Source organism: Arvicanthis niloticus, chromosome X, assembly GCF_011762505.2.
Source record: "Arvicanthis niloticus isolate mArvNil1 chromosome X, mArvNil1.pat.X, whole genome shotgun sequence".
Classification (NCBI taxonomy): Eukaryota; Metazoa; Chordata; class Mammalia; order Rodentia; family Muridae; genus Arvicanthis; species Arvicanthis niloticus.
The window spans coordinates 26242505-26760254 of NC_047679.1; the positions used below are offsets into that span (position 1 = coordinate 26242505).

Here is a 517750-nt window from a genome sequence, read left to right on the forward strand (position 1 = left end):
TGCTGACAAATTGCTAATTTAACTAGTCTAGCTAGCCAGTTGTCCCTGAGGATTCCTTGTATTTGTGTCCTGAGTGCCAGGATAAAATCAAGCTGCTATACCCATTCAACTTTTACTCAGATGCTAGGTATGCAAATTTGTGTCCTCATGCTCAAATATTGTACCCACTGAACTATTTCTCATTTTAGCCTTCGCCGCCTTCTCCTTCTCCTTCCCCTTCCCCTTCTCCTTCTCCTACCCCTTCTCCTTCCCCTTCTCCTACCCCTACCCCTTCCCCTTCCCCTTCTGCTTCCCCTTCCCCTTCTCCCTCTCTCTGTCTCTCCGTCTCTCCCTCTCTCTCCTTCTCCCCCCCTCTCCCTCTCTCCTTCTCTCTCTCCCTCTCTCCCTCTCTCTCCCTCTCTCCCTCTCTCTCTCCCCCTCCCCTCCCCCTCCCCTCCCCCTCCCCCTTTCCCTCTCCTTCTCCCTCTCCTTCCTCTTCCTCATCCTCTTCTTCTCCTCCTCTTCCTTTTCTTTTTTCCTCTTCTTTGTATAATAATGATGATGATGATGTTGATGATGATGATTATCATGTTGATTTAGAGGGACTTGCCTTCTTAGTATCTTCCATCTCCTCTGCTTCTTACACTCTTTCCAACTCCTCTTCTGTGACGTTCTGCTTCTTCAGTGTTGAGATTACAGGACTGTACCGCCATGTCTGGCTCAAATTAATTTATCATTAGAAACCTTGCCATGAAGTGTAAAGCTGTTGGATATTTTAAAATTTCGATTAATTTAAATAAGAAAATGTATAATGCATTCTGTCCATACCTAAGATTTTCAAACTACTTTTAGATTTAAAAAAAAAAATCAAGTCAATGGTGAGGATAATTTTCTGTAAGATCTATGGAAAGTAAATGCATACAGTTTATATATACAGTGTAACATTACAAGAAAAATAATATTGGCAGGGATGGTAAAGGAGAAGGCAAAGGAGTAAATTTTCAGAAGGCAAGTTCTTTGGTTTACATTACTTTGAAAATTTTCAGTTTCGGAGAGTGTGTGTGGCTATTTTGTACTCTAGACATACTTAAATAGCCTACCAATCACTTTCAGGGCAAGAAAAAAGACACAAGAGTGTTTTGAAACAAGTGAAGTTGTATGTGCAGTGTGTAAAAGCTAAAGGAATTCAAATTGTAACCCTCTACCCCCATCACTTGGCTCTATATGCAGAGCAGAACATTTGGGGCTCATTCAAACATGATACTCAAATCAAATTTGTTCCATATGACATGCTCTCGCAAGGAAATGAATGTTGAGTGTAATTGGTGAAGCTGCATCACTTCTTGTAGAATATTTGTTTGCTGTGTTTGGGGAATGAGAAAAAATCAATAGATTGGGCAGAAGAGGGAGTCAGTGCTGAGTGATACAATCTCTCCAGAGTCATTATGACAAAAAGTCACTAATTGAGCACTTGTTACATGGCATATATCTGTACCTGGAAGTGGGGAGCAGGGGACTGAATGCTCTTGATTGGGTTTTCATTAACCACAGTCACCCATTGAGGATAGTCACATTGTCAACCGTCAAATGAGTGTATTATCATAGAGAAGAGGAGATAGCTATCCTGTACGCTACTACATGTGTCTGCCATGAGATCTCTGTTCTCTTTCAAATTTCTTGGAAAAAATGCAAGTTGTTAATGTGTGTGTGTGTGGAAGGGGTGTTAACAAGATGTACATATAATTTTACTCAGAGAATTAATAAGTTATTGTGTTTCTTATAAATACTGTATTGAAAGTAATTGATGGTTAGCTGCTGAAGCAAAGATTCTTCAGTATCTAAGAGACAGATAACCCTCCACATCACAGAAAATGGAACAGATGCATTGAAGCTAAAGATGCGTTCATATAATTGTCCCTTTTAGTTATCCAAACTGGGATGCCTCATTTTTCTCAGCAACCTTGTAAACGCTCTTGTGACCATCTGTCTCTTGGTGCCATCCATCGGCTCCATCCATCATTAATATGAAACCTATCATGTTATTTTTTTAAACAGTTAAACTTAGTACTTAGCCCCATGAGTTATTGATCCATTGTCCTTTGTCAGGTACTTATTATATGTTAAATACTTTGCTTAATTTTGTAGAAAATTTTGAGTCAAGTCAAAAATGACATTTCCCTCAAGGAGCCCACAGCCTAACAGGTAATAGGACATATGAAATCATTTTGAAAGATAAAATTTAGTATTTGTACCATTAAAATGGGACAGATGACTATTTCAGAAAAATATGTGTTAATATCTATTAAATGCCCATCTCCTTTAAGTTAGCAATTTAAAATACTCATTCTAAGGATCCTTGAGCCTTTAGAAAATCCACATATTGATTTCAGGTGAACTCCATAAAGTATATGCAAAACTATGTTTATGTATTTGATTATTTCTAAGAGAGAATCCTTAATTTTTTGTGATTCTTAAATGAAAACATTGTTTAATTCACTACACTAATCTCATTTCAGAAAATGTATCTTTTTTTTTATATTTTGGAAACCTATCTTTAGCAAATGATTAGAAATGTAGACAAAGATTTATTAAGGATGTTTATTAAAGCATCATTCATAATAGTATAAACTAGAAAGAACTCAGATATCAAACAACTATTAGTTAATTGTCGTACATCTGCACAAAGGGATTTATACTCCTATTGAAATGAGACATCAAAAAGTTAGCGACATGAAAATATGCTCACGTTAAATGTGTATTACAACTGTATTCATGGTTTGCACTCAATTACAACATCATTGAAAAGTCCAAGGGAATAACACATGCAAAAAAAATGTTGACAATGATTATCTTGGTGTGTTGTGAAATTAAGAATGATCTTTTAATTTTTTTTCGATGCTTCTCAATGTTTCTTCAAAAAGCTTGGGGGTCACTTCAAAATTGGAAGAATGTTATGAGAACTAGTGAAAATATGATAACCTGTAGTGGGATATTTCATTTAAAATTGTGTTTTATTTGAGACAGGGCCTCACATTTCTCAGACTGCCCTAAAGTTCCTTGTGTAGATTATGATAGATAATGCCTCCTGCTTCCACCTCCTAAGGGCTGACACTATAACCACGTACCACCACACCTGGTTTGTATTGTACTGGTCCAGGGCCTTATGTGTGTTAGGCAAACACTCTTTGAACTGAACTACATCTGCAGGCCCATGCAATACATTTCTTTAAAAAATTAGAATAGCCTCTTAGAGGAGGTGGGTTTTTAGCATAGCCTCAAATTACAGCCAAAACTTTGACTTTCTGATGAGAGGACTAAGAAAAGGTAATGGGGGAAGATGTTAGAATTTAAGGGGAGAGCGTGATGTAGACGCTGAGATGGGATTTTACCTCCTGGGCATCTTGGTACAGAGAGATCTGGGCCTCTTTCATGGAAACAGCAATATATGAGTATAAGTCAACTCCCAAAGCCTCTTTGAAACTCCTATGTTGTGGCCTGCACAGTACAATGCCCTTTCCTTTTCTGTGATAGCGAGTTCAACATAGGGTTACACTGGGTAAGTTATGCAAAAATGGGAGCAATCACAGCTTACACAGGTGGACTTTTAGGGGACGAGATTAGCCAAAATTTGAGAGAGTAGGGTTATAAGACTTAGGAAAGAAGATGAGAAAGCAAAAAGTGGAAAAAAAATGTAAAATAAAATAAGAAGCACGTTATGTATTGCTTTGCGACTCTGGTTGTTTGGCAGCCAGATGTCTTGGTGTGAAACTGTAGATCTCAATCCCTTATTATATCTAGAGGAAAGCAAATGCTAGTAACAGATTGATTAATGCCACATGGTGTAAGATTACACTGCATAATGTTTATTAGAACATTTTACTATTCTGTATTAGTTTTAACAAGACAGTAATTTTTAAGGAACTAATTATGCATTTTGACCCATTAATTCATTTGGGAAATAACACTTAAGACATTCACTTAAAAAAGAAAAAGTAGCTATTTATACAAACTATTTTTATAACAGAAGAAAAATATTGGAAACCAACTTGCATGAGAACTCCGTTATATTTAAGTATACCAAAAGAAGGAAATACATTATTGCTATGAAAAGTGTTAATTTATAGGTTTAATAATTATATGGCTAAAACAATACATTTTTGTTAGGAGAAAAGAAAAGCACTAGTAATTTTTGTATTTCATTGAAGATTCATTTGTACAGTACTGGGTCAGTGTAAAGAACAGTGGATACTAGAGCATTAGAAGGACTTGGGAGTGGGGGTATTTGAGCTGAGCAATTTTATTTTGGAAACAACTGTTCAGCATCATTTCTTTATATGATGTCCCTACATCCAGGCGGATAGAGAGCAAAGAGCTATTTTTTCTTAGAAACCCTTGCTAATAAGCTTTCAGGAGGCTTGCTTTTAAGATTTAGAAGGTAGAAGAGAAGCTGAAACTGTTACAATAGCAACGAGAAGGGGGGTGGCTTTGTCAGACAGGAGATGTGGAAAATTTCACCCCTTTTTATTTAGCTACTTGCAAATCACCTATTTAAGTGCTGCAGACCAGTAATGGGAAAAGCTCGGCACAGCTTCCATTAACCTGTTATTGCTTCTAATAATGCTTCTAATGGCATTGTAAGCATTTCATTCTCTGAATTAAAATATTTTTCTTCATCTACCTGGAGCAATTTCTAAGTTTCTGACCAAACTGTGAATGCTATAGTATCTTCGCCATCATTATATTTACTTTACATTATAAACTGATTAAACAGGTTGAAACATTCACCTACTATCTTTGTATGTCTATGTGGATTAACTATATTCAAAAAATATATGCCCCATACAGCGTTCCTACCTAGAAACAATGTCTGATGCTTTACCAGCCATTACCAACTCTCTTTGCAACTCTAGCAAATGCTCCTTACACAAAAGGATCCATGGAGTAGATCGATGGTTTCTAAGTACTCATTTAGTTTGAATGTAATAGTATGTATTTGTTAAGAGGGAGGGGGAAGAGGGGGTAGCTTACAAATTGGTGTGAGAATGCTATTACATGAGTGAGCCAAAAGTGGGTCTATGCATTTGTTTAGACATAATCTACACTACTTTGGGAAAAAAGCCTAGGTTCTCTGCTAGCATGCCTAGTTACTAGAGGAACATTGTTATATACGCATCTACATATAATTTATAAGCACATATACATATATTGACAGGGCATACGTGTGTGATGTTTTTTTGTTCCTGTGGCAATATGGAAAAGTATCCTTCAGCAACTTGAAGCACTTCACACCTCCTCTTTTGTTTCCTCCAAAGCATTTCATTTATCGATGGAAAAGCAGGGACTATGAGTTCAATGACAGACTCTTTTCATGGGCTCTTTGCTTACTAATTAATGCATTTCCTTTATGTACAGTCCTTTGCAATGCCCCTTTACCACATTTCTCACCAAGATATGAATCTATTCTACAACTTCTTTGAGACTGGGCTTGGCTGTGTGACTTATTTTAACCAATGGAGATTAAATAAAAACATAGGCATGGAAATTTGAGAAGAGCTTTTTTGTACTGGCCTCACTCCTTCTTGTCATCTTTTGAGAAACCTTTCACATAAAAAATCTTGAACCTACCCAAGGAGACATGTGACCCAATTACCCAATTTTTTTCAAACACTGTCCAACATCACATGACAGCCAACACCAAACTCCAAGTATGTCAGCAAGGACAACCCAGACTAATTAAACATTTCTATTGGTTTGTACCTATACATGTAATTCCAGGTAAGACCACAAGAGGAGCCACCCAGCTCTTCCCAGACCATTATGGCCTAGTACTTAGTAGTCAGTTCTCAGCTGTCAGTAGTCTTTAGTCTGTAGTCAGTAGTCAGACCTAGTAGTTCTGTCATAGACTAGTAAGTAGTTGTTGTTTTAAGTCACTGAGCTTTACAGTGACAAAAATTAGACTGGCTATAAAGCTGTGAGAAATGGAGACTATGTTCTCTGCCTTTCAATTAAAAAAAAAGAAATACTCTGAAAATGATGACAAAGGTAGTTAATTACAATATATAATCTGTGCCTCAGAGAAATACAAACAAGAAAAGCAATGTCGAAGACTCCTTTTCTTTCTTTATTAATTAGAAAATTCTGTTAAATGAGTAGCTCATCACACAATTCCCATTAAAAACTCAGTGAAGTGAAAATGATTCTGATTCACTGAGAAATTTAAGAAAATTGAAATGGACTAGAGTCTGCATTCTCTCTTCCTTAAGACTGCCACAGCTTTGGCTACAGGTCTTGTCATGACCCTCCAGAGCTTGCTGCTCATTTCTAAGAAGTCTTCCCAAGCTTATCCATCTTGCTTTCCTCAAGGTTACCCAGTGTTAGCTTCATGTTCTGTTCATTAAATTGTGAGGGTGTTTGTTTGTTTGTGGTAAATTAAGCTATAGACAACATATAACAGACATATCCACCCCCTACCAATAATCTGTTTCTCGTCTTTCATATGGCTTTTCTACTCATGCATCTCTTTTTAAAGTATTTTAAATTAATTTTTAAAGTTAGCATACAGAGTGATGGGTTTCATTATTGTCTCTGACCTGGGCCTGATTCTGCCCTGCCTTTTCCAGTGGTTGTCAGTGTAAGATCTATTGTCAAAGGTAATATTCACGTTTCACTGTTTGTCTTTTTTCTGCCCATACATTTTCCTGGTCTCTGGGAAGACATGAATTTAAGGTTTAGTCTAAATTCGATAGAACTGTTTAGTACTGGTTCAACCCTGAGTATAAGAATTAGGATGATTTTAGACACTGCAAATTGGCTCAGAGACATATTTCAAAGCAGACCACTTCTTCATGGTGACTTCTAAATAATTAGACTTAATTTTTTTTTTCATTTCACCATACCAGTCCTTTGAGTACAGTTTGAAATGAAACTAAAATCAAATTTGCCCTTGGAAGGATGGGTTAAGGAATGAGTTAAATGGAGACAAATACCCTTACAAAGGCCTTCTTTACCCATGCAAAGGAACTTAGCAATGTGGTAAAAGGTTAGCAACAATGTTGGGAGTGATCTTGAACAGAGATAAGACAGGAACATGGAACTATGTTGCTTTGTGGTATTGCTTATTTTATCTTGCTTGGAATTCTGATGCAGGTCTTGTGTAAGTAATTAATTCTTACTATGCATATATTTTATCCTATTGTAGAAGCTGTGGTTTCTTGAAATTAGGAAACGCAAATATTTTGCTTTCCTGAATCTTCAATATTGCTTAGTACCACATAAACTAGACACCAAGCTGTGTAATGACACGTAATATGCCATCTTTCTTACTGGTACTCTCTCTAGTACCTTGGAGACTATCTGGCACATGATAAATACTCAATAAATATTGAATGAATGAGTGAATAAATGGCCCATCAGATACCTTCAAAGAGCACGCTGATGAATAAATGCATGAGGATGGATACAATCTTGAAATCTGGTGCTAGTTGGCTTGGAGAGCCTACAGCATGTGATTGGAATGTTTCATCTGTTTTCCAATTCATTTTAGGTTTTACTCAACTTCCCTACTTTTGGACTTCATTTACCAATAATGAGGTTTGCTGTCTCTCAGCTCAATGTGACACTACTCAGAAGACCTTGGAATGGTTTCCATGGTTACATCTTCTGGAGTTATCCCTTTGGAAAGCTTGTGTTCTTTCCTTTCCTTTAACTTCTATTTCAGATATTTAAATGCACACCTTAGGGGTCTTGAAGAGAAAGTGTGTTAGCATTCCCCAGAAGCACTTCAAACCATGGAGAAGAGAAATCAAGGACTTCATATTCATTTTCTTCTGATATGTGCAGAGTGGGAACAGATGATGTGATACTGAAACCCTCTGAGGGAGAATAAGAGCCAGAGAATCCCGCCTCCAGCAGTCTCTTCAGATTACCAAAAGTTGCTTTCCCTATTTCAGGTGCATTCATATGACAAAACTGGGCACTGAGACCAATTTAAAGCCTTTTCTTTATTCATATTTTATTTTCATCGAATCCTCATGCTAACCTTGCCTTGTCTTACCTTGAAGTCTCTTAAGTATGTGAGTAGCTAGGAGATCAGAAACTAGTAAAGCTAGAGAAAATTGGAAGGTGAAGAAGGCATTGTTTTTAGAGAAACTTCAAAACTGAACTGACTTGAGTCAGATGACCTTCTGAGATCCTCCACTCTTTCTCTTCTAGTGTTATTTTTTAATACCATTATCTATCTATCTATCTATCTATCTATCCATCCTTCTCTCATATATTACATCCTGACCATGGTTGTCCTTCCCTCTGCCTGTCCCTATGCCTCCCCCAGTTCCCCCTCCCTACCAGATCCACTGTTCCTCCTTTCCCTTCAGAAAAGGGCAGGCCTCCCAGGCATATCAACCAAACATGGCATATATCAAGTTACAATACAACTAGGATGGACAGGGCAACTCAGGGACCCAAGAGGAAAAGGGTCCCAAGAGCAGACAAAAGAGTCAGAGATACCCTCTTCTTCCACTGTTAGGAGTCACACAAAAGCACCAAGATACACAACCATAACATATGTGCAAAGGACCTAGGTCAGACCCATAAAAGCTCCCTGATTGTTGCTTCAATCTCTGTGAACACCTATGAGCCCAGGTTAGTTATTCTATTGGCCATGTTCTCCTGGCATCCTTGACCCCCCTGGTTCCTACAATCCTCTATCCCCTTCTTCTGCCAGATTCCCTGACATCCAATGTTTGCCTGTGACTCTCTGCATTTGCTCCTATCAGTTGCCTCTCTGATGAAGATTATGCTAGGCTCCCATCTACAAGGATAGCAGAACATCATTAGGAATCACTTCATTGGCTTTTTTGCCAGTCATGTTTTAGATGGGACTAAAAAAAAATCATCCTGAGTGAGTTAACCCAGACCCAGAAAGACAGACATGGCATATACTCACTTATAAGTGGATATTTGCTGTAAAGCTAACCATGCTATAATCCACAGACACAGAAAGTCTAAGTAACAAGAAAGGCTTAAGGCTGGATGCATGAATCTCTCTGGGATGGAAAAATAGAATAGATGTCATTGGTAGACTGGGGGCTGGTGGTGGCAAGAACAGAAGGGATCAAGTATGGGGGGGATGGAGGGAGAGAGTGCTGAAGTAGTGGGAGAGATGGCTAGAATTGGTGGGCATTTCAGGGGCAAGGTAGAAACCTAGTGCAATGGAAACTCTCCAGAATCTCTGAGGGTGATCCTAGTGAAGACTCAAGAATAATGGGGACTAGGGATCCTAAGCTACCCATCTCCTGGAACTAGACCAGGCTTCCAGTGGAGGGACATCAACTCAGTCACAAAACCTTCAACCTACAATTTGTCCTGCTTGCAAGATGTGCTGAGATAAAGAGGGCACAGAACTTATGAGAGTGGCCAACCAATGACTGGTCCAAGAACTTGTGGGAATGTCCAAGCAATGATTGGTCCAGCCTGACATCCACATCATCAGAGTGAACTCATGCCTGACACTGTCTGGAGGGTAGTGGACCCAGGACCCAGAGGCTAGTTAGCCCAGAGACTAGAATAGAACCTTTTGGTGTTATTAGATAATAGCTGCCAACACTGAGAAACTTCCAGAGAATTAAGAATCAACTCTCAGACTTAAGTTAGGTACCTCTCGGATACACCCAGGGCTCCCAATGGACTGAAAGCAGATTTTACAAGTCATGCATCCAGTAATACAAAAATGCCTCTAGGGTCATAAATTCCTTTATGACCCCACCCTGTCTGCATATCCAGTCTTTTCTCTGCACACTTATTTCTCTCTGTGAAACCCCTGGTTCTTTGTCTAACCAGGTTTTAGCAAAGTTCTTCCCTAACTTCTAAAAATTCCTTTAAAAAGCCATGCTTGGTTCATCCTCCCACAGAATTTAGGTTGTTCTTTAGACCCAGTGGACCAGAGATGTGCTTGACACCTCCTTAAGACACATAAGACAGACAGACCTTGCCACTGGATTCACTGCTTCTGCATAAAATCCCAGAGATTCCTTTAAATCTCTTTTGTGGATTTTCTTAATTCTTTTTTTTTAAACTGTGGTCATTCCTCATTGAAGTACTGGCCTGATAGCATGAGCCTATTCCTTGACCTCTTGGGAGCCCTCACAGAGGTGACAGCAGTGGTGGGCTTGACATCGACTTCCATATTGGATGAGATTATTATTATTATTATTATTATTATTATTATTATTATCACTATTATTATAGTGTAGATGCAGATGCTGGAGCCAGCCTTTAGAGCTCATGGGGTCATGTCCTTTCTTCTTAGCTAAGTTTTCTTGGGCAAGGTGTTTAGCCTCTTTCTGTTTTTGTTTCATCTCCATAAATTGGGAGTGATTATAGTAATCATACTTGGCTGTTATGAGTACAAAATTAATCACGTGAAGTGCTTAGACCAGTGTGTGGCAGTATCTCCAAAGGAGCCCCCAAATATTGTCTAATATTGTCAACATCAAAGCTTCTTCTCCTACTGGGACAAGTACAGCCTAAGTCATATACTCTTCAAGTAACCTACATATTACAGGTTCTCAGCTTGTCCCTACCTTGTATACACACAACTAAAGTCGGACATGAATCTCTAGGCTAGTGAAAAGGGGGTAAATGGGCCAGTGCACATGCTGGCTTAAAAATGAACAATGATATGGGTTTTTTGGGTTTTTTTTTTTTGTTGTTGTCGTTCTTCATGACCAAGTTTGGGTAATATTTATCACTTCATTTTTTTTATTCCTTCCTTGAGTCCCTTCTTCCTTTGAGGCTTAATTTAGTGTTTACTTAAGTTTTTTTTTTAATTTATTTATATTCCAGCCATTGCCCCTCCTGGTTCCCCTCCTTACAGTTCCTCATCCCATGCCTCCCCCCACCCCACACCAGGGCTCCCTACTCCCTGGGGCCTCAAGTCTCTCAAGGATTATGCACATCTTCTCCTACTGAGTCCACCAGGCAGATCTCTGCTATATATGTGTGAGTAGCCTCAGACCAGCTTGTGTATGCTGGCTGGCTTGTAGCTCAGTCTCTGGGAGCTTCCTGGGGTCTGCTTTAGTTGAGACTGCTGGTCTTCCTATGGGTTCCCTCTCCTTTAAGCTTCTTCAACCCTCCTAATTCAAACATAGGGATCCCTGACTTTAGTCCAATGGTTGGGTGTCTTATATCTGTGTCTGTCTCAGTCAGCTGCTGGTTGGGCCTTTCAGAGAAAAGTCATGCTAGGCTCCTGTCTGTGGGCACATCATAGCATCAGTAATAGTGGCAGGCCTTGGTGTATCCCCATGAGGTGGATTCCCAGTTGAGTGCTGGTCTAACTGGCAGTCTATATGTAGAAAAATGAAAATAGATCCGTATTTATCACCTTACACAAAGCTCAAGTCCAAGTTGGATCAAGGACCTCAACATAAAACCGGATACACTGAATTAAATAAAAGAGAAAGTGGGAAAGAGCCACAAACGCATTGGCACAGGGGGAAATTTCCTAAAGAGAACTCCAAATGGCTCAGGCTCTAAGATCAACAATTGATAAACGGGACCTCATGAAAATGAAAAGCTTTTGTAAGGCAAAAGACAAAGTCAATAGCATAAATTGACAACCTACAGAATGGGAAAAAAACTTTACTAACTCCACATCCAATAGAGGGTTAATATCCAAAATATATAAAGAACTCAAGAAGCTAACCTCCAAAAAACCAAATAACCCAATTAAAAAATGGGGTACAGAGCTAAACAAAAACTTTGCGATGAAAGAATCTCATATGGCCAAGAAGCACTTAAAAAAATGTTCAAAGTCCTTAGTGATAAGGAAAATGCAAATCAAAATGACCCTGAGATTCCCCTTACACCAATCAGAATGGCTATGATTAAAAACTCAGGTGACAGGACATGTTGGCATGGATGTGGAGAAAGAGGAACACTCCTCCATTGTTGGGGGATTGGAAACTGGTTCAGCCACTCTAGAAATTATTTTGGTGGTTCCTCAGAAAGTTAGAAATCATTCTATCTGAAGATCCAGCTATACCACTCCTGGACATATACTCAAAAGATGCTCCACCATACCAGAGGGACATGTGTTCTATGATGTTTATAGCAGCCTTATTTGTAATAACCAGCAACTGGAAGCAACCCAGATGTTCCTCAACTGAAGAATGGATACAGAAAATATGGTTCATTTACATAATGGAGTACTATTCAGCTATTAAAAATGAGGACATTCTGAATTTTGCAGGCAAATGGATGGAACTAGAAAATATCATGAATGAGACTCAAAAGGACAGGCATGACATGTACTAACTGATAAGTGTATATTAGCCAAAAGTACAGAATACCTGGGATGTAATCCACAGGCCATAAGATGTGTAACAAGCAGAAAGGCCAAATGTGGATGCTTCAATCCCATTTAGTAGGGGGAAGAAAATAATCACAGGAGGCAGAGAGGGGGAGGGATTTGGTTGGTGGAGGGAAGGAGGAGGGGAAAGGGGAAACAAGATCAGGTATGGGGTGAAGACAGTAGAGAAGCCCAAGAGGGCCAGGAGAATAAATGGAGTTATGCATCTTCAGAAGGTGGGAGATGGGGAGAGCCTCTAGAAAGTACCAGAGACTTGGGAGGTGAGAGATTCAAAGGGAGCAACTTTAGATGAAATGCCCAACATTGATGAAGAGAGAGTCCACCTCCAGTAGAAAGACAGGGCCTCAAGAGGAGGGATGGTGTTACCAACCCACAGTCAAAATTTCTGACCCAGAATTGTTCCTGTCTAAAAGAACTGAAAGGACAAAAATGGAGAAGAGACTGAGGGAAAGGCAGCCCAGTGACTGGCCCAACTTGGGATCCAGCTCGTGGAGAGACACCATGGCCTGACACTATTACTGATACTTAAATTCTTAAAGCTCTGATTTTTTTTTTTTACCAAATTACACTAAGCATGGGAAAAATAAAGTCTGAGTAACTCTTTCGACTTTCTTTAGCTTCTATTTTCCAGGCCCTCCCTCCTTTGGAAAGAGAGAGATGGTGGCTGTAAGGAGGAATCTTGAAGATTTTGTCTTTGAGGTGTCAACTAGGGCAGGGCCTGTGCAGACTTAGTGCATGCACTTTTTCTGTTCTATTTAATAGCCTCTAATCCTCTCACCCTGGTTTGCTGACTTTGTCACAGGGCTTCCCACAGAGTCTCCCCATGGTCCAGAGTTGTATGGCTAGGCTCTAGTATTATAGCTGTCCCACTATCCCCATTTTATTTAGCCATAGCTGACACTGGTTCTCTTGCCCCAGTTAACATTCATTGCACAAAAAACATTCCAAAACCCAGTAGCTTAAAACAGGCTAGTTCCTTTGCTTTCAGAGTTGGCAGTTTAGGATGGGTTCAGCTGAATGGTTTCATGTGCCCATAGTCTGCTGCCACCTAGATAATATAACTCTGTTGCTACAGATTGCCAGGCTGTAGGCTGGGATGGTGGAGGCAATTGGGTATTATGCTTCTTACTACTCATCAGGCTAGTCCAGGCTTCTATGGGGGGGTGAGGGGTGGGGAGTGGGGGCAAGCACTTCAGAAGCAGTAATTAAGGGAAAGCCACAAATAAATTCTTCTCGCTGTCTTGTTACAGGTGCTATTTGTTCCTTTGATTAGAGCAAACCATATGACCAAGATCAGGGTTAATAAAAGAGAAGGCTGTCCAGGGATGTATAAGGAGAGGCAAAACCAAAATCAAAACCAAAACCAAACCAAAAAACCTAAAACAAAACAACAAACAACAAAACAAAACCAAAAAACTAAAAAAATGACCCAAAACAAAAACCTCACTACCACCAAAAAAAAAAAAAAAAAAAAAAAAAACCACCTTAAAATTATTATACAAGGGCATCTGGTGTGACATTTCAGAATTCACAAACTAGATATGAACATTAGTTCCTCTATATTTTAATTTTGATATATCTGTTTGTATATGTGTGCTAGGTCATGAAACTAGAAAGGGGACTGTAAGAAGGGGAAAGGATTTGAAGGTGGGAGAAGAGAATAATAGAATCCATGTATCATGAAAGGTCAGGGGAACTATAGGGGAAGGGAAAGGTTCATTGGCAAGGCAGGAGGGAGGATGGGGGAAGTGGAGGAGGAAAATGAACAAGCACAAGCTATGGATGAAAATGTCACAGTGAAACTAGTTACTTCATACACTATTTTTTAAAAGCTTTTTAAACAAAGATACATTAGCCTTCTGTCAGGTTGCTTTAAGAAAATTCAGGCTCTAAATTACATTAGTAATGTTTGTTTTCTTCTTACACTTTATTCACACACACACACACACACACACACACACACACACACACACACACACACACACACGAGCATGTGCATGTCTACGGCACTATGGCCTGTGTGTGGAGGTCAAAGGACAACTAATGGAAGTTGGTTCTTTCCACCTTATGGGTCCTTGGGCTCAAACTCAGGCCATTAGACTTGGTGGCAGGTGTCTCCACCTATTTAGCCACCTCACCAGACAGAGTGGTGGTTCTTCACATCACTTTTGGAAATGGAAGGAGGGTCCCTAATTTCTTTCAGAATCTAAAGGAAGTTTAGTGACTTTTCATCAGAGAAATTCACAGTATGTTGCTTGAAACTGCCCGAGAGTCATAGATTACATGAAGGCAAATGCCAATTTAATGATTCTTCCATCAGAGCTATAATATATGCTTTAATAAAAGAATTCCTTTGAACCCAAATGTGTGTGCCATAGGCTTGCTCATTGAAAGGGAATCTTGTTTGAAGAGACATATAAACTACCACTTCTCCAGGCTTATCCGGAACAATTCCAAAAGCATTTAGTTTGGCCAGCTTGCTCTTCAAGATAGGAAAACTTCAGTTTCCACCCAGCTTTCCTGTATTTCATTACTCAGAGGCCAGATGGGCTCATTTAGGTGTAGGCCTGTGTCTCTTTAGGTGGATTCATACAAAATCATATATATAATGATGTGAACATTAGAGAATGTGGCCAAAGCCAGTGAAAATATATGACTGATTAAGAACATTTGTGTGCATTCAAAGCATTCTTTCAGGTGTTTAAATATACTAAGCCCCAAATTCTACAGACTTTGTTATATCATTTAAGGATGATTTTGGCTGTAAATAATGATGATCCCATTTAAGTGGGCTTTAAGTTTGGCATGGTGGTACATGACAGTAATTCCAAGGCCTAGAAGGCTGGGTAGGAGGATCACAAATTCGAGACTACCCTATGCTATATTGCAAGACCATGACTGAGAAATACGTATAAAATAAGGACTATATGTAGATGACAATATCTAGAGGCAGAAAGAAAAAACCCACCCTTTTCATGTGCAGATCTCAGAGATCTCTGTTGGACCTTTGTTTCCCAAGTTCCATTGGCCATAGTTACCTATGCTTAGCCTGACAACATTTAAACAAGACCTTTGAAAGGAAGAGGCTTGCATCCTCACTCAGTTTAGACACAAATCACACCCCTCTTCATTCTGGGAGAGAGATTCAGTCTCCTTTGAAGGCTCTGCCTTTTCCTCAAGGGGTTAAAAAAATTCAGTGTGGAAAAAACTTAAGTGCACACTTAGCAACAAGAAGGGAGAATTGCCTCAGCTGGGCCATCCAGTGTCTGTCAGTGTTCTTCGACCTTATACACACTTTGAATGGTTTGCTTGACCTGTTGTGGAGAAAGAGAGAAGGAAAGCTTTTGCAAACATAAGTCATGGGAGAATTGACTTCTGAAGTATCACAAAGCTGGCTTCCAACATCTGGCAGTGAAGCTGATGGTCAACACAAATAGAAAAGTAAAAAACAATGGCTATAAGGGGATGGAGCTGAGCAAAGGACAGTGTGTCAGAAGGGTAACAGTGTAGGCTGTGGATGAAGGACAATATGGTGTCAGGAGGAGTAGGGCCAAGGCAAGAGAACTGAATAAGAACATGATTACATAGGAGAATGGTGAGTGCCTCACACACTGTCCTAAGCAAAATGACAGAAGAGAGATGTTGAAGGGATGTGGGATGGGGTAGTCTTCAATTAAGGATGCTTAAAATCTGGTACATAAATGCATCTTGCTAGATGTGGTAGTAGTGCATGCCTGTAATTGCAACACTCAGAAGGCTAAGGCTGCATGATCATGTATCTGATGCCAGTTTGGGCTGCAGGGTAGTACTGCCTCAAAATAAGACAAAGCCAAGGAAAACCCCAAAGCAAACAAAAACAATGGAAGCTTCAGTTCTTGACTTTTGTTTGGGCTAATTCCAAAGTAGGCATTCCATACTGTTTCCCAGGGATTTTCCTGCAGGATGAAATCAGTTGCTCGCCATGGTAGCCAGCTGAACAATACCTGACCTTTGCTAGCCCACCAGTCTTGTCCGCATCTCCCAACTAAACTAGCTGAACACAAAGACCTTTTTCTTGGTGTGTTTTATGCACATCATTTTATCCCACCACCTAGTTAGGTAGGTCCCTAATATACTAGGTATTGAGAGGTCCAACTGATGCATAAAGCAACAGATGAAGGCAAAGTGCTATGGTTGTGCTATGTTGAGAGTGTCCTCCAATGTATTGGCAGCTTGGTCTTCCTTCTGACTCTGCTGAGTGGTTGTGGAACCTTAAGTGAGGTGTAATGGAATGTGGTTGGGTCATTGGGTGTACTCCCCACTGTGATTAGCATAGTTTTGTGGCACCCCAGTTACTTCTCATGAGAGTGGGTAGCTATAAAAGCATAATACTGGCTCTTGCCTCTCTCACATGCACTCTAATCATGATGCAACTTACCCCGATGGAAGAGCTAGGGCCACAGTGTTTAGAGTTTCAATCTTCAAAACTGTGAGTTAAATAAACATGTTTTAAAAATAAGTTACTTAGCTTCAGGTAGTTTGTTAGAGCAATGGGAAAAAAGACAATGATTCACAAATCAGGTGAACTCTCAAGCTCATTCATCTGGTGAATAGGAAAGCTTAAATTGACATCTGGGTCTCATCTATGCTCTCCCTCTAATAACACTTTGTATCTTAGTGATATTGAACAAGACACTAATACTAAGACTGGAGGACCTAAACAAAGCCAAGATCTATGGGATTACTATACCACATGCCCATAATTTATCTTAAGCATCATCTCATTTACCATAGGTGGCCATGTTTTTTGGTTCACTTCGTTTCACTATGTCCACAAACAGATATAGTGTATAAGTTTCTTGTGCTTTGGCAGCTAATGGGTGGAAATTCTGTAACAACCAGATGACTCTTAATTCAAATTCCACTTTGAACCAGAACTGCTATGAGAACTCAAGAGTCTGGCTGACCACTGTCTAGGATGCTCTCTACATGGATGAACTTCCTTGGCAAGAACTAAGCAAGCGATCTCTTTTGTACATGGCTGAGCTGCTGCGAGAGCGTGATGGATGGCTTTGGAGATGGATCTTAGAGTTAAATATAACAAGACCAGAAATGTATTCTGGTACTGTGCTTGTCATTTCCCTTTTCAGGAGCCTGAACACCTCTGTTTCTTTCCTGAGAGCATCTTATCATACCACTGGAGCCTGCTTAGTCACCACTGGGTAAAAATCCTTGTGTGAGCTAGCACCCCTGGGGAACCATCCATGCCGTTCGAGAATGGGAATGGGTAGATTAAATGCTGCAGCTTCTTCATTCAACAAGAGAATGATTCTGAAGCCTATCACACATGGTATCCCAAAGGGCACGGAGCCCAACAGAGCCTTGATTGCCCAGAGCTGTAATACACTGATTCACACACTCATTTATTGGTTATTGCCTCATCCCAGTGTCATTATTACCTAGTTTCCTAGTATCTGAAATTCAGATCATAATTTGAGCATAGAGCTTGGCATGACGGTTAAAAGAACCCCTGTGTATAGCGTGGTCTGCAAATAATGAGTGTTCATATGAGAATATGGTGGTTACTGCGGCAAGCCTTTTGTTTTTGACTTTAAACTTCATCCTGCAGTTCCAATTTTTCCACTAGGTGGCAGAGTATCAACAGTCAACATTTGTAGACCGCATGTCTCTGAGAGTAAGAAAAGTAAGTAAGTTAGAGATCCTGAGGGACTATGGTCAGTGAGACACGAGAAGGGCGAGCCTATGATTAAAAACTAACCCAAATGAAGAAAGCGGTGCCCTGAAATTTCAGCCTCAGTCAGATCGGTGCCTGATTCGAGGCTTTGAAAGGTAGAGATTGTTGGATGAATTCCCAAAGCAACACGGGAACCTATATGGGAGAAGCAGGAATCAGTCTGTTTGCAAGAAATTAGTGGGCGCCATTTTCCCATGGTGGTGTGAATACTAAGTCATAGGAGATGACTAGAGGGTAGAGAAATGGCAATGTGCCAGTGAAAATCTAAACTATCATCTGAACAAAGTAGAACTTGATAAGAGCCATGAGATCTGGCAGGCAGCTTTGGAAATCTTCCAGGATTGTTTGGTAGTTCTTGTTTGTATCATTGGACAAACAATACCAGCTAAGTATGTATCAGCTTCACTGTTAAAAGATGAGGAAAATGGGGGTATTTAGTGACTACTTCTATCATTAACTACTTGAGCATTTGCCTGGGGTATTAACCTTATAACATGTACAGAAGTGAGATGCAGATGTTTCAGGTAGAAATCTTTTGGCATGTTTGAGAAACTTTACACTCTTACTGATGAGCTCAGGTGGGTAGATGAAGTAAGGGATGGGAAAACACACAATGGTTGCTACAGAAGTGCTTTGGAGAATTCAGACTATATACATACTCTTGTGGCTCTGGTTAAAATACAGATAATCATTATGTAAGTCTCAAGTGGTGATTGAGATTGAGAATTTTGAATGAGTACTCTATGAGGTAGATGCTATGGATCCCTGGACCACATTTTAGGAAGTAAGGGCCATGCTACTCTTTGTATCTGCCTTGCTATTGTTTATTATCAGCCCACACCACTATCAACCTAAACAACACTGGAGGCACTGGGGGTCCCTGAATTTTGTTGTTCCTTTCTCTGGTCCTTGATGTCTTTATTTCTAAAATGAGGGGCTTGTGTTAGATGAGCTGTTACTAAGTGGTAGACGGGGAGAATATAGAAGGGACTTTTAAAAAATTAAGACTTACTTTGTCGTGTGTGTGTGTGTGTGTGTGTGTGTGTGTGTGTGTGTGTGTGTGTTCATGTATGCAGAGGTACCCCTAGAGTCCAGAAGAGCATGCCAGGTCCCTCTGAGCTGAAGTTACAGTGGTTGTGAACCTCTTGATGTGGGTTATGGAAGCAATACAATGGTCCACTAGAAAGGTGTTATGTCCACATAACTGTTGAGCTATATCCCTAGCCTCTATGGACAGATTTGTTTTTTTTTTTTCAATTTCAATGTTTGGAAAACACTGAGAATTCAATAAACCTATTATACTACCCAGCTATATCACTCCTTGGCCTGTGCCCAAAGGATTTGACATCTTACTGCACATACACTTGCTCAACTATGTTCGTTGTTGCTCTGTTCACAAAAACTAGGAAATGGAAAACTTAAATATCCTTCAACTGATGAATGTCTAGCAAAAATGTGGTACATTTACACTATGGAATACTATTCAGCTATAAGAAAAATGTAATCATGGTAGTATGTAATTTGGTGTATAAATGTACATACACAATTTTAAAGAACTTTTCTCATTTGAGCTGATGGTGTTCTCTTCGAGAGCCAAAGGCCATCTTTAAAACCCCACTACCAGATATGAGAAGCCCTCTTTGGAGTTGTTGTTCATAGAGAACAGAACATAGAGAAATGTGCTGGTCCCACAAGGTTGAGGAAAAGGTCTGTGTTTGACAATCTATAAGACTTTTATTATACTATTATATTAGAATACTCATGTACTTATCTTTCCTCCTGGCCTAGGAGATTCTTTAGAAGGTTAGAATTAGTCTTTGACTCTATTACTACAGTACCTTGCACACAGTATATGCTTAGTGACTCCTTGAATGTGTAATAAGCCTAGGGATATTTTTTTTGCAGCTCTAAAAATATTATGACATCATGAGCTTGAATTACATGCTGGATGTTTTGTGTTATACCAGTTTATTAGTGATAACCATTTTTAATATGCTGGCTCTTCAGAAAGACTCTTTCAAGGTTTTATTCTGCTTAGATGGCATAAGCACCTTTGAAGTTTTATTGTAACAGATTCTAGCCACTCACAAGTCCATGTCCAGCATTTAACAAGAAATGCTCCTGAGCAGATACCATTTACTCATGTTCCAGTGACAGCTGTTTGGCAAAGGAAATGGTTGAAAGTGGTGCTTTTGTGTAAGAAATATCTGCCTTGGTTTTCCATAGAAGGAGAATCTGTGGCATATTACACTTGGATGGGCTCTGTCTGATTGAGCTTGCAAGGGAAAGGCAGAAGCACTTCTAATTACATTTCTCCTATTATATAGGTTGGAAATTGATACACAGAGTAAATGGTCTGGCCCACAAAACCCCCAAATATAATGAAAGCAACATAGACAAAATTCCCAGTGTTGCAATGCAGATCTAGTTCTACGATTCAATTCTTTACCCCTTTTTCTCACATTGTAGGGTGGTAGGCTGTGAGAGGCAGCTGGGTACCTGGTCAAGCACAGGCCCCAAAGCCCAGATAATACCCTAATGGGACAGTAGGTGTTTGGCCTTGCTCCTGGGCCCTGGTTCCTTTCACTTATCCACAGCCCCTCCCAAAGAGAGGTTTGTGGCCTTAGGTCATGTAGCACAAGTAGCACAGGTAGAGGGCATGACTACAAGCCACAGAGCCTCAAGATATCTCCATATTCATGAGATACCTAAAGGCCAGAGGGTGTAGCCAATTAAGCATTTTTTCCCAGACCCTCTTCCTCCTTGCAAAAGGTATTTAACCTCAGGCCGGCCCTGAGGACGTGGGGGTACAGCTTCATTCACTTTCTGCCATGACAATAAACCTTTTAAAACCATGGACTCCCTTTTGTCTTTGGAGCCCACCATAAGGATCTGTGGAGGGGGGCTTTAACTAATGAGCTACTGCCTAATTTCCCAAGGAGGACTTCTCTATGTCCTAGCCATGGAGGCCACCAACCTTGACCAAGAGTCTTATTTTCTTGCGGGGTACCTCGGGAGATTTTCCCCACACCCCTTTTGGCTGCCAGCAGGTCCAGCCCGTATGTCCTCATCTCAGTCCTCCTGCAGTCTCCCAGCGGTGTCTGGGTGCCCAAGGGCTGAGACCCCAAATCTAAGAGCTCTAACCCCGTGAGGTGTCAGGCTGAGACCTCTCCATGACCGCGTGGAGTCCTGTGGAGTCCTGTGTGGAGTGAACTCAGTCAAATTCCCACACTTCCCTGAGTTGCAGTTCCAGAGAGACCTGGGGCATCAGACACATAAGACTCGAGACTCAGCCCAACAGGACCCATGCCTATGCACGGGTGCAACAGACCCACATCACATGGTACTTAAAACACAAAACCCAGAAATAAATGGAGTATCTGGAAGTCAACTTGCAAAAATCAGAGGGAAAAAACAGTGAGAAAATTTATAGAAAATGTCCATGTTAACACATATAATTTACTGGATGTATTAATTAGTAATTCCCTTGTTTTGTGGTATCCTTGTTACAGGTCACCACCGTTGCTTGACTGTGCACAAATTAGGTTGTCCTTAGTTAAAAATGTTCTTTTCTAGGTCCATGTCACTCAAAGATACTTTCCTAAAAGACAAGAAAGAGGTAGACTCAGCAGGGACAGTGAGAGGCCTAAATGTATAAGATCAAAGAGGAACCCTGCTCTGAGGTTCAAAAGATGAATTCTATAATTCATTATTCCATAATTACAGGAAGGGAAGGTCAGCTTAGCAGCACTCCATTAAGATTAAAATCTACTCAAATTCTGTCAGGCTCAAGAAATAGCAGCAGTGGGACGCAGGTGTCCAATGGCTAAACAGCACTGATAGAACACTTGGACTGCTTTTCCAGCCACCCTTGCCGTTTGGAAGGGCCACATGACTGAGTACTAGCCAACAGAATGTGAGCAGAAGTTGAAATGCTCTGTTTCTAGGTCTAGCCCTTACATGCCTTGTATACATTCATGATTATTCATAGTTCCCACTATTCTAGACTGACACAAAGAAGAGTGGCTTTGAGAGATTTGTATTATAAAGGCAGCAGAGCCATAAGATGGAAGAAAGCTGCGTCACTGACTGCTATCACAGAAGAGAGCCTTTTGCCAATCAGGATTTAATATGACTAAGAAATGAACCTTTCTTGTGTAAAACATTGGGGTCAATCTGTTATAGAAGATTTCATTACTTAGGTATATGGTCATTGGCTATAATAATAGAGGTATTGTAGGAAGAAACCACGTACTATTTTTCTGTTTGGGTAAAAAGGGTTCAAATTGCAACATGAATAAATGTGAAAGGTAAGAATGATAAAGAAGTAAGAAGCACTTCACGAGAGAAGCTATAAGTGAAGGAAATTAAGATACAGAGGGCGAACTTGGGGGTTAAAAGAAAAACACCTACTTGTAAAAGTATGTGTTTTAATTTTCTTTGTTTCTTCTGTGATGGAGTATCCTGACAAAAGCAAATTAAAGGCAAAAGGGGTTGATTTTGGCCCACAGTTCTAAGCAAGGAAGTCAAGACAGCGGGAGTTTGGAGCAGCTGGCTACATTACATCTATAACCAGGAAGTAGAGAACTATGAACGTATGCTGCTGCTCAGTTCCCATTCTACATTTATGTAGTCCAGGACTTTAGCCAAGGAATAGTGCTACCCACAGTGGGCAGTTCTTCACATCTCAGTTATTCAAGACAATCCCACCACAGTTATATTCACAGGCTAATCTCTGCTGATTATCGATATTGTCTAAGAGCTATGTAACACTACCCATCACAGTATATGACAAGGAATAAAGTTTATAACTTATGCTATAGCACTCAAGAGTACCGACTTGGGCATAAGATTTAGCCTTAGGATTAAAGAAAGTATGTTTTGTTCCTGAGATGGGGTCTTATGTATCACAAGATTGCCTTGAAATCACTATGTGGCTGACAATGACTTTGAACTTCTAACCATCTTGCTTCCTTCCCTCTGGGGCTAGGATTACAGCAGCTTCTATGGTACTAGAGATGGCCTTGTGACTTCTGGACAAGCATTCTACCAACTTAGTTCTATCCCCAGCCCAATAGTAACTAATAGCCTAATAGTAACTAACAGTTCTAATAGTAACTAGCACTTCCAAGAAATAGAAGGGGCTTTCTTAAAATCTCCATCTTCAGTGGGTGCTGTTGATTGGTCATTCAAGATTCATTTTCTCTTCTCCTCTCACTATAAGATCTCAAATTAACTGATATTTCATCCTCATGTGATTAGGGAAAAGAGAACCCCATGCTCAGCTCCAGGGTTGTATACTGATTACTCTGAACCATTTAGCACATGGAATTGAAGAAGGGATAGCTAAGTTCATTTCATTTAAAATATTGGCTTCATTACAAGTGTCTGGGAATGCATTTTGTAGTGAGCATATGTTACTTTTTGGCTGTCACACAGCTGACCTGTTCCCATTTCTGTTTGTAAGAAGTCTCCTGTAACAGAGACAATTCATTGTTCACTGAATATTTAGGTTCTTGCAGACTACAGGATTATTGATTGAAACAGCTGCCTTCTGGGAATTACATTTCCCTCCTTACAAATAGCAGTGTCTATGGTTTGTTACTGTCCATAGCACGGGAGCAATCATGATATAATGTCATGTCTGGGCCAAGGAGCTTAAGTAATAGGTGTACCTTTGACAGTTTTATTCGTCTTCCAGATGGATGCAAAGGAATACAACGCCCAAGGAGACAGTAAAGCTCCAACATAGAAGAAGTCTGGGATGCAAATTATCTTGAGGAAGATTGACCATCAACTGGGAATGCCTAGACTGAATCATTGTATGACTGACGAGCATACTTTTATTATGTTACTTCCTTAAACCCTGGACTTGGATGTTATTGTAGATAGCGTTGCACTAATATATAACCACTATGAATAGTCTTGGGAAGAGGGCAATAACCATCTCTGTTGCCTGCTAATGGTCCTCCCAAAGGGTCAAATTCCCTACTTCTATCTGCTCTCACATATAGCCAAGACATCTTTTATGTTGTTTATTTAGCACACTAAATAATGAGTTTTATCATGCCAACTTCTACATTATTGTGTTCATCATAGTATTTTGTTCATATTTGTTCCCTCACTTCCTTTTCCCACATTGGTCTCCTTCTTTCTCCCAAAATAGAACCCCATTCTGCTTCCGTATTATATATATCATATCATCTCTTATTCACATCTCCTACTTTTCCTCTCATCACACAGCCTTCTTTCTACTTTCATGTCTTTCACACACACACACACACACACACACACACACACACACACACACACACACACCTATATGGATTTTTATCTAGACTTTCACACCCGAACGTTGGTACAGCTGTGATTAGGATAAGCAGCTAGACACCCATGGTGGGATGCTGAATCTTAAATGAGGGATACAAAGACAGATAGAGTAGCAATAGTAACAGCAATGGGAGAAAATCTATGGTATAACTTGGCTTGTGATTTCTGCTGTTGTTAGGAGCAGCTGGGTCCTGCTGATGCCCAAGTCTTGTTCTCTAGCTTCTATTAAATATTATTAGCCTCTGGTAGCTTCATCATTCATTCTCCCTTTGCCTAAGACAGTCAGCACTATCCCCCTCTTACCTTTGATGGTGTTTTAATGTTTTTCACAAAACAAATTCTTTTCGAACTCATTTTGTTTAATAAGAGTAGACTTTCCCTTATGCAGTTCTGTATGTATTTATCTTTGATTCTATCTTATTATCTTAGTTTTATGATCTAACAGCATTTGAAGTGGGAACCACTCAATTTCCTCTTTGTATTGACTTCCTGTCCAGATAATCAAGTACTTATTTAGTTTTCTTTGTGTTGTCAGTCTGTTCTCTCTCTTGCCATTTTCATCTTGTGTTTTACTTACCAGTTGTCCTCACTCATGCTATTTTTGTGATATTTATACTTGCTAATCATTTCTATTATCGGTTTGTGCCATGTAATTATCAATCTGTAACTTCTGATTTGAGAAGAGCATGGGACTCATTGTCCCAGAGACCTACTGTTGTTATGTAACCTTGGACTTATTATTTAATTCTCCCAAGAATTGTTTTGCAAAGTGATTTGAATGAAAAAAAACAACAACAAAAAATTCAGGGTCAATCACAATGGGCAGCTGCTAACTACAGAACCACATGGCTGAACACCCCATTAACACTTATTTTTATTCTCTGCACTTTGATCATTTGTTGGTTTTTGCATTTACCACAGTTCACTGCACAGAGAAATTTCTCTGATAAGGTGTTAGAGCTATATTAACCAATGTGTATAGAAATGATCAGTTCAGGGAACAAGTTGATACTATGTCCATTTAGCAGAATAGTATAGTAGGTTCACCCCTAAACTCTATTGTATCTATCTATCTATCTATCTATCTATCTATCTATCTATCTATCTATAGCTTATAAAAGTTTCCATATGGCATTTTCAAACATCCTTGGTGTTAGTTATCTCTCTTCCCCATGTTCCTATACCATATTCTCCTGTCCCTTCATTGTTTCCATTCATATCACCAGTATCATACTATCCCTCTCCCTTAAAATCTTTCTCCTTCCTACCAATGGTCTCTTTCTAGTTTCTTAGATGATACAGATAATCCTAGTTAAACATACACACCTATATCACCACCCCACAAGGCCTAGGGAGCATTGCAGAAGAAGGGGTAAACCTCTAAGAACTAGAGGTTAGGGAGGACTGGAGTCAAACAGTATTTTTCTGGATATACCAAGACTGATGAAATCATGAAATCATAGCAACTTGTGACCCGAACAAGATCAAGCCAATCAATATGGAGGAGAGAGGGGTTTAGGAGCCCTCACTCCTAACAGAGGAGCTATTGACAGTTGATAGCTTCTGAGAGGGAGGGGAGGTTAGTTTTCATTACTGGTGTGGTCCCTGATAGGTCTACAATGCTCCAGTAGATGGCCACACACCCAAAAGTTTATGGGAAGCATAAATTGTACTTGGTCTGTTAATTTCTATTTTAAAAAGACTATATGAAGTCGGGAAGGAATGTGGAGGTGGGGATGGATTTGGGGGAGTTGGAGTAAATATGAGCAAACTACATTGCACAAGATTCTCAAATAAGTAATAAAAATATCAATTAAAATGCATGGCCTCTCCTGGAAATTGACCTGTGAGTACACAATCTTCTACTAGATGATGAGAACTATACAGTTCTATTTCCTTCTGGCTTATACTTAAAAAAGAAGAAGAAGAAGACATATTCTCGATATGTACATCAGGCTGACCTTGAACTGTGGCAATCTTCCTGCCTGCTTCTGCCTCAAGAGCTGGGATTATAGGCATGAGCCACCAGGTCCAGCCAAACAGCTATCTACTTCCTGTTTATTCTCAAATACCATCCTTGAAATAAATCCTAATAGTAATACTCGGCTTCAGTCTTTTATCCACCCTTCACATACTGTGTATACAAGACATTTGAGATTCCACAGTGGCCTTTTACATGACTCAGTTTCTAGAGAATTTCTAGAGAATTTCTAGAGATGACTTCTACAATGCTTCCTATTAGTCATTTGATTTTGGCTTTGCACTGATTTTAGGAACTCAATTCTACCTCTCAAGGTCTGTTCCGGTGGCTAGATTTGACAGCTTCCAACACTGGGTCTGTTTCCTTATTTAGAAAATAAGATGACTCAGCTGACTCCCTCAGAGTCCCCTCCCTGGTCTCAGCCTGCCATCATGTCCCAAAGTGTCTGCTTAGATTTTTGATGAAGATAGTGTCATCTCTTCTGCCTACTGTTTTTACTAATAAGCATTATATGGTGATTTTCAGTATCTTGGGTAAACTGTTTCAACAACTTGGCCACACCCAGAAGCTTCTTCGTGAGCTCCCAGGAAGTCATGCCTCTTTGTTATCACTGTCTAGACCATTTTTTTGTCTTCTCACAGCTCTTTCTCCTCAGCTTCCTCAGGTATATTTTTGTCCTTTCCTTTTCCTTCCCCCATACCACAGAAGAATACTTCTTTTTGGAGTTCTTTTGCTGAAAGCCTTCTCAGGCTCTCTCTGCTGGGGTGGAGCTTGTTGTCATAGTAACCTCCCATTAAAGACTCTGAGGTCAGCACTGAAGCCAGCCAAATCCACTCACATGGGTGGCCACAGAAGGTCAGAACAGAGTATCTCTCTAAACCTGGATATTTGCTAATAGGAAACAAAGTATTTTGTTGTTCTGATAGCTTGTCATAATGTTCCCTCTTTTTCTTATGAGCCACTCTAAGGAGTAAAGACGGAACTACTGGCAATTTTGTTCAATTTGCTAATCTTTTCTAATATTTTTACAGATAGACCCATTTATCTTAGGCTGTCTTTTGACTTTGAAAATATTATTTTCTCTTCTAAAACATGTTCTTTGAGTCCTGGAACTTGAGCCAAGACAGAAAAAAAGGCAAAGAACACAAGCTTAGATGGCTAATAATATTGAAACAATAATCATTGATATTCTTTGATGGCAATAAATAAATACCCAGAGCAGGAGTCTCTGCTCTGAGAGTGTATATGTTCCTACACACTCCCTCTTTATCGGAGTTTTCTAAGAGCCAAATGAAACTTGAAGAAAAACAGTAATGTTTTCTAAAAAGTTTAGAAAATTCTAGACTAAATTTGATTTTTTTAAATTTCTCCACAGAAGTCCAAGACCAAGTAGAGAAGCAATAGGTTAAGAGCAGTGTGGTATCATGAGGAAGGAGATCACTATTGAATATCTGAGCTGGGCCAAATCTTTTCAAGTGGGGCCTACAATAAGTGAAAATAAGAAGGCTTACAATGTGAAAATCCCAGGCCTTTAGGTCCTACCATGAACTATTAAGAGCAGCTTCCCCCTCCCTATACAGGCAAACTCTTCATGGGAGGCTTGGGAATAAAAGCTGTGTTGCCAACTGAGACAAAGAAAGAAGTATCTGCACACACAAGAGACTGGCTGGGCTGTCAGGCTGTATTTGTGTCTGCCTGAGCTGCTCTGAAAAGATCCTCTTCTCTGGAATCACTCCCACCCCAGACAATAGCGGGATGGAGAGGCAGCACTCCCTCTCTGTACTGAGCAACAGACTGCAGATGTGGGACTGGAAGCCTTCATCTCAGTTGTTACTAATAGCTAGAGCAGCATTGCTGTTTCCTCTGCTTCCTCTGTTACTAGGTGATTATGATGAAGAGTCTGGGCATCCCGTGGAGGATGGAGATGGCCCAAGACAATAAGTCACTGATGAAACCTCCTGCCACATACCTTTCAGGCTAGGTCTCTTTCTACTCTTTTAAAAAGCCTACTGCCTACCTACATCAAGGCCAGAGGGAGCTTTCCAAAATACAAGTCAAATTATTAAACACAGATCTCTTTCAAACCCTCTAATGATGTCCCAATAAGGTGCTAACCCATTTGCCTCATACCCCTTTACTTCTCTAACCTTATCAATGATCACTTCTGCTCCATCTTTACTTTGTTCTAGACATACTGTCTCTGTTGCTTAAACATGTCATTTCTATTCACATCTCAGTGCTCTCTGCATGTGCTGATCACTACCCGGAACAACTTTTTACCAGCTACCTATACTACCTCCTGTGTTACCTCTTCCATGTCTTTTCTCAAATACCATCTTTTCAATGATCCCTCCCTAAACAACTTATTCCAAATTACAACTAATTATTGTTGCTTAGCATGCTGGACACACACCTGTAATCTCAGCCCTCAGGAATCTCAGTAATCTCAGCCCTAAGTCAGAAAGGTGGTGAATTTTGAGACCAACCTAGGCTACTTTATGAGTTCCAGGCTAGTCTAGACTATAGATAATGAGACTGTTCCCAAAAATCACTCACTCATTCACTCACCCATGCGTTTGTTAACTATAACCAGAACCTGGCTGTGTAACAAACCACCTCCTCAAAGCGACTGAAGATAAGCATTAATTTCCAGATGTGTGAGTTTAGCTGAGACTTTATTGACCTAAGGTAACCTTAGCTTGGGTTTAGTGGCTATTTAGGCTGTGAGCTGGGGAGCAGTCTTCAGTGGGTGTTTGTATGGAGGCCTGGAATAAAGGGTAGTAGTTATTCAAAGTGTCTTCTAGTGGTATATCATCAGCATACTAAAGGAAAGTAAAGGAATACAGCAATTTAAGATCTCTGCTCCCTTCTTATCCCACTGTCATTCTATTTGTTAGAAGAAACTGTGGGGGACCAGAGGAAGCCCTGACTGAGTGAAATCCTGAGCAAGTGGGTGTTGTTGACATGGCAATGCTCAGAGCCTATCTCCAGTGACATATCTACTTTAACAAAGCCACATGTTTTAAGCCTTTCAAAACAGTGAGTGTCATCAACCAGGAACCAAGTATTTAAAATTTCAATGGGGGGGGGGCTACTCATTAAAGGAAGTTCAGAAATGGGTTTTATGACTTAATGGCAAGAGACAATTGTCGAAGACCCCAAATACTTAAGTCATAGGATAGGGAGAGATGAATATAGTACTAACCTGGAAGCTTCACTTTTACTGACTAGATTCATGGTGCTGAAAGGTGCTATGCATACTTCCACAGGACAAAAGTAATCATGAACCTTACCCATGTGAAGTCTGCAAGCTATGATAATGACTGGCCTGGCAAGATATGCCCACTGATAAAACAATGGCATGAATGTTATAGAAATTATCAATCACATACTGATTGGGTTTAAAGCCCTGTACTGATAGCTGGGTCCCAGCTGGAGGTTGTCTAGGTTATAAGCCCTATGGAAGCATTCAATACTATTATTTTTAATGAAAATGATGATAAACTGAATCTTAATTTCTAATGTTTATACTCATAGATTAGTGTATCTCTCAACTCTCATCAGAGAAGCTTTTTTTGGCAGTAGATGGATATTAATACTGAGACCCAGAGCTAGTCAATATGAAGAGAATAAGAGGCTGTGGAATTCTCAGCTTTAGATGGCATATCTATACCGCAAACGACTCTCTCCTCATAAGGCTTAGGGCTAATCATGAAAGGATGAAAGAAGATTTAAAGAGCCAGTTGTAATGGATGCCTGCAATGAAACTTGTTTTCTGGCCATGACCAGGCTGATGCACACAGTGACTGTGAATACATGTACAAGACCTGCACAAGATCAAACCAGACAAAAATCTAAGCATAGTTGGGGAGATAGTTACTAAGTCCCATGCCTACCTGTGGAGCTATTGGCAATTTATGGCTGCTGGGAGAGAGACAAGCAGAGATGTCATCCCTGAGAGGCCATACATCACATGCTCAAATAGGTGTGTCTAGCCCCATGCAGATACTGGAAGTACTAAGTGGACTCCTCAGGGTTTTTAAAAAGAACTCATGAAGTTGGGAGGGAAAAGTAGTGGAGTGGGGAGATAGAGACGGTGTTTGAAGGGATAGAATAGGGAGTGGATTTGATCAAAATATGTTATGTGCATTAGATTCTTAGACAAAATATGAGTTCTAGCATCTTGCAAACTTATGAATAGGAGTACTAGTTCTTCAAAATACTGATCTGATATATTACAACCATCATCAACACTACCATCACTATGTTCATCACTATTACCATGATCACAGCATTATCACCAATTTTTCTATCTACACCATCTCTACCACCACTACCATGTTATGATCATCATAACATCAACACCGTCTCCTCCTCATCATCATCATAGTTACTATCATCATATTTTTGTAGTTGTCATGATCTTCATCATCATCATCATCATCATCACCACTGCCACTACTGTCAGCATTATCAACATCAATACCACCACATCACCACCAGTATCACCACAGCCACTGCCATGGTCATGTCTACTAACTACATCATCATCATCCATACAACCATTGGTATGCTTCTACCACCACCACTGCCAATGCTATTATTAGAATATCTAGCTCTGCCACAACACCATGTCCATGACCATTGCCATCCCACGCCTCCCGCTGTCACCCTCATTGCTCTCACATTGCTACAACAATCACTATTTTCAGTGTCTCCACGAGATGATTGTCATGACTGGCAGAGGAACAGATTTCACACAGCTTTCATGGCAGCACAGGAAGCAAAAGGAAGGAAATTTCTGTCCCAGCAGAATGTAAAAAAAGTCTCAATCCAATAAAATGATTTCTCTTAAACTCTCCAGAGTAAATCTGTAACAATTATACAGAAATTGTCAGACCCCCAATTCCAGGTGGCACTGAAATTGTCTCCTCCTCATTTATCCTTTTGGAAGGAAAAGTGAAGTTTTTTTTTTACTGAGTCATTTCTTCACCATTGAAGATCCATTTCTTATTGAATAATGATGAACCATATCCTTGATCCTTCTGCATCCTGAAACAAAAGCTTTTCCTGAATTGCTGCTTCTTCTCCAGTTCTTTGTAAACACTGGCTGTCAAAAATATATGGGTGCTCCACCAAATCTGCACTCCAGATCAATTACTCTCCTTGCTTATACAGAGAAGCAATAAAGTCTTCCCCTAGCTCTACTTTGTGTGTGGAGGTGGGGGTGGCACAGGGAGTTAAGAAATCTTTATTCTTTAAGGTCAGATTTCACCTTCATTTTGTCTGGCCTATGACTCATTTCACATTTGATGAAACTTTTACTTCCCTTAGTTTTGCTGAAGGCATTAAATAAATTGCTTTGAAGCATGTAAGTATTCCAAATATTCTACAAAAAGATCTTCCTCAAAATAGTGTACCGTAGATCTCAGAAAGGTTTGTTGGGGCTAGTGAAAGGAGGGAGGATTTTATTTAATTCTGAAAAGTGAGTTTTCTTTGAAGGGAAGAAATTGCCACTGTTTGGCTTTGGTCCCAAGCCTACTGTTATGATAACACACAGGGAGTGCAGTGTAGACTATATTCTTGATGACAACACATCTGATTTTGATTCTATCAAACACAAAGAAAAACCTGTCTCACTGGGGAGGGGGTGGTGGAAAGGAATGCTAGGGCTTCCTGAGAAGCTTTCTTTTTTGTGGGCATGAGAGAATGTCCCACAGGCAGATAGAGAAGGAGATGAAAAAGCCTATCTTGCAAGGAACTGAATGATGCCCAGAAAATTATGTGGCTGAAGTCTGGTGTCTACTGTGGACATCTGACACACAAAAGAGTTACACAAAAATTATAACATTTTAAATAAGTCTAAAGATATTTTGAGGGGGACCCATTCATAGCTATCCTGGGGGTACATATGGCGTGTGGTCTGTGGGTTGGACATATCTGCATGCTTGTTCACTTCTGGTTGACTGCAAGACTCCAACTTGTGCTTCACTGAGGGACAGGGTGAGGCAGCTACGCAGGAGCACAGAAGCCACCACCAGGCCAAAAGCAGCTTAACCCATAAAGCTCTCATGAGAAACTATCCTGTGAGGGTCTACAAGATCTTTGCTGAGCTGAGGGGACTTCTGTGTAAAGCAGGACAATTTCTCAGCAGGGAGTGTGGGATTTGAACTTGGAATGTAGGTGATGTATGTGCTCAGCTGTTAAAAAGGCACTGGAAGTGGGTACTTCCTGTGGAGGGATTCAGTTTTAATAAAATGGTGTTCAGTTTACAGTTCCTTTGGACCCAAAGCAAGAGTTCTTGTTAACCTGGACCATAACAGGATCTGAGTAGGGATGCATAAGCATTTGGAGAGGTGTGGAAAGAAAGGACAGCAGTAGAAACATGTCCTGTGAATGAGATTGTGGTCTTACCTCCTCATCCTGTGAGCTTCATTAGTAAAACCTCAGCTCCACAGTGGATCTGGGCTCTGGCAGATACTGATGTTTGATGGCTCAAGCCTGAGAAGGGCACAAAAGAAATGGAGGTAAGAGAGTGTTATGTACCAGGTTGCCCAGAAAGCACACGCTGGTAGAGAGATTCTTGAGCAGACTTTATTAGGATCTTGGGATCAACACTTGTGGAAGAAGATAGGGTTCAGTGCATAGGGTTAGGTACATGCAGGTATTGGTTGGGTGGAGGATGGGGTTGACTGCAGTGCCTTGGCAACAAAGGCTTTTGTTGTTCCTATTGAGGATTCTGGAGCAGCCACTTGTCATTATTCCTGTGCACCCCCAGGAAAGGGCCTGCACTTTGGGAGGCAGAGCTCTTCCCCTATCAGGAAGATGCTCAGCTGCCAACATTCCAGGCAGCTGAACGAAGGAATACTTTAGTCCTGATGAGAGGAGCAGAGTGCCATGTTACAGCATCCTTTCAGGGCCATCCAGCCTGTTAACTTCAGAATATGACATTATCAGTTACAGATGCATTGGTCCACACTTGTAGGTATTCTAGGATGCATTTGGCCTGTGGCTTGCCAGTTGAAAATGCCTTGTTGAGCTTGAAAGAAAGACACGTAATTTTCTGTAGAAGATACCCATTGACAGATAACACACTAATATTCTCCTTTGTAATATCAATTCTAGCCAATTCAAAAACAGTTGAATGCTTACTGGTATCTTGGCATTGGAGATACACAGATAATTAAAACAAGAGAAAGACAGGTACTTCAGGAACCAATGTGATTACAGGAGCATTGAACAGTAGAATGGGATACAGGGGAGCCTGCCAGCTTAATGTGTGAGGTTCCCAGTTTTATGCAGCATTAATCTATTGATTCTCTGTCTTATAGAATTCCATTTATTGAAATATGCCTTTTAAAACCATTTGTTATGGAGAAGAAGTTTTCTGTCTCATTTTAAAATTGTTTTTATTTTCTTGACTGACAGTGTAATTGTTTATAATATCCCATAACTAAATTATTTTTAAAAATATTTCTTACACTTTAGGAACTGGGGAGATAGTTTGTCAGTTAATACCATTTGTTGTTCTTGCAAAGGCCCTGGGTTCATTTTCCAGCACCCACATGGCAGCTCACAACCATCTGTAACTCCAGTTCTAGAAGATCCAGTGCCCCCTATTGGCCTCCAGAAGCATTGCATGCATATGGTGCACATACATGCAGGCAAAACATTCATACACATAAACATGAATACATTTTTTAAAATATACTTGGATTCCCTTTTGGATAAATAAATATTGATTGCAATATGAAAAATGGGAGGAGGAAAGAGGGAAATTGGCTAATAGGGAAGGAATAAAGCTAAAACACATAATTGCCACTTCTGTAGAGGATGGGAACAGGATTTATATTTTTCATGTTCTATCCAGTTTCCCTAGTACTGCATATATCCCTTCCCTAATCCCACAGACATGCACACATCAAACATGTTTCCTTAGTTTAACTGGAATTCTTTTATTGAAATATCTTCTCAGGGCTGGAGAGATGGCTTAGAGGTTAAGCGCACTGACTGCTCTTCCAGAGGTCCTGAGATCAATTCCCAGCAACCACATGGTGGCTCACAACCATCTGTAATGGATCTGATGCCCTCTTCTGATGCATGAAGAGAGCAACAGTGTACTCACATACATAAAATAAATAAGTTAATTAAAAATAAAGAAATATCTTCTCTGTAGTGGATTCAATGAAGCCCCCTGATAACCATGGCAATGGTTGTGTGTATTTGAATGTGTCTCCAAAAAGCTCATGTGCTGTAAATTTGGTTCCCAACAATGTTAATATGTGATGGAATGTTTATGAGGTAGAGTTTAGTCATTTGGGGCTGCTACTTTTGGAAGGGATTAATATAGTTCTCTTGGAACCCCAGTTAGTTAGCATCTCATTCACATACCACAATCCTATAAATGCATGATTGTGGCTAAAACTGCCCTGATTTTATTTATGCAGGATCAATTTAGAAATTAATTTGGGAACAAATTGTTTTCTAGACTCAAGTGATTTATCATTGTAAAAGACTTGAGAACTCAACCTCCACAGCATCTCCCTCTTTTCAAAATAAAACTAAGCTTTCTCCCCTTAGTGGAAAAAGCTTTTCATAACAAAAACCATACCTGTCTCTCCTTTGTCCTGCCTGCCTCTCTCTGCCTCCTTCCTCCTCCAGCATCTTGCACTGCCTCCTAAGGAACTTATGATGTGTCTTCCCTGATTGTCTTGGTCTGTGCCTCCAGGCCCTCATTTGTGCTTTTGCATCTGCAGTTCTCAGAATACTATTCAAATCTTATACCACTTTCTCTAGGAAGCCTTGACCCATGCTTCTATCCAAGTCAGAACATCTTCTTCTTGGTTTTTGCAGTACATAAGTGCACTAAAATCGTGGGCTTATTGTACCATATTATAACTGTAGATATATTTATCCATTTCATAAAAATCATCTAAGCAAAAATGATTAAGCCAAGAACTCTGTCTTCATCTTATTATTTGTCTCTGTAGGTACAAAAAGATCTTGGTAAATACACAAAAGTATATCCAGGCTTGGCTTAAATTCTTCAAATAGTCTTGACTCTCTCAAAAGTAGCCTATTTCAGTTCCTCCATTTTCAAACATTCTTTCTCCTAGCAGGGCTGATTTCTGCCTTTTTATAATTTCTGTCCACTTGTTCTTGTTCCATCCTCAGGAAAGAAGTCCATTAGGAGAGAGCAGTGCTCTGCTTGCTGAGCTGGACTTTGGCAAAGGATGCAGCTTGTCTTGAAACAATTCAGTGATTTTTGGAGGGTTGGTATGGACTCTTTCTCTGAATACGTGGAAATAGAAAAAAAGTAAAGAGGCAAGAAAGCAAGAACAGCCGGAGCACCCCCTGAAGTGTCTCAGTCTAGTCTGCTGTTGTGTTCTCACAATCTGTTTCCCTGAAAACAGTCTGCTACCATAATGCAAGCAAACTACTAGTCACATTCGGCACATTTGTCGCATGGCGATGCCAGTTAACCTTTTCATGCAGACTCAGTGGGTTTAACTGCATCTTCTGATGTCTGTGCTGGATGCTCTACAGGACTCACTTGCTAGCCACTCAGAGTGCAGGTGCGCACGACTCCCAGCCCTAGCCTCAGACTTGGAAGCCATCTGCCCTGGAGTTCTGAGTTCTGGCACCATTTATATACATAGTTCTCTGGAAATGTTACATTTCACTATAGACTGGACTTTCTTTTTTTTTTTTTTTTTTTTTTTTTTTTTAATTATGGGCACGAGAATTTCCCAGGGAGCTTATTGAAAACATATAGCCTTGGACTTCTATACCTGATTGTTCAGAATTGAACATTTGAGGATGAGAACCCTGTTCAATGTATTTATTTATTTTTAAAGGCTTTTAAAATGTGAAATGCTTTAAGACAGCTTGCATAGTAGTGGCTCTACTTATGCCATTGTCATATATCTATGCGATTAGTATTTGTACTTAGTTACCCCCTTCCCCACTGTCTCCCCCTCCCTCTGTAGCTGCTCTCCTTCCATCCCTCAAGTAGCCCATCTTCTGATTTTTCAGTCCACCAAGCTACACACTATGCATTTCAAATGGCCTCTTTAGATGATTCTTTTACAAGATAAAGTGTACGAACCTAGACATTGGCAAGATAATAACCAAATACATCATTATTATCCTGTTCTGGATATTCCTATGCATCTAAATACACACTAGCTTATATCAATGTCAATCTATGCTCTAAGTTGTAAATGGGGATAATTCATACAATTCCTGTGTGCTGGTAAAGGTAATACCAACTACCATAACAAAGACATCATCAAATGTTGGTGGCTGATGGCAGGTGAAGTTTATTACTAGGTTACATAAAGTTCTAAGAAACTGTGTTTGGGGAGTGATTCTCTTCCACATGGTGATTCAGGAATCTGAGTTTTTCCATACTGGAGAAACTTCTTCTAGAACCTCTACATCCAAGGAAGAGGAAGTGAGACAGAATACCAATTGCTGAAGCACTGTAGCGTATAATCGACACTTTCCACTCACACTGCTGTTTGTTCACATGCAAGAGAACATATGCATTACTCATTATATTATTAAAAGCCAACACAAAAGTTGTTGGTTGATTTCAAACAATTGCCATTTGTTTCGCTCATAGTTCTGTGGGGAAGAGTTTGGGGCTAGGCTCAGCTCGGCAGTTATACTCTTCTGAGTCGGATTTATCTAGGCTCAGCTGAGCTCCCTCTTTCGTATGTGGACATTGCCACATTGGCTGATGAGTGCAAGGTGTAGGATAGTCTGAGCTGAGAAGGCATGCCTCTTTTGTATCTGTGCCTCATTCCTCAATGGATCAAGGCAGGTTCCACGTATGGTAGCCACTGTCACATAGCTGACCAATATACAGAAATGGGAATGAAACAGTGTGGATAAATAGAAGATGCAGAGTTATAGGTATTTTTATAACCCACCTCAGGAAGGAAAACGTTCTCTCTCTCTCTCTCTCTCTCTCTCTCTCTCTCTCTCTCTCTCTCTCTCTCTCTTTCTCCCTCCCTCCTTCCCCTTTCTCTCTCTCCTACTCTCCCACCCTCCCTACTTCCTCACCTCCCTCTCCCCTTCTCTCAGTCTCTAATGTACATGTCTTGTTTTGATAAATTATACTTTGTTGAGCATTTGTTATGTAACAGACTCCATATCAGATAATTTATCTTATTTAACCACTACAACTTACCTACTGAACAGATAAAAGAAGCAAGGGTCAAGGAGCTGAAGAGAGGTACACAAAGTCATTTAACCAGTAAGCAATAGTGTCAAGGCACCTTCTAGGATGTAGGTTAAGCTTGAACTGCCTAAATTCTAGGACAGTACTAAGAATATAGAAATGTCTGAGAAATGATTTGGAAAGTGACTCTAGCCTTCTGACCTGAAAGATGAGGATGAAGCCTGCAGTCAGTTTTGGCAGATGACCATCATTGGCCCAGACCATCTCAAAGACAAAGCTGTCATGAACAGTGACCCAGCTCAAGGAATGTGCTGCTTTGCTTCTTGCCCTCTTCACAGGGGCTGGGGGTGGGGAGCTGGGGAAATTCCTGTTTTTGATCAAAAAGTCCTTGTTAGTGTTAGAGAATCTTTGGTTAGAGGAAGGAGGTAGAAGGAAAGTGAGCAGAGGATAGAAACATGCAGCCCAGCAGTAGAAAATACCAGATCAGAAAAGGCTTTTGAAATTCCCTAGCCAGATATTTCCAGCCTTTCTCAGGAATGAGGGCCCAGATAAGATAGCACTTTACTGAGCCTCACAGATAACACTTGTCAAGCGTATAACTCAACCAACATTTCCCAGTAATCACACAAGCTCTAAGCAGTATCTGACCCACAGGTTGGAAACCAGTAGCAGAAGCATAGATAGGTTTAATTTTGAAAGGAAATTCTAGTAATTTGGCATCAGTGGGCATGCTAGAAGCCTGTGTTCATATAGATTCTCAGAATATGACTAGCTGTTGCAGCAAAGATTATTGATGTTAATAGCACACACTGGTTTGGAAAGACTATTTGAGCATTTTTCAGACATCTGAGTTGAGTTTCTGCATACTTATATGCAGACCCCACCACCTGCAAACCCATGAGACTTGTGGTTCATAAAACAACCTCTGTTCTAAGAGTATAGGTGGGGCAGGGGAAAGGAGAGAGAAAGGAGAAGCAAGAATATATGCTACGGAATGTGTTCACCATACAAGATATACTTGTATGAAAATGTCCTTATGTATATATAATTAATATATGTAAGGAAAATTAAATAATATTTTAAGATGAAAATTTATTATATTTTGTATATGAAGTTGTCAGGAAAATAAATTTAATTAATTAAAAAAAAAATCCCACCAGCCAAAGAGCATATACTGTCTGGTCCAAAGCCCCCAGCACATATGTAGCAGAGGACTGCCTTGTTTGTCCTTAGTGGGAGAGAATGCATCAAATCCTGTAAAGACTTGATGTCCCATGAAGGACAGGTTCTGAGGGGGCCACCCTCTGAGAGTCAAAGGGGAGGAGAATGGGGTGAAGAACTCTGTGAGAAAGGATCAGAGGGGCAACATTTAGGATCTAAATAAATAAATAATAATAGTAATATTAAAACAAACAAAAACTGTGTTTACTAGAGGTAGCCTGGACTTACTCCTTACTCCATCTATCTTCTGATGAGGTTAAAGTTTAGAAAGGCAGAGTTAGACTTTCTAGAGTTTTAGAGTATGTGTGCTGTCTGCTATCTCCGACCTAGTGACATGTTTTTAAGGGTATGTGAAACATCATATGCATTCTCTCTGCTCCACTCTTAGCTAATGGCAAGAATGGAGCTCCATCCCTGAGCTCCTGAAATGTGCTTTCCACGACACTAACCCAGTTATGGAAATTTATCCTACCATTTATATCCAAGCACTCTTCAATTCTCTTTCACATTTGCTCCTGCTTTTTTTTCCTTTTGGAAATCTGCTTCTGTGTTTGTCCAACGCACTTTGGTTTCCTTCTTTAATTTAAGAAACCAAAATTAAGCAAAGCTTATTTTTGGATTTTCCTGCCAAATTTAATTAGCTATCGAGATAAGCATCTCAATTTTACTCTATTTCTATGTCCACTCTCTTATTACAGAACAACCGTGCCCAAAGACCAGACTTTGAAATTAGAGGACTACTTCCCTGTTGAAGTAAAGCCCTGGTGCAATTCAAAACCAGTTGAAAGCCTTCTTTTCTTATTCTTTCTTTCCTTGACCTCCAAGGCTCCTTGGTTCTTTTATTCATTAATTCTATTTGCATATATATATTGCATTATACAAAATAGTAGATTATACTTTTTCTTTTTTATTGGATATTTTATTTACATTTCAGATGTGATGCTTTTTCCCCCACTTCCCTCCCACCCAGGAACCCCCTATCCCATCCCTTCTCCTCCTGTTTTTATGAGGATGTGCCCCCACATCCAGCCTTAACTAGACTAAGGACTACCTCTCCCACCTATGCCCGACAAGGCCATCCTCCCCTACATATACAGATGGGTCCATCCCTATGTGCTCCCAGGCTGGTGGTTTAGACCCTGGGAGCTCTGGTTGGTTGGTATTGTTACTCTCCCCATGGGGCTGCAAACCCTTTCAGCTCCTTCAGTCTTCTCTCTAAATCCTCCATTGGGAACCCCATGATCAGTTCAATGGTTAGCTGTGACCATCCGCCTCAGTCTACATCAGGCTCTGGCACACCTTTAACGGGACAGCTATATCAGGCTCCTGTCAGCATGCACTTCTTGACATCCACATCAGTGTCTACCTTTGGCAACTGCACATGGGATGGATACCCAGGTGGAATGGTCTCCAGATGCCCCCTCCTTCAGTTTCTGTCCCACACTTTGTCTGATATTTTCTCCCATGAGTATTTTGTTACTCCTTCTAAGAAGGACCAAAGCACCCACACTTGGTCTTCCTTCTTCATGAGCTTCATGTGGTCTGTGAGTTGAATCTTGGCTATTTCAAGCTTTTGGGCTAATATCCAATTATCAGTGAGTGCATACCATGTGTGTTCTTTTGTGATTGGGTTACCTCATTCAGGATGATATTTTCTAGTTCCATCCATTTACCTAAGAATTTCTCGAATTCATTGTTTTTAATAGCTGAGTAATAACCTATTGTGTAAATGTACCACATTTTCTGTATCCTCTGATGAAGGACATCTGTGTTCTTTCCAGCTTCTGGCTACTATAAATAAGGCTGCTATGAACATAGTGGAGCATATGTCCTTGTTATATGTTGGGGCATTTTCTGGGTATATGCCCAGGAGTGGTATAGCTGGGTCCTCAGGTAGTGCTATGTCTAATTTTCTGAGGAACCGCCAGACTGACTTCCAGAGTGGTTGTACCAGCTTGCAACCCCACCAACAATGAAGGAGTGTTCCTCTTTCTTCACATCCTCGCCAGCATCTACTATCACCTGAGTTTTTGATCTTAGCCATTCTGACTGGTGTGAGGTGGTATCTCAGGGTTGTTTTTATTTGCATTTCCCTGATGACTAAGGATGTTGAGCATTTCTTAAGGTGCTTCTCAGCCATTCGAGTTTCCTCAGTAGAGAATTCTTTGTTTAGCTCTGTACCCCATTTTTAAAATAGGGTTATTTGTTTGTCTGGAGTCTAATTTCTTGAATTCTTTGTATATATTGGATATTAGCCCTCTATCGGATATAAAATTGGTAAAGATCTTTTCCCAATCTGTTATTTAATATTCTTGGTCCTTTTCTATTTTAATGTTTTTGAGAAATTCAAAATTTATTAAGTTTTGCTTACTTATGTAATCAACCCAGACTTTAAAATTCATAAAACTTGTAATTCCTATAAATACTGTTTACCACAGCTAGAGTGGACTTAGGCTACCCCACATCTGATTTTTGAGGGGGACTAAGTTTCAGAGAGGCAGGGTTAGAATATTTCAGAGTTTACAGAACTGCAAAGCAATTTTCCAGTATCCAATATGCAAAATGGTCAATTTGCTGAATGACTAAAATGACTACCGCATGGCACAATTTCGCCTTTGTGAATTCTTTTGTTGGCTTGATGGGTTTTATTTTTAAGGAATATTGAATTTGCCTTTGCCCTAGTTCCTTGTCACTACAGTTGAGTCTGGAGAGAATACAGAACATGAAAAGATTATATAAATATGAATAACTTTTATTAACAATGTGTCTATTATAATATAACAAAATGATGTGTGGATATTCAGAATGTAGTTTTGAATAGGACCACATTAACGAAGGATACTAAGAGAGGGCATGTGCTAAAACCCCGTTCCTCTTATGATTTGAGAGTATAAAAATATTTTGCTTACAGCTTTCAATTTCTCTTTCTTTCATTTTTCCCTCTGTTCTAGCAACATTTCTTCTTTAGCATATCTCAAATCCTTCCAAACATCAAAACCTTTCCATTCTCCTTTACTCTTCTGTTATGCTTTAGATGTCCTCCACTTTTGGTATCGGCCTTTGGTGTTGCTGGTGAGAACAACTTCAGGAAGGACAGGTTTACTCTGTCTTACTCTTTTAGAGGGTTCCTGTTCATGCTTGCTGTGAAAACTGGCAGAGTAGCTCAGTCTGTGGTGGTGGGAGCATGTGGTAAAGGCTTTTCACATGGTGGTGGACCAGGAAGTTGACAGTGAGGCTGAAAGCAATGGCCAATCTAGAACCTTCAAAGGTCCTTTCTGCTAGCTAGTCCTTACACCTAAAGGTTCTAAAGCTTCCCCAAATGTTACTGCCCACTGAGAATAAGTATTTAAAATGTGAGCCTCAAACATGTCAGATCTAAGCCATGGTAGTCTCTCTGGCATTTAAAAAAATGATTTTTACATTTGGTTATACGCTATATTGATTACATTTTCCCTTGTCCCAATGGCTTCTAAATCCTCTCCATCTCCATACACATCCAAATTCATGTCATTTCTTCCTCTCTAAAAAAGTTGAAAATCGAAATAAACTGTCTTTAAAAAAAGAAAACTCAACAAGACAAAAAAAAGTTATCAAAATAAAAACTGCACAAAACCCATGGAGTCTATTTTGTATTGGCCAACTACTCCTGGTCATGGGGTCTTCTCCAGAGTGTGGTAAATATACCCAGCAATTATTCAGCAATTGACGGTTGTGAGTAGCTTCTTGGCTAGGGGAAGGACTTTGTGTCTATTTCCCCTGTCAGTCCTCAGATTTTATCTACCTTAAACCTGTGAAGATCTTGTGTGTGCTGTCACAATCTCTATGAGTTCATATGTTTGTCAGTTCTGTTATGTCTGGAAGACTCTGTTTTTTTGGAGTCATCCACCACCTCTGGCTCCTACAACTTTTCTGCATAGGTTCCTGAGCCTTGAGGGGGTTTGAGAAAGACATTCCATTTAAGGATAAATACTTCTTGGTAAACAACTCAAAAATATATAACCCATTTTTGGTATTTAGAATTTTATTTGGTAGCATAAAATTTCTAATTGGGGCATTGTCTCCCCTATTATATGGCAAGTCCATTTAAACTCTTTTTTATACTTGTATATATATTTTAGGAAGTTTTTATACTAGCTTTCCATATGGCATATCAAATGGCCTTTAGTCTTAGTTATCTTTCTCCAGAGTCCCTTCTCTACTCTTCCCTCCCACCTCTTTAATCCCCCTGTTCTAATTTTCCTTTTTTCCTTTTATAATACTATATTCTATATCTCCTTTCTTGGACTGTCCCCTCCTCCTCCTCTGTGAATGTTTCAAATGAAACACACATATAAAAAGCATAAAAGCTCTAACATTTACAAATAAGACAGCATTGATCTTTCTGGATCTTGGTTATCTCATTCAGGATGATTGTTTCTAGTTCCACTCATTTACCTGCAAATTTCATTTTTCTTAGCAGCTGAATAATATATATTACATTTTCATTATCCATTCATCAGTTGGTAGACACCTAGTCTGTTTCTAATTTCTGATTATTATGAATAGAGCATCAATGACCATGGATGAGCAAGTATCTCTCTAGTAAGATATAGTCTTTTGAGTATATGCCTAAGAGTGATACAGATGGATCTTGAAGTAGATTAATATTCAGCATTTTGAGACAATTCCACAATGATTTCCATACTGGCTGTACCAGTTTGTACTCACACTAGCATTGAATAAGTGTTCCCATCCACAAACCCTGTCCATCATCTTCAGCATCTTCAGTCATTTGTCTTATTACTCTTGGGCACTCTGACTGGGGTAAGATGAAATCCTATGAGCACACAAAAATAGTAACCTTTCTACATAAAAAAATAAAACAAACATACTGAGAAAGAAATCAGGGAAACTACCTTTCACAACAGTCTCAAAAATATCTTGGGTTAATTCTAACCAAGCAAGTGAAATATTTGTGTAGTACATACTTTAAGATCTTGAAGAAAGAAAATGAAAAAGAAGGTAGAAAGATCTCCCATGCTCATGGCTGACTCAGGAAGATTATTATAGTAAAGATAGCCATCCTACCAAAAGCAATCTACAGAGTCAATGAAATCCCCATCAAAATTACAATGCAGTCCATCACAGAAGCTGAAAAAACAATTTTCAACTTCATATGAAAACACACACCAAAACAAAAACAAACACAAACAAACAACCTAGAATGGCTAGAGCAATCCTGAATGATAAAAGAACCGTTAGAGATATCACTACCCCAGATTTCACATTGTATAACAGAGTTTAGAAGTAAAAAACAGCATGGTATTGGCATAAAAACAGACATATTAATCAATGGAATCAAATTAAAGATCCAGACATAAGTCCACACACCCATAGACACCTGATTTTTGACAAAGAAGCCAAAAATACACATTGGAGAAAAGATACCATCTTTAACAAATGGTTCATTCAAACTAGATGGTTGCTTGTAGTAGAACGTAAATAGATCCGTATTTATCTCTCTTCACAACACTCAACTTCAAATGAATCAAGGATCTCAACATGAGGTCTGACATCCTGAATCTTTTAAATGAGATAATAAGGAATAACCTTGAGCTCTTCGGCACAGGAAAGAACTTTATATGCAGGACCCTGATAGCACAAGTATTAAGATCAATAATTAATAAACAGAAACACATGAAGCTAAAAAGCATCTTTAAGGCAAAGGACATCATCATTTGAGCAAATAGGCACCCTACAAATCGAAAAAAATCTTTATCAATTATACATCTGACAGAGGGTTAGTATCTGAAATATATAAAGAACTAAAGAAACAAACAAAGAAAAAACAATAAACCCTGAACAAACAAGAACCCTGAACCCAATTGAAAACGTGGTATAGAACTAAGCATAATTTTTTAAAACAATGAAACACTAATGGCTGAGAAACACTTAAAACATGTTCAGCATTCTTAGTCATCAGGAAAACTCCATTTAAAATTCTTGTCTCTCCTGTCTGCTCCCTGAGGGAGACACATAGCTCAGGGAAGAATCTAGACCTCTTATTCAGTCTTTGTCACAGGACATTTGCATCTGAAGATATGGCAGAAAAAAATGTGGATAGGGACAGAAGAATGCCTTTGCTGTAGTCACCAGAGATGGAATGAAGGTCAAGGATGAGATGGAGGTGAGAGACAAGAGAAAGGTACAACAAGAAATGAGGCAACAAGAAAATGAGAGCTTTGAGTTAATGTGTTTATTTTCTCACAACAGTAGCAGTAGATTATTTCTTCAAATTACTGTATTTTAGGTATGTATGCATGTATTTATTTTTTAATGTTAATCAAAGGCTTTATAAGTTTGGTAATGCTCAATAACAAGATGCCCATACAATCAGAAGTGTAATCTAATACCCAACCTAGATATATCAACTATCTTTGACTGGCAGAGACAAATGAACATCCACCTCCGTGTTCCCCCTCCCCTTGTCACCTAGCTCCTTTTCTTCTTCTCCTCCTCCTCCTCTCCTTACTCTTCCTTTCCTTATTCCTCCCACCTTAGCTCCTCCTACATATCACCCTTCCTGTTAAACTTTTCTCTCAAAATACAATTAGAGCATAACTATACCAATTTGTGTCAGTAAGGTACAAGATAGACCTAATACCCAGTCCATCATATTGTTGACTAACCAGAACCTCTGTCATATTTCCTAACTAAAAGATTTAGTTCTGAACCTGTTTTTTTCTTGGCTTTAGAATAAATGTCAGCTGAAAATCATCCTCTTAAATCTTTTCTCTCAAAGTAAATAGCCAGGATTGGCTATGAGACTATAAGTCTTCAACCCCGTCAGAACGACTCAATCCAGAATGACTGAGTTAACTGAAATTATGGGAAGCATAAAGCATAGCTTCTAAAATTAGCCAATTTATAGAGACTGCCGAACACCTGGACACTCCCTATATTACAAAACATTGGAGCATCTGATTTTCAGCCTTCTGGCCCAGGATCATCTGACAGACCTAGTGATGCAGAATTATTAAGGGCTGATCACTCTGTCTTGGCAGATATAATCAGTCAACTATTCTGAAAGTGTGTCTTTTTCTGGACAGTAATTTGTCTGTAGATGACAAGAGGCAATTCTTGCCTAGTGGCTGTCCCACCACAACTGGAGTAACTCCAAAGATGCTCAATTCTTCTTAGAATCCAAGACAGGAAACAGACAGGTCTCTAATCAAAATGAACATTAATACAGAAATGTTTGTAATGTCAATTCTGTGGACTTCTGATGTTTTGAAATCCAACTATCCATGTAAGGTAATCTGGACGGTCATCTGTTAACTCCTCTCAGCTATTTCTAAATAAAATATAGAAAACACTCTAACAATAAACTCAGAGACATAAATTTGATACAGGCCCTTAACTCACAGGCTAACCATCTCAAATCAGTTATAAAAGTTAAAGAAGGACTGGGTCTAAGCCTTGTATTCCTAAATGTGTTATATAGGTGCAATGCCTATGAGAGTAACAATATTCATCTCAGTTTTATATCAATAAGAAGCTCATACCAATGAAAACCTTAAATTTGAAATCAAAGTAAATTTTGTACCATTTAAGAAATTATAACTTCATCTTAATATCAATTATACATATTTCTACCAATAGGTTATGGTTATATAATAAATTCTAGCTAATCCTCCCTGTTCTAACAAAACCACTACTTTTCCCTAGAAAGACAGCCCAATATTAACCACCTCAGTCCCCAAGCCCAGGGAATAGGGGCGCCAACTCTTCGTTAACTTCTTCAAGCTGATTATGGGCATTGAGATATTAGAAAATGAGCAGGGGGAAGAGTAAATTGATAAGACTCTGATGCTGTGTCTTCACTGCATCCAGCTGGAATTGCAGGACATTAGAGGTTTGAGCAGGTCTGCTCAGTTTGCTTGATGAGTAGATACACCAAGGCTGTGTATTCTGCAATATACAATTCTCAAAACAAATTTTAGTATCAAGATAATTTTTTGTTTGAATTCTGGAATCTAGTCTTCTGGCAGCCTGCCTCTGTCATGTTTAATCCATATAATTCTGGGAGTTTCTATGAGGGTGTGCTCCCACCATCCTCCCATTTTCGCCTCCCTGCTCTCGAATTCCCCAACACTAGGAAATCCAAACTTTCAGGCACCAAGGCCCTCCACTTCCACTGATGCCTGGCAAGGCCACCCTCAACTACCTATACAGATGGAGCCATGAGTCCCTCCCTTTGTGTCCTTGGAGATTTTAGAATGGCTACTCCAGCTTGTATCTTAGGACCATTGGCTTGAAAAATTGTTTTCCAGCCTTTTACTCTAAGGTAAAATATGTCTTTGTCACTGAAGTGGGTTTCCTGTATGCAGCAAAATTCTGGGTCCTGTTTACGTATCCAGTCAATTAGCCTATGTCTTTTAATTGGGGGAATTGAGTCCATTGATGTTAAGAGATATAAAGGAACAGTGTAATTGTTGCTTCCTGTTAGTTTTGTTATTAGAGGATTATTTTTTGTTATTAAAGGATTATTTTTTGTTATTTTTTGTTATTAGAGGATTTTTTAAGAGGATTACTTTCTTGCTCTTTCTAGGGTATAATTTCTCTCCTTGTATTGGAGCTTTCCCGCTATTATCCTTTGTAACGCTGGGTTTGTGGAAAGATATTGTGTAAATTTGGTTTTGTCATGGAATATCTTGGTTTCTCCATCTATGGTAATTGAGAATTTTGCTGGGTATAGTAGCCTGGGCTGGCATTTGTGTTCTCTTAGGGACTGTATGACATTTGTTCAGGATCTTCTAGCTTTTATAGTCTCTGGTGAGAAGTCTGGTGTAATTCTTATAGGTCTGCCTTTATATGTTACTTTACCTTTTTCCCTTACTGCTTTTAGTATTCTTTCTTTGTTTTGTGCACTTGGTGTTTTGATTGTTATGTGATGAGAGGTATTTCTTTTCTGGTATAGTCTATTTGGCATTCTATAGGCTTCTTGTATGTTTATGGGCATCACGTTCTTTAGATTAGGGAAGTTTTCTTCTTTAATTTTGGTGAAGATATTTACTGGCCCTTTGAGTTGGGAATCTTCACTCTTATCTATACCTATTATCCTTAGTTTTGGTCTTCTCATTGTGTCCTGGATTTCCTGGATGTTTTGTGTTAAGAACTTTCTGCATTTTGTGTTTTCTTTGACAGTTGTGTCAATATTTTCTATGGTATCCTCTGTACCTGAGATTCTCTCTTACATCTCTTGTATTCTGCTGGTGATGCTTGTGTCTGACTCCTGATTTCTTTCCTAGGTTTTCTATCTCCAGCGTAGTCTCCCTTTGTGATTTCTTGATTGTTTCTACTTCCATTTTTATGTCCTGGATGGTTTTGTTCAATTCCTTCACCTGTTTGGTTGTGTTCTCTTCTAATTCTTTAAGGGATTTTTGTGCTTCCTCTTTAAGGGCTTCTACCTGTTTACCTGTGTTCTCAAATTCTTTGAGAGTGTTATTTATGTCCTTCTTAAAGTTCTCTATCATCAACATTAGAAGTGATTTTAACTCTAAATCTTACTTTCTTAACAATATGGGGAATTCAGGACTTTCTTGTGTGGGAGAACTAGGTTCTAATGATTCCCTGTACCCTGGGCTGCTGATGCTTATGTTCTTGCACTTGCCTTTTGCCATCTGGATCTCCTTAGTGCTACCTGCCTTGTCTCTGACTGGAGCCTGTCTGTCCTATTATCTTGGTTGTATCAGAACTTTATGGAGTGGGTGTTACTACTGGGGTTAGAGCTGGGGCCCAAGATCTGCTCAGTGCTCAGGCGCAGACAGGAAGGAACCAGTGCTTCAGGCCAGGAGTGACTTCTTGGGTCCTAGAGGCTCCCAGTTACCCCCTGTTTGAGGCCAGTGTTGCTATCTGCTTACCTAAGATATTGCCCGGGTTAGAGCTCCTGGGAGGCCCACTTTCTCTGGGTTCTGTGAGATTAGGGGCAGAGCTGTTGCCCGGGATCTGCTCAGTGCTCGGGCCCAGATCAGAAGGAACCAGTGAAAAGTATGTATTTATTGAAGATACAATTTACATGTGATAAAATAAAATTTCCACAAATCACAAATTTTCTTGGACCCCTCTGAAGTCAACTGTCACCTCCCTTGAGGCAATCACTGCTATGATTTCTGTCATCATATATCAGACTTGGACGCCCTAGAATTTCGTGAGAATGAAAACGTACAACATGTACTCTTGCTTCTTCACCCAACAGAAGGGTTTTCAAGATTATGTTGTGTATGTCAGAAGCTCACTTCAGTTTACTGTTGTATTGTATTCTATTATATAGCTATAACACATTCTATAAGTTGTCATAAAGTTAAATATTTACGTCATTTCCTGTTTTTGTTTATTCTGGAGAAAGTCACTGTAAACATTCATGTATACATCTTCTGTATGGACGTATGTTTTCATTTCTGTCCAGTACATATGAGTGAACTTATGGGATCACAGAACAGTTGGGAACATTGCCTCTGGATTATTCGGTCCCCCCAGCCCTTTGCCTGACTACCTCCCTGCTGAATCTAAGAGTTAGAGAGTAAATTGAAGGAACCTTAAGGGCTGGTGGCCCCATGAGGAGAGCAACAATACCAACCAGCCAGAGCTCCCCAGGGTCTAAACCACCAGCCTAGGAGCACATATGGAGAGACACATGACTCCAGCTGTATATGTAGGGGAGGATGGCCTTGTTGGGCATAGGTGGGAGACAAGGTCATTGGTACCCTGAAGGCTGAGCACTGGGGGGGTGAATCTTAGGGTGGGGAGGGGGGCTGGGGGTAGGTGGGTAAACACCTTCATAGAAGCAGGAGGAGGGGGATGGGATAAGGGGTTCCTGGGTGGTGGGGGAAATATGGTAAGGGGATAAAATTTGAAATATAAATATTATACCCAATAAAAGAGGGGAAAAATAGAAAAGCGGTTAGAACCAACATTCTTAACAAAATATCAGCCCTCTTAAAAAAAAAACTATCTTGATACTAAAATTTGTTTTGAGAGTTGTATATTGCAGAATGATCAGCCTTGGTGTATCTACTCAACAAGCAAGCTGGGCAGACCTGCTCAAACCTCTGAGGTCTGGGAATTCCATCTGGAGGCAGCAAAGACACAGCATCAGAGGATTGTCAATTTGCTCTCCCCCCAACTCCTCTTCTAATATCTCAACGCCCATAATCAGCTTGAAGAAGCTAATGAAGAGTCAGCGCCCCTATTCCCTGGGCTTGGGGACTAAGGTGGTAAATGTTGGGCTGTCTCTCTAGGGAAAAGTAGTGGTTTTGTCAGAATAAAGAGGATTAGCTAGGGTTTATTGCATAGCCATAACCTATTAGTAGAAATCTGTATAATTAATATCAAGATGAAGATATAAATTCTTAAATGGCACCAATTTACTTTGTTTACAAATTTTAAGGTTTTCATTGGCATGAGATTTCAGAAGGAATTGTATAGATGGTCCTCGATTATTTTCCTGGAAGTTTTAGAGCAGGGAGTGGGAATAGGGTCTGAGAAGAACTTGAGGCACCAAGTTGGGTGTCCATGACTTAGGCCCAGGCAAGGTGGTACACACCTTTCATGCCAAGAAAAAGAGGCAAGCAGATCTCTGAGTTCAAGACCAGCCTTGGACAAAGCAAGCTCCAAGTAAAGAACAGCTTAGATCCAGGTGTGATTTTACACACCTTTAATCTGGGCCATAGTTCTGCTGGAGGCCTATATAAGAACAATGGCAGAAGAAAGGCTTTCTTCTTCTCTGCCTGCTTGCACTTACTTGCCAGCACATCTGTTGGAACCTACTTCAAGATTCCCGCTTATACAGAAGACCAGCTGAAACACCTAACCTTGTGGGACTGAGCAACTACTAGATTCTTGGACTTCCTATTCACAGTTGCTCACTGTGGGGTTAGTTGGACTGCAGACTGTAAGTCATTCCAATAATTTCTTTTAATATATAGAGACAGTCCATAAGTTCTGTGACTGTAGAGAACACTGAGTAGTACAATGAGTAAATGAACAGAGTGTAGTCTTAGTTTTTCTTTTAATAATTCTGAAGTAGATAATTTTATGAACTTTTTCCATTTTTTTTTTTTTTTGTTTTCCAAGGTTTCTTTAGATGTTCTGTGTCTGTCTTGTGGGTTCATAATAGACACTAAATTAAAAATTGTTTCTCAGAGTAAATTATCTGCATTTCTCCTGGCTTCAAAAATGTTATAAAGTGGTTGCTATCTCACACTTTTCCTGCTTTTTAATGAGGGTAGCTGCTAAGGATGTTTTGTTTTGGTGACCTGAATAAGGATAACAGTAAAAGAAGGAAGAGATTGCAGGATTAGAGTGTGTGTACGTGTGTGTGTGTATGTGTGTGTGTGTGTGTAAGGGAGAGAGAGAGAGAGAGAGAGAGAGAGAGAGAGAGAGAGAGAGAGAGAGAGAGAGAGGGAGAGGGAGAGAGAGAGAGAGATACAGACAGAAGGATATATGTGTATATGTATATGTGTATGTATACGTATAGAAAGGGAGACAGAGAGACAGAGAGAAACAGAGACAGAGAGTAGAGGAGAGTAGTGGAGAAAACATAAAAGAAAAATGGAATATAAAATGAGGATGATAATTGCCACAGGGAATAAACTTTGGAGAGAGACGAGATACTTTGAAGCAGCATTGCTGAGCCATGTGTTATGTTAATAGTTCTGTTCTCTCACCAAGGAATTACAGAAAAAATACCCATCATGCCCCAGCAATTTCAGGACTGAATATATAGGTTATACTGATTTCAATGCCAGAGGACATTCTCCCAAAGCAACCCTGTAACCTTTAGGTTGAATGGATGAATGAATTAATGAATTAATGAAAACATTAGACAGGTAGACAACAACAACAAAAACAAGTTACTTTAGCAAAGACATCGAACAGTACAGTGCTCTATGAAATGAGGATATTTGTTTTCTTGGGAATGTAGTCCAGATTGGAGAAGCAGCTCTGCTCCATAGTTAATTATAAACGCAAGGTCCTTCTGTCGTGTGGCTCTGCCCATCTCTAGGTAGGTTGCTTGGGTTCTGCCCATATGAAGCATGTCTACTGTTCTAAATGTTGGTTCTAGTAGTGGCCTAGCCATTTTCTTTTGCATTCCATTGGTTAGAACTCTACTATCTGACCAAGCCTCATCTCAAAGGGGACTATGAAAAAGTAGTTCAGTTGTGTTCCCAGGAAGAAATAGAAAGTGGGTCACTATAGTGAGATTTTGGGTTTCTTTAAAAACCCAGTTATGATATTATGAGTATGTTTTGTTTTAGTCCAAGTTGTGGGATATGGGGATGCTTCAGTTTGCACATAGCCATTGTCTTGTGTTTGCTGGGGGTGATTTTTGCCAGCTGCAGATAATTTAATTCTAAGGACCCTGGAGAGGGAATAAAGGGCAGATCCCCAAGAGAGCTTGTAGTGCCTGTTGCTTTTCTGCCTCCCACCCCACTGCAGTTGCATTTGCTATTGCTGGGTTGCTGGATTGCTGGATTGCTGGATTGCTGGATTGCTGGATTGCTGGATTGCTGGATTGCTGGATTGCTGGATTGCTGGATTGCTGGATTGCTGGATTGCTGGATTGCTGGATTGCTGGATTGCTGGATTGCTGGATTGCTGGATTGCTGGATTGCTGGATTGCTGGATTGCTGGATGATTGCTGGATTGCTGGATGATTGCTGGATTGCTGGATGATTGCTGGATTGCTGGATTGCTGGATTGCTGGATTGCTGGATGATTGCTGGATTGCTGGATTGCTGGATGATAGCTGGATTGCTGGATTGCTGGATGCTTGCTGGATTGCTGGATGACTGCTGGACTGCTGGACTGCTGGATTGCTGAACTGTTAGATATTCTGACAACGAAGATTAGACTTGCCCCCCCCCCCCAACAGGACAACTCTAATCAGCACAAAGTAGTCTATTTTGTTGGCTGAAAGAGGTCTATGCCCTTTTTCCTCTAACCCTCTTTCTCTCCTACCTGTTGTTGGTGGTGGGGGGGGGGTTGGAAGGGATTAGGGTGGAATAAGTGTGGGAAGGGAGGTAGACATAAGAACCCAATAAAATAATAAAAACAAATACGTCAAGAGATCACAGTGAGTATGTGATGATATTTGCCCTGATGAGCAAGCCTTTAAATTGCCCAAGAGGTTGCTTGTGCACCACCGCTTTCTCCATACTGTCAGAGATGCACAGTGTCTTCACATGTCACTGATGTTTGCTTCTCCACTGACATGTATACGTGTTCTCATACAGTGATTTTATTGGATTTGGGCAAGAAGATTATTTACTATTTCTGAATTCTTGCCTGATATTATTATAATAAGCAAGGGCTGAATGTGTTTCAGAAGCAGGGCATGGCAAGAGGGGAGAGAGCTGAGGGATGTTGTTCCTTCCCCCATGTATTTACCTCCCAGTGGGGAGCTGAGATTAAAGTCTCTAGTCTCTGTCCTTTCCTGGAAAATTCTCTCAAACCAGATGTGCCCTTTCCACTATTATCCAACAATTTACTCCTCCTCTCTGCCTTCACAGATCCCAGTAGTGTTGACTGTCTATGACAGTATGTAATTGGATGCAGGATCTTCCCTCCACTGTGATTAGTCAAACTTCATCCATATGCAGTTGAAGCATCTTGAAGATGAAGCTAACGTCTGCAGGCTACAAATTCCTCCAGAGGTGCTGAGTGGCAAGTGCTTGGGTGCTCCTCTATGATGACAATAATGCCAATTCTGTTAGCCGAGTGCTTTCTCTACTCTGCTTTTACTCCCTCTTCTTTCATGACCTTAGCACTGCCATTTTCTTTACTTCAGGCCTATCACAGTCTGTGAGCTAAGCTTATGCTGTCAACAGGTCCCTTGAAATGGCATCCTATATTTGGTTTGTAACCAGATTCTGGGACTATCTCCATGGCAATCATAGCCGATTAGAGCAAGAAAAAAAATTCCTTTCAAGAGAAAGAGCTAGAATGTAATGAATCTCAGAGCAAAATTATTTCATCTGAAAATAAATGATATTCTCTAGTCGCTAAAACAGCTGCTGAACAAAACACGTTCTCTGGCAAGTGAGAAGCGTGATGACCTGCAGATCTCAAATTAAAATACAAAACCAAACAGGTGTGCTAGGTTTTATGAATGACAGAGCTCACACACTTATGCTTCTAGTGACATAGCAGATGTTTTCTCTACTTCTTGAATCTATGCTGGTCATGTGACTTGCTTTGGTCAAAGAGATATTAGCGAATATGAAGAAAACAGAGGCTTCAAATGTACTTATGCATTTGGAGTTTTCTTTCTTGTGGCATTGGAACCATGAGATCCAAACTAGCCCTTTAGATGGTAGCAAATAATTCCACCCATTAACCTAGATAATAGCTTGACAATGAGGCCTCCCTAGGTCTCCCAGCATCTTGATTACTCATGCACTGTCTTACAGACAAACAAGAAATCTTAACCCATACTAAGAGAGCTCCATGGAAAGACTTCAGACTATGATCTAAATACAAGGTAGATTTGTTTTAAGTTGCTATGTTTTGAAGTGATCTGTTATGTAGCTCAAGCTAATGGAACTCAGCAGCTAGTGCAAGTGTGTGGTATATGTTCATATGTAAATGTGCCTCTTACATCTTTATCTGTATCCATAAAAATTATTCCCAATATGCCCTATAATCAGTGTTCTTAGGTGAGCTCTTTATGTGAACACACTGTAGGAAATCAAACACCAATATAAACATAAGCACATAAAAACATAGACATAGGTAAGGGATTTAGTCTCTTCTTCCCTCCACCATTCCTCTGCTGCTCCAAGGCCCTGAACTGGAATCCCAGCCAGGCAGAAACCTGGCTAATTTGAAGGAAGGCAGTACCTAGAACATGCCACAGCACCCAGTTCCTTGAGCACATTACCTCTTTTTGGCAGCCCCAGCATAAGGGATGACAGAAGATATCCATGAGTCCCTTCATCCCTCCAAATGCAGGGAGATGAATAAATATTGGTATATTTTCCTTCTTATCATGAAATTTGCCTTATCATATTTATTTTAGTTTTTACCAGCATGTGGGTTATGTGCTAGTGCAGTACAACATACTCAACTGCACTTCAGGACCCTATAAGCACTTGCTGTTGGTGATAACGTTCTTAAGACAAATTCCCTAAAAGTGTTATTAAATATCAGATGTGATTATTGATTCATAAAACCACAGAGGTGGCATTTCCAGGCAGGGGAAGTAGGGTTAGAGAGAGCTAGGCACCTTTGGTCAGATAAAACTTACGTGGGAATCAGCTTTTAGTACTAGTTTGCCACATTTGATAGATACGTACGCCTTATTTCTTGGCTTCTGTCAAATATGGAAACTTAAATTTTAGGAGAATAGCAGATCTAGTTTTTTTTTTTTAATCAAAAGTGCCTGGCAACAGAAATCTTTCCCTTTACCATTTTCTACATCCCACTTCTTTTTCTCTCATTGTTATGTATTTTAGCTGTAAAAATCAGTCTTTTTTTCCTTTAAAACAGCTTCATTAAGCATTATTGATACACTGCAATCTATATGCTATAAAAGTCAACTGGCTAGTGTAGTATCGTTACCTGGCAATTATATAGAATTGCACAACCCTCACTATAAACCAGTTTTAGGATATCCAAAGATCCTCTCTGCCCCATTTTAATCAGTCCTTATTCCAATTATCACTCCGAGGCAATCACAAATCTATTTCTTACCTCTCTAAGTTTGTCTGTTCAAGATATTTCATATAAGTATGTAGGTGTAAAGTTGCAGCATCGATCTTGGGTGGGGCTACATCATTGGAAGGCTTGATTGGCCACAAGGATCTGCTTCCAGAATGATGCACTGGCTTGGCTGACAGTTTAGTGCTAGCCTGATGCCAGGGGGACCTCAGTTCCTTACCACAGAACTCTCTTTTAAGACCTCTTGTGTGTGCTTACAACATGACAATAGCCAAGATCAGGTGTCCCAGAAGAGAGCAAGGTAAAAGCAACAATACTCCTGTTATAGCTTTCAAAGAGTTAACCACTGTTATTTCTAGTTCATACAGGTTTAGCCCAATTCAAGGGTTTGAATACCACTAGGCGTGCATAACCATGTACGCTTGGAGAATGGATACCATATCTTTTGTCTTTTATCCCTCAGTGGCTAAGGTGCCCTATGTAGTTTGAGCAAGCTTCAGGAGGGGCAGATGAAAGCCTTTAGGTGGAGGGGTTTATCCTTGCTTGAGGTGAGAGCAGCCAATGCACTGGGAATTAACCACTGTTGACTTCAGGTGAATCCTGAAGTAGTCTGGAGGCTTTGAGATGGAGCCTCATCAGCATTTGCTCTGCGCTTCAAGTCTATCATTAAGGAAGCAGTTTTCCAGGTTCACAGGTGATAATGAAAAAGAAAAATCTGTGACATTAGTGTGGTTACAGGTGGAACAACATGACAGGTTTCTGACCAAGTATTTATGCTTTGGGGAAGCCCTCTGGTGACATCTATACTAGGCTGAAGTTTGGGTTTTAGAAGCCCCTCATCCCTGTTGAGCACCCACAACACCAGAGACAGCCTGCTCCTCACGTTGCTAGAGTATAGAATACACAAACCAGCCCTGGGCAATGGCCCAGCTACATTCCTGAAACATGGGAAGGGAGCTGGAATCAAAGACAGGATTCAAGATTTAGAGCCTTGGTATGGTAAGGTTCTCCTCAAGGTAACCCCAAGGAGGAGGAAATGATGATAGATGTCTGTTGGCAGCATTGCCTAGCCCTGGATTTAAAGCTTTAATGACATCAATGGGCTCGATCACTCATGTGACCTAATTCTGCTGCCAGACAAAGGAGCAAAAGCAGGAGGAGAGGGGCGGGCAGGAGGAGCAGAGTGACCAAGGAGGAAAAGAAATTAGCCTTTACTGAGGAGCTGAAGCTGGAGGGACCATACATACATCCTGGGTGGCCCATGGAAATTCTGATATAACCTATTGTTGATCTACAATAGTTATTAAGAGTGTTTTCTAACTCTCACCAGCATCCAGATTTGGCTAGGAAATTATATGTCCATCCCTCCCACAGCATTGAGACCTGTACTGTCTCAATCATAACGTTTCCTTAGAATCAATTGCAAAACATTTAATGCTTGTCTTGTTTGCTCAGCTGCAATTTGTGGGAGACTAGAGACCACCCCTATTTTTTGCCCTACTCTGCCTGAAGTATTGGCACTTGTGATATGTTCCATATAGATTTTATTGTTGAGTGAATGGTGATTGAATTGATGAATAAGTACAGTCACTATTTTAAAAGATGTAGCAGGATCTAAATGGAAGGGAATAAGGAAGGAGGTCATTAGGGCTAAGATTCCAAGAAGAGTCACTGGAGGCCTGTTTTATTTATTTGTTTTTGGTGGCTTTAGCGCTTATTCTTTGACAGTTTCAAACACACACACACACACACACACACACACACACACACACACAAATACAAATGCACAGTGCATCAGTCCTATTACTCTCACACTACCTCTTCTTACCCATGTGTCACTCTTCAAGACCTCTTCTTCCTACAGATTCCCAAGAGGCAGGTTTGAAAGCCCCAGGTTCAATTGAGTGCTTTATTTAAATCTGCTCCTTCATTGAGTACCAGTTGGCTCTGGGACTATAGGTTATGAACTTAGAAGCAGAGCTGCTGCTCGTGAAAAGTTCAAAGTTGGGAGATGTGCAGCAAAGCCTTAAGTATGAAGCAAGAAGCATTGCATTTCTGCTCTCCAGGCATTTGCTCTGTCTGCCAGTGATTCTGAAAGCCAGGAAACAGTGTTATCAGTAGCAGGGTAACTGTTAATGCACTTTTTTTTGGTATTATTTCCTTTTTAGGGAGAGAAAGCCAAGCACTTTTGCCATCAAACAAGGGCTATTTATGGTCCACTCACATTTGTTGAGAGCTGATGGTGCTGTCACATGATTCTCAGCATAAACCATAGAGCATCATACAAAGCCAAGAACATGGAGATCATATATGGGAAACCGGGGGTGGGAGCTGGAGGATAAAAGGTGTAGCCAAAGCTCTGCTGAAAGTGCTAAATAGTGGCTAATTTGGGAGGGAAACGTCAGCACCTCCAGGGGTGGAATTTCATTTGTCACCCCTAACTTGTCCGAAAAACACCAAGAAAAAAATATCATCTGCACTTGGGTCTTAATTCCTCAATAAAACTCACTATTCATCTCTTTCTTGGGGCTTTTAGAAAGGAAAGGGACATTGCATCATAGTGCCTGGCTGTTCTTTCTTGTAGTGCCAGAAGGTTGTTGTTGAACAAGTTCTGTTCCTTTTTGTTGTCTTTATGCCTTTTTCTTTTTCTTGTGAGATGGGATCACTGTGATGCCCATATCATCACAAGATGAATGCCCTGCACACTGTTAGGATAATATTTACTGTTTACATTGTCTTGTGCCAGGCCTTTCCAAGCATAACTCCAAAGCATATCCTTTTAAAATGTCTTCAGGAAAGTAGCAAACTTCTCAGATGACTCCCTGAGATTTACCCAGCATCCATTAGAATATGTGTCATAGAACAGAGTAGTAGCATTATAGTTGAAAGGTGAAGAATGGGTATCCAGGCTGGAGAAAGGTGGAGCTGCACAAAGGTGAAGAGATAGATGAGGGAATGGAAAACTAGAGCACAGGCTCCAAATCACCCTGGCATGATTTTGCAATAAATTTCATTGGTACATAATTATTGATATTCATTCATTTATGTACTTTTTTTGTTCTGAGATGTGGTCTCACTCTGTGTCTTAGGCTGTCCTGGAATTTACTATATAGCCCAGGCTGACTTTGAACTCATGGTGATCCTCCTGCCTCAGCCTGCCAAGTGCTGGGATAACGGATATGGACCAACATGCCTGGCTTCCATGTATGTATTCTCTATGACTGCTTTCCTGATACAACATTATAGTGTCAGAGATTTTTATGGTCCTTTTGCTGGTTAGTTTTACTGTCAACTGGATACAAGCTAAGGTCATCTAGCAAGGGAGCACCTCAGTTGAAAAAAAAAATGCTTCCATTAGATTAGCCTACAGGCAAGTCTGTAAAACAGTTTAATGATTAATGATTGATATGGGAGGATCGCCAACCAGAGCTAGCCGTCTTTGGTTGAGCAGGCCATGAGGAGTGGGCAAGGAGGCAGCATCCCTCCATAGTCTGTGCTTTCAGCTCCCACTTTCAGGTTGCTGCCCTCCTGGAGTTGCTGCCCTGAGCTCCTTTCATGATGGTCTATAAGTTGTCAGCTGAAATAAACCCTCTCCTCCCCCAAGTTGCTTTTGGTCTTGGTAGCTTTATCACAGCAATAGAAAGTAAACGGAAACAGTCTCCAAACACTGAAATATTTATGAATACCTATAAGATTTGCCAAACCTTGCCAGAGGCCATGGTAGAGGTGGGAATGATTTTCCTTTACTGCAATAGTTTTCGGAGACTGTGAATTGGAACAGAAGCTATGGGCCATTTGTTAGGAGAGAAGGAGCAAGCTTGTTTGGAGAGAATATAGCTTTTCTCCCCTTGCAGCACACATAGGTTCAGATCCAGAGACTGAGATTCTTATGGAATGAAAGGTACTTGAATAGTTTGGATGTCTCTGTCCTGCTATCTGTACGTGTATACACTTACTCACAACGAGACTCACTCACTTAGCCTCTCGTCCAAGGACTAACCAGGCCTAGTCCTGCTTAACTTCCCAGATTGGACAAGATTGAGTGGTATGGTCTGGGAGGTATATCTGTGTATTCACATATTCTTATAAACCCCTGTTGGGAGTCCAACTCCAAATGTGGCCTTTACAAGAAAAGTTTATTTATTTATTTATTTTTTTGAGTACAGATGAATTCCCCTAAAAAAGAAAACTACTCACAAGCCAGGAAACACCAGTGTGGGATTTCTGTGTTTTCTTTTTTCCTACACAGGAAAGAAAGATTTTGTTGTTGGTTTTTGTTTTGTTGTTTGTTGAGTGCCAGTCATGCAATCAGCACAGAGGACACAAAATAGTAGAATCTTGGGTTCTAGCTCAAAAATGGAGAGCAGTGACTACATTATTAGTGTTTGGGCATGAGAAGGGCAATGATAGCTGTCTGAAGAGATACAGGGAAAGCACTGAAGAGGACTGGTCACCTTTTCCCTGGCTTCTTATATTCAAAGTGAGCCATAGTAGGTAAGGAGAGTCAGCCAGGTACATTATAGATACATGGAAAACTACTGATGTTTTCCAGGTTTCAATGAGGTGCTTGGTACTTTTAGTCTCATGTAATCATTAAAACAACTCTAGGATGTGTTGTGGGGGAGGAGTAGTTGGGGGACAAAGTCTGTGTGTATCAACAGCACTATTTTGACTTTATATGAAACTTAAAATTGATCTAGACCCTTCCTCCTTGCTTATAAGATTCTTGGTTTCCCTGTCCCCCTTGGAGGATGTGGATCAATCCTGGTGCAGTGTTTGTCCCCTAATCAGATGACACTGATCTTCCAATATGAAAGTTGTCATTATTCATTGAGTCAGTTTACAATGGGACTGGATTATGTGTAAAGAGTGACAAAGAAAGCAGCAATGCCACTTTCAACATCTAGATGTGGGTAGTACGTATAGGTCATTCACTGACTAGTGAGTGAAGTGGCCTCTCTAGGGAAGGTAACTCACAGTGACCTGAAGGGACTGGGAGATGCTTTCCAGAACCAGTGGCATCTCCAATATCTCTTGTCATGGTCAGGGATGCAGCAAACATGAACACCAGGAAAGGTTAAAGTTCTGCCTCAAAACAAAACAAAACAAAACAAGCAAACAAACAAAACCCCAGAAGGTGCTATAACTGCTAAATTCCACTGGGAGGAAGGAATTGTAAAAGTTGAAGGGGATGGTGCATCTCGCTTTCCCTTTCTCTACAACATATAAGGAGCCACCCACAACATTAGTGAGCTGTACCATAAAATACAGCATAGCCATAAATGAAATCAGAGACTTCACCTTGAAACTTTAACTCCTCCATGGGGAGCATGATGTTTATTACCACTGCTGCTGGGAAAGGGAGCAAGTATAATGCAGAGCAGACAACATCTAAGGAGTAGAAAATGATAAGATTTATGGTGGGAATAAAACCCTGAGTAAATTGCCTCTTGTTAAATGTGGGTGTTGGGTCCATTGTTAGAGAAGTTGACTCCAGGAAGGCACAATGGTCTTTCGGGAAAATTCCTTTCACTGTTTGTACTTTTATTTCTGTCTTTGTAGGACAACACATTAAATGGATCAGTTAAGAAAAGATCAGTGCAAAGAATGCAGCTTCATGCTCCTTTAGGCTCTTTGGTTTCACCGTCCTTTTGACTAGTTATTTAGGACTTTTTCATTTGAGTGACTGCTCCACCCACCCACCCCCCGCCTGCCCCAAGGTGGTAATGGTATTTATGACTCCATCACATCTGCTCTGTAACTCTCACTTGCTTCTCATCAATATCAAACAGTACTTTGTTGGGGGGGGGTTGTGAATATTCACTTTACATCCCAACCACTGCCCTGCTTCCTGATTACCCCCTCTCACAATGCTTCCCCCAATCCTCTTCTCCTCCTTTGAGAGATGGAGCCCCACCCCCACCCTGGGTATCTCCCCACATCAAGACTCTGCAAGGCTATGTGCATCTTCTCCCACTGAGGCCAGACAAGGCAGCCCAGCTAGTAGAACATATCCCATGTACAGGCGACTGCTTTTGGGATAGCCCTCATTCCAGTTCTTCAGGACCCACATGAAGACCTAGCTGCACATATGCTATATATGTGCACAGGGGGTGGAGGTGGCTAGGTCCAGACCTTGTATGTTCTTTGCTTGGTGGTTAGGTCTCTGAGAGCCCCCAGAGGTCCAGGTTAGTTAACTCTGTTCCTGCACAGTTCCTGTCTCTTTCATGACCCTCAATTTTTCCTCTTATGTAAGAGTCCCCAAGCGCCATCCACTGTTTGACTGTGGGTCTCTGCATCTGTCTGAGTCAGCTTCTGGGTGGAGCCTCTCAGAGGACAGCCATGCTAAACTCCTGTCTACAAGTATAACAGAGTATCATTAATAGTGTTGTGGATTGGTGCTTGCCCATGGGATGGGTCTCTAGATGGGCTGGTTATTGGTTGGCCATCCCCCCGTCCATTTAGAGTCAAAAGTTTTGTGGATGAGTTGGTGTCCCTATTGCTCCACTGAGGTTCCTGCCTGGCTGCAGGAGGTGGCCTCTTCAAATTCTATGTCCATACTTTGAGTCTCAGCTAAGGTCACTCCCATTTTGGGAGCCTCCCCATCTCAGGTCTCTGGGATACTCTCAAAATGCCTCCCCAAGGAGCCAAGGCAGCTGCAGATTTCCATTCATTCTCATGGCCATCTGGCCATTTCCCCTGTTTCTTTCCACACCTGATCCTGAAACCATCCCCATTCCCCTTCTTAGCCCCTCTCTTATCCAGTTTCCTCCCTCCATCTGCCTCCTATGACTATTTTTATTTCTCCTTCTAAGATTCAAGCATCCTCTCTTAGTTAGGCTTTCTCTTCTTGTTTAGCTTGTTTGGGTCTATGGAGTGTAGCATGGGTATCCTGTATTTTATGGCTAATATTCACTTGTAAGTAAGTATATACTATGCGTGTCCTTTTGGGTCTAGGTTACCTCACTCAGGATGATATTCTAAAGTTCCATCCATTTACCTGCAAAATTCATGATGTCTTGATTTTTAATAACTGAATAGTATTCCTTTGTGTAGATGTTCCATACTTTCTGTATCCATTCTTCAATTGAGGGACATCTAGATTGTTTCCAGTTTCTGGCTATTATTAATAAGGCTGCTATGAATATAGTTGAGCAAGTGACCTTGTGGGATGGTAGAGCATCTTTTGAGTATATGCCCAGGAGTGGTATAGCTGGGTCTTGAGGTAGAACTATTCACAGTTTTCTGAGAAACTACCAAATTGATTCCCAAAGCGGTTGTACAAGTTTTCACTCCCACCAGCAATAAAGAAGTATTCTCCTTGCAGCACCACATCCTCACCAGCATCTGCTGTCACTTGAGGTTTTGATCTTGGACATTCTGATGGGTATAAGATGGAGTCTGAGGGTTCTTTTGATTTGCATTTCCCCGATGACCTAAGGACTTTGAACATTTATTTAGATGCTTCTCAGCCATTTGAGATTCCTCTATTGAGAATTCTCTGTTTAGCTCTATACCCCATTCTGAACTGAGTTATTTGGGGTTTTGGGGGGGGGGAAGATATTAGTGTAAGCTGACCGTGTTTTAGGGAACTGCCCTAGGAGTGTTTGAATGGCTTCTGTTCTCACCTGGATCTGCTATATTAACCATTATGGAGATACTTTATTATTTTTGAACTTGTGCGGTACAAAACTGCACATTTAAGCACTTGGTATTCTCTCCTTGCCCTCCCAAACACACTATGTCACATGAATTGGCACTTCCACTAATGCATTTTGGTATGCATTCGTGTTTCTATTTTAGTACTAGTGTCCAATCCCAGTTTTCATCCAGCTGAACTTCTGGTTTCATTTTCTGCTAATTATAAAAAGATGCCCTAAGACATTTTAAGCATGATGAGTCCTGGGTAGGTGTAAATTGTTTGCTGTTGTTGAAGACACTCTGGGAGGGAACTTTCTAGACTCTGACAGGATGTTGTTCCAGATGTCAGAAATCTAGCGCCAAAAAATAAAAATAAACTCCAGTTACTACATTGATCATGGTCTGGAATTTCATATCAAGAGAAAAGCTTCAGGCAGAAAAAAAATGTGTGAAATATTTAGAAATGGTCCAGTGGTTTAGCAAATGCATGGTTTAGCAATGTTCTGTAAGGTAGAAGATGGATGACTATAATTGGCAAAAATCATTTTTTAGTGTTATATGAAGGATGAGAATGGTAGTGAGATCTGAAGGTTCTTAGGAATTTCCTTATCCACTCTCTATACTCTGATTATGAATAAGAAAACCTGAAACCCATAGGGGTAAAATAAGAAGTTCACAGACACACAGATGGTTAACTGAATGCAAAATCAAGTACTCTTCTGTTTTCCTTTCCCCATAAGCCTAAAGCATTACTCCCAGGGGTGTTGTTGTTGTTGTTGTTGTTGTTGTTGTTCATAAGAGCCAATGTAACAACCATCACTTCCAGACCCATCACCAAAGAGAGTCAAGATAAACAGGCAAACTATGGGTAGACACCCTCGGAGATAGTTCTTGACTGTGCTAAAATGACGGCAACCCACATTTGGTAGGTTTCAGGCAGCTTACCCAGTCACGAGCTCAAGGGCTGACATGCAATATACACCACATTAAAAATTAAACCAATTGCTGAAACAACATGAGAAACAGAAGAATATATTTTGGCTGTGTACTGAGTTCCCAAAGATATAAATCAGTTGTGGCCCTGAAGCTGTTTCTAACTGAAATAGTAAAGACAGGAAAGGCTACTGACTCAAAGAATGTAAAAATAATTATCAACTTTCACCAAATACTTAGTAGAGATCTAGCACATACCTAACACCATGACCCATCTCTGGAATTCTCTAATAATTCTATTAGTGTGAATTGTGTTTCATGCCAACCCCATGTGTTCTCTGGAGTTAGAGAGCATTCTTTTCTTTATTCACTCATTCATATACTTAAGACTTTTACTGAATGTCTACCATGAGTCACTAGATACAGAAGGGGTACCAAGTGGAGTACAAGGTAAGATAAATGCTGCTTCAAACTGTAGTAAATTCTTTTCTCATTCACAAGAGAAGCTAAGTCCTTAAAACCATTAAAAAGAACTGTTATGATTACAAAATCTACCTAGAAAGTAAACTGTACATTGAGGCCTTAAAGAAAGGGATTAGTTGACCAGGGGAGGAGGTGAGGGAGGAGTTTTCAGACAAATGGGACAGACCTATATCAAGGTTCAGAAGCTGGTACTTTATCCTTGAGTTTCAGACATAGCTTGAATCAGACATCCTTTTAAGCTACACATGCAGCCAGCCAAGGCATTCATATGGAAAGAGGCAGGGGCTTAAAATATAAGGAAGGCCTCTAAAGGTATAAAACCATAAAAAGAATTCTGGGAGAGGCTCTATAGAATAAGCACATGAAGCTATTTTCCCTAGAGACAGACCCTGCCCCCAATACATTCTCATGACCGCCCTCATAACAGCCATCAACACCACCATCACCGTTATCATCCACTATTGCCTGTCTGTGGGTTCCAAATCTTCCAACACAGTTCAACCTTACCAGGTTCCTGGCATGGCCCACTGCCACCCACACTATCTTAACCATCCCCATCTCCTTCAGCACAGGTTTGCAATGGTTTCCAATTGGTCTCTTTAACATCCCTTGATGGTTCCTTTAATCTGTTTAAAAAGTCACTTTAACTAGGGCCTCTTAATCTGAACTTTCTGGGCTAACTTTTATTTTCTGTTGGAATATTGGTTCTCATGGGCAAACCAGTAGCAACTACAAAAACTCAACAAGTTAGCTGAGTGTGCACAATGGGCCAAGTGCTATGCCAATCTCTCTTTTTTATTGGATATTATATTTACGTTTCAGATTTTATCTCCTTACACCATTCCCCCCCACCTAGAAACACCCTATCCCACCCCATCCTCCTGTTTATATGCTGATGTGCCTCACCTACCCTCTTTCACTCCTACCTCCCCACCCTCGAATTCCCTCCCCACACACTTGGTGTCCAGCCTTCATGGGACCATTGACCTCCTCTCCCACCTATGCCCAACAAGGCCATCCTCCCCTACATATACAGCTGGAGCCATGGGTCCCTCCCTATGTGTTCCCAGGCTGGTGATTTAGACCCTGGGGAGCTCTGGTTGGTTGGTATTGTTTCTCTCTTCATGGGGCCACAAACTCTTTCAGCTCCTTCAGTCTTCTCTCTAACTCCTCCATTGGGAACCCCATGATCAGATCAATGGTTAGCTGTGAGCATCCACCTCTGAATATGTCAGACTCTGGCAGACCTCTAAGGAGACAGCTATATCAGGCTCCTGTCAGCATGCACTTCCTGACATCCACATCAGTGTCTACCTTTGATGACTGCACATGGGATGGATACCCAGGTGGAATGGTCTCCAGACAGTCCCTCCTTCAGTTTCTGTCTCACATTTTTTTCCTCCATATTTGCTCCCTTGAGTATTTTGTTACCCCTTCTAAGTAGGACCAAGGCATCCACACTTGGTCTTCCTCCTTCATGAGCTTCATGTGGTATGTGTGTTGAGTCTTGGCTATTTCAAGCGTTTGGGCTAATATCCAATTATCAGTGAGTGCATACCATGTGTGTTCTTTTGTGATTGGGTTACCTCACTCAGGATGATATTTTCTAGTTCCATTGATTTATCTAAGAATTTCTCGAATTCATTATTTTTAATAGCTGAGTAATATCCACATTGTTTGTATCCATTCTTCTGTTGAAGTACATCTGTGTTCTTTCCAGCTTCTGGCTATTATAAATAAGGCTGCTATGAACATAGTGGAGCACATGTCTTTGTTATATGTTGAAGCATCTTCTGGTATATGTCCAGGAGTGGTATAGCTGGGGTCCTCAGGTAATGCTATGTCCAATTTTCTGAGGAACCACAAGATTGATTTTCAGAGTGGTTGTACCAACTTGCAATTCCACCAGCAATGGAGGAGTGTTCCTCTTTCTCCACATCCTCACCAGCATCTACTATCACCTGAGTTTTTGATCTTAGCCATTCTAACTGGTGTGAGGTGGTATCTCAGGATTGTTTTGATTTGCATTTCCCTGATGACTAAGGATGTTGAGCATTTCTTAAGGTGCTTCTTGGCCATTCGAGTTTCCTCAGTTGAGAATTCCTTGTTTAGCTCTGTACCCCATTTTTATAGGGTTATTTGGTTGTCTGGAGTCTAACTTCTTGAATTCTTTGTATATATTGGATATTAGCCCTCTATCAGATGTAGGAGTGGTAATAATCTTTTCCCAATCTGTTGGTTGCCTTTTTGTCCTATTGACAATATCCTTTGCCTTACAGAAGCTTTGCAATTTTATGAGGTCCCATTTGTCAATTCTTGATCTTAGAGCATAAGCCATTGGTGTTCTGTTCAGGAACCTTTCCCCTGTGCCTAGTATTTGAGGGTCTTCCCCACCTTTTCTTCTATTAGTTTCAGTGTATCTGGTTTTATGTGAAGGTCCTTTATCCATTTGGACTTGAGCTTTGTACAAGGGGATAAGAATGGATTGATTTGCATTCTTCTACATGCTGACCTCCAGTTGAACCAGCACCATTTGTTGAAAATGCTGTCCTTTTTCCACTGGATGGTTTTAGCTCCTTTGTCAAAGATCAAGTGACCATAGGTGTGTGGGTTCATTTCTGGATCTTCAATTCTATTCCATTGATCTTCCTGCCTGTCTCTGTACCAATACCATGCAGTTTTTATCACTACTGCTCTGTAGTACAGCTTGAGTTCAGGGATGGTGATTCCCCAAGAAGTTCTTTTATTGTTGAAAATAGTTCTCACTATCATGGGTTTTTTGTTATTCCAAATGATTTGCAAATTGCTCTTTCTATCGCTATGAAGAATTGATTTGGAATTTTGATGGGGATTGCATTGAATCTGTAGATTGCTTTTGGCAAGATGGCCATTTTTACTAAATTAATCCTGCCAATCCATGAGCATGGAAGATCTTTCCAACTTTTGAGACTGTCTTCGATTTCTTTTTTCAGAGACTTGAAGTTCTTGTCATACAGATCTTTCACTTGCTTGGTTAGATTCACTCCAAGACATTTTATATTATTTGTGACTATTGTGAAGGGTGTTGTTTCCCTAATTTCTTCCTCAGCCTTCTTATCCTTTGAGTAGAGGAAGGCTACTGATTTGTTTGAGTTGATTTTATATCAAGCCACTTTACTGAAGTTGTTTATCAGGTTTAGGAGCTCTCTGGTGGAAGTTTTAGGGTCACTTAAGTATACTATCATATCATCTGCTAATAGTGAAATTTTGACTTCTTCCTTTCCTATTTGTAGCCCTTTGACTTCCTTTTGTTGTCTAATTGCTCTAGCTAGGACTTCCAGTACTATATTGAATAGGTAGGGTGAGAGTGGGTAGCCTTGTCTAGTCCCTGATCTTAGTGGGACTGCTTCAAGTTTCTCTCCATTTAGTTTGGTGTTGGCTACTGGCTTGCTGTATATTGCTTTTAGTATGTTTAGGTATGGGCCTTGAATTCTTGATCTTTCCAAGAATTTTGACATTAAGGGATGTTGAATTTTGTCAAATGCTTCCTCAACATCTAGTGAGATGATCATGTGTTTTTTTCTTTGAGTTTGTTTATATAGTGGATTATTAATGGATTTCTGAATATTGAACAATCCCTGCATTCCTGGGATAGTCTTCTTGATCATTATGGATAATTGTTTTGATGTGTTCTTGGATTCGGTTTGCGAGAATTTTATTGAGTATTTTTGCATCAATATTCATAAGAGAGATTGGTCTGAAGTTTTCTTTCTTTGTTGGGTCTTTGTGAGGTTTAGGTATGAGCGTGATTGTAGCTTCATAGAACAAATTGGGTATTGTTTTTTCTGTTTCTATTCTGTGGAATAGTTTGAAGAGAATTGGTATTAGGTCTTCCTTGAAGGTCTTATAGAATTCTGCACTAAAACCATCTGGTCCTGGACTTTTTATGGTGGGGAGACTTAATGACTACTTCTATTTCTTTAGGGGTTATGGGACTGTTTAGATGGTTTATCTGCTCCTGATTTAATTTTGGTACTTGGTATCTGTCTAGAAAATTGTCCATTTCATCCAGATTTTCCAATTTTGTTGAGTATAGAACTTTGTAGTAGGATCTGATGATTTTTTAAATTTCTTCAGTTTCTGTTGTTATGTCTCCCTTTTCAGTTCTGATTTTATGAATTTGGATACTGTCTCTGTGCCCTTCGGTTAGTCTGGCTAAGGGTTTATCTATCTTGTTGATTTTCTCAAAAAAAAAAAAAAAAACCAGCTGCTGGTTTTGTTGATATTTTGTATAGTTCTTTCTGTTTCTACTTGGTTGATTTCAGCCCTGAGTTTGATTATTTCCTGAAGTCTACTCCTCTTGGGTGTATTTGCTTCTTTTTGTTCTAAAGCTTTCAGGTATGCTGTCAGGTTGTTACTGTATGCTCTTTCCAGTTTCTTTTTGTGGGCACTTAGAGCTATGAGTTTTCCTCTTAGCACTGTTTTCATGGAGTCTTACAAGTTTTCGTATGATGTGTCCTCATTTTCATTAAATTTTAAAAAGTCTTTAATTTCTTTCATTATTTCTTCCTTGACCAACTCATCATTGAGTAGAGCGTTGTTCAGTTTTCATGTGGGCTTTCCATTGTTTTTGTCATTATTAAAAACCAGCCTTAGTCCATGGTGACCTGATAGAGTACAAGAAATTATTTCAATTTTTTTTTATCTGTTGAGGCCTGGTTTGTGACCAATTATATGGTCTATTTTGGAGAAGGTAGCATGAGGTGCTGAGCAAAAGGTATATTCTTTTGTTTTAGGATGAAATGTTCTATAGGTATCAGTTAAATCCATTTGGTTCATAACTTTTTATTGGAGAATTGTGTCCATTGATATGAAGAGATATTAAGGAGAAATGATTGTTGTTTCCTACTATTTTTGTTATTAGAGGTGGAATTATGTTTGTGTAACTATCTTCTTTTGGGGTTGTTAGAAGATTACTTCCTTGCTTTTTCTAGGTTGTTGTTTCCCTCCTTGTGTTGGAGTTTTCCATCAATTATCCTTTGAAGTGCTGGATTTGTGGTAAGATATTGTGTAAATTTGGTTTTGTCATAGAATATCTTGGTTTCTCCATCAATAGTGATTGAGAGATGTGCTGAGTATAGTAATCTGGGCTGGCATTTGTGTTTTCTTAGGGTCTGTATGATATCAGTCCAGGATCTTCTGGCTTTTATGGTCTCTGTTGAGAAGTCTAGTGTAATTCTGATAGGTCTGCCTTTATATGTTACTTTACCTTTTTCCCTTACTGCTTTTAGTATTTTTTCTTTGTTTTGTACATTTGATGTTTTGAGTATTATGTGATGAGAGGTATTTCTTTTCTGGTCTAGTCTATTTGGAGGTCTGTAGGCTTCTTGTATATTCATGGACATCTCTTTCTTTAGGTTAGGGAAGTTTTCCTCTATAATTTTGTTGACGATATTTACTGGCTCTTTAAGTTGGGTATCTTCACCCTCATCTATACCTATTATTCTTAGGTTTGGTCTTCTCATTGTGTCCTGGATTTCCTAGATGTTTTCGGGTAGGAGCTTTTTGCATTTTGCATTGTCTTTGACAGTTGTGTCAATGTTTTGCATGGTATCTTCTGTACCTGAGATTCTCTATTCTATCTCTTGTATTCTGTTGGTGATGCTTTCGTCTATGACTCCTGATTTCTTTTCTAGGTTTTCTATCTCCAGGGTAGTCTCCCTTTGAGATTTCTTTATTGTTTCTTCTTCCATTTTTAGATCCTGGATGGTTTTGTTTAATTCCTTCACCTGTTTGGTTGTGTTTTCTTGCAATTCTTTAAGGGATTTTTGTACTTTTAAAAGGGAGTTATTTATGTACTTTTTAATTGGAGTTATTTATGTCCTTAAAGTCCTCTATCATCATCATGAGAAGTGATTTTAATTCTGAATCCTGCTTTTCTGGTGTGATGGGGTGTGTCCAGGGCTTGCTATGGTGGGAGAACTGGGTTCTAATGATGCCAAGTAACTTTGGTTTCTGTTGCTTATGTTCTTGTACTTGCCTTTTACCATCTGGTTAACTTTAGTGCTACCTGCACTCACTGTCTCTGACTGGAGCCTGTCTTTCCAGTTATCTTGCATGTGTCAGAACTCCTCAGGGTCCAGATATCTCTGTGATCCTGTGATCCTGAGCTCCAACTGCTTTGAGTGCAGTGGCTCCTCTAGGATGTCTTGGGATATGGTGTCTCCATGGTAGGAGACCAGCTAGGTGTCTGCTGCTCCAGGTGCAGTTTCTTTTAGAATGTCTCAGGATATGGTGTCTTCAAGGGATCAGACTAGCTAGTTGTCTACCCCAGCCACAAGGACCAAGCAAGGGGCAGAATGAGAGTACTCTTCTGCAGGGGTGGGGTTTGGGTGCCTGGTGGATCCTTAGTGACCCCTTCTCCCATTTGTAGCTCTGGGGCATAGGGTAGTGGAAGAGTATTTTAACCCGCTGCTCTGAGTTCAGTGGCTCCTCTAGGATGTCTCAGGATATGGTGTCTTCATGGGAGCAGACCAGCTAGGTGTCTGCCCCAGCCACAAGGACCAAGCAAGGGGCAGAAGATGCCAATCTCTTTAAAAGCATTGACTTGATTAAAGGATATTTTTCAATGAAGGTGCAAAATTGCAGCTTTCATACAGATGTCAACATGAACACATGTATGTTGACAGAGTCTGTTTTTGACCAAGCTTTAGACGGGTTTTTCTGATGCCTATTTTTGACTAAAGCTTGTTTTCAACTCACTGAACCAAACTTTAGCAATAATCTGGTGAAGTCAGTTTAGTGAAGCCTTTCTCACCCCTCATACCTGATCACCCTCCATATATAATCAGATTCCTTATCCTTTACCAATGATATCTGACCATTCTGGCTTATGTGTGGCAAAGTCCTGTTAACTCTCAATGTCTCTGAGTAATTTTCTAATCACTGTGCTCATTGGCTACAAGTCCTCAACTGTCCTTGTCATATTGAGAATTGAGCCTGATCTCTCTTCCCCATGATGATAGTAGTATCACTTCACACAAGACACTTGGGTAATATCCTCTTGCTGTTTTAATAATTGTCAGAATGATTTTTCTTCTGTAATTATGTTGCCTTGGTTTGGACATGATTAAGTTCATCATTAGATCCCTAGACACATCAGGACCTTGAGTGAGCACCTTAAGCCTTTTCCTTCACTCCTGATTGATGAGAATCCATTGGCAAATCTGACTCTTCAGCCACTGCTCTGGATGACAGGGTGTTGAATCTTGGCAAGGACAAATTTTGATTTTTAAGATTCCAAATATAATGTCAAGGCTACCTCAGATTTTTTTTTATTTGAAAGATACCTCTTAGCTGGAAGTTTTCCCTGACTTTTTGTTTCTGGTGAGGATTCATTCCTTGACTTTGTTTCAAATACAGATGTGTTTCCTAATTCTTGTTCTGGAAGTTTTTGTCCTGCACATGCATACACTTGTATGTGTGCATGTGTGTATGCGCATGTGTATGTGTGTGTGTGGGGGGGAGAGAGTAAGTGTGTGTGTGTGTGTCCTCTCGATGTCTTTGTTGAATCCTGTGTCTTCTGTAGGAACTTATCAATGGCCTGAAATCCCTTTTCCCGGATCACTGCTGACTATATGCTCCACTTCTATGGGACTAACTCTGTAGGCTTGTTGGCATACTACTAAGGATAATTTGGCCCTACAATGTTTCCTCAAACTAGCTCTTCAAAGGCCTCACCTGTTCTAGAACCTCAAAACCTTTGACCTTTAATTCACTTCCCTTGAGTCTTCTAATGCGGCCCTCTTCCAATCCTTATCTCTTCTATGCCTTTATTCAGCTCCTGTCAGACATTTCCTCTCTCATTCCAGCCCCTCAACTTCTTGTTATCATTGAGCTTAAGGCCTCTTGCCCCATAAGGAAATTGGTGCTCTCAAAGGACTCAGAACAGCCTCCCAATGGTAACTATTTGAGGCTAAAAAGGGAAACGAGCTAATTGAAGACAGACTACATCCTTTATCTATCCAAATTATACTGAAACAGCTAGATACTTGCTTGATATTTACAAAAGGTCCTTCAAAATTTAGTTCACAGCCTCTACAATATTACATATCAGGACAAAAGAAAATTTGAAAAATCTCTTTGTGCAAATATTGGCTAAAAGCATTAGCCTTCATGTTCAGCAGATAACCTTAACGTTTTCCATCTGCCACAAATAAAATTCAGATAAGAGTATAAAGCAGAGCAAAGACAAGAACCAACTATTTTCTTCAAACCAGTGAATTTTTAGTTTGAACATTTACCTGACATGCAATAAAAATTTGAGACCAGAAGGTATACATTCTTCTACAAGGAAGCTATGTTGTTTTTGTTTGTATATTTATATGTGTATGCAAATGTACTATGCTTCTACAGCCATATTTTACCTCTAGATGACATTTTCAAATTATTCCCTAAAATATCATGAGGAAGTGCTATTTAAATTGGTTTGGTATAAATAAATGCTCATATAAATTAGATATTTCTAAAAGTCCATGAAACGCCAAGACTCACTTAAATATTTTTAAGTTCATAATTTAGGTGTCTGGTAAATATGACAAGGGTGGCATTATTTATTATTATTATTGTCATTATTATTATCTGCCAGCCTATGTATGAACTTGCAGCTGAGGAAAAGAAGAGAAAGAAAGAAAGAAAGAAAGAAAGAAAGAAAGGAAGAAAGGAAGGAAGGAAAAGGGATAGGAGACATTTTTTAAAAATAATGGACATAATCTGTCTAAAATTTGGGGACATGGACTACCAGATTCATGAAGCTTAAACAGTCAACAATATTGAACTTGAAAAGTTCTACACTATAGCTCATTCTGGCTAAATAGTTAAAGGCCAAAGGCAAAGAGTGAGCTTTTAAACCAGTAATGGGGTCAGGGCAGGGAGGTCACTTAGAAGTGATTCTCCATGCGGTGGCTTGAATAAAAATGGTCCCATTAGGCTCATAGATTTGAATTCTTGGTCATCAGGGAGTGTCACCACTTGAGAGGGGTTAGGAGGTGTGGCTTTGTTGTCATTGGGTGTGTTTTGCAATTTCTTTTTTTGTTTTTTTGTTTTTTTTTTCTCCGAGACAGGGTTTCTCTGTGTAGCCCTAGCTGTCCTGGAACCCACTCTGTAGACCAGGCTGGCCTCGAACTCAGAAATCTGCCTGCCTCTGCCTCCCAAGTGCTGGGATTAAAAAGCCTGCACCACCACTGCCCGGCTTGCTTTGCAATTTCTAAAACCCAACCTAGTCCCAATGTCTTTTCTTTCACTGCCTGCAGATCTGGATGTAGAATTCTCAACCGCTTCTTCAGTACCTTGTTTGCTTGTGTGCCACCATACTTCCCACCATGACCATAATGGACTAAACATTTGAAACTGTGAGAAAGCCGCAATTCAATGCTTTAAAATAAGAGTTGCCATGCTCAGAGCGTCTCTTCACAGCAATAGAACACTGACTAAGATACTCCATATGACCGTTGTCCTAATTAGCTTTGACTGTCAATGTGCCCTAGATTTCTTTAAGAGGAAATACTTGATTAATGAATTGTCTAGATCAAATTGGCCTGAGGGCATGTGTGTGAGGAATTGTCTTAACTGTTAATTGTAGGAGGGCCCAGCCCACTCATGGCAGCATCATTCCCTGAGCAACTGGTCCTAGAATGTTTAAGAAAGACAGCTAACAATGAGCTAAGATGAACCTGAGTTTCTTTGTTTCTGCTGCAAGTTCCTGCTTGAATTACTGCCCTGACTTACCTTCAGTGATGGACTATGACCTGGACATGTAAGCTGACCTTTTTTCTCCCTAAGATACTTTTGGTCATGGTATTTGTGACAGTAACAGAGTGAAACTAGAACAACTTTCATAATTTCCAACAGTAGCCCTATGAACCAAGAGAAAGTGAAATTATATGATCAAAATGTTGAAAGAAAACAACTGAATGTACCACTCAGAAAAAGTAGCCCCAAATATAAAAAAGTGACAGAAATGCTATCAAAAACAATGAAGAGCTGAAAACTTGTCACCAATAGACCTCTGTGTGTGTGCATGTGTGTATTGCATGTAGGCATGTGCTTGCATGTGTGTATGTGTAGAGAAAGAGAACAGATATTGATTCTTATGATAACCTTTTTTGGTTTATGGTTAAGAGAAATGTGAGTCATTTCACTGTTTACAACTTTAGGTTTTTCATATTTTATACAGTGATTTTTTTACAGTAATTTTTGAAATTGTCAGTGTTACTTGTGTTAAATAGGTATTTTATAGTGACCTAGGATGTTATTTAGTCAAATACTCCAAACCTTATGACATTTCTAACACCTTTTTCTTTGTCAAATCTAATTACAGATGAAATTTCATGATCTCAAATAAAGCTTAAAATACATGTGTGATGGGATTTTTTTTTCTTTGTGAAAAACTTAAGATACAATTAGGGTTACTTGATATGTTTAATTAAATGAAAATAATTATCAGTTTAAAAAGTGCGGAATCATCCATAGGTTGCATATAGGTTTTCTAGAAATCTGTCAACATTCTGGCCATCTTTGATCTGCCCTGGTATAATGTTAGCAGTTGTGATTCTCGGGTTTTGTCTGTCTATTTGTTTGTTTGTTTGTTTTTGTTTTTTGTCTTTTTCTTATACTTTCTATCCCTGTATTTTAAAAATTACTATAATTTGATTCTTTTTCTTTGAATCGAGATGCTGTGTCCCAGGCTTGCCTTTAGTTTACTGTGTAGCTGAGCTTGACCTTGAACTCCTGATCACTTCGACTGCGCTGCTGAGATTACAGATTACCACCACGGAATCCAATTCATGAGGTGCTGGAGATGTAATCCAGGACTTTGTGCATGCCAGAGAAGCAACATGCCAACCAAATTACATATGCAACCCATATAAGATCTTTTTGTGTTATTTTTTTTTCAGTGTTAATGTTAAAACTCAAGGCAAGTATCTTGTCACTGAGTTAGTCACACCCAGCATGGTTCTTATTTTTTAAATGGATACCATAGAATCAACTTTGCTTGGCAAATAAACTCCTTGGGAACTTTTAATCTCTGATAGTTTAATTCATTTGTCACTCATAGTGTTTGCCTTACTCTTTTTCATCTTTAAAGCATTTGCAATTAGCTAGAAGCTTAAGTACTTCCTCTTTAACAAAAAGTGATTGAAAACAGAGGCCTATGGCAATGAAGTATGACAGGTATATTAGTGTACTGACTTCTGGGGTAATTACTTAAATAACTTTGAAGCTACACTAGACTTAGGCATCCCAGAACTCTACTAGAGGCTGGCTGGTTCATAAAACTAACCTGAGATCAAGTAGTGTAGGAAGTAACTACATGAGACTAACTGAACTGATGATGGATGCTTATAATCTTAATGTACTTCGTGTAGAATTTTGCTAGTTTGATAATGTCCTATTTTCTAAATGTAAGGAACACCTACGTTTTTCTTAAGATACCTAAAACTCAGGTTATATTCTAATATGCTTTTGTAACTTAAAATTAGACATCTCTCTTTTCTGCCTAGATGCTCTAGAATCTTGAAACCCTCATTAAGTATTCTCATTTCCACAGCAATATAATTATCTACATGAATGCAATAAGAAGTGTCCTTATAACATAACACAATTCAAAGATTAGTTATCTTGTTAAGGCTTTTGGTGGAATGTCATATTTGAAAATGTTGCATAAAATCAGATGTGACCAGTCAGTTTGAAGGGGCAAAGGCTGACTTTATGGAACTAATACTTCCTAAGCCTTTCAGAAAAAGCCAGCCTGGTACCTTGAGCACAAGTTTCCTGGACTTACACATAAGAAAGGCCATTTTCATTCTGGATGACCCAGAACATTGATACAGTTTAGGGACCATAGAAGAGAAGAATTGGCTCAAATTTAGAGGCAGTATCAGTCAAGTGTGATGGCAAATGCTTGGCTTGACTTCCTAGCCTCATAGGATATTTAGAATATTACCAGAGATACCCTATGAAAATTTCTAGTACAGCAGACTTCCATAGGATCATGTATCTGTTTTCTTTCCTGCTGCTCTTATATAAGCAAGAAGTCCAAATGTAAAGGACTTGAAACAAGAATAACCTTATTTGGTTAGCAAAGATCAAGGAGGGTAATGATAGAAATTTTGTTCCAAAGAAACCTGTAGCACACTCTTTACATTGTTAGCCCTTACCAAATTCTCAACTCTTCTAATTTCCTCTAATGATCTTGTTGCAATTCTCCAGCTTAATATTTCTGATTTTCTCCCATTGTTCCGAATGGCAGCACTAAGAATCAAAATCTTACTGTTTACCTCCTTCCTGGGACTTCAGATTCCCTGTAGCTGATCTCCCCAATCCCTCATCTAAGATCTAAAGAAATCTAGCAAACTGAAGCTGGCCAATGGGTGACCTTTCTACCGGGAACTGATACTGGGAGGGCTGTTCAGACTTCTCTGTGTTCAAGCATGTAGGCAACTTTTCAACTGGCTGCCCTACTAATAAAGTTAACAGATGGGTCCACTGCTTAACAAAAGGCAAGCAAGTGAGAAATGGGCTCTGATGCTTCAACAGAAGGAAGATGAGACATTGATAAAGCTTTCTGTCCTGATAACTTTAGACAGGCCCCTTTGAGCATTCTTTCTGACTAAGCCTCACTCTTGGGCCTTGTCAGCCTGACTATTTCAATTTGAGTAAGAACCTTGCTTAGTTAATCTAGAATTCCCCCATCTTAGATATCTGATCATTCTTGCCTGCCTTTAGGAAAAATCATGATAATCATCATCATCAACAACAGCAGCAAAACAAAACAGCCTGATAAGTAGATTTAGGAAAAATTTAGTAATGTTCCAGGCACTACACTCATCACTTGTAAGTCCATAGCTGTCTTTGATTAGTTTGGAATTGAGTCTAACCCTCTTTCTTATTATGTTAAGTCTTGACATCTGTCATGATACTCCTGAGTTGTCTTTACAATTTTATTAACATGGTTAAGTTTTTAATAACCAATTAGAGGGAGAATTCAAGGAGCAGACACATGTATAGATTGGGAATGTTGAGATAAATAGAAAATTAGAAACAAAAATGGCCTGCTCTTACATGGTAGGAAAAGGAAGTCAACTGGTCAGAATTCCCATGTCTTCATTATTAATCAGATTTATTTGCAAATCCACTTGTAATAACCAATTGCAATGAAAAAGCTAGAATTATATAATCCAGAGAGATGGGTTGTAAACTGCTACTGATTTTGTAAAGGTTTAATTGGAACCCATTCATTTATGAATCGTTTGTGTCTATTTTCCTTGAGTTAAGTTGAACAACACTGAACATAAAGGTCATGGAGCCTAAAATATTTCCTGTCTGGTCCTTCACAGAAAATGTTTCTCGACTTTCATGCTCTAGGCAGTGCATAGTTTTCCACTGAATAACATCTTTCCTGCTTCTAATGAGGAGCATACTGCTATTACAAGTAAAAGAAGGAAACCAATAAGTGGCAGGGCTAAAAGTCTAACACAGGCTAATCTTATCCAATTATTAGTGTGGTGATCAGGATGCAGTTTAGCTTCTCCTAGTAACAACAACAACAACAATAACAATGATGACGAAGAAACAAAAACAAAACTCTGGGGCTACAGTCCACAGTGAGCATGGCAACTCTTTCAAAATGATCTCCATCTTTAAAGAAGAAAGTGTTGTAGCTCAATAGGTGGCCTCTGGGTTCATGCATGCAGGTTTGGGGTTAGGAAAGACAATTGCTTTGATAACTCAGGAGGCCAATTTTACCTGTATTGCTTGATCTCAGACTAACTTTATAAAAGGAACTGAGTTAAATTATAGTACATTTGTACAAGACAGGACTTTAGTTGTACATCCTCAAACAAGGAACCCAGGCAGAAAGAGAAAATGATTTCCTTGTTGTAGCACTTTTCTTGTGAATATTTGTTCTTTGGTACCGAATCAATAATTAAGTGCAAGCTGACTTCAGTTGTTGCTTTCTCAAATACACAACACTTCCCTTCTCCCTATCAATTATATTTTTCATATTAAGGCAATTAAACGAGTCTCTGAAAGGAATTATATGAGTTAATAGGCATTAAAAAGCCCCTTCTTTCAATCAGTATTTAAAATTTCTAAATAAAATCCTTTTCTTCCTTTTCCCCATTTTTTTGAATGGAAACATGTGAAGAAACAGTCCAGTGGTAAGTGAATTTCTGAGATCAAGCCCAGGCCAGCCATTTAAGCAGCCAGATTTGGAAATCATATCTTTAGTATCAGGTTGCATGGGAAATCTGTCAAATCTTTTTTTGAACATGTTCATAAATAATAGTTCCCTGAGTATCACTAATAGTCACAAGGCACAGTGGGTGAATTTCAATGACTGAACTGCTGTGGAGAAAATGAATGGACTGTTAATAGAATCACTGTTGAATAATAGCTAAATTATTAAAGTGTAGTGGGGGGTGTCACTTCCTTAGTGTGGCAATGTCTCAGGAATATTACATTGCACAGCCATTTGTGGGGATTTTAGACCTTTCTATAGCCTTCTCTCCTTTAACAAAGCTCATGTTTATTTCTGTTTTCATGGGCTTTCATTAGTAGAGGGTGTAGCAGAGGGTATCGGTTTTCTGTCATAGCCCCTCAGTGTCCACCTCTGTGCCGAAAGCTTTTTATTGCAAACACCTGCCATGCTCTGCCAGCAGAACTTCTATAACCCTAGGAGCATCTAGCCCTGTTTGTAATCAAACCCAGAGTGCTAAAATACTAATCCCTGCAAAAGCCATCCTCATCTAATGATGGATGTGAGTTGGCAAATAAATTCTCTGCTTCTCCTCTCTTTGATTGGAGTAGCTGGGAGTAAAGAAACTAGGCTATGAACAAACAAAGAGCTCTAGGAATCCCCAGCAGGACTGGTCTCCAGTTGTCTTCAGTGTTTGATAATGTTTCAGATATTGGCTGCCTGCCCTTCCGGTCTCTCCTTTTTTACTGTTGTTTCCTGGAATCACCACCTAACTCCCACTCAACTCCTTCTCTTGAATTTGGCTTCTAGGGCAACTCACATCAAGACAGAGGGGAGACTGTAAAGGTTTTTCACTAATGTTTATTCAGCAAGGGAAACCCTCTAGATCATTTTTTTTTATAGAACAACCTTGCTATCTCATTCAGTTTGGGATGCTGTAACAGAATACTATAACTGAATGATGTAAACAATGAATATTTATTTCTCACAATCTTGGAGCCTGGAAGGTCCAAGATTAAGGTTCAGTAGTAGGGTGCATGCTTAGCTTTGCATGAGGGCATGGCTTTAATCCCTGGCATTAAATAAGAAAGGTGCTGGCTTATTGGGTGTCTGGTGAAGGGCTTGCTTCTTGGTTAGTAAATAGCTTATTTTCATGAGTCCTTATATGGTCAAAAATAATGAGGGAGCTTTCTGGGTTACCCATCACATCTGTCTATACATAACCTAATCTATTATCCAACTCACTTTTTTAATACTATCATCTCAGAAGTGAAGACTACAACATATGAATTTTAGGTGATACAAACATTCAATTCATAACATATACCATATCTCTTACTACTACAACAAGAAAGATCCATGTTACATTGGGAAAGCCATAGATTTTTGTGGGGTTAGATTCAACCTTAAGTTCAAATCTTGTTTTTGCTATTGACTGGCTGTCTGGCCTGTGGGACCTTACTCAAGTTATATTGCCTCAGCAAGCTTCAGTTTATCCCAGGTGAAGAATAGTTCCCTTCAGAATTGTTAAGAGAATTAACTACATAATATATGTCGACAGCTTAATATATGGTAATGTCCCAATAAGTATCAGTTCCTTGACCCTCAGGAAGTTATCTTTGGTTGGTCCATATCAATAGAATGTAATGTTTTTGTTCTTACAGCATTTCTAATGGAAGGATAAAGCAGACAGATATTCAGAATATCATCACACGGCTGCAAAACAACAGTAAAGATGACAGTGAAGAAAATCTGTGCAGCTAAAAGAATTTCCAAGCACCTTTAACTTAGTAAGAATAAGCTCTAAAGTCACAAAGCTAAACTTAGTTGTATTGATAGTCTGCTTTTGATGTTCTATAATAAAAAAAAAATCATGACTCCAAACTCTCAAAATGCAATAGGGAGAAGAAGCTTATAAAACTAAACATGGAGTTCAACACTAACAACGGAATGAAGAAAAGAATGAAAGTCATTTAAAAATCATGAGTGGACGATCAAGTGGATAGAAACTAAAATTTACAGACTATTTAAAACCTGGAATTTCTGACTGTTTAAAACCTGCCGCTGGATCAAGGGTGCTGGACAGCCAAAAGAATTCCGGATAATCTAACTGTTGTAGTTGCTCCTCATGCTCCTTGTCTCCGATAAAAGCTTAATGGACATTGCAACAATGTCTCAAGCTGACAGCAGATCCTAGGTCTGTAGCCTACCTCCCAGCAGTTTTTTTTTTTTTTTTCACTAGGTTTTTGGTTTTCATCTGCTCTCTGAAATCTAGTGGACCTTGATGATTTGGGCACCCTGCTGGCACATTATGCAACCTTTTAAAATGAATAAAATGATAAGCCCACTAGTTGGCCTAAAGGATGCATGCAAATCCACTAATTAGCCTGGGGACTGGATGCAATGCCATGGAACTAGATGTTGCCATGCATATAGGAAAGCAAGACTTGTATAGGAACCTCCTGGAGCAGCTTGGTCAACAGAGGCCATTGAATAGTATGTTATCCTTGAATTGCATGGGAGTTTCTAAAAGGGGTGGCTAATCTTAGTTGTCAAACTTGACACACTTAAGAACAGGAAAACTCATTTAAGGAATTGCCTCCATCAAAATTGTTGTAGGCATGTCTATGGGGGTATTTTCTTAATTGCTAATTGGTGCCCATTGTGGGCAGTGCCAGTTTTGGTCATGTGGGCTTGGGACTGGCTAAGAAAGGTAGATGGTAGCAAGTTACTAGGTAGTGTTTCTCCATGGTTTCTGCTTGAAGCTCCTACGTTGACTTTCCTGCCTTGGCTTCCTCCTGGTGATGAACTATAACTTGTAAGCTGAAATAAACCTTGGCCTCCCCAACTTTTTTGTTTAGTCATGGTGTTTGTCACGGCAACGGAAAGCAAACTAGGACAGGATCCCTTCAGGTCATCGATGGGACTCATGGATAAGGGAGTGAGAAAAGCTTGCGAAGTAGCTTCCTGATCATTTTCAGTGATAACTGGAGAGCTGAATAGCCTCTGGGTTGGAAAACCTCCAGCATTACCACACAGAGGCCTACTTGACACCCTAAATTATGTCTTGTGAAATGCTAGCCCTTGTGACAAACTTCTTACTGGAGTTGGATACATTAGTCCCTGCTACTGTGCTAGAACCTGTCTGTTTTCTCGTCATATTTCCTTGGGTTCACAACCACAATTCCCAATAAGGGAGTCACATTGACCAGCAGAGACCACCTGGTCCAGGGTGGTCAGGGTCACCAGTTGTACTAATGTCAGTTTATTAATAACCACAGCAAAGTCTTTCAAGATGAAATTAGTGGATCTACCAAAGTTGTGATTCTCTCAGTACAGTTATCTTCTGAGATACTGATACAGGTACCACTCTTCATGTAGCTTAACTGACTTGCTTTCTGGTAATAGTAGCAATTTCCTTTTTTATACATAGACAATGGATGGTAGCTGGGGCCCTTGTTACCTCCCTGCGGGTGTGTAACATTCCTGCTCTCACTTTCCCAGCATTCCTCTCTCTCCACCCTACTTCCCGTCTCCTCCATCGTTCTGAGCTTCCAGTTTGCAGTGGAATCAGTAGTGATGCCTAAAGATTTGAGTACTCAAAGCTAAACTTCCCAGAACACCACTGCACATGGTAACCATGAGACTGAAAGACATCCAGGGCACTAAATGAGAAAAGAAATTGACTGATATATTTGAAGACACTTGAACAAGGAAGCTAAGTTATCGAAATCATTAAAACAGGAAAACATATGAGCTATAGAGAGGAGGAAAGCATTTTCTACAACTCTCCCAACAAAGGGTATTTATGTAGAAAATAGTTTAAAAACTCCTGTAAATTAAGGGGGAAAACTCAGAAAAAGGAGCAAATGATTTGAGTATGAATCATACAGAAAAGTGTAGCCAAAGGACTGATAAACACAGGCTCCACATCATTACCAATAAGAAAAGGTACAAGTTAAAAATCTCTGCTGCGTTCTGAACACATTAACAAAAATTAAAACATCAGACAATTCCAATTAGAACTAAGGATGTGGGACAACTGGATAATAGGAATATCAGCTGGTAGTATTGTTGGGAATGAATCTGATGTTATGGGTTAAAGGTGCAGATACATCCTATGCTCCTGTGATACATAGTATAAGATTCCATCTGTGTAGTTTTTTTTAAACAGGGACAAAGGCAGTGTTACAATTTGAATGTGAAATGTCACCCATCAGCTTATGTTGTTGAATACCTATTTCTCAGTTGGTGACACTGCCTTGAGAGGTTTATATGACTTTTACGAGGTTGGGTCTTTCTGTAGAAAGTGGGTTACTGGGAAAAAGGTCTTATGTGGCCTGGGGTTTATTTGACTCCACTGCTTTCTGGTCAGCTGAGATGGAAATGAGCAGCTTCATGCTACTTTTGACACCATAACTTCCTCACCACAATGGACTGTACCCTCTCAAGCAGTGAGCCAAAATAAGGCATCTACCTTAGTTGTTTCTTTCAAGTATTTTATCCCAGTGATGATAAAAATAACTAAATCATGCCTAAACCTATAGCTTAGGGATGCATACATACATGGGGGAAAAAAACACTTTCTATTATTATTGTAATTATCTTAATAAAATCAAGGACAGAGTTAATTATTGGAAGGAGAGAGGCAACTGTGATACATAATCATTCATAGTCTTTTATGTTTGTACTTTTGGTGCCTTTCTATATGTGTGTGCACACACATGTTATATTTAGCTATAATAAAGTTCTAAGATTTCTCAAAGTCTTTTTCAAGAAACATTGAAATTGTACTATGCACTGCTTGCAATAAAAGGATTCTATGGTCAAACACATTTTGAAATGAGTAGAATAAGTGAAAATGAAGGGTCTTTAATATGGCTGAGAGAGGAATATTATGACATTCTAAGAGAGGACAAAAGGAAACAGTGACTTGTGTGATATCTTACAGAGGACACCCTTAGGAAAAGTAGATGGGGACATATTAGAAAGCAAGTAGCATTTTCATAAGTTTGTTGATTTTGTCAAACCAAAAACTTCACAATCTGAATATAAAATATAAAATGAAAAGTAGCAAATGAAGCGCTGGGTAGTGTTGAGCCAGAAGCCCTCACTATTCTTAAAAATCCTCATCATTTCAAGCGTCTCTGCAATTGGCTTCAATTGAGGAGCAAGGGGTCAGCCTACTCCCACACCTCTGGAGAATAAGGCTACATCCTAAGATTGATCTTTCTGGCTATGTTTGCTCTGTTTTTTATATGGACCTTGGCAATAACTTCCTATAGATAGATGGGTCTCATATTCACTCATTTTCTATTTGATTGTTTGTAAACAAAATCATCCTGATGGAATCCAACGTTTGCTTTGGTGTTGCTGTTATACTATTCCTTTCACTAGGACACTGTTTTGCTTAGCTGTTCTGTAACAAATCACCTAAATCTAGTGGCTTAAAACAAGAAGCACGGTCCTGTGGTCTGGCAATTGAGGCTGGGCTCAGATAGTCTTCTGTTTGTCTCTGTTGTGTGATACTCGTATACTTTCAAGCAGCTGTTGTGGCTGCTAGGATATTGGCTGAAGTAGCCATTAGAGTTCTTGCCCTGGATCTCTCTCATTATTCACCAGACATATCTGGATAAAAGTTTTCATGTGAAAACTTTTCAAAATGAAAATTCCAAGCATAGCAGGACAATGAGGTAAATTCAGTGTGCAAATACTTTGCAAAGTGTTGTTTACATCACACCGATTGCTCTATTGACAAAAATAAATCATAAAGCCAAGGCTAGAGTTCTTCTAGACAGAGACTATGCAAAGTCATAAATACAAGGAGACTTGAATAAAACTGGTAGCCATTACTTCTGCAGTCTGCCAGAGGTATTTATGACATCATAACCATTTATTACTGAAATTTTCTCTAAAACTGAGCTAACATCATGGTGGTGTAAGACCAGTCAAAGTCACTGCCAAGTTAGATTAAAAAAAAATCTAGAGACAGATGCAGATACCCAAAGACAAACAATGGACGGAGGTTGGGAGCCCCTATGGAAGAGTTGGGGGAAGGACTGAAGGAACTGAAGGGGATGGCAACCCCATAGGAAGACCAATAGTGCCAACTAACCTGGACCCCTGGCAGCTCCCAGAGACTGAGCCACCAATCAAAGAGCATACTCAGGCTGGTCCAAGGCCTCCAGCACATATATAGCAGGACCAGTCATGTCTGGTCTCAGTGGGAGAAGATGTACCAAATCCTGTAGAGACTTGATGCATTCGGGTGGGGAGATTAGGGGGAGTACCCACTCAGAGGTGAAGGCGAGGGGGAGAAGGGAAAAACTCTGCAAGAGGGACTAGGAGGCTGGGACAACATTTGGAATGGAAAGAAATAAAGAAGCAAAGAAAGAAACAAAGAGAAAATATTTTTTTAAAATCTGTCAGTCTTTTAATAGAATGGTATGAATAGGAATAGCTGATTAAAATAGAGGTCTAGTAAACAGTTTCTCTCAAAAGTGTAGAAGATGGTTAGTCACGGAAGTTTTTGTTTATAATATATATAAAAAAAAACAGAAGGATTCTTGCAGACACGGATTGTTAGATTTCATGTGTTTCGGAAATACGGATGTTACAACCTCTCTGTTAGTTTCATTTCTTCCTTAGCAAAAATACGCTCCCTGTTTTTTGTTTTGTTTTGTTTTGTTTAAACATGACTCTGTCCTGTTTACAATTTAATTTATTGCAGACTTCAAATTATTATCCAGGACTGGACATATTAACTCTGTCTGTTAGAAGAGAAGCCTGTTCTGCTGGGTAATTATGATCATGGGAGGCAGTAATGAAAGGCAGAACAGGCCCAGGCCTGCTTTCTATTGTCCTCAGGCGTTGACAGTCAGTGACTGTGGCCATGTTGGGTTGGAAGGGGACTTAGAGTATTTGGGGGTAATTTCCCTCAGGAAATTTTAAGGATCCTCCATTGACTTCAGATGAGGTCACCCGTCTTGAGTCTATTGACTCCCTAGGGGCACTATCTTGTGCTGTGTTTATACTAAAGTAGACACAAGAAAGGATTTTCACCAACAGTTTTATATCCCCAGCCCCATTTCCCATGAAAAACATCTCATATTCCTTTGTCATTGGCCATAGATAATTTAGTACTTGGTGAGGTCATAGCTTCTAAACTTTTTAAAAAGGAAGATGGAGAGCAGCCTTTCCTAACAAGTTCTTGACAAGAGAAGTATCATTTCATCTTCACATTAAAGCTGGGTGTGGTAGCACTTGGGAAGCAAGAGGATTACTTTGATTTCAAGACCAATCTGGGATATATAGTGAGACCATATCTAAAACAGAACGAACAAAACCTTCCTAAGAAACCTCTTCCCTCTATTTGACACAGACAAAACTAGCTTACTAAAAAAATTAGCTTATTCAAGAAGTCATGACTTATGACTAGTGATCTCAGGATTTCAAACAAGGTCAAATCTAATTCTAAAGTTTTGCCTTTACCTTCTCAGCTATATTATTTCTGTTGAGAGATCTGGGGGTATAATTAAAGAATACCACTGTCATCATCACTTACAGACTTTAGTTGTACATGGCTATAAAGTGTGCAGGACTGTGCTGTGAATACGGTCTAAAAATGTCTCTTGCACAATGGAATGTGAGACAATGAATATTATAAATAGCTCTCTCTAGTTGGTGGTCTTGGAGAGGAAAATCATACATTATAAATCCCTTGTCAATTGGCAAACCTGCTTTTAGTTAGATGTTTAACACACGCCATCCTCCTCAATGAATGTCTGTAAGGCAGTGTGTAAGAAACAAAAAAATGGGATCATGGGAGTTCTTCCCAGCCACACACATGCCAACATCTTATTGTGCAGTGCAATTGTGTAAAGTTAAGAAACTCAGGACAGACCAGAGAGCACCCTGGGTATCTGAGTTATAACTTTTAGGTGTCGGATCATTGAGAGATGATATTTCCCATTTACACAGTGAAATCAACCACAAGTCTGCCTGCAACTAGATGTGTGACTTTTTTTTTTACAAGTAACTAAATTCTCAAGGCCTCACTTTCCTCAAGCAGAAAATGGAGATAACAACACAAGCACTGTGTGCAGTTATCTCAGCATGAGGATTGAAATAACATGTAAACTTGGAGCACTTGGTGCATGCATGGTGAGTACTCCTTAAAACAGATGCAAAGTGTGATGATTTGTATATGCTTGGCCCAGGGAGTGGCACTATTAGAAGGTATGGCCTTGTTGAAGTAGGTGTGTCACTGTGGTTGTGGGCTATAAGACTCTCACTCTAGCTGCCTGGAAGTCAGTATTGTGCTAGCAGCCTTCAGATGCAGATGCGGAACTCTCAGCTCAGTCTGCATCATGCATGCCTGGATGGTTGTCATGCTCCCACCTTGATGATAATAGATTGAATCTCTGAACTTGTAAGCCAGCCCCAATTACATGTTGTCCTTTATAAGACTTGCATTGGTCATGGTGTCTGTTCACAACAGTAAAACCCTAAGACACAAAGAGATTGATTCTTCATTATCTGGATCAAGCAGTAAAATCTATGCAAATATTTTAAAAAACATGAAAAAATGCCTGAATCTGAAGCATTTCTGGTTTCAAATATTTTGGAGATTAAAAGTATCCTTATAATATAATTAGCTATTTGGTTACAGGGCTAAACAAAAGTCAAAGAGGTCAAGATAATTCACCTTTGGATTGGAGGAGTGCTAAAGTCACAGTTGGAAGCCATGTACATTAGGAATAATCTGGGGCCATTTTTTTTTCCTATTCACTACAGGTGAATACTCTTAAAATTATGCATATTTTTGTCTATTTATTTTATATACAAATACATAAAAACCCTTACATTCAGACAAAAGCTATCACACAACTTTTTCCAATAAGAAAAATGTAAGACACATTATAATAAAAAAGTCTAGAAACATTAGAACAATCCCATGATAGGGACTTAGCATGACAAATTTAGCCAGTGTCTCATGGCGTGTGTGGTGCTAAGGACTGAATTTCGGGCCTTATGACTACTAAGTAGAGACTCTGCCAATGAGCTACATTCCCAGCTCTAACCAATATCCCTTGTATGATTTTATCTGTTGTTGCTAATTTTGCAATACGTGCTCTTCTACATGCCTCTCTATATACAATTCTTTTCAAGTTTCTCATTGGTTCCTTGCTGTACATATTTTAACCTCTGACATGTCTCTAAAATACCAAAAGACTATAATCCATGAATGATATTCAAAATGTTTGTCCTGAACATTGAGCAAAGTGTCTCTCTCTCTCTCTCTCTCTCTCTCTCTCTCTCTCTCTCTCTCTCTCTTCTTGCTAGGTTGCAAAGGAGTTCAGGTCCTAGGTGAGAGACTCTGCAGCTAGAATAGTAAGTAGTTGTAGATTAACAGTCATTGACCTTTACAACCTAGAGTAATGCGTGGGAATATATTTCCCATTGACTTCTCCAAGCACAAGTATGGCCTAGCTTCCTTTTTCCTCTTTGCCAATATGAACTGTAATGACACCATCCTTTTACCTCGTAATTTCTTTCTTTTTTTTTTTTTTTTTTTTGTAATTTATTAATCCTCTATGAGGCACTTTTTCATCTTCCATCACCATATTTTTTATAGTACTTTCTAGTACTGGAGATTGAACCTAGCTAGGGCCTTTCATATATGGACCAAAGGTCTTATTTGTTTGTACAATTACATTTTGAGTTAGAGTCTTGCTAAATTCCTTAGGCTAGCCTTGAACTCAACACATAAACCAGACAGGCCTTGACCTTGAAATTCTTGAGCCTTTTCCTTTTGAGTAATTGGGATTACAGGCTTGTGCCAGTATAACTGACTCTGTCATTTATATTGGGTTTCTATTATTATTGTTAACATATTTCCTGCTTCTACCCTCTGTCCACCTTTTCTGTGATAGTAATAATTTAATTAAAATGTTAATATGTATTAGTGCCTTACAGGATGCCTAAGCCTTTATTAGCCATTACCTATTATAATATTCTCTATGACTATATAAAGTTATTAATATTTCCATTTTAGAAGTGACATAAATAGGCAAAGTACTTAATTATATGCCCATCAAGATGTCTTTCCCTTTCAGCATATATTCATTGCATAAATGGTAGATTTAATTATGTTATTTTCATATATGTATATATCTACTTTGCTTGTATTTATCCCCTGACAGCCTTTCCTTTTTCCTATCTCCATTGTTTCCTTTTTTAATTTTAGGAACATTCCCTCTTCTTTCATATCATTTATATAACACAAGACATATGACAGTAACTGTGTGATACTTAAGAGACTCGTGCTTCATTTAACATGCTAATTTCTAGTTCTACCCATTTTCCTGCAGATGATCCAATTTTGTTCTTGTTTATAATGGAATAAAACTCCATTGTGTGAGGCTGGGGAGATGCTCAGTGGTTAAGAACAGCTTGCATCACAATCTAGAGGCCCAGCATTGTTGGGCCTAACACGAGGTCTAATCTCCATTCCACCTTCACCCTTCAGTCAGGTACACAGGTGGAGGGCACGAACAGGCCCTAGAGAGATTTACTTACTAATGAGGTACCTGAAGGCCAGAGGTGGAGCCGATTAAACATTCCTCCCCAGCCCCTCCCCCTTCTCCCCTCCCCTTTTTAACTCAGGTCGATCCTGGGTTTTAGGGGGTATGCATCAGATCCATCCACCGTCTGCCATGTGAATAAACTGGTTTTGGAAACCCAAGGACTTCCTTGTGTTGGGGCCACGCCGCCATAAGGAACGGTGAGGAGCCGGGGAGAGGCCTTTAATTAAAGAGCAGCCGGGCCCAACTTCCAGCTGGAGGAACCCAGAGCGTTCCCAGCCCACAGCATGGCGGGAGGAACCCTGGGATCCCCAGCCTTATTTTTTCCCTACACAGCATGAGGATCCCAGTACCCACAAAACAAACTGGCCACCCTGCACACACTTGTATTGCCAGCTCTAAAGAGTCAAAGACGGGATGATTGCTGGGGTCTGCTGGATTCCAGCCTACTTGAGAAAGCATAAGCCCCAAGTTCTGAGGGTGATCGTGGTGCAAAGGAATATGATGAGAGTGACAGAAAACAGTATCTGATGTTTGCTTCTGGATAGGACATGTGTACAGGCAAGCACACCTACACACACAATTCATGAGTGAATCTAAAAATATTTTATTAATATTCTAATAAATACTTTATTCAGTCATTTGTTGATGACATGTAGACTGAGTCCATCATGGCTATTGTGAAGAATGCCAAAATAAACATAGATATTCAGTTATTTCTGAAATATACCACCAGGGCCTTGTTTGTAAGTCCTGGGGACAGAGGTCCAACTGGGTCACTGAAGTTTTGTAGTTCAAGTTCATCATCCAATTCTCCTGCTTCTGCAATTCTTATTAGAATATTTTTGACATGTAGATAGTCCTCCTTTGTTATATATGTTATTCCTTATACTTTTAACTTTCCTTATGGTGTTGTTCTATTATAGGAATTTCAATTTTTATAGATATATTTTAAATTTGAGTTTTTAAATGTTAGTATGTGAAATTTACAAAACAATTTAACATTATAAATACCTTAAGCCTTTTCCTGAGTAGATTCTGTCTTCAATATCATTCTAAGGTAGTTCTTATATAAAACATACAAAAATATTCACATATATTCTTTGAAGATAGTGAATTCAAAATTTATAACAAAACACTTGGTTTTAGTTCCAACATATTCAGAGTCAGAGTCCTTACAGTGAGGACTATATGCATATGTTTTAGAAAAATACTCCAACTCTCAGTCCAGGAGGTCTGGTAAATACACACACTCACCTCTTATTATTCCCAAGACACATGGAAGTATATTGTAGAATAATAAATTAAGAATACAACTACAAAATAAATTCCAGGTGGATTTAAAACATAGTTGTAAAAGTCTGAAACTTAACTTTCAGAAGAATTTAAAGGAGAATATTTGTATTGGTCAACATTCTCTAGAAAAATGGGACTGGTTGTTAGGGGGAGAGAGATAAGAGATAGGAAGGGAGGGAGGGAGGGGGGGGAGAGAGAGAGAGAGAGAGAGAGAGAGAGAGAGAGAGAGAGAGAGAGAGAGAGAGATAGTATTTTAAGATTTTAAGGAATTGGCAAATTGGCTCATAAAATTGTAGGGGCTGGCAACTGCGAAATCCGCAGATCCTCCAGACAGACTGGGAATTCTGGCAAGAGCTGATGTTGCAGTTTTGAGTAGGAAGGCAGTCTGGAGGCAGAACTGATTTCTTTTTGAGGAATCAGCCTTTTTCCTCTTAAAGCTGTTAACTTCTTGTGTGAGACCTACTCCCATTGTGGAGAATAATCATTACTAATGCAGCTTCCCCAGCATACAAAGGCCCTGAAATGGAACCCCAGCACTGAGCAAGTCTGTAATATGAACATCAATTGTAACCCCAAAATATTTTTATAGCAATATCTAAACTCAAGTGTGATCACACAACTGAACGCCATGGGCCAGACAAATTTACACATGAAATTCACATTTGAAATATGCTTTGACCCTGGAAGGATTCGTTAAGCAAGAACACATACCTACACAGAGACACAGACACAAAATGACTTAGTTCAAAATCTGAGCAAGAGTCTTGCTGGGTGGTGGTGGCGCATGCCTTTAATCCCAGCACTTGAGAGGCAGAGGCAGGTGGATTTCTGAGTTCGAGGCCAGCCTGGTCTACAGAGTGAGTATCAGGACAGCCAGGGCTACACAGAGAAACCCCGTCTCGAAAACAAACAAAAAAAAATTCTGAGCAAGAAACAAGTGCATGTTTTCTTATCATGAATGCTTTTCCTCATCTGGAATATTCCTGGGGACATCAGAACCCATACTGGACAGTATACTCCATAGGAAGCATTAAATCTTGTTTCCTTGCTAGAGACTTATATCCCTTCTTTAACTTCTGTGATTCATGATAAACACTAAGAAACATAGTACAGAACATAAAAGACACAAATGTATTTTAATTTAGGTCTCCCTCAACCTAGATATTAGCTGTGGTACAACAGTATACTAAGCCAAAATGCTGAACAAGGATGGATTTATTGTTGCGCTAATTTAAAACAAGCCCAATTTAGCTTTTTGTTTAATGTAACCACAAAGCACAACTTGCCAAGCATGATATGGAACGCATTATGCACTTAACCATAAAACAAAACTCAACTCAGTATAACAGACTTGAAAACGATCTTGCTATTAATAGCTCTTTCCAATGGCTTGATATCTTAGACTAAATACCTTTAGGTTTTGGAGGCTTCCAAGGACTGAAAGCAAGGAGTTTCGTAGGTTTTGATGTAATAAAGCAATGAGGTCATGAAATACTCATTGATGTGTGTGTGTTTGTGTCTATGTGTGCATGTGTGTGAATGTCAGTGCAAGGTGTGTGTGTGTGCATGTGTGTGTGTGTATGTGTGTATATGAATGCAATGTGTATGTGTACACCTGAGCACTTGCAGAGAGGCCACAGGACAACATGGGGTATTCTGCTCTGTCACTCTGTGTTTCACTCCCTTGAGATGTGGTCTCCCTCTGAACCTGGAGATAGGCTGACAGTCAGCAAGGCCCAGAAATCCTCCTGTCCCTTCCAGTATTACAGTTATAGGAATGAGAGACCATGAGCAGCTTTTTGTGTGGTTCCAGGGGATTTGAATTCAGATCCTTATGCTTGGATAACAAGCACTGTTACACACGGAGCTCTCTCATCTCTGGTAAAAATTTAAACATTTTTTTTGAAGAGCCCAGTTCCATCTTTAGTGTTTTCTTGTGGGTTTTTGAGCCAGGGGCTCATGTAGCCAAGACTGTCTGTGCACTCCTAATCTTTCTGCATACACTTCTCAAGGTTGAAATTACAGGTCTCATTTACAATGCCTGGCTCCTGGGCTTTTGGTAAAAAGTCCCTGTTTTCAAGAAAGCAAGGTAAAGGAGTCATGTGACTAACAGATTCTTTTTCTGAAATTGTGCTAAGTTGAGAGCAACTTGGAGCATGTACGCTGTTACCTTTACTCTATCATTTGGCACAAATAGAATAGAGAGAATATGGATGCCGAGAAAGCTTCCCTTTCTATCCCTTTCTATCCCTTTACATTTGGATGGTCTCAGATTATGCCAATTATTTAAATGTTTGGATAGAACCCATTAGAACCATACCCATTGAACAGATAAAACTGTTTTTGTGAATATAAGGCAAATTTGATCTGTTCAGCTAGTCTCGAAATATTTTTAAAATGTTTCATTGCAAAAGGTTTCCACCCACTAGTTCCTTTAAAAGCAAACATGAAAAAAGATATTTTTCTCCTTTTCCCCCCAGTGTATTACAGGAATTAAAAAAAAATGATTTAAAAAATGCTTGTTTTTAGTTAGACTTTTCTAGCAATGGACTCTGAGATAAGAATTAAAAACAAAAAGAACAGTAAAGGAATGAGGTCAGAAACGGAAGAATTCCCAGAATGGAGAGACTGGTAAACATAGTTTTGAACTGAGTAACGTGATCTGAATCCTGCTCTGGGCATAGCCAGGATCCTCGTTAGGAGAAAAGAAGATGGGCTACGGATAAATCTCTTTCTACCACCATGGTGATTATTAGATAGACTTATTGTGCAACAGGTTTCCAGGTGCTCTGGCTCCCATTGTGCAGCTGAAGTCTGTGCAAGCAGCCCCAGGACTTTCATCCAGTGAAAAGAGGCAGGTGTTTACTGTAAATGGTGACGTGGGAAAGAGATAAGGAAGACGGTGGTAAAACCCTCAGGCAATCTGTGCAAATGGCAGCACCTGCCTATCTGCTCTACAATGGCTAATTTTTCAGTCTTCACAGAAAAGAGTAAGCCCTGATCGGAGGGACTATGTTGGTCATGTAAGAAAGATGACACAAGCCAACACATTTTTTTTTTTTTTTAAACGTTCCTGTCCCTTGGTTGAGTTAAGAGCAAAGGAGTCACACTGGACTTTGGTGTGATCAGGTACGGAGAGAAACCACAGGAAATCATTCTTAAAGGGATCCTGGACCAGTGGATTTATTGAGGAGAAGAAATGGAAAAACAGAACCAGGGACTTCAATGGCTATTATTATAATAAAGTTAGGAAGTAAATAATATTGGACAACACACTTATTGATACAGAATGTGAATTATTTGAAAGACCGTAGAACATATTCTGGGCACTGCCTGGATGCCACATATTCAATAGTCACGTGAAGCTAATGTACAGTGCCACTCCAGAAGACTAAACATTACAGAAGCTCTGGGAGCTTTGGTGCAGGGCATGCTGAGATCAAGGATTAAGATGCAGTGGGCTTCACTTTCTGTTCAAAACTCTTGTTTCCTTCCTCTTTGTATTCAAACTTACAACAAGTTCCATTTTACCACTGGGATTTTCCTGAAACTCTTGGAGCAGTGAATTAACAGCACAACAGTACATATTTTAAACTGTCAGTGGCTACGTTTCATAAATAACTTTTGACTCATTCGATCTAACTTGAGTTTGGGGAAATTAAATGTTAATTCGGAATTGGTAAACATGGGCCTTGAGTTGTTCTGTTATGGTAATCAGAGTCATCGTCACTTTTTTATTACTGCTTTTCATTAGCTATTTTCATCTACAATTAATCTTTATTTTAAAAACAGAACAAAATACGATCTTAATAAGCAGGGGACAACAAACTATACAGTAACAGAAAACAATGACAACATCCAGCTTCCTCACCCTCTGAAATGTGCACCATGAACATTTCTATATCACTGGCCACAGGATATTGCTGCTGGGACAAATTTTTACCAGACCAAGCATAAGCAAGTAGAATTGGGGTGTGGCATTTCCAACATCTTGAGATCTGCTGCTGCTTTGGTTGGCATGTAGTAAAACTTTTAAATTGTAAAAATTAACTATTGTCCATTAAATTACAGATTATCATAATGTGGATAGCCAAAGACCCTGACACATGGTTTCAAGGTCAAATTGATGGGTAAATTTCAGGAAACACTGTCCGAGAGAAACGGAAAAGCAAGAGGAAGGGGTAAATAGTCAATATTAAGAATAGACTACCATGTTTGCGAATGAGTACTCTACATTCTTGTGACCCAAATTATCCGACCGAGAGGCAAGAGAGCTAGGACACTTACTCGTCATCTTCCTACAGTCATCCTCCGAGGGATGCTGGAGGAGGATTAAGGAGCTTCTTAGGCCTATTGAACCCATCAGCAGAGAAAGCCCACAAACACAAAAAGAAAGCATATTTGAACAATTAGGCCAGAATTCAGGGAGGTGGCAAGTGATGAGATGGGTGGGGCCCTTATAGTCTGCTACCTCAATTTACTTTAACTTCTAGGCAGTCAATTAGACCTAAGTCTCCTAAAGTGTGGCCCATCTATGTCTCAGTAGGACTGATCCACTCACTGGCTCAGAGGAGTTAGTGAGTCACTGCCAAATGGAAAAACAAAAAATTCTTTAATAGGCAACTTGACCTCTGGTCAGAACATCCCAAATAGTGGAGAGTAAGGAAGGAGTTTTTGGTATTAAATGCCTCTGTATTGGAAGGGTGGTGAATCAACAAAATTCTGGCTTTGGCACAAAGGAAGACATGGAACAATTTATTCTAACCACTCATCAAAGGAGGGTGCATGGGCTGCTTGTGCATTCTGGAATTTTTTATTGAGAATTATGAAATGTTTCTGCTTAGGCTGATGAAGCCAAGCTGGGGCATCTGTGGGCTGAGAATATACAGTTGCATATGTGCCACTGTTTAACTGTTTGCAAAACATGCCATATGTTGACAGACTGACATATGTTGAGCTATGCTGAAGATCACAGAGAAAGATGAGCTGAGTAACAAGAAAGGGAATCAAAGGGAAAGAATCCAGAGAGAAAAGAAACCCTGTGACTTTGGTAAGATGATGCTACTTAAGCACGGGTCTGTCTTACTCACCTTTAATCTCCAGTGCCTACACTTGCACAGGGGACATGAATGTTTGGTATGTCCTGAGTTTGAAAAGAGCACATGCGCGGTGCTTAGAATCTTGTCTCCTATACACATTTGTGTGGTACTTGCAGACTGAATTAATGCTTTAGGAGGAGCTGTTTAAAGCTAAGAGACTCTTGGTTTTCTTTGAATCACTCTCTATGACAGGTTGTGGACAATTCTTGTCAGAAAGAAGCTGAGGAGCTGAGGAAGTCATAAGAATGCAGCAGACCAGATAGGATCACTTAGATAGGATCACCAGATAGGGGCACAGATCTTGAGCTGCCTGAGGCTTCCAGAGGGGAAGATTTTGCCCTTTCAGGATCCTTGCTACTTCATATGCATATTCAAATCCACCTGCTGAATTTTACAAAACAAGCAACCAAGAGACATTCTGACTTTTCCTGAGGCTGCACAGGATCTGTAGGCTTGGGAGAGAGGTATCTTCATAATGGTAAGTTTTCTAATTTTTTTTTGTTATCTACTTTAAAGAATATATTTTTATTTTTAAGGAATGTGTAGGTGTGTGTGTCTGTGTGTCAGTATGTGAATGTTTGTAAAGGCACCTGCTGAAGCCAGGAGCAGCAAAAGCCCTAGAACTGGAGTCACTGGTGGTATAAGCTGTCTGATGTAGGTGCTGGGAATTGAATCCAGGTCTTCCAGAAGAACAGCAAGTGCTCTCAACAACTGAGCCATCTCTTCAGCTCTGTTGTTTACATTTTTAGACAGGATCTCCCTCTGTAGCTCAGATTGACCTAGGACTATCAATGTCCCCACTTCAGCCTCTCGAATTTTGGAATTAAAAAACACATGCAACCATGTTTACTTCTGATTTGCTATCATAAATAACATCTGCATTTATATAACCCTTTGTTCTGGGCAGTTTTGTTTTGTTTTGTTTTTGTCAACTTGATACAAGCTGGAGGTATCTCGAAAGAGAAAGCCTCAATTGAGGATTTACCTCCATGGGATAGGCCTGTGTACAGACTATGAGGGTATTTTCTTAATAGATTTATGTGGGAGGGTCCAGCCCACTGTGGGTGGTGCCACCCTTGGACTGGTGGTCCTGGGTTGTATATAAAAGCAAGCTGAGAAAGCCAGGGGGAGCAAACTAGTAAACGGTGATCTTTCATAATCTATGCCTCAGTTTCTGCCTCCAGGCTCCTACTTGTAATTCCCTCCTTGTCTTCCCTCAGTGATAGATTATGACATGTAATATGCAAGTCAAAGAAACCCTTTCCTGCCATGTTGCTTTTGGTTATAGTATTTCATTCCTGCAGCTGAGAGCAAACTAAGATAACCTTCCTTTATTTCCTCAAGGGTATTTTGTGGATCTTCTAATGGAGATCTTAGACATATTTTGTTAAGAATTGCCGGGAAGTTAGTATTTTCTGATGCTATTAAAAACTGTGTATTAAAAACAATTTCATTTTGTTTGTTGTTAGCATATAGAAATGTAGTTGATTTTTTTTTTATTTTGTTTTCCTCCACTGTCAATATATTTTGAAACAGGTCTCAGGTTGCCATTCAACTCCCTATACAGCTGACGTGGATCTTGAGCTCCAGGTTCTCCTGCTTCTACCATCCAAGTGCTGGGATTATAGGTGCACTCCAGTATGTTAAATTTATTTTGACCTTTTTGCGCATACAATGACATAATCTGAAAATAGTCTGCTTTTCTCATGTTTTTCTTTCATTTAAAAGCTTTCTGCTATTCTTGGCTTGTGCATTAGCCAATGTCTCTCTCCAGAACAACATTGAGCAGAAAATAGTCTAAAAAGCACTCATCTTAGTACTTTTTAAATATTAAATTTTTGTTGTTATCATCATCATTATTAGTGTGTATGTGTGTGTGTGTTTGTGTGTGTGTGTGTGTGTGAGAGAGAGAGAGAGACAGAGAGAGACAGAGAGAGACAGAGAGAGACAGAGAGAGAGAGATGTTTCAGGCTTGAAAAGGAAGTACTTTTACCTGCCTATGTATTTCCTGATCCCACATGTCTTCTTTATAATATAATACTGGAGGGAATGTTTTGAAGGTGACAGGTACATGAGTATTCATTAGAGCAATTTCTATGCTTTGTGTGTGCTTGAGAACTTCCATAATAGCAAAAAAAAAAAAAAAAATGTTAGGCTACAGTAAAGCTTTCAACACTTCATCATTACAGATGCTGTTTGCTGTAGGGTTTGGGGAGACACTTTGTATTGGATTAAGAAAGTTTTCATCTCCTTTTAATTTGCTAAAAGTCTCAAATTATCATTAAAACCTATACAAATAATGCTCTTATCTATATGTATTGAAATGCTAAAAATCTTAAATCATGACCACTAATTGTACAAATAAATTCCTTTCCTTTGTCTATTGAAACGAAAGCATCATTTCCTCCTTGAATCTGTTATTGTAGCAAACTAATCAATCTATTTGTTTGTTAATAATAAACCAGCCTTGCGTTCCTAGGAAAATGCCAACTCCATTATGCAGTACTAGGGGTTGTTTGCTAACATCACATCAAGGCCTTCTAGCCTTGTATAGGATCGGATCACATGTTGGGTTTCAACTCTGTTTTCTTCACTCTGGAAACATTTAAGAGTAAAAGCAATTTCTTCCTTAATTGTTTGGTTATGGTAATCAGGAAATACACCCAAATTCTATATTTTCTTTTGTTAATTTTATTTTAAACATAACTATAAAGAACTTGCAGATGAAAAAAAAATCACATATGGAAATTAACCAGACCCAAAGACTATACAACTCAATGAAGTCCTATACTTTTTTTTTGGATTGGAAGACTTTCATTTATCATTAAATTCCTTCTATATTTTCTGGCTACTAATTTAACTCCTCATCATATCAGTTTTGGTTTATTATCTTTATATAGGTTTTGTCCATTTCTCTTAAATTATCAACTTCATGTCTACAGTCTTTTTCAGTCCTGACTTAATTTAACAAAGCAAAACAAAATAAGAAAAAAGCTTATGTTTATGAGTGTGTATCTCTCTGTGGGTTTGTACACCTGAGTGAAGGTGTCCATGGAGGCCAGAAGAGGCTGTCAGGTCCCCTGGAGCTGGAGACATGGCAGTTATGAGCTGCTATGTGAGGGTTGGAGAGTAAACCTGAGTTCTTAGCAAGCACAATTGTGCACACTCTTACCATATTCTCCTGCCCTTAGTCCTGGATCTCCAAGACTGAACCACCAACCAAAGAACATACACAAGCTGGACCTAGGCCTCCCTGGACATATATAGCAGACATGAAGCTTGGTCTTCATGTGGACCCCAAACAACTGGAGTGCAGGTTATTCCAAAAGCTGTTGTCTGTGTATGGAGTATGTTATTCTAGCTGGGCTGCCTTGTCTGGCCTCAGTGGGAGGGGAAGTACCAGCCTTATAGACACCTGAAATGCCAGTGTGTGTGGGGTGGATACCCAGGGGTCTCCCACCTGTGCAGAAGAGAAGGGGAGAGGAGATAGAAGAAGAATTGTGGGAGGAAGTGACTGGGAGGGGGGAAGTGGGTGGAATATAAAGTGAATAAGTAAAAAAAAAGTCAAAAAAGAGAAAAAATGAGTCTTTTAACTTTCAATTATAACATAGTTTTAATAATCATGCTGTTATTGACTTTACATTATTTTCCCTTTAATTAGAAAACATGATTTCAAGTCTTGACTCTTTTCAAATTTGCTAAGCATTCATTGTTTTATAACTCAGCATAATTAGCATTTTTAAAACATTTTAATTTTTGAAAGTATAATTACATAGTTACATACATGTATACTATCAATTTTTTTGTATTAACAAATAAAAGTGTATTCTGGAGGTGCTAGAAATAATAGTGCTGTATTTGTTAGCTGTTTTGGCAAATTCTTTTATATTCATGTTGATTTTTTTTTGACTAGTGGTTCTATTAATCATTAAGAGTGATTTAATCTTCTCATATGATTACTGAATTATCAATTTCTTTTTTTGTAGTGTTATTTTTCTTAATATATTTGAGATCATGCTATTTGCACATCAGCTTAAGATTGTTATGTCGTCCTGGTAAATTTCCACATTACTATTCTGGAGATGTGTTCCTTTGAAGTTTGATACAAACATAACTTTCATAGATTTTGCTTATATTTGGGCAGTGCATATCTTATTTTACTTTTATTTGCTTGGCATTCTTATGTTTTCAGTGTGTTTCTTGTAAACAGATTTTACTTGGATTTTATGTTTTATCAGTGTATATTAACTTTACAGTCTAGTAGATTTGTTATGGCATTTTAACATCTAAGTATAGGGTTCTTTGGTTATACTTATTTACCAATTACCCACACTTACCATCCTTTTTCCTGATTACCGGTCCTTATCCTATTTCCTCACAGTGTTTATTTTACTTTCATATCCTTTTTCTCATAGATTCCACATAGGTGAGGAGACATTCAATAGTTATCTTTCTGAGTCCAGCTTAGTTTGCTTAACATGATGATTTCATTTTCCTGCAGATGACATGATTTTATTCTTAGTGGTTGAATAGTCCTTGTACATAGATGCCACATTTTTTATAGCCATTTATTTACCTGTTGATGGGCACAGAGGTTGATTTTAAAACTCTACTTTTTTCCCCTAACTTGGCTATTGTGAATAGTGCAAGGATAAGTATGGTCATTTTGATTTACTTATATATATTTTAGGAAGGTTAATAGATGGCTCATATGGCAGCTCTATATTTTGTTTTCTGAGGAACTTCCATACTGATTTTCATAGTGCATTTCCCTGAAGGATAAAGAGGTTGAACAGTTATTTTCATGTATGTATTGGCCATCTGTGTTTATTCATTTGAAAAATGATCAGTTCATTTGTCTGTATATTGATCATCTCTTCCTGACTTAGTTTGAATATGTTCATGTGATCTTATTTTCCATCTACCAATTCTCTCTTCAGCTGCTGACAAAACAACTAATTGCATGTTTAATATTGATCGTTTCATTGTTCAGTTCCAGAATTTTATTTTTTTTCCATTCAGTTTGCCATATTTTGCAGTTCTGTGTCTTGTTTTAACAACCTTTTGTACAACAAACAGTACTTTCACATTTTTCTTTACAATTCTACATTTATTGTCGATCTGTGACTTTTTCCCTATTGCCTGCTATATAACTGTCCTCAGCTGTATTATCTTGCTTCCTTGTGTCCTTGGTTATATCTAGTAGTATACTGTGACTGTACTTAGAAAATTATTTGCATTCATTATTTGTTACTTGGTATGCTGCTGATTTCTTTTAGAGAAAGTTGGCTGTTGCATTTTTTTTTTCTGGGCCCAAGAGGACCTATACACTGTAGGACCACTTTTATCCGAAGTCAGTGCTTGGGATTTTCAGTACTCTCAGATGATGGAGAAACCAGGTTGGAGACCTTGCTAAGGGCTCTTTTACATTCCTCATGGCATTCCTAAGAGGACAACTGTCAAAAACATAGGACAAAAATTGTTGCTTTATCTGGGACCCCACATTTAGCTTTTTACTTTCTTGTCTCATGAATCTATTAAAGATACATCTTGGTGCGTACTCCCAAGTAAGGACTATTTGACAGGACAAAAACTACAGCCAGAGCTCTTCGAGTTTCTTTGGTAAACTTGTAAGGTATCTGTTTTATTCTAGATCTCAACCTGATAGCTACTGCCCAGTTTCTTGATAATTTTTAAGATGTTTCATCTGTTTTCTGCAAGTTAGCAATCTACCTCTTTTCTAAAACCCATCTCTTATGAACTGAACTGTGTCTTCCTCAAATTCATGTACAGAAGCTCTAACTCCCCCATATGATTGGATTAGGAGATAGGTCCTGTAAAAATGAGTTGAAATTAAATGAGGTCAGAAGGGTGGAGGCTATAATTCAGTAGAAGAAGAATATATATATGCACAGACAAAAAACAAACAAACACCATCCAGGGATACAGTAAGGAAACATCTAGCCACAAGCCAAAAGGAGGGCCCTCATTAAACCTTGACTTCTTTTCCTTTATTTTGTGTGTGTCTGTGGATGTACATGAGTGGGCTTACATGAGCCAAAGCATACCTGTGGAGATCAGAGAACAACCTGTGAGAGTTAGTTTTCATCTTTACACATGTAGTAGGGGGATGGAACTCACGTTGCTGGGATTCAAGGCAAGCATTTTTATCCACTAAACCATCTCACCAGCCCAAAAAATCCAATCTTGTCAACACTTTTGATCTTGGGCTTTAGCCTTCAGGACTGTTAGACATATATTTGTGTTATTCAAGCTATCCTGTGTTATGGTAGGTCTGGTTCACCAACTAGACTACTAATACTAAATTCTCTCTTGCCTGGGCTAAGACTATACCAACTCAGTTCTATATTTCAAGCTGGCTACCTAGTAGACTCTAGCAATAGGGGCCACTAGAATTGATTAGAAAGCAAGAAAAAGAAGGAAGGATGCTCTCTTTTCTGTTCCTGGAAACATTATACCAGAAAATGGCTGCCTGGTGTGTTAGTTCTTTTCTACAGTTGTTAAAATCTAATTTTCACTTTTGCCAACACTTCAGAATAACCCTTCCCCTACAGCCCTCATCCTCTTCCCAACCAAACACCCACACCACTGATGCTGCTTCCTAAGAGGTTTGGATTCTAGCTCAATGGGACGCTTCCCCAAACTAAGTTTTAATAATTCTAGCCTGTTTCCTTTGGTCTGTAGCCCATTACTCTTTAGCAGATGCTATTACCAATACATTAGAACTGTCTCTTTTTTTTACTCTTTTAATTACCTTTTAAAACTATCTTATACCTAGTTAATAATTTTTCACATTAATTATCTTACTTAAGTTAATGATTTTTGTTTTCTGATTGGATTTCAGTTGATTTCATATTTCATCCCATTTTTTTTAAAAAAAAAAACTGTCTTCTGTGTGAATGTTGGTCTAAATTACTATTTTCCTGTTACCCAAATTGGAAGCTCCCCAAAATGTTTTTATTGTTATGCAAACAATGGATTCATGAATCCATTGCATCATTGCAAATGCTAAACTTGCAGTCTTTGCTTTTGCTCCAAGGCGAATAATGAGGAGGTCTTCTTTTTGTAATGTATCATAATTGGGTGGGGGATGGGATATTTCCATTCTGTTAAGAAAATCATACACTTCTGGCTTCACAAGAGGGTGCACCCCTTCCAAACTAGATAAGAACAAAAGCAGCATAGCCTACAGTTTGAGAATTCATGGAAGGCATCTAACACGATGGCCAACCCCCCAGACATCATTAGCACTAGTGTCGCTATCTCTGCTACCTCATTATGGATTTTGACTGAGGCTGCAGATGGCCCACTAAAATTCTGCCAACTCATGGTGAAATCTACAAAGAGGGTCTTGGTCATTGTCCAGTGCAATCATTTCTAAGTGAAGAAAATGAATTCTGGGGTTCTGTATCCTAATTAAGAGAAACTTAGGAGTAGGGCACAGACTTTCTGACTCCACTGCAGTTCTTCATTCATCCCAGGCTTTCATGTCTTATGCAATGATGTGTCTACCTATCTCAAGCCTATTTTCTGATTTGTCTCCTCATGTCAACTCTTCTACTCCCTTCCCTTCCTTCACCCTAAATACATATTTTGTTCCATCTAAGTTCCATCTATTCTTCTAGCACAACATTGACTCTGTTTCCCTGGCTCTTTGTTGCTACTGTTTCTTCTATCCAGGGTTCTTCTCTCCCAGATTTACCAAATCCTACCTCATCTTCAAGACGAACTTGGTGGGACTGCTGTTATGCTACATTTCCCAGAACATGGACTTGGAAATAATCTCTTCATCTACTGTGTTGCTCTTCATCTTCTGTACTTCCAATAGAGCATCCATCCACTACTTATAGCATAGGGTTTATGCTCACTATTCTGTAACATCATCGCACTTGATTCAAGGATTGTTTCTCTATCCTCCTCATTGCCTATTATAGAAATTTGAACACAACAACAATAATTACAAACTATTGCATGTTTACTGTCCATTATACTGAATTTTAAAGTTTTTACAGGGGTTGGCTCATTCATTTCTCTCAATAGCCCTATGAAGGACTTACTACTACTACTAGTATGACAATTTTCATTCCTGTTTTCTACATGAGAAAGCCAGTTTGTTTGCTAAAGAGAGACAGAAAAGGGGTTGATTTCGATGGCATGAGGAAGTAGAAAGGATTGTGGAGGAATTGGGGAAGGGAAAACCATAATCAGAATTTATTTGGAAAAAAATCTATTTTCAATAAAAAGCAAGCAAAAGAACCTTTTCTAAGATGACACGGTTGATGAGTCATTAATGAGGCTCTGATATCTCCGATGTGAAAGTTCTACTTCTCATCCATAACAGGGCACATTCTAGGGGCCATCCAAGGACTTGAACTCATTACAATGCTGTTAAATATTTTTTTAATTATCTTTAATCTTTTTTTGCAGTCCAGTCATTATCCCCCTCCTGGTCTGTCTTTCAACATTTCGTCATCCCATTACTCCTCCCCCACACCCCATCTCCAAGAGAATGTCTCCACCCCACCCCTACCCCACCAGGCCTCTCCACTCCCTGGGGTCTTAAATATCTCCAGCATTAGGTGCATGTTCTCTCATTGAAGCCAGACCAGGCAGTCCTCTGCTGTATATGCGTGAGGCCTCATATCAGCTGGTGTATGCTGCCTGGTTGGTGGCTAGGGGTCTAAGAGATTTCCAAGGTCCAGGTTAGTTGAGGTTGCTAGTCTTCCTATGGGGTCACCTTCCTCTTCAGCTTCTTCCAGCCTTTCCCTAATTCAACCATAGGGGGTCCCCTGCTTCTGTCTCTTGTTTGGGAGTATCTGTGTCTGACTGTCTGACTCTTTCAGCTGCTAGTTGGACCTCTTGGAGGGCAGCCTTGCTAGGCTCCTGTCTGTAAGCACACCATAGCGTAAGGAATAGTGTCAGGCCTTGGAATCTTCCCTTGAGATGGATCCCAATTTAGGTTGATCACTGGACCTCTTTTCCCTCAGTCTCTTCTCCAATTTTGTCCCTGCAGTTCTTTTAGACAGAAACAATTCTGGGTCAGAGTTTTTGGCTATGGGATGGCAACCCCATTCCTCTACTTGATGGCCTGTCTTTCTACTGGAGGTGGACTCAACAAGTTCCCTCTCCCCACTGTAGAGCATTTCATCTAAGGTCCCTCTCTTTGAGTCCTGAGAGTCTCTCACCTCCCAGGTCTCTGGTGCATTCTAGAGCGTCCCCCACCTCCTACCTCCCGAGGTTGTCTGTTACCTTTCTTTCCGTTGGCCCTCAGGGTTTCACTCCTGTTCCCCTCAATACCTAATCATGTTCCCCTTTTCCCCTCCCTGTCCCCTCTCCCACCCAGATCCTTCCCTTCCTCTGCCCCCTCATGATTGTTTTCTTCCCCCTCCCTAGTGGGATTGAAGGGCTCCTCACTTGGGCCCTTCAGCTTGTTAACCTTCTTGAGCTCTGTGGACTGTATCCTGGGTATTCTGTACTTACGTTTTGGCTAATATCCTCTTATTAGTGAGTACATACCCCACCATGCCACAGGGACACATGCTCCACTATGTTCATAGCGGTCTTATTTGTGACAACCAGAAGCTGGAAACAGCCCAGATGTCCCACAAGGGAAGAATGAATACAGAAAACATGGTTCATCTACACAATGGAATACTATACAGCTATTAAGAATGAGGACATCATGAATTTTGCAAGAAAATAGATGGAACTGTTAAATATTTTTTAAAGTTTTTATTTAAATAGCAGTTAAAGATTTGACTTTGTGAAATCAGCTGGCCTCCCAGAAAGAAAAATGTCAAATAAAAAGTTGAATGCTGAGATATTCCTCAGTAAAAATTTAAATGAGCTTCATCAAATTATTTAAACCCTTTTATCTCCTCTCTTTATATAAGGAGTCAAGTATAAATTTCCCCCAGACAGATGACTGTATAAAGTATAAAGTATGTCATATGAGACTTTTGAAATACATGGAAGGAAAGAGAAAAGCACGAGTCATTGCTAATTGGCTGAAATGTTGTGAGAACCCTTGTGGGTTCCTAAGAGTTGGAATCACCTCAGAGTCTGTCATTTTGGGTCAGTGTGGACTCCTTATGCTTTGGAATTATTCCCACAAAGAGGATGTGACTATCATTGGAGATATTGATTCTGTAGGATCCTAAAGATTAGGATAGGGTACGGTTACTTTCCCGGGTCCTCAAGACATTAGATACCTGGGAATATTTTTAAGTGTAAGGGTGTATAACAAATCACTCAGATTATTTGGCCCAAAGAAAAGAAACCTATGGAGTTAGGTCACAGTTGGCCAGAGGTACTACTGTATTTGACTTGGAGCAATGACAAATCCATGATGGATAGCAACAAGGTCAGACATAGCTTCCAGTGTACCCTTGGAGCACTGTAGTGATGTACTATGCCTAAGAAAGCTACAGCCTCAAATCGAAACCAGATAGTCCGTCCAGCCCACCTTGTATTAGATAGGTGACATTAGCTAAGTCACCTAGATAGACTCTACGTTGTGTTTTCCTCCTTTGTCAACCAGAGATAATGATACTCTTCTGAAAAGATTATTATGATGGCTTAATAGCATACCGCAGCTTCCCAAACCTGAGTCATGCACATTATCACTGTATCATTCAGGGTAATTCTGATGAAAGCTTAGAAAAGGGATCTGTTACACAAGTGTGGGCAGGGTTCAAGAAAGCCAGCTAAGGGAAATCACAGGACCCACGTCTAGCAGTGGTGAGCAACTGTTATCCGGTTATGCCTGAAGGGAGTATAAGGAGAAAGCATGTACAGAACTGGAGGTACAGTTTAGTAAAACAGTTGGGTCTGTGACCATCAGTAAAGGGACCAGACAGCCTGTGAAGCCACTGCTAGAGACGATGAACAAATTGAAGAAATGCCCCAGTTTCCTGTTGGTGCTCCCCAGTAGCTGAGAAGAGTCAGAAGCAAGAGATGCCTATGGTATGGTCCACGTGGTCAGTGTCTTTCTCAGCACTTGAGGAAGATGAGGGGCTGACTGGAGCCAGAAAGAACTCTCAACCACATCATTGACTAATGTTAGCCAACTTCCTCCTTAAAACAAAACTTTTGTACTAACCAAATAAATTTACTTTCAAAAGGAGACTTCTTTTTTATGTGTGGGAAGTAGGGAAGTAGGGAAGTAGGGAGGGTCTATGTGTGTTTGACTCTGTGGTGTGTGTGTGTGTGTGTGTGTGTGTGTGTGTGTTTACAGGTCAAAATTCAATCTCAAGTGTCATTCCTCAAGAGCCATCTACTTTGGCTTTTTTCTTTTTTGTATTTTTGAAATTCTTTAAATTTAAATTAATTTTATATAATTAAATTATTTTAAATTTTAAAAGAATTTAAAATTCTAATAAATTTTAAATTCTTTAAATTAATTTTATATAATTTAAAATAAGATATTTAAATTTAAATTTAAATATCTTATTATTTTAAATTATATAAACCCATAGTGGCCAAAGACATTAGATCCCCTTGAGCTGGAGTTACAGACTATTGTTACTCATCTGACTGTGAGTGCTGGAAACTGACCTCAGGTTCTTTGCAAGAGCAATACAAGCTCTTAACCTCTGAGCCATTTCTTCAGTCCCATGTTGTTTTTTTTGAAGCAGGCTCTCTTCCTGTCTTAGGGCTCATTTATCAAGTATGCTAGGATGATTGAGCAGTGAGTCTAGAGATCTGTCTGTCTCTGATTCTCCAACACTAGGATTACAAGCATATGCAAATAATCATACTCAGCTTTCTATATAGGGGGTGCTGGAGATTGAACTCAAGTCCTCATGCTTGAGGACCTACATGGCAAGTACTTTAACATCTGAGACATCAGCAGAATCCCTCAAAAGAAGACTTTTTAAACCTCATCCCAAGAGATGACATCTATGTAATCACAGATTGAATATACTAGTTTTTCATACACACACACACACATACACCATACATATACATACACACACTAGGGCTTGGATCATAGTAAATACTCAATAAAAGGGTCAGTTCTGTTGCTGGACATTGCAGATGAATGTACAGTATAATTATTATTATTTTCATATTCAAAGGCATACTTGAAATATATTCCACTGTCATAAATATGATCATTTCCCCCATGTGTTTTTAAACTAGGCATTTCTAGCTTATGAGAAAGATTATATAAACAAATGTATTTTTTCATAACTGGCCCATTTTAATGAATTTGATTATTTGGCCCATTGATTTTTCATTAGATTCTTTTAGTTTCTCCAGGCGAACAAGCAAATCATCTGGGAATGTTGATGAGGTTTTCTCTACATTGCTGTTTAACAAGTTAGATTGGGCAGAACCTAAAGAGCAGTGTTGAACAGCAATGACATTAGGAATCTTTCAATCCTCCATTTTGTTTTAATAGAAGTGCTTCTAGATTGTTGTTGTTTTCATTTTGTAAAAGAATTATTTACTGATTTTTAGTGTATGTTTGAGTGCCCATGTTTGTGTCTGTGCACCATATGCATGCTTCTGGGGGTCAGAAGAAAGTGTTGCGTTCTCCAGAACTGGAGATGCAGATAATTGTCATTTGTCAGTTAACTGCTGAGTCATCTCTCCATGCCATAGTTTGCTCTGTCTCTCTCTGCTCTCTGTCTCTCCCTGTCTCTCTTTGTCTCTCTGTCTCTTTCTCCCTCTCTCTCTTCACATCTCTCTCTCTCTTTTCCTCCCTCCCTCCCTCCCTCCCTCCCTCCCTTCCTCCCTCCCTCCCTCCCCTGTTTATGAGAGATATTCTTTATCAGGATGGGCATTAACTCTTGTCAAATGCCTTTTAAACACCTATTGAAGCCTTACATTCCTGGAATAAATACAGCTCACTTATGATGGATTTTTAAGCATAGTTTTCTTCTAGAAGAGTGTCATCTTGGTTGAATAAAACGATAGAATGTATGACAGAAATTCATGTTAAGGATTTTGAGGGACTAGTAAAGTACATAAAGTCAAAGTACATGTTATTTAATTTGAAGAAGAGCAAATATGTAAGAGCCCATCAGTGGAAAAGTGTGTAGTACATACAATTCTGTTTCAAGTACCTAGACTTCAAGGTTCTTAATTAAAATGGAAACATATTTCAATAGTCTGCAGGCTACTGTGCCTGACTTTTACCTTCAGAAGAACAGAAGGAATCAAGGGTGGAACATTCTGCTCTTGTTTGACCCAGTGTTCTCTGAGAATAGAATTCCAGGAAAGGATTAGTTCTGGCCTTGCAGATCTCACTTTTCTGAAAGTTAGTCTACCATCGGACTTCTCATTTTTGTCTCCACTTAGAGCTGAGTAAGTTTACCTCAGTATGAGTAAGAGCAGCTGACTAAGCAAGTGACAAACCCAAAGATAACCCCAAAGATAACCTAAGAGTTATTTGTGTGCCTGAGAGTTCGGAGAAGGGCATTTGCACAAATGGGATGTGCACTATAATGTGTTTGTGATCTCCATAAATCTAGGCCACTTTCTTGTCTACCTCCGTTCAGTGCACGTTCAGAAAAAAAGCCACCATGTCAGTCATCTAAAATCATTGAAAAGCTGTTTAGATTTTCACTGTAGTTTCTATAAAATATAAAGATGGCATGCCAGTCATATTGCCCATCCATCTTTCTCTTCGATTTTTCTCCTTAAAGCCCTATTAGATCACAACTTTATAGTAGCCCCTCTCTCTAAAAGTTCCTAGGCTTTCAGTCTAGCCAGGTTGGCCTTTGCTTCATTTCAATTCTATATCCTTTCTTCCTTGGCATTGCTGGCTCACCATCCTTCTAATGACAGAAGAATCAAGGGTTGTGTACTTCACTCTCTCACCCATTTCCCAGATGTGTACAATGAAGTTCAAGATCAGGAAAAGGACAGCATCCTTATTATAGATTTTTTAAAATTTCAATCTTGTTTTTGCTTGCCTATGACACACGCAGAAGAAGAAAACCTTTCAAGCTTCTGCAAGCAGGACTTTAATTTCTCTTCTGGTACACTTTCCACCATTTTCCTCTCCCCCTCCGCTGGCCATTATAGAACAGGCAATAAACAACCAAGAGGTCAAAAGCATGGAGACCCAGGCAATCCAGACCTGGAAAGAAATTCTGTGTGTAATAGAGTGTGGGGCCTTTAGGCAAAATTACCATCAAAAAGAGTGCCAGATTTTTTTCTACTTGGCTGGATTCCCTTGAAGATGAAACTTCCCCTAAAAGTATTATTAAGGTCTCAAGAAAAAGGGTACAGGAAGAAGGAGACACATTAAGCTGTCCTTCTGCCTCTCAAAGCTTGAGGGATTTCAAGGACCAGGCAGGATGCATCAAGGAGGTGGAGCGTCCTTGCCATAGGCAGTTTTTGTCCTGGCCCTTAACCTCTGCACACATCCTCATTCTCTAAATCCCAGAAGCCCCCATCCAGTAGAGTGATGAGTCTATTTTTAAAGATCAGGCATACTCCAGAGGAATAATGACTGCTCTTTTTCTCTACCCTGTGCCAATCAGTGACTCATCAACCATTTTCTAAATGACTATGTTTTTATTCTCCAGTTTCCTTCACAGTGCAATATTAGAGAAGATTAAATGCAGTCCCTCGCTGCCTCCCTCTGCTTGTCTGCGCCTTGTTTTAGAGATGGTAATGTCCCCAAAATAGAAGTATTTCATTGAATACTGATTATGTCGTGACAGTGAAATGCATGCTTGTGCACACACACACACACACACACACACAGAGAGAGAGAGAGAGAGAGAGACAGAGACAGAGACAGAGACAGAGACAGAGACAGAGACACAGAGACAGAGACAGAGACAGAGACAGAGACAGAGAGACAGAGATTGTGTTGCAGAAACATCTATAGCAATTCCAGGAGGAGAACCAGTGAAAAGAAGGTAGAACCTTGGAGTAGGAAAAGTATGATACCTTGGCTGGGCCCCATTATCTCCCATCACCCCTGGATTTTTAGGATTAAAACCCCTTATTAAGGACCCTGCTGACACTTTCTATAGTCACTTTCTAACGTATGCTATTATTTTTCTGCTAAATATTCCATTTCCTTTATAAGTGTTTTTAGTTTTCCCCACTCCTATGCCAGGGACCCCTTTTTGCCCCCTTTGCAATAAGATTCCTCGTTCCCTATGGTCCTAGTGACAACCTGGAAGAAAACTCATTCTTTATTAGGTTCCACCTTTCCTATTCATTCTCCTGGACATAGTTGTTTCCTGAATCAAGCTTGCCTTTTGCCCCAAGGGCAGAGAGTTGGAATGAGAAACTCAGCCATTTCTGGAACACCACCACACCTATTCTGTGGCTGTCGAGTCTATCTTGACAAAAATCCCAATATCAGCCTTTAGCTTGTCCCTGTGAGACTGTTTCATAGATGTCTTGCTTGTCTGTCTTTACCATCTTTTCCCTTATCTTGTGACCTAGAAGCTTCATCTTTGTGGGGTATAGCACCACGACTACTGATCCAGAGGCTTCTTCCATTAACACTTCAATCTTAGGAGGAGATGGAAGGCTCCCGTGAGGGCTGGGAGGACACCTAGGTCCAGACTGTTGAGCATTTACTATGCTCAACTCCTTTTCCTGGCTGAGTCTGTCCTTCATCTCAAAGTCATGGATTCTTTCCAGGAAGCCTTTTCTTCCTATTCTGTACCCTGACAGTCTCTTACTTCCTTTGGCTATGGGGTGATAATAGCGTTCTCCTGCCTTTGTCCTGTCCTGCATTGTCTCCATTTGCTAGCACTGTGTAATCACTTTCTTTAAAACATACATTTATTTATTTATTTATTTATTTACTCAGAGAATAGCTTTGAAGGAGTCTGTCCTTTCCTTCCACCATGTATGTTCTAGGGATTGAACTCAGCACATTAGACTTGGCAGCAAGCACCCTTACCCATCTCCTGAGCCACGGGAGTTATTAGTCTCAATAAAAATGACTCTTCAAACATCCTTATTTAAATATGCCATCAATTTCTTGTTCAGATCCTAACTAGCCCTGTCCCCTCTAGCTTACCCTCACCCATGGGCTCTACCTCTTTTTATGTTTTTTTCTTCTTAACTTCTGCACATCTTCTGCCCCATCAGACCTCCAAGACGATGTACAATGGTCTTCAGATTTATGGTCTAAATGTGCTGTCCATGAGCTTCAGCTGGGTAGCACATACTTGATAGAAAGGATGACTAATTTGGACTTAGACCAGTAACTGTGGCCCAAGGCATCTATGTTCTGTGTGTAAATCCTAAGCCTACATGACTTCTTTGTAAACCATCCCCAGATCATCTAAGGCCACAGTCATCTCAACAGCAGCAGAATCTCAATAATCACAATGATCATAATTATAATCGCTATAATGGCTATCAATTCTCGAGTGCCAACTCTGAGCCAGGCACTGTGCCTAGTGTTTTGCCTCCCTAAACCAAATGGAAGTTTCTATCTCTTTCTTAATAATTGCCACTCCACAATAGTGGAGAAAAGAACATATCAAATCCTAATTCATTCCAAAGTTGTCACCAGCATGACTCCACTTCTGACTCATGCGTTACTTCCCACTTTACACAAAAAACCATGGCCTTCATTTGTGTGGAGGTCTGGACCTCCTGGAGGGGCTTCTCATCAGCAAATTGCTGCTCTCTCCTCAAGGATCTCTGGGAGATTGGGCAATGATTTGGGACAGTGATTGAGTATCACAACTGTTACTTTTACCCATAACATATCCAGACAATATTGAAGGCTTAAGGTACATCAAAAGAAAAAAAAAAACACCCCACATATTGAAAGGAAAGATGTCAAGCCACTGAAACACCTGAGGACTTGTATTTAGTTGTGGGGCATTCTTAGTTCCGTTCTGGTTCCCTTTCTTCTTCAACTTTGCTTCTCTCTTTGGAAATCCTGCCATAGTCAATTTTCTTTACCCCATTCCCCCCTGCTTTGGAAGTATCACCCACTTAGGGGTTATTCTCAGTCCAAGAAGTTTCTCTCTTTCCCTAGCAGAACAGAGTATATCCAGAAACTAGAGCACCTCTACACATCTTCCTGGGTGCTATTCTGTCCACTTTCTCTAAAGACCTACATTCTAGAAAAGGGAAGATACTTATTTTCAGCATGCCCAGCAATACCTGAGGAACATTTCATCTCACCTCCGCCCCGCCCCCACACACATCCTTCTAAGGAGAAGACAGACAATAAAGCCTCCCTTCCCTAAGGGCTGTGATATTTTCCTGAGTCCTACTTCACCTCATGTCACATGCCATTTCACAGAAGTTGCTCATTCTTCCCTTCAGGTTGTTCAGCCTAAGGTCTATAGGAACAGGCTCTTTGGTGACCTATACAAAGTCCTACTTAGGTATAGAAATGGCTCTTATAGGTGGCTTTGGATTGCTTATCTAGAGTTATCTACCAAACTTCTGACTTCTGACTTCTGGGGAGGGGTGATTTCATTTCTTCTGTTCTATATATCTTAATGCTAGGCTTTCTAGTCTCTGGGGGGGTGGGGTGGGCTAAAAGTCTCTCCCCACAGTCTTTATCTTACCAGACCATCAATTGTATTAAATCCAAGAGACTGGCCACACCCCCGTCACATTTATCATTAAGTTCTAGCGATACTATCACTTTATTTCTAGAACTGTATTTTTTTTTTCCTTTTCTACCAGCTGCACCATTGCCTCCAGAGTGGCTGCCATCCATCCCATTAACCTTCTTAGCTACTTTCTGCCACTGGTATTTACTTTTTTTTCATTACTTGTAAGTGATCATGCCTCCTCCAACAAAACTACAAGATTCAGGAGGGCAGGAATTTTGTTTATCTGTTTCATTGTTCTATCCCTTGCATACAGCACACTGCTCAAAGGGTGATGGACTCTCAAGGCTTATTTTCTGAAAGAATGATTCAGTGGTTGACCCTAATTCATATACATTGGAGGCTGGGAGATAATGTCTCTAACACTGTCTTTCACATAGCAAAGTTATCAGGGAATACTAGTTGGAGAGATGAATATTTCTTTTGCTCAAGGCCATACAGCTAATTAGTGCCCATACTTAAGTTTGCTTGCTTCAGTTGATTTTGTATCTTTTAAGTCCAGGCTGCACCCTAGACCAATTAAAGTAGAACTTATAGGAATGACATAGGGTCCAGATAACATTGTTTTTTAAGTCTCCTAAGTGATTCTGATATGTAGCCAAGCTTGAGAACCATATTAAATCATGCAATAGGGTCAAGGTAACAGCAAACTCCTTTCATTGTACATCTAATAGACAAAAGACATTTGGGAAAAATTAAAGACATGTTTGGAAACATAGATGAATGAAAAGGAACATGCCATGGGTGGGAACCACACTACTGTAAGAACTAGCATGTGTTCATCTCCAAAAGTGGGCTCTGAAGTCAGAGAAAGGGGTTTATAAGGTGGGTGTAGGCATTAGAATAAAATAAATAATGGGAATATATTTGAAGCTAGTTACTAAGAAGCTATTGCCCAACAATCTGCTTAGACCTCAGGAAAGTGATTCCTGAGATTTAAGAAGGGTTCTTTGTGAGCATCATTTATAATGGGCAAAATTCCAGCTGTGTTTATGAAAGGAGACTTTTTGGACATTGAAGGATAAAAAGCTGTAGGAGTCCCTTTTCTCTATAAAAAACAACATGGCACAGAGCAGCCATATTTTGTGGTTCATTTCATTAGAATCACCAAGCCCTTTGGTCAAGGCCTTTTTTTTTTTTTTTTTTTTTTTTTTTTTTTTTTTTTTTTTTTTTGTAACTGATGATTGTGAAGCTGGGGAATAGGGCTTACAAGACAAGTGAGAAAAGAAAGGATGGCTGGCTTGGCCAAAGAATACTTTAAGTCAAGAGAAATCTCTAGAACAAATGTTCTGCTTAGGGTTCCCAATTTTGAGTCTCAGGCTCCACACTTTGGATAGTACTCTAACCACAGGGCACTAATTTCATACAATTAGAACCCTTTACAGTGTTAACTTCTTACATACAATGGAGGATTTCTTAGCCTATAAGGAAACATCAAAGTAAACCGCCTCCTAGTAGTCCAGAATTAGATTTTCTTTAGTCTGTTTGCAGTCCATATAGTAAATAGACATTGGTATTACAATGTAAAATATTTAGGTGTTATAAATGAATGCAGTGCCTAACTGAAGTTACGTGCTATTTTTATGTGGTCATACTTCTTTTTACAGAGAAAGGTCCAGAGGAACTTGGCAGAGGGATGAAAATGTGTAGACTAATCTGCCAAGCACATCTAGGCTTTGATTACTTGGTTAGTTAGCATATATGGAAGAACAAAACTGAAGGGTCCCACTGATTTCAGAACTTCACTAGGGATGGAAGGCTATGTTTTACAGGAAGAAAAAAAGTCAAATATTAAAAAGCTCCTGGAGTTGGTCCAAATGGGAACAACTTGGGCAGCTTTCTAAGCACATAGTTCTCTCTGGCTACCTTCCTTTTGTACATGGCTTTGTCCATGCAGCATAGACCTAATCTTCAGTATGCATTTCACGAATTTTAACATTAAAAACAAAGGAACATAGAGAAATTTAGCTTGGATTAATATTCAGTAGCATTAGCTATGAACGTACTTTTAGAAGTCAAAGGGTTATTTAGTTCAATTTCTTCTTTCTAAGGTTTTGAAGATTTAAATATCAAGGTGTTAAGTTTGGAGATAGATTATTATAATTCATTTTTGATTAGAGAGTCTATAAATAAAGCTCAGAGTTTTTATAGGTAAGAGACTTGTATGGTTTGTTTATTTCAACACCTGCTTTAGACATTTTTTTCTATAACTATAAATGAAATATCTGAGGTGGGAACTTTATAAAGAAAAATTTATTTACTTATTTAGCAGTACTTGAGATTAAACCTAGGACCTTGCTAGGAAAGGACTCTGTCACTGAAAAATAATTTAAATGAAAATAGTAGAAGAAACATTTGATGCAATTTTAGTCCATGTGTCTAACAAATCATACCATAGTCTTTGCTGATAATAAATGCAAATATGAAATAGATAAAATCACAATGACATGTTCTAAATTTCATATTCTTCTTAAGATACCAAAAGCAGGTATAACTCCTGATATGGATATAAGGCCCAGTGGAGAGTGTCATTATTACTCATTTTTATGTGGCACCTTAAGTTGTAGTGCAATATTAAAATCTTTCTGTATCTTTCCTAAGCCAAAGCTTGAGGGTCAAGCAAAATGCTTTAGGATTAGCAACTAGAACTATTAGAACCCTATGGTTGTCAGACCAACATTCCTACACTTATTAATAATTGAGTTATGGCTGTGAAAATCTCTCAAATTTCTGTTAACTTTAACCTGAGCAAGGAGGCTTTCTGATAGTTTGTTCAAATGTGGAAATGGAAGTTACATTTTTTTTTTTTATTCAGAATGAAAAGTGGTGGTGGGTAATATCTTGGAAGAGGCTCCCACTAGTAGAATGTAATATGTGGGGGAGGTTTGGGAGTGGGATACAAATCATATCCTGAGGGATTTCTCTCAAAGCAATTAAGGAGATGTGAAGGAAGCAAGGGTAGAAGGAGGACGAGCTAAGCAAAGGTAGAGATTCTGAACAAACAATGTTTTTTTTTTTTTTTTTCAAGACAGGGTCTCTCTCTGTGTAGCCCTGGCCGTGTAGCCCTAGAACTCACTCTCGACCAGGCTGGCCTTGAACTTACAGAGATCCACCTGCCTCTGCTTTTTGAGTGCTTGGATTAAAGGTGTGAGCCAACATGCCTGTACCAAACCAAAAAACTTTATTTTTGCTCCCTAGTTGGAAGAGAAGCTTTACAAGGTTAAGTCCTTGCCCAATTTAGTTCACAGACCTAAAGGGAGGGTCATTTTTTTTTGGCACTCAGGTGTATATACCCACACACAGACACAGGCAGGCAGACAGACAGACAGACAGACAGGCACACACACACACACACACACACACACACACACACACACACACACACACACACAAACACATACACACACAATTAAAAAGTAATTTTTAAAGAAACTTTTAAAAAGAGACAGAGTTGGGTTTTGCACCACACAAGAAATGTAGACAGAGGAGCCTGGATACAGGCAGATAACTTGCTTTATAATTTATAGATCAGGAATCATCTCTCCTCTCTTTTGATCCTACTTTGCTGATGCTGTTCACCCTCAGGTGTGGTCATCGACTGGCCTTTCCACCTCGGTCTGAAGTCTATTCTCCAAGGTCAAAAAAAGAGTGAAGCAGCAGAAAGAATAACACTTGTGTTGAGAAAACAAAATTAGTTCCAGAGGCCTCTAGTGAAATTCCATGTAGATGTCAGTGTCCAGAATTATGTCATCTGCATGGAGAACAGGGTGGCTGGTGCCACTGTCACATGTAACAAACTTGGGATTCTACTGGGAAAAAAGATGGAGGCAGTGTGGATAGGTATCTCTCACTGTAGCAAAATTGCATGAAGCCTGTAGGTGTTGAAAAATAAAATCAATATTTCTTCTTTCCACAGTAACTAACGCCAAACTAAGAGAATGATAAAAGAATATTTTTTAAAACTCAGGTCCATTCTTTATCTTTCTCTGCTTCCCTATCCTTCCTTCCTTCCTTCCTTCTTTCCTTCCTTCCTTCCTTTTTTCTTTCTTTTTTCCTTGTTTTGAATTTCGGCTTTCAGAGGTGTGTTATTCTTCCCAATATCAACAGGAAGAGAATACTTTCAACACAGTTCAGAACAGATCAGGGTGAGGTTGTGATGGAGGTATGTGCTTACCATTTCTGTTTTTCAACAAAATTCCTGGACGATGGAATAATAATAATTTCATCCTGGCTGCCTGGTACTAGTATACATCTGTGTACTGGGCTTCAGATAATCAGTCTTAACTTCTTTTTCTCTTGCAGTGTTTTTCTCAGTGTCATTGTTACTATAACAGACTCCTAGGTGCTGTTGTGCCTCATGGAGAATCTTATGTTTCTTTATAGAGAAACTGTCATTATTTTCAGACTCTTATTGAACCCATTATGAGCCCATTGAGACTGGATGGGAAATAAAAGTGACTAGTTTTTGCACTGGCTGTTATTCCTGAAACTTTATAATTTCAGAAAGAGAAAAAGATAATTTAACAACATTCAACAAAAATAATTTAAGAAGCATGACTGGTGTATTGTCTCACATTTGATCCCAGGAGTCTTGGAGTTCAGACAAAAATATAAAAAGGACCACATAAAATTCAGTGACAGTTTTAGTTAAAAATCTCCTGCTGATAGAATTCCCTTTTCCATCAACAGTGATCTTGGTGTACAATTGAAAAGCTGGCCCTCTGGGAAAGCACCTCTTTGCCACCTGAATTTCCATTTACAGCATTCTTTCTCGGAGTGGTTGCTCATGCTGGCTTTGAATTGATGTGTTGACCTTTTTGTGTTTTTGTGTCCTCCATTCATAAAATTGGCTGAACATTTTGGTTGTATTCACACCAACTCAAATATCCTGACCCAAAAATCCAAAAATGTTTACCTAACACCAGTGATATTAGCTTTCAAGGACAAGACGTCATTTCTGCAATTATATTGTAAATTTTGTATTCTCTCTCTCTCTCTCTCTCTCTCTCTCTCTCTCTCTCTCTCTCTCTCTCTCTCTGTGTGTGTGTGTGTGTCTGTGTGTGTATACAAAAATAGTGGCCAGAGGACAACTCTCTTTTTACCATCAGTTATCTCTTTCTGTCATGTTGGTCTTGGAGAGGAAACTCAGAATGTCATGCTTGGCAGCAAGTACCTTTACCAGCTGGGCGATTTGGACATTGCAAGTAGTTTTTTAATCACATTAATTAATAGGTCATAGTAATTTCCCCACAAATATTAAGACTCCTTCATTGCTGATGATTGGCTAGCTATTCTTTTGTTGTTATTTGTTTGTTTGTTAGAACCCATTGAATGGAATATCATATAATATCATGTGACTTTCCTGTGGTGATGTTAACTTCTTTTACACCCACATAACATACTTTATCCTCTGGTTTTCTTATTAGATTTATTAACAGTCCATTGTTGTACCATTAACATTTAATGGCCCAGGAAGAAGAACACATTATTATACAACTCTTGGCAAAACCAGCCCTGGTGTAGAAAAGTCATTATGTTTCAGGAAGTTTTAGCTTTCTTACATCCTATTTCTTATCCTTAATACAAGCTTTCTATTCTTCCCAGACATCCTGATGTTGTAAAAGGAATAGGAGGAAAAGAAAGGCAAGTGGACCAGAAAGACATACAAATCAAGCAAAGTCATTTCCAGTGCCTGCACTTACATCAGTGATTAATCAAACTAATGGGGAGTTCTAATTTGGTGCTTTGCTACCCTTATGCCCTGTAATTGTGGTGTCTCTGAATCCAAAGGAGACACGTTGGGCTCTGCATGCCCAGGCGCATAGCTTTTAAATCTTCATAACTCTATAATTACTACAGTGCTTTCCTTCAAATCTGGCTCAATTTCACTTCCTTAATGAGTACCACAATCTTGATAAAGTTTGAAGTTTGCTGCCTCTGCTGTTCACAAGGACACTCTATCCCAGACTGATAATGTGAGTGGCAGATTTTACACTTTCAAGTTCTCCAAAAGAGCTGATTGATTTAAGGACCACCATTGTCATAAGCACTTCTGGGTTAAGGCCAGAGCTGAGTGTTTTCATCAGAGAAGGGTGCTTGCAGAGCAAGTTCTAAACAGTTAAAAGGGAGGGGCACAGGAGGCTTATGAACCCCTGGAGAACGGTTGTTTAGTTTTATTAGTGCCATGTGCCCTAGAGACTGTGGTTCATCTTACCCAACTGAAGACTTTCCTTATAGCAAATGTATTAAAAAAAAATCTCCCACTTCCTCCTCATAAACTCAGCCCTCCAAAGAGTCGAACTTACAAGTCAGCTTTCAAAACAAAGCAGCCCATTTTCCCACATTCTTTCTGTACTGCCTGGTTTCCAGATTTTTTTTAAAGACACGCTAGAATGCCATTTAATAATTCTGTCAGCAGTGTATCTTCTCTTGCAGCTGCTTTGAGGTTCTCCTCATTTCACCACGTGGTGATGCTTGCACTCTGATTTTGTCTTTGGGCGTCTAAATTGGGAGAGCCAGCACTCCAGTCCTGGTGGCTTTTAGACTCCCTGCTCCAGTCTGTATCCCAGACAATGCTAATTGCTCTGGGATTCTGGATACTACTTAATTTCTATCTCTATCATAGCTTGTCTAGCCTGGCTCTACAATTCTTAGTTTACATGTCTGCCTACACTACTAGACTGCACCTTTTCAAGCGATGTTTGTGCTTTTTTTTTTCCTTTTATATCCCTAGAACCTCACAGAGGTTCCCAACCACAAGGAATGTTTGCGTTCAGTCGATGGAAGCATCTGGCTCAAGTCTGATACAAGCAGAAGGAAGAATATGTGAATGAAACTCCATTGTTGCTCACTATCACCATTTGCTTTAACTCTCTCTGTTAGTTTGAATTATGGATTCACAGTTCTGACTAACTCCAGACTTGGCATGTTTAAAATTATATTTAGTTGTAAAATGTGAGGCTAGGATTTCTGGAGATAAGAACTACTAGTGGAAACAGTGAGTAATCGGTGGTTCTGCATGGGAAGATAAAAAGGCTGCTTGGAAGAGCAGATTCACAGTCTTTGGCGTTTAGGGGGAAAACCATTTAATGTCATTCTTTTTTTTTCCCCTCTGACATTGTTCTCCTGTCAGTAAAATGCTGAGAGAAACTCCTATATTATAAATTTGATAGACTAAATAGAAGCTCTTTGAGGAAGAAAAACATCAATTAAAATAAAGGAAACTTTCAATAGCAGTATATTGTCTTTATCTCCCCTCCAACTTACTGTCTGTCTGTCTATACATCTGTAGATTTACTTATGCTTACAGGAGATTAATATCTTGATGTATTAATGACACTTCTTTCCTTTGATTCATGATGAATGGTATACAAAGTTGAACTCAAGGTTGCTGAACTAGAAGAACAATGCTGTAGACATAATGTTTATGCTATAACCTCACCTATGGAAGCGTGCAGGCTTCCTCAGTCAAGATGGCTTATAACTTGACCTTCTGGCTTTCTTCTACCACGCAGTAATGCTAAGGGGGAAAGGAGTTGGTAGATCTCAAAATCAACAGCTAACTGACATTTTATGTGGGGAAATATCTTAGGGAGTCCGTGGTGGTGCCTCCTCATGCACAGAGAGAAGTAAGGACCATCTTCCACATCTCCTATGCCCACTTTGTGGATGATCCCTTTCCATATGCTTGGTGGCTCTCCCATCTTTTGCTTTTATTTCCACTTATAGTGTCTTTTGTACTGAAGGTTTATTTGTGAGAGTAGTATAAGTATGGGTTAACTGTGAACTTTTGGAACTCTGTTTCAATAAAAACAACATGACTTTCTAACCATTTTTTTTTCTGAAAATGGCCGCCTCTCCTACTTTTCCCCACACCATTGTCAAATTTGTTTTTCTCCTTCCCCCTGAATGCTGCCAGCATCACATTTTATGTACGAAGACTGTCCTTCCAAATTGTGATATCCTTACGTAACCAGTATATATATTTCCTATTCATGAAATAGCTTAGGTAACATAGGTTAGAATGGAATGTTTATAATTTTTAAAATAAAGTTAATGGAATTTTAAAATATTTATCAGCTTTTTATTTAGTGGCATGGTTTTTAGAAGTAAGTTACAGTGACTAAGCTAGGAATAGGCTCAATTGGATAGATAAAGGGAGACTTCAGTGATTATACTAATATGGTCCATGCATCTCCTAACATGCCTTAGATAAAAGAAATATTTTCATCAATAATAATGCTGATGTGGCATAGATGATGGGGTAGTGAATCAGGAAATTTTGGTAAAGAAGCTTTAGGCATCTCTATTTTTGTGCTTTCTCCAGAGGGAACTTGGTGCTTTAGAAAGCCTCACTTCCTATTGGGCTGTAGAGGGCCGAGTGAAGTGGTGGGACATGCTGATGCAGACAGGATGTTTCAATTCCTTTGCAAAGACATAAGGTTTATACTGATCACACATTTAAGTGTATGGGGAAATTGTGCTAGTTTTTGAGTTGTGTGACTGCCTAGGATTAGGATTTTCTTTTTTAAATGCTTTTCTTTTCATTTTGGCAATAACTCATAGGAAAGGGTGTATGTGCATATGTCGATAGGGTGTGTGTGTGTGTGTGTGAGAGAGAGAGAGAGAGAGAGAGAGAGAGAGAGAGAGAGAGAGAGAGGCAGAGACAAAGACAGAGATGGAGAGACAGAAAGACAGAGTCAGAGAGACAGAGACAGAGAGACAGACAGAAACAGTGAGACAGACAGAGATAGAAAGAGAGACAGCAGGCAAGACTCTAACTAGGCATAAGAGTCTACATTCATATAGCCACCTTCACTTGGATTAAAAACCCTTTTAAACTTTATTTATTTTGTTTGTGTATGTACTCACTCTGGTGAGTGGATAGAGGGCAGAGGACAACTCTGTGGCGTCAGCTCTTGCCTTCTATCATGTGGGATCAAATTCAGCTCTTTAGACTTGGTGGTATCTTTACCCAATGAACCACTTCAGCAGCTCTAACAGCCTTGATATTGTTAGAGGAAAACTTTTGGGGGAAAGCTGAGGATAAATGCAATCCAGGATCGAATAATATACAGTCTGGCTATGTTGAGAATGGAGTCATTGACTATATACCCCATCAGGATTACATGTGCTTGCTACATTTTGAATTTTTCAATATTCTTATTCCATTAAATAGGAACAAGCCTGGTGGTGGTACATGCTTTAGTCCCAGAACTTGGGGACTTGGGGGGGGGGGGGAAGAGGCAGGCAGATATGAGTTTGAAGCCAGGCTGGAGTTCATTCTAGAAAAGTCAACTTTCAGACAGAGAAACCTTGTCTTGAAAAACAAAACAAACAAAACAAACAAAAAACCAAAACCAAATCAAACAAAAACAAAACAAAAAACCCAAACAAACAAACAAACAAAAAAAACAGGAGCTGAAACCCAAATTATATATGTGTATGTGTTGAAGTTGTGGAAAGCATGAACCACACAGGAGGGGCTTGAGGTGGGATGGGAAGGAAAGGTTGGTACTAAGACACTCTCTTGAAGTTGCTCTTTGATAGATAACATATTAATAAGCACGGATAATTTGTGTTGGTTTTATCTTTGTTGACACTGAAAGAAGCTTTCTTGGAAAGGTCGCTGGGAAAAGAAAAAGGAAAAAGAGAAACACTAAGAATCAAGGAGATCAAAAACCAACACTGAAGTCTTTTATTTTTTAACTCAATGGCATCGTTAGCTCATGAGTAGGAGTCCAGGAGAGGAGAAAGTCTTTTCTGTTGTATAGTTGAATGGTGCTTTGATTCATTTCACCTGTGCTAGTCACTTTAGGCTAGATACTCAGATAACTAGCCAAAGTTCAGCTTAAATAGCCCTTAGAATCCTCTTTCTCCTCTACCTTGTCCACCAGCCCCTTAAGATCACCTCTCCTGATCTATGAAAGGAACTCACCAATAATCTCAAACTTTAGTCAGGAGTGGAAGCCACACAGTACTCACTCACAGAACACATAGGTAGGTGGCTCCCCTGGTTCCCAGGTCAACAGGAGTTCTAGGTGTGGGGAACTAGCTGAAGGCAGGGGCAAACTGCTGCCATCAGCCTTGGTAAGTGGATGCCTTCCATACTCCTCTAGTATTCTTTACTCTTCACTGTGGTCAGAGGAGTGGGGAGTGGGTTCTGCTTTGCCCACCTAGCAGTCTCTGTTCAAGATTTTGAACATGTTAAAAAGTGTCCAGCTACATTTGAAATTAACCAGCTCTCTGGATTTGTGATGTAAAGCACACATGCTGAGAAACAGTTCCAAAGCATTCTTCTTCTTTTACTTTGTATTAGGAAACAAAACCCAAATTTAAAGTTAAGTTATAGGAATGATGCAGTGAGCTGCAATCTGCCCTTTGCTTGGACACATTGTTTTGGTTATTTTTTCTATTTGTTTATCATACTCATTTCATTATTACTGTCATTGTCACCATTGCCATTACCATCATTCTTGTTACTGTTTATGAGGCCCTTACATACATCATGAATCTTTACCCCTCAAACCCCAGCCTGGATCTTCCTTTTTGAACAGGGATATTCCTTCACCAAACCAGTTTGTGTTTGTTTGTTTTATTTGTTTGTTTGTTTTCAGGTAGAATAAGAGGGGCTCTGTCTGTTGAAGTCTTTGGGACCAGTCTTTAGGCTGATTCAAAGTACATCTTGTATGGATTCCTTTTCCAGGCAGGGAGCACAGAGGACATTGCATGTCTAGAGGACTTTATTATAAACCATGTTTTTCCATGTTCGTTTTTATGAAGACATGAAATGAAGACAACATTCCCAAGATTTGCTTGTGACCTTGAATTTTATTTATTTTATATATTTATTTCACAGTATACATTGGAGAAGGATGAAAGCTTGTATTTTATTAACAGTTCCCAAAGTCTTTTTAGGTTTTCGGCTGCAACGCTCTAAGCCTGCACACTTCTGCAATTGAAAAACATGTATGCCTTTTAAGAAATTATACCTTTTAGTTAACCAAGGGGAAAACTTTCCATTCTTCTGTGCGTCATCATCTCTCCCATGGGAAACTTAAAAAACATAGTGTTGGATTAACACAGTAGGGCGACAAGGAGGTAATCCGATTCATTTCACTTAATGTGCAATGAATTTTGCAAGTGACTTTCTGGGGGGTTTGCTCACTAGTAATTTGGGTCTCAGTCATGATGTTCTGTAGAAGGCGGCTCTCAAAGCAGACCAGAACAGGATACCAGAAAAATGGTATAAACAACTGTCTGGCCACTCTGGCCATGTGGGAATGCACCCATGCTGCGTCACCCTTCCCAGCTGTCTCTGTGAACGCGGCGCCTGGGGGCACTTTAAGGAGCAGCCCAGATTTCCCCTCTAAGAACCCAAAGACTTGACAGAGCTAGAAACGACTTGCTCCAACACGAATCAACAGCATCCCCAATACTTTCCTCCCTCTGAGCTGGCTACCAGCACCTCCACTCCAACTTGAGGACTCCCCGCCCCCACCACGTTCATAGTCTCAATTCTAACCTCTGAGACGTGTTTGAGAAAGTGCCGGAGGTGGAACGCACCAGGCGCGGTCCGGCCACCAGTGACTCCCAGCGGCCGCACAGGGCGCTGCGCCCCTCTCGCCCTGGCCTCCCCCGCCCAGCGTCCGCCCTGCCGCCCCCGCGCCGCCTCCTGAGCCAGGGCTGGAGGCGGATTCCTCTGTCCGGGTTTTCAGAGCGCCTTTCCGAAATCTCCTCCCCGCCCAGAAAGGGAGAGAGATCCCAGGCGCAATCGCTCCCCGGAGCGGCCGAGGGGCGCGCGGGGAGAGGCCTGCGCCGGGGTACTTTCAAACTGAGGCGCGCGCACACACTCACACCCACCCACCCACCCACCTATACGCACACACACACGCGGACACACATATACACACGCACGATCACACACACATTCACACACACACACACACACACACACACACACACACACACACACGCACACACGCCCATTTATACCGGCGGCGGCAGTGACCAGGGCGGCGGCAACGGGCTCAAGAGCGATGGAGCTGAGCCGGTTGACCCCGGTTGGGAGGAAGTGAGGAGGACCCAAGCACACCTCGAGATTTCTGTGCCCAGCGCTTGTCATCTTTCCTAGACAGCCGTGCTCCCCGGAGGAGGACAGGTCAGACTAAGCTGTGAAGGAGAGGGTGGGCAAGAGGAGGAGCCCAGGTGAGCAGAGGAGCCCTCAGCGTCTCTGGACTGCCCGGATCGCTCCTTGCCGGACTCCTGCCCTCTCCTTGCTCAGGTGGGCGCGCCAGGTCCCTAGCTCACAAGGGACGCTCAGAGGAGAACGGAAAGTCGCGGCCCGGCTGCGCGGGATGCCTTTCGCCAAGCGGATCGTGGAGCCGCAGTGGCTTTGCCGGCAGCGGCGCCCGGCGCCTGGCCCAGATGAGGACACGAGTGGAGGCAGCGTTGAGCCGCCGCCGCCTCTGCAGCCGCCTGGCCGGCGGGAAGAGGCCGAGGCACCGGAGCCAGATGAGCCTCCCCGTGTGCCCCCTGCGCCTCTCCCATTGCCGCCACCTCTGCCGCCGTCTTTGCCGGCGCCGGCCGAGCAGGATCAACAGACACCCGGTGAAGCGCGCGAGGCCGGGGAGGAGCGCGTGGCTGGGGTCCCGGAGGCAGCATCGGCCACAGGCGAGGCGTCCGAGGCTGCAACCGAGGCTGTGCTGCTCATGCTAGACCTGTGCGCGGTCAGCAACGCTGCGCTGGCCAGGGTCCTCCGGCAGCTCTCAGACGTGGCCCGGCACGCGTGCAGCCTCTTCCAGGAGCTCGAGAGCGACATCCAGCTTACTCACCGCCGTGTCTGGGCGCTGCAGGGCAAGCTTGGTAGCGTGCAGCGCGTCCTCAGCACCTTGGACCCGAAACAGGAGGCAGTGCGTGAGTACCAGCGCCGTCCATCCTCTAGGGTGCTAGGCTCCAGCGCCTCACCCTCTTTACTGTCCCCACTCGCCACAATCCCAGCCCCGAGGCGCCGTGCCTGCTGCAACTTGCACCTTACTCTTGCCTTCCCTCTCCTCTTCTGCCCCGAGATCCACCCCAGTCCTCCCGGGTTGAATAGCTGGGGTGGCCCCCTGACCGATGCAGGGATGTAGGCATGTAGGGCAGAAAGTTAAAAGGGCAGCTTCTGAACTCATAGACACCCCTGGCGTTGAGAACGGGCAGGTAGGAAACATTTACGGGGGGGGGGGGCAGGAGATAGAGAGAAGGTCTGTCATTTACCACTGGGATAAACATGCCTTTAATGTCCTTGGAAAGAAGGAGAGGGTGCAACTCCTGTAGCTTCCAGGAGCCCACCACCAGTTTGTACCTTTGGGGGTTTCAAAGTAGTGGGTGTCCTTTTAAGGTGTCTGTGGGAGACAAGGTGCTTTGTCACACTTGCTGTGGCCTCGGGTGCCCAGGACTGGTGCCTTTGGAAGGTGTGTGACCTAGTCCAGCATCATTGGCTGGCTGCCTAGAATGAACTCCACTGTGCTCTACTGAGAACCCTGGGACCAGGAAAGGCCTTGGTGAGGGACTGGAAGGAAGGAATTGCCTGGACCTTGGGGAGATAAAGGGGATCCCTGAGTGTTTTTTCTGTCCTGGGTTAGTTACCTAGGGCTCTTAATGAATGCCTCTTTGGACTGTCTTCTGAGCACCCCGCAGGCTCTTCTTCCTCCGTCTTAGTGCCTTGTTGCACAAATCCAGACTTAGGTGTGAGCCAGTCCAGCCAGTCAGGTTGCAGTGGGAGAGCAAGGAAGGAGATCTAGGAGACCTCTGGACATCTTTGCTGCACATTGACTTTACTCTTGCAACACCGTAGGCCTCCTGATAAGTAGTCTTGGTTAACTACTCTCTAAGGGGCATGCAGTCCTCCCACCTGGTGCATGGCCTCCCAAACCTGACACCCCAAATCTGGCAGCGACAGACACACTTAGAAAATGACCCAGGCTGTGGACAAGTGTGTGGGTCCTTTGGTTCCTAGTTCAGCTGAGATACTCTGAGGGAAGGTGATGTCAGCGGTTCTGACTTACATAAGAAGCCTTTTCTGTTGCTGCAGCAGCTGCTTTGGTGTGAGGTGGTCACTGAGTGAGCCAGACAGAGGAGCTTCAACAGCATGCTTCTCAGGGAGATTTCCCTGTACCTCTGTTGGGCAGCTTCTTGGCCTGTCCTGCAGGCCTGGGCATTCCATTCCCTCAACTCCTTCCTCCCTAGAAGAACCGTTTGAACCCCGCCCCAGGAATTCACTGCTTTTCTACAATAACAATAATAATAAGCATAATGAATAAATGATGTGCCCGATCAGTTTTCGCAGCTATAAAAGACCTGGAGTTGGGTTAATGAGTAGTTGTTTAAAAGGGCAATTCCGGGGATGAGTTCTGGAAAGAATTAGGATTGCCCTAGGCCAAATCGTATTTTACTTTTGGGACTGGAAATGAGTGCTTTAATTCTGCCTCCTTTTTACCCCAAACCACGCAGCAGGGACAGGCCCTTCACTTTCAACATCGCTGATATTTGGGTAGTTCTGTTGGAGTGGTGACTTCAAAAGAACTGGAGGGAAGTTCTGCAGACAGTTGAATGGTGCATACATTTTCCACGTGCACATGTGACACAGACAGACTTCTTAAACAAAATTTACACTGCCAAAGTAGAATGTATTCTCCTCAGCATCCTTCCTGTTAGTGGTGCCAGTGGGTAGTTACAAATCTTGACTTTAATAGCCTCTTCAAGTCATTTTCATCATTGGAGTATAAATGAATGGAAGATGGAGATAGGTGGGTCATTAGTGTGTTGGTGAATTTGGTGAATATATACTCTATTAATGTATATTTGTATGTGAATAAGTAAATAAAGATGGGACCACAGGAAAGGTCTTATAAAATAGATTGTCTAAAATACTTTTCTTTCTTCTAATTTGTTTTATTAATTATTATTGTGGATGTGCATGGTGATGGGTAAGGCACATGGAAGTCAGAGGACAACTTTGTGGAGTCATCTCTCTCCTAACACTATGTAGGTTCTAGGGATGAAACTCAGGTCACCCAGGCTTGCTCCTCAAGTGCCTTCATCCACTGAACCAAATGTCTTAATGTTTGGTATCCTGATTTCTCTCTCCTCTCATCCATTTAAAAGTAGGATGGTATTGTCCTTGCTTGGCTCATAACCTTCAGGAGTAAAGGCACACTAGTTTGCATCTTAGTTTGACTTTCCCAGAATTCAGAGCCCCAGACAAAGATTTCCATGCTAGTATTTTGAGGGTGGATCCCAGGAGTCACATGGAGTGAGTAGGAAAGTCAAACAGGAGGGATAGAAGCTGATAGTCATGAGACAGTGATTACCACAGACCCTTTTGAGTTAAACTAGCTGAAGACCTTTGACTCACATATCATCTCAGATGTGCTTTGCTTGGGGGAGGGGAGGGTGAAGAGATTGGAATCTCTGTACTGGTTCTCTCTTGCTAGAAGGAAAGTAGCACCTGAGCAAGAATTATCTGGCTTCTAGAGCCAGCCCCAGTTTACGATTAGCGTGCACCTGGGAGTCACATAGATAGGAGAAGCCTGAGGCGTACACATGAGCGTCTGCAGGGGTTCTCTTGAGAGGGCAGAAGGGCTGATTAGACCCTACTGGTATCAACTACATTATGAATCTCCCTTTAAGCCTGCTCCAGCCTGGGAGTATTTTCAAAGGGAGAAGATTTCCTCCCCTTGGTTGTCTGTGCCTCTATACCCCCATTTAGTTTTCCTACCCAGATCACCATGCCTCACACTCTTCCTGTTCTCTCCTGAGAGAACTGCTTCCTGTTGCCCTGACTCATGGTAGGGAACATTTTGATGAATGGCCTGATCTGATATACATTTCACGGAAGTCACCTTTGAGGCAAGTTTGTGCTGGTAAGATAGTGCAACTAGTCCTGAGGACTAGAAATAAAGAAGTGGTCAGATCTAAATTCATTTTGGAAATATAACTGATAGGACTTACCAAGTAGATTGGGCACAGGGTATGAGAGAAAGTCATTTAGATGTCAGACTTGTAGTTTCCTTTGCTTAGATAATTCATAGAGGGTGATGACATTTACAGAAACACAGAAGGCTACTACTGGGAGAGTGGACATTTTATTCTGAAGTGAATGCAATCTATAGTTTTCTATTTGAAGCCTATTAAGTTTGAGGTGTCTGGTGAGTGTTGAAAGTGCTGAGTTAGATGTGTGAGTTGAGATCGTAAGAGAAAGGCCCAAGCTGGAGATGAAGATGTGAGACAGAAAGATAAAAGAAGGCATGTGAAGCCCTGAGACTAGGGACAAAGGAGACACTAGGGAAAAGGAGAGTGGTACTTGCAGAAAGGTACTAATTGTTAGGGATGCTTGAATTTCACAGAAGGGAGGAAATTAGTACTAGAGCCCAAGGGAGCCAAACTTTGAGTTTCATAGGAAAAAAGGAAGAATTAAAATGAACAATTAGTCTAGAAAAATTGGATATGGTGGTTCTCAGAGGTGTAAATTGTAGCCCTTGGGAAGCAGAGGCAGGAAATCTTGAGTATGGACTACACACACACACACACACACACACACACACACACAGAGAGAGAGAGAGAGAGAGAGAGAGAGAGAGAGAGAGAGAGACAGAGAGAGACAGAGACAGAGACAGAGACAGAGACAAAGAGAGACAGAGAGACGCACAGATCCTGCTTCAAAAAAGCAAGCAAAACATCAGTAAGTGCTACATCTAAATCAGTGGTAGAACATATGTTTAGCGTGTGCAAAGCCCTGGGTTTGGTGTCAGTGCTGAGGAATAAAAATCTAGACTACAAATCAGGCCAAGGTGATACGGTGGTAGCAAGAAGAAGGTATTAAAACAGTGTGTGTGTTGCGGGGGAGCAAAATACATGCTTAGCATGTGTATAAGTGGGTAGAGATAGAACCGGATGAGTGGAAGAGGAAACGGCAGTGACTGATGACTCTTGTAAGGAGTTCTGCTTTGAAGGGAAATATAGACCTGGAGCAGAGGGCAGTATCGAAGGAAAACTTCTAAGGGATCAACATATTGTGCATGCTTGGTTTTCCAAGAACAGGAGGAAATTGGTGCAGGGAAGGAACTCTGAACAGTTATGAAGTCTGAGATGCAGTGATGGGGTAAGATTAAAAATACCATTTGAAGGGAAAGTGACAGATCCAGGCAGAGGCAGGTGAGCTGGTGGACTGACAGAGGTGGAGGTGGAGCTGGGTGTTTCCCCTCGCCATTTAAAAAAATGACATCTATTTTCTCCATGAGGTAAGTGGTGAGCTCATCAGCTGAGAGGGTGTTGGCAACCCAAGGAGAGGAGGTAAGGTGTTAATAAGCTGTCTCAGGGGACCATGGATGCAGTAAGAAAGTGTAGTGGGATTAGTTGGCTGTGTGGAGAGCCTTCTGAGATTTATGGTCATAAACTTGAAGCAAGTCCAGCTTTTCAGTCACTAACACCTGAGGCTTTGGAATTACTTCATGGGACTCCATGCCAAACTGTTCAGCCTTAGACATTTCTGGTTGTTGGCCTTTTTGGATACTGCTATTAACATTTAGTTACTACTGAGTTTTTAGGTAAAATTTGCACTGCTGCGTGACATACCTGTGTTTTAAAAGAGGCATGCAGCTTCTAAGTGTGCGTGTTGGTGAATTTTCACGAAATAGGTAACTCAAGGAAAAACTACTCAGCTCGAGAGACAAAAACATTGCTGTGCTCTCTACCGGTCACTGACCATCTCCCCAGGGACTCTCTGTAGGTGTGCACACATACACCTTTTACTGTCTACATTATTCATCCAGCGTTACACTGGTAAGGGTCTTCCATGTTGTTTGCATATATAATAGATTGTTCATTGTCATTGCCGAGTGAAATTGTGGATATCTACCATAATTTGATGATTCATTCTCTTGATGATGGACATTTGTCTTAATTTTAACACTATCATGAATGGTTTTTGTTTGTTTGTTTGTTTTTTGGGGTTTTTTTGTTGTCTTTTTGCTATATGCCTTCTGTATTTTTAGTTTTTGAAACAAGGAATCATATACCCTAGGCTAGCCTGGAACTCTGTGCAGCTGAGGATGACTTGAATTTCCTGAACCTTCTCTCACTCCACCTCTGCAGCTGGGATTAAAGCTACTACTACACCTGGCTTTATGCAATGCCAGGATCAATCCCAGGGTTTAGTTCCTGCTAGGCAAGCACTCTACCAACTGAGTTATTTCTCCAGCCACTTTACATGCCCTTTGGTGAACATATTTATATCCCACTGGTTGGTATGCATTTAAAAGTGGAATTGCTGGTTCAAGGAGTGATACACTTGCCTTTTAATATGTGCCACCTGACAGTTTTTCTAGCTGCTTGTATCACTTTACACTCCCAGGAGTTCCAGTTGCTCTGCATCCTCAGGAGCACTGATTTTTTTTTTTTTTTTAAATAACAGCTACACTGACAATAAGTGTGATAAAACTGAATAGTAATTCTACGTTGCATTTTGAATAGCTTGGGAAATGAACTTTGCTTGTGTTTAAAATCCAATTTGGACCTCCCTTTTTCTGAATTGCCAGTTCAAGACCTTTCCTCGCCCTCCACTCATTTTATTTTCTTTTACTCCATTTTAAATAAAGTTGTTTGGTTCCTCTTTCTTACTGTCTTTTGTGAATATTTTTAAGTGTATTTTGTGAACGAGTCACTGATCATTTCTACGTACTACAAAACGTCATCTCTTCTAGGGGCTTGCATTTGATGTTCTTAGTGTTATAATTTGATGAGCAGAAGTTTGTGGGTTTTTTTTGTTGTCCAGTTTATCAAGGTTTTTTTCCTTTGTAGCAAGCTTCTTGTTTCTCTTTTGTTTATTCTTAAACTAATTCTTCATGGACCCTTGGACCATGAAGAAATTCTCCTGAATTCTAAAGTTTATTTTGCCTTGGCGGTTTAGACATATTATTCATATAGTATGGATTTTTGTTTGTTTGTTTGTTTGATACATAGTCTCTCTATATAGGTAGTCCTTGCTGTCCTGGAACTTGCTATGTAGAATAGGCTGGCCTCTAACTCACAGAGAGTTCTCCCTGCTTCACCCTCCAGAGTGCTGAGATTAAAGGCACATGCCACCACACCTGTCTTGGAATGTATTTTTATAAACGGTGTGAGGCAGGAGACAAGATTGTTTTCTGCATATAGATGCATAGTTATTATTCTAAACTTACCATTATTTGTTTGTGACCATGTGTGCATGGGTGCCTCAGAGTACACATGAAGCTCAGAGGACAATTTGCAGTCCTCTTCTTCCACCATGTGAGGATCTTGCATGAAACTCAGGCCATCAGGCTTGGCAGCAAGCACCTTTACCTTCTGAGCTATATCACTGGCTCTCAGTCTATTTTTTAGCTATCAGTTCTGAGTCTTGCTATTCGTCAGCCTCTGCTCTAAGTACTCTGCATGCATTATCTTATTTAATCTCCATACCTCTCCTACAAAAGGCGTCTTACTGCATACTCTGCCTGAGACATTCTTGGTTTAGCAAGTGGAACAGGTTTTCCCTTCCATATAGGGAAAGAAAGCCAGAAGGGCCATCCAGTTAATGTCCCAGAGGCATCAATTAAAAAAAAAAAAGACTCCAGGTGTAGCTTCCTTGCTCGTTGAATGGGAGAAGCCTCCAGCATGTTCCATACTGTTCCCAAGTAGAACTGAGCAATAGTTACCCATAGTTATTATTGGCTACTCTTTCTCTCCATTATCACTTTCTCACTTCTGTATCTTCAATTAAAACTACTTGGTTGAGAAGTATCTCAGGAAGCCTAGACCAGGACAATCTGCTGGATCCTTTTCTCTTTGTAGTGTGAGAGACTGAACTCAAAGCCTCACCCATGTATCACTGTGCATCATTCTGGGCTAAATCTGTTGGATCTTTAAATGACAAGGGCAAACTTTAGGGCTGGTGCATTTCATCTTTTTACCTTTAAATATTATATACAGAATTATAGATTAGATACATCTCTGGTCCTTGCTAGAATGTTCTGCAATGGGTCTGGAAATAGCTACTATTACTAGTGACTGTACCACAGTTGGAAGCTATTGGGATGGGAGTTCTGTAGTGCTTTGGCAGTGAGAAGGAGCAGAGAAGAAACTCAAGTCTATGTGGACAAAGCATATTCCAATGGTTCCTCAACCAGCCAGCCTCTGAATATGCTGGTTATGGCCATGTGGAATGGGTCAATGATGTTCCTAGGACAGTGGTTCTCAACCTGCAGCTCAACACTCCATTGAGGATCACATATCAGATATCCTGAATATCAAATCTTTACATTAAGATTCATAACAGTAGCAAAATTATAGTTATGAAGTAGCAAAATAAATTATGGTTGGGAGTCACCACAACATCAGGGGCTGCATTAAAAGGTCTCAGCATTAGGGAGGTTGAGAACCACTGTCCTAGGATATCTAGACTCCCTATTTAAGAAGCATGGTTTCAGTCAGAGAAGATATGGAAATTGCTAAATCCTGAAAGAGCTAGAGAAGTTAATACAATTTGGGGGAGGAATTATTCGGGATTGGTGTGGTAGCACTAATCATGAGTTTGTTATGATAATGTTTTTCTTCTCATTCTGTCTATCCTACCTCATTCTAATCCTCTTTAGCTGGTCTACTGTGTCTTCTTGTGTCTTCTTATTAGCTGTGGTTAAGTTTCCTTTCTTCCTGTCTCTGCTAAGTAAGTTTCTCTGAGGCAATGAGAGTTCCCAACTGCTCCATTCAAAGCTGCTTTTAAACCTGTCACAGAATGATGGAGAAGATGACAATTTCTCAAAGGTTAAAAAGTTCATGGCTGTAATTTCCTAATAACCACTAAACAACACAACAACACATTTTCCATTGTACTGGGTTGGACATTTTTGGTTTGCTTTGGAGACAATGTCTGTCTACATAGCCCTGGCTGTTCTAGAATTAATTCACTTAAGTAGACAAGGCTGGCCTTGAACTCAGAATTCTGCCTGCTTTTATATCCTTTGCTAGCTTATATTGTTTACTGGGATAGAGTTTTATGTAGTTTAGTTTGGTTTCAAACTCTCCATGATTCAGAGGAGAATGACCTTGAATTCCTAATCGTCTTGAATCTGTTGCTGGGGTGCTAGTGTGACAGGTGTGTACCACCATACCAGACCCTGGGCTCAGTTTTTAAATAAAAATTGCTGAACTATTTTATTTAGGAAATATTTGGGATTCTGATGGACTGATAGGTAGAAAAAAATTGAAGAGGCCTTTTCTGAGTATGTCAGAAGTGAAGTGAAACAACCATGCAGGCTGTCTAAAATGTCTTCAATCTTAGAGCTTTTAATTTACCTTAATCACTGGTGACATATGAAGTCACCCTGTTGTCTTACATTATCCCATCAGTCATGAGGACTGACCTTTTGAAGTTCTAGAATCAGTGAGAATTTTAAACAAGAGTTAGAATTTTGGGTTGCTGCTTAATTTTGCTTTAATTTCCTTTAATACCAGTAAAAAAAAATCATGGGGCAAGGCTGGAAAGAGATCTCAGTGGGTTGAGTGCTCACCATGCAAGCCAGAGGACCCAAATTCAATCCCTAGAACCCATATAAAAGGCTGAGTATGACGGCATATGATTATGAGCTTAGCATTAGGATGGTATAGATAGGAGCCAACCAGCCTACCTTATTATGTGAGTTTCAGTCCTATGAGAGAAACCGTCTCAATAGAACAAAATGATGCCTCTTGAAGAACCACACCTGAGCTTGACCTCTGGCCTCCACACACATGCTGATACTTGTATTTACACATACACACATATGCATACATGCACACATACCTCAGTACCCACACAAATACACACACACATGATAAACACACAAAAAATCATGGAACTCAACGTTTTGTCTACCATTCTACTTATTATAACAAGGGTGTGACTAGCACAAAGTAAAAACCAGGAAACTTATTGAACATGATTTTTGCATCAATAATTCTTTATGAACTATATCAAAATAAAATTAATGAGGTTGGCATGAGTTTTGAATGTAAGAACTTCATGCTAGGTTTGAAATTTTTTGAAACAACATTTCAATTAGTACTCCACTGGACTGTAAGTCCAAAGTGCAGAGACCCTGTGTAGTACATCTTTATGAACAACTAAGACAGACATGGTCAGTTTCTGTCTCTCCTTTAATGTTCATCTCTCAGTCATTAATGAGAATGTGGAGGTTTAAGTTTACTAAGCAAATTATCTGTAGATGTGGGCATCTAAATTCTGAAAAATTACTTAATTGCTAAGTGTCTAAGGTCCTCAAAGAGAAATAAGCCAAGAGTAAACAACTTGCCAGACATGGTGGAACATGTCTGTAATCCAGCTTTCAGGAGGCTGAGGCTGGAAGATCACATTTTTTTTTTTTTTGTAATGATAGCTTTTTGTCCTAGTTTTGGTACTGAAGCTGTGTAGCATCTACTTTTAATCTATTTTCCAGTCTCTTGAAGTAGCTGTAGGTTCATTGCTATGGTTTGTCCTAAACGTTCTTCATCTCAGGTTAGATAACTTCAGTTACTTACTTAGATCTCCCAGTGAAGTTTTCTAGTCCTGTTTCCTGGTTGCCATCTGTCACAGGCACAAAATGTGATGAAACAAATTTCTTCTATTTCTATGACTGTCATACAAGGACTAAGATGGCCTTTATTTTAGCCATCACATGGTGCTGTTGATTAATTATTGCTCTTATGCCCCAGTAAATTCCCTTCTTTATGGTGGTAGATTTTTAAACGAGATTTCCTTGGTTTTATATATATATATATATATATATATATATATATATATATATATATTTGATATTTTGAACTTAAATTTTGTGATACTGTTCTGTTGTCGTTGTTAAACTGAATCTTGCTTGCTTTGCTCTTTCATTTCCAATCAGTGGTGATGGTTTAATATCTTGATTCAATGCGTCAGCTACTGCCCACAGCAGTTTATTCTTTGCAGACACTATAAACATAGTTCTATGACATCACCCACATCTCTGATAAAATTATTGCTCAGATAGACTCATGACCAGAGCTCACTGGCAGGCAGTACTAGCAATGTCCTTCTAAGTTGACATCTATTAATCAACATTCCTCGGGTACCATTGTTACAGAAGCCACAAATGTACCCCCTGCCCCTGCTTTCCATTCTGACCACATTTCTCCACCCTGCCCATGAGATCTATCATTATCAGCAACTGTCAAATGGTTTGCTGAAATCAAGATACCATATGTCTATAGTATTCCTTTGATCTCCTGGTCTAATAGCCCTATTCAAAAAGGAAATAAGGTTAATATGGCTGAAATTGGACCTATTAATAGCAATCAGAAGGGCCATTTTCATTTTTTGTGTATAGTAGATAAATAGTTTGTTTTGACAAACCAGCGTTGTCATCTTGGCTATGAAATGACAGCATTGTAAGACTGCAAGGGGACTAATGAGGAACTGCAGCTTATTTCTCAGGCTCAAGAGTACCTTGTTTGTGAAAAGCCGAGCATTACAATTTGGTCTCTTCCTTTCTTTCAGGGTGCTTGATGAGGGCCTTATGTCCTTGTTCTTTGTTTCCTAAGACAATGTTGAGAATTCAGGACCCTTGGAGTATCCTTAAGCTCAGTTTGAGGGAGGCTGGTGAGTGTCTGGTGAGCCAGGAAAGTGGGAACCTTTGTGGTGAGGAGTATGGATGGATTCTGAAGTGGGACTATGCAGGTTCTGACACTGTTCCTACTGTCTCAGTATAGAAGGACTTTCCATCTGCTGTGGAGTGGAGATAACAGTGGAGACTGCATCGTTTTATTGAGAGATGTTAAAACGAGTATTGAGAACTGTGCCTGGTGGATCAGCTCTTTTGTTGATGATAGTACAACTGCATCAGACAGAGTAGAAAGTATATATCACTCTTCCCAAGTAGGCAGAAGCCTTTGAATATGTGAAATACAAGGTCAGGAGAAGGATGTCGCTGGCTGATCAGGTGATTCTGATTCTCGGTGTGGCCAGATAGAAATTCAGTTTTTTTTTTTTAAGTGGCCTTTTTTTTTTTTTGTTATTTGTATAGACATGCTAAAAATCATGATTATCTTATCATCCACTTTCATTCATTTGCTATACATCAGACACTATTTTAGACACTTATGTCTGATAAGCAAACAAAAAGCAACTATAAGCCTGTGTTCCAAAGGAGAGAGATAAATGCAAACGAGCAGTGTATATGAGGGAATTTTAAAGCCTGTTAGAGGGCGTTGAAGGAGAACAATCAACTGTGTGGGGCTAGGACGATCAGTCATGTTCAGTAGGGTATTCTGGTGGGCCTCACTGAAGAAGCTTCATCTGAGCAAATATTGGAAAAGAGGTACAGGAGTTAATTATGCACATTGATGGAGAAAGATTCTGTTGGCAAAGAAAAACCATAGCGTGCACAAAGCCCTGAGGTAAACACAAGTCATGCATGATTCAATGATGACAGGGAGGCAAGGAAGTCAGAGAGGTGGATTTAGAAGAGATGGGGAGGGGAGTGAGAGGAGACTGGCCTGGTGAGATGGAGAGAGATAGCATAGAGTCTGGTAGGCCTTTGCAATGACAGAGACATTTTTGTTCATAAGCCTTTTGTTCTGAGTGTAGTGGCAATCCTTAAAGGCTTTTAAGGCAGGAGCAATGTGACTAACTTAGACTTGAAAAGAATCATGTGGGTTATTGTATGGAGAGACTTTTAAGAGACAGGGAGAGTAGCATCAGGGAAACTAAATAGGTGGGTGACAGCAGTAATCTGGGTAAGAGCAGGGAGTGGTTTCATGAAAGCACTGAAAAGCGTTTGGATCCACTGTAGAGCTATTGGCACTTTTGCTTCATGGGTAGGACTGGGCAATCCAACCCATACAGAAAGGCAGAAATAGAAAAGGAGAGGAAGGCCCTCTTCTCTTCCTTTATGAGACTCACTCTCCAGGAACCCATGTTCTTTCAAGGAGAGTAGATTCTCACATAGAGGTCCAATGTGGTTCATAAAGTCAGTGCTCTGGGGAAGTAGGCACTTCTCCTAGAGTTCTGTTGAATAATATTAGTAGTTGTCTTGAAAAAAAAAAGGAAGTTGTTTTAATGAATATGTCCTATAAAAGATGCTTTTTGTTAAAATAGAATTCCATTACTTCCACCCCTCCTTTTCCTTCCTCCAGCCCCTCCAAACTACCCTTCCTCAAACTCTTTCCATGCCTTCCACTCCCATGTTGATAGCCTTTGTCTTTAATTATTATTGTTATGTATGTATATATAAATGTATTTATAGACATATATGTATAGAAGTATATATGCACATATGCTCTGCTGAGTCTATTTTTGTTGTTTATGTGTATATGGTTTCAAGCCGACCTTCTGCACTGGACAACCAATATGGGGGCTCATTGCTGGGAGAGGCTAATCCTCCTCCAAATTGTCATTAGTTGCCTGTAGTTATTTGTCTAGGGTGAGACCACTTGGTATAAGTTATAAGCAGTAATATGTACCTATCTCAAATGTGAAATGATGACTTTTAACTGCTATTAATAAATCTAATTTTGTATCACAATTAGACAAAGACCATTCTCCTCATACAGGTTCTTAATATTTCTTTGATATAGAAAAGAAGGGTTGGAAGTTAGCTGGCCTGGCATATAATTCTAACTGTGGATGCCATGTGAATTTGGCCACAGGGGGAAAAATCACTCCATAGAATCTTCTGCGGTCTCAAGAAGGTTCAGACTTCCAAGATGAAATGCAGCAGTGGTCTTTCCTTGCTTTTGGTCTGAGGCTTTTTATATGATATCTTGCCGCTGGATTTTATGAAGAAGCAGAACTTGCTTCAAACACGGGTAAGAACCTGGCTTCAGAGGCCTGAAGAATAACTTAGAACTGAGATTGTTTTTAAGATAAAGCTAAAAAAAATTTTTCAAAAAACGTTAAAAAGATCTCTTGCTTTTGACCCATTTTTCAAGCTGCAAAAATTTACTGGTTTGTAACTGCACTTTTAAGCTTATTCCAATGTTCTCAACTCTTACCGAGGGCGAGAAAAGGCGTTTAGAATCTGATGACTCTATTTAAACACATTTGGATTTATTCTATAGATCAGTTACTCTTTTTTGCTGCTGCTGCTGCTGCTGCTGCTGTTGCTGCTGTTGTTGTTCATGCCAGACATCTGAGAGAGGAGAGCTAATAACTATGAGAGCAGATGACAGCCACTGAAACATACTGTTCCTAAGAATACAGTCTCAATATTTACATTTTTCTCCAGCCTGCATGTGGACTCTGTTCCTCGAGCCTGTATTTATAGTTTAGTAATGGAACTAAAGCTGTATTTCCACTTTTAATCTGGCACCTGAATTCTGCCATTTCAGCCCACCCCTTGGCCACCCCTTTGCAAGATGGTGCATGTTTATTGAGCATTTGAGTCTAGAGATTAAGTGAGAGGAGGAAGAGCTGTGGGAGTAAATAACACAGAAAACCCTTTGAGATGACGTCAAGGGAATTTTTTTGGTTGTTGTTTTACCAACATGAGAAAATGAGTTTTGAAGTTTGTGATAATGTGTTTGTGGGTTGAGGGGGACAGGTGGCAAACTAAGATGGGATTTGGAGAGAGGGGGACCTGGAGTGTTTCCAAAGAATACTATTTGAGTTAAATACCTTTGGTGTGAGAGCAGAGAAATGTTGGGGCCCTATCAGGTATCAGATATCACCTAGTGCTCATCTGGCAAAATTTTAGATTTTGCTAATTAAAACTAATCCAACTGTATAAAGAAAAAAATGTATTGCATAATTTTGTCTCTTGTGTGGCTTTAATTTAACCCTTTGTTTTATGTTCTCTAACATCTCTCTTAAGCTGTTTATACAGTGGAAAGTGATAATGAGAGGAGGGTTCACCTACACAGACATTTCAGGAGAAACAATGAAGGGAGCAGGTTATTTATATTATTGTCCTGTAAATGTAAGTTTAAAGTACTTTTTAGGTTTTCTTAATTAATCTAGTAAGGCAGTGGTTTAATGAACGTTTAATATGAGTGGAAAATTTAAAAACAAAACAAAAATCTATATGAAGTACCTTTATTTACTTCTCAACATAGGCTTGTTTTTCTTTCCAAGTTGCTCTGTGTGTGTGTATGTGTATGTGTGTGTGTGTGTGAGAGAGAGAGAGAGGTGGGTGGAGAGAGGGAGAGAGAGAGAGAGAGAGAGAGAGAGAGAGAGAGAGAGAGAGAGAGAGGAGGAAGATGTGGTGTGTCCTGATCAGCCTCAGTGAATCAAACCTTACAATATGTGAAACTTAGGTTTAATATTGGTTCGCAGGAGCTGTAGAATTTGTTTGCTGCTCTAAGCTAAGTATTCAGGTTGGATGCCCAGCACAATTTCTTGTAGCTCCAGAGGATCTGACACCCTCTTTTGACTTCTATGGACTCTTACAAGCACATGGTGCTCCTACATATACTCAGGTATAAACACACACACACACACACACACACACACACACACACACAATTACACATGTATAGGTTTCCTGAGGGACTGGGATTTTTTATCAGGATTACATGCTTGTATCCTATTCTGGATTATCTTTGATTCTTGTAGTGTCAGCACTTACCAGCTGAGTGGTCTTGGACTTAATCTGTGTGCTTCAATTTCCTAACTGGTGAAATGGGGACAGTAATAATATTGATCTCATAGAGTGTGAAAATGTAGTGAATTAACCCATGGGTGGTGCTAGCAGTTGTGGTATACACATTATATACATGGAAAGGGTTAATGTGTTTATGCTACAGGTGGCATGATTTTTATAGATTTATTATTATTATTATTATCAAGGAACTTGGGAAAAGGAAGTAGACATAGAAATTGATAAAACCTAGCTCCTCTGTGTCTCCTCAGCTAGTATACATATTCTGATTCTGGTCAACTGGATATGTGGAGAAAATGGGGATTAAAAATGCTATGCCCTTGTTTGGCTTGGCTAGTGAAACTCTTGTCTTGCCTTTTGTGTGGCACTTAGAAGAACAATTTATCTGGCTGCCATTATGCACTCATTCTCAGCAAATGTGTTTTTGGTCATGGCCACAAGGAGGTTAGGGTGTGGATGTGTAACATTTTTGATACAGTACAGGGTGCAGATATCCATGTTTTCTGTCTGAATCTTCTCCCATAATGCCCTGTCCTTTCTCCTCTATAATCCAGTTTCAGGCATGAGAGGTTGTAGAGATGGGAGAACATAGGTCTGGTATGTTAGGGAAAGGCTAGGTGTTCACTTTTTCTATTTTCTTCTTGGGTACACAAGTAGGTGTGATTATGTAACAGATCCAATAAAATGTAGGAAAACCACCGCTTCACATCTGAAAGGATCATATAAAAAGCCTATAAACAATACCTGGACTTCCATTATTGCTTTGACTGGCTTTGGAATCACATAGCATTCTATTTTCATATCTAGATTTTTCTCTTATGATTATATTTGACAATCCATTTATATTGTTGCATGTAGTTGTAGTTTATTTATTATCTTCACTATATTTCTTTATGTGACTAGAACATGATTTATTTGCCCATTTGCAGGAGAATTATCAGAGAATGCTGAGGCCTTAAGATATGCTGGATCTACCACTCAGAAAGACCTTGGTCTCTCTACCACTGCATAAAAAGCTGTCAGCCCTGATTAGATTTGGGGGGAGAGAGAAGTAAACTTTCATTTCGAGATTTAAGAGACATTTGTCACAATAGTTAGCTGACCCTAACCAACATAAGAAACCATTTATCAGTTTTCTTGAAAAGACACAAATGGCAAAATTGCAGCTATGTATCTGGTGGGTTTTGTCCCCCTTGAATAAAACAAGCACTAAACAGTTGGGCATTCTTTTTTTTTTCCTCACAGACATAAAGAGAGCTTGCATGTGACAAGAAGCTATGTGAAAGCTTTCCTTGAGCAAGCATGTGGAAATAAAGATCTTTAGCAGAGTTCCTGTTTCTAGAGAAAAGTTGCTAGAGAATTCTTTGGATTGCGATAAAAAACAAGAGACTTTCTTTTATTCCCTCCCCCTCTCTTTCTCTTTCTTCTTTCCTCCCCTCTCCCATCCCTATATAAACATACCTATAAAAATGTATACAAATTGCAAGTATAGGGTTCCATGAGTTTTTGTAAAGTGGATGTACCTCTGAAACTATCATCTAGAAGAAGAAGGGGTGCATCTGCAGCTCTCTAGAAATCTTGCCAATTTTCCTTTCTAGTCATAGGTAGCCATTATCCTGACTTTCGATAGAAATCATTGCTTTGACCTGGTTTGGAATCATGTAGTATGCTATTTGCACTTCTGGATTTCTCCCTCATGATTATATTTGATGATCTATTTATATTGTTGCCTGTAGTTGTAGTCCACTTATTATCTTCACTATAACCTTCTATGTGAATATTATATGATTTATCTACTCATTCTACCTTTTGGATATTATCTATCTTGGGCTATTTAGAATAATGGTGCTGTGAACATATTAATTCTCATCTTTTAATGAATATACATGCACATTTTTTGTTGGGTTAAAAACTTTCCAATCTGCATTTTATAGAGTGTTCTCCTTGTCTCAGATAGATATTTCAAGGTTGTGACAGTGACTATTCTTGCTGTCTCTCCACTTTCTGATCTGGGTCCAGCAAAAACCTTTTATGTAATATAAAAAATATTTATATGTAATATAAAAATATATCTAGTTTTATGTAATATAAAATATTATCACCGATCATTAATGGGAAATTTGGGTGTCTAAAATGGAGGAAACCCAATTGACTTGAAAGCCTCTCCCATTCTTCTTCTAGGCTCTTTGCTTCACAGATGGGGGGCTTCTTGCACACTGCACATAATTGGACCTTGACACAAATCTTTATGACACTGTTCAGCTCTTCTGTGAGAAGGAGAATCTTCTGGATTTTCAGAATGCTTCACTTCCTTGGGGAGGAGTGGAGGAAGCAGAATGATGAGCTCTGTGATTACTGGGCTGGGTTTGGATCTGACATTGCCTTCTCTAAAGCCCTGGGGACCAAGACAGTCAAGGTGTGATATAAAATCCAGGCAAATAGTACCTTTCCTCAGAAGGGCAAGAGGCAAAGTAGAGTGCTGGGGATGGAACATGGCTTGTGCCCACCAATGGAGAGTTTATTCCTTTGGCTCTGCCTTCAGAATCTTGAGTTTCTGATCCAAAGGTAGCAATCCCACCTTAGATGTGGCTTTATGGGTTGGGGGGGGGGACTTAGAAAGTCTCAAGGAAATTCTCAGATCTCCCCTACTGGACTCTTTTTCTAACTTCCAAATATATGCTGAGTTACTGAAGTTCTTGGCTCACTGAGTGCTGTAGCATTCCTACTCCTCCAGGCCTGATCCCACAGGCTCCCTTGCTGTTTGCTTTAGAATGTCCCACATTAGAAAATTAAAGGGTGAGATTTTTAGTCCGAGCTTTCTCCTCCAATCATATCAGCAATACTTGAAACAAGGGGCCAACAGCACACCCATAGCTGCCTTGTGTTTAGAGTGGATGTTTAGTTCACATCAGGTGTAAGAAGGGTGAAGCCTTCACAGTAGAGCCTGAAAAAGGGTTGTGAGAGGCCACCAGGGGACCTTGTTGCTGAATGTTGCACAGCTTTGAAAGTGGGCTTTTGTGATAAACTTGAACATAGTGTTAAACTTTCCTGTAAGTGTTTCATTCCTTTTCCTAACTAGAGGGTAGGTAAGCTGATTTTTTTTCCATGAGAGAACTGCTTTGAATCCTTAACCCAAATTTTCTTCAAATCTTGAGGTGACTATGCAATTGGCCTTTGCCTTTTGCAAACTGTTGGGACCTAGTGAGAGTGCCTGTGAAGTCAAAAGTTAGACAGAGGATACTGGGTGCTTTTCTTCATTTGTCAGGTGTGCAATTCTTCAGGTGTGCAATGCAAAAGAGTTTTATACAGAGTTAGAGACCTTTGAAAGTCTGGATATACCATGGGGGCCTGGGAAACTCTTAAACCCAGTACTTCTCTCAGATTGTCTTTCTTGACTGTAAAATACAAGTATGACCTGCACTATGTTCTTCAACCTCCTGACTTTCCCCTATAGCTAATGCTGTCTGTAATTTTTCTGGAAGATCACTAAATTCTTGCTTTGGATGGATGAATGTTATTAAGGGGATTCTAAACACATTTAGGAAGATTCATGGGTGCGCACACACACACACAACACACAACACACACACACACACCCCACACACCAGTAATGCATATTAGATGACTGCTTTCTGCTAGTACAAGCTCATTATGTTACAAGCCTCACAAATATCCAAGAAGAAAGTGCAATATTATTATAGTATATGAGGAAATGGAAGTTCTGCTAAATGGCTTAAAAACATATTGCTAAAAAGTACCCAATTCAAATGTGGCTCTTTCCTATTTATGTACCCCCCTAATCAGCCAGCTCCTTATACATCTATGCAAAGCACTCTTGTTTCCATATTTCCAAGGTATGGTCACTGAAATAGCATTCTACTTCCTGATTTATGATAGGGGAAGCAGTAACAAGCACAAAAGAAAAAAATTCAAAACGTCCAATCAAACACGAGGGCAATATCCAGGCTTGACTTTGCATGCTAGGAAAGGCTGATGCTCGGATGTCTTCTTAGGAAAAAGACCCTTGAGTCACATACAAATGTGTGCACAAGGCTATGGTTAAGGTTAAGACATGTTGCAGAGAATGTAGTGATAGCTATGTCTAGCTATAGCTAGTTAGCTTTTATTCACTTCACTAAAAATCCTAATTGTTTCTAGGAATACCTAAACTAAATGCTTATAAGAAGTCATTTCCCATAGCATAAATATCCATCCATCTGTCTATCTATCTACCTAACTGTTGATCTATCTAAACCCAAAGATTCACCTTATGGATACATGGATTTCTTTTTTAGCTCAGTGTTTTTTTAGCTCTTTCTGAATTCTGTGATTTTGGTTGAAGTTTGGTATAAATGAACTGTGGGAGACCTTGAGCCAGAAACAAATCAATACAATTTACAACAAATTACTCTTTTTTTGTGGTTTTTCGAGACAGGGTTTCTCTGTGTAGCCCTGGCTGTCCTCGAACTCAGAAATCTGCCTGCCTCTGCCTCCCAAGTGCTGGGATTAAAGGCATGCGCCACCACTGCCCAGCACAAATTACTCTTCTTAAAAATATTTCAACTAACCAAGGTTAAAATTTTACATTGCTAAGATTTGTCATGGAAATATGAGTGGAGTTCCCATAAGGTGATTTCATACACCACTCATGGACATATAAATTTGGAATATTTTTTCTAGTAAATAGACTTCATGAAAATAATACATAAAAATTATATGCTCAAGTTTTAACTTTAGAACTTAAACTAAGAAAATATTTGGAAAAGAAAAAGAAAAGTACTTGTTGTACCTCAGTGTTGCTTATAAGAAATATTAGAAATATACTTAATGATCAGCAAGAGAAAATTGATTGAACAAACAATATTACTACAGACAACACTAATATACACTGATACATGGAAGTCAACCACCAGCACAAAAATGATGCTATAAATAGACGTAAACACATTCATCAGCCTGGGATATGTCTGTAATAAATGACTTTTCCCATGATTGGCATGGTAGCTTGCACTTGTAATTTCAGCTGTCATGAGGTTGAGTTGAGGCAACGGGGTCATGAGTTCCAGACCAGCTTGGACTACTTAGGAGGCTTCCATGCCAAAGAAACAAAACAAAATAAAAATAGACTTGCTATGAAATTATATGCAAATTATTTTATGACTATTCATATATTCATCATGAAATGTTAACCTAAGAGAGCCTTAGGAAAACTGAATGGCACAATGTTTGCCAGATTTTATTTATAAGTCCCAGAGGTGCCATTTGGGAGTGGAAGTAGAAACAGGAGTCAAAAAAGGGTGGAGGAAAGTTGAGCAGATGGGGCTCACTTTTCCTTAGAACTTCAGAAGATTTCTTTGTCATCTCTTTCCTATATTGAGATTCCTTATATGTTATTATTATTTGAGGAAGCAGCTTGACTATGTAATGAAATTTGTAAAATACTGGGCCACTCTACTATCTTTCCTTGTTTCTCCGCTTTATGAAGTCCTAGAAAACAAAGTAATTAACCCAACGTTGTAAATTTGGTAGACAAAAGAACTCAGGAGTAAGGTATGTTCTCCTAACTTGTGTCAGTTAGCTTTGCTGTGTAACAAACAACCTCAAAACTCGGTGGCTTAAGAGAGCTATCACTTATTTAGCCTATAATTCTATGAGTTGTAAGTTTGGGCTGGACTCAGATTGGCTCACTCATATCTATAAATATTTGCTGATCAATGGGAAGTTACCCTGGCACTAACAGGTCTGAAATGATCTTTCATATAAGTAGTGATTGGATATTGGCTAGGGTAAATGGATTAAAGAATCTACAATCTCTCCCCACTGCAGTATTCCAAGAACATGGAATCATGTAAAGCCTTTTGAGGCTCATACTTGCCACTGCTCATAGCAACCACATGACAAGTTCACAGTCAGTGGATGAAACGATACGTTGCTTCTAGATTAGAAAATATCAGGTTATATAGGTAAAAAAGGGAAAGCTGTCATTTTGCTATCGACAAGAATATTGACTTATTGATTTATCTTCTGTTCTTAATTTTGATACATGAGAAATATATATTTTAGACTGCTTAATTCCAGAGCCACCTTTATGAAGAAACGATAGAGTCATGATTTTTTTTATACACCATGAAGCCTTTTGCCTCCTTGGGTTTTCAAGTTGTTTGTGTTTGAGACAGATGATACTTACTGTTTGTGGTAAAGGCCACTGTACCTTAAAAATATTTTGGGAGAGAGGAGAAGATAATCAGAGGTGTGAATATAAGCAAAGTACATAATATGTGGGAGTGCCCATGTTTCACTAAAACCCATTATTTTGTATTCTAATTATTAAAGAAAATATTCTTGCTTTACCTTCCACAGGGGTTCCATCAACAGCTCTTTCCTGGAAAAAGTCTCTTCAGATGTTAGTCACCCTGATGCAATGCTTCTCAGCCTTCCTAACACTGTGACCCTTTAATACAGTTCCTCATGTTGTGGTGACCCCAACCAAAAAATTATTTTCATTGCTACTTCATAACTCTAATTTTGCTACTGTTATAAATTGTAATGTAAAATATCAGATCTACAGAATATCTGATATGTGACCCTGTGGAGGTCACGACCCACAGGTTGAGAACTGATGCCTTAAAAGGGATAAGTTTATCCCCAACGTTTCCATAAGCATTTGTACATCTCAGGCATTTGTGTAGATATTGAAGATATAAATAAGTCTAAAATAGGCACCTATCTTTAGGCAATTTATAGTCTGGAAGGGAAGGAAGAAAAGATATATAGGTTACTACGATGAAATCTGGTAGGGAAAGTGACTGGAACTTGCACTTTTTTCAATGATGATTATTTTCTTTGAAATAAGAATATATGGATACATGATTACCCAAATGGGTCAGGAAAAAACACAAAATTTATACTCTTTTATGACAAAAACACTTAACAACTAGGGATAGGAGGGGATCTATCCAACTAGACAGTGGACATCAGTAAGAAACTCACAGATGATATCCTACTTCCCAGCAAAAGAGGGAATGCTTTCCCTCTGAGATAAAAAAAAAAATACAAGATAGACTGCCCATTCTGGTCATTTATATTCAGTGTTGTACTAGAGAGTTTAGCTAGAGCAATTAGGCAAGAAAAAGAAATAATTACATCCAGGCTGGAAAAATAGAAGTAAATGTATTTCTATTCACAGTTGATATTTATTATACTGAAAATCCAAAGGAAGTCTCAATTAAATTATTAAACTAACAAATGAGTTTAGTTGAGCATCTAGAAAACAAGATTAATATAAAGAGCACAAGTCATAATCTATGTGGACTACCAGGTAAAAAAATTAAGGAAATTATTAAGAAAACAATTCTATTGATAGTAGCATCAAAAAGCAGAAGACACCAGTACATTTAACAAAATAAATATAAAATTTATTTTAAAATGTATAAATGTAAACAATTGGAAGGAAATTCCTATGCCTGCATTGAAAGACTTTATATTAGTAAGAGGTGGTACTTCCTAAATTAACACAGAAAATTAATATAATCCATAACTATATGTTTTGCATAAATTGACAAAAATTGAAAAACTGATGTTATGTGTTGGGTCCTAGCATCTTCTGCATTCTGCTTCTCGATGGTTAGGGGAAGGGAGTGGAAGGATGATCATGGAAGAGTTTTATTATACTGGCCTAGATGTGACTCACTGTACTTTCAGTCACATTCCATTGGCCAGAATTCAATCGTTCAGCCACATCTAGCTAGCTTCAAGGCAGACAAAGAGAAACAAGTTTGCTGAACAAGTAGCCAGTCTCTGTTATCAGGGCTGACCAAGCATAAGGAGGAGATTGCAGACTGCAAGCGCAGCTTAAGGGAGTATGTATTTGTGGTCAGTCTGGGAGCAAGACTGGGTTGTTTTCTTCCATTGTTCTTGGTAAAACATTACCAGGTTGAAAGCACTACAACGAGTCACATTTCTGCTGGTGAATGTAGCCCAGTCTCCATCAGTAACTCCTGGGGGATGGAAATAAAGATGAGGGTTAAGTGTAACACATTAGCTTCTTGCCTGTAGAAATGCAGCCCTCCTGTCCATATTGGCATTCAAAGGGGAACGAGCGATGCATATGAAAAATAAACTGCTCTTTCTTTTCACTTAGACACAGATTGAATGAAATAAGTAACTGCTCCCCCTTTAAGGTTGTGCTTTAAATAGAAATCTGCCCCTGGCCCTTGATGTTTTGCTCCTTTGCTTATTCTCTCCAAGTATCTTTTACTCTTGGCCGCATGTGCTCTTCTGTGGCCAGAGCAGGTCAAGTTCAGTTCAGGAACCAGATAGCTTGGTAGATCACTCAGAAAGAAGCTTCTCTCCTTTCCCCCACTTATCTTTTTCGTAAGTTTTCAGAGCTGCTTCGACAGGTGTGGCTATTTTGTGACATTTCTGTAGTGGTTGTGCCTGCCCTTCCAGACAACAGCTCCTTGTCTTTCTGACAGACTGTTTGTATCTGACTGCTAATGTCATAGTAAAACTCACCTCCCTGGCTTGTTCTGATTTTTAGAGGCACTTGTCTCTTGCTATAATGCTGGATGTTTAACGGGCTTTGTTTATGGAGAATGTGAGATGAATAGTGCAGCCTCTTTCTTTGTATCATAATTCCCTGTAGGCATGCTGAAAGGCTCTCATTGAAACCTCAAAGGACAGGCTGGAAGGGGGACAGAAAAGTATAAATGAGGAAGAAACGAGCATGGGGACCAGGGAGAATGAATTCTGTTGAACGCCAGCCTTCAGTAAAGACAGCTAGCAGTCCAAGTACCAATCCACCGTGTCAGGAAAAGGTGGATAGGATCTGATTGGTGTCAATAGCCAAGAGTCTAAGGCATTATCTTGGTACGTAGAAGTGGTTTTCGCTGGGTAATTCTGTTGGCCTCATCTTGCTATCCCTTAATCTACTCTTTTTACTCCAGTTGACTGAATCTTGGAAGGCACAAATTCTAGTTTATATTCTTTCGTGGATCCCTATTACTCTTCTGGCAACTAAACAGACTGGTTTTCAAGGCATAAGAGCCTGGTCCTAGACTCTATGGGACCTTCTTCCTAAACTCACTGTACTGGCACCAGTTTTAGGATTCCTCTTCTTTTGCTTATAATGTCGATCTTGCTAGTTCTTCCTCCAGTTCTGTTCTTGATTTCCTCGTTTCCTTTCTGTGATGCTAGCTGCTAACAGTTTGCTTTCTCTCTTTCTCCCTCTCCATAGCCAGTACCTCACAGTACTGTAACTACTTGTTAACTTATGTGTTTCTCCACTAAGGGGGACAAGGCCAGGTCTTAACCCCGTACGTGCTCCCAACTGTGGGTCAAGGTATGTTTATTTCTATAATAAGAACTACTAACATGTCTGTGGATCAATGCAATAGTTTTCCTTCTTTCCCACATTGGAATTCAGTGTTCAGTGGATAACCTTTCACATAGTTATTTTAAAATGCAGATCATTTTCATTACGCACTTTTGCCATCCACCAGGGATGTTTTCTTTTTCCAGGGCTGCATCTGAAAGGCATGTAGAGTAGGGGAGAAAGAAGACTTATATAACTAGTTTTGAATAAACTATGTCTAGAAGTTGAGTAGTTAGTTTCCATCCATAATCCATTGACCAGAACTCAATTGTTTGACAACATATAATTACAGGGGATGCTAGGAAGTCTCATTCAGCAGCAAGCAGGCTTGATGGGCAAGTAGGTAATCTCTATACTAATGCTTACCTGGCACAAGGTAGGACTGAGTAAATATTTGTTAAATGAATGACCACTGGATTTTAGGCTCCATCTTGATTTTAAGATAAAAAAGTGTAATCACCAGAAGGAACGTATGATTCCAGATCTCAGAGAGAAAGTTCAGTGGACTCCAGGAACCTGGGGGACCATGTGAAGATTACAGACAGTGGGAGTGAGAAGAGTGGTGCCATCCTGTACTTTGATAACCAGGTGATGCATTGCCTCTAGGTTCTCTGGAAAAGAGAGTTATGTTAATACATATATTTCTTTTCTTTGTGGGTAGAAAAGAATGATGTAAGAGAGAAGAGGAAGTGGGAATTACTGCTTTGGTTCTATAGAATGAGATGGTATCAGCGTTTCTTCATAGATTGCTTCTAGGTCGATGATTGTAGGGTAGCAGGCTGGTGCATGCATGCACCTGGCTGCCTGTCACTCTCCTGCCCCAGAGGGAGCAGGTGTGTGTAGTGTCCATGACATTGCCACTCCATTTCACTGTTAGAGCATCCTTGAGGTCATTGTCCCTCCATTTGAAGTATCCCCTCAACCACCAGCCAAGACTTCTTCTACTATCCATCCCCTGTAGGTGGTAGAAAACTCATTTCTTACGTGGGTAGGCAGAAGCAAGAGAACCACACAAGTGAGAGCTACCACTGACAAGCAATTTAGTCTGAAACTAGGTCTCCGGGGACTGGATGAGCCACGGCATAATAACACCTTACCCGTGGGTGGCTCTTTAGAATTTTCAGAGGCACTTTCCCACACCTTATCTCAGTTCATTCTCATAAGAAGATGGTGAGGTAAGAAAGCCAGGGCTTATTATGTCAGCTTTACAGATGAGCAAACCAAGGCTCAAAGTAGCGCAGACAACTTTCCCAAGACCATGTGGCTGATTCCTCCCTCTTGCCAGTTTCACCTCTCATCCTCTGGCATCAGAAAACTCTTTCCCAAAGCATTCCTTCTTGGCTTATGATCAGAAATGCTGGAGAATGTGTCTCTTGAGTGACCTTGCTTTTTAAAGCTGGCCATTTCTCTTCCTAGCTAAACAAGCGGGTCTGTAAGAAGCCACCACAAAATCCTTCCCAGTGTTTATGTCTCTGCACACTGTGGTCCTGTGTCCTTCCAGTGTCCCCTCTGAGTGTCGGTAGAGAAAACTAAAGGTAGCTAAAATGTTCTCCAAGTTGTAGAATCTTACATGCCAGTTAATTATAGTAGTGTCTAGGTGGGGGTATACCATAGGGCTCCTTTTCATTAAAACCAAGCAAAACAAAAAAACCCACAGGGCTAGGATATCCTAACAGATGTCTCTGTGTGCTCACTGTCACTACCAAACACTATTGTTGCTTTCTCAGGAATCCTTTACACTCTGTCCTGACCTCACTCAGCTAGAGAGCTGACACTACCTTACCGTATCCTGCCTAATTAAAATCCCAAGCTATAAGTTTCTAAGTCTATCATACTCTGCTGACTGGGATGTTACTGGTGGGGCGGGGAGGATGCAGCAAGAGCCAAAGAGGTGCAGGAGGAATTTCTTACTCTGTAGAACCTGAAACAGGATTTCTAACATCAAACTCTTCTAGGACAAAGAAAGAAGCATTGTAGAGGAAAGACGCCTAATCCTTCCTCCCCATCTCCCTCTTAGCAGCTCAGATATCTGAGGAAACCTACCTCTGCTGGCAGCATCTCTCATGCATTGTTCCTGCAGCAGCAGAGCATGACTGACACACAGTAGTATCTGTGCTTGCATCTGCCTCAGCAAATCCCTTTTTGTGTTAAAAGATTAATATAGTAAATCCCAAAGTATGGGGAGAATGTGGTATTTCCTCTTTTGGGTGTCAAGAGTGTTGTTTGGTTCATATTGTTTTCTGTTTTCCTTTTTTGCTTTCTCCTCTTATCCCTATAAACTGCATTCTAGAGCGTTTGTCCGATTTCTCACTTTCCCTAATCATTACAAAAAGCTCAGACAATTGGGATAGAATCTGTGCTAGTTAGTGTCTTGGAGAAGATAACCCAGTTTTTCTTCAACAGAGCTGTTGTTGCTCTTTTCTGCTCTGGCTTGAGGTTCCTTGAGTGACATTGACATGAGGAAATGATGCTTGCCTATAAAAGTATTGTGAAGTGTATTGATGTTTCTCTTGGACAGATTCTTTTCCCAATGCTCAGGTAAGACAGAAACTGAAGGAGGGGCCGTCTGGAGACCATTCCACCTGGGTATCCATCCCATGTACAGTCACCAAAGGTAGACACTGATATGGATATCAGGAAGTGCATGCTGACAAGAGCCTGATATAGCTGTCTCCTTAGAGGTCTGCCTCTAAGAGCCTGACATATTCAGAAGCAGATGCTCACAGCTAACCATTGATCTGGTCAAGGGGTTCCCAATGGAGAAGTTAGAGAGAAGACTGAGGGAGCTGAAAGGGTTTGTGGCCCTATGAGGAGAACAACAATATCAACCAACCAGAGCTCCCCAGGGTCTAAGCCACCAGCCTGGGAGCACATAGGGAGGGACCCATGACTCTATCTGTATATGTAGGGGAGGATGGCCTTGTCAGGCATAGGTGGGAGAGGAGATCCTTGGTCCCATGAAGGCTGAACACCGAGTGGGGGGGAATTTGAGGGTGGGGAGGTGGGAGTCAGGGGGTAGGTGGGGGCACATCCTCATAGAAGCATGAGGAGGGAGGATGGGATAGGAGGTTTCTGGGTGGTGGGGGAATGGGGTAAGGGGATAAAACCTGAAATGTAAATATAATATCCAATAAAAAAGCATTCAATCCTGTTTCAGTTACTATTTATGATAGCTAAATTGGATATGAATTCTAGTCCCGGGCTGTGCAATGACCAAATGCTTTGAGCTGTATATTGAAATGTGACCATATAAGTTTTTATACAAGCCAAAGACATTTATGTAGAGGAGCTGCAGACATTGCAGTTATCGGGTTCTATTTAATGCATACTTGCTGCTTACAAGTCTCCATAGCTGTCAGACTCCTCTCAAGGTCTTCCAGGGTAAATTAGCCAGTCTGAGAGGAGCTTAGTGGAGTGGTGATGAGGAGATGACTATAATCTGAATCCAGTAGTGCTGTCATGTGGCAAAGAGACCATGGGACATTTGTCTCCCCAGGCTAACCCTGGTTACTGATTCTACTCACACCTGAGTAGAATATGCACCTCTATGAAGAAGACTCAGGTAATCAATAAAAATGTAACTCCTGGTCCAGCTCTCAGCAATATGCTTAATTGCATGGTGGGTGCACAGCAAATGTGGCGGCAGCGAAGCAATGTGTATAAGGTCATAAGCTTGTAGGAGACAGAACCCTTATATCCCTTGGCTTTATGTCAGTAACCTCATGCTCCGTGCCTGCTATACAATGCATATTTGCTGAGCTCTCACAGAACAACTACCCACTTGGCAAAGGTTATTCATATCCCTTACTCCAAGCTGTCTTCATTACTCCCTATTCCTAGTCTTAGTTGTGAGAGTTTCTTTCACGTAATCATCAACTCATGCTCATTTGACTTAGTCTCAGCTAGCTAGGCAGTTTAGGCTACCGTAATGAAATAGCATAGAATGGGTGGCTTAAAGAACAGAAATTTATTTCTCACAGTTCTGGAGGCTAGGAAGTCCAATATTGAGGTTCTGACCAGTTTGGTGTCTGGATAGGGTTCTTTGTTTGTTTTGTACATGTTTGCATTGATTGTTCATCCTCACATGGAGGAGAAAGAGCAATAATAACATGCAGGGAGACTTTCCTGATATACCTTCTTATAAGCTTAGTAAAACAATTGGACCAGGAGTCTACCTTCCTGACTTCATTTACATATCATTACTTTCTTAGACACTCTGTCTTCAAATATAGCCACAATAGTGGGTGTTAAGGTGAAACCATTTGAAGTTTGGGGAAATAGAACCATTCAGTCTCCAGAACAGTGTATTTGGTGTTTACCATAACATGTCCTGTTCCCCAAACAAGGGACGGGTAAGCACAGTACTACATGTGAGTGACAAGTCATCAAGGTATCAGCATTACTTGAGAAACCCGTGGTTGACTAAACTGTGACCTTGTCCTTTCCTTCTATTGTTTTTATGAAGATGATCAAGATTATGTAGATATTCTCTTGAGTGTGTCTACTCAAGAATAGTGCTCACATTTTGAAGAGAGGGTAGGAACAATACATGAAGACGGGATAGGAAAGCATGGATAACGAGGCTTTTGCTGTGGTAATAAGTATTTGCACGATCCAGTGGTTTCATACTACAAATGTTCCTTTCTCCCTCTTCCATGCTGCATGTGTAAGGGCTGTAAATGGAAAAACTGCCGATTGTATTTCTTCTGAAGTACACACTGCTTGTAGCTTGACATATGGGAAACCGCTGTAAAGCAGAGTGTAGTAAGTAGTGTGATGGTTCTTAAAGCTTTTACCTGTCGCATATCACTATAGCTATGGAACAGTTTTCTGCTCATCCTTCATGGGATAAAGCGACTCACATGGCCACACCTAGTTTCAAAGCGGTAGGTGACACAATCCAGCTCAACAGCACTGATTATTATTATAATGAGGTGATAATGAGGTCTAGGCAAACACAGATAGAACCTGAGCAAAAGTTGTGGCCCCAATGAGTTTTATTTACTTAATGCTTACTTTCAAAATGTTGTTTTCGAAACAGCTGGGACATCCAGGTTGTGTTTACTTGAACCATGCTGCTCCTAGAGTAATCTTCAGAACAAAGCCATTTTCAACTGACGTTCTGGGATTTGCTTTTCAGTTGTCCACACAGTACAAATAACAATAGCCTCAAAGAAATAATTAAAAGCTTTCCAAATGGCTTATCTCAGAGCCACCATGAAATGAAACCCCCTAAACATGCCTCAACATTTTACAAATGGCTGTGTCTGAGGGTGGTCTCCCTGTAATGATAAAGGTCTCTCCCCATCCTTCCTGAAAGTGATACTAGTGTGATGTTAGCAACAGTATCTTTGTCAGGGCCAAATGGCTGAATCTGGTGGGATTACATCTGAGCTACATAAACACAGATTGAATTAAGCATGGTGAGTTGATGATGGGGCTGAACCTTACGTTGTGATAATAACTACTTCATTATCTGCCCAGATAAAGGCCGTGTAGGCTTTTAGCAACATCGTGGAAGGGAGACTAGCCTGACCTTTCTGCCAGCCACTCTTGGCTCCCTTCTTAAAACAGATTCTAAAACATCAGTGAGCAAGGGGATGTGTGCACCTCTTGACACCAATCCATCCCTGCCCCAGCTTTCCCTGATACATAGGCTGTTACAAGCAGTGGTTTGGAAAAAGCAGTTTTCAGTTAAATAATTCTAATGGAATTTTCCTGAGTTACTAACATGTTCCCGCTCCAACTTTACACATCATTTCACATCCTTCTTGTTCTTAAATTTTTCTTTTGCATTGAAAGGCAGAAATGCTACCATTTAGGCAAAGGAAATTTCTGCTTCTTGGGCTGTGTCTTGCAATTTTTCTTAAAGAGCCCACGATAAAAAGAGCCAGCTCACAACATTGTTTTGGTGTAAAACGTAAAAAGCAATGTGATGTAACTGGGACTATATTCATCTATAAAGGAAAATAAGACTTACAAGTGACTTTCTTTAGAATTAAGAACTAGCTTCAACTGCTAACTTAAACAATGATAAGTTAAACTTTTCCCAGGACGTGGTGATTTTTGTTAAGTACCACTAAAGTGTTATCCCAATGCTCAAGTTTCAAATGAGATTTCATGAGAAATGTTTTTCCCCCTGTTCATTTTTTGTTACCATTTAAATATGGAAACTGGTTCCCTTGTGGGTTGGCAAAACTTCAGCAATAAATTTTCTTTCTGCTGTATTAAAAATCTCATCAATAAAATGAGTAGTTTTGTGCCTTTCTTATATGGCTATCATTTTTATTTGTGAGGAAATGCATTGGATGCGAGATCATAATGAGGCCTCCTGGCTCTAATAAATTACATTTGCTCTAGGTTGACTAGCCAGGAATGAGGTCATGTACCCCTTGATCCAAATCATGAATGTGACAGCCCTCATCTACATACAATATAGTAGAATCGTTGCCAGCCTACAGCATTTCATCATCATCTGTGTCACCTTCAGGGCATGGGTTTTGGCAGCAAATGACAGTAATGATATGTATAATGCTCAGTCCTTAGCCTCAAACAGTAAAAGGCCTTAGATTTGGATTTCTTTTTAAAGAAAGCAATTTCATCTCACATAGGGGGTAATTAACAAGTTCTGAATGAAAAATAAAATTGGAATTATTGAACTTAGAAATACAGAAGCAGGAGGATGAAATGGTTTTTTGAAATAAATCCGGGTTAGAACCAGATATGACTGGCAAAAAAAAAAAAAAATCAATGAGATGATTTCTAATGCTATTCTGCTATCCTTGTAGATGGGAGCCTAGCATAATCATCATGAGAGAGGCTTCATCCAGCAACTGATGGGAGCAGATGCAGAGACCCACAGTCAATCATTAGGTAGAGCCAGGGGTACCCTTCAGAACAGGGGAGGAAGGATTGCAGGAGAGAGAAGGTTGAGGAAACCAACCTCATGACCCACAGAATCACCTGAGTGGGAAGCATAGGGGTGAGACTTGTCTAACAGTGGGAGTAGAGGGTGTCTCTGACTCTAGCCTGTATTTGGGACCCTTTTCTTCCTACTGGGTCGCCTCATCCAGCCTTGATATGAGGGTTTGTGCCTAGTCTTATTCTAATTTGTTATGCCATGTTTGGTTGATATCCCTGGGAGGTCTAATCTTTTTTTTTTTTAAAGGGAAATGTGAGACCTGTGGATCTCGGAGAGTGGGGAGGTGTGTGTGTGAGGAACTGGGAGGAGTGGAGGTAGGGGAAACTAAAGTTGGGATGTAATGTATGGAAAGAATAAAAATTTAAATTATAAAAAAAGATAGAAAAAGAAAAATATCTAGAAACCTGGTGACCATATTCTGTGACATTTTTCTTTCCCTGGCATTCTACCCTGTGTTTTGCATTTGACTCAAATACTCTTTGAAGTGTACTTTTTTTTCTCTATATCAGAAATGAGAACAAGTAATTGTTTTGGAGGTAGGCGAAGGTAATTTGTAAGGGGCATGGTAGCTATACTTAGGAAAGACACTTTCCACAGTGATATGAGAATTACAGATAGCTTCATACTTCTGGAATAGGAAAATTTGGGTAGATGTTCAGCTACCCCTCACTGTTACTCATTTTCCTGTAGTTTGCAGTGACATAGATTGAAATCACTGTGATGGGAAATGTAATGATAGTGTCAAGTGTACCTGTTCATATTGAACAAGTAAGAAAAATACTGTGTATATATGAAACCCTTCAAATGTGGGTAACATTTCTGTGGCTCTATTTCAGTGGCATTTTAATACAGAAATTACTTGTTTTGATATGCATATATTAAAATAATACGTTATATCAAGATCAAAGTTCAAAAATGTTTCCAGAGAAACTATGATCTAAAACAAAGGTAGCAATTATACTAAGTCTTCAAGGTTCTTAGTGTTTATAATATTTAACAATACTTTCCAATAGTTGGAGAAAGTTCAGAACTTGTTGAGTCAAACCCCATAGTACATTTGTGCTGACTTATGTGTTAGTTATATGACATCCATTATCTTAATCAGAAAATGGTAACATTTTTGTTCCATAAAGACCCAGATAAAAAACTTTTTTTAGGCTTTGCAAGTCACATATTCCCTGGCACTTTTATTTAGACCTGTCCTTAATTGAGAAAGCAGCCAATTAACAGTGTGTAGATGGGTTAGTTTGGCTATGTCCTAATAAAAATTTATTTACACAAATAGGTAACGAACTAGTTAGTCTTATGAGATGAAGTTTATCAACCTACGGCCTAATAAGAAGCCAATTTCCATATGACAGCTACTTGAACATCTATTCATGGACATGCACAGATGAACACATATGCTATTATGCACGTGCTCAAGTGTAAAAACTGAGTGTTTATATATTGTTTTCAGATCATTCTGGAAAAAATCCTGCATATATAATTTTGTCCTATAGCAATAAGTATGCTCTATTTCTGAAATAAATATTTTGTTTGTTTCAGATTGGAACTACCTTATTCAACTAAAGTCTCTGCAGTGTTGTCGTTGTTGACTTTTTCTCCTCTCAAGTTCATTGCCTCAGCATCAGCATCAGCATCAGCATCAGCAGCATCTGGGTTGCTTAATTAATATTCTTTCATGATAATAATGCTTATCACATGGACCCTTTTTTAATGTGGACTGTGCAAGTTGCTTTTGTTATGAATCATTCTCTCTTGATGTCGTTAGACAATTTGAAACTAAGCATTAATTGAAATGAAACCACGGGCTTTGTCAGATTGATTAATCTTTTTCAATTCTGTTCTTTTCTTTCTTCCCAGAAGAAAAATGGTCAGTGTTTGCTCAGAAATGGGAGAGACTCATGCTTTGAAAAGTGGGTTTATGGGGTGATAGATCTGGCATGTACTATCTGTTCACCTGTTTGTCCTGAGGGGAGCTCTCACCTAGTTAATCCTTTTACACTGGAAAGATAGATTGAATAATAGACCGTTTCAAAAGCTCGAACAACAAAAGCTGATAAGCATAGGACAAATTTTACTTTTACACATTGGATATATGCTAAACTAATTATATTGGGGCACTTCCTTATAAGAGAAAGACAAGATCTCTGGTTATTTTATAGTTGGGCTCTGGTTAATATTCAGAACACCACCTTGTTATCATTTAAGCTGCTGCTGTGCCTTTGGAATCTTAAGATCAGTAGACCTCAACTTTCCATATTTTCAAAGAAATAGTAGATCAGACTTTGAATCAAAAACTTTAATAGTAAAGTATCTAAACCATAGCAGACCATATGAGTTTAGAAAGTCAAATGGAAAAATGAGGAAAACTTGTTTACATTTCATTTCTAGAAAATAATACCATTATTAACTATTTGTGGGGTCTTGTTTTGAGACAAAATTTCATTGTATAGCCCAAGGCTTGCCTCAAACTTATGATCTTCCTGCCTCAGTCTCCCCAGTTCTGGAATTACACCTGCCTTCCATTTTCTTGAATTCGTCTATTTATAAGAAGAGGTATTCTGCCTCTCCTTCCCCTTAAGCCAGTGGTTCTCAACCTGTGTGTCATGATGTCTTTGGAGATCACATATTTGATATCCTGTATATCATATATTTACATTATGATTCATAACAATAGCAAAAGCATTAGGAAGGTTAAGAACCTCTACCTTAAGAGTAGGATATACCATCTTAGCTTTGCAAGATAAGAGAAGGCTTACCAAACTTGTCAACAAAATGTCATTCCTGATCCTTCTTAGGTCTCTCTCTGAAACCCTCCAGAACCACGCAGAAGTAGAAAAATCACTTTACTGTGTGAGAGAGCTCATCTTAGTGGACTTTTAATAAATAGCATAATTTGACACAATGTAGCAGGAGAAATCTTGAGCAAAGATTTTCTTGAAAAAAAAAATTTTAAGGGGCTGGAGAGATGGCTTAGCAACTAAGAGCACTGATTGCTCTTCCAGGCTTCCCAAGTTCAATCCCCAGCAACCACATGGGGGCTCATAAACATTTGTCATGGGATCCGATGCCCTCTTTTGGTGTGTCTGAAGACAGTATGCTCACATATATAAAATAAATAAATCTTTAAAAATTTTTAAAAAGCAATGTACTTATTTCTTTGTATACACCCCATAATCTAACTACGGGTACAGAAAGGCAGAGCAAGTGTTAGTAGACCTTGACCCAAGATGCTCATTCCTTGCAGTTCATTGATGAGAATGAATGGCTTAGGCACTGTTGAGAATTTTTTTCTTACTGCCTTCTGTGCAGTTGGTTAACACACAACTACCTCTCTTCTCCTCCACTTCTTTGTGAAATGATTGAATATCTGGGTGAGGCAGGGTGGAGCAAAGGCATGCCCCACCGGAGCAGGGATAACATCAGGACTCTCCATGGCTTCACGTACAGTTTATTCATGAAGCCCTTTAGCTTGTACCTTTGAGGATGGGAGTTTGACATTTCAATCCTCATCTACTATAAACCTTCCTGTGCAATTTGCTTTCAAGGTTTTTATTTCAGAGTATTTTTCCCTCTCAGTGAAATCACTAGATGATGTGTTTTTCATAATGCTTTTTCTTAGCTGGAAGCTGTTTTCTCGATGAGATTACTAGCAGTTTCCTTATTGACAGTAGCAAAAAAAAGGCATCTAAGCAGGTCTCCAGGGAGATGAGCTACTCACTGGGTGGTGGGGACTTTCACAGTTCTAGAGAACTTTGTTTGACTTTATGATGTTTTTATGCATCTGCTCTGGAAGTGATGAGGATGATGATTTTTTTTTTTAGGGATAAGCAATGAAATCAGACAGAACCACTCTCTCCAGCACACACAAGCAAGCACACAGACATGCGCACATAAGGACACAGACGTGGAAGATAGATTAGGGGCCTTATGGCAAGGTTTCCCACCATGGGTCTTTGGAGCCATCCTTCCTTGCAGCTCCAGGAAGAGGAAACAAAAAGACAGGAGGCAAAATGGTGAAGCAGCAGTGCCTTGTTGCCCTTGGCAAGGCCGTGAGGTGGGTGCATCATGAGATTGGATCTACTCTGCTTTGCTGTGCCCTGGGGAAATCATGAGACATCGTATAGAGTTAGGGACCCCCCCCCCCCGTAAATGACCAAGTAACATGTTGGCCACAACACTGCACCCAATGACAAGTAAATATTTCCTGTCAAGGCATTGTGAGTCTACTTGGCTTCTTCCAGAACCTTCTAAATATGTTGCCAGAGGCATGCTAGGGCCCACATAATGTCCTTATAGGTATTTTCTTTCTGAGTACATCAATTCAACAGGGTCAAATCTAGCTAAAAATAAAATTGAGGAATGAATCAACCCCCAGACTCCATCTTTTCCTTTGCTTCCTAGTCTTCATGCTATCAGATGGCCAGTTGCAACCATTTGCTTCTGATTGAGTGCCTTGATTTCTTTAGTCTCCTATCCTCTTCCCTGCCTGGATTCCTTACCCCTCTCTCTCCTCTGCATTAATCTCCTTACAGCTTTGCTAAGAGCCAGCCTTGAAATTCAAGCATAATTGCTCAGCAGGGGGAACTCTCCTTGAAAAAAAAACCCTCAAATTTTTGGGCTGTAACAGTGGAAATCTGTTTGAACCCTTGAACTTCCTTTATTGTTGAAATGACCACCTACAGAAACATGCTAGTCAAAGGAACAGAAAAACAGTGGTCCCTTTTATGGGAAAAACAGTAGCTGGGATTATTTCACTTTTGCAAGAATTCTGTAATGGAGAGGCATTTCTGAAGAGAGAGTAAGGAACAAACATTCCACAAGTTGGAGATGTTTGGGTTATGATCAGGGTATTGTAATAATCAGTTTTCTGGACTTTTAAACAGAGTCTTCGTTCTTTTCTCTTCCTACCACAAGTACAAAAGCTGATAAGTGTAGCATTTCTGTCTTTTGTTGCCATTTGCATGAGCTTGCTCTTGGCACAAGAGGGTTTCAGGCACATAAGCAACAATAGAAAGGATTTTTACCTCTTATGAAGTAAAATTGGCATGTAACAACTGTTCTGTGTTTTCTAACCAATAGATTCCTTGAAATCCTTCCTTAGTTCACTCAGGCACTGAGATGTCTTCCGTTTATGAATGACCATTTATGGATGTCTCTCAGGGTGCCAGGAGGTCTCATGTGTGGGTGTGCAGACATATTCTAGTAAACTGGGAAGTTGTTGCTTTCAGTCTGCCTGTGCCCTGGTCACTCATCACTCCTCCCCTCACATTACAGTCTTAAAGCAGAAATTTGGGTGTGTTGTTTCTATATTTAAGAAATACCCAACTTCCATGTTTAAAATATAAAACCCAAACTCCTAGACTGGGTGCCAGCCTGGGCTATATAATGAGTTCAAGGTCCACCTAAGCTATATAGTTAGATCCTATCCCAACAAGCAAATGAACTCTCTCTCTGTCTGTCTGTCTGTCTGTCCTTAGTAAGGCATAAGTTTGTAGGTAGCCTGCTTTTCATACCCATCTTTTTATATTGCCCCACTCCCCTAGACTAAGCTCAGGCATGAACAAGTCTCTGAACTTGATAATTATTTGCATGATTGTCTGTGTTGTTCCTGCAGCTTCTAATGACTTTTCTACTATTATCTGTAAACATCTCCTACACAGATGTTAAAGGCCCATCCCAGTGTAACCTTCTCAAGGCCCATCCTCATTGAAGCCTTCTCAAGCTGTTTGCTACCGCACTGTTTCACATTTGACAGATAATTCTCTTCTTAGTACTTACTATGTGTACTATGTGTCTGTCAAAGTCCACTGCAAACCTATGAAGGAATATGCTATGTATTAGTCTGTTTCAGATTCTCAGGACACAGAATGGTGCCTGGCATCTAGTGGACAGTCAATAATCATTTTCTGAATGAATGGGTCTATCAAAAACCATAGAATTTCAATTTGTGTGTGTGTGTGTGTGTGTGTGTGTGTGTGTGTGTGTGTGTGTAAAAGAGAGAGAGAGAGGGAGGGAGAGAGAGGGAAAGAGACAGAGAGAGACAGAGAGTGACTCTTCAATAGAATGCCCCCAGTTACTTCGTGTAGTCCCCACTTCCTAGTGACTCATTTAGCTATGCAGTCACTGATGAAGTTAGGGGTTCCATGATCCAGCCACCTCTTAATAGTGACATCAACTAGGGATGAAGCCTTTAATATGTGATCACTTTTGGGGACATTTCATATCCAAATCATACTAGAGTCTACCTGAGTTTGGGAACATAGAATACTCATACACACACATACAGAAACTCCAAGTATCAAGAGCATGCAACATTTTAAAGCTAATCTATGACATAGGAGGAGTCAGCAAATGTTTTCTATAGAGGGCCAGACTGCAAATATTTTAGTCTTCAAGGGACATGTAATTTATGTTACAACTACTCAAGTTACAATTGTAGAATAGACGATAGGCAATTTATAAGAGCACAAAAGTTTTCAAAAATGCTTATCGATAAAAATGTTTTTGCTGGGTGTGGTAGCACAAGCCTTTAATCCTAATACTTGTGAGGTAGAGGCAGTTGGATCTCTGTAAGATCAAGGCCAGCCTGGTCTACAAATAGAGAGTTCAGGACAACCAGAGCTACATAGTAAAACCCTGTCTCAAAAGAAAAAGTGTTTTCATCAAATATATTTTGATCGTGCTTTCTCCTCCCCCAATTTCTCTCAGATGCTCCCCACCTCCCTACTCACTCAGTACTATGTTCTTTCTTCCTCTCTCTTTCAAAAAACAACAAAATACAAGAAACACATTCCACAGAAAAACAGAAATTAAAAGATACAAGCCAAAGACCAATAAGAAAAAAAATGCCCAAATAAAACAATATGACACAAAAAGTCTACAAAAATATTGGGTTCCTTTTTTGTTGGCCAACTATTCCTGGGCATGGGGCCTGCCTTGAAGTATGGTTAATATGCCCAGTGAGGTTCCACTGGAGAAAGCTGATTTTTCTTTTGCCAGCTGGTATCAATTACAGATAGCTTCTTGATTAGGAGAAGGAGCCCATGTGCACTACCCTCTCGAAGTGCTGGGATTCCCATCTGGTTTGAACCTGTACAGACAACGTGTCTGCTGTTACATTCTCTGAGAATTCATTCGTGCATCAGTCCTATTGTGTCTGAAAGACACAGTTTCCTTGGAATCATCCATCAGCTGTGGTAGAGCATAAAACTTTTAAGTAGTGAATATTCAACAATAATTTTAGTTAAAAATATTTTCCTACATTTTGGAATTGCATTCACAATATCAAGAGATAAGGGTACAACAGCAAGAACAAATGTGGCAAGATTAGGCAATTGTATTGGAAACATTTGGTTTCACACCAACCACAAATATTTATGGTGAAACTCTTTGAGCTGCCTCAAACGAAATTAAGCTGCAATACGAATATCCAAGATTTCAGCACTAAATTTACTACCTTCTTATCTTCATGGTGCATTTTGTCAACTTCAGTGAATAAACTAATTAGGTTAGAATCATTGTTCTCTTTTGACATTCTGTTTATCAAACCAGTTATAATTGGGCATATTTGTAGAAGCTACAGCATGGTCAAGCTATTTGCATATCTTGTGGTAGGACTGAAAAATATTCTGCAAAACCATTGTAGTGATTTACATTGGGATGAAGAATAATAGAATATAGGTTTTATGTGTCAATCTCACACCTTTGATTAATTTTGCAATTTTCTATTTTGTCAACAATAGCTTCTATTTGCAGCCATTTGCAAAGGCCTCTTTTTAAGTCGCATAGGTCATAGTAGTCACTGGAAAGCATATTTATAAACTCAGTTTGAAAAGTACAGAATTCTACAAAAGCAAAGGCTTTTCTTATAGAGCTCCTCACATCGCCTCCTAAGCACAATGTTTGGAACATTGCACCCTGTCTTTGCCTGACAAAAACTCCTAGCAAAAATAAACCATAAGAAATCAATGCAAAAAGAAAACAGAAACTGTGAGCTGAATTTTAAATGTATATGTGAATGCCTCAGTATTACCAGAGAGCATCATTTTGATGCATTCAGAGAAGTCATGCATTCTCTGAATGCTAGAGTCTTTTTTTCATTCTTCTTCTTCACTAAACAACTGAAAATGGTTAGTTAGCCCTGTATACATGACTTCAGCATCAAATGTCCAGGCAATGTCTTTCTTGTTCCCAGAAGAGACTTCAGAACCATAGTTTCTCCAATGAGGCCTTCAAACCCTCAAATCCAGTCTATGGGGATGGTATGGCTTCTCTCTCTTCACTCTGCTACCTCCAATCAAGGAGTAAGGAGACTGTCCATTTTCTCAACTTTTTCCAGGTTCAGGCTGACACCAATCTCTACATGGCATTGGGAATCTATTAACTTTTCATGACAGTCTAGCCAGGCTTCTCTCTGGTGCATTTCCTCAAGGCATGAATTCACAATGATGTTCCTTCAACTCATCTGATGTTGAAGAGAAGTCGAGAGGAGAAATGGAAACAGACACATATCTCTTTATATAAAGATTAAATAAGGAAAGCTAAGAATAAGAAGAGTGAAGGGAAGAGGAAAAAGATGAGGTGGAGAAGGAGCAAGAGGGAACTGGAAGATCAAGTTGATACTCTTGTGAGGCCTAAGAACTCTTTTCTACAGCCAAGGTTCCCAGAACAGAGACATCTCCCAGTTCTTGTATATGTATTCGTAGATAAGACCAAAATCAAATGGGATTATTCTGCTGTAACTGTTTGCATTGCAGTTTTATTATAGCATTTTTATGGCTTAGTATATATCATTTCCTTTGATTAAATGTGTCTCAAACCAGCAAGCTATGCCATAGACTTTTGAAAACAAATTTTAGCGTGGAGTCTGGAAATCTAAAAGATTCTTATGGAGAGATATTTCCTTTAAAATCTTCAGTGGTTTGCCATCAGGACCAGGGATACTTTTAGGTTGGACTCTCAACTATTGTCATGTTTGGCATTAATTACTTTTTATTGAAACTTTTCTTTTCAAGTGTGCCTTCTAATCTTGGGTATAAACTTCCATGATGTGGTGTGTTTCTCAGAATAATAAAATGCAATGTTTTAGGCAACTGTCATTTTGGCTTAAAGCAAAAATGAAAATGTATGCAAATGCACATGTAGAAAACATGAAAAAGAAAGTAACTGTTGTTGCTAATGGTCGGGAAAGTGTGGGTGGTATTTTCTGTGATGTGCTTACATTTACATAATGTTTCGACTGCTGCTTTAAGAAGGGGATAATATATCTAGATTTAGAATATAAAAAAAGTAGTAGGTTAGACATTCTAAGATGGTAAGAAGCCATTACTTCTGTCCATAAACCACACACTTCAAGATTCTGCTGCCACCCAACTATATTGTCCTGCTCATAAATAATTTTGAAGTAATTAATTTTATAACTCTTCCCACATATTTGTACATGTTGGGAGCAAATTTATTAAATATGTGAGCCACTATGCCTGAATTATACCTTTGCTTTTAAAGATAGTATCAGTAGTATTACAGCAAATACTATTTAATGGAAACAATTAAGAAAAATTACTTCCCCCAAACAATTCATTTGCTAATACAATGATCATTCATTTATTTATCCATCCACTTATATCTCCTTACCAATCCTTATAATTAGACCTCTGTTCATCCATCCATCCACTCTTCTACTCAACTATTTAATCTATCTATCCATTCATCTACCCACTTACCCATATCCATCCACATATGCAGTCATTCACTTATTCACCCATTCATCAGTTTATCTGTCCATCCATTCATGCATGTGATCACACATCCATTCATCTGTAAACCTATCTACTCTTCTATCTGCCGATCAGTTCATCCATCCATCCATCCATCATCCATCCATTCATTATCCATCCATCAATCCATTACTTAGGCGTTCTTTTATATATTCATCCATTCATCTACCCAAACCACCTACTATTCACCAGACAGATGGTGAAGGCATATGATAGTCTTGGACTCATCTCGGTATTACAAAGCTGTGAAAATAATTTATGTCTTCTTGAAGCACAATCTCTAAGTAGGGAAACAGGCTAAATAGAATCTTTTAAAAATGCTGTAGACTTCTTGATAGAAATACATTTTCACCCTCCTGGTAGTGTAATCATAATGAATGTGTATTTTTGTATTTAAATACTTACTCTTAATGACAATGCCAATTTCTCCTTTGGCAACAGAATATCTTCTTCCTGTATTCTTCTAACTAATAATGTCTTAAAATGATATGCTTTAGACATGGAAGTGAGAAATGTAGAGGCAGATTTTAACATAAAGTTAAGGAGCTACTGGAATGTAAGAATTCAGTTGGGGCACATATGTGAGAATATACTGGTTTTAGAAATACATGCTATCTTTTTGTTAGTAGTAGGACACCAAATGACTTGTTTCTTGAGAGTGGATGGTTAGGTGTGGTTTCTTAACTAGGAAGTGCAATTGTTTATATTTTTGAATAGTATTAATTCTGTTAGGAGCTGCTTTAGCAGCAACATCAAAGGAAGCTTTCTGTCTGTCTGTCTGTCTCTCTCTCAGTTGTGAGTATGTGTGTGTGTGTGTGTGTGTGTGTGTGTGTGTGTGTGTGTATACCACATATGTTTGTGTAGGGTAGTCTGGATTGTCTAGTCAGATCTGACCTCTCAGGTCTAAATTTAATTTCATTGTCTGAATGAGAAATAAGTTAATGTGTTCTTTCTTTCTGGCTGAATGAGTCATTTTTCCCCTGCTTTGTTTATTAAACATCAAGTCTTTATTTGCATTTTAATTGAGAAAGAAGACAAGTGTTGGCGATGAAATTTGAATGTAAACTGTAACTATTTGCTGTTTGAAAGAATAGCGTCAATGTGAGCCTACCTACTGATTATAATTTTAAGCTTTTATTTCAGTACTTTCTGTTTTTTCAAAAGATTTATTTTTATGTAAATGAATGTTTGCTTGCATGTGTGTCTGTGTACCCTGAGTATGCCTGGTTCCTGTGGAGGCCAGAAGAGGACACCAAATCTTCTGGAACTGGAGTTACAGGCAGTTGTGAACGGTCATGTTTGGGCTGGGAACCAAACCTGGGTCCTCTGTAAGACCAGCAAGTGCTTTTAACTGTTGAGCCATCTCTCTCACCCCTGTACATATTTTTTCTTGTTGAAAAAGTAAGGCATAACTGACTTACATTAATATAAAAAATAGTGTAATGCTGGATAAACTCATGCTTGTATCCACCTACCTAATTACCAATCAGCTCCAGATATAGAACATTGGCAATGTTTCAGAAAGTTCATGTTCCTTCTTAGTCAATGTTCATACCATGCTTGTGCCTTCAGCAACAATAACTACTGCTTTGTTTTAACTTTTACCTGTGAGATTCACTAATGTTTTTCTCATTTTTAACTTACATACAAAATTTGTATTATGCGTGTTAATTAGGTACTTTAGAATGCTCGATACATATACTCATTGTATTAATGTTAAGCACGTATTCATTTATTCAAATATTTACCATTTCTTTGTGGTTTAAGTTTTCTAAAGCCTTTCTTCTAGCATATAACAGTTACCTGTAATCATAATAGTGTGCAGTACTGGTTTATCTGACCCTAACTTAGTGGTTCATGCCCATGATTGTAACTTAGTTTCTATTGATCAGTCTTTTCCTGTACTTCTCTCTGCTGTCTCTAGCCTAATAACTACCATTTTACTGTCAATTTCTGAGATTAACTTTTTCAGATCCCATAAATCACATCTAAATTATTAATCTTTTTAGAATTGCAGTGTTGTGTTTTATACAATGACTGAGTTTAACTACTTTCCTGATGTATTATCTTAAACCATAATGAAAATTAACTGAATCTTAAACCATAATGAAAGTTAACTAAAAAGTTCTATTTCTTTTCATTTACATCTAATAGTTTGTTTCTGTCTCCCATGATTTAATAGGTGCTCTTGTTAACAAATCAAGTTAACATTTTTAAAACCTTTATGTGCTCAGCAAAACTGGGGATAAAAGATGTATAAGACAGTTGCAACCAATAAATATCTATAAACTGTATGCAGTTATTCATAGTCTTATCTGACAAAATTCTCAGGATCTTTCTTAAGTTCTATGAAAATAAAATAGCCTACCCCAGTTCTTAGTTATGCCTGTCTACTTTGTTTTGTATTGGCAACAGAAATTGGTTCCAGTGATAGAGCCAGTTAATGATTCAGTCTGTCAATTTAAAAGTTTTCATTCAAAACCTATTGGTTCTGATGCTAACAACCATATTCAACATGTGCCTCCTCTCAAAGGTTTTGTTCTAAAGTCAGGGGTTTTTCACTCTTGGCACTACTGATACCTGGACCTGGACCATTCCTTTCTCACTGTGGGGGCTGTTGTGTGCACTATAGGATATTTAGTAGCATCCCAGGCTCCACTTGCTTAGTACCAATAACATACTCATAACCTTTCTCCTCAGTTGTGACAAAAATGCCTTTAGGTGTTGCCAGGTGTTCTGTGAAGAGCCAAATCAAATCATCGCCAGCTGAGAATTACCATTCTAAAGCCACTACTATTTCCTGTGGTATAGTCTATAAACCTTTGGGTGCAACTTCTTGTGTACTCTTCATAGGCAGAATCTACAAGATATTTGAAGGGGTGAGGAAAATACAGTCCAAACTGATGTATGGCCTTCTTATCTACTTGGCTTCATGGAACACACAGACTTCACTTCTAGGAGTGGAGAGTAGTATGAAAAACCACGAAGATAGAAATTGGCAAGGTTTAGTGGTAGGTCTTGATAAGACAGATGAGTCGGCCTTAACAATTCTAGCCAGAGACACTGACATTTGTTTGCCTTTTGTCTTGGTTGCTTGGAAGACTGAGACAGAGGAAGATCCCTGGAGTCTGAAAGTTTAAAGACTAGCCTTGGTAGCATGGTGAGCCCCAGTCTTAACAATAAAATTAAAATAGAATGTCCCAGCTTTGAAGACCTTATAGTGGTTTTTCAATCGCTTGAAAATTCAAGAACTGAGACCACCAGAGTTTGGAATTATGCCTTGAGTAATAGGCCTGCAGACATACAAAATCCATATGCTCCATTTAATTATGAGGTTTCCATCAGGGCTCCAACTGCCATTTGCAGCTGGGGTTTGATCAGAGAAGATTCTGCCTCCAAAATACAGGGGGAGCCAACCCTCAAAACCCCAAAACCCCAACCCCCCCTACAAGATCCCCCCAAACCTTCAATAATGAAAACACAGTGTCCATGACTCTTCATTGTTTTGTTTAGAATTTGCCTTGGTTCCAGGAAGGATTTAAGGTAGATTTCTATCACAACATGTAGTATCTTCAGCACTGGTTTAAAATTCTGACCAGAGTGGAAATGTGGAGAAGGGAAACCATAATCAGAAGACTTCTCAAAAGAACTCTTCCTCCTCCACCTAAGCTTCCAAAAGAACCACCCCTAGCCAGGTAGTCCAGTGAACTCATGAGTTAATTAAAGACTTGGCAGTGTTAGCATGAGAGCCATGTCTGTCTTGCCTCTGGCCCTCTGTCTGCCTGGCTACCTCCTGGTTAGGAGCTCTTGGCAGTTCCCAAGTTGGGGATGAGATACCTTGGCAGGCTTGTGTGGGCATCAAAGACACAGAGAAGGATCCCATCCCAGTTTCTGGTAATTCTGTCTGTCACTGGGTTTAATGCTTGTGTTCAAAACAGTCCATTTCTCCATCTGTAAAATGGAGATAATCCATCCTCACCTTGCAGTGCTGTTGGGAGGATTAATTAGCTAATGTTCCTCAAGTGCTTTGAAGATGAAAGGCTTGTGGACATGCTAAATAGTATTAAGGGCAGGCAGTGAGTACCTGCTAGAGGTGCTTTGATTCTCCTCTTGTTCTTGTCAGCAGATGTGCGACTCTTCACTTTAATATGTGTGTGTCATGGAACAAAGTGAGCAGGACAATGTCATGGCCAGCAGAAAACAAAGACAGTGCCTCCTCATTTTATGCCTTGGCAGTATTTTAGCTTCCCAGTTGGCACGACTTCTGAAAGTCTTCGGTTCACAATGTTTTAATCACCAAGTTTGGGTGATTGTCTAAGGTGAGTTTCATCTACTTTGGGAGAAAGAAGTGGGGTTAGGAGCAAGCATGTCAGGTGGTCTTGAATTGGAAGTTCCCAAGGAGAAGGATTTCTTACAATGGTGGTAAATTGTGCATGTATATGTACATGCCTGTGTGTGTGTGTGTGTGTGTGTGTGTGTGTTGTCAGACAGGTCATAAGCAGACCCAATTGAAAGAGGTACCAAGAGAACAACTTTGGGTATCATTCCCCAGGCCTGTCCACCTCTTTTTTCCAAGACAGGATTTTTCATTGACCTAGAACTTACCAACCTGGCTGGATTGGCTTGTCAGTGAGCCCCAGAAATCTTCCTGTCTCTGCCTCTGCAATGTTAGGGTTATAAGAACACATCACTATACCTGGCTTTTTAAAATGTGGGTTCTGGGAGTTGAACTCATGCCCTTTCACTTGCAAGGGAAGCAAGTTGGCAATAGAGCTGTTGATTTTTTTCTCAACGTTCTTTTTCCCTAACCAGCCATTCAGTCCATCCTTTGTGGCCCTAACACTTTATATTAGGCTGGAGCTCTGAGTAAGGAGCTGTATGCAGGGCTGGATTGAGAAGCATGTCTACCACTCTTGACCCACTAGCATTTTTAATCTTATAATGTTCTTAGAATTCTTTAAAGGCTTGTTGTTTGTAATAACCACCTTGACCCTGGATGAAAAAAAATCTAATGCTATCAGGTATGCTCAATAGTTTGTTGGTCAGTTTATGGTTTTTGAAATTCTTTTTAATTTTCTTATCTAATTTTTTAAAAACATGGAATGCTTCATGAATCTGCGTAGCATCCTTGTGCTGAGGCCATGCTAATCTTCTCTATCATTCCAATTTTAGTATATATGCTGCTGAAGTGAGCACTTGTGTAAATTTTTAAATTTTTAATTAAAAATTTAGTATGAAAAATAATGAATTTTATTATGACATTTCAGTACATTATGTATTATTCTGTTATTTTTGACCCCTACCATTTTTTCCATCCCTCCTTTTCCCCTCTCAATGGCTTCTTTCCCTCCCTTAGATAGTCTTCCTTATGTTTTCATGTCACATATATATGTACAGTTAAGTCTAGATTCCAAATATGAGAGAAAATAAGGTACAATTGTTTTCTGAGTCTGGCTTTTTTCACTTAACAAGATGACCTCTGATTCCATCTGTTTTGAGAACTTTCTCTGGTGATTCATTTTTGAAATCTTGCCCTAGAGAATAGATGAATTCCTGAATTACATGTACCAAACCATATTTTGGTAAATCAAGTCACACAGCTTTTCTTTTTTCATGATCTTAAAGAGAATCCTTATATAAAGCCAAGTATTTCATATGATCTCACAGAAACTTTATCTGTTGATTTTTGTCAAGTGTATATGTGAGGTAGAGATGAGGCTAAATCCAAATAGGTGACCCTCTGGAAAGCATTGTGTTTGTACATTTTTGTAGAGCTTATCAGAGGGTCAGGAAACCAGCGAGAAAGCTGAGATACTAGTATTTGCAGGTTTTCCTCTTTAAATTGGTTCTGCTTATGATCTGTCTGGCATCCATTCCTCTCAGTTTCTGAAACACACTTCTCTGGATTCCTTTCTCTCCAAAGTCCTCTTGGCAACCTTCCGAGGAATGGCAGAGTTCATTCTGATTGATGTCCAGTGAGTGGAGCTCAACCAGGATGGAGCTCAACCTGTCAAAATCACAGAGAAATGTCTGTTGCATATTCCAGCTGTTCTTTAAATATGCTCCCCAAGAGCTAGCTCCATTTGTTAGCTGTCAGAACGATGTAGAAGAATTGCTCCAGACCCTCAGTTGTCATCAGCCACCTTTGTTTATATGCCAAGTTCTCCCTCCGTTATCCAATCAATGCTTAGTAAAAAGAAGGACCAAGTTAAGAACTTTTCCCAGTGAGTTGGGGCTCCCAGTTTGGGAGCTCTTTTCTGCTCCAAAATGGAGGGCATTGCTGGTGGGAAAGAAATGTTTGGTTGTCTCTGGCACTAATAGAAGGTGAAGATTCTGCCTCTCAATAATACTGCTTGTAATCAATCAGGAAGGACTCTATTAAGAGCTCTAGGTAAGATGGATATTAGACCAAAAGATTGCTTCTAAACTTGATTCCTTTTGGATCTCATGGACACAGTTACTAGGAGCATTTTGTGATTCTGTGTGTGAAGATGTGTGCAGCCAAGATTTTCCTTACAGACTTGGATGGTTTTATGAGTGAGGGGGGAAGCTATTTCATCCTCCAATCCAAGAGATTTGAACTTCTCAGAAATTTTCGTGGTCTCTGGAGCTAAGAATCAGCTCACAAGAATTGTCTGTGTATTATCTCATCTCAAGGCAAGTTCAGTGACATCAGTTAGTAAGTTAGAAATCTTCTGTGACAGTATTTACACCATGGAAATGGGCAAATGCTACAATTGGGCTGATCCAGTTGTTAAACATCTACTGATTTGCACATAAAATTCTCTCCCAACACCCCTATACTCCCCGAGGGAAGCTGTTTAGCTTAAAGGAAAGAAAGCTCTTTTGCATTGCTTGCAAGGTGAACCTGTGCAGTAGTACATAAGCAGACTGCTTTCTGTTATCTCATCTATTGAACTCAACCCAAGGGAGAGCATCATGAGGTAGACTGACTGGCAAGGTGAGGGTACTTCTCTCTTTGCTTCTCAGCTATATGACAGGTCATTTTTACCTCTCCAGCACTCAGCTTCCTCTTCACTATAATAAAAGTAATTTAGGTCATTAGGTAATTGCTAAGTTTCCTTCTAGCTCTGACATTTCTGCAATTTGATGAGTGTTTAGCTGCTGAGAAATATCATGCATTTCAAAAACTTGGGACCCTTCAAAGTGTCCAAGCACTTTGAAGTTACAGTGACCAACTCATCTCTCCCAATATCCTTACTAGATCTTGGGCTCTTAGTAATTTTCCATCTCTCTAGGCTTATACCTCCAACATAGATGAGTGGGGCATCTCCAAGTGGCAAGCATAATTAATTAGATCCTTTCATCTGGAGGTGCCAACACACTTAAAAGGCAACAATCAGTATACATCAGGGCTATTCTCCAAGGAAGGCTGCCTGAGTGTACATGTTTTACAAGCGACCTATCATAGTAATGGGCTGAGGATCCAGCATTATTGACTTAGTGAAGTATCTTGATCAGAAAAGAATCTACCTCCTCATCTTAAAGGAACCCCAGCTCTGAGATGAATCTGTGTTATTTTCTGAATCCCAGATTGCATGGTGTGTTCTTCTTAGCTATCCCACTGACATAGCTTTGTATATTTTTCATCTATCCGAAGCAGAAACTAACCCAAATGAATTTTTTGATAGTTCCAATGATTTGGTGATATATGTCCAAACAACAAACGTTTTGTCTTTAAATTTTCTGTAAAAGATGGATAGCATTAGTTTGTACTGAGGGTTGAGTGTAGATTTCGTGGGATGTAGAAGGAGCTAAATCCACCTTCATAAGGTACCTGAAAGAGAAGAGGATGCTGATAGGGAGTGGGACTGATTATAGAAGTGAACAAATTTCTTGTGGTGCTTAGAGTTTTGCCAAGATACATAGTCCCATATTTTAGTACCTGCAGAAATATGGGTCCATGGGACAGCCCCCCTTCCAAAAATATGCACATTCACATGTGAAAAATCATGCAAATTGTTATTACAATTGTGTTTATGAGGCCATTTAACTCTTGAATCAAAAACCCAAGTACTTTACTGACTGCAGGGTTGATCACCCACCCCTGCCAGCCATCTGGGCTGTGTGCATTCGGTGGCTACAAGCTATAAGGTTGAAGCTGTTGAGTCTACCACCAAAAGCACAAGCTATGTGAATGACTAGAAAATAAGTCAATAATTATTCTGGAATTCAGATTCAAAGTGCAAATATATTTCTTTCTGTCTTACATGGACAACAGGCATGGACTGAAAAACCTCTTGGCTTCAGACTGTCAATAAGAAATTCAATCATCTCCACCATTTATTTTTTTTCTTAGAATATTCAAAAATATTTTTAATCTAAATACTTGATTATATCCTTTTCATTTGACATCTACATTTTAAAGATTTTAAAATATTTTATTTTATTTAATGTATGATAGTGTTTGTCTACTTGCATGTATGTGTACCATGTGCATACTCTGGTGCTCACAGAGGCTAGAAGAGGACAGAATCCCTGGGAGTTGGAGTTGTCTGGTTGTGAGCCACCATGTTTGTGGGTGCTAAAAATTGAACCTCAGTCCTATGGCAGAGCAGCACGTGCTCTTTACTGCTGATCTATCTATTCAGCCCCTTGATATCTGAATTTTTAAGCCACAAGTTTAATTTATTACAGGCATATATTTTCCAGCTCACTGTGTATTGTCCTTAGTCTAAATATGATGTATGGACCAGCAGCATCACCAGCATCACTTTGGGGGCTTGCTAACATTGGAGAATCTTGGATCCCTTTTAGTCCATACTAAATCAATCAGAATTGATATTTTAATAAGCCCTCCGGTGATTTATATGTACATTACAGCCCAAGGAGCACTAATGTATATTGTATATATGTGCTTTGAGTCTATCTCAATTAAACTCTTTAAATTTATGAAACAATTACTAAGGAGCGGCAGGTGACCTAAGTGAAGGAGCCATTTCTTGTTGTCAAGTCATCAAACAACACAGACTTGTTTTTAGTTAGTATGAGGAGCCAACTTTCTGTGTTGGTTCAAGTGAATGGGTTGATGTCTATTCCTGGCCAATCTTCTTTATGCATTCTTAGTCTAAAAATGGTAAGTAGCTGGCTGAAAAAACACACAGATAAGGCACAAAGCTGTGCTATGAATTTGTTACCTGAACAAAATATAATACAATAGACTTAAATATTTCATATTGAAATGTTCTTTGCTTTACCATTGAGACTCTTGGAACTGATGCTGTCCCAAATGATCCCTTTTTTGGAGGGGATCCAGGAGATTTTGCTCATTAGAGAAGACCACATTGGTAAGAATAAGGATAGTTGAATGAATGATACTCCTTTGTTTACCAAAGTGGAAGGTAGGTTGAAGTGGTACAAAGAAGCAGAACCCGAAACCAGCAGCTCAGCTCCCCTCCTCTGAACATGGAAGCATTATCTTTAGAAATTTAATCTCCTAAAGTGACCTATATGCTCACATAGTGTTAGAAGTCTTTGGGGACCCCAGTGATAGATGAGCCACAGTTAAAGAATGCTGAATTAGAGAATAGTTAATGCCATTTGGGGACTTCCTGGATTTAGATCTTTTTTTATCTCCCATATGCCCTTTGAATTTGTGTGTGTGTGTGTTGTTGTTGTTGTGTAGAAAAAATGCTTTAAACCTCTAATTAATTCATTATAACCAATACTTCTGAGTGATTTGTTATTTAATCTTTAATTCTAACTTTAATTGAATTTACCAATTATTTATTTAACACCTGCAACACATCAGGCCCTAAACCAGACACTGGGTATATAGAGGTGACCATTGTAGACACAGGGCAATAGATACTATTCCCAAATGGATATATTTGTAGAATGCTATAGAGAATTTCAAGTGTAGCAGGCAACTCCGAAAGTTATCAGTTGATCATTCCCTTAGAGAGAAAGTTCTTATGGAAAAGACGATGAAATCTGCTAAAAATAGATCTACTTGTATGTATGGTGTGTGTGTGTGTGTGTGTGTGTGTACAATTTATATATCAAACCACTGTAAACCTGTAGTGTGCTTTAATGTTGACCTCCCTTTGAATGAGCCCATAGTAACATATCAAGTACTTCTGCAGGAAACTCCAAGGCATGTGAAGATCTTTGCCAAGAATCAAACTCTAGCAAGACTTTCAGAAAGGTTGGATAAGGGGAAATTTACTGGTTTTGAAGCCAGTCTTACAATCAGTCTCTCTCTCTCTCTCTCTCTCTCTCTCTCTCTCTCTCTCTCTCTCTCTCTCTCTCTGTTTATGTGTTTCTGTCTCTTTTCCCCTCCCTCTCTCTTTCTTTTTGTTCAAGTCACATGGACATATACTATTTTTTTATTGCCCATTAAGCATATATCCTGATATAAAGGAGAAAAATAAGCAAAGGCTTGCTGGAAGAGAAATCAGAGCTATTGGAACACCATGGCTATCCTGTACTGAGGAACAAGCACCACTATATGTTAGGAAAAGGTACAGCGCAATTCTGTTGTCATCTTTGCACTATGGCCCTGGCTAAACTGTTGACACTGATCCTGAGGTTAAGCTTTTGCTGAGTTACTACTATTGTAGTAATTGTATAGCGGTCTCTCCCATTTCCTGCCTGAGGTGCTCTTTTGAGTGTTTGATGTAAGAATGTTCTTCAGGTGTCATCAGAGAACTCACCATTGTTGTCCGAGGGACCTTCATACCAATTCCTCTCTCCCTTCCTATCCCTGCAGCTTGGCCTACACCACATTTGTCTTCTTATTCCCTCTTTCCTAATTTGCTTAACTTGACTGAAGGATTCAAGGCTATGAGGGTGGGAATTTAGATGCCATTGAATACCCAGAGAACTTTGCTCTTCTTATGTAGCTTAGGCTGTCCTTGACTTTATTATGCTCATTCTGCCTTAGCCTCTCCAGTGCTAGTATGACAGGCATGAGCCATTATGCTTAGCTAAATTTGCTAATTTTTAATTGTGCTATCATTTCAAACTTTCAATAAAGTCACAGAAATAATACAGAGTCCTTTCACGACACTGACATTACCATTTATATTGCTGGCAAATTTGAAGGGGTCAAATCTCTTTTTTATAGAATTCTTTTTCTTTCGAATATGCCTAATGCTTTCTCATGATTAGATATATTATATATATATATATATACATATATATTTATTTTATTTCTCTTCCATTTATTTACTGAGTGTGAAACATTTATTGAATTAAGAGTTTACCTCTTTAACCACTGAAATATGACAGCTCTATTGAGACATAGATCACCCACTTAAAGTATGCAATTCAGCAGCTTTTAATATATATTCACAGAGGCATGTAGCCATCAGTGTAATCGACTCAGAAAATTTCCATTGTCCCCCTCCCAAAAGAACTCTCATGCTCATTGGCAGTCTTATTTTTTTCCTTTCTCCAAAGGCTCTGGCATAGCAACCACTGATATATTCTATTTATCTACTGTATATAAATGAGGTCACAATATGCAATTTTTTGTAGGTACCTGAGTTTATTTTCCTTATTGTTATCTGACAGGTTCATTCATGTTGTAACATGGATGAATACATCATGAGAATAGTAGACTAATATTTTACTACAAGAATAGGTTCTACTTTATTCATCTGAGAGTTGAGCTGCCCCTTCAACCTTTTGGTTATTTTAAATAACAGTGCCATAAATATTTGTATGCAGATTTGGGGGCTATATACCTCTGGTTTGCTATTGTCATGTATGTCTTGAAAGTAGAAAGAGCAGAAAGAAGAGTAGAAAGAAGAGTCCATTCTAATGGGGGTGTTGGTGGATCTCAGCAATACCCAGCTTTGTCGGTGTCATTTTTTAAGTGTAATAAGTTTATCTTCTGTAGCTCCTTGTGGCCTTATTTCCCAGACTAGTGGCCCTCCTGGTTATGGCACAACCAGAATTTTTTTTAAAAGATTTTATTTATTTTATGTAGGTGAGTACACTGTAGCTGTCTTCAGACACACACCAGAAGAGGGGGTCAGATCCCATTACAGATGGTTGTGAGCCACCATGTGGTTGCTGGGAATTGAACTCAGGACCTTTGGAAGAGCAGTCAGTGCTCTTAGCCACTGAGCCATCTCTCCAGCCCCACAACCAGAATTTTTAATATTTGCCCTCTCTTAGGGGATTACTATGAAACATGACCTCCTAGGAGGCTTGTATCAGTCCTGTATCTGTAGGGAACACAAACCAGCTGTTCAGCTCAGTTAGCAGCTGGCTCATCTAGAACTCTCTTATAAGTTTTCTTTCCCTTCAAACAATGGCCCAAGTTATAGACTTGTGGTTGCCAGCTCCTTTTAATTGGGTCCTTCATTTTATAGTCTGTTATTAGCAGGATGTCTGGCCATCATTGGAGAGCCATGGGGTTTTTTTTTTCTCCCAAAAACTCAACAATTTAGTCAAATGTTTTATAGAATTCATCTGTCCCAGGAATAATCAGAGGGGTGTGTGTGTGTGTGTGTGTGTGTGTGTGTGTGTGTGTGTGTGTGTGTTGTCATGGAGAGGCATGGCACACTGAGAGGAAATTGCCTTTAAAATAGAACCCTAAGTTGATCAGGCTAAAAACAAAAACAAACAAACAAAACCCCCAACAAAACAAAACCGAAAAACCCCTCTACTTTCTACACAGAACCTCTACTTTTCATGGCTCTCCACTATAAAAATGACCAAAGGCTCTTGAGGTACAACGGCACTGATAAATGGCCCGTTGATGGCTTTCCATGAACTTGCCATGCAGAGTGTCTGTTCTGACTTATATCATAAGCAATCTTAGGCTGCTCCGAGTTTGCTTTCAGCATTTTCATCTTGCTCCCTAAGCCTCCTAGGCAGGTTTGTGTAATATTGTGGCAAACCCTGGGCTTGGAATTCTTTTTCTCTGGAATTAAAGCCCATTTCTGATTTTAGGATATTATAGATAAAGATGGGGGGCCAGGGAGATATCCTACCCAGGGTATAATTATGGCTTTCCCATCTGTAAAATGGGAATAAGAATAGTACCTGCTGTGTGTGGCTGTTGGAAGGACTCAGAAAGTAGGCAGATATAATACACTGCAAATTCTCTTTGTCAGTGCCTTGCTGTATTTGTTATTACTATTCTGCCATGGCTATTGGCCCAATTCAGATACTAACTCCTCTGTGAAGTTGAGCCTGTGTGTTTTGACCACTACTGTGTGCATAGCACTAAACATAGTGTTTCTCTACAATGTATGCTCAATAAATACTTGTTGAATGAGTAAGCAAAGGAGTGCATTTTCCCATTTAGGAGCAATCCACTGTTCCTCTACGCTTTTAGATCACTTGGCCTCTAACTTCCTTTATGGCATTTCCCACATTTAACCTTCATTGGACCTAATTGTGCTTTAAGCACAGTTCTCTTATCCAGATGGTCAAACCTTGATGAGTAGCTCCTGGGCCTATTGTGTTGTGTTTCCTGTGAAACCTTGCATGGAGGGCAATAAATATTTGGTAAATAATTAATCCCCTTTGGAAACTATGGTCTTAAACCATTAAATTACTGTTATATTTTTAAGCAGATATAAACACAGTCCAAGAATCTTCCAGAAAGAATTGGCATATGTGTTGAGACTCTAAGAAGAAACTTATAGAGTTGGCCAGTTGAAGGGATGCAGACCAGTGTGTGCCACACAACTAGGCAAAGCTCAGTGGTTCTCAGCCTTGATTCTACTTTGGAGAAATCTACAGTCAACTTGGTCAGTTATAACCTGGATGGGGTGGGGACAGTGGAGCAGGCCCAGACATTGGTTTGTCTTAATTTTTGAACAAGCATCCTTGGTGATTCTGTTATGCAGCCGGATCAAAAGTCATTAGAATTCAAACCTAGACCAAGGGGAGGAGAGTGTCCACCTGGGGTATGTGAAAGACTGAAGGCCTCTCAGAAGCATGGGTACCAAGGAAATCCCACAGAGAGATGAAGGACTCATTTCTACCCAGAGCTTTTAGCCTGGTGGAGGTTCCCCAACAGTGAGACTTTTCTCACAGGGCATAACTGTCCTCTGTACCTATCTTTGGTTATTTGGGGAAAATCATAGATGAGTGCAAGGCTAGACACCTGTGAAAACTTGTCTCTTCCTCTGACTTTCTGAGCAGAGAAGGACCACAATTCAGGCCCTGCTTGAAGCCAGTTGGAGTTTAAATTTACTGTAAACTGGAACTCTTCTTTCTGTTTACATCATACACAGCAAACCTGAAAGATGGGACATACAAGTAGGGACAGACTTGCGGGGGGGGGGGGACGTGCAGGGGAGGACTTGTGTATCTTCACTTTTTATAGCTAAATAGTTCTTCCAAACTCACACTTTATGAGAAGCAACATAGAAAATTCCAAGAAAAATATACCTCCTGGACAGAAGGAAGCTAGAGATCAGGTAGGAAAAGCAAAAGCTTAAGATTGTCACCATCCTGTTGCATGCCTTTTAACCCTATGTAAACACTGTGGATTTTCTTGACCTTCTAAATTGGCTTTTAAGATTAAAAAAATTAAAAAAAAAAAGGTTTAGAAGGAAGTTCCTTGTCCTCCTGTCTGTGTCACCTCAGTTCCGGAGGGGTGATCTGGAAGGAGGTGATAAATGAGCAACCCCTTTCTTTTTTGGAATCCATTAATTACCAGTCTGAGAAAAGCTGTGTCTAACCTTTGCTCTCTAGCTGCTGGGAGCAGTTTTTCAGAGTTGGACAAAGATCTTCCAGGATCAAAGTCAATGAGTCCATTGCAGATATTTGTTTAGAAAAGGCAGCAAAGATTTGGAGGCCTTAAATAACTAGCCTGGCTAGGCCATCTGTGTGAGTGCTGGGTTGGTTCTGGTTCTGGTTCTGGTTCTGGTTCTGTTCCTGAGTCCCTCTAAGAAGGCCATGGCTTCCGTTGTTCCCTACGCAGCCACTTTCAGCTGTGAACTGTTTGTTCTCTGACTCATACCCTGTTCTCCTGGAAATGTGTCTTCTCTCTGGTATTGCACAAGAAGAGTAGGAGATATAAAGCAGGCAGACTTAGGAAGGCACTGAGCTCCTAAACCTGTGGGTTCTCAACCTGTGGGTTACAATCTCCTTGAAGGTTGCATATCCAATATCCTGTATAGCAGATACATTGCATTATAATTTATAACAGTAGGAAAATTACAGTTATTTAGTAGCAACAAAGTACTTTTAGGAGAATTTTGTTGAGAGGTTGGGGGGGGGGCGGTTACCAGAAGAGGAACTGTACTAAAGCATCACAACATTAGGAAGGATGAGAGACACAGTCTGGAAACCCTTGATTTGATCCCTCCTCTATGATGTACCTTATGCTTAGTATTGTCTACTTGTCATCTGTACTCATCCTTGAAGACATTCTTTCTACAGATGAGGAAACAGGGTTAAGAGACTTTGGCAACTTCTCCAGGTCAGCCATCCAGTAGGACATGAATTCCTCATCTTCGTGGAGCACTTGCTGCATGCCAGGGATTATCCGAAGCATCTGACACAAAGATCTTTTCAATACTTCATCACATGCTAATGGTAATATATATCCATCATCATCTCAATGTAGTAGATAAGGAAACTAAGACATGGGGAAGGTGTGGGTCTTTCTTAAGTTAAAGCCTAAGCAGTTACCTCACCTTTTGACACGTAACGGTCTCCCACCTCCTAAATGCAGGTAACCAGTGGCCTGGCTGCTTTTTCTTGTGTTGTGTGTGCCCCTCCCTCCCTCCCTCTTTTCCATCTTTCTTTCCTTCCACCATTCTCCAGTAGGTATGGAAGATGGTCCCATGAAAATTTGAGGCAAGCATATACAGCACAGGGAGAAGAACATGCCACAATGCTAATGGACATGTGCATTTGGGTGCCAAAGTGAATGGCACTAAGAGGTCAGTCAAGAAGGAGCTGGATGAGTCTTGGAGAATGCATTATAGATTTTTTTCAATGACTTTCAGGTTACTGAATCCAGTGGATGTCCACCTTGAATGTGTTTCACCCAGAGGTAGATGAACTCTTCTTGCCTAGCATGATGCAAGATCTTTAGTTTAATTTCTAGCACCGAGCTAAAAGAGAAGTCATCTAGAGAACTGTTTCTAGCACAGATTTCTTGACTCTGCACGGGAGTTTGAGATTCCAGTGGGTCTGGAATGAGATCTGAGACTCAGTTTTACTGATAAAGCTCCCACTGTAAAGGTTTGAGGAGCCAAACCTTGAAAATCACTGACCTAAAACACTGACAAAAATCACTGACCTAAACATTAGGTAAGAGTTTTAAAAAAACCTAATACCAAGAACAAACAGAAATGAATGATCTGTGTTAACTGCCAGGTTGATGACAGTTAACAGACAAATGCTAATGTTTTAGTGACACAGCACAACACATTTCTTCCCTGCTCACAATACAGTTCATTGTTTGTTGATAGGAGAGTGTTGATAGAAGAGTACTCCAACATCATTCTAGAGCCAGGAACTTCTTCCACCCTGTAGCTCTTCCCCAGGCCTTAAATTTACATTTTCACACTGGGGACATCTTAATCTAGCAACAGATAAGGGAAGATTGTGCTGTTGTTATAATTTAGGCTTAATGGAGAAACATAATTTCTGTATACTTGCCATTGGCCAGAACTCTGTTATATAGATGGGTTTAGCTGCAAATAAATCTGGGCAATGTGTTCTAGATATGTGCTTGGGGGAGAAAAGGAAACCAAGTGAATATGTCTCAAGTCTTATCATAGGCCATTTGGAGATTCACTTAGGATATGGTTTGGTTGAACAAGAATATTTCTGTTGAGAAAATAAATGTTTCATGCTCTCCCAAGAAAATTGTCTTGCATTGCCCGAGTCTCTGAACCCTGTTTCCTCATCTGTAGAAAGGATGAGTGCAGATGACAAGTAGACTATACTGATCATATTCTTCAGACCATCAATTAATGTCATTATAGAGTAGTTGTAGAGTTGGGGGGAATTAAGGCTTAGACATTCTTCATCCAAAAACAGGATATTGGCTGTAATGTTATAACTCCCGGTATCTATTTTTCCTGCATAAAAATTGGGTAAAGTTACAGAAAAATTACTGGTCTAGTGACAAACATATGACAACAGTCACTTCTGTATTCTCTGCACATATGTGGACAGACAAAAACCAAACTGTTTTGGCACAGTGAACCTCTACGTGTAGATGGCTATGAGGTTCAGTTTTCAAAGAATGAGAGCACAACGTTGTTTTCAATGGTTCTGAAGCCTGTGTGTTGCCTCAGATTGACCATAGGAAACCAGACTAAGCCAGCAAGGCCATGTCTAGGATGGACATGGTACTTAAACCATAAGATCCGTTAAGTACTTGGTTTGTGTTCTACCTGCAATCAATATTGCACTGAGTATTATGACAATTAAATTATAAAGTTAGGGGCTATTTGAGAGTTTTCCTTGTCATATGTGACATCATCTTCTTCCTCTTAGTGCTATTACTTGATATCAACATGAATAGGAGAGTTTTGAGCATATAGAACTATTTTATTTGGTGTTACGATGGCCATCCTGGGCCTGCCAGAACTCTGACCTCTCTCCATGGTCCTATGGTCCACTAATGATGCTAGGGCCCCAAACTGTTGATGGGTACAATAGTATGAAGGAAGAGGTGGCAAGGAGTCCTCTGAACTTGTTTTCAAGGCTTTGCCTTCATGTTTGGTGAGCTACCGCTGACTGAATCCAGCAGTAGAGGTGCAAGTCTCCCTAGCTTTATCATGGCAGTAACAATGCTACATCTTATCCATGCACAAATTCCCTTTATTCTACCTTGTTGCTTGTGTCCCCATGTCTAGGCCCCTCAAAAGCCTTTTCTTCTCCCTCATTCAAATGGTGTAATTGTGAATGATTGAAATCACATTTTAATATGTGTCAAAATCAGTTCAACTCTTAGAAAGAAATCATAACATAAATTGGATCATATATCCTGAGTGGATGCCCCAGCTAATTCATTTGTTAGACTGTTAAGTTCCATAGGATTATGTGAGTGTTTACTCATAAGCAGTTACATGTGGGTCTCATTAATGCACATACTCTGACATAGCTTATGCCTAATATTTTGTCAAATAAGAGAGCTCATAGAAAGCTCATGGAAACCACCAAGCTGCAGGGAGCCATTACTCCCTGCCTCCAAGTGAAATAAGCAGTTAATGGGGTGGGACTGGAGAGCTGGTTGGCTTTCTATGACTTGATGTTCCTGAAACTTGGTGTCATACACTTCCATTGGCATGTCTCTACAGCAAAGGAGGGAAAAGAAACATCAGAGCCTTTAGATCTGCTTTAGTATAAAAAAGACACAGATTTGAAATCCCATTGTGTGTCTAAGTGGGCATAAGAGGCTAGAGAAATCATATATTTTGGAACATCCCTTTCCATTATCAAAATGCACTCATTAAGTTTCTTGCAGCCTTAGGTACTAGTCTAAGCAGGTCAAGGGCCAAGAGCACTAGCAGGTCCCACCCTAGCCCTACTGTTTCCAAATTGACTTTTCTGTGAAATTTATGCATGTTACAGTTTATCAAATACTGGCCTAAACCATTTGTTGTCAACATTATCATCACATTGGATATAGCTGGGAGTTTAGGTTTTGCTTTATGTTTACTGCTGGGGATTGAATGCTGGGCTTTTCACATGCTAAATATACACTCTACTCTTGAGCTGCATTTCTAGTTCCCAAGCTGGAGGGATGAAAAATGCTGATGCCTGCCCTTCCACTCCTAAAAATTCAGAAGGAAATGGTATAAAGAGAGTGCCTAGGTATAACAACAGGTTTTTAAATAGTTCCCAAGTTGATCTTAATTTGCAGCCAATGCTGAAAAGCACTGCTAGTTGTGACCTCAGTTTCTCCAAGTTTTAGTAGATTGCAATGCTTGATCTATAAGTGATTGTGAGAATCTAAAGAAACGGCTTTCAGAGCCACAGACACCCAGACATTCTTTTTCATTGACCTTGCCTACATTTCTTTCTGCTTTTCTTGACTTCCTAGTTTTCAGCCTTCGTGAGGATGAGAATGGGGGGCTGTGGTGCTGAGAAGGGTTGGAAGTGCTTATTCATTGTTTGCATGAAGAACTCCCTTGCTGGTGGCCCTCATGCTTTTGTCTCATCACAGCCAAGAACATCATGTGGTCCCCATTTAATACTATTAATTATTTTGGGGTACTGCCTGCCAGTAGGAGCTTATATGTGAGGAAGAATGAGTTCCTGGTAAATGCTTCCTCTGTCTTGTGCTGATTTTCAGGCTTGTATTGTGTCTATGAAATTTCAGCTGTGTGTCATTGGCAGAACCCCAAGAGCACATCAAACGTTTCCCTTGGCCATGGTGATTATCTTTTATAACAGGAAGTAAAGTGTTTTCAGACTGGACCCGTAGGCCAGGCAGCCCACACTAGATGGCAGAGACTCATTTCTCACATGGCTTTCCCACTAAGTATAGATAGGAACCCCGGAAATAGCATAGAAGGCAAAAGTAATGCTTAGTATCTACTTAGCCCAAGAGAGCAGCCAGATCGTCTGGCATCACAGTGTTATTTTGTCTCTTTTTGTATTTTAATTAAATATAACCACTTGTTTTCATTCTTCTTCAGAAGTGCCTGACTTCTGCTCAGTCTTGGGCTTTCAAGCTTCACATTATTGAGTATGGTGGCAGTCATTTCTGTAGTTGACTGCCTCAAGCTTCTAGGGACCAGTTTGTGTGTGCCAGGTGGGAGAGGTGAAGTAGGGATTGTTGCTATGATGGAAGGCCTCCATGCATTTCTGAAATGTTAAACGTTAATATTAATCATCTTCAGCCTATCCACTGCTTATTTTCAGCAAGGGATTTTTCTTCAAATTAAAATGTGTTTTACATTTAGTGTACGTACATATGTGTGTGTGTGTGTGTGTGTGTGTGTGTGTGTCTGTGTGTGTGTGTGTCTGTGTGTATATGTTTGTATGCATTCATGCCTTGGTACTAGTGTGTAAGGCAGAGGACAACTTGTGAAAGTTGTTTCTCTCCTTATGCCATTTGGGCTCTTGGGGATCCAACTCAAGTAGTTTGGCTTTGTGGCATGTGCCTTTCTTTACATCTCACTGACCTGAAGGGGTGATTTTGTCGACAATTCACCTTTAAGTTGGCATTGTTTTCTCTGGCCTGCAATCCCCAAAGTCAAACTATATTAGTTAATCATTGGGGCCAAAGGATTATGAGATCATATTTCACTTTGACTAACTGGTAAAATTCTTTATTTTTCCCCCAAAAGGGACTAGATGGTATTCACGTTCCTGACTCTAGCATTTGATTCTACTGTCTTTATAACAGAATCAGCATTGGCTCTTTCTTTTCTTACCACTCCCCTGTTCATGTGCCTACATACATTACACACACAAATGCACACACATAGAGAGAGTACTGGTCATAACCTCAGGGCTCATTTAGCTTCATGACTGGTCCATTCCCAGGTCCATGTCACTAGAGTTGAACTGAGCTTTAAGAACAGAGTTTGAGTTATCTCCTGAGTCTCTAGTGTAGAAAAGTAAAATTTCATCCCATGGTAACCATGTGGATAAGATGGTGGAGATAAATATATCAGATGATATTTGCAATTATGCTAAAATCTACTTTAGTAGGAATATTATTTCCTACTCATAGTCCTAGCATCCCTAACAATTTTCATTGCTGTCTGAAAAAAAAAAAAAAAACCCTTTAACAGACATATTCCTTTTAGAGGCAAGGATACCTTGAAACTTCCCAGTACCACATCCCCATCTCTATCTAGTCTTACAAACTTGGACAGAAATGCCATGAAATTCGAGAAATGGACAGAGTGTCTAAGGTGATATTCTGAATGACTTGATTTTGGTAGCACTATGCTTTAACTAACTGAGCTAACCGACCAGCCATGACTTGATTTATTCCTGGCATTTTTTTTTTTTGTCATGGGATAGAGGCTAATTGAATTCCCTTTCTTCTTTCATGAAGACCCACTGGTTTGGGGGCATGTGAGTCAAATCTCCAAATAGTATTTTATGGCCATTCAGCTTGAACAATATTATTTCACAATAAATGAACCCAGAATGCATGTGTGAGTGAGTGTGTGTGTGTGTGTGTGTGTGTGTGTGTGTGTGTGAGAGAGAGAGAGAGAGAGAGAGAGAGAGAGAGAGAGAGAGAGAGAGAGAAAATGAATTTGTTTTCTCCAGACCTATTCATGGCAAATGTGTTTCTTATGAATGAGGTTCCCTGCTTTGCACTTCCTTTACTTTGATCATTCCACTGGTTTTTAATGAGCGGGAGCTTTCTAGGAGGTAGAGTCATTTCTACCTATATCCTGAGAAGAGGGGAGCCACAGGCACATAGGTGTTTGTGTGCATGGTTGTATAAAAGTACACTTATGTGTAATATGTATACACCTATATATGTAATGATATGACATGTGTATGTTTATGTTTGTATTGGGTTTGCACATGCTCACTGTGCAGTTTTGTTCTATGTTGTATTCTTCAGATAATTCTAAAGATTCTAAGAATGCTGTCTAGATAGTAATGATGATAATGATAACAATAAAAGCTAATTTTAGGAGGTGGTGTTTTTCAGGTGTTGTACTAAGCATTTAATTCTTACAACACCTAATGAAGAAGGTACTTGAAATCCTTCTTAGTCCTTGCACATATGCCCTAAAGAAGTCTGTTTTTCCTTAGAAAGGTCTTTTCTTATTCCATAAAAGGAGTTGTTGCCAGGGGCTGGAGAGATGGCTTAGTGTGTAAAGTGCTTGCTGTGTAAGCATGAAGACCTGAGTCTGAAACCCCAGCCCCAGCTTGTGTAAAAGCCAACCAAGCTCAGTGTTGTGTATCTATAACCCCCACTATCCTCATTTTTCAAACAAAGATACTGAGACAAAGGGATTTTCTGAAGTTTCTTCCCCAGGGAGGAGCAGAGATAGATTTAGCTGTAGGCTTGCTGTTTATCACCTCTTAACTTGAATTGAAAAGGCATAATCTACAGGAAATAAACCTCATTTTGCATTAGATAAAGCTGACTCTTGGTGAGGCAGGTCATCTGTCAGCGGTGGCGGCCTGATAGAGTATATACAGAGGACTGTCACATGTGGCTTTAGATCATTGGGAACCTAGGGCAATAGTGCTCATACATTGTATCAGAGGAGTCAAGTGTGGCATGTTGGCATCTTTGGAGACCTGTCATCTCATCTAGGGCCTTTTCCCCCCTACTGTCTATTGTTTTGTATTAAGCTACATATATATGAGAAAGATCTGGTATCCTTTGTCATTTCCCATCTTCCCCTTTTATTTCCTGAGTCTTTGCTATAACATACATGCCTGGTCAAGAGAGAAAAAGGAGGTGTGTCCGTTACATAAAATTTAAAACTGCCAAAACTCATCTTTGGCCATACAGGTCAGAAGAATAGTTATTTTGGGACAGGCTAGTCTTCTGAGTGTGAACCCAAGAAATCTCTGGGATTCTTAATTCCATATGATATTTATGGAGTCTTGTCTAATAGTATCATCCTGAGTGTAGATATGTGTAAAAATTCCTCAAGCTGCCTACTTCATATTTACACTTTACTGTGTGGAGATGATGCAAAATACAATAATATAATATAAATGATAAAAATTGCAATCATCTAAATTGATCTATAACTGTGTTGTAGAAGCTGTCCCAAGGATACCAGGGGAGAGGAATAGAAACACTCAGGTCAGATTTAAAAGGAAACTCAATTGGGAATTTAGAGATCTAGATAGCTTTTAATCTGTAAGAATCAGATGTACTTCAAGGAGAAAATAATTGCTTGTATTGGGTGGACATTAATTTTATCTCTCCTACTTTGTATTTTGGCCTCTAATATCTTTGAAGTATTTGTGTGTTTGCTTTGCCTTCATCTGATCCTGGCTCTGCCTTTAAAACCGATGCTGCTGCTGCTGCTGCTGCTGCCGCTGCTGCCGCTGCTGCCGCTGCTGCCGCCGCTGCCGCCGCTGCCGCTGCTGCCGCTGCTGCCACAGCCACTCCCAAGTTCAGAATGATTTACAAATGTTTGAACTGAGAAACAAAGACAGAAAATGGGGGATATGGTCTGGTTTGTTGCAAACATTTTTTCCTGCCAAGCTGCAGGGAATGGTATTTGGGCCAGCTTTGCTTTCATAATTGGAACCATAGCTCCTTGGATTGCCTTTGGATTGTGAACTTCAGGGTCTGCCACCCTGCAAGAGCCATTTTACACTGGGACGTGGTGTACCAGGACTCTTACTTTCTGTAAGGGAGAATAGCAGAGCTCCAGAATCAGTTTGGATAACACTAAAAGGGTAGTAGTAGCAGACCTCAAATCTTTTATAAGTTTTACACTTTCCACTATTTTCTCTCTGCTTCCTCCCAGCTGTGGCTAACACTGATTGACACTTTACTGTGTCTGATGCCACTCTAAGCATTTTTCATGCATTAGTTCATTTAATCCTTACTAACTCTGAAAGCTGGCATTGCTATTGCCTTTTATAGACAAATTATCTGGCACAGGGACAAAGAAGTCAGTTGGCCAGCATCAAAAAGCTGATTCTAGAGTCTGAGCTCTTATCTATCCACTATCTAAATAAAATTGATTTTCCAGTGAAGTGATTGTCTAAAGTTCCTTATCTAATTCCTATTTTCTACCACCACTACCTCCACCTTTCTGGGCATGCACAATTAAAACATTCTTGTTGTTTTTGAGATGAGACTGTCTAATGGAACCCAGGCTGTTCTTGAATTCTATATAGCTAAAGTTGGTCTTGAACCTACTATACAGCCAAGGATGACCTTGAACTTCTTCTTCCTGAATTTTTTTTTGCCTGCCTTCTTAGTGCTAGGATGATAAGTGGGTGCCACAATGCATGGCAACCAGTGCATACTTGGAAAACAGTACATGCTAGGCAAGCACACAATTCACTGAGCTACATCCCCAGACCCTAAAAACACTCATGTATGAGTTGTAAAAATCCAAACCTTTAATGGATATCTGTTATATACCAGTTATAATTCTGGGTCCCTTCATATGGATGTTCATTCCAACTTTGGAATTCTCTGTAAAATTCATAGCATTACCCTCATATTATAAGACACAGAAATTGAGGCCTGACCTAGCAACTTGTCTAGATTTCTATTATTAATAAGAGATGGCACTAGTATTTGGGTATAAGAAATCTAACTCTACTTCTATGGCACATCCCAGATGATCTGTCTCATATAGTATGCATCACATTCTTTGTTGTCTTTGAATGTTCTACCTGTTCTGCTTCCCATGTTAGTTTAATCCTCATGAGAAGATACTATGACCCACAGTACTTCACAGTAAGTAGTCAGTGAACTGAATGACTTTTTAACCATTGTTGTATGAAAAGCTTTAATTTAATCATTTCCTATGAGGTTTTGAATCTGCTTCATTATTTTCCTCTTAACGGCTATGACTAGATCATTAAACTGCATCATTAAATTGCTATTTTATGCCCCATGGCTTCTTGTAGAAGTTTCATTCCTTGATTGATTCAACAAATATTTGTTAAGTATATATTATGGAACATTTACCATGGCAAGCCCTTGGAAAAGAGGGGAGAGCAGGGGAGGCCTGTAGAGCAGAGGCTATTGGTTTAAGAAACTTATCCTGTAAGTTGTGGTAAAGCCACATACACGGATGATTCCTGGGATTGTGGATCCTGTGTTATGAGAAGTGGGTGAAAAGGTTTGTGGGGAACCCTTTATCTAACTTTCCCCAATCTTTCAGGATAGTGAAAGGCTTCCCTAATGGAGAGGAATCAAATGAAGAACTTCCAAGTTCAAATTACTGAAAATAAAAATATGATTTCCTTAGTCTAAATTTCATTCACAAAATTTTACTATAGTAACAGGTACTAGAAACTTCATAGACGTTAAAAGTGGAGGCTCCATAGTGAAGGAGACTGGGGACTTTGTGTGGGCAGAAAGTGGAGGCTCTAAAGAGAAAAGAAGTAAAGGTTTTTTGAGGATAAGAAGAAAAAGGCTTTGTGGGGAATAAATGGAATCTTGATAGAAATTTAAGACTTTTTAGGGAGAAGCCTCAATCTGAAGGCAGCCTAGGGACCTTGTAGTGGAGCCTAAGGTCTTTAGTGGATCATTGGTACTCTAATTCAGCATTAGGTTTTTGTTCATATGAGTCAAATTCTGAGTTAAATTCTGGAATTTCACCTGTAGTTTTTTCAGCCTTGATTTCTACCTGTAACTGCCTTCTTCTTGCAGTGTACCCCATTTTACACTCCCCAAGAAAGTGTAAAAGGGAGGCCATACAATTCTGCTGGAGATTAGTCTAGAAAGGGAAAAGCTTGCAGATGAAATTGTATAGTGCTTCTGGAGTGGGTAGATTAGGTGATTCCTAGTCTAAGTAGATAGCTGTTCAAGAAGAAGAGAAGGAGGAGCTTAAAGAAAGAGTTAGGGGGCTTTTAATTAAAGCCACCCTTTTATGTATCCCCCATGGTATGTTTAGGAATGTGCTCCACACAGAACAGATCTTGTCTGGTATTAGTAAGCTACACATGTTTTACATTATGGAATAATATGTGACCTTAGTTTGATGCTTCTCTTTCCTTGCCTAAAAGGAAGTAGAGTGGGCAAATTGTATGTAGGAGCCAAGTCTGTATGTAGGAGCCAAATCCGAGTGAATCTTGTTGATTTATAGGGCATTTGATATCACTGGAGTGTATTTATGTTGAGTTAGCAAGAAACATTCCCTACTGGACACCCAAGGAAAGGAAGCTTCTGGATAGTTGAGATGAAGGAATAAAGTTAGGGTGAAAGTGGTCACAGAGATCATGGGCTAGAATAAGTTGGGAAGCCCTCATGGATATCATTTTGTCAGGGTCTCCAGTCACTTCCAATTTCAGATGGATATTCATGAGGCTTTCTCAGTACCTGTAATTAGGACAACTGATTTCTTCCTATTATAATCACAAACACCTATTCTGCTGCTTTGGAGTTTACCAACAGTTCAGAAGATGGAAGTTGGTTTGAAGGCTATTGAATGGAGAACACATATTTGGAGCAAGGAGACTGTGGCTCCAATTTGTACCATTCTAATGACAGCTAGGTTATCTTGGATGAACCATATTGCCACTGAGCACATCACTTTCATCATCTATTATATAAATCTGATGTAAAGTTTCCTGTTTAGAATGCTCATGAATATGAATGAACATGGAAACACTTGGAGATGAGCAAAAGTTTATGAAAGCAACAAGAGAATCTCATAAGGTACCCATGGGCTCCATCACTCGAGCTTCACAGTAATTTCAGCTTGCTACCATTCTATTGGATGTTCATAAAAGAGAAGAATCAGAGGGGCTGAAGTTGTTTCCATGTCTGGAATAATGATAGTGATTATCTGCCAAGGTGCAATGGAAAGACTTTAAACACAAAATTAGTGTTTATAGAACAGGCTCTGTGTTGGTTTCCATCCATGCCAAGCTCCAGGCATTGAGATGAGGAAGATTGGTAGGTTTCCTTCTATTCATGGGAAGGAATAATAAATTAGAATTCTATTCTAATTTAGCCTTCTCAGTGTATCTTGTGTGCAACAGGAAGAACATCCATAAAAATGAAGAACAAAACAAAATTTCCCTATTTGAGTCTTCTCTCAACTATTTCTTAGTTTGGGTTTTATTGCTGTGAAGAAACACCATGACCAAGGTGACTCTTAAAAAAGAAAACATTTAATTGGGGCTGGCTTACAGTTTCAGATATTTAGTCCATTATTGTCATGGTGGGAAGCATGGCAGCATCCAGGCAGGCATGGTGCTGGAGAAGGAGCTAAGAGTTCTACATCTTAATTCAAAGGCAGTGAGGAGGAGCTGTCTTCTGCAGGCAGCCAAGAGAAGACTATCATCCAAACTGGGTAGAGCCTGAGCATAGGAGGAGACCTCAAAGCCCACCCCCACAGTGACACACTTCCTCCAACAGGGCCACACCTCCTAATAGAGCCATTCTCTGTGGCCAAGCATTCAAACACATACATTCAAACTGGGTCCATAGCTATTCAAATCACCACAGCTGGCTTCCAGTGTATTAGCTATTTTTTTTCCTCATTGTGTGACAAAAATACCTAACAAAAACAGCTGAAAGAAGAGATGGGTTTTTTGGCTCACAATTTGAGGGTACAGTCCTTTGTGATGGGAACGACACTGTGGCAGGAAGCATATGATCACATTGTGAATATAGGCACCACCTATATTCAGGGGAGCTAATTCCTATCTCATTACCTCCTTTTGAAAATGCCCTCATGTGCATACCCAGTGATGATTCTAGTCAAGTTGGAAATGAAGAGTAACCATATCTTGCAGCTACCATGAGCTGGGAACCAAAGGTTTTGGAAGGCTTGAATATAATTTTCTTTTGTGTGTAGAAAAGGTTTGGAATACTGAAGCCAGGAAGGAGTTTCTAAAGACTAATTGCCAGAGCAACAGCTCTCCAAACCTACCATCGTAATCTCTACAGCCACGTGTCTCACAGCTCATCCTGTGTTGGAGACCTTCAGTCACACTTAGACAACTGGCACTCAGACAAAGCAAGGGACTTGTCCTGAGATGCATCAGGCCAAGGGGTCCCAAAGCTCATCCCCATAACCAAGATGCCATATGTGATAGCTTTACTATTTGATAAGTGTGTGATATACATATTAGCAAATAAATTAAAGAAATAGATGTCACAGTGTGACAGAAAAAGATTAGAGGTCACAGTGATAGATTATCTGAGGTATAATTTATTCTTCTGTCTTTCACTGCCCTTCACAAATCATTTAAAGCACTGTTGCTGTGTTTTTGTAAAGCATAGACTGGGAATTTAGCTGCTTTCTGTGCTGCCGAAAAGGAACCCTTCCCTAAGTGCTACCATGTTTCTACAAAGGGGTTCTTTGTTTGTTTGTTTACTTTTCGACCTTTTGAGACAGTCTGTCTATGTAACGCTGTTGACCTAGATTTCTCTATGTAGAACAAGCTGACCTTGAACTCACAATGATCCTTTTGCTTCCGCCTCCCAAGGGCTGGAACTGTACACATGTACACAAACCCAGTATAATTCCGGGGTTCTTGTATCACAGACTATACAGCCATGTTCATCTGGTGGCTAGGACAGACAAATCTGAGCGTCACAGAATTTCTGAGAGAGGCAAATAGAGAGCTACTTCCTGAGAAGTTAAGAATGTAGCACTTGTAGAGAAGATGTGAGTTACATTTTGTTACTTCTAGTCTCAGCCTGCCAGAGACGGAAGTTTTTTAGTTTTGGGTTGGGCAGGCTGAGGATATCTCCATTTGTATAGAAGATGGGCTCCTGGCCTTGGAAAGATCTTCAGTTAATGTAAAAATGAAGTCCATGTGTGGACCCATGGGGATTTGGACTATGGGTGTGTGGAGATATGACTATCCTGAGTAGTCTGAACCTGCTTAGATAAACAAAGATGGCCAATAACTCTGCAAACCTGAAATCTCACATGGAACAGGGTAGAGAGGAAGCAGAACTGAACTCCTCCAGTGCTCCTCGGCTCCATATTGAGGATCTGTTGACTGAAACAAGAAGTGAATGCCCCAGAGAACTAAAGCAGTTGCAGCTGGCAGAAGCAACCTGCTATTGAAACTGATAATGCCGTTTTAATTAGGCTAAAGCATGAATCAGAGCTCCATTAAGACTTCTTCTCCTTGGCACTCTGGGTCACTGGGCGAGAGAATGTGTTCCTTTTATGTGCTTTGCCAAAGCCCACCAGCTGCTACCTTGCAGGAGAGTTACATCTGAGTCACTGGTTTCCAAAAGGGTGACAAGTAGGCTGTGTATGGCTGAATGAGAGGGGCCTGTCTTTCCTCGGTTCTGCCAGCTCTGGCCTGGACTACAGCCATCACAGCAATGGCCTTGATTTGTAAATGGGTTGGAAGTTTCAAGAAGTTATTATGGGAACAGACTGGGGGAGAAAGGAAAAACCAAACAGAGTAGAGGAGGAAGGCAAGAAGGCCCGACTGGGCCTGTGGAGAGAGGCCCAAGGGGCCTGGTTTCCTGATCTCACTTACCAGCTCGATACTTTATAAGCTGATGCATCTCATGCCTGGGGGTCAGTTGTGAATGAAGACAGTGATGACAATGATAATGACAATAAAAAGAATGAAAACTTCTAGTCCATTTTTCCCCAGAAAATGTGCAGCTGGAAGTGTATCACATAGGTGGTCACTTAGCCTTCCCTCTAACCTTCTAATATGGACTGTTCTATTAGCCTCATATTAGAGGTAAAGAAACAGTAGCACAGAAAAGTAACTTACCTCTAATGGGTCAGGAAACTAGAATTCAGAGCCAAAGGCTGGGGCATTCAAGACAATGACTTTCTGCCAAGTTACTCACTGAACATTGGGAGACCATCCTGCATTGAGAAGCCTCAGACTTTGTACTTTCTAAGGGCAGGAGATGCACATATCATATCCATTGTAGGATCTGGCACAAATCCATTTTTGGCCTGGACTGGTCTTTTTTTCAGTACTTGTTGACTCACTGAGAAATTCTGTTGTTTTGAGACAGGGTCTCATGTAGACGGAGCTGGCATTGAACTCACTACTTAGTTAAGGCTGGCTTTGAATTCACGATCCTTCTGCCTCTGCCACTTGAGATTCTGGGATTATAGACATATGCCACCACACCCAGCTAGCTCATTTGAGCTTTCAAGAGGCAGATAAATGTGTAAACTAGATATGAAGCTTTGTTATATATGATTTAATAGACAAATGCTTATACTTGTATTCATTCATTCATTCATTCATTCATTCATTCGGTGAATGATCATCTACTGTATCAAGCACTGAATTAGATCTTAAAAATAAATGAGTGTGATTCCTCCTCCCTCACTTCTGTAAATGCCAGAATGTCTAGAACATGGTGGCTACAGATAGATATGTATACATATATCTACACAGATCACTTTAGTCCAGCATTTCCTCCCAGTTCCCCTACTTACTGTCTGGGTACCTCCTGGAGCTAGGACTTAACACATTTCACAAGATTTCCTCTTGGTTCTCTGTATGTTTGCGTAGGTCCAGTAATTGATTATCTACCTGAGGCTGTCTCCACCGGGATTTTGCATTTTAGTGTTTCTCCAGGTGAACCTCATGCATGTTTAAGACTGAAAAGCACTGCTAAGGTATGGAACCCAGGCTCTGTCATGTGTGAGTGCTCAACAAATAATCTTCAAATGATTGCATGCATAAATTACTGACACTGAATGGGGGAAGTGGGATGCTTTTACTAGGGCTGGGCAGGACTCCAGATCTTCATTTTGCCAAGTCTGAGGAGACTACGAGGAGGTGGAGTCATGTTTCTTTCCCTTGCAAAGAAAAAAAAAAAACCTACTTGGTGGGACGCATTTAAATGTCTGGAAGGATAGACTCCAACACATTAATGTGGGAAATGGTGAGCAACTGAGCACATGACCTGATGGGAACTGAATGGATGAGCCAGATCTTAATGAAGGCCAGGAGATAAAACAGGGCGGGGTGATGAGTTCACAGAAGGTCTGAGAACTCCTTGCAGATGGCTTGGGGCAAGATGTGAAAGCCACAAGTTTACAAGCCTGGGTGCTTGTGCTTGACACTCTGGTTCCAGGGACTTCTTGCAATTTAAATCCTCCCTCCCTCTTCCTGTACCATAGATCATAGGTGCCGCAGCCTTGGTATCTGTCTATTTCAAACTAATTGCTTTGCTTTCCCATCTTACTTTCCTTTCTCTTTCTCCCCTCTCCAGTCTTTCCCTTCTTTCTTGCCAAGAGTGTTGGTGTCCAGACTTTGATGAGAGCCGGAGCTACCCTGTAGCATGACATTTGTCAAGGACAAGGGTGTGTGGGCCTTTATGAGTAATCACAGCTGTTTTTTGGAGTCAAGGTTTGAAGGAATCTCCCTCCCTCAGTAGTGTGATCTTCTCCTCCTCCGAACATCCCCTTCCCACCCCTCCTCCCCCCCAAAAAAAAACTTGCATAAGAGCAGTCGGCTTCATATAATAAAATACAGATTGGCATCATGAGCTACATAAACAAGAGGCATTTAATAGACTGTGGAGAGTTCTGGCAGTGGGAGGAACAGTAGCAGCCAAGGAGACACATATGGCTGGCTTAGCAGCATCCTGGACTCATAGGAAGAAGATTCCTGCTTTTAATCCCTGGGGTAGGAGAGGAGGTGGAATAAAGGGAGGGGTTAGAAATGAGGGTGGCTCAGCATCCCAAGACCACTGCTGTGCCCAGATATTTCAAGAAAAATTGCTTAGATATTTTTAATAAACATTGGCATAGTGCTGATTCTGTGCTAGACACCATTCTCTAAGCCCTTTGCAGATTTAAAAAACAGTTGTATTAATAAGGTATAACAATTTGCATTCCGTGGCGCTTATCTGCTGCAAGCATTCAATGATTTTGAAAGCAAATTTCCAAAGCTGTTACACCATCGCTTACAACCATCACCAATCTCCACTCCTACTACCAGCCCCAGGCAGTCGTTCGTTTCCTTTTTGTCCCTCTGAGTATGCCCTTTTTGGATACCTCATACAAGTGATAGAAGATATGTATACATTCTTTTGTGAGTGGCTTCTTTCACTGAGCACAGTGAGTTCGTTTCTTCTTATTGCCAACTTGTGTTTTAGTCTATGGTCCTAGTGAGCTACATCTCTTGTATTAGTTCATACTCACATCCCCTGAGGAAGCTGCTTCCATGATTGGGAACTATAGATGAGGAAGCTGAGACACAATTCATAGTTTGAGAGGTACTGATTTAAACCTAGGAGTATGACCTCAGAATCTATGCTCTCTGGAGCTTTTGCTCTGCTGCCTCTCAATGAGCACAAAATATGTATTTATGTCCATTTGGGGGATTTTGATATGTATTCACCCCCCACCTGGGTGGGGGTTCTTTCATAACTGCATTTCTAAAGAACGTATGACTTAATTTGTGTAATTTGATAATGTTCTCCCCCCACCTCGGTGTGTATGTGTGTTGTGTATGTGTTAATGTGTTAATGTGTGCAAATGAAGGCACACATGTACCATGGCATGCAGTTGGAGGTCAAAGTCCTTGACTTCTATCTTGTTTGGGACAGCCTGTTGTTGTTTGCTGCTGAATACACCAGACTAAATGGTCTGAGAGCTTCCAGGTCTCTGGCTCCCATCTTGATATAGGAGTGCTGAGATTGCAAATCTATACTACTGCATCTGGCTTTATGTCAATATTGGAGATCTGAACTCAGGCCATCATGCTTCTGCCATTGCTCTAGCTCCGGACAGTGTTTCTCATCAATGCCTATGTACTGAACACTTAGGTAGGCACTGAGAGGGACTGAGAGACTTTCTTACCTTCCAGGAATGTAGTGGTTTTGTTTGGCAGAGAAGATTCACATGCATATGATAATGGGGATGTGTTAGATCATAATAGCCCAATGCCTAAACACACAATACTGCTATCAAAACTCAAATGGATGATGTCAGTGAGAATAGGGGAGAACTTTTGATGGGAAGTGGCTTTGAGGTAGTTCCGGCTCCTTGTCCTAATCAACAAATTCTAGGAGTGGAAGCTTGCAATTATTTCACATCCCTTCTCCCTCTCTCCCCTCTCCCTCCCTTCTTTGTCTGTGTGTGTGGTGTGTGTGTGTGTGTGTGTGTGTGTGTGTGCGTGCAGTAGTGGCTCATATGTGGAGGTCAAAGTACAACATTCACAAGTAGAGTCTCATCTCTCTACCATAGATTCTTGTGATTACAGTCAGATCATCAGGCTTGTGAGATAATTGCTGTTCTTCACTGAGCCACCTCGACAGCTTTCTCTTTCATACTGTGGGTCCCTTCCACCCACAAACTTTTCTCTGTAGTAAGTTCCAACTTTTAGGTTCCATCTGTTTGGCTATAATCATACCAATTAGCTTTTTCTGTTAAGCTGTTTTCAATACAATTTGCTTAAGGATGGATTGCTCTCTTTGAAAACTTGTCATCCAGAGCAAGGGAGATGGAGGGAGAGGAGTGGAGAGGAGAAGGAAGGAGAGGGGAGGACAATACAGGGGTTAATTTTAAATGACTCACAACATTCATTTTTGGCCACATATACCTGGCAGATAGGTTCAGATATAAAAATGGTGTTAGGAATTACTTAGACTTCAGAAGATTACCCCAAACTAATGGCTTAAAACAATAACTAAGGACTTGGATCATAATTCTGTAGTCACCTGGGAAGCTTTTCTTTGCATTGGTTCATTGATTTATCAAATTTCTGTTTGGCTCATGATTCTGGTCAGTGGAGATTTTGGCTTGTGCCTGGATCATGTACTAACTGTTGGTGAAATTTTTGTCAGGTTAGGACTGTTGACTTATTATGTGCCTTAATTTTCTTCCATGTGACCTGTTAGCCTATAACAGGATAGCATGGGGACACCTACAATGTAGACATATTCCCGAGAACAGTAACACAAGACAACTCCAGTTTCCAAGCATTTTCCATACCTTGTGTCATGTTTGCTATTTATTCCCAACAAGGCACACGTCCAGCTCAGATTCAAGGAGTGGAGGGATAGACTCCACCTCTTGATTGTAGATCTGCAGTTTATCTAAGTATGTGACAACAGAGAGAACAAATTTGTGGTCATTGAATCATCATCATGCACAAACTCAGTCCATACCAAAATAGTCAGAGCCAACATGTATCACATGCTTACAATCTTCATGTATGGCTCTGAGTTCTGAGTTCTACATGTATGTTTCCTATAACAGTGCTGAGACCTGAAGAATTCATCTAACACAGTCATAAAGCTAGTCATAGAGCCAGGGGAACTCAGGGTTCTCATCTAGGAGTGTGGCTCCAGACCTTGGGGGTTTGTAAGCACTCTGTTGTCCTGTCCATTATGAGCTTGGTGAAACTTGCTTGATATGCCACCATATGGCTAACAGCTAATGTGTACTTAATATCAACTGAAGACTTAGGGAAATACCTGGCTGGCACTGTTTCAGACACTTGAGTATATAGTGGCCTTTCATTCTCACCACAGTCCAATCCATTAGAGACCTACATTTTATCGCCAGCTTCTGGATGAGGAATCCAAGGCTCTCAGAAGTAAGTTATATGTGCAGTCTCATGGCTAGTAGATGAGTAAGCACTTGTGTAATTCACAGCATCCTTTCATTTGTTTAGACTTTGTTTCAGTCTCGATTTATAGGCGTGGGGGAAGGAGCTTTTAGATCTTTCCAGAGCTTAAAGATGAATAAACATAAATGAAGAAGAAAAAGTGCTAGATGTGGTGCTCATGCCAGTAATTCCAGCCCTGGGAGGCTGAGGCAGGGGGATCACCATGTGTTATGAGCAACCTGGGCTGCTGCACTGTCTCTATACTGTGGAGCAGGAAGCACATGGACTGCCCAATACAAATGCTTTAGTGGAGTTTGCAATTTGGTAACTTTACTTAACAAATTAGACTGGCGGAGATAAAACATTAGACAGCAGATTATAAAGTCATCACCACTGGATGATGACCATTTACACCAGTGAGTCTCAACTTGCCTAATGCTGCCACCCTTTAATACAGTTCCTCATGTTGTGGTGACCCCCCCAACCATAAAATTATTTTTCTTGCTACTTCATAACTGTAAATTTGCTACTGCCATGAATCATGATGTAAATATCTGATATGCAACCCCCATGAAAAGGTCCCTTGACCCCTCCCCACATCCATGGGTTTGTGACCTACAGAATGAAGAATGTTGGTATAAGGACACAGAGCCTGTAAAAAGCTCCAGAACTGCCAAGTAATTTATTATCTTAATACTTCTACAAAAGTTGATATTTATTTATTTATTTATTTAGTTAGTTAGTTAGTTAGTTTTTCGAGACAGGGTTTCTCTGTGTAGCTCTGGCTGTCCTGGAACTCACTCTGTAGACCAGGCTGGCCTCAAACTCAGAAATCCACCTGCCTCTGCCTCCCAAGTGCTAGGATTAAATGCATGCGCCACCACTGCCCCGCTTAATAGTTGATTTTTAATTGAATGTTTTTTTTGTTTATTGTGTACACATGTAGGTACATGCAGGCATGTAGACATGGCATGCATGTGGGAGTCAGAGGACAACTTGCAGGAACTGACTCTCTCTTTCCATCATGTGGATGTTGGGAATCGAACTCAGGATATCAGACTTGATGACAAGTAATTTGGTGATATAATTAGAAATAGTACCATAGATGATGAGGACATTGATATTTTTTAGGTGGCTCACACTTGAGAAAGGACAGATAAATAAGATGCTATTGAAACTGACACTCTAGAGTTACAGTGAACTTTTGAGGTCCCTGACTTTTAAAAAATTTACCTCTTGGTTTCCTGAAGAAATAATGTAGTTCCAAAGAAGAAAACTGAGAGCTCTCAGAAATCAAGATGATGGTCCAGTGGCCACTTAAGACCTGTGCATGAGCACAGTAAAAGCTGCCTTTTGATTTAAGAGAGTTGCTAGTACACAAGATTTACATGTGGTGTTCAGGGTGGTTTAGGGGAGGAGCCAGTGCAGGTCATGAGAAGCCACCACGAGTGAGCCTGTCCCAGAATGGCAGGCCCTACAAAGAGTCTCCATCTAACACAACCTTGCATCTATAACTAAGTGAAGGCAAAGACTCCTATTTCTGAAGCACTCTTGCATTGAGGCCAAAGAAGGAAAATGAAGATGATGAGAAGAGATGTTTCTGTTGATTTCTAGGGTTAGTGCCAGCAGCCGCAGGCAAAGAATACCTTGGAAGATGCCAGCTGAGTGTTTCACAGGAAATAGTGCACTGTTGTGCTCAGCTAGAACCATCATCTTGCCTGTCTCTTCCTATTGTCATCCTTTACTTTATGAGAAATTATAGAAAAAAAAAATGCTAGAGCACCATGTCTCTGGCTCCCATATAGAGCAGGGTCTGCTTTGAGATAAGAGCAAGCCAGGTTATGGTAGTAGTGTTCTGTGGCAAATGCTACAAAGGGGAAGAGCCCTCAGCAGGAAAATGCCAAGTCTCTGGTGCTACAGCTAGCAATACATGAACATTTGTTGTTGGGGTTTTTGTTTGTTTTGTTTGAGACAGAGTTTCTTTGTGTGTAGCACTAACTAGCCTGGAACTCAATTTGCAGACCAGACTGGCCTTAAACTCGCAGAGGTTTGCCTGCCTCTGCCTCTGCCTCTGCCTCTGCCTCTGCCTCTGCCTCTGCCTCTGCCTCTGCCTCTGCCTCTGCCTCTGCCTCTGCCTCTGCCTCTGCCTCTGCCTCTGCCTCTGCCTCTGCCTCTGCCTCTGCCTCTGCCTCTGCCTCTGCCTCTGCCTCTGCCTCTGCCTCTGCCTCTGCCTCTGCCTCTGCCTCTGCCTCTGCCTCTGCCTCTGCCTCTGCCTCTGCCTCTGCCTCTGCCTCTGCCTCTGCCTCTGCCTCTGCCTCTGCCTCTGCCTCTGCCTCTGCCTCTGCCTCTGCCTCTGCCTCTGCCTCTGCCTCTGCCTCTGCCTCTGCCTCTGCCTCTGCCTCTGCCTCTGCCTCTGCCTCTGCCTCTGCCTCTGCCTCCCAAGTGCTGGGATTAAAGGCATGCACCATTGCTGCTTAGCTGAACACTTATATTTGCAAAATGCCTTCAATTCCTGGGAGAAAAGATGTAGAACAGAAAATGAGAGTTCTCAAGAAGAATGTCAGTGATACACATGCGCATTTTCCTTGGGACAGGGAGAACAGTTGAGGGGTCAAAAGAGCCCCCTGTGTCATTTGCATGACTGCAGTTCATTGACTCCATTCATTAAATGACTCTACTTGTAGACTGTAGTCCTCTGAGGTTACTGAGCTTGACTGGAGATGAGAAACTTTCAGATGGCTTGAGAGAAAGTATGGTTGGTACTGTGGGGGTAAATGCATGATGACTTTGACTGCTTGGCTCATAAAAGTCCTTACAAATGTTCCCAAGCAACATACATGGAAGGAATTAAAGGCACATTTTGGAGGTCTGGGTTGTGATTTCTTTTCTGTGTGTCATATATATGGGCAAGACTACAGCAGACTATACAAAGGGAAAGGACTGTCTCTTTGTGGCCTTGGAGCAGGGCTGAGATAGGAGTGGGGTTGGTCTTTGTTAATACTTGCAATGTTATTTGTAGAGAGAAAGAAAACATAAAATTGCACTTGGCTAATTTTTCAGATCGCTGGAGTAGAAGGTGAAAGAGCAGGAGGTTGCATGCACCTCAGCAGAAGCTGCTCTGCTGGGAAAACACAAATTCCCCATGCTCCAAACGGAGAGTGTTTTCTTTCTCTTGAAACAGACTGGGGTTGGTTTTCTGTGTTTTTACATTTTTTTTTATGTGCAGCAACTGCTGTTTGCCTTGTCTAATTTTTAAATCATCAGATTCATTACTGTGTGAGTTTCCTTTATCATGTGTAATACTCAACATGTCCAGGCTGCTTCATATAGGTTTCCTGGGAGAGTTTCACCTCTACTATATGCTTCCCTGGCTGCACCCTTCCGGCCCTCTGGAAAATGACATTCTGCAGGTCTCTTCTCTCCTCTATGGACTGCCCTCATTATCTGAGTACATTTGAATGTCTAGCATATGGTGATTAGCTCCAACACTGGGTGTTTAAGCTTGCCCTGCAGATTGATATACATCCATGTGCATGTGCCTCCCTCCAAATGCAAACAGAGCACAGATGTGGTTATTGTGTGGGTAATCATACATTTGCTATGAAACTAAATAAAGTTTTATCCTCCTGCCTTAGCAGGCATAATATTTACCTCATTGACCTGGGTGGAGGGGAAAGAAGAGAAAAAGGAGGGGGGGCAGGTGTGGGGCAGGCAGAAGGGAGAAAGTAGAGAGCAGGAGATAGAGATGCCATATGGAAATGGTTGGAAAACAGATGGGGGAAGTCTGGAAAAATCCAATTTGTTGTTCTCAGGTGTTTTAAGGAATGTCTCCATATGAGGGTGTTAGAAAGGATTTTGGTGCACGCAGTACGAATGAGATGATGAACGAGGCAACTTCCCAGGTAAGCTTTAAGTAATGAAATTGCATTAGTGCCTGATCATTTGATGTAAAAGCTAGATATCTATGTGTATTAGGCAGGGTCTGAGTAGAAGGAGTTGGCCAGAATTGGGGCAGTCAAGTACCTCTTAGTGGAAATAAAAAGTCTGAAAATAATCTTACTGTAATCTTGTCAACAAGGAAATGGAAAGGAGGAACAGAAAGTTCCTTGCTGGATGGTTGACTAGCCCATTTTCATCATGGAGCACCATGCATTGGCAGCAGGTCTTTTCCCTATTGTCAGATGGTAACCTCTCTTTCTTTGTTATTACCTCAAGGTTTTTGTGTCTGTTTTGTTTTCTGTTTTCTTTTGTTTGTTTTTGTTTTAAATTTTGACACAGGGTCTCATGGTTTTGCTCTGGTTGGCCTGGAGCTCACCATGTAAACTAGGCTACCCTCTAAACCTCAGAAATCTGCCTGTCTCTCTCTGCCTCTCAACCTCAGAGCTGGGATTAAAGGCATAGGCCACCATGCCCAGCTTCAAAGTGAGATCTTGCTACAGTCCAGAAACAGACCTTCCTGCCCTGTCCAACACATATATCCAACCTTTATGCTAATGGCTATACCTTTAGAGGTGATGGAAGCCTGTTTCATGTGTTTGATCTTTTGATAAAAAAAAAAATCTATATGTCTTTCCTCTTGATTCCTTTCATGGGTATCTATTGAAAATCAGATTTGTGCTAGGGCATAGGTTCCAGATGTCCCTGTTAGCTCCTGTTAGTGTACTATGGCCAGGGGTTCCCCAAGGAGAAAAGGATCTCTTTCTGTCAACTCTTGTGTTCAGGTATTTATCACAGGATATTAGCACTTAGCAGGCCCATTGAGAGCTTCAGGTTCCTGATCCTCAGATGTAGCAAGAAGAATGATCCCGCATCTTCAACTGGACTCCTACTTCATTATGCTCTCTGCTTACCATTTGTTTTCCTAATTTGTCTTGTCTTTCATGTTCCTAATTAGTGAAGAGGACTGCACTGAGATGGTCTTTTCTTTCCTTTACATTTCAAAAGAAGATGGGGAAATGCATATTTTGCTTAATGTGTGGAGGAGATGGCTTCTCCAAAGTGCTGTCCCCCTTTCTACATCAAGGAACTATCTTTTCTCCTGGTTTTCTTCCAAGCTAAACAACTGAATGTCATGTGATCTCAGGGTTGTTATGTTCCATATTATCTCAGGAGTTTTTATTGTGGGTAGGGAGCCATTGATGGGTGTCATCAGCCTTTATAGTGCTCAAAATTGGATTTTTAATAGCAGTTTAGTTTTCCAATCTTCCAAATTATAATCTCATCAGTTATAATCAAACATGTTTTAGAACCTAAATTTTCTCACTTAAAGATATTTCCCTAGGTATAAGTTTTAAAAACTAAATTAATTACCATTTCACTATTTTTTTTAAATCAGCCCTTAACCCGATAATAGAATAGCCTAGGAAAAAAAAAAAAAAAGGAACAAAAAGTCAAATGGGGGTTTCTTTCCTTAATCAGAAAGAATCAGATAATCAGATTTGTGATATATAGGTGAAATGGGGTGATTTGGAAAAAGAAATATTATATAATTAGTAGGAGCCAAAGTTTGTGACTTGATTAATGTGCTATTTAAAAATGTATTCAATTCAATGCAAGTACAATATACTTACAGACTTTTGGTGGAAAAGAACCAATTTGTGGATCTGAATATATTAATACATCATTGTGTTGATTTAGATCCCTCTGCCTACCCCCTGCCACCCTAGTAGATTTGAAGAAGGTCTATTTCTGCTTATGTTAGGAATGTTTGAAGTATACTCAGTGACCTCCTATAATAAGGAGAAAGAAATCACAGTGGTGAGCTCTGTAGGCACAGTATGGAATTCTTATACTCTCCTTGTCTGCCATACACACTGTTGCTTTTCTCCCTAAGACTGTTAGTGGTTTTTGGAAAAAGACAAGAAATGAACTTACCATGTCATTCAAACTAAAAAGCCTCTTGCTATCAGTAACAGATGCAGTCAAGCTTTTCTTTTGAAGTTTGAGGTGTCTCTAGCAGTTTTAGCCATAGATGGGAAGGCCTGAAAGAAGGAAATTTCACTCAGAGAAAAAGGCTTTCTTTTTCCACCCAGTCTTAGCTGGTCCCAGAAATGTGTTTGGAAAGAGTAACATCCTCATTGAGGATACTGTTTACCAAAAGCTCTCAAATCAAGGATTGCCACCTGAAGACCCAGTCACTGTCATAGTCATGCCTCACCACGAATTCTTTTGTAATGCACTTTAAAAATGCAAGCTTAATGGCTGGAGAGATGGCTCAGCTCACAACCTAAAAATTCAAGCTTAAGATCCATGCGAAAAGTGCAGCAAAATGAACAGGACAAGTTGGTGGATTTTGAGAAGCTCAGGACGAAATAAGTAACAAACAGCACATTACCAGCAAGCTCCCTTGGTACCTTTCCTACCTCCGCTTACATCCAGCATATCACAAAGATCATTCTCTTAACTTTTAAGCCTCTGGATTCATTTTCTTGATTTTGAACAGATCACACAACAAAACAGCATGTGTCCTTTTTTGGATTAGGATACTTTAGTTCAGAGTTCTGTTTGTCATAGAGTCATTAGTGTTGTGGTGCATAAGAATACCACTAGGCCATCATGTCTGCTGTCCTTGGGCATTTGGAAATTTTCTGGTTTGGAGTTATTCTAATGTTGGTAGTGCTTCTGTGGACATTTGTTTGTGTGATGGTGGTGGTGATGCTTCTCCTCCTCCTCCTCCTCCTCCTCCTCCTCCTCCTCCTCCTCCTTCTTCTTCTTCCTCTTCCTTCTTTCCCTCTTCCTCCTCCTCTTCCTCCTTCTCCTCTTCTTCCCCCCTCCTTCTTCTCCCCCTTCTCTTCTTCTCCAACACAGAATCTCATGTGCTAGCCTGAATATTTCTACCCAACCAAGGATAGCCTTAAAGTTTCTGAACTTCTGAACTTTTTGTCTCTACCTTCCAAGCATTGCCTGATTTAAGCAGTGCTAGAAATATGAACCTGGGCATTGGACATGCTAGCCAGACCCTCTGTCAAATGAGCTACATGTTCAGTCTTCTGTGAGTTTTCTCATAGATGACATTTCTTTGTAGAACTATAGGTGGTTTGTATTTCTCTTGAAGATACATGTACATGATTCTGAGAGGCAACTTTGGATCATTTTAGAGGGGTTGGATGAAAGTAGTTAGTATCAGGATTTTTGGAACAGGGGAGCAGTGACAGAATATGCATCTGGCAGGCCTTTTTCTAATTTGGCCTCACCGTGTTCTAGGCATTCTGGCATCTTCATTGAAGTGAGGGAGGAGCTTGGAGGAAGCTCTTCCTTTAACCAGAAAACTACCCCTTTCATCTGGTCCCTTGCCAGTGCTAGAGTCACACCCAAGATTTTTGTATTAAGAATGAGTTCTGTGGATTTTTAAAAAGAATTTGCAAACAGATGATCTGAAGTTCCTTGTGCTCACTTGAGAGATGCGAAAACCTGGTCTACACTGCAGCACTTGGGAGGGCTTATGGGCACAGATGGAATTGGCAATTTATGGGTGTTATTTCATTCAGTCCTCACATCAACTCATGAGGTAGCCATCTTCTTATTCCTATGTTTGAGCTAGAGATACTGAAAAGTAAGACAGTTGAGTGACACTCCTTGGGACATACATCTAAAATGCAGAGTGGAATCTAAACAGTCTGTGTTGGGGCTTCCCTTTCACCTTTTCCTCCCTAATTATCCAAGTTAGAACACCCTGATCCCATACTTCCTATTTCACAATCTTTCAGATTGCCAAGGGCCCATATAAGCCACTATGGAGATAGTGGTTTACCTTTTTGGGCCCAAGTCTTTGCTTCTCTGGAAAATCTATTGTCCAAGAAGCCAAGGTGTAATATGGAGTCAGCCTCTCTTGTACTTCCATTTCAGAGCACAATTTGGCCATTTGTAGTTTCCCTTCTACATGCTCAATCTTATGGCAACCTGCAAGATACAAGCTGAGGGTGAGAGCCAGTTAGGAGCGTGTATGTCTATCACTCAGAAGGTTCAGGTTCAATTGTCTAGCACTCAATGAACTGGTCATGGTAGTGCATCCCTGTAATCCAACACTCAGGGGCCAGAAGCTGGAGGATCAAGAGCTTAAGGCCATTCTCAGATACATAGATAGTTTGAGAGCAACATGGGCCCAATGAAAACCCTATCTCAAAAAAGGGTAAGGGGAGAAAGAAGGGAAGGAAGGAAGGAAGGAAGGAAGGAAGGAAGGAAGGAAGGAAGGAATAACAGAAAGAACAAAGACAGACTTGTGAAATACACTTATTTTGCCAGATCCCTACCTTCCTAGATATACAGATATCCCTGGCCTCCTCAGTATGCCACAGGACCTTTGCACTTTCTGGCATATCCTTTCCTCTAGAGCTTGCCTTGGTTCTACAACAGCATCCATCAGTGTTTAGTAATGAAAAACCCAAGGACAATGCTGCAGCCCACATTGAATGGATGAAACTCTGAGGCACTGAATTTCTTTACATTTTCAATGTAGTTTAGTCTTTCCCTCCCTCCCTCCCTCCCTCCCTCCCTCCCTCCCTCCCTCCTTCCCTCCTTTTTCTTCCTTTCTCCCTTCTTTCTTCCCTCCCTCCCTTTCTTCCTCCCTCTCTCCTCTGATGACTCTCCTAGATGTTTATCTTTTCTTGAGGTTTTTTGGCTGACTTTTGGTTTGGTTGAGCATTTTTATTTCCTGCCTTTTTTCTTGTTCAACTCTGCATTTGTTTACTTTTGTTTGTATATGTCTATTGTATGTCTGTGCATTGGAGACTATGCAGAGACCGTAGTCAACCACAGCTCTGAGGAGACCAGCTGACTAGGTTAGACCTTAGAGCCACCATGTCTGGGAGCAGGGGTGTCTGTGGGTTGGACCTCTCTTCATCAAACCTTCTTGTTTATTTCGGCTCTTTTTTGTGGTACCTGGAATTGAATCCAGGGCCTCATGAATGTTGTTCAAGTGTTCTGCTTCTGAACTTTATCCCCAGTTCAAGCTTTCCCATTCTGAATGAGCCAATAGGGTGGAAGAAGGCAACAAAAGACTTCTTAAATTGACATTATTCTTAGCATACAAAGCCATAGGCTTCCTTGTGAAAGCTATATTTTCGTAATTATACATACTTATCATTGTACTTTGTTTTTATTTGTCCCTTCCACTGCCTTCCTCCTCCCCCTTCCCCCCTCCTCCTCCTCCTCCTCCTCCTCTTCTCCTCCTCCTCTTTCCTCTTCCTCCTTCTTCTCCCCCTCCTCCTCCTCTTCCTCCTCTTCCCCACGTTTCACTGGTCCTTTTCCTTCCCCTAAATAGTCCCTCTTTCTACTTTCTATCACATATATTTTCTTACCTTTGTTTGTTCTCCCTCCTCATCTGTTCCTCCCTCTCATGATCTCTCTTCCACTTTCTTGTAGTAAATATTCTAGAGTTTTCACATGAGAGAAAACATCTCATATTTGTCATTTTGAGGCTGACTTGTTTCACTTAACATGATCTCTAGTCTCATCTATTTGCCTACAAAAGTCATAATTTCATTTTTCCGTATGGCTAAATGAAATTCCATTGTGGGTCTGTACTACATGTTCCTTTACCCATTCATCCTTAGTGTCATCTATGCTGGTTCCATATCTTAGCTATGATGAAAACTGCAGCAATAACCATGGATGTTCAGGTACTTATCTCTGTGGTATGTTGTAAAATCCCATGAGTATATATCTATGGGTGGTACAGCTACATCATATGGTACTTCTATTTTTAGCTTTTTTTTTTCTTCAAAAATTTCATACTCACTTCCATAGTGCAGTCAAGTTTACTTTCCCAACAGAAGTGAATAACGGTTCTTCTTTCCCTACATCCTTAGTGCCATCTGTTGTCTGTCTTCTGACTAGGCTGAGATGGAGATTCCATGCAGTTTTAAATCACACTTCCCTGATGGCTACAGATGTTGAATTCTTTTCCAAATATTAATTTGCCATTTTTATTTCTTCTTTTTGAAAACTGTCTATTCGATTTATTAGCTATTTATTGATTGAATGACTTATTCTTCTTAGTTTTTAATTTGGGAGGAGTTCTTCATAGAACATCCACCTAATGTAGAGTTGACAAGATATTCTCCCCTCCCCCTTGTCTTTTAGCTATTCTCTTCACTGTGCTGATTATTTTCATTTCTGTGCAGAAGCTTTTAATTTCCTGTAATCCCATTTGTCTACTCTTGGGATTATTCCTTGTACAGTTAGAGTCCTTTATAGAAAGTCTTTGCGTATACCTACATATTGAAATGTGTTTCCTGTTTTTTTTCTAGTCTTATACTGTTGTCTTTGATCTATTTTAAATCAGTTTTTATGTAGAGTGAGAGGTGTGTTAAAGACTTTTTCCCCCCAATATTGGTTTTTAATATGTTTGGTGCCATAAGGTGGATATACTGTGTAGGTTTGTTTCAGGGTCCTCTCCTTAATTCTGTTGGTCTCTGTGTCTATTATGTGCTGGTTGCATGCTGGTTTTGTTACTATGTTATGACTCCGTAGTGTAATTTGGAATCAAATATTTTGAGTACCTCCATTGCTCTTTCTTCCTAGGATTGCTTTGACTTAGAATAGTTACTCATGCTTCCATAGGAATTTTAGAATTGTTTTTTTCTGGCACTGTAAAGCATGTCATTGGAATTTTGGTTGGGTTCCATTGAATCTGTAGATTGTTTTTTGTAGTTAACAATATCTACCATATTCATTCTACCAATCCAGTAGCATAGGAGACATTTTACCTTCTAGTATCTTCTTTAGTTTCCTTCTCTGTGTCTTAAACATTTTATTAGAGAGCCTTTTACTGTTTAGGTTTATTACGGGGAGTTTACTGTTTCTTTTATCCTGGGAATTAAATCCCCCACCCTCTTGATTTTTCTTCCCTTCCTTTCCTTTCCTTCCTTCCTTTCTTTTCTTTTTCTTTTTGTTAACCAAGTTCATTATTAGTAAGCAGAAACGTTATGGAGGTTTTTTTTTTTATATATATATAAATTTGTATCCTGAGACTTTCCTCAAAGTGTTTAGTAGGTCTAAGAACTTTCTGGTGTAGTCCTTGGGGTTCTTATAAGTATAGGTTCATGGCATCAGCAAATTAGGATAATTTGACTACCTTTCATGTTTTCATCCCTTTTTTTATTTCTTTTATGCTCTAGCTAAGACTTTAAGTACTATTTTGAATAAAAACATTCAGAGTGGACACTCTTAAGTTTTAAAAATAAAGGTTTTTGAAAAGTGATTAGTTAAAACAAAGCTATTTAAAAATAATATTTCAATTGCTGAAGGTCAGCCTTTGTCTTATGATTACAATTGCCATTATACTTCCATTATATTACCCTTATAACAAATGCCATCATTTGTTCATGATTTCACTTGTATGATTTTTCTGCTATATTTAAAGTCATGGGGAGATGGGGGTTACACTAGAATGAAGACGTTCAGATCACATATTTGGCTCCTTTTCTCCAATCTCAATGAAAATTGTGTTAAAATTTACACAATGGGGCCAAGGCCAAGAGCATAGTTGTGTGGTTGAGTGCTTGCAAACATAGCATGTAAGAGCCTGGGTTTGATTCCCAGAAAGTCTCTCTCTCTCTCTCTCTCTCTCTCTCTCTCTCTCTCTCTCTCACACACACACACACACACACACACACATACACGTGTGCCATATCCATTGCCATCATTATGGAATTACTTGAATCAGAATCAAACTGTAAAATAAGAAGGTTCATTGCTGAGGGGTGCATATCATATTTGCATATTTAAGCCAGTGGGAAATAAGTCTAATGTGAACAAGGAAAATCCCTTTGTGGACCTTAGAGATGGGTATGCTTGGGAGCTTAATGTCTAGGTGAAACATTTAACCTCTGGGGTGAAATCTTAGTTCAGGGAACACAGAGAGGTTTCACAACAAAATGTCATCTGATGAACTCTGCTGTATAAAATGGCAGACAAGTGGTCATAAATCTGTTTGGTGATTTTTGTGTCTCATTTTGGCTCTGTTTTGCAGTATGATAGGCTTGATTTCCTAGTGAATCTCCTGACACCATGTCCACTTGTGTTAAGATCAAGACATTTAGTTAGTATGTAAAGTATAATCAGGGTAAATAGCAAGAAATTGGCATGTTAAGGTATCATCTCTGATCTTAGGGGAAATTAAAGCCTGAGAAAAGAAAAGGGAGAAAGAGTTAAAGAGGAAGATAGTGAGAGATGGATAGTGTAAGGTGGTTTAGAATTATTTTAAACCTGATCTATAGTATCTATACTCTTAAATATAAGAATTTACCTCCAACCTAGATGTTTTAGGCCTCTATCATTGACGTCCATTGTTAGAAATGATCTGATTCTTCATAGTCCTTCCAACTTGATCTCCCTTTGATTGTAAACAACAGGCACAAAGACAGTCACATTTCCCACATACCTTGGTGACTCAAAGGTCAGTAGTTATCCCAGAGTGCTGTTATCTAACCCTGAGCCCAGAAAGTTTTTCCTAAAGATCCCATGGTCAGATGCATTTGGCTCCATCATCTAGGTCATCATAGACCCAGATAGAGCACTTTAGAGTCTAACAGGAATCAATCTGGATCTTCAAACTGAAAAGACCCTCATCTACAGGAATGCTGCAGCCACATGCAGAACAGTTAGTACTGCTGATTGTTTCCACCTCTGATCTCCAAAGCAGAGATTCTTTCAGCCAGCAGAAGTTCAAAGGCAAAACCACAGTGGCAGCAGGAGGAAAAGGTTCTATCCTTCTTTTTCAAAGATGCCAGAGGAGCAGCAACCATGCATTTAAGCATGAGTTTGAGTTGGGTACATTATGTTCATGTTTGAATAGAGAAGAGTCACATTTTCCAGTGATATGCAGAAAGTGAAAAAAGTTTCAACATAAACACACATGATTTATTTACCACATAATATTATGAGTGTTGAGCCAAGCCAGGAAGCATGGATGTGCCAGTAAACTCTTGACAGATACCAGAAGAAAAATGAGAACCCAGCTTATTAAGTAGTGGAAAAGAATAAGTGGTGGGATTATGGAATTCTTTCTGAAGACCCCTTATAGAAATGAGCACAGTGTTCTTGAGCTTTGGCCGATTTATACAGCAGGCATTGTTTCTCATTTGTATGAGCTTTCCAGATCATCAAAAGCCAGGATGTTTCCTCCGATAGGAAGAACATTTTTTCTTCAACTAGATAACCAGTTTATTGTCAACCTATAATACATAGCTGTCAAGAACTCTTAAGGCTGTGCTGTCCAATATAGCTATCTCTAGCTACAATACTATGACTAAGGAAACACAGTGACTATGATTGAGCATCTGGCTTTAAATTTTTACTCTATCTTAAATTAATTTAAAATTTAAAAGTGGTACTTGATTAGTAGAAACATGTTAGTATCTTTGAAACAATGTCCATATGTGAACCTAGTGGGTTTTTCTTAAATTCAGTTGTTTATTTCCTAAGGCCTGAGTACAGATCAAGTACTCCTGATGGAAATTTCCTACCTGCACTTGAGAGGTACTGTAACAAAGACATGTAAATTCAAAGACAAAGTAAAACTAAGAGAATGTGAAATGCTTCATTAGTAATTGTGTGCCATGATCACATATTTTAAGAAGATATTTTAGAAAAATTAAATATATTACTTCATTTCACCCCTTTCTCCTTTTTCTTTTAAAAACATGGCTACTTCAAAAATTCAGTTTTATGCATGTGTTGCATTGTATTTCAGGAGAGAGTAATTTGGGTCTGCCTTTGGTTGTTAAGGCTCACTTTGCAAGTTCATATCGAAATGAATGGGATGTTAGACAATTGGTGAGAACCTCTAGTTGCATATGGATGGAAAGCCCTTCCTGTTCTTCCCTGCTGTTCCAAGAACTCAGTCATCAATGGATGTGCATAATGCAAATTTCTGAATGCTGGGCAAGGCAGGGATCACTTCCTATTTTTATTTAATTTGCTTTTAATCATGCTGTTGAAGCCTTAGGTTAATGAAGAATGTAGTTGGAAAACAAGTCCAAGACAGTGTGTTTTCCTGCTTACCTGTCTGTCTTAGGTTGAGCTCCAGGAACACACTCTGATCCAGGGTTTTTTGTTTTTTGGTTTTTTTGTTTTTTTTTTTTTTAATACAGATAGGCTCCTGGAGAGTGCCTGCAGGATCTACAGATGGAAGGAAGAGGTTAGGAGCAGGGTTACCCATGCAGATGAGCTGAAGAACCATTTATTTCAACAGAGACATCAAAATTGAGTTGGCCTCTGACAGTTGTCCAAAGTTAAGGAAGATGTTCTGGCTTTTGTACTCTCCAATTGACCACTGGGTGTAGGTAGTCTCTAGATAGAAGGCAGAACCTTGACTGTAATAACGTTCTTCTAACCAAAGCAATTCCAGAGCCATAAACAGATGTAAGCTCTTACAAGCCAACAGTTCCAGCAGCTGGAGGTGGGGGGCAGATCATTACAGAATGTCAGGGAAAGTGATGTTGGTGACACACTACATCATCTACCATGTGTGTAACAAAAAACATTTCCTGGGATGATGCAACATACATGTCTACTCATCTCAGGTAGGGAACTCATGGCAGACCAAAAATACAGACATACTCCAAATCCAATTTGATGAACCAATGAGTTTCTACAGGAATATGGATGAGAGGTTACAGGAGCAGAAATGACTCAAGGAGAACTGCATCACCAAAGCCCATCCCAGCACAGGTGACAGCTTACAAAGCTGGGAACCTGGAGCATACTGCATAGCCTGCAGGCAGCTCAGCCAGTTGGACATTGGACGGTGTCCTTTTCAGGAGTCTCAGGTGGTCTAAATCTCTTCTAGGCAGCTCAGCTGGTTTCTGCTTCTTTCTGGCAGCCAGGCTGGTCTCAGAGTTGTCTTTGCCGCTTTTCTCTTCTGAGAGTCTGAGTTTAGGCAGTCTGAGGGCCACTCTCAACTTTAATTGCTTATTCTGACAGGGAGGGGCCTAGTGAATCTGCTCAGTTTTTAGGGACTTCCTGAAACTATTTTAAATTGTTTACCTTCCTATTTAAGGATCTTCCCCAAAGGGTGGAATGTTTTAATCTTGGAGGAAACTATTACATAGCATGCTATATCAATCTTGCTATAATTACCATTTAGCTGAACCCAGAGATGCAAAGCCTTCCAAAGAGTTTCATCCTAGATGGCAGAACACAGAAAAAATAAGAGATGCACATAAAAATAAGCGAATTGCAGGTGGTGAAGTAGAAGTGAACAGAGGCAGAATGAAAGGGGAGACAAGATATGACGTGATTATTAATGAATTCTTCAGTGCCATACTCAGAGAATTATTTAACTTTTCTCTACCTTCTGAGAAAGGATGAGAGGGAAGATTGATCCTAAACTACACTCCTGTGTAGATTAGGTTATATAATATGTATATATGTGTGTGTGTGTGTATATATGTGTATATATATATATATATATATATATATGTATACATGTCAAGGCTGTCTTCTTAGGCTGGCATTGTACTGACTTTTCATACATGCTGAGAAGCTAAGGAAGATAGCAGAGAGCAGAAAGGTCCCCGGTTCCTTCAAGGTTGATTTGCAATTAGTTGCTGCAGAGCTCTGTAGCCACTTAGTCTGAAAACTGATTGTAATTCTTCCCAGTGTGCCTTCCTGCCAATCTACCTGGCTGTTTTATTTCCTACTTTCTTTTTTTCCGAGTTTTAAAAATGTAATTCAATTTTATTTTTTTACTTATTCACTTTGCATCCCACTCACTGCGCCCCCTCATCGCCCCCTCCCACGATTTCCTGCTTTCTATTTGCTCTTTCAGCCAGTTTTGGTACCGTCTCTTCTCAAGGATCTTGCAATCTGCTTGCAAACAATGATTAATAAGAGATGCACAATAACCTATGATCATTGGATAGGACAACATCCCCAAAGCCTCTTCTGCTTCTCCTGCCTGTTATCTGCACTTTAATAGCCATGCCTATTGCACATGTACGTGCTCATACAGGGATGCACACGCTCCATTACTCAGATGTCTCTAAAACTACATTAGTGCAAACAAGGTTAAAGCTGCCCCAAGCTACTTCATTTCCCTACCAGGCGCCTTCGTTTAGTCCTTTCCTATCTCCAGCCACCTAGTCTTTGCCTCTCATTTCATGCTGCCTCTGAGAGAAAAAAAATCTCATTATTTCTGATTTAGGGGCTCTTAATGCCCTCCCCTACTACATGTCATGCCCGTTGCCAGCTTGTTACAGCATCACAAGAGAATTTGGAGCCTGGTTTATCTGCCAGAGGTAATGGCTCTCTAGAGGAATGAGGCTTGGAGAGAATAGAGACCAAGAAAGGGAGTGAAAGGAGGGAGGGGTTAGGAGAGGATTGTAGTTTTCAGAGTTGTGAGCCTTGGGACATTTAGATTAGTTGGGCTCAGTCACATGATAAATACAGTGTGTTTTTATCAGACGTCTAAAAAACTAGCAGAGCCAAAGACACGTCACTGAGGCCTGGGAGCAGCTATAGAGGAAAGCTACAATGGGCTTGTTAAACCCACCCTCCTCCTTTCCTCCTGGAATGTAGCAAATGTTCAGATCGTGGTCATAAAGCTTATAACTGAACAACTTTCATAGATAACCTTTCTTGTATTCATTGGTTCAAAGGGCAGAAATTAAGTACCCTTTGTTTCCCTTAACATGTAGGTTTGGCAAATAGTAGGGGCTCAGACAATGCTTACAAATGTGTGATGCAAACATCAGTGAAGTTTCCTGGCTCTCTTGGATTTGGCTCTCAAAGAAACAGACCCAGACAAAATTATCAAACTGTAGACAGATTCTGGGAAGGGGTTTATACAAGAACCACTGTTAGATAGTGAGACTATGGTGTAAGGAAGAAGGGCAGTCAACTAAGGGTGGTCCCTAAGCTTAACCTTACAGAACGATAATCTTAGCCAGAGGCAGGGGACTGGATGTTTATACACAGCTTCCAAATAGACATTGGTAGGGTTGTACTCCTAGGAATGGTGTTTTGCTGGCATTTTCAGCTGACTTTGTGTATGGGCCAAGTTAGTCTTCCACAATCCTGGCTAGGAAAAAATAGCTCTCGGGCTCAGAGGCACAGGCATCAGCCAATGGCAATCTCCTAGAACTCACTAGGTAAGTTTGAGGGCTACATATTGGCTACTGACAGGATCTCTCTTATTTTTAAATTATTTTTATGTTTATATTTTTTAAAAATTATGTCTGTGCTTGGCAGGGAGGAATGCATATGCATGGAGGTGCCCAAGGAGGCCAGAAGCTGGTATGGTACCTGATGGAGGTGCTGGGAACTGAGCTCAGGTCCTCCTGTGTTCTCAACCACTGAGACATTTCTCTAGTCCTGATAGGCTTTCTTATGGTAGTAAAGTTTCTTATACTCGTGTATTCATTGAACAGATAGTTTTTCAGCTGTCTCTATGTTCCTGGCATTGTTCTGTTGCAGTAATGAACAAAACATGCTAATCTCTGCTCTCAGAGAAACTTCTGCTTAATGAAAACTAAGACGTATATCATACAGCTCACTGGCTGGTGATGCCGTAATACAACAAAGATGGAGGGTAATTATGCCTTGCTGAGAGAGACTTATTGACAGGATCAATCCAGGAAAGCCATATTGAGAAGTAGAGAGCTGAGTCAAAAGCCAGAGAGGAACATTGTCACATGGCTATCTGAGAAAGGGATTTCTAACCAGAAGAAACACTACCCACTCAAAAGCTCCATGGCAGAAATATGCGTCTACCATATATCCAAGGAAGAACAAAGAGATTGGTATGAATAGTGCGAGATATGGACTCTAGGGGTTGATCTCAGAAAAATCCTAAGGCAGGAACAGCAGTGTAGGTCAGGCAGGACTTTGAGGGTGATGCATAGGCCTTTGCCTCTTATTATCAATGGGATGTGAGGAGAGACTTTACAAAAAAAGGATGCGGCTCATCTTGCAATGTTGAGAATGAGGTCTGGCAGAGGTGAGTGGAAGCCTATAGACCTGTTAAAGCTTTTCTTCCAGAGTGTTCCAGTTTACTCCATAATAAAAGTAAATAAATATGAATGGGAGGAGATATATCAAAGCCTATATGGGGCATGGCCATGGCACTGTTTCTGCTATATTCTGTTGGGCTGAATCAAATGGTAAAGCAAGCACAGATATGAGGGAAAGGAAACCATACTTACCTTGTGATAGGAGGAGATGAGAACTCTCTTTGTGAAGGGGTACAAATATAGAAAGGAAAATTAGTGCAGCCACTTTTTCAAAGTCTACCATGACAAATGACCTCAAATTGAATTTCTAACATCCTTGTTCTTATGATATCTGTGAGGCACCTTTTTCTATGGTGTACAGTGAAGTAGAGAGTCCAAGATGATGTACCATTTACACTTCAGATCACAAGCATCATATGTTCCACTGTGTATATATATGCAATATCCCTTATTCCCCAGTAGACTTCTGGGTAGCTCAGTTTTTTCTCTGAAGTGTTTCTCATAACATATGAAAGAAAAAGAATGTTTTGATAGTTTAGGGGTATGATTTTTCCAGGTCCAAAATGACTTTGAAGTCTTAGCTCTAAAATGAAGGATAATTGTGCATGTTTTTCTCTGTGCATACCGTACTGTGGAACAAACAAAACGAATGGTCCAGAAAGCTGAACCCACGACTTTCTGAGCACATGAATGCTGTGTACTTCCTTGGGGTTATGGGTGACAGTTGCAGGTAGTAGAGTGCATCACAAGCAAGGTGGCTTGGAGTTCAAACTTTACAATCTTCTTTTTTTAGTGCAGCCTAAGAATGAAAACATCTAATCAAACACTCATTCAGTGACATGAACCATCTCTTGGATGAAGTGGGTGATAATCCTCTCCCTGCACCACTAAATGCCTATTTGATTTGAAAGAAAATTCTCCCTGAAAAAGGTCTTCGAGTGCATGTAATGAATGAGGCAGTGTCCATAACTTTCTATGACATTTACTTTAATAAGTTGTGGAGTGATTTAGTGATCAGTGGGCACTGACATTTGAGGAGGGAAAGACAAAGTTCATTGCTGCTGATATGACTTTTCTCTTCACCTCTTGACTCTGGCCTTGTAAGCCACAGAAACTTTAAAAGATGGGGTATCCTCTGGATTTTGGAAGCAATAAAATTCTTTTTTTTAAATACATAGGCCCAGATGAGGTTCTCCTTTAGATATCTGATGTTGCAAATGTTTCTACTGAGGAGAAGATATTTTCCATTGTATTTGAATTTTCTCTCATGTTCTGTTTGTGGCAATGAGTGAGAGCTGAGTTTGGAATACCTGGAGTAGATCTCCTGCAAAGAAGTTTTCTGTTACCAACTTTTTGATGCCCACTTCTTCCCAATGAGAAGAACAAAGGACTATATATGGGACTATATAAGGAACTCTTGAAATGTCTCAGCTATGTGACAATGTATTAATGGTTATGAATCAATTAATTCACAGTCCTTTACAAAGTAAGCTTATTTTCTCTATAATACTTGACACTAACCAACATAGCTGTTTACTTTCAAGTATTTTTTCAGTGCTCCAAACATATCACAAGGGCAGATGCTCTGGGTTCAAGGATGTTTGATCCGCCTCTCATGAAATCTTGTAGGGATGAAGGGATCATCAAGTTTTCTGAACCATAGAAACTGGCAGAATATTAACATTTGGTATTGTTGATATCTGGTAGCCATTTTGCCAGCATGCCAGAGGCAACTGTGTCAGGTTTCTGTAGAGTTGGAACCTGCAATTAATTCAGCTGGTGGGCATGGGACAACTGAGACCTCTTACCTGGTGCCATTGTGGATTGCAGAAGTAGTCTAGGATTGGAGAAAATTATAGCTATAGTTTCTAAGGAGTAAGTGACCAAAGACCCTTATACTCAATGGTTTTCTTTTTTATTAATTTTTTTCTTTTTTCTTTTTTCTTGGATATTTTCTTTGTTTTTATTAAATGTTTTTAAGTCATACTTTATTTTTACTTTAGAATAGCAATTGCATATATAACTCTTTGAAATGGAGAGTAGAATGGTAATTTTCAGAGTCTGGGATGGGATGGAGAAGATAGTAGTCAGTGGTTTTTTCAGTGTTCTGAGGGATCACAGGGGCTGGAACTATGAAGACCACTGACACACTGGCTTTGTCTCAAGCAAGGCTGTTCATACCTACCCCAGAGGCTCTGAGAACAATAAACTAGCTACCATTTAAAAATCCAGAGTACCAGGGGATTACAAAGGAAACCAAGTACATAAAAGTATGGTTATCAGAATATTTTAAACATTGTCATCATAAACATAGGAATCTTTATTATGGCATTAAATAACATTAATTAATAGGGAAGTTCATCAACTATCATCATTGGAGGTAAGGATTAGATAAATAAGATTTGAAGGTATCAATTGTGACATGTTAAGAAAATATCTAATTTTATTCGTAACAAATTCACAAATACTCCTAATGCCACTGTGCTCTTTTTTTTATATAATCAAAGCAAACATCAAGTTTCAGTCATAAATTAATGAATACAATCTACCCAAGGTTCTTTCAACTAGGTTAAGAACTGCTGTGTGTGTGTCACCTGTTCTGCTGAACTCTGACCACCCATTATTTCTATCCTTTACCACAGCCCATAAATACAGACACATTAGCCCCAGTTTTTAGATGAGGAGTCAGCAGTTTGGACATAATTAATCCAACATCATGGCAGTGGAACTGTAGATCTAAACCAGAACTTTGTGACACAAAAGAGTCAGTTCTCTTTCCCATTGCACATTCCTGGGTTGTATTTTCCCTTAAAGGATGCTGGCATGAAGGATGCTCAAAGACTTTTATGGACCTTAGCAACAGTGGTGTTACCTGGACCTTGCATAGTTTTCTAAAGCCAAAGGAAACTTCATTTTTCTTCTGAAAGCTTAACCTAGGAGAATATTAAATAGCTTTTTAAAAATACAGCCTCTTTAGCTGGATGTGATTATGTACAACTGTAACTTCAACACTCAGGAGGCCAAAGGCAAGAATATCAGTAGTTCAAGGTCACCTTCCAATTCATAATGAATTTGAGGCCACCCTGGGATAAGTGAGATCTTTCTTCAAAAAACCCAAATCAACCAAACAAACAAAAAAAAAGGCTATTGAACTTCCAGGGCCACATTTTTGGGATTCCCTTGATTCCCTCTCCTCTGGTAGGAGCTCCTGTTCCTTTGATGTGTCAGAGCCAACACACACAGGCTTGTAAGAGCAGATCATGCACATTTCTTCTCTTACTTTTAGCATGGAATCATCTGTGGTAGGACATTTGACATCATGAAATCTCTAAACATGACATAATTTTGGACATTTTAATTTAGAGAGCCAAGTGTTCCACATTTATCCTTATATGTGTTCCATTGTCCCTCATACATCCCCAGTCTTCACTCCTCTAAAATAAAGGATTTGAATAAGCACCACACAACTGGAACCAGCTTGCTTGTAACACAGCTTGTAACACAGGCTTACTACTTTACTGTATCACTCTTGGATGCTGATGTTGTTTTAAAATATGAGTATAAGCTGCCTTATGGTCCAGATTTGCTGAGGCCAACAGGTTAAGAGATAGTTTCATTGAAAAGATGATTTGTTATTCACAGGTCTTAAGATAAGCTAGGCAAGGAACTCCACAGAGAAGTACCAGGACAATGAAAAGGAGACTGGTAGATTGGGAATAAGAACCTTGAGTATGGTTTTCTTGGTGAGGTAGAGTAAGCACCTTAGGATTAGTTTGTGTGAAGTTTCTGCATGATCTGGGGCATAGGGGACATCCTCAGTCTAGTATATGGCTCTTGGTGGTGAGTGCAGTGGAGGTGAGAGTGATCTGAAATGCAAAAGCTCCATAAACAGGGTGCATATGGTATGGACTCTGGACTGGTTCATTACAAATGGAAGGCATGCTGCTAGATGAGTTTGCTATCTCTAGGAATTAACTAGCCATGGAAAGTGTATACAGGATTTCAAGATGTCAAAGCAGCAGACACCATTAAGATAGAAGCTAATACTGTCATAAAGAGTAAGGAGGAAGAGGAGGAAGAAGAGAAGGAGGAAGAGGAAGAAGAAGAAGAAGAAGAAGAAGAAGAAGAAGAGGAGGAGGAGGAGGAGGAGGAGGAGGAGGAGGAGGAGGAGGAGGAGGAGGAGGAGGAGGAGGAGGAGGAGGAGGATTGTCCAGATGGCTTAGTGGATAAAAGTCTTACAACAAAAGCTTTAGGATCTGAGTTTGAATCCTGAAAAACCTATTGTAGAAGGAGAGAACAGACTCTCAAAAGTGGTACTCTAATCTCCACACATGCAACATATATGCCACATACATATCACATACACATACACACACACACAAACACACACACATACACACACACTAATAACAAAAAATACAATAGAAATGAAAAGGACGGAAGAGGAAAAGGAGAAGGAGATGATTATTGGAGTGTATTGTATGATTTTTTTCTGGGGAGACCTGAACAAATGTCTACTCATCCCAGTTAGAACACCATCAACAGACAAAATTAATAATTCCACCCAAGTCTAGCTTGATAAACCAATGCAATTATTGGTTTTACTTACAAGAACATGAGTGAGGAGTTGGTTACTTAACAGGAGTATGAATGCTAGCCAAACAGGCACAAAAATCTCTTATACCAGCATGCCAGCATATATGATGGCATCTCCATAGTCCTATAGATGGACCCCTTTCCAGTTAATTTTCCTTCTATATAGTTTATCTTTTATATAGTAGTTTAGCTTCTCCAAAGACCATGAGTAGTTGGACAGAATTACAGAAAGCTGGAACGAGACATAAGGAGTGGCTGAAACATGGGTGATGACCCCTCTCCTTTTTTGGGGAAATGGCCAAAAGTCTCTGACTATGTGTCTTTTGTTGATGATCAGCTTTTCTGATTATGATGATAATGGCTGTTGTGTATAGGGGACAGTGATTCACAACAGTAGTTTCCTCATCAGTGGTATGAGGTGCTTCTCCTATTCCCTGGCTACATTTTAGCTATAACTGTGAGAATGTCTCACCTCACACTTACTAGTAGCCGCTGACTATAGAAGCACAACAGAAATAAAAGTTGAGATTTATGAACAACTTAAAGCTGGAGACAGCTCTGTGGTGGTAAATCCACAGTAAGCCAGGTCATTGCTGTAGAACTCTATGTGTTTTCATTCAAACTTCAGGGGACACACATTTCACACTTTCAGAAACCAGGTGAACACTTAGAAGAAATAAACCCTCAACAGCATTTTTATGTCACCAGTGTGTCCTGTATAAGAAAAGAAATGTCTTCCAGGGACTTGGGCAAATTCTGCACTCAAGATCTATTATTTCGGAACTTACAGTGGTAGCTAGATGAAATAATCTGCAGACTAAAGTCTTTCATTATCTTTAGAGCTGAAGCTGAGGTCAGGGAGGGCAGTGGAGGTAAAACAGCTTCTGAGATGCCCTCCAATGCTGAAATATGCTGTCCTGGAGTTTTGCTGGTTGGCCAAGGTTAGATAATAGACTCTTACATGACCCACATAGAAGAGATGATAAAATAGATAAAATAGTAGCCTGGCCCTTGATCCCTGTTCCTGCCAAGTTCTGAACAGCATCAGGTACCAAAGAGGTTTCCAGGTAGACTGCTTTTCAGTTTTTTCAGGACCCCAGAAAAGCAATCCTCTGCTGAAGACCAGGACTGCTTTAGCCAGGAGAGGCTACCTACTTTTTCAATCCTAGCTGTCTACAGAGTTATAGCCAGGAAAAAGATGGCAGTGCTTTTGATTCTGAACTCTGTGGTAATTCAGAGGCTGTAGAGCCTTCTGTGGGCCTGAACAGATCCAGGACACTGACAACATTCCTGCTGTACAGACAAATGTCTACCTAAAGACTTTGATGGATTCTGATGGTGATCATGGCATGCAAGCCTTCCATTCCCGGCTGGGATTAATGCATCATAGGGCATGACTCAACCTTTTAAGAATCAGCTCATTGGGCAGCAGAATGAGTTCGCCACAGGAATTAAATACAGATGCTTTGGAAAAACATGTTGTTACCAGTACCTACTGTGCTATCTGCATATAGCGGTTGCTCAATAAGTGAAGACTATAGAATAGATGAACCCATGCTTGAAGGGTCATGAAATGACAACTCATCTCCCATGTTTCTTTGCTTAATAATGGAGTTTGTCTGAAGCCAGAATGAAGAATATTTTAAAGTTAAACATCAATCCCTAAGGTATAAAAGCTAAAACTGATTGATAACAATAACTGCCAGTTAGGCATTGCTTCATTACAAACACTTCCAAACTCAGTGGCATCCATCCACTATTATGCTATCCATTTTGCAGGTCAGCATGATGTGGTTGCTTTAAGCCATAGCTATTTTCATGCCAGACAGTCTAGTGAGGGTTTGGCTCCCATCTTTGGGGTTACATCTAGTCTGCTCTGTATGGGTCAGTGGCCTCCCCAGAGTGTGTCCTTCTCCTTGCAATGGTAGAAGCCCAAGAAGGCAAGCCCTGTAACATAAGCACCTTCTAAGATTTGGCTCACATGAGATATTTGGCCCGGCATTTTGCCAACTTCCCAGTGCTCCGAAGCTATTCAGCATGTGTCCTGCTATCTGAAGAGTAGAAACAGAGAAAGTTCCGTAGTTTTGTGCCTCATTTTTTTTTTAATCTGTAAAATGAAGCTTAGGCCTGGGAAATGGCTCAGTTGGTAGAGTGCTTGCCTAGCCTACCCTAGGTCCTAGGTTTAATCCTCAGCATCACATAAACCAGGTATGTCATTTAATTTTTCTGGAAGCCTAGGTAAGCTCAGTTATGCATTTCCCATTTATTATATGTGAAGATACTGAGGCTCAGAGAGGTTAAGAGAATGTTCAGAGTCACACAGCTGAGAAGTGGTTGAACCAGCCTGGAGTCCTGGGTCTTACTCCTAGTATGAATGCCTAGTCATTAAAGGAGGAGCCGAGTCAAAAATTACCAAGTTGGTATTTTCCCTTACATTTTTTTTTATAATTCTGCTTCCAGGCTTTGGGAGGAAGAATTCTAATTTAGGGCCCCAAGCCTCCAGGGCAGCTCTTACTATACGTATTTTCTGGCTAGACCAATCTATGTCCTGGTTCTTGGGTACTGGACTGATGCCATGATCAGAGAACTGCATTCTCGTTCTCACGATCTCTGAGTCCCTAGTTTCTCATAAAATGGCATGTCCCTGAGTGTCCCTTTCCTTCTCTAGCACACTAGCTGCCCTGGCTTTCTTTCTCTGCTGAAGGCTGAAACAATCTTGGCTGTCCCATGGTGTTTGGTTACAAGCTCAGAAGGGTGAGGCCGGCTCAGAAGCTGTAATTTTAGTCCTTGCTGAAAGGCAAGAGGAAGTGAATCAGGCACTTTAGGCCATGTTAACAGGTGTCCCCAAGCCACAAGTCTGTCTCTTGAACCCTGGAAGAAAGCATGGGCTCAGGACTTTGAGGTTGTAGGCAGACAGAAGACTTGAGCTAGAAACCCTGATTATAACAGTGCCTGTGTATAGGAAACCCTCAGGAAGACTCCAAGCCATCAGTTTACGGAGCTTCAGGAAACCAAAAGGTCTCAATCCCCCCAAAATGTGCACATCCACAGCTCTGAACTTGACCTCATACTTGCTTCCTGCTGCTTTCAAGTGGGGGTGTTTGACCAATAGAAACTGCTGTCCTTGCAACCTGTTTGACGAAATTTCCAAGCCAGCACAAATTCAGTTCATATATGTCTCTCCTCACCTGTCTTGTGCCAGCACCCCACCTGCCATTCCTACATCCTTCCCCAGTCTGAGCTGCTCTTCTGTCAGCATCTCTTGCCTACACAACTGTCATTCAAGAGTTTCCACTACAGGCAAAGATACCCCGGTAGATAAAACCCGAATGATCCAGAAAGGACAGGCTGAGCAGAATGTTACATTTTATTTGGCCTACTGCCCAACATTTCTTAACCCATTTTGTGACTTTTCCTTCACACCAGAGCCAGGGCTTATCTCCAAGAGTCTGCAAACTTACAAATGCTTACCTCTTTTGCCCTCTGCCAAGTCGGAGTGTTTCGACCAGAATGACATTTGGGCCTGGGGACTGAAAAGATGTCCATTTTTGAAGGGGGAAGGGACAGATGGTTTTCTGCCACTCTAGGCAGGGCAGTCCCTGTGGAGTGTGTGGGGCCAGGTGTGCTATCAGTTAGAGTTTAGGAGTTAGAATTTGCATTCCTAACCCTTTTCCTGCTGTGAACCTTGCTGGGATAGCCTGGTGAAATCTAACCTCTGCACATTCAGGGGTGAAAATACACACAATGCATATACAATTGCAGAGGGCATACAGTTGTGGAAAAGCGAATTTGCAGTATAGTAAAGTATATGCTTCAAAATAACCCAGTAATCACCAAGAAGATCTGGTTGAAGGGTTAAAGTTATATTTCCGAAAGCTTGTGACAACTTCGTATAGATAAAAATATCGATGGTTTCTGTTGGGCTGATGACAGTGGAATGGGTTCTGTTAACCATGAATGTGCTTTATTGCCATCATTCCAAGGTGAAGAAAATGCAGCAGTGTGTTTCAAAGGGGAGTCCTCCTGGCATCTCCTGGAACTTGGTTAGAAATGCAATTTCAGGTTCCGTCCTGGATAGCTGCAGCAGAACATGCATTTAAGAGAATTTTCAGGCAATTCTCTAGGTGTGTCGCAGTTTTGGGAGAACTGATCGGGTATTTTAACTTGGATGCAGACAAATACTAAATTGGAAGAGCTTTCTGATGGTCTCAAAGACCTCACCAATCAAGAGGGCTGGGTGTGGCAGAGTAGCACAGTCATTCCTGAGTTAGGTGCCTTGGAGCATGGTTTGCTCCTTTATTGGTAATGTGGGTTTCTGCATCCTTATCTGAAAAGTGGGATAAATGAGACCTTTGCAAGAGTCATAGTGAGGCCAGAGACTAGGGTACAGAAGGAGGCCAGGAAATCCTGGAAAACTTTACAAAATTAGCATATGAAAAAGACAAGTTGGCAGAGAGGAAGGTTGGAAACTCCTCTCCCACCCCACCACTGACAGCCACAAGGATAAGGCTGCTGTAAGTGCAGAGGCATACCAGGATGTCTGAAGGTGGCCAATGGTTCTCAGTAATGCTACAAGGCATACCTGTAGAGTGTGCACTTAAGAGGTTGATGATACACACGGCACATAAATTTATATAGAGAATCATATGTAATAGAATAGGCAGAAAATGCCTATGCTATGTACCCCTCTTAGCTATATGACACAAAATCCTGACTCTGTACAGCTGTGCTGTTTGAGTTAGTGAACTCTGTTCCTCTAGTTTGGTTACCCACCCTAGAAGTATTCTCCCTCCCTCCCTCCCTCCCTCCCTCCCTTCCTCCCCTCCCCTCCTCCTCCTCCTTCTTCTCCTTCTTCTTCTCCTTCTCTCTCTCTCTCTCTCTCTCTCTCTCTCTCATTCTCTCTCTCTCTCTCTCTCTCTCTCTCTCTCTCTCTCTCTCTGTGTGTATGTGTGTATTTGTGTGTATGTGTGGTGACTGCATGTATATGTGCCAGTACACATGCCTGCATGTGCCCATGAGGGGGCCAAAAGAAGGATAACAGGTACTTTTTTCTATCATTTTCCATCTTATTCCCTTCAGACAAAGTCTGTCTCTGAACTTAGAACTTAGGCCTTGCCATTTTAACTATGGTGATGGCCAGTGAGATTCTGGGATCTACCTATCTCTGTCCCCTTCAGCACTGTGGTAACAGGTATACACACCCACAGCTAGATTTTTACATGGGTACTAGGGATCTGAACTCGGGCTCTTAAGTTTATGCTGCAACTGAAGCCTCCATCTCCAGGCCCCAGTATCTCTGCTTCTTCTATAACTATGTATCTCTGATCAGTTTCTTGTTCAGGGACACAAGAGCCTGGAACTCCTTTGAAGGTGTCCTCTGAACAGCAGTACCAGCCATTTTGTATAGGAAGATGAAATGAGATGTTGGTTCATATTTAAAGTACAGAATTGCTCACAGGTTTCTGCAGTTAATTCCATAATATATGATGATAAAATGTAACCATCTTTCAGGAGCTCTAATTGCCCCTGTTGTTTAATGAAAACTTCGGAGAGCTCTTGGCACCACTGTGAGGCATGGCCTTAGCTTTGGTATACCTACTCTCTTGTTTTGGCATCCTTGCCTCTTGCCTAGAGTACCCCCTTTCTCACTTAGAACGCAGATTTTGTTGCTAAGGTCTTTCTCAGGTAAAGCAACCAGTATCAGCAATCACAAGGCAGTCTATTTCTGAGAAATTGGAGTCCTTGCTTATAGAATAATAATTCTACACAACTGGTTGAGACAGGAAAGTAAAAATTAAGATTCTTAAAAGAAAACTAACAATCAACCCTGCAGGAAATATTGGTAGCCCAGCTGGAATGCTCCTCATCCCAGTGGCTACTTCCAAGCATTTCAATTTTGCCTCACACATCTATTACATGTGTGTTTACCTGGGGCTTGGTCCAACAGAATTTGGCAACCCCATCTTAGTCTAGTTGTACATTTACATGGTAAACAGTCTATAAAAGAAAGGGAAATAGTCACCTAAAATAATATCATCAAAATGCCCTTTCCAAATAAGTGAATAGACAAGAGTAAACATTATGTAGTTATCAAATGGATCGTTTTATTTAAAAACTTATCCATGGGGTCAAAAGTTGAGACTGGGACCGATGATACAGTAAAAGTTGATGTGATTTATTCAGCATTCTGAGTTTTAGGTACTTTTGCATTCAAAACTTGATCAAAATTTCTTAGCATTCTGATATACCTCAGTAATTCCACTTAAAATTGAGAAAATGGGCATTTAGAAAAGTTATATAGGTAGTATTAGGAGAAAGATATGAGCCTAAATCTTCAGACTCAAATCCAAATGTTTATTGTCATTCAATAGTCTAAACTATTATATAAGCCAGTTGTAAACCCAGGGGCACATGGTTACCTCAGCGTGTCTGTACCATTCAGCATCTAAGAAAATGGAAACACCCAAGGTATCTCTCATAGAAAGTAGCTCAAACAGAGAATTATTCACAGAGGATGCATGAGCCAATTGGTCAAACAGAAAGATGTGGAAAAGTAGAGTTTAGTGATGACAAGGAACTGCTACCACTCTTGAGCTGGAGGGACAGAGGAAAAGAGCAGTGGTTTTATAACCTGGTAGCTAGAGATGCTCTGCAAAGGATGGGGCAGTGGTGAGCCAGCCTGGTGGAAAGTGGTACCCTGGAGGAAACATGGTCATAGGCTTAGTGAAAGGATGAGGTATCCAAACACTACCTCCAATCTTTCACTCATTCTTCTCTTAGTAGCCTCCATCAGCTGATCCCAAGTGGAAGCTAGTGAACTTTAGAGATGTAGCCTGCAGGAGTGAAAGAGACAAAAAGTACAGTAAGGAATGCATGGAAGCAATGGCACAGGACCAGCCAGCATCATTTACTTCTGTGCATGGCTACACTCCCAGGACTATATTTTTACCCTCCAAGTTTTATCCTCAAGGGATACCTGGTTTGATTTGGTTATGACACCCCAGTCTCATTTTGCCTCCCTCCCTTCCAAGCATGTTTGTGAGTAATCAACTTTAAATCAGTTTTCAGGCCAAAAGGGAGCAGCCTAAAAGTTTGCAAAAGTGAGAGAAAGTCATTCAGATTTGTCCCATTACACATTTGAGACCCAGACAGAAACTGCAGTTGCTTTGGGAATGGAGGGACCAAAGTTAAAGTGACTCAACAAAAGACAGTGTCAATGAATATCTTGGCAAGCCAGTGTCAGAAAGTGCAGCCAAATGCTTTGCCAGAAGAACTGGTTTGGCAACAATCTGATAGACCCAAAGGCCTGGCATCCACCACCTGTTGTTCTTCTTCTGGATATTAGTTAATCAGCACTGATTTAAAAAAAAAACAACCCAAAACAAAAACTCTGTTCAATCACTGTGGCTTTGTGAACCTTTCTCCTTATTTGCAGGATTCTTATCTTTTGTCCTTTTCAAGGATTTCATATTCTGTATATATTTCTCTCAAAGATAAATTTGTTTGGCTGACTTTTTTTTCCTGTTTTTTTTTCCAGCCTGTGTGCAGATAATTGGAGCCATCTGATGCCCTTCCTCCGAAGTAAGGAAAGGCTGGCATTAAAAAAAAAAAAAAAAAAAAAACCCTCATTTCTGTGGTTCATAGCACAGTTTTGCAGTCTTGTACCAATGTAAAAGAACACTCATGGTCATTTGGGTTCATGATTGGGAAGAGATAAAAGGGAAATTCTACACCTCATTCAGGGATGGGCGAACAATAGGTTCTCAAAGAAAGACGTGCTTGCTGAGTGGCTGGGAACATAAAAATTGTACAGTACCTTGGTCATTTCCCGTGACAGGTGCTTTTTTGTTTTAAATACACACAGCAGTATTTGATAGGATGCAGCTGATGCTTTGGAGTTTTTCTTGGAACTTAGTAAAGCCTAAATAGTAAAAAAAAGGTCTTCAAGGTTTTGTTTAGTTTTTTTCAGGGGGAGGGTTTTTTGTTTATTTGTTTTTGCTAATGCCTCCCTCTGATCCATATTTCTGAGGTAGTGACGACTCAGGGGCTTTTGCCCATTTACAGTCATTTTATCTGCTTGATCACTTTAATGTCCTATAGACCTAACTATTTAGTGTATAAGTCTTCTAACAGAAAATATCACAACAGTCACATATTCACCCTGCAATTCTGTCAACGTTAACTTTTCTCTAATGCTTGCTTTATGTCTATTTAAAGAAATGAAATGTTACAGTTAGCATTTAAAAAAAAAACCCTGTTTCTTATATAATCTGGTTATGCTCGGTTTCCCCAAGGTTAACTATCATCCTGTTTTTTTTTTTTTTTTTTGTATTTATCAGTTTTCACCTCAATATGTCTTAGTATCATTACTGAATGTATTAAAAACAAATGCCTCATGTTTAAAAACTTTTCATAAATCACCTACTACTGTAACTCACTTTGTGTCTTAAAGATATTGATACGCATGGCTCTACTGCATTCATCTTTAACTGCCCCGAGGAATGCTGTTAAAAGAACACAGCACAATTTATTTATGCACTCTCCTATTTATGAGTATTTAGGTTACTTTGGTTCTTTTGCTCCTGCAAACAATGCTGCCACAAACAATTATGTCAAGTGCCTTTATGGCACATGGGGGAAAGGTCTCTAAGGCAGTAGATCTCAATCTCTTCTACACATCAGAATTGCCTTGAGGCCTTTCAAAACTCTTACTGCTAGGCTGCCTCCAGCCCAATTAAAGAAAACTCACTGGGGGCGGGGGGAATGGGACCCAGGCACTTGTATTTTTTTTAAAGCTCCACAGATAATTTCAATGTGCAGTCATGTTTGATAACCATTGTTCCAGGACATAAAATTAGAAAGGAGGTTTCTGGGTTGCTTTTCAGCTTTGAAGATCTTGTTGAATTATTCTCCAAAGTGGCATTTCTTGTGGGCACTCAACCAGCAGGGTATAAGAAGATGTCCTGTACCTAGGGCATTGTCTTTTCATAGATCTTTATTGAGTTTGTTCCTAGAGCAGTGGGTCTCAACCTTCCTAATGCCGTGACCCTTTACTACAGTTCCTCTTGTTGTAACCCTAAATGGGTACATTATTTTTGTTGCTACTTCATAACTGTAATTTTGCTACTGTTATGAATTATAACATAAATATCTGTGTTTTCTGATGGTCTTAGGCAACCTGTGTGGAAGGGTCGTTGACCACAGGTTGAGCACCACTGCCCTAGAGAGGCTACAAAGGAGGCAGAGATAGCCTTTTGATGGCCTCCTACACATACTTCCATATGATTTATTCCCTGAGAAAATCTTGCCTCTCCCCAAGGTGGTGGAGTTGTAGCAACTGTTCTCACAGAGTATAGTTTAAAGCTTGGGGCCACCCAATACCACAGTATTTTGCAACTCAGTATTTGCAGTCATGAGATCCTTGCCACACACTCTACTTAGTATCATCTAATGTGGCATGATTCAGTGTTTATCTGTGAAGTGTAGTTTTGGAGGTACCAAAGGACAAAAGCTATATTGCTGTGATGTGGCTATACTTTCCTTTGAACCACGGGTCCAATGTGATGGTCTCCTGAAAAGCCAAAACAACAAGATGTTCAGCCAAACCCAGACCTCCATGATAGATCAGCATGACTGTGGAGAAACATCAGCTATCCCAGCCTTAACTTGCTCTAACTACAGCTGTATAGAAGCATCTTTTAGCTGTGATGTGATGTCTGCTTTCTTTGGACATTCTGGCCTCACTAGCCTAATCTCACACTTAATTCTCTTATAGTAGCTTTCTTTCCACATATTTGCATAGATTTAGAAAACTTTCTGGATTAAAACTGGTGAGGTAGTCATTATTGTTCACTTTGGATTTTTAAAATTGCATCTAGAACATTTTAAACCCCTTTCAAAGCCCCCATTAGGAAATATTGGACAAAGTTTACATAGGTACTTGGCCAAGAGTTCCTGGAAATAATACAATCCAAATATGTCTTAATACTGGCTACAGGTTTTTTTTTTCTTGTTTTAATGGAAGTAGCCATCTGTGACTTCAATATTTATGATGTGATTCCAGGTCCCATGGCTGGCTATATAACACTTCAGATAACTACTGATGAGTTGCCACCTTTGAAATAGCTTTTTGGGACATCCTGTACTCAAAGAATCCTGGGGAGTCAGGAATCCACCTACCTCCTACTTTCTGCATTGCTTGCTAATGCAGGCTTGCCTGCTATCTCCATGTCAAACATCACTTCATTACTTCCATCTTCCGTCCCTCAAATAAAGATGCCATTTTTACTGGCTGAAGGCAAAATTAACAATTGCATTACATACAAAATCTCTTATCATGGGGTCCCTTGTGGGAGGGTTTTATTCTCCTATATATTTTTGTTTCTAATTTTGCATCTTGGATCTAGTTCCCCAGAGACAGCATCAGAACCAGGGATTCTAGTACACCTGATTTATTTTATTGAGAGTGCTCAAAAGGGTTGAAAGAAGCTGAGTAGGGAAGAAGCCATGGTGAGCTGAAGTGTAGTCTCAAAGATAGCCTAACTTTGCTCTGTTGTATATAGAGAGGGCATTTTAGCTGCATCATTCAAAGGCCAGAAGCTCTCTTAAGGAACTGAGCAACTGGCCTTCCAGAAAAAAAATGGCTCTCATCAGCCAAGGGTAACTCTTCTGAAAAAGAGGGAAGTTGAGAGCCATCTCTCAGATCCTAGAGAGTTGATACACAGACAGAGTATCTGGGAGGGGTATCCTGTCCCTACTATCTTGTTTGATTCCCAATGGATTGGAAATAGATAATGTTATTGACTGTCACACGGTGCCATCCAGGGTTTAGAAAGAGCCAGGCTTCTGTGGGTACATGCTCAGTGTGATCAGAGTGCAGTGAAAGGGCTGTTTAACACTGCATCCTTCTTTTGACTACAAGCTGTCTATATTTTACTCTTGTGGGCATAATAATGGAATTGAGTCTATAATTTCTGCAATGCCTGGAAGCCACATTGACTTTATATTGAGATAATTCTTTTTTTAAAAAAAAAATGTTTCTCTCTCTCTCTCTCTCTCTCTCTCTCTCTCTCTCTCTCTCTCTGTGTGTGTGTGTGTTCATGTACTTGTGTGTGCATGACAAGTATGTGCAAGTGTGTGTAGGCTCATGTGCCACAACATATGTATAGAGGTCAGAGGAAAACATTGTGAGACTAGTTCTCTCCCTCTACCTTTCTGTGGATTCCAGGAACTGAACCTGTGCTGACCAAGCTTACATGGCAAGTTCTTTTGCCCAATGTTTAGCCATCTCTCTGGCCTAATGTTGAGAATTCCAAAGCCTGTCTGTGAACTGATAACCTGGAAAAGTGGCATGGTGGAATTTCTTCACTAGTAGATGGGAAAGAGAGGCCAGCACCTTTCCCAGTCTGGCCTTTCAGAGATGATTCACAAGCTGAGGCTCTGAGGCATGGAAAGCAAACAGTAGACATAAGAACATTGGATGCAATTGCTTCCTTGAAGTCATAATAAACCCGGGGCACTCAGATGACTGAATTGCATGTTTACTAAGCTGAGGTCAGGTTTTGTTTTGGGAGCTTTCCTTGATTATGATTGCATCTTATTATATGCTAGATGTCTAGGGCTTGTAGAAGAGAAGGAGGAGGAGCAGGAGCAGGAGGAGGAGAAGGAGGAGGAGGGGAGAAGGAGGAGGAGGACAAGGAGGAGGAGGAGGAAGAGGAGGAGGAGGAGGAGGAGGAGGAGGAGGAGGAGGAGGAGGAGGAGGAGGGGAGGAGGAATAACAAATTAATAAAACAGTCCCAGCCATGAGACCATTGCTGCTTGCTGAAATACCTCTCCATGTTTCCTCCAGAGGTGTCTGGTCTGAACATTCACACTGAAGATGCAGCAGTAGCTTTAAACAGGACTGCAGTGCCTTTGTGTGGGAAAAGGAGTCCATTGGGACTTTGTCTCTGCAAATATTGTAAACTCCTCCCTCAGCCTTCAGCAGGGAATAACAAAGGTTGGATGAAGTGTACACACAGACAGGCCTATGGGGCCTTTGTGTTAGGCAGACTGGGGTTTGAATCTTGGTTCCACCACTTTAGCAGTTGGGAGAGCTTCCTTAGTGGGTGCTCCTAAATGCTCTCATGGTACTGTCTCAAAGTGGGGATAGTATTTCCTGCCCTGAAGTATTATTTTAAAAAGACCATGAGGTAAAATGATAAAATTTAATGTTGTATTATAAATAACCATTACCTAGAAGCTGTTGTCACTTTCTAAGAAAGTTCTGTTGCACATTTGGCTTATGGAGATGCAGAAATATACAAGAGCCCCTTTGAAGATACCAAAACTGGAGAAAGGTGCTATTTGGTGGAACTCATTTTTCTAAGACACAACCAAGGTGGGAAAGGGAGCATCAAAATGAATGGGTGTGATAAAAACTGGTCTTGAATGTTCCATCTCATCTTGGTGAGCAACCAAGTGTACAGGTTTGGGGTTTGTAAACTGTAACCTCTGTCCTTACTAGAAAATGCAGCTCTGGAGTGACCTGCTTGGGAATACTGGGAGTCTTTGGCACACCTTCAAAGAAAACAGTTCCCCTATGGAGCTGCTTCTGGTATTTACAACACCACTCTCAACTGTTTGGTGGTGAGTTCATTGAACTATATTCATTCTTTTTTTTTTTTAACCGCCCTGTTCAATATTTCACACCAACCTTTTAAACACCATTTTTTAAATTGATGTTTGTGTCAAGCTGAAAAAGAAGGAAACTAATTCATCTTTTAGGGTCCCTTCCTCCTCTTCCTCCTCTTCATCTTCATCTTCTTCTTCTTCTTCCTCCTCCTCCTCCTCCTCCTCCTCCTCCTCCTCCTCCTCCTCCTCCTCCTCCTCCTCCTCCTCCTCCTCCTCCTCCTCCTCCTCCTCCTCCTCCTCCTCCTCCTCCTCCTCTTCTTCTTCTTCTTCTTCTTCTTCTTCTTCTTCTTCTTCTTCTTCTTCTTCTTCTTCTTCTTCTTCTTCTTCTTCTTCTTCTTCCTTCCTATACTGGTTAATGCCTCATTCTCCTTACCAAATATTTTAACAGTTTAGTTGCACAGCTTGGAAGGGGCAGGTTCCCAAGGAAAGTGGACAGACTCTCACTGAGCCTACACAGCTTTGCCCCTTGCTGCTAGGGAGGGAGAGTGGGGGATAGAGGACTACTGATTGCTTTTCAACCTTCTTTTTGACTGCTCCTCCTTCCCTGCCCCTTCTCCGTCTGGAACCTTCTCTATGCTCCAGTTAGCAAATGTGCATTTTAGCAGTCAGGCTGAAACTCAAGTGCCAGCAATAGACTAATGACATCTGACTTAAGAACAGCCTGTGTTTAAGAAGTCAGAGCTCTCCAGCCTGTCCAATGTACCTGGTTTATAGCAAATTAAAAGGGGCATTCAGCCCACTTCTACATACTAACATTATCTACTGACCTTCCATAAAGATACCCCACTTACCTTTGTGCCCCAAGACACCCCACTTTTGACTCTTTCCTCTCTATTCCTCTATGATTCTGAGTTTACAGTCTTTGCCCCCTTGCTTCTAACACAGGTTATAAAAAAAAAACTTCTTTTTTTAATGACCTAATCTTTCTAGAACCTTAATGCTGTAAAGAAAAAAAATCAATGTATTTCTTGCCTCTGTAGCCCATATATTTAAAAAGTAGACACAGCACTCTGTGTTTCTGGAAGGGAAAGTGCCATTTAAATTCTTGGGATTTGCACTCACAATGGTAGGCCTATTAACCTCCCATTAATATTGGCTTTTTAAAGGTAGTCAAGTCATTATGCCTTTGGTTTCATTTGTTAAATCACTATTTGATTGGAGTGAAAATGTTGTATAAGAGTGGTGATGTTGGAGAGAGCATACTTTAGTTTAGAACATTGTTTGTAGTCACAGTGCCTTTATTTTGCTTAAAGTGTTACATACTAGGCACTATCCTGCACGTCTTAACAAATATGAACCCACTTGATCTGTCTTACAGCCTCAGGAAGTAGAGACAACTATTTTTTAAATGTACATTTATATAGTTATTTACTATACATGGGAGGAGGTGTGTGTGTGTGCGTGTGTGTGTGTGTGTGTGTGTGTGTGTGTGTGGACTAGAAGACAGCTTTCAAAGACTGGTTCCCTTCTTCCATCATGTGGGCTTCAGGGATCCAACTAGGATTGTCAGGCTTGGTGGCACCTTTACCTGCTCAGCCATTTGCCAGCTTAGAAGAGACAACTGTTACCTTCATGTCATAGCTGAGGAGATAAGAGACCTAGAAAGGTCCAATGACTTGCCTAAGATCTTGCTAAATGCTGAGATTTGATGATCCCAGACATTCTGGCTCCCAAGCCCCAACTTCGGATTTTTGTATATTCCTTTCCTGTGGAAAAATGACCTTAGGCTCCACTTCCCTCTTTATACAATGAAGATGTAAAGAATTTCCACATTATACACAATGGTGTGCAGTCATAATTTCAGGGTTATCTTTTTCAGCCATAACCCCTGAGTTTTCTCATTTTCCCATGATTGTGTATGTTGAAGAAGTTCTTTTGAGTACTCTGTTCTGTGGTGTGGTTTCTAATTCAATGCCCTTCCTTTGGTCTCAACATAGAGAGGTAGTAAAGGTACTCACTTCCCAAAACACATTCTGAAACCCAGTAAGCCAGCATAGCACTTTATTTTTTAATTAGCTTACAGAATCAGAGGTTTCCGTATGGCATTTTTATATACGTCTTGTTCTTGTTGTTGCTACTCTTGTCCCTACCTCCCTGTGTACCTCCTCCTGGTCCCCTTCCTCCCCTCAATAGCTCCCTTTCTCCTTTTATGTCATATGTGTTCTATTACTGTCTTTTCCCCTTAAGATCTCATTTTTCTTCTCATGAGTCACTTTCTTATTTCATGGCCTACATTTACCCTCATGTGTCTGTGCATACATAAAAATGAAAATCTAGGATCTGCATATGAGAGAAAATATGAGATATTTGTCTTTTCTAATCTAGATCTCCTTGTTTAATATAACTTCCAATTCTCATTCATTGTCCTGTATAGCACACAATTTCATTTTTGGGCTGAATAAAACTTCATTGTGCATATACACACTTTATGTATACACCCATCTGTTGAAGGATACCTAGGATGGCTCCATTTATAAGCTATAATGACTAACCAGCATTCTTTAAAGGCAGGAGTCCCCAGACCAGAAGCATGGGAGGTATGGTATTTGATGCTGCATACTGAATATGTTAGAGGGTCCTAGATGTTCTATAGTTGGGAAACCCACTCAATGCTGACATTCAAATGTCTGCAATCCTTGTGTTACTGTGGAATCAACTCTTTAGGTAACATTTTCTTAGCATCCCTTAGAATTTAGGTTCTAAAGTTTTACTTTAACAGGAAGAGTGATATGTAGGAGGAGCTAAGTGGGAAGGAGTACTGAGAGGAAGAGATGGAGTAAGGAGAGAAGATGAAGAAGAGGAGAAGCTAGGTGATGAGAGAGAGAAAGAGAGAGGGGGCATGGAGGCAGATGTTCACATGTCTCCACCAGTCAAAGATAGTTTTTATATCTAGGTTGGGTATTGGGTTACACTTCTGATTGAGCATTACCAAACTTATAAATCCTTTGATTAACATCTTAAAAAATCGTATAAAAGTAAAAAGGAAAGGGGGGGCATGGGACAGGGGTTTTCTAGGGAGGGGAAATGTGGAAAGGGGATGGCATCTTAAATGTAAATAAAATATAAAATAAAATAATTATAATTATAATAATAATAAACCAAAAAAAAAAAGAATTAGGTTCTAGAGTTTAGGTTCTTCAAGACATTAGAGATAACCGGCTGACCACAAGTTTTAATGATATCTATATAGCTTGGAATCTGCAGAGATTTGAAAGTTTTGTTCTTTTGTGCTTGTCCCATTTGTATATAGAGAGCTGTATACATATTAGGAACAGGAGGGCTCACCTGTCAGAAAGACTGTGTATCTGCTGCATTTACTCTTTGGACTCTTTTGCTAAGGATGCATAGGGTGTATGCATTTCCAGCAGCCATCTTTCTCAGAAATATATTCACTCCACTACAAACTGCATATGAAGAGCAAAGACACTGACCCTTCATGTATCTCTTTCACAGCCCAATGGCAATGTAAGCATGTGGATTAATTTCCCTTCTTCCCATACTCTTCTTATATCATGATTCTCCACACTTGCTCATGGAAGTTTTCATATGTCTTTCTGTTGCTTTCCCCATTCATATTTTCCTCTTTTTATGCCCCTTCCTCTATTTTTCATAATCCCCATAGACAGCAGGGTTCAGGGAGAAAGGGGGTCATCAGAACAATATACAAGGTGGCAATGTTGGTAGCAGAAAATGGGGAAAAATGTGTTCCTGTTATGAACTTGTTCATTACATTGTATCATTTTAAATACTCTGTGTCTGGTAAAAAACAAAACAAAACAAAACAAAAAAAAACAAAAAAAACAAAGGGTAGCTCATTTGGAACTACAAATGTTTCAAACACTTGTTATCAAATCAAATAAATGAGCATTGTGTGTAGTCTGAGGCAGAGGGAGAAACATTCACACACACACACAACAGAACAAGGCCAACAGAACAATGATTTCTACACATGAAGCTGGGCCAAGTCACGTGGTGCTGCAGTGTTTGCACTTGCTGATTTTGTAAAAGTTTTCCTCAATCCACTTGCTAGTTGTTGTTGTTTTTGTTTTTAATGGTGTATGATTCCTAGTATATAAAAATACCTGTGGTTGGTTAAAAATAAAGCCTCCAACTCTAAAGAAAGGAATCAAATGAAGTGAAATGTGAAAGCCTGCCTGTCTTCTCTCCAAAGATAAATGCTGATGACAAGTTCAACTTATATAATTGTTGCAAGGTTTTATTCATCTCTCTCTCTCTCTCTCTCTCTCTCTCTCTCTCTCTCTCTCTCTCTCTCTCTCGTTTGTGTGTGTTTGTGTGTGTGTGTGTGAATGTTTCTCCCTCTGCCTCAGACTACACACAATGCTCATTTATTTGATTTGATAACAAGTGTTTGAAACATTTGTAGTTCCAAATGAGCTACCCTTTGTTTTTTTGTTTTTTGTTTTTTTGTTTGTTTGTTTGTTTTTTACCAGACACAGAGTATTTAAAATGATACAATGTAATGAACAAGTTCATAACAGGAACACATTTTTCCCCATTTTCTGCTACCAACATTGCCACCTTGTATATTCTTTTACCTATAATTTGACTCCCCTTTGCAAGTATATCTAAGGAGAAAATGCCATCCAGTAGAGTTGCTAGTTCAAAGAGCCTTGGGTTTTCTAGAGGGAAAGAAGCACACACATTGCCCTTATGGTGAGGTTGTACCATTTGTATTTCTATCCCATTTTTGTATGAGAGCCTATTCTTTCAACTTACAGTGATGTCTAGACATTACCACACTTTTAAGTTTTGCTCCTCTGAAATATAGTTCACACAGGGCATAGCTACTGATTTGAAATGACAGCTATCATTTTCATCATAGTTTATTGTACAGAGCATAGATTTCATTCTCTTGCTTAATCTGCCTGACAAACAGTGACATTAGAGAATCCGAGTTCTTCACATGAGAAAACTAAAGCCCAGAGAAGGAGTGTTCTTCTAACCAGTCTCCTGTACTACTCAACTGGGGGTGGGGGAGGCTGGGAAAGTATACATTCATGCCTCAGGTACTTTCTTCTGTGTTATCCATTTTAATCCTCATATCTAACATTATTATTCTTCACTTAACTTAGAGAAAAATCATTTTATGGATCCTACTGAAATACTACTGAAGAGTATGGAAATGACAGCATTTTGTATTAGTAGTTATTGACAAATGGTTGCTTGGTACCTGGTATATAATCTTTCTTTCTTTTAGAAAACCTTTCTATACTAGAGAGACTGAAAAGCTAGAAAAACTATCTCCAAGGCTTCCTTGCAGCTATATCCTAGTTGACAAAATAGACTTTGTCAAATAAGTGTAGCTGTGTTTCCTTGAATCAGCTTTTGGGGATTTTCAGATTCATTGATTTCTAGGTCAAAGAATGGTGACATACCTTCCCAAGGCCATACTTAAGGCTGGAAAATATGTTAGTTGGATTAGATGAACAAGCTTATTATGCTGGAGTATAGTTTAAATTGTCCAATTTTAAGATTTCTCGTGATCTTTTATAACTTTTCCCCCAAACCTGTATATGGTTTTAAAAATCCATTTGTCCGTTTTTATTAGATTCTTTGGTAAAAATAAATAACCCTAAAATAACTAAGAGACAAAAAACAGGGCAAAAACTTCTACCCTCTCTATTATCAAAAGGTGAGATCTTCATATGACATATTTCCTGGGCTTCACAAGTTGATCATTTGCAAGTGAATAAGAGACAATATTGTTGCTATTTTGACATGTCGAGTATTTAAGCAATGAATTCTTTTCTACTGTGACTTGTGTGCTCCTGTAAACTTACCTATCATTATTTTCCAGCCATCACTAGTGCCAAATTTTTGCTTTGAGCTAGAAAGACACAAATACCTGAAACCACACCTCACCACAGAGTGATAAAGATCAAAGTTTTAAAAATAATGAAGAATGACAAGACATCCCAGGTGTGTTTTTAAATCCCAGAAAAATTTTGCCTCTGGGAATTCTCTATGCTTCTTGTTAAAAAGGATTCTCCCCTTTAAACTATAAAACATGGTAACATTTTTTTTTTCTTTTTCAGCTGTATATGGGCTTCTAGTAGAGACCTGACTTGATCTCACTGTATTTTTTACAGGGAGTCTGGTCACTTTTGTTATTGTCACATTACCCAAGATATAGAGAAAAAAAAACCTGGAGATTTGGTGGAGTTTATTAGGTGATGGGAAACAATGTGTTCCTTTGACTTAGGGCATAAAATAGATCAGCCCTTTTTTGTTAGAAGCCACGAAAGACATCTAGAATCAATCTATCTCATCTCTCAAAGTATGAATTTGATATTTCACCTCCTTACTCTGAAAAAAAAAGGCCAAGAATAATAAGGGCTTAACTATGAGTATTTACTCTATGCCAGCTATATTGCTATCTGTTCTGTACATATTATCTCTTTTACACCTCCTCCTGAGTGTGAGATGTTGGCACTGATCCTATTTTAAAGCAGTAGCTTAAATTTGCAAACAAAATTGGAACACTTTGTTGACATATGTTCGTTGTACATAGTATTGGGTTTCATGAGGCCATTTCCATACAACTATACAGTGTGTTTTTACCAGATTCCAGTCATGCCCATTATCCTCCCCTTTCTCTTTCCTTCCTATTAGCTTCCTTAGTTGCCTCTAGAATGAAACAGTAGCAAAACGAGCAAATCAATGGCATTTAGTACATTTACAAGAGTGTACAGCTATCACTTATAATTCCAGAACATTGACATCACCCTCAACACACGCACACACAGACACACACACACACACACACACACACACACACACACACTACCCTTTAAATGATCACTCTTATTCCATCTCATTCTGTAACCACCAACCTGCTTTTTGTTTCTATGTAGTTTCCTCTTCTAGATTTGACTCATAACTAGAATCATACAATGTTAATTCTATTTGGCTTCATTCACCTAGCATGTTTTTATGGTTCTCCTATATTACAATATGTAGTAGTACTTTATTCTTTTTTATGACTTGATAAGATTCCAATATAAGGCTGAAGAGAAACTCAGTAGTTAAGAGTAGATACTGAACTTACAGAAGACTGGGGTTTGGTTCCCAGTACTTATAACAAGTGGCTCACAACTACCTTTAACTCTAGACTCAAGGAATCTGAACAGATACCGGCACACATGAGAGCACACACACACACATAAAATATATATATCTTAAAAACAATTCTGATATATGGATATACCACTTTTTCTTTAAATATTGAGGTAATTCTGGGCTTCCTTTGACTATTGTGTGTGGTGTTGCACTTAACTAACAAATGTACAGGAATCTGTGCACCAGCTTTTATTTCCTTTTGGCATATGCAATAAAACTTGGAATGTAGAAATTTGCATAATTGAGGTTAAATATAGTTTATTAATAAGAGCTGGAGATAAAATTAAAACCCATAGTCTTCATGTAACTAATACATGATGTGGCTTCTTGTATCCACACTATAGTGCTTCCCTGGATTCTGTCTTGAAAAACTAGTTTATAACAGACTGTCTTTAGCATGTCTCTTATGGTCCTGACAGGATTCAGGTAGAATGCCTTTCATCATTCAACTGTAGTCTAGGAAATGGTGTCATCAGGATGTATTTTTCTTTAATCCTGATTTTTTTTTTTTAAAAAAAAATAGGTATAACTGATTTGAGTCACTATAAAATATTTTTAATTAATTAATTAACATCCTAAATGTTGCCCACCTCCCAGTCTCTCCTCCCAGAGTTCTTCACTCCCTCCCCCTTCCCAAAGATTTTTACACAACGTTTTGTTTTTAGAAAAATCTTTTGAGCTTAATATAATTACAACATCTCTCCCTTCCCTTTCCTCCCTCCAAACCCTCCCATTTACCCCTCCCCATTCTCCTTCAAATTGATGCTTCCTTTTGTGCATATATATTTTTCCTAAATATAATATTATTTGTATGTATGTTTTCAGGTCTGACCATTTGGCACTCTACAATCAATTGGTTGTTGGACAATCAATCAGGGCTGTTCCCTGGGGCATACCTTTCCTGATCCTAGATTTCCTCAGTTGCCTATAGTTCTTTTACACAAGGTTTATATTTGACCTTCCTCACAGTCATCTGAATTGAAAGGGGTCAGTTTAAGAATTTACATTTTTGCTTCAGAATTGAAGACACTAGGACTCAGGTAAAGAAACTTGTTCATGTCATCAAAGGTCCATAAGCCCAGGTTTTCTATGATCTTCCATGCTATCATGCTACATTTCCAATAAATAATGAAAATTCCTTAGAAAACAGATACACACAAACTGCCTTCTTTAAAGCAAAGGTCAATTGTAGTGTAGGAGTGTGAGTTTAACACAGCCTTGCCATAAGAATTATAACTGTAGAAATTACAGTAATAGCTGACAATTTCAGTATTTCTGTATAATCCAGCACACAGTAGCATTTTACCAACACCTCTAAATCAGCATGCTTTAGTACCTAGATGGAACATTATGAAAGCTTTCAACACTAATGGATGGCCTCCTGTACCACAGAGCCTACCTCAATGTTTGTCTTCAGTAACTGTACGCCCTTGGTTACATGTTCTTGACTATATTTAGGAAGTGTCACTTCTTTCTCTTTGTAGATTCTTCTCCCAAACTTCCCATCATTCTGAGTAATATGAACGATCTATTGTTTTTTAGTTGAGGATGCTGAAACTGAGAGACACTACATCATCAGTAGGAGCAGATTCAAAATTCTGAATGCCTTTCTAGAATTTACCAGGGCAGATGCCAGTACATTTCTCTCTGAGTGTTGCATAGCCTCCTGACCTGAGTCTCATTACTCATCCTAGTTTTCTGATCTGCAGATACCTGCCCCTTTCTTGGTGGACTATTTGCTCAGAGGTGATTATTTGCCTCTATGGAGGTGGCTTCAATATAAACCACCATTGACAAATGATGGAAAAAAACCATTGCTTTCCCAGATGGCTGATCTAAACCCTTGTCGAAGGTTAGCACTGTTTCTATAGCAGCAGCTGAGGTGGTACTTAAGTAGTGAGATTATAAATTGAGTGCTGAAGCTGTTTAGATTTTCCCAGAGGAGCTTGAATGGCTAGGCTCTCCATTTCCCCTTTTACCATGAGAGATGAGTCTGTCTTCTGATTCAGATATTACGGCATGTAAAAAGCAACTCCAGCCTCATCTCTCTGACACTGTATTTTCAGACTTCTTGATGCAGCCACAAGGCTTTAATGGCTCATTTAACTGTAGATATGGGGTTTGTTTAGCCATCGACTTCAGAGCAACATTCTGCATTAAGTTATTTCATTCTATTTTGTAGATAAGCAGTTTATTTCATTGACCAGGCTTAGAAATAGGCCATTATTTGAGGCCAAGGAAAAAATAAGGAATTGAGGCTATTGCACTTAGAGAGCCAACCTGCTGTCAATAAGACTACTCTCCGCAGAATTCCACTTGTGTTCAGCCATGGGCAGTGAGGTAGGTTTCCTTGGCTTTAAACTCTATGAGATTAAATGCACAGCAATTTCCTAAAGCTTAGTTATCTCTAAGGGAAGAGAAGTTATTCCGGGGCCTTAAGTAGCCTTACTTATAGATGGGCTGGATGTGACCTTGGATGAGAGTCCTTCACTCCTGGTCCCTTGATCTCTCCATAAGCCACTTAGGTTGAAGATTAAGCAAAGAGACAAATAGCCACAGCTTGGCTACTGCCTCTTCTTTCTCTGAGAGTAGGTACACTTGCAGGGTAGAATGTCGGAGATCCTGCCACAGTGATTTCTGGTCATTTTTCTGACCCTGGGGATCAGTATAGGAGCTTTTCCCAAGGCCAGTTAGAATCTTGCAGAACCGGCAGATTGTGCATTTTTCCAGGTTTGTAGGCTGAGATGCCCTTGGACAATGGCAGCAGAGTTCAGGGAGTTTTCTTCACCACACAGTTGTTTCTCTGGTTCTTCCCCTGCTCAGTTTGATTCAGCAGATGTGGAGTGTGTGCCAAGAATTTTTATTGAAGCAAACCTTGGTGATTTCTATTCCCAGGCAAGCTCTGGAAGCACTGGTTTATAGTAAGAGACTCTGTAATGATCATCCCACACTCTTCTTTGCTTACTGCAATATTTTTCCCCTTTGCCTTCATAGCAGATGCTTGTAGGGCTATGGCTCGCAGCTCCCAGACCTACCACTTTAGTATACTCCAGTAGGATTCCTAGCTATCAATAATGTTATCTCCTTGCCTTCCTCGAGATGTAGTGTTCAGAAATTAACACTCCCAGAAGCAGCCTGCAACTGGGGCCCAAGAGGCCCTGGTGTCTAAATGTCCCAGCTGCATTGCCTCTCTGCAGAGATAAATCTCCATCATGTCTTGCCCTATTTCTCAGAACTTCCTGGTGATATTAAACACCCACCACTCACAATAGGGATGTACTTAGGATCGTAATCCTTATTGGCTACTTTTCTTCCCTGTGTCATTTCTTTATACCAGCATTTCCTCACCTCTCAATAAACGACAGCCAGTTTTGCTATAGCATGACAAATGAGTTCCTAGAAAATCACCTCACTATGCAAAAAAAAAAAGTATGCAATAAAAAGCACAGGGCTTGTGGGACAGATGGGATTAGGGGCACAATTTCTTAAAATTTAGTAAGATGTAAAAAATAGGAGACTAATAAAATGTTACTACAAATTTACATATGTTATAAAGCGAAATTACACAAATATGACACCAAATATGGTACTTTGCCTAGAAAAGAAAGCCCCAGAGAGAGCTTGTTCCTGAAAGAGGGCATTGAAAAGAGACATAGCTTGGGACTTACCATGCATGAGTGGAACGGTCATCAGAATACAGGCAGAGCATTGGAACCCCAGATATAGATGCCTGTGGCTCCTAAGGTAGACTGTGGTAACTAAGAATTGTTTGAAGTGTGTATGCTCAAGTGTGTGTGTGTGTGTGTGTGTGTGTGTGTGTGTACACACTCCTGCATTTTACAAATGAAACTTTAATTAGCAGGGTGCACCTTTCTTCATTCACCTACCATTTCTTGCAGACAAAACTGCACCGAAGGAAAAAAAGTGAGCGTTGTGTGATGCCCAATTGTTTCCTAATGTATTGATCACACTGGGACAAATTTATGTTTTTAAAATAGATGTTAACAGCAGAACTGTCAGTACTTTCACTAGCCTTCTTGTTACAGGACTTCCTTCTAAACATTAATTGGGAAGCTAAACAGTGGTAGCTTGACAGAGATTTCAGTTCTTATTGGAACATTCTCCTGGTGAACAAGGCTAACATTACAAAACACAAGCTACTTCATACCCAAGTGAATTCAGCAGAGACTTTGACTGGCTGTAGGAAGTAATATTTTTAGCTGAAAGTCTCTCTGCAGGAGGCTCTACAGCCCTAAGCTGCCTGGTCCCGCTCACTACTCATGCATTCTCTTAAACCTGAACTCATTTAGGCCTTGTGAATGTGAATCTGTCCATCAAGTTTCTAGAATCTTAGTTGCCTATTTGCAATTTCTTGCAACTGGTTTTAAAGCTAAAATCAAATGTCAGATTATTACAAGCTGAAGCAGAGTTCTGTAAAAGCTCAGCACCTTCATTAGAAGGAAAAGGATGAACATGGAACTTTGATAGATTATTATTCATTTGTATTCAGTGCTTCCCAGGAGGTAAAATTACAGCCGGGGCTCAGCTCATTCTTAATTTCCCATGGTAGATTGCAGATGGGTTCTTTTTTGTTCTGTAGCTTCTTTAGTCTTAGTACCTGCTTTCTCCCATGTGCAACTCCGCACACTTAAGCACCGTATTCACAACATGGCTCATTTGTTTTACTGGTTGTGCTTTGATTTCAAGTTTATGTTATTCTGCAGCCTTGATTTTGACCTGGCTGTGCATGCAGGCTACACGATCCATGTTTTTCAGACTGTGGACTTCAGACCACTCACATCAGAATCCCTCCCCCCCCCCCCGGGAGTTTGCTGTATGCATTGCTGCTTGGGCTCCACCCTGAATACCTCCTGAATCAAATATCCTGAGAGTTACACTCAGGGATCTACTTCTACAAGTGACCAACTGATGCTTATGTATACTTAGTGTAGACACTCGCTGGTTTCAACTAGTAGGTCTCGGTCAGGCTCTGGCAATGTCTGGAGATATTTTGGATGGTCAAACAGCTGTTACTGGCATCTAATGATTAGAGGGCAGTGGTAGCACTAAACATCCTATAGTGCATAGGACAGCACCATGCAACAAAGAATGGTACTGCTCCAGTTGTCAAGGAGGGCCGAGGAAGAGGAAACCTGAGTTCAACCCGAAGGGATTTCCTTGAGGTCTGCTGTGCTTACAGAGCTGTATTTTCTCATTATCTTTCTTGCTATCTCTACATCTGGCTCATTTTCGAGGGGCAAAGTTTTCAGAATAGACAGATACACACATGTGGGACACACTGCCAGCTTCACATAGGTGGAATAAATGTGGGTGGGGCAATATCTGGCTCTCTGAAGAATGCTTTCTCCAGCATCCCTGAGCTGAACTGTAAATCAGGTCTACACAAGTCATCCAAGAGATTAGAGGCTCTTGCAGAGTTAGAGCAAATCATACAAATTTGGAGTTGGATAAATGAGTCCTCCTGTCAGTGTGCATAAATTCTTTGTCAAACATCCTCCGGTTTTATTACATAACTGACCTGTACACGATATAGTAAAAGCAAATCTCATTCATCACCTAGGACAGGGCCTCAACTGGTATTTCCATGCTTCATTTCTTACTGACCCTTGCTTACTGAGAAGTCTGAACTTATCCCCTAAATCATGAAAGAGGGGTTAGAGTATTTAGTATCACTTCAAACTTGGGAGCATTCCACTGTGCCATGAATCTTTGAAAACTGCTAATTCATAAGTAGCATAAGTGGTGATTCAATTTTCAGTTCTGAGAATGCTTTGAGTCTATATTATATCACAAGGAATATGTATCTGCATCATAAGTACTATTCAATGATAACTTCTGACCAGATAATGCACAAAGAAAGATCTTTTGAGTCCTGTCTGGAGATATTTTTCAAATTCATGTATATTTTAAAACATGGTTTTGTGTATATTATAGCTTTAATGCTGAATCTCTTTGATCTGTATGTAGCCTGCCGATGTTTTGAAAACCCTCCCAGACCTTTTAAAATTATTGAAATATGAGCAGTATTCAAATACATAATAGCTATTATAGACATACTGCCTGATACTATTCAAAACATTACGTACTTACTTTGTTCAATGAATCCTCACAGAAACCTATTAGGATAGCATTATCATTTTACAGGTGAGGTTCAATTCCAAGCACACAGAATGTCGATGGCCATTCTACCCCTGGGACTCAGGAAGTCTAGATTCTTAACAAGGGTATTATTATTGGGTCTGCAAGATGACTCTGTGCCTAAAGACAGTTGCTACCAAGGCTGACTACCTGATTTCCAGCCCTGAACACTCAGGGTAGAAAGAAAAGAACCTACTCTTGTCTTCTGACCACTGTATGGCCTTCTTTACTCCCCTAACTAAACAAATAAAATGGAAAAAGTGTTATTTCGACTCAGTTTTTAAAAAGTAGTCAGCTATTTTTACTTTTAATTTGAATCAAATGAAATAAGCATTAAGATAATTTCCTTTGAAGGGCTAGGCTGTAGCTGAAAAGCATCTGAAAAGTACTAGGTTCAATCCCCAGTACTACAGAAGAGTATAGTTGATATACAATATGAAATTTTCTTAGCTTAGCATTATCCAGTAGAAATAGAATGAAAGTTACAACATATGTAATATTCATTTTTGAAGGAGACAATTTTTAAAGGTGCAGAAAAACAGATGAAATGGTTTTAATAGTATTTTTTGTTACCTCAAACAAATAAAATTACTAAAGTATAATTTCTACAGATAAAATTAATTTTAATATTATATTTTGTTAACCTAACATATCCAAAATAGAATTTCTACATGAGATCATTATAAAACTGTATTAATGAGAGATTTTACACTTTTTGTTTTATACCTTTGAAATCTAGTGTGTATTTTTGGGTGGGGGAGGACTTTTCAGGACAAGGTTTCTCTGTGTAGCCCTGGCTATACTGGAATTTTCTCTGTAGACCAAGCTGGCTTTAGACTCAACAGATCTGCCTGCTTCTGCCTCCTGGGTACATGTGCCGCCACCACCTGGCTGAAATCTTGTGTGTATCTTATATTTACAGAACATTGCAATTCAGTTTGGTCACATTTCAAGATCTGTATGTAGCAATTGGACACCATATTGAGACTTAGTGAGAACTCTCAGGCTCTGAGAACTGAGTCTGGGTGGATTTTGAAAGGGAAAATGATATTTTTCAAGTCCTTCTTAGCTGATATCAGAGAGAAGCCTCAAGTGGTTCTCTATTTTGACAGCACAATGCCTGTTCAGATGTACGCTTATGAAAATGGACACAAGAATTTATGTCCCCATTTTCATTTACATCTGCATCAGTTGCTTTCTTTTTGTTGCTGTAACGACATAACTCATCAAAACAACTTTAGAAAGATTTCTTTTGTCAAATTTCTTATGGACTACTGCAGAGAAAACATGGCAGAAGGACTGTGAAGCCCCTGATTGTTTTCAGCCATAGACAGAAATCAGAAAAAGTGTGGATTCTCACTTTCTTTTACTTCCTCTCCTTTCACTTTTAATTCAGTCCAGGCTCAAAGGGGGATCTGTTGATACCAGCTCCCTCTCTGTGGGGTGTGTGTGTGTGTGTGTGTGTGTGTGTGTGTGTGTGTGAGAGAGAGAGAGAGAGAGAGAGAGAGAGAGAGAGAGAGAGAGAGAGACTCGTTCCATTGGATTGAGAATGTGAAATGGGTACCCAGAAAAAAAGTAGCAGCATACTCCACAGAGAAGATCATAGTTGAAAAAGATTTTGAGTCCCAGCCTCTACCACAAATTAACAGTGTGGGTTCCTTCTTTCTGGGTCTTTGAGGTATAGAAGGGAAGTGAGCCTAGATTTCAAGCCAGAATGACCAGGAGAATTACTGGAGGTTGTTTTTGAGTTTTTAGATGCCGATGTCCAGGCCAAATTCCAGTCAAATTAAAAGAATTTATAGGGTAGGGCTGAGTTGAGACCACATGACTACATGGCCTGTAATTTGTCTCTAAATCTTCAATGCCACTGTGGATTATCTAGTATTGAGGCAGATACAGCCCTGTGTGTGTGTGTGTGTGTGTGTGTGTGTGTGTGTGTGTGTGGTGGAGTGGTCTCTGTCTCCAAACACTGGGAAAGGAAATGCCAGTTGCAGTGTATCTTTCCTAATCCGTTTGCATTGATCAGGGTCCTGGGTTCAGCATTGAAAGTACAAGCAAAATGCTATGCTCTTCAAAAATCTTCATTTACACGGAGCTAGTATAGTTAAGTGAATGTCAGGGATGGTGTTATAAATGAGCACTCCTTATTTGGTGGAGAATTAGAGGACCAGGGAGAGAGAAATGGACCATTTAGGTGTCTAATTTCAAATGCCATTTGCTTATAATGCACTTGTAAGAGAAAAAGGGAAACCCCATTTATTTTAATTTAATTTCAATTACTTAGGCTCTCTCTAGACTTAGAAAGGATGTAAAGTATGAAGGCAAGGAAACTAATATTGTGTGTCTCCCACACTCTCTTCTAAGAATTCAATTCTGGTATGTCTCACCCTTAGACTTTAGAGTACAGATTGAATAAAAGTATTTTTGAAAGGAGGTGACAGTGTCACTTAGGGCCGACTTGGTAACAAATGAATCTCAAATCTCAGTAATGTACAGCAGCAGCATGAAAAGTAGAATTGACATTTGGTTTCTTGCTCATGAAAAATGTCTTTCATAGGTCAGCTTTAACTCTAGCTTTGCTCATCCTCCACCTATAACTGAGGTTGGTGAGATGTCTCTACTTAGAACATCAGCAGTCCAAGTGGTAGGGAGGAGAAGAGAAATTGATGAATCATGGTCTTGATCTTCATGCTTATTTGCAGAAATAGACTTAGTTGCCCAAAGGAAATGGTGAGGCTAAGACCACATTGAATTGAACACAGCAAAAATAGGCCTGTGCCAGCTTTTTGCTGTGATAAGGGTGGGAATAATAATATAATACAATCTAAATGAAAAACACTTCAAAAATACAGTCGACTCTAGCAACAAGGGATGCTATAATAAAGTTACAAACTCCTATCCTCCTAACAATGTGGCTACATGGTTATCACATCATTGTCATGACCTGCCCCACCCCACCCCTCCAGTTGTGTACTGAAGTTCACTTTCATTGTGAACACACCAAGCAAGAGTTCCTGTCCAGCTGGCCTTAGTTGAACTTTGACCTTTCTAAGTCCTTCCATCTGTTAAAAGATGCTTATTTGCTCACCTCATGGATTTACTGATGACTTCAACGAAAAACTAGGAGGGACTTGCTTCTTCATCCGATAAAGAGTCAACAAGGAATACTGGTTGAAAATACTGGCTCTCAAATTTGTCTGTACACAAGACTCACTTGGGAGCAACTCGTGTTGCAGTCCTACCTTCATGCTGGGAGTTCTGACTTTAGCCTTGCGGGTAGTTAGAATTAGCTGGTCCTAATGCAAACTGAGAACCCTTATTAAAAGCAGTAGCTTCCAAACCAAGTGAGATGTGCATTTGGAACTTGGCTTTTTGATTCCAGGGTGGTGGTGCACACTTCTTTATCCCAATAACTGGGAATCGGGATAGGAGGATCAGAAGTTTAAAGCCAGCCTCAGCTATATAACAAATTTGTGATCAGCCTGGGCTGCATGAGAAGTATGTAGGGGTCTTCAGGCTGTCTATCTAATGAAATTCTAGAGAAACGGGAACAACAACTACTACCACTACCACTACCACCATTACTACTGTCATTACTGCTACTTATACTATTACTGCTACTATGGGCTGGGGGGCTAGCTCAGTCAGTAAAGTGTCTCACAAGCAGAATGACTTGAGATAGAGCCCCTGAACCCATGTAAAGAAGTCATGCAGAGACAGACAGATGGACCGCTGAAACTCACTAACCAGCAAGCTTACCTTACTTAGTAAGTTATGGACTAATGAGATTGCCCTATCTTAAACATAGAGACATGGGGAAAGGGTGAAGGAGAGATGGGAGTGGATGGGAGTGGGAGAGAGGTATAAGTCCCTGTACTTGAGATTGTCCTCTGACTTCTACTTGGCATGTGCACAAACCTGCATGCCCCTGCCTTGTGTGTATGTGGTATGTGCTCACACACACACACACACACACACACACAAACACACACTCAGAGAAAGAGAGAGAGAGAGAGAGAGAGAGAGAGAGAGAGAGAGAGAGAGAGACAGAGAGAGAGAGTGACCTCTCTATTTTTCAGGTTCATGGTTTTTGCCTAAGTCACTTTATATCTCCATTGCTTAGTTTTTCCACTTTTGTTGTGATGGTTACAGGAAAGGTAGATAAAGCACCAAGAATTGTACCTTGGTCCCAGTAAGTGCTCAGTAAGTGGAAGTGTTCCCATTATTGTTATGGTTGCTGTGCTGCAGCTTCCTAATTTGCAGCAATGCTGCCTAGAAAGACATACTGCTCTAATAGGTTATCTGTGCTCTTAGACATGATTGCACTTAGCAATGGTCTGGGGTATGGAACTAAAAGATGTTCTTTGCTTTTCATTTTTTTTCCCAGGGACTCACAGCAGGAAAGCCTTCTCTATCCCTTGAGCCCCACTTCTCCCTCTCTTGTAGCTAGCATAGGGGGATTGCTTTGGGGGAAGCTTTGATTTTATTATCATGCAACAAAGATCAGAAAGGGGAAAGGTAGAAAGCAAGCAACAAGTGATCATTTCAAAATATTTCCTTTTTAATATGAATGAGCAGGCTGTTTGGAAGCAAAAATACAGAGTTTGTCTATCTTCCCAGCTGGACTGAGACCAAGAACCATTCACACATGTACCTCTACTCCGACTCCAACATGTGCCTAAGTGTATGTAGGTTTCATTTTGATGTCAAACAAAACATCACTTGTAAAATGCCAGGAAGAGGTAGGGCAGCTACCATCTTGAAAGAACTCTAACCTTTTCTACTTATTAATCGTGTCCCTCTGTGGTTTAGGGTAACCCACTGGGATCCCTTATCCTGCAAGGATGAACACTGGAGCATCTTTCATTATCCTCACTCACTTCTCTGCAAAGAAGTGCACAGGGCTGCTCAGCTGTTTAAGACTCATTTGGCAGGTGCTCTGCTCTGCCTCTCAAATCCCGAGATGCAGCTTTCCATAGCCCTACCCCCATTTCTGTTATGGAGTTTTTAAAAATGAGATTAATGAGAAAAATGTCAAAACTTACATTTCTGCTTCCTAATTCCTTGCATATGACACAGACATCAGTGTTCGTTCCGTTTGACATTTGTGAATTTATGGGAAACCTCATTTCTGCCGACATTAAAACTTGGCTGCACCCAGTGAATTCACCCTAGGGAACAATTTTGCAAGAGTCCCCAAAGGATGAGGCCAGATGACCAGTCGGATGCCATTTGTGTGCATTCTGACTTCTGTGGGATTTGCACAAGAAAAGTATTTTTTTTTTCGTTTCTGTTTTCTTTCTTCCAAAAACATGTAAAGTAGGAATGTCTCCATGTAATGAAGATCTCAGAGCGGATAATAAGAGCACGCACAGCGATAGTCCTGCTGATTGCTGGGAAAGCAGACTCTGTGGGGATTTGGGGCTAGCGCTTAGGATAGCATGTTTTGTTCACATTCTGTTTTGACAGAGAGGAAAATTGCTGCATCTGATATATTTCACCCCTTTTAGGAATTGCTTCTAGAAGTGTGGCCCTCCCTCTGGGCACCATGTTTATTGTCACAGGAGAGGAATCGTAGGGGAAGAGACAGAGAGGGTAGAAAGAATGAAATTAGCAATTTGTAAATGAAATTTTCCTGAAAATGACTGCAAAGTAAAAGCATATTTTCATCGATCCTCAATATTACCATCACAAATGGACAAGCTGTTTGAGTCCTAACCCCTTTTACTTAATTAGAAATATGATTTCAAGCCTGTCTTGGTGGTAAACACTTGTAATCCCAGTCCTAGAAAGATGGAGGCTGGAGAATTAGGACTTCAAGGCCATCCTAGGCTATATTACAAGTTCCAGATCCATTTGGCCTAGATGAGACCATGTCTTAAAACAAACAAATGAAAAGAACAACAACACAAAAGAAAATATTATTTCAAGATAAAGGAGCCTGGAAATACGGGTGCTTTGACATCTTTTAACTGAGATATGTAACTTGTTCCATGGTCTTTGTGTGCCTTGTATTTTAGAGCCTGGTTTCTGAATATGGAGGCCAAGAGCACTGACATCCTCAGGGAGCTATTTAGATGCAGGGATTCTTATTTCAATCCCAGAGAAACTGATTCAGAATCTGCATTTCCCCCAGAACCCAGAAAAAGCATTACTCTTAGGAAGCATATGAAGCTGCAGATATTTTCCTTGTCCCATTGACTCTTTGTAACTTTGGCTGAACACATACTAAAGCCCAATTTGGCCTTCTCTGAGGAACACAAAGCTAGGGGTTGGCTGTGTAATGAAATCTCACATTCAAGACCAAAACAGAAGTGCTGAGTTCCAGAGAGGTTTGTTAGAGGGACAATAGAGGCCCAGGCAAAGATTCTCCTCTTCCTGTCACAAGCAAGTCCATGACTGTCCTAAGCCAGGCCTGAATACAAGTCTAATCCTGGTACCTGGTAGCTGCCCTTGTCATAGCAATAAAATAAATTTTCAAGAACTGAGTATTCTTTTTGTCACCTTGTAGATTTAAACCAGGCTCTCTTGTTTTTCTGGTTTTGCCACTGAGAAAATATCGAGGATATTCCACTTTGGTCCCCTGCCCACTGGAGGATTGGAGGGTGAATATGATTAAAATAAATTAATAAGATTCTCAATGAATTAATACAAGTATTTTGGAAAATCTCTGTGCAATTGTTTTGTTATGAATAACTGAATATGAATATTCAGCTATTAAATATTTGTTTTTTATTTTAATATTTAATCATATACATATTGATACATGGTCTTACTGTGTAGCCCTGACTGTCCTGGAACTCGTTATGTAGACTAGGCTGACCTCAAACTCACAGAGATCCTCCTGTGTTAGTTTCCTAGTGCTACCATGCCTGGCTTAATCACACTTTTAATATTTTAATAAAGTCTTATGTATTCCAGACTGGCTTCAGATTTGCTTGGTATGGAAGCATGATCTTTAACTTCTGATCCTCCTACATTCACCTTTGGTAGGTGTACCACCATGCCTGGTTTTGTAATCCTAAGAATTGAACCTAGGTCTTTGTGCATACTAGCAAACACTCCAACAACTGAGCTATATCCTTTGCCTTATCCAATGATAGTTAAAATGTCAAGACACATTTACAATGGAAAATAAATTTTATGCCATCCTAAATTTATCTCATTAGATTACATTGATTTTTTAATTCAAAATAAGAATCCTCTAATTCCTGTTCTGCAAATATTTATTATGTCTGATTCGTATTATATTTCTAAAAGTGTTTCTTTGGAAGAGATGGTATTTTGTTGAGTATATTTCCTAATTATGTTCATCTATTCACTTGTTCATGTATTTTACAAAACAAAATATATTTTTGTTAGTGTTTCACTTTAATTATTAAATGGCCCAAGGCCAGGTTGCCATAGCTAAAGCAAGGTGGAAAATCATAACCTTGACAAATCAGGGGTTGGCTCCAATTCTCTGGATAATTCCCCATCACTGCATTTTGGTTTGGCAGAGGAAGCAACATGCACACTCACTCCATAACTAGGTTTTATCAAGGTCAGGACACCTCCATCTCTGCTCTCCTGATGGCTGCTCAGTGAAGCTCAGGATTGGAGTCCTGGATCACAACAGGACTCTTGAGAGATGGAGCCCACTGTTCTCTGTGGCATTTTAAAGCCGTTCTTTTTATCCTGGCTTTGTACTACCTCTGTGTCACATTTAGAGTCCCCCTGCCACACCCCTTTGATATTATGGATGGAACTCAGGGCCTCCTGCATACTAGGTGAATGCCCCCAACCCAAGCTATCACATTTATCTATAAATCCTGGCCTCTCATAGAATACAGTTGTTGAGAGCCAACCACTTATCAGAGTAGACAGGTGAGCAGCAGGAAACCTGACTTGGATTTATTGTGGCCTTCATTGGAACACAGTGGCTTGGCCTCGTAGGTGCCATGGCCTCTGAAAGAAACCTGTTTTCAAGGTGAGGTTATGTCTGGCTGACTGTTTCTTCCTGCACCAGCTCAGACACATTTGCTCAGATAGTAGCCGGAAGCCTCTAAGAAACAGCCTAAAGCCAGCCCTCTGTGGTCCAGGTTTCTGCCTCTGCAGCTGCCTGGGTGTGGCAGCTCTTCTGTAGTTGCCGGTGCTGCCATCTGCAAAACCTGGACTGGATTTCTACCTTAGACTTGGCTTAGGAAAAATTGGGCTTGCCTATAGCAGGAACTCATTTTGAGGGATTGATACAGGGACTCACAATGTTAACTTCTGAAGTTAGTGATTGATCTATGAAAAAAAAAAAAAAAACATTCTGTGATGTTGTCCTCAAATCTTAAAGTCCTTTTAAAAAGGTAATTCTTTCAAACTTACCCAAGAATTCACTTAGGGAAGTATGGATCAGTCATCCAGTTCTGATTCTATCAAGAATATTCTACCCATAGAGGTAGAATCTAGAACATAGAGGTGGCAGCAAGGAGTCATAACTCTGAGAGAACAGGGTAGTGCTGGACAGGAAACTCATTGTCGTTCAGCCAGGCCAAAGATTTGTACTTTGGGAAGATACAGAAACAACTGAAAGACTTAGCAGTATATGCCACTTGAGAGATAAGAGATCCAGTTTCTCAGTCAAGAATAGCTTTCCAGGGCTCACTCCAGAAGGTGATGTCTGCTGCTTTCTAAGCATGACAGAGCTCGTAGAGAAGGACTGCTTGTCTCCAGTGAGCAGATGAGCAAGCCAAGGCTCCTAGTAGCTATGAAACACCTCCCAAAGCCCTTGAGAAGCCTGAGATAGAACTAGTAACCAGGACAGTTTCTCTAGAGCAGCAGTTCTCAGCCTGTGGACTGTGACCCCTCTTGGGGATAGAAAGACCATTTCACAGGCATCACCTAAAACCATCTGAAGACGGCTAGGAAGGGAGACTTCTTCCTTCTGTGAATTGACTTTCTTATGGGCCCAGACTTACCCTTATCCACCTAAAGCAAACCTTCATGTCCTGTGATGTCATTGTTTATCTGTTTTACTTTTTATTTTGAAATAATCCATTTTGTAGGGGAAGTGTGAGAATAATGCAAGTTTCACTTTATACTTTTATGTAAGCCACTGGTTGTTAATTACTTTGCTTCTTCTTTGACCACCTCTCTTCCCTATCTTTCCATCTTCTCTTCCGTTATACCGTACCTTCCCCATTTTCTCCCCCCTCCTACTTCCTTCCCCCACTTTCTCCACACATTGTCTTTCGCACAGGTGTATTTACAAGATATCCTTATATATGTATAAAAGTGTTTTGGTTTTAGACTAGTCTGTGTGTTCAAATCTTCTTTACTCTTTACACAGCTACATGCAGCTATTAACTATAGAGAATATAATACTGGCTTAATATGTTTCTCTGATCCATAGCCTCTAGTTGTGTCCCAATAATGTCCTTACTAACAAGATTTGCTCAATTCACAAGCTAGTTCTGGATTCCACACTTCCTTTAGTCTTCGTGTCTCTTTAGTCTCTTTAAATCCAGAGCATTACACAAGACTATACTTTTCTTGTGGGGCTGCCATTTTTGTAAAATGCTGATGAATTGTTTTATAGAATATCTCTTAATTTTAATTTCTCTCATGTGTCCTTATGGTTTCCTTAAAATCTACACTTTTTTTTAACTGAACGACTATGTAAACGATGCAACTTGTAGCTCTTCAGAAACCTTATCAGCACAAAATACGGGAGTATTTGTCTGTCTTGTTGAGACCGAGTTTGAGCACTTAGTTGATGTATTGACTGTGTAGTCATTTATCCCATTGTAACTAATACATATTATTCATAATGAACTCATATACTTTTGACATTATGTAAATATTTGATTCCTCATCCAATTCTCTCTGCCTAATTTGAGCATTCATTAATGATTCTCATCTGAACAATGATTTGTTATAATGGCTTCATCTTCATCCCTGATATATTTGTTAGTCCAAGATAATCTTTGCCAAGGGTAGTAGATAAGCTCTCAGGGGAGGGAAGGGCTTGATTTCATCCTTTAATTCCAACTGCTATTTGTTGAAAGAAGTCCTGATTTGTTAGGGGATGTATATTTGAACACAGGCAACTTATTCTGGAAATACTTTTTGTTTACCAGATGATTTTTGACCAACCTTTTAAAGGTTCAACAACAAAGGGGGAATTTAGGTCGCATATGTTATAATTTACTTTTGTGGCATCTTCTGGAAAATTGCACCTGGATCTTTTACACGGTGTTGCTCAACAGAAACTTGCTCATAATGATAATCATAATGATAATAATCACACCTTCCTACCACCTCAGCCCTGCTACAAGGAAGGGGAAGCAGTTGGAGAGAGGGAAGAGACTCTGAGGATGGTTGGACCAAAAGGAACAGCTAACTGTGGGAAGCAGCCAAGTTAAGGAAAATGTGAATTTCCAGGAATGTTCCAAAATGCTTGTGTGGGAGTTCATTTTGGAAAGTTGAAGTAGTAAATTCATTGGAATTTTAAAAAAAACTGATTTTAACTCAAAATGAATGCTTCCACAGGCAAGATGGTTGGGTGGGGTAAAAGTTCTTGCCCAGCAAGCCTGGTGATCTAAGCTCAATCTTTCTACTACCTCAAAGTAGTAGAAGAGAAATGACTCCTGGACATGGTCATCTGACCTCCACAAGTACACTGTGGCATGTATGCACCCCGAAAATGTGTGCAGGCACAGGCATATGCACACACACACACACACACACACACACACACGCACTGCACACCCCTCAGCACATGGACATGCACACATATCCCCAGCATACATGCACACATGAATACATGCATACACCCTCTGACAGACAGACAGACAGACAGACAGACAGACACACACACACACACACACACACACACACACTTGAGAGAGAGAAAGAAAGAGATGTTTAAAAGGAAGTGAAAACATGGACCCCTAACCTAGCTTGTTCCTTCTTGTCTATTTCTTATAGATTTACTGCCATTTGTTTCTTCTGGAAAGGGTTTTTTCAGGGGTGGGGGTGGGATTTATGATTATTGTTTGGAATTTCTTACAGCCTACAGTAGGAATAAAGGAGTGACGGGGAATGTTTGGAGATTTCTCAGCTGTTATACATTGTCCTTTCCCTGGTTGATAAGGTTCTCATTAAGGTAACCGTTTTGATCAAAGTTGGTTTTTAGCAAAAGCTGCAAGTGGTCGTGAAGGGGGTGGGGAGCCTTTTTTTCCCATGAAGCCTGCAAATAGACAAATGCTGGTCCTTCTGTGATAAGTGAGTTAGAACAATGAGCCACTCCCTTCCTTGGATGTGTCTGTGTCTATGGCACAGAAAAGGGAAAGAGCGATGAAATATGGGGTTGAAGACTTTCAGGAAGTAACACAGTGGAACTCTTAGAAAATCCAAAGATATGCAAAATAAAAGGCAGAATTCATGCTCTGGATGTTACATCTTTTCTGGGAAACAAAGTAGCACAAAACTGAGAGCCTGAAAGCAATACAGATATATCTAATCTCTGGTTGAACTGGGTGGCCGAGGGAGTCTGGTTGAGGCCAGGCCCCTCTTGACCTCTTGCTCATAGGTCCAGAGTCAGCCAGCCAGAACAGTCAGAGATTAACTAATCTAGTGGTATGTTGCTCCTGGGGATGTCTTCTTATTTTCCAGCAGGCTAGTCTGACCTATGTCCTATGGTGGTCACAGGATTCTAAGCATGTGATGAGAGCGTGCAAGATTGTTGGACCGCTCAGTGCCCTACACATGATATCCAGGCACTCGGGGTTAAAAATCTGGCAGGCATAACTTCTGCTGCATAAAGGTGGCCAAAGCAAGTCACAGGAGCAAGCCCAAGTTAAAGGACTTGGTGAACAGAGTCTGTTTTCATATGAGGACTTACATGGTCTCATTTCAGAGGCATAGAAATACCAAGAGAGAAATTTTGATTGGGATCATTTTTATAACTTAGCATAGAAACTAATTCAACATGTATCTGGCTATTGTCTTTACCCACATTTTGAGTATAGAGGAATGAGTAGAGAAGAAAATTGGCACAGATAATTTATAATTGCAATAAGAAGTTCCAACATGAGTCCAGCCTGGATTCAGTGAGCTGATCTATGAGCCTGCACACAATACATGCCCTATGAAGTTGATGTTGTTCATATCACATTCGAGTATGTCACATGAGGTCTCCAACCTTACTTAGAAGTGAAGGGAAAAAATGCTGGAGAGATAGATCAGTGGTTAAGAGCACTGACTGCTCGTCCAGAGGACCTGGGTTCATCCCTAACACCTACATGGCAACTCACAACTGTGTGTCATTCCAATGTCTTACACCCTCACACAGACATATATGCAGGCAAAACACCAATGCACATAAAATAAAATAAAATGAAAAACATAAAGTGAAGCTGAGGGTGAATGTGACAGGAAAATGAAGAAAGCTTTGCAGAAAACACCTCATGGAGCAAAGCATTTTTCATAAGCTATCCTGGATAAAAACCCATCTGGGCACAGTGATCAGCCATTTTCCTTTTAGGAGCCAAAAGTTGGAAGATGTTTCCAACTTGGCCTTCTCTGACCAGTTCACCCTGTTGAGCTTGTTTCTGAGGTTAGATCAGAGCTTGGTGGGTTATTGCTAAGGTGGAGTCTGTAATAAAGAGGGTACAGAGGTGTGAAGATTTTTATTTTCTCAAGACATCTTTGTTTATTTACTTAGGCTTTATTAAGTACATTAGAGGAGGAGGTTCTGCTGCATCTTTTGTTGTGTGATGAACACAGCACTTATCTTTTCTGAGGCTGACTGGGCTCTTCCAGGATAAATGAAGAGGGGGCCTTGCCAGTGTCCGTCCCTAGATCAGTCCTTCAAGGCACCTTAAGGGAACTGGTCGGGACCTAGTACCATAAAAACTGTGCCAAACTTGCTGGCTGGAAACTTTCTTAGCCTCTTTTTGTCTATACTTCTGGGTCTCCTTTCATTTTAAGTTGTCATCTGTATGACCCCCCCCCTTTCCCTTTTTGTGCAAAACCACTCTTGGGTTGGCATGAATTGATGCCAAGGTGCTTGTATGTTGACAGGAAGTTTTGCTAGTCTTTAAGTTTAAGGAAAAGAGGACTGAGGCATTTTCTCCCCCTGCTTTGACTTTTAAAAGTCAGTTTGATAAGATATCTGAGAAACCACAAGACGCTCCCTTTTTAATAGGCTTTACTGCCCCTTTGGCCTGCTTATAAATGCCCTGAGTCCTTCAAAGAGACCCATAATTATGAGACATTATTGGTGTGGACCACTCCACCCACTGAGCTTATCTGCAAGCTGAGCTTAATATTGCTGGTAGGGGCTTGGGACTTGGTCCTCCTCTCTGAGCTTCTGTTCTTGAGTCTCTAGAATTCTTCCTTTTTTTCCTTTCCACTCTCGATTTCAACTGCTGATTAAGTGGAGCTTGGTGACTTGTTCTGTTTCCTCTTGTTTCTGGTGGCTTTGTCTATGGCAGGCATGGGAAGGCTTGGCTCTGCTTCCACCTGCAGTGGACATGCAATACTGTCTAGAGACATTTTTGATTGACACCATTGCAGACAGAGGCCATCTAGGAGAGAGAAACCAGGGGTGCTGCTAAACAGCCTACAATGTCCAGGACAATACTAAATGTGACCAGCCAGTGCCACTGTGACAAGCCTTTGGATTCACAAACTGCCTTCTGGTGAGGTGCTCTAGCTTCCCACATGGCTCCTCCCTTCATCTTTCTTCAAGACAACTGTTCTTGGCTAGCATTGTTACATAACCGTGCCTTTAAGCAACTGAAGTCACCAGAAGGAGGGAGGTTTTTTTCTAAGCATGCTTCTGATCCTCAGATACACAAGTATACATGAAGAAGTGAGCTGTGTCCACATGAAAAACAGTCATAGACCTACCTAGTCTGGTTTGTTTTTGGTGACAGCCATTCAGGGCTTACTCTTGGAGAGACTTCCTGGTAGCTCATAACGCTTCTCTAAGAAACCAACTATCTCTGAGAGTGTTTATTCTTCTGCATAGATTTTGATTATGTGGTTTCTAGGTAGGTCTTCTGGGTTCAAAGGAAGTGAAAAAAATTAAAACATGCACACTTCAAATAAACCCCAATAAATACTTATTCCTCTGAGAATGCTTCATCTTTCAGATATTTATAAATACATAGTCTCCTTAGAATGTTCCAGCTTTGTCATTTCCCATTATCGTTCTTTATAATCAGAGTACTTTGTCACTAACACCAGAGTGCTAGCTAGGCAACATCCAGGGAATGGTGACTGCTTGCTTTCTATATAACTGGGAAGTACCAGGCCTGAGACTCAGAGTTGCAGGAATGTCACTTACAAGATGCCCATTTTAAGGCATCTCCTTGTGGTCTTACTAGGCTTCCTCTCTGGATCGTTTGACTCAACATGAGCAATGTCTGCTGAGTACTTTTTTGTGTACCTACCATTGTTCTAGGTGTTAAAGAAGTGTCAGGGGGCACAGCAGACAGAGGCTCAGTCCTTCTGAACTTGACATGCCAGACTGGGAGCCAGACAATGCAAAATAAAGCTATGAAAGATTTAGGAAAGCTAAGAGAAGGACGGGTGTTTGGAAGATAAAACTACAATGTCATGGAGAGGCTCTAAATAAGGCCTATGTAAGTGACATTTTCTAAGTGACAGAGACTAAATGACTCAGAGAAGCCAGCCTTGTGAGACTGTCTGGGGGAGAGCATTCCAGACATACAGAAGAGCAGGGGCAAAGGTCTTGAGGCATAAAGTGCTTGGTGAGTTATAGGAACAGCAAAGGAGGATGAGCAGCGATAAACCAGGGGCAAGCTGCCGGAGGCAATGGAGGAGAGGTGAGGAGCTGGGGAGTACTCATCACATCATGACAGGAACCTGGGTGTTGACTGTAAAACTGACCTGTGGTAGAAGAAGAAGACAAACAAGTGCCTTGCACTCATCTTTACTAGACCACTCTGGAACCATGGAAAGACTGTAGGAAGCAAGGGCTGATGCAGGAGTCAGCTAGATCATCTATAGCCCATGAGGTGATGCTGGTAGCTTGGACTTGCTCACCTTCCCACCCTTGCAGTCTATCTCAAGTGTAATCACTTACTGGTGACTCCCTCCAAGGAAAAGAAATGAGGGGGATAAAAGCTTCCCTTTTACTATCTTCATCTTCAGTTCTGTCCCTCTGCAAAATGTCATCATGGGTAGAGTGACAAAATCTTCAGTCAACCTAGCTGCGTTCTAGAGGCAGAAGAGCAAGAACTTCAGAAGTGTCTCTGTCCTCCGAGGAAGGGTTAGGGCTAAATGAAGGTGCTGAAAGGGCTCCTGCATCCTGCTCCCTGTCCTCCTCTCTCTCTCTCCCTGCTTCTTTGGCCACCCCTTGAGCGTCACACCACGGCTTCACCCATTGCCACTTCCAGAGTGACAACTTTGCTACCCAACATATGGCCTCACCTCACCCCTGATCAACTTTCATCTGGAAATCACACTTCAGTGGTTGGGACTTCCTTTTTTTCCTTCCTTCCTTCCTTCCTTCCTTCCTTCCTTCCTTCCTTCCTTCCTTCTTTCCTTCCTCCCTCCCTCCCTCCCTCCCTCCCTCCCTCCCTCCCTTTGTTCCTTCCTTCCTTCCTTCCTTCCTTCCTTCCTTCTTTTTTTCCTTCCTCTCTCCCTCCTTCCTTCCCCTCGTCCATCTCTCCACCCAGGCTTCTTTCCTTCCCTTTCTTCCCAAGCACATCAGCAGTGGGAAAGTATCACTTGATTTTCTGAAGTCCGTCAGCTACTGCAGGCTGTTTGTCAGAAAGGGCGCTATGGAAGCTGAAATGCTACTCCAATTTTCACATCATCTTTTCCTGCTGCTGGTTGAGTTATTTAATTAGAAGCCGTCGTAGTTTCTAGGGAAAACACTTTGAACAGCAGGCCTGATTTATCTGGGAACAGATGCCTTTATTATGTGTCAAAGAGCTAAAAAAAATTGCTAGTAAGATGTCAGTGTGTGCACATGTATATGAAAAGAGGAAAGCACATGCACGTATACAAAGAGTGATCAAACAAGAAACAAGGGGATGGCAGATGCAGCAAATGATTTGGTTCCTGCTCAGGAGTATGCACGCTTCAGTTGGCTCCCGTTTGGCTCACGCTGCAATGCCTTTAGTGTCACTGAAACTGGCAGAGAGAGCTGACATGTTGTTTTTCTAGGGGGAGAAATTGCTCTCCCTCTACACTTGCAGTACAGACAACAGCACAAAAAAAAAAAAAAGAACGAGAAGGAGGCGCCGAGTCTACAGAGAATTATTTATTCAACTCTCGCCATTTTGCACATTTTCAAAACATAAAGACAAAACAAAACAAAACAAAAAGCCAGGGAAATCAGTTTTCTGTAGCTCTTAAAAAGCATGAAGGGACATTCAGGGTTCAGTTGATCCCTGGAGAGGGATTTGAAGTTTTGTTCTTAGGAGGCCTCATGTTTAGGATGACGCTGTGGAGTCCCTTGGCAGGGATGTCAACTAAAACCCTGCTGCAGCCTGTTCTCTTTCATTGGCTGTTTGTTTTTTCCGCTTTGGTGCCTGTGTTGATGTATGTCTTTCACTTTGCTTTGACTCTGTTTGCATGGACGTGTTGCTGCCTGGTGTTTGGCTCTTCTGTGGCAGCCAAGGGGGATTTTGAGCCTTCCTCTGCTTTTGAGCCACAGAGAGCAAAAAACTAAGATACTTCACTTGCAGTGACTCTCCACCCAAGCTCGTAAGCTCTGAATGGAGCTAATTATTTTATTAATAGACTAGCTTGCAGGTAACTGCAAGGCTAGCACCTGCAGTGCTGTCTGGATTCAAGTCTCTTCCTCCGCTTTTCCAGCCAGGGACTTCAGGTGAACCGAGTTCACTCCTGCAGTCCTGGTGCCGTGTGGGTCAATGGTCACACAGTGAAAACAAATTGCCTTAGAAGATCCCTCTTCCTGCTAGCAGTGCTCACTCCCTTTCTCTGTGTACAGCTTCCACACAGACAGAGTAAGCTCCTTTAACCCCTTTGCTCCCATATGCTCATCATTTGCACCTTTTCCCCTTAGGGAGACCAGTTCCCCTCCCTTAAGAGTTTCTCCACTCCCCTCACTGTGATTTCAAACCCATACTTACCTTCTTTGACATTCCTATCTTGTTCAGCAGCTTAGCAGTTTCTGCAACCACTGCTCCTGGCATTCACAGGCAGATCATAGGAACCTCTCCTCAGACCTCTCTCTCTCTCCCTCACACCCACATCTAACCTAGTGCTTGTATTCTTCAATCTTCTTCTTCCCTGTGCCCTGACTATGATCTCTGCGGTCCAAGCCTCCATCTTCTTCTATAGGTATTCTCAAAATGGCTTCCTTTCCTCTCTTGATTTGGTTATTTTGGAATTATTGTTGTTGTGTGTTTGTTTTATATATTTTGTGTGCATATGGGTGTGCATATACCATGGTGTAGGTGCAGAGGCCAGACAGAAGATTACTTTGTGGAATGGACTCTCTCCTTCCACCTTTCTGTGGGTTCTGAGGATTATTAGGCTTGTTAGGCACAGTCATTTATATGCTGAGCTGTCTCGATGCCCCCTCTCTTGACAGTGTTCAGACTCAAAAACCTTCCAGGCTGAGTGACCTTTTAAAACTACTTCCTCATTCCTTCCTTCTCTCTCATTCACAGAGAATCTTGAGCTTGGTTCTGAAGGCATCTTGGCTATCCTGTCTATGCCTCTAGTAGCCTTTCTACTACCCTCCCATAGTTTTGGGTCCCAGCTACTCCTGTCCCCTTTCAAGTATCTGCTTGAGCTCAGACACTTCCAGGACCATCTCCACTTTCTTAGTACCTCAGCATCTTTCCCAATCGCTCACTGAGCTTCCCTAGAGACCATTGCCCTGACCCTCCCCAGGCAGTGAAATTTCTTTGTTGTTGATCTGCTTTCTTTTTCTCACAGTCCACTAGCCCTTTGTCCTTACACATTCAAACTGTGACACCTGCATCAGTGTCTCTCCATCTTCTTTAATTGTACATTTTCAGGGACCTGATTCATTTAACATTTTAATAGTGTGTGTGTGTGTGTGTGTGTGTGTGTGTGTGTGTGTGTGTCTGCATGTGGCAGGGGCAATAATGTGCACTTAAGTGCAGCTGCCAAAGGAGGCCAAAAGAGGACTTCATACCTCCTGGGACTAGATACAGGTAGTTGTGAGTGACCTGACATGGACATGGATTCTGGGTACTGAACTCTGCTTCTCTGGCAGAGCACCAAGTCTTCTTAGCAATTGAGCCATCTCTTCAGCCCCTGATTCATTTCTAAATGTCTCTGTATCCCCAGGAGCTGGAATCTATAATTTACATAATACATATTTGTTGATGAAACCAGTGGGTTCCCTTGAACATCTGTGCCGTGATGCACAAACCAGTGAGACCCAGGCAGGAAAAGTGGAGAACTACAAGTCTCTTAAAATATGATGCCAGAAAATGACTGCCTTCTAAAGCTTTAGCAACTACTTTTTTTTTAAGTCCTAAATATATAAGAATTTGACTCCAAGTGTCTTGATAATTGGTAGCATGGATGGGCCCTGGAATTTGGGAAAGCTGCTTTGCTCTGAGTTCAATTAGGAGAGGAGAAAGAAGCCATTTCTATGTAAATGAATTAAATCAGTCCACTGACCACACTTTTTCAGCCTTGAAAATATGGCAGGCATCAGATCTAAGCCTAGGAAGCATAGAAGGCATGATATAGCACTTGCCCTTGAAAGGAAGTGAAGTAGGAAGCAGGTGGCAGACCCCCAGAAAGTTTAATAAATTCAGTAGCAGTGAAGGCAATGGCACCAAAAGTGTGCTCTGGGTACAACAGAAACAGAAAACTGTGTATTTTGAAGCCTTCCTCCTTTTCGAAGACAGCATGGGTTCTGAACTTGAGACAGCACCTTGATACTTCCTATACAAAAGATCTTTGGAATGAGGGTGAAACCTTGGGTTTTCCATGAGATGCCAGCATTGTGGTAGAACTTAGGCCAGAGAATGGGTCTGGGGAAAATGAATTGCTAACCTGAGTTCAAATCCTAACTCTGTTTCTCACTGAACAGCAACTTGGGCCCTGTAAGTTCCCTGAGCCTCTGTTTCTTCATCCATGAAATGATCACAACAACACTCACCTAGACTGCATGAGGAAGGATAACACAAATGGCACACAGTACACTCCATATGGTGCCTTTAATATAGAAATACTAGATTCATCATTATGGTGTGCATTGAGCCTGCAGAGTGGTACCTGCCAATGACATACATGTAATGTTCCATAATGAACAACTATCATTTTTAAATGTTGTATTATTGTTGTTATTTTTTATTTACTCACTTTACATGCCTCCTCCCAGTCACCTTCTCCCACAGTCTTTCTCCCATCTCCTTCCCCTGAGCGGGTAGGGGTCCCTCTGTGTATCCCCAACCCTGGCACATCAGGTCTCTGCGAGGCTAGGTACATCCTCTCCCACTGAGGTCAGGCAAGGCCTCCCAGTTAGGAGAACATATCCTACAGACAGCCAACAGCATTTGGGATAGCCCCTGCTCCAGCTGTCCAGGACTCACTCAAGGACCAAGCTGCACATCTGCTACATATGTGCGGGAAAGCCTAGGTCCAGCCCATGTATAATAACTATCATTTAATTCAAAAAAAAGCTTATGAAGTTTCTGTCAGGTTACTCATGCCCAGAAGCAGAATGCAAGGGTTCCCAGAGACAGGGGAAGGTAGGAGCTCATTGGAAAATGAAGGTCATTTACATCAGTTTCATGCAGAATCATTTCCAGCGTATACAGTACTTGACATAATTTTCAGCAATTACATTTTTTGTAAGGTAGCTTGCTATCATTTAAAGGCATGGGTCCTCACACTCAAATACTGAGCACATGGTACAGATTTACTGCTTTAGTAGATGGACCAGCTTGGCGGTTGCAGACACTACCTTGGGTCTAGTGAACTGCGTTTTCATCTTGGTGCAACCCCTTGAGTGCCATGGCCTTCAGCAGTCTCCATTGCTTCTATAGTCTCATTATTGTGACCTATACTATAGAGTTATGTCCATGCTGAAGGCTGTTTCAAAGAGAACATGACATAAATACAAAACATCCAATAGTATAGACAATACAGCGCCTTTCTCCTTTCCCCCCTTTTTTTTCCAGTAACTTGCATTTTTCTAGCAAAAGTCTTGTCAGCATTTATCAGAATTAATTACAAAACCAATTAAGAGTCTGTGAGTAATATTTTACTGTTTTCTCCCTTTGATGGTGAGTTCTTGTACCTACTGAAGGACGTAAGGGCCTTCTTCACACTGTATAATCTAAAAGCTCTCTCTCTCTCTCTCTCTCTCTCTCTCTCTCTCTCTCTGTGTCTGTATGTGTGTGCCTACCCTTACATTGATACACTTTTCCCAGAGTGCATTAATAATACCTTAGCACAATGGTTCTCAATCTTCTTAATGCTATGACCCTTTAATATAGTTCCTCATGTTGTGGTGCCCCCTCCCCAACAATACAAGTGTTTCTTTGCTAGTTCAGAGCTGTAACTTTGCTACTGTTATAGATCATAATGTAAATATCTGATATGCGACCCCTGCCTTAGCAGCTGGTGGGGCTTTGGAAGGCATTTCCAGAACTGGGACCATCAGTTGATTTCCTGAGCACAAAATTGTCTGTTTTTATGACAGAACATGAAAGAATGCCTCTCCATGACATTTTCTAGCCAATGAGGCCAGAATACTTAGTAGCTCTTAAGATATTGACTTCTAGGAGGTGACACTGTCTTTCTCTTCTGGGGATCCCATGGTAATTATTATTCACTCTGCACCTCAGTATCCAGCATAAGTAAAGGCCTTTGGTAGATTTTTTGAGATGTTCCATCTGTCCTTTTTGGAGAAGGACCAGATCTGGTAAATCAGCAATCACTTCAATAGGAGAAATACTAAGCATAGATATGGTGCTAGCAGCTCTATAACTGGCAACTCTCCAGGCTGGTGGCTTCATGAGAGACAGTTGGCCAAAGCTGTGTGGGGGCCCAGAATTCAGTTGAATAAACATTATAAACATAAAGGCAACTGTTTAGAAAATGATTTCCAACAATTTCCACAAGCTCCAGTTTTGTTTTGTTTTGGTTTTTTTTTTTTTTTGATTTATGAACTAAATTACTGACTAGACACTGTTCACTTTGGGAGCTTTGCAGCTTGAGCAGAAATAAAAGCAAGGGGTTGCCTGTCTACCTTGTCTTGACTTTCCAGTACATACCTGGAGACAGTGCTCTGCACTTCAAGTAGCCACAGTTTTCTGCCTGAAGGCTTTATCCTAGCTGCAAGTAGAGTAGGCTAAAAGCATCTGGGAATTGGTTAGTGTTTTTAGGAACCACTTTCACTCAGTGAAAAACCTAAGTTGCAACGATACCTTAGATCCCTTGGTCCTCAGGTGGAATGGCTCTATCTTGAGTGATTGTCTCACTGGATTCCCTGATAGGATTGAACCTCAGCTGCCCATGATAGAAACTTGTCTGATAACCTACTTTATGGCTCCCTTCTCTATCTTACCTCTCCACTGCCTCCTGCCATGCTTCCTGGAATCATACACCAAACAATGTATACACCAAACACTGACTCTTTACACCAGGATTAGCTCTGAAGGAAATCCATCCTAAGACAACATTTCAGTGTCCCTTAAAGAATCAACAATGTGGTTCATAGAAGTACAATAGAAAAGCTCAGTTACCATTGTCTCTGATCTTGTGAAATTCTGTTGATTTCTTGTGATCTCTTTTTTCCTCTCAAAATGAGGCCCATTGGGCTCCCTCTAGTAGAAATATTATGAATACTATGGCTTGGGCAGTGATTTGGTTCATAAGATAAAATGGACATTCTAGGCCATGTGGCACTTCTAGATATACCCACTAAAACAGTTGAAGATGCCCTTCCTTTATAATGATAACGACCAGAAAATCTCCATAGAAGTAAATATATTCAGGTGGCAACCCTCCTTGATTGATAATTGCTAGCAAGTTGCTTGTGAAGTCCATTCTAATCTTGACATTTCAAGATTAGCTTATTGATCGAGCGCTTCAGATGTGGAGCAACGCTTACTTATTTAGTTTTAGGGACACTGTTGAGTGGTGACTCTTGATTGCATAATGTCAGAAACAACCACTGACTTCTTTCTTTTTTCTAGAATGGGAAAAAAAGTACATTTAACTTTGTCCTTCTACTTTACTTGGTCAAGTTTGCCCTTCATTCCTTTGGTGGGGCTCCTCTGCCTCTAACGATGAGGTTTAGAAATTTGCATTCAGACATATAGATGCTTTGAAAGTATCTGTTCTTTCCTAGAGCAAGCTTATCCCTCAGTAGTAATGTTCCTGGTTATCTTCACTATATCATCATTGTGTATAAAGTGAAAGGAAAGGTTCTGGAAGATTTGCTTTGTCTTAAGCAGAGTTAGTCAGATTTGTGATTTATTTCTGAGCTCTTTATTGTTCTGATAATGGGGTCACTTGGGGCAACCACCATTTTCCTTTCATTTCTTGTAGTAAGGTTCAAAAAAAATTTGATAATTTGCTTCTTTTTTTCTTGAAAAAGGAAAAGAGACTCGGAAGTATGTTTCCATGTGAGAAAGGTTTGTCTCATTCGTGTCACACACCAAATGGCTGTCTTGCAAGTAGCAAACTTCCTGTGAGTGTGTGTTGCAATAATGAAGCAACACACTCAATGCAGAAAACCTTTCAGAATGTTCCTTTGCAAACTTTTTCTTATCAGTACCAAAAGATATTCGGAGATCATGATGGCATGTTTCTTTGGTGTTTGATGAGCCTCCTTTTTCCAGGAAGGAAAGTTTAAGTGACCTTTGAGCCTGATTTTCCAGAGGGTGGTCAAATGAAGAAGGCAAACCTAAATGTGAATGATAAATTTCTTGAAATAGCAGCGAAGACTTGCCAGATAGAAAGCAAAGCCAAGACTTTTGTCCTGTCCAAGCAAGACCCACAACAAGAAGAAATGGGACGTGTTTGTCTCTTCTTTCAAGCGTGCTTGTGGCATTGGCATTGACTTTGAAGTGGAGTTTCCATTAGACATTTGCCTGTTCTGTTTGAGCTTTGGAACCAGAAAACTGACTAGCTTAGTGCCATGAGATACAGCATAAGGAGAGGGGACCTTTATTTTTAAATTTGATTCTATGAATGAAGAACAGGAAAATGGCTGTGATTACAGGTTTTAAGTAGAGCAAGTCTACACCTAGAAGAAGAAGAAGGATCTCCTTGCATGAAGAAAAAAACAAAGTGAATTAGAAATAATACAGCTGACGAATATTCAATAATACCCTTTCTAGTCTATTTCAGGCAGAAATAACAAAAAGAGCCTTGTCTGGTGCTCCCCTTGATGAAATTCACTTAGTAAAAGCCAGACCCCTTTGAAGCTTAATTTCTTTCAAAGGATGAAGATGAACTTCAAGAAAGAAAGGTTACAGGGACCTTGGAAATGGAGGTAGCTTCAGCCACTCTGCTGAGCCAACTAGGTCTGTGTGGTGATGAAGATGGGGGTTGGGAGGGGGTGCTGCATAGGAGAGTTCAACAAAGGCCAGCAAAAGCAAAGGGTTTAAAAGAGGCGGCTTGGGGACTGTCCTGCTCAGCTTCCTGACCTGCCAGGCTGATGTCAGAGGGTTTATTCAGATCGGAGAGCCTTTGTTTTGGGGGATTGGAGTGATTCCTAAGAGACAATGCCTGACAAGAGGCTGGGGGCACCCAACGCCTGAATTGAATTTGGGCAGTTGCTGAGCAGATGGGGATCAGAGGGAAAAACAAAAGGGAAGCTGTTCCCAGCACATCCACAGGAAGGGAGAAGTGCAGAGCCAGCTGCAGTCGGGAGAGCTTCTTGCTCAGCCTGGCTCCAGAGGCCTCTGGTGCCTGACTTCTATAGAAGACCAGCCATCCCTGGGCAGTCTGGGCCTTAGCTCATTTCCCAAGAAGGGGAGAAAGACAGAGCTGGAGGCAGGTTAAGATTATGAACTTTTTCCCTGAGCTCTGATTTCAGGAAATTTGTGTTATTACCTCATTTGCAGGCCAGTAAAGCTTCCTAGAGCCATTTACTCTGACACCCTCCTTTCAAGGTGTGACAAAACTGAGTACATTCCCAGCATGGGCACCCAGGCCTCAGTCTTGCTGAGGTCCCTGCACAGCTGGGTAGAACACGCATTTGTGATTTCTTTCCCAGAGAGTCTGGAAGATGGGTGTTCATTCACCAGCTGTGTCTTGCTGGTTGAGGGATGCCTTTAGAATTGTGAAGTTTGCAGTGTCTGTGCCCCAGTAGGCCAGAGAATCCCTGCAGGCAGAGCCTCACAGGTGCATGAAGCAGGAAGTCAAGGGCAAGTGCAGAGTAGGAAGGACTTAGCCAGATGAATTTCAATTTAAGAGGGTTAAACTCATGTCAACCCTCTCTGTTAATGGGAAAGCTGATGGTTCAGAGACCAGGTAAGTATTTCTCCCAGTGCTCAATAACACAGACACAGGTTAACACACACACACACACACACACACACACACACACACACACACCGCCCACCCTCCACTTTCTTGCCTCTACAGCAAGGGTACACACTTCTCTCTTTCCAGAGAGCATGAGATATCCAAATTGTATGTACATTGACCTTCCCTTTATTTACCCTGTTCACCCTGTCCAGCCAGCTACAGTCCTTCTTTCAATCAAGATTTGTACCTTCACACTTTATTCCAAGTAAAACCCAGCACGTAAAACAGCTTCCAGGGACCTATAATTGGGCACATACCCTCTAACTGAAAGCCCCTCTTTCTTATCACACCCTTGCTGACCCCTCTCTTTCTCATCGTGCCCCATCTCCACTGTCTTCTTGTTCTCTAAGCATACTGATCTCAGGTCATGCTGTAAGAACTCTTTGCCTTTGCTCTTCTTATTTAGACCACTTGCAATGCTTCTCCCAGGTATTCAAAGGGCTCTGATTTTCTATGCTTTAGGCCTCTACTCCTATTTTGACGTATTTGTCAACTAGACCCCTTCTGCCACTCCATTTAAAACATCACAATCCCTACCTTCTCTGTCCCCTTTCCCTGTCTGGTGATTCTCTGTAATCCTAAATGATCTGGGGAATATCACACAATTGATTTGTTTGCTTTAATGCCACACATCTGCATGTCTACTTGGCTTCTCTAGAATGTAAGCTTCATGAGGGTAGGAACCTGTGTCTCTTTCAATCACTGTTATACCCCCAGTGCCTAGAACTCCACCTGGCATATGCTAGACACTGTACATAATTGTTGAATGAACAACTCAATTAACTAGTTAATGGAGATCATCTGCATTTAGGCTGTTTATTTTTTTCTCCCTTCTCTAGTTCCTGGCACAACCTCTGGAAGATTAGTAAAACCTTTCTGCTATAAAAGTGAGACATCCCAGGAAGGTTTCTTCTTGTTCTATACATAGTACAGAGGCCTTAGATAGCAGCAGAATTTTCGTAGAAGCTCACCCATATCCAACTCTCCTGTCCTTCTGGGCATACAGAATATTACAGTCCTCTTCATAGAGGCGCAGCCCTGGGAATATCTGGTTAATGGATATTAAGTACAGAACAACAGGTGAGTCTTTCATTTGTTCCTACCACTAGCCTTGGTCAACACTCAAACAATGTGTGTAAATTTTAGAGCCTTTGCTATCTTGGGTCTCTAAGTAATCATGTGATATAGAGTACCCCACCCTGACTTTGCTTCTGTTCTACTTTGGACACATGATAAGCTTCTGATTTAAGGACTTTTGTTACTGCAGCAGAACTGCCTATCCTAACTAATATGATTAAGGACTAGAGATACTGATATGCACAACCCCTTCCTTGAGCCCATTGTTCTCTCATTCATTAACAATATTTGTATCATAGGGCATATGTTCAATGTAGGGTATACATGTACTCACATGTACATGACTATTCTCACTTCTGACTTCCTTAGTAGCCTCATGGAAGAGTCACTCCTAACTCAGTCTCTCTCAGATGTAATACTTCAGCCAGCTAGACACAGAATGCTGCTGTTACAGTCAGGGTAGGGAGGTAAATTCTGCCACAAGGACTCTCAAGGGATTCTTGGCAAGTTCAGGCTTTAGCTCCATGCTTTTTGAATGAAGACGTTTACCACTCGGAAAGGGCACACAGGATTGTGAGTGATCATGGAAGTAAAGCTAAATAGGTGGGGTCAGGAAAATTAGATGTGAACTCTGAGTCTAAACAGCAGGTGACTTTAGTACTTCAGAAGGTGGCATGCCAGGCTGGAGGAGAAGAAAACCCAATCCGACCAAGGCTGCCAGGCCCCAGATTTTCAGGTGGCAAGAGAGTTGGCACAGGAAAATGGCAATGTTGAAATCCAGATCCTTGCCCTTGGCTTTCTGAAGAGCTTTGGAAAATTAGTGTCATTTCTCTGAACCCAGGTTAGGCATTTCCCAAAAAGCCATAGGTAATGATCATCACCCCTGTCCTAAGAGCTTACACTGATTAATGTTGACTTTGTGCCCTTAGGATCCAGATGACCTTCTCCACACTGCTGCATGTGAGATGGCAACTGCTATTATTCCTACTTCATAGATGAGGGAATGGAGGCACAGAGATGTTAACTGACTTATGTGGAGTCAAGTGGCAGCACTGGGATTCATAGCCAGACAGTCTGACTTCAGAACTAGATTTGAAAATAACTAGTTCCTCTTGTAAGATTTTCTAGAAGTACAAAATGATTTAGTGACATGATCCCAGTTCTCCTTCTGTAGGAGGGTTAATTGCATCTTTCACAATCCTCAGAGATATTCTGTGAAGATGCCCAGTTTAGTGGGAATAGGGGGAGTGGCATATTGTCCACTACACAGTGCAGCACTCATGGCCAGAGATACTGATAATGGCAATAATGACCCAAGTCACGGGTAGCATTCATTGCAAATTAATAGACTATAAGGGAGGGGCTGTGTGGCAAAGAAAGTAAGTGTTCTGTTCAGAGCCCTTAGAATTCTTTTATGATCTTTCCCCTTATCTTTATGGATGTTCAGTGACCAGAGCTTGAAGCTCATCTTTTCAGAACTGGCTTTGTGCTATTGGAATTGCTTTGCCATACTCTGCAGGAGCCCCCCAAACAGCTGAATTGCATATACAAGAATGACTCTTTCCTTCCCTCCTTCTCTCCCTCTTTCCCTATCTCCCTCTCCTCCCTCTCCCCTTCCCTTCCTCCATCCTTCTTTCCCTCCCCGTCTCTCCTTAGTCAAAGATTAATAAGTAGATAGGAGAGCCAACCCCCTTACTTCAAACTGAGGCAACTCTGAGATTGTCACTCACAGTGGAGAGTTCCCCTGTAACCAACCACAGTTTAATCTCCCTGAGATCTCATCCCAAGGCTTGCCTAGCTTTGCTTACTCTCTTCAGATAGATCTCTTTTTCATAAATCTCTTCATTAAATAGCAAGGGTTGCAAAACTTCTACCTTCTAATCCCAACTTCATTTGGAAAGGTGGAGAAGAGGAAGCATTTCAAAGCAAACATGTAGGGGCACCTAAAGCTTTTAAAGAGGCCTAGCAAGGAGGACTTGGTCTTATTGGCTGGGACAGCCATTATCTGAGATTCTTGATGTCAGTTATGAAGTTGAGCCTTCTGGAAGTTGCCAGTACCACAACTTCTGCCAATATTATTTTCCAAAGCATCCTGCAGAAAGACTGACAGGATTCTATGTGTTTACATAACCTGATCCTAGGTCATGTGAAGTGGTTTTAAATTTTTCTTTTCTATTCCTCTGCTCTACTGTGGCAAAGCAGCCCACTAACATAGATGGGCAGCATTGTCAGACTCTGGTGTTCACTCCTCCCTGGCAATGGCCCCTGTCAGCAGGGACAAGGAGAGTTCTAAGCATGCTTCTGTGGCTGTGCCAACTAGTTCCACTGCAGCGGTGGCTGGGGGATGTTTGAGCCTGCCTGTGTATCATTACTGGTAATGCCTAAGATGCTGGGGGGTGGGTGGCCATTTCTTTGCAGTTTTCTTCCTCCAAGCAGTTGTGGCTTGGTGGATCTGCCTCAGAAGTGCTCATTATTCACATGCTTGAATCTAGAGAGGAAGAGGGGTGGTGTGGGGGTAAGACAAGTATATATTTTGCTTTAAACCTGTGTTCAAAGTCAGGTTTCATCATTTCCAGGCTAGGTGATCTTGGATAAGTTCTATAATTATTCTAAACCTCCATTTCCTTGCTATGAAATATAGCACAATTATGTGATGGCTATGAATAAAGGACACAGGAATATAAGTATTTTCAGACATGTAATACATATCCAATTAGTGTTAGATGTTCTTGTGGCATTTTGAACAACATCATCATGTGTCCTTGAACACTAAACAAGTGGTATAAACCAGTGTTTCCCAAACTTTAGTGTATATAACAATTATCAGGGAGCTGGTCAAACTAGTTTTCTAAGTTTCACCCTTAGCATTTCTGATTCAGAAGGTCTACCTTTCTTTCTTCTTTTGAGACAGAATCTCAATAGTTTCCTGGGAACTCACTAGTCCAGGCTGTCCTTGAACTCACAGAGATTTTCCTGCTTCTGTCTAGGATTACAGATATGCACCCACCTACATGACACAACCAGTTCAGAAGGTCTACATCTCTAATAAACACCCTGATGATGTTGGTCCAAGGCTCTCTCTTTTGGTAGTAGTGCTCTAAGTTAACAATGTTTTTTTGCAGCAGCTCTTCGGGTGTATTTTGAGGGATGAGTACATGGCACTTCACTTTAGCCTATGCCACAAGCTCCATATTAAAGTCATGTGACTTTTACCTGCCTGCAACACCAGCTCCATTCATTTCAGAATTACTGGTCAATATCAGCCTAAACATGGATAATACGAGAAGGCAGAAGCTATTGTCTAGAAATATAAACATGCCAAAGACATGCATAGGGCTTGAAGGTTGATTGCCCTGTGCACTCCTTAGGAGTCAGAGCATATTCCAGACATAGAAAAGTGGAGGTTCCCCTTTTCCAGGAAGCAGCTGGAGCTGATGGAAGAAAACTATACTGACTCTGTTTCTCTTCCATAGAATGAAGCTCCTACAAAGAAGAAAATAAGGGCACTTCAGAAAGACTCCCTAGGCAGTCCTTGATAGTTTCATAGGTATAAGACATGAAATCAAATGTGATTGCTATCAAAATAAGGAGCTTTATTGTGTTCTGTGAGCCTGTGAGTTTCCCTTCTTCCTTCATATGTCAGTGCCTTTTGTCAGAGTTCCAGATTTTGCTCCCTTTTCCTTGTCCCCCCCCCCTTTTTTGGTTCTTCTAGACAGGGTTTCTCTGTGTAGCCCTGGCTGTCCTGGAACTCACTCTGTAGACCAGGCTGGCCTCCAACTCAGAAATCTGCCTGCCTCTGCCTCCCAAGTGCTGGGATTAAAGGTGTGTGCCACCACTGCCCGGCTCCTTCCCCATTTTTTTAAGACCAGAAACTCCTTTAGTCCAAATTGCACAGACTCTGGGAGTTCCTGGATTCAAAACTCCTTGAAACCAAAATGTAATAGAAAACTTAGAGGTGCACAATATCAAAGAAATCATGGTTTCTTGTTAACACTCTTACATCTCCTAACGTTTATAAACCTAAATATTATTTTCTTTCAATCATATTTTATCTTGGCCAAGTGCACATAGTGCTAAATGGTTTTGTGTATATTTAATTCTTGCTATAAACTGAGGGAGAGTATAGAATTGTCCCAGTTTTATACATGAAATGAATGTATACACAAAGATATGAAGTAAGCTGTTCAAAGTTGTAGAACTAAGAAGGAACAGACATAGGATTCACATATACTATTTGGGAATAATTTTCAGCCATGTTCTGAAGCATGTGAAAAATTATAAACACACAAACTTTCTGAAGGGGAATGGATGAACATTTTGACTTATTTGTCTGGCTAGTGTTACATTACAAACATGGATATTTTATTCTGCCAGGCATAGTGGTACACACTCTTAATACCACCAGTTGGAAGGCAGAGACAGGTGGACCTCTGTGAGGCTGTCCTGCTCTAGATAGTGAGTTCCAGGTCAACCACAGGGCTATGTAGAGAGACCCTGTCTCAAATAGCAAAGAGCAAACAGAACAAACAAAAAACTTGGATATGTTACTCTGTTCTAATTACATACCTAAGAACTATATGTCAATTTTACAATAAGATACTTTGGGGTTGGAAAGATAACTCAGTCAGTAAAGTACTTGTCTGGCAAGCATGTGGACACAAACTTCCTTTAGGAAATCCAAGTATTGTGACTCACACTTGTGATCCTAGTTCTGATGAGGAAGAGACAGGCAAATTCCTGATGCTGGCCTGCTTGGAGAGTTGTGGGCCAATGAGAGACTCTACTTCAAAAATAAATAAAAATCAAGTCTGCCTTAGGAGTGACATTTGAAGTTATCCTTGGCACCAGCATATACATGAATATTCACATTCACTAATGTACACACACACACACACACACACACACATATACACACACAAACACACACACAGGAACACACACACATATGTACACTCACACAAAATACTTTGTTGACTACAAAAATCACTTGGCTCAGGATCTTTCTTCCAAGTACAATGTCTAAAGTCATCCTAGGCAGATGATCTTTTGTTGTTTGTTTTTCTGTGAATCGTTCCATGGGCGTAAAATCTGCATGAGCTTGTCAGTTTTGTTAATCATCATTGTATGTTTACCTGCAGGAGGCCCTCTAAAATGACTGATTCCATTATTTGGACCAAAGGACTCCTTGTAGTCATGTGCTCTCACTGGACAGAGACTTGTTGTCAAGATCAGGAGGCTTTGCCCTTTGAACTATTTCTCTAGTTAGAATGAGCTTGTGCTGATCACCCACATTCCTGCATAACCACATCCATGACTCAAAGACTACCTTGGAGAATTTGACTGGGTGGACTAGAGATAGAATTCTTGCCCTTGGCCTCTTTGTTGATCAGTGGTGGATAACTTCTAAAGCAAGTAATCCTCAAATCTCAGCAGAGTAATACAATAGGCATTATTTGTTTGCTCAGCTAACAGTTTCTGTTTCAACATTTTGTATTTTACCATTTGGCAGGAAGTCTTCTACTTAGTTTATTCAAAAACCAAGTTCCCCTACCTTTTGGTCCTGCCATAACATTGCAGCTTATCTTCTAAATCTACCCACCCTACAGAGGAGTGTTGGCCTTGGAAAATGTCTATGGGCTAAGCTTGGAGGTTGTACACATCCCGGTAGAACATTTCATTGACTAGAATGCAATCTCATGGTGAAATTTACCTGCAAAGCAGACTGGGCAATGTGTTCAACTATGGTTTGCAACAGAAAATAAAGAGGTCCTGCCTGGGAAACTGCTAGCTGTCCTTGCCACAGGTTCATTCATTCACTCAATGCATATTTTTGGATTATTTTTTGTGTGCTAGGCCCATAGACATTGTTTATATCCTATTTGCTATAAGCAAGAGGCATTTGTCTTTTCTCTAAGCCAAACTATATTTAGAAGGGTCTTTATCAAAGACTAAATAGAGGTTGATTCATAACCCTTGGGAGTATTACTAGGAGTCTCTATCTGCATTGGGTATTTTTCAGTTCTTGGCATCTGTGCTGGATAGTTTTATGTCAACTTGATACACGCTAAAGTCACTTAAGAGCAGGGAACCCCAATTAAGAAAATGCTCTCATAAGGTGGGGCTGTAGGCAAGCCTGTAGGGCATTTTCTTAATTAGTGATTTATGGGGGAGGGCCCAGCCCATTGTGGGTGATGCCACCCCTGAGCTGGCAGTCCTATGTTCTATAGGAAAGCAGGCTGAGCAAGCCATGAGGAATAACCCAGTAAGCAGCACTCTTCCATGGCATCTGAATCAGCCCCTGCCTCCAGGTTCCTGCCCTGCTCAAGTTTCTGTCCTGACTTCCTTCAATGATGAACTATGGCATGGAAGTATAAGCCAAATAAACACTTTTCTCCCTAATTGGCTTTTTCATCATAGTCTTTCATGGCACTTTTAGAAAAAAAAAACATTGACTAAGACAGCATCTTATACAAATAATTAAAGAAGCACAAACAAATAGCAAAGTAGCAAAGAATTCCAACCAAAAGTAAAATGAGAGTGCAGAGCAGATACACTGGAAGAGAGTAGTGGGGCCAAGGAAAATGTTCTGGGGTTTCTTTTTGTGGGTCCAGGAAAAGGAGGGGGAGTTGGTTGTTAGAGGTGGAGTGTGGGTGGTTTTTTGTTTTGATTGATAGGCTTGGGTTATGTAAGGCTTGGTTCACTGCACTTGTCATTTCCCACAATACCTCTGATTTTAATTATATGCATGCTCTATCAAGCATTTGCATAGAGTGGTAAATAGGGACTTCTTCCTAAAAGTTCACTTAGAGGACACAGTTTGCCTGACTATGCATGAACCCAAAACTAGTCCAGGCTGGATTGGCCACTTGCGTTAGCTTCAGGATGTGCTTCAAGATGTGTTTAGCTACAAAAGTGGAGGAAATGAGAGTTGGCTGGTGTGCTACAGGTTGGAGTGATGAACTGATTTGTTTGAAGAGGAGTGTGTTTGTAACTGCTGGTGAAGGTCCTACTTTACTAAATGCTTTGTTGAGGAAAGCATTTTTTGTATAAGTCAAGCTAAATGGGGTCCAGAGTTGTTAAGTTGTCCCTATGCTTGCCTGACCAAGAGAGAGCAGACAAAGCCCTGCTGTCTCTCCAAATGCCACAGTTTCTCTACCAGTCAGAGTTCAGTCAGGAGAAGAGAAATAGGCCAACCATTTTCACAGAGCATTTAACAGAAGACACTGGCTAAGCAGAGAGTAGAAGACTAAAAAGGCAGAAAGGGAGAAGAGACAGGAATTGCAGAAGGAGGTGACCACTGTTAAGACTGAAGGAGCAAAGGGAAGAGGTGGGGTTCTGAAGCATTACCTATTTGGCTATAATAAGCCATAGAACCTGTATCTTTGAAGGGAGAGGAGTGTATCGGGGGAGGCAGGGCTAAAATCAAGGTCGGATTATGACTACTATCACGGCTAGAGTGAAGGGCTATTACTAAGGGGATTCTCAGAAGAACAGGAAGCAGCCTTTTTCTATCATCCTGTTATTCTCAATCCAACTTCCTCTACTGGCAGAAGTGACCAGGTATCGCTTATAAAGTAGAAATGAGATGTTTATAGAGTTTTGGTTACTTGGCACAGCTACACTGAAGTCCCAAGGCAAGAAGTTGATCAGAGGCCTCTGAATAAGATATGTTCATTGTTGGTTCACTGAGCACATCTTGGATACCTGGACATGTGCTTTGTATATTGGAGGCAGAACTGTGAAGAAAGTAGTTCTTGTTTACAAAGGGTTTGCACCATTCACATGCACAGACAACATGCAGATATGCACATGAACGTTAGGACAAAAGGAATAGAGACACATGGCATAGCATCTGTGTGTAAGGACAGGAAGCTGTTTCTTTATGGATAGAAATGATTTTAGTTCTTCTTGTTGGACAAAATGAAAGAAGTAGACACTAACATTCAGCATGTCCTTGGCATGGCATGGTAATCATTGATTGTTTTGCTATCTGGATTTGCTCTGCCAGCAAGCAGCCTTCTCCACTGGGATCAAGGAGAGGTTCACCTTGACTGAATGAGATGAGAAAAGTATAAAGTAAATAAATAAAGTAAATGAGAGTGGTCCCTGTCCAGTGGTTTCTTGAAGAGTCCCAAATTTCTCCCCTAAGTCTTGCGTGTGTGTGCGTGTGCATGAGAGAGAGAGAGAGAAAGAGAGAGAGAGAGAGAGAGAGAGAGAGAGAGAGAGAGAGAGAGAGAGACATCTGTTCCTTTTATCTGCACACTTCAAGAATTTTCTATGGGGCACTTAACTCTGACCATTTTTGAATGTTGGAAGGCAGTGATTTTCTGTGAGTAGAGAGAAAGGACTTTTCAGTATGGACTGCGTGGACTGCATTGTTTTGTTTTCTCTTGGTCTGCCAAATTTTTCAGAGGTATGTCCTTACAGCATATTAACTGAGCATCTACTGTGTGGTATTCCCAAATGAGACAGGCTCCATGGATTTGAACCAGGGGACAGCGTGTGCAGAATGGAAGAACACTCTGATGCAGGAGGTCATGAGTCATCCTGACACCCTCATTTTTACACAGTGAGAAATCATGTTGCAGGATAGACCTGCAACTAGTTATATGCTTGAGGGAAGCTACATACCTTCCATGGGACTCTGTTTTCTTATATGTAAAATGGAAAGTCAGATTCTATTAGGTTAGCAATCTAGCCAATGTTTCCCAAGAGCTCTCTTGGGAAAATTCTACGTCTCAAAGATTCTAAAAGGACACAATGGTTGACCTTTTAACCTAGCTTCCTGGTCATTCCTGGTTTTATATGCATTTACGGTTGAGATAACCTACCCAGCATCCTTGCTTGACAAACTGCTTACTGGTAGTTTCCCCTTGTGATCACATGGCTGACTATGAGTTGTCCAGTCTCATGAGAGAATATTATACTACATAGCCTTAGCCTGGGAAAAGATCCAAATTCACAATTCAAAGGGAAGTTCCTATTGAATGCATTTTGCTTTCCCACCATCGTAAAGTTGAAAACTTAAGTCAAACCATTGTTGAGGACTGCCTGCAGTTTGATCCGTCTCAATTATATAACCAAGTATAATTCAACGTCTTCTTTCTTTAGGCTTTTTATCTGAGTCAGGAAAATGAGGTCAAGTGTTAAAGGTAGCGGCTGTGGGAATGTAATGGAGGTGTATCCGTTATCTTTTGTGGTAATTTAGTGGCTTACAGCCGCATACAATTATTCTTTGTCGTAATCTTGTTGGTCAGTTGGGCAGACCATCTGGTCTGATTGAAATCAATCAGGGTGAAAGGTCTAGGTTGCCTCACTTTCATGGCTGGGGGGTCTCAGCTCCAGCAGCTGTGTTGTTTGTATTCTCTTCTTGTGAGGCCTCTCATTGTCCAGGAGGCTAGCCTGGGCTTGTATATGAGGAGATGGGCAGTCCCCAGCAGCATGAAAGATGAAGCAGGGAAATGTTGATGCTTGTCTCTGCTTGAGTTAAACTTAACTGTCGGGGTGAAGGGGGGCAATCTTTCCCCAACAACGTCAAGGGTCACATATGAGACCCCCCACAACAAAAGATGGGTCAACGAGGAAAAAAATTTATTTCACCAGTTTTACATGTACAGGAGCCTTCAGAATAGAGGTAGAGCAGAAGGGGAAATTAACCTATTTTCATATTTGCATTCAACAAAACATACAAAGCCGTGTGGGAAGATGACCAGGCAGAAAGAGTCTGAACTGCTAAAACCAGGCTGAGGGAGGAAACCCTGTAGGTCTGTCTGTTCAGATTCTTCTGTCCTTTGTCTTTTCTGTGCTCCATTCTTTCTTCCTGGGGCCTGGAATGGGATCCTTTTTCCAATGGACAGGGTCTTATGATCTACTATCAGACAAGAAAGGTCAGATACTTTCTCAAAGGCTGGCTCCAAGACAGAAAGGAGATTAGAGTAATATTTTTAGGCTTGATGGTTTGCTTTGGGGAAGGGGTTCTGGTTGCTGTGGCCTTGGGGACCAGGGAAGAAACTAACATTTCTATCATTTACCTGGGACAAGAAACTAGAGTGCAAAACAGAAGGAAAGGTCAGGGAGGAATTTTGTTTTAATGTCTGAGGCCTTCATTATGGGTGTTATTTTCCAAGCTCTGGAAGGCCAAAGAGAGTTACAAAGTTCAGCCAGAACCAGCATAGGTGGGGATGACCCAAGGTTACATTGCCAGAAATGTCTTCCTTACTTGTAGAGCAGCTGGAGGGAGGCCAGCTGTGAGGTTGGAGGGTAGGGGCTGGTGAGAGGAATGGAAAGGCCACTGAGAACCAGAAAGCATGAAGGAAGACCAGATTTGATGATTAAGATTTTTATTCCTTGCATATTCCAGTAGAGACTTGATGTACCAGAGTGGGGAGATACGGGGGGGGGGGGGGGGGGGGAGTGGCAGTGGAGGTTGGGCACCCTCTCAGCAGAGAAGGGGAGGAGAGACAGGGGAAAGGTTATCTGTGTGGGGGGGGGGGGGAGGGCGACTGAGAGTGAGGGCATAGTTTGGGATGAAAGTAAATATATAAATATAAATAAATATTTTTATCCCTGTGTGGATTTGGGTGCTGAGATGTCACACCTCAGTGCTGTCTTATAAAACCTGCTGGAAGTCATTTAACTTCTTTTTCTGAACTCCATCTACTGGCCAAGTCTGCAAGTCCCTAGAGGACACAGAAGCTAGGGTGAGGGCGCAGTAAAAGCGTAAGAAAAATGTAAGCGTTCTTGACATGGACATGGTCAGAGAGAAGATGAGTCTCCTTCAGGGCAGAATTGAAAGACCCCCTATGAATGAAGATTTCCTCCATGCACATAGATCTTACATACACCTACGTTTGTAGGTACATGCAGTGTTATCCTTGTGTGTGCATGTTTGCATCCACTCATGCTGACACCCGTGCTCATACAGCCACATGCTTGCATATCACTGCATGTGTAATCTGACAAACAACCTCCGTGGACTCCAAGAAGCCTGTTTTGAGGGCTGAGGATTACAGAATGTAAACCAGTCTGGACAAAGAGCAAGAGTAAAAAGCTGACCATTGACTCAAGATGCCACTGTGCTGTTCTAACACAATTTCTGTAATGTAAGTTCAGGCATCATTATTTGTCCTGTTTTTTTTTTTTTTTTGTTTTTGTTTTTTTTTTTTTTTTTTTTTTTTTTTTTTTTTTTTTTAAAAACAAGGTTGTCACATGTCTGTTTAAATTAATTTTTCCATCCCTGTGGATGCATTTGAGGAAATCTGTTTTCCTGCTAAAAACAGAATTGAGTGTGGAGTAGGAAAGCTGGAAAAAAGGGGAGATCTATTTTTGAAAATTGTAAGATGAGTAGGCCCCTCATTAAAATAAATAAAATAAAAAAGGAGAGGCTGTACATTAGCATCAGAAAAGTAGCCCATTTCAGCAAGGGTTGGGGCCTGCCATATTAGAGGCCAGTTCCTGTAGTGGCAGTGAATAAGTAGCCTTTATTGGATAACATGGAACCGAACAAGCACTGTCCTTACCTTGCTGTTTGTGGAGGTTGCGGGGGGGGGGGGGGGGGGGAGGTTGGGGAGTTGTTGTTGAATTTTTCCTGTAAGTCCTGTTTTGGGTCTGGCCACCCATTGTTACCAGCTTTCTCTCTAGCCCTGGCACTCAGCTTTAGCAAAAATGTGGGCCTCTTCCTAGTGAATGAGAAAGAAACCCAGGCTGGCAGCCCCTCCCCACAGCTCAGCTTTCCTCTTGTTTATGTTTAGAGGTTTTCAGTTGATGGGAGTGGCAGCTTCCACCCCAGCTCTCAATGGCATTACAGGCAGCTTTTTTTTAAAGCATTGAGTGTGAGAATGTGTAAGGCAGGGAAAAAAAAACCTTCATGTTGGGCAGAAGCCGGAGGGGGAAGGGTGGCAGCTGCTTCCCTGGCCTTCCCAGAAGCAGGCATTGCTTTTTATTCTACAAGAAGAAGCTGGGGTGATTTCTCTCTAAGGGGAAAGGACAACTGATAGTAGCTCCAAGAAAACAGCTAGGGGATGGGGAAGCCAGAAAACAGGAGGAGGAATAGGGAAAGTCCTTACAAGGTCTCTAATCCCTGCAAAAGAACAAACACCTTTGAATGCATCCACGGTTGGTCTAGAGAAGCAGACTTGAACAGGATCCCTGGGTCAGAAAGGGATGTCTTTTTGAGAACCACAAAAGATTAGGAGGAAAGACTGAATTCATTATTTCTAACAGGGGACTTAAGTTCAAATGTAAATTATTTGCACTGCTAACCAACCGTAGTGATGGCTATTAATTTTATTTCTTTTGCTTTCTTTCTTTTTTCCCTTCTTTCCTTTCTTCCAGTCTTCCTCCCTTTCTTTGTTTCTTTCTTGAAAAGGTCTCATGTAGCCCAGGCCATGACCCCTGCAAGCTACAGTAATAATATCAAGCCTGGCAAGATATGCTCATAACGTGGATATGATAGAGAGAACTGGTTAACAGGACTTACAGGAAAAATTCTGCCCCACAAACAACAAAGCAAGGACAGTGCTTGCTTACTTCCACGTTATTAAATAGTGAAATAGTGGCATAATTTGAATGTTATGGAAGCAACCAACCACTTTCTGATTGGATTTAAAGCCTGTTTCACAAGACAAAACTAATTTGTGATACTATCACTTGATCTCCAAACCCATGACTGACCAAATCATAGGCCACAGGAGAGAACCTAGTCCTATTATTCTGCTAAACGGATATAGTATTAGACTATCCCCTAAGTCCTTATCTTTATACCCATAGATTAGTGCATCTCCTAACCCTCATCAGTGAGATTTCTTTTTGCAGTAGATGGTGATTAATATCACAACACACAACTGATCAACATGTAGAGACCAAGAGACTGGAGAGCCCATCTTTAAATGTGATATCTATACCTCATCTCCTCATACTAAGTGTCAGTGACCACTGCAGAAGAAGAGGTGGGGAACATTGTAAGAGCAAGAAGTAGCGGATGGCTACATCAAAATAGTAATTTGCTGGACATGACAGGACAATGGCACATATAACCTCACAGTGATTGTGACTGCACACACAAGTTCAAGCCAGACAAAATTCCAGTATGGATAGTGGGGTGGCTCATGGCAATTATGGCTGCTGGAGGAGAGAGGATAATTTTTCTTCAGGGATGTTTGGAAAGACTACCCATGCTCTAATAGATGGTCTCCTACCCATGCCCATACTAGTAGCATTAAGTGGACCCAATGGGTTTAAAACACAGGAAATTGGGAGGTGGAAGTGATAGGAGAATAGGGGATAAATAGGAAGGGGAGAGTGGGAAATGGATTTGGTCAAAACATTGTATACATGAAATTCTCAAACAGCAACAACAAAAGGTTTTTAAGAAGAAAAAAATAATGAAAAAGATAGGGTACTAATTTCTTGGTACTCCAAACATCTAAAGACATAACCATTTTCTGTAGTTCTCCTACCATTGTGCATTATACCACACACATACATGTGTCTGTATGTTCACATACACAGGCGCGCGCGCGCACACACACACATCACAGGAAAGTTTGAGATTATTCCTGACCACACACTTAACTCTTCCTTTTGAACATTTTCTGTCCTCATGGACATTGCCTGTCAGAGACACATCCTGGGGAAACGAATGAGGCGTTGTTTGGGTACTGATCAGAATTGAAGAGTTAAAGATAAGGGAGGAAGATACCCATCTTGGGTAGCACCATTCTGAATAGTCGGGAAAGATGTGCTAGCCAACACAGATTCTGTCACCACGTAGCTGTCAGGCAACCTTTGAACGCTGAAGTCTGGGTCTGGTGTCCTTCTGGCCTGGGTCTGAATCACATAGATGCACCCTAAAGGTATGGAGGTGCTCTGGCTGGCTGCCCCCAAGGTTTCATTTATTTTCCAGACTCACTCTGAGTATCTGGTTATTAGAGAAGAGAAATCACTCAGGGCCGCAATCATCTATCCACTCTCACTGCCCCTTCATGGTCTCCCTGCTTCTACTAAAATCCTTTTCTGGTCTATTCCACATGCAACTGTTAGGCGAGGCTTTTGAAAAGAGGCCAATTTATGTCCCTGTTCTGCTTAAAGCCACCTAAAGGTCACCTCCATTACCCTGGGTAAAAGGCAAAGCCCTCATCTTAGAGTACTCCTAAGTGCCTGTGTGACCTGACCCATCCCACTCCTTTGCTCCAGGCACAGCGCAGCACTCATCTGGCTGACTCTGTTTTGTACTCCCACCTTTCATCTGCTTGGAGCACTCCCTCCAGATACATACCTGACTCTCTCCCCATCACCTTTAAAACTCATTGTTCTTGAATAGCCCCATCTAAAATGGCTACCCTGTAGGGGTCTTGGAATCCTCCTTCTCTACTTTCTACTTCTGTGTCACCATCTACTGCTCTATGCTGTTTTTCTCTGTTTTGTTTATTATATGCCCTCCTCAACCCCTCAGGAGAACATAGCTTTTTTTAAAGGACACAGATGCTTATTGTTCTTCAACAGTGTACCCAGAACAGTCAGCCACTGGTACACAGTAGGCACTCAATAATTATCCATGAAAAGAACAAATGGATCCTGACTATAGAATGCTTTTCAGTGTGGCACCCAAACTGTCATTCAAATCCTAGTGCCTCACAATTGATCTATAATGAGCCACACCCTTTTTCTGCCTTGACAAACAAGAGTGTGCTAAGGTCTCTGGAGACTGCCACTTCCCTAGACCGCTCAATGTCAACTCTTGTACCTAGTCCGATGTTCCTTCAGGGACACACGACTTGAGACAAAGAGAGTAGTAACCTGTTTCCATGGAATGTGAGACCTCTGGTCTAGCAATGCCTGTATTTGTAGTTTCACCATGGTGGAGTTCATGCTGAAAGCACTTATCCCGTAATAGTAACATAGGGCAGATACACAGAAGCAAGTCCCAAATGGAGTGAGGGTGAATCTTCAGGATTATCATTGCTCTTTCATGCTGCTCCTCTTTTTGTTGTTCCTCCACTCCGAGATTCCATGCAGCTGTGGGAGAAGAGGACTCTCAAGATCGCTTCCATGTAGGATGCTCCAAACAGCTGCCAGCCCAATTCACAGAATGGTTTCCATTATAGCATTTGGCCACTATTTATAGATTATCTGCTGTGTGCCAGATGTTTTATATGTATCTTTAAACTTTATGAGAATCTCACCAGAGAAGTATTGTTATTTCTCTGTGAAATTGAGACTCAGAGAGGTCACCTAACTGATCCAGGGCCAAGGTTAGCAATAGAACTAGGTATTACCAAGGTCAGTGTCCAATGATCATATACCATACTACTGTCATGGATACTGTGCCTGGAAATGCAGGTTTTGTACTGCACACATCCAAACATATCATGACTGATGCCTCTGATCTGCATGGCAACCCATAGCCACTCTGGCCATCTGTTGTGATAGTATTTTCCTTTGGGAGAGGAATTGTCTCAGGGATGAATAATCTGAACTCCAAGTCAGGAAATTAAATGAAATGAGGTTCCAGTTTCCTTTTAGGACAAAAGAAAAGTCTGCAAGTAGGTGATTTACAGGGACTGGTGCAGGTCCACCATGCTGAGTTTGGTGTGTCAGAAACTCTTGTGGCCTTTCCTCATGGCTCCAAGGTGGCTGCCATAGCTCAAAATATTTATGTCTGTGTTTCAGAAGGAAAAAAAAAAAAACAGGTGAAGAAAGGAGGCATGTATCCTATCAGCTTTTCCCCACCTCCTTTTTTAAATAAAAAAGAAGCTAAAACTTGCCAGAATTTTATCATAGACCTTTTAAATGTTATATTTTAAAAGCTTTAAACTGGAAGATAACAAGGCATAGAGTGTGGGAAGAGAACTCTAGGTCTGGAGTGTCTTCAATACTACTACTGCTACTGCTACTGCTACTGCTACTGCTACTGCTACTGCTATCCACAGAACCAGGCACATTAACAGACTATTTTCCCAGAGATACAGTATCCAAGATACAAGAGCTGAGCCAGGGCTCACCAAATAAGAACATGGCCAGCTCCGCCCTGCTCCCAGTGGGAGGTGTAGAAAGTGAGTAAGGAGATCCTTAAAAGGCCCTGTGGGCTTTTTGTCCAGGTGCCTCTGAAGTATCATTCTTGGCCTTAATAATATATTAACAGGCAACATGAATGGGCTTTGGATTAGGAATTTGATAACAAAGCAGATTAACTCTTCTCTCATTTCTTTCTTCTATGCCTTCATGTTGCTTTCTTCTTTGTGCCAAGAGGAGAAAATGCCCAAATCCCACACAGGAAGCACTTGCCTTGAGTAGCATTGATGACTCAGAGCTATGTTTTAGCCCTGCCAGCCTGAAGCAGGAAAGAGCTGGAGCGATCTGATTTATTAGTGAAAACAACAATAATGAGAAGATACTCTTTTGCTAACCTGTAATCTGCTCCCAGACTGACTATCCCCCAGCCTCCTTTTTTTCTTCTTCATGTTCTGGACCGCCCACATGGCTGTCCTGAAATCTTTGTATGCAGAGACTGGGAGACAATTGAATTCTTAGGCCTCATGTTCCAGTAACAAATGCTTGTTATGAACTCCCTGGAGTGGGAAAGAAAAGACAGACCCCCGGCCACTCAAGCCTGGGCATCTGGAAGCCACGTGACCAACAGAAAAGTCCAGCAGGCTGAAATTGCTTTATGCTCCCTATAAGCAAGGGAGGAAGATATTGAGCAGCTGGAGCAAATATTACACTGAGAACTTTCATTTAGTCTTTCAATTTGGCTGCTTTGAATTGTGAGTCAGGTAGCTCTTGCATGTTTCCATAAACTTGCCCATGGAGAGATAGGACCTTTCCCCAGGGCCTTTTGGCAACTCTTTGCAGCCCAGTGTATCCACATTGTTCCCCTTAGCCACTGCACTTTTGTATGAGAGATGTTTTGTGTTTGGAAAAATGGTCAACCTAGGAACCTTGAACTAGGTTTTTTCTGAGCTGCTTTAGACATTTCTGTAATCCATAAGGAGAGCCTCATCTCCATCTTTTGTTATTTGGGGTTTTCCACTGCCTTTCCACAGAGCCCTTTTTAAAGAATCCACATAAGAAAAGGTGTCTGGGGGGCATAGGTGGTGAGGAAGACATGACAGGGATGACATGGTAAATGGAAACTGACCTGTTGGGATCATCTTGAGTAGTCCTAATGGAACCATCACTATCTACCCTGAACAGAAAAATCAAAGCAGTGCCTTCCTGTTCTCATCTCTGCACAATGAAAGCTCTCTGGGCCAAGTATATTAGAGACAACCCCTTCCACAGCTGTGGCTTTCAACAAAACCATGTGGATATTGATGAACCATAACATGGTTGACCCAACAAAACCATTCTTGCAGAAGCCACTGCTTGCAGACCCATGTATGCTGAGATGCACAGCTGTCTAGACCAAATGTCTTCCTTGTATTTGTAGCCAAGAATTTGAGACCCAACTGAAAGAGTCATGTTTATATTTGTGGTACTCTAGTGAATGTCTTTTTGCCTAAGGGACAGTGGTTATGTTAACAACTGTGGTGATACTTAATCTTTTTATAATCAGAAGATTCTTTCTCTTAGGGACTTTTTTTTGAGATGATGTTTCATGGAGCTAGAAGATAACTGAAGGAACTTGGAGAGATTTTAACAGTGGATGATAATTTTCCAAACCTTAGTTTATATATGTATCATATTGAATATGACATCTGTTCCCTAAATAGACTACCATGATACTTGAAGTTCCAAGACTATGGGAATGTACACACACACACACACACACACACACACACACACACACACACACACACATTTATATATAAAGCAATCATCTAAATTAAGCCGGACTTCTTACACTAGGACATGCCTAAAATCACACTGAAAGCATAGCTAAGTTACTCCATGCCTTCCCTAAACATTCAAATCCAACAGGAGCCCAATAATTGGAATTTCTTTTTTTTCCCATTTTTTTTTCTTCAAGACAGGGTTTCTCTGTGTAGCCCTGGCTGTCCTGGAACTCACTCTATAGACCAGGCTGGCCACGAACTCAGAAATCCGCCTGCCTCTGCCTCCCAAGTGCTGGGATTAAAGGCGTGTGCCACCACTGCCCTGCTGGAATTTCTAAAAAGTACACAAGTGATGGTGTGACTGCTGGTCTGGGGGCCTTGCTTTGAGTAACAGGGGTTCAGAAGAAGTATATAATACTATTACTGTTTAGCACAGATTGAATACATCCAGATAAGAGGAACTCGATGTGATTCACATTTTCCCCTTTGAATTTAGCTCCTAACATCCACTCCCTTAATTCTAGTTCATGGAGAGTGTGAAGATACCATCTTGGAGTGTGAAGCAAGAATCCTAGGTGCTACATGATTACCTTGGCCACCCCCACACTCTTTTCTCCACCCAAGCCCAGAAGGCATGGAGGGCTTGAGAAATCCTCAGCTAGCTTTGCAGTAGCAGGCAGTTTGCATTTGGAGTTACACCCTTCAGTGGTCTCTGGAGGAGCAGAAACAAACAGGAGGAGAAAATTACATTTGAAATAATTTATTTTCACATGCAGGGGAGAAATCACATTTGGTCTAGATTCATGTAAAGAAAACAGAGATTAGATTTTTAAAAAATGTATTGCTGGCAAGAGAGAAGAGCAGACAAATTTGGAGAAAATACATATTGTGTTGAACCTGGCCTTCAATTCCAGACTTGCATTTAAAGGGGTTTTGGGTTAACCCATGGAAAAGAATCAAGTCTGGGTTTTATTTTTAATTTTTCCTTGCTTTTGAAAATACTTTCTAGATTTGGACTGGGAGTGATAAAAACATCTGGATTCCAGGAAAGGCTAGTCCTAGAATGTTGAGGTTTTTTCTGTCTAATCTATAGCAGGATGATTGAGGAGTCTTATCTGAGGCCAGAGTGTTTCTCTTGGGATTGAAGGCCAGAGCAGCCTGTGGGAGGAAATCAGGGGAGGCTGGATCAGGAAGTCTCCATGTGGACAGCATGCCAGATCACCCATTTAGGAGGTTCTGTCTCCACTTCATTGTGTAAGAAGGAGACTAGGATGCATACAAGTATCCAATTTGTAGAGAAACAAATGTCCCTTCTGTAAGAACTCAGAGGGAAGAATGGAAAGAACCATTTTCTTTCCTGTGTTTCCAGCTCTGACTTCTCAAGTTAGTGGGCAAAGTCACTCTGAAGACTACAGGTATGCAAATGGGAGTGCAAGTGTGTGAGCAAATACTCACATGCGCGCACATACACACACACACAACAGACACACACACAGGAACACACACAAACTACATTGTGCCAAAGGCACTAGATTGTCTTGGCAGGGCTACTGGATTGGGTTTGGAGAGCTGCCCACTGCCTAGTGACCACTTTTAGAAAAAACAACTATCTAGGCTGGCGCATGGGCAAAGTTCTAATAGTTAAGAGTCACTGGAGCAGTTCAGGGAAGATATTCTTTCTCTGGGAACAGAAAGCATGATGCTAATCTCCCCAAATAGGGCAATAAAATAGGGAAAGGTCTTAAAGGGTTGTGAGAAAGAAGATTAAGGAATCGGGGCATGTTTGTCTCATCTTAGATGATATGAGTGCTCTAAATGTGTGACAGGTTCTTAGTCTGGATGAGCTAGAGTTTGGAGTTTCTGGCTTCTGTTTTTTTCCTTATACATGATTTTAACCTTCACATGTATACATGGTTGAGTAGCAAAACCCCCACAGCCATCTAAAGGTGAAAGATTCCACAGGGACAGTATTGGCCATTTTTAGCTTGACTTTCTAAGAAGCAAACCCTTAGGCAGGCCCAAGTACAAGCAGTTCATAAAGTGAAAGCAAGACTGGTAAAAAAAAAAAAAAAGTAGAGAACAGAGCTGGAAAAGGTAATGAAGGCATGAAAAAGCTATTATACAACTGCTGGGAGCAGCTGGAGCTGTGCACCAAGGGAAGAGTCTTGAACACGGTGTACATAGAGTGCTCAGTGTCCCACCAGAGGTGGGAGAGTGCTGAGGTACTTGCACTCCAACTTCCAAGAGCTGTTTGTGGACAGAGGCACCTAGAGAGTTCTAACTCCTGAGCATGGTTAGCCAAGCCTGTAGGCGGAGTAGGCTTCCTCTGTTATGGGGGAAAGTCAGACAGAAAGATGCAGCTGGTGGCCTTTGGAAAGAATGTGCCATCATTCAAGACTATGAGGCAACAGGACTATCAACAGGGAATATGATCATGGTAGATCCTCAAAAAGGTAACAAAATGAGTATATATGTGTATAGATTGCTGCAACAGGGAATTGTTCTAGTCCCTAAATATTTTAACCTGTTAATAAAACCAAATGGGATATTTAAAAGAATGGTGACGTTTTGTAAATAGTTTCACAAACCCCAGAAGTTAGTGGTAGGAGCCCCATGGTACATACATTTATCAAACTTAATTGTTGTTATACATGTTTAAAAAACTGTTTATTTTACAGAATGAAAGTCTCAGTTAAAATTTTAGAACAAGCAGGTATGACATTTCAGATCATAGTAGTTTTTTGGTAGACTCCGACATTCCAATATATTTGAGATGTACTTGGCTGTAATTCTAGCTGAATCGTGAACCTACAATTGAAACTTTTCTTGTAGATCTTTAGATGAAACCTGTTGACATATTCCACTGACAGGTCAAGCCATTGTCTATCTAGTGACTTCCCAGCGGGAAATTGAGCTCTCTCACCTTGAGTGCCATAACTTGTTTGTGCTCTTTCCAGGTTCTCCTTATGACTGTGGCATGCACTTTGTTTTCTGTGGGAAATGACTAGGGATTTTAGGTCTGCTACCATAAGATAAGCATTTGTGATCCAGAAGGGACTGAGAGAGAAAAAGTTTCCCTCTCATGGCCTCTGGTCAAACTAGCTAGATTCACCTGCCACAGCCGACTAGGGAAAGGAGAATAAGGTGGTGTGTTAAGGTAGATGTCAGGTCAGGATTGACCTTAGTGCCTGACATATAGTGAACATTTGCTAAAAGTGGGATGAGCTGAGCAGGTTTCCCTCAGTGCACTGATATCTCTGCTAAGAACAGAAAAATGAAAGCATGCATGAAGAGGAAGGCATTGGGCCTTTATTTCTTCCCTGAAGGACTCAGGTCTGACATTTATGAACTGGACCATTGTAGCAGAAAGACTTTCTAATGACTCTTGATTGTCTTGACACTGCTGGAGAGAGTGCCAGAGCTTGAAAACAGATGAAAGGCATTGAGAATAAAAAGGGTTGGTATCACTTTGTTCCTGTTCAAATTTTGGAGGGAACTTTATATCATAACCACAAAAGCCACAGGGGGCCAAGCAGTCACGAAAGGGGATTTTTTTGTCATTCTATGGGATTGGTGTATGATGAGAGGCTGAAAGGAAAGCCAAGAAGAAAGCGCTATGTGTGGTTTCTGTGGGTGGCAAGCATGTATGATGGGGCGGGGAAGGAAACAAAAGAGGAAATCTATACATGCAGGGGTGGTGGTATAAAGATGGGAGTCAGAATTCACTCTTGAGTGATATGCTTAATCTGCAAAGTTTGGCATGACTGCGTGTTCTCCCAAAAGGTTATGCTCTTCCAGTCTCAGTGCATTTCTATACTCTAATTTATGTACATCACCCAGTACTATTTGGCCAATTAGATGCATATTCAAATAGAGGTTAAATAATCAGAAAACTCAGAGAAGTCATACCAGAGCTCCATAGAGCTATGAAAAGCAATAGTGCTACTTCCTGCTGAAGACGCCACAGTGCAGGCTTGGGTGTAGAATGATCTCTTGTCCACCTAGACCTGTTTACAGAGCCTTTGCATGCATTACACTTAGGACGGGGCACTTTGAGAATGTCCTGTACATTGTAGGATGTTTAGTAATGTGTAACTTCATCATATTGTCTTAGTAGATTCCAGCTATGTCCACCTCCAATTGTGGCCACCAAAAACATTTTCAGATGTTGCCAAGTATCCAGAAGAGGCACAATCATGTCTGTTTGGGAACCATTGGCTCAGATAGAGGACTGTTGGTCCCCAGAATCCTGAACTTGCTACACCGTCCTGTGCCATTCGAAGGTTTCAAATGAAAACCTTCTATGGCTTCAGAATTTTATACAAACATTTAAATGTGTGTGGTATGTGTGGTAAAACTGGCAACCATCAGCCAGCATATTTGTCTTCCTGGGACCCTCCTTCCTCTAACAGCTGTAAGCCAGAGGTTGCTTTTTCAGCATGGGTCACAGTAGAATCTGTGAAATTACTTCTCTTTTTAGCTCAAATGGTTCAATATCAGCAATTTCATAGGTTTAACCTAAACACACAGACTTTAAGAGATAGATCCCGTGCACCTTCCAACACCTCCCCCTCCCTCAGATTCTTGAGTGTGGAAATGTTTATTTAGGCTCATAACTCTTCTCAGCCACAACGCTAGGGCAAGGCCAATGTTTTCCATGCAGAGCCTTGTGCCTCAAGCTAACCGAATTGCAAATTCCCCTTAAGGTTTCTTTCTCATCCCTGTGGCAAATTAAAATGCAGCCATGAATTTTTCACAGTAACTCCCACTAAGAGATGGAATCTGTATCTTTACCACGTTGAATGTGAACTAACCTTTTGACTTGTTTTGAGCAACAGAAGGTGACAGATGGGGTTCTCCTCATGTTCCACAACTTGTTCTTTAAGAGGCCTTGCAGTGTCTTCTTAGTGTGCCCTAAACACTATCCAGATACTGCCTTGGAAGGAAGCTGCTATGGCTTACTGACAGATGAGTGGCTGTGTAGAAGAGAGTCCAAGCAGCCTATTCACAGCCAACACCACCAACTAAAACTTAAGTAGGGCCATCTTAGGCCTTCATGTCTGCTGACCCTACAGCTATAGCCAGTTAGAGTGATCCAGGCAACACTAATAGAGGAGACACCCAGCAGCAAGTCCACATCATCTCGAGAAATAATGTCAGTATTGCTTAAAGTCCCTGGATTTGAAAGCTGTTTGGTATCCGTAGTAGATAGTGGTACACACACCCTGTGGCAGCTTTCCAGGTTATCAGTTATTTACTATATGGTATAGCTTCAAATAAAGTACAGTGAAGCTACACTGTCTTGTGCTGCTGAACTGTGGGTTAACATCTCTCACTATTCCTGTCTCTCATATTCCTTATATCAGCCTTGAAGTGAGTGCTAGCAAGTCATAATCTTTGGGAAAACTGCCCATTTCTACATTTGGAGGCCATGAAAAAATGAAGACAACCTAGGAGTAAAAGTTACAAAGGTCAAGGTGGCCGCATAACATTTTCATTACCTATAGAGCAGTTGTATGTAGTAGGTACCTCCTATGTTCTCCTCATGTACATAGACATGTGCATCCATTTTACACATGGAGCAACTGTACATCATTCCTAGGCATCCTTACCCTACTTTTCCTACAGTAATAGTTTGGAAGAAAGTATTTCAAGCCAAGAATCTCCTTAAAAACAATTAATTGACTTTCTACCTTAGTTTTCACTGATCACTTCTTCTGATCTACCACAGATGCCCCAGGGGTCCTTTGGGGAAGAGGCATGAAGGTTGAACTGTAGATCACATTCTCACACTTATTTGTGACTTATTTCTTTAATGTTCTACATTCCAGTCTTCACTTGACTTTACCTACCTGAGAAGAGAAATTGTATCTGTTTCTTTGCCCACAACTGCTCCAGCATAAAGCTCTGGGTTTAGTTCTGTTGTGGGAGATATTTAAATCTCCAACCCAAATATGACTAGTCAATGAAAACACAACTCAGTAATTATGAATATAATCTGTAAATCTAGATTGGGCAGATACCCCTACACTACTCTGTTCCCCAGCTATGAGACCCTTATAACTTGAAGGTTTTCCAGACCCTGCATCTGTCCTTCTACCTCCTGCTTCCCAGTCATCCTCCTTTGTAGTCCTCTGTCATCTTCTCTCTCCTCTCTTCTCCCCAGTCATCCTGTCTCTCTTTTCTCCCCAGTCGTGTCATCTCTATTGTCTCTGTCATCTCCATCCTCCATTGTCTTCCTCCAGTCATCCTCCCCTCTGCTCTCTTCCCGCCAAACTTTATTTCTCCACCTCCCCTTCCTCTGCCCAATCATTGGCTCCAGCCTTTATTTTACAAATTAAGATGGGCAGAAGGTTCACTAGAATTCACCTGTGTAATGATTCACACCTCCTCTGCAGTCCTTCACAGGAAAGGGGAATTAGTATCAAAATACAAGGCCAGGGCTATCCACAACATAGTTCCTCAACAAATCTGTTGTAGAATGAATTACAGCGTCAATGAATGAATCATAGAAGCAACAAATTAAAAGAGACCTTAAAAATTCTTTATCTTCCATCTTCTGCCCTACTCGATGACATTGAGATTCTAAGTGTATTAGCATTTTTTTATTTATATAAGTTTTATTTTAAAAAAAAGCTACTAGACATACCTCATCATTTGATCTGTTATAGCTTGTGACTATGAGAGAGGAAACATCAAGAATTTTTTTTTCTGTCTCAGTGTCTATGGAATACTCTGGACATTGGGCTCATGTTATTGAGATCAGGCTTCTGCCCACCCTGCTTGACTCTGTGGGCTTCTAAACCAACGTGGCACTGAGTGGATACCAAGCTTCTGTCTGAGTTACATCATCATCATTTATTATTATGTATGTGAAACTGAGCCCTTTTCTGTGCTCCAGAATGTGAAAGCAAAATGTAAACCATCCTTTTCCCATGCAAAGCTAATAATAGTTCTCATCTTGATTCTACTTAACACTGAACTGACAATTTGGCCTCTAGGGTGAGGCTCATAGTTAATTCATTTATTTAAAAAATAATTACAGAACCGTAAATGATTCATCTCAACCAGGGCCCAAAGTGGTCCGATCTTGTGTTTCTCAGTAACCAGCTGTGTGCTTGAAAGAATGAGTGTCTGAAAAATGCATTTGGAGCCTTAGACAGGAGGGGAAGCTGGGATGGGCACACACTCAACAGTCACTGTGGTTAAGAGTAGTTATGCCCACTCCCTGCTACCCGCTCACTTTATTTTCTATGATGACCTAAATGAAAATGACAGTTGGTTTCCTTCCCCCTCAGTCCAGTCCCCCATGCAGACACACAGGCTGCATCCCTGCTAGATTGTACAGGGTTTATGTGCTGTCTCATTTACTGGAGAATGATCTATAGCTTGGAAGGAAAAAAATAAATAAACAAGCAATGTCAACCCCTGCTGCTCTTTGTCTAGAAGAAAATGGATGGTTTCCTGGGGCTTTTACCCCCAGTACACATTACCCATGCCCCATAGTCCTGGAGAAAAACATCCAGAAGTGAAGAAAAGAAGCTGTTTTATTGGAAGGAGAGTGAGAGGAAGGATCCGGGGAGGGAAGGAGGGAAGGAGGGAGATAGAAATAAAGGATGAAAGAAAATCAAGGAGAAAAAAAGAGAAGAAATTGAATGGAGAAAGGAAGAAGAGGGAGGAAAGGTGATAGAAAGATAAGAAAAAAGAGAAAATAGAAGGTACTAGATTTAAAAAAAAAAAAGAGTAATGAGAATAAAGCTATGCAGAATATACTTTCCTTGGCAAATTTCCTGTCTCTTTCCAAATACAGGGGTACCTTACTCCACAGTTTGTGGTAATGGATCCTCAGCATCGTCATTTAAGCTTGCTGATATGAACAACACAAAGACTGATCCTTACCTTCCTAAATGTCTTGCTTCAGTTCCCATGAAATCCTTGGATATGCCAGTGCGAACAGTGCATAGCTCAGTTCCATCAACTCCATAGTAGCATCTAGGTGAGCTGTCCCACTTAGAAAGCAGCCCTAGAGAGGCCTTTCATCTTCTATGAGAACTGGATGGTGTGTTCACATTAGCATGTGACAGAGAAACCGCATGGTTTGACAATAAGTTTTACCTTAGTTTTAACATAAAAACTGAATGATATCCAGCATATGAAGCATGGTAAACTATCAGAAAAATGTAAGTTGCTATCGCATGATGTAACATTAACATACCACAATTGCTTTTGTTAGCACTTTTAGCATGCAATTCTAAGCAAATCTCAAATAGTTTTATGAGTTAGGTACCATTTTTATTCACCATTCACAGTTGGGAGAACTGACACATAGACTGGCCCTGGTACCCAGACAAATTATTAGAAAGTCTGTTTTAACATGGTGTCCATCTTTCTGAGAGTGAGCGTGGAACAGGGAAGGGATGGGGATATACGTATATGTGACATATACGGAGTCCGACCAGTCTCCAGTATCACTACTTCCTCTCGCCTGAAGCACTGCATTTTTTCTCCTTCCTGTTAGCCCTGTTTCTTACAGTCCATTCTCCAGATAGTCACAGAGGTAATCTTTTTCACCTCATGGGTAAGACTTCATTCATTTCTCATTAAATTAAGGATGAAATTCAGGGCCCTGAACACCTGGATAGGTCTCCCCATCTCTCCAGGTTCATGCTGTGGCAATATGTTCCACTCCCCAACACACACACATTAGCTCGACACTCCGTCACCATAGTGGCCTGCCACAGAGTTTTGTTGTTGTTTTGTCTCTGTAAACATGATCTTTTCTTTCCTCACAGAGTGCATACATGCTGTTTCCTCTTGCTCTTTTCTCCATTTCTTTGGCCCTCTGAACTTAACATTGCCTTTTACATAGTTGAGTACTCCCTCTCATTGTATTGTATCCCGAATGCTGTTCGTGACCTATCTACTCAGCACTTGAGAAACATTTTCAGTTCTTTGACTGGACTATTTCTCTTTACCCCACCCCCACCCCAATCTCTAAGCCCTGTGAGCACAATGACCCTATGTTTTTCTAACACTGGCACATGGATGCCAAATATTTGTTGGTACACGAGGTTGTTGTATCTGTAACATCTGGGATATATATTTGGAAGCATGGCAACATATGACTGTAGGTCAGATCATATAATGTTTCTCACTCCCAAAGTCTTTTCTATCTTTTATCCTTCCTTTCTTTCTTTCTCTTTCTTCCTTCCTTTCTTCCTTCCTTCCTTTCTTTCTTTCTTTCTTTCTTTCTTTCTTTCTTTCTTTCTTTCTTTCTTTTTCTATTTTTTTTGGCAGGCTCTCACTATGTAGCTCTGGTTGTCCTGGAACTCACTATTTAGATCAGGCTGGTCTTGAACTCACAGAGGTCTGCCTGGCTCTACCTCCTGAGTGCTGGGATTGAAGACATGTGCCACCATGCCCAGCTCAAAGTCTTACACTTTGTTGCCTGACATCTCATGATTTAAGTAGGGTTTGTCTCATTCTCGAGTCAAATCTTCATTAAACTCTCAACACAACACACTATGGCTATACATCCATTGTATAAGAGAGAAGACGGTATCTATTACAATCTGTTCTCTATGCCTTGTGTCAGGGCACAAAATTAAAGGTGGAGGGCAATTAGTTCAGTAGTTCAATTGTAATCCAGAGTATCTAGGAAATGGTATTCCTTAAATAGCATTTGAAAATACCTAGCATGTAATTCCTTTGCTATCCTCAGCTACCCAAGATAGTTGAATCTGTGACTCACAGCATAATCAATGTACATGTTCACCTTTAAATAATTTAATATTATGGATGTGAACCAATAAGCCAATTCAGTGTGTATTTAAGAATGTGCCTTTGGACCATTGAAAGTTGCTTCTTCTTTATGTTACTAGAAACATTTTCCAACAAAGGTAAAGAGGTGGCTACCTTTCTCAGATTCCTTGAATTTTTCTCAGAAAGGTTGCTATAAAGCAAACTCTCTTTTCCTCATTCCTTTACCTTTGTCTCAGCCAGAGGATGAGCTACGGGAAGATCTTCCCCTTGTTCAACAACTTTCCCTTGATTAAATAACCCTTTATTTATTTTTCCCATGGGCTACTTGTGTGGTTTAGATTACTTAAAAAACAAAACAAACAACCAGAGTCATAGAATTAGTTTAAAAAAACAAAAGGTTACCATCAGTCTTGCCCCGTGCAGTTGGGAATGATGGGAAAAGCTCTGGTTCCAAACACCAAAGGAAAAAACCAAACGTGTTGCAAGTGCCATTAAGAAAACACATCTGCACACTGTCAGTGAGGAAGATAAACAGATGACTGTTTTTCCTTCTCTTTCCCAAAGAACAGTGATGGGGAGAGGCAACTTTTCATGGACCTTGTCCAGGTCTGTTCCACTGAGAGCATCTTAAAGTTGAGGGATGGGCACTCAGCCAGCCTTGATACAGTCCCCAAATCTCTCATCAGACGCAATCTTCAAAGAAAACAAACAGCAGATTCGTTCTCATCTCTGCAAACAGAAAGGAGAGTGAACAAGGAAAGAGAACAGATGCCTTAAATGTTACCTGGTGGACCCCGGTCCTCAAGGTTGGGTCTTGGAGCTTGACATCTTGCTTGAGTTTGCCTCCTTTTTAAGAAAATTCCTCAGGCAATTAGGAGGTCAAATTGAACTGACATGAATCTTCTAGCTGTTAATTCGAGGCCAGTGTTTCAGCCTCTCCTACCATATCCCAAGTTCCTAGAGCTTATCAACTTCCTCAGTGTTCAATGAGTAACTGTTTAAGATCTATAAGCCACAATTAAAATTCACCAAAGATAAGCAGGAACCTGGGGAATTGCTGAAATCCTGGTAAACTTAATTTGAGGAAAGGTTCAGATATACAAGAAAATAAAGATGATTTTTAAGGAGATGGCAAGCATTTGCAACCTCCATACATATTCTTGAGGTTGCCAGTAAATGACTGTTTAAACCTCATATCTCCATTTTCATTAGACCAAATGTTCCCGACATTATTGTCTAAACCAAAGAACGAAATATAGTGAATATATTAAACTAGATTGAAATTTGAGCATCTACACACCCCCAGGCACCTGAATTTCATAACTTGTTCTTTGTTAAATTAAATATAAATCTCAAGCTCATCTTTTTTTCTTGCTAGTAAAATGTACACCCCTCCCCCCCCCCAGTTATTAGCAACTTAGAAATCATTCACAGTTGACTTTGGAACATGTTCCTGGTTTATTAGTTAACATGTTAAAAATTAGTTTTAAATTATAGTTAAAATACAGTAGCAGAGAAAGACAAAAACAGACTCAAGTAGAGCTAGAAGCCTGCCTGTTTTCCGCATTTCGTCTCCCCCTCTTGACCCACTTCCTGCATGATATCCTCATCTCCAGAAAGGAGTAGGAGAATACAGTAGTCCTAGGGACTCTCCCAGTACTCTAGCTCTGCAATGTAAAGGATGGTACATTCCCATATAAAACTTTTGACCATTTATTCATTCAACAAATTTTCTGTGCCAGCTAGGTGCTATTGTGCCAACCACAAAAGATATATAACCTAAAATGATATAAAATATCTCTGCTAACTTAGGCAATAGGTACTTTCTAAAATGCTGTCAAAGGATATACAAACTGATGGCTAGAGTAACTTTCCTGAACAGTTCTGTAGTGAATGATTTATTTAATTATGCCAACGTTTAATATCTCATGCTAAAGACTCAGCATTTTTCAGCTGTCAGAAAGGATCAGAAAAAGTATATGCACCCCATAACGAGGAAGAATACTGTGGGATTTTAGTTGAGGTCACTAAGTCCCTGAAGGGTATAAAGTTTGTTAAGTTTCCATGTGGGCAAAGGTAGAGCTTGTGGGCATTTTGCATGCCAGGTTTGGATTAGTTAATAGTTAAGAGAGTATGCTCAGAGCCCAAGTTGTCTGGGTTCAAAGTCAGTCTCTAATATTAACAAGTTAAATGACCTTGAGCAAGCCATTAATTCTGTCTTGGTTTTCTGCCTCTGAAAAAAAAAAAAAAAAAAACCAGACTGGAACAATAACGGGTTGTATGGAGTGTCTGGATTAGATGAGTTTCCACACATCAACATATGCAGAACATAAACAAGATAGCCTCATATATAATAACAGTCAATAACATCTGCAATGTTTTCTCACTTACACCAGAAAATCCATTAACACTCTGATATAATCAACAATGGATCTGGCTGCTTAAGATATTTCTTAAATAGATTGTATCTTCATGAATTAAAAAAAAAAACTATTTACAGTTGTTCCTGGCATATAGTAAGGGTTCAGTAAATGTAGGCTATTATTTTCCTGAACTTCCTCCATTTCCTACAACATTGGAGATCTTGTTTTAGCAGCACTTTTTGGTGGAGGGATGGGACCCAAGGCTCTGCAAATGCTCTGCGCACACACCCAGAGGCTATAATAGCTTTGTTATAACCTGGAGATGAAGTTTTTCTCCCTTACTCTGTGTATATATTTTTGTGCACTTGTGTATACACGCATGTGCACACGTGCCAGTGGACATGGTGTGTTTTGGAGGAAAAGCAAATAACTCACTCAGTATGTTATCTCAGCAAAAAGTTCAGTTGCAGGAAGTTAATTCAGACATGGAAGCAGGGTGAACTTCAAATCCCCTTTATAAACATGAATTGCCATTTCTGGGTAAGAAACACTTCCCCAGATCAGATTGTTTGGGCCTGGAACTCTTGCATTTTAAAAGCAAGCAACAAGTGACAAAAAAAAAAAATAACCCTTACTATGTGACACCAGTTACAGTTAGCTCCTAAGAAATGTGTGTCATGTTTTAAACTTGAGTAGGTTGATGTTTGGAGAACATCACAGTGTCTTGTATTTCTCCAGTGCTTTATTTTAGACTGTTAACAATGAATGAGAACTTTCCTGTAGGCATTTTCTTGTTGTTTTTTTTTCCCTCAATGCTGTTTTGATTTGAAAGCAGTTCTTGCTTCTGTCTTTTTAAAAATACTATAGGATTTTATTCAAAAGTCCCCCCTCTCTCTTTCTCCTTCTTCCTCTCCCACTCCTGCTCCCGCTCCCTCTTTCTCCCAGGGGAAGCAGTTCTTGCTTTTATTGCTGGAGAGAGGGGGAAAAATAATCTAAATACTAGGCAACCAGACTAATGAGAGACAGGCCGATGTGACAACTAACGAAGAGCAAATCCAATTACTGCTCCTAACACAAGTGTAGAGGTCTAAAGGAAACAGCGGAGATCTGTAGCAGGTGCTCTCAGTTTCCTGTCCATAGCCCAACAGGTCACCCGTAGGTCACTTAGCAATTGGTCAAGCACTTCCAGCTTCATGCCTCAAGCTCTGCAATCTTTGAGTCTTTCTCTCAACCCTCTCCCCATCCCTGTAACCCTCAACTGAGGGTGGAGATTTGGAACAAGGATAAACTAGATTTCCCTCCCTTGGAGACATGTGTTCTGTGCACTCCCTCAAAGGGTATCCAGCAGCACTGAGCCCGCCCGTTGCCACAGAAATTGCTGTTATTTTAAACCTACTCTGTCTCACCTCCCTTTTACTGGCTTTTCAAAGAAAAAGCTCTTACATCCAAATTAGCCTTTCAGATTTTGATATTTGAAAGGACCTCAAATAAGACAGGTACCTCAAAACATTTCCTGAATTTTGGTCATTATCCCTGCCTCTGCCTTATTCTCTGTTGATGTCAGCACCCAGAAGAGAAAAAATGATTTGTACAGCTATGATGAAAACCTTCAGTTGAGCATTTTTAATGCCAAATCCAAACTTGATGTGTCCAGTTTTTGTTTTTAGGTTCTTGATGACAAGATTTCTTCAGTTGCTAGCATTTATTAGATGATTCAACAACAATTAAAAATTCTTTTGAGAGGGAGACACAATTTTTCCATGTAGCCTCGGCTGGTCTTGAACCCATGAGCCTATTGCCTTTGACTACATAAGTGCTGATGCAGAATTATAAGCATGTACCACCTAGCTGTGTTTTTAGTGTTGTTTTATTCTGCTTATGACAGGCTTTTACTCTGGAGCCCAGCTTGGCTTTGAATACTATCTCAGCCTCAAAAATGCTGTGATTGCAGGGAAGTTCCCATGCCCCAGATACTTATTGAGGTGCCTATGCATAATATTCTAGGTGGTGGAATTGTGTGATTGAACAAAGCAGACAAACCCATGGGTCATGACAGTCTAGTGGGAGCAGACAGACATCAAACAATAAGTGTAATGAATATATATGTAGATAGTGGCTCTGAAGTTGCTCAGTGGTGAGAACTGAGGAAATCCACCTGAGCCAGAGAGCTCCATGGTGGGTGGTGTGGGATGCCAGCTGCCATTTTAGCTAAAGTTGTCACCAGCTTTTTTTTGTAGGGGACAGAGTGTAGATATACTGCTCCTGCCAGAGAGCTGTCTGCCTCATCGCCCCAGTTGGTCTCCTGGGAGAAGCCATTGCTATAAATAGTCATCAGGGCAGGAAACAAATGTCTGTCTTTTCTCCAGACAGAATTCTTTGTTCCCACTGACTTCTTTACTCATGACTGGGGCTTGGTTCACAATGGACTTTGAGAAGGAAATGTTCAATGAATGAAGCACACATGGCAGGACTATCTCTCTGTTAGAGATTCAGTTGAACTTTAATGGGCCAGGACCACTGGAGTGGAGAAAGCAATGAGGAAATTGGAAGGCATGTCTTGTTCAAATTCTCCAATAATTAAAATTGAGGCTAGTAGTTTCAAGGGCATAGGAAATTTGAGCTTCACTTTCTCTTGCCTCTTGGGGGCTGTGCAGATGTGATACTGGAACAAAGGGTTGGTCCCTAGGGTGCAACTGTGGATGAAGTTACCAGGGAGATTGGAAGCAGGGTGCAATTTTGATTTCTCGATTCATACAAGCTCTTCAGAGTATTTAAGGGTATAGTTCAGGTTATCCTTGACAATGCTGGCTCCTGGTATTGTTCCTGAGGAAGAGTGGAAGCATAGAAAGAGACCTGGATCTAGTTAACTGTCAGTGAGGAAGGTAGGGAACTGGTTATTAGAGAAGGAATTAAACCAGCACTAAATGATCACAGGCATTCCTGGAGGCCAGAAGAGAGACTTGGTGTGGGAGAGAGGATGGGGAGCCGCTTTGAAAAGTTTTCTGGGCATTGGGGCAACCAACCATGAAACAAACCATATAAAGGTATACAACTCAAAGCTATATGCAACATCTTATTGGAATTGGTGAATACTTCTAACATGTTGAAATGAGATCCCTGTAGGTGGTTTATTCTTTGCTCTGTGCTTTCTGTGGACTTGTTTAGGAAAACACAGGCTGATTCAGGCCTTGGGGATTCACAGATTAATTGGGAAGTTGAGATTTCTGCTGTCTAGGGTTGCCTCTCACTTTCCCCTCATAAGCGATAAAGGCAGGACCCCCTGTGAATGCTGGGAATGAAACACTTTGTCACGACAACAACCAAATACATTTGACAGCTGCTTGATGTGGGACAGTCATTAAATTTTCAAGAATGTAGACCTTCTATTATTTAGTGGCATTAATCTTTTTTCCAAAAAAGACAAGGAAAGATTCCAAAACTGCAGAGTGAGGAGGCTGAATTGCATTCACTGCTGGAAGCTGTCAAGGGCCCTGCCTTCCCAGTCCCTTTCTTGATGTGGCTACTGAGCTGGCTCAGTGAGGCCCACACATGTGAAGGTCAATAATTCAGTTGGGTTTTCAGGAGCTGCAGTAAGAAACTAGTTTTAAAAAATAAGCTTTCATTTCTCATCCTCCTTCAGGCTGGGAAGTCCAAATCAAGATGGTAGCAGATCCAGTGCCTGCTCAGGTCTCACTTTCTGGTTTGTGAGCACTGGATTGCTTATGATAGAAAGCAGATAGGATCTGACAGGCCTCTCTTTCATTCTGTTCTCACCTTCACCCCTCCCCCTTTCCTTCCATTGCTTGCTCTTTAAGCCATTCACTACTTCTCAAACCTACTACGGGGGGGGGAGGGGGGGGAAATGAAGTAAAGAAATGAAATTATCCACTGAGTATGGTGGCACATGCTTAATACCAACACTCAGGAGGCAGAAGCAGGCAGATTTCTGTGAGTCGAAGGCCAGCCTGGTCTATGTAGTGAGTTTCAGGACAGCCAGGGCATATTCTCTCTCTCTCTCTCTCTCTCTCTCTCTCTCTCTCTCTCTCTCTCTCTCTCTCTCTCTCTCACACACACACACACACACACACACACACACACACGAAGGGAAAAAAGAAAGAAACTTGTATCTTCTACTTCTTTGGTTGCTTGGGAGCTGTTTCCAGGAGAACCATTTGGTGCAGAGGGAAGTTGAGATGCCTAAAGGGAGGTTTCTGAAAAGTTTGAGCCTGTTCTTGTGTGTTTTCTGTTAGAAGAGAGAGAAAAGAATTGATAAATTTCTTTTTTTAAAAGAAAGGCCAAAATACTATAGGGAATGAAAAAGTGGTTGTGTGGTGGTCATGTTCATTCAGGACTCTATTCAAGCCTGGTGGGGTGTCCAGCTGAGGGGTAGGGGAAAGGCTGATGGTGACTTGAAGAATGGAGTGACCTTTGCCCACTTCCTAGATGTGCCAGGGCTGTTTAGACATGGATCACAAAATATTCTTTGGCTTTTGAGTACATAATGTAGCTCTGCACTAAGGCCACCTGGGAACACTGTGCATTTTGCCTCTGTCCAGATGGCTAAGTGCTCAGAGGCAAATCAGGACTCTAGTTTTCAGTGTGGCCCAGGTCAAATCAGTTAGTTTCCATGTGCTTCAGTTTCTTCCTCAGTAAATGAAAATATTAAAAGCTGGGCTATAAAAGTATGTGCCTATGGATAGACATGCATGCCTATACATGGCTGCATATGTGATGACTACCAGGTTAGGAGAGACTATAGCCAAGCATGGCATGATCAAGATCTTATGGATTTGGGGCCAGTAACTTGGCTCTCATTGGTATCGCATGGCAATGTACTGATTGAGACAAACCTGACTGGGCTATAAAGAATCTCAACGTTCTTGAACTAGAGTATTTCACCAGGTTCTTTCTACATGTTATTTGAAGTGCCTCCAATGATAGCTCTTAAATAAGTCATTCATAATTAATAGACAGTAAATATTTATTCGGTACCTACTATACAATTCTGGGTGCTAGAAACAGGAGTAACATGCAGATCTGATAAAATCCCTGGCCTTGTAGATCTTATATTCTAGGAAGCAAGAGAGGCAGTGAGAGGTGTTGAAAGTGCTATGGAAAAGAAATCGCAAACCTGTCTCTCAATAGGTAATGCCTCCAAATCTGTTCATTTATTTGACAGTCAGTGATGGAGCTTGTGATGTTGTAAAGAGCTTTCTGACCTCCCGGTGTTTATATGAATTAATCCTTTCCCCTTCCCAAAAGAACAAGGCACTTTGTGTGTAAGGAACATTTTGAGCTTGTTCATTTTGTGCTCCAAATCATACAGTGTTGCCATGTCTGCTAGGGAAGTTCACCCAAACAATTTCTAGCAAAGATTTACACAGATAAATTTTATGGGAGCTAATCTGATGATTAGGGGAAGAATTTCTAGCAAATAAAGGATTTCTAAAGGAAATGAGGGGTCCATAGTATTCACATGGCCCTATTTTGTCCTACCATGTTCCATTTCAAGCCCGAAAGGGCCACAAATTATTGTAGGATTTTCCTGAATACTTTCCTTTGTTGTATTTGTTTGAGGTTAATAGGTCTCTAATGATGATTTTCTGCTATTTGATGGACTATAAATTGAATCCTAATAAGTTTTCAGAACAATATTTATGTAAAAATATATTCAGGTATGGTAGTGTATGCCTTTAATCCCTTGAACTCAGTGAGTTCAAGATCAACCTGGTCTGCGGAGTCAGACAGTGTCTCAAAACAAAAGTATATTAAGGTCATCTCCAAAATAGTAATCATTGATGCAACTACACAGCTCTAGGCATGTATGTGATAACAAGATATCCCAATGCATATCTCCCTCTCCCTCTCCCCTCCCCCTCCCCCTCCATCTCCCCCCCCCAGTGTTTACCCCTCCTACTCTGTTTCCCCACCCCCACCAACCCCGATGGTTGGAAGTTAGCATACAGGAAGCCTTGATAAAACAGATAAGTTTGTTGCTGAGACAGGCAGCACTGTGTCTCTGTAAGAGGACAGGAAGCTTTCCTTTGGGGGTCCGATGGGCACTGAGGAGGGGTGGAGCTGCTGACTTTTCTAGATTCTCTGATTGGAAAAGGACAGACTCAAAGGAAGTCTATCCTTCCTGAGTAATTGCATCCTGACACCCTTGAACTTCCTCTGGGTTTCGACTTTCACCCCTCAGAGGCTCAGAGGAGGGGAGACAAAGGCTAAAGCCATCCCTCCCCTGGGGAGGGAGGAAGCAAATGTGCAGCCTGGGGCAGCCGCCCCAGCCTGCAGAGCACTCTGCTCAGGGCCTGTGACTCTGGCTTCCTGGCCAGAGCAGCCAGGTATCTTGTTTCTCCTTTTCCTCTTGCCAGATGCTTCTGTGGGCCCCTCACTAGTCTTGGTTCCCCATCAATTTCTTCAAGGCAGCTGCCACACAACGTTCTGTTTAGCAAAGGAGGTGGTACCAGCCGCAAATGTTAGGTTTGGCAGGCAGTCCTTCGTGAATTTTATTCACCCACTCTGTCCTTGTAATATGAACAAAACTTTTTAGACCAGAGGCCACTAGTGGGGAATTGGAGATGTTGATTCATCAAAAATAAGAAAAAGAGTAACGTTGGGAATGCTAAGGGAAGGCTTGACTTGTCCTTCACTTGCAGAGTGGGTTTTCTACATACTTCTCATAAACAACCCTCAGCCCCAAGGCCCTTGGGAGACTTCCTCCTGGTGGTTCTTGGTTGCCTTGGCTCAAAGGTTTAAAGATGGGAAGATATACCTAAAAAATAATCTTGGATACTATGCATTTGTCACTAATACAGGAATTTATTATTTATTTTTAATTTCATCTCAGGTTTATTTGGTAGTTTGTCTATAATCTTTGTAATTATAAAAGTAGTACAATTATTTACTTGTAACAAGATACAGTTTAGATCACCAATAACTTACGCAACTTTTAAGAACTAGAAACCAGCCTCTCTTCCTTTCTTTCCCCAAAGTAAATCAGATACATGCACTAAATGCTAAGATTACCACCACCCCCATCCCATAAATGAGGAACCAGAGACAGAGAGAAGTTAGGAGACTTGCCTATGGGCATACAGCTCCGGCAATGATAAATAATCACTCATTCTTATTGTCAGTAACACATACATCTTTCTTAGATATATGAGTGTGTAGGCACACATTTTCCTGTGGTTGTTTTTACACTAAGCAGGAAAGAAATAAGAATCTTCAAGTCACCTGGCAAAAAGAGACACAAGATTGGAGCTCCTGGAGCTCTTTTAAAAACTAAGGGCATTTCTTATCAGATAAATTTAAATAGCTCATTGAAGGAGTCAGAGCACTTGTCTGCCTGCTGTGCTTTTGCAACCAAACAATGTGTGGCTTACAACCAGTTACTTAAACTCTCTGGAACCAAGACATACCTCATCTGCTTAGAAAATGAACTGAGACGTTTCCACCCTCCAAATCCATTTCAGGGAGGTGAGACCTGTGACAACAGGGTGCTGTTGGTTCAGTGAGTGTGGGCAAATTTTTATGCCATAGGCTCCTTTTTTTGTGAAGGCACTAAGAGCAGCTATAAAGAGCATCAGAACACCGCTAGCCTTATGATTCTTAGAACCCCAGAGAACCCAACACATGCATCCAAGGAGTGCTTGACTATGTATAGAGAAAGAATAAAATGAGCAAGTTCACCAACAGCATTTAATGCTAAGGTACCAGAGAAGAATGCACTTGGAGCTTACAATATTACAATATGATAGGACACCTAGTAATGTTCTTTTTCAGTAAAAATATCAGGTTCTCCAGTTTAGCTACGCCCTCCACACACCTTGCACTGTTTACCATTTGTGAGTGAGCAAAACCTGATATTTGGGGCTCCTCTGGGTTGATAGTACTACTAAACACTCTCAGAAATCTGTGACTGCTTTAACCTGGGTCTACCAGGCCTCATCAATGCAATTGGGAGGTAGAGGCAGAAGCATCAGAAGTTAAAGATTATTGGCTATATAGTAAGTTCAAGACCAGTCTAGGATACATGAGATGCTACATAAATAAATAAAAACAACTAAATAATTCTCTTCTCAGATAACCTGCCTATAGTCACCTCATTGGTTGTTAGTAGAGTCTAGGGACAGACAAGGGACCTAAACACTGGATTTTCCAATATTCCAAATATTGTTGATTTCATAAGTTGAGGTTTCTAGAAAATACAAGTATATTGATGCATATTAACTTATTTATGAATCAGTGAGGCAACTAGAATGCAGTTTGGAGGTTGGAGGTATAGTTCAATGGCAGAGCATGCATCTAGCATATGCAAGATCCTCCAATTCCCAATCTCTCAAATATATGAAACTCCCAGCCCTATAAACATATAAAAGATGTTTAAGAATATAGTTGTTTAATAATGATGAAATGCCTCTCATATGCTTCTTTAGCTTTAAACCCAGGGTGAGGGTTAATTAATTGGACTTGAAGCAAACTGAACAGTGCCTTCAGTTCATTGTTGAACTGAGTAGTCTAAACCCACACCATATGTGACCCAGCACAGCACAGTGCAGTCCTTTCCCTTCCATCCAGGGAGGATTGCTGCCCTACAGGGAGGGCTCCCAGGGAGGGTTCAGCAAAGATCAGTTTTCTGAGCACACGCTATGATGCACTAGAAGCAACTCCTGTACGCAAGGCTTTTCAGGCTGAAGCCAAGAGTCCACCAAGCGTGCTTGGGAACTGATTTGTGAATTATTCGTTTCCTTTTGTGACATTTTTCAAGATAAACTTACTTGAGCCAGTCTCCTAGAAAATCTTTTAAAATGCTAATTGTGCGATTGTGCGAATAATGTCAAAATGAATCCTGTGATGTGCTCAGCACTTGACTAATTAACAAGCAGTAAATGAATCCTTGCTTAGTAAGTTCTGTACCAGGCTGTGTGAATAGCAGGTTGAATGCTTCCTGGAGCCACAGTTGGAAGAGTTTGGTTTTAAATAAACAGGTGCCTTACTTATAGGAACTGGTCAAAGAAAATCAAGCATTATTTGGTCATAGCACTATCTTGTACCAAAATTGCTGACTATTAGTAGACTGGATTAAGCAGACACTGTTTGAAATCTCGAGTGGCCCCATGGCAGGCCTGAGGATACAAGGGATACAAGGATATATTTAGACTAAAGGATAGTTTTGAATATCAATCTATATTTTATGCATATGAATGTTTTGCCTGCATGTATGTTTGTGTGCCTTGTGCATGCAGTACCAGCAGAGGCCAGAAGAGAGTGTCAGATCCTTTGGAACGGGAATCACTGGCAACCTGTGAGCTGCTGTGTGGGTGCTAGGAATGAAACACCTGTCTTCTGCAAGTACAAGTGTTCTCAACTGCTGAGCTATCTATCCAGCCCAAGGGATAGTGTTGAAAGTTAATAATGTCACAAAAGTCCATGCCAGGTAATCAAAGTCAACGAGTGCCTTTTGACTACAAGGGCAGATGTCCTAGTCATAGTAGCTTAAATAGTAAATATATCTGATTGTCTTACCAAATAACATGCCTAAAGGCAGACAATTCTAAGATCTACTCTTCCTGTTCTTCTTTGTTGTCATTCTTCGAGTCTTGGCTTTTTGTCCTTAGTCTTCTTGCCTCAGATTACAATATAACTGCTTTGTTTCCTGATTGTATCGTAGGCCAGCTCCATGAGATGGAACTCATACCTGCCATTGTTAATGGGTCCATGAACCTATGACTAGATAGGTAATGGGCTCTAGAGGAGAACCTACTATGCTGTTAAGTGGGCATAGTATTAAAATGACTTCAATGATTTACTGCTATATCCATAGTTTAGTGGATCTCACAACCTTAATCAGAGAAGCTTCTCCTTGCAGTAGGACTGCAATTAACATAGAGACATTCTGATGTTCAACATATAGAGAACAGACTGGGAAGCACTCAACCCTAAATGAGACATCCACATCACATCCTTCCCAAGGCTCAAGGATCTTTTTGGAAGAGAAGATGAAAAGATTGTTAGAATCAGAGGTGATAGATGACTCCAAGAAAACTGTTTTTCTAGTCACAACAACGAAATAGTCTTGTGTGTACAATTGTGTATATCAAATAGGCAAACTGATGTTTTAAATTAATGAGTCACAATGTGTGTGTGCTGAAACTGGGATTCTCACAGGCTGTTAATGAGAGTATAAACTGATACAATGTTCTTTGTGAACAATGTAACAATTTCTTCTTTAAAAACGTTAAAACCCTTAACTCAGTTATTCAAAATCCAAGAATGCAGATTTTGTGCTAGGTGTGCTAGGTTGTTAATGGTTGATGATAACATAGAGTATAGTTATTATAAGGCTGTTTATTGTGATGCCTTTAGGAAAATAATTGTTGGAATCAGCACCAGTGGCCAATAATAGACTATTTATTAAGTCCATGTGTTTTAACATGAAAAAGTGTTTGAAATATGTTCACTGATGTGGAAGAAATGGTTGTTGTATGACAGTATATAGTCTATAAGGCAATATGCACAGCATAGGTCTAGTTTTGTGCAAAAATAAATACCATACTCGGAAAAGAGCCTGGCAAGAAAAACACCAAAATTAGACAGTTATTATCTCTAGTATTACCATACTAGAAGAAAGAGTTTTTACTTTCTCCTGTGCTGCTCTGAATTCTCCCAACTGTCTGTGATGCACATGTAATGACATGGAAAATGCTTATAAAATTAAGAGACAATATCAGGTGAGAAAAATTACCAAAACAGAATACAGATTGGCTTCAATTGTGTAAGAATACACATGCATCCCAAGAGGAAAAAAAAGAGGCTGAAAGGAATTATTTCCAATTTTTTTTTTTTTTTTACAAAATATTCTTTTTTTGCAGAGCTTGGGATGTAACCCAGCATATTATGCATGCTAGGCAAGTGCTCTACCACTAAGCCAATTCTTCAGCTCTTCCAAATCTTGTCGGTAATTTTCTCTGGATGGCGACATGATAGATTACTGTCATTTTCTTCTTTATACTACGTTGTATTTTTCAACTTTGCTATGACTAGCTTATATTATTTTTATGAGCACAAAAAGAAAATGACCATCAACTAAAACCCATAGAAAGAAATTTTCTTGAATATGTGCCACACGTGATCCCTGGCTCTCATAGCTGTCAACAAAACATTAAGTCTGAGGGCCTCAGATTTTTGTGCCTTAGCTGGGGAATCATTTGACCTATATGGATATTGATACTCGGAGTTGTTCATTGCTTCCCTGAAAGACATAGGAACACGGTCAGAGTTGCTGTTAATGGGGCAAATGAGTGAATTTCAGTGGTATAGAAAATCTGCAATGGAACCTGTGCTCTGGGTTGCAGGAGGGCAGACTGTCTTTTTGTAAACTGCTGATCCAATAGGCTCCTCTGGTTGGATGCATGGAGCTCTCTGGTGGCCAAGAGATGTCAACGCAGTAATTTCTGCACTTCCCAAACCAAACCCAAGATCCAGGAGCCAAACCAGCACATTCAAAGACAACTACCTACTTATAGATTAAATTTATACTTCATCACTGGTAGGTAAACATCTGTCTCCATTATCCTTATAAGTATTTTGTATGAAGATAGAATCCTCCACTCTACCGTTTAAATTACAGATAGAATAGAAGCTCTCTCAGACATCATGTCATGTCAAAGTCACTAGTCTCTACTTGGTTTTGTAATAACACTGCAGTAAATTGCCTGACATCTGCCAACTAACATATAACTCCCAATCACATAACTGCTCCACAAGTCCACCGTGGATGCAAGATGTCTTTAGGTTTATACCCAGTGGGTTGTCATAGCTTCATAGAATTAAAAATAAAATAAAATAAAATAAAATAGCCCTAGTAACAAAAAAAATAAGCTCCAGGGATGCTTTCAGCAAAGCAGCTTGCTGAAAGAAATGATTATTTGTTGAACCAACAGTGAAATAAATCCCAGTCTTCAGAATTTAGTACAGAAGCCCCTTCCCATTTCCCTCCTGCTATCTTTTTCTGGGATAGGCAACTTGAAATCAAAACCAATTTTCAGACTCTCATTGCCTCTGAGTAATCTCCTGTGTCTCTATATTTGCATCACACCGTGGCTTTAGCACATCTGATAAGGTGGTCAGCCGGTATGTGCACTGGGGGACATATATGTCATGTGTTTGTAGTAGTATGCAATCACCCACCAGGCTATACAAGAATCTCTAACTTTGAATTTAGGTATGGTCCACACCCACAGCCATATTCTAAATTCCCTGAAAATAATCTTGCATGGGTTTTGAAGTCTAACATAATGTAACCTACCTAGAGGTGTTGCAAACATAGGCACAATTCAAATGACCTTTTTGTTAGTTTGTTGTTTTTGTTGGTCATCCACAAAAGCAAATAATACCAGAATTATTTTGGCTGGGGAGACTCAGGGCTTTGCTTATAGAATATTGTTCTACTTTTAACCTTTGTGGAGGCACTGACATTTGAAGAGACCCGATGATTAGTGGAAATTTACCCTGTGGATATTGTAGAGTGTCTCATTTAGAGGTAATTATGGGGGGAAAAAAAGAACTAAACTGTGCTCCCCAGAAGAAAAGTCAGTGGTTTGGTTATATTTGTTTTTGTTGGAACCAATGTACTTAGAAATATATTCTTGCTGCCATGTCTCACCAGTCACAAAGGTAGTTTATGGCATCAGAGAACTAGTAAATGTGGTTCTGAGGCTAAATGTTCTCTAAAATATTCTCTAAAGTCAATTTGAATAGTCTATCAAATTTATTATGTTGACAATGTTTTAAAATTTCTTTCTTAAATGTATTTTTTCTGTGTATGAGTGTTTTTTTGCCTGCACATATGTATGTGCACCATATGGGTACCAACCAGATGCCCAAGAAGACCAGAAGAAGACATAGGATCCCTAAAACTGGAGTTACAGATGCTTGTCATCCACCTTACAGGTACTGGGAACCAAACCTGGGTCTTCTACAGGAGCAGTCAGTGGTCTTGATTGCTGACCCATCCTTACAGCCCTGACGATAAGCTTTTAAAAAGAAAGTATTCACAAGATATAGTTAAAGTGGTCTCAGGAAGTTCATACTCACATAAGTATTCAAAATTAAGTGACTTCTTTAAATTCTTTTGTTTTCTTGAAAGAGGGTATCATCTATTTTAGGGCTGGCCTTGAACTCACTGTATAGCCAAGGATGACATCAAACTCCTAACCCTACTGTTTCTACTTCCCAAGTGCTGAGATCACAAGTGTATATCACCACATCTAGCAAAATGACTTTTTTAAAAAATGGTTTAGGTTATTAATTATTTATGCCTGCTGTATATATGTGGATGTCAAGAAGACAAGGGGAGAGTTATACCCTATGAAGCTGCAGTTATAGGCAGTTTTGAGTCACCAGTCCTCTGAAAAAGTAGCAAGCACTCTTAAGTGTGCTGAGCCATTTCTCCAGCTCCCTAAATAATTTTATAAATATAGAACTAAATCCCAAGTTCTCTGCTTTCTTCTCTATCCAAGTGCCCCTGGATTCCCAGTGGAAAATGCAACTTCTATTAGCAATGAGCTGTAACCCTCTTACATGGAGACTCTATCTAATTTGCTTCTGCATATACAACGCATGGTTCACAAGGGAGACAGGAGTTTTGTTTAAATAGATTCATGGTTGGACACACTGATGGAGGGAGGAAATTAACTTAAGAAAGAATGCATATGTGTCTCTGTATGCCAAATAGAGTTTTCTTTTTCATTTTCTATTTGTATACTCATTTATTGTTTTAGAAAAAACCTGCCAGGCCCTTTTTTTTTGGTGGTGGTGGGGTGGTGTACACCTTTAATCCTAGTACCTGGGAGGCAGAGACATGTAGATCTCTGTGAGTTCAAGGCCTGCCTGGTCTACATAGTGACTTCCAGGACAGCAAGGTTTACACAGAAAAACCCTATTTCAGGAAGTGTCCCCACCCCACCCCACCCCCCCAAAAAAAAGAAAAGAAAAAAAGAGGAAAACCTACTAAAATCAGTTTACTGTTTCACAGTTAATATACCACTGAGAACCTATTGTGTACCAGGTAGGGTAACAATGGCATCAAGTTTATGCCATTCAATCTTCTCAACACCTCTATGTGGCAGGACTTATTTACCACTACACAGATGAAGACATCCAAGCTTAGAAAGGTTGAAGAACTAGTCCACATTCAGACATTTTGTAAATCTACACTTCTTTTGTACCATGCTGGGTGGAAACACCCATAGCAAAGATGCTCATTCCAGTGTAGAAATGAGGAAAAGGCTTACTACCTCAAAGACATTTCTAAGAGATGTGTGGTTACTAGAAAGATATATATATATATATATATATATATATATATATATATATATATATATATATATATATCCAATGGAATAAAGGGGAGTTTGCTAAGTGTTACAAGGGATCACAACAAGTGAAAGGAAGCCATGGACCAATGACTGGAGTAGAGAGATGCCTGGTGCTCCTAAGCTTCCTTCAGGAGGAATTCAGACACTGGCTGAAGAGTAATGAAAAGGCTGTGAGTGCTGAGGGGCTGAAAACTGGTGTCTGACTCGAGACATTACTAAGGTGGGTTACTCTTTTCTTTGCCTACTTGGAATACCTCCAGGATCAGGTTGCTCTACCTGCCAGAAGGAAGGAGCAAGGTCCATCAGCAAAGACTCAGGTAACCTAGGAAACAGCAGGGGTTGGGGTTGGGAGTGGGGCAAAGTCAAGCATGTAACACTGGCTTGTTCAGGGTCTGGAAGAGGAAGCAAAGCAGGACATGGATTCTTTCTTGTATGCTTTATTAACAGAAAGCGCTCAGGGCAATCAGACAAAAAGGAAGTCGACTGGGGCAAGAAAAGATCTAGGCAAGTTCATACTCTCAGCTAGAAATTAGTTTTGGCTTAATCTCGCTGGAGCAGGAACTACCTCAGAGGTGTTTCCACATTGAGGAAAGGTAACTGGCCTTTTGGGCAGTCATTAGCTATGGGGCTGCCTGTGAAGAAAGAGGCATGTCTTTTGGGTTAGGTGACTCTCATTGACAGGGTCATTTATTCTGAGACAAGTTTAGCTGTGAGCTGCCATTAGCAACCAACAGTCATAGCTGTTGAAGAAAAGGATGCCAGCTCAGTTTATAAAGGATTTGGGTTGGAGCATCAGACATTTTGACTTTTCAGATGTAGAGCACATTGCCAAGTAGAGATAGTTAACACAGAAGCTCATTCTTTGGGCCTAAAAGAGAAGGGTACTAGGCATATTTGTGATAAAATCTAGCTTCAATGGCATTTAGCATTCCCTTTAATGTAGCATAGCCTCTTTCATGACATCTAGGCCATGTCTGTCCCCAGTTTTTATTTCTCCTCTTAATTTAGATGTCCCTCGCCATGTCCCCTCTAAGCTTCTATCCAACCCTTCCTTTTCAAATCCTGTTACTATTTAACTGGGGGAGAGGGGCTCAGGATTTATTTGGGTAAAGAATAATGAAAAGGCCATTAACTAGCTAGCTGTGAGTAGAGAGGGAGTGAGGACTGATTAGCTGTCTAATTTGAGAAATTCTTAAGCGTACACCTTTCCGGTATGGTGAGGACAAAAGTAAACCAATGGATGTGTAGGCTTCTTTTTTTCCTTTAGACCTGAAAGATTAGTCATAGGATCGTGTTCAAATTATTCAATCCTAAAAACAAAGTGATTAACATTTAACTTTTTAATGGACAATTACTCAACCAGCCATGCCAGTGGGTAAATATTTATTCATCTATTACAAAGAGTAAATGTCAGCTTGAGTCAAATAACTATTTGGGTTCATTCTTTAATAATAGAAAAGTGAATATATATATATATATATATATATATATATATATATATATATGTGTGTGTGTGTGTGTGTGTGTGTGTGTGTGTGTGTGTATAATATTTCCAATTTTGATCCAAAGAATATGTAGATGAGCTTTTCAGAGCCATAAATTAGGCTCAAATTAAAGATAATTTATTCACCTACTCCTTCCTTGAAAAAAAAGCTAATATTTGTTGTATCCACTTCTCCAGATTTGGAATTTGGTAACCCGAACACTCATAAAGTCAATAGTAACAAACAACTCTGTTTCTCAGCCTGCCATCTTGTGCCAGATGCTATTTACCATTATTTCATTATGGATTCAAGTCAGGGCAGGAGCAAGGCCATGATGTTGACCAACTTGTCCTTTGTAATGTGCTTATAGTTATTCTTCCTTACTGTTGGAGGATAACTTGGGTGAACTTGTCTAGCCTGGAAGGAATTAGCAGCTTCCAATCTCATTTCTTGTTTGCCTACACTGAGTTTAAATATCCCTGATGTGTCCATATGGACGCACTGAACAAATGGCTTGGGAAGTCAGGGGACTATTGGGTACCATTTCCCAGACTTTCAGTTTACTTTCAAGAAGTCAATTTTAATCAACAGGTAGGAAACAAATTTAAACATTAAAACATGTACCAAGGTCAGAAGCTAAGGGCTGAGACTTGAAAGTTTAGTGCTAATACTCCAGGTGTGGCCTCCCCTGAAGAGGTCAAAGATGCCTGAATAAGCCACTAGTGAAAGAAAGGCCAGGGTGGCCTTGGCTTGTAGAAATAAGTTGGAGAATTTAAACTAGACTAATCAAAGCAGGCTAACTGTCTGACCTCCAGGTGCTTCATACAAAGTAAACTGTTTGTTGTGATTTGTTTTGTTTGGTTTTTCCCTCATGTGGAAAATGTAAACATTCAGGAACCCAAACCCCTTCCTTCACTTTTGTGGCTAGCTCCTTGTCGTTTCCCACTTGAGCCACCACATTTAGACAACAGATGAGAAAAAGTAAAGGGAGGAATGGGGGTTTTATGGGCCCGAGTATCTGCTAGCTCCACTGTCAGAATGTCAGATATGAGAGAGGCTGGATGAGTAGTGTCATCACTGTGTCCCAGACAGAAAAATAAATGGTTGGGCGTAGAACTAGCCAGTTCCTGCCATGTGTGGCTTCAAGAACATGAGACTATTTTTCCAAGGAACAGAAGACCAGAGAGATGGGCAAAGCTGGTGGCAGGGGAGGGGGATGGAGGGGAGATGGAGTTTCTTCCCCAGTGTTTGGGAAAGAAAAGAGGAAAGGAAGAGGTCAGGGAAGCACTGGCCTCAAAAGTTAGCCGACTGCCCCTGGAGCACTGCCAAGGTACAGTAGATTCACTTGCACGCCTAACAGGAGAGCAAAATTGTTCTCATTTGGCTTTATTCCCCCCCCCCCCCCCCCCCGGGCAAAGGCTTTAGAGGGTGACTGAAAGTTGCTAAAGCAAAAGACTAGATAAGAGGGTACTCTGCTTTGACTCAGAAGCCAGCTGTGTCCAAAAGGAACAGCGAGAAGTGGAAGAGGTCAGGCTCCACCACAGGTGCCTGATTGTGGTGGCCTCTGGAGGTTGGCTGTGAACTGAACATCTCCTCAGACTCTTCCTTCACTAGGGGTGTGCTGAAAATAACAAAGCTACCTAACAAAGGGTGCCAGGATGCTCCCAGGCTGCATTCTGAGAGGAGAGAGGAGGCTACTACCACGTAAATCTCTGTCTTTTATTACCTCTTTTATTCTCCCTTCTACTTATGAACACAATCATGTCTAGCTGTCTTTGGAAGAGATCAGAGATGGAAGGAAAGGTTCTGGCAGGGAACTGGAGGAAGGCAGAGCTTTGGGGCCTGCCTTACCCAGCAGGTAGCATCAGGGGCATCTGGCCTGGCCAGAATCCTGCTGGATCGCACTCTCCTGCCCCAGTGATTCTGACAGGCCCTTTGGGGCAGACTCTTTTGTGGCAATTTCTGGCAGTCCCAAATGTGGCTCGTTGTCAAGCCTCTGGATCAGTGCCCAGGAGTCTGTTGGAAGTCCAGACTCCAAGTCAAGAAGAGCAGAATTAACTGGCCAGTTGCCAAGATAATATTTTTCTTCCCAAGTGAGAATGCTGCCTAGGAAATAAGTGTAAGTCCCTTACTCTCTCATCATCAGGCTCCTTAAAAATAGTAATTGTTAAAAGACACTTTAAGTGGATCCTCCCCTCCATAGAAAATGGTTTTATTTCTTTAACAAATATGTGTATGCTGCCTATACACCATTGTCTTTATAATAGTCTGTGTTGAGCAAATATTAGCTCATTCACTCCTTGCCCCCCCAAAAATGAGACATAGGTACAGCTTTTACCCATACTTTAGAGATAAGGGCATAGAGGTGAGACAGGCTTAGGGGTTTATGTAACCCAGGGCCATAGAGCTAAGGACTAAAGCTGGGGTTTGAACCAAAGCCACCCAACTTCAGTCTCTTTGCTCTGCTGACTCTGTGCTCTTTACCCTAAGAAAAATTGGATTTTTATTCTTTCCCTAAACCAAGAGTGGATATTTTTGTAAACTGGTAGAAATACAAATAGAGAACTGCACAACTCCTAAATGTATATAGTCTGGTGGATTTTTCACAAATTGAACAGTTTGGGTACCTGATATTATGCTTCTGAAAGAAGTAGGAACGTCAGGGGAGCATCTTCACCTCCACATTTAAGTTAAAGTCCTTATTCTGACTTTTCCGTCATGGGTTAGTTTGAACTAGTTAAAAAATATCTATCTATCTATCTATCTATCTATCTATCTATCTATCTATCTATCTAAAATACCTTCTTTTGTATCTACTTTCTTTCCTTTCTTCTTATCATTGTTTTGGGTAGAGTTCAAATTGATTGCAGTTTGTTACTGGATAGTATTTAATTTTGGATTATATAATAATTGGTTTATCTATTCTAGTAGTGATAGACATTTTGCTAATTTTCTAGTTTGAGACTATATGAATAGTGCTAGTTTATATGTATTGTGGTGTCTGCATTGGTATATTTCAATTGCCTATATACTGTGGAGTATTCAAATATTCATCTTTAGTTGATACTATTGTACAGTTTTCCAATGTGGGTATAGCAGTGAACAACCACACCTGCGGTGTCTAGAGTTTCTAGTTGTTCCATACTCGTGCTAACACTTGGAATTTCTTGTCTTTATTTTCATCCATTCTGGTGGGCATGTTTTATAGTTCTAAAGTTTTCAGAAGCGTCTTAGATTTACAGAATCATTGAACAGATACTACAAAGAACTCCAAGTACCCTGATCTATCTCTCTTATTACAGCGTTGTGGTAGTTTGAATATATTTGGCTCAGGGAGTGGCACTATTTGGAGGTGTGGCCTTATTGGAGGAAGTGTGTCACTGTCAGGGTGGGCTTTGAGACTCTTTCCCTAGCTGTCTCTAAGACAGTCTTCTCCTGTTTGCCTTCTAATCAAGATGTAGAACTCTCAGCTCCTTCTCCAGTACCATGCCTGCCTGGATGCTGCCATGCTCCTGCCTTGATAATAATAAACATTGCCTCTGAACCTGTAAGCCAGACCCAATTAAATGTTGTCCTTGTAAGAGTTGCCTTGGTCATGGTGTCTGTTCACAGCAGTAAAACCCTAAGACAGGCATTTTACATTAGAATGGTATGTCCTGTACGATCCATGAACCAATATTAATACACTATCATTCATATTTTTAATTGTCAAAGACAAGAAGTGAATGATAGTGTTAATGTCTTCTACCTTTGTCAAGTGGAAGACTGTTAGGGAACAGTTTCCCTTTCGTTATTCACGTGGACCAAGGTAGATTGATACTTCTAATACAATTATATGCTTAAAGAACTCAGAACCATTAGCTGGTGTAAGCAAATGACTGCAGCATAAACTTTATGGTGATCATTGTGGGTCAGAGAGTCTCCAAAGGTAAATCTTAGAATAATGTGAGGCTCCTGTTAAATGTCAATGTTTGGATTCCCTCTAGGGATGCAGGGGCTCCTGTTAAAATGTCAGTGTTTGGATTCCCTCTAGGGATGCAGGCTATGAATGTACCCTTTGGAGGAAAAAAATAACCTCGGGTGAATCCAATATACCCCTCAAACCGATAACCTGTATTCTCTTAGACATTAAAAGCCCAGATCAGGAAACAATATATATCTATGACATATAAAGTCCAGTGTATGTGTCATTTGGGAGGTGGGGGGTGTAGGTTAATACAAACACACTCCTTTCTTCCTTCCTTTCTTTCTTTCTTTCTTTCTTTCTTTCTTTCTTTCTTTCTTTCCTTTTTTGGAATGAGACCAATGTATTGTGAGCTAACAAAGTACCTTGGTTCTTGTTTTAATAATGAAAAGATATGTGCATAAAAAGGAGCCTGTCAAAACCATACTTCTAAGGACTCTTGCGTTAGCTTTCCCAAGACTTTGAGGGGAAAAGATTACAATGGAAATCTTCAGTGATGCAGCTGGTCCTCAGTGAGTGAGGAAGCAGAAACAGGGAGTTGGGGGTCTTTAGCTACTTTGAGATCTCCATAGGAACTCTAATGTTAAATAGGGCATGGAGGACAGCAGGAAGAAATTAGTGAGTAAAATATTCCAAAGGCAAATTCCAGAGACACGGCAGCCAGGGCTAAATGGGACAATAGACAATACACATTAATTTAAGACCGTCAATTTAGCTGCATGTTTGTTGAAATAACCCTTTCCATTCTAAAAAAAGCATGGGGGTGCAGACTTCTGAATCCCTGCAGGAAACTACAGACTCCTGGGAGGGAATAATGGCAGCCCCAAATGGGACTTTAATAACAAAAGGTAATTATTTTTAGTATTTTCCAGTAGATCTCAGCTGTCTGGAATTGTCAGGTTCTATTCACGGAGAGGGGGAATTTAGAGTGAGTTAATTCAATGGATGGGGAGGGGAGCTGGGATTAATGGAAGGAAAGGGGATGGGGGGAGGAAGAAGGGAGGAAGGAGGCAGATAAGGGGAGTGCAAATGGGATGTGAGTAGGAAGTTACAAGTTTTTTTTCACTCTGGTACTATTAACCGGCAAGATGGACCCCAAGGCAAGGTGTCAGTGCTATAGTAATAAATATCAAGATCAAATTTCCAGGAACAAATATAAGAGGACTCTAAAACAAGCAATTTGTCAAACTGTGTTCGGGGTACAAGGAAGCATAAAGAAATCAGGGAGAAAGTAGGTCACTGACAAATTCTCATGGAAACAGCTGGGAAGCCATTATGGGTGCTAGTGTTGAGACTAATTAAAACATGGTAAAGCCATAGATGAAGGTGGCACTGGAAAGGGATGGTAGAGTCAGGTCACCAAAGAGAAGACAAGTATGGAATTCATTTTTATTTTTGCGGCTGTTTGGAAAACCCAAACATGTGAATTTAACAGATCTATAGGTGAGTTTCTTGGTGAGGTAGATCATATTCTAAAATGTCACAGAGTAGCAGCATGGCTTTCCAGTGGAACGATAATTGAAAAAGTGTCCGTTTTGTACAGGGAGGAAAGCACTGTCTAGCCAATCCTGGAACAGACATTTGATAACGAGTATTATTTCATTATCAAAGTAGAGAAGTAAACACAGAAGAAAAGTGCTCAAAGATTTGGGCCTGGGAGAATTGTTTTTGATGGGCAGCTTCCACATCTTAAATCAAGCTAAATGCACTTGATGGAAAGGAGCAGTTGTCCTACAAGATTACATAATTACTAGATGATGAAGAAGAACACTATGTCCAAAGCTTAAAAAAACTGTTTTTCTGGTATCTTAGGAAATTTTGCTTGAAAATTTACTCAGATTGTGTTGAATACCAGCAGTCTCAGAAAAAAAAAATCAAGTGGCTTAAAGAACATAGTCCCCAAACAATGCTGATTTATACAAATCTTTTGGTCAGGGAGGAACTGAACTAGTAGTTATTTTTTAAGCATTTTCTCTTAGCTGCCACTTCCTTTGATCTCACTGTCAGTATTCTGGGAAGCACCATGAGAAAGATCAGCCTCTTTTACATAAAAGGATATTTAAACTCGGAGGTGTTGAGTCACCCTCTAAAGTCACAAAGCTTATTAAAAACCTAGATCAAGCTTGCAACTACTGTTTTTTGACTCCGAGAGTGGCCTTCCACCATGTTCTCTTATCAACTGGACTTGGACACATAATTATGATGTGTGAGCACATGCTAGGAAGAAGAGAGAATCAGAAGCAAAGGGATCCTACACGGGCTCCCATAGAACTATTAGGTAGAACAGCAAGCAGTTCCTCCCAAGCAATGTAAGCCAGAATTCCTGAAGAACAGCATCAGTGAGGCTGGGGTTGAGAACTTAACTTGCCTGTGAGTGTATTCGCATGCCTGGGGCAGGGGTAAAGAAGAGGGGGGAGGGGAAGGGAGGAGAGGGGAGGGAGGGGAAGGGAGAGGAGAGAATGCCAATGTATATGACTTTAAGACATTCCTTAGAGGGATACTTAGTATTTGTTAAGAGGAAGGGATGTAGGGTCAGACTTTCCTTTCACATGGGGCTCTGGTCTATGGCAGATCATGGAGGTGCCTCCTCTGCGGTCTCAAAATAGAGTAGGACAGAGGTTTCTGAGGAAGACAGGGGGAGATTGCTCAACCTGAGATAGCCCAGTACACTCATAAGAATAGAGCATGAGGCAGGTGCCACTGAGACAGTGGTGGAGAAAGGTAGTGGTTTGCTGCCCATTTCAGAGGACACATCTTTCTGGCATATAGATTATCCTATATGGCAACCAATGTGGAGCAGCCTAGAATGGCTATGTCTGTCTATACCAAGAAGTTTCCTACTTCTATACCAAGTACGTGAACTTTGACCTTTCTCTCTCTCTGAGAACAGTGTTTCAGAAAGATAAAGAGTTCAAGGACAGCACCATATCTTTTTCATTTCTTCAAATGGGGTCTCTTCTCCTGGTGCGGTGGGGGAAGCCTTAGGACATGAGGCTACCTGGCAACAACCCAGCTGCAGTTAGCATGATAAATCTGTAAAGCTTTTCATTTCCATTTTCATATACATTTACACAGACGTTTGCATTTCTTCCCTTTGGAATTTACAAACAGTGATTGCAGGGTTGGACATTTAAATGAAGATAAACTGCTTTCTTTCCTTCGAAAGAGTAAAATTCAAGAAATCTACAGGCCAAGAGCCAGAGCAGTCTTGGACAAAACATACTGATTTCATTTGGGGACAGTGAATTGATACTTGTAACCAAATCAAACGTCTCTCTACGATATCTCAGAGCCTGAAAAAAACACAAAAGGAACTTACATTCTTCTCTATCTTTCCAGAGTCTACAGTTTCTCATCCACTCCTGCCTACTATACAGTTCGACATTTATCTACTCTTTCTCATTCCTAACACTAATAATCCAACAAACAGCATGATAAAACCTAAGTACTAAAAGATGTGCCTGCCACTTCATACCATAGTACAACACAAGCCCAGTGTCACTCTTTCGTAGGCCAAAGTCACGAAACCTCTTTAGCTTTAACTCTGATTGGCACTCCAAACCAGAGGGACAAGGAGAGAACAACATTTATTTCAATAAGCACCTGAGCATGGTCTCTGACATATGCAGACCAAAAGAAACTGGCTTGAGTCTAGTGATCTCTCGGAGTCGTTGAATGCAAGGCTCTGCTCGAGAATCTCAAATGACCTCTTTACTGCACATGGTTTTACTTCAGAAACTTAATTCTTGTTGCTGAAACAATAGAATGAAATGAACATTATTTATTTATTTATTTATTTATTTATTTATTTCGTGTGTGTTGGTGTGGGTGTTGGTGTGGGTGTGGGTGTTGGCGCGTGAGCGCGTGAACAAGCATCTGCCAAGGACAGGGGATAGCTTTGTGAACCTTTTCCAAGTTTCTGGGGGGTCAAATTCATATTGTCATGCTTGGGCAGCAAGTACATTACCTACTGAGCACCTCTCTGACCCTTATTGGTCTTATTTTTAATAGTAGTCATAAAATAGTCAATAGTTCATGAATATGTTTATACAGTATAAATAGCATTCTGTCAAGTGGGAGATCAGCTAAAGGATGTGCAGTTTTAATAAAATGTGCCAAGTGTGTGCATTCCTTAGGATATTATTAGGTTGAATAGTATCCACACACACATTTCTATAGTCCAGAGTGATAAAATTGGATGGGTTAAGAGTTTTCAAGGTTTGTCCTATCCTGAAGTACATAAACACCTCCCTAAAAGTGAGGGGTATCCTACACTTATTGAATCAGAGCTCTCTATGGACACATTTAGGACCTGGGTTCCACACAGCTAGATTTCTTAAAATTTCCAGCCCCAATCCCTTTTTGCCTGATGAGTTTTTAATGCAACTTTGGGTGTATAAGCATATAAAGGTGGCACAAAAATTAAAATTTTAGTGATAATAAATTATAGGAAAATATATTTTAAAACCATTGTTTGGTATACTTATCATTTTCTAAAAATGAAAATAAATTTACATATTAATGGATGGGCTTACTTATTTTACATAAAGAATTAAATCATGGCTGAATGGTTGATAGAGTGTTATCAGCATCTTTCAGAATTGACTAATATTTTGATTTAAAAATCAATCATCAATGCTGAGAATGCAGATTTGCAAAAATACATAGTACAAAATGGCAGAAGTATGTTTTGAGACCATTTCAAAAATTGTTAGAAATTCTGTCCTGAAGCCAAATGTTTTTTTTAAATGACACTCAAATCAGTAACTTAGAAGAATTTTAAATCAAATATCCAAACTGAATACATTGCGAGATAGAGCAATGCAATATTTCCATGAATGACAGTAGGAAAACCCTGAAGGTCTTCTCTTGCTGTAATTAATCAACTACATTTCTATGAGAGCAAAAAAATTTGTATGTATAGTAAACATAGCAGTTGGTAACATAGAATAGTCTCAAATCTGAGCCAAGGTGTTTTAGGTAGTGTCCTTTGGTGTTGCCTGTTATGTTGACATGTGCAGTGCAAAGTGCACATTGTTGTGTATGCAGAACTAAGGCCGTGCTGCAACTGTGTGATGCAGCAAGGGCAGGTACCGCCAAGAATACATTAGATCCATTATGCTTTGAAGTAATAATTGTTTGGTGGTTGTGCACTCAGAAACCTTTCATTATTTCAAAACATTTCACAGCCTCTTTTGTTTAGTTACCATGTACGGGGGTTTGAGATCCACAGTGTGAGAAGCTGGATCATAGAGCACATTTTGAGAGATGCTGGTTTTAGACAACGATCCTTCAAGGATGATCTTTTACCTGGTGGGCAAGCCATGTTTCAAGGAAGAAAGGACTTCTGGGAAGGTTCAGTGGGAGGAAGGAAGAAAAGAGCTGATGACAGAGGACAACCATGACCTGAATAATCAAGGTTTTGAGTCCAGCAACTCCTAGGCAACTCTTTAAGACCACTGTCGTCTGTGTGTGACAGTATTTGATAGTTGATTGCTGAGTGGGTAAATGAATGAATGGATGAATAAATGAAAAAATAAATGCCTTCTGTAAGCTTGAGTGATCCAGTACCAGTTGATCCTAATTGTCTTTTGACCCGTGGTTTTTCAATAATGTAAAATACATTTTCCTGATGATTTCAGGTCCCTAGTAGTAAATAAATAATCAAATCAGTGAAGAAGTGTCTGATGTATTCCCTGTCCCAGAAAAAAATAATACTCCAGAACATGCAGCTTAGGATATGAGGTGCCTGGTAACTTCCCTGTTTGATGTGAAAAGAAGTGAAGACACATCTGGCTATGTCCTGATGTGGGCTTTCCCTCCAGCACATGGGATAAACTATACTCTTGTACTGCTACAAAGGGCCATCGTATTCAGGCACGTTTTGATATAGTGGCGTGTCACCTGGAAGCTGTGCCTCAAGGACTGTGTTATTAATGGCAGACACTTGGGAATGTTTTACTTCCAAATATAAATAAGAGCACATTTAAAACTACAGCTAACTTCACTTTGACTCCCAGTTTGATAGGCTTTCATAAGTGAGAGAGAAAACAGCTTGCTTGCCAGGAATCACACATGCTTGCACCATCAGACATATGTATCTTATTGGAACAGAAATGATGAGGGTGCTGTAAGGAAAGCTAAGGAAGCGCAATTTCTATGCAAAGGCTAAGCCAGAAACTAGGTAAAACAAAACATAACAAAACAAGTCCTATGAGCCTTCATTGGAGGTCAGTGAGTCTGTAGCTAACTTACATTCCCCTCTCCTTTGGAGCAAAGAATGTTTTCCTTGGTGGTGGAATCATGATGTTTCCACATCATAGGTCAGCCCCCTCAGGCCATTAAGTATGGGACCCCTAAAGACCCATTTCTTGTAGTCTTTATTTCACAGGAATAGCCAGTCCTATGGCCAAACCCATGCATCCTTTATCAGGGAAACAGCATTCTGCCTAGGAGTTTCCGTGACTCCTCTCTGCCCCCAGGTCTAGATTAAGGTCCAGTTTCTCTGCATTCCAATCTATTCCCATTAGCAGGAACCAACAAGCTTCCTTCAACGGAAGAGTTTATCACTGTGGGCAAAGGGTTAACACAGCCTTTTTCCCTTCTCTGTGGAAATCTGTCCTTGTGTTAACTTACCAGCTCTGTTGCCCTGGAAACGTGGTGAAGGTGGAATGTCAGCTGTGTTACCAGGCAATATTGCTTATAGTAAAAATGACCCAATTGTTAAATTGCTTCTGGTGCTGCTGGATTGTAAATGAATCTAAATACCTGGCAGGGAGCCATAGCTTTGGACTTCCCTGACTGTGGGACACTCACATGACCCTGGGAAACTACAGTTGTTTACAAAATATACCATCCGGAGGGATCTGGGGATTCTAAGGCAAGATACACCTTATACTTTCTCTACATCATTTTTGTTCCCTTCGGAGCTGCTACTGGGGATCCAGAGACGAACCCATGGATGGATGTAGTCTCCTAGAAAGACCCTCTTAGAGGACACACACCTGGAGCTGCACTGCTGATCAGGATAGTTTCTGGTTCCTTTTCTGCAGGGTAGAGTCACACAAATGGTGGCCTATGGTGGGCTGTGAGTTGCAAAATTTTGCTGAATCCAAGGAATCCCAGTGGACAAGAGTCACGAGAGAATGACTATGTTCTCAGTACTCACTGAGGTTGGCATGGGGTGTGGTCTTCCTATCCTGCTTTCTAGCTCATGCTGATCTAATCCTTTCAACACAGTTTGCTGGGAGATGTTTCTCTGTCATTTTAAGATTTTTCAGAGCCCATTTTCATTAGAAATCACCTTGTTGATTTATCATTGAACAGGAGTGGACAGTTGGAAGGGCTAAAAAGCGTTCCCACTCAAAGATTTTGTTTAAAAAAGTTCTACATCTCCTATTTATGGGGGTGGTTCAGACTTTTTAAATTTCTCATATAGCTGGTTCTCCAAGCATATTTTGGATGACTGGAGCATGTTTTCAGTGTTGTATTTTATTAAGCATACTAAGTTCTGTTGCTGTTTGTGCGCTTATTAGTAATAATTATATCGAGACTCCCTTCACAGGCCGATCTGGGCAGGGTGGTGGTGGTTAGAGTTTCAAGATCTATCACTTAGGAAGTACTTTCTATGCACCCAAAACTGTACTAAGGACTCTGTGTGTTAAGATGTAAATAACCATACAAGGTAGAAACTACTACATACTATTCTCATCCAAAGCATGAGATGACCGAGATACACAGCAAGTCATGACTTACCCAAGGCCACAGTGCTTTGCAAGTAACATTTATATCCATAGAGTTCCCTCTCAGAATTCAAATGTAGCTGGTAGGGTATCTTAGCCCTCTGAGTCTCATAATGAAAGCACGATTTTGTTCAGTTTTAGGGACTAAACCTAACCCAGGTGATATTAACTACATTGCTCAATTTCATTGGAGAAAACCCTTGAGTAGGTGAACAGAGATGCAGCTTTCACATTGACATCACTGGAGTAAAACTCCTTCAGATCTGCAAACCTGAGCTGTATCTAGTCCTCCTTGTCAGAGTTGAATTTCTTCTCATTGCTACCCACTTGAAAAAAACACATCTCCAAGTAGCTAAGTAAAACCAGGAGCTACTTAAAGATCACTTCTGAAAAGGCAAGTAGGAGGTAAGAGAAAAGGCAGGATGGGAGGGGTGGTGAATGAAAGGGGGATATTGTAGCATCCTACCAATCTATGTTTCTGATTCTTAGCAACCTTGAAAGAGAACATTAAGATATCCTTTACTCTCAGGTCTGGCTTCCCAGAGAGAGGGAGCCATAAATGAAAGCCTGCTTTGTGTAGCTATATAACTGCAGAGATAATGGCCTAGAGTTTATTCTTTTAAGCATGCGCATGCTCGCGTGCGTGCGTGCGTGCGTGCGTGCGTGTGTGTGTGTGTGTGTGTGTGTATTAAAGCCCTTGTTGCTACAAAACAACCTCACAAATAGCTACTGTTCACCTTGGCTTCAGTCTTTTAAAGAATAATTACGATAATGACTTAAAAAAGAAACACCCACCTGCTATGTATACTCAGAGCAATTTCTTAGATCCTGAAGGATTTAACAAACAACCCCCAAAGCCCCAGACCCTGGCTGACTTTATCAACTTGAAACCTGAGCAGTCTTTAGACTGAATCAGATGTGGAACACAACTCTCCACTGAAACCCTGACTGTTGAGCTAAGGCCAAAATTGAATTTTAGTTGGGACTTCTAAGTGCAGACATGTATCCATTTGATAATCAATGCCCATGCCAAACGACTGTCAAATATTTTGAATGTCACTTCTGAATATTATGACTGCACTAAACTTCCAAGGTATAAACTTATTTCAGTGAGAAGAAACATGGTCACCCTCTCAGTGATGTATTTCATAACAAGTTGAGAAAGACACTGAAGGAGACAGGTATGCAAATAAATAAATAACCACCTTATGGTAAAACTTGAGGCAAGGTTAAAGAGAAAGTAAGTGTTTTTTAAAAGCCATGAAAGGCCAAAAGAGGAAGACAGTACTTTGACAATGGGATGCCAGGGAGGTTTGAAGAGAAAAGTGACACTTGATCTGGGTCTTAATGGTCTTGAAGTAGGAGCTCACCAGGACATGAAGCAGAGGGAACAAGTACCGTGTGCTTTGGAAAATAGAATTTGAGTGATAATAGTCATTGTGAGGACAGGAGCTAAAGTCGGGGAATCTCTGTTACTGCCCTATTCTGAAGTGCTTCAAATTCCATGGTAGAAAATGTATTTAATTCTGTAAAGGACTGGGAGTTGATACATTTGTTTCAGAGACAATGGTGCTTGATTTGGAGAAAGATGACTATTGCAGGCATGTGGTGTTGTGACCAGAAGGGAGAAAGGGACTACTGTCAGTGGAACTGTCAAGAAAATGGCAGTTTGCACGAGAGTTCAGGAGACTATTGGCTGACGACAGTAACTGAAGGGCTGGAAGAGTGAAACGTATAGAATTAAAAGCTACGGAGACAAAATCAACAGCACTTGATTATTGTTAGATTTGGAAGATAGAGAAGAGATAATTTTAAAGGTTGAAGCCCATAGGCCTGGTAAAATATTTACTTTTAAAAATATGTATGTATGTATGTATGTATGTATGTATGTATGTATGTATTTTTATGTGTATGTTTGGTTTTTCAGTGCAAGGAATAGAACTCAGGGACTTGTCCATGATAAATGTGCTCTTTCCCCATAGGTTACCCCATACCCCACACTAGTTTCAGTGCGTTTTTTGGGGGCAAACTAATTATGCATTTGAGTTGGCCTTTGATGGTTAGAATGGAGACTAGGAGAGCTTACCCATCCTAGACAGTGCTTTGGTTCTACCATCATTAAGACTGCATTCTAGTATATCATATAGAATAGTTTCTCTTCTGGCATATATATCACCTTGAAACCAGATTTCTTCTTGAAAATACTGTTTCAACCAGAGATTTAGCTATGTAAATTTTGCTTGTTTCTATTGGATTGGATTCTACATCTATCAAACTGGTTCTCTCATGAATCCTTCACAAGATATGGCTAAAGCAATGTAGCTTTGTCATCCTTTATTAAAGCTTTTATTCCCCTTGTCCAGGTAGAGATAATGCTCACCTCTCTGAAGGCTGTGAGAAGCCATTGTACACAGTGAATTTGGATACCTTCATGGGTCTGTGATCTGCAAACTTCACTCCATGTAATCTCATAGATCTGTGGCCACTACTCATGTATGAACTTGGGTGAAGTTTGCTAAAGATTACAGTAGATATGCCCATTTCAAAGTTTTACTGGCTACTGTATTGTTTCTGGATGGCTGGCAGGACCACAAATTAAGCTTAAGATGTATCCTGAAACCTTTTAGCCATGCTCCACATTTGATCAGAATCAACCAACTCCTTTGAAAGTTATCATGAAACAAATAGGCAGATAAGAGCAAACTGTGGAGTGGCTGAGGTGAAACAGACCCCTTGTTTTGGTTGGTTATTTGATATTGATCCATATCCTGTCATTAGGCACACTGTCAGATGTAAGAGCTAATTCCAGACTTCCATTTATATGGGAGGCAAGGGGGAGGGGAAGGCAGCTGAATGAAATCATAGGTGAGGAGAAAAATCCTATCCACTTTCTTGCAATTGAGTCTATCCTTCATTTTCTCTCTAGTTTTAAGGGCACCTTTTTCTATATTTTGGTCCAAGGCTATGCCAACATATTCAGGCCTAGGTCAGTGGACAAATGTGCTGTAACACAGCTGTAGGTTCTGAAAATAAAAAAACAACATTGAGAAGAATTATCAAAGAGAGAGAAACATTTTCGAAAATTGTTTTTTTTTTTTTTTTTTTTTTTAAATAGAAGCTTGCTTGGCCTGGGCACACTGACACATGCCTGGATCCTAGCACTAGGAGAGCCAAAGCAAGAAATGTTCAAGTTCCAAGTCAGCCTAGACTATACAGTACCCATCCATCTCCATCTTAAATAAGCAATCAAGCAAACAAACAGGAAATACTTGTCTGGTCCTTTAACATTGATTAGTGTGTGTGTGATGTGTGACATGGCGCTGGTATGGTTGTCAGAGGATAAACAAGTTGCAGTAAGTAATCAGCACTCAGGTCCTTTATATGGCAAGTTCTTTTACCTGCTGAACTGTTTCATGGCCCTGGCTTTTTCATAATAAAGTTGTTCTTGAAATGTTATTTACATTTAAATTCTCATCCACTTGGAGTTTAGGGAAGACTATAAGGCAAAAATCTTTAGACTTCAGTGTTTTCAGCCAACAAATGAAAGCCAAATTAACCATACCCCGTACTTAAAGAGACGACTGTGAGTGTCTATTAACTCTTGTTTCTACCAGCAGAGAGCACTTCTTGCTTCCATCTAATTGTAAAAATTATCTTTCAACCTGCTGTATGGAAGAAAATCTTTGCTAGCTACTCTTCCAACAGAGGATCAATATCTAGAATGTACAACGAACTCAAAACCATTTCACAGAGAAAAAGCAATCCAACTGACAAATAGGTAATCTGTTTAACTATTTGTTATGGAAATCAGTGTGGAAGTGCTTTAAAAATCTAAGACTGGAACTGCCATATGATACAGGTATACTTTATTTTGGAAGGATTCTAAGCCAAAACACTATGAAAATACCTGAATGTCTATGGATTGTTGTGCTATTCATCACTGATAAGATTTAGAGTCCGCCTAGGTATTCATTAACAGAGAAAGATAATATAGTGTATACGTACACAGTGGCATCTCATTCAGCCATCAAGGCAAACAAAATTGTGTCATTTTCAGGCAAATTGATGGAACTGAAAAATATTATGTTAAACAAAATAGGGCAGACTCATAAAATTAAGTATCACGTGTTTGTTCTTACATGTAGAACCTAAAGCGAAAGGGAATAGTGGATTCAAAGTAGAATGGGAACTATTAGAGAAGAGAAAGATGTTCGGGGGATCTATGGATGAAATATGCTTGTATGCAATTGTCACAATGACACAACTTTTAGGAATCAATATGATGTAATGAAAAAAATTGTGTATCAACAAGACTGAAAGTCTGGCAGGAATGTCTTATGAGATCTCTGCATTGTCAGAGAAGATAGATGCAGGTTGTAAGGGAACTGTCAGGGAAGCAAAGGATGCAAGTCTCATTTGGTGTTTGTATCTGTAGACGCCCATTTGGTCCATTTGAAGTGAGCTAGCATTAAACTATGGTTAAGTATAGATGCATACATAGTTGGTCAATGAGAGTCACTAATAAAATTCATGACTCACTCCAGTACAACCACCAGTTCTCCTCAGATTTTCCCTCTTTCCCAGCATTTTATTATACACATTTCAAACAATGTAGTTTTCCATAATAATATTCATTTAAAAATCCTCTCACTTGTATAAGTAGTAAGAATATTAATCAGGTGCATTCAGTCACAAAAATTTATTTTGCATATTCCCTCATTGCTTCTGCATGCATTTTATTATTGTAGAAAAATAAGCATCCATATTTTTGAAACAGAAAAGAATTGCCCTCTGGACTTTGAGTAGCACACATTTAAAACTGTGCATCTCTTCTTTCCTGTTTCCTTCCCATGGCTCCATCAACCATACTCCCTGTCTTCCCCATCCTGCCCCTAGTTTTTAGACTCCAAATCTCATAGGTATACTTTCTTTTTGTCCTTTGCTTCTTGTCCTGAGGGGTCTCCCATAGCAATAGCTCTGTTTTCCTTTCCTAGTTTCTTTTAGTTGCTATGGCGGTATTGAGCACCAAATTTGATGAGTATTTTCTTTCATACCAGACAGCATGCAAAGCATTATCTACACTTTATCACACTTAGTTCTCATAGTGATTCTTTGAAGAAAACAATTATCATGCCCATTTTACAGATGGAAATAGAGATATGATATTCCCCACGCTGAAAAAAAAAAAATGCTGCTTCATACCCCACTGCACTCTGGAAATGCCTTGGGTCTTCACGTTTCTGGGCCATCACTTGCATGTTTTCTGTACTTTCATCTTTCTACTCGTGCAAATTCTTCTCAGCTTTTCAGGTCCCACTCTGGCTACCACAGCTGAAAATGGCCTTTTCTTAAGTCACCTCTCTTATGGCTTGTATCACTTCCTAGGTTACATTACATCCTCTTAAAGTAGACTTTATCCCCTTATATGTTTGTGTACAATAAATAGGCCTATGCTGTGTAGATAGGTTGATTGCTTTCTGTTAGCCAGCGCTATTTTCATCACTCTTTGTCACATCTGATAGTAATGATGTAGTAATGGTATCGAACAAATAATAATGCTGTTAAAGACAAAGTGAGGACTGTCTCCTAATTTAGTAACTCCCAAGTTTAGGGGACAAGATCCAAATGATCATTTGTACTAAAGGCAATAATGTCCCCAGTTTATTTAGTTTTGTGTGTGTGTGTGTGTGTAAGAAACTGACTTCATTTCCTTTAATCCTTCTCCTTGCTCTCACTGTCATAACATTTTGAACAGGAACTCTTTTCTTCCGACTTTACCCATGATTTGCCCATGATGAAAGCAACACAGTTTAAAGGTTCTTACTCCTTGCATATGATTTCAAGCCCAGGTTGGTGTTTAGAACATGCACCTCACTTCTGTTGTTAATAAATGCTGTTCTCCTCACTACATCCTTTCCATTCCATCCCACTTAAGACTGTCTCTTAATTATCTTTTATTAGCTACATCACTGGGATATATACTGAAGAGAACAGTTAAATATGAGGGAACTTGCACTTTGGATGATCACTAGCCAGACCATTTTGGCAGATGGCTCTGCTAAAGACCACTGTAAGTGAGGAATAAAATATAAAGAAGCTACAGATCTATAATGTCCCATGAAATTGAACGAACGAATGAATGAATGAATAAATGGGTTTATAATAACTTGGCTAGTGATGCTTCTGTTTCGCCCAGTCCGTGCTTGCTTTTGGAGGTGAGAACAAGAGCGTAGTGTTTGGTCCATTCTTGCAGGATTAAAAAGACACCTGGTATCATTTAGTACTGATTGGGTTGGGGAGGCAGCATTAAAGTGCTGAGAGTCCTCCAAAAGAAGGTCTGCATTGTTGAGAAGTGATACTGGGGAAGGCAAGAGAAAGGGGGGGGGATGAATGATAGCTATAAGCAGTGATCCTCTCTCTCCAGAGGCATGGAGCTGTTGACAGAACAAATAATCACATTGAAAAGACTTTGAAGCTCCCCACATGGTCAGCAGACAAGGGGCCACAAGACTTAGCCATAAATGCTGGAGTTTGTTCAGAGAGCAGAAGGGAGACCTTGCCTTCCCTTGATGCTAAACCAATCTGAGACCACAGAACTTCAGCCTGAGGGCTAGGGCTAGGCAGAGAGCTTGCTTTTGAAACCTGATCTTGTGTTGCTATGATGATAGGGGGTGGGAATGGGATGTTGATGTATGCTCCACTTGTACAAGCAAACCCTTGCATAATCTTGACCTTGGGAAGAAAAAAAAATTACATAATCTTTTTATTGCAGTAGGTTACTTTCCATGAGCAGCACAGCTTTGATTTTCAGCTGGCTATAGGTGTACTATTAAGATTCCAGCACCCAGACTTAATGTGTGCTTGCTTCATTTCCAATTTTTTATGTAATACCTGTAACTATGCTACCTCAGGCTTGAATTCACTCAGGAAACTCCCAAATGAAGATCCACCCACACCCATCCCCTGCACACATATACTTGGCAATTTCCCACCTTCCTTGGGTAATGAAGGTTTTTGGCAACAGCCAGGTTTAGCAACAGGTAGGCACACAGTGGATCTATGGGTTTGTGGACCTTCAGGTATCTTGTGTTAATCCAGGCTTTGTTCCAACGAGTTGCCAGTGTTGGTTTTTTTCCAACTTCACACCATATTGAATGTTTTCCTTGTTGTATCCCGGCCCCCAATAAGTAATCATGACATGATTACCTTTTGGCCCTCTTCCCTTACTGCCCTAATGGCCTATTATTTGTTCACTATGTCTTTTGTTTTGTTTTATTGTTTGTTCTTTTCTTCTCTATTTTCTCTGTGTCCTATAATAGACTCTCATCATGTCCTGCTTAGAATGTTGCCATGGCCTTCACAAATCTCTTGCTTAGACTTCTCAAACCACACTGATTCTGACTCATTTACTTGATGTGCCCGGTCTTTACCACCTTCTCACTCTCTGCATAGTCTGTCTGCCCATTGATGTCTATCCATTTGCTGGCTGTCCCACTGTCAAGATACCACTGGTAGGTATATCATGGTTTACCTTTATACTCCTTCATAGGAATCCCTCCTGATCTCAACAGGCAGCATTCTTCACTCTCCATCCTAGGTTCCTATAACATTTTATTGAGGGCTCCTTTTAAGCATTTATTTCCATTTGTACATTAGTGGTGTGTTTGGAACCACTGGACTGTAAGTCCCTTTGAGCTAAGGGATAGTCTAATTTGTTTCTGCCTCACACTGTGACACCCAACAAGCATCTTGGCCCTAACAGTTAAGCTAATAAATGAAGTAAATACGTGAATGATATCCCTAGGTTGGAGGAAAAGACAGGTGAGTATTTGCTGCTGTAAGGACAGATTCATTTGTCTAAGGTCCTTTAAAAGGCAAGCCAAGTTGTGGTCACTATTGCTTCTGTCACTGTTCTTGGTTGGCTGGATGATGCCACCTCCTTAGAGATCTTGGCACTGGATTGTTGGTAGCAATTTGTTATTTTTGTAAGTTGAACAAGTCTGTCTGTATTCTCAGCTTTGCCACCAACTTCATGAAGGTGTGGCCTGCTGTTGTTGCTTCCTGGGTGTACTCTGAATATATACTCTGTTGACAAAGCACTTCAAAGTCCTTGTTGGGTTGGGGTCCCTGGCTACCTTAGAGCTGCCCCTACAAACTCACATTGATCTGCACTCCCCTTCTAAACCGAAGAGATCTACAGTCCTATCTCACACCATATAAGTCAATAGTAGGGTATATCATCTGTAGCACCAGGGTGCCCTGTGTTCAGATGCTCACAGCTTTGATAAGATTAGAGCTTATTTGAAGTTTCAGCAGTCAACTACTTTTGAGTGACCAAATACACAGAAAACATCTTTCACAGCAGAGAGAGCATCAGTTCTAAATCCAAAATAGTTATATACATATAACATATAAATATATATAAATGTATACACACATATTTCATTTTCTCCAAGTTTCCCATTTTTTATGGTACCCCTAAGACAAATTTAAAACTTAAAAGATGTAGGCAAAATATAATCTGGAACAAACAAAAATGAAGTGTGTCACCTAGGCCAGGGTCTAGCCTGTGTGTCTCATGCAAGACCATGAAAGTATTCACTATTGCTAATTCAGAATAGGAAATTTGGGTGAGTATTCGGTTTCCCCAGAATGCTGAGAGGGGGATGCTTGGCCTGAGGGCTAGCTGGGATGTAAGGATGGAGACCTAAAGGGAAACTGAAATGGCTCTAGAGCCTAAGGGTTTTCAAACAGGTGCAGTCTGTCTTCTCTCCCTCTGGGAAGCATGCTGTCTGCAGTTGGATGAGTGCATCAGCAGCAGTTCTCTGAGCTCTTGGATGAAAATGGCAAATTTCCTCCCCAAATGAGCTGATTATCTGCTGCAGTTGGGTGCAAGGCATCCCTCAGCTATGGCGGGAATTACAGCTTCCATCTGTTCCCTAATGTGAAAAATGTGTGCAGGCCTCTGTGCTACCAAGCTACATGAACTTTAGACATTCAGATCTGCTGACACATTTGGGTCGGAGCCCTCAGAATGGCTTTTGTCAATTATTTCATTACATATCCAAATAACCATCCTGAGGGTGGTCTGGATTTGTGATCTGTGACAGTGTGGTGCTGACATATTTCTGGCCCTTGGAACTCACTGTTTTTTGGCTTTGTTTAGAGGTTGATGATATATAAGAACTCAGGATATTTAATCATTATTACTTTTGAAGTGAGCACAGTACCACCATTATGAAACATTCTTGGGCACAGTTACAGCCAAATCCACATCATTAATTCTTGGCTTCTTCTCAGAGTTTCCAGTATTTCACCTTGCTCCATTATTTTGTTCAGACAAATCAAATAATACTCTGTGCGCATAGGGCAACTTTCACCAGAAAATTCCATAGTCCTCTACAAACTTTTATTCCTTTAAGTACAAATAAATGTCTCTGGAGGACCATGCATATTTAAATGTTTATTTGTGTAGGGATCCCCCCCCCCAGTGGACAAAAAAAATTATGGCTGAATTTCTATGTATCCACTTCACAATATAGACATGAAATGTGCCAGCTTAATTTTTTGACATTATTTAGTAAATATTCTTTGAGTAAATGATTAGATACAGAGTCATAAAGGCTTTTGAGACTATGGCCAAGCATTAGTTTCTTCTACTGATTTTGTGTACTTGAACATTTTCAGAGTTATGTCTGGTGCATTTGATGGAAAATTTGTTTTTATTAATTACTAACTGCTCCTGATTGTCACCTAGAGGAGGAAGTGTTTTGATTAAGTAAGCAAATTAATTCACCAATTGAAAAACCACAGTTATTTAAGACTTACCTCATGATTTAATTGCAGTCAGGTTAGGTGGTCTGGTGGTTGGTTGTTTTTATACATTACTACCACTCTATTTTCACTAAATTGACAGATTCTGGATTTATTACACTATTTCATGCATTTGTGCGCTAGGAAACAGTAAATGTTCATTTAGATATGTTTTCTTCTCTTTCTGATTGCACTGACTACATTTCCCAGCACCCTTTGGAGTTAGGAGACTTGTGGTCTGAATTATAACCCAAGTGGGCAGTAGACTCCACTTTCAACTTTGACATTAAAATCTTCCCTTCTAGTCTCTTTTCCTTTCCTTCCTATCTGGATGCAATTAATTCTGAGGAATAGCAGAACTATTAGATGAAAAGGACACCAGCTTCCTGGATGACTCAATTGAACTGCCTTGTGTGTGACGCAGCAAGAAATTGATCTCTGTTGTCTGAAGCCAATGTGATTTGGGAGTTGTCTGTAATGCCAATTAGTCTACACTAATATTCTTTTAGATGTGGTGGAGAATCAGTACACATTTCCATACACATTCTACAAGTTTCAGGGGGTACACAGAGCACATTACTGGTGTTGAACAGTAGGTTGTGGAAATGTGTAACCAATGAGCCATGTGGTTCTTTGATCACCATGTCCAATTAAGCCACATAGTTATGTGATTTTCTGGTTTTTATCTGGGGCAGATGCAACCAAGAACACTTCCCTGTAGTAAAAACTGATCATTTTCAGTAAGTGGCTTGCCTGAAGGAAGAGAATATGCAAATATACATATGAGTTATTGAGGATTTCAGGCTACAGATTCATTGTTTTTTTTTTCTTCTCTGAGAAGCATTTCTTATCCTACATCCATGTTTGGAATGTTTGCTTCCCATTCTAGATTCTTGTCAATACTCATATACCTAAACTGACTTCCTATCTCATTGACAGGTAATATCTAGTTCTTGGTCCAGACAGGATTCTCTTATAGACTATATATTTTAGATAACAAGAATTATTTTGATTTGACTCATTTTATCCCCAGCATTCCATTCAGTGTCTGACGTGTCAGACATATGCACATATACACAGGTATATGTTGTTGAGTGAATATGAATGGCATGAATGTATTTTGGTATGCCAATTGTATTTTGGTAATCAAGAATGAACAATAGGGTCCATAAAGAAGGCTCAGTGGTTAAGAGCACTTCCTGCTCCTGCAGAGAACCTGAATTCAGTTTCTAAGACCCATGTGTTGGTTTGCAAGCATCTGCAATTCCAGTTACAGAAGATCTGATTCCTTCTTCTGACCTCTTTGAGCACTAGGCATGCATATAATATACATACATACATATGCAAACAAAAGACTCAGACAAATAAAATATAATACATATTTTTTTAAAAATAATAAACAGTAGTCTTAGAATCATTCAGAAACAAATCCTTAGACCACTTAAATGAGGCAGGCTAGATTTTAATTTCCTGCTAAAAGTAAAAAACCCAAGGAGGTTCATTGACTTTAGCTTTATCAACAGATAAAATACAAAACAGAATTTAAAACAAAGGCAGGACCCATTTTCAGATTTTGATTTACTAGTTGCTATGAGTCTTTAAGAGTTAGAGCTCAACTAAATAGTGACTCCAGTCATTTCATTCGAGTGCAACCATATGAGTAGAAATTAAAGCCAATTGCCTTTGTTATGGGCCATTATAGTTCTTGATGCTTTATTTTGAATTGCATATTTACTTGTTCAATGTTTATCAAGCCTCCTCTGTGGTAGAATCTTGTTCCACCATTCTGGGACATGGTGGGGCATGAGACATAAAATGTTCCTGCTCTTGAGGATATTACAATAAAAACATAAGCAAAGAGATAGTCAATGGGAATAAGGCTCCAGGAAAAAAATTAGAGAAGTAATGTGATGGAAATTAGTCTCCAGAAAAGGGTATTCCTATAACATGTAAACTGAAGCTTGATGACAGGAAGTCATCAGATATATGAAGATTGGAAAGAATCCTGGATCCTGGTCAAAACAACAGTTAACGATTTATCTGGTGTAGAGATGAAAGAAAGTGGTATACCAAGGAATGAGAGGATGCCTTATGTGGTAGGAGCAGAGAGTAGGGAGGACTCAGGGAAGGATGATGGTATGACACAGAGGGTGGTGGCTCATGGAAAACCTTTCTTGGCTCTGTTTCTAGAGTCTAGAATTAAGTCTGAGAGTAATGGAGAGCCATGAGGAAGAGTTTAAGAAGAGTAAAGAAATGACCTAATGTTTTTTTTCTTTTCTTTTTTTTTTTTTTTTTTTTGCTTAACTTAAACCCCATATGGATCTCTGAGTAGAAGAGGGCTCACCCATAAAACTAGAGGCTTGACCTGAAGAGTTTTTTGGTGTTTTCTGATTCTGAGTTTTCTCAGCTCTCAGGGTAAAATGAGTGGCTCTTTGCTGAATTGTTGGTAAGCTCTATAAAGATGTTCATATATATAAATTATTTTTATATGTGTGTCTATTTATATTCCTTTTAATTTAATGATTTTTTTCTGTAAAGCTCTATTTATGGTGGGTGGGCTGAAGCTGCTCACCTTCAATGAAAGAAACACACTTAAATCTCCTGCTTTACCTTGGTTACCAACATTAACCATGTGAAAGAACACATCTGAATTCATAGTGTAGGTCTGAAGATGTACTATTCTAGAAGCTTCTTGCTTCCCAAATTTTATTTCTTGAGAATTAGAGAGCTTTATACCTGGGACATACAACTAGAGAACAACATTGGCTATCAAAGAATTGACAGGCTGGTCCCAATGTCCTATTAAACATTCCTCAATCAGTTCTTGAAATGCTAACATGTGCAGGGAAGGCCTGGTTGGGGAGGGATTACTGAGTACCTTAAGAGAGGAAATGGGTCTGTCAGTTATGGAGACAGTGGTCCTGAAGCAGTGTCTCTTCCTCCAGAAGGGGCAAGTTCTAGACTTCTGAACAAACTTACGTTGTACAACTTTGAAAAGATGCTCTTTCACTTAAGGCTGGGTACGTACACAAGTCATTGTTCCAAGAAAGCTTCCATCACTTCCCAGGGAAGAAATGAAATGAGAATATTTAGGTTGTTAGGTGAGCAATAGTAACCAGAGCTGGATTGCGATTACACTCCATAATGAACAGGGCCCAGAGGGAGGCAATGATGAGTGCTAAAAATCAGCTGGCCAGGCATTTTGGACTCTGCACCTATGGGTGATTTGAGAGGTCAAGTAGTACCATCAGAGGTAATGTGCATGTTGAACGGCTCTGTTTGAGTCCTACTGCCAGAGCAAAATGGGAGTTTCTCAGTGGCCCCTTTTATGCTCCCTGACAAGCATTGTTGTTGGCCCTCCAGACAAGGAAAAGAAAATTAGCATGGAGGAGAAACAGCCACTGGATCACCAATACCAGGCTCTCCTCTTCACCTTTTTACATGACCTGTTTACATTTCAAGTGTTTACACTTCTCTGTGGTGGAGTCTTACTTGAAGGTGAAGCCCAAGTTTTCTTTGTTTTGTTTTTGTTCTTCTTTCATGTGCACAGGTTTTTGTTCATTGGAAGGAGGTGGAACTGTGGTTAAGCTAGAAGGTGAAGCATATTTTTGATTAAGGTCAGGGCTAGGATACTGAGTCTTCTGACTGGTATTTATAATCTCCCCAGAGATGGCTGTAAGTGACTGCATTCAGACATGAGTCCCGATCAATAGAAGAGTATTGGAACTGAAGGGAAAGGCAAATTGTGACTTCCTGACTGGAAAACTGGTCCAATATCATATTCATGGTTCCTGGACATTGATATGCTCAAATGCTTGCCTCTTAGTCCCCTGTCTTGTTGGTATGCTTTGAGGATTTCTCCAGAAAGCGTATATGTTATTACTTTAATTTTCCAATATACAGCATTGAAAAGGTAGGACTGGGCGGGGGGGGGGGGGGGGGGGGGAAGGTGCTTGATCCAGGAGCAAGATCCCTCATGGACAAATGAATGTTTTTCTCATGGGAATGTGTTAGTTATTGCAAGTTTGGCTTCTCACTTCTCTTTCAAATATGTTGGCTTGTCTGCCTGCTGCTTATCATGAACTAAAGTAGTGCGAGCTCCTCACTGGAAACCAAACAGATGTAATACCATTCATTTATATTTACTCCCACCCAGACCCACGAGCTAGTTTTTCCTTATAAATTATACAGTCTCAAGCATTCTAGAATAGAAATACAAAGTGGGCTAAGGCAGTCTCTCAGAGGGCAGCATAGGAGCACAAAACACAACCTAGCATATCCTGGCTCTCCATGCTATTTTTCCCTCCTATCCAGCTGCATGCTTGGCCATCACTGACACTGTTGTGTGCTAGTATCCGGGCACAATAGCTCTTCATGTCACCTCTGAAAGGATACTTGAGTTGCAGGTCTTAACACACAAGTGCCTTCAAAGCCAGGCAGGTAGATTAAATGTGGTTCAGCGCTGGCATAGCAGAAGAAGAAATGATGGGGACCTGGAAACTGAGTGCATTCGAAGTAAATGAAAGCACTGAAGGTCCATTTAAAAATAAGTTATTGTGGGGTTGGCTTGAAGAGCCACTTGAAGAGCTCAGCTGAAGAGCACTTGGCTAGCATGTAGCATGCACAAGACCCTGGGTTCCATCTCCAGCACTGAAAAAGTCATTGTGCCATTTAAGTAAAGACAGCCCACACCAAAGTGCCACCCCCAAATAAAGCCTTTTTTGTTATTATTCATTTCTCACAGGGATGCAGGAAAGGGCAAAACCCATAAGCCATGTCTGAAAATTCTGTTCAAGCCTCTTCTGTTCCAAACACAGCCTGATTAACAAAAACAATAATTAGTATGTTTTTTATGCTGACTGATTTCTTAACATACATACAGAAAGCAGTCCAAATCACACAGCTCAGTGGATACCAAAAGAATACATCTTAGCACTGACCTGCCAATTCAAGGCCTAAAATATTACTGCCACCTCAGAGTCCTTCAAAGGTTCTTCTTCCTCACCAAAGGAAGCTGCTATTTTTATTTTCAATACCACTTGTTAGATTTATAAGAAAACAGAATCATAAAACATGTACTCATTTTGTGTCTGGCTGCTTTTACTCAATGTTGTATCTGGGAGATTCATCCCAGATGTTGTTGGGTGCAGCAGTGGATTATGGCATGGTGTGAAAATGTCAGGATTTATGTATCTGTTCTACGGTTAATTAACATTTGGGTGTTTCTAATTTTAGACTGCAGTGAGTTGTCTTTTAGCATGAATAGGCAGAAGAGACTTAGTGTCTGAGATGGGAAATGGTCAATACAGCTGCCCCTCCAGTAATGTTCAGATACACAGGTAGAGTGAGGAGCTTTGGGAAGAGGTATCGATAGCAGCTGCTACCAAATCTCCGTAGAACAGAAATCCTCACACTTCCAGAGCAGGATCTTTAGTTCTTAGTAGCCTGATTAGGAAGACTTGTTACTTATCCCTATTGTCCTAGGACACCAGTACCATGGTCAATTTCTTCATGGCTTCATAGGCAAGTTAGGATGTTCAATAGTTTGTGGGAAGGTGGAATCACTCTGAAGTCACATTTAATATTAGCAGGTTGACTTTCAGCTTAGACTTTCTCAATTGATATTTTCACATACCTACCATAATTTCACATGGTTTTCTGATATATCTGTGAAATGTACTGCTGTCCTTAGCCAGCCCTAGAATGGGTTTCCATGACTGGATGGAAATGGTAAGAACTTTAGTTGGGTGACACTGAGAAGGCTACTATGACTGTGGGTAGGTTGCTAAATTCTTACAGATGAACTGCATCCACAACATTGACAGAAACATAAGACAGTTTTTCTTGCCTTTTGTTGCCCTGCTTCCATTTAATGGCGTGTTCCCCCAAAGGAAAAGGCAAACAGGGGACTGAAATTCCAGGCTAAAAATACTCAGGGCAAAAACACAGTACTGAGTTTAGCATCTTGTAACTCACAGGCAGCAAAAGTAATTTAACAAGTTTTAAAGGAGAAAGCCAGAGAAAATCTGTACAGCATTAAAGATTCCATTTTCTTTGTGAATCGCATCATCTCCCAATCAATCATTCCAAACAGAGCCAAATAAAAATGCTTCCCTGTTTTATACTTTGGGGGAATCTCTTTCTTGTATTCTGCATAAACAGACTGAAATTCTGCATTTATTTATTTGATCCCCTTGCTACTAGTTTTGTAGCTGACCAATCATTTGTCATTGTGTGGACAAATGGGGAAAATATTTTATCTCCTTCCAATATTCTGCTTTCTCCAAATTGACTGCTTAAGTTTTTTTGTGGTCTTATCACTTGCTTCCATCCATTCTCTTAGTGCTGGATTGCTGTCGGGGGACTGCAGGTAAATGCATGGTGTCATTTCAAATAAATCTTAAAGAAACTGGAAAGTTTCTGGAATTTCCTTATCTGAAGAAGCCAAAGTAAGTAAACTTAATTTGCATCCTCCAGGAGCTCTGTCAACACTAGTGCTATTGTGGCTGAAATAATTTCTTGCTAAATGACATGCCAAGACTGAAGTTTTCTTGGGGCTTTTATTAAAGCAGATATCTTAACTTTTCTGTGTCTACCCTGTGGTACAACATGTTAGAAGACCCATGACTATATGATGACTAGGCCCTGTGGTGGTTTGAACATACTTGGCACATAGGGAGTGGTATAATTAGGAGGTGTGGCCTCATTGGAGGAAGTATGTCACTGTGGGGGGTGGGCTTTGAAGCTCTACCCAGTGTGGAAGAGTGAGTCTGCCCCTGGCTTCCTGTGGATGAAGACGTAGAATTCTCTACTCCTCTAGTGCCATGCTTGCCTGGACACTGCTATGCTTCCTGCCGTTATGATACTGGACTGAACCTCAGAACCTGTAAGCCAGACCCAATTAAATGTTGTCCTTTGTCATAGTTGCCTTAGTCATGGTATCTCTTCACAACAATTGAAACCTCAAGACAGGAGTTGGTACTTATAGTCAGGAATTACATCTAAGACGTACAGCAATGGTACACAATAAATGCATTGGGGGTGAGGAAGTGGAGCTTTCTCTTCAGCACTCATACTCATGCTTATAGGATCAATGCCATACAAAACTGAACCAAAGTTAGACAGAGCAGTAGAATGATGGAGTATCTTGGGTAATACATAATGTTATCTCTGTCTACAAATGGGCTTGCTCTGAAGATGAGTAAATTGTTCTTCTCTTTCTGGGTAAAACATTGTTTTTCTTTTCCTAAGATCCTCATAAAATCCAAGTGTTATCTGGTTCTCAAACCATAGAAAAGCCTATAGTTATCTTTATGCTGAAATCCTATTTCATTGGTGAACTGATGCCTCCATTTCTACCATTCTGGGTTTATTCTTCTAGCATCAGGACAATTACATTAAAATGTGAACATCCTTGGAAATTCTTAAACCATTATCAGGTGACCTTTACTTTTTTCATGATGGAAAGGTTAATGTGTGGTAGAATGGAATTTCTGTATTGGTGAGACCAGAGGGGTGTGTGTGTGTGTGTGTGTGTGTGTGTGTGTGTGTGTGTGTGTGTGTGAGAGAGAGAGAGAGAGAGAGAGAGAGAGAGAGAGAGAGAGAGAGAGAGAGAGAGAGATTTACAGCCTAAAGAGCAGAAAGGTCTAAAATAAGAAGTTAAAAGCTCATTTGGTCCCTCAGAAAATGTCCACTTCTCTCTAAATGTCTTAATTTGTATGTGTTTCTCTTTGTCCTCCTGCATGATCTAGCTACTCTATAATTGCTCTTAACAAACTGAAGCCTTGTCATGTAAATAACTCCACTACTGAAGGGCAGCTAAGAGCCACAAAGAGTTCCCAGTCTTTCTTACAGAGTTTATGTGAGCATCAGTAGAGACCAAGGTAAGATAGTGGGGTCAAAGGTTGTATTTTCAGCTTCACTTCTTACTCAGGGCCATGGGAAAATATCATCATAAAGGGTATGTTTTTATTACTTTTCTTGTGGCTGTGGCAGAATACAACTTAAGACAGAAGCACCTTAAGGGAGGAATTTATTTTGGCTCACTGCTTTCCCACCATCAGATGGGAAAAGTATCACAGCTGGAGCTCTGTCTGTCTGTGGTGGCAGGAGCTGTCAGTAAGACACTTAACATGATGCCCAACAGGAAAAAGTGAGAGCTCAGGCAAGAACCAAAGCTGATAATGCTTGAAGTCCACCAACAGTCTACCTACTTTCTATAGGTATTTTCTACCTCATAACCTACCTCCTCAAACAATGGTACCAGTTGGGGACCAACTATTCAAATCCATGAGGCTATTTGGGGCATTTCACATTGAAACCTTAACATCATATATGCACATGCACACATGCATGCACATATGAACATGCACACACACACACACACACACACACACACACACACACACACACACACTGCACATAAATGTTCTTCCTGAAATACTTAGCAAAGCAAGCAGAAGAACTTCAGTTTTGGTCTTGCTTGTTGTCTGTTGGCCTTAGGTTGAGATATGAATGATGAGTGATAATAAATCTGCACTTTTTCAAACAGGAAAATTTGTTCCCTAATATTTGTCATTGGGATAACCCAGCATAGTGGGCAGGATTACAGCAGATTCTGCCAGCAATACCTTCAGTGTCTCTAGAAAATTAGTCACTCTACATCTGTTTCTTACCCTGAAAATGGAGATAATATTTGTATCTAATGCATAATTTTTCTGTGAGAATTGATCAATATAGCACATACAAAGTACTTAAATCAATGTCTCATATGCAGTAGGTATTCAATAAATATTTCCTAAATACTGTCATTATTATATTATTACTACAAGGAAGCTGGTATTGCATGGTGGCTTTAGATTTAGTGGGGAAAGTGAGAATTTTGAATTCTATTCTTATAATAAGCTGTACAGGCTCATCTACAGTTATCTCTTAGTGTATGAAGAAAGAAAAAACCCAGCAACTAAATGCCTCAAAACAAATCTGAAATCTGGGGTGAGAGGAAGAGGGGATAGATTTCTTGTGATGAAATTAAGGCCTTGCTACAGAGTTGCTTTTGGAGATATAGTCAAGTTACACCTTGATTTATACGTTTGTGTGTGTGTGTGTGTGTGTGTGTGTGTGGATGGATGGATGGATGGATGGATGGATGGATGGATGGATGGTTGGATGGATGGATGGATTTCTAGCTCTAGGCTTTGGTTGGAAGTCTAGAGCTCCCTTCTGGGCTTGAATAAAGCACAGAAATGACACTTACTGATTTTTTTTTCAGCACTTCACAATCCTTGCTCCCTTCTTGGCTTTCTATCTGGACATCTGCTCCTACATAAGAAACCAAAATGGCAGCACTTCCTCCATGAGAGCAGAAACTGGGTATCCTGGGTGTGGTGTGGGTTCCCTATAGGGACATAGAGTGGTACCTAAAGACTACTTAGCTAATCTGATGGCAACCAACTGGTAGACTTGGGAACTGTGATGTGCTTTATCACATCTCATATTTTTCTATTCTTGGAGGCTGAACCCAGAGCCTTGCACATGCTAGATACTCTACCACTGAACCACATGCCCAGCCCACTTTCTATCTCTTTACCATGTGGTATCACTGCTGGTATCCTGGCCTCAGGCGTGGTGGAGACTGGAACAGCTATTGGGCAAGGCAACTTGTGGCTGTGGCTGGCTGGGTTTTTAATTTTGTACCATGTTCATGTATGCATGGGAATCCAGCAGATGGGCAGCAAGCAAGTTGGGCAGCAATCTACTGACAAGTAGCAGGAACTCTGAATAAATCACATTGATCTGGGTAGTAAATTTTGCCTTCAGGGAACAGGGACTTAGGTGTACAGGAAGAAAAGGCATTTACCTAACTTTTTCCTGAAATGCCAGAAAACTTAAAAATGGGTCAGTGGTGAATACAAATATGCTTATGGCTCCAATCCAAAAAGGATTTGATTTGTTTTGGAGTCATCAAGAATAAGGCAAAGGAATTTCAGTGGCTTACATCTAGATTTCTCAAGGGAGATGAGAGAGAACACAGATTGTTGGAACACAGCTGCAATCCCCACGTCATTGGTTGTAGCTCATATGAGTGGATATGGCTGGAACTCATGAGAAGGACTCTGGGAAATTGATTTTGAGCCAACTACTGGCACAACTTATCATGCAAATGATAACCCCAGCAGATGCATTGGCTGTTTGACATGACAGCTTGTGGTCCTGGTCACTGAAAGGGCTATATCTGATTCAAAACACCTGATGCCACATTTAAACTCCTCTACATTGATTCTGTAAGAGAGAAGTTTGGACCAAACAATAAGGAGATACTAAGATCCCAAAGGTACAAAATACTAAGGCTGGGTCCATCATAAACTAGGTTACCATTGGTAGCCAATACCATTGATGCTCCAACTACATTTCCTTCAGGTGCACCTCTCTTTTAGCTACTGTGAGCGTGAGCTGCTAAAGTCTAAAAGCTCCCCCTTCTCTAGAGAATTGTACTTAGTAGAAGTGTCCATATCACCAACATTCTTGAATCTAGGGAAGACCAGAGCTTCCTGTATCACCTTCTCTGATAAATGGAGTGTTCCACCAAGTCCAGCTGAACTCTTTTTGACTTTCCTTCTGTCTGTTAATTCTCTTCTCCATCTTTCTGTAGTAGTGTCATTAGTCTTTATCGCCCTTGGGAATAGTGCTCCTGGCCCAGTGTACACAGAGGGAAGCCCAGGACTCCTTAGTCATTATTCATCTTGGTTCAACAAGTGTTCCATTCTGGTATCACCAATAGTACCCACAACTAATCTTATATCAGAACTTTGCACCAGACTTGCATGCCTTTAGACGACCCCCCACACACACACACACATTCTGTCATCTCATCCAAGCTTTCCCCTTGGTCCTTCTGTTAAGGTTAAGGGCAAATACACGGGATACAGGGCACTCTTTTCCCCTTGACATCTGGTTTGATTCTGGGCAGCTAAATAATGTCTTTGCAGCGAACAACAAAAGTTAATTCACTATGGTTTTTAAAAACATGAACTGCAAATATTTTTCCTTTCCAGCTTGGGGTCACTGGAAGGGAAAAAATGGGGCTCAGAGAGAGAGAGAGATTAACCTTTTAAAACTTATTATAACTTCCCAGAGAAAATAAAGCAACAGCAGCATCTCCTTTCGTTTGTGACAGCCCATTTCTGAGTGAATGTTGTTCAAGCCAAGGCTATAGCTCTGCAGAAGAGTTTGAAACACTACTTTTGTTTACCTTTCCTTGCAAAAGCCCACCCCAATTGCTTTCAAGAACCCACAAGGTTACCCTCTCTGCTTCATCTCTCACTGACTTTTCCTCTTGCTTTTTCTCCAGCCATTGCCTTTCTTCCTTCATGCAGGGACCAGACACTCTGCTAATGGGTGGGACACAGTGCAGTTAGCAGTATTTTAGGCAATAGCTCTTGCATCCACTGGTGTCACTGAGAAGGCTGAAGATTTAGTCTGGGTCACTTATACAAGGTTTAGGCCAGACTTGCTTTTGACTTGAGCTTTTTGCTGTTGTTGTTTTAAATAATTGTTTAAAGGATTATAATTAAATTTAAAGGAATCTATTGTTTCTCTCTTCCTTCCTCCCATATACTCCTCATTGCTCTCTTTCAAATTTATGGACACTTTTTTGTGATTAATTGTTGTCATATGCCTATGCATATGTACACATGTATTCCTAACTATAACCTGCTCAGTCTTTATGCTATTACTTGTATATATATTTCAGGACTGATTATTTAGTATTGGATAACTGATTGGTGTGATTTTCCCTGGGGAAGACTTGTTGCTCTGAGACAAGAGTCTCACTATGTACGGCTGGCTGGTTAGAAATGTAATATGTAGACCAAGTTGTCCTCAAACTCACAGAAATCCCTGCCTTGGCTTTCGTGGTACCCAAATTGCAGGTATGCACCATCCCAGGTCTGATTTGACTATTTTGGGACATCCCAGAACATTGGCACCATTCAGTTTCTTCCCACACAGAAGTAAGGTACTGAAGCCTACCATGGAGGGAGTTATGGCCATGAAAATCTCTAATGATCTTCTGAAAAGAAAACAATCCATGCACCTAACCAATTGTTCTTCAGATACTTGGAACTATTTCTTCTTCATTCTTCTTTTTCTCTCATCCATTTCATCTTAATTCATAGATTTGCTTGTTGGGCTTGGGTAAGAAGTGAAGCAGATGTCATGATAAAATATAGCTACTAGAGAAAGTCCCTGGACTCTATGACAAGAAAAAGCTTGGATATAGTCCAGGATTGTTGATGTTCATGAGTCTTGTCTTTGTCCTATTACTGTTATTTGTATTCAGTTGTTGAGTATGTTGATACAGGTGGAGGTGGTGGTGATGGTGGTGGTGGTGTGTGTGTGTGTGTGTGTGTGTGTGTGTGTGTGTGTTAAGAGTGGGAGGGGATCAGAAAATCATTTGCAACCTGAAAAGAGCAAACTCTAATTGTATCTACTCCTGTCACTCTCCCTGTCACTTGGATAGGTTTGCAAATATTTGCAGACCTACTGCTCAGCACTCACAGCAAGCAAAAATTTCACAGCCAAGCAAACCATTGCCATCCTGATGAGAAAAGTGGGAGGACTCTGGGGCAGTTGTGGAGTGATGTGATGGAAAGAATCCCTTCTTGTGATTGGGCAGCAGACATAGGGGCCCAGCTCCTGTGGCTCTCTAGCTTTTAGTATTTGTTCAGCTTCCTGTCTCTAGCAGTGTGCTAATGGTTTCCATAGCCACAGGGCACCTGGCAGAGGTTCTTAAATGGGTCAGGCCTGAGGTTCTGCATTTCTAACAAGCTCCCAGGTGATGCTGATGCTAAGGAACCTTAGCCAACTGCACTTGGAATTCCAAGGCTGTAAAGAAGTACCACTGTGTTCTGAGCTGTGCAGAACTGGAAATGGAATAATGCTAAGCCCCTCCTTTGGAGACAGGGTGTGTCTGAGACTGTCCCAGTCCTGATTTGCCATTCAAGTGAACCCCAAAGGGATTAGCAGCTGGCCCAGCAATTGGGTGAGACCATCTCCCCCTCCAGGGGGGTGTCCCAGAGGCAGTGCAGAGGTTGTGTGAAAATCTGCCATCCTCCTTGCTGAAGGTTGCCCCTTCTCACCCTTCCAACCCCCCTGCCCTGTGTGCTGACTTAAGCAGATCAGCTTTCAGTTCTCTGGCATTCCGAGAAGCTTTGCATAAAAGAAAAGGCCCTTCCTTAAGAAGCAGAGCGGGAATCCAAGCATGGCTCTTGCCTGCTGCATGCCCAAGAATGAAGGTATTTGGGGTTTGCAGCATTTCCTGGCAAGACAAAGAGGGAGGGGTGCTGGGGGAGGCCGGGCTCCTGGAGAGGGACTTGCCCTTCTGTCTGTAACTGCTTCCTATTCTTGGGTGAAACAGCACTGTGTTTCCTGAAAAAAAAAAAAAGTGAGCCCTTTCACAGGGACAGATGTGAGGAAGGAAAGCGCGCCAGGCCCTCATTCAGAACTGACTTTGACATTTACAGTCGGGCTCCTAAGCTTCCGGTTTCTTGTGCTGTTCATGCTGCATGCCCTAAATTTTGTGCTCTTTCTGAGAAGGTGGACTCCACAAGACTGAGAGGGAGTTTGGCCTTTTCCCTCTTGTTCTGTTCTACATTGAAAGGTTTTGAAGGAGGGAACAGGGATGGTCTAAGGAAGATTCTTCCTGGGTAGGGTCCTGGGGCTCTGGCTCAGGGTTTTGGGGACAGAGACATCATCTTGCATGGGATCATCCTAGGCCTCCTCACCCCTTCTTCATCATTTCTACTCCACACCCCATACCCCACTTCAAACCCCCATCTTCCAGGAATTCCTTGGGATCACTCTCCCACTCTAAGATTGAATGAGGAGAGATATATGACCCTGTGGCTTCTTAAGCAGCCTTGAAATGAGTTCAAGTTCATGCCTCTATTCTTTTTTCCCAACACTTCAAGGGCCTCCTGCTAAGCATTTTCAACCACGTTGAGTGCTGCCTACTTTTGTATTTTTCTTTACTTTCTTTCTTGATTTCATAAGATTGGCCACACACAGAACCCTCTTTGGAAAGTATTGAACTATTCTCAGTGTTCTTCCTTAGAGCCCCAGATCCTTATTTAGGTTTCTTTTGTAGACCCCACAGCCTCCAGCTGGGTTGTTCCACTGGAGGTAGGCAGCTTGAGAGCTGAAGCTGCCTGTTCTCTTTCTTGCATGAAAGCACTGTATTGTCCATTTGCCACCACTGACTGCTTCTGTGGAGACTGATGCAGGTCTACCCCCTGAAGAGTCTCCCATTAGTCTAACCAGTAGTGCTGTGTGCCGCTCTCCTCAGTGTGTGTACCACCCTGCCACCCAAGAAGACTCCCTCTGACTTGCATTTGCAGGTGTAGGGATAGGGAGGCACTGATTTGTGCATCTTTATTACCAAAGAGGAGAAAGGAGGACAGATTCTGATGGGTGTCACTGAGGTTGGGGCAATGTGTCAAGATATTGCAGACTTTGTAGTAGATTTTCAAATCCCTGATGTCATACGCATGTATGGGAACCAATCATAATTTCATGGGCCTACTCTAGACCAATTAAATCAGAAGTTTCCAGAGATGGGTTCAGGTATCAGTATGTTTTCTTGTTAAAATTCTGCAGGTGTGTAGCAGTGTGTAGCTGGGGTAAAGAATCACTGATCAGAAAAAGAATGAAGGACTGCGCTATCACCACAATCTTCAGTTTCCCTCCCAAAACCAAGTGAGACCACAAAGAACCTGAGTTCATACATTTTCATACAGATCAGCAGATCCAGAAGAAGTGCTCAGTAGCCAGGCAGCCATTATTCATTGAGTCAGAAGGACTAAGAGACAGGAGGCAGTACAAAAGCAAGAATGTCCTTTAAGGTACTGGCTAGATGTTACTGGTTTAAGGCCAAGTAGAAAGATGAGGAGAAGGTCTATCTGAGTGACTTGACCCAGCATACTGGCAAGATGTTGAGAAGGTGTGTGTGTGGCAGTGCATGTGTGAAAGTAGTGAAAGTGGCGGACAATCCAGGGAGGAATGGATACCCACTATAGGACTACTAGGCAGCTTTCAGCATGCTATTCCTTTGATTGTCTTTGAGCATTAGTCTCAGCAAAAACAGGACACCTCAGTTGACACTGGATGGCTCATATGTAGAAAGACCAGACCATTAAATCAAAAGTGCCTCCAACCTAGGACTTGGCAGATGTCGTATTCAGCATAGTAAACAGCTGATGGGAAAATGACTGCTTTTTGCATCAACCCAAATTTTATTACGCCAGGTTTCATTATAAAAATGTTAGAGGTTTGGGGCGTGTGTTTATTACAGAAGCAATGTAGTTTCAGTGATCTTCAACATCTTTCAAACTGGAGTCTCAAAGGGAGTTTTATTTACTAGATTTAAAGCTGTGGAACAATTGTTTTGTGTGATTGCCTTATAAGCACAGGGATAATTCAAGGAAAAACAACTCTCTGTTTTCTTTCCTCTTTAACCCCTGCTGAATTTCCCCAATCTGAAGACTGGCACAGCCACCTACCAACAATACTGATCTTGGAACTGATAAACTGTAATTGGTCGAGGCTTGCAGGGGATAGAAAGGTGGGTTGAGGAAAAGTGGGGCATGTGACTCAAGTTCCAGACTCCTGTTCCTTCTGGCTTAGGTGGGTGTTTTAGTGATTTGAACAGGTGTGTGATAACCACTTAGGATGGCCAAGCAAATGCACAAGGACTGACACTTGTGCAAACCATGGTTGTCACAGGGGCCAACAACTACTGTCATTATCTATACCAAAATACCTAGTCATTCATATTTTCCAGAAGCAAGGCTTTTAAATTAGTACCAGTGTCAGTTCAAGCCCCTTAGTTTATACCTGAGAACTCTACACTCAGTCATTGATTTTGTATTAACAGTTCTGATTCTTGAGTTGGTTTATCTGATTTTTATATTCATCATTGGGAATTTTTAAACTACAAAAATGCTTGTTAAAGAAGATGCTTAGAGCGGAGCGATGGTGGTGCATGCCTTTAATCCCAGCACTTGGGAGGCAGAGGCAGAAGCAGGTGGATTTCTGAGTTCGAGGCCAGCCTGGTCTACAGAGTGAGTTCCAGGACAGCCAGGGCTACACAGAGAAACCCTCTCAAAAAAACAAAAATAAAAACAAAAACAAAAAAAAGAAGATGCTTAGTTTAAAAAAAAAAAGTAAGTATGAAGCTTCAAGAGGTCAGGAAGATGAGACAGAAGGATCAGGAGTTCAAGGCCAGCATGGGCTATAAACCGCATTCAGGGTCACCCAGAGCTATAGAGTGAGATGCTGTCAATGAATAAAAAAAATAACTAAATAAATATCGAAAGCTATAAATTTTTCTTAGAGTGCAGCTTTAGTAGCTTCTGTGGTTCTATTATGTTGCCTAGTGTTGTTTCTATCCTCTGTAGATTTTGCAGAGACAGTGTGGTATAAGGGAAATTGGGCTTTGATATCTGACAGATCTGGGTCTGAATCCTGCTATTTACTAGTTGTAGGTGTAGGGTAAGTTACAGGCCCACAATTTCCTTAATTCTCAAATGGCCATCTTATTATTTGCCTTGTGTATCCTTAAAGGAGAATTAAAAAAAAAGTATGCAGCTAAAGGACAACACGATGCAGCTGTAGATGCTCAGCACATGGTAAATATAGAAAATAAGAATATTTAACATAATGTATTATTGGCCCAAACAAAAGCTTTGTGTCTGGAAAGCTGTTCTCCACTTGCATGTCTTAGGCAGAGGGCCAGGACAGTGGGTGTCCTTTCTGGATCAACCCACTTAGCCTAATGTCCACCGGAGGCATTGGCAGATGGGACATGAAAATACCAACAGTATGCCTAGAGGAGAGAATGAAGCCAAATGTTACACTGGATTGGGCATGTCCAGATGAACTAGAAAACAACTCAATATAAGCATTCACCATTGAGAAATACTGCTCCCCTCCACCTGCTACTGCTACTTGATAGAATATTCAAGCTGCTGAGTCCCAGTCATTGCCTTTCTTAGCTCTATAATAAGGGTGTATACATGGTCAGCACCTCAAAGGAGGTGATCGTTAGGGGTACAAAAGTTTATGGAGTAGCAACATTTCTTTCCTGGGCATTGGGCTTGAATCTGGGCATCGGGCATGGCTAAGGAATGGTTCTGCGCTTGAGGACTTCAAAATCAGGAAGGTACCGACCCATGAGCAGTTGAAATACCATATACAGTATCCTGCAGTCCATCCTCAGAGTAGAGGGATCATCTGTCCCTTATGAGCTGACATGAGAAGCCAAGTGCAGCCAACAGAGGAAGAAACTTCTGAACTGACTCTTTTGGAATAAATGGGTTATGGTACATCAAGTTTTGAGTGGGTTTGACTTTTGCATGTTTGATTTTAGTTGTTCCTTGCCTTCTCTGCACTTGTTGGAGGGTGGATTATAGAGGACATAAGATGATTAAGGGGAGCAGGATAAAGCTCCAGGATGCTAAAGACAACTCTAATCTGCTGGCCACACCTTTGTGTACTATTGCAGTTCTCTATGTATAAATATAAACTGAAGTAGAAGAATTTCCATCTATAGTTAAGGTAGAACATGCTTGTATTCTCTGTAGCTTATTCAGTGCCTCTGCACACTCTGGCTCCCTCTCTTCCGGGTGTTCAGTAGGAATAACAAGAGGGGTCCACTTTTCTGATTGATGCTGATTCTGGTGGCCTTGCTAGTGAGCCTGGCTATTAGATTTTATGTGTGACTAAAGCCTCAGGCTCCCAAAAGTACAGGCAAGAGATGCAGAAGACAATCAATCTGCGTCAGATTCTGGTGCTCCAGTAGCCAAATGCTGAAAGTTGGACTCCAAGCAGGGCAGAGCTACGAGTGTTGCCTCGGTTTTGGGGAACTTGGGCCTCCCAGGAATGTTATCTTTGTTCCCTTTTTGGCTTTCTGCTTATAACTGAGCTGGGAGGGAGTTTTGATTTATTCCTCAAAATGGAGTAAATCACTCCTCTCACCACCTTGTCTCTGTGTTGTGTTTGCCATGACTGGAATCTGACCATTAACAGCTCTAATACGCCCACCTCCTTATCTACATTTATTTTTCTCTCTGGAAACCGTCAGCATTGAGTTAGAGTCGGATGACTAATTTTGAAATAAAGAAGTAGTTGAAAATAGGCCAGGGACACACATCAGTAGCCACAAAGTCCTTTGCTTGGATGGTTGAAGAATTCTGCATCACAACTAATGCTGCTTTGTGGCTCCTGTTCTGAAAGTCAAGGTGATGACAGGGGACATGAGTTTCCAGTGCTTTTCATGCCTATCTCAGAAAGCAAGCAAAATGGCCACCAGGGAGAATTAAGATAATTGTGTGTTGAGTGTTTATTTCCTTGGAAATATGTTGATTTGCAGTGTCTATTGATTAAGGTTTTATTTTTCCTTTTTGGTAACTCCTCTCTGGGTCTTTTCTTTTTTTTTTTTTTACACGAAAGACATCATGGGTAAGAAGAAGAGATTTTATTTTGAAGAACAATGATCACATTAACAAGGTGACAGCAGATAAGCTAAAAGTCACTCCATTTTCTGCCTGGGAAAAATGTTCTTTGCTGCCAAATTGCCTTCTGCCTCTCTTTGTCTATTCTGCTTTTATAGGAGGGTGGCAGGCCCAGCCACTGATGGACTCAGAAGAAATATCTGGTAGATAAGGTAGAGCCTTGATTCATATAAAACAGGAACCATTTGAATTCAATAATAAAAATAAACAATAATAACAACAACAAAACCCCACGGACTTCATTTCTGTTGTACAACATTCTTGTGGCTGCTGCTTTCTGTGGGACAATGACATTTTTTGCCCTTGGTCCAACATGTAAAGCAAAAAATAGCTATAAAATTTGAAATTTGCTAAGGGGCAAAGTATATAATTCATCGCAATTTGATAGATGTCTAAGCCTAAACAGTGTTCTGTGGGTACAGAATTTTACTGACATCTTCCCCTGTATTTCGGGCAAAGCTGAGGAACCCAACTCATCCAGCCCTATATGAAGGAATAGTAGGACCAAAGTGGTATGTAATTAAGTTCTTCAGGAATATCCGCTTCTAAAAACAACGTAGAAAAAAAAAATCTACATTTCAAATCAATTAGGGAAAGAAAACAGCCAATATAGAATAGAGGAGGTAAAAAGAAAAAGAAACTTCCTGAAGGATGTGAGATTTGAGCTAGTACACATATATATTTGTAGGACTTTGTAGGTAGGATACATCACCCATTGTTATTACTTCTAGGCTTTGCCTTCTTCCAATTTTTACATAGTTGTGAAGATTAGTAAAGTAATGAAAATAAAACACATAGCACAGTGCCTGGAACATGATAAGGATTGGGTGAATGGTCATGGTTGGCTTTTGTAAAATTGGGAGGTGCTGTTAGAAGCATAAGAACAGAGCCTTCAGGGTCCTTCATGGAGAAATGGTGTTCTCATTATGGGTAATTAAAGCTTTTTTTTTCTCTGACTTCCTTGCCTCTAATCTTATCCTATTCTTTTCTGAGGCTGTTTCTCATGTTTTATATCTTGGCACACTTTGGTTATTATCAGCATCAGCGTACCTCTGGGAAAATGAAAGCAGACCTAACCACATATCAGAAGATTAAAAAAAAAAACAAACCCTCACTCTATTTTCTCAATACAACATTTCATATACTGGCTTGCAATTTCACTTGTGGATGGGTATTGGGATGAAGGTGTAGCCAACAAACCAAGAGCATGTGCTATCATTTCTTCCAGGTTTTTCTTTTCCACAATTTATTTCAACAATTATAAAACATATTCACTCCAGTTATTAGTTTCTTTTAATCTGTGTAGCCTCCAGTGATTTGATTTAAGTCACAAAGGAGAAGTGTTTTGGGAAAGAAACAATGAAACCTTTTTTTTTTTTAAGTTTGTCTGCTAAGATGGGAGGCTGTGCTGGGTAGTTTTTATGTCAACTGGACACAAGTTAGGGTCATCTGGGAAGAAGGAATCTTAGTTGAGAATAATGCTTCCATAGGGTTGGCTTATAGGCATGCCTGAAGAGCAGTTTAAAAATTAAGGATTGATATGGGAGTACCCAGATCACTATGGGTGGGATTGCCCCTTGGGTGATGGTCCTGGATGTTACTATAAGAAAGCAGATTGAGAATGGCATGGTAAGCAAGTCAGTAAGCAGCCCTGCTTCATAGCCTCTGTGTCAGTTCTTGCCTCCAGTCTCTTGCTTTGAGTCCCTGCCCTGACTTTCCTGGATACAAACTGTAAAATAAAATAAGCCCTTTCTTCCCTAAGTTGCTTTTGTCATAGTGATAGAAACCCTAGTTAAAAGATAGAGGCTGTTTTGTTTTGCACCAGAAGTGATTAGGCACTGTGGTCCAGGGTTGTTCAACAATGTTGGTGGGGGATGAACGTGGGCCAAATGGTTGGGAAAAAGCTAGGATGTTAGTATTAAAAGTCATTTAGTGACCACTTATTATGTACTCAGCAGGATTACTCTAATTGCCACCCTAGGTGATCTTCATCACAGCCCTCTAATGCAGGTGCAATTACTATTGTCCTTCCATAGGTCAGAAAATGAAGTTCAGAGTGTTTACAAAACTCACTCAAGATTATGGGCAAGATGTTGCAGAGCTAGAATGTAGAACCACCCCCCACAACTTTGCTTTTCGCATACTGCCAGTAGAGATCTGAAAATAACAACCATAAACTAAACACGGGGGGGGGGGGGGCAGTGACACATAAGTGAAAATACTAAATACAATGAAAAGTTAAAAGAGGTGCTGCGGTCCATTCTACAATCCCCACAAAGAGTACCTGAGGTAGAAAAGAACTTAGATCTAATTTGTAAGAATTACAAACTAGACAGGAGAGATGGTCTCTACTAAATGTCAGACTGTGAACTAAAAAGAGGTATCCCTTGGATAACGACAGAACAAATCTGTGGTGTCCTGTGTATTGAAAAAAGGGAAGAGGCTGGGTAAGGCCTGAAGGCCCGTTACATTCTTCAATTTCTTTAACAACTCCAGAACGTTTTGCTAATAAACTTGACTAAATGTAACTGATATATTTGTTACTCAGCATTGTTTATCAATGACATGTTGTTCAAATATTCATTTCCTAGGAGACGGTTGTAAATGTCTTGCGGGATCATAAAAGGTGATAGATTAACAAGCACTGGAGGTTGTGGCAGGTCAAGACGTTACCATGCAGGGCTTCCCACATAGTTCCTTGGACAGGCTGGCAGGTCAGCATAAAGAGATGATGTTTTCAGTGATAAGAAAGAAGACAGCTTGCTCTCTCATATTTTAGCTTCAGCACTCTGGTGAAGATTCTGGGAGGGATTATAATGTCTCTGAACAAAAAAAAGTAGATGGTATGATTGCAGCTATTCTTGCAGTTCTTACAACTACAAAAATTGTATCTCCTTTCTGCAATCAGTCCTCTTTACACCACCACCTGCCTCCCAAAATTAAACAAGAGCCTTCTGTGTCTGGGCAGCCATGAAGCTGCCCTGGACTAACAGCACCCGTGTTGCTGGCTGGAAGAACTCTTAGACTTAATATTTTTTGCCCTTAACATCTCTCTCTCTCTCTTTTTTGCATTGCAGAATAATAATGCATGCACCATGGAAGCTCTATGCATTGTCTATATTTTTCAGTCATGTAACTTTGCTTGCATTAGCCAAACATGGCATGTCCTCTTCAACACCTCTCTATCCATGACTCTGTTTTCACTCCAGAATATTTTAAGACACAATCCATCTAGCTAGCTCCTTGACAGTGTGGGAGCAAGCTTAGGGTTCAAACTAAGAAAGGCTGTAAATGCTACTGGAGTTAAGCTTTTGAAAATTCAGGAAGTCTCTTGGTAAAATGCTCTCTTTTGGGGAAACATAGACTACCCATTTAGTTGCAGATGCAGAAAAACTGTTTGGGAGTTACAATTCAAAAGTCTTTTCTCTGATTTTTCTTTTTGCACTCCTTATAAAACTATGCTAGAGCTAACTGAAAGAGATTCCCCCTTTTCATTTTTTACCCTTTCCTGAAGAAGAAAAATGAACTAAATTAATTATTCCTGCAGTATTGTAAATGGCAAAAGAACAACGCCTTCGATGTACAGATGAAAATACCGCCTGAATAATTATTTGTGTGTTTGTTTAACTAGAGGGTACTTAGATAGAGACAAATGAAATCATTCAAAGTTCAAACGCTCCCATATTTGGTAAGAAAAGAAGCCCAACCACCCACATGTTCAGAGAGTAGTCAACTAACACATTACCTACTAGCATTTTCTTCAGAAGAAATAGCTTTTGCTGAAACTGATGGGAGTTCCAAATGCTGAACATTTTTCCTCTTAAATAAAGTTGGTAATTAACGTCATGATTAAGAGTTTAGACTTGGGAGTTGCTTTCACTGTGTTGAAATTCTAGCAGGCGACTAAGGCTGAGAATCGTGGCTTGAGGGACTTAGTTGTAGCCATTATTTCTTCCTTTCTGAGATAATTCAATTTGGCCCTAATTTAGTTTGTAATTATTCTTTTCCTTTCAAGCATCTTCATCCATAAGTTTCCAAAGTGTGTGTGAAAGGGGAGGGTGGACATTTCTTTCCCTCTCTCCCACCTGTGTTTTTGGGTACCTTGTCTCTTTAAGAGGACAGCTATGACTATGGCTGCTGAATACAAAGCTGACATCAACTCTTAAAAACAAAACAAAACAAAACAAAACAAAACATAGTTTTTCTTGTAATTCTCCTGGTTATGCTTTGGTATGTGTGCCCTTTAAACATAGCATCTCTTCCCCTCCTACCATTCCCTAATTATTTCTTGAGGATGGTTCTGTCTTTTCATCTTGCTGATTCTTTACCCCAAACTACATAATTCAACATTATGCTGATAAGCCCAGAATCAGACAAGGGAGGTCAACTTCTAGAACTGTGTCTGAACTCACACATTCATGGGTCACATTGAGGTGAGGTGAAGGTTTGAGCTATGACAAAAGTTCTAATCTTCAGAGAGATTTGCTTTTTGTTTTATAAGGCATTTCTTTATCATTGTCATATCCAAACCAATAATTTCGACATTAATGTCTGTTTAAACATATGACCAGGAATTTATTTTTTAAAAAATTGTATCAGTTAGCTTTTCCCACATAACCTATCACTCCATACTTAATAGGTAGTAAAGGAAACTGAGGACATGACTGCCTTAGGATATGGTTGAGGAGAATGTTTTTGTTGTGCCTTTGAGGGAGAGTACAGCCAGAGGCATCTGGAAGGGGCCAGAGCAGAGAGAGAAAATAGTGGGCTTTACATAGCCAGTAGACTGAACCAGGGTATGAGAAGGGAGAGTGGGAAAGGAAGAGAAGAAACAGGAGAGATGGACCAAGAGAGAGCCAAGGGAACCAAGATGGAGCCAAGAGAAGGACCAAGGGAGTGCATGGCCCTTTTGGCTGGGTTATACCAGAAAGAGAAGCTGGGGGGAAGGGAAGGAAGCCCCATGTCCAGAGAGGTTTAGGGTAGGGGGTTGGGAAGGGTGAGAAATGCTCAGAGGAGTCTCAGGTATGAGTGAGCCAAGAGATCAAGCAAACACTTTGGTGTGTTAATAGGCTCCACAGTTAGCCATTTGTCCTGAGTTTCTTTGGGACTTGACAGGTAGGTTTTCTGTTTAGGGATGATCTGGTTCAATTAAGCTCTATAGCACAAGCCTATGCAACTGGAGTTGGTCAGTTAAGGTTTGGAACATAGGATGAACTTCTGCATATGCCTGGTGGCTAGCAGGCTGTGAGCCAAGACAAGTGGGTGGAGAGGTACTGGGCTCTAAGTGTCTCATCATCTGGCAGACTTGTCCTGACTCCCCTTTGTAGAGATGCAGCAAACTTGGTTAACAAGTACAGTTAGCAGAAATTCTATGACTTGTATGGTCCAGGCTCAGAATGTGTGCATCGTCATTTCTGTTGTACTCTAGTGGTCAAATGAAGCCATAAGCTTCATTTACTCAGAAATAGACTCCACTTATTGATGGGAAGAGCTAAAAATGTACTGTGACTGTTTCTGAAATCTACCATAAGACCCGAGTAGTTTGTCTGCATCTTTTTATACATGTACATCAAAATGACTTCCAATAATAACAAATCTCCTGGTTGCATTCAAATGGGGGAAGAAAGATGTAGAAATTTCTCATGGTTGTGACAATGGACTACTGCCAATGAAATTTCCATGAGTCATAGCTGAATGGACAATAATCCAAAAAGCTGGAGTAAAGAGAAAAGGATATGAACTTGGGGATCAAATAGAACTGAATTGAGACTCTACATTGTCACCTTTTCTGGATGCCTTTGGTGAAATTACTTAATCTCTTTGAGCATAATTTGCCAAAACCATGAAACAGGAATGATAATTCTTAAGGCTTCCAGGAGGACTAACTCAGATTATGGTGTACTGTCTAGAACCTAGCAAAAGTCACCTCACACTAGCCATGTCATTCCATGCTGGTTTCTTTCCTTGTCTCCTTACATTTGTGAATCCAAGTGCAGTGAGCATGGTGACTGTCCTTTGCTTAGAATCAAAACAGCTTTGTCTGTTTCCCAGCCTGCCCTTTTACCCATGTGTTAAATATCTTTGAGAGATGACTTTGATCAAATATTTTTGACCTGGAATCTTGGCAGTGTTTGCAAACATAAGTTACAGTTAACAATTACCAAAACAAAAACAAAAAACAACCCCCCCCCCCAAAACCCTTAGATTTTGTGCTATAAATTACTTTATATTTTTGAGTTGCACATAGCTTGTTTTTCTTCATGCTCTGAATGGATATAGTGTGGAATATTTGGGGAACTCACTGTCATTAAAAAATCCCTTTGAAATAATAGTATTCTAGGAAAGCCTCTAGAAACCATGTTCTTTCAGAAAGGATGCATTGCATTTGTGCTGGAGAAGGTTTTTGAAAATAGCCAGGAGTTCCGAGTAGCAAACTTAAGTCTTTTGAGGCTAGTGGAAGCCAGGTTGGACAAAACCTCTGCTTTATAGTTCTGCTCTGATGCAGTCCATAGGGCTCCATTTTGGCTAAATCATCATAATTCTCACCAAAACAGCACAGAATGATAATGGTTTTATTTATTATTTTATATGCATTGCCAGTATATGCAAAGTTTTATAGCTTGCTATAAATCCAAAGGGATTATCACAGCTGTTACTTATTTTAACAGGTCACAATACAGTAGTTTATGCCAGATGGTTTGGAGAATTTGGAGAGAGAAAATTTATTCAGGAAGCCATATAGATACTAACTTAGGTATTCGAGCTCTGAAATTAGTTTGCATTTGTTGTGATAAGAGCTGAGGATAAAGATCAGTGGTAGAGCACTTGACTAGCATGTGTGAAGCCTGGGGTTCAATCCCCAGTTCTGCAAAACAAAACATTTGTTGTTGTATAAAATACATACGAATTAACAACAATCCTTTATGAATAAATGATCTGTTTTTATATTTTGGTGATCTCTCATGTGCAGAAGTAAGGTAGCAGTAGTTCTAATGGTTGCTACTAGAAGAGATAAGAAGTAAAGTTTTGCCACATTGATATCCATGGTGGAGACATCCAATAGCTCCAGGGAAGTAAGCCTCAGAGGCAAAAGTGTGTACCCATTATTGGGTTTTAGTACATTTTAGACAAAGAGAATAAGGCTAAGAAATAGCTCCAGGCAAACACAAAGAGTGAGTGTGCATGGAGGGAAAGGAGTAGAGCTGAAATTGGGATGCTCAGTTTGGGATAAAGTGTTTGCCCAGATCTGAACATGTTTCTGCCCTTAGAGATATTGATGTTTATGGCTATATAGTTGTCAGTTATAAACACACACCAGAAATGGGGAGAAGTAAATATTAGCAATTGGAAATTCCTTTGGAAGGAATTTTGGGTTCCAGGTCTCATAGAATAATAGACAAAAAGAAAAACTTACCTAGAGAGGCAGTCTTGTAGATGATTGCTACCCCTGACTCCCTCTTTAGGGGAAAAAGCAGAGGATCGTAAGTTGAATCATACTTGTTCTTTTAACACCAATCTTACCCTGAAAATTAGACTACCCAGATATTTAAGCTTCCTTGCAGACTCCCTCTATTCTCCCTCTCCTTGGTCTCCCTCTCCTTGGTCTGGCTTCACCAGTTTCTCTTTAAATATCCATTTCATGTGGGGAGAAGACCATATTCTTGACATTCAGTATAATTTAGACTCCAGGTCTAACACATGGCTGAGTTTTCTTGGTAAATTCTCTGTAAATACATGGATAAAATACCACCTGTGAAAGGAGATGAAATTATGTAGCATTTTACAATCCATTTTCCCAGCTCCTACAAAAATAGGTGCCAAATAAGGTCTGTTGGCAGCAATGAAATATTCAATTAAGCAGAAAAGGTAGATTTAAAGATTGATATTTCAGCATGTAGGGAGAGGCAGTATTTTAGAAATCAAAGAGTCCATGAATATCAAGGAATAGAAGTAGAACCTGCACCTTGCAATCCCCCAGCATGGCTAGTAGAAGAAATAAAGCTTTGAAAATGCATAGGCTAGACAATATAGAATTGCCTGTTCTCCTCTGAGCGTCCAATGATTCTAGCTTTCTGGAACACAGCCCTAAGCCTGGAAATAAGTGAAAGCTTACTTGCAAGGATGTTTTTCAAGGCTGTAAATAGTTGTCAGCAAGCCCATGCATTTCATCCTGAAGGCTCTTGCTCAGACGATTAGTTTTTTAGTGGACAGATGTCACCAGCTATGGGTATGTTTTGGAGCCAAAGAGATTGAAGCCAGAAAGTAGCTCCAGGTAAATATAAGGAGAGAGTATGTATGATGGGAAGAGACATGAACTGAGCCCAACGATGGATTCCGACTATAGGGAAGGAGCTAGAAGGAGGCTGAGAGGAATGACAGCTGAGAACTAAATATCAAAGAATGAGCTAGGAAATCCAAAAAGTGTCTTAGAACTCTGTTACCATAGAGACCGATAATAAGCCTTCTTAATAAAGACCCTAAGTAATCAGCAAAGCATTAAATTGTGTTTTCTATCGTCTGATTAAAGCGATAGGAAAATGAATTACTCAAGGTAGGCAAATTCTGGAATGAAATCTCTAACATTTCAGTGGCTTATTTCTCACTTAGCTAAGTCTAATGCAGGTCACTGTATAGCCATTTGTGTATCCATCTTGGGGCTCCATTGCACCCCCTTCCCGCAGCCTCTGTTCAGCCAGCTGAGAAAAATATAGTTGGGAATGGGTAGAAGTTTTACCGGCCATGCCTGTAGACACACATACTTTTTACCAGGGTTCCTTTGGCCAGTTTCTCTTCTGTTCCAAACCTCATGCTGGAAAAAGGACTATAACCTCACCTGGGATTAGCAATGTCAGACTAGTGAAAAGGAAGAATTGTGTTTGAGCCACAGTGTCAGTCAGAGATTTACACACTAGGGCCCTTGGCTAAAGCCCACCTACTCCTTGGTTTTTGTGAATAGCACAAACATTTGTTGGAACATATGCATTTTTATGGCTGCTTTTGAGCTACCATGGCAGACAAGAGTGGTTTTAGCACAGACCACATGACTTGCTATGCCCCAAATACTTTCTGGATGGCCCTGTTAGAGAAAAAAAAATTGTTGGTTCTTGCTGTAGATCTTCATTGGCCTAAGGGAAGAAACATTTACAATTCTTTCTTCTGAGACCTAGTGCCCTTGGCTTCCAAAAAAAATAAGTGTGATACCCGCATGGTCTTGTGTATAAACTAAGTTCTTAGAATGTTAGCTGCAAAGGGGATCAGTCTCTGTTCTGTGTCTACTAGCAATACTTGGCAGTAAGTGCTTCTATTTGAACCATTGTGCCATAGGAAACTTCAGGCACCCTAGTCACACCACATGGTAGAGAAACCCCAGGGAAAACTACACAGAACGAACACTGTGTGAAGACCTCAAACAGAGGTGGGAAGGACCCACCTTCACTGAGCTTTTGTCATTTGTCAGGCACCAGCATCATATTTTGTAATTGTTGTATTTATATACTCTCTTAGCAGCTCAATTAGATTTTCATACATTCACTTACAAGTGAAGAAATCAAGTGTTAAAGAAGTTAAAGAATGTTCCCAAAGCCACACTTGCTAATGGATATAGAAGCTAGGATTCAGGCACAGGTCCTTCTGAGTTCAAAGCTCATATTTGATTACTTTGCTCTGTAGAACTTGCTAAAACCCTGTTCAGATTTGAATAATCTAGTCATATTGATTCCATTACCCCTACTAAAAACCACCTAAGTATTGAATATTTCAACACGAAGGGACAATGAATTGGCTATTTTCATCACCATTTGCAGCTCTGTTATCTTCGTTGTTAAGGTTCTCCTTTGATGGAACAGCCCTGAAAACCTAGAGCAATTAGTTCATCTGCTTGGACTGTGTGATTAGTGGCTTGGCTATCAGCTACCTCCAGTCTTGCCCAGCACTGCTGTGGAGGGTAGCCATTTTATTCACCCTTACATAAATTTTCTTCTCAACACCCAGGAAGTTGGAGCTCACACATGATGTGATAGAGCCTCCCTCCCATTGAAGTTGGTCTGAGAGCTTGCTACCATTAAGACTGATGGCCACTGAACCTCATCCTCAGTTGGATGCAGCAAGTTTGGATAGGGGCTTGTGGAGATTATATATGAGGCCCTCCCCATTGATTCTTCTGCTGCTGAAGGTCCTTTAAGTAGAAGGGCTAACCAACCAATCAAAATAATCATCCTTGCCTTTCTTCTACCCATCCTAATCCTCCTATGAGTGGCTACTTCCCAGACTTTCCCAAAGCTTCCCAGATCCAGGTCTGCCCAGACAACCACTAATATCTCTGTGGCATGTGCCATTGGCATTCTTGACCACACTGGGATCCTGCAATTCTGTCATCCCCTAGCTTCTGATGTGGGACCCGTCCCCATCCTGATCTGCTTCTTTGACTCATCTATCTCTTCCTCTCTGACCACCCTCTCTTTTGCCTATGACTACACATTTTCTTCCCCCATCTTTCTTGGCCTGGACACACTGTCTTCCATGGGAACTCCAGCCAGATCTCCTGTCCTTGCTGGCTGCTGGAGACCCTCCAAGTCAGCTGGCATGAGCAGGAGGAATGCTGCCAACACAGACTAACTTGGGTTCAATATGATTCTTCATGTGACCACAATCATTAATTCATAGTAATGCCAATTAGGAAATATTTTTTACTCAGTGCTCCTTCGTACCCCGTGATTTCTTGTGACCTTGCCTCACCACAACTGTAAATTATGCAGGAGTTAAAGGCCTCATGGACAAAAGCTTGCTCATATATGCAAATCTGCCCAGGACATCCACCTCCCCATTTACAGATAGATAGCCCAGTCAGAAAATAGTCAAGTTTCTCCTAAATGAGTTTCAAAAGCCTCAAGACAAATGAGTAAAACCGGGCATTCCACAAGGCATCTTTGGGTAATTTCATTCACTGGTTTCCTCCTTGCTATATATTAGATTGTATCTCATAAGCGTTGTTTTAAGTGGCCCTAAATGACTCTGCCTTCTGCACTGGCTTGTTATATATAGAACCTGCCTGCCTAAGGCATAGGCACACAGTGTCATGGTTTTTAATCCTGATTCAACCTCGGAGCTGGTCTAGTAAATCATCCTTCCCTGGAGATTAATACACGGCAGCAAAAGCATTGTCCTTGCAGTGTGTTTAAACCAGAGAAGAGTGAGTTGTGTCTAAATGTGAGGCTTCAGAGTCCAGAGATGAATGGGAGGGGGGAGGGGATGCAATGCCACATTTTTTTTCTGCCCCTCTACCCCTATTACATGCCAGCATGTGCCATAGCTTATATCAGTCTTTTTGCCCCAGAAGGAAGGCTTGCCATGGTTGGCTTCTCCAATTCTTCTGCTATGTCCAGAGGCTGGGGACTGGGATGTGAGAGGGGAGCCACGGGGGTGCGGTGCTGAGCAGCCGCGATGGGTCCAGCCTGTTGGTGATATGCAGAGTCTACCACCACTCTGGGTATGGGTATCGCGCAGACCCAGCGGTCGCGCTATCGCACAGGTACAAGAAATCCGGATCCGGGATCCTCCGCAAACCCCAGCTCGTGGAAGCGCACAGGTCGGCTCCCGCGCGCCGCCGAGTTTCGGGCTGGGGGCTGAGACCTGCAGATCACTGCGGCTGGCAGCAGGGGACAGATTCTTTCTATCCTGGTTCTCTCTACCCCAGCGAAAACCGGAGATGTTCGAGGAGCCAGGCTGCTGTCTGCGGAGCATTGGTGCAGCCTTGCCTGCTGCCCGGGAGGTTTGACTGCCGCAGTCCGTCCCATTCACTGGGCTGTAAATCGAAGCTGTCTAGCGGGCCAGGCACTCGATCCCAGTGTGGCCCCGGGGCTACGTCCCGCCCAGGTCTTCCGGCACCTGATTTCCCAGTGGTCAATTAGGTGGCTCAGCCTGCAGCATTGAAGCAGTGGAGGGGCCAATGCCCCTGCTTTGATGGAGCGCGCCGTGCGCAGAGACCTCCCCAGTCGACTTCCTCACCAGAAGGCAGCATCCATTCATAATTCTCTCTCAGCTTGTGGACCGAGTTAGACTGGAGCTGGGTATGGATTCCTGTGATCTCCCCTTTTGCATCTGAAGGAGAAACTAAGATAAAAGAAAAAAGGAAGGGGGAATGCGGTCATAACGCACCAAGGCGCTGGAAAGCCCCCTCCCTCCCCGAGAGGCCTCTCCTTTGCGGGGAGAGGAGAAGAGGCAGATCCCCCAGCCCAGCGCCCCAGCCAGCTGCTGCTTCGCTGCGGAGCCGGCACGCATGCCTACCTCACCTGACGGTCGCATTCCCGGGGAGCCGGCACGGGGCCCGGCGGCGCGCCCAGGGCGCACGGTCGGTAGGATTTCTGCACCTGGCGAAAGAAGCACGGGCGGGTTGCCCAGGGCCGAGCCTGAACCCGAACGGACACCCGGGGAGGCTAGCCTCGGCGCTGCACCCCACCGCAACCCCACGGGATGCTCCACGACTCGCAGCCCAGGCCACGCGGGTGTGTGTGAGAGGGGACCAGCTTGGGGGGAAGGGGTATGGGCAATTGACATAATTTTAAACTAATTTTTCGCACGTCTGGGTTGTGGGTGAACTTGGGGGTGGAGGAAGCATGGACCGCAGCCCAGCCGCGCGCTAGCGGAGAGGAAATCCCCGTGGCTGAGGTCTGAGAGAGCCTGATCCCCTTGGCAGAGCTGAGTGAGGGTGAACAGGCGGTCAAGGTGGACCGCACATAGCTTGGAGGGACAAATGGAACAGTGTTGGTGTTCAGGGACATTTATTATTATTTTTTAAAAAGCATATTGCAGCTGCAGCTTTGAAGTTTGCCGCCTCCTCCCCACCCCCCTACCCACATCTCGGGTTTTGGGGCGGGGCGCCACTTTTCCAAGCTGCTGTCCAGACCCTTAGCAGCTGGGTGGAAGGGTCTGCAAAGGCTGCAGTGTCTAGTGTTGGGCTGCCTGAAAGGGACATGGGGACTTGTGGGCTCTGTGAGTGGAGGAGTGCCCCGAGGTCTGGCCTTGGGTGAAGGTTCTCTAACCGCTGTGAGAAGTCGGGGATCCCGCTTGGGGTTCACTCCTGTTTTCCTGCCTTGCTACTTAATATTGGGTGACATTTTGCCTGTGCAGGGGTTTCACTGTCATGGAGCTGTGACAGGCAGGGAGGCAGAGGAACTGTTAGGATGGGCTGGAGAACAGAATTGAGGGAGCTGGAGCTTTTCAGTTTGTGGCAGTGGTAACCCCTTCGATTCTGTTCCCTTGGTATACCTGTCCCAGGAGGTCACCATCCATGACCATATGTATGGCTGCCTGGCTGATTAGCTTTGCTGATTGGTGAGCCAAAGCTGGACCAAGACAGGAATGTGTTTGCAGTAAAAGAGCAAAGCCCTACTGGCCTCCCTCAGGGGAAGGCTGGGCAGACCTGGCCATTGTGGAATAGTGTTCTGTCATAGCGTGGTATGCTCTTGAGTTTGGAAGCTCTTGTTTTATGGGTTTTCTATTTTGCAGTTGTGTGCCCCTCGGTCACCAGTTTGTTTTTCACAGCTGCATGTGAGCAAGGCAAAGATAACAGCATCTAAAAATAGCCCTGCGGCTGGAGATGCAGCTTGCTTTGACCCCACCATTCCAGGGCTGGGGTCTCCCTTCCCAGTTGCCTGGTGGGAGCCGAACTTGAACTGCCAGATAACCTGAAAGTAGAGCCATGCAGGCTCCAGGCTGAGGTCAAGGCTGGGTGATGGGAGTGCTGGTCTGTGTGAAAAGGCAGGATATCTGCCGAGCCTCATATCTTCCCGTGGGAGACCCAGAGCAACTTGGCTGCAGGATTGGAGGATGGGAACCTGGAAAGGGATCCCTTCCCTGCCCCCATCGTGGACATTTAGGCTTTACATTCCCTCTGAGTAACACCCAGCACTGTACATGGGGCTTCCTACTCTGTGTTTCAGGAGCCAGCAGGCCACTCCCCCCACCTTAAAGGAGTTGGGCTTTGAATGCAGGGGGACCAACGGGTCCATGCAACACTTAAATCATGCCAGCTTCCTAGTGTAGCCAAGGTACCACTCCTTTCTTTTCCGGTGTTCCAGAGGTACTTGGCCTTTCTGAGGGCGGGTGCCTTTAGCTAATAGGGCAGGGGCCCCATGAAATGGATTCAGGAAAGGGCTGAAGAATTTTCAGTAATGGCAGCAGATAATAGGAAGTCCAGCCCCTCTTCTAGGACTCCCAGATCTTGTGACCCTGTTGGGCCTCTCCCATTATTTATTTTCAAAAGGCTTCATTTCTCTCGTGTTCAATTTTCTTTGGTGCAAGGATGACAGATTCTACCTTTAAATAAAATGGACTCTGTAGTCCCAATTTGGTTGAATAATGGGAATTATTTTGCAAGATTTCGCTGGTGATTGCTGAAAAAAATTTTTTTTAAATATTCCTTTATGTACAGCAAAAGAAACAAACGAAAGAGCAAAGGTGTGAATGCCTAGCACTGTCTCTGGGTTGGAGGCTGAACCTCTCTGGGTGATTCCTCGCTTTTCTTTTAAAGTGAATGTTGATTTTGAAACTTTGCCTCTATTTTCTGTAGGTCATACCTGTAATCCCTGGGAAATATTAAAATATCAATCTTGATCTAGAGGATGAGACCAGACAACAGAACACCTGAGAAATGCATTCTTCTGGTCTCCTAGTAGAGTCTTGCAAATAACAACTGGTACTTCTTAAACACTGCTCTCATATTTTAAGCCCCTGAAACACATGGGATGGATGAATGATTGAACGCAGCCCAGTGGCTCAGAGTGTGAGCAGCTTTCTTTGGCCAGCTTGGAAGAGAGCATAGATGTAGAAACTCAGAAGACTAAGAATTGGAATTCAGATTGCCCAAGTCCATCCCATTGGTTTGGATCAACCTGTAACAAATAAGATGTCAATGATCTCTTGATCTTAGGTTGAAGGTCAGTTTCCTCTTGAAATCAAAACCTGAATTAGCAATTAACTAGGGCCCTATAAAGAACCTATCTTTCAAAGAAGGTAACATATAAACCCCAAATCTCAGACAAATAAGCCAGCATTCTTGTATAAATAAAGTCTAATCTGCTGTTGGGTTTGCTGTGATAAGCAGCCTTATCTCATCCGTTCTTGTGGCTTTCCCATTCTTTGGAGACTTGGACTCCCTGCTAGGTCCTCTGCCCAAGTGGGCAACAGAAGAAATTGAGATTGTGGAAGTCTGCCCTGGAAGGAGCAATTCTTATCCATGTCCATGGCTAGAACTCAATCACATGGCCACATCTAACTTCCAGGGGCCTAGGAAGATTAGTCTTTGTGCAGTCTGTACATGACTAATATATTCTCTTGCATTAAGGAACCCCTCTCAACCCCTCTACCTCTCCTTTGGAGTTTGACCAAATTCAATGCAGATCTCCATCTTAAAATCAATGGCAATTCCATTCTCTCCTTCCCACCTCAAAGAGATTTGGAAAGGTGGAGAAGCATAAGGCTCTCAGAGGGACAGTCTGGTTCAGCCTCTTTAAGCAAAGTTCCCATCATTAGGCCCATCTTCTAGATAACTTTTCCTGCATCACACAGCTGGTTTAAAACAGGGCTGTAGTAAGAATCTAGATCCACATTTCTTGGCTCATGTTCCTTCCACCATGCCATACTGACCCTGCCCTCTTAAGAGAGCAATTATATAGGATATAGTCTCTGAAACCTGGCATCCTTTCCTAGTGTGTAGTCACTAAAAGAGCTATTTATATGATTTAAAATCCATGTACAATTCTTCCCAGTTCCTACAGTATAATCATTTACAGTCAGGCAAAGAATAACCAGGCATTAATATATGCTCTATGCATATATTAGTTCATTCAATCCTCACAATAATCTTAGAATCAGGAAATGTTATTACTCCCACTTACAGGTGAGGAAATGAAGGCATAAAAGAGTGAGTGCCTTGCCAGAGGTTTCCTGGTTAATAAGTGGCAGACTGGAAGCTTGATTCTGAGCAGGACAGCTCTGCCTTATTTTACTATGTATCTTCTCTGATCTGTTGGATGTTTTGTCCACTCCTTTCTGGGAGTATATAATTGACATAGACTATGATACTCAAGATTTAACATTTCTTATCTCATCTTTTAGTGAGTGACCTTCAAAGTGGGTGGCAGGGAGTCATTTGTAAATTTGCTGAACTGGGACTTTGGGCTCCAAGCCTATGAAATTAAAACTAAGTATTGAGCTACACAGTTATTGGAGAAGCACAACCCCAAACTTCCAGCTCTAGCAGCCTAGAGAGGCCTGCCTCTTATATCCCTCCCTTTCTCCCTCCCTCCTTTCCTCCTTCCCTTCCTTTCTCCCTATCTCCCTCCTTTCCTACCTCTGTTCTTTCACCCATTTTTATTATCATTGTGTATGTAGTAATTTGTGAAAGAACTCAAAGTTTGTTTATCTGTGAGAGGTGCCATTGAATGAGAAAAGACTTCTGTGTGGTTGGAAGGTAATGAGTGGACATGGTGGGGTGAGTACTTGACCCTGAGATTGCTACTATTTGGGATTCTTATTTCTACTGTTGCATGAGAGACCATCCCAAGCCTTACTGGTTTAAGCAATAGTTGTCCATCTGTTGTTGAATTCTGTAGTCTGGGATGAACTTAGCTAGCTAGCTCTTCTGGATAGGCTTTCCTATGGTAGGTCAGATGCCATGTCACCTGAGGACTAGATTCACATGAGATTTGCCCAGGTGACTGTGCTTTTGTCCCCTTTTCTATGCATTTTTAGGGATTCCCCCTCTCCACTTAATTCTTCTGCAGGGTAGCTAGATGACTTACCTGATAGCTCAGTGTCCCTGAGAACATAGAAGCAGAAGCTGCTAGGCCATCTGATTAAGACCAAGGCAAGTTTTGGCATCAGAAAGAAGCAAGTCCCAGGTTTAGGAGAAGGAATTAACTGAGATCATAAATACCAGGGAAATGGAAACAGATTGCCACAGGGGTGAAACCTCTGGATTTACAAATTCAAGGCTTCCCAAAGGTCTCACGATGAGTTTACTGTATATTGCAAAATATGTAAAATAAATCCATTTGTTCTACTCAATGAAGCAAGACTATTATACATGCTTGGTTCTTTCTCCATTCCCAAACTAATGAACTATTTATACCCTAAAGGAGCACAGAAGCCTGAAGTAAGGAACTGAACTGTATGACTTCTGCTCTCTTGCCTCCTCTCTTGTAGTGTCTCAAAGGGATCCTTCTTAAAAGACACAGCAGGAGCCTAGAGAGGTGGCTTGGAGGTTAAGAGCACTTGCTGCTCTTGTAGAGGACCTAGGTTTAGTTCCCAGCACCCATATATAGAAAGACTCATAACCAGCTGTAACTCCAGCTCCAGAGGATCCAGTGCCCTCCCTGGCTTTTCATGCACCTGCACACACAGCATGCAACATATACACGCAGAAATTTTTATTCCTTTTCTTTTCACAGTGTGTTTTGATCATATTGTTTCCCTTCTCCCATATCTTCCCAGATCTTCCACAATTCTCTAGCCACCCAATTTCATGTTTTTTCTTCTCTCTCAAAAGCAAGAAACCGAAAGATGAAATTAAAACAAGCAAGAAAACCAAGTAAGACAAAACAAAAAGTGCATAAAAAAACCTAAATGAAAAAACTAAAAGCACGGAGTTAATTTTGTTTTGAACAACTAGTTGTAGGCATGGGCCCTGTCCTAGAGTGTGGTTGATAAATGTAGTGACACTTCATTGAAGAAAACTGATTTTCCTTTTCCTGGAAGGAATTGATTGCAAATAATTTCTTGGTTTGGGGTGGAATTTTCTATACACTTCACCTTTTTTTGTGCTGGGATTTTTGTCTGTTTTGAACTTGTGCAGGTTCTATGCATGCTGTTACAGTTTTTGTGAGTTCATATGTGTATCAGCCCCATTGTGTCTGGGAAACACTGATTTCCTGGAGTCCTCTACCACTGTTGGCTCTCAGTATTCCTACCAACTCTTCTCCATACATGAGCCTTCTGATCCTCAATGGGAGGTGTTTGATGCTAATTTCCATATATAGCAAGAAGAAGCTTCTCTGATGAAGGTTGAGTGATGCCCTACACTGTGGGCATAGCAATATGTCATTTGGAGTCGTTTTATTGCTATATCCTTTAGCAAAATAGTAGTTGTACATGTTCTCCTAGTCCCATCACCTATCTAGTCTCAGGCTATTGGCCACTTTCACAGTGAAAGAGATAACAGTACCAACTTTCCAGCAAATTACAATTTTTGAAAATTGGGAGTACACCAGTTGCGTGAGAAGGTAGGACTATTTCTAATTTTTCAGATCAAATCACTCATTGTGAGGGAACTTAGTATGCACACTGGAAGTCCTTGCTACCTCAGGGGATAGAGCTACTGTCATGGTTTAATTCATGTGGTCCAATTCAGATTATTTTCCCCAGATTCCAGGGTCACTACAGTCAGTTGGAGGTACAAGGCCTACCATCCAATTGCCCTTTCTTCATCAAGACTCAAGCACCTGTATCCCAGTTACTCATTCACCAGGTTTGGATACAGGTAGCTGATGGGTCACAGCTGAGTCCTTTTCTAAGAATTTTCCTGTGCTGAAGAAAGTCACCTCAGTCAAGATCATGCCCTTTCCCAAATGATGACCACTCAGTACAAATCTATAGAGGCCTGGTCACTTTGTCTCAGTTTAGGACAACTCTGCAGAGCCATGCCACTCCCAAACACTTCCTTACTTCCTGGAACACTGGCTCAAGATTTTGTTATGACTTTATCACATCTCAATTTCTTTTTGTGTCCAGTCATGTTTAATTTAGTTTCTTTACAGGTGTTAACCCAGAGAGCATTTTCTAGAAAATTTCCCCCATACTAATGTCTACATCAGGAAATTTGACTTATGAGTCTGTAGGCTAAACTATTGCCTGATCGAGGTTGGGCCACTGTGGGCATGTATAGAAGCAAAGCGTATGGCTTGGCACTTCACCGAGTGCTTCCATGTAGGGACGAATGACTGGCACTTGGGTGACAATATGAGAAGATGAGCAAAGGTTAAGTCTGGTGCCTCAAGGGTTTTCTTCCTAATTACTCTGTGCCTCACAACTTCCCCCAAAGTTTTGTTATTGTTGGTAGTGGTGGTGGTAGTGTGTGTGTTCACGAGCACGCATGTGAACAAACAGTTAAAGAATGGATGATTCATGACATCGATTGTGTGGTTAACAATTGTGCCCAAGCACTTTCCCACCTGATTATTTCTTCCTTTGGGCATGGCACTGGCAATCAAAATTTATCTTTCAAATTAAGGCTATAATTATATTTTGATAAAGATCTATCAATTCAATGAGAATGAAAATTTGAGGGTTGCCAGGATACAGATGATTCTGGGTTATAGAGAAGGGTTTGCATGCAGAATACTAATCGGTGGTTTGGCACTCTTATCTAGACCTTTCCAATAGCATCTGATAATACAGGCCCATCAAGTACTATTTCTCTGCTATTATTCTAGAATGGTAAAAGTGATGAAAAGATATGAGCAGGGTTTTATGAATGAAAAGATGATTCATCAGTTGTCTCTTGGTCTACATCACTGGAGTTAAGAAATACAGTAATAATTATGTGACATTACTTCAAAATCTAGGAGGCCAAAGCTTACTCTATTTTCTTGCCTCTTCCTTTATTGTAAACAAAATATAGACGGCTTTGATTTTCATTGGGACTAGGGACCCATGTTTGTAATGGGATTTACTTCCAGAAAACTAGAAACAGTGGACATTTTTCTGATGTTATATGATAATTCTTTTTCATTTTATTGTCTGATTATTATTGAACAAGTAATCTGTCTGATAATCAATCAACAAATATTAGGGTCCTCAAGTTGCACTTGAAGTGCCCAAGAAAGTTTAAAATGGATGACAGTGTATGAAAGCAATAAATGATAATACAGTATTATAGTTCTCGGTATAACGTTTATTAAAGGAAAAGTGATAATGTGATTTGAATCATATACAAGTTTTATATGCTGCATGGAATTTGATGCACACATCAGAAAGCATGGTGCATTGCTATTACTCTAAAATCTCAGTACTCCTTTTTACTCAGTCTTTCACTGCCTTTGCCAACCCATTATTGAGACTTTTGCCACATAGATTAGATTTTCCTCTTCAAAGTTTCCTAAGTTGAATCACTAGAATGATTTTAAAAAAAGATCTGGCATCTTTGATTCATGATAGTATTTTTAAAATTAACCCACATTACAGTAATTAGCAGTAATTTCGTTTTCTGTAGCAAAGCAATAATCCACTGTAAGACGATAACACAGTTCTGCCAGGTGTAGTGGCATAATCTTATAGTCCCAGCACTAGAGAAAATGAAGCAAAATGGCAAAGGGTTTGAGGTCAATCTTGAATATGTAGAAAGTACCAGGCCAGCCTAGGCAACAGGTGAAATCTTGTCTCAATGTCTTCCTCTATCCACTGGCCCCACCAAATACATGGATATCTCAGTTTATTTTTTCCTTTCACTTGTGGTGTTTCAAGTTTGAGGCTATTCATAAAATTCCTAAGAATATTCTTGCATAAATCTATTTTATTGATTTCTAATTTTTCTTGTGTCAATACCTACGAGTGAAATTACTTGATACCTGTAAGGTTCCAAAAAAAAAAAAAAAAAAAAAACGAGGCACGATTAGCAAATTTTCTACTACTTTGCTACATTCTGAACCCTAGTAATTTCTTGATGAGCAGAAAATCACAATGTGACAAAGTCCAATTCACCAGTATTTTTTATTTTATGGCTAGATTCTACTAACCCCCATCAGAAAACTCTGCTTCTTTTAAGTTCACACAAGCTTTCTCAGGCATTTTTTTTCTAGAGATTTTATGGTTATAGCTTTTATGTCTTGGACCATTGTCCTCTAATTCTTGTATGTAAAGTGAGTGGTGGGTTACAATTTAATTTTTCCTTATATCTCTGTTTATTTGTTCTAAAACCACTTGCTTAGAAAAGTTTTCCCCTCCATTAAGTTGACTTAACTGCCTTTTTCCAAATTCACCTGACTGTACACAGCTCTGCATTTAGACTCCCAATTGAACTGTTTGTCTACCCTTCCCCAGAACCAAATGGTCTTAATTTGTGAAGATTTATAATAGGTCTTGAAATAAAATGGTATAAATCCATCAATTTCATTTTCTTGCAAAATTATTTTAGTTATTGTATAACCTATGCATTTCCATAAATCTTTTAGAGTCAGCTTGTCAACTTCTTCAAAAAATAAATAAAAACATGCTGGCATAAGACCTGTACAAGCTCAAGCTAGACAAAATTCTGGCTCAGGAGGAGGGACAGACAACAAAGTTCTACTGCCAGCTGAGGAGCTACTGGCAATTAATGGCTTTTTAGAGAGGGAGACTCAATTTTCTTTAAGGGTATGGCCCCTGGTAGACTCCACACTGAGTATGCTTCAGGATATACCTCACACTCAAAAATATTTGCATACTACAAATTGGACTTGAATTTTTTTTTAAGAGTACATAAAGTTGGGTGAATAGGTAGATGGGGGGATCTGGGAGCAGTTGGGGGATGGTGACTATGAAATTCTCAAAGAATTAATAAAATGTATATCTTAAGAAGCCATGATGGAATTTTTGACTGGCATTGTTCTGGGTCACCCAAATCCATTGAGTTTGGGATAAATGAGTATCTATAACAGTGTTATCCTTTCAATACCTGAAAAGGGTATGTTATTTGTTATATAGTTCTTCTTTAATCTATCCATCAATGATGGTAGTTTTTAGTTTAGAAAACGTATACACATTTTGTAAGATTTATCTCTATATATTTGATTATTCTGTTACTATAAATTATATTCTCCTTTACATTTTCTAATTTTTAATTATACATGCACATACACACAATATATATATATATTTTTTGGGGGGGAGGGGACCAGGTCTAGAACTTGCAATGTAGAACATACTGGCCTTGAACTTGCAGTTATTTAGTTCCCTGCCTCTACTTTCAAGTGCTGAGATTATAGGTATGTGTCACCACTACACCTAGCTATTAAATTCTTACATCATTGATCTTATGTCTCATACAAGATAATACATTTCTGAATTCACTTTTTAATTGTAGCAATATTCTGTAGATTTTGTAGGGATTTTTACTTATAGTGTCTGAATAATAACGCCTCTCTTTTCTAATTTTGCTCCATGTTTTCTTACACCGATGAAAGTAGATGTTTTGAATTCTTCTCCAGCTTAGAAAAAAGAACTCAGTGTTTTGCCATCAAGTATAATATATTAACTGCAGTAATTTTGAAAATGACCTTCATCAGGTTTTGATATTAGAGTTATAAAGATTTTGTATATTTGTTAGCAAGCATTTGTTCCTCTTCTAGTCACTAAAAGAGTTATTATGAGTTGATGTCATTACTTCCTTAAATATTTGGATACTGTTTCCTGTGTCCTGCCATCTGGACTTAGAAATTTCTTTATAGAAAGACTTTTGATCAATAATCCAATCTCTTTATAAAATATAGGACTATTCATATTTTCTATTTCTCCTGTATCCTTGCTAAGTTCTGACAGGATTCTCATAAAAGTTATTGAATGCATTAATGCTATAGATCAGTGTATACACAGACCACAGGTATCACTTGAAGTGGAGCAGTGCTGAGAGGAGACTTGGATAAATAAGGAAGGGAGTCTTGGGGGGCGGGGAGAATATATTAAGAAAAGGCTTGCAAGTGGTTTATCCTGCACAACTGGTTGTGATGGAAATGATTTAGAGTGATGGGCTGATTGAAAGAAGAGAGTAAAACTAATACTTTTTTTTTTTCCAGCAATGGTGAAGTATATATTGGTAAATAGTACTTGAAAGAAGTCGGAGAAAGACTGGCACTAAAACAGAATAGAAATTCAAGTCTTCTAAGGAGAAAGGCCTCTGAGCATTTATTTTTCTGTAGACAACATGGTCTTATGTACCTAGTATGTACTTCTGACACATAGTTATGATTTTCTCTGTTTTATATCCATCACGTGACCTAGATTTCAAGTTATTCCAGGGGAAGATTCCAACATTTATTCATGCTGAAGTTCAGTGCTAAGCATGTACTAGACAGTTAATAATGCATGAATGAAACACAGCAGAAAATTTGATTAAACAAATACCTGAATGAATGAATGAATGAATGAGCAGGCAGAATGAGAAACGGTATGGCTTAAACTAGGGAACACTAGAGTAGATAACATATATACAAATAAGAATGTTTTAATACAATAAAAATTCTGTTTCTTCCTTGGTGTAAGGCTGAAATACTCAGCCTCTAAGCATAGTAGAAAAGAGAGGACCAAGGCTCCTGAGAGGTTTTGAATAGTGAAGTCCGGAAGTGGTGTACATCTCTGATGTTCAAAGCCATCATCCAACACACAGTTCTGGTCCCAGCTGAAGCCACAAAAGCAGTCAACCCACAGGCATCTAGTAAGAGCTAAGGACAATTAGAAAGGGGTAAATGGAACCCCCCAAACTGTAACTGCTCAGTCTGGGAGAAACCTTAAGCCTTGAAGACCTTAGAGGTGTCACAGATGATTCTGTTCTACCCCTATCCCCACTACTAATCTCATTGCCACTAGAGCTTGATCTCTTTGGCCTGCCTTTCAGACCTTGCTATCTATCCCTCTGAGGCTCACTTCTTGCTAATGAACTCTTAGAAGCCATCTTCTCCAGAAGAAACTGAGAGCAGAACAGAGCATTAATAGACTCTGCCAGCAGTTCCCTGCTAGCTCCAGCCAGAAGCACAAATGAAGAGAGGCACAATGTGGGTCAGGGCAGGGAGTTTTGATGATGAACCTCCCAGGAGTCAGCAAAGCAGCCCTGCTCTGGGAGGCATCTGCACTAAGCTCCTGCCAGCTGCTGAAAGACAGCTCCACAGTCTCTGTGATCTGGAGTCTCCTGTTCAAGATCAAAGTGGCTGCCTCTGCGGGGCCCACAACTGCACAGTGAGAGCTCAGTGGCCTCAGAAAATGCTGCTGGGCATCTCATGTCTATCCCAGGGTGTCAAAGCAAGCCAAGCAGCCAGGGTATAGGTACATTCTGGATTTTAGAGCAGGGTAAGGATTAGAGATAATGAAGGCCAAGCTTGTGGGATGATGAAGCTGGAAACAGTGAGTTCTCAGAGGTGTTAGTGATGATGATCATGGAACTGGACAAAATGGTACCTCTCATTGTTTTTAAGTTTGGTAGTCTAATCTTCTAGCTCCTTAGCATCAATCAGTGGTCAGGTTTGGGAGTTCTTGCATTTTAAATCTTTAACTGCACAGTTAAGGCCAGGTGTGGTGGCAAACACCCATAATCTCAGCACTTGTGAGAGCAAGACAGGAGGATAGAGAGTTCTGTGTCATCCCAGACCATAAAACAAATTCAAGGCTAGCATGGGAAACTTAGAAAAAAATAATTTGTCAACCCCTCCTCCTTCTCCTCCAAAACAAACAAACAACCCTGCATTTTAAAGGTACAGTTAGAGTGGAATCAAGAATAGAAATAAAGTGGCCAAATTTTCAGAAAATTTGCCATGGGGGAAACAAGAATTTGAACAGGCTAGAGGAAGTAGTGAGAAGAAAAATGAAGGAAGAGATTAGCACTCAGAAGTGAGAGGGGAACTCTTTTTCTAATGGCTCTCCTAACCCTGTTCCTGAAGTATAGTTTTGCTGCTCTTCAAAGCTTGATACTACTTAGTGGTTATGGCCTGTCAGACCTCTTAGATTAAAATTCTCTTACATCTAATTTTCCCCCAGCTCAGCCCTTCTCTAGGTCAGACACCTGCTCAAGTGTCACCTTATCACACACCTACCTAGGTTGGGTTCTTCAGAAGTAGCCCTCTAAGACAAATCCTCAAAATCTAGTAGTTCCTTTGAGAGGCAAACCTAGGAGAGCAAAGTAAGAGACAGGGGAAGTAAGGCTGAGGTAAAAGGGATCTGATAGAGAGGCATGCTATCCAGCAGTCACCACGTGGGCAACTGGTGTTTAGGCCTACCACAGATCTTAGGGGACAGTGTAGCATGTGCTTCAGAGTCAGTCATAACTTCCGAGGACATTGCTATCTGCTCAAATAGTGCTTCCAGGGGCAGTAGATGTGTCTGGTTTACTCTGCTTATAGGCCATCCGTTCTTCCATTGCCACAGCAGGGATAAAATCACTTTCAGACAGAACATTTCACAGAGTTGCAGAAGGCTTTGGAGCATTGCAGTGAATGCAGAGGGGATGTCAGCAAGATGCTGAGCATCTGCTATGCCACCCTCTCCAAAATAGCAGCCCCGTCACCCTTGATCCTCTCGCCCCACTCTCCGCTCCCTCACAGAACTTCTACCACTGACATAACATCTGTATGTTTGTCACCATCTGTCTCTTGTGCTATACAGAAAGCTCCAGGGAGAGGGAACCTCATATATCTTTCAGTGCCTCAGACAGGGTGGTGAATGTTCAGGAAGGATTACATATACAAGTGAATATTCAGAGAAAGATGGGGATGTGTTGCCATCACTTTTATCCTAAGCATGTGTAACTGTAAGAGAAGGGAACATAAATAAGTTGCAGGGACAAAGATAAGCGTGGCACAATGAGAGGGCATGGCTGCTGCTTGAACGCAAGTAGATAAAGAGAATAACAGGTCACTGCAGTTTCTTGGTCTAATTTTTCTGGGGACTCGGGGATTTTGTTTTTGCTGTGGACATAATAGCTATTACTTTTGCTCCATCTACCAAATGGAAACAGCAACAACACAGCAGGAGTGTCTTCACAGATTGGGAAATGTGATAGCAAAGCCAAAGACTGGAAGGCAAAAAATGTGCAAAGGACAGAGAAAGGAAGGGAAGAGAGAGGCAATGTGCTGGTCAAGGAGGCAAGAAGCCAAGGGCAGGCCTCACAGACTCAAAGAATTGAATATGCCACTGAAGTGTTAATTTTTTTTTTTTGAGATGAGCTTTTGGGGGTTGAGCAACTAAATATATCTGACTCAGAGCTTTACATAAGGCTCTGTTGATTCAGGCCTTGAGGTGTGTGCTCTAGGCCACTGGTTTGAATTTACCCCAAGAGGAAGGACGTTCTGAAGTTCAGGAAGTCCCTAAACAGGCAGCTTCCTTAGTTCACCTCAGTGGTTCCTATTCTCTACAGCAGCAGTTCTCAATCTGTGGGTCGACACCCTCATGGGGTTGCATATCAGATCTCCTGCATACCAGCTATTCACATCACAATTCTTAACTGTAGCAAAACTACATTTATGAAGTGGCAATGAAAAATAATTTTATGGTTGGGGGTCACCACAACATGGGGAACTGTATTAAAGGGTCACAGCTTTAGGAAGGTTAAGAACCAGTGCTTTGGTGGGTTTTCAAAAAAAATCTCACCACAAAGGACACTGACATTGCTAGATGGACTTCAGCCTGTAGTCACTGTGCATCAAGACTTGAGAGGTGAGGTGACACAATAGTGAAGGATTGGGAACCTGGACACATCTGTGTGCCACTTGTTATGGGTGACCTTTGTTCTGAAAAGGACAGACCTTTCTCGAAAATGAACAAAAGGAAAGTAGATATTCTTTCTAATCACCAAATCTACTGGCTTAACAGTCTTGAAAAGAAAGCTTAAAAATCCAGAAATATAGTCAAAATTCATCCTTAAATAAATGAAATTTCCAAGTTATATTAGGTCCCAGATGCCTTCTTGCCAATATCCTTAGCTCTTTATGTAAACATTCTTGTGCTGATGCTTAATTCCCTGAAAAATTAACAGGAGAATCTCCCCAACAGTCTGTCTCATGTCTATATAAGATTAAATTGTCATTTTAAGTGCAATCCACTGGTAACAATATGAAACAGCCAGTTAGAGAGGTGGTGTATAGTTTGTGTGAGTGTTGAAATAATGATTCTCATTTCTTAACTGGGTTTACTACATTATATAGCTGCCATTACAATGCAAAAAAAACCATTTGAAATTCTATCAAAAATGCTTATTGCTTAGGTTGATCTGTTGTTAGAACAAGTAATATGACCCTATAAGTGTCTTGGACCATTGGTTGGTATTACCGACTCCTTTGATTTGGTTTGCAGGTTGGCATCTGTATATATCTTGTTGGTTTGTTTATCTATTTATTTATTTAGCATGTGTGTGCACATGCCACTACATACATGTGTAGGTCAGAGGGGAGCTTCTAGCTATTGGTTCTTTACTTCCTTCACTGGGGTCCTGAGGACTGAACTCAGGTAATCTATCTTGGTGGAGAGCATTTTTTTTTTTTTTTTTTTTTTTTTTTTTTTGCCTGTTGAGCCACATTACCTTTATTTCTAACATTTATTGCTAATAATACATGGGCCAGAGGCTACAAAAACAAATAAGCAAAAAAGTAATTGCTTCCTCTTCAGGGCTAATTGTAACCCATTCCTTTTCTAATTCTGGTATTTTCCCACATTTGGCCTGGCTTTAATGTCTCTGAGTCGGAGAAGCTCTGCAGAGAAAGTTGGAATCCAGAGTTAGAAGGTATTGAGACAGCACAGTGGATGTGGTTTGGGCAAGTTACTCTGAGAATTCTGGGCAAGCAGTTCAATATAGACCACATACACTCCCATGTTCCCATGTAGGTCCTCTTCAGGGATTCCAGGGTCTATGCATTGGCCCATAAGACAAGTCGAGTTCAGTATTTGACTGAATAGGTCAGCTTTCATTTGGTAGTGTAAGAGGCTGACTTGAACAAACCATGTTATAACAGAGTTACCCTGCCAGCAGACTCCTCAAGACAATACAGAGGTGGAGTTTGGAAAGCAAAAGTGAGTACTTTGCAGAATAGCAGCAGCAAGACAGAACCCAAGTTGATACTCTATAAATTCCCAGACTGGCTGGCTAATCTGTTACTGCCAATGTACAAAGGATCCTTTTCTCTTTGCATCCTTATCAACATTTATTGTCAGTTATTTTTTCATAACAGCTATTTGGACTAGGGTGGATGGAATCTCAATTTAGTTTTGGTTTGCATTTCCCTGATGGCTAAATAGGTTGGACATTTTTTTTTCATGTACTTATTGACTACAAGTATATCTTTACCTGAAAAGTGTCTGTTCAGTTAATTTGCCCATTTGTTGATTGAGCTATTTGTTCTTATTTTTTTTAATTTTTGAGTTCTCCATATACTCTTGGTATTCATCTCCTGTCAGATGAAAGGAAAGGAGTGCTTTTCTTCTATTCTGTAGGCTAACTCTACTAAGCCCTACTAGCTGTTTTCCTTTGTTGTGTAGAAAATTGTTAATTTGATGTTGTTATGATTTGAACATGAAATGTCCTTTAGAGACTCCTGATTGAAAGCTTGATCCCAGGCTGATGGCACTGTTTGAGGAGGTAGTGGGGACTTAAGGAGATGAGGCCTAGCTGGAGGAAGTGGGCCACTGAAAGCACATTCATGGGGATGGATTGTACCCTCATCACTGTCCATCTCTGCTCTGATTCCCAGCTGCCATGTGTTGAGCAATTCTTCTACCACACTGTCTATTGTCATGATGCTCTGACAAACCATACTGAGAGAAACAACAAAGTCTCTTCCCTATGGTCTGGGATAATGAACTAAAATAAATAGTTTCCCATTTAAGTTGTTTTTTTCCCAAGTGTTTATCAGAGTGAGAGTAAGTCAACCATAAATGCAATGTGATTTGTTTATTTATGTATATATTTTGAGACAAGGTTTCATATATCCAAAATTGGCTTTAAACTGGCTATGTGGCTGATGATGACTTTGAACTTCTGATCCTCCTGCCGCCATGCCACAAGTTCTGATTTATGCCATTCTGGGGATTGAACTTAGGACTTTTATTATATGCTAAAGCAGCACTCTATCAATTGAGCTACATTTGTTAGTTCATGCTATTACGTCTAAACTTACTAGAATTCTGTTCAGAAAGTTATTGCTTATGTCTATATGTTGAAAATGTCTTCCTAGGGCAATTTCTTTTCTTTTTTTTTTGTTCTTTTTTGTTTGTTTGTTTGTTTGTTTTCGAGACAGGGTTTCTCTGTGTAGTCCTGGCTGTCCTGGAACTCACTCTGTAGACCAGGCTGGCCTCGAACTCAGAAATCTGCCTGCCTCTGCCTCCCAAGTGCTGGGATTAAAGGCCTGTGCCACCACCACCCGGCCCTAGGGCAATTTCAAAGCTTAAGGTTTTACATTAATGTCTTTTGCACATTTTACGTTGATTTGGTACAGGGTGAGAGATGCAGATTTAGTTTCAGTCTTCTATTTGTTGAGATCCAGTTTCCCCAGCACCACTTTGTTAAGACGGTTGTCTTTTCTCAAGCAGATGTTTTTGAGACCTTTGTCAAGAGTCAGATGGTTATAGGTGCATAAGTTTCTCAGTCCTGTATTCTATTCTATCGGTGTATATTTCTGGTTTTTGTACAAATATGCTACTGTTTTGTTACTCTGAAGCTGTAGTGTAGCTAGAAATCAGTTATTTTTATCCATCTAGCATTGTTCTTTTGCTCAGGATTTCTTTGGTTATTCAGGCTCTTCTTTGCTTTCACGGGGATTCTAAGGTTCTTTCTAGTTCTATGTAAGATATCATTATGATGAAGACTGCTCAATCTGCCAATGATTGTAGTATTACTAGTAACAATATTAATTTTGTGCTTCATGAAAAGAGGAAATCTTTTCATCTTCTGATGTCTTTGGTTTCTTTCTTTAGTGTTTTAGAACTTTAACTGTAGAGATGTTTTACCTACTCGGGTAGGGCTATTTTCAGGTGTTTTACTATTTTGAAACTATTGTGAGTGGGAATAGTGTCTGATTTCATTTTTTAGTGAGTTCATTATTGGTATATTAAAATGTTGGGGGTTTTGTTTGTTTGTTTTGTTTTTTATTCCTGTTGTGTTGCTGAATTCATTTATTTTGTATAGAAGTCTGTGGTAGAAGGATGACTGATAGTGAGAGCCTAACGCAATGTGGGCTTTATTCATGTATTTACCAAGTGGTATTATCTCTCTCCTAAGCAGAATTGTAATCATTCCCTCTGTGCTTCATATAACTACTGGCCTATTCACAGTGGAATGGCCCCGGGACTCTTACCAACAGATTCTCCTTGCATTTCATATTAATTCAGGCCAAGAGATTGTCCGTATTCAAATATTTCTTTTTACCAGAAAATAGAAATTTCATATAGTTCAACCTAATGCCTTAGCATATTTTGATCTCTCCCAGCATCTGTCCTCCACTCTGCTAATCCTATCTATCCACCACCTTCTCCCCAAGCCACAATGGCATTTCATCCCTGTACTCCTGGAATCAGAAAGCATTTATCTTGAACCAGTATGGAACTCAGTGTCTCTTCAATGTGAACACTTGATCCTACCTTGAATAATCATCTAATTTGCCTAATCTGACTACCAGACTATGAACTCCTGGAGAGCTGCTGTCCTTTTCTTCTCAAAGCACTTCTGTAGTCCTTTTAATGTTATAATGGATAAAGTGTTTTCTTTCCTAGATCTGAGTATGGTAGATACTAGAGTCAGTTTTCTACTACAATTTATTTCTCTCCTCCCTTCATCTTGACCCATCTCCATAGCAAATTACCCAATAAAAGAAACATAATAGAAATATCTTGAACCTGAGAAGAAAATATAGGGCATCATTTATTTATTTTGAAAGACTGCTGAAGTTTGAAGTCTTCATCTGCTTACTCAAGAGCAATAAAGTTGAAACATGAATTTGCCAATATCTATCTCTTTTGACCCACTGAAGGGGCAATTTCACATCATTCAAACCAGACTCGTTATTTTGATTCATGCACAGTTACAAATGGGTGAAGTTGTCTGATCCCTGTGTGTGATCCACTCACTGAGGCTATGGTCATGAAGTTCCCATGGAGGCTTCTTGTAGCTTCTGATGATCCTGTGGCCTTTGGTAGATTCTGCAATAGTTTGTGGAGTTTTCATTAGAAGCTCTGGATTCAAAAAAGGCTGGTTCATTTCCCCTTTCCCTACAGGTGCCAACATATGTGTTTGATCTCTGGGATAAATGCCAAGACCTCCAGGCTTGAGTTTTCAAATTTCTGGAGATCAAAAGCTCTCCTCACCACCACAGAGGTTTCTCTGTACTGTTTCTCAACAAAGCCTGCCCAGCTCCTTTGAGGGCCAGTATTGGGAGTTCACAGGAGATGAGAAAGGAAGCACATGAGTTCTCGGTTTCCTAAATTGGCAGCAAGTAGAGGAGATGAGTATGAAGGGAAAGGGCTGGTAGTTTTTTCTCAAGTGAATTATGAATTAAAAATGTAGGAACTTTCAATGTATTTTTAGTTATTTATGAACCAGAGATACCTGAATGGGTAGTTGGAAGTCTCTCAGAATTTTCCCATTTGTGACCCAAAGAAATACAGAAGACCTTAGTGTTATTGTACTAAGCACCTTCAGCCATTTCCTGTGACTTTCAAACAGAATATCTTTTATTCTGTAATACTAGTAGAAAACACCCCAAAGACACATGGTGGAGGAAGAAATCTAAAACCAAATTCACTTCTCTTACTGCAGTCATTTTGCAGCTTTTGAAGTAAGTAATCATGGCATTGTCATTAGGAATCAAGATTTTCAGCATAAGAGAAAAAGAGATCAATTATAAAAATCAAGGAAGTTAAATTAAAACCTATAGTCTCACATTTCAATTGGAAGTGGCAGTTTAAATTTGACTTACTTTCACCTTCTGAAAATGTGTGTTTTCCAATTCTAAAGAAGCCTAGGATTGGAAATATTACAAAAGACAATACCCATGGAATGCAAAGGTGGTTCCATCTCAGAGAAGCCAGGTCTAAATGCAGGTCTTGGGCAACAAATGTATAAGATGTGTTGGGGACTCCTCTACTGCTATTCCAGCAGAGTTAGCAAGACACAGACTGATTCACAAAAGAACCCATCTTCTCTGACACTGGGTTAAACATGGATTCAGTAATTCCCATTTATCAGGCCATGACCGAACTATTACAAACATCTAAGCTCCTTTGAAAATCTATTATTTGGCCAGCACACTCATGTAGTCAACGTTTCTTTGTCCCCCCCCCCCAATGTCCCAAGTCTCTTCTACTTATAAAGATACTGCTTAGTAAGTAATAATTCTAATTAAGTGTAGTGAATGTGGTATGTGAGGCTTTTTGTATTTAAAGTTTTCAACCATCAATGATGATCTCTAAAATTTAAGAAACTAAGCTACATGTAGTAGAAGTGATTTATTAGAACATATAAATGAGAATCAGTTGTGTCCTTACTACCTTACTGCTTCACAACCTAGCTAAACTGTCCAAGAGGGCATCTGTCCAAGAGGACTGAAGACTTTCTATGTACCACATTGGAAAACAGGAGCCTTTTTATGTATACAGTATTTTCTAAACAGGAAGATGATTTTCATAATTTCCCCCCATTTCAGCACTATTTCATTCCAGTCTATCTTATTCCATTATTCTAACATTTTCAGCTCCTTAAAAGTATGGTTTACATCCAAATGGCCTCTCTTACAGTGATGGTGCCTTGTGAAAAACAAATTATTTCCACTAGTATTGTTGAGCCCAAAATGGTACATGTTGATAAGAATAAGAATCCTCACCTATTACAGTCTGTGGATATGATAGTTTAAACTGTTTTCTGTTTCTGATGTTTTAAAAGGGATACAGCTTCTATCTATCTATCTATCTATCTATCTATCTATCTATCTATCTATCTACCTACCTACCTATGCATACCTATTATCTATGTACCTACCTATGTATGTACCTACCTATCTTTCTTTCTCTCTATATGTGTACCTGCACATTTATCTAGTATATATGTGTGTATGTTTGTATGTATGTATGTATTCATGTATGTATATATCTGTATCTATGCATCTATCTAACTATCATCAATTTAATATGTAATTCTAAGATTCCAGTCTTCTCTCTACCCTGTGATTAGGGAGTTGAACCCTAGAGTAAACTATACTTTAAGAGCCTCTATTGCAGACTGTGGTTAAAGGAGAGCATTGCTCATGCTAAAGACAATAAAATTTCCAGTCCAGTGCAAGGCACATTCAACAATCAATGGAGAATCGGGTCCAGATAAAACTTTTTAAAAAAAGATGTTCATTGCAATATATTTTATGTAGTGGAACTAATCTCATGTTCAGTGCTGAGAACACAAATAAACTATGGTATATTCATATGGTAGAACACAATGTAGCTGTTGACATATATATATATATATATATATATATATATATATATATATATATGTGTGTGTGTGTGTGTGTGTGTGTGTATGTATACATATATATGTATATATATACATACTTACATATTACAAGGGATTATATATAAAGTATATATATATATATACATATATATACTTACATATTACAAGGGATATTTCTTACAAGGAGTATTGGAGGAAGCATATATATTATTATTCAATTATTAAAAGTATACATAGAAAACTACTTGGAAACATTGGTGAGATAGCGGTGGCCTTGAGTGATATGATTTTGAGTGATTTTCCTCATGGTTTGTTAATATTTTAAACTTCCCATAAAGTATGTATTTTAGTTACTGTGTTATCATTGTGAAGAGAAACCATGACCAAGGCAATTCTTATAAATAAAGAAACAAATAAACAGTTTCAGAAGGCTAGTCTGTTATCATCATGACAGTGAACATGGAGGCCAGCATGAAATTGGAGCAATAGCTGAGAGCTACATTTGATTCATAGGCAGAGAGAGTGAAGAGATAGAGAAAGAAAGGAGGAGGGTGAGGAGGAGGAGGACAGGAGATGACAGAGAGAGAGAGAGAGAGAGAGAGAGAGAGAGAGAGAGAGAGAGAGACTAACATGGGCTTTTGAAACCTCAAAGCTTACCTATAGTGACACACTTCCTCCAACAAGGCCACACCTACTTCAACAATATCCCACATCCTAATCTTTCTAATCCTTTGAAATGAGTGCCACTTCTTGATGTCTAAGTAGTCAAATATATGAGCCTATAGGGACTGGACTCATTCAAACCACCAACATATATGTTATTTTTTCTAGTGGAATGGGGTAGGGGCATTTTTAAATTTACACTTTATTGAGTGATTTTGTAAGAGAAACATATAACTTTAGCTATTTCCTTACTTTATAATAGCTAAATGATAAATCCTTGAAGCAAGAAAATGCAGATTCAGGGCATGAATATAAGACCACAAGTGGTCTGATGACAAGGACCCTATGCTAAACATCTGTTATGGTTTGGATCTAAAATGTCCCCCACAGGCTCCTGCTTTGAATGCTTGTTCCCCAGTAGACTTTGGAAGGCTATGGAACCTTTAAGAGGTAGTGTGTGTCTAGAGGAAGTAGTGAATTAGGGTCAGGTCTTTCAAGGTTATCACTCAGTCCCTAGTTCTAACAGTGCTCTGCTTCCACGTCTAGGATGATGTGAACAGCTTGTGTCACATGCTCCTGCTGCTGCACCTTCCCTATCATGTCAGACGTGAATCTCTCTGGAAATCTGAGCTAAAATAAATCTTTCCCCCCTAAAATCGCTGCTGCCGGCTATTTGGGCACAGGGGCAAAACAGTAACCAAAGCAACATCTCTGCGTTCCATGATTCTTGACCCAGAGGTTTGCAAAAGTAGTTGCTGGATATAAATGGGTGGGTATGAATGAATGCTTAGACTCCTCAGGGTACTAGACATGTCAGTTTTATATAGCAAATTTTCCTCTTTGGAATTCTAGATATACTACTACATGTAAGCCAGTTCTGTCTATAGAGTCTAAAACACCTTTAGGCCAACTAACCTCACCTCTTCATTTTTTTCCCTTCTGGGAAATTCCCCTCTCTACTCATTTTTTTTTTTCAAACCTCTTACTGTAATGTAGCCTGTCCCTTCTCTAGAATCCCATGGATGTGAATTCCTCCTTTGTATCTATCTAAATTTCTTCCACTGTGATTTTGTAGATGAATAAAACCCATATCTGGTACAAAACAGCATTTGTACCAGCTATTTGTGTCTATTTCATTTCACTGTGAAACACCACAGGGAGTCATTCACAAGCAACAACAGCAACCACACACAACTCCACTAAACATTTACTTGGGACAGTGTGTGACATTGCCAGGGATATTGAGAGATGTTGTTTAAGGTACATGAACATGGCTAGGTAGCTAAGGAAGTCTGAGGAAAATGGAAGGGAGAGAAACAATAATGATTGCTTAGAAGCCAAGAAGGCAGCCTGGGGTGAGAGGGTTATTTTTTGGTGACAAGTCTTACAGGATGGGTAGAGTCTATGTGGTAAAAGCATTGTACATCCACAAACAAATTAGGGTAACCAAACTAAGTCCATCTGCTACCCTAAGTAATCCTCTTCTGGGTTGTTTGTTATAAAAGCAGATTACAGAAAGAGCACAATACGGGAAATGAAAAGTGTTCAGATTGTTCACACCCTAAGCACCTGCATATAATCCAGATTCATACCTTCTAGGGAAGTTTGTATTTTTCTGATATGTTTTCCACCAATATCAACACTCTATTGTTGCATGTATACTCTAAGCTTTAACATAGCTCTTGTTTCTTGTAAGTGCACAGGGCTATCTCTGGTAGCCGTGGTCTCCTTATAGAGCTCTTGGCAAGGGTACCGTTGAGATTACCCTAGGATCTATAAGGCAACAGGATAGAAGTTTGTTTTCTTTGGCTGTTCATCACAGGGACTGCAGCCTAGGTTGAAATGCTTTTGGAATCCTAATATAAAGAGAGCTGATCTCATAGAAAAGTGGGGCAATAGAGCATTTTCTCTGAGAGACAACCAAAGAAAAGTGACAGGTTGCAAATAATGACCAAAAGTAGTGGACACAGAAGCCAGCCAGGAAAGTCCATGAGTCCAAGAACAGGCAGTTTGTACTTCATCATCATCGTAATCATCATCATCATCATCACCATCACCACCATCACCACCATCACCATCATCATCATCATCATCATCATTTTGCCTCTGTCAAAACTCAGGTCTGTGAATTTGGGTCATATCTTTTGCCTTTGGTTTCCTTATCAACATTTGATAGGAGTGACCTAAAGCATGATTTTTATAATGTATTGACTGTTGTCAGAGTAAGATGTGCTTTTAGTTCACAACCAAGCACATTTGTGCATGCATACCTAGCAGAAACACAAACAATAGCTCCAGAGAACAATACAGTATACTTGGGCAATTCTGTTCTACTCTATTCTATTTCATTGTTTTCAAAAATGCTAGTCTTGACCTGCTGAATGGGTTTTGCAATCCACTAATGGGTCATGCCCTGTAATTTGAAAAAAAAAAAAAAAAAAACCAGAACACTGTAATTTCCGAGGTCTTTCCAGAAGTAGAATCCAATGATTCTGTTCCATGCTTACAGGAAGCTTCTGAGAACAATAGCTGGTCTGTGACAGATGCTTCTATAGTGGAGGAAGTGTATGGTGTGGAATAAGGCAGGCAAGTAACCTGAAGTCATTATGAACCAGTCCTGAGGAGAAGAGAGTATTGTACCTCTCAGAGCAACTATGAAAGGATCTCCAAGTTATATCTAAGTGCTTCCCTAGTCAACAGACTTAAGAGATGGGGGTGTCAGACCTGTAAGAGAGGCACCAGGTTCCTTGGTTATGAGCAAACTTCTGTTTCTAGCATATGAGACTTGTTTTTGCCATCATCTTCATTTATAAGATGATAAATGAAGATTGTTTATTTATTCTCTACTAAGAATACAGAAGTTAGTTTTCTTTCATTTATTTTTGTGTGAATTTATGATGTGTATAGAAGCGTGTGTGTATGCACACATTCCTGTGTGTGAGTTTGTGTACTTTCATGCCATGTTGTGCATTTGGAGATCAGAGAACAACTTTTGGTGTGACTGTTCACCTTCTAACTTGTTTGAGACAATGTCTCTTTATTGTTCTTCACTGTGTATGCCGATCTTGATGGAACACTGAGATTCCAGTCCTATGCTACCACACCCAGCTTTACATGTGTTCTGCAGATTTGAACTCAGGTTCTTACACTCACATGGAAGGGCTTTTACATCTGAGACTTCTCAAGAAACTTAGACATCTCTATACTTTCTTCTTTTAACCTTAGACCTTAGACTTTTGGTCTTTGTCTGTTCCTATCATAGGAAAAGAAAGACATTTTTGATTCATCAGTGATAGGTCAATGCAACATCATTTTGTTAGAGCCTCAGAACCATGCTGTGAGTGTTCTATGATCCCATTTTTCTAGGTTATGGGACCAAGATCAAATAGTTCCATGATTTTTTTCTGGATCTCACTCGTGTGGTTAAGCCCCATTTTTATCACAGAGAAACCAAGTTCTTTCCACCAGCCTCCTCTGCCATCACCTTACTACAGAATTATTCAAGGTAGGTGGAAAGCAATGGCATCAAACACAGCAGGACTAAGCCCAGAGATGGAAACTCCTTAATCACTCAGATGGAAAGATAGGGATGTGGATATTAGGAATGTTCAATAACTTCCACAAAGCCATGTAGTTGCAGAACTACAACTGCAATGTAGAGCCCTAGTGGTCTTTCCAATAAATATCTGCATCAAAAATGAAACAAAACAAAACAAAACAGCAGTGACAGTAATGACTTGTTTTTTCCACCATGAAGCCTCTTTTGATATAGAAGTTGAGAAAAAAAAATGTTATGTTCTTTTAGCATTCTATTCTGTAGAAGTTGGGTTATTTTAAAGAGCCGGAACTTATTACGAAACCACTCGTCTTTCTGATGCTGAGACGCCTACATTAGATAATTTGTCCAGAGTTGGGAGCAGGTCTAAATGACTATGGATCTACAGGGGGCAAAATCCCAATAGGACAGTTTCAAGACATCCAACTCTGGTTGGCAGGCCCTTGGAGTTCTTGCTGTTCCCGTATGCTGCCCTCCTCTCTTCTCCAAGTTGTCAAGCAGAATGGACAAAGGGCTGGTTGCCAAAGAAAGAAAAGCAGGTGGGAATGAATGGTATGTCTTGGTGAACTCCCCACTCTGTCTTCCCAGCAGCTCTGAGGACTCTAGAGGCAGTTCCAGACTGAATACATTTCCATTTTGCTCACCAAGCTGTTGGCAGCTGTGGAATGGCTTCAGCAGAGCAGGGAAGTGGGAGCAATCTGGCTGTGTATCCGCAACACCAACTATTTCAGACGCTTCCTAATATACTAATGTGTGATACTCCTCACTGCTTTCTATCACAGGCTGTCAGAATAGATGGTTTGTGTAGGCATGACTTTCTGGCTGAAAAGTTATTATGTGATGGAGGTAGGGATAATCAGCAAAGGGGCAGGAAGGAAATTAACGAAGGTGTTTGTAGGTAAATGTTTCCTATAGACACTCTTAAGAATGTGTTCTTAGACTTTTCCCTCCATACCTTGAAGGGGTAAAAATTCCATTTCCAAGTAACTTGGCAAATTTTGATGATTTTTTTTTTACAATCACACACAGAATTCTAACTTTAATTTCAGCTGTCTTCTTCCCCCATTCTTCATTCAGTTTTGAAGAACCTGGCAGAGGAAGAGATAAACACTGGGATTAGCCTGTTATAGAGTAGAAAATCTTTCTAGGACAGGACTATTGTGGTAAATATTTAATATTAATGGGGTTTCTACCCCACCATGGATTATTTTGTTCTCAGATAAAAGACACCAAACTTTTATATTTATAATAAGCCTTAATCTAGAGTTTATTATAAGCCTTAAACTAGAGCTGGGCAGATACCTACCCTCTAAGCTATTAGTAGCTACTTTCCTATCAATAACCCTGAGATATGGTTTGCCATGTTCTACCTGGGATGCTCTTACTCTTAATGGCCAGCCCTCATGGCCAGTTCTCAAGATCCCTTACCCCTTAATATCTTTCCCTCTCTCTCCATTCTCTTCTCCCTCTTCCCCCTCATGGCCCTGCCTCAGACTCCAAGCCTGGGAACCAAAACTCTGCCTGTCTACCTCTCTTCTGCCCAACTATAGGCTGTAGGCATCTTTATTCAACCAATAGTTTTAAATTAAGGAGCAAGGTTACATAGCATCACTTGGTGTACATGAGGACCTCCATGTCCTGGGGGGGGGGTGTGGGCAACCAGACTCTGGGAGCCAGTATTTAGCATTACAATACATAGCAAAAGACCAAACCTCAACACAAGAGGTTAAATAAAGCATGAACCCTTTTTTTTGGATTTTATGCATATGAGTTTTTTGTCTAAATGTACCATCTGAGCACCATTTGCATATCTAGTTCCCATGAAGGTCAGAAAATGGTATCAGATTTCCCAACACTGAAGTTACAGATGACTGTAAGCCACCATGATTGAAGATGCTGGAAATCAAACCTGGTCCTCTGGAAGAACACTCAGGTGTTCTTAACTGCGGAGCCATCCCTCCAGCCCCAAGAATAAGTGTTTTATTCTCTGCTCATAGATTATAATTTAAGGTAGCAAAAACCTCATAAGGCCAGCCAGGAAAGCTGGATAATGGTAGTTGCAGAGAATTTGGGCAAGGTTAAGTGTACCTTCCATCTTTACTCCTTTCCAATAGTTTCTAAAAGCAAACCACCTAGGAAGAAGTCTAAGAGCTCCTTGTACCCCCTCATCTATTCTCACCTCCTCTGGTATTTGATAAAGGGTCTCATATGATAGTCTAGGCTCACCTGGAACTCATTATATAGGCAGGCTAATCTAAAACACAGAGTCAGGCCATTTCTGAGAACCCCAATGAATGACTACATCCATGCAATTGATACATCGCTATGAATCAAGATGTAGACAGTCTCATTATCTCTGGGATGTGAGAAGGAAATGAACTCAGATGAGTCTTTAAAGACTCCACTGCCCTAAAGACATGATGGTTTGTGTTTTTTTTTCTTTTAGCAGTTCAGTTTTCTGGTATCTGTTTGTAGTACTACTTGTCTTTCTGGATTGTATAAATCTCTCCCAAGTGTCTCTAATAGTCACTTTCTAGAACATGCCCTCAGTTCTTGGTTACACATAGTTCTGTGGAAGACATAGAAGGTGGACATATTGAATCCTTTGCTAGATACTTTTTATATGCAGCTAATTCACTCTCTCTCTCCCTATTCGAATCACCTTTAGCTTTAGCAAATTAATTTCTGTATTGGTTTGAGAAAAAGAAGCAGCTGTGAAGCCAGAGGGGGCCTCTGATCCCAGATATTCTACTTACATGGTATATGACTGGAAATGACCCTTTTCTGAGATTATCTATAAAATGGGCCAATGCTTCTGTCTGTGAGTTGACTGATAGGGCCATGGTATTTATGAAGAGAATTCACCTGACTTGGAGACTAGCATGGGCTTGGAGTTCCTCTTGAGACCTTACAGTCTTAGATAGGAGGAACATGCACACAAAAAACTTTTTCTTTCTGTTGTAAAGGTTAATAATGAAGCATCTAGCTCCAATTTTATTCCTTGCCCTCTTCTGCCCCATCCTTAGGGAGCAGCAACAGAGGGGAAACTATAACAAGACAAGGCAAGTGAGTGAATGATTTTGAGAAGGAAACACATTAATGGGGGATATATTAATTTTCTGTTAGTATGTTATTACATAAACTACCAAAAAACTTAGCAACTCAAAACATTGTTAATTAGACCTGTTGGTACAGGTATGGGAGGTTGGTCCAGGAAGATCACAAGTTTGAGGCCAACCTAGGCAACTTAGACTGACTCAAAATAAAAAATGAAAAGAGGACTGGTGATTCATCTCAGCAACAGAACATTTGTTTAGCAAGTGTAAAGCCCTAGGCTTGATGTCTAGTACCACACAAACAAAACCAACAACCTCTCCAATATCATCTTCCAATACTGTGAACCGATGTCCAGTACCACAGAAACAAAACCAACACTCCACCCCGATATTATCTTGTAATACTGTGAGTTGAGAGTATGAATCTGTGTCCTTTGTTAAGAGTCCCACTAGGCTAAAATCAAGGTGTTGCCTAGGGCTGTGCTGCCATCTGAGGCCCAGGTTTCTCTTTCAAACATATTAGTTTTGGGCAGAATCTAGCTTTTGAGTATATAGAACTGGAGTCCTCAGTATCTACAGGTTGCCCATTATCTCCCATCATCAGGCCTTCTCCACAATGAGGCATTTTGTATCTTCAAGTGTATAAGCAAATGTCTGTGTTGCTTCCAGTCTCTTAGAGACTTACATGATGAAACCATGACCCACCTAATGGAATACTTTCACTTGTGATGGACTCAAAAGTCAAATGCACAAAGGCCATAAAACTGATGTAGCATAAGGCACAAGTTCTTCCCATACTTAAGAAGACCCCATGAGTTATCTATTTAGAGTACAGATATCATGGAGGCCATCCTAGGATTCTAATGGACAGAGAAAGTCCTTAGTCCTATTAAAATAAGATTACTTCTCCTTTTTTATTTATATAAGAATATATATTATAGAGGTAACTAATCATTCATGATTCAGCCATGATGAAATTGCTAATAATGAAAAAAAATCAGACAGAGAGTATCTGAAGGTGTGGGACAGCTTTGCAATGGTAGTGGTATAGCAACATTATGAACAAATTAATCTAACTTTAGTCTAATTACCTAGCAAAAATATTTTGTATATAAGTGTGCATGTTCATATGTTTGCATGTACAGATGGGGGTGCATTTGGAGGTCAACGTCAGGTGTCTTCCCTATTATTCCCACCTTATTTAGGGGGACAGTTTCTCACTGAATCTGGAGTTCACTGATTGGGCTAGCAAAGTTTGGGGATCCCACTGTTACTGTTTCCCCAGTGCTGGGACTATGGGCATGCGATTTTTGGGTTAGGGATCTCAACTCAGATCCTCATGCTTGCTTTGAAAAATCTTTACCAACTGAGCTATCTTCCTCAGGCCCAGAAATTACCTTTTTGTTAGGAAAATGGGTTAACTTCCTTAATGTTTCATTAGTGCATCTTTCTGCCTTTAGTAGATGTACCATACTCCTAATACTCTGTAACTGAAGGACATAGTAGAGCAGTGATAGACATCATCATGGTAACAAATAGGTGAAATGGCCACCTGCTAATGTGTGGAATACATCCATTCTAATAAATAAAAAATAAAAACTTTTTTGATTAATTAACAAAACAAAAAAAAACCCAAAAAACAAAAGAAAAGAAGGAGGAGGAGGAGGAGGAGGAGGAGGAGGAGGAGGAGGAGGAGGAGGAGGAGGAGGAGGAGGAGAAGGAGGAGGAGGAGGAGGAGAAGGAGAGGAACAAGAGGAATAAGAAGAAAAAAGGGGAAGTGTGGCTCCTTGGCTGTAAAAGCATTCATTGTTTTACAGACTGTTGGCTCCTCCAAGGAACTAGGATGATGCCATCCATACTGGAATTCAGAAATTAGTCATTGCAGCTGGAATCTCTTCTTTAGTATCATGCAGTTTAGCGGTTGAAAACCTTAGGACTGGTTTGTCCATTGACCACAGTAGGAATGAATTTAGGGCATCAGCAAAAGAGGCTCACTCACTAAAATTAATAATACTTCCCTTTAATTAATGTGAAATTTGTATTTAACAATGAGGAAAACTGGCATTTTTTTGCATTTTATGTTATGTGATACTTTATGAAATTGAAGTTACCTCCTACAGAAAGGTGGGAACTATACTTTTGAGGGTATGGAGGACCTCTAGAATCTGAGGGTGTTAGGTCATTCTTAGGACTCTGCAGCAGGAAGTATACACCAGACAGCATTTTTCTTAATCTGTTGCTTTAGGGAAGAATCACATCAACATTTGCACATAAAACCACAAAACATGTGCCTCGCAATGATAGGGATTCCTGTGTGTGATTCTCAGTCTAACACTGTGCCCAACACTAATAGCTGTTGTGTAATGTTCATGGGTGAATAGATATTTCCATTATCAGCATTCTCCTCTTCTCCCATGTCACCCAATCCCTCTCCCTCCTACAAGATCCCAAGGCATCATCAGAAAACATTTTGCATTTCTCAAACTTTCCTAATTTAAAAAAAAAATGTTGGAGCACTCTTAACATATGCAGGTTAACAACACAGTATTTGGAAACCCTGGTTCAAAGGCTCAGTGAGCTTCAGCTTTTCAAGCACATCTGGTGAGGTTTTTCCTTATACCAAGACTAAGTAAGGTGAATAGCAGGAGCTCAGCTCCTCCTGGCCCAATGATTGAAAAGCCATAGATAGTTGACATTTTTGTTTGTTTTGTTTTGCTTTTCTTTGTTTGTTTATTGAGGGGCTGCCAAGGTCTAGTCAACAGTGAAGATGGTATGAGGGACATTAAGTTTTCTGGCCTACTTGGGGCCAACCCCAAGTTATGACTCCAACTTCCCTGAAGAGATAAGCCTGATGGAGGGGCACCCAAACACACACACACACACACACACACACACACACACACACACACACACACACACAAAGAGAGAGAGGAAGACAGAGACAGAGAGAAAGAGAGAGACAGAGAGAGCCACTTCCAGAATGGAGGGGCATCTACACCCCCCCACCACCACTCTTCAATAATTGCTTATTGAGACAAGCCTGATGGACACACACACACACACACACACACACACACACACACACACACAGACACACACACACACACACACACACACACATACTCTCTCTCTCTCTCTCTTACTTCCAGAATTGCCTATTGAGGTTTTGTTTCTTTTTTATTCCACAATCAGATTTTCTGTTCTTTTTCCTTCTTCCAGCTGTCACCAGCACATGAGTCACAGCCACCTTTGTTGAGTTTAGCAATGACCTCAGCCCTGTTGAGCAGGAGTTGACCTCTGTGTCCAGAGACAGGCTGATTTTCCAGGCAATCCCATCACTGCACAGGAGTATTTTCCCTGAGGGCAACTGAATGAGACTTCTGTCTTCAGAGCTCCGCCCACTGTCCACAGGAGAGGAGTGTCCTGATCTAGACTTGGCCCTCTCTTCTATATACCAGGCCTCCCACACATCTCTCAGGCCTGAAAAAATCAGCTTATTCCTCTGTGAATCCTGCTGTTTCTGTAATGATAAAGTCAAGGCTGTACGGTAGCCTGAGAAAGAAAATCACTCTTTTCTTTTCTGGTTCCATTGGTCCTCCTCCTCCCTCCAAAAGGGTGCTAACCCCTACTGAGTGAAATAGTCTTCCAGTCTAAATTCTTAAAGATTAAACATCCAGGAAGAATAAAGTGATAGAAGAGAGTCATCTCTGTAGTCAAAGGTGAGAACATATGCTAAACTATTTATGGTCATCCTAGAACTACAGTGTTAAGTATGTCAGTCACATATGGCTATTTTAATTAATAGTAAAAGTTAAAAATTTAGTTCACCGATCACTAACTAGTCACTTTTGAAGTGATTACTAGCCACTGTGGTCTCCCATCTCTTGAACCAAGGGCAAAGTGAATACTATATTATATAGTAGAGCTATAGGAAATTTTCTCATCATGGAACATTCGATTAGATAATTTAAAGACATGGGATATTCCTTTTGATTTTGTTCATGTTTCAATACATCATTTGATGTTTTTCTTTCTAATTTTTTATAGTGCTAAGGATCAAACCCAGAGTTTCACATGAGCTAGGCAAGTGTTCTGCCATTGAACTACATCCTTAGCCCTCTATTAGCAATTCTTGTAGTAATGAAAACTTTATTCTAGACTAGTAAGTACTATTAAATGCTGCTAAATGCTATTAAATACAGTATTTAAAATAACTGCAGTTCATGGTGAGGTAGGACAAAAGTTAACTATCAAAAGGCAGTATTTTTCCCCAGTTTTCATTCTTCTATTCCTTCCCGCAAAGTATTCACTTTCTTTTATTCATTTCCTCTAGACTGTCTTGTTCCAGGTTAGAATTCTCAAAGTGGAATAGTAGACCAGTCTTCTAATAGAAAATGTTCAGATTAGAACCAAGAGTGAAGCAGAGTGTCTCCAATCCTTGTGCTTGGAAACAAGCAAACAGATCAAGAAAAAAGGCTGAGACGGAAAAGAGCAGGATGCTCCTGGGCCAGAAGTCTGGCTCTGGATCATGGGTCTGAAGGGTGAAGCCATCTGTACCGGATCTCAGCCATCTTGAGGCTAATAAGCCATCAAATGCTCATGAGTTTCTCTGGGTCGCCATTTCTTAATCATAGTCCCCTAGTTCCTAGAACATTTTCCCACAGATAGGCATCCTCTACTCTTAAGGGATTTGTTCTGTCCTGGGCTATATTTGTAATGAATGTAATGAAGGTGACAATAGTAAATTAAATGCTATGTTTAGGAAAAAGATAATCTTCCTTGATTTCTCAGATGAGTTGTAAGAACCATGTCATCTACAAATTCCATCCCTTAATACACATTTAGTACACCTGTCATAGTTCATTTAATGTTTGTGATAACCTTTGGTGAAACCAGGCAAAAATGCCAAGGAATGACGTTGGGAGGTAAAGGGCAGGATCAGAAACCTGCAGCCAGAAGCCACAAGGGACAAGAAACATCATAAAGACCAACATTCATGTAGACAACAGGAACGATGTGAAAAAGCATCCCATCTCTTGGTCCAAGGGCATAGTTGTGTTATAAACTTCAAAGTTTTTCCAGCCTTGAGTTAGTTTAGCAGTCTGGATTTCACTCTACATTCCTTCCCAACTTCCTGTCCACCTCCCCTGCCCCAGCACCCACTAAATGCACAATCCAAGCTCCTGATGCACATTGCACTGTTTGCTCTTTGTCTTGTAGCTGTCTCCAACTTGGACATCGAGAGCAAGTTGAGTGTATACTACCGTGCACCATGGCACCAGCAGCGAAACATCTTCCTCCCAGCTACCAGGCCACCCTGTGTAGAGGAGTTGCACCGCCATGCCAGACAGAGTCTGCAAGCCCTGCGCAGAGGTAACTGATCCCAGGCTGGGGGATTTCTGGGAGAACATCAGAGGTTCTGCCATCTAGGTTTTTTTCTGTCCCATTAGTCCTATTACCTCCTTAGTTAAATCAAGTGCTTTGAAATGCTCCCATTTCTACCCTGAATGAAATCCATGCATAATGTCAGCTACACATATATATGGATTAAAATTACCATTATGGCCTTAATATGTTCACAAAGCGAATTTCCAAAAGGAAACGTATTAATAACACTTTATCTCAATGTTCAAGTGCCAATTCATAATTGTATTAGATGACATAATAAAAGCAGTTAGATGTCTGTACTTCTCAAAAATAAATTTGAATTAAGTAAAGACAGAAGCCATTCCAAACAAAAAGTATGGAGAAATGAAGAGCCCTGGAGGTAGGGACAAGAGAAGAGCCACAAAAATTGGTATAGTTGATAGTTATTTGATATGAGCAAAGTAATACTTTGTCTTATAATTAAAAAGGAATTAGGTTTGACTCAGAAATAGAGTCTATGATTCTTTGGGTAGGAGATTTTGATGGGGCATTTGAAATTCGTATGGGACCTGGAACCTTTTCATTGATCATTCAGTGCATTACAGGATAGCTGTCATGCCTGGCTTCTGCCCAATCATTCTAAAAATGTCTCTAAGGTGCTCAAGTGCTCTTCTGTTTCTATTGAGAATCTCTGAGCTGATCCAATGCCTTCATTCTACACAGAAGTGTAAGAAGGGCTGAAATGTGAGGAAACTTGCTCAGGATCATACAGGCTAGCTTCAGAGCCCGATCTTCTTACTCTCCAGCCAGAGCTCTTTCTACCTTGCCATCTACTGTGTCCCATCAAAATAGATACTTCTATTTGCTTTTCTGTCACAGTATTGAGAGCACCAAAGATAGGCATATGGCAGTCTAGGTAGATGATGAACATTTCTTACTTTCCAGTGCCTTAAAACCCATTAGAGTAAGAAGATTCAGAATGCTCGTGATCCTTTAAAGGCCTCCCCAAATCTATAATCAAGATGGTATGTCACATTTTCTGGCATTTAGATTTTTGTTATGGAAACATATGCTATCTACACATTCACTGTATTTTTTTCAATATCCCTCTACACTTATTTAAGGATTGATAGTTTACAAAAATACTACAATGCAAATAAAATATTTGAAAGCTATTACCAGGATAGAAAACCCTAAGTATTGTTTCTACCCACATTTATATGACTTCTGGCATTTCTCCTTTTAATGAAACAACTGACCTACAGCTGTCCCCAAATTATTTGTCTAAAAGTTTTTATTCATGTTGTTAGTGGTAAGATACTGTGACATTTATATTCATTTCAGCTTTATGGTTGGATAAAAAAAAATCCTTCAACAAATTTTTAGTAACATTAGCTCCTTCTGGAAATCTTCCTATTAAATTCCTAGGCACCTTTCCCATAATTTATGCATCCTCCCAACATGCCACATATAACCATCTGTCATAACTGACCAGTATGTCTGCCTTCCACTATTAATCCATGAGCAACTCATGGGTAAGGATGATGTCTTATTAATTTATTCAAAGCATATAGCACAAACCCAGCATATGGTACATCCTCAGTGGGTATGTGTGGAAGGGAATGCCATTCTGCAGAAAGCTGATTGAAAGCACAAGATGGGAACTGAGGAATTTTATCATTCTCACTAAGTGCCTTCTCAGATCCCATCATTAGAGAGCTTGAGTAACATTAGCCTTACAGACATCATTCTTTCTTATAATTTTATTATTATTAATCATCCCTCTCTGATTAGATTTTTACAGATTTAATCAGATAATAGTGAGCCCCTCATAAGCTGTCATATTTCACTGCTCCATCAGGTTTGGACTTAAGAGCAGAACTGAAGAACAGCAAGTGCCAATATCAATTTTCTCTGCAGTTCCTCCTTGGGCATAAGAGATGGATAGACAACCTTCTGGGCTTTAGATGGGAGACTATGGAGGCTCATTTTGCCCCACTCAGACTGGTTTGTTTTGTGGTTGGCTCAATAGCAAATATTGGGTGTAGTGGCTTTAATAGCACTGTAGAGAGTCATAAACAGGAATTATAGGCATCATAGAATTACAAACATGCAGTGGTGTAGAATTAAAATTAGTAAGCATGCATATATATATATATATATATATATATATATATATATATATATATACATATATATATCTTGACAGTAATGTAGCTGTGTATCCATCAGCATAATCCACGTCTGCCACCTGGTGGTTGGGACTAATACCAAACTTGCAGACAAGGGCTTGGCTTGGCTCCCCAAATGTGGCAGTGAGCTTCCTGTGGGGCTTCTTTATTTGGACAGCTGGAATCGCCTTGCTTTCATGAGGAGAGAGGGGATGATGAAACATGGGTAAGTAAAACTGGGTGGCTGCAGATTTGTGCTCGTTTGGGAACTGAGATTAAACTTTAAATTGACTGCCTTAATATCACCCCCTACCCTGAACAAACTGTGCTGAAGGTCAGGCATTATGCTAGATCATAGGATTGAAAGAGCAATCAAGTATGGTCTCTGCCTTTAAAAATACCTAGTGTAGTGAGGAGGATGAACAAGTAAGCAGTCAGGGTCAATCCAGTGCTATGGGGACTGAACAGAAATGTGCCTGTCATGTCACAGAGCCTCAGGGATGTGACATATAAATGAATTTCAAAGTTGTTTAAGAATACAATTATTGCTTTCCCTCTTTCTTAGCAATTTTTTTAATGCTAGTGCCAGTAATAACTTTAAGTTATGCCATCTTTTATGTTCACGAAACACATGGAGAGACTAATACATTGCTATAAAGAGAGAATTATATTTTATATTTTCTTTTCTTTCAAGTTTCTGGCTGGTGTCTACATTTCATTGGTCTAAAGGAATAAGGATGAAGATCTGACTGCAGTCGCAGGCCCTGGTGGACTGATAATGTCTCTAGCTCACCACTGGCAAGAGTCCTATTAGTGAGGGATTACTTTAGGCTGCCTACTCTTGGCCTGTGTAGAGCAGAAGATTTATTTAAGATAGGATGGGAGAGAAATGGTTGAAAGGAGAATTGAGCTGATATCCTCTGTCCCACTCCACTCTCCCTTCACTTCTTTCTACCCAATAGCACACATCTGCTCTGCCTAGTGAATTTAAGAATGTAAAAGCTTTTCTTTGGGCTATATGTTTAGAAAAAGCCCAAATGTTTGCTTGCAGAGAAAAACAAGGGTAACATTAGAGGTGGGGACTTGATCAAGAAGGGCATTTAGCTCAAAATTTATTGATAAGCATTTATTTCTAGGCAGTATAGCAAAGACCATCCATATGATGGGTTTTTTGAAGACCTTTCTCTGGTTGTGCATGGAAACCAAGTTTTTTGAAGAATCCCAAGCAAGGAAGGCAAGGAATATTGTCATGTTTTTTCTAACCTATATACTAAGCTTTGGTAGTAAAGAGAAAAAAAAAAACAGTCAACATACTGATGGAAATCAGAAAGCTAGAGAGAGCTCAATTCCTAGTTTAGACAGCAAAATACTGAATAAAACAAGCAGAGATGCGACCAGTACTAAGGAGACCAGCTCAAACCAGCAATAAGTTGTAGAGAAGCATGGAGCACTAATGGTACCAACGACACAACCCATCATAAATACAGAATAATAAATAAATAAATAAATAAATAAATAAATAAATAAATAGGACATGGGATGCAGTCTCACTTTCAAAAACCTAAACTGCAGTAAAGCATTGAGTTGTCCAATTCTTTAATAAGCATTTAGTGAAAGTCTATTTCACAGGTGCTTTAGGACCTCTGACCAAAAGATGAATGCAGCTGGGCGGTGGTAGCACACGCCTTTACTCCCAGCACTTGGGGGGCAGAGGCAGGCGGATTTCTGAGTTCAAGACCAGCCTGGTCTACAGAGTGAGTTCCAGGACAGCCAGGGCTACACAGAGAAATCCTGTCTCGAAAAACCAAAAAAAAAAAAAAAAAAAGATGAATGCAATTGTCTTGCTATTCAAGAAGCTAGGCAAGAATACTGGTTAAAACTTGCCTGGGTAATTTAGTGAGATCTTATCTGAAACTAACTCTCTCTCCCTCTCTCTCTGTCTCTCTGTCTCTCTCTGTCTCTCTGTCTCTCTCTCTCACTCTCTCTCTTACACACACATTTTCTCTCTCTCTCTCTCTCTCTCTCTCTCTCTCTCTCTCTCTCACACACACACACACACACACACACACACACACACACACATACACACACATACACACACACACACACACACACACACACACACACCTTCTCCAGGGTCCAATTATAGTTAAAAAATCTGACAATAGAGAGGTGATATTTTTATCAATACAGGGATACAAATGGGAAATGTAGGACCTTGGGAGAATGAGCATCTGATATCACCTGAGAGTCAACTCAGTTTTTTTCTGTGTCATAGCACAGGCAAAAACTTAGAAAGGAGGGTGTAAATTGTACATTATAAGTTATAGTGTTGTAATTATTCAAAGAATTAAATTGAAGCAAAATATAACCAAATACTGAAAGAAAAAAACCTCTTGCTCCAATGAGTGAATCTATTTGTCCGTTATAATGTCTGTAGGTTGAGCAATATCAAGGTAAGACACTGAGCTATGTCTGGACCACTGATCACTTCACAGTGAACTTCTCTCCTTAAATCTGTTTCTACATCTGCAGATGAGGAACAGAATTGATGCCCACTGTGTGAGATCATTGAGAAGGTGCAGTTGAGAGCTTCAGTAAACCATTTCTGGCACATGTCAATAAACACTGGGTATTATGACTAATATTGTACATGGTGTGAATGATACTAATGTTAAACAATGCAAAGCCAGAATGAAAAATAGGATCCAGCAATTTGTGCTTTGATCGTGATGAGGCCTCTGCAAACTTTAAGCTCTGGGGATGAGTGTAAGCTATAATTCAGAAGATAGCCTTTAGTGTGGGCAAGAGATATTCTGAGGTACACAGAAATGCTGGAAAACTAAATTGTGTTTTATGCATCTCTGTGATTATCTATCTATCTATCTATCTATCTATCTATCTTTGGGATGCTAAGGATCAAACTCAGAAACTTATCTCAGTGATTTTTTTTAATTAATTAATTTTTTTTACTTATTCAGTTTATATCCTGCTCACTGCCCCCTCCTGGTCACTGCCTCCCACAGTCCTTTCCCCATCCCCACCTCCCCTTCTCCTCTGAGGGTTGGGGACCCCCAGGGTATACTCCCCACCCTGGCACATCAAGTCTCTGCCAGGCTAGGCGCTTCCTCTCCCACTGAGGCCAGACAAAGCATCCCAGCTTAGAAGAACATATCCCACATACAGGCAACAGTGTCAAAATAATTTCTGACTCCACCTAGAACTCTCCTGGAGCTAGTGACGTCTAGGTCCAGAAAGCTGTGCTATGTCTACACATATTCTATATTCCAATCCTCATAGCAACAAGTCTTCCATCATTGTTATTCTCAACATTTCTTTTTTTAAACTTCTGCTATTTTGACATGATGTGTATTGAACTCATAAGTGAGCCCATCTTGTTCCAAGATTATAAGATGGGACCATGGAGATGGATGCATCTGCCTTTTTATTCACAGCAAGTTAAGAACCATTTTAAAAATTTGATATGGTATATAGATTAGCTAGATTAAGGAAAGCTTTTTTTTTAACAGCTCTTTGCTAACATTCTCAAGGGGGGGGGGAAACAATTGAAAATACCGTCTTTTTCATTATGTTTGTCTATTATGCACCCTCAGAACACCGGAGTCGAAGTGATCGCAGAGAGCAAAGAGCTGCTGCTCCCCTCCCCATAGCTGCTCCACCACTGCCAGCCTACCCCCCAGCTCACAGCCAGAGGAGGCGCGAGGCCAAGGACCGCCACTTCCTAACGGTAAGCATGGTGGCTGCTGGCTGATCTGTGTTTGCTCTTCCTGGGCATCAAGTTCCTTTCTGCTCAGTGAAGAAAACTAGGCTGGCTCAGAGGGCAGGTCATAGGCATGTAGGAACTTCTTTCACTCCTTTTTGGAGTATACACACACACACACACACACACACACACACACACACACACAGTACATAGAGTAAATGAACAATAGTTGAGGACTGTAAAATCAGATGACAATTACACTTTGAATCACAGCTCTGCATATGTGTTTAGGATTGAGTTATTTTTCTTTTCTCTCAGTTCTTGTCTTTGTAATTCAGAGATATTAATGATATTAACTCAGGGCCTTGAGGATGTACAGAGCTTAGCACAGGGACTGACAGACCCAGAGTAAGACACCCATAAAAAGTAACCACCATCACGGCTACCATTACTACTAGTGTGACTCCATGGGAGAAGCTGGAAAAGAACTTAAGCAATGCAAAATTTATCACTAGAATCAATCATAAGTTTTCCCATTTGAAAGAGGTTACTTTCCTAGAGCAACAACCTATTAATTCAGTGCCATCATCACTGTGGGTGGTTACAACCTAATTTGGGTGGATGTGACTGTAACTCAGACCTCAAAGCTCTCAAGTAGGGACTGTAGATGACTAAGAGATGGACTTGAGTGGAAACACCTGCAAACTCAACCAGCAGCTCCTGCAAACACTTCACCTTACATGTGCCTTCTGGGGTTTCAATTGGAGAGAAGTAGCCATTGGTGCTCCTGTGTTCTTGTGTCACTGAAGTCAAGAACTACAATCTCATGACCAAGCCAGTCCAGATTTTCCTTAATCTTACCAGTACTCTTACTCTCATATTCTGGTTTGAGGCCCAAAGTTTACAGTTATAGCTGCATATATTCAGTTTTTGGTTTGAAATTAAATTCATGACTCTAATCGTACACCAATATGGCCCATGCAATATGCACAATAGTCCAAAAGGTCTAGGTTCTAGGTTGACAAACATTCAGGTGGAAACATACTTCATCTAAATGAATCTACATGTCATAACATATCCAGATAATGGTCTCAAGTGAGACTAGTTGATCTAGAGAAGTGGTTCTCAACCTGTGGGTCATGACCCTTTTGGGGTCTGACTACCTTTATCACAAAGGCTGTATGTATATCAGCTATCATGCATATTCAATGTTCACATTGCAATTTGTAGGAGTAGCAATATTAACAGTTATAAAGTAGCAGTGAAAATAATTTTATGGTTGGGAGATTCACCAAATAATGAGGAACTGTATTAGAAGGTCACAGCACCTGGAGGGTTGAGAACCACTGCTCTAAATGAACCTGCATATTATAACATATCCAGATAAGCCCTTGATGGAGACTGGATGATCTGCAGGTATTTCTCTGTTTTGCAGCCAGCTAGTGAGCACTAAGCTCTTCAGTTGAGTACATACTGGCACTATGCTGTACTCAGCACATGGTTGTGATGCTACCCAAGGATAAGAAAAGGAAGCTTATGATCCTCTGATTCATCAGACAGTGTGCTTATACATGCTAGTGATTTGTTATAAAAGTTCCTACTCAGTACAAGTTCTTATTACATTTAAATCTGCTTGCTAAAGCGTTTGCTTCTAATGAGGTATTTTCTGCATAAAAATGCTGAAAATATTTTCTCATTCACTGTAATGTGTTTTGTGGCTCATTAAGTTGGTTTTCTTGGGGAGGAGGTGAGACAGAAAAATTTTGAGTGTTTACAGAGGTGACAAGAAAATATAATCTTTTTTATAATCTGCATAATTTTAATGATGTCTAAATACCTAAATAAGATGATAGGAAAAGACTTAAAGTAGTGACTAGCAATGAAAGTGCTTCATTAACCCTTCAGATAGTGGTGAGAGGATCCTACATTATATTTCTATAAATGTCTTAAAGTTTGCCTATCTCGAATTTCTTAAATCTTGACATTTCCAAGTCTCTTGGGGGGATTTTGTTTTCAATTGAGTTTGGGTCACCAATTTCATTAGAAGATTTTTCATTCAAGTTATACTTCACACACTTGGCTAGAAATGGCTCTGTGTATTCAGCTTAAAAGGCCATATGTTGCTTAAAGAGTAAAGGTTACAGGAATAAGGATAGAAACTTTGCAGACAAAACCCTGGATACACATTTTCTTAGAGAACTATTAGATCAATATTTTATTAGACAGTAACTTTCTCTTTTTAATCTATAAGACTCAGTTAAGCCATTGTTCTTCCCTTTAAAAATCATTCATAATAAGAGTCTGGTATACATTTTTACTACTCTATGGGTCACTGTAATATGCTCAACACTGGCATGCTCTGTAGAGCGAAACTGCTTGAACTTGAATACTAATTCTACCATATAAGCTGTGAAGTTCTAGCCTAGTACACCCTTTCAGTCATTATCTTCATCTTAAGAATAGATAACATAAGTTTGGCACTAAAAGTTGAACGTGTTTGTGACTACTGCTTAATGTATGGTAAGCACTTCATAAATATTAAGTCTGATAATGATGATGGTGGTAGTAGTAGTGGTGGTGGTGGTTTGTCATGTCCTTGATGTGTCTGCCATAATGACAAGATTATAGTTTTAAACCCCAGCTGTCTAATTCTTTTGGTTGTATGATTTGGAAAAGGTTGGTGTATCTTTCTGAATCCTACTTTCTTTCTCTTTTTATAATTGAATCCGTTTCTTTGTAAGACAGAAACAATCATTTCAACTTTATAAGGTTATTAAGTAATTGAATCCCAGTTTCTTTGTAAGATAGAAACAATCATTTCCCAGTTTCTTTGTAAGATAGAAACAATCATTTCAACTTTATGAGGTTATATTTTTCATCTGATACTATCTGAATATGCTATATAATAAGATTATTATATATACTATATAAATAAGATTAAATTATGTGTATACTATAAGTACCTGAACCTCTATTCATAATTAATTGTAATAAATATGTTCATCAAAGCATATTTTTTAATGGAAAAAGTAAATATATATTTTTCCAAGTCTCCAAAAATGAGTTTAATTTAATAAAATTTGATATATATTATATCATATTCTATATAATATAATATTATAGTATTATGGAAGAATATTTCATGACGTAAAAATGTATATTTCATCACTGAGAATTTTTAAACATACGTTCACAGCACTATCATAAGACATCTCAATTAATGGTTTGAGAATCACAGTTACGTAGACTTGAGCTGTAAGAAAAGAAACAAAAATAACCTATTCTAAATGTATAGTCTCACGTGGCATCTCAAGACTCTGATTATATCATTATGGAAAATACAGCTTTAGAATGGTCAAAGTCCCAAAGCCTTGTTTGGACCTGGCTGGAGGCCAAATATATGAAGTTTATGGCAATATATATATATATATATATTCCAAGAGCCATGAGACAGAGGGATACCCTAAGAGCATCATTTTCTCCACATGACTGGGCTGGTGTCTGCAGATGCATTTCTTAAATGGCAGAAAACTGATTATTTCTTGTGGGTAAGAGTGATAAGGAAATAAGTTGTCATTTAGGTGTGTGTTTGCGTACAGAACAAAAAGTCACTTATTGAACCTTATTTATCTTCAGGTAGAATTTCTGGGGAATTTTCTCCTTGCTTAGGTTATAGTCAAATTAGGAGTAACAGGTGGTTATGGGAACATGGAACATTTGTTAGTGCCTCAAAAGGTAGCCTCTTCCCTGCAAATGCAAATGTGGGATGGCAATCTTGGTCAAATCCATTCCAGAGTTATAAATTCAAGATAGCCCTCGAAGAAGTGTTTGGTATGAAGCAATATTTTTAAGGGCCCAGAGCTGTTGATTGGGAAACTTCTTGTTTGAGGAAGTATGTATTTGTGTTTATGTATCTGAGTGTCAGTGTGTGTATCAAAATGCACAGTGAGCCTTCCATGAAGCTGAAGACAGTGATGATATAGAGGTCCTTATCTCCCTGTATTTCTTCAAAACTGATATACAACAGCAAGGGTGAAAAACGAGACTGTACCACCAAAAGTGTACCTACCATCAAAATTACGTAAGGCCAGAGAATGCCTGAAACACCAAATTAATATGAGGTATAAAGAGAAAAATAACCACCAAGTCTTTATATATCTCCTCTTGTCAAAAGGGTGTGGAGGGAAAATTTTAAAAATCAAAAATTGCATGGAAGCAGGTTAGTAGAGTGCATCTCTAGCCTATTGTTCAAATAGACAAATCTACCTGAAACAGACATATGGAGGTTTGAAATTGAGAAATGGCAGAAAGAAAGGCATATGTGTCCTTTAGCAGCTAGAGGTGAAGAAACCAAAATAAAACCTCAAATTAGCAGGACATGTAATAGCTGTCTTGTTGACAGCAGAAACTAGTGTGCTAAATTATCTGGATTTTGACATAGTGAAAAAAAAGATGGTGCCATTAAATCAGGGATCTTGAGAAACACACTAATGCCATATAAACAAAAAAGTAGATTAGCAAAACTATGTAAGTGATTGGAAATATTAGTGAAAGAGTGTAGGAAGTACAGTTTTTTATATCTAACCAACACTCTTCAACTCCTGGGACTTAAAAGAGCAGTTTTCAAACAGAGGAGCTTAGACAAGTTTGTACTCATAAGGAATCTCACAGGACAGAGACTCCTCTCTGTGAAGAATCTACCAAAGGGCAAATGTTACCCAACTAGGGAAAAGCTGAAAAAAGGTCAACAAAGTGATGGTTATTATGCATATTAACACATGGAGCTATAGATCCGGAATTACAGGTGTGGAGAAGATAAGGATGCTGAACTGATGCAGAAATGTTAAGGATGCTAACAGAAATGATACAACTAAAGCATGAGACAATAGAGCAGTAAATAAGACAATAAAATTGCCTCATTGGTTTTTGTCTAGGCAATGAATAGTCCATCAAGGATGCCAGCAGCAACTGAAAAACTAACAGTTTTTTTTTTTTTTTCTATTGGTTCAAATGATAAAAAGGGACAAATTCTGCAAAAATGGTTTGAGAAAGCTGGAGAGCAAAGGTACATATTTAAAGAGAAAAAAATGAACAAATATTGCAAAATACATACAATTACACATTATATCAGAATGTCATGTTGATTACTTTGAGCTTAATTTTCACATTAAAAGAAGCCCTTTCAATTTGTCTTATTGCAAGCCACATCATATTACACACTGTATGCAAAAGACACACCTAAAATAAAATGTTCTAGCAAATTCCATAAAGAACAGAACAATGATATAACATGTAAATAAAATAAGAAAGCAATGTGAGTTAAAATATAACACTCATGAATATTAATTTGATAAACAAAACAGCTACATTTATCAAGAGCAAAAACTATAGGGTAGATATTTGTCTATCTATCTATATCTATATCAATATCAATATCTATATCTATATCAATATCTATATTTATATCTATATATATCTATTTATCTCTATACAGAGATAGGTAGATTGTGCCACTAGACAACATTAATACATTTCTCTCAGTACAGGATAGAGCAAGCAGACAAAAAATAGATAGGAGAGAGAAAACGTAAAAAACATTATTATTATCAATAAGACTTCAAGCCCTGCTGATACTATTATCAAACATACCCAGGGAACACTTGTAAAACTTATGAATTAGATTCAAAATGTCAGTGTTTCCTAAAGTAAGAATATTATAAACAACATTTGCTGATTGCATTGCAGTAAAGCTCCAGATTACTCAGAGAGGCAAAGAACCAGAAAACCCTTTCCACCTGGACATTTTAAAATTTTCTGTGAAACATTTAGTAAAAGAAATAATATGAAGTGACACTACATAATTTCTTTCTTAAATGATAATGAAGATATACAACAGAATCTGTAAAATAAAATAAAACAATGAAGAATATACATAACACTATATTGTTAAAAGGTAGTAAATTCAACCTTCCATAAAACAAAAAATAAAGTGAAAGAAATATAAGTAAGCAATAACACTAAAGTAGAAATTAATAATGCTGAGAACAGAAAAATAGCAAACTTAATTAATAACTGAAAATCCTGGTTGTTTGAGAAAAATGACCAAGAAAAATGTAAATAAACAATATAAATCATGCCAGCTATATGAATACTGAACAGAAAATTAATGTGTACAATTAATTATAAGAGATTTTTATAAACATCCTATGAACAAATTTGCAAACTTAAATAAAGGAACAATTTCTTAGAAGAATAGATATTGCCCAAATTATCCCTTTTGGATGAGAAAATAGACTCGTTTCCTTAAAAGAAACAGTCACTCTTAAGAACCTTGCCCCAAGGCCTAGATGGTTTCCCATAAGAATTTTATTTACCTTTCAAAGTCCATATATTCCCAAAGTACTATAACTTGTTTCAGGACATTGGAAATTAAGTAAACCTTTATTTTTTTCTTTTAAGTCTGTATAATAATATACATACCAAAGCCTTATAAGGAAAGTTCATAAAATAAACTTGACAAGTATATCATTCTATAAGTATTGATTTTAAAAAATTAAAATAAACACTAGCAAACATAATACATGCCAAATTAAGACATTAGTGATTGAATGAGATTTATTTCAGAATTGAAAGTTACATTGAATATTAAGATGTTTATTAGCATCATATGCCATATTGACAGATCTAAGAAGGAAAACATGATATGAATATGTCCATGAAAAATGCTTGAAATATTTTACAATCTATTCTAAGTTTTTAAAACTCAAGGAAATAAGAATGGAGTGATACTTCATTGACATGACGAAATATACATATGCTTTAGCTCAAAAGCTAGTACCTTACTTAATGGTAAATCATGAGAGGCATTTCCACTAAAGTCTGGAAGAAGGCACACAAAAGCTAACCACTTCTACCGCTTAATATTGGATTAGATATATTAACAAGTGTTTAATAAGATAGATCAATTAAACAGATATGAGTTGAAAAAGAAGTAAACCTGTGTCTATTTAAACAGTATGGAAGACAGTTTCTTAATAATCAAAGGGGGAAAATAATCCAAACCATCAACTGATTTGAGAAGGAAGCAGAATGTCAGCACACAAAGGTCAGTTGCCTTTATTTGTACAAATAATAGCCAATTAGAAGAACTAGTGTTAAATTATCATCTGAAGCATAAGGGTGGTTATATACCTAGGAACTAATCTTCCAGAAAGGTATAAAATTTGTATGAGAAAAAATACAATGGATTTCCTAAAATGTAATATAAGACTTACGAAATGAGAGGATGTTCCCTGTATTTGGGGAAAATTATAGATAAAACGAAGTTGAGAACATAACAATCATAGACTTCTGTCACACACATGGGAAGGAAATACACAGTGTGTGTGTGTGTGTGTGTGTGTGTGTGTGTGTGTGAGAGAGAGAGAGAGAGAGAGAGAGAGAGAGAGAGAGAGAGAGAGAGAGAGACTAAGGAGTGAGCCCAGTCAAGCTCTCTACCACAGAACTATATCCCAAGTCATCTGTCTACTTTTCATTTTGAGATAGGGTCTTTCTAAATTGCTCATTCTGACCTTTAACTTACTTTGTAGCCCAAGATGATCTTTAATTCTTAAACCTGAAATTGTCAGCACCCCAAATTGTTGTGATTATAGGCCTCTCCCACAAAGCATGATCAGGAACCATATTAAATGGTTGAGAAATATACAAATACTACAATAAACTGATATCCATCCTGAAAAACAAAAATCCTTGATGTTTGCTTGTAAAAAGGTGCATAGTAAGGTTTGTGGTTTGTGAGTTCCTGGGAAAGGATAGAAGGAGGCTGATAAGAAATTAGAGGCAAGGCTGTAACATTGTGTGAATAGGATTCCCATTCACAAGGTGAATGTGGTAGCTGGTGGATGTCTGAATTATGTTTTGCATTCTTCTACAGCTCAGTTCAGCTAGGTGCAATCCCTGCATTCACTTAAGAGTTTTTCATGTATGAAATCGTGCATAAGCAAACACAACATTTACATTATGTTCAAATCACGCTCCTAAGATACCAATTGCTTTGGAACTAATGCAAGGTTTCCAAAATAAGCATAACAGCACTGGCTGTAGAGGAAAGATAAATCAGAACAAATGAGGTTGGTTTACCTACAGAGGGTGGGTGAAGATAAGAATGGAGGAATAGAAAGGAGGCAGTGGGGCTGAGGAAGAATGGCATTTCTTAGAGCTTATGTTGTTGTTTTTGTTGTTGTTGTTTTTGCTTTTGTTTATGTATACCTTGTCATCTTTGAACCCAGGTGATATTTCATGCATCCTGAACTCATAAATAAATAACATCAACTAGAATGTGAGGAGAACCCTAAGTGGAAAGCAAACAATAACAAACCAGCCTAACTATATCACAAATGAATGATAAACCCACCCTAGACGAAGGGAAAGAAAATGCCTATCCTTGATAACTTTGAAAAAATTGTTTTTGTTTGGCCTCCTTTCATTGCAATCAAACTCATTTATTTATGCATCTACAACTCTAATTTGAAGTGGAACAATCAAGCCCAGGCAAGGATTAAAATGAATTATTATACAGCTAAGAGAGGGAAAGCCATAAACTTAGGACTTTATACACATTAAAGCACCTCAGGTGATTAATACATGACTATTAGGCAATCCCTGTATTTCATAGTTTCCAATCACCCCACCTGATCATAAAATCTGAATGGTACTTTATAGTGAATGTCTCATAGAGTGATACTTGTGTCATCCTGCCTGCTCCGCATTTGCTAGCCATTCTCTATCCTTTTGCAGTGGTATTATCAGCCATTCCTTTAAGAACTGTGCATATTTTTCCTTCATAAGCAAGGAAAGAAGTAAGTAAACAACAAGGCAGAGAATGACAGCTGAAGACAGATATATGAATGAAGAGACTATGCAGACAGACTTTTGGATGTCAACACGCCTCATCCAGTGAGGTTTAAATTTAACTGACTTTGGCAAAGAAGCTCTTTTGACTTGCTCAAACGTCTGTTCATTTTAACACTGGTTGTGTCATCAGTGCCAGACTCCATGTTTCTAAGGAATTAGCAGTGGTCTACATAAGGAGTGGGAAAGCCAGCGTAACTAGGTAACTAATGCTACAATGTATTTGATGCTTTGGATTTCTGTTAAGAGCTGACCACAGGAAGCATAGTCATTTGCCAAGTATAAAAATCTTAAAAGTTTCTGAAAGCCATCTTTAAATCTTGACCATGGGAAATTAATTACCCCCTAAACAGCAATAATTTTTTTTTTAGGAACATGAAGGGGAAAACATTGTAATGAACATAATGTTAAGGCATTAATGGTGCAACAGAGGGATGGACTCAGGGTTTTGAAAGTCCTCCAGCAAATTGTCAGAGCAGCCATTCTTGTGGTGATGCTGCTCTCAAACTAAGCAAACCTGAAGGCACATGGATACTTCCTGATAAATCAACAGTAAAATATTAAGGTGTGCCACATAGATGCATGGGTGGAAAACTCAGAGGCCTGGGGAACATGGATAAGCCATCTGAATATGGGGCTCTCTACCTCTCACTTGCCAAAAAGAACATCTCCAAAAAGCAGCAATCATTTGATGAGAGAGAGAAAGAGAGAGGGGGAGGGGGAGGGGGAGGGGGAGGGGGGAGGGGGAGGGGGAGGGGGGAGGGGGAGGGGGAGGGGGAGGGGGAGGGGGAGGGGGAGGGGGGAGGGGGAGAGGGAGAGAGAGAGAGACAGAGAGAGACAGACAGAGACAGACAGAGACAGAGACAGAGACAGAGAGTGAAACAGAGAAACAGAGAGAAATAGTGAGAGAACCAAAAGACAGTCACATTCTTCCCAGAGGTGTGTTGGTTCCTGAAAAACTTCTGGGGAGATAATATCACAGAGGGAAGGGAAATATAAACATCTAGACTACAGAAGAGTTTTGCCAAGTTAAAAATATATTTAGCAGACATAGCTTGGGGTACCACACAGAACAGAGGAATTTTAAGGAGTAATAGGAATCTGGGAGACTAAATGACCAAGGAGAAGGGTAGAGTGGATAACAGAAAAGCAGGAAGCAAAAGATGTATGGAAAAGTCTGAAGGAGGTACTTCTCACCACAGGGAAGGCAGCGTGGTTATAATATATATCCAGTGAAGGACCTTAGCTGGATGGATCCTGGCAGGATTCTCTCTTTCTCAAACCAGGTTGATATGTGACATTCATCAACAGAACGCTTAAGATAACGTTTGTAAATGAAGAGCCAGGAAATGGATATAGAAGAGAAAAAGACCAGGAGCACTATTCCGTTGTGCCCTGTTTACACTAAATGTGGTTTTGTATTCACAGAGCACATCTGGAGCTGGCATCAAGTAGCAATAGTATGAAGAGTAGGGGAATAATAGTTGGACAGGACAACTGTCATGTTCTGTTTCTTAAATGCCACTCCCAAAGAACAATTTGGTCTCAGTCTTTTGGCCAAAAAATTAGATGTCCAGGGGTTTGAGGGATGGCTCAGCAGTTAAGAGCACTTGGGGTTCTTCTGGAGGACTCAAGCTCATTTCCCAGCATCCAACACATTCAGTGTCCTCAAACGCCTTTAACTCCAGATTCAGGGGGTTCTGCATCCTCTTCTGGCCACACTGAGCACGACACTCACATGTACAAACTCATGCATGCATAAACAGATAATATAAAAAATAAAATTTTAACAAAATAAATTAGATTTCATATTCTGCTCTAGGACTACCTTCTCAAAAACCTTGACAAACTCTGTGGATATAACATTGTCTATCCAATCAGCCTTCTGGATCGTCCAGTTTGCAATGGTTGCCCAGTTGCTCACTGAAATAGGTCACTGTGGGATATCTTTGTATTTTTATCTAGATTGTATAGTTGCAATACAAAGTGGAGATTGTTGGTTTCCCTGTTGAATGGTTCTGACCCATTCATATCTTTGCTCTTTGTACTATCTTCAATGGTTCATAAATCAAACAAAATTGTAATGAATCCAAAGAAGTTCATGTTCTCCATCTGGAAAGAAGACTCTGATTGGAGGGTTAAAGTAGAGTTCTAGAATTTGAAGAACATCTTTCCAGCTAAGATTACCAGTTTCCCACATTAGAAATATATTTCAGTGTCAAATCTCTGGCCTAAATTGCTTCTTCAACTGTATTTGAAACTCACCATTTTAGCTAAACTGAATGGGCAGTGAATTAGTTCCCTTGGGATCTGTCTCTGCATTCACTGGAGTTACAGGCAAATACCACCATGTGAGGTTTTCTAATGTGAGTTCTGGGGATCCAAACCCAGGTCCCCATATTTCCACAGCAGACAATTTTCTCACTAAGTCATATCCCCAGAAGTCCTGCTGAATGGATTAAATAGGTAAATAAGTTAACATATGAAGGAGAGACACCCTTTCTTATAAAAGAATTCTGATTAATAAGTGTAAAGATAACGTTAAAAAATGATCACCACTTAGCCAAATAGTATGGCAATAAATTTTGTAGGTAATTGTTAACAATAGATGAAAGTTAGTTGGGTGAAAAACATTGAAAAACAGGATAGTTATCAAATTTATCACCCACATTATGATTTTTATTACAAAGAAACAGTAACATTAACTCAAAAGTCTGATAAATGTAATCTCAACCAAGTGGTGAAAGGTAAGATAGCCAGTAATAGGACATACCTGTATATGACCTCCTGATAAGATGTATTGAGAGTCCATTTACATGGGACTCTTGCCAAACAAAGTCACCTCGGCTTAGCATGAGAAAACAGGGGACAGATCAAAATTTAAGTTAATTGTATAAAATAATTGATCACTATTGTTCAAATATGTCAAGATCATGACAAAGACTAGGGAACTACTAAAAATTGAAGAGCACTAAGGAAATTTTAGAACTGAATGCAAAGTAGGATCCTGGATTGGATCCCAAGTGAGAGATTAGATATGAATGAGAAAACTAGCCAGATTAGGTAAGATTATTTAAAGGAGTGGCTTTTGACCTTTCTAATGCTGCAACCCTTTAATGCACTTCCTCATATTGTACTGACCCTTAACCATAACATTATTTTGATGCTACTTCTTAACTGTAATTTTGCTACTGTTATTAATCATAATGTAAACATCTAATGTACAAGACATCTGATATGTGATCCATGTTGGGGGTGGCGACCCACAGGTTATGAACCACTGTTGTAGAAGAACAGAACTAATAGAATAAATATATATTCAAAAGGAATTTCACTAGATTGGCTAGCAAGATGTGGTGGTCTCGGTGGTCCACTCATGGCTGCCTCACATTGGAGAGGCAAAGAATGTCTCTGAACCCCAGTTTGGTACTGAAGACATGTAGGATTCTTGGAGAGCTGTTGGTCTTTAGCAGTCTCTGTTGGAAGCTTGAAGACACTGACTAATATTAGCAAAGGGATGCAGCCATGAAAGCAACAGGATAGATGAACTTGCCAGCAAGTGTGAATCGAGTTGTGCCAGCAAGCATGTAAAAACCAGTTCCCTTCTCTTAAGTCCTTTTATCTGGAGCATCACCACAAGACACCACCCATATTTAGGGTGGGTTTTACCACTTTAAACAGTCTGATCAAGAAAATCCATCCTAAGAATGCTCAGCAGCTTGTCTTTTAGTTGATTTGAGATACCATCAAGGTAACAACCAATATCTGCTAGCATAAGTCCACCCCTCACCAACTTAACACCCAGTCATGTCTCTTTACATCATGTTTAATTTCTAAGTGAAAGCAATAGCAAAGACATAATTCTGCTGAGCACAATATAACTATGCCACATACAACCACTAATGCATTATATATTCTTTTTAGAATTCATAGTAAAATCCCTGGAGGAATGCTTCATTTTTTAGTGTCTCATAATTTTATATGATAATATAGATTCACAACACTTAAACACTGATATTATCTCATTTGATGTTACATTATGTTAGCAAAATAGAGGGAAGAAAGAATAATTCCCCCTCACCTATTTTTTTTATACCTTTATTAAGGAAGCATGCATACATAAGCATGTTCATATACATGTGTATTTGTCTATTTTTGGCCATATGCCATTGAAATAGAATGTTCATCAATTATTTAAAGAGAATTGATTTTTAAAAATATTTTTATTCTTTCATTGAAACAGACCATTGTGAGAGACCATCTTGGCTTTAATTTCATATCTTTAGGTCTCTTTCGGAGCTGCTTTGTTCTGTATCTTTGTCCTGAAGGAATGTCCCTTGACTTTTACTGCCTACTGTACTTGCTAGTAGTATAGAAGGGATGAGAAATATGTATCATAAGTGGTAGGCTAGAGTTAAACCCCAAGGTGTCAGAGCATACTGATATAAGCTGTTTGAAGTTGACTAGAGGAACACCAAGTTATGACCTGCCCTGTCTCCAAAACATTCCTTCACAATTAAAGCAGCATACTCTTCCTGGAGCTTCGACCTATAGCACGAATAAGTTCTTAATATATGTATTTATATGCACAAACATGTTCTTAACAAAATACAACAGAAAAACTCATTTCAATTAAAATCCATGTTTCTGCAACTTGTCATGTGGCCTTTCTTGGTGTTTATGACTACCTTCTACTACTACCCATTCTGTTTCCTATACCTTTAGCAAGAACCCTTAGCAGGTCTTGGTTCTTTCCCTGGAGGACTGACCCACACTTTCATCATTGAAGTGTCTGAGCTATTGGTCATCCTGCCTGGATTAGACTGTAGTTTCTCCTTGACCTTAATCATAGGACTTGGTAAGCCTCAAGAAACACCTTATAGTGTTAGGATCTCCTGTACTCTAGACCTAATCTTCCCTATCTACATTGTGGAGAAGCAATCAAATGTCTCCCTAGGAGTTTGAGTCAATCATTTCTCCTCCTAACACTGTTATTCCTTTCTTAGCTTGTTGACTTAAGGGCATCAGAAGTCAAAAGTGGCCAAGGGGAAGTATTGGTTTCCAGTTCAGTGGAGGGAATTTTTAGTTATGTCTCCCAGAAGAATCACTCTCCTCTTGGGAATGAAAAGTTCTAGAGGAGAAGAATTTAAAGTTCCCAGGAATAGAAAGCATAAATATTCCTAGTGGGTGACTAGGAGTGTTAGTGAATGAAATCATTCCCATTTCCAACCTTTGATTTCTAGAATGGCTATGGGAGAGATACATTGAATATTGATTCAAAGCATATACAGTCTTCTGCAGAGCCATCTAGGATACTGTTTTCCTAATTGGCACTGTAACTGTATCTTTAAAGGGCCATTCTACAGTTAAATCTAGCCAAATGGTTCAGGATGATGGAGAACAGGATAATTTTATTAGTTACTTTCTTGTTGCTGTGATGAAAACAAACAAACAAACAAAACACAACCAAACACAATTTAAAGAAGAAAGGGTTTATTTTGACTTATGGCTCCAGAAACAGAACTCCTAATGGCAGGGAAGACATTACTGCAATCAAGGAAAGCATGATAGTAGAAGTGGGAAGCTGATTTTCATCCCCACAGAAGAGGCAAAGAGAAAGCAGGAAGTAGGATGAGTCTACAAACACTTGAAGCCCACTTCCAAGGATGAACTTCCTCCAGCAAGGCTCCACCTTTCCAAACAGCGCCACCAACCAGGGACCAAATGCTTAAAAACATGAGCCTGTTGTTGTTATGCCTTCTTTGCCATGGCCTCTCATCACAGGCTGACAGTTGCTTTCAGCTATCATCGTTTCTGTATTTCCCACAGCCAACCTTATCACACCTCCTCAGAGATACCAGTCAGGTCCAGCCTCCTAGTGCCCCTCTCTCAGAGGTCCACTAGCTCTGTTTAGTCTTTCTGGACTCCGCTACATTACTGTTTGTAAGAGTGCACTCACTACTTAGAATTCTTGGCTCCAGCTTTACTCAGGACTTCTGAGCTTTGGTGCCCCATCACCAGCCAAGCCAAGATAGAATAAATGGGTGGTGTTCTTTAGGTAAGAAACATTCATATTCCCCTCCCTCTTTCCTTCCATGATGTAAGTTGAACATTCTACTCATGGTTCTGCCAATCCAGCCCCACAAGGATGAAACTATGAGCCAGATTTTTTTTTAAAAAAAATCTTTCTTCCCTTACATTGTTTTGCTCAATTAACTGTCACAGTAACAGAAAGGTAATATGCTGGAAGAGAAGAGTTTGCTATTAGTTTAATATAGCATTTCAGAACCAGTTATACTTAGTACATCTCACACTAGCTCACCTGTCCTGCCATCTCAGAAATTAGATGGATCTTGGAGACTGAGTGTAAGTTGCTGGTGACTGTCACTGTAGTTTCTATTCTGATGTACTGTTTGAATCTAGGGAAATAAGCATAGTGCCTGGTATACAACTACTGATGAAAGCTGAATCCAACTGCCAGCTTGGGGTGAGGGACCATTGCTAGAATGGTGCTACAAGATCGAATAGAAAGCCCCTTCTTCCTCTTCTGTCTTTCTAGTCTCCTAGTAGTCTATTGACAGAAACAAATGGAGAGCAGCTAACAAGACAGAAGTGTTTGCAGAACCTCAGCATCACAGAGCAAAATACACGAAAATAGATTTGGAGCAACAGACAATCACTTGATCAGCAACTCAATACCTGATGAAAGAATGCTTTAACCAGTGAGCCTGGTTCACATTAAATATTGTGAAAAAGAAAGAAAATGCTTTGTTGCAGAATTTAGTTTTGAAATTCCTTTTAAAATATCAGCTTGGCTGTGGAACTGTCAATAAAATTACTTGTCTGCATACATCATTTTACAAAACAGACTAGGATTGAATTCTCTTACGGACCTGAGACTTTTACACTATTCAAAATATATGCAAACAATGGAAATGGAATAGTCTTCACAATAAAAAAAAAATTGAATTACTGATATACATAGCAGTTTGGAAAGATTTCAGAGCCATTATTCTGGGTGAAAGAACCTAGTCTTCAAAGGTTACATACTCTACAATTTCATTCATATAACTTTCTCAAAATGACAAAACCATAGCGATGGAGAACAGATTAGTGGCTGCTAGTTGTTAGTAGGAGAGGACGTTGTGACTATAAAGTGAGAGCACAGGGGAAGTTGTGAAGGTCATAGAACAGATCTGTGCCACAATCGTGGCAGTGTTTCTGGAATATGTATGTATGATAATATCCATGGAGGAGTCAAATGAGCATAGTCAGGAGGTGTGTGGTATGTGTGAGAGAAGGTCTTATGCTATTTAAATTTTTGCTGTGGTGACTCCAAGGATGACTTGCTGAGCATTTGCACATTTGCCCTGAATTACCTGTTCAAAGCTTCAGTGGGAATGGAACCCAAATGGGGCAACATCTCCCCACTTCTGGCTTCTTCAGCTGACTCCCCTTTCTGGCCCCTCTGATTCTGGTGAAAGGGGTTGTGGTGTTTGTAGCAGTTCAATAGAGTCTTTCCTCCTCGTGCTTCAAAACAGGACCTGGCTTTTCCTCACCTGTATCTTTTATTTGTTGTTAGCAACATCTGAGGGTTGATGGAGCTGAGTGACCCTTGGCACAGATTCACATCTCTGGCAGAATTGGCCACAGGGAATGAATAAGATGTTTACTGGCACCGAGCTCTCAGTTAGTGTGGCAAGTGAGCCTTGTTTTGTGTTCTCCTTGAAAGTCCAAAGCAATTCCTGGGAGTGAATGACTGAGCTGAGCAGTAGGTACAGAGTGTTCTCCACTCAGGTCTCCCTTAAGACCTCTTTCCCATTCATGTGGGTCCACTTTCCACAAACACTTCCAAATATCAATTTGTTAAGCTCTGTGTGTTTTAAAGTTTTTATTAATAACCCATGATTAAACAACGTGTTCCTGAACTTTAAAATATTTTTAATACTCTGCCCCCCCTCCAGAAATTGCTGTTCCATTTAATCTAAGGCAAAATGTTTTATGGTTGGACAGTTGCTTTCAGAGAGCCAATTTTTGGATAAAAATTACACCATTACCCTTGTCATTCAAACTTTCTCACTACGGGTAGATTTCACATCTCAAATGACTACCAACAGAATGTAGTTAAAAACAGAGTGACTGCATGGTGTGTGTGTGTGTGTGTGTGTGTGTGTGTGTGGTTTCTTTTTCCTCCACATCCTTATTTTTTTCTGAAACATTGAGGATTGAACCCAGAATATTGTGCATATGTAAGACCACTGCTCTGTCACTGATATGGACCTAGCTTTTTTATACATTTTCTAAAATTAATCTTGAATTATTAATAGTGTGTGCTTTTATATTTTATTTATTTTGCCTATATGCATGTACAGGTGCACATACCACAGCATGCGCCTACAGGTTAAACCTGCAAAAGCCAGTTCTCCCCTTCTACCACGTGGACAATGGGGACTGAACTGAAGTCATCAGGCTTTGAAGCAGGTGCCTTATCTGCTAAGCCATCTTTTCAGCCCATGAGCACTTTTAAGAGTATTGTGTGATACTGCAGTTTTGTGAATGCAGTACTCCACAATCTGTTTGTCATTCTGCTGTTGGCAGGTATTTGGGTTAGCTGTTTCTAATAGTATGGTTATATTTATTTGGCTTTTACAAATATAACTTCTGTAAATATTTTTATTCAAGGTTTCCTATGGATATATTTATTTTTCTTCCTTCCATAGACCTATCAGGAAATTAAAAACCAACATGTTTAACTTTACTAATACTCAAAAGTGGTTGTACCACTTTAAACAACTCTCATCAATTTCGAAGTGTTCCAGTTGCTCCACATCTTTGCCAACAGTAGATATTATTATTATTATTATTATTATTATTATTAGTCCTTTGCAGTGCAACCCCTCTATTGTATATAGTATTGTATATAGTTCCTTATGATTTTCATTTAAACTGCCCAGTGAATGGTGATAGTAAGCACATTTGTAAACATTTGTTCATCTTTTTTTATGTTTTCTTTTGCCAAAAATACTGCAGGAGAATAGAGGAGGTAGTAACGACTATGTTCATTAGGGGAAAATAATAAAGGTATGATTTTGAAAGGCAGGTTTATCAATGATAAGAGAAAGTTCCCCAGGTTTGAGTAATTACAATTTTTTACCATGTTAAATAGATATGAATTCATAAAGTAGCTAAAGAAGAACTTGGTAAGCATCTGTTCCCAAACATTTCATTTCCTGACCCCAAACCACTGTGTCTGTCCTGAATTCTGCCTCAGTGAGTGATATTCCCTAGGAGTTTTTATGGGGAGTTCATAGCACCTTAACAAGTGCATATTTGCTGGTTTGGTTTTCTTTGAGCTTCAAAGCTGGGTAGGAGTATGCAGTGAAGGGATTGGAGTTTAGGGTGGCAAGCTAGGTGGGGTTGATGTCTTTGAGGAACCTGAAAGTTGGGCGTGGGTTCAACCCATGAAAAGCAAAGGATGTTTTTAAAGCTTTTTCCTTATTCTTTCTTTCTTTCTTTCTTTCTTTCTTTCTTTCTTTCTTTCTTTCTTTGCTTGCTATTGCTTATTCAGCTTGGTGAGTGCAGGAGTTGAAGACATGGGAAGAAAGGATGAATCAAAAATTATATTACTGAACACATTTGGAAAGATGAACACAGTGCCAGCCAGTGGGAGACTTTAAGATAGTCTCAAGAGAAAGAAAGACTGTGCTCTGTTATGGCAGCAGCAAGAGAGTGACATGTAAGGAAGGCATTGCCAAATTTCTTTAAGCTTTGGAGAAAGATCAAAGTGGTTCATATTTATGTACAACACATCCACATATACTCCTGCACAGAAGAATCTGAGGCAGATGGGGCTCCTCCATCTCACAGATGGCCATAGTAGGTATATTAATGCTGAGACTAGTCTAAGGACAAACATGCCCTGTGGCAGAGTGATATTAAAAGCCCACATCACCTCACTAGAAATCTGGTATGGATTGTAAAGGATATATTCACTCTTAGGTTTTACTCCTGTATTCTAATATATGGTAATGTTTCATCTCCAGTAAATACTTCTCAGGTTTAAGACAGCATGATAGTTGTAAATCAGCTCTGAAATTCGACAGCTATAAATGCCATGTGGTATCAGTTAGATCACAAACCAGAGCCAATTTTTCAAAACATTTCCTGCTGGAATACCCACAACATTTTAACAGATGTCTTTTGGCAAGTTTTGAAGCAAAATAATCCCCTATCAGCATATGAAATAAAGCCCAACAGAAAGTAAAATATGAAGGAGAGTGATGTTTTTTTCCTCCTCTTCTGGCATTAAGAGATTTGGGGAAATCTTGAACTCTTTGGAGAAACTCTTGCTCACGGCCACAAAAATCAAGACATGATCTTTTCTTTCTCACATACACAGAAAAGATCGAGTTTTGAAAAGATCCTTTCAGCGTTCAGTAGAGAAATTTCCTTGGCTACTTTTGAGTATAATGTTTGTTATTTCTTCTTCTGAGCACTGATCTTAAGTATAACTCTGGGTTTGGTTGAGGCAATCTTATGAGAAGTGAGGGGAAATTACTTGAAAATACAATGGGGCCCACAGATCTCAAAATGGAGGGGAGGCATCAAAGGAAAAAAATCTATTGCTAGCAACAAGATGGACATGATTGATCCTGAATTACTCAACAATGTAGTAATTCAGTCTGAGGCCTCTCAAAATCAATGGCAGAGAGGCCAAAATGAAAGCCTAGGAAAGGAGAAGGAAATAGATTTTTCATGTTTCTTCAGCATGTTTAATGAAAATATCAATAGTATAGACAAGTTAAAAGGAATTATACAGTGAGTACGCTGTACATGAGAAATAAATTCTTTTTATTTTGAGTCTGACAGTTTGTTTTTATTGGAACTGATTTTCACCATCTAAGAAATGCTCTTGAACAAATGAAATGGTGGTCTCTGAATACTCTTCCCACACAGTTATTCTAAAGAAACACTTCTACACTAAGTGATATTTCCAAAAGCACGCATCCCTATGGGTATTCTTCCATTACCTGTTGTTTTGCATGCACTTTGCTGACGTCTTATTTTCCCCATGCTATATCATTTTAACTGTGTACTAGGAGCTGTGCCGAAGAATGATGTGTAGGTGGGGATAATTTCATGTCATTTCTTTAGGAGGAATTTTATTTCTTTAGGAGGAATTTTGGTTTCTTTATATTGGGCACAGTGAGGTGCTAGCAACCTAACAAATATTTATAGAATACTATTGAATCAGTTGTAATATAGTTATGAATAAATAATGGCTAACATTTCCTTGAATGAGAAATGGGGTACATTTACATAAAGCTATTAAAGAATAATTTAGTTTATACAAATTTGTTCAATGCCCAGCTTTTCCTCAACTTATCCATCAGTACCTATTAAGGCACTCTGGTCCAAGAAGAGATAGCCTGAGGTAGCTCTGGATTGCAATCTGATTTCTTAGATAATTTAGAGAAAAAGAAATATATGAACCAATGTTACATTCATCATATAAAAATATAATCTAAAACAATCAGAACCATTTGTTTCCTTTGACTAACTCCCAGGCAAGTGAACACTTTCAAACACAAGTCTTAGACAATTCATAATTCATGGCAGGTATAAAACCATAACTCACTTAATATGACATGCACAGATACTATAAATCTACAGGTATCCTAATTAGAAGTAGGTGGAGAAATCAAAGAGCACAATCTTTTCATTCCAAAACTCAAGGCTACTCGGTTTCAGCATTTGCATGCTTTAGGTTGGGGCTGCTACCAAAATGACAGAGTATAATCCAAGGAGACCTTGATTTGATTATAGTGGCCTAAACCAATGGTCTGAATTGTCTGGGTTCAGTCAAGGCCTCCCTCAGTCACTGCCTGCTTTTATCTCACACTTGTTTGATATGTAGGTGGGTTCTGCAAACAGATAAAAATAAAATCCACTCCTCGTCTCTTACTCCTGAAAAATACTCAGCAGAAGAGCTGACTTGAGAGATTTATGATGAACTACCAAAATTCATTTGTCAGTATTAATTTCATTCATGTTGCCTGAACTGCAGTCTCTTATTTTTTTTGAAAATTTCTTTATGAGATATAAAGCCTTGAATTTTTTGAAGCAATTTTCTTTCCCATAACAACTTGGCATATTGAGGCTTCCCCCCACCTTTTTTTTAAGGGATGAAGACCGTTTTACTTAATCTTCTATAGGAGTCTCAGAATGGAGAACACTGTCATTCTAGTCCTACTGATTCAAAACAGAATACACAACCACAATGAGATATTATTGCTCTATACCTACATGGTACATTTTGTGTGTGTGTTATTTATTATTATTATTTATTGGACGTTATATTTACATTTCAGATTTTATCCCCTTACCCCATTGCCCCCACCACCCAGGAACCTCCTATCCCATCTCTCCTCCTCATGCTTCTATGAGGATGTGACCCCACCCCCACCTACACTCCCCTCCCCCCCACCTCCCCACCCTCGAATTCCCCCCCCAAACTTGGTGTTCAGCCTTCATGAGACCAAGGATCTCCTCTCCAACCTATGCCCAACAAGGCCATCCTCCCCTACATATACAGATGGAGTCATGGGTCCCTTTCTATGTGCTCCCAGGCTGGTGGTTTAGACCCTGGGGAGCTCTGGCTGGTTGGTATTGTTGCTCTCTTCATGGGGCCACAAAACCTTTCAGCTCCTTCAGTCTTCTAACTCCTCCATTGGGAAACCCTTGATCAGATCAGTGGTTAGCTGTGAACATCTGCCTCTGAATATGTCAAGCTCTGGCAGACCTCTAAGGAGACAGCTATATCAGGCTCTTGTTAGCATGCACTTCCTGACATCCACATCAGTGTCTACCTTTGGTGACTGCACATGGGATGGATACCCAGGTGGAATGGTCTCCAGACGGCCCCTCCTTCAGTTTCTGTCCCACACTTTGTCTCCATATTTGCTCCCTTGAGTATTTTGTTACTCCTTCTAAGTAGGACTGAGGCATCCACACTTGGTCTTCCTTCTTCATGACCTTCATGTGGTCTGTGAGTTGAATCTTGGCTATTTCAAGCTTTTGGGCTAATATCCACTTATCAGTGAGTAAATACCATTTGTATTCTTTTGTGATTGGGTTACCTCACTCAGGATGATATTTTCTAGTTCCATCCATTTACCTAAGAATTTCTCAAATTCATTATTTTTAATAGCTGAGTAATACTCCATTGTGTAAATGTACCACATTTTTTTTGTATCCATCCCTCTGTTGAAGGACATCTGGGTTCTTTCCAGCTTCTGGCTATTATAAATAAGGCTGCTATGAACATAGTGGAGCATGTGTCCTTGTTATATGTTGGAGCATCTTCTGGGTATATGCCCAGGAGTTGTATAGCTGGGTCCTCAGGTAATTCTATGTCCAATTTTCTTTGGAACTGCCAGACTGATTTCCAGAGTGGTTGTACCATCTTGCAATCCCACCAACAATGGAGTAGTGTTCTTTCTCCACATCCTTGCCAGCATCTACTATCACCTGAGTTTTTGATCTTAGCCATTCTGACTGGTGTGAGGTGGTATCTCAGGATTGTTTTGATTTGCATTTCCCTGATGACTAAGGATGTTGAACATTTCTTAAGGTGCTTCTCAGTCATTCAAATTTCCTTAGGTGAGAATTCTTTGTTTAGCTCTGTACCACATTTTTAATAGGATTATCTGGAGTATAATTTCTCCAGTTCTTTGTATATATTGGATATTAGCCCTCTATCGGATGTAGGATTGGTAATGATCTTTTCCCAATCTGTTGGTTGCTGTTTTGTCCTATTGACAATATCCTTTGCCTTACAGAAGCTTTGAGATTTTATGAGGTCCCAATTTGTCAATTTTTTATCTTAGAGCATAAGCCATTGGTGTTTTGTTGAGGAACTTTTCCCCTGTGCCTAGGCATTCGAGGGTCTTCCCCACCTTCTATTAGTTTCAGTGTATCTGGTTTTATGTGAAGGTCCTTTATCCACTTGGATTTGAGCTTTGTACAAGGGGATAGGAATGGATTGATTTGCATTGTTCTACATGTGGACCTCCAGTTGAACCAGCACCATTTGTTGAAAATGCTGTCCTTTTTCCACTGGATGGTTTTAGCTCCTTTGTCAAAGATCAAGTGACCATAGGTGTATGGGTTCATTTCTGGGTCTTCAATTCTATTCCATTGTTCTTCCTGCCTGTCTCTGTACCAATACCATGCAGTTTTTATCACTATTGCTCTGTAGTACAATTTGAGGTCTGGTGTGGTGATTCCCCCAGAAGTTCTTTTATTGTTGAGAATAGTTCTTGCTATCCTGGAGGCTCCCTTTCAATTGCTTCTGTGAATTGTTCTTCCATTTTACATATTCCACTCTCTTATATGAGAATTCTACATTGTCTATGGCTGACTCAGTATAGAACCAGAGTCAAATTGGAGCTCAGATGATATCTAATACATTTCTTTAAGTGGAGGAGCCTTAAACTTTTTAAACTCATTAGTCTTAAGATCTAGTCAAAACAAACTGGGCCTGAGGAAATGATATTTTCTCTATATAAAAATTAGTGAATAACTCTATCAGTTAAAACTTACAAACATAAATTAGAACTAGATCTTGAATGGGTCTCCAAACCTATGCCTGCCATAGGTTTAAGAATAGTTAGGTTCAGTATCCACCCATACCGATTCACTCATGGAACCAGGGTTTCTGGTGGTTTCCTGTCTGGTTATATGCATTACTCTAGTAAGACAGAGATTCTCTCCTGAGATCTTGGCTATGCCTCTAATTTTATTTGTTTTTTTTTTTTTTTTTTTTTTTTTTTTTTTTTTTTTTTATAACTGCTAAAACACACATCTCTGGTATCATTTGAGTGAGCAAATATTTTGGTAAGTTCTTATGAGGGGCACAACTAGTATCATAAAAGACTAAAAGAAGTTAAATACAGGAATTCACAATCTACTAGGTGAACATGGTGTATGTGTTTCTAAGTTAATTTGTATTATATTAAAGCCATGCTATAAGGTAAGTACTATAATATATGTGTAACTGAATCCAAAGCTGGTATAGAGTAGATTGACAGGTATGTCTAGCCTTCCACATTGCAACAACAATGCTATCTACAAAGTCCTTACATACAAATCATTTAACTGAAAAACATTATTAAGAAATCACAATGTTTTGGGTAAGTTTAAAATTTTGTTTTGCCTTACATTCATAGCCATACGTGGCTATATGTAGCCTGTGTATATTCTCACCTGCTAGAAGCTAAAGAGTTTCAGTCAGGAATAGGTAGTACATGCCTATAATCCAAGTACCCGAAGGGCTTAGACATATTCCTCATTGTGTTTTAGAGATCAACATGGATTGGATAGTGAGACTCTCTCTCAAAACAAACAAGCAAGAGGAATTTCAATGTTTTTCTAAATAGTTCCTGAAGAGAGAATGCTGATTACCAAATTAATTTCCAAACAAAATTGGCAATATGATTTGTTTCATCTAATACAAAATAAAATACAGGGCTTCTTCCGCAATTTAAGTATTGTAAGATGTTGGCAGTCCACCATTAAACCTTGTGTGGGGTTTGTATGAAGGAGAAACACACATGAAACCAATGGTCTTAAAATATGCTTAGTGAGAGAGAAGCAAATTTGAGCAGTCTAGAGAAGGTGATATGGATCGGACATTTTCATGGGAAAATAGTCATTGTAAGGAAAGAAAATAATTTGGTCTTTCCCAAATTAGCAAGATATATGTACAAGATGAGTAAGTTATGGGTTTGAAGAGAGGCCTCAGTAGGTAAACTGATTTACTTGCATACATGGAGACTTAAATGTGAAAGCCAGGGATGATGGTACACACTAATTAATCCCAGAGCTGGAGAGACAGAGACAGGCAGATCCCTGAGACTCACTGACCAGACATCTTAGCCTATTTGGTAAGCTCTAGGCCAATTAAAGGCCCTCACACATATAAAAACAAATAAGCAAAAAAAAAAAAAAAAACCCACAAGATAGATGATTCATGAGAAATTATACCTGAGAGTAGCCTCTGACTTCTAGGTGTACATGGACATACATGCATACATAATAACACACACATACACATTTGCATGCATTCAAAGATACATATAAGTATATACATATATATGCACACAAAAGATGGGAAACTTACAATTTTCAAAGATATTTTCACAGCTACAAGGTAAAAATAAAAATAACCATAGTTGTAAAAGTAGCAAGCACTAGCATATAGAGCATGTTAAGTGCCAAGATTTTTCTAAACATATTACATGCATTTACTCATGTAATTCTCAAAATAGCCCTGGAAGGAAGATGCTGTTATTCACCTATCTTACAAAAGAATTGTGCCTGATCATGTAGGAGAAGAGCCAGGTAGCCAGGATATGAATCGAAGAACTCTAGGTCCAGAATCTATCTATCCTCTTAACCAAAACAGAATCACTTAGGACAGAAGTTCTGCCAGAATGTTACTTGTTAGTCTCATAGATTTGGCCTAACTTGGGCATACTGTTGTATACATTTTTTAATTTTTTTCTTTTTGCATTTCATCTTCATAGTTTAACAGCACCCGTTCGCCCTCCCCCACTGAATGTTGCCACATGGCCCCATGGAGTAGAAAGGTATTGGTTCTGAGAACATTTCTTTGCAGCCTTATCCTGCTCTTTTCAGACACTCTCCCTTTCTTCTCTCTTTTAACTTTATTGCAAACCCTGTTTTAAACTAATAGTTTTTCTCTGAAGTCAAGTTAAAGAATGGTGTTCTCCTAACCTGAATTAAAGACAGCCCTGTTGTTGGTTTTGTTCCCCCTTAACGTCCCCCTTGGAGTTGGAATTTGCAGTTCTACTAAACATAGGCATCCTCTATCACCACTCCTGGAATTTATAGTTTGGAGGAAAGAAATTACAGTTTTCCCTGTATTTATCAGAACTGTAAAGGTTCAGCTTCTTAAATTTAGAAAAGAAAGAAAGAGAGAGAGAGAGAAAGAAAGAAAGAAAGAAAGAAAGAGAGAAAGGAAGAAAGATAGATCAAACAAGACAAGAGGATTTTCTAGCAGCCAACTGTCCCTGTCACCATTAAATAAAAAGAAAGTCCTTTGGCTGCTAGTCAGAGCCTGGAGTCAGGTCACTATTCTTTAGCCCCTTTCCAGTCCATTGTTTTTCAAGGAAGAAATTGCAGCAAAATGAGGCCTCTGGTGGTGGGGCTTTTCTCTTCTGTGCTCTGCTTTCCTGTGTTCCTGTTTGTCTCTCTCTCTCTCTCTCTCTCTCTCTCTCTCTCTCTCTCTCTCTCTCTCTCTCCCACCCTGGCTCTCCCTCTCCCTCTCCCTCCCCCTACCTCCATCTCCTCCCTCCCTCTCTTTCTCTTTGCATGCACCAAACTTTTTTTTCTTTTTGAAAGTTACCTAGGAAACAAAGTCTTTTGTGTTCCAACTTTATTTGAGCTATTCACTTCGCTGGGAATCTGCACAAAAGCTGAAGAGTGAAAGAAGGTTGCAATATTTTACTTAAACTGTTCATGGCGAACACAAATTTCCCATGGGTGGGAAATTATATACCGTTGGGTGTGTTGGGGGGCTTTCCAGAAACCTCTGAGAAGGTAAGTAAATGCTGGGCTTTCCTTTAAACAAGGGGCTTGGAGCCTATTCTTTAAAGAGACTCGGGGACAGTTCATTTGACAGTATATGTGATCCCGAGCCAATAGTAGTTTCCAATGTGAAGACCAGATAGTTTTTTTTTTTTTTTTAAAGATCCTGGTTTTAGGACAGGGGATTATTAAAATCTTATTGAAATAAAAGGAAATACTCATTTTATACAGTTACCTATCTTCCTCTGAATTGTATAAAGAAAACCAGGTTCAACAGTGGAAATTGGGTCTTTTACTACACTGGTTTAGAAACCCAACCCTGAAACCAAAAGTGGAATGGAGCCTTTTGAGTAATCTGGGCCTGGAGCCCAAGCTTGAAATAAAAGTTAGGCAACATTAATATTTATCAAAGGCTTGGATAGACAATTTTCAAATGTCATATAGAATTCAAAGCCTCTAACTTACACAGCTGGAAGGAAAGTTTTGTACCACAAAGCCAAAAGAAAATAAACTAGAACTCTCCTATCCATCCAAATTCGAAAGAAAAACCCACTTGAATCTTTCCCTCCAGAGACAGAATATGTCTGTTTCACTGTAGTCGGGTACTGGGGCACCTCTTTACTTTGGCTTTTCCACAGCCATCTAAAGTCAGTTAAACTAACTTTTTAAAATGTCATTCATCAAAGCTGTCTTCCTGAAGTGAAATTAACTCCTGCAGTTTTGACGGCCTCTTGGATTAGTCTGGCTTATCCTCCAGGTGGTATGTTTCAGACTCTCTCACATCGAGTTTTACAGCATGTTTCTGAGCATTTTTATAGCCATGTAGCTCACCTGCCTCTTTTGATCATCGTGGTCTAGAGGTCTCAAGATGTTTGATGGGAACTTAGAGCGATGTAGAGACAGGCAGTTTTCTTCAGTTTGAAGGTATAGGATTTCTGGCCAACTTGTCTCTTAATTCCCTTTCACCTGAAAAGCATGCTTTGTTGAGCCTATTTTTTCCCTTCTGCGTCTCTTCACTGTTGAAACAAAGCTTTTAAATAGTTATACTTTCTATTTTCTAGAACTGTTTTCTTTGTCCTACATGCTTATTTCTATCCTAATTTTTTAAACTGGAAATATAAAATTCCTTATGTGTGTAAGCTATGGGAACTGAATCTGAATGTATTTTGTTCACAGTCTCACTCTCCAGAGGATGAAGACACAGATGTCATGTTAGGGCAGAGGCCGAAAAACCCAATCCACAATGTTCCCTCTACACTGGATAAGCAGACCAACTGGAACAAAGCACTACCTCTCCCAACTCCTGAGGAGAAGATGAAACAAGATGCCCAAGTGATTTCTTCTTGCATTATTCCCATCAATGTCACTGGTATCATTTCCTTTCTTTCCTTTAGGGGCAATTGGGTCTGAATCGTCTATGCATTAAACGTGTTCAAAACCTGTGCTGTTAGCCTCCCTTGTCAGCTAAGAATACCATTTTGTTGTGAGCAAGAAATCTGTCAACATACAATCCAGGAGATATTCAGTAAGCTTTGTCAGGTTTTGAACACCAATTTGCATATATTCTGCTGGACTGCTTGTTATGTAAATGATGGACAGTTTCTTTCAGAAAAAAAAACCCAAAATCACCAAATAGCTCTTGGCAGTTATTAATCACACGATAATGATGTGTGGCACCATCCGAAAGAAAGCAGCAAAACCCAGGTTTTTAAAACTGCAAGTAAGGTTCTGTCAACCAAATAGGAAATGTGTTTTCATCCTTCCCTAGATGAAGGTAGGCTTTTTTAAAAAGACCATTAGACTCGTGTATTGATTTTAGGGATTCTAAACCTGAAAACATGTAGATACAGGGAAGGAGGGTGAATTGTATTTTAAAATTGGCAAGCTTGTCTTCCTTTCCATTTCTGCTGTTCTGTGTGTTGAAAGTTTGCATGTTAGTCTAAATAGGATGGGAGTCTAGCTGGACTTTTCTCCAAAGTCTATTAGCAAAAGTAGTGAATTCGGGAACTGGAGCTGGGAATTTTAGTTGTAAATCAGATGATGTTTTACTTTTTAAAGGAATCTATAGGTTAGTATGCAAAGTGAAAGATTTAGTAGTGGTGTGTGTGTGTGTGTGTGTGTGTGTGTGTGTGTGTGTGTAAGAGAAGGATGAAGAGAGAAAATCAGAGAGTTATACTTTATTCTCAACCATTCTCCAAATTAAAAGATCTCCATTGGTATTTTTAAACACCTCTTTTAGTTTCCTTTTACCTTATTTATATAGTGAAAAAGTTTTAAAAAGCCATACTTTGACTGCTTTAATCTTGATTCCCAGTAACTGAAGACTGTATGTCCCCTGAGAAAGCATTTTGGACTTTGCTATTATCAACTCCACTCAGATTTCTCTCACCTAGAGTGGGGAGCAAACGGACCAGGTATCTGGGATGGATATTCTTTTCCTCTTGCATAAGAGGTACTCTAATGCATTGGCCAGTTGTGTCATGAGCTAGGACTTAATTTTCCTGGTGACCTATTTGAATTATAGGATAAATTATTCTAAAGATGTGCACTTCTGTGACCTCTATAATAGGAATGAGATGTGTTCGAGGAGTTCATGTGCCAGAATGATCCATTCTGGCACCCTTTTAAACTAATTTTCAGTCTGGGAACATCTGACTATTAGCAGCCCTGCTTCTTTTCTGGTACTGTAAGTAAAAATCTTGTTTTAAATGTAGTACTGTGATTATAGGCCATCATCTTGTGATTAGGAAGAGGAGAAGATTTTCCTTTCAGTTTTATTTCAGGAACTCTTGAGATGAAAGCCCGGATTAGATGTTGATTTCAAGAGCTTTAATGAGAACATTGTTAATGGTGTCCATATAAAACACAGTGTCTGTATATCATGCATTCAATAATCATTAGAATTCAAATGAAGGATTTTAGTTTTTGATTGGAACCAAGAAAGGAAATTCTCATTTATATGAATTCTCTGAGAGCATTGTAATCGTTCATCACATAATAAAGGTATTTCAAAGTGAGCCTAGAAATTGTTGACACTGAAATGTTATGCAGCTGATCCAAGGTTTAACAATCCATCCAACCCCATGCTTAACAGGAAAAATAATGAGGTGATCAAATCTCAAAGCACAGTGTTTCAGCTTTCGGAGCCACTTCTTGCACTGACAAATCTACAATATATGCTTGTAATATACAGAGTTTGAATTCCTTACCTTCTTCCATACTGTTCTAGTTTAATAGAACCACATATAGTGCAATGTATGTGAACATAGAGAACTAATAAGTACCATGGATGTCCCCTACACATATAAAAACAAACAATGCTTTAAAGACTAGGGAGTCTATCTTATTAGCTGGTTGGTACAGAAGTTAGATCCATTTAAGTACAGGACCAAGAACTTCCCTGTATATTTATTTCCAAACCAAAAAGCATCCAATTTAGTCACAAGAAGAAAGCTGAGTTATATAATTATTGAAAAGAAGAAAGCCCTAAGCTATTATGGCTCCTCACAGCAGTGTGTGTGTGTGTGTGTGTGTGTGTGTGTGTTAAGTACTTGGAGAGGAAGTTTGGGCATACGAGATGGAAGGAGAGAAACTCACAAAGATGCTTTTAATGAAGAAATGGGTCAGGATATGTTAGGTTCACATCTTGGGCGCAGATCTACTATACAAAGGTATCAGTTTCAGGGAGCCCAGAAATAGACCAGTAAATAATAGTGGCTAAAGGTTATAACCAGTTCAGCATGAGAGAGCTTTGTTCATCCCTTTCTCTTCTTTCTATTTCTTTTGGTTTCCCTCTTTTGCTTGTTGTTTTTGGCAGTGCAAGCTGCTGTGGAAGGCTGCACTTAGAAGTAAAGCTTAATGTACTGCAGCATTTAAATAAGGGCTATAGAAGGGCTCCGTTACATTTGTTCACAAGCTTAATGCAAAGTTGTCCCTGACTTCCAATCAATAAATATCACTGTGTTGCAAGCAACTGAAAATTTGTCTGCCATTTAAAGGCTAATGAGATTTGTTTGTGGGTTGCAGGAGTTGGTTTTGACAGAGAAGCAAGTATACGCTGTTCTCTTGTTCATTCACAATCTGTACTGCAGCGGAGACGAAAACTGAGGAGAAGGAAAACAATCTCGGGGATTCCCAGAAGAGTTCAACAAGAAATAGGTGTGGTATAAAAATGCTCATGGTTTCTATTTAGTGGGGGTTATAAGGAGATGAAGTAGAGGCCTACTTTCAACTGCTTTCAACTGTAACATTCCTTATAAATACTGACTGCTTTACTTTTTACTACTTTTAAAATGCTGTATATTTATTTGTATTCAGAAAACAATTTGCCATTATTTTTTTAAACTCTGTTCCTGAACATAAAGGTTTAACCTTATAGATTAAGGCATATACATTCAAGCCTTCCAGGTGAAATATAATATTTTTCCTATTTAAACATTTCATTAAGATAGGAAATATGAATAAAGATTCAATGCAAGAAGTTTTTGAAAACTGTAACTTCATTTGAAGAGAAATTGCAGTTTTATGTGATTATTTTTAAAATAGATTTTAAACATATTCAAAAATGGAATCTTAAAATTTAAAATCTTTAGGGACATTTAACATTTTTACTCTTCAGTATGTTTATAATATTTCTACCAATTTCAAAATATTATGATAGCATGTTATATAAACAAAACTTTAATTTTTATAACAAACTCTATGAATTATATTCTATTATGTTTGTATTACAAAACACCAGTTAAAAATAGGGGCCAGTACTTTAGGTTTTGTATTCAGGTTTTTGTGTTTTGTTTTGTTTTAAATTTTTTAAATCATGTTTCTTTTATAAAAAGCAGTCACTTATTAGGGTAAATTAATGTGAAGAGACATGGTTCATAAAAAACAAAAAGCATATCTTCTCTCAATAACTATTCATGATACATGTGTGTATATGTATGTTTGTGTACGTGTGTACATATTATAATACATACAAGTAGAAAGAAACAGAGACAAACTCAGGAACATAAAGCATTTTAACTTTCTCCTAATTTTATATAATGATTTTTTTCTGTAAGAGAAAGTTCTAGTGTGGTAGTGCACAGATTTATAAACAGTCTTCAAAATGCCTGTTGGTCTGTTGAGATGTAATATCTTACCATGTTTTCCATGTGCCCTAGATTCTGATGAATCACCAGTGGCCAGGGAAAGGAATGTGATTGTGCACACAAACCCAGACCCCTCCAACACTGTCAATAGGAGGTCCGGAACCAGGGATTCTGAATGCCAAACTGAAGATATTCTGATTGCTGCCCCATCTAGAAGGAGAATCAGAGCTCAAAGGGGTCAAAGCATCGCAGCTTCCCTTTCTCATTCTGCTGGCAACATCTCTGCCCTGGCAGACAAAGGCGATACCATGTTTACTCCTGTTGTGAGCAGCCGTACAAGATCTCGGAGCCTTCCTCGGGAGGGAAATAGAAGTGGAGATGCTGAACCCAAAGTTGGTGCTAAACCCTCAGCATTTGAAGAAAGGAAACATTTCGTGGGTGACCGTGAAAGAACCACTAATGATTGTAGTGAAGCTCCAAGCAGCCCAAGTACACAGGAACACCAGCCTGCTTTGGGTCTAGCCTGTTCTCAACATCTTCACAGCCCCCAACAAAAGTTGAGTGAGAGAGGGAGATCACGTCTGTCCCGAATGGCGGCTGATTCTGGAAGCTGTGACATCTCCTCCAATTCAGACACTTTTGGAAGCCCCATCCATTGCATTTCCACGGCTAGTGTCCTCCTTAGCAGCCACATGGACCAGAAAGATGACCACCAGTCATCCAGTGGTAATTGGAGTGGGAGCAGCTCCACATGTCCCTCACAGACCTCAGAGACAATCCCTCCTGCAGCTTCTCCTCCCCTCACCGGCTCTTCTCACTGTGACTCAGAATTGTCACTGAACACTGCTCCTAATGCTAATGAAGATGCCAGTGTCTTTGTGACAGAACAATACAACGACCACTTGGATAAAGTAAGAGGCCACCGGACAAACTCCTTTACCTCCACTGTTGCAGATCTGCTGGATGACGCCAACAACAGCAATACAAGTGACAGTGAGTGGAATTATCTGCACCACCATCATGATGCATCCTGCCGCCAAGATTTTAGTCCTGAGCGTCCAAAGGCAGATAGCTTGGGATGCCCAAGCTTTACAAGCATGGGCACCTATGACAGCTTTCTGGAAAAGTCTCCTTCAGACAAAGCAGATACTAGCTCTCATTTCTCAGTGGACACAGAAGGATACTATACCTCGATGCACTTTGACTGTGGTCTCAAAGGTAATAAGACCTATGTCTGTCACTATGCAGGCCTGGGCCCAGAGAATGGTCAGGGTGGCGGAGTTCCTCCTGCTCTTCCGGACTGTGCCTGGCAAGAATACTTAGACCACAGGAGGCAGGGGAGACCAAGCATCTCTTTCAGGAAACCAAAGGCAAAGCCAACTCCACCTAAACGTAGCTCATCATTGAGAAAATCTGATGGAAATGCAGACATTTCTGAGAAGAAAGAACCAAAGATAAGCAGTGGTCAGCACCTGCCTCACAGTTCCAGGGAAATGAAGCTGCCTCTTGATTTCTCCAACACACCTTCTCGTGTGGAAAATGCCAATCTGCCTGCAAAGCTGGACTCTTCTTGGATAAACCAGAGTGAACATGCTATTAAAGAACCTCAGTTGGACACTACAGACATTTCACCATTCAAAGATGAAGGTGCTGAATCAACTCACTATGCAGACCTCTGGCTTCTAAATGACTTGAAAACAAATGATCCTTACAGATCCTTATCTAATTCTAGCACTGCTACGGGTACCACAGTGATTGAGTGCATCAAATCTCCAGAGAGTTCTGAATCCCAAACATCCCAATCAGAATCAAGGGCAACCACCCCATCTCTTCCTTCGGTTGACAATGAATATAAACTAGCTTCACCAGAAAAGCTGGCTGGCTTAGCATCTCCATCAAGCGGCTACTCAAGCCAATCAGAAACGCCAACTTCCTCTTTCCCTACAGCTTTCTTTTCAGGTCCACTGTCTCCTGGAGGTAGCAAAAGAAAACCTAAAGTCCCAGAAAGGAAATCCTCACTACAGCAGCCATCTTTAAAAGATGGAGCCCTATCACTGAGTAAAGATTTTGAACTTCCAATTATACCTCCTTCTCATCTTGACCTAAGTGCTCTTCATGTTTTGAATAAACCATTCCACCACCGTCACCCACTGCATGTTTTTACTCATAAACAAAACACAGTCGGAGATATGCCGAGGTCAAATCCCCCACCATCTCTTGCAATTACACCAACAGTTCTGAAATCTGTCAACCTGAGGTCCATCAGTAAGTCTGAAGAAGTTAAGCAAAAGGAGGGCAATAATACAGATCTCCCCCACTTAGAAGAGAATGCTGTCACAGTGGCTTCTGTGGCTTCCTTATCTCCAAGTAAGGCAAGGCCACACACAGCAAAGAAATCAATATCACGCCAGTACTCTGCTGAAGATACCCTCCTTCCTGCTTTAGATTCCTCTGTAGTTGAGATGGGACCAGAGAAACATTTGGAAAAGAACCGTACTTTTGATGGAAAGAGTCATGGTGATCCAGAAACTGTAACCTCAGCTAGCAGCAATCTTGGAGATTCAAATGTGATGAAAGACCAAATGCAGATGGAAAGTGAGCTTATCCCAGAAAGCATACCAAGTAAGAACTGTGGATTTTCAACAGGATTTCAGAGGGTGTCTGCTTCCCGCCCCAGTGATTTGGGTAGTAAAATGTCACAGTATGGAGCTAGTCCAGATGGAGCCATACAACAAGGACAGAAGACACCCTCTGGAGTTGGGGAAGAAGGTGGGAAACCAGAATCTGTGGATGGAATCACACTTCAAGCCAATTCATCAACTAGAGTAACAGACATAAACAATCAATATAAGCATCAGCGTGTTGTGAGCCGCCACCATGACAAAGTGCCTGCGACTATCCGCCATGAGTCAGAGATGTCAACTGTAAATTCATTCCCTGAAAAATGTTCTGAGCAGGAAAATATTGCTTCAGGTATTTCACCCAAAAGTGCCTCTGATAACAGCAGAGCAGAGGAGACCCAAGGAAGTATGGAAGAGACTTCATTGAAAGGTCAGTTAATGATACCTATGTTAGGGTGGGAATGTGTCCTGTGGCATAGGCTGTTTCCTATAGTCCCTATAGTTCTCTGGAGCTCAGGGTGTTGGTTTTCCTCTGCCATTTCTTTTCACCTATTAAAACAATTGAGAAAAAAACTATTGTTATTTAGGAACTAATATTTGACAGCTATCTCTTTCATTCCAAAAATCATGGTAAGGTACCTTATGTTTGTTTAATCCCTGAGTCAGGAAAATAGGGCAGTGAGATGTTTTCCTGCCCCTTAAAGATGCTTCTCTTCTTTTTTTTAGAATCCTCACCAAGTGATGACTCCATCACTTCACCACTCAGTGAGGACTCTCAAGCTGAAGCTGATGGTGTGTTTGTGTCTCCAAACAAACCTCGAACCACTGAGGATCTATTTGCAGTCATTCACAGGTGAGAGAGTGTGACCATGTCTCCAGAAACAGACACAGAAATGAATTTGCTTTTGAAGTGTCTCTCACTGAATGCAAATATGGGGAAGCATTTTGAACCTATAATATGTTCAATAGCAACCAAAAAAAAAAAAAGCAAGAGGGGAAGAATTATCTTTCTGAATCAAATTTGTAGATTGTGTATGCATGTTTGAAAATGTGAGTCTAGAGAGACAGAGTTCAATTAAGAGAGTTCTTAAGAATCATTGAAGGAAAGATACTGGATGATTTCTTGAGGAAAGACATTCTCAAAAAAACTTACATGTGAAAACAATTTATAGTTAAATTACTTGAAGTTAAAGCCCAAACTCAGGTGTAATCTCTGTTGTACATATTGTATTTTGTATTTATCTTTGCAGTACTAGGGATCAACCCCAAGACCTCACACATGCTATGCAAGCACACTACCACTGACTTATACCCTTAACCCCTGACTTTTAAGTAATTTCTTGAGTCTACAAAATATTGTCAAAGCTGTAATCTCACACTAGCTGACACAAACCTATGTTGATTTGCTAAAACGATCTGAGCTTATCATGTCAGCTTTTCTTTTTTAAAAGTTAAGTTTCTTTCATAGTGCTGACTTTTATCTCTCAATTGAAAGATCAGATCTGATTAATAGGGGATGTTCTCTGGGTTGCTTTCCTGGAACATGGTTGTGCCTTTGCTTCCCATGCACATATCTCTTTTGTACCTGTATATTCTGTTATCGTTGCCTCATATTTGCAACAATTCATTACAGCTGCTGGCCAGTAAAGCAGAGCCAAAACCCATCCTTGAAAACAAACTCATAGTCACTGAACTAAATGATGCTATGTGTGCTCTCTCCACAAACCTAAGCTCCTTCTTACCCCTTGCCTTGGGGACCTAGATTGAATCCCCAAAGGAAAAAACCTGAGGATTATCTTTCCTTTTCCACAGACTTACCATCTTGGAAGCAAATTCTTTGCAAGTAGTTTATAATCTCTCCTCTCACCCTTTGGGCTTCTGCTTTTTAAAGGGTTTCTGTTTTTTTGTTGGTTCTCTGGGTTTTTTTTTTTTCCTTAAAGAAGGAACACTGCTCTTTAGCAACTGCATTCTCCTAAGGATTCTTCTAGAATTTGTGTGTACCTTAGCAGGCAAGCTTCCTCGAAAACAGGGCAAGAATCACTAATATATTCTTCACCCCAGTTGTTGTCTAAACTTCAATTATATTCCTCTAACCCTCACACTTTATCTTCAAAGTTTATCTTCAAGCCTGTAAAGTACAGGCTATTAATTTGTTATGTAAGTTAATGAACCTTCAAAGAATCATCTGGTATATCTAAAATATTAGGCAGGATATAAGTTGTAGAATCAAAAAAAGATAATCAGATTGGAATAGGAAGCCACTTTCTGTGCTGTCTTGAATAAATTAAATATCTAAGCTTACCCTCTTACTATAAGTAGAAATACCTACATCTCACAGATTTGGCTCTGATGAGAAACCAATATTTTGTGACTAGAATACTGTAGATGCTAAGAACTCCTGCTATTGAAAACTGCCTGCTGTTGGTAGGAAGCACTGATACGCAAAGATATCAAACACTGGGGGTTTTATGACTAAAATCACCCTCTTCTGGAATGTGGCAAGGCAAAGCTCACACTTTTTTTACCACATATGTTTTTAAATTATTAAAGAGCATGCCACCAAAGTCAGGAATGACTGAGTTCTGCTGAAAATTCACTGAGTTTATGCCTACTTAATTTTGAAAATAAGATCATCAATTTTCATGGCTATATAGGCTATATAGATTTAAGGAGTTTGGTAATCTTAGATCTGTATCTGTGTAGGAATTGCCTGTTTATTTACATCCCAGTTGTTTTTGCTGTCTTGAGAGCTTAGATTTTCTATTTTAAGCACTCCAGAGATGGTTTAAGTTTTCAATTCCTCACAAAGAGTTGATCTCCTGCTAGACATGCTGTAAATGTCCCTGAGTGCCTGAGAGTCATGATATTTGTGTTAAAAAAAAACCGACTAATTTATTTTGAAAGTCACTTAAGTAACTTTCACGTGTGGTAAATTAAAATATAATCATTCCTTAGTGTGGTCCCAATGCTTAATATTCTATCATATAGGATGCCCTTTAAATATGATACATATGGAGATGAGATGGAATACTTGATTCATAAAATTGTATGTGGACTCACACTTTTACCCCATTTTCTCTTTTCTTAAAAGATCCAAGAGGAAAGTACTTGGAAGAAAAGATTCTGGGGATATGTCTGTCAGAAGCAAATCAAGAGTTCCCCTTGGTAGCAGTAGCAGCAGTGCCAATTCTGTCACTTCACCCAGCAGCAATGTGACAGCTGGGACTAGCCAGAGGTCTCCTGGTCTCATCTACAGAAATGCCAAAAAGTCCAACACATCCAATGAAGAGTTTAAGCTACTGCTTCTCAAGAAAGGCAGTCGCTCAGATTCCAGTTACCGCATGTCTGCTACTGAAATCCTGAAAAGCCCGGTCCTGCCCAAGCCTCCTGGGGAGTTTACTGCAGAGTCCCCACAAAGCCCTGATGATACCCATCAGGGCACACCTGGGAATGAAGCACTGTCCCCTCTGTCACCGTGCTCACCACGAGTCAATTCGGAAGGGTTTTCCTCAAAAAAACTTTGCAACCTCAGCATCAGCACGGGTTGGACGCTCCCGGGTCCCACCTGTGGCCAGCAGCAGCCGCTACAGTGTCCGCTGCCGGCTGTATAATACTCCAATGCAGGCCATCTCTGAGGGAGAGACTGAAAACTCTGATGGGAGCCCACATGATGACCGATCCTCCCAGAGCTCCACTTAGTTTGTCTGAGCCAAGCTGACCTCAGATGTCCAGCCCCTTACTAATGAAAGGATTTTGTGACATCATAGAGGAACTGGGAGAAGAGGCAACAAGGTGGGGGGGGTGCATCGTTGCTTGGCAATGAGCTTCTAAATATGTGTTGAAAAAGCAGAAAGTGATTGAGTCATTTTTAAAAATTAATTTTCATGTTTTAAGTAGCAGTTTTGTCTCTCGTGGTTTTCTTTAGCATAGTTTGATTTGTCCGAGCTCATTCCTTGTGATAATAGAGAATAAAAAGGTATCTTTCTTGAAACCTAGACAAGGTTTTCCCAGAGCTGCCTATTCCGAAAATAAAGCCCTCACTGTCATGATACTATAAGAAGATGAAATTACTCTGGAGGTTTGGTATTTTTTTACATTAAAATGAACTAAAGCAAAATTTAGAAGAAAGAACAACACATATGTAAATACCATATTTTTGATAAAATGTGTAAATAGATTTATCAATGATGAGTGGACAAGTGGCCAATTATCTACCACACACCAACTATTTATAGGACACACACAAATAAAGTATAATAACTGTATTCTGTGAATACCATTTTCATATCAAATACCATATTTAAATGTCCACCAACATGATTTCTGAGTGATAAACCTCAAATATGATTTTAAAATTGGTGAAATAATGGAAATATTGAGGTCATGTAATGAAATGTGATTAATTTAAAGTAATGAATTTAGACCTAATCATTGTTGTGACAAACTATAGCAGAAACAAGCTAATCACAATTTGTGGCAGTGATTTGCCATGTGGCAATTTGAACAGAATGAAAAGCATGCTGTTGATTTTTTTTTTAACCAATGAAAGAAATCATCATTCTCAATGCAAAGTTGCCACCCCCAATAGCTTTAAGCAGTGTCCTTTAGAATTTAATTTTTCAATGGATCGCTTTAAGGAGAATGAGTAGAGAAGCCAGTAGTTAATTTTAGACCATGTTTTATACAAGGCTACTGGGGACAGACAGTCATAATATAATGACTATACTCTTTAAGCTTCTTAATTAGCTCCAGGTTCATAAACTAACAGAAATAAAAGCTAAGCATGCCACAGAGCTATTGACTTCTCAGCAAGTACCTGTGATGAGTTTTCAGCAAAGCTTTGTCTCTGTGCTGATGAGATTCATGCTACCTAAAACTTAACAGAAATGACACTGTGAACAATGTAGTTGGGAAGTAGGTATGTGTATATGCATTATTTATATTCACTCTTTAATTGGGCATGGGGAGCAGCTCTGGTTCACAATGCTATGTACAATGAATTTTTGTCTGGTTTTACTAGATCTGCTTGATGGCAAAAGGGGAGGGTGGTTGGGTGGGAAAGGAAATATCAGGGCAAGTGCTCTGATAAAATGAAGGCAGGGAAACAAGCTGAATTACTTGAAATTACTTGAATTTTCTTGTCTTAAAACTGAAAAAAAAAAGTATAACAAGTTGAAATCTGCAAGTGGTTCTCACACCTCTGGTTTTAACGTGAACTGATACTAATGTTTGAAATCATATGTGAGAAATATAAGCACCTATGTACTTAGAATAGGGTTTGAACAGGAACACTAGACATTAGAAAGAACTAAGAAGGAGTATGACCTGTGAAAGACTAGAACGTGATGACAATGACAGAACACACCAGGGTCACCAAGAAATTGATGAGCAGCTGGCTTTATGCCTATGCAAGTAGTATTTAAGAAAGTAAGATGTATGCAAGGATTAACTCATGCTAAATGAAGGAGAAAGTCTGCTCTAAGAAGACACTGTCTTTCAATAGAAATTTGTTGTAAGATTTACAGATTAAGAATTAAAGAATCTGTTGTTGGTGTTTTGTTTGTTTTGGGGAAAAAGTCTGACTTCTTCTACTATTTGTTTTTACTACCAAATTGTGTTAGTTAATTTCTTGTCATTCTTGTATGTAAAATGGGTGTTGGGGGTGGAGGGGTAGAGGAGGAGATTGAGAACTGGGAGAAAGAGAGAGAGAGAGAGAGAGAGAGAGAGAGAGAGAGAGAGAGAGAGAGAGAGAGAGAGAGAGAGAGAGAAAGTGTGTGCTGGGGATAGATAAACTACCTGGTAAAGGGTTTGAACATATACAAAGTGTTATAATTTTAAAGAAAAATGTTGGGGTTTGAAAAAATGGACCATCATTCCTCATTGGAAAACATAACTCATTAAAAGAAAAAAAAAAAAAGAAAAAAAATACAAAACCAGCATGGTTTGACATCATGTGGGGTCATGAACAAATCTGTCTCATGCTTTGAAAAGTACACTCAGCAAAATTTTAAAAATAAAAGTTTTTAGAAAAATGTAATAAGGAACCATCATTTCCAGTCTCAGTAAGTGATCATTTGTAATTTTCATAAAAGCAGTTCGTTTGCAGTATGGCTTTTGTGTAGCTAGGGGTTTTTAGTGTGAAGAAAGGTATGTGGGCTTTAAAAGTGATATTAAATCTTGAATAGAAAAATCACATAAATTGGCTTTAATAAAAATGTCACCTTTTATTATTGACATTAATTTAAGTAATCATACCATATATTTTTAAAATACATGTCTGACTTGAATTGTGATGCAATAAGATACTGTTAATGTGATGATCATAGAACCAACCCTTATAGTTTTACTTATTTTGTTTACTCTAAAAATCTATAGCAGAGTTTCTCTATTTTGTATTTCATAGATTTAAAGAAATCCCAAATAAAGATGGATTTTAGATTCACTGTGGACAAGAATATTGAATAAGAAAGTTTAAAAAGCAAGCAAATCTTTAATAATCTGGAACACTCTACACGGCTTTAGAATATACTAAGATAAGGAACGGTCTTTAACATCACTGTCAGCTCCTGGCAGGGTACACACATTAGGTATTGTTTTTTTAAAAAAAAGAACCCAAAAACCAAAACCAATACAAACTTTTCTTCTGTTGTTTGCACTGATGCTATCTTTTTCTTCTCTGTTTATCCAACATGTTTATATTGTGTGGGGGAAATTCTGTTTTACTTTCTTGCTCTTCTGGTGATCCTGGTTTGATTTTCTTGTTTTGTTTTTGGCTAAGTAGAGGACATGGACTAGTTCTAGCAAACAAAACACCCTGTTTGCTCTTGCCAGTGAGTACATTCTCTGCAGTGGTAGTAACTCAGAGGATGAGATGGTAACAAAGCTTGAACTATGAAGGTTATATGGTGTGACTATTTTGGTACTAGAACCAGTTCATGCTGGCCAAAAAGACAATGGTTTTTGGACTTGCATCCATTTTTGTATTTTTGTAACATTTGTAAATACAAACTTTTTAAATTGTTGCAAAGATGGTTTCTTTTGTAAGATGTTTTCAACGTTTACATTCAATTCAAGCCTTTGTATATTTTAGAGCTGTGCAACACTTTAAGTCTTGTATTTATTTTTAGTAAAAAACGGTGACAGTTTCATTGTGAACCCCTCTCAAAAAATGTATCAGAAAAGTTTGGTTACCTAGAAAGTGTGTATAGAGACTGCAAATAAACGTGACTGCAATTAAACAACAAGGCTTTCTCATTATTGTTACTTAATCATAGTTTGGAGGTTCCACAAGAATGGAGTATTTTCTCGGCAACCGGATATAAAGGGGCGGGGCTTGTAAGCAGAAAAGCATGGTATCTATAAAGGAAACTAATACTAATTTAGTTTCATTTTTGTGAGGGGTATATTTTCAATTCCCAAGCTACTGGGTGATTCTTTTCTACATCAGGCTAGGATTTATGACTTTATTTTGAAGCAGTTGACTACTTTGTTTCAGAGTTTATTATACTTGCACATCCTTGCCAAGAAAATAACTTACATATGTAAGACAAATTGCCACTGGGTGATGTTACATTGACTTTATTATATAGCAAAGCTTCTGTCTCAAGCACTAAGTTCTTTGCCTACACTAACATGTGTACTTACCAATGTATGCCCATTTTAAACTGGAGAAAACTGAACATGATTACGATTTACCTTGTATATTACTTTAAAAATACATAAGTGTTGGTCATTATCCAATCCAGCAACCAGGACATTGAAATATGTTAGTTTTGTATTCTTATTGGAGACTGAAAATAATGTTACTAGTGTTCCTAGGCTACTAAGAAAGATGTTTCTAAGACCCTGCACCTCTTCCCATTCAAGATTTACTACTGAAGAATACCCCTGGAGGCCCGTCATTGTGGATATGTCTAGTGAATTACAGGAGAAAGAGAGTGTGTGATTGTATGTAAATAGTAACAAGCTTTAAATAACCAAATGAAAGCACGTGTCATATGCCTAGGAAGCTGGCCCATTAAATCACATTAAATGGGGCCAGCCTAGGCTCCAGTGTCTCCACAAAAACCTCTGTCTGCTTGAGAGTCTCTTGCCACAGTGCTCTAGAGGCTGCCTGTTCTTCCAATCACCTCAGCTAACATAAATCTAGGATCGAACGCCGAGCTTCTAACCTTTGATGCTAGTGACCCTGCCTCACAGTAGATAGGAAGGCCCTTTCTACTGGAAACCATCCTTTTCCATGCCCTATCTCCATCTGAAGTGTGAAAAAACCCATTCTATATAGTCTTTTGATCTCCCAATGGGATTGGCTGGCCAATGGTCAGGTTATGTTTATGGGTGACCACTGATTAATTAGCAGAATCTCCTGCTTTGTCTTGTAAGCGGCAAACACATGTCGTTTTACGGCCAGGAGCTTCACACGCAAGAGTTTTGCGACACTCTGCGACAGAAGCACCTGGTTTTCAGCATGCGGACAGTTAAAAGGCGTCAACTAACCGCTCTGGTCTTTAACAGCCACTGAACGTCGACACGGACGCCTAACGGCCGGCTGGTAGATTTTTGGAAACATCCAGAAGCTGGTGTCATCGATTTTTCATCTAAATAGGTAAATTATGGATATCTTATACTCCCTTTTATTTTTTTTGTCACGGGTAGGGGTATGTGAATGTACTAATGTAGAAAATAGCCATCTTAAGTTATTTGGCCTATTGGCTGGGGCCCTTTGAAGTGAGGAAATATGTTTGACAGGACCAACAAATCAGTGCTGTGTGGCCTTGAATTTCAAAAGCGCTGTAGTTGTGTGGTTCCAATGATTTATAGGTCTCAGAGTCCCCAACACTTGTGCGCTTTTGTGATTTGGCCACTAAAGTTGTTATAAATTAGATATTTTTATATTCATATATAACATATAAATATTTTTTATATATTATATATGAAAATACATATTTATTTATATTTTATGATTTATATATAACATTTAGGAAAATATATGTATTAAAATATGTAATATAATAAATATACATATAAAAATATAGATATTTTAACATATTATTTATATGTAACATATAATATGTATTTATATATTTATACATATTAGAATATATATAATATGTAATAATATATAAAAATAGACAAATATAAAATATATAAATAATACATATTGTATATTTATGTATAATTTAAATGTAAATTTTTACTTATATTTATAAAATGTTATAGTTATAAATTAGTACATGTTTGTTGGATTCTTTTATGGAAAGAGTTCATGCTCTCTTTCTTGATGGAGATAGGTGAGCAAAAAGTAAGAACTCTTACTGAGTTTTGATTTTAAAGAGCCTAAAAACTCTAGAGTTGTGAGACCAAATTTTGAGACTTGAAAGGGAGTTTGAGGGGCCTTGGTCATTAACTGTATTTTGGTTGAAGACATTAAAGCCTCGCTGAATCATTGTAAATGTTACTGGGGATGAAGAAAAAGATTTAGAGAGATGTTGAGTAGGTCTTCCAGAGTATTGTTTACTTTCCAGGGGGCAGATATGCCATCCCAAACAACTGTAAAATGTCTGGATCCCTGTAAGGTTGGGCAGCTTAGGGATATGCATGTGGGGAAGGCTGTGTGCTCCTTGATAAAAAAAAATAGGCTCTAATCTTTTAGGAATCCTTTGGCTTCTCCTGATTTTCTTTGAATTCAGGTTGCTGTTGTAATTTGTCATGTATGTTGTTAAGGAAGAATGGAAGGTTGATTTCAGCCCTTCTTCAGTCAGCATGACCTATATTTAATGGAATAAATTGATGGGATGTGGTTTTCCATGCTATGGAGTTTTATAACATTGAAAAGCCAAAATCTTGTAAATTGCATTTTGTGTTTTTAAGAAGCCTTAGGATAAAAAGGTAGTTTTCAGCCATGTTAGTCATTGTGATCTTTTCATATGGCATACACTGATAGCAAGTGACTCTTTAATTGGACTGTGTAGAAATTTATAACTTAGATCTCACTGTTTTGATTTACCTTTTGTGTTTTTAAGAATTATTGGGGTAAAATTTACTTTTTAGTCATCCTAGTAATTGTGAGCTATGCTTTATATGATAAGTTGATAACACATAGGGTTATTTAGGGTATATTATTACACAAAGTGCATAAGTCTGGCAATTATGATTTTCCTTAGGTTTCTTTATGAAGTCTTAGAATCAAACATCATTTTCAGCCCATCCTAAAGCTATCTTTTATGAGAAAGGTTTTCCAGGTGAATCTGGATTTGGCCTACTTTGGGATTTTATAACTTAGAAGGCTATAACTATTGTAAATTGTATTTTGTATTTTTAAGAAGTTTTAGCATAAAAATAGTTTTTAGGTATTCTATTTACTGCAAGCTGTGCCTTTGGGATAAGTTGATGATAGATGACTCTCCCAGTTTGCTTTGTTTGAATATTTTATACTGGGAGTCACTGCTTTGGCTTGCTTTGTATATCTTTAAGAAGTCACTAAGTAGAACAGTTTTTAGTCATCCTACCTACTGTGATCTATGCCTTATAGAATAAAATGATGACCTTTGCTCCTCATTTTGCTCTATTTGGAACTTTTGTAACTTGAAATGGACCTATCTGGCTTTTGTGATTGGTCTTGTAGGTTCTTAAGAAGTCTTAGAGAAAAAAGTAATTTTAGCCATTCTAATCTCTTTGAGTTTTCCTTATGGGATAAGTTGATGTCAGATAATGGTGTGGATTTGGATTATTTTGGTATTATTATTATTATTATTATTATTATTATTATTATTATAAAGATCTTGATGTTGTGATTTGCTGGCTATGTTTTTAAGAAGTCTTGGGTAAAAGGTAGACTTTAACCATCCTAATACTTGTCACCTATACTTTATGGGATATGTTCATGCAGATTATTATTCCAATTTGGCCTTTTTTGGAGGTTTAAATCTTAGAAATTTCTGGCTGCTGTGGTTTGGCTTTTGTGCCTTTATTAATCATTAATATAAAGGGTTGTTTTGAGCCATGCTTGTTAATCATTGTGAGATATGCTTTATGGGATATGTTGATGGAAGTTGATTCTCCTAGTTTGCAATGCTTTGGATTTTATAGCTTGAATTGGAGTTAGAGTGATTCTGGTTTACCTTGTGTGTTGTTAAACAGCCTTAGGTCAAAGTCATTTAGTACTATCTGATACTTGTTTTGTTCTGACAAAAGACATAGGTAGAATCAACATTGTGTTATATTGTTGAACAAATGACTAATTCCAATAGCCCTTTTAGTTGGTCTGTTTAGAAATAGTGAAGGATTTTCAAATGTGTAAATCCTGTTTTCTAACTACCCATTGTTTCTTTTTTAGGAACTTTTCTTCTGGAACTACTCTTACCAGTGTAAGACTATTCTACATTGTTCATTGTAAGAGTATATTCACAAGATAGGACACTAAGAGGTTATTAAAGTGACTATACATAGGAAAGACTTTTCCTGCCAAATGTTACTTTGGCCTAATTTTGAGCTGCCTTTAAATTGAATTGTATGTTATGTTTTCTTTCATGTCTGACTTCTTTTTCTCAAGGTAGTAGTCGTGAGGTTCAGCCTTGTTGGTAACCACAGTAAGTAGTTACATCATGTAACACAATCACAGTAAGCAGTTATTTTCATCACAAGTTTTTCTTTGTATGGCCACAACTACAGGTTAAATACGCACAGTTCTTGTCAATATTATAGTCAGGAAATCCCAAACAGTTAAAAATAAAATGTGGTGGAAATTATATGTCAAACTGAAGTATATTACAATTTGAAATTTTTATACAGCATTCATTTTACTTGGGTTCTTCAGGGGTTTTTTTTTGTTTTTTTTTTTTTTTTTTGTTTTTGTTTTTGTTTTTGTTTTTTTTTTTTTTTTTTTTTTTTTTTTTTTTTTTTTTTTTTTTTTTTTTTGACAGGGTTTCTCTGTATAGCCCTGGCTGTCCTGGAACTTACTCTGTAGACCAGGCTGGCCTCAAACTCAGAAATCCACCTGCCTCTGCCTCCGAAATGCTGGGATCAAAGGCGTGTGCCACCACTGCCCGGCCTCTCCCATGTTCTTAATCTCCCTTAGAATTTTGTCCTTAGGGACTCTGGTCACTAGTCTCTCCACTAGATCAAGAAAGTGATAGAACCCTGATCCCTTTATTGTGTCTCTTCCTGCTACTCTGTCTCAGGATGGATACAATTAATTAAATTTTGCACTAGGGTGTCCCTTCAGTAACAGACTTTCCAGTCCCTTCTGTGGCAGAAATTCAAGACAAACCTAGATCATATCATTGTAGACATACCTGGTTCTAGTTCCATACTAAATGACTCAGAGCCACAATCTAGCCTTGGGAATTCTCAAGTTTTCACCTTATATTTCACAGGCAGTTTGTTCAGGTTTAATGTTAAATATAACTAATTAGGCAATCATGATTTTGGAGCTTCATTGGGACCTGGAGATAGGTCCTCAGAAGGGTTTGTAGGGCAGGTGAGGAGGCAGAGTCTCTGTGGTCGCTCTGCCCATATTGCACCAACAGCAGTATCCCAGTAGCAGTGCAGCAGCAGCAGCAGCAGCACCAGCAGCAGTAATAGAGGCACCAAAGGTGGCAAGGAAGTGGCAGTGACAACAGTAGTAGCATCAATGGCAGATGCAGCGGTAAAGACAGTACTAGTCAAGGCAGTAGTGGCAGTAGCCTTGGTGTCAAGGGTGCCATTGGCAGCTGCCTTCACATGAGAACAGATTCTTGGGAGAGAGTTTGGCTCTCAGAATTCTGGCTCCCTAAGCCTAAAGCCCTTTGAGCTCCTTCACAAAGATGTTAGCCATATATTCTCTTATTCAGTGGTTTTCAGCACTTATTTTGTACACTATTTACAGATTGCACTTGCTTTTAAAATTGTTGTGAGTTCCCAGTCATAGGTGTCATAGCTCTTTTATGCATAGAGATTTATTCTAGTGCTGGGAATGTAGCTTAGTGGTAGGGCACTTGCCTAGAATGGATAAGATCCTAGGTTCCAACATCAACCTCATAAACTCATCCATGTAAGTTGATTTAGAGATTAGGTTCATGAAGTAACATGTTTATGCATTTCTCTTCAGGAGTAGAATACTTGCCCCTTGGGTGACTGTGCAGTAAACCTTCCAGCAAGTCTAACAGTAATAGGCTAAACTCAGTGGAGTTTCTCCTATAGCACAACAATGATGGCTGCCCCCAGTGAAGTGAATGAGGTTTGTATTTTTTTGGTCATCTCTGTCCTTTTAGTTATCCTACAGTGTTTGCCAAACTGAGTTAAATTACATGAAGTGAAACATAGGTAATAAGCATAATTTTGATAATGCACTATAAAATTTCTATGAGCATTTCTGTATAAATCTAAGAACACACAATGTTTCTCCTGGATACTCTGAAATTGAATTGCAAACTTGTAGAGTTGATATAAAATTCAACTTTATGAGAATCTGACAAACTGGTTTTTCTTTTAAAATTTTCTGTTGTATTCTGCTGAGTTTCTTAATCTCTGAAGTTGAACACAAATTAATTTATCCTAACAGTGAACACATTTAGTCACATAAGAACATGTATATTAATGTCATTGAAGTAATCTGGACAACTTCCCACTTCTATCGACTGTGAGGTTTTCATTATTTGAAACAATGCTTACTGCTGACCATTATAGAGAGATATTTTGGGGAATATTTACTTGAAAACACAAGCTCCCATGTGAAGGTAAACTATTATATTTTTGTAAGGAGTATTACATAACCCAATTGCATGTTATTTTAGTAATCTATTCAGTGTAGGCTAATTTTGGTAATCTGTGTCATGTATTTTAAAACAAACACATACAGAGCTACAAAGTCTGTTTACTTTAAAATTTTCTCACTTCATAATTTGTTCTTAGAATAATTATTTTGAAGAAATGTAGCAGTTACTTATGGTAATTTGTTAATACCCTGTCTTATTTCAGCAATGTTTTAAGATGTTTTAGAAATTAATTTATCAAGAATCGGAAGTGCCTAGGTGTTTTCTAATTTGGCCACATGGTGGCACTATTGGATTGTTTAGGATCAAAACTGGTGCACGGCTCTGGTCATGGTTAGTTTTGTGTTATTGTTGGGGTTTTGCTTGTTTGTTTTGGCTTTAAAATCAATTTCAACATTGAAGACTAATGCCTCTGCCCTGAAGTACAGAAGCTGTCGATCTTGATGGAAAGGGGGTAGCTCTGGTATATCTGGATTAATAAGAGGATAGTTCTCACTAATCCAGATATGTTTTCTCTTGTTTATTAAGTCAATGTCTTTGGCCTACCCAGGGTGTCTCTGAACTCACCATTCTCCCACCTTAGCTTCTTGAGTTTTTGATATCACAGGGATGTGTTATCATGCCTGACACACATAAACTTTTCCATATAGGCATGGTATTAAAAAAGGCAAACGTCCTTTGATAATATAACAGGTTTTCAAAACTTCTGAGAAGTGAATTTAAAGTCCTTAGCTTTTCTTTGTGTTATTTTATCTTTTAATTTGCTAAGACATATTTCTCCTATGAATATCTCCTTAGGATAGAAATGATAATATGCTTTATGACTTCACCAAAGACACATTTCAGTAATATAAGTAATATAAAGCAACAAGTTGCCGAGTATAACACTGTTTACCATTTTAAAGAGAAAGATCTACATTCCAAATATATTATGGAGTTCCTCTTAACTTATACTCAAGAATATACCTGAATCTTTCTAGATAGAACTTAGCCATTTTACATCTTTCCTTTTCTTAAGTACTAGGACATTTTGAGCAACCTTTTACTGGAATTCTAAGTCTAAACTCTTCTGGTAAAGTCTTTTCCTTTCTCCTTTACTTGACTGGCAATTATTTTCATTCCTTGTAACTGGAATTTTTATTTCATCTCTTTTTAAATTAAGACTTTTGAATGACTGGTGAAAATAATAGATAGGTAGTATAAGGTATGCTCACTAATCAATGTGACTCTTACTGAATAAAGTATTAACTACTTATGATGTGAAAACTATTCTAGAACACACCTCAACCACCTGAAATTTATGAAATTCAAGAAATTGAAGGACCAGAAGCAATTACAACTATCCTGAACTATTGTCAGGTATGGTTCTCTCTTTTTCAGTGTTTTCCTAGAACATTAAATTGTAAACATTTTTATGTGAGGGGAAATTGTATAGTTAACGGAAGATTTTCCATAACAAATTACTTGTGATTATTCACCTCATTGAAATTATTCTGACAATTTCTACTTAGAATAGTACTTTCAGGTGAAAATTTGAAATATCAATAGGTGTATTTTAGAATATTAAAATAATATTGAACAAGTACTATATTTATGTATTTTCCGTCTATATTGCCTAATATTGATTCCTTCTATAAAACTTTTAAAGGAAATTGTAAGATTTGGATACAGTTTTAGTGTGTGCCTACTTAATTACATATTAAGATAGCTTGCTCATGTTTAGAAGGACTTTATCTTATATAATTTTGAGGGAAAATCATAAAAATAAACTTGTGGTCAGGAACTGATAGAAGTATGTAATTATTGTAGCTTTTATGAGCTGTATACTCCAGAGGCAATAGAAGTTCATAAAAATGGTTTTTAATCCATAAAGTTTGCAGAATATACTGAATTGACATAGTTTGAAAAGGAAGTGTGTGCGTGTGTGTGTGTGTTTGAGAGAGAGAGAGAGAGAGAGAGAGAGAGAGAGAGAGAGAGAGAGAGAGATCTTTTAGGTTGACAATAGTGAGGACAGAAGCCATGCTGATAGGTCTTGATCTTACAATTGCACAGAAATAGGGGAACTTGGACAAGGCTGCCTGAGCTGCAGTGTCCAAATATTGGCAACCCTGAACCCTAGGACACAGTGTTCAACCAGTAATTATGCAAGTTGAGTGCAATATGGCATTGCAGATGAGCAGTGCCTAAGTTCCCAAGCTGTACCCCAAGGGGCCCTTGAGAATCTTCTCATTTCACTTTGCTGAGATGCCATGACATCTTTACCTGTGTAATAGATGGTAAAAGAAATCTTTTGACATGCCATCCTTACCTGTGTAATAGATGATAAAAGAAATTGTGTAATCTTAGTACTTTTGAAGGCAGAGGCAGGAGGATTGCTGTGGTGTGGGAATGCTGCTGGGCAGGCAAAACACAGAGACACTAGACTGTGTTTACCCTCCACTGCCATTGAGTGCTGGGCTGGAGGGAAGCGCTGATATACTGATAAGGGGGTAGGAAAATGCAGCCCTAAAATGTGGTAGGTCCAAGTTGGGGTTCCCTGACTCATAGGCTTCCAATAGCCACTGAAAACTTAGCAGAGTCAGGAAGGGAGGGTTGGAGTTCCACCAGCCTGAGATGACGAGTCCTGAGCCAGGGGTTCTCAGACTTCATTTTTGAATTTCCTTTTTAAATTTTTTTTTATTGGATATTTTATTTGCATTTCAGATGTTATCCCCTTACTCCATTTTACCCCTGCCCAGGAACCTCCTATCCCATCCCCCCTCCTCCTGCTTCTATGAGGATGTGCCCCCACCTCCCCACCCTCGAATTCCCCCACACTCGACGACATCCGTCCAGCCTTCATGGAACCAAGGATCTCCTCTCCTACCTATGCCGACAAGACCATCCTCCCCTATATATACAACTGGAGCCATGGGTCCCTTTCTATGTGCTCACAGGCTGGTGGTTTAGACCCTGGGAGCTCTGGTTGGTTGGTATTGTTGCTCTCCTCATGGGGCCACAAACCCTGTCAGCTCCTTCAGTCTTCTCTCTAACTCCTCCATTGGGAAACCCTTGATCAGATCAGTGGTTAGCTGTGAGCATCGGCCTCTGAATATGTCAGACTCTGGCAGACCTCTAAGGAGACAGCTATATCAGGCTCCTGTCAGCATGCACTTCCTGACATCCACATCAGCATCTGCCTTTGGTGACTGCACATGGGATGGATACCCAGGTGGAGCAGTCTCCGGATGGCTCCTCCTTCAGATTCTGTCCCATACATGGTCTCTATATTTGTTCTCATGAGTTTTTTGTTACTCCTTCTAAGAAGGACTGAAGCACCTACACTTTGGTCTTCCCTCTTCATGAGCTTCGTGTTGTCTGTGCATTGTACCAAAGGCTAGGGAACATTGTGAAAATTGAAGCAGAAAGATTTTAAGAGCCAGAGGACCAGGGAGTATACCGTGATAACTGTGTTTTCTAGTAATGTTAGAAGCTACACCCTAAATTCTCACCTACATAACTAAACATTAGCTGAATAAAAAGGATATTATATATACTCCAAAGTGGATGAGAGAAAGCTTGTGAGAACTCAACCCTGCACAAAGAACTACAGGCAACTCAGGATTGCTGAGAATGAGAGAATTCATCTTCTGCAGGGAAGAGCTTGTCTAGTGCCAAATAACACTGAAACATGCATACAAGTAACATTATGCAGGCTAAATAGATTGTATTTAGAGAGATGTGGGTGTGTGTGTTTGCATGTGTGTTTGTGTGTGTGTGTATGTATGTATAAACATATACATGCGATACTAATCGATGAAAAAAAGGCCATAAACGTATATATGTATACCATATATGTATATATATATATATAAAGGCCATAAATGTATATATATACATATATATTTATACATATATGTACATTTATATATACATATATACATATATATGTGTACATATATATATATACATGCAATAGCAATTCATGAAAAAAGAGGCAATAAACTTGAAAGAGAGCAAGAAGAGGTATATGGGAGGATTTGAAGAGAAAAAGGGAAAGGGGAAATGTTCTAATTATATCATAATCCCATCCAAGAGAGTAAACAATATATAATTTCACTAAATAGCAAGAGATTCCTTTGTTTCTCTATTTTTAGTTTTTAGACCAACTCTCACTATGTGCCCCTGGCTGGCCTTAAACTAACTATATAGATGGAGCTGGCCATGAGCTTCTGGCAATATGTGGGGCAGTGGACCATGCCAGAAAAGTTGGTAAGGTTGAGCAGGTTGGAAGCCCTGAAAACCAAAGAGGACCATAGGAGCTTTTACCTGGTTCCAACCAGGCCCCTGTCATGTGACCACACTCCCTACATAGGAACACATAGATCACAACAGAGGAGTTCATGTTAATGAGGTATTTAGAAGCCTTGAGGGTTTAACCAACAAGTTCCTCTTCCTGGACATTCCTTATGCAAAAGGTATTTAATCCCTGGCCCATCCTGAGGAGGTGATATGTATTTATTTTCCACATGAACTATCAATAAAGAGTTTGGAATCAAGGACTGTCTCTTTCATCATGAACCTCTATAGGGAACATGGAAAAGGCCTTCATCTACGGAGTCATGCCGTCTAAGTCTCCTGCAGAAGACCCCTCTGCAATGGGAATTGGCTGTAACACATATGGGTGGGAGTTTGTCAGAAGCTGTGATGAACTCACCTCTGGCACTGAAGACCCTTCCATATGTGTCCATGAATCAGCTAGCGTAGTGGTAGATTGAGACTTAGCATCTCAGCCATTGTCCTGTGTTCCTCAAATACCAGGCCTCAAACAAAAAATGTGATGTTTGTGACTACTAGAGAACTTCCATTGTGTCTAGCAGTTAACCTTGGCTTCATGTATTTTCATATGTGTTACTTTTCTTTTGAAACAGTAACTACTAATACCTTTTATCACAACAGCTTATATTTAAAACTGTACAAAGACTGGAAAAAAAGCTTGATGACATGGATGAAAAAGTAACAAAAATTTATCGTACTCGTTCCAGATCCTTCTGGAATTATCCTGTAAGTATACAAATACATTTCACAAATTTGATAAATACTTTCTGTCTAAAGATGCCAGTTAGTTCAATGTGATAGAGACCTAGTAAATGTGGGATTAGCAAGGCTTATCTATATTTGCTGGAGGAACAGATGAGGACTACAACTCTTTTTGAAAGAATGCTTATGTTCAGGATTAATGAATGTAGGACAATAAATTTTTTTAACTTTTTATTGATTCTTTGTGAATTTCATATCATGTAACCAGTCCCACTTATCCCCTCATTCCTTCATATCCACCCTATGCCCTTGCATGCATCCCCACAAAGAAAAAACAAATGAACAAACAAAAAGAAAGCAAAAAAAAGCATACAAAATATCTCATCCTGGAAGGTGTAGTGTGTCACATAGTATATACCATTTTGTCAATACATCTTTACTTTCAAATGTTCATTGCAATGAGTCATTGGTCTGGTTCAAGTCCTCTAGCTTCTGCTACATCATCAATATTGTATCCTTACCAGTACTCCTTTTGGTTTTATGTTGTTGCCCTGTCATGGAAATCTTGTATATTTAGATCTGCAGGACCAACCAGCCCTTTCACACATTCCAGCAGTTTATAGATGAGGTAGATTTTGGCATGGGACAACTCAAAGCTCTGGATCTGAACCTGGGTGGTAGCTGAGTTGGTCAGTCTGTCATCTCTCCCATACCCACACTACTGTGGGTGTGAGCCCATGGTACACTGCCCCAGCCAGCTCACCCAGTGCTGCAACCAGCAGTTGGCAGGGTCATTTCTCTAGTGTTCATGCTCTTCGGGCTGACTCACCTGCCCCACACCCCTGGTGGCAGGGGTAATGGTGAGCTGGCCCTAAGTGTGTGAGCTCAGGAGAGCTGGCCTAGCCTCAAAGTCATGAGAGAGCAGGAGAGCTGGGCCTATGCCTCACTGGCTACAGCTCTCAGTAGAGTGCACCCTTCCAACACACCTCAACTGGGAAGCACAGTAGAGCTTGCTTTGGTGATGACTATTTTTATATTTGTACCTATAAAGTATACAACAAACTAAATATAGGTTAGAAGAGGAAAAATTGCATGATCAAAATAGAACACCATTTTTCTAATGTAAAATAATGTTGCATAGAAACTATAATGTCTTGATTACTCTTTTTATTTCTCTTTTGATTGTAAAGGTTTTAAGATCTGTGGCCAGAAAGTACAATTACCTGACGTCTAAAAGAGTTAAAGAGCAGAAAGTGAACCAAGTAGATCATGATAATTCCTTCACCTATCCTCAAAGTTACAGTCCAACTTCACCAGTCCGCAGGAGGGAAGCATATAACCAGGATATGGAAAACATTGAATCCATGGATTACAGCCTGCCTCTCCAGTACACCAATCCTATTGACAATAGCCAGACTTTCCAGTATACTGATACTGTCAACAACAACCAGACTATCCAGTACACTGATACTGTTGACCTCAGCCAAACTATCCAGTACACCGATACAGTCGACCTCAGCCAGACTATCCAGTATACCGATACTGTTGACCTCAGCCAGACTATCCAGTACACCGATACAGTCGATAATGTCCAGCCTTTCCACTACACCAGTACTGTCACCAACATGGAGGTTATCCGGAACACTGAGAACAATGCTGTTTTTCATTCAGAGAATTCCCAGGAAGTAGAATTTGCCAGATCTTCACCAGAGAGGGACTATCAAGAAACTCCACCAAGTCCTGTATATACTACCCAAACCTATGAACAGTATTACAGACTTAAAGATATACCTGGCTCTTCTACAATGCCCTACTACAGTAACTTGGAAATTCCCAATATGGATACCATCACTTCTGCCACTTCAACAGCAAAGGAAGCAAGTTCACTCCCTCCAGGGGAGCTCATCCCCATACAGAATCCTGAAATGAGGCAAATGGCCTTACTGGAGGCTCAGCTTACACCTGTGATTGATCCTAACACTTTTGGTGAGTTTTGAATGGCACCAATGATTAACATCCTCTAAGCAAGCTAGTAGAAGCTTCTTGTTTTCTATTTTGATGGTTGATTTGTAATTATATGCAAAATGGCTACTGCTAATTATGAGTAGGTATTATGGGTAAGGCAATGTGCTAATCATCTAAAATGTCTCTTCTCTGGTGATCTTCATAATGATACCATTGTGATATTTGATAATACACACACACACACACACAAATCAAATTTCTATTGACTTTCTTTTGTTAGAAAAAACGATTTTCCCAGTAAATCACCAAGCCTTCTTCATTTGTAATATACATTAGCCATAGAGAGTCAGATATTTTGCTTAAGATAATATTTGAATACAAAGAAGTTTCTGTACAATTTAATGAATAGTACAGCTAAATTTGCTGAGATGTGAGCACTCATGTTTCATGTGTAATTCTTTCTTTATTAAATGTTTTTATTCAACCAAAACATTTATTGCTGTTCAGTTAAACATAAAAGAATAATTGCCTTAAATGTCAAAACTACTACTGACTAGACTCATCAGAAAGTATTTTTTAATTCAGATTAACATTTAAATCACAAATGGTATGAATTTAAAGAGTAAAGGTTAATATAAAAATGACAATATTGAATATAATGGAGAGATTTGCTTCAAAGAACTAATCTTGTTACCTGAGATAATTGTGGCTATTAAAATTTGTTGATATAACTTTAAAAAAAAGCGATTATAAAGTGTAAACTTGAAGGATTTCTATTGTATTTAGTACAATAAACCTAATTTAGGAAAAGAGACATTTAAAAGATATTCAGGAAATTCATTGAAAGCCTCAAAGTAAGAAAGGATACTAAATTAACTCAGATTGCTCTAACTTAGTCCAAGTAGCACCATTTCCTTCACTTGTTTGTTTGTTTGGCCAAAGATGCCTTGGATCACTACATTTGTTTCATGATCACCAACGAAGATTTAAAGTATATTCTGAAGCTGTTCCTGCTCTTTGGGGGAAGTCCATTGGCACATTTGTATGCAGCACTCCTCAGATCATCTTTATTCAGAATTTTTATAATTGGAATCTTGAGTCCTTATTTAGGTATTTAAGAAAAGTTTCCAAGAATGAGACTATTACTTTCTATCTAACATCTCTTATTTTCAAGATGCTGATCAGGTTTTTATTTTTAATTTTTTTGTTTTACTATAACTGCAGGTTCATCACCTGAGTGTAACAGTGTTGTTGTGAGACACCTTGGTGACCCTATAAACTGGTCTGTGAATGATGTCATAACGTTTCTGAACCGTTTAGATCCTCCATTGGCTGACAAGCTCTACCTTACCATCAGAAACCATGTAATGTATTTTTTAATCTAGTTTCTCTGCTACCCTAATGCCATTGAATGACCTCTGTGCACTTTTATTTGGATACTGAGTTATATATATGACAGGGGAATCCTATTATGGGATTTGATTTTTGTTTGTAAAGAAAGTTATCTTGTTCATCATTCTATGCTTAAATGGTAGGTTAATTGTCTGTTCTTCACATGGGCATCTGAGTATCTAATACACTAAGCAACTTCATGTTCTCAGAAGATGGAGGTCCAGGATTACAAGTTTGAGGCAGACATCCTTCCCTGCAAGGACAAATATACAAACCCTCTCCAAACTAACTCCCTTTTCCACTTTAGGACTATAACCATAGGAGAGGTTTACCCACAATGCATAACAGAATAGACCTCTTGTTGTGATATCTAGAAGTTAATTTAAGCTGGTCAGTTCTGTTTATCTTAAGTGACTCTTAAAAATTTGTGATGGTGATGACCATTTACAAAGCAACATCTAATTAGCTTCAGAAAAATAACTCCCTTTCATAAAAAGACAACACTGTTTAACACATTTATGGTTTGCATTGATGTTTATATATTCCCAGCCCAGGTCTAAAAGTTCATAGCCATGAAATTCATTTCTGCCATTCTTTCTTTTTACTTTTGTCATAGATACATGGTATTTTATTCTTCATACCGCATTTAAAATTATATCAATTGTTAAAGTTAATTTAAGTTAAGTTAAATTTGTTTTTTTAAATTTTTTTTTATTGGATATTATACTTACATTTCAGATTTTATCCCCTTAACACATTCCCCTTACCACCCAAAAACCTCCTATCCCATCCCTCCTCCTCATGCTTCTATGAGGATGTGCCCCAAACTAACCCCCAGTTCCCTCTCCCCACCCTCGAATTCCCCCCTCCCACACACAGTGTTCAGCCTTCATGAGACCAAGGATTTCCTCTCCCACCTATGCCCAACAAGGCCATCTTCCCCTACATATACAGATGGAGTTATGGGTCCCTCCCTATGTGCTCCCAGGCTGGTGGTTTAGACCCTGGGGAGAGCTGGTTGGTTGGAATTGGTGCTCTCCTCATGGAGCCACAAACCCTGTCAGCTCCTTCAGTCTTCTCTCTAACTCTTCCATTGGGAAACCCTTGATCAGATCAGTGGTTAGCTGTGAGCATCTGCCTCTGTATATGTCAGACTCTGGCAGACCTCTAAGGAGACAGCTATATCAGGCTCCTGTCAGCATGCACTTTCTGACATCCACATCAGTGTCTGCCTTTGGTGACTACACATGGGATGGATACCCAGGTGGAATGGTCTCCAGACAGCCACTCCTTCACTTTCTGTCCCACACTTTGCCTCCATATTTGCTCCCTTGAGTATTTTGTTACTCCTTCTAAGTAGGACTGAGACATCCACACTTGGTCTTCCTTCTTCATCACTTTCATGTGGTCTGTGAGTTGAATCTTGGCTATTTCAAGCTTTTGGTCTAATATCCCCTTATCAGTAAATAGATACCATGTATGTTCTTTTGTGATTGGGTTACCTCACTCAGGATGATATTTTCTACTTCCATCCATTTACATAAGATTTTCTCAAATTCATTATTTTTAATAGCTGAGTAATACTCCATTGTATAAATGTACCACATTTTTTTGTATCCATTTCTCTGTTGAAGGACATCTGGGTTCTTTACAGCTTCTGGCTATTATAAATAAGGCTGCTATGAACATAGTGGAGCATATGTCTTTCGTATATGTTGGAGCATCTTCTGGGTATATGCCCAGGAGTGGTATAGTTGAGTCCTCAGGTAGTGCTATGTCCAATTTTCTGAGGAACCTCCAGACTGATTTCCAGAGTGGTTGTACCATCTTGCAATCCCACCAACAATGGAGGAGTGTTCCTCTTTCTCCACATTCTCGCCAGCATCTACTATCACCTGAGTTTTTGATCTTAGCCATTCTGACTGGTGTGAGGTAGAATCTCAGGGGTGTTTTGATTTGCATTTTCCTGATGACTAAGGATGTTGAGCATTTCTTAAGGTGCTTCTTGGCCATTCAAATTTCCTCAGGTGAAAATTCTTTGTTTAGCTCTGTACCCCATTTTTAATAGGGTTATCTGGTTGTCTGGAGTATAATTTCTTGAGTTCTTTGTATGTATTGGATATTAGCCCTCTATCGGATGTAGGATTGGTAATGATCTTTTCCCAATCTGTTGGTTGCTGTTTTGTCTTATTGACAGTGTCCTTTGCCTTACAGAAGCTTTGCAATTTTATGAGGTCCCAATTTGTCAATTCTTGATCTTAGATCATAAGCCATTGGTGTTCTGTTGAGGAACTTTTCCCCTGTGCCTAGGTATTCGAGGGTCTTCCCCACCTTCTCTTCTATTAGTTTCAGTGTATCTGGTTTTATGTGAAGGTCCTTTATCCACTTGGACTTGAGCTTTGTACAAGGGGATAGGAATGGATTGATTTGCATTGTTCTACATGTGGACCTCCAGTTGAACCAGCACCATTTGTTGAAAATGCTGTCCTTTTTCCACTGGATGGTTTTAGCTCCTTTGTCAAAGATCAAGTGACCATAGGTGTGTGGGTTCATTTCTGGACCTTAAATTCTATTCCGCTGATCTTCATGCCTGTCTCTGTACCAATACCATGCAGTTTTTATCACTACTGCTCTGTAGTACTGTTTGAGGTCTGGGAGGTGATTCCCCCAGAAGTTCTTTTATTGTTGAGAACAGTTCTCACTCTCCTGTTTTATTTTGTTATTCCAAATGAATTTGCAAATTGCTCTTTCTATCTCTATGAAGAATTGATTTGGAATTTTGATGGGGATTGCATTGAATCTGTAGATTGCTTTTGGCAAGATGGCCATTTTTACTAAATTAATCCTGCCAATCCTCGAGCATGGGAGATCTTTCCATCTTCTGAGACCCTCTTCGATTTCTTTCTTCAGAGACTTGAAGTTCTTGTCATACAGATCTTTCACTTGCTTGGTTAGATTCACTCCAAGATATTTTATATTATTTGTGACTATTGTGAAGGGTGTCATTTCCCTAATTTCTTTCTCAGCCTGTGTATAATTTGAGTAGATGGAGACTAATGATTTGTTTGAGTTGATTTTATATTCATCCACTTTGCTAAAGTTGTTTATCAGGTTTAGGAGTTCTCTGGTAGAAGTTTTAGGGTCACTTAAGTATACTATCATATTATCTGCAAATAGTGAGATTTTGACTTCTTCCTTTCCTATTTGTATCCCTTTGACTTCCTTTTGTTTTCTAATTGCTCTGGCTAGGACTTCCAGCACTATATTGAATAGGTAGGGAGAGAGTAGGCAGCCTTGTCTAGTCCCTGATTTTAGTGGGATTGCTTTCAAAGTTTCTCTCCATTTAGTTTGATGTTGGCTACTGGCTTGCTGTATATTGCTTTTACTATGTTTAGGTATGGGCCTTGAATTCCTGATCTTTCCAAGACTTTTAACATGAAGGGATGTTGAATTTTGTCAAATGCTTTCTCAGCATCTAGTGAGATGATCATGTGGGTTTTTTTTTTCTTTGAGTTTATTTATATAGTGGATTACATTGATGGATTTCTGAATATTGAACCATCCCTGCATTCCTGGGATAAAGCCTACTTGATCTTGATGGATAATTGTTTTGATGTGTTCTTGGATTCAGTTTGCGAGAATTTTATTGATTATTTTTGCATCAATGTTCATAAGAGAGATTGGTCTGTAGTTTTCTTTCTTTGTTGGGTCTTTGTGAGGTTTAGGTATGAGCATAATTGTAGCTTCATAGAACGAATTGGATAGTGTTCCTTCTGTTTCTATTCTGTGGAATAGTTTGAAGAGAATTGGTATTAGGTCTTCCTTGAAGGTCTGATAGAATTCTGAAGTAAAACAATCAGGTCCCAGACTTTTTTGGTGGGGAGACTTTTAATGACTGCTTCTATTTCTTTAGGGGTTATGGGACTGTTTAGATCGTTTATCTGCTCCTGATTTAATTTTGGTACCTGGTATCTGTCTAGAAAATTGTCCATTTCATCCAGATTTTCCAATTTTGTTGAATATAGGCCTTTGTAGAAGCATCTGATTTATTTTTTATTTCCTGTTTCTGTTGTTATGTCTCTCTTTTCAGTTCTGATTTTATTAATTTGAATACTGTCTCTGTGCCCTTTGATTAGTCTGGCTAAGGGTTTATCTATCTTATTGATTTTCTCTAAGAACCAGCTCCTGGTTTTGTTGATATTTTGTTTCTATCTGTTTCTACTTGGTTGATTTCAGCCCTGAGTTTGATTATTTCCTGCCATCTACTCCTCTTGCATGTATTTGCTTCTTTTTGTTCTAAAGCTTTGAGGTGTGCTGTCAGGTTGTTAGTGTATGCTCTCTACAATTTCTTTTTGTAGGCACTTAGAGCTATGAGGTTTTCTCTTAGTACTGCTTTCATGGAGTCACACAAGTTTTGGTATGATGTGTCCTCGTTTTCATTAAATTCTAGAAAGTCTTTAATTTCTTTTTTTAATTTCTTCCTTGACCAAGTCATCACTGAGTAGAGCATTGTTCAGTTTCCACATGTATGTGGGCTTTCCACTGTTTTTTTTTTTTTTCTTTATTAAAGACCAGCCTTAGTCCATGGTGATCTGATAAGGTGCAAGGGATTATTTCAGTCTTTTTGTATCTGTTGAGGCCTGTTTTGTGACCAATTATATGATCTATTTTGGAGAAGGTACCATGAGGTGCTGAGAAAAAGGTATATTCTTTTGTTTTAGGATGAAATGTTCTATAGATATCAGTTAAATCCATTTGATTCATAACTTCTGTTAATTTCACTGTGTCTCTGTTTAGTTTCTGTTTCCATGATTTGTCCATTGCTGAAGTGGGGTGTTGAAGTCCCCCAGTATTATTGTGTGAGGTGCAATGTTTCTTTGAGCTTTAGTAAAGTTTCTTTTATATATGTGGGTGCTCTTGCATTTGAGGCATAGATGTTCAGAATTGAGAGTTTATCTTGGTACATTTTTTCTTTGATGGGTATGAAGTGTTCTTCTTTATCTTTTTTGATTACTTTTGGTTGAAAATCAATTTTATTTGATATTAGAATCACTACTCCAGCTTGTTTCTTGGGACCATTTCCTTGGAAGATTGTTTTCCATCCTTTTACTCTGAGACACTGTTTGTCTTTTTCACAGAGGTGTGTTTCCTGTATGCAGCAAAATTCTGGGTCCTGGTTATGTATCCAGTCTGATAGTCTATGTTTTTTTTATTGGAGAATTGAGTCCATTGATATTAAGAGATATTAAGAACAAATGATTGTTGCTTCCTGTTATTTTTGTTATTAGAGGTGGAATTATGTTTGTGTAGCTATATTCTTTTGGAGTTGTTGGAAGATTACTTCCTTGCTTTTTCTAGGTTGTTGTTTCCCTCCTTGTGTTGGAGTTTTCCATCAATTATCCTGCTGGATTTGTGGGAAGATATTGTGTAAATTTGGTTTTGTCATGGAATATCTTGGTTTCTCCATCAACAGTGATTGAGAGTTTTGCTGGGTATAGTAGTCTGGGCTGGCATTTGTGTTCTCTTAGGGTCTGTATGATATCAGTCCAGGGTCTTCTGGCTTTTACAGTCTCTGGTGAGAAGTCTGGTGTAATTCTTATAGGTTTGCCTTTATATGTTACTTTACCTTTTTTCCCTTACTGCTTTTAGTATTTTTTCTTTGTTTTGTACATTTGATGTTTTGATTATTATGTGATGGGGGTTATTTCTTTTCTGGTCTAGTCTATTTGGAGTTCTGTAGGCTTCTTGTATATTCGTGGGCATTTCTTTCTTTAGGTTAGGAAAGTTTTCCCCTATAATTATGTTGAAGATATTTACTGGTCCTTTAAGTTGGAAGTCTTCACCAGTATCTATACCTATTATCCTTATTTGGCCTTCTCAATGTGTCCTGGTTTTTCTGGATGTTTTGGGTTAGTAGCTTTTTGCATTTTGCATTTTCTTTGACAGTTGTGTCAATGTTTTTCATGGTATCTTCTGCACATGAGATTCTCTCTTCTATCTCTTGCATTCTTTTGGTGATACTTGCATCTATGACTCCTGATCTCTTTCCTAAGTTTTCTATCTCCAGGGTAGTCTCCCTTTGAGATTTCTTTATTGTTTCTACTTCCATTTTTAGATCCTGGATGGTTTTGTTTAATTCCTTCACCTGTTCGGTTGTGTTTTCTTGCAATTCTTTAAGGGATTTTTGTGTTTTCTCTTTAAGGGCTTCTACCTGTTTACCTGTGTTCTCCTCAAATTCTTTGAAAGTGTTATTTATGTCCTTCTTAAAGTCCTCTATCATCATCATGAGAAGTGATTTTTCTTCTGAATCCTGCTTTTTCGGGGTGATGGGGTGTTCAGGGCTTGCTCTGATGGGAGAACTGGGTTCTGATGATGCCAAGTAACTTTGTTTCTGTTGCTTATGTTCTTGCACTTGCCTCTCCCTATTTGGTTAACTTTAGAGCTACCTGTACTCACTGTCTCTGATTGGAGCCTGCCTTTCCAGTTATCTTGCTTATGTCAGAACTCCTCAGGGTCCGGATAGCTCTGTGATCCTGTGATCCTGAACTCTAGCTGTTCTAAATACATTGGCTCCTCTAGGATGTCTCAGGATAAGGTGTCTTCACAGGAGCAGACCACCTAGGTATCCGATGCTCTGAGTGTAGTGGCTCCTCTAGGATGTCTCAGTATATGATGTCCACTGCTCTGAGTGCAGTGGCTCCTCTAAGATGTCTCAGGATATGGTGTCCAATGCTCTGAGTTCAGTGGCTCCTCTAGGATGTCTTAGGATATGGTGTCCAATGCTCTGAGTTCAGTGGCTCCTCTAGGATGTCTTGGGATACAGTGTCCACAGGGGAGCAGACCAGGTGGGTGTCTGCCCCAGCCACAAGGCCCAGGTGAGGGGCAGAAGGGGAGTGGTATCCTGCAGGGTCAGGGTTTGGGTGCCTGGTGGGTCCTGAGCGCTCCCTGCTCCCAGTTGTAGCTCTGGGGCGTCGGGCAGTGGGCGACTGTTCTTACCTGCCACTTTGAGTTCAGTGGCCCCTCTAGGATGTCTTGGGATATGGTGTCCTCACAGGAGCAGACCAGATGGGTGTCTGCCTCAGCCACAAGGCTCAGGCGAGGGGCAAAATTTGCTTTTTCTTAAAAATTGATATGAATATATAAGCTTCAAATTTTTGCATTGCTATACAATGATCTTTTTGATAATTTTGTACAGGAGATACATGTCTAGAGATTTTATAACCATAATGAGACAATTTCACTTTACATGTTCTTGTATACAAAGAAACAACTCCTCATTGAATATAACTGTTAATCATTTTAAACTTTTTCTTTCTGTAGGATATTGATGGGAAAGCCATGCTGCTGATCAATAATGAAACAATGATAAAATATATGGGAGTGAAGGTGGGAGTAGCCATGAAGTTTGCAGACTACATTGAAAAGCTTAAACAAGGAGTAAACTGTGGCCAGTAAAAAATGTTTGTATAAGTTTAAATGTTCTCATAAATTCTTCCTTAATGCGCAGATGACTCCCTATGCTCATTAGTTTTTGTTTTGAAGAAGATTGTTATATGTTATAACTAGAGATACATTTAACATATTAATATTAGCATATTCAGACTGGAAGTTTATTCTGTCTTTAAAATGTTTTTATTTTATAGTTTATAAACTTGCTTTATGCAAGAAACAAAAAAGCTACCTTTGATTTGGGTTTATCTTTATGAATGTTTTTAAAGCAACTAAAGAGGAAATATAAGAAATAATTCCCATATTTAAAGTGATAAAAATTTTTTACAGAAGAGAAATTAAAGGAAAATATATAGTTATTCTTCTTGACTATCTTATCTATATATTACTGGAGTATACATTTCATGTTCTACCAGTTTTCAGGGAAAAACCCAACAGCTGTATAATTTATTCTCCTCTATTTGGATTTTGAAGAAGAAAATGAAGCTTAAGGTGTCTAATGAGCTTAAGACAACTAAACATTCTTACCAGTTTTTTAGATAATTTATAGTATATATAGAATGAGATACCATTTCATATTTTAAAGAAGAAAATGAATCTTATAAAGTGTCTAATGAGCTTCAGGCAACTAAATATTTTTACAAGTGTTTAAATAATTTTAATATATACAGAATGATCATTTTATCTAAGAAGTGTACCTGAAGAGTAGTTTGGAAGAATTCTGACTATAGTTTGAAAATGCATACTTACTATATTTAAAGCCTTTATATTTTTGTCAACTTTGAACATTTACCTAAGAATTCATTGTTCAAATGTCTCTTTGACAATACTTATACTCAAAATTTAAATATATATAATATAATAGTATATATTATTTTATGAGATTATTCTTCATGGAAGTATGACTTTTGTACCAAAAATATACAGAAGTAAATATTTTGAATTTATAATGGTACTTTACATTGATACAAGAGCAATGATGAGCTGTTTATAAACAAGATAGTTTTATTCTGTTTGCCACTTGCCCTTAGTAGCCCTTCTCAGTTTAGCCTTCAGAGTCAGAAACAGTACAGAGGCTGGTTTCTACATATGGAAGTGCTCTATCTTGTACCACGTTGTCAGGTATCTAGGGTGTTCACTATCGAAAGAGATACTAGACTGACATGTTTGGAACTTTATTTTATAATTTAGAACTTTCCATAGAAACATGGATCATTACTGTTTTGTTATTGCTTATCACATTGTATAACTTTTGATGTAAGTTAAACTGTGAGAACTGGTGCTAATAATATTGATTACTTATTGAAAATGGTAATGCAGTGTTCACCAGGGTTAAGAATTTAGGTTCTCTTTTTAGAAAAAAAAAAACTCTACTGGTTATAGTAGTTGAAAGGATTGCTTCATTTGTACTCCTGCTTGTGTGACATTCTAATTTCATACTTTTCAAATCATATAAAGATACTATGCACAGTTGAATATGATTCAGATGTTTGAAAAACATCATTCTGTAATTTTCAGATTTCAAGATATAATAAAATTAAATAACTGCAACAATTAATATCAATCTCTCATTTTAACTAAGAATTTATAAAATATATTCTGATCATGCTCCCCATCTCCTTCCAGATCCCCCCTTCCCCCACCCATCCAAATCCATGTTTTTTCTCTCTCTAGAAAATAATCAGGCAAATAAAAAAGTGAACAAACCAAAATCAAAAACAATAGCCAAAAAGCATTAGAAACACACACACACACACACACACACACACACACACACACAAAACCCATAAAAACACAAAATTGGAAACCATACTGTATACCAAAGATCAGTAAGATAAAAATAATTAATTTAAAAAGCAATATTAGAAAAAAATCCACAAAACACCATTGTGTTTGTTTTTGTAGACTATCTACTTCTGGAAATGGACCTCCCTTTATGTGTGGTTTATAAAGCCAGTGAAACTCCATTGGAGAAAACTGATTTTCCTTTACAAGTGGTTGTCAATTAGACATATCTTTTTTGGTTAGGGGTAGAAAATTGTGTACACTTCCCCTTTCAGCATTGGGACCCATCTGGCTTGAACTTATGCAGAACATGTGCATGCTGCCACAGTCTTTGTGAGTTCACAAATGTGTCAGTTCTATTGTGTCTGGAAGACACTATTTTCTTGAGCATCTTCTCTGGCTCTGACTATCTTTAAGCTTCCTCTTCCACATATGGTATTGGGTGTGGTTCCAGGTTCTGCCTCTCCTCTTGGGATATCTGGGAGCTGCTGGTACATGGGTTAGTGTGGAGAGGTTTTCCAGGTGCTGGGTACATGGCCGACTGCTTATGACCACCTGGTTGAGGGTTGCCTGGTTATATGCTCTGAGGCAATCATGGAAACAGAGAAGGAGTTCTATTTCTGCTCGTCTCAAGATTCAATTTCTTGGGTTTGAACATACTCTACTTTGCCAGTTCCATGCCAGTTCCTCTTGTGGGACAGTCAAAGTGCCCCACACTTGGGCACTGAGGTGTTTGATGAAGACATCCCATTTAATACTGAGTGTCCCAAAGTCTCTCACTCCACATTTTCCAGCTGTGGGTATCTGTATTAGTTCCTATCTACTACAAGAGGAAGCTTCTATGAGGATGTCTGAGGGTCTATGGGTGTAGCAAAATCTCATTAGGAGTCTTTTTTTGCTGTGATAATTTAGTAAATTAATGGTATTTGGTTTTCCCCTAGGATAATGACATATCTAGTCTCAGGTTCTTGGCCACCCAACAGTGTTTAGGCATGGGTTCTATCTATGGAGTGGGCCTGAAATCCCATCAGATAGATAGTGGTTGATTACTCCTGCAATGTTGGTGCCACTATTGTACCAGTACATCAGGCAGGCAAGTGTTGTACATCAGTTTCCTCTGAGATGGAAACATCTGATCAAAAAGACAGGGCAGCCCAAATGTAGAAATATTCTCTTATAAAAAAAAAGTCTTGTCCACTATCAGAGTATTTCCCCTCTGGTTATCAAAGTCTTCTACCCATACTGAGAAGATGTTTACAAATACTAATAGACACTAATAACCCACATAAGGAAGCTTAAGCCATCTCTGTGAAGTCAGCTTCCAATTTCTCATCAGGGCCTAGCTCCCTCAGATGAATGGTGGAGACTCCTTTTGCCCCTTGCCTTGGGTTGACCTGTCTGTGGGAGAGACATTGAGAGGCAGCCTAGGTGGCCATATCAGAGGTTTGGAACATGGTTCTTGGAAGACAATAACTCAGTCTAGTGGTACACAGATGGGTGGTCTGGTATAGTTGGTATACCAAAAACTGTCTTATGGCTGTAGGGAGTATAAAGCTTGAGTCTGGCAGGATCCACCATCCAGATAGTCTTGTCTCACATCTTGAAAGTAGGCTTTACCCTCTTCTTGTGAGTAGATAAATTGGCAGGGCTTTGGAGGGAGCTATGAATCAGGAAGGGCAGAAAAGTGCTCACCAGATAACTCTACTGCTTGTCAAGCCACCTGATCTGTCATAGAGTTTCCTTTGGTTTTAGATGATTTTGGATGTTTGGTATCCCTTGATGGATAACATCTACCTCCTTGGAGGGACCAGACCACTTCAAGGAAATAATTTCAATTTTGTTTTTAAAAGTTTTCCTTTAGCAGTTAATAAACCTCTTTCTTATGAATCATGACATGGACATAAAAGGTGGCAAAGACACACTTGGTATCTATATCTGTATTGATATTTATATCAATATCAAAGGATATTCATTTGTCCTTTCCCCTGCATAGGGCTTGAATGAGAACAATTAACTCTGTCTTTTAGGCCCATGTGCCCTGTGGTGACACTTGTGCCTATATGGTGACCCATTAGGGAATTACTGTTGCCCTGGCTTTCCTGACTTGGTTGATGAGAATCTGCTTCCATAGGTATTGCTTGTAATTAAAAAAAAAAAAAATCCATGTTGTCACAGCTAGGTGCCTGCAAAAGCGGTCTCACCCAGCCCCCATGGCTAGTTTCACCAAGCCACTCCAGTCTCTTGTTTGTTCCTTGCTTCATGCAGTGGCCATCTCACGCAGCTTCCACAGCTAGCTTATGCTTTTCCCATAAATGCCAGGACCTGTGATCACTCTACACCAACCATCCACCCCCATGGCTGGCTCTGCCAAACACCCATGACTGCCACTTGGCTGTGACCTCTCTCTTGTTCACCTGAATCATCGCAAATGGAAAACACAAGACAATCTTAATATTTAAAATCAGCCAGATGTCACAAATGCTGGGCTCGGAATCTATTGTCCTAGCTCATCAGCTATTCTGTGTTGGAATTCTTCTGGTGGTGGAGGCCGCCACAGGATTGATCTAATAGCCCCCAGCCCTACATAGTGTCTGTCTTCTCTACTCCACAGCCTGGCCCAAAAGGCCTTCTCTCTATCACATCCTCCTCTTCCTCTCTGGGACCTGGAAAACCTGCCTCCATATTTTTGCCCAACAATTAGCTTATGCTGTCTTTATTTAGCCAATCAAACAGTCAGGGAAACTCCCCCCTTCACCTTACCTTTTCTGTCCAATAAAAAATAAAATAAAAACCTCTTCTCCCAGATATAAATTAGAAAAAAAATCATGACAAGTAAATTACACAGTATGAGGTACAAATGACATGTAGTCCATCAATTTGTCAATTTAGATAGAGTACTCTACAGTCTATCTTAACTTAAAGGCTTACAATTCTACACCTGAGTTATGTCCTGGTTTTAGCTTGTATATTATCTGAAAACCATACTCTCAAACCTATATCATCTCTCTCAGTGCTAAACAGCTTGAGTTGGCTATGAGATATGACTAGTTTTCAACCCTGCCAGAAATCTTAGAATGACTTAAATATAACCTGAAAAATATAGGAAGCACTAACATAGCTTCCAAAACTAAACCAATGTAGAGACAGCTGACTATCTGGACAGTCCCCTAATTTTTTAGAATCCAAGAGCATCCTTCCAGCTTTCTGGCCAAGGATCATCTATCTGACAGACTTATTATGCAGAAAATTGAAGGGCCATTGTCTTTGTCTGACAAAGCCAGTAGTTGACAAGTATCCTTATCTGGACAGAATTCTGCAACATGTGTCTTTCTCTGGACCAAATTGTCAGTAGTTGAAATGGGTGTCTTCTTTCCAGTGGTTTTCCTGCCATGAAAGCAACATTCTGGAGGTAAGGATGCTCAGAATCTCTCCAAACTGTGAAGGGGGTACTGTCAGGAGCAGACATATCTCTAGACAAATGAGTTTTAATAATGGAATGGACATAAATGTTGTTTTCTGTTGACTTCTGATGCTTTTGAAGACATCTATGTAAAATATATCTGAACTGTTGCCCTTTAAACTACTTTTCAGCTATTTCTAATTTAAATATATCAAAATCACCCTTTTATTATTAACTCAGAACCATGAGTTTGCTATCTGGCCCTAAATTTTTGTTCTTGAAAGAGTCGCATAGGCACAATGCCTGTCTAAGAGTAATTGAGAGTATTAATCTCAATTTTTGTATCAATATAAGATATTCATAGCAATGAAAACCTTAATTATGTATCAAAAATAAATTCTGTACCAATGTAAGAAATAACTTCAACTTTGCCTCAATTATAAAGATTTCTACCAATTAAGATAATGGCTACACAATCAATTCCACCTATTTCCTCCCTATTCAAATTAAGATCATTTCCAAATTATTCCTTAAAATGACAACCTAACTATAATTTGTAAAATAACCAGAACCATCCACCCCAATATAAGGGACTGGGAGGACAATCTCCACAACTTTTTCCTGCTGAATGGAGGTGATGAAATATCTTTAAAGGGGAAGGAAAAGGTAGGGAAAATAAGAGAGTTGGTTAGGCCTTTAAAATGCCAAGTTAACAATTACTATTCACTCTCTGGTGCCTAAATTCTGACTGGATCAGTATGAAAGGTTGAATGAGGCAAGACGACCTGGGATCCATGACACTGAGAGTCCAAGCAGGTCAGTTCAGCATGTCTGAGGATGAATCTCACCAAATCTGTACACTTTGCAATACACAAATCTCAAAACAAGTACCATCAAGATATCTACATGGATTGTATTAGTCTGTGTAGTTTGTACAGACTAGTTAAAGAATTTCTGCTTCTTGTTTGAGCATGTGAAAGACAGTCTTTTATATGAGCCAATTTTAATAATAACTGATCATTAGTCTTCATTCTTGCTGTGTGAAGGATAGTGCAAAGAATCTTTTTACCTTTCCTGTTTGGTTCTCTTGAATTTTTCTAGTTCTTCAGGGGGGTCTCCCTCTATTATATCTGATTCATATAACTCTAGAAGGGGTCCAGAGCCTAATTGCCTTTTCTGTAAACACAAACATAAAGCCTTTCTCCCAAATTAACATGTCCTTTAGCCAGTAATTAGAACAACTTTAGCCTGACCTTTCAGAGGAATAATAAAATCACTACAAAACTCAAAATCACACCCATTTTGATAATTAAAACAATTCAAAACAAATGAAGTAACCTAAACAAATACTATATGAGCCTATTTTTAGGCTTTTTCTAATCTGTCATGCCAGGATATTTAACCCCAAATTACCATGGAACACACGCAATATGAGTTATCCTGCAAGACCAAGACTTTTATAAAACATTTGTGTTTTTATATAATCTCCCTACTATCTTTTGTTGGAGACAGCAGCAACCCTTTCTCTCTGCCCTCAGCTTGTTCTTGCACAGCAGGAGCTCCCAGTGCCTTTAGGCCCAACTCCCTGCACTAGTTCCAAACTGCAGGAAGAATTCCCCACATGGCTCATACAAAAATCTATATACTCTTGTATCTTTAAAAACAATTAGACTAAAATTAGAATTCTATCCTGTGATTACCTGCTTATGGGAAGCAGGCAGCTTTTATTGAGGTCTCTGCCTCAGAACAGCCTACTTGTCTCTTTTCACAGCAGGAGACCCCAGCATCTGTGATCTGAGTCTGCCCCTGTGTTTCTTTATTTAAAATTCCCACACACTGGAGCCGCTGTGTGACTCTGCTCCACTCACTGAGAATCCCCCTCTCCCCTCCTTCCAGGCCTGCTTCTCTGTGTCTGAATCAATCCAAGAATCCTAAATTATTAGTGGATTCTTGCCTACCATGTTGGATGTCATTTGTTGCAAGTAATTTTAATAAAAGCTCACTTGCTCCTTCTCAAGAGCTCTCCTGAGCTCTCTCAACCTCTCCAGGCTAGCTCCACTAGCCTCTAATGACTGCCTGGCCTCTTGTTTGTTCCTTGCCTCATGCAACAGACATCTCACCCAGCTCCCACAGTTAGCGTACGCTTTTCCCATAAACACCAGGAGCTGCGATCACTCTATACCAACCATTCACCCTGGTGGCTGGCTCTGCCAACTGCCAATGAGTGCCACTCAGCTGCGCCCTCTCTCTTGTCCACATGGATTGTCACAAATGGAAAACACAAGACAATCTTAATATTTAAAATCAGCCAGATGTCACAACTGATAGGTTCAGAATCTATTGCACTAGCCTCATCAGCTATTCTGTGTTGGAATTCTTCTGGTGGCGGTCACCACCACAGGATGTGATAGCCTCCAGTTCTACATAGTGTCTGTCTTCTATGCTTCAGCCTGGCCCAAAAGTCTTTCTCTCTATCATGTCCTCTTCTTTCTCTCTGGGACCTGGAAAACCCACCTCCATTCCTTCACCCACTGATTGGCTTCTGCTGTCTTTGTTTAGCCAATCAAACAATTAGGGAAACTCACCTCACACATAGGTAAACAATTCAGCCTCTGACTCAGGCAGGGCAGTATCAGTGAAGGTCTGGGTTACTGGCCTTAGAAATGTCAAGCTTGTCTTCACAGTCATGAGCAGGACCCTAGGATCATCATCAGGTATCAGTATTATAGAACTGGAGCTGACTATTCTGCAGAACACTAAAAATAAGACAGTACAGACTCTTGATATTAAGTGTTGTGGACATTTTACATCCATTGGCCATTTGCTCTCATAAGAGGGTTTCCACAGCATGGGGAGCCATTAGAGTCAGATCATGGCTTAGGGTGAGCTTGTCAGCTTCCCTTACTAGTATAGGGATAGTGAGTATTGTGTAAAAACAGGAAGGCCAGTGGGAGTCCATGCTTGAACAGCTATGCTACAGTTATCTGCCAAAATCCCAGAGTCTGAGTTAAAATTTCCTTCGCAATGCCCCAAATTTTATGGATGAAAAGGTAGAACAGTTTAGTAACATTTGGTAGAGCTAGATAAAACTGGAGCTTTGATTAGAGCCTGCTTTAGATTTTAGAAAGCGTGCTCCTCTGCTTCAGTCTAATTTAGAGGTCTCCCACAATGGACAAATAAAGGGTCAGGGCTATGTCAGCAAACTCAGAAATCCAGAGCCTGAAATATCTTGCTACCTCTAGGAAGTCACATACCTATTTCTTAGTTTGGGTAGTGGGAATACAGAGGATGGCTTCCTTCTGGACAACATTAAGAGTTCTACCTTGAGCAAGCTTTTATCCCAGAAAGGAGACATTTGTCTGGCAGGCTAAGCCTTTTTTGAGGGGGGGGGCACAATATCCAAATGTCTGGAGTGGCTGGAGAAAGTCCTTGTGTCTGTGTAAAATGTTGTCAGTACGAGATCATCTACAGACTGGAGCAAAGTGGAGTCAGGGTATGGTACCCCAAATCCTGTTCAATCTTTCTATAATGCTTCCCTAACAGGAGGTAAGGGGAATTTTTGAACCCTTAGGGTAGTCTTGCCCAGGTTTCTGACTTATCTCATTGGACATTGGATCAGTTCATTCTAAGGCAAATATGTGCTATCTCACTAGGGCCAGGAGAATGAAAAAAGAAAGCATCCTTAGTGTCTAGGATCATATAGACCTGGTAGTCAGACAGGGAGGAGACTGAACAGAATATATGAATTTGGAACAATAAAATGAATGATTTGTCTGCTTATTAACTTCAAAGAGATTCCAGCCTGGCCAGTTATATGAGGTCTTTCTTTATAGACAGACAAGAAAGACATATTCCAAGACAATTATCATGAGGTAAGGATGTTAGCATCCAATAGCCTCTTAGTATGAGAACAATTCCAAGTCCAGTCTTTTGATTCACAGGATATTGCTGGACACTTATCTTTGTGGCTGCAGCCAAGAGACTTAGCAGGGCTGGTACATCACCAGTATGCTACAAAGACTGAAGGATTTGCATCAGCCCATGAACATGATCCCTGGTTCTGGATTTGTTTCCTCTGTGGAATCTGGAAGAGCTAGAAGACATTCTTCAGATAGATGGGGTAGTTAAACTAAGTTGGTATGCAGCTGCAATGGGGAATTTTAGCCCTTTGAGGAATAAAGATCATGGTGGTACTTTATTTATAAAGAGCATCCCTGTCTAGAAGGAGGAAAAGGACAATCTTGAATGACCTGAAGAAGTAAGGAGCCATTTGTCTGTGGCCCAGGCTAATTATTCTTTCAGATGGGAGGTGATTGTCCTTAATCATGCCCATGTCTTTCTATACTGGCTTCTTTTTATTTGCAACCAGCTCCATTGGAGTTTTTAAAATAAAAACATATACCCCAGTATCTAATAAAAGCTTAATTTGATGTTCTTCTATTAACACAGTAACCAAGGGGTATTGGAGGCCTAAGACTACAGAGCCTTGGAGTCCTTCATTCTGATTCACTATCCATCTTCCTTGTGGTCAGGAGGGTCATGCTGTTGCTTTCCTGGGTTTGAGATGCCTCAGGCCCTCATTCTTTCTATGTCCCTTTTCCTTACAGTAAACACATTGATCCCTTTTCAGTGGGGCCTTCTTCATCCTTTCTCTTTTTGCTTTGGGGCACCTATTCTCTGGATATAAGCAGTAGAGAGCTTGGGCTTGGTTAACTAGAAAGCAAGCATCATACTATTTGCCTGTAGCTCAATCAGCAATCAAGGCAGCTTTCTGTTTTCAATGTATGTTACTGAACACCTTTTGGGCCACTTGCGTGAGCTGGGAGGTGGTCATTCCAAGCAAAAGCCTCTAGCTTTTGGCATTTATTTTGTGAGTATCCTGGGCTTATTTAGAGACCAAAAAGCAAATTTAATGCCTTAGCCTTTTCCAGAGCCAGTGGGTGAAGTGGTAAAGTAAATTTTTGTTTATGGAGTTTGTGACCCCTGGAAAAAAGACTAGCAACTCAATTCAGATTATAATTAGTTACATTTATTAAAGCTGCTAGCAGGACAACAATCTCTGAGCCAAACTTGACATTACTATGCAATAAGGGGAGAGGAAGGCATTTTAAAAGGTAAAACACAAGAAGACTTTTGTATCTGCACAAGCAAGTCAAGAGCTGTTCTGCTCTGCCATAATTAGATAGTCAAGGCAACCTTAAAATAGTCCTTGTATGTCTACATAAACAAGTTACAGAAGCCAAAAAGCAGTTAGCCATATCATAATGAGTAAGTAGATAGTCACAGATGTACATTTTTGGGTGGGGGAGGGTCCCTGTGTCAGCATTACTGGGAACATATCTTCCAGGGACTGGAGTCAGAGACAAATGGCTAGTGGGTACCATGGTGGATGCCTAATATAAAATAGAATTCTTTTACCCATCTATCATATAAGTGCCTTGGGACTCTTGTGGGCCCTGGAGAACCTCAGTAGTTTTAGACAAATTAGTGGGTTCTCAAGCTGTGCCCTATATTCCACATACTGGTAAAGATTTTCCAGGGCTTGGGAACTGGGGAACAAATTGGGGTCCCAAGCAGGACATTTACATGGCAAAGCTGTCTCAGCAATCAGTACCAGGGGCTGAGGTCAAAAAGGCTTTCTTTGCCTCAGTATGTTCCTTTTCCTCTGAAGTCAACAGAATCAGAAATTGCTGGCAGTCATCCCACAGAGGGTGATGGCTGTGCAGGACAGATTCCAGCAGGGCAGTCAGGGCTTGGATTTTGTCAGAAAAGAAGAGAGAGATTTTTTCAGTCATACAACTCTCAAATAGAGAAAGGGAGGTAGACTAGGAAGGGATGTTGCCTTTCCCCTAAGTCTCTGCCCCCACCTCCAGGAGGGAATGGGCCTCTAGCAAGGGAAAGACAGAAGCTGGACATAATTAGTTCAAATATAGAACATGGTAGGCCCTCAAGCAGGATTTCAAAGGCAGCAAAGGAAGTGCAGGGGATGGGGAAAACTGGATGTCTCCATCAAGAGGCATTGTGATGGTTACAGAGGGAGAAGGGGTATGGGGACAGGAGGTATATAAACATAGAAGAGGAAGAAGGGATGGAGTAGAGGGGGGAGGTTGATAAGAGTAGGGTGGGATAAAATAGAGGAAAACGAGGCTGAGAGAATATTTTAGAAACCAAAACAATATGATAATCCCTAAAGTTCAACTTTAAGATAAGGGAGTGGGTTTTGAACAAGTGCCAAACATTGATCAGTACAGACTATGGTACTCTGGGGATCCCGTGACCTTGAGTCAGACTAATTTCACAATGGCTGGGTCTATGGACTGATCAATGGCCAGCTCACTTCATAGGATGGCCAGTTGATATCACAAAAAGTATCCAGCTTTTCCTTTGACAGGTAACCCCTGTACTCTTGCTCCAAATACTTGGGAGAAGTTCTTTACCATACTTCAAAGGGGTGAGAGTTTATAGTTTGCAGTCCCCATGTTAGCAGAAAATCTAAGTGATTCAGTGAAGTAGAAAATTTCACAGAATCAACCCAGAAGCAATGACTAGAAGATAAACACATACAAGACTTGTTAGAGTCTCCATGTTGTGGGAGCAAGAAGCCTAGTCTAGGGGGCAATTCCAGGAGCAGTTTAATATGACTCGAGAGGAAAGGGTACAATTAGGGGAGTTTGCAGACAAAAAGACCAAGCAAACAACAGCATACAAAGTATGCTGCCAAGTGGGGAAAGATGGAGAGGCTTTCAGGAGCCCCTTGGAGAGTTTTCTCATTAAGTCAGAGTGAATGTGGGGAGCAGCCCAGCTCCCTTCTTCTCAGGACCAACAAAAACAAAAGGGTAACAGAAAAGACAAAATAGAAACACCAAATTCAATTTTTTTTTTTTAAAAAACAAAGTCAATTAAATAGCCCTCTGGGCCAAACTTGTTCAGTATGTGTTGAATCACTCATACAGTTGGCTGGCCATTCTTTCAAACAAAACCGAAACCAGATCTCTCATAAGAGGCAGAACCAGAAAACTGAGTTCCTTGCTAATGGAGTCCTAACTTAGTGTGGGAACATTGGGGAAAGATCTGCACCTGGCAAATCCTTCATTCAGAAAATGGCTCCCCTCAAAAGTTTTACCCCTCTTATTTAGAAGAAGGCTCTCCAAAAAGGGTCTATCAATCTTAATTAGAAGGCTCTCTACAGAGCTTGTCATCCTCAAGCAGAACCAGAAATGATTTGCGTATAGACTTACCTCTTATGAGTATCAGAAGGACTCTGTTTTGATGCCCAGGAACATGGCAGTCATTCAAGACCTCTCTGGACTCAGTAAGAGGAGTGGGGCCCTGGACCATTTCTCAGTGGGTACCTCCCCTGAAGCCTTTCCTTAGCCGGAAAGCCCAGAGTAAGGCTGAGTCCCACTAGGCATGGAGAATCTTGCTGAGGTTCTCCAAATGAAGTAACGCATGCTATTACCAGAAGCCATAAAAATTAAGCAAAAAGAGAATAATGGCCTTCAATAATGGCCAAAGAGTAGGCTAATGCATTTTGTTTTCATAGTGTAGACTTTCCCCTTCTTTTGATTTACTAGTTTGGAAATATTTATTTCTTGTGTTTTCTTGGATATGGTGACCTCCTCAGATTGAAGTTACTCTTCTAGCACATTCTGTAGATATGAATTTGTAGATAGACACTTTAGATTTTGTTTTGTTATGGAATGTTTTTCTTTCTCTGTCTATGGTGATTTAAGGTTTGCAGTATAGTAGTATAGTATCGTAGTCTGGGATGACACCCTTGCTCTCTTAGAATCTATAGAATATCTGTCCAGGCCCTTCTGGGTTTTAGAGTCTCCATTGAGAAGTTGGGTGTTATCCTAATGGGTCTGCTTCTGTATGTTACTTGATCTTTTTCACTTGCAGCTTTTAATAGTATTTCTTTGTTCTGTATATTTAGTGTTTTGATTATTATGTATCATGGGGAATTTTTTTTGTCCTATCTATTTAGTGTTCTGTATACTTTTTATACCTTGATAACCATCTCTTTTAGGTTTAGGAAATTTTCTTCTATGATTTCATTGACCATATTTTCTGTGCTTCTAACCTGGATTTTTATTTGGACCATCATTGATCTAATATTAATTCTTACATTAATATGCAAAGTAATTGAGTAATTGGTTTTGTTATACTATTTTATATATATTTTTGTTGATTTTCCTCCCCTATTTTCATCTCCACCCCATCCCTTCCTGTTGGTCACCTTCTCCCAATAGTTTCCCTTCTGCTTTTTAGTGCTATTTTCTATTTCCCATGTACAATTTCATCTTCTCTCTCATGATCCTGTACCCTTTCTACTTTCATAATCCATATCCTCTGACACACCAATCTAAGATCCTATCTTAGGTTTTTTACCACTGTGATAAAACTACATGTCCAAAAGCAACTTTTGGAGGAAGGGTATTGTTTTAACTTACAGTTGTAGTCTAGCATGAAGGGAAGTCAGGGCAGGAATTCAAGATAGAAGCATGGAGGCAGAATCTGAAGCAGAAGCCATGGGGTAACACTGTATACTAGGGTGCACAGCTTGATGTCTTATACATACCAGGTCTATCTACTCAAGGTTCACAACCACCTAGAGTGGTCTAGGCCCTCTTATATTGGCCATTAATCAAGAAAATGCTTGACATATTTGCCTATAGACCAATTTTTAAGGATGCATTTTCTCAACTGAGGTTCCCTCTTCCCAAGTGACCCTAGTTTGTGTCAAGTTAACATAAAACTAAACTGTACAGATTCTTATATGTAAATATTAACACAGCGTTTGTATTTCTGTGTAATATAATTTCCAGTTCAGTCTATTATTTTGCAAATATCATGATTGCATTGTCTTTACAACTCTCTGAAGAAATATAAATGTCTAATAAATACTTGGAAAAGTGTCCAACATACTTAGTTCTCAGAGAAGGTCAAATAAAAATTCTTTAGAGATCTCACCTCAACCCAGTGAGAAATACTAAAATAAATTAAAAAATCAAATGACAACAAATGTTATTTGTTGAGGATATGTTGAAAGAGGAACCTTATTTACTGTTATGAGTGTAAACTATTGCAGTCCCTACTGAAATTGGTGTGGGGTTTTCTCTTATAAAAAAAACCCAAGAAAGAATTACTTTATGATCTAGATATATCACTCCTGGGTACATAGCCAATGAATTCTAAGTGTTACCACAGAGGAATTTACATATCTTTGTTTAATGTTGTACTATTCACAATTATGATATGAAAACAGCCCAGGTAGCTGCCAACAAATGAATAAGGAAAATATGGTATATATTAACAACTAGTTCAGTTGTAAAGCATGTCTTGATTCATTTGTAGATAGATGCCTTAGAGCAAAGGGTAATATAGTCTTTTACCCCTTTCATGTTGTAGTTTATTGCTCATTTTCTGTCATTTTTCCAGGAGACTCACAATAAAAAGAGATTAAACCAATAAGTTTTATTTGTGTTCAGAATGCTTGTTGTAAACAATAGAAGGAATTTTATAAGGATGTTATAAAATGCCAGCATGTATCAGATGCCTCATCCTGTTTAAATTTGTGTTTACCTAACAACTATAGCTACTCTTTCAACATTGGGAACAAAAGCCACATCTTTGATACGCCTGTTGTCCTCACTTACCTTCTGATGGTCCCATTTACAGCTGAGTAGCTACAACTAGTCAGTCCATACTCATTCCTCCATGTACCCCAGCAGACACTTACTGTTGCTTTTTCTAGAAGCATGGCCTGTTGGTTAGCAATAAGTTGTTGGAGACAGAGAAGCCTTTCTAGAAGATACAGTGTTAATGCTCAGTGGGCTGAATTAGAGTTGCCTACTTGAATATGCTGAAGCTTGAGTTGTTCATCACATTTATTTCCTATCTGTTTTCACAAATGTCCTCAGGGACTAATTTGTAGTGGTACCTGCCCTGAGAATGTTTCAGACTCCTACAAAGTATTTTTTCTTTATCTTTGCCTCTTTGCCCATCTTTTGAACATACATAGCCAGAAGAATTCCGAACCTGTACTCTCATTCACTCTACGAATGTCTAGAATTTGATTTAATCTGTCATCAGGATGATTTCTAATAATTCAGATTTTTTTGTAGTCCATGTTCAAGAGTGGTATTGACTGAACTTTTACATTCATGTCCCTTTGCAAGCATAATCATATCATAATCTTCTGTAATATTCAAAATTAAAATTAAACCTCAAATTGCTCACACTGTGGTTATTAGATGTGCGATTTGGAAGACAACCACTGTATTTTCATGCTATTGAAAGGGCAATACTTCCTGAGTAAATGAAACAGATTTAAATCTGGAGGTTCTTTCTATAGCCCAATATTATTGCTTTCTTACGAAGTACTCCAAAGTTGATCCAGGCAACAAGGAACACCATGAAGTAGTAAATACACAGAACAAATGCCCAATTTCAGAATGCACGACAGTTCTTTGAGATGGAGTATGAGGCATATGCATTTACCCCATAGGCAGGCAATGGGAAGCTGAAGAGAGAAAATCTGTGATAGAAGCAGTAGCTTCACTGTGTACTTTAAAAAAAAAAAAAACTGATGTCAAAGAACTAGAGCAGGATCTAAAAAATGTCTCATAAAAGTATTAAATAATCATACACGGTCAACATAGAGGAGTAAAGAAGTTATGGAAGCTCCTGACCTCTGGAAGCTTATAGTCTGCCTGAGAAGACAACAATAAAAACAGACACCTATTCATTTGTAAGTATACAAAATAAAGCAAAAGTGAAGTGATCATGAAAGACACACTACACTGCTTTTACTTGGAGAGGTAATTGTATTAGGCTTACCTGACGAAGTGTTTCCACTAAGATCTGGAAGATGACAGGCAGAGGTGAAGTAGGTGTGTATGCTGAAAGGTGGTGAGCAAGAGTGTGTTTCTGTTGGTACACAATAAATCTCCTCTAGAAGATACTTGGGTTTATCTTTAAGATATCACAAATACTTGTAGTTATTGCTTTATTAAAATATCTTGTTTTTCCTATGCTTAATCTGCATCATTTATCAAATAATCCACTCTCTTCTAATGGATAAAATGAATTACCTTTATCATGTATTAATTCACATATTCATTATTTGGGTAGAGCAAAATTGTCCCCAAACTTTGATGCTTAAAGCAACAAATATTTGTAATCTCACCATCTTTCTGATGGTTAGCAATCTTTGAAAGGCTTAGTTAAGTGGTTATTATTCAGGGTCTTTATAGAAAATCATTTATAGAAAATATTTATAGAAATGTTGACTAGGACTAGGTTGTCTACTTAAAAGATGGTACCTTCAGTTTGTCTAGGATGGCTACTATTAATTGTACACAAAAAATTTAATGTCCTACCTAACATTTCTGTCTCAAGGTGGATTGTCATCACACACACACACACACACACACACACACACACACACACAAGTTGATTGATATCTCAGCATTCCGATTTCAGTTGGTAGAAAGCTCCATTCATCTCATAGAACTACTTATAGGATGTAAGCTAATTCCTTCCCCAAATGGAGGCAGAAAGGAGTCAGAAGTAAACCCAAAGAGGACTAGAACATTCATTGAGTTTTTTCATGTAATTGAGTATACATTTAATATCAAAAAACATACAACTTACAAAAACTGAAATTGTCTCCTATAATCTAGTATTAGAAGCAATAAATGGTTACATCTGTCATATTCTATTGATTATACAGACTAGTCCTGATATACTTTGTAAGAGAATTACACAGGGTGTAACTACTAAGGGCAGGAGTTATTGGGAGTTAGCTTTGTAGCTGATGACACAGATTACAAATGTTGAACTTGTACTGATGAAAAAAATCAGCAAGTAAAAGTACTTTTTGATGAACTTGATGACCCAAGCTCAATCCTCAGGACCCACATTGTAGAAAGAGAATTAACTACTAGCAGTTGTTCTCTAACCTCCGCGGGCACATTGTGGTGTACATAACCCCCTACAACATGCACACAAAACAAATAAATACAATGGAATTTTAAGTGGTAAACTTAACCCATAATTTAAGAAATTCAAAGTAAAGCTGGTGAAATAGCTTGTCTCGGTACATAAGGTGCTTGCCTTATAAACACAAGAACTTGAATTCAATATCCAAATCCTCCCAATATGTGTGTGTGTATAATAAGCCAAATGTGGTAGCACACACCTATAGTTCCAGGGCTGAGAGACAGATAGGCAGATTGTGATTTCTGTGACTCACTAAAAGGCAAGCATGGATTGTGTTCTAAGTCCTGAAAGACCCTGTTGGATATGAGGAATAACATTCAAGGTTGTCCTCTGACTTCCATATAGTTTTGTGCAAGGTCCTGAACATACCCAGATGTGTACAAATGTGTACACACACAAATAAATTAAAATATAACAAGATGTATATTATTCTTTACCATCTATACATTCACAAAGACCCAAAACAGTAGTAAATATTCTTTGTAATGTGACATAAATTTGGGGTAACAGAACCAGAAGGTAATTTGACATTACATGTAAAAATCTGAAAGAAAATGCCTATTGACTTACTAATTTTACTATTTCAAGTTTATCCAATGGAAATATCCAATCTTCTTAAAGATTAACGTTATAACAGGACTATACAGGACTATTCATCACAGTAGATTTTATAATAAAAGTCCATAAAGTGGGTTCACAATAGAGAAACTGTTACATATTGTTGAGGCAACAACCCCCACCCCAGCATAGCTGTAGCCATTTTGCTCCATGCCTACCAGCTATTTCATATTGTTGCTATAATATGCCTGCCAGTCATTGACACAGAAAAATAACTTGACTCAAAGCAGAGTCATGCTGACCACATACCCTGTTATGTTCTGAGGTTTGTTAATATTTTATTTTAGTTATTATTCCATTCATTTACATTTCAAATGATATCCCACTTCCCAGTTACCCCTGTACAAGCCCCACATTCCACAACCTCCCTCTCTTCCCTCCCCTTTGCCTCTATGAGGTTGCCCCCCTCTCCTGCTTCACCCCTCCAGCATCTCCCTACTCTGGGGCGCCAATCTCCACAGGACCAATAGCCTACCCTCTCATTGATGTCAGACAAGGCCATTCTCTGCAACCTATGCATCTGGAGCCATGGATCCCTCCCTGTTTACTCCTTGGTTTATGGTCTAGCCCCTGGGAGCACTGGGTGGTCCAGCCAGCTGATGTTGTTCTTCCTATGGGATTGCAATCCTCCTCAGCTCCTCCAGTCCTGCCTTCAGCTCCCCGACCAAGGTCTCTGAGCTCAGTCTTATGGTTAGCTCCAAGCATACACATCTGCATTGGTCATTTGCTGGCTGAACCTCCCAAGAAGCAGCCACACCAGGTTCCTGTCAGCAAGTGCTTCTTGGCAATGGCAACATTGTAGGGTTTAGTGTCTGCAGACAGGATGGATCCCCAAGTGCGGCAGTCCCTGGATGGCCCTTAAGTCTCTGCTCCATTTCTGTCCTTGTTCTTCCTTTGGACAGAAACAATTCTGGGTTAAAAACTTTGATATCAGTGTGTGGCCCCATCCCTCAACCTGGGGCCATGCCTATCTACTAGAGGTGGTCTCTACAGGTTCAATCTCCCACTTTTATGCTAAAATCATCCCAGTTGGGTCCTAAGAGCCTCTTGTTTCCCTGGTTCTGGGACCCTCCAGTGGCTATTCCCGTTTCCTCATCGACCCCCCTACATAATTTTATTCAATTTTCTGACCCTATTTACCTATCTCCTGTCCCCCTTCAGTACATGCTACTGCACCCTATTCTCTCTCCACCCTCCCTCCACTTCCCATGATCATCTTGTTCTCTCTTCAATGCAGGACTGAAGCATCCACACTCTGGTCTTCCTTCCTCCTAAATTCCATATGATCTGTGGGTTGTATCATGGGCTTTGTGAGTTTCAGGGCTAATATCCACTTATCAGTGAGTACATATCATGTGTGTTCTTTTGTGTCTGGGTTACCTCACTCAAGATGATATTTTCTAATCCCATCCGCTTGCCTGCCAATTTCATAAAGTTATTGTTTTTAATAGTTGAGTAGTACTCCACTATGTAACTGTATTACACTTGTTTTATCCATCCTTCTGTTGAGGGATAGCCTCAAACACATGGGCAAAGCAGAAAATTTCCTGAACAGAATACCAATGACCTTACCCCTGCCAATATCTACTACAATAGGAACATCCAGGGACCAAAGCATCCAGATGGCTAAAAGTCCTTCAAAGAATGCAATTTAAAAAATGTCAGGGCACTAAGATACCTTCAGATCACTGCTACCCTTTTACAGCAAGTCTTAGATATTCTAACAAAACAAAAGCAAAAGAAAATGACCTTAAATTGAATCTTATAAGGATGCTAGAGGCCTTTAAAGAGGAAATAAATAAATCCCTTAAAGAAATACAGGAAAATACAATTAAATATGTAGAGTTTTTTTTAAATGAATCCCTTAAGAATACAGGAAAATAACAATTGAATAGGTGAAGGAAATAAATAAAACTGTGTAATACCTGAAAGTGGAAATAGAAGCAATACAGTAAACACAAATCGAGGGGGTGCTGGAGATAGAAAACCTAGGGAAGAGAACAGAACAACAGACGCAAGCCTCACCAACAGAATACAGGAGACAGAAAAGAATCTCAGGTGTAGAAGATACAATAGAAGAAATTGATACATCACTCAAAGAAAATGTTAAATTTAAAAAATTCCTTACACAAAACATCCAGGAAATCTGGGATACTATGAACAGACCTAACTTAGAAATAATAGGAATAGAAGAAGTCCCAGCTCTAAGGACCAGAAAATATTTTCAACAAGATCATAGAAGAAAACTAAAGAAAGAGATGAAGAAGCTTATAAATACCAATTACACTGGACCAGAAAAGAAATTCTTCCACCACATAATAATCAAAACACAAAATCTACAAAACAAAGAGAGAATATTAAAAGCAGCAAGAGGGAAAAGGACAGATAGCATACAAAGGCACAGCTATCAGAATTACACCCAACTTCTCAACAGAGACTCTAAAGGCTAGAAAGACCTGGATAGATATCTTGCAACCTCTAAAAAAAAAAAAAAAAAAAAAGCACAGATGCTAACCTAGACTACTATACCCAGTAAAACTCTCAGTCACCAAATATTGAGAAAACAAGCTATTTCCAAAACAAATCTAAATTCAAACAATATCCATTCAAAAATCTAGCCCTACATAAACTGCTAGAATAAAAACTCAAACCCAATGATGATAACTACATTCAACAAAACATTGGAAATAAGTAATTCTATACCAACTAAAACAAAGGAAGCACATAGAAACACACACCCACACACCCCACTAACATTAAAATAACAGGAAAAACAGTCACTGGTCATTAATATCTCTCAACGTCAATGAACTCAATTCACTAATAAAAAGAGACAGGCTAACAGAATGGATGCAAAAACAGGATCCATCATTCTCCTGCATACAAGAAACATACCTCAGCAATAAAGATAGACTTTACCTATAGAGAGTAAAGTGTTGGAACAAAGTTTTTCAAGCAAATGGACCCAAGAAGCAAGCTGGGGTATCCATTCTAATATCTAATAGAATAGACCTTCAACCAAAATTTCAAAAGAGACAGGGAAGGAAACTTTGTGCTCATCAAAGGAAAAATCTACCAAAATAATATCTGAATTCTGACCATCTATATCCTGAACACAAAGGCACCCACATTTGCAAAAAAAAATTGCTAAAGCTTATGTCCTATATCTAACCCCACATATTAATAGTGGAAGACTATAACACCCCACTCTCATCAATTGACAGGCCATCCATGCATTAACTAAATAGAGAAATAATGAAATTAGCAGACATTATGAATGAAATGGTCCTAACAGACATCTGTATAATATTTCACCCAAACACAAAAGAATATACTTTCTTCACAGCACCTCATGAATTCTTCTCCAAAATTGACCATGTACTCAGTCACAAAGCAAGCATCAACAGACACAAGAAAATTGAAATAACACCTTGTATCTTATCAGACCACAATGGATTAAAGCTAGACTTCAACAACAGAAATGCTGGAAAGCATATACATTCACAGAAATTGAACAACTCTCTACACAATGATGTCTGAGTCAGGGAAAAAAATAAAGACTCTAGAATTCAGTGAAAATGAAGGCACAGCATATCCAGACTTATGGGACACAATGAAAGCAGTGCTAAGAGGAAAGTTCATAGCACTAAGTGCCTCAATAAAGAAATTAGAAGGTTTTCATACCAGCAATTTAAAAGTACACCTGAAAGCTCTAGAAAAATAAAGCAAGCACACCAAAGGGAAGTAAAAGGCAGGAAATAATCAAAATCAGGGCTGATATCAATCAGTTAGAAACAAAGAAAACAATACATAGAATCAACTAAACCAAACAAACCAAAAGACAGAAAGACAGTATCCAAAACAATAAAATTAAAAATGAAAATGTAGACATAACAACAGACACTGAAGAAATTCAAAGAGTCTTACTTCAAAATCTTGTACTCTACACAACTGGAAAATCTAAGCTAAATGGATGCTTTTCTAGTTAGATATCACTTACCAAGGTTAAATCAAGATCAGGTAAACTATTTAAACAGCCTTATCACCCCTAAAGACATAGAAGAAATCATTAAAATTCTCCCAACCAAAACCAGCCCAGGGTCAGATGGTTTTAGTGCAGAATTATATCAGACTTTCAAAAAAGATCTGATTCCATTACTCCTCAAACTATTCCACAAAATAAAAACAGATGGAACACTATCAAACTTATTCTATGAAGCCACAGTTATGAATTGTGAATTGCTCCATACTGGTGCTTTGTTCTCCAGGAAACACCCATTTGTCCTCATTGTTTATAGTCTTCTCTAAGACATTATACATTATAAACCTAAAACTTTTTATGTAATCTGAATGCTTAGCTTTAATCACAGCACTTGGTGCTCTAACATGACATCTTAGTTCCTAAGATGACCCTGATTCCTCTCCATTTCCTGCTATATGACAGCCCATGTAGTCTATGCTGCCCAACCGATAACAAGAGATTGTTCCATTTTCTGAACTCAACTCTTCCTCTCAATTAAAAACACAACAGCTCGTTTCTCCTATTTAAAAGATTCTCCTAGTAATCTCTTCTCCCTGGTATCCATATTCTTGAATAATTCCCTCCATTGAGTGTGAGCTGAACTTACTGACTCCCTTTAATGGCCAGAGTAATGAGAGGGAAATTCTAGCATTAGGCTTGACAACTGGGCTATGTTTAAAGTCATGCTCTCTCAAATCTGAGAAATTTCAGTGAGATTTAGAAGGTGTGAATGTACTTCCTTAGAAAGAAAACTACACTAAATTTATTTTTTTGTTCCTGAAATATTGCATACATACATATTTATACATATATATACACACACACACATATACATACATATATGTGTGTGTGCACGCGTGTGCATGCACGTGCTCTGGCACTTGTTTTTAAATCTTTTCTCCTAAGGAGTGCCTAGGTTGTGTTTTCACCTGTCTTTCAAAGTTTTCCTATGACTGAATGAGGTCATTTTGAAGAAAAAATAGAACTGGGGACAGTTACATAGACATGTGTTGTCTCCTCACTATTCATTAAAAATATTTTCTTGCTGTCCACTTTTTATCCTCTGGACTAAAATTAAATTGATAATTTTTAAATGGAAATGTTAAATATAATTTATAATCGGTATATGAGTGTTAGAAGTAGTATTCATTGGGCGAACATTCCTGGCTGTTAATATTATGTTTAGCTTTATGAATTGATGTATCAGTACATCTCTGAAGTTAGTACACTTGTGAAACCAACAGCAAAGATTCCTTTAGAAAAATTGCAAATACAGAAGAAATTACTATAGTCAGAAAAGAATGTCCTGGTTTAATATTTTCTGAGATCTTTGAGATAGTTAGTAATATATTAGTATCCATCTATTGAGACACTGTTAAAAGGCAGTTTGAGATGGGGAGTTCCACTCCAGATAGTGCCAAATATTTGTATAATCTATGAAATGTATACATTTATAATGATACTGTAAAAGCCATTCAGTCTTAATATTACATAATGGTAAATTAAATGCCCTGATTAAGATGACGTATTGGTCGACATGCTAATATCAGCTAGGATAATCTATGCTAGATGCTGTACTAACAAACCCTGAAGTCTCTAAGGCTTTGCACTTTGTCACAGGCAAATCTACTTTCTACCTACTGCTTCTTTTTGTGCCCTTGAATTTCTGTAGCTCCCAATATCATCATTTCAGGGGAAGTGAGAAGTTGGAAGATTGGTCAGATACTTTTTGTTGCTTCAGTCCTGAGCCCTTTGTAAAACTAGTTACATACTTAGATAAAGTGTAGAGAGTTGGAAAGACATTTAGATAAAGTGTAGCGAGATGGAAAGGCTCACTGCTGAAAGGAGAAGAAAGAAACTGATTTAGTGATGCATATATAAGGGTTTCTGATAAAAGGCTTGGCATATTTTTCAGTTTAAAGTAATTACAGACATGGCTTTTTATTTGTTTACTTTTGCTTTTGTTTCTGGTTTGGATTTCTTGGTTTGTTTGGTACTATGTACTATAACTCAGAGCTTTACACATGCTAAGTGTGTATTCTATTATTGATCACCTCAAACCTGGAAGACAGGTTTTTGAACTATGCCATGTTGTTAGCCTGAGTAGTTAGATGTAGTGCATAGGTGGGCACAGCTATCTACAGGGTGCTGTGCCTAGGTAGTGGTCATCTTTTGTGCCTAAAGAGGGTACTATCTTTCCAATTTTTGCCATTCAAGATTTTTAGCCTTGTGTTACAGATCTTCCATTTTTTTCAAAGTAGAACTGCATATTTAAATGTCTAACCCCTCAATTTAAAAATGTCTTATGCATATAAAAGTATAGGTTAAACAAAATGTTCTTACAAGACTAATTTACTCTGTATGACACCTATCTGAGCTTTGTAGCATAGGAACATGAGATCTAGAATTGCTTTATCAGTGAGATAGAATAAATATAAAATTTCTCAGCAGAACCTTGGGATCTTCCTTAGTTCAAGTACATTAGGGCAATTGCTTAACGTTCGACACAGACTCCCTGTATTCCAGATCATTGTCAAGCTGTGAAATTCAGAAGCACTTAGGAGAGATGGTAAAGTGTTGAACACAATTGGAACATAGGATAGTGGGGGCTTATTATTAATTTAAGAAATATTAACAAGGCCTAGACCAGTAAGGATCTCCAGTTACTTTTGAGTGGGGCAGCAAATACCACGGGAAACAGTTAAAAAATTATACAGATCATTCTAGTAATGGTTGGAGTATGGTCTGTGTGATGTATATTCTTAGTTTTAAACTTAAGGACATCTGTAATTAACTAAAAGTCTAAGCCACTGGGCACACATGTGAGGGATTTTTAGTTAATTTGTATCATTTGAGGTAGGAAGACCCACCTCAAATCCATATCACTTGATGTCAAAAGACTCACCTTAATCTGGGCCACATCATCTCTTGGCAGCCTGTATAAATCACAAGGAAGAAAGCTTTTGCTCTTTGCCTGCTTGCCTTCACTCTCACATTTTTGATATTAGAACCTACTTTGGGATTCTAACAGACAACTAAGTCTACTGAAGGACTGAACAACAACTAGATTCTTGGGCTTTCTGTTGGTAGACAGAAAGTATGTTATTAGACTAGCTGGACTAGAGCCTATAACCTATAAATCATTCTAATAATTCCCATTTCTCTCTCTCTCTCTCTCTCTCTCTCTCTCTCTCTCTCTCTCTCTCTCTCTCTCTCTCTCTGTCTCTCTCTCTCTCTCTGTCACACACACACACACACACACACACACAGACACAGACACACACACGCAAACTATATTCATTCTATCAGTTCTGTTTCTTCAGAGAACCCTGACTAATACAGATTGTAGTACCAGGAGTGGAATCTTGCCATGAAGGTACCATTCCCTTTATTCCAATTTGAATCATATTTTGAATCAATTTATTCCATCAATTTTTTAAAACTTTTTATCTATTTGAGCACAGGAATTGGTTCCAATATTACATTTTCTGCTGTTCCTTTTCTCTTCAAACTGCACATTTTGTATTTTTCTTTGCCTCACTTGCTTGTTTTCATTGTTATCTTTATAAGAGTGATTTATAGGGCTGGGGAGATGGCCCAGCAGTTAAGAGCAACTGACTGCTCTTCCCGAGTTCCTGAGTTCAATTCCCAGCAACCACATGTTGGCTCACAACCATTTGTAGTGTGATCCAATACTCTCTTCTGGTGTGTCTGAAGACAGTGAGAGTATACTCACATATATAGAATAAAGAAAACCACTTTAGTTAAGAAAAGAGTTTCTTTTTTTAAAAAAGAGTGATTTATAATAACTATGTGACACAGTCAATACTAAGCTCTCTTGAAATCTCCTCTGCTGACACCATTAATTCAAAACTCTTCAAATTAGCCCCAGCAAATTTTTAGGATGAGGGGAAAAAGCAGCCACTGTCTTGCCAAAATATTACAAAAATTGTCTGTAGGCCACTTATTAATATTCCTCCCCTCTGAAACCATTATTTCCCAAGTCCCATAATGTATAACCAGAATAGATATAATTAGATGTAGGAAGAATTCTTACATTGGTTTCCTGACCTGTGGAGTAAGGGATATTATGGTTAGAAAGGCTAAATGAAAGCCTTTTGAATTGATTCTGCCAGGGAAAGTAATGAATCAAAAATAGTATTACATCTATGGAAAATTGCAGAAATTAGTGCCACCATCAAGGATTTGAAACATGTAAGAGTGGTGGTTTCCACCACATCTCTCTTTAACTCACTATCTGGCCACTGCAGAAGACAGGTAGATTGTAGAGAATGACAGTTGACTATTGAAATTTTAATTAAGTAGTCACTCTGATTGCAGCTACTATACCAGATGTGGTGGTCTTTATTTGAGCAGATTAACATATGCCTTGGTACATAGTATACAGCTATTGATCTACAAAATACAATTCAAGGAGGTGTCCAGACTCCAGCCCTAGAAAATAGAAGAAATTGGCAGCTTGAGCCATGTGGTTCAGAATTTAAGCTGAAGAAGGATATAGGAAAGGAGTTTTGGAATAATCTTCCAAGTTTAAGGAAAGCCACTGAAGCCAGGTGTTTGGCATGGCAGTCAGTACCTGCATGCAAGCACAGGGACACCACTGTATGAACCTGTGAAGGTGAATCCTGAATTACATTGGAGACCCCAGGATGTTGGAGATGTCAGAGCCATGAGATACCTTCCTAGGAGAGCCATTAACAAGGTATAGAACCAGCCCAAGAGAGAGAAGTATTTTACATTCAACAAAGCTGAAAGGAATTGGAGATCTGGAGAGTTCTATGACATCAGGCATATAGATACAGAATTTGAAGCTTGCCTTTCTGGGACTTGGTTTTGTTTTGGTACAGTATTTCCTCACTATGTTCATTTTTTTTTCTTTTTTGGGGGGATGGGAAGGCATGTTCTGTGCCATTGCTGTGTTGGAAGTTTGTGATATGCTTTCTGCTTTTGATTTTTTTTAGAGGGTTACAGTTAAGAGATTACCTTGAGTCTCAGAAGAGACTTTGGACTCTAGATTTTTCAAGAGTGTTGAGACTGTAAAAGACTATAGGGACTTCTCAAGTTGGACTAAATGTATTTTGTGTTATGCTACGGCTACAAGCCTATGGAGGCCAGGAAGTGGAATGTGGTGGTTTGGATGAAAATGACCCATATAGCCTCATATATTTGCAGGTGGACTCCCTAGTTGATCAACTGTTTGGAAAGGATTAGAAGGTGTGGCATTTTTGGAGGAGTTGTGTCACTGGAAGTGGACTTTGGGGTTTCAAAAGTCCATACTAAACCCCACCCCAACCCCATCTCTCTCTCTTTCTCTGCCTGTTGCCTGTGGAACAGGATATAAAGCTCTCAGTTATGCTCTAACACCATGCTTGTCTTCTCCCACCATAACAATAATGAACTAACCCTCTAAAATTGTAAGCAAGTCCCCACTTAAATGCTTTCTTTCTTTTGTAACAGTTACCTTGGTCATACTGTCTCTTTACAGCAATAAAATAGTAACTAAGATGGGCTGGAAGCTCTCAGGAAGCAGGAGCTGATCATAACTTGGTACAGTACCTGAAATGCATGCTCCTCACATTTTGCTTGAGACGGCATCTATAAATTTTAACCTATCTCTTCTCTTTTCTTTCTTTCTTTCTTTCTTTCTTTCTTTCTTTCTTTCTTTCTTTCTTTCTTTCTTTCTTCCTTTGCATGCACGTGGGGTGGGGTGTCCTCTGAGATTAGTATTGGAGGAGGCACTGATTACAGTAAGCAAGCAAGGAAATCTGGATACCTTCCTCTACATTTTACCATGAGAGACTAAATCAAAGATTACCTGAGGTCTGACATGATTAGCTTTTTGCCCTGGCCTTCTTTAGGTTTTGGGCAGAGAATTTTCTTTTTAAATTTTATTTTATTTATTTATTCTTTTTTACTTATTTACTTTACCTCCTGCTCACTGCTCCCCTCCTGGTCACTCCCTCTCACAATCCTTCTACCAGCCCCCTCTCCTCCTCTGAGTGGTTGGGGACCTCTCTGATATCCTCCCCGCCCCTGGCATTTCAAGACTCTGTGAGACTAAGCCTTTCTCCTCCCATTGAGGGCAGAAAAGGCAGTCCAGCTAGAAGAACATATCCCACAGACAGGCACCAGCTTTTGGGATAGCCCCTGCTTCAGTTATTCAGTACCCACATTGAAGTCCAAGCTGCACATCTGTTACATATGTGCAGGGAAGCCTAGGTCCCGCCCATGTATGCTCTTTGGTTGGTGGCTCAGTCTCTGAAAGCCCCGAAGGGTCCAGGTTAGTTGACTGTGTTGGTCTTCCTGTGGAGCTCCTATCCCCTTTGGGGCCCTCAATCCTTCCTCCTATTCTTCCATAAGAGTTCCCAAGCTCCATCCACTGTTTGGCTGTGGGTGTCAGTATCTGTTTGAGTCAGCTGCTGGGTAGAGCCTCTCAGAGGACAACATGCATCTGTCTGCAAGCATAGCAGAGTATCAGTAGTGTTAGGGATTGGTGCTTGCCTATGGGATGGGTCTTAAGTTGAGCTAGTTATTGATTAGCCATTCCCTCTGTCTCTGCTCCCCCAACCCCTTTCCTGGGCAGAGCTTCTTAATGTCTACCTTTCTTATTTTCTTTCTCAGGATGGAAATATCTAGGTTAAGGACCCACAAAGGCACCAGAAGCTTGCTATCTTCTTGCTATGTGGATTGGAGGCTATAGAGTGTCTGGTTAGGGATCAGAATGTTCTTAGCCTGGAAAGAGGCCGGAATGCCATGAATCTTGCTTTTGTGGGGTGAGGGAGATATGAAAGAGTAAGGATAGTGAAAAGACTGCCCCCTAGACTCCTGGAGATGTTGTATACACATCAGGAAGCCAAGTATATTATGCTTCTCCAGGAACAAAGCAGGTGAGAAGCTGGTTTACAAGATGTGTGCCTGGGAGCCATCAATATTGTCTGATAGTATATAGGGGGTGGTGACAGCCAGGTTTGCTCCTCAAATCTCTTATGACCCTGCCTCCTGGGGCCACATGTAGTTCTGTCTCTATAGGGTGTTTAGTGCTTTTTTTAACCCAGGACAAATTGCAGCTTATAAGCAAATTGTCCTCTAACAGAGGCTACCTGTTTATAGGTAAAACAAAAACTGGGGAGGGTTGAAACCAGCCTCATCACAACTCCATTGCTACTTCTGTCCCTACCCCTGCTCCCACCCATGTCCTCACTCTCTGTGAAGCAATGCAATTCAGTTTCACAAATCCTAGGACTTCACGCCGTACTTTGGCCTCTTCTAGGCCTTTCCCTAGATAGACCTAGAGGTGAGCTTGTTCAAGTGGTTTCCTCTGGTTACCCTGTCCTCTATTCCCTCTCTATCTCAAATAGAGGCCTCCATAGGCCGTTTGACCTATCCCATCCCCCCAAAACCCAGAAAATCCTCAAAACCCCACCACCAAAACAGCAACAACAAAACCTAAAGCAAAATAAAACAAAAATCTCAGCAACAAAACCCAAACTAAAATCCTAAAACTTAAACTCCTCAAACAGAAAGCACTGTAGACCAGGAGAGGCAGCCAAACAGAGAAAACCTGTGGGCTCCACAGTGTCAGGTTAAGGGTGACTCTTAGTGTCTAGCACAATCAACCCACTGTGTTGTGGTTGATTGGTTTGGTGTTTTTGCACCGTGGTCTTTCCGTGTGTCCCATGTTGGTCCCAAACTCCCCAAGATTCCCCTGCCTCTTGCCTCTAGAATTGGGATTAAAAAGTGTGTTGCTACCGTGCTTAGGTCTGCTATGGTATTTTTGGCTTAGGGGACAGAAGTGGTGGCAGCCCGACACCTGTGGTTGGAGGGAACAGGGCTCTGTGGATCCACAGCACTGGTGCAAACTGTGGCCAGCAAGGCTGTCAGCACATTTCAAAGACAGTGCACCCTCTTCTGGCCTGTGCACAGCTCAGCAGCAGTGAACCTGATTAGTCCGGACTTGCCTGGCTACTATGAGCATGGAGCAGAAAGCAACAGCTCTTTTTCTGCCTGGGAGTGTCCCTCAAGCTTTTCAGTGCTGATGCCTAGCAACTATGCCCATGGCTGCAGGAGTAGCATGGCCCAAGTCTGATGTAGCAGGTTTTCACAGCTGCCCCAGTGACCTCGGGGCAGCCCATGTGCAAAAGCAGCTATCAGACAATAACTATTGTCAGTTGTGACAAGAGGTTCCCCTGGTCTGCCACCCCAGACAAGGGCAATAATAGCAGTCTTAGCCAGTCCTCTCAGGTGCTACCCTTGCTCCTCCCAGCTCCTCCAAGGCAACTCCATTCATCAGCAGACTCCAAGATGCCTACACACTTTCCTAGTCCTGCTTCCCTGGACTCAGAAACCTCGAAGCCCTGAATGGCACACTACACACCACTGCGTGATGTCCTCAGCTTTTATTTGAAGCTGAGGAGAGAAGACATTGCAGTCACAAGCCAGCAAGCTTGGCTCCAAGGCGCAGTAGGCCTGGCTTTATTTTAATAATGGATGAAGGACTTCTTTGCTGAACTCTGGGATTTTCTGTCAGGATAGGTTGTGTCCTAAGACACTAATTAGTTTCCTTCAGGGGATCAAAGTCACTGGCCAGGTATCTGTGTTAGCATCTCTAAAGTGAAAAGTTTCCAGTGCTGTTACTGAATTCGACCAGCATGGGGCAGTGTCTGCCAGCGCAGATAAAGCTGAGAGACAGGTTTCTCCCTTATGGGTAGAGGAGTGGTTCTTGTGACTTTTGGAGAATTCTTTCGCAGCAAAGGGCCTCCTCTTTCTGTGGTACAGAGGTTGGCAGCTCTTAAACAGGATGATCAAGGCTCACCTCATAAACGTTTTTGTAGTTATTTCAAATAGTCACCTCCCCATTTACAGAGCACATATGTTCTAGGCTAGATGTGTTAAGACTGCCTTTGAGAAGTCAGAGAGAGAGAGAGAGAGAACCTCACCTGTAAACCTAATTTTATGTGTAGTTCAAAGACCATTTTATGTGTTAAGATATCAGATCTTCCAAGAAGGGTTTCCTGTAAGGGAGTTCTGTGTAGCCTGCTTCCAGGGAAGCTTTAGGACCTTTACTTACTAGACTGCAAGCTTCTGAGAGTGCAGAGCACCCGAATGTCTCGAAAGTGCTGTCCTTAGGGAGTGGGTTGGACACTGAAACAAGCCCTGAGGTACTTAGACTGCAGACAAGGATTTGTGCCTGGATTTGGAGGCTGATGGTGCTTACCCATTGTGAACAAAGTACTGTGGCTGGAACACACCTACTTCCAATCCTGGTCCACATGATTATCTCACCAGGTACAGTAAGGAAGATTACAGTGAATTTTGATACCATGCATGACCAATATTGTCTCTGAGCTTCTTTCTTCCAGACCATGCTTCTTTCCCCTGTTTCCAATTAGTCCTTTTTCTTTTGGATGGCCCAATGATCAACCCATCCCTCGAGCCAACAGGAAAAACAGTAAAATGACATTTACATGGGATCAACTATTAGTAGTCTGAAGGTAGGCATGAAAGGGCCAGGTTGGAAATTCAATTTCTGTGGTGCCAAGAGCAATGTAACGATGTAACAGCTGGAATGAAAACCTTTTGAAAATCATAGATTTGACTGGCCTGTTTAGCCTTGCTCATTATTACTTTCTATAAACAAAGTATAATATAGTATGAACAAATTTGCTGAACATATACACACATCATATTCTTATATTTTGAGTCCTCTGTTTCTGGGATCCCAGATAAATTGGTCTTAATGTTACTTTATTGCTTCTGTTGTATATAGATGAGGAAATGGATGCAGAGGCATTTTGTGACTGGCATGAAGTAACCCAACTAGAAAGGAATAAAGGTGACAATTAAGTCCAGATTCCTGTAACACCAGTACTCTTAATTCTAGCTTAGGGTCGTCCAGTCACATCTTTGTCAGGTGTAGAGGGCAAAATGGCTTTTGATGCAGAAATATCTTGTGCTTCAGTACTGTCAGTATTTCAAAACAAAAAAAAATGCCTGTTTCTACATAAGGATTATTTTCATTCAGCTGGTTAAAAGATTTAGAATACTTGCATATTTTATTACCTCATGGGATGCATAAGATGATGAACTGGAGTACAGAAGGAAAATATTGAACCTACTTAATGCTGGATTCATCCCTTCAAACCTTTAATTTTTGAACATATTTTATAATGTACATATTTGTTCAGGAGTTTATGCATGTAATTTATTTCAAAAATCCACAAACTCTTGAAAGGCAAATATTCAAACATTTTTTCTGTATGTCAGTGATGAGATTTTACACTATTGCTTGTTTTATTTTCTATGTATATTCTTTTTTTCTATGTATATTCTTGTCTAAGATTGAAGAAATAGTCTGACTATTGTGATGCACACTTGTAATCCCAACCCATGAGAAATAGAGATAGCAGGATCAAGAGTCTAAGGAGTCTTCTATGGCTACAACAGTATGCTCAAGGTCAGCCTGAACTGCAGGAGAGCCTTTTCCTAGAAGTCAATAAAGATGCTGGAGACCTTTTTGAAGAATGCCTTTTGTTTAGAAGTTACTGTGATGTATCTTTTTTGTATCAATGGATTTCCATGTACTGTATTGTTTGGCTACAAAGGGCATATTTGTATTTTCTTCATGGGATTCAGTTGAGCACATACACATTTAACAAGGGTCCCCTAAATCCCAATACTCTGCTAGATATGTAGGATACAGTAATTGTCACTTTCACCCTAGAGAGTGCTGTGCTTTTGATGGAATGAATTGGGAAGGGTGATATCATTGTGTTCATGTTACAGTGGGTAAGGGAACTCTTAGCTTATGCTGGAACACTCTTGGAAGTTTTCTAGGGGACAAATTAATTTGAACCACTGAAATGGCCAAATTTAAGAAGGTGAGAAAGAGTGTTGGGAGGAGGACACCCCTGAGTGAGAGACATGTGCTGGGAGCACTTATCCCTTCTGTATACCTGGAGTTTATACATGAGGGAAGAAGCAACTTGTGAACACAAAGCTGGGCTGGGGCCTGACCTCAGAATGCCTACCCACATGTGAGGCCAGAGTCTGGGTAAGAGTCAACTGCAACCACATGCTTGTTTCATTTTCTATGTATATAGAATTACCAATTACCAGAATGTTTCTGGTGCCAGTATAGAGGAAAGAGGCAAGGAGAGTGAGGCATTGCCCTCATTCAGTTCTGAGGTTAATTCAACAGTCTTGGCAAGAAATGGTTTAGGCTGGGTCAAGAACAGTATGAAAAAAGAGAAATTATAGATTTGGGGAAAATTGAAGAGTCTAAGTTATGCAAATGAGAGCCTGAGTGGTATAGATGAAAGAGAAATCATGGCAGACAGGTCCATGTTTCCTCTTGAGCAACCAGGAAGAAGGAGTCTGCAGGAAACCCATATGTAAGTATTGGATCTGCGAAGGGAAGAGAAGGCAAGGGGAGGGGAGGGGAGGGGAAAGAAGGGGAGGGGAAGGGGAAGGGGAAGGGGAAGGGGAAGGGGAAGGGGAAGGGGAAGGGGAAGGGGAAGGGGAAGGGGAAGGGGAAGGGGAAGGGGAAGGGAGCTTTAGGTATGATGCATATGATGTTCTGCCTGTGGAGCCAGAAGGTGGAAAGGCCAGTGGGAGAGAAGCTAGAAGTGAGCAAACACAATAAAGACGCTGAAAGCAGCTATGGAAGTTCCCAAAGGAAACACATGGGATGACAATGACTATGGATCTAGGGGAGAGACTACAAAGAAAAGAGAAAAGGAAAATGGAGGAAAAGCTACAACATCAGCATCAAATTGGAGGAGGGCAAAGGGATGAGATGAGAGAAGTGGTCAGAAAGGTACCACCTGCCTGAGAGACATTCATGGTTCCCTAGGTAACTATTGTCAATTTTAAAATTAAGTGGAAGAAGTGTTGAGAGGGGGCATACCAGAAATAGGAAAAGAATGAAAAGGGAGGGAAGGAGAGAGAGAGAGAGAAAGAGAGAGAGAGAGAGAGAGAGAGAGAGAGAGAGAGAGAGAGAGAGAGAGAGACTGAGACTTTATTCAGTGGCCCACTAATCGAAACACCAATAATTTGGAATTTGGGGATTGATTTTTAATCTTCATGTTCTCAGCAGTGAAAACTAACATGGATGAGATGTGAATGACATGTCTAAAGCACAGCATTTCCTTCATCTGGTGCTTGTACAGACACCTTTGACCTGGATTCAGAAGAAGCCCAAATTAGAAAGGTCAGACAGAGCTTGAGGCAGAGCCAATACATCTAAGTGACATCTTTGAAAACAGAGAAGGGGCTGTGGTCAGCAATTCTTGAGTCTTAACTAGCTACTGTGCCTTGTGGAGCAAAAGTTGAGGACACAGAGCTCAGTCTTACTGTGTGGGCTTACTGTCAGGAGCTTGCCACCTAAGGGACAGATACTGGCTTAGGAAAATGGGAGATGCTGTAGTTTGCTATGCCCATTCTCAGAAAAGCCTGGGTGTTGAGACCTTCAGCCTCAACAGACCTCCAAGATGCAGAGTGAAGAGGAGGTAGGAACAAGGGAACAAGGGCCATTTCATGCTGTGGGCCAATTTTTGGATAAGAGCCAGTGACGGCTGTCATTGAAGCTGAGAAAGGGCAAGATGTAAAGAGTGTTTAAAAACAACACACACACACACACACACACACACACACACACACACACACACACAAATTCGAAGAAATAAGAAGAGAAGCACTAGCAGGGAGTGGGCACTGGGGTCAGAGAGCCAGTACCACCTGGAGACAACACCCGCCCCCCATGCAGCCTGGAGGGCGGCCTGTCCTCCCATCCCAAGCCAGTTTCCAATGTCCATAACAATAGCTGAGTCAAAGAAAGATTCCCCAATTCCCCATGCCAAAGCACTTAATGCATTTTTGAAAAGATTCCCATTGAAAGCAGTTGCAATAAAAGGTTTTGGAGCTTAAAGAATTAGCCCTCCGTTTTCTAGCTCTCCCACTGCTTAGTGAGTACCATTTCCCAGCCACACAAAGAAAATAGACTATTCTCACCCCACCGTCAAGTACCTCAGGAGTAGTCTTCATTCAAGAATAGTAGATACCCTCTTTCCAAATAATGTTATCTCTGTGTTAATAGAATTCCCCCAAGGAATTGTCAGGCAAGTTCTTGTTAGCTGGTTTCCATCAGTACTTGAAATCATAAAGATGTGTGTGTGTTTGTTTTTTTTTTTTTTTTAAGTCCGCTTGCTAACAAGAAATTGTTAACCTTGTATGCTAGCTCTGGCAACCCAAGCACTGAATTCCTGAGCACACTGAAGTCATTTCAATGCCCTCCCATTGCTATTGTGACTGCCTACTAGACTGACAGCTGTAATTGGTGCGTGCATGGTGGAGAGAGGGTTCTTTGTTTTGGGGGGGACAGTACTTGACCTTTGGTTGTTATTCCAGGTCCCCGACTACATTCAAGGAGAGGAAATGATGAGCAGGAACCCTCTTTTCTAATTCCGAGCCTGTAAGTCATTAGTACTCATATGCTCAAAATGGTTCTTTTATCACTGCGTAAAGAAAGATGAGACAAATTAGTAAGATGTGCATGCTGGTAGAGATGTTGCCTAGAAGGTAGCATAAAACTTCAGTGTCAGGATAAGTATAATGCCACTATCATGAGGTAACTTTTTGTAATCGTATGTTCAGGACTTGAAAGATGAGAAGCAGGCAAGTGAGACTCTACAGCTGAGTGGTTGCTGCTTCACAGTTTAATACAGTGTTCTTCATGATGTTTTGTTTCAATTGGGAAACCTGTGGCCATTTACAATGTTAGTCCAGATAGACACATGGTGGGGCCACGCTGAAATTCTGTAAAGGTTTGTTTAGGGCAAACCACCTGAACAAGATGATTCCAGATTCCAAGAAATGAGGTATGGGGGAAGGATATGCCAAGCCAAGTTCTTATGTGTGGAGTCTGAGAAGTGAGAAAATGTGGAACTATTTTAATTAACCCCATGGAAAGGGGAGGGGCTGTTAGCATGTTTGCAACTGACCAAAGGCAGAGAGTAACTATGCAGTTCCAGGAGGCTTTTCTGAAATCCATAAATAGTTCTCCATTTCTGTCTGGGGTTATTTTATTAATTTTTTAAAATAATAACTTTCATGATATATACTTCACATCCCATACATTTTGCCCATTTAAATGTGTACAATTCAAAGTTTTAAAAAGTATTTTCACAGAGTTGTACAACCATCACCACAATCAACTTCAGAACATTTCATCACCTACCTGGACTTCTTGACTCTACATAGTAGCTGGAGGAATTGGAGTCAGGGCAATCTAGATGGTGTTGTAAGGTATAAACTCCAAGAAAAGGAGAGAGGGTGGAATTCTTGTATCTAAGAGAAAGAGTCTCAAAAACTATCTGGTGCTTAAAGATCTACATACAAAAAGGAGGGGATAGATTTGGCTTTTGTTTCCATTAAAGACAGATCACTGGGCTCCATTACAGCAATAAAGGACTTAGGGAAATTAAAACAAACAAACAAACAACTTACTGGCGATATTTGTGAGTTCTCGCATTACACTTTCATTAGTAATAAGACTGATGGAAACACAGGCTAGGTTTTGAAAAAAGGGGGCCCTTCTAGATTCAAGGTGAGAGTAAAATGATAAGGTTTCCCATGAGGATTGGCAGAGTCTGTTCAGCCAAGTGGAGTACTCCTGCTGAGCCTTCTTTGCTGCAGAGAAGCTATGGTGGGTGGGTGACAATTCCTTGGGTAGGAAAACAATTACACAGAGTGATAGTCTCCTGTTTTCATCAGCCTAGTAGTAGGAACCAGAAAGAAGTGGGACATCAGAGAACGTAACTCCATACCTATCTTCCTGACTGGTTGAATACATTCTTTCAGTAAGGGCGTTTTGAGCTTCCACTCTGGATCAGTTGTCAGACAGATTGTAGAGCAGTGGCTCTCAGCTTGTAGGTCACAACCCTTTTAGCAGGGTCTCACAACCTTTTCACAGGGGTCACATACCAGATAACCTGCATATCAGGGGTTTACATTAAGATTCATAACAAGTCAAAAATTACAATTATGAAGTAGCAACAAAAATTGTTTTATGGTAGGGGGTCACCACAACGTGAGGAACTGGATTAAAGGGTCATGGCATTAGGAAGGCTGAGAACCACTGCTCTAGAGAAAAAGCAAAGGTTCTAGATTGGGGGTGGCTTTATCCTCCAGGGAACATTTGGCAATGTCTGGAGGAGAGATTTTTTGTAATCTTGGAGGAAGAGGTCAATAAAAACTGCCAACTATCCCATAAGCTGCCCTTCCCCATTCCTCCTGTTTCATCAACAACAGAGAGACATCAAGCCCTCACTGTCAACGGTACTGAGATCTAGAAATCTTAATAATTCAGTTCCTGCTCCCTAGAAATTCAGTCTGCCCATTGTGGTGGTACCTTTTCATATTCTCTGAATTTTTCCTAGAGAAAAATCAAGGAATGTATTTGAAGTGACCATAAGGAAAACCCCACTTATTACACTATTAATGTAATAAGGATATATCACATTATTAATTGCCTGGGCTGGTAAATCTCAGCTTTGAAAAGTATTTAGCATAGAAGGGACTATTTCTAGGTGACATTCACAATCTTTGTCAGTAGAGGGAGTCTAGTTTTATCTGCATGTATATAAAGAATAGAATTGAGTGAGAAATAGCCTACAAGTTAAATTAATATGGTAATCCTCCATGGTTCAACTCCCTTAAATTGGAATTACTCATAATCTTAGCAGCACATAACTAATATCTCACCTTGTTTAGATATCCCTGGGTCTATAAATAATGGCAGGTAGATTATTTGCAATGTTTGGGAGTTAAATTCTTTCGTGTGTACACATGTTCTACTCATATCAAATCAACCAATATGTTAATTAAGCAAATGATAGATTTATTAGGATGGCATCCTAAGTGCTTCCAAGTCACCCTGCTTTGTCTCATTGATGTGGGAAGTCAGTTATTTGACCTGGTAGAAGTGAGTGTTGTGGAAAACTGCAGTTTTCATTTAATGAGGAGCAAAGTCTGCCAGAATGACCTCTAACACTTTTTCCCTGCTGTTAAAGTTTTCAGCTTAGCAGCTTTTAAGTGTGGCTTTTAGAGGCTTGGCATCTACACCCTTCAGCTTGAAGTCTCCCCTTAACTATTGTGCCAAGTGCTCTAAGCATTCCAGTTAGCTGGAATGGTCTCTAGAATGATTGAAAAAGAATCTGTAATTCAGAATCATCACTAATTCATACTGGGTTTTGCCCCAAAGAGTCCAAATTCCTGTGGGTTCATTGGGTTTAAGACCCAATATTTAAGAATAACCCAAAGTACATATTTTTGAGTTGTTGATGCTTAAAAACTGAAAGCAGAAAACTCTTCCGAGCCTCAATTTCCTCTCTTATAAAATGAAGTCTAAATCATTTCCTGCTGTTCTATTAATTGTGTGGCTGAAGATGATGAGGACACTGACATGCTTTCTCCTTTCTCTCTTCTCTTCTTCCCTTCCTTCCCTGTTCTCCTCTCCTTTCTGACCCCCTCCCCATTTTCGCTTTGGAGTTCTTTGCATGGCAGTCTTTTATTTTCATACTTAAACTGTGATAGTTTTGCCTGTGAGTTTTAACAAAACCTTTTGACCACAGTTTAGAATTTTTCTATTTATTGGCAAGGACTTCCTCGGGTGAGATAGTAAGTGTAACCTGATCAAATCGTAATACCTCATCCCTCCTTTCCTTTAGATTAAATGAGGATTTGCCCTACAAAGGGATTTCTGTCCCCCAAATAAGGACCTTTGTGATCTTCCTTTTAAAAAATCACTTCTGAACTGAAGCCAACTGAAGCCTTCTTTATAAGTATTAGCAAATATCAACATTCCCAAGGACTAATCATTTTTTCTTTTTTTAAAAACCACACCCCCAAAACTAAAAAGCTGATCTTTCTGCTAGTTGGTCCAAAATATTTGTGAGAAGAGATGGAAAGTGAAGTCAGTGAGGAAAGATGATGGAAATCTTTCATGGCTGAACCTATTTCAGGTTACCTGGATACAGTAGTGAGGAGTGCACACATAACACTGATTATATAGTGAACTGAGCAGAAAAAAAGATGTGGCTGGAGAGTTTGCTGCTGTCCTACTTGGTGAGCCCCATGGGGATCATATTTCTCCAACAAGGAACCAGAATCCCAGGTTGCTAACCCTAAAGGCTGATGTGAAAATTTGCAAACTTCTGGCTTGGGAAAGAATATTGAATTAAATCACTGGGCTTACTCTGGCCACAACAATGGTCCCTGCTGGCTTTCCTGATTCCGTGACCAGTAGGTAACAAAATGTACTGGGTTCCAGTTTCCATTAAAGGCTGGGAAGAGAAAAGAGATAAAGAGTATCTCTACCTTAGTAGCACAGCACAATAACTATTCTGTGCACAGATCTTAATGGGCAAGTCTTCCAATGCTACCAGAATTCACACAAAGCACCCATCGTAATACACACTTCTCCCACCTTCGCTGAACCCTGAGAAATGACTAGCAAGAACCACATACCAATTGTGGCTCAGTTTAGGAAGGCCTGTTCCAGGAATTTTACCAGGGCTCCCATTGCCTAGAGATGGAGTTGCCCTTCTTCACCAAAACAAAGCTTCCATCTGAAGACAGAAGGGAAATTCCCTTACAACCAATAGAAATTTGTGGCTTGAGGTTTTTAAGGTAATTGCAGTTTACAAATGCCTTCTTTTCTACTTGTATGTCTATCGTTTTAAGGACTTGCTTCTAACAGTGGCAATTTGTAAGCTTTGTTCCTCAAATCTAGATAAAGGGTTCAAATCTGTTGTAAGTACAAATCTCCTGACTGGGAGACAAAGTCTACATGATGCTGCACGGCAGCAGAAACTACGCAAAGCCTAGGGAAAAACAATAGCAAGCAAATGGACAACACTAGTCCCTATGCATACTTCCATTTGATTTGAAACTATAATGCGTACTGTGCTCAGGAAACACAGCCAGAAATTCACACTGGGAAGAAGAATGGGGGGGGGGGGTAGCTGTACCATGTAGATCCTGAAAAGATGGCCTCTGGCTGATATAGAATGAGACTAGCCAGTCTGTGGAGAAACAGCTATTTGGTCACACTTTGAAAAAAAAAAAAAGAGAAATGTTAACGGCACAGAAAAAAAGTGCAGGGAAGAGAAAAAATCCATGCTGGTTGTATGATACAGGACCAGCTAAAACTGTAACCCTATCCACAGAGGGATTGGTAATAAAAGAACAGTCTTACAACTGTTTTTCCTCCTGTTCATGTTCGCAGTAACAGCTGGATACACACTAATTGCAAGAAGTGAAAGAAAGAGCTTTAAGTTTTAAAGCAGGCATGCTCTAATCAGTCTCTCGCCAGCACAGTTTCAGACACAAGTGTGATGTGCCACCTAGCAGGCCTATTTTAGGCACTTGCTCACAGTTCCTCATTTGTGTGGGTGGCTTTATGCTGTCATGGAAGAGCAACACACTGTTCTTTCCTTTCAAGTGCATTGCTTCCATCCATCAAGAAGTGGCTTAGCTAGGCCTTCTCAGCCTCAGCATGGCTGTCATTATGGTTCAGGCCATTCTTTGTTGGGGGTGGGGCTATCTTGTGCTTTTGTGTATCTTAAGATGTTCAGCAGTAGCAGTGTCCCTAGTCTACCTCCTAGATGATGGGAAGTCCCTCCCCAAGTTGTGACAGCCCAAATCATCCTTAAGCATTGCCAGACATTGCCAGACATTGCCAGATGTCCCCTGGTTAGGGGTGGGGGTGGGGCGGGAAGGCAACACACAATCACCCTCATTTGAGAACCACGAAACTAATCTAACAAAGACTGACTTTCTTGTGGTCTAAATTCATACGAAGTTGACTTCCCTCTGGCTCTGAGTGGCCTGCAACAACACTTGACTCACAAGATTTTTCAAACCATTAAGAATAATGTTCTTATTGCCTTGCCAAAGGGCAGCCATTCCCAGCTACACTCTGAGGTCCAGGGAGAGTCGCAGGGTACTTTTGCTTTCTCTCTCTCTCTCTCTCTCTCTCTCTCTCTCTCTCTCTCTCTCTCTCTCTTTCTCTCTGTTTCTCTCTCTCTTTCTTCCTTTCTTTCTCTTTCTTTTCCTGCATTGAAGCACAGGCTGCCCTTCAGCTT

At 40.0% G+C, this 517750-nt stretch overlaps 2 protein-coding genes and 1 non-coding gene across 3 annotated transcripts; 2 read left to right on the plus strand and 1 right to left on the minus strand.

Annotated features, from left to right (window-relative positions):
- Positions 1-125213: 125213 nt before the first annotated feature.
- On the plus strand, positions 125214-454425 carry Nhs (NHS actin remodeling regulator). The gene is given in 10 exon segments (XM_034486366.2): positions 125214-126284; positions 406909-407061; positions 412841-412974; positions 438450-438512; positions 440650-440842; positions 443500-443631; positions 444633-447611; positions 447908-448034; positions 450273-450693; positions 450695-454425. Coding segments are annotated over 10 exon segments (4947 nt in total). The 5' UTR covers positions 125214-125725; the 3' UTR covers positions 450881-454425.
- On the minus strand, positions 172203-172307 carry LOC117695698 (U6 spliceosomal RNA). The gene has a single exon (XR_004604721.1). It is a non-coding gene; the product is annotated as a U6 spliceosomal RNA (small nuclear RNA).
- A 5843-nt stretch (positions 454426-460268) lies between the features above and the next one.
- Scml1 (Scm polycomb group protein like 1) lies at positions 460269-476865 on the plus strand. The gene is made up of 6 exons (XM_034484805.2): positions 460269-460397; positions 462208-462291; positions 465871-465975; positions 467142-467937; positions 469141-469280; positions 476629-476865. The coding sequence occupies exons 1-6, from the start codon at positions 460368-460370 to the stop codon at positions 476761-476763; spliced, it is 1290 nt and encodes a 429-aa protein (XP_034340696.1). The 5' UTR covers positions 460269-460367; the 3' UTR covers positions 476764-476865.
- The last annotated feature ends 40885 nt before the right edge of the window (positions 476866-517750 follow it).

Bases quoted from the DNA above. Each gene is read 5' to 3' on its own strand.
- Scml1 (XM_034484805.2), top strand. From the start codon at position 460,368: ATGATGGCTGCCCCCAGTGAAGTGAATGAG. The intron at 462,292-465,870 runs GTATGGTTCTCT...TTATCACAACAG, and splicing joins CTATCCTGAACTATTGTCAG to CTTATATTTAAAACTGTACA. The intron at 469,281-476,628 runs GTAATGTATTTT...TTCTTTCTGTAG, and splicing joins ACCTTACCATCAGAAACCAT to GATATTGATGGGAAAGCCAT.